Here is a 576,716-nt window from a genome sequence, read left to right as displayed (position 1 = left end):
CTAAGGGAAAGCTTTGGCGTGTGTTACAGAAATGAATAATTATAGCAGTATGATGATTCCGACTCTTTTTAAGTACTGTCCTTCATTTTGTTTACCTCAGCAGAGAAAGGAAATAGTAAAAACAGGATGGATCCACCAGTCAAGATCAAACTAATCACACACCCACTTAGCCTGACCCTTAAGCCATGAGAATGAGTAAGACTGAAATCTGTGTAATTTTAAGGAGTGTGAAAGATCACCAAAAGATATGGCTTATGAGAGTCACTACAAAGCTTGTTTGAGTAACTAGAAGACTAGCTAGAATTGGCCTATCTAGCTAGAAAACATGGGTAGACAAACTTCAGCTGTACTAAAAACTGTGCCATATAAATACAAGCTGTGTTAGAGATGGTGGTCATTATGGTGGGTATCAGGACGAGCAGCTCTGCTTAAGGCTCACAATAGATTTAGATTATCTCTAGGGCTTTGAAGTGAGAGTTGTTTGAATAAAAAATCCATGAACTAATCATTAATGGCTTGCATAAAGTCACTTCTAGATGAGAATTTCCATATTATATAGATGGGCAGTGAATGGAGACATTTTCAAATCAGGAATGATGACAACAATTAGGGCAGTTATTAGAGGAAAAAAGAAAAGAAAAAAAAAAAGATGCAACGATAGAAGATACAATAAAAACACGAAATATGGAGAAGATGTATATAAACAACTCATTTCCTAAACTTATACAGAGAAAAGTGGAATGTTTTCAAGACATCAGGGAAGATGAAGTGACCACAGAAAACGTGTCCTCTGCAACCACAGAGTTCTCTCTATTTCGTTCATATTGAGCACATCAACTTAAAAGAAGTATAATGAACATTTTCAGTCTAAGAATTTCTCTCTTTTAAAAGGGCAAGTTAACTCATTTTTAAATGAAGAATAAATATTAGGGATCAGCTAACTATCACAGGAAGAAATATTACTAAATTGTCTCTGCCATTTAACATAAAAATGGCACTACTGGTACAAACAAAAAAGTTCATGTAGCCACATAATCTGCCTAGAAATGGATAACAGAGAACTGAATGACGAAAGGGAGAGCATGTTTTTGCCAGTGTTACTTCCTGTGCAACTGTATCAAAATTCAGAAAATAGTTTGGGTTAGGGAAGAACTCTTCATACTAAATTAAGAAGAGTGTATGTAAATGGAACAAATATTTTACGTGTAAAATTGAGGTGCAGTTAAATGGTTAGGGCATTAAGTTCTAAAAATATATTGAAAATGTGGCAAAAAAAAAACACTGTAAGAACATTTTTTTGACCTGCAAAAAGCATACTTGAAATTGTCACTATAGTTTCTAAAGAGACAAACAATTAACTTCAATAAGCAAATAATATAATGGCACAAAGATTTAGCATTACAAAGAGAACATTACACCTTTTAGTTCAGAAGATATGTTTTCCAGTCCTCCCAAGGCTATACAGCAAATATTTAGAAAATATACCTATTTTGTCCTCCTGCAATTTTGTGCATTTAGCAATTGATATTTTTGAATTTTATGAATATAAATTCTGCATTAAATAAATGCTTTATTTATGTACAGTCATAGATTTTACAAGTAAAAAAAAACCAACCTGTTCAGTAATTTCTATTAGTTAAAATTTACTAGAGAAATACTTCATATTTCTAACTATGCTTTCTATACCCCCAGCTGAATTCAGAAGTCACTGCAGTATGAGCAAAAATCCCCAAAGTTCTGTGCTGAAATCTCCATGGGCAGTATGTCACTAAAAACTTTTAAATTTGCTAGCTTCTTTTTAAAGCACTGTTTATGGTCAATACCAAAATAAATTCAAGAGTCAGCAAGAAATAAATAGTTGGGTCCTCAAAATAGAAATCACAAACTGTCTTTGTATGGAACAAACAGACACAAATATTATAAGCATTTCCATTTTAGAACTGCATATTCAAAAATAAACGTTAACAAAAATAATTTACTTCATAAATTTCACTGCTAAAATCTGTATGCATTGACCACTACAAAGTAAAGCAGACAAGTGGAAAGTGCAGTTAATTGCCAGAATCCCTTTACCTGTGTGCCAGCAGCACCCTGAAGGTCATCTGATTCAGTCCCAAACAACTTGACAGCAAGTCTGACCAATCCCAGTTCCATTCAGTAATGGTTGACTGTTGATACATGGCAAGAAGCTTTTGTTAGTTATTAATCAGTGTTAATATCATCAGTAAATTAAAGCTCCAGCTGTGACATAGTAACCATGAAGGAGGGGGGCCTAGAACAAGGGCTTAGACAGATGATATCAATCATGTCCACAGTAGAAGGTTTTTATTCCAGTAAGACAGCAACTAATTTACAAATCCATTTGGGAATGTAACCATTATTTAGAAAAAGATACATCAATTTTTTGAACCGTTATTCTTCCAACTGTTAATGGCATTCTGCCCAACCACTTTGTCTGAAAGCTTGACTCTTTGTTTGAAAAGCAAAGTAATTGGCAACTTTTTATGTAACAGCAATTTATATTTTCTGCTATCGGCAAAAAGTTTGTAATGAAAAACATAGTGCAGTTAGTTACTTAGTTTCTAAGTGTAACCTATATCTTAATTAGAGAAGGATGGGTTTACCTGTTTATTTTTCTGTAAGGCACTCTGTTCACCAGATTTTTATTATAAACACACCAGTAAGTCTACACTTAGTCATACAATTACGTACTCTTTATTTAATAAATAAAAGTGATGTATAATGATAGTGGGTAGACAAAAGACCACACACAACATTCTTAAGTTTTTAAAATAGTAACTCCTGTTGCATAATATTAATTTTAATTGTCAGCACTGATCAGCAAAGGAATCATTCAAAAATTATTACTGTAGTACCAAAATAGCACTGAGCAGTTTGAAAAAAAAAAAAAAAGATGAAGTCAGTCATAACAATGAAAATACAGCTAAATAAAAAGACAGAAGTGTGCCATGTATATCTTTTTCTTCTTACAGAAGAACTTGGTTCTTCTGGGACAGCAATTCCTCCAGGTAGTCCCTCTCTCCTTCCTCTCATCTTAATTTTATCCCCTTGTTTCTTCTCATTTAATTTTCTCACTAAAGCTCATCTCTGGCATGCACTTAAAAGTACCTTTCAAAAAGAAGGGTGAAGTACAGTCAGAGAGGGATACAAGACTAGCTAAAGAAAGAATAATAAAGTGAAAGTGGAAAGTAAATGAAGAAGTAACAGAATATCTGATAAACAAGAAATAGAATGATTCAAGGGAGAAAACAGTAGGAGAATTCAGGGGAGAAAACAAGCAATTGTTCAATATTCTACAATAAATTAGAAATAGAAAAACAGATATGGAGGGAATGCCTGTAAAGTCAAGAACAATAAAAGGGAGAAGCTGAACTGACAGTATTAACAGTCATAAAGACATTTAGGAAAGTTTATAAGCACATAGGAGATTTAAACTCAGTGTACCAGACTGATTTGTCCTGTGAAAAAGATACAGAATATAAAATAAAACCAAAAGAAATATAAAAACCAAAGAAATGAAACACCAATCAAACATGAAACCAAGCACAAAAACACTTTAGTAAAGGATAATTATTTCTTTAAAATATTTTCCTTTATTGCTACTGTTGAAGAGTTGTACAGGCTGGACTTAATCTTATTAGACAGTAGAGCAGCAGCACTGGCAGAGACTGAGGTGTCAGGACAAATTGATAAAATCAAGAGCAACAAGTTACTAGGACCAGATGGCGATTATTCAAAATTTTTGCAGGAATGTAAGAATGAAATAGCTGAATTGTTAACAGAAATGACACACTTCATAGAATCAGCTACTGAACTGAGGGTTGGAAGATAGGAAATTTACATATCTTTAATATAAATTGCAGTTGATCTCAAAATAGCAGTTCAGCGGCCTTTGTTTCAGGAACATTATAACTTGAAGAAATTATGATTAGGAAACTTGCCAAATATGGCATGTTGTGGATAAATTAGCAAAAATTTAGGACAGAAAAGTCAACCACCCTAAATAATGTACAGCAATTTTTACAGAGACTGAAAAGCAACACATTAAATATTTGCTATAAATTATCTTTCAGAAAATTTTTGAAACGATTTTCTTTAAAAAAATCCTCTGCTGGGGAAGAGTATTTACACTGTGCAGTATACCACAGTGTAATACAAGCATTCCTGGTCAGGACTCAGGTCTCACAGGAAGTATTGCCTATTCAAATTGGTCCTTCTGCAAGAAAAATAATTAAATGCAATATAGCTCACTGGTAAAAATATGCTGTGAAATCAGGATAGTTCCGAGACATGGAATTTACTGAGGAGCAAACATTATTTCCTGTACTGAAAATACACTGATTCACATTAGACTTAGAGAAAAATTGTCAGTTTTAAAGAAACTTGTCAGTTTCATGGCAGTTGTCAACCACTAAGAATGAATGTAAGAAAACTTATATTCCATGAGAAAAATAATTGTTCATTGCCCAGAAAGGTGGTGGGTGCTCACTGGAAGCATTTGAGGTCAGGCTGGACAGGGCTCTAAGCAATCTGACCGAGTTATAGATGTCTCTGTTCATTGCAGGGGAGTTGGACTAGATGGCGTTTAATGATTCCTTCCAAATCAAACGATTCTATGATTTCAGAGAAATACTCTGGTATCAGACATTGAATTACACTGGCTCCTCCTTAATAAACTAAATCCCACACCACTAAATAAATGCACAATTTTGTAGTAAAGGAAACTGAAGTACTTAATGATATTGTTAAGATCACAAAATATGCCCATTATTATGAACAACAGGGTTGGCACATGGTGCTTTATATAAGCTCTGTGATCTATTATACTTTTCTTAACTCTAAAACACTTTCTTGTATTCTGATAATAGATTTTATGCCAAAGGTTTATAAAAATGTAAAGCAATTTAATACAAACTATCCATTGTCATGCACTGACTAATAGAGCACTGCAAACTTGTCATGTAGCAGAAAAATTCTATGCTGAGTTGCCACTACTTGAAGGTCTTAATCTAGCACACTATTAATGAATTGAGAATTGAGGCATGGTAAACTATTTTCAGAACTTCAGATGGGAGTAAAGTTACACCCTCTTGAATTCTGCCAAGCAAGCACTTGTAAGGAGTAGACACTTTAAAACATGTTCCTCTGGTGTGAAAAGCCTTGTGAAACTGGTACTAATCTCTTTTTTCAGGATATTACCAGTTTGATTGCGACATGACAGTGATTAAGCATTGATTAAACAAGTAGCAAAATAAAAATAAAAATTAAAAATTAAAAAAATTAAAAAAAATTAAAAAAATTAAAAAAAAAAAAAGGTAAAACGTACATATTTTACTGCAATGAAGCTGGTGAAATAGTTCAAATGCAAAAAGCAGATGATGCAATTTGAAAACAAAGTTGCTCCGGAAAATGGCATCTTTTGACCAAAAGTATGAAAAGTAATTGAATTTCATGCAGCTTTAAAACATTTATTCTTAAATATTTGAAATTGTAGGGGAAGAATCAAAACTATGCATAATTGGTTAAGAAGGCCTTATATCTTATATCTTATATCTTATAAAATCAGGCCAGAAGCCTTGAGAAACTATGGTGAAAGAATTTTTAGTTGTCCAAATGCTTCCTGAAACTGCATTCTGTGAAACAGTTATGTGGCTCTCTGGGAGAGATTTTGGCAACTAGATATATTCTCTTAAAATCTTATAAAATCAGGAAAGTGATTTCTATAGGTAATTTATAATCCTTTGCTTATCATTAGCATAGCTTATGCAAAACACAGAAATGCCTCCTTTAATGCCTCCTCCCCTCTCCCACTGACTCTGAGTTTTGAAAGTTTACATTAATGAACAGTAATTTACATTACTGTGAAAGAGTCATCAGGTAAGATTCTAAATACGCATTTGGCATACTGCCATGACTTCTCAAAGGACTAAGGCTAGCCCCATGTACCATTACACAGATATAATGGCATATCATTGCTACTAATAGGTTTTTCTACACTATACTGAGCCAACACAGAAAGTCTAAGTTTTAAATTGCTCTTATATGCAGTAATTCTGATAAAAGAAAAAGACAATAATGGCTTTTCAAACACCATGATATTGTAGAGGGTGCCCTCATTAAATTCTTGAGTAATAATATCCCTCTGCACTCCATCAGACTTGAACTCCTGTAATCAATTCCTTTTTCATAACTTTAGTCTCTGTCATTATCATGATCATAATAAGACTGACAAATAAAAATTATACTATAACCACGGTTTCAGATTTTCACAAACCTGATTGAACACTTTCGCACAAGACTGGCTGTGCACCTGGAAGGGGTTGAAGACAGCTTGCTCCTCTTTGCCCTTCAGTGTCAAAAGCAAGCTTTGATTGGAAGTTACATTCTCTTCAGGAGAATTCTCATAAGACAGTTGCTCATTCAAATATTGCTTAAAAGGAAAAACAAAACAAACAAACAAAATAAAATGCATGGAACAATACACACCACCTAGTCTTCTTAGTGAAATTTGCCCAAATTTCACGCATCATTCTACTACGCACTTGATAGAAATTCCTTATATTGAAAGAAGGAATAATAAATCTCTCTCAAAATACAAATCTTTTCAAGATTAACAAACAATAAATAACCACCCCCCATGAATACCAAGTTGAAGCAAACCAAAATAATCTAAGCTATTGTTTTGAAATAATCATCAACTTACGTTTATTTGTTCTTGCTATATTCATTAGGTATATGTAGAAGTGAAAAACAAATGTTTCCTATAAGATATCGTAATGTATTATAGCTATTCTTCTATATGAAAATGTACACAGTAATATTTGTTTATAAACAGCACTGCATTGAATAATTACTACATAACTATAAATGAATTGTTCAATGAAAGTATCCAAATCGGTTGTTCAAACATAGGAGGTAAACAGTCTACCATTCTTCAGAGCCATTTTTGATTATTTAAACATTTGAAGATTAGAAGTCATCTGTGATTTACACGGCAATTTTATAAACTATAGTGTAGCAGACACATTATTCTTTTGGCCTGTTTTCACTTCTTAAACTCCTCTGTAAATAAACCATCACTGCATGCCAGTGAAGTGTTTTGATTAAATAGTACCCTATTACAAAGAGCTACATAAAGAAACACAGGTCTACTTACTGGAAAGACTATTGTGATTAAACAGTTTATCACTATTAAAATTAAGTCCATAATGATAGGATTGCTATAACATCGAGCAAGTGCTCAAGGTGAGTCTTCATTAAGATGGATGGATGCAAATATTATTTTGCAAAAATACTGAGCTAATAAAATAATTTCAGACTCAGGTGAGGGGATGTGTAAACTACCTGCCAAGCCACTGAGCTTCTCAGTGGATAATTTCATCATCAGCTTAAACTGATCTAACTGTGGTCTGGCTTGAAAGGCACAAATTCCACCTCAATCCACACAGATTGTAGTTTTTTCTCCCTTGTGTTGGCACAACCATGTGTTGTGAAATTATCCAGAAAAAAATAAAGGTTTCAACCAGATAAGCAAGCCACATGATTTCTAGTATTTGTACAGAGGATGCCCTAGGACTGGGAAATCAGAGTCAAGATATAAAGCAGGTCTGTCTGTTGGTTGCAACCAATTGTCAGGACTGCTTAAACAATCATGAAATCATCTAAGTGTATTTAAAAAAATAGATCTCCGTGCTTTTTTAGTTTAAAAAAACACTGTAATCCAGATGTGCAAATGTATCTTCAGTCTTTTACCTATGTTTTCCCAGCCTTGAAAAGTTTTTTTTCCTCTTTTTCTCCATTCATTACTCTGTGCCATAGCAAAGATTTCTTAGTCGTAGTAAGGTGGGGTGACTTAAATGATATTTCTACGTCTACACCAACTTGACTTAAAGTACCACCTCATAGGGATGCATTTTCTCAATTCTAAAGCAACTCAGACATTTGGTTGTCACAGCTCCAGCAGAAGAATCTGTTGTCTTTTCAGAAGAAAGTTGGAACTTGCTTATGTCATACTTGGTATAGATTTGAATGTATCAAGTGGCTTAATTCCCAACATAGCGATTTTCATTTCTTTCAACTAGAATCATAGAATCATAGAAAGGTTTGGGTTGGGAGGGACTTTTAAGATCATCTAGTTCCAATCTCCCTGCTATAGGCAGGGACATCTCCCACTAGACCAGCTTGCTCAAAGCCCCATCCAGCCTGGCCTTGACTGGTTTCAAAGAGGTGACATTCACAGCCTCACTGGGCAGCCTCTTCCCTTACTCGGAAGTAAGTATAGTGCTTACTACTGTATTATAGATTTATATTTTTTTGACAAAGAGACTTAATCAACAGTGGTAAATGCATTAGTTTAAGGACTGCTATGGTGCAATACACAATGCAGACCCAGAAAGGCTTGTGTTTCAAAAAAAGTGAGAACAAAAAAATGAAATCATAATTGTAATCAAGTAAATTGTATCCCTTCTACTGATGACTGCACAGGAAACAAACCAAACAGTATTTGTGAACTAGGCAGCTCAGGAGATTTGGTTTTCCTTTGGCAGCCATTAGTGAAAATTAGCTGTAAAAATAATTATTCTTCTTGATAAATACATACCTTCATCCATAGACCATTTTGAGCTCTACAGTATCTGTAATAGATCTTTATTACATTTATTTCCAAACATAGCTTCTAAGAATTTATTCATCTTCTCCCCTGCCTTTCTAAGGAAAATTATTGAGCCACAACTTTCTGTCTCATCGTTTTGTTCTCTGTTTGCCTGCAATTATTAATCATTGTAGCAGAAAGATCTCCAAACTCAATTTAAGAACATGACCTTTGGCAGTCCAAGGAGTCTAAGAAGGAAAGCACAGACCTTCTAACAGGCAATCCAGTCTATATTTTGTTGTTGTTGTTGTTGTCAGCTGCATTTAACAATCTAAAACATGAAAGACAATACTGAAAATGCATAATATTATGCTAAGTACTAAAATGTGTTGTAATTGTTTCAATAGATGAGTGGAAGTAACATTCTTATATCCTATGCTGATCAGGATTTTTATTATTATTTTTTTTTTTTAAGTCAAGACAGGTATCTTCCACTGAGAAATGTTCTATTTTTAATGCAGCTCTTACTAACAGCACAAAATCAAGGAGAGACACCTGGGATGTGGAAAGATAGGCTAAGGTCCCTCTTCCATCTAATTCTCTCAGCCTTTCACCTCCTATTGGAGCTGCTCCACTTTGTATAAATAACTGAATACTCAAAGGACTCAGATCTTGATTCAGGGTCTCCAGAACCTGATACGGGCATTCTACCTTTTCAATTAGAATATGATTCCATCTTTGACCCCAGAAGTTGCAGAATGGATTTTTATAGCAATTTCTGAAAAATGAAACAATTCCATTAGGGGAAAATGACGAAGTTCCACACTGTTAGCTAAAGCTCTATCAGTTTGGGCATTTAGTTTGGATATAGATAAAGGATTGAGCCTGCATATCTAGTCCCTTTGGTGACTGCCCTACCTACCGCATTATGTGCTATTTTAAGAGGTCTTGCTCACAATCTTTTCTTCACTTTATTATACTAGGAGTAATCCTGAATGTGCTCCAGGTGAAAAGGTTTTGTTTGAACTGTATTACAGTGATAATTTTCACTTCACTTCATGAGCCATTTAATTGTTTGAGATGAAACTTGAAAAGACTCTGTATTGTATTAATATTAGGTTGCCATCTCTACATACATGCTTATATTGCTTCTAAAAGTTCAAAATGCAGATGTGAAAAGTTTGCTTTTAAGCCTGTTCTTAGGAACTAAACTGTTGATCTGATTTTCAGAAGCTGAGCATCTTTATTGCTTTATACTCACCTACCTAATTGTTTTTTTTGCTATCAAATTTTTCTAAGCCTTGGACTATGCCTATATTTGCATTATTTTGCATTTTATTATAAACACTTCTGTACACTGGAAATGATCTTAACAGCCCCTGCTTATGCATTCAAGGAATAGTAATTTAGTAATTAAAGCTAATAAACAGAACTTTCTTAATTAAACTGTGTAGATCTGTGTTATCATACAACTTAAGCAAACCTGTGTTTACTTCAGTGTATATAATAAGAACGCTTCTGGTAACTTGTGTCAGTTTAGTACAGCCTCAGAAATAATGAGATAATTCTTTTATCTTGCCCAAATTCCATGTGTAGCAAACAAATCTGAATTTGTTCACTGTAATTTTGAAAGTACTTTAACTAAGCAGAGTTCTCTAGCTGAAGCAAGGTTTCCATTTGGATGCATTTGCTCTCTCAGTGCAGCCATGGGGTTTGTTTGTTTGTTAAATCGGAAAATTGATTTACCACATTTAATTATACTTCCTGTAACAGCCAATTTTTCAATACCTTTGCTGCTTTTTTCAGTTATTATTATTTTTAACTGTGCTTAAACTTTTAAAATGCATTTGCCACCTACAGTACAAATCTAAAGGAAGTTTATGTGCCATAATACTGTTTAAGTACATAAATAAAATCTACTCTGTTTTCTCTCATAATCATCCTATACCAACATAGAAAAGCCTGAACCGAATGGATTCTATTATAGTACAATACAGGATTTCATATTGACTTTAAGAAGCATTATCACCTCCTTGACTAACCCTTAGCTGCCAGCAGAAGCTGCCTCAGGCCAGTACACACCTAATTGCTCGGTAAAAAGGCCGTTTCCCTACCTCATTGAGCCGAATGATGTGATAAATTTGCCTCAGGTACTTGCTGCCACCTGGTTTGTGGCAGATATCCAGGACCATCATGTTTATTTTCTGCTCAGTGAATCCAAATGCAATGCCTTCTTGCTCTAACACTGCACCTTCTATTGGATCCGGGCTACTAGAATATGGAAAATATAAAGTTACCCTTGAATTTCTAAAAAATCGAAGTATTAATGCAAAGAGAGCTAAAAATACATATAAAACACAAATAAATATTTGGCTTGCACAAAACAAATGTTGCTACACACATTTCTGAAACCTTTACACTAATAAATGCTAAACAGTTAAATGCTGATTAAATACAGTATTTTTTAATTACATGAATTTTAACAATTTTTATCAGAAAGATTGAAAACATAAAACATTCTTTACTCTAAGGGCATACAAAGAGCAAATATTTTATTATTTTCTTTTCCACTAGAGAAGTATCTTTGCTACTAGGAATAGCATTTGCATTCGATCTTTTGTACATTTTTCTTTGCCTGTCACCGCTCATATTAAAGCCTAATTAACATGTCAGAAAGGTAGCCATTACTTTAAGTATAGGTTAGAAATTTCAAAATGAAGTCTTTTTCTTTCCACTGGTATAATGGTAACCATTTCAAAGGTATATTTCGCCACTTGTTGCACATTCTGCACTGTATTTTTCTTCGTTTTCCTTCTCTTGTTTTCTGTCTAATTACAAACAAACGAACAAAAACAACAACCTGATGGTGACAGGCCTAAAAGCCCTGAAAAACGTTCATTTGAAACTCTGGCCATTATTAGACTGCTGTCTGCACAAAAACATAAGCTCACGGCTCTGTAGTTGCTTAGTGTTATAGTGTTATAGGTAAAGTATAAGAAAACATTACAAAGACTAATTATTCTCTTCAAATATTTGAGTTGCAACCATCAGATGTATGCTGGTATCCAAACATGTCAAGAACCTAACAGACCAACAGAATATATTATGCTTTCTACAATCATTATACGATTAACTTAAAATCTACAATAGAAGCTTTCAGGCTGAAAAAACCCACAACATTTTACTTTGGAACTCAGTTTGCAGTGTATGCCGAAAATGTGCCATGATTACAAAGTTAGTTCTTCTCCGAGTTGTTGTTTGACCTGAAGGCTCACTTAAATTCTGCACGGCTGACACTGCTTCCACATGCTGCTTCAGAACTTCCTACAGATCAAACAGCTTCAAAATATAAACTATAATTTTGTTCTTTGCTGAATGGAAGTAAATGATACTCTGTTATTATGGTGTATTTTACAGAAAAGCTTCACAGAAATTGATCTTCAAAATTAAAGCACACTTAAGGCTTATCTTTCAATGCCACATATAGCTATAACCTGAATCTTGTCACACTTCTCAGAGATTGACATTGAAAAAGTTGAGGACCTCTGACAAAGGAGTGTATCAGTGTCAGCACCCAAATTGTATCCTTTCCTGCCCGTCAGTGTGCAGGTGAAGCAGATGATTGGATTCAGTCAGTGCTATGATTAATGAGTTCCTCTCTGGATTTGGGACTGCCTATCAATCATGTCATTAGGAAGAATGTGCCCTGAAAGAGGCAGACCTCAGCCAAGGAATAACTGCATTCATCTTAATCTGTGTATGCACCCAGCCAGCCAAGTCAGGGTCACCATGATGAAAAACAATAATCTTCAACTCAACAAATTACTTTCCAAAGACAGGCATTTCTCCTCTTTTTGGGCAGTGTGCTCTTCAGAATCTAATGTGACTGTTTACAGCTCCGGTGATACTATGAAGTGAAGGTTATTTTAATGAATAGTAATGCTTTCACGCAGTGCACAGGACAGCCAGTGCATACAACTGCCACTTTCTGAACCTTTCCCCGCATTTCTCTTTTCTCCTAAAAGGTAAGTTGAATATTTATGCCAAAATGGATGAACCTGAATCACATTCACAACTTTATGCTGCCAAGTCCCGATAACAACACAGTAACATAAAATCACATGAGACTTTCTCTTATAAAAGTCTAGTGTACTTCAGTGTTCTTCTCCACAACTGGGTCTGTGAATCACACATGTATGTTTAGATGGTATTCTTTTTATTTTATTCCACACACTGTAGGTATTTGTTCTGCATACTGTATGTATTAAAGGTCTATAAACATTTATTAACATATATATAAATGCATGTATATACATTTACTCACAAAATCTATTACTTGTGAAAGGGTTATCTAGACCATAATTTTACTAAGATGTAGATTTTTAGATATAACCATTCCTATTTCAAATTAATCACATAAACACCACAATGGTCTTCTTGAAAGATCTTTTTCTCTAGTGACTATGTGACTGTTACCTAGTTTAAATATTTCAAGTTCAGATTTAATTTATTGGTATTACAATTTGTCTGTATAACAATATTTTATTTCCACACTGCATATCTCACCTTTTAAATACATTTTTCTTGGAGTAACCAAGTCACACTTCTTGAATATAAAACAGAAAAATAACATTTATGCAAGGCTTCTATTGCAGAAATACTTCTGAAATCAGAAAACAGTTTCCTAACTGCAAGATGTATCTACTCCCTCAGAGAACAAGTAATATGTTCTTCAGTTCTGTATGCTTAAAATTATGAGCCCTAACCATAAACTGGTTCTCGCTTTGAGAGACACTGTATGCACACACAAGAAATATTTTTCCAGTGTCTCATAGCTGATGTGAATTAAAAATTATTGCATTTTTTGTTACATCTTAGAAAATAAAATTGACTACTACATTAGAATTCTCAGCTTCAAATATTAAAGCTTCAGTTTTTAGAGGTCATTCCAATCTTTGTCTTACCCTCCATTTGCATTATTTAAAAGACATCTATTCTCAGTAAGTTCGATTGCATTATAAAAAAATCCTGTTAAGTATTTCCAGATTTTATACATTATAATGTGTTTATTTTATCCTATGACTGTTTCAGTGGCTGGCATCTAGCTTCAACCTGCTACCCAACCGATTAGAGAATTTGAGTTAAATGGAAATGTAAAAGAACACAAACCAACCTTACTTTCAGTTGTCAAACATTAAATTCACTAAGAGAGGTAACTCCTATAAATCTACTACTGGGAAGCTGATGAACAGTGTTTCTATAGAATGATACACCACTCCAACGGTAAAACAGGACTACAAATACATTGATATGCACAGAACTCCTTGAAAACTCATTATAAGGATTTAAAAACTTGGACCTAAATGTCAAATCTGCAGGGAAAGTTGGTATTTCCTCAGAAAAGCATAGCAGGGTACTTTCCTTGTCCTGTTTTGATACGCCCTACTTGCCTGTAGGGCTAGATGTGTTTTAAAAGGAAGTATGCTTACTTTCTAATCTCAGATGAAGATGGAAAGCCTGTTATAGTCTGTCTTAATTTAATCACTATAGCAAAACTCATTTATAAATGCTCTGGGTTGCCCTCTAGTCAGCATACTTGTTAGAATTCTGAAAGATACACCAACTAAACTGTCCACACTTTTGGTTAATTATGAACACATGAGAAAATATGAAACATAATAACATGAAATAAAATATGAAATATATGAAACATTTTAAGTACTATGAAAATACTGTTAAGATGAAATAACTACAGCTGTTTCAGCCACACAATTAACTTGCAAAAATATACCATAAAGCCATCAATATTCAGATGTAATTCATTTCATGTAATATAAGATCACTGTCCCTCTAAATATTTTTTAAATTGAACAACAGCCATGAACACGTCATTAATTCAGTAAAATAAAGAACAAAAACAGAAATTCAAAAATACTGCATTCTTACCAGTCTGTGCTCAGTTTTCTTGCCTTCAGCAACTGACTTTCAATCCAGTTTGGTCTTTGCTGTTCTATGCTCTGTATAACCTTCTGGGTCACTTGTTTAGGACCACTTTTCTGTTTTCCCATAATACTTTCTAAGCACACACGAACTAAACTGAGTTTTTCTTTGCTCCATCTGTCAAGTGTTGCACCTGTTAAAAGTTCTGCAGTATTTCCATCCTCAAATATCCGACATATAATTACAATCAAGTTCCAGACAAGCAGACCAGCTTTCTTCAATTCAGCAAAGTTTCTTGACATTTTTCTCTCAGCCAGAAAAAAGAAGTACTTAATTGGGGGAGGCAAACATGCAATCACTGTAGGTAACTTGCTGATTACAATAGATACTGCCTGAGCTGCAAGCCTTGTGAAGCCTTAAAAAAAGACATAAAAGAAGATATGATTAACATTAACATTCTAGTTCTATCACAGCATGTTTCTGAATATTGTCTGATAATTTCTAACTTTCTTTTGTACTGAAAATGGGTAAGAAGCTTAAGTACTCAGCACTGTGGCCTGACTTGTGTTATACCTCCCATATATATATCCCCCCAAATCTAAACGATAACACAAATTAAATAGAGAACCTAGAAATTATGGACTTCACACTGTGACTATGTTAACAATTATTCTTACTGCACACAGCTAATACAGAATAAATGAAGTAGAAAACTTCCAGGTATTCAGATCAGTAAAAACAAGCTGTCTTCAGAACTGTATTGCAACATTTTTTCCAAGAGTGGAGCATTGCAATAAATGTCTTAGGACATTGCATTTATTCATAATGTTTTCCATCAGTTCTTTTTTATGTTCAAACCTACAAAATTACTGTATTTCATATGAGAAGCATGCATACTACATAGCACTCCATTTTAAACATTGCAGATGCTATCAGAAGCTATAAAAGCAACTACAGAAAATATGCTAAATATGCTAGTATGTTAAAAAGTTAATAGTATATATAAAATGAAAAACAAGGAACTCAAAGATAATCCACAATACAGATTCAAGTGTGGATTAAACAAAAAAACAATATGAAAAGAGCAGTCAAGCAAAGAAACCAAGAAAACCATAAGTCCATTCCACTTTTAGTCTCAACTAGTAAAAAAAAAAAAAAAAAAAACAGAAAAAAAAGTTATGAGTTTTCTGTGTGTCACATAGCCAGTTTAACTTGTCACCAGCTCTGAGCTCTGCCTCTCAGTTAGTCACATGAAACCAGTTATATCCTGACAAACACTTAAATAAACAAACACAAACCCTACAAGAAAGAAGATGCTTGGAGTCTGTTTTTCTTACTGTTAAACTGCAATTTTTCTACAAGCATAAATTTCACCCACATTTCCCGGATTCCTTCCTCTTCATTTCCCGAGGTGTATAATTCCACTCCTTTGGAACTGTCTTCAGTAAACTTTCAGGAACAATTTGTTTGTGCTGATATGTTCCATAGTTTTCTGTTGCTTCCCATGAATGCATCAAAGAAACGATCTGCTTAACTATACCCTTGACTGAATTAATCAATATCAGCTTCAAGCATCTGATAACCTCTGGCTCTGAGTCGCCACAACTGGAAACTTCAGAAGAAAGAATTATTAAATATTCAGTAAGCGTGCAGTCATTTCTGCAAATCTGTTTCAGAAATAAGTGTTTCAGAATTCTTATAGAAAGGAAACTAACGATATTATGATTCAAAATAATTGATAACTGTCAGCCTGTTATAAAGTAAAGAAATAGTATAAAGTAAGACTATGTAGCATTTTGTACCCTCTTAATATAGTAACAAAAAATACAATTTCAGTTATTTCTTTTTTTTTTTGGCCTCAGTTCCCCATCAAGATATTTCTCAAAATTTAATCTGAGTAGTAGCTTTCATTTTAATTGAAATAAACTTAATCACTGGGTAGACATTAATGAATGAAGCAGATTTACAGTGTTAACACAATGGCAATTGTTAGGTAGCTATACTTAGAGAAGAGCAAAAGAGAAATGATACTTTGGTAATGAAAATGCATAAAAATAATAGACATCGAGACATAGTATGTTATCAGAGACTGTATGTCAAAAATAGAACATCTTAAATACAGTTATTGACATTACAAGTATCAATCTTCTCCACATTCTTACCACAGAGAATAGTAGTTTCTCCACAGCAAAAGAGCAGCAGTTGTCAGGCAGGATATACCAGCAATGTTTTCTGATGTTTCCTACTAAGGTCCTTTGCCCTAATTTTTGCTTATCTGTGCTTTCTGATGATCTAAGTTTTATTCTTCTCTACACAGTCTTTCTGTAAACTTCCATGAAAAATTCTGTATTTCTCTTCTTCTTTGAAGTGTTAACTTTCCTCTTTTTGAAATCCCATTTTTCTCTAAGGAATGCCTGACAACTTTTGCAATTGTTTTCTATTTTATGGTATTTGTATCTGTATTATTATTCATACCTTCACTCATTTTCTTCCTTTCTTTTCTTGTGAACTCCTGATTTTTTTGCATAATTTGTAAAACCATTGTTCTAAATGCCTCTCTTTCATGGTTGAATACTGCTTTTCCTTGTGAGCACCACTGGTTGCCATCATCACATGGGCTGTTCTCACCCACCATTGAAAACTAGCAGTCTGCCTTTTGTCAGCAGAGTTTACATGCCTGCTGTACTATGGCTCCCTCAACAGTAGTACTTTACTTTTTCCACTCCCTGAGGAAAACTCCTTGGAGTTATTAAACTCACACAGATAAAGAACCCATGTCAGTAAAGATCTACAGAAACTGATGCCAACCTACTGGTAAAACAGACACTTACGTGAAAAATATGGAAATTTAGTTTAGAATAACCTCTCCTTCCTTCAGAATATCCACCATTCCTACAGGAATCTGACTGCTGACAACACTTCAGCTATAATTTAATTTTGAAGGAACCTACAATCACTTTATCAGATTTATTAAAGTAAAAATAATATGCATGACATGTCTGAAAACTGACATCAAACTTAAAGTATTTTCTAGTAAACAAAATACCTGTCATATTGTATAAGGAATCCCACAACTGTTCTTTTTCCATGTAGGCCTCAAAAGCAATGCCAAGTGATTTGGGTGATAAAATGCAGTCAGACAATATAGTAAAGATAGTTTCAGTCAGAGTAGGCTCCTTGTTATTTATTTCATCTAAGAGAGAAATTTGTTCATCACCAGTGAGTACTTCACTTCCTTCAAAGTAAAAAAAAAAGCATTGTTATAAAAATGTCCACAAAATTCAAGTCATATAAATATTATCAATCAAAACAAACTGAAAACTGTATCTGAAAAACGTACTAATACTTACAGATACTGAAATCTGATGTCCTTAACACAATGACAGTTGACCATCTTCCTGAATTGTATGTAGTCATTAAAAAAAGATACAAGCATATTTACAAACTATGGAATATGCCTATATAATTCAAAATACCATTTGTAAATAATATGAATTTGCTTATTTACTAAATAATAACCATAAGTAAATTGGACTACTTCCACAGAATCACAGTCAAAAAGTTATTTCTGCATCACTTATCTAAGGAATATATAGTTGTGAAATTCTAAATTGATTTCGTTATACAAAACAAAATGAAACAGCAGCTGCATACTCACAAAAAAAAAAGGCTTGGATTTGTTTTTTTAGTTGAAGATGAACTGAGAAGAAATCATTTCCCCAAAACAAAATCTCAGCTATGCTAAGATATAGGCTGCTATATTTCTGACTGGATGTTAGGAAAAATTTCTTTTCAGAAAGAGTGGTAGTGAAGTCATCATTCCTTGAGGTGTTCAATGCATGTGTGGGACATGATTAGTGGGCATGGTGGGGATCAGCTGACAGTTGAACTTGGTGCTCTCAGAGATCTTTTCCAACCTTAATGATTCTAAATTTCTATGTGCTTTAACGTTAATTACTATTGTCCAAAGATTTGAGGGGTAACTTGTTATGTAGTATTTACTTGTATATGCTTTTAAAAATCATTATAAAACATTTTTCCACCTAGAGAAAAATCGTATGTTTAAACCTCTCTTCAAACTAATGCAACTCAATGGCTTTAACTTGTGCTAGTCAAAAGTGAATTCCCTTCTTATGTTAATGACCATAACAATTGACCAGAGCCAGCACCAACTAAATAATTTTATTCAACTGTCTAGTCTGCAAAAGAAAGTTTATGTAACACTGGTTTATATTAAAAATATGCTTGAAAATGTCAAATCATGCCAGTTTTGCAACCTATGCAAGAGGAAGATAGCCTCAGTATCTAGTATCCTTCTTTCCAGTGGTTCAAAAAGCTTTCCAAATTTACCAGTGATAAATGACTGCTTTCCACCCAGCTTTGTGAATGAGTAGATACTGTTGTAAAATTCACAAATCCCATTTTAATCTCCTCTGAATTCCTACAAGTTAATTCACACATTACTGTAAACTGTACAGTCTTAGTATTCCACTCTAACTGAAATAGTCCACTGAATGCAGGAAGTTGAAGAATAAGACCAATCATTTCATAATCAGAAAGCTCTCTTTCTCCCTCCCCCTTCCAAGGCTGAAGAGATTAGCCATAAGATTTTTGTTTAGTCAGCTTTTCTCCTCATATGCTGAGAGAACTGGCATATTTTGCTGAGACATATTTCAATGCCACCTGCTCCTGAGTGAAGAGTCAAATTGATCCCACTAATGTACTCAAACCAGTCATACATTGTCTAACATAGACAACCAAGAAAGCAGAAAAAGCAGTTCAAAAAAAGGAAAGCCATTCAAATTCAAATAATAAGATGAAAATTTGAAATGAATTTTCATTGTAATACTGAGCATAGTTTTTTAATTAATTTAACCAAACTCCAGGAGGGAGTTTGGTGAGATTTTAGACACTGCATAGACTGTTTTTGGAAAACAAGATGGAAGATTGCTTTGTTTAAAGAGATTAGTGATTTGATACCAAAATCAATTTTGTTTAATGCTGGTGGGACATGGAAATTTCAGGGTACAATCTCTTAAACTTCTCTAATGAACTTGGTGATATCAATGAATTCTGGAAAATAAAAAGAAGTACAAGATAATTCTGTGGGGGTTTTAATACATGTACATTCTTATAATGAGTGTATATGTTGTTCTTTTAAGAAAAGATCTTTCAGAATCCACTGGGAAACCATTCTGAGTCTGAACATTAAGAGAGATGCACACTTTCATCAGCTTTTCCTTTTTAAAAAGTATTACTTCCATATTTTATCAAGAGAAGGTGTGTGACTTTTGACAAGGGCTCTACTATTATCCAAAGGAATATTCCTATTTAATACTTCAGAAACTCTATAAAATCTCTTTATTTTTTCCTCTAGATTATCCCTGAAAAATCAGCAAAGTAAGTAGCATATCTGATTAAGATCCTTTTCCCACTGACCTTTCAGCTACAACTACTTCATTCCAGCACTTTTGTTTTTTTTACCACACAGGTTATTCAAGTACAGTATCCACCAGAGTTAACTGGCCAGACAGGTATTTTGAGGAGACATTCCTTTCAAAACAGTTTTCTAATCTTTTGATGTTAGGCTGGCACGATACAATTTGCAATAACGAAGAAGTGAAGAAAACTTTGAGGTGGACTAGAGTCTATTCTTGTCAGGACTGCATTTAACTCATACTGAATAGTCCAAAAATATATGGAGCACTGATCTACTTCTGCACACGTATATCAGTTCCTCTAAGAAACATGCTGTGCACTTCTAATGAGGACAGTGTTACACGCTAAACTCCAAGTTTAGCAGTCAAAAAACCTGCAACTACATTTCTCCAAAACCATGTGTGGCAGAACCACAACAGCAGTATTTTTTTCAATTGCTCATAAGATTTTGACTCAGGATTATTAAATCCAAGCAGATTTTGTAAGTACAAAAATAACTACCTTCCAATGCTTGAAACAAGTTTCAGATTTAGCCAGTGCCAAAGGTTTCTTTATGGAAACAATAGTTCACTTCAGAGAGTACATTTTCTTTTACAACCATTTGCTATTTTAATAAAAGCTCAGATTTGTGAGGTCAGTTCATAAAGTTATCACCTTTCACTCATTTAGAGCAACTCTGAAAAAAACCCAGTATACTTTAACATCAAAATGCTGCAACATGCATTGTGGCAGTTAAAGAACTACATCACAAAGGGCATTCAGTAATTGGAGTGGGAAAACTCCAATTCCACACATATATTTTCAAGTCATCTCTCTTCATAGCAACTGGTTCATAAAAACTCAGTCTATGAAGACTCTTCATATCTATTAGTGCCTAGGAAGTTGGTTGATATTGCGCCGCATAATTTTATTTTCTCAGTGGAAATGCTCCCCTCCCTGCCTCCTTTGTGTGTGCAAGGCAAATTATCTCATTTTGAAGCAACTCACATTTCTTTGAGTCCATTTACATATTTGCAGCCTTAACTGATTACTTAGTATTTTCAAATGCCACTATCAGTTACTATTTCAGGGTCTGCATATCATCTAGTTTTAACTGTATGGACTATGCAAAAACAACTTCTGTTAGTCTTTGCAATAATTCATTAAGCAAGCCAAAAACATTAGGTAAAACTACCAGCGGCCTTGCCTTACTTTGAAAGCAGTTTCCCATTGGCATTAATTCTGTCCTCGGACAGTGAAGCTTAATACAGCTACTGCTTTTTTTGCTTTACTGCCTGAAGAATAACTCCCAGTTCTTGGCAATAAAGACTCTCAAGTGAGAAGTCAAAGACTGTTCTGCTGGCATCGCAGAATCACAGTCACAGAATTGTAGGGGTTGGAAGGGACCCCCAGAGATCATCGAGTCCAACTCCCAAATGGCATGCCATACATTTACAGCAGTCTACCAGAATGTTCAGTTTACTTTCACTTTTCCCTTTTTGATTTCAGCATCTTCTGGATTCAGTAACTCATATTATGCATGCATTATTTTCTTTATTCCTCTATTATTTATTTCTTGTCAAAATAATCAATTTCTGTATAATCCCAATGGGTGGTAGAGTAATTCTGGCAAAAAAATCCACCAGGAAAATTGCAAAACTGTTTGCTTTGTCAGAAAACTAAAACAATACCCTGTATTCATTGTTTCTCCCCACAGAGGCATAGCAAAGGCCTGTGGACCCTTAGCTCATTCAATAATATGTCTTAAAATATTCTAAAAGTTATATCCAGAAAAAATAATTTTAAGTACATATTTTATTGTAATTAACAGTAAAGAAATATAGCTAGATTATTTAGACCTCTAGTTTAAGTAATAGAGGTCCAGTATCCAAATCCAATTTTTCAGCTACTTTTGTAAAGGTCCTCTTTCCCTAGTGATTATACTCACTGGACACAAATAAGTGATTCAATTTAGGGTATCTTGATTTATCACTTTATATATGTTTGATGTGGTAATTTTATTTATGAGGAGCATCCCACTTTTATGTATATTTTAAGTAGGTTTCTCTGAAGGTAATGTCTCCTATTTATTTCTATAGAAAATACTACAAAGAGCACAATAACGCTATATGACAGAGCACACTGCCAGCTGCAAAACACTATTTTTCAAGAAAGTCACCACCACCACATATGCATTTTGAACTCTAACGAGCAAAAGCCTGCATGCCATCCTTGTAAAATTGTGCACCACATGATCTGAACCACTGTTTCACAGCTGGTAGGATGGCAACTGTTGCCCACACAGTCCATCACTGGACTGCAGTCCACTAGTCCTTTAGCATGAACAGATAGAAGCCAGAAGGTGCCAAATCTAGACTATATAGAGGGTGTAGTAGAAGAGTCCAGCCAAGATTGCCAGTGGGCTCCATCGTCTTCAAACTGGAGTTGGGCCCTGGTATTATCATGTTGCAAATGAAAGGCTGTCTTCACTGGCCTGATTCTGGAAATTCTACTCTGTAGCTTGGTCAAGCTCATGATACAGCGGTCAGTTGATGGTTTGTCCAGGTAGCAGTAAATCCAGAAGGATCACCCCATTCCTATGCCAAAAGAAAATGCACATCGTTTTACTCTCTGCAGGCTGAATCCTGAACTTTTTTCTTTGATGGGGAATTCACGTCACCACTCCATGGACGGCTGTTTTGACTCTGGCTTGTAGTGGCGATACCACATTCTCCAGTAACGGTTCAATCCAGGAAATTGTCACCTTCAGCCTTGTATTCGTTCAATAGGTCCTGACAAACTTCATATGGTGTTCTTTCTCCTGTATGGACATACGTGGAACTTGCCTAGTATAAACTGTGATTTCCACTGTTGCCACAATCATTTCCAATGCACTGAAGCTGATATTCAGATCCATACAAAATTCCCTGGTCATAATCCACCAATTTGTGCAGATTAGCTGACAGTGACGTTGTTCACGTTGTGGTGTGACAGCTGTGAATGGCCCTCCAGATTGTAGCTTGTCTTTCACATTGCTGAACTGCACGACTCACCACTTCACAGTGCTCACGTACATTGTTTGGTCTCCACCAACGTTCAGCAAATGTCAATGAATGTCTTTGGGTGTCATTTTATCCACGTGGAGGAATCCAGGGGCACACCTATGCTTCATCCACATTTCCATGTCAGACACCATTCTGTTAGACTGCCCGTCTGCTGCCATCTCTCGCATGGCAAAAAAATGTAACCAAATATTGGTGGGAAGGTTCAACTTTTACTGGCATACCATCAGCATACAGCTCTGATGTTGTGGACCAACATAATTAAAGCAGGAGGCATTGCTTATATTTGCATATACAGTTTCAGTGGCTTCAACAAATACAATAATCCATTTACACGATTTATCAACATTAAATGATGCATCTGTGTATGCCCTAAAATACCCTAAAATCTCAACAGTACTCCATACCGTAAGAAGGAAAATGTTATTCCTGACCTCAGGAAAAGAAAGTGAAAATGCCTTTCCAGTTCAAAAAATAATCAAGATAAAGATCATGGAGTTTTGTTATCAGCATGGCAAGTCACTCAAAAGCTATTAAGTACTGAACTTTTTATGTTTTTATGCATAATATTAAGCATTGCAACATTTTACTGTTGATGAGTACATAACTCTGGAAGCCTTTTATCTCACAGAACAAAAGAATCCTAAACTGTCATTACTAGTATCTAGGTATAGCTTACTAGACTGACTTTTCTTGTATTATATAACAGATCACAGTATCAAAAATTTTAGCTTATCTATCACCAGTTAAGCTGTTGCATAGGAGAAGGAATAAAAACTATAATCATTTTAACATTATATAATTAACCTTATTGAAATTAATTTAGAAGATATGGATGATTGCAGGTTTCAACTTTATCTAAATTGAAATTTTAATCATATCAATACTGAAATTATGTTAATAAAGTCTGCGTAAATGGCACATTTTCTAACTCATAGCAATATATATTTCACTGCAGCTCAAGAAGTTGGCCAGTAAGTAGACGAAAACCCATACTGTCACTTGATCCTTCATTCTAATTTAAGCAGCCAGTGAAATTCAGTACTGTATAACAGTAGGATAAGAATATGATTCTGATAAAAAAATTCTTCAGTCTTTGTAAAATATGACAGGCATTTCAATGGGCAAGTGAATGCAGTATAGCTCTTAATAAGATGCATTACATAATTGGAAATAACGGTGTATCCCTGAGAAATGTTAGACCACCCTAAAACAAAATAATTAAATTGTTACATACTATTATGTGATTTCATAGTTTGACATGTAAGGAAAATTATTTTGCTAAAGAAAGACTGCAACTGATATAGACTAATTCAATATTTTGTCAAATGGGTGATTATTCCACTATGATCTGATCATTTGATGTAAAAGCTATTAGGAGGAAAGATGTGATAAAGTTTTATGTTTCAAACAACAACTAGTAGAAATATAAGGAACAATTATTTTCTTTGTCCTATTTCCATAGCAACATTAATGATAGTATTAACATGGGAAGGACATAAATATACTGCCATAATACCTACAGTGACAAACATATAGCACAAACAAAACCTCTAAGAAGCTTTTCACTGTAGAAACATAATTTTGAGGGTGATCTTTCAGAATATTAATCCTCACCTTTAAAAATCTGCATAAAACAGTTGTGGTATCAACGCTCTGTTAAGTTCAATTTCACTTAGACTCCTTTGCATTCATGATATCAGTTTATCAAATTGTAGTCTGCTTTGAAACTATGAATACTCAAATTGACAAAAAAGAAATCTCATTAAAAAAGCAATAAACCTTTCTTTTTCTTTACTTTCTCGAGAACTGTCCAACTGGTAACTGGTATCTGAAAATATTTGAGTAGTTAAAAATGAATTTGTGTTTCTCAGTGATATTCTTGTAAAGATCAGCAGCATAAGTACTTACTTGAACTTTTCAGTAAAATTCTCACCAAGAGACAATCATTATACAGCAAGGTTTCCAAGAGCAAGTTCAAATTACAGTATGGCTGGGATAAGAGCAGTTTCAGTTGACCTTGGGCTGCCATTTCTCTGGCTGATGGACTCCTTTCAAAATGCAAGATAAAAACAGCATAATGTAGTTAATTTATCTATGAAATTAATATCCTTAAAGTGCAGATGTAATGCTAACTCCCTTAAATGTCAATTCCTCCCAGATTAGTCTGAAAATGCTTTCATGATTGCTTACTTTAAGGCAGCTCAGGGAAGGAATTACATTTAATCTCAACTAGCTAAAAGCAAATTAACATTTGGTAGTCTGCCAAAGTTATAACTGATATAAAGGAACTTCACTTATCTCTTTCATGGAAACATGTACAGCCTTGTTCCACTAGGCAAAAAGGATTTTTTTGTGCTTCAATAAATCTAAGGCTATTATTCTTTAATTTACTATCATGTTAATTGTTTATTGCTCTAAAGTATCCTAAATTAAGGATATGAATCTGTTAATTAAAAAACAGAGAGAATGCTCAAAGGTCTGCAAGATTCTGCTTTGCACTGACCAATTCATACACATCATAAAGAATACACCTGAAATATTAGATTGGCTGGTTTACTTCTTTGCCAGCACAGGGATGTGAGAAAGAATGCATTAGCATTTAAGGAATCCCTTAGATTATTGTACTTTCTATTCTATTCTTCAGACATTTTTAAAAAGAATTTTTCAAAATTGAGTTGTGAGTAAATTTTTTCCAGGAAAGCCTTTGCCCCTTATTAGCTGACACACAAACGACTTTCACATTTATATAAAAGATTTGTAAGGTTTAAAAAATTTCATTCTGATTGATGTTTAGCTATCCTATTTATTCATTTTGGCTGTAAGTTTATACAACAATAGTTGCTAACTTCGAAAGTTTATCCACTGCATATGTAAGCACTTATGCACATAAATTTTACACACACCAGTGTAAAAACTACATATGTCTCAGCGCATAAACTATGCATGCATAAACATTATCTGCCAGTACACACACAGTACCTTCAATACTAGCCTTCTTTCTTAGGAGCTACATTTTCCTATTAGAAAAGTTTAATATACATCTGGACATGTACTCTACGTATCATTTCTATGCAACTATTTGGATAAAACTAAAATTTGGGTTATGTGGCTATTTTATATTTCACATTTCTGTGACCATCTGAGCAGGACAAGCATGCCATCACACAACTCAGTTTGAAAAAAGTATGGATGACCCCACAAAAACTCCACTGTTCATTCAAGGTTGTTGTATAGACAGCATATTTAATACAATTCAACAAGACCTGGAAAAGAAAATGTCAGTTAACATACTTAAGTGGTTTAGTCTGTCACATCTATGCTTCCATTGACAGAAATATGTCTTGTTGGTAATCTAAATGCAATATTTCAGGAAAGAAAATCTTCCATAAACAGTGTAAACTCATAGATCTTGCAAGGCAACCTTGAGGCAATCTAAGAAAACCATAATTCCATAAAGGCACTTTGCAGCAGGACCTCTATATCACACTATTACACTAAAACTAGTTATAGTTTTATACAGTTAATATATGTATATATAAATATATTGTTTATATAGTTAATAATGTAATAATCATTTAATTAAAAGACAATTTTACGTAGATTGGCCTTTGGGATTTTAACAGTAAACCTGATCCACATGAGTAGATAAGCAACATACATGGCATTAAAACTCACGTACATATTTTTTTAAATTTTCATCTGGTATATTAGATATAATCCTTGATCCTACTGGTTTTTGACAATGATATTTTTGCACATAAGCATGTATTGGATTCTAATAATATTTATCAAAATTATGTACATTATGCATTTAAATCTTGAAAGAACTTGCAGCCAAAATAACTTTTTCAAATTTAAAACATATATTGTAATCAAACTCAAGATTAGTCATATGTACATATACCCTACTGCTTTTTAAGAACAACATAGTTGTTTGTAACCACAATTTAAATACAAACTATTCACCAATTTTAGTGCTCTGCCTGGAACTAAACTCAACATTTCAGAAAATCAGTTAAATTATATGGGCCAGTTTAATTTCATTTATCTTCTTCCTTGAATGCAATGGTATGAAATACAGTAAGGTCAGTTACTGCCTTCAAAACATAAGAAAAGGAACAGCTTTGGTCAACTAAATTAATGATGGATAATATTTTAAATGAATTCAGAAATAAATGCCATTTTTAGAATATTTGAGTTGAAATAAAACTTGTCTGTCATTGACCAGATGGGAAGTTATCATGTTGTAATATACACCCATTCTTGGCTCTACAAGCCTTTTGCAAATTGAAATGTACAATGGTGTGACTCACTTGGAGGAAAAATAAAATATAGCAGACATTCCCTACAGTCATGAAGCTAGCACCAATAAATGCACTGAGAAGTTTTGTAACGCGCATATGGAGAGGCATATGTTCTCCCATCTTCGTAGCTCATTACTAGTGAAAATAAGACTAGCCTCAAAAAAAGTGACAAAAGGTGAAGTACATATAAATATCACATAGAAATGTTCAGTTTTGTACAGTAGAAAAAAAAAACCAGAACTCTCATTTGCAAATGATATGATTATGAATCCCAAATGAAGCAAAGAAGGAATCACAATTACCACTGAAGGAACTGTAATATAAATTATAATCGGTAATCCTTTAGTTTGATAATCAACTATATCATCTTAGTATACAACACGGAAAAAAGAATGCCTTAAGTGATAAGATCAACATTTCATTAGGCAAACAAAGATTAACTCTACTTCACATTAAAAAAATGTCAGTCAAGTAGATTAAGCAAAATAGACTGTAACCATCGCAGTATATGAGAACTAATGCATAAAAATGATTAACTAGTGAATTTGTAAACAAAATTATTTCAAAAACTTGTGGTACTTTGTCCTGAAATAACAAGCCTAGAAAGAGCAAATAATTTTGTGCCATGTTAGAATCCTTGGAATTTGGATAAAAAAAAATTAGGCGCCCACAGCTGGGAGGTACACAATAGCCTCTGTTTTCAATTTCGTTCTACGCAGTAAATACTTCTATTCAGAAAGTAGAAAGAAGGAATATAAAACAATCTACGAAGAATCAGCTTCCACTATCTGCAGTATGTAACCATAATGGATCTTGTTGATATTCTAAATGTAATATTTCAAGAAAAAGTCTTCCATATGCAGTGTGTAAAACCAGTAACAAATCACAGCACCTCAGGACACACTGCCCAAAATTACTTAGCATACAGATTATTTCATTGCTTTTTTTTCTAAGCAGCTGAAAGGTGTGTTGTTAATAGGTGATGTTAAATATTTTACCATCACAGTTCACCAAGACTGTTCACATACATGGACTGCCTTCACGTTGGCATGCTAACTGTAAATTCTCAGATAAGTACTTTCTTTTGGACTCCTCATTTTCCCATATAAACTTGACAGAGAAGACACCTTGGGGATCAGAAAGATGTATGTCTTCTCACCTTTCATCCTGAGAAAATAGAATCACAGAATCACAGAATCACAGAATCACCCGGGTTGGAAGGGACCCCAAGGATCATGTAGTTCCAACCCCCCTGCCTAGCAGGGCCACCAAACATACACATTCAGATCAGGTTGCCCAGGACCCCGTCCAACCTGGCCTTAAACACGTCCAAGGACGGGGCATCCACAACCTCCCTGGGCAGCCCGTTCCAGGGCCTAACCACTCTCCTAGTAAAGAACTTCCCCCTAACATCCAACCTAAATCTTCCCTCCTTCAACTTAAAACCATTTCCCCTCGTCCTGCTGTTGTCAGCCCTTTTGAAGAGTTTACTCCCCTCCTGGGTGTAGGTTCCCTTCAGGTATTGATAGGCTGCAATGAGGTCACCCCGCAGCCTTCTCTTCTCCAGGCTGAACAAGCCCAACTCCCTCAGCCTGTCCTCATAGGGGAGGTGCTCCAGCCCCCAATCATCTTAGTTGCCCTCCTCTGGACCCTTTCCAAAATCTCTATGTCTTTCTTGTACTATGGGCTCCACACCTGGACACAGTACTCCAGATGGGGCCTCACAAGAGCCGAGTAGAGAGGGACAATCACCTCCCTGTCCCTGCTGGCCACCCCTCTCCTGATGGAGCCCAGGATCCCATTTGCCTTTCGAGCTGCCAGAGCGCACTGCTGGCTCATATTCAGTCTCTCGTCCATCAGGACCCCCAGGTCCTTCTCTGCCGAGCTGCTCTCAAGGACCACTCCTCCCAGCCTGTACAGGTGCCTGGGGTTCCTCCGGCCCAAATGCAAAACCTTGCACTTTGCCGTGTTGAACCTCATTAGGTTCACCCGAGCCCAGCCCTCCAGCCTGTCGAGGTCCCTCTGAATGGCATCCCTTCCTTCCACCGTATCAACCGCACCACTCAGCTTGGTGTCGTCAGCAAACTTGCTGAGGGTGCACTCAATTCCCTCATCGATGTCATTGATAAAGATGTTAAAGAGCACCGGTCCCAAGACAGACCCTTGGGGGACACCACTTGTTACCGGCCTCCACCTGGACATAGAGCCATTGACCACCACCCTCTGTCTGCGGCCTTTCAACCAATTGCTTATCCATCGGGTCGTCCACCCATCAAATCCACTTCCCTCCAATTTGGAGATGAGGATGTGGTGGGGGACCATGTCAAAGGCCTTGCTCAGGTCCAGGTAAATGACATCGGTCGCCTTCCCTTCGTCCACCAATGCCGTCACTCCATCATAGAAGGCCACAAGATTAGTTAGGCATGACCTTCCTTTGGTGAAGCCGTGCTGGCTGTCTCGGATCACATGCTCGTTCTTTATGTGACCGAGCATGTTGTCCAGGAGGATCTGTTCCATGATCTTCCCAGGCACGGAGGGATAATATACAAAAACGGAGGGATAAAATACACAAACCCTGGATAAGTCCAGAATCCTTTTTTGCTACTTATTAATGATAAATCTGTCCTGAACAGCTCCTGTAAAATTGTAATTCCGTCTCAAAAAAGAGAAATCTCAAAGAGTGAAATGGTACCTGCATTATGTTTAGATACCTCAGTGCAGCAGACGATAATGTCTTGTAATGTCATATTCCAAAATTTGCAATACAAACTAAAATTTAAATTCTGAACACTGGCTTTGGATTAGAGGATGAAAAAAAAAAAGAAAGTGAGTCTTTAATTCTCAGAAATAGAGTACATATCTCTTTAAGTGATGTATCTTTAAGTGATATATCTTTAAGTGATTCATGCCAATCTCTTCCCTACATCCTCCCTTCTCCTTACTCTCTACCTATGCAAGAATTACAAAATCACTGGCTAATTTCACTGAAATTTGATTAAAAGGCAGAAATTCCACAAATACATTATCTTTCAAGACCTAGAAAAACTTAAACTACTACTTTCAGCGCAGAAAAGTACACAGTTTTAATTCAGCTAATCTCTGTTAATATCAAAGTCTGTCTGGTCTTTTGGTCAGTCAGTCATACATCTTAGACTCAGTCACACCATCTATTGCATCTTGTTCACTGAGTATCAGAGGCACGAGCAAAAAAAAAACCAGCAGTATCACTGACATGAAACTAAGGGAGAGGGTTATGGAAAGTAAACAGAATATGCTACATAGTATGGGGTAAATACTGTAATGGGGATGATACAAGATAAAAAGTAATAAATCCACAGCACATAGGTCTTCAGTGAGTCACCTTTCACTTGATAACATGTTCCTCTATAACATAAAAATACTTTCTCAGAAAACAGAAACACAACTCATAAAAGCAGCTTTTCATGAAAATGGAAAGTGAAAATCTCTCAGGAAATAACTTTTGAAGAGGAGGAGGAGGTGAAGGGTTTTGAAGAGGATCTAAACTGGTGTGGGAGTGCTTTAAATTCAAAATTAGAAAGGGAATGACAGCACAGCTGGTAGCATATGTCTCATATGTAACTTGTCATTACTCACAGTGACACAGAAGAAGAAAGTAAGCATTTTTCTCCAATCATGCAGTAATCACCCCCAAAATATCAACTACTATCAAAAAGTATATATTTCAATGTGATATTTTATATATCAGACCTTTTTTTAACTAGCAATCACAAGTGAAATACATTCTTTATCTCTCCTTTAATTCTAATTCTTTGAGAACTGCACCTGTGCTGAACTACTACACTGCTATATACTTTTTATGCAAGAAAACCTTAAACATAATTCAAATATCAAACACAATGAGCACATGGGCAAAAAGACTACACTGTGCACTGCTTTCAATGAGAAAATTCTTATATTCTTTATTTCAAAGACTAGAGAAATCTGTAAAGAATTTCAAAAAATGCTTATGCGTTGTTTCATCAGAATATCAACTAGACATGCATTCACATATAATTTTTTTGAAAGTATTTGATTCACATTGACTATCTGGTAGTTCTTTTACAAACAACTTTTGATACTTACTTTGGTAAGGAAGGACTGGATGATGGTATGCAAAATAACCAACGTAATGGATGATAAAAGCCTTTAGACAAAACATGAGGAAGATGTTCTCCAGAATTGTTCACAAAAGTCCTGAAAAAAAACCACAAATATTTCTGAATTACATGGAAAACTGGAAATAGCTTTGGAAGAATAATTCCTTTCTATTGCCCTTTTCTCTGTTCAAAATATGTGTATCAGATTATCAATACTTTTCTCATAAATGAAAGTAAAATATCTTTTGAAATGAAATGGTTATCTTCTGTATAGCATGCAAGTTGACATAGACTGAAAAAAAAAATCAAGATTTTCATCTCCTCCATCTTCTTCAGTGGCTGAAAAGATATTGAATAGTGGTTGAAAAATCTGCAGTTTTCAAATTTAACGACTGCTGAAAAAGTAGTTAAGCTAGTTTTACGTCACTTCTACTCCATTACTGCTCTTACATAAAGAGTGCGAGAGGACTAAGTCAGATGTGGAACAGACCCAGGGGTGCTGCTGGTTGATGCTCGGCTGAACATGAGCCAGCAGTGTGCCCAGGTGGCCAAGAAGGGCAATGGCATTCTGACTTATACCAAAAATATTGTTGCTAGCAGGAGCACAGAAGCAATTGTACCTTTGTATTCAGCCATGGTGAGGACGTATCTCAAGTACTGTGTTTGGTTTTGGGCCCTTCAATATAAGAAAGACATTGAAGCCCTGGAGCCTGTCCAGAGATCGGCAACAAAGCTGGTGCGGGGTTTGGAGCACAGGTCTTATGGGGAGTGGCAGAAGGAGCTGGGATTGTTCAGTCTGGAGAAGAGGAGGCTCAGGGGAGACCTTATTGCTCTCTATAACTACCTGAAGGGAGGTTGTAGTGAGCTGGGGGTCGGCCTCTTCTCTCGTGTAACTGGTGACAGGACTAAAGGGAATGGCTTCAAGCTGCACCAGGTAAGATTCAGGCTGGACGTTAGGAAATACTGCTTTTCTGAAGGAGTGGTCAGGCAGTGGAATGGGCTGCCCAGGAAGGTGGTGCAGTCACCAACCCTGGAGGTGTTCAAGGGATATTTAGACATTGTGTTGAAGGACATGGTTTAGTGAGTACTGTTGGTGGACAGTTGGACTGGATGATCTTGTAGGTCTTTTCTAACCTTGGTGATTCTATAATTGTATGATTTAGGTATAAAATAATACAAGAATAAAGAGTAACAATAGTACAAATAGTATTGGTAGAACTCTGCAGCAACTGCTAGGATTAAATGATAAATGATATAAATGGATGCTCCTTGGCATCTTCTTTTTTCATTCTCATTTATGCCAAGTACAATTTCAGCAGAAGAGGTGTAATTCCTTGCATCTATCTTCAATTAGCCATAATCAATTGCCACTTATTTTGCATCTTGCTTTTCAACTTGCTTGAATGAAAATATTTCATCCCAATAACTTTCCTTTTCTAACAATTACATCTTTAGGTATGATAGCTGAGACTTTTCAAATGATGTAAAAAAGGTAACTATCTTCAAAAATGCCAGTGCTACAAAACTTATTTGCTTTCCTTTCTGAAGTGATTCTGCTTTATTCCCAATTTTCATTAAGAATTCTTTCTGCTACAACAACAGTAGAAAACACTTAAAAATACCTAAAAAAGAGATAAGAAGATTTTCTCAGGATAGGAGTATCTTTATATATGACATAAAAAAAGCCACTGCCATAACACAGGAGCAATGAGAGTAGATCTAAACACTCAAAACTGGAGGTAGACCAGAAATAAATTGGAATACAACCTTCAGGATTACATCTAAAGTGTAAGATCCTCATTTTCTTATAGGGCGCTATATCATAGCAGCTTTGACAGCATATGATTTTCATAATTTTACTATTTAAAATTGCTTTTTATCTCTTCACAGTTTCATGTAAGTAGTTAAGAAGTACAGTTACAATGCCTGTGAAGGCTTGCCTATGTGACTCCAGTTGAAAGAAGAGTGAAAATTGCACTATTCAGTAAGAAAAACGTGTGTACATCTGTCTGAACTCCTTCACTGGCTTCTGAACTCACACAAAATACAGGGTAATTTATTTGGATACTACTTTTTCTGATTAATTTAAGCAAGTATGACTTTTAAATGATCTCAGATAAGCAATATCAGAGCACAAAGGTTAGCATATAGTAAATTTTTGTTCTTTGTGAATTCATGAATAATAGAAGACAAAATAAATCAGAGATCATAATGGAGTACTTAGACTGAAAATAATTAAAGGTAGTAATTTCAACAATCTGAGAATATTCCAGAAAAAAGTAACCTTGTGTTATCCTCCACAATATTTCTCAAAACATAGCAAAAGACACAGCTACAAGATGTTCCTACAGGAAAGAATGATAGATACTTGTCTTCCGATACTGCATGAAATGTTTTAGAAGCTTTTGGTCTAATGCAGTTTGTGAAGTACGGTTTCTTAGCTGAGACATGAGGACAAGCCTCAGGGCAGATTCTGAGGCATACAGCAAAACCTCTATGAACTTTGAAACTGATGTGGAGAAAATGTAATAGCTTTAAATGCTTTTCAAAAATTTAGAGTATCTTCAAATACTATAAAAAAAATGAAGCGTCTAGTGATAATAAAACAATCATTGGTGCCAGCAATACTCAGTGTCCACTGCTGGCTATGCAGTTCTTGCCAAGAAAGCAGAATCAGCTCTGTGCCAGACAGCTTAATTCAACTACTATTCTGGCAGAAGTATAATAATAGGTAGTAGGAAATTTGTTTTGACTACAAGATATGTTAAAGAAGTTGTCTATATAGTCTCAAAGCAGTGGATAGCACCTGTGAAAGTATTTAATACCATGCCAAGATTCCAAGTTACAGTAGTTTTGTTGTTCTGTAGAGTATGACAAGGTGATAAATGATCTTTTAAACTTCAGTGTGGGCATAAAATAATGAAATGCCAACAAGGTGCATCACATTGCTTACAGACTTTGAAGAATTTAGTTCTTTATAAGGAAAAAAACAAGACTAAGAAACAACCTCATGAACTGTAACTCACATATTAAAATTATAAATAATATTTTATATTAGTTTTTATATTTATATTTTATATATTTTAATATATAATATATTTATATATTTATATTTTATATTAGTTTATTATTTATTTATATCAGTTTTTATACTGAATGACAGATACTTTTACTCAGAAGACTGCAATTTTACCAATAGAACCAATACATTCTTCTTTCATAATTTGCATCACTGACCTGATTTCTAGTTGAAAAAATAAGATATAATAATTTGTAACAAAAAAAACATAAAAAGCAGAATCCACCTTGCTTTATCAGATCTTCACAAACAGAAAAAATGTAGTGTCCTAAGACAAATGAATATTAAAAAAGTACAAGAAAGATAAATCTGCTTCAACTTGAGTAACTCAATCTGCTGCAGAAGGAAGCTTGCTTTCTAATAGATCATTTAATTCTAGTGGAAAAAATAGGGAAGAAGAACTGTGTTGAATTCTCCTGCAAAACAGAGAAATAGTGTTGAAAGTTTTGATCCAAAAAGACCAGATACTTTATCTGAATAACTAATAATGACTTTGTGTGCATGGTGAAGGACTAAATCCTCTTTTTTTTTTCTTCAGAAATTTGGATCAGTAGCAAGAAAATAGTTACACCTGGTAGGTTTTAGAACCATATTCTGGATGTCACTATTGCTCAACAGCTTCCTGAACAACATGGACAGATGTGGATATACAGAATACAGACTTAGAACATTTGCAGATGATGCTAAACTGGAGTAAAATGATAAGGTAGTTTAAGAAACAAAGTTCTGTACAGACGATTACAGGGCTAACAGAAAACTCACAGAGTTCACTGAGGTAATATGCATCTTTTTCCTTCAGCAACAGAATACTAATAACTGATACTAGGCATTAACTGAGTAACTTCACTTATGAACCTGGGGTTTATGGCCTTTAGAGTGTTGAGTATGATACAACAGTGTAACATAACATAAACTGTACACTAAGCTGCCTTAGGAGGAGCACAGCAAGTAAAGTGAAGTACAAAAGTTGCTCTGAAAGTAGTGCTTCCTATTTATTTCCATGAAAGCTACAACAAATACAAAGAGCAAAATGACACTATTTGATAGAGGGAATTATCAGCTACAAAACATTATTTTTTAACATGCGCATCACCATTAGCTGATTTGCATGGATGAGCTGATTGAGACACTCTTCATTGTGTGGTGTGATGGCTCTGAATGGCTGTCTGGACTGTGGCTTGTCTTTCACATAGCTGTTACTACTGCTGAAACGCACCAACGTCTCTCTCTGCTCACATACACTGTTTGGTCTACATCAACTTTTAGCAAGTGCTGATATATGTTAGTAGGTGCCATTTTTTCCGTATGGAGGAATTAAATGACAACCTTTGCTCCATGCACACTTCCATATTAGACTCCATTCTGTCAAACTGCCCCTTTGCTGTCATCTGTTGCATGGCAACAAAACATAACCAAATATTGCTGGGAAGGTTCAACCTCTACTGCCATAGCACCAACATATGCCTCTGATATTGTGGATGAACATAATAAAGCATAAATGAGACATTACTTTTAGAGCTGCCCTCATAATTGTCTTCTACTTGGTGCCATTTCAATTAAAGAGCTGAAAGATCTGATGTCATCGTGAGATCTTTGTCAAATATTTTCCAACAGTCTTGGAAATCCAGAAAGGTCCCCTGGAAGATGGCAAACGATGTCTTCACTTTCAAGAAATGCAAGAAATTAGATTCTGGTAATTACCAGAACTGCTTCAATCTCACGTTAGTTCTGATAAAATTTTGGAGATTATTCTGGGAGTTACTGAAAAACACTTGAAAGACAATGTAGTTATTGATAACAGCAACATAGGTTCATGAGGGGAAAGTTTTGCTTAACAAGCTTACTTTCCTTTAATGACAATGTTACCTATCTAGCTGACAAGACAAGTGAGAAAACGTGATCTCTTCAGATCAGTAGAGCTTTCAATGCCATCTCTTACTGAATCCCTCTGGACTCAGACCCTCAGACCCTCCGCTCGCCCAGTTGGCAGCAGTGGGCCTGCTGCATCCCAGGGTACAGTTGGCTGTTTGGGCTCCAGGGCACACTGCAGCCTTAAGTACAACTTGCCGTCATCCAAAACACACAGTTCCCTTTCTGCGAAGCTGCTCTACAGTCTGTACAGTCCCCTCATCTGTAAATATAGCCAGAGTTGATCTGCTCCAGGTGCACAATGCAGCCATTGTTCTTGTTAAAACTTCATGTGGTTGGTGACAGCCCAGCCTGTATCTTTCTGCAAGGCCTCTCTACACTGAAGGGAGACAATGGCTCCTCCCAGTTCAGATCGTGACCTTGAGATCTTCCTGAAAGTGTTCACTGGAAGGTAGGATGTGGCTTTGATAAACCTGATTTAGAAGGAGGCATCTGTGCCCATGGCAGGGGAGCTGAAAAGAGATGGTTTTAAAGGTCTCCTTCAAGCCATACCTTTTGTGATTTTTTGATTATAATTTAGAAAGGTCACAAAAAGGGCAGAGTGAAAAATTACACGCAAAAAGTGTGAGTGCTAAAATCTGATGGCCCAAGATTCATAGGTGAATTTAAGATCAAGTCTAAGCATGCTTACCATATAGAGAAGACATTCTATGCAAGGGCATAGAATATGTCCTTAGCATATGAGGGTTCGACATACGACAGGTTCTCCAGTCTTTGGTCATCTTAGTGGCCCTCCTCTGGACTCCTTCCAAGAGCTCCATGTTTTTCTTGTACTTGGGGCCCCAGTCCAGGATGCAGTATTGCAAATGGGGCCTCACAAAAGCTGAGTAGAGGGGAAAAATCCCCTCCTCTCTTCTGGCCATTCCTTTTTCAATGCAGCCCATAACACATTTGGCCTTCCGGATGCAAACACGCACTGCTGGCTCATGTCCAGCTTCTCATGCACCAGGATCTCCAAGCCCTTCCCTGCAGGGCTGCTCTCACGGAGATCTTCCCCAGATCAGTTTGTATAAAAACCTGGGATTGCCCCAGCTCAAGTGCAGCACCCTGCACTTGGCCTTATTGAACCTCATCAGGTTCTCATGGGCCTACTTCTCCAGCCTGTCCAAAGCCCTCTGGATGGCTTCCCTTTTTTCCACTGTATCAACTGCACCATTGAGCTTGGTGGCGTCTGCAAACTTGCTGAGGGTGCACTTGATGACATCGTCTGTGTCACTGATGATGTTGAAGAGCACTGGTCCCAAGACTGACCCCTAAGGGCCTCCACCATGACCTGTGAACCATTAATCACAACCCTTTGGCTGTGACGAGCCAACCAGTGCTTAACCCTCCGAACAGTCCATCCTTCAAATCCACAACTCTCCAATTTACAGAGAAGGATGTGGTGAGGGACCACGTCAAAGGCTTTGCAGAAGTCCAGGAAGATGATATCCACTGCCCTTCCCCCATCCACTGAAGCCATCACTCCATCATAGAAGGCCATCAGAATGGTCAGGCACGATCTGCCCTTGGTGAAGCTGTGCTGGCTGTCTCGGATTACCTCTTTTCCTTGTATGTGCCTTAACATAGCTTCTAGGAGGATATGCCCCACAGTCTTCTCAGAGGTGACGCTCACCAGCCTGTAGTTCCCCAGGTCTTCCTTTCTTCCTTTCTTAAAAACGGGAGTAATGTTTCCCTTTTTTCCAGTCACCCAGAACTTCACAGACAGCCATGATTTTTCAAATATGATGGAGAGCAGTTTGGCAACTACATCAGCCATATCTCTCAGAACCTTATGATGGATATCATCCGGCTCCATGAACCTACTTATATACATTCAACTGCATGAGGAGGTCTTGGACATCTTTCACTGTCACAGTGGGACAGAATCCACTCCTCACACCCTGACCTAGATGTTCAGGGTCCTGGCACAGATGGGAAGCCTGACCACCTATGAAGACTGAGGCAAAGTACTCAATGACTACCTCAGCTTTTTCTGTATTTGAGGAAGCCAGCTCCCCATTACCTTTCGTCAGAGGGGGAACACTCTCCTTGGCCAGTCTACCTATGCACCTGTAGAACCTCTTCTTGTTATCCTTCACATCCCTTGTCAAGTTCAGCTCCATCTGTGCACTGGCTTTACTAATGCTCACTCTACAGACATGGACAACAGCCACAAAAGTGCAAAGTACTTAATACGTAGCATAACTATAGTGCTTTATTCTCTTTATTGGCACTTTCACTGAAACTCAATGAATTCTGATGTGAGAACAGATTTTCTATCATTATTACAGATATATATTAACAAAGGAAACTAGAATAGCTATGAGGGACAGATTACACAAATTACTTATTTTAGGCCATAAACCTAAGTACTTTCACAAAGGAAAATGGTGGAATGATAAAACTAAGTGAAAGCAGTTACAACTAACACAATGTCTACTGCTGTCTCCATTACTTTTGCCACAGTAAGATTAGTCTGTTCATTGGTTACATTCTCTAATGCAGTCTTTACATGAGCCTGAGTTATTTCAGATAAAGCCCATTTTTGCATGTTCCACTTTGCTCACATATGACAATTAAAGAAGCTTAAATTCAGGAGGTCTCCACCCTTCTCCACTAGTAATATTAAGAATATTTTTATTTAAAATAATAGGATAAAAGCAAATTGAGTGGAATTTGGCTTTTTTATTTTTTAAACATGTGATCTCTCTTTGTATTGCCTCTTGCACAAGAATTCACAGCTGAATATTTAGGAACAAAACAAATGGAAGACTCAGACATAATTTCAGTGCAAGCAAGCAATGTCTGTTTTTGTTTGCATTTGCAACTTCTGAAGACTTCACTTTAAAAAGATGGGAATTTCATACTCTTTTAATACTCTTTAAATACAATTTAAAATAAATATTTAAGATTTGCTGACACTCATTGGTCATGTAATCAGATGACAATTGAAGTAACTTATGTTCCTTTAAATTCTAGCACTCACAAACTTATTATAGAATGAAAGCAGAACACAGCTCACTGTGAAGCTGAACTAGTAATAAGACAAAATATCTCAACTGCATGAACAACTAATTCCTTCAAAATCTTTTCAAAGGCTTTAGCACCATAATAGTAAGTGCTTTTAATTTAATATGAAAGTGTTTCTAACAAAACCTGTCTGAAAAGCAAGTTGTAAATTTGGGTAAATAATAATCAATAAAATTTTACTGTTTGTTTTACAGAAGAAACAAAATCTCAAAATCAGCATTATCTTCCGCGTTGTCATCATCAGAAAAATGTGCAATTTAAGGATTTGGTCCAAAGGTAACATAATCCCAGGAGACATAACAGATCTTTAGACAATGTCATAAAGATGACTTCAAGACCAAATCAGAAAATAGACAAAGGTTATAAAATTGTTTCAACAGTGTTCACTGCATTTGTATTTCAAAACAATCACTCATCTTGCCAGTATATCAATGTAAGCTTAAGAACAAATTTTGTCTGAAATGGAATGTTTAATTCATACTCACTCATACAAATTTTTCAGTGGTGAAGTTAAAATAGCTAGCACAGAGAGCATATTATTGCAGTGGCTATGTATTTTATAGATCTTGAGATCTCTGTCTTCGTGTGGATTCAGAAATTCCTGGACTGAGCTGCAAACTGACCACAGCATATTTTCAGTGGACATCAAAATTGCTGCAATATCTATTCTGTAGAAAGAAAAAGGGAAAATAGTATTACTTAAATGCATCAAAATAGTGGTAGATTTGAGTTAAAGAGAGTTCTCTTCTGATAACCAAAAATTCCTGAATTATAGGAGGGACTTGAAATTGCATCTTCCATCAGTGCCAGCTGTAGAAATTCAGAACTCATTGAACTGAAAATATGCAGCTCTATTACAAAAAAAGATTTTACAATAACTAGCCAACAGAAGACTTGCAAAATATGGAAATGTCTTCTTAAAAGGACAGTGCTATTAGATGGGAATAACTTACTTTCTACATTACAAATAACAAAAAATATTTTAGATTTACAATAAAATAAAAAGAGCGTATACATACTCCTTGTATTTTCAAATCTAATGGAAAGAATAAAGTAATGATAAATGAACTTAATCTTGAATTTTACAAAACACTGTCTGTGTACACACAATACATTTACTATCTGGAAAATTTCTGACTCAGCAATTGGCTGCCTCTTTATATTAACTGGCAGAGTACCACAGGACTTGAACATAGAAAAATCCATTCAATTAAGATCCTCAAAATATATAAATTATGTCTATCCCCTCCATTGTGTTTATCATCATCTAACTTGAATCACATCAGTGTAAAACAGAAATTTATGAACTTTAGCCATTAAAAAGTGTGCATTAAATATAAAATTATTACCTGATTTGTGGTGTTCGCTTATAACTAGGACAGGCTTGGGAATATCTAGAGGACAGCACATCCAAAGATTGCTCTAGCACATCTGTAAGAATCTCCTGGGCTAACTTGGGAGGTAGAATAGTCCATAGATCATGATGAAGAGCACAGCAGAAGTAATGCCACATCTGGACTGAGAATGAGCATCTTTCACCCTAGTAAAACCACACATTCAGTAATAGAAACACACCCTCCAAAATGTCAATTCAGTTTCTGTTAGCTTTATTAATTCCATCTGAAAGGAAATAGCTGAAGTGTTACAGACATACAATGACCAAATAAAGGTCCTTGACAAGATGTGAAACATCTTTACTTCAGCTGCAAAACTAGAGTTCTCACACAGAACTACTACAGAACTACCAGAACCTACTATATCCCTATTTGACCTTCTCTCAAAGTCTACAGATTGTCAAGTTCATAATATATCCAAGAAGTACTAATTTGAATCCATGTATAAATAATTCAACTAATATCTGTTCAGAAAATAGTACTGGGATGAAGTTGAAGCAGATAAGGGCTTTGAGCTTTCACCTCCTACGTTCCAATGGAGTTGAGAAATATTTTAAGAATTTAATGATATTTTTACATTACCAGATATAAAAAATAACATTTTAAGAGTTTGACAATGTTCTTCTCTAAACAAAACAATCTGGTTTCTTCATAAACATGCTATTTTGGCAGGATACTGGAAACTGTCATTATTCAGTATTTCACTGTCAGTATTTTAGAAACGTAATCTCTATTGAGGGGTGGTAAATTCTGACAAAGTACTGACGAACCTAACTTGTGACCACTGCCTTAGTCATTAAATTTATGATTGATGTAGGTATCTGAAGCGTCTCATTTAGGAAAAACAACAAAAAACAAACAAACAAACAAAAAAAACCCCCCACCACATCCGATTTACCTGGTTTCACTAAGATAGAAAATAAAAATTTACTACAGGTAACTACAGAAAGGAAAAGTCTTTGCCTAATTTTCGTCACACATAGAGCTAGTGACATCTTAGAACTGTTTTCAATTCTAACTAGTTCTATTCTGTTCTAACTAGTCTCTCTGTTACTACAGTTAAGCATTAGGCATGTGTTTCTAAATATGTGAAACAGGATAGTCTTATAATGATCAAAAGTGAGTGAGGACCGAAAGAAGCCATCATACAGAATTTCCCTCTTTTTGTATTTTTCCTATATGAAAAAAGTTTAAATATTTTCACAGGTTATATTCAAAACCATTTAAGAAGGTACATGTTTAATTTGTAACTCAGCTAACATAATTTAATCACTTTGCATATATGAAAAATTAATAACAAATTATCTAAATGTGGATTTCTTATATTATCATGATTACTCTCCAGATTAATTCCAGTACAACATCTCCAGAAAAAAAAACAAAACAAAACAAAACAAAACAAAACAAAACAAAACAAAACAAAACGCCCTAAACCTATCTTACAGATATTTTACTAGCACTTCCCATAGTTTGTAAAAACTTTTCTGTTCTTATAGAATAAACCTGTCCGGTATAAAGTAACTAGTCCTAACAGAACTTAATTCATTTACATAACAACTTTAGCTTATAAAAATAATTCTAACAATTTACCCCTCCCCCAGAAAATGCATATCTAACAATCAGAAATAAAATTCTGAACTTTCTAACACAGGGCATTCATTTTGATAAGTAACTGAATGTTGGCAAGTTTCAGTTTCTAACTATAAAGACAAATTATTTTCTTTGCTTTATTTAATTTAAAATGGTAAATTGAATAACACTGCTTTTCTAACATTGTACCACTACTGCAGAAGCAACAGTTAAGCTGATTTAATGGGCTTGATTCCCCTTTTCTGACTGTTTTTGTATTTGTTGCGATTTCTAGGCATTTCTACTGGTAAACATCTGTTATTTTTGCAAGCTTCATGTAATACAAACAGATGTGAACTTTTATTTAGCTTATACATCAGGAAAAAAGCAGCTGGGCTTTATTACATAAGCCACTCAAATATTATCTTTGAACAGACAATTCTTTATTCTTTGCCTATTAGAAAACATAAGTTCCTAAAGCTACAGCAGATGTCTCCTACACTAAAAGCTCCATTCCAAAACATAATCTGGAGAGCTGGCGCAGTGGCACAGTGGGTGTTCAGTGCACTCTGTCAGAGAGATACTGAACCAAGAGTTTCATTCCCTGACAGTTTAGATTAAGTGCTGCACCGGAATTGTTCTCATAAAGTTCAGTTCAGATCTCACAGTACCACAAAATCTGTCAAAACTCACTGTTGCATCATAGTGATTAGGATCTCTGTATTCAAGCTCTAATTAAAATTCTAATTATAACAGTTCTTTTGGCTTTGCTTTTAATTCCAGTTACCACCATTAATTTAGGTGTGTGTCAGGACATATGGTCAGGTTCTGAAATAGGTTACAGAATGTATTTAAAACAGACATTATTCACTTTTTAGCAACAAAGAAAAAGAATTAATGCTTTGTATTATAGGCTGCAATAAACATTTGCTACCAATCTTGTTCTCTCTTGTTAACATTGTAAAAGTAAATAAATAACTGGAGATGGAAACTGCAGCTCTGTACAATCAAACACAGACACTTTCACCCTCTTTCTTCTTTGCCTTTCTCTCTTTGGTTTCTTCTTCTTTCAGGATGAATGCAAATCTGGATAAGTCAAGTAGTTTCACTTGTCACTGCAGCATTAGTGACTAGTAGGGAATGGAAAGGAAGGATATCACATATTCTTTCTAGTACCATTTCACAGAATCACAGAATCAGAGATTGGAAGGGACATTGAAAAATCATTAAGTCCAACCACCCTGCTGGAGCAGGACCATCTAGATTTGAACACCTTGCATTACTGGGGAAAAATGAATAAGTCCATGTGATCCTGAGATGTAGGCTTGTCATTTAGTTTGTTATTAAACATGTGACAAAAGAACAATAAAATAAGCGTTCCCTAACTTACACAAAATATTTGTCTTAGTTTGTGGGATAATGTGGAAATGTATTTTTTCCTTTCAGAAATTACATTTAGGATTTGCAAATGATTACTTACTCTTTTGAAGTTGTATGTAACGCTCAAAAATGGGAGGACAGAGAGGAAGGGGTAGTGATAGTCACAAACTAAACCAGATTCAAGAACTAGGTTACTACATAGATGAGCAGAAGGAGGGAAGCCGAGTGTAGCTTCCCCTCAAAAACGCAAGGTTATGATGCTGTTTACAACAAGGGATCCCACTGAGAAAGGCCTGAGAGCCACTGATGCATACAAGGGCATGTGTGTGCCCTTAGAGAGCAGCACCTCATTCCTAGTACTCCTTGCCTGCCCTTGAAGACTGGCAAGGTCTTCTGGCTGTTGTCCATGCTACTCCTGGGCTGTGAGCTCAGCAGGATCTGCGTGAGTCAATAGGAAGAGCCTCACTCTTCCTGCTTAGTTTAGAACTTGGAAGGAACCACCTCTGACATCCAGAAGTTTCAGTAAGATGTTGCCTTTGTAACAAGCAACAGATTTTAAGCTAACCTCCTTCATTCAAGATGCCAACAAGAGTCACACAGAGGCAGTAGTTGCTCAGCATAATTTCTCCTAAAGGCATTCTGAGCAGATCATAGACCACTTTACAGGAAACAGATTGGTGCAGTGATGTACAATTACATATTTCCCAACTGAAGCCCTGCAGGTACATGAAGTTGAAACACAGATTTTCTTCATTCCTTTCTGCATATCAGTTCTGATTAGGAGCAATAAAATTATTTAACTAGTTGGTAGTCTTTTTTGTTGTTGTTGAGACAGCTGTTTGTGACAACTAGGTATCACCATGTTGAATAACTGTCATCTGGGATTTACTGAGTCAACAATAAGCAGACACAACACCACACAGACTACCACCAGTTAAGACCAGACCTAAATCAATTGCCAAAAGTCACTCAACTTGTTCCTTTCTTATCAGCTCAGGACATCAAACTTTATGTTCAAACAGAAGTCACATGTTTATTTACTTATCGCTAAGGAAAGCCATTTTCATATCATTAGTTACATTAAGGCCTGTTTAATCACCAGTACGGACATCTGTCAGTGACTTGGCAGCTTTGTATATGCTCTGTGTAGAATACATATATCACAGTTGTCTCTCATGCAAGATCTATAGAAAATGTCTAAAAAACCTGCTCTAAGTCTTTAACAAATAAAATTAAATAAGAAAGGGCTGGTCTCTATCTCGAGGAGATCTCAGTCATTATTGATGAACAACAATATAATGCTTCTGCTTAATCCTGAAATTACATGAAAATAAATTCAAATTGAATATGTCTACATTTAACTAAATAAATTGTTTTAATGATATATTCACTCGCTCCCTACAGTTTCTTTCAGAGAATCATTAGAATTACAGTTTAAAAACTGGCTTTCAACTTCAAAATGCAAGTGAAATGCCACACAGTTAAATTCTAAAAAGAACTATACAGATCACCTTTTCTAACTACATCCTTCACATGCATGAGGTAAAAAGGAAAATCAGTAGATTTAATTTAATCCTATTTAATTAGATTGATGATTTCTGGGAGAAAAATCATCGTCTTGCATTTTCATGTCACACTTACTGTAAGAAGAAGAGTTAACATGACGTCTTTTTTTTGAGTTTCATATAGGTGTCTTGAACTTGACACACAATATTTTATTAAGCAAATACCATAAAAACTGTATTTTCATTATTTATCTCATCCTTAATTAATTATTTTCTTCCTACCTCATTCCTCCAGAGACATTTGCTTGCAAAAAGAGATATTTCTCAACAGTTAATACCAACTATCTTTATGTAAAAATTATGCTGATCTCATGCTTCTAGTTAGACGGCTGACAACCAGTATAATACATTTTGTAAAAAATCAGGCATAGTAAACTTAACCTCACACCTCATAAAAAGCTTTGTAGTCATCCCAGTGGTGGCTCTCAGCATCCTGCAAAATGCTTGTAGCACAAACTCTGACACAGTAGTTCGTAACTTGAAACTGAAGAACGTTGATGAATTCCTGATATTGTTGGATAGGCACTAAGAAAAGAGGTCTGTTCAGAAAGAATGAACAAAGAAGCAAAGATTGAAAGGCCATGCAGAAGGTAGCAATCCCCAGTGCTGCAAACGCTCTTGATTATTAGGAATCAATCATTCATTTCCTTTTAGTCCTGGAATCTGAACCCAATATTCACTTTTGAAAAAAATCTGGTCTTTTCACAACTTCTTTAAGTACATCTAGACCTATGCAAATTCTCATTTAATAGAGTAACTTGGAAAAATATTACTTCAGACTTTTCTGAAATAGAAGTGAAGTAGTCATTCAGTTACTCAGAGATTCTGTGTCGAAGTATAATTGCATCAGCATTAATTATGATAAAGAAAACATTAACAAAGTCTAGTGATTACTTTTGGTAGGTTGGAGGCAAAATTTTTCATAATACATAGAAGTAGAATCAGTGAGCAATGTTTTGGCCCAAACTTCCAATTCATAAAGACAGACTTCATGCATCAGAGGGAAAGTAGCTCAACAGTTTACATAACCCCTTAAAAATTACACTTGTCCCTGTAAATTTTCTCAAATTTTCTCAAAAGTTCAGTTGTTTCGCCCCCAGAGGCCTAGTTTCTAACTTTTATATTACATATGGCTAAAACACATGGGACAATAAAAACATTCCCAGTATCTTAAGACAAAAAAATCCAAAAAGATCACATAAGATAATTATAGTACAGTCCATGTCAAATAGTGTCTTTGACTTCAAACTACTGCTTCCTTTCTTTCCTATATTTTATTTTGCATGCAATGACAAACTAAATTCTAAAAGTAGAACGTATTTTTACACATTTCTGAAAAAGCTGATATAGGGAAAAACTTCAGGAATGTACATTTATAATGTCTTCTCAGATTGCTATGTGCCAAACTTGATATTATGAAAATGCAGCTGTTGAAGAGGTAAAAAAAAGAAATTAAGGCCTTATTCAATTATTTATATGATAGCAGAGTACATTTAGTTCAAGGAAGTTACTTAAACTTAACAAATAAAAATTATTGAGCTAGGAATAAAATGTAGATCTTACCCATAAATAATTTGTTTTGCAATGGCTGCTTTAGATTATTGTTAGCTTTGATTCAGGTCTTTTCATAAACAGTACATGTAGTGCTCGTGAAAAAATGTGATGCAATTCGGAAAACTGTCATCATATTGTGTCATCAAAATGAAATTAAGTTTTATATTATTTTTATTCAAATTAAACAGTTACATGTAAAAGAGACTTACTTTTTGCTGCCTTCTCTCATTAAATTGCTATACACTGTAAAATGTTGACAGACATATATTGCTGTGGAAAGAGCAGCATATAAGTTTTGCAGGGGAGCCTTGGAGGGAACGTCTTCACTTTTTTCCTCTAGTCTTGCCAGGACAGCTGTCGCTACTTTGCTGCAAGCCTCTACAAAATTTGCTCTAATTTCCTCAAGAGAATCATCTCTGCATGCCAGAGCCAGTGGAAGCAGTGTGTCAAGTTCTCCCATGATGTCAGAACAAAACTGGGAGAAATAAACGTGGCATCAAGTTATTCCTATTCTGACAGCATTGTTTAATTTATACACACTTGGGTCAGATTCTTGAACAATGAAATTGGCATAAAGCATAAATCCATCAAATGGGCTTTACAAACATTTCATTTTGTTTTACAGTAGAGAAACATTTATCTATAGTAAATGAATTATTACTACATTCCTTCTTGCTTTAAAGCTATGCAATATTTATTGAGAAAAAAATTAAAACCATCTTATGCTAGTAATGTCTTCACTTTGCTTATGACTTCATTCTATGTACATTCAAAACAGAAGGTTAATTCCTTGTAAACTAAGATAATTTTCTAAACTAAATCGTTTCAGAAAATACACATTTTTTAATACTAAACTTGAAAGAAAACATCTGTTACTAAGTTTATATACTGCTCTGCTTAATATTATTTTCTTTATTTTCTCAAATCTTATGTGTTACTCTAGGCAAACAATCAGCACCATCTAAATTTGTAGAGCAGTTGACAAACTTAGTAAGTTCAAACAAATGTTCAAGAAACTAATTCATTACCCTAAGTAATGAATTTGCATCAAATCAAAGAACTCTAATTTGGCCATATTTTTAGTTATGCTGATTTGTTAAATGGGAAGTCTAAAAATCTAAATACAGGAAATCCCTTCATAGTTACGCTTTACAGCATTAAGCATTTTTCTATGAACCACGTGGTAACAGTGTAGGTACTGATCAGAATGTTTTAGAACTTTCTGGATGAGAAAAAAAAAATGCCAGCACAGTTTAAAAGTTAATACTTTCAAGTACAGACTATGGGCTATTTTATAAAGCTTTGTTCAGCCTCAGATTATAATGCTTCTCACTTTCTTCTTAATTCCACTTATATAAGATTTAGAATATTAATGGTACTGCAAGTACTTCGAAGTATAGATGGCAAACAGCCATTCTGTCTCCCCTCAAACTTCAGATCTTTTGATACCTGCCTTAGCAATTCGTTTTGGTTGCTCCTCTTGTTGGAATGCTCTGCAGGACTCCCTTATTTGCTGGTTGTTTACAAGACTCATTGCATAGCCAGCAGCTGAAGACTGTTCTTGCAGCTCATGTTGAAGAATTTTAGTTGAAAAATCCTGAATTGCTATTGTTATACAGTGAGCCACTGAAGAAGACAGGTCCTTAAATGCATTTCTCCAACCAAAATTCAGTAAAATAGGCTGAAATAATATATATGTTTATTAAATAAATCCAAATTCAATGCTGAATGTTATTATTCTTACTGTCTGAAACTTGCATGAATATTCACAACTGAATTACTTTGAAGAACACTATAATGTTTTGAAATCCATTTGAGTAACTTGAAATATAGCTCACTAGCCTTGAAACTATATTAAAGCAGCATACACAAAATGAACATGCATAACAATATTGTATTTGCCATCAAGGTTTTAAGAAAATGAATTTATAAAAAGCCTTGATTAAACACTAATGCTTTTTCATAATCCATTACTTATCATCTTTAGTACGCACTTAACAAAGCCAAATTTATTTATAACCATTTTCAGTAGTTTAACAAGTAATCCAGCAGTGCATTTCTTGTGGTAGTTCTGTATTTTTCTTGCAACAACCAAATTCTTGTAACAACCAGAATCTACAAACCTTGAATATTAATGATAAATGCAGCAATAGAAGGTGGTTTTAAGCCACACTGGATTTAACTTCCTTAGAGCTGGATGTAGCACAGATTAAAATGTTTAAACACAGATCTCTTGCAAAAACAGTACATTACAATGGTTTGTATCAGTTCTTTGCTTTCCATAAACGGAGGGGTCTGAAAGTGTTTCAGTTGCACAGAAGAAGACATCATAGGACATAGTTACTTTCCATCAATCTTGCTTTGCATGGCTTGTATAACATACAAACACCAGAAGTGTCCCACTGAGAACTGCACCACTGCATGAGAAATACTTTAATGGTGTAAGATAGACCATCAATACTCCTACTATGAGGGCATTGTAGGTGAAAGGAAGTATTCCTGACAACGAGTTATCACACTCAATTAAGAACAATAAAAAAGTCTACAACATAGAATCCTTTCAGCTTTACTCCAATTTAGAAATTGCATCTTCCTTCCATTCCCCTTCCCCAGTCCAGTCATCGGCTCCAGAGAGGAAAGAGACAGCTACCCACACAACTGTTTTGGCAATTGCTCTTATTTTTTTGCTCTATGACTTTTTTTTTTTTTTTACTTTTTCTTTTTTTACTTTTTTTCATCATCCTGGGTCAAGTAAAACCCAATCTTCAGAAAAAGTTCTTTGTAATCTATAAAAATACAGGAATATCAGCACACATCCTTATTCAAAACACATTTCAGAAAATTGTTCCAGCAGTAAAAATGAGCTGTAAGGAAATTAAATTCTACCGCTGCATAGTATCAGACTTGTTAGAACACTCGGGTCCCATAACATCATCAGTAAAATTTGTTTAGTAGTAAATGACTACTAAAATTTAATCTTGTACATATATTCTACAAAGCACAGCAGTCTGTTGACATCAAAGATGCTGAACATCATGTGAGTAGATGTCTCTACAGACAGTATTATTATCAAATGCTTCACACTTATTAGAATTTTAAATTCGTATTCCGTATTTGACAATATAATATTTAATAAAAGCTATCATGTTTTAACACTTTTTTACAGGTTGATTATGAAGTACTTATGATGTTAAATCCATTCCATTATTAAATCTAAAAAACACCAAGCAATTGTTCATGAATGCTCTAAGATTTTACTCCATCTTAGTGGAGAGTTTGCACTTAGAATTAATTACAATATATGAAACTCTGGCAATAGGTGTTTATAATGAATATGGTGTCAGACCACATTGGAGACACAGACAAAAGAAAATCCCCTACAAAGTGGAAGGCTCTTTTCATACTCACCTCTTTTACCTGAAGTAACTGTTCACGAAGCACACTGGCTTCATCTACTCTAGTTTCTCCCATTAAAAGCTCCCCACTAGCTTTCTTCAGAACTCCTGCACAGTATGATAAAGGGGATCAAAGTTAAAATTAATTCTGTAGAAAAGTCAGCAGCCTACAACACCTTCTGATATATCAATATGAAGCATAAAAAAACTCTGAACAAGATGTGGAATACTAATGTTATGATAAAGTCAAATTCAGGTTATACACAGCTCCTTTTATATAATATAGTGAAATCCATATTCCATTCCATTCATATTTTATAAAAAAGCACATAAAATGAGTAAAATATAGTTTCTTTTGTCATTAATTCATTTTTATACCAATGTACAGTCATCTATTCATAGGAAGAACAGATAATGTTAGAGAAGCTGTGCAGAAATTAATTTCTATTATTTGTTCAATAAATAAAATGAATTGCTCACTAATGTGTTTTTATAGTTTTCAGTTATTTCGAAAAGCTAATAAGGTAAGAATAAAAAGACAGTTAATTAATACTGTTATTATAAGCAAAATAATGGCTACAGTAAAAGGAACAGCTCAAGTTCCTTGAGAAACAGTGGAAAAAAGCTCACTCAGAAATCCTGAAGTAATAGACTTATTGCCTGATTTGACAGGGATGAATAGATGTCACTTCCATAAGTGAATCAAAATGAATATGATAACAAAACTAAATAATCTTGTGTTTTTAGAGTTCATCTTAGAATAAAGCTGTCAAACAACGCAAGTGTAGATATTTTAACTTTAATATAACCAATGTTAAATTAAGCCCAAGAATTTTCAAACAACTAGGTGTTGTCGAACATTACCAAGTACTCTTTGTTACACATAAACTTAAAGGTCTTCATTCATCTGATGCTACTGGTGGTATACTCAGCTGGGGTTTAAAGATCTCCATTTCTATGAAAAATCCAGTATTTGTATGTATTTACCTCAAGTGGCTTTTACTTTTCCCCTAAACAATTCATGCTCTGGAGAATGAACATGCTTTTCATATGCCTATATGGCATTTTAAAGTTGGGTGGTTTTCTAATGTTTGTTTGTTTGTTTGATTGTTTGCTTCGTTTTTTACTTTTCCCATATTCATTTAAATTTTAAAAAAGATTGTAAAAAAAAAAATAGATGTGAAGTCTGGAAATTTCACTGCTAGAATACAAAACTAGAAGAGACTAACTAGATAATGTATTTCCCCAGTCATTCAAAGCATGGTGTTATAGACAGCATCATAAACATGGTGCTTTTTCCAAAGTTTTAATACACTTTATGATGAAGTTTCCTACAATTTTCTTCAGATGTTACTTAGAACAAAAAATACAAATGACTGGATATTTTTACTCTTATTTATTCTGTATTTTATATATATAAATGCTTGAAATAGATTTATGTACATATTTAATAGATATAGCTTCTGATTCTAACAGTAAGAGCAATTCCAATATCTATATATCTCAAACACATATAAAATATCTCAAACACACATAAAATATTTTGTCTTCTTCCCAAAGAAGCCCCAGGACCAGTCACTTTCTCTGCTGTTTTTTGCTTTTTCCAAACCTTATCAAGTTAATGTTGGCCTTCATCTTGTTCAATTCATGAGCTGAGATGGGATTCCTTCACACTGATCATGGCACGCCAGCTGCAGCCTCCCAAAAGTCTAGGCACTTCAAGTGCTATGCAGACTTTCCCTCAAAAACTGTTTCCACAGAGATAGACATAAAAATACTCTCCTGCAGTCCTATTATTTTTTCTCTTGTGACTATCTTGCACTAAACTCTCCTGGGAAATAAAAATGTAGCTTTGTTCAAGAGGCTGGTAAAGTTCCTGCAGTGAAGCTACTCACCCCAAATTTAATTTATGTTTGCAGAAAGGAACACATGTAACTGGAAGGAGGTAGGATGCCTTCCTTGCGAGCTATCAATTTCTACAAAAATTCTTTCACTCCTCACTCAGATTTCAAACTTCAAATTCCATTTGTGTGGAAAGACACAAATCCTTATCGCATGAATGTTTAGAGGAGAGAATTTGTAAAAAGAACATTTAAAAATGAGAATGTTATGAAAGAAATAAAAGATGGAGAAGGAATAATCAGTTTATACTTCCTTCCAAGATTATATTCTACAACTCTGTTATCGTTATAAGATTGTATCAATCTATTTAATGTACTTTATTGGTTTTCCAATTCCATTCTTGTAAGTGTTATGACAGTGAGACCTCTTGCATTGTTAATATTATTCTTTTTCTCCCCTATACAAAGTTCTATTAAATATTCTACTGAATTTTAAAGCCTCCTATTTACTTCATAACATTTAGGCTCAGAAGAGGAAGTCACTATGACAGCTCTAACATCAACAAAGAGAAGCTAAGCATCAAGGAAACCATAGAGGACTGCTCATAAGTTATAAGGCAACTGTGACACCAAAGCACCTCACTGGATTCAGCAGGCTCAGGCAGATGTTTCTCAAGCTACTGGAAATATGTCCTGCAGAAATGGGTAATACCATCCCATCACAGATATAAATATATAGAAGAAATAAAACATTTTATATCTAGTAGATTAAAAAGCTTACTGCTTTTTTTTTTTTTTTTTTTTTGGGTGTGTGTATGTGTGTGTGATATTAAGCAAATGCTAATAAAACAATTACTGAAAAGGAGCACTGGAAATCAAACTACTTCCTAGTGCAAACTCTATCTTCACTTGAGATTTATCTGCTGAAAATTATATATTTCTTAAAGAAGATATTGAACATTTTTTGCAAGATCAAAGCAAAAATCTTTATAACTTCAGCATCTTTGAAAAAGGATGTCTCCCACAAATTTGATTCTGAACTCCTCTTATTAAACTTTCCAGAAAGCAATATAGAAAAAAAATTTCTTCTGCTGCTGTGAAGGAAAGACCTTTGCAAATCTTCTTGGTCCCCTGAGGCAAAGCTCGTAAACCTAAGGGCTTGACAACTTTGCCCACAGTGTTTTCAAAGAGCTCCATTGGAAAAAGCTTTTCTTGGTACTCATTATCTGATCTGTCCAAAGTTCACCTTTCTCGCTGGAATGAAAAAAAGTGAGACATAGATGAAAGTACGTTAGAAGTTTTTGATTTTTTAAAAGTCTCAACAAGAAGCTTCTGAAAAGCCAGAGGGAAGAGAAAACTATCTTAAAGATGGGAAGAGAATGCATCTTGGCGTTGATCCTAAACCAAGATCTCCTGTTTAACCCTTGACTGCCACTTAACGTTCCAGGTTCCTTCAAAGAGAACAGCTCCTGTGATGCCTTATGTACTAGGTATCTCAGAACATCTCAGAGAATCCATCTGACTGTAAAGAGAGAAGCAGACTGTCTCATCAGATGATGAGATACCTGCAGAAGAGATGGCTAAATGTCTTTTCAAGAAAAATAAAAAGTGGTTACATCTTTCATTAACTGAAATCTATGGGGAAGAAAGTATATGGATATGTAAGACTGAGAAGAACTCCAATGCTTTTTCTCAGTAAGAGTGTTAATCTTGTCCAGAAGACGTGTTAAAGTTCAAGGACAAATTCACTGAGAACTTCTCATGATTTTGTCATTTCATTTGATTTGAGAGAAAAATTGAGCTCTATGCTGGCAGCAAATAAAATGGGTATTTATATTAACTTCTTTTAAAATTTTCTTTAGATGCAAATATAATTTGAAATCAAACACAAAACGTAGGTCTGGCAAGGAAAAGTCAAAAACTAAAATCTGGATGGATTAGATGGAGAACACTGAGGAGTTAGAGTGGAAAATGAAATGTATAGATTTTTTTTCCATCTACGGAAAACAAATGTAAAAAATGAGTATTCTGAATATATTCCAGAAGATGACAGATGTAGAACTCTCCAACTGAACACGGAGAACTATCTATATCACCTAAAAAAATCTCTCTACATCCATTTCCCTACAGAGTTCACTCTGGTTCACTATTTCCTTTGGTGCTATTGTCTGCCATGGGGTTACCATCAGAGAACACTGGTAGGCAGTACTTCCCTCTAACATCTATTTTCAACCGCCTAAATTGGTCTTCATAGGATTCCATTGTGCACACTGCAAAGAAACTTGTCTTGTTGCCAGCTAGAACTGTGAACTACATGTCTTTCTTTTCTTCACTGTTCTTTTTTTGGTTCACAAGCAACCTCCTACCAAAAGCAGAATCCGCAGAAGAGACTACATCCAAGCGATAATGCAATGAAAAAGTATGAAGAGAAGCCCAGGTGGCCACCTTGCAAATTTCCAATGTGGAAGCCTTCGACCTCTCCGCCCAAGAAGCAGCTATAGTCCTAGTGTAATGAGCTTTACAAACCCTGGGAGCCTCTTTACCCTTAACTACATACGCCTCCCTAATACAATCCCTTAACCATCTAGCTAAGGAACTCTTAGAAGCCATTTGACCCCTCTTAAGACCCCCTAAGAGTACAAACAATCTGTCAGAAGATATGAAATCTTTGATTCTTCTGTGATAAACCCTAAGTGTTCTTCTTACATCCAATTTATGCAGCCATTGCTCTTTGTCATCGCTGGGTTTAGGGAAAAATGAGGGCCAAGAAACCGTCTGATTTAGATAAAACTCAGACGCCATCTTTGGGAATGGAAAAAAATTAAAAAGATGAACTGTCCAAACACCCACTTTGTTTCTGATGGAACTTTACACATGTTCTGTGTGTCAAGACTGAAGTGCTATGGGATATGCTGAACAAAAATCAACTAAAACTGCCATTGAAAGAACTATATACACAAATGCAACATTTGACATAAGCACGTGAAAAAAAAAAAAAAAAAGTTGCATTTCTGCATGAGTTACAAACATGAAAAGGCTCTCCTCAATCCTAAAAGTAATCAAAAAGAAAATGAAGCAAGTACAATGTTTCAATCTTGATGCTGTATGGCAAACCTTCTCATACCTTGCATATTACCCTACCTTTTATGAATTGGCTAACTTCTCTTAATTTACTAGCAGGACTACTTTCAGAGTGCTAATGTTTCCAAAACACTTTCACTGCAGTAACTGCAGGTGAGTTCGCATGTGCCCAACCTAGCTTTAAACCAGTGAGAGCTAGTTGCTTCACTGTCTAGCAAGAACCACACACAGCTCCACCTGGGCTAATTTACTCTGCTTCTTATGCTGGCTCTGCAGCCTGTGTTGCTCTGTAAACCTGACACTCACACCTGAGTTAACTGAAAGCTACTTTGGACAGAACTACATGATATATATTGTTCAATTAAATAAGACTTTCAGTAGTAAGCATCCTGAATAAGTATAGAAGATGACCACTACATTTTCAGTTCACGTACTATGATGTGTTCTGCACAAAGTAAAGCAAGGATTCTAATCAATTATTCTTATTGATACTCAGTCTCCATCAATTCAAAAAAAAATAATCCATCTTGCTACTGGACAGAACCTGAAATTACTGGGTGTTGCTTGGCCTCTGACTCTGCCTTGCTGGTCTGTTCAACTTCCGCAACAACTGGGAACATACTTTTCATTTTCCCACATCAAATCAGCTTTTACTTCATCACCAAAGCCAAGATTTCTGACAACGTGAAGTGAAAATAACACCAATAAACCCTCTAGTCAAGACATATTTATTTTTCTGATTATTTTTTTCAGATATTCGTCAGAAATTGAACGAAGTTTGGTGTATAAAACTTCTTGGTAAGTAAAGGAACGCTGAAAACAAAGATATGTCTGATGACTTAAAGAGCATCATCTGTAAAAGACCTATTTTCACCTATGTTTCAGGGTAAGTATAATTTTACATTTTCTGTAGAACACGATTTTTACCTAGAAGACTACTACCTGTAAATTGACCTAAAGTAATATTCCCCTTTCAGATTTGATAGAGATGCTATTTAGGGACTAGCTTACTGTAGACATGATTACTGCAAAAGAATGTTTCTCAAAAAAGATGTCTGAACACACTTCTGATGAACAGTTCTGAACATAAGACTTGAAGAAATGCTTCAGAATAAAATCCTTACTACAAATTCTGGAAACTAAGATACTTTTTTGTTAACATTACAGTGATTGTGTTCTCTGAATTACTGGAGATCACATCTTAGACTCTCAATAGTTAAGCACGTGAAATCAGTTCCCAATTTTAGAGTTTCTTTTTTTTTCTTTTTCTTTCTTTTCTTTTCTTTTTTCTTTTTTTTTTTTTAAGGTCTTTCACATAAAACAAATAAAAAGAACACCTAAAATCATCTTTACTGAATGTACAGTCTATCTTACAAATTAACCCCATAAGAAGCTTACTATGACACATTTCTGTAGGATTAAGGCCATAAAACCTAAAACACAGTCTATAATAACTTATCATTTCTTAAGAACTGATAAAACTGAGAAATTAAAGGAGGCAGAAATATATTAAAACCAAAAGTAAAAATGGAATTTGAATGCAAACTTTGAGCCTTTATGTACTTTCTAAAAATACATAGGTTAACCTGCATTTCTGCACCTGAGTTCAGATGAAGAACCTGCCAACAAAACGTGTTTCTGAACTCTTGTTGTTTCATGTTGTGCTTTTTTGTTTGTTTGCTTGTTTGCATCAATTTAGTATTCTGAGAACGTACTTCCAAAACACCTTGTTTCTCAGCCTGTAGCTTGACTACAGAAACATTATACATTTACTCCATCTGTCCTTTCCCCCTGAGCAGCCTGGCCTCATTTCTGATCTGATCTTTTCCTACAATATACTCAAAGCTCTTGAAACCACTTATTCTCTGGTGACCTGCAATCTCTCAGCTGGTAGAAGTGCGAAATAGAATATTTTGGGGTATGCTGTGATATGGAAAGTGTTAATCACCTTAATTTTCATGATTTCACATTGTCCTCATCTGACATGAATGCAATCTTATGAAAAACAGAATCTAAAGCAAATACAAAATGTAGGTTTGACTGTGAAAATTTTACATTCTGTTGTAGAGCCTAGTTCTATAAAAACAGCCACTGAAGCAAGTGGGATAAGCACGACACTAATAAGCAGGACTCATATTAAAATATTTGTATCATTTAAGAACAATAGAAGTGTTGTATAAGTCTGTTTTTTCCTCTTGAAAAAGGCAGTTTTGAAAGGCAGATTCAGAAATAGGTACAAAGAATTCATATATTGCTTTGTGCTATACAACATGTAGTTATTTACAAGAAGTTCAATCTAAGTCAGTGTTTGATTGTTCTTCATTAATAACTACTGCATATCACATCCTTACAATCATCAGTTCTTTTCTACAAATCACTGTGCTAAGAGGTAAATTTGCTTATTTCAAAAAGATTTGCAGTGGATATGGCAATAGTCTTATATAATATGATGGCATAAATTAGGTAAGTAATTTTGAAAATCATACCAAATTGTTCTTTTGCACCGAGTACAATCAATAAACAAGGAAAAGCATTCATTACCTTGAACATTCTTATTCTTCTCAGTAAACAAAGGCATCAACAGAATTTCTGCACAGAGTTCTTCAATTTTTTCTTCCATGAATAGAAAGAGTTTGATGAGTTGAGAAAGACATTTAAGTTGATACAATGTTAAACAAAAGTTCCTTCCTTTTTTGTGGTATTCTTGTGAGGCTGTTAAAGCAAAATTATAGAATAAGTTTTAATTTTCCTTAAAATATGGTACTGGAAAATTGAAAATGTAGAAAAGCATAGTATATCAACTAACTTCATTTTTTGCTATGTCATAATGTATCCTTTTCTCATTATAAAACACTGTCACATTAGCTCTTCCTAAGTCTTTCGCATTTGTCATCTCTGTGGGAAAGTATAAATGAATGCTAGGTTTTGTTATTCATTAACTAGGATTTTTCTAAGGAACTACTCAGAAACCTTCTCACCTGCATTTTACAGAAAAACCACTGTTTGCAAAAACTGATTGAACACTACGAAAAAAAAATCCACATCATTACTATATTTCAATGGCTTGGGACATCACATCCCCACACTGTCACTTTGCAAGTCACCCTGTCTGTTTAACAATCTGCTAGCATAATACCATTGAAGAATATGACATTTGAGTGAAAAGAAACATCAATCTCACATTGCACAAGTTTAAATCTGTGGGGTTTGAAAACAAGTGAGACTGTCAGTGAACAAATATCAGCAAGTATTACACCTGTAAGCATTCGATAGTTGAAAGAAGAAACTTAACATACTATTTTGAAAGTTTAACGCCTGTAGTCATAACACACAGTCAAGTCACATAATCCACAGAATTCTGCTTTGAGCACAGTCAGAGTATAAGATACAGTGAGTTGTTTCCAATCCAATATTACCATACCACATGGCTACAACTATTTTATTTTTATAACTTCCTGCAATGTAATAAATTTGCACTTCTACGCAAATGGTATTGAGCTGATACCATGTTTGTATGGAGTTGTGTTGCAGATGTAGCATCAGCAGAATAGTTTACATGGAAAGTGTCAGAATGAGAGCCAGAGTAGTTTGAAAGAGAAGATCCAAAGATGAAAACAAATAGAAATTGATTGAAATGCACTTTTATGCACTTTCATATGTCAAATCTCTCCTACCTTGTACTCAGAAACACCCTTTTCCCTCAAAGTTGCTACATTATTTTTTTAGGTATTCAGAAATCATTTTTAAATAGACACAGAACTGAAGAGCAGAGCTGAGCTCTGAATAAAAATTCCCTAATTTGTTATTCTTGTTCTGCAGCCTTAGAGACTGAACTGCGAGGGTTGCATGGACATCTGAGTTTCCTCAAAGTTCCAGAAAGCTGTATCTGTGTCAGTTCCTAGCATTTTTAAGAATGGCAAAAGAAGGTGCTACTGATAACTACACCTGCTGGAGTCTTGCCTGTCTGAATAAAGAGTAAACAATATCTGCATCATTGGATTTCCAACTTCAAATCTTAAATATCCAAAAAAGTAAGATACTCAGCTATTCTGAGAATTCTCCTTTACTCAGAAGCTTGATAACGTAAAGTGAGTTTAACTGGTAGGGAAATACCTGCCTAATTCTGCAGAAAGCCAGAAGTAACAAATGAGAAAGTGAGAATCATGAGTCACAGAATAAAAATCAATCGAACATTAATTCTGTCTCCTGTGATTTGAAAACCTTGTGATGCTCCTGTCCCCTTTCTCCAGGAACAAAGGAACCTTCCAATTATTTGATTGCCCCCAAGCTTTACTGTCCTCATTAGACTGAAAGGAAGAGGACAGAAGCCAAAGGTACGCCACAGTAACATTAATGCTGGAACATATAACTGAATTCAGAGAGAAGTGAAAACTTATCTTTGCTTTAAGTGATCATTCAAAATATATTTCAGCTGGGAGCAGAAGATACTAAGTTCAAAGATCCCTCTTTTACCATATCATTAAGACTTTAACAGAATACTTTGATTTACGATACAGTACATGCATACATACATGCTTATCAAACTTCAGAACAAACTATGTATGTTCTACAAATGTCATAAAGAGGAGCTGAGGGGAGCCCTCATGGCGGCTGCAGCTCCTCACAGGGAGCGGAGGGCAGCGCTGAGCTCTGTTCTGTGCGACAGCGACAGGCTGAGGGGACGGCATGGAGCTGCATCAGGGGAGGGCAGCTGGGGGTCAGGGAAAGGGTCTGCACCACAGGGCGGTGGGCATGGAACGGGATGCACGGGGTGGTGGGCACGGCCCTGAGCTGCCGGAGTTTAAGGAATGTTTGGACAGTGCTCTCAGACACAGGGTTTGGATTTTGGGTGGTGCTGCATGGAGCTGGAGGTTGAACTCAATGATCCTTGTGCATCCCTTCCAGAAGAGATATTCTGTGATTCTATGAGTCTATTGTAGTAGCTTGAAATGCATACTTATATGAATCAACACTATAATCATCATACAACCTCCTTAAAGTGAAAAAAAAAAAACAAAAAAACCAACCACAAAACATTAATTGATATATTTAGAAATCAAGTAAGAGAAAATTCTTATTTCTTGAGGAAAACACTATTTTGTTTTTGTGGAGATTAAAGATATACTCCACATTATGGCAGTAAAAAAGGCCCTTCGCTGCTGATATATGTAGTGATAAACTCATTCTAGAAATGAGACAGTTACTCTGCAAAATAAAGCCTGAAAGTATTCTGCTGGTTACACCTTTCTGGAAAAGAGTACACATCAGCTCCCCCTTGCTGCTCAGTGCATGGCCTATCACACAAAGGGCTCCTGCCAGTCAACAACTGAACTGCACCTGGAGAAGGCACAGAAAGAGGAAAAAAGAAAGTATAACGGAGACAGATGCAGGCACTGACTAAACTAGTATCTTGGACAGGTATTCACTGGTATTTCACCTGTCTTTCCTCTCTGTGGTGGCCTTCTGTACAGATGTGGAGTACACAGGAGGATTCTCTATATTACATGTTCAATCCAGTTTCAGTGTCATTAATCAGTCCAGTGTAAAATCAGCCCTCACCACAGAGTAGTGCACGAGAAAAAATTACTGAATGTATATTATTTCTGATGTTATGCAAAGAGGTGAAAGAACTCAGAAAACACATTTAACCAAGTGGCATCACACAGAGGGCAACACCTCTCTGTGATGGTCTAATGCTGTTGACTGTATCCTAGCCAATTCATAGAGTATCATGCACAGGGTAACTGAAAGCATTACAATTTGATCTCAGCCCACCATGAATAGAAGATAATAATGATATTCTAGTCCAACTGGAGAAGGAAGCATGTAGTAAGTTGCATGATAGAAACCGATTTCCTTCCTGAACAGCCTGCACTGTGTTTGCTACTCTCATTCATCTAAATACGATTTTTTCTGCTTGTCTGAGTTAAATGCATATAAATCCTTTTACAAGGAAATAGCTGCAGTAGAATCACACACCAGAAAGGACATCCATACTGCCTTCCTAAAACAGGACATACGGGCATCCCATTGAAGCACAAACTTGTATGAAGAATTTCTGCAAAGAACCAAAAAGACTTTGCGAAGAGGAAAGAAAGAATGCACTTAAATCTTTTGGTACATAGACTGTGGTCCTTTCATTGGTGGAGGGTTGTGGGAATACATGAAAGACTACTGAGAGCAGAAGCTGTGGAGCAAGACAAACAGCAGGAGAAAGCAAGACTAAGAACCAAGGACACCTCCAGAAGAGCCAAAACAAAAAGCATGTGAGGTGTGTGATTGCTGAGTGATAATGACCCTGACTGGAGGAAGAGCACATGGCTAGGAGCAGCTCATGACTGACTGGATAAGCGTTTGCATGCATGGTTAAGGACAGTTTGTGGAATGTTTTGTTGACATAAGGGCGAGTGGGAAAGTTAGAAGAGAAAACTAGTGAATGTACATAAAGGATATAGAATTTGTAATAGACAGTTTGAATTGTTCACATCTGAGTCCGTGCCTCAGATACTGCAGAGGGCAATTTTGACCTCCTTCCACTTACAGGAAAAGGGTGCATGAACAGTACTGTCTTTCTTCCAGCCTGCTGATTCACCACCCCAAATATCAGGTGACAAGCAGCAGAAGACTGCTATCTGAGAAAAAGCTGACTCTGAGAGAGCTTTGTTGATAGAAAGACACCCTGAGTAACACTAATATTAAATGTCTGTCAAATTATGCAGGGATTATGAGAGTGCCAAGGCAGCTGATGCTGTTAGACAGCAAAAGACTGTGGGTAGTAACTTTCAAATTTTGTCTTCCACTGTATCTGAATGGACTAAAGGTAAATAATTTTTCCTAAGATCTAAGGCACATTCCACACTTGCTGAAGAATGAAGCAGTCCATCTTTGTGAGAGAACACTTGGCTGGTTGTACAAGGACATATGTAGATAATTGCTCTTCAGAAGGTAAGAAGAAATGAGCAATTTTACTAGGCAATCAATCATTGTTCTAAACTACAGGTCAGAGGCGGACTGCACTGAGTCTTGAGTTTCCATTCAGAACTTGTCCAAGACTGGTGTCATCAAAAAGGAGCAGATGCAAAGGGAGAGATCTCAAACAGTGGCAGGTTCAGGGATGAAAGAAGGCCATAACAAGTATTAGATAGCTGAAAAGAGGCTTTGAAGGAAGGCAGCAATACCACAATCATAAGGAATAGGATCTACTCAGTAGAAAAGAAAGTCTGATAGGAAAAAATTTAAAAACAGAGGTAACAAGCAGAGGTGCAATAAACATACAGCAATAATTAAAGACAAATCAACTGTTATTTACTTTTTTAATGGCTGTTTTAGCTCAGAAATATCATTTTCCATTAAAAAAAAAAAAATTTAACAAAAATTAAAGAATCCTTAAAGTGTTTTCTCTTTGAGACAAATCACAAACTGAAACTATCTAAACCCCTATTCCATCTTTGGCTTCTATGCAACCTGAATACTTACTTGAATACTAGCTCTCAATGGAAGAATTCCAACATCTTAACATGAGATTGGTGGATCTTGCATGCTATAACACATATTTAACTGAAGTTCTTAAGTAAATTTTAGCCAACTCAGTCTTACCATGCACATGGAAACACTTTTCACCTGAATTTTCAAGTGTTTGAACCCAACATAAGTTTAGCAAAGCGTTGTGCAAATTAGAACACTGTAAATCAGGTCATGGGTTGCTTCTCCCTTCCAATCCTACTTAACTGTGTTATCACCAAAGCCCTGAAATACTACAGCAGTCATGCCACAATTCCTTCTTTTCTTCTTCCTTCCTTAGTCTGGGAAGGTCTTGTGCAATTGGCAGAGCTACAAAGAAATGACTACGAAAGAACCTAACTAAAAAGAGCATATGTGACACAGAAACAGAAACGGTCAAGAATCAATCTGTTTTCTTGCATGAATGATAACATTCAGTTACTAAGCATTTAGATTCAGACACTGATGATTCAAGACGACAGTGTAGTGAAAATATACCCTACAAAATTTAACTCTCACCATAGTTTTCAAGAACAGGGCTTACTAATATAGAAAATATTGACTAGAAAAGAACAAAAATGGCTTTTTTTAATCAGATGAAGTTACCCACCCACAAACAGTGCCATTTCTGAAAGCATTTCAAGGCACCTAACGCAGAAATTGCAAACAATCATTCACAGTGAGTCTCATTTCATCATTTTCTCCAGTTAACCCTTCATCTCATTTTAGCATCCTTAACATTGGTGGTAAAAAGCACCAGACTTTAACTACACTCTGGATTAATAAAGGTGTCATTTTCTTTGAGTATTTCATCTGCCAGATCCACCTCATGCTAATTTAAGAATCAGTCAACCACTGATACCTGTATGTTCTCCTAATGCTTCCCATCATTTTATAGACATCTATCCCACTCAACTTCTTAACGATTTTGCTTTTGAACTTAAAAATCCTACCTTGCCTAATTTTCTCCATATGGAAGCTGTTTTACATTTTTTATCATGTTGTTGCTCCTCCTGAAGTCTTTCCCACTTTCTTCCACAGCAATAACTAAAGCATTTGTCTATAAAAACACACAGTATAAATGCTGTAAAAAGAGACACAAAAGTATTGCTAGAGAAATCAGGTACTATTTTGTAATGTCGCCAGGGATTTAAATTCTATTCTATTCTAATAAAATAATTTTCTGCTTAATTTGAAATCTAACATAAAACTTACATAAGTTATAAATGATCAGTATGCCCTCATCAAAAGAAAATACAAAGAAACAACAACAAAAAATTCCTAAAAACCAGCACATCATTCAAACTTTGTAGTTGAATTGAGTGAAGATACAATACCTCTTCAACAATGAATCTCAGACTTGTCTCTTTCATTTATATGTTAAGAAAGACAATTTCTCCAAAGTAATATGACCACTTGTAGGCTCTTAAGAATTAAAAAAAACACAGCACCAGAAAAATCACACTGCCCTGGCGATAAAGTTTTGACATGCCCAAGTGGGTTCTAAGCCAGCAAATAAATTAATTAAAACATTTTTCAAGCACTGTGGAACAAAAGGCACATTAAGCACTTGATTATAGTACTTTACTTTCTCCTAAATACTTAAAACAAGTAGCAAGACTTCTGCCTTCATCACTTGACTAAAAAGATAAGCCTTTCATTCTAAAATGAAGCATCATGAGAAATAAGGCTGTGCTAGATTTAAATGATCTGGGTACCTGCGAACTTGAGGTTTTATAGAAAATTTCAAAAGCAGTATCACCTTCAAAATCTGCAGCTTTTGATACCATAACTAAAGTTGTTGTTCATAGCTGGGAAGCATTCAAAATCTCAAGAAGTGTATGAAAATATGCATACAAATGAATCCCAAAACTTCAACATAATGAAAATTTTGTAATTTTTTATTTTATTGAGCCTGGCACTTTATTTATTTATTTATTTATTTTTAACAATTTGGCATTCACAGCATCTCAAAAAAATTGAATGGCTAATTCTGATAATTTCAGCCTATCCAGGGACATGACAAAGTACAGTGTGGTACAGAAATCCCTGCATCATAGGCAAGCTGGCTGCATTCAAGAACAGTTTAGCTATGATAGCGTTGCTCTTGGATTAATTAGCCCTACTATTCAGTGTACAGAGACACATGACTAAACTGCATTTGAGACCAATGATGGAATCCTTGGAAAGCAACCTGATGACTGCCTTCTTCAGTGACTGCAGTGGGGATTTCTCCCTCAGCAGGAACAATGGATTTAAAACTCTTCTAATAATTTTACTAAAAAATACCTTCCTAATACATTAAATATCACTCCCCTGCCCCTGTTTGTAAGCCTTAAATTCATAGAAGATAGACCTCCAATATTGTTCTTCCAGGGACACAAGAAAGTGATGTCAGAAATTTCAACCAATAATTTTAGATGAGGAAGAAAACAGAAAAGAAAATGTGTAATGTTAAAATCTAAGCACAACTTGCCTACAAATAGTAAAGTTATTCCATAAATGAAACTAACATTTTGTTAAAATCTGAAAATAAATAGCCCAATAATGCAAAAGAAACTCAGTTACTGGCAGGGATATTTCAAGGGGTAAATTTTCAAAGTTGTACAGAGGGAGTTGCACACATAAATTCCATTAACAATAATGTGTTCCTCACCCCTCAGTGATATTAACTTTTAAGTGATGCTATAAGGTATTGTAACAATCTTGCATTTATGGCAGCATTCATCTGCACAGTGTGTCTCCTAAACAGACATTGTATATAAGCAGTACTGTCATTTCACTTGCATTTAGTATTGCTACATTCAATTTTTATGGACATTTGCTCACAGTTTTCTCTTCTTAAGCTGCATGGTGATATATGCTTTTTAATGTAACTGCTAGGTTCAAATAATTAGCATTGCTGGGTATAATCACTAATTTCCTCATATTGTAAAGGGCAACTTAATATTTCTGCACAGCAGATGTAATACACAGTACTACACAGATCTAAATTATTATAAACATTGCCAGCAGTTTTCTATACACAGTACTTAAGATAATTACAAAAAATATCTTCATTACTGCACGCTAACATTTTTTTAACAGTTTAATTTGGATGGGTTACAAGATACATTCAAATCACACAGACACAATTACTGCAAACCCTAGAAGCTATAAAATCTTCCCAGCCAAATCCCTTTGACCCTGTTAATGTCTGTTTCTTGTTTATCTCAGGCAAATATTGTTTGTAGTATGCATTTGTTACAGAATATGGAAAAAAAAAGAAAGGAAATCCCTTAATAGTTATTGATTCCAGCATTTACTGACTGAAAGTTAAGTGCTGTTTACAAAACAGAACAGATGCAGATGCTGAAAAAAAGGTAAACAATTGTTGCATGGCTTACTGCCAGATTCTAAGCCAATATATTAAACTCCAAGTGAAGCACATTTCCCCTATAGATTGCACTTATTGCCACTTCATTTCCTATGTGCTCCGTCTCTCTATTGCTCTGCCTGGCACTAAGCTATTTTCAGTTCTTTGGTGACCCCTGAGGCCTACTGCTACCTCACACAGCCATTAGTGAAGGGAATTGCATGTGTCTGACATGGTCTGAAACCAATTATTTGATATTTTCTTCAGAATGATGCCCAACTCTGTTGGGAATGAGCAATCATGAAATAATTTACCTCCTGATTTAATTTTTTCCCGCACAAATTAGTTGTAGCTGAGCTAGCTATACACACCTGCCGGTGACATATCTCTGTCTTATCAAGGTTCTACTTGAAATGATGAAAAACGGAAGGGGGGAGGAGAGTTGAATAGAATAGGTTGGGGAATCCTGCTTTAAAAAGGCATTGACAAGTTTATCAGATATACTGATCACATCTCTGCTGATTGAAACTGACAGATCCATAAAGAACTATCAGTGCAACAAAGGAAACCACATGGATGCAAACTGTTATCAGAGTGTTTAAGGTTTTTTAAACACCTGTCTTACTTCACAGCTCGCTCTCCTTTAGTTCCAGTGAAATGCACAGGTGCCATGAGACTTGGCTAGAAAAGCTCATGCAAACAGATTACATGTTGGATTACTTTTCTCCCTCTTTTAGCTTTTAAATGGTCACAGATCTGAAGACAGCAATCATTTTCTTATTAGACATCACCATTAACTTCAGGCTTTTGTAACTTCTATACTAATATATATGCATATATTTAAAAAAATGCAGGAAAGTAAGGGATTTCAATTTATGTATAAACAAAGTAAGCATGTATAAGTTTGCATACGTTTACTCAAGTGAGATTGTCTGTCATAGAAAGAGAGATATTACTGCCAGCTATTCAATAACCTCAGTGAAGACTATACTAATCTTTTGAAAGAGATGCACTGTACATGAAATTTTAATCAAATCTACATCATAATATCTTCACAGTTAAATGAAGCCAGTTTTCACTTCATCATGACAGTTGATGTTACCTAGCAAGTATCTAAGTTCTTTGTCAATAAGGAGTATATACGTCTGTCAAAATTAAATGTTGACGTGAAATCATGTTCACCGACCAAGTGGCAAAAGAACAGACCAGCGCTGGAAACACAGGCTGGAGCTACAATGTCTGATCGTGCTCTGACACCTAATTTATGTAATAATCTTAAGCAAGTCATCTCACCAATCTAACTACTTGACAGCATAAAGCTATTTCACAGCTCTGTTGAGCTAATTACAAGGAATTCCTCAGGTGCTCTAAGGATGATGTGCCCTGTAATAATGACTAACAAAAAAACTTCACACATCTTGCTCTGAAACTACAGTACCATCAGGTCCATCAAACCTCCTTATGAATGCTACCATTGATAAGACATCAGTATATTCCTCTAACTCATAAAAGAAAAATTGTGATTTGTATTTGAAATCACAGTAACTAATGCTCTTACTTTTATCTTACATTTTGTTAGCATCTGCAAATACAGAAATGTTTGCTAACTTTGTTTCTGTCCTCTGCATTTACACTCACAGTGGAATGGCTGCATTTCACACAGATCAGTTAACAACATCACACCCACTCTATTAAAATTAAGATTGGTAGGAACTTTCAACCAATTAGAAACTTCTATCAAGCATTCAACATTCCTTTGTGTCGTCTACACACAGTATTATGCATTTCCCTGAATAATAGATTAAAGTGCTTCTGTCACTTTCACTTCTCTTACCCGTTGGAATTTCCAAGATATAACAGAGGCAGATAGTGACAGCTTTTGTTCTAATAGGAGAAATCACTCAGAAAAAGACTTACAAAGTTGGATTCCATATTCACACTTCTGCTTCACACATCTGTTAATATCAAAACTCTACCTAGGCAAAAACACCACGAAGTTCTCATAAATACTTTCAAGGAATAAAAAAAAATCATATCCTTTTAAGTTTAGGCATACAGAAAAAAAATCAAAAAGGACATACATTGCCATTTCCAAAATTCTATAGAATCACTTTTGGAACACTTTAGCAAACACTTTGTAGGATGACTATAACAATTTCTGTGTTGCAAATGAAGGATTAATCATACATCAACACAGATGTGCACATATTGCCACTACACTCTTAGAACACCTCTTTATACATGAGCTGACAGTATGGTGCGTTGATGAAGATACAATTTCTCTATTACAGAAAGCCCAGACTCTGCTGGACTTTTCTAGTACAAGAGCAGTAAGACAATACACTTGTCCTTAAGTAAAAAGATTTAAACGAGGTTGATCAGAAGATGAAGCTACTGAGAAAAAGGAAACCCTTCTTGAAAGTCTGAGACCAGAAACTGAATCAACTCCAGACAGTCCTCAATGGCCAGGGGTACTAAAAAGCTCAGGAGACACTGACGCTTAATTCCTAACTAGGATTTGTTGTTATTCTCTCTAGACAGACAGAAAAGAATGTCTTCAATGCTGCTATATTTAGCAAGGCGATGATAGCATAAAATAACCTAGAGATTTATTAAAAAAAAAAAAAAAAAAAGAACTCAGTAGATACAGCAGTCCTTTGATTTAAAATTAGAGAAATTAGCACAGAATATCCATCCCTTGGATGTGATATACCTCCGATTTAAACAGATGTAATTTTCTGCAAACTAATCTGCCTAAAACTGTTTTGCCCTTTAAAAGTTAAAATTGTTCTGAGAATACACATTTTGTGATAGAATACGCTCTCTGTACTGACAAAAAATCACAGCCAGGGCCATTCAGTTGACTTGTGCTTATATGACGGTACACATATACAATGAAAACTCAATAACTTCCAATCAATACTGCAGGAGTATCTTCAGAAGAAATTTATGAAGTTTTCTTTTATCTGCTGCAGTTCTACACATTTTTCTTCACATACCCAAATAAGCAAAAGAGAGACTAGCTCAGTAATTTGCTCTCAAATTTTGTCACTTTTAATTAAGCACAGTACTACAGTACGTAACTCTGAATTGACCCCTGACCACTCACAAAGTATCAGACTGGAGAGTAAATCACTTTCATCTTTTAAACTTGGGAGGAGAATTCAATAATTAGAGGGCACAGTGAGTTAAGTGCTCACTTTGTGCTGAAGAATACCCATATGTGCTGAGAGAGCAAAACAAATATAATTAGTCGATGTTTGGTAATTGTAGACATTTGGAAAGGGGAAAAAATAATAAAAAAAATTCAAAAAACAACAACACACACATAAAAAAACAACACTTGGACTTGCAAAGAATTCAATAAACAGATTCAAGATCCTATTCAGAAAGATAAAAAGAAATTACTTCATTAGGATACAACAACCCATACAAATACAACTAAAAAAAAATCAACAATTTCTTGTTCAGTAATACATAAGTAATTGAGAAAGAGAAATTAGTGTTACTGACATTGCTAAGTAAACAATATGTTATTCAAATCGTGAAATGGGTATCTTCATTACGACAAGGGGTCCCTAACAGGATTTCACTATCACTGTTCACATTAAGAGCTTAATAGCAATTTCAACCAACAGCTCTAAGAAGAAGGAAGGTATTCAGGCATGCTACTGGCTTTGAAATTCTGTCAGTTCAATTGACATTTCAGCCACTTACTGTTATCTTACCCCCTACCATAAGCTTAAAAAGTAACAAGCGTAATGCTTTTGTAATCTTTACAAAAATGTCATTTTCCCCCTAGAAACACATCTGTGGTCCTAGGGTAATATGCTCATGTGGCCTTTAAAAGAGTATTTTATTTTATTAAAAAGTTCTGCTCGCTGTGTTCAAACAGATGGTTTTATTTTCTCTTCAGCGCTACTCATATTTCCCTTTAATATAATTGTGCAGTAGAAATCAAATAGAATGCTTGCAAGGATAAGAAATAAATAATATGTGACAAAGAGGCTATGGAACACATTATTTCCAACATTAAATGCAAACACATTTATTATGTTTCCCTTGAGAAATAGGACCTTGTTTTGCTTGTCAAAATTTTATAGGTTTCCCAAGGAACAAAAGCAACTGCAGAAATCTGCATCATATCTCTATGTCCACTGCTTTTCTCTTTAACTTCCTGTTATAGATTCCTACCCACATGATCTGCTCATTTTTTTTTAATTAGGTGACAATGAATCCTGTTGAATATCTCAATTTTTATTGGCATATCATATAAAAAGTGGATCTCTGGAATTTCTAAAGTGAAATATCTAGTTAAGACTTCTGAATTTTTACTCTTTACATATGTAGGACCTATGTAATTTTTAGTGATGTCCTCAAGTCTTCTGTGCAGGTTAGATACAGAGAGCATAGATGTACTGCAGTTTCAGTTGATACATACTTCTTCCATTAGTCTTTCACTGATGGAAATCACAGGATTTTTTATCCCATTTGTGTAGAACATTGAGAAGATTGAGGCATACATCACCATGTAGAGTGGAGTTCAAGAAGTCAGTAGACATAAAGTCTACTTACACGTATGTACCACCCTTTTCCAACAATTGTCCCGCCTGTTGTTTTTTACAGGTCTGCTATAGCTCTGTTCCTGTAAGAGACACGTGACTAGAAAGTCTACAGTGATAGAAAGTAGAAAAGGAGATGCCAGGGAAGCAGAAATGTAACTGACACACATCAACTACTTTCCTCATGCAGAAACAGAAACAATGTCCATGAAAACAAGGAGTTACAGTTTCTGTACCTTTATTTTTGTCTTCACAATCTCTGAGTTACTACGGCGTGTTTTGTATTTAAGTCTTTAAATATTTAAAGCTTAAATTTATGGAAAAAGCTTTTAAATACATTTCCACAATTAAGTTTTAAGCTTTTATGCAAAATGCAAAAATCCGGGCTATATAATGAAGGTGAACTACTGATATGTAAAACTGGATATTATTAACCATCATCCATCCACAGGGGATACTTTATATCAGCATAGTTTACCAGCATTTTGGAAAGATGCAACAGGGTTTTCTAGGAGATAAATAGTAAGTCAAGCAACCACCATACTCTCCCCTTCTTAAAGGCTACATTTCAACAATCCTACAGATTGTTTCCTAAGCAAATACAATGGAAAACCAACTGTAACTATAGCACAAGTACTGAAATTTATCTGTTAGGGATACTAAGCAGGACAGAAATCTCAACAATGGTTCAAAGACATAAATATTATTCATATGAAACAAAGCCTGGGATTATTTAATTTTCAGATATAAATGGGAGAATACATTATACTATCCTACTGAGCCTTAATTATTCTCAGACATAAATAACCTGTGGGTGTTTTTTTGTTGTTTTATTTTGTTTTTCTTTTTCATTCATGCAGCAGGTATCAATGCTATTTCAGGATAATTTTTGGTAGATATAATTGAGATCATAGAAGACCGGTTGTAGGTAGCAATCCTGGCTCAAGAGATCACAAACAAACTGTAATTCTCCATTTCACAGGAAGGAAATAATAAACGAATGAAAATAAAGATTTGCACACAAACACAGAGAAATCAAATTTCTTCAAAGGCACAAGCCTCAAAACACCTATTTCAAATTAGCTGGAAAGCATGTTGCTGGGAATGCTTTAGGATGAATGACCTCAAAATAGATTTTCCTTATCAAGTCCTTTCATTGAATTGCCCAAAGCTATCCTCTTTTCAAGAGGTTACTCCAAAGCTTGCTCCTCTTGTTGGTCACATCTCCACTACACAAGTACAGCTCCACTAAACAACAATCAGTACTTCTATTCAGTTCAAATACACACTATACTCAGATTATATAAACACAATTATATTCCTTAGAAGTTCATGAATATTTGAACACCGCAAATGAAAAACATCATAATTGAAATCATGCTTTGCATACATCTTCTTGATAAGTTCGGGAAAGCTATGCTTGAATTTATATTTACAATAGCATGGTTATATCTTTGAGAAATAAAGAGGAAGAAAAAAGAAAGGGAGCTTCCTGGACACATGAATAAGAGGTTGGTACACTCAGATAAAAATATTAAGTCTGAATACTAAAATACAGCAATGAAGCTGATTTAACTATTTTGTTTCGAAAAACATTCTTAGACTGATCTTCTCTGCTTTGGTTTTACTTTCACTTCTCAGTACTATTTTCATAAAAATAGCTACTGATTTTAATGAATACATTATGCATTGTATCTCATATTTTCATAAAAAATCTTATTTAAGATTCTAAAAGTTATTAATGATACAAATATTAAAAATATATCTCCCAGGGTTAAGTGCTATATTAGAATTCCTATTTGCTTTAAGGATCTCTGAGAGGTTTACTACGAAATGAAAATAATAAGGTGAAGAATTTGAATACGTGAAAAAAAAAAAAAAGAAAATCTTCTGAATTTTATTTAATTTTAGACAAAGTAAATTTAAAGACAGGTGGATTAGTCCACATAACAATCTTCCCTCTCTCTGTGTGCATACAAAATCTATTCAGATAAAATATACTTCCAGTAGTACATTAGATGTGTAAAATATCGTAGTTTTTAAGTTTCTTTGGCTGATGTTTTATCTCCGTTAAGAGTGGCTATTTCTTAATCTAAAAGAGATGAAGGATTAAGATATGTCAGCAAATCCTGATTAAACTAGCTTAACATTTCTGTAAGCAAAGGAACATAAAAAAGGTTCAGAAGGTACAACTACAATCCACTTTTAACTGACTTATCACAAGTAACTTCTGAGAAATATCACATTGTAACTGAAACAATAAAATCATGCAGATAAGCTAAAAAATGCTTGCATGATTAATTACATGCTGTTTATATTAACAAATATATAACATGTTTAGTATTGTTATGAAACACCATAACATTACACAAGTTTCTGAAAGAAATATATGACTACTATGACAAAATACATCAAAAAAACAAGATAAAAATATTTCAGAGGAACCCAGGGTAGGAGGAACCTTTCTTGGATATTAATTCCAAAAACTGTAATGAGGAGGACCCATGTTAGATAAAAATTTACTACAGTAATGTAGGTAGCCAAATACTATTGGCTGTATCCTGCATGGTTTGCAGGTTTTAGGGGCACTGATTTACCTAGAAATAGGATCAAGTTATAAAATAAAATCCATCTACGTCCATAAAAGCTGGATGCCAAAGATATTGCGTCCTTTCAAATACCATTCTGCCAGCTCCACTCTCAAATCATCCTCATCCTCAATCCTGATAAACAAATACATGCTCATTACAGTAGCCAACAAATAACACTTCTAATTGAACATAAAAGAAAAAACTGTTAACTCCTTACTTCATAAATAGTTAAACATGAAATATTTTGAAGATTTATGACTCTGTTAAAGCCCATAGTCTTTATTTTCCAGTCAGAAGTAGGTCTTCTGTATAAATTTATCTGTTATTTTTTTTCCTCTCGTATACAGAAGGATCAATTACAGTAATTCTTAAGAAAAAAAAATCATATTTCCCTGAGGGTGAGCTAAGCAAACACAAAGCTTTTTCTCAGCTCTGGGATAACAGTCCCAATCGAATGCCTTAGATTAAATTATTTTGCTGTTTTGAAATGTGTTGGTTTGGTGGTTCCCAAAGGGCAGAGACAACACGAATCAAAAAACACAAAACACATTGGTAGTACTGTCTTTCAGCTAAAAAGAAAAAATATCCTTCCCCTCTTCTGTCCGTGCTCTAGCATGTTTGGTTTTGCTGTTTAATACTCAGCAAACTGGGTATCATTGTCAAGCTAAGCTAATAAAATCATCTTTTAGTTTAAACTATGTACAAATAATTTTAATTATTTTAATTATAATAAAAATATTTAATTATTACTTTAATTATTAATTGTGGGAGGCTGCTAAAAGTATCCTTTGCCTAAACAGAATTAAACAATAGTTCCTAGCTGGAAAAACCACGTGACATTAAGAATCTGTCTACAGGTATAAACATCACCAAATAGTAATTATTCTGTACTATTTTTTCCAGTGTAGTTGTTTCCATGTAAACTGCCTTGTAAACACTTGAGTTCCAGGGGAAAAAATGTTTTTTCCTGAATAAGCATAGTACAAATCTAGTAAACCAAACATTTCAAAGAGAGAAATTTCTTACCAGAAAAGACTCTTCACATATGAGATCTCATTCAATTAAGTGTTCAATAACAACTGCTTCAGTAATGATACATGTATAAATTTCATTTGATTTAATAATTCCAAATATTTATATATAATAGACATCACTAAGGAATGGAATAAGATGAAAAAAAATCTTACCAACCTTCACAACTCTGATTCTTTATTTTACCCTAGCCCAGTAACTCTACTATTGTCACTTTGGTAGTTGGTTGATTCTCCTTTCCCCCAGCTTTCCTTGCTGAGCACAACGCCAGAGGGCCTAACCCTTCAGTCAGCTGGCATCAGCTCTGCTGACTGTGTATCCACACAGCCTCTTGTGCATTCCTAGTGCTTAAGCTGGAGGTCAGCACAGAAAGCCAAAATATAAAATCTTGGAAGGGATTCAAGAAATTGACATTTTTTTAGACTTCATTGTAAATATTTTTATAACTCACAGCTCCCAAAGTTTACTTTGCATATTTTCACTTTTCTCTGTTCTACTGAATTTACAATAAAAACATATGCTGGAGATCTGTCCTGATAGATGCAGAGGCACAGAAAGGTATAAGACACATCTTGTGACAAAGAATATTTAGGCATACGAAATAACTGTCTTAAAAGACTGAAGGATTGATTTTTTATTCCACATAATGCAGAAGCTGTTAATCTGTCTTTTTAGACACTTTTAGTCACTTTAGCATTCCTGCCTTAAATGTAAAATGGAGACAGCTGGAGTAGATCTGAGTTGTTTTGAGACTGAAAGAAAGATTAAATTACAAACTTTTTAGAACCATAGAATCACAGAATAATTTTGGCTGGAAGACACCTCAAAGCGCATCCACTTCCGAACCCCGTGCCGTGGGTAGTGCTGCCCCCCACCACCTCAGCTGCACAGAGTCCCATCCAATCTGGCCTTGAGTGCCTCCAGGGATGGGGCACCACAGCTTCTTTGGGCAGCTGTGCCAGGGCCTCATCGCTCTCATAGTTAATTATTTCTTTTGAGTTGCCATAGCCAAGCCATGAAAGAAGTTGGATGCACTTTCGGAGAGCAAATGTAGGAGACGGAAACACTGCTGCACAACAACAGCTGGGAGAGAGGGGTGAGAAATGAGTGAGAAGCGGCCACACAGGCAGCCAGGTCAGTGGAAGAGATTCTCCAGGCACAGAGCATCAGCTCCCTGCGGCCCAGGAGAGGCTCACGGAGGAGCAGGCTGTCCCTGCCTGAGGGAGGAGATCGTGGTGGGGTTGGAGGGCTGGGGGAGCTGCCACCGTGGGGACCTGTGTGGAGCAGTGCCTGAAGGGTGGGCCCTGGGCTACAGAGCTGTGCAGGGGTGGCCTGTGGGAAACCCAAGCAGGATCTGTTTGCAGCAATTACTTACCTTTTTTTTACCTTACAAATATCTATTCCCTGGTTGTTGTTTTTTTTTTTTTTATTTATTAATTATTCTAAACTAACTTTTTCTGTCTGCAGTCTCCTGCACTTCTGTGGAGGTCTACATTTTAGACCTCCATAGTTGGTAATAACCAACTCTTGTATAGAAGAATGCTCAAAACTCTGAATTGGAAAAGCAGTTACATAACTTCTTGTAATTACAGTATGAAATTTTGCATCCCCTACGACTTTTTTGAGTCCTCCTCTCACAAATTGGCTCGTTATGATTCACCATTGGTGAAAAAGAAAGGACAGAACTAATACACTGTTAACAGACTGCTTTACTGCCTTAAACTACTTAGAACAAGAAAAAATGAACAGGTTCATTAATTCTAACAGTGCTTTTAAACAAATAGAAATCTTATTTTTTATTTATTTATTTTTTAAATTAGAATTTGCACAGTAATCTTTTTAGGTTAGCCTTGATCTACGATTTTGTATCTACTTCATGATTAGAAAACCTCTGCTAATCAAAATTTTGCAAGAGGGAAGAGTGGTACTTTTTAAAATTTAGTTTAAGTAGTTCTTATTTTCTTATTCTAAGGTATATTCAAGCAGTTGGAATAAGCTGCGCTTAAAAAAAAAAAAAGATTAAGGCATGAGAACATGTGAACCAGTGAAGTATATCATCGTTTCCAAATAAATAAGTATAAAATATTTTCCCTTACCTTAAAGTCATGTTTCAGCACAATTCTGACATGGTCTATACCTTAACAATAGTGCATTTAAGACATAAAGCTGGAATTAATAATCTTTGGACACTCTTTTTGTAGGAAATAAAAAGGTGTGTTGAAAAAGAAAAAAAAGTAGTAATATTAAAATAATATCTAACTGCAATGAACATAAATTATATCTACTAACCCACAGCATGAACCGTTCTCCTATGCTTCTTTGAAATCTTGTTCGCCTTAATTACGTGCAGAGCATTTTCTTTGAACTGCAGCTCACAAAGTCTTTCAAGAAGAACTGTTATTTCTTCAGTGATAGTATCCAGATAAGTTTCATTAATGAACTTCAGAGATGAAGAAGGATCGATAGTTCCACTTAGTATATAGAAATCCTCTCTTATTATTGTGCATAGTGTCGGTATGGAACTTTGGTAGCCATGAACGACCTTATCAAAATTTGTTTCACCACAGCTAGACAAAACACAATTCTGTAGAAGATCACGAACCATTTTACTCTGCATATTTTGATACTTTGATAAGACTTCTGATTCAGGATAAAGGAACAGAAGTTGCTGTATGCACTGAGTTTTAAGCTGCATTTGTTGTTGTGAAGCATTGGGATTTGTCTCTTCTTGACTTTGCAGTCTGTTTACTAAAAATCGTCGAAGGTGCAGTCTCACATCATCCCAGAGAGATTTCACATCTATTGTTGAATCATCCTCAATGGCATGAAGAGAAGACGTAAACTCAAAAGACATCCCACTTGGAGAACAGGGAAATGAAACACCACACTGACTAGAGAGATCCAGAAGGAAGTGAAGAATCATTTCTTCTTGATTTTGCTCATTCTTCAGCAACCTTTGCTAACAGAAGTAAATCAGACAGTATTTTAGAAATATTTTGTTAACTCTGTTAATAAAATCAACAGCTTTATGCTAGAGTACCAATTACTTCCATTGTTAATTATCTTACCAGCAAATAGAATGAAACTAATTGCTCTATAAACAACTGAAATAACAAAGGCTGTTTTCCTATGTACTTATGCTTCAGTCCATTTCTTTGTCAATCTATTCCAATGAACTCACATTCCTCTCCCTGTCATTCTTACATCCTCAACTCAGTTTTTTTTCCATCAGTTCTAATCCACAGTTCAAAGGAAAGATGAGAAAAAACACAGTTCACTAGATAAGCCTTGACAGTTGATAGGGCCTGTCTGTTCTGGTCCACACCACATCTTGGAAAAAAAATTGTATTAAATTAACATTTGCAATTTACATGCTTTACTCATAAAACTAAGACAGGAATTTATAGAATAAATACTGTTGCCTTTTGTGCTCTGGCTCTTTCTCTCACATCTGAGAGAAAGGCTACTGTAAACACAAAATAATATGTCCATCACCCTCTTAAAGAACTATAAGTGAAAACTTGTGATAAACTGAACAAACTTCTCCCTGCTGCAGGCTGGCTTTGCCCAGAGCTCTAGGCCCACCAAACTTCCATTTTACAGACCAACACTAAGTCTTCTAGCTGCCGAGAAATAACAGATCTCCCATCACAGTCAAAAGAAAAATGAATGAAATAGGTTGCATTCTTAAATCTCTGGGTTTCAGGAATCAAGCAGAAAAATTTTAGGCGAACCAAGGTGTAAAGGCCCTCTCATCTGCTTCCACACCTCCCACCACTTCCCTCCTACATCTTCCAACAAGGAAAGGATCATTGCAAACTGCAAAAGGATAGTTCTTGGATAATTTCTCCCTCCTATGTACTTTATCCTAGCTATCTGACTGTATAGATGGACAAAACAACTTTCAGTGACCTTCCACCCTCAGAACTAATGAATTAGTTAATTCTATTTGCAGAAAGTTATTAGTTTTATTTCCTCTCTCATTCTGAAAAGGAGAGAAATAAATAATATTGGAGTATGGTACTACTGTAATAATTTTGAAATATAAAATATTCACTTTAACCATTTATTAATAAAATTTTAAAATTAATATTAAAAAAGACAAAATTTAGGACAAAAATCTCAGTGTTACTTTTGGATTTTTTATTAATCTTTTCAGTCACAAGAATTTTTCAGCATTGGAACTTCTTTTTTTTTCTGATGATTGAAAACTGTTGAACTCCCAGGGGAAAAAACAATAGTAAAACATTCAAATGAACATCTAGCAATTTTAGAGAAATGTGAAAAGCTCTCTTTTGAGCCCAGGAAATCTGTGCTAACAGTACACAGGATAAGGCTTGCACTTCACTATCTAATCTAGGCTAGTTCCAGTTATGTTAGTACATATATCCAATATTACAAAGATTTTCTTTTTAAAAATGCCATTATTTTAGGCGAAGTTATTTCAGTGAAGATGTGTTCATATACATACTCAGCTTCTAATTATTTTGAACTACAAAATAACAAATAAAATGTTGGAATTTCACATAATAGAATACTCTTAGTCTTTATGAAGAATCTCTTAGTGTTTCCATGAGTTTACAAATTCTTGAGAATATCACACTAATAAAAAACCTAAATACAGCTAATTAGCCACTGCATATATGGAACTTGGCATCATTTTTATAATATTGTTCCAGCAGCTTAAAAGTTAAACGAAATTCCTAACAAAACACACATACGGGAAGGGGTGTAAGAACAAATAGAAATACTGTCCTGAGGCAAAAGGAAGGCTAATCTTAGAAGATATATTGTATGATGTTACTTAATTTGTCACTTGCAAGCTTTTATTTAAGTTAACTGAGTAATTAATTCAATGGGTGGAAATACTCAGTTAAGAAAGGTCAAACTGTAATAATCTCATTAATGCTGAATACTACTGCAAACAGTTTAATGCATGTGTTTATGGACCTAAGGGTTATCTACTGTGAGTCTAACTCCTTACAGAAGGACTACTTATGCTAATATATACACACTTTTCATCCGTAGTCCCATCTACACAACAGGCTGGATTATCTGAGAAAGTAAGAGCCTGGAAATAGAAATGTCCCAAATCCCAAGCTGCACTGTTTTTCTTGTGATAGTCTGTGTAACATTAATGTTTCAAAGTTTCTCACACTTCACTCTCTGTTTATCAGCCTACCAGTTTAACTGACCTCTACAGCCCACAGCCAGACTAACATGAAGTCTGTAGAGTCTTGGGAAGCTGAAGAACTAGAAAGCAAATTTTGTGTATGATGTAGCCAAGGTATTCCAGAGATGGAGACATTTTGGAATTTCCCAAACAAATGCCACCACCTGGTGTTTCGGTGAATGGCTTGAACAGACCAGAAGGTGAACGCAGGGAGTGGACACAGGTATATAAGCCACCATTGTCATCACCTTTCCTAAGGGTGTTAAGTAAGGATCTAACTAGACTAAGAGGAGTAACAAAAAACTTTGCAAGTCAGCATGAGATTCTCTCATTTTGTCTAGATCAGGTATGACAAGTAGCAGTCCAACACTCTTGAGCAGGGTGATTATTAACAGCAACATTCAAACTGATCACCTGTGTCAGAAAGGAACTAAATCATTTCTTCAACACGTGAACATTAAAGACCTAGTATTTCTAGAACTCCATGATTTGAAAAATCTTAAATGATCTGTGGCTACAAATAATGAATTCAGTGGATTTTAAGTGATTGATAGATCAACAGCCAGTTTCATGAGTCAAAATAAACAAAGTGATTTGACGAAGTTTAAGCTTTAGCCAGAAGAAATCCCAAACGAAAAAATACTGCACTGCTTGTAACTAGATTTCCTCTACCAATACAGAGAATCTCTGCCTAGAGATACTGCAATCCTACAATGGAACCATGACAAAGAAGCAAACCAGAATAATTCACTGGATAAGTGTCATGGTTTTACGTTTTTTGGTTTTTGGTATTCCACATCATAACATCGTGCAGTGCACTGGGAGTTAAACTGTTAACGCTCCAATTCTGGGTACCTATCCCTATACACTTATGGAAGTCATTCATTTTCTGGTAGTTCATTGTATGGTGGGGCCTCTTGAGCTTGCAATACCTCTTCTCCTGGTGATGTTCCAAACTTTTTACCTTCAGGCCAGTCCATGATGACCTCTAGGATTCCTGGACAGCTGAGGTTCCCCATCCGTGCTCGTTGTGTAATCAGTGCAATACACTTGCTCCAAGTGGCATCAGTAGCATGATGGGTGGAGGAAACCTTTCCTTTAAACATCCAGTTCAGCACTGGCAGTCGAGGTGCCAGAAGAAGCTGTGTTTCAGTACCGACTACTTCAGAAGCAGCCCGAACCCCCTCGTACGTGGCTAAGATCTCTTTCTCAGTTGGAGTGTAGCCCTCTTCCGACCCCCTGTACACTCAACTCGAGAATCCCAGGGGTCAGCCTCGGGTCTCTCCTAAGGCTCTTTGCCACAAACTCCAAGTGGGATCTTTCTCTCCAGCAGCAGTGTAGAGGATGTTCTTCACATCTTGTCCCGTCCATAATGGCCCTACGGCCAAGGTAAGAGCTATCTCCTGTTTAACCTGTTCAAAAGCCTGCTGCTGCTCAGGGCCCCAGGTAAACTCATTCTTCATCCGTGTCACCTGATAAAGGGGGCTTACAATGAGGCTATGGCTTGGAACATGCATTCTTCAAAAGCCCACTGCACTCAGAAAAGACTGCATCTCTTTCTTATTAGTGAGTGGAGACATAGCAGTGATTTTGTCAATCACATCTACTGGAATGTGACAATGGCCATCTTGCCACTTTATACCTAGGAACTAAATCTCCTGGGCAGGTCCTTTCACTTTGCTTTCCTTAATAAGAAAAATCAGCATGCAGAAGAATTTGGATTATTCGCTCTCCTTTCGTGAAGACTTCTTCTGCTGTACCGCCCCACACAACGGTTTCATCAATGTACTGCAAGTGCCCAGGAGCACTGCCTTGTTCCAATACAGTCTGGATCAACCCATGGCAAATGGTTGGGCTGTGTTGTCCCTGAGGCAAATGGTTCCAAGTATACTGAACGCCCCTCCAGGTGAAAGCAAACTGTGGCTTACATTCTGTGGCCAAAGGAACGGAAAAGAAGATGTTACCAATGTCAATGGTGGCATACTCTTTGGCTGCTTTTGACTGCAGTTCATACTGGAGTTCTAACATGTCCAGCACAGCAGCACTCAGTGGGGGTATGACTCCATTCAGGCCATGATAGTCTACCATCAACCTCCATTCCCCACTGGCTTTACAGACTAGCCATAACGGGCTGTTAAAAGGTGAGTGAGTTTTGCTGATCACTCCCTGACTCTCTAGTTGATGAATCAACTTATGAATGGGGAGCAAGGAATCCCTGTTGGTGCAGTACTGCCGTCTGTGCACCGTTTTTGTAGCAATCGGTACCTGTTGCTATTTTACTCATTGCAACCCCACAACAGATTGATCTTCTGACAGGCCAGGCAAAACAGACAGCTGCTTAACGTTGTCTGTGTCTACAGCAGCTATTCCAAAGGCCTATCCATATCACTTAGGATCCTTAAATGCCCCCTTCTGAGGTAATCAATACCTAGTATACATGGAGCCCCTGGGCCCGTCAAAATAGGATGTTTTTGCCAGTCCTTACCAGCGAGGCTTATCTCAGCCTCCAACACAGTCAACTCTTGAGAGCCCCCGGTCACTCCAGAAATAAGGATTGATTCTGTCCCTGCATGACTCGAGGGCATCAGAGTGCACTGTGTGCGCCAGTATCCACTAGTGCCTTATATTTCTGTGGTTCTGATGTGCCAAGCCATCGAAGCCACACAGTCCAATAAACTATATTATCCCTTTTCTCCCTGACTGAGAGAGGGGCCCCTCTATTCATTACCTGTGGTAACTGGAGCAAGCGCACTGGTGATTGATCTGTTTTGTAATTCTCTCACCCGTTCTTGTAGTACAGGAGTAGCTTGTTCATGACACTTCCTTGTGTCTTCTCCATGGTCACATAGGTAATGCCACAAGGCAAACTGCAATGCAGTATTCCTTACTGGAGCCGGAAAGCATTTGCCTTTAACAGCTGAGATTTTTGATGGTGCATGTGAGAAGGAGGGTTCATCATCTTTAATTAGTTGGATTTGCATTAGTTTGATCAGCTGCTTCATTAGACTCTTTTAATTATCCTGATCTTCATCAAGCATTTCTGATACTACTACAGGTTTATCATGATTAATTAGTAGAGACCTTTGCTCTTACATTTCTCTCTTTCTCTCATTCAGTTGGTCCGTTATGTGTGAGACAGCGGAAATGGAAGTGTGGGTTGGGAGTAGTTGTTCATAGTTTTGGAGCGTAAGAATCAATTCAAAACCTAAGAGTCTTCTCTGTTGGTCTTGGTATCTGTCTAACATTGCTGTTAGTGTACTGGTGTATCTTTCTGGTGCTGTTGTTGGGATTTTCCACCATATATCAGGCGTCGTCCTCACTTTCTCAGGGTTGTGGTCTTGGCGTGGGTGGTTAGGAACAAAGTTAGGGTCACAACATTTCCACCATGGCTATTTCCCTCAAATACTGGATACCCTTTTCAACTGTATCCCACCTTTTCATCACAGGCTTCAAGCCGTCTTTGAAGGGATGCCATTCCTTCTCGGCTATTAACACTTGTTCCCAGAGGGTGGCAGCCGCATCCAAATATCTACTAATCCTTCTGTCAATAGCTGGATCTCTCACAATGGTGCCTAGTCGGTGAGCTTCATTACCATCTAGAGACAAGCTACTGGCCCCGCTGTCCCAGCAGCGAAGCAATCGGGAAACGACAGTTTCATTCGGGCACCGTGTAAACTCCTTTCTTGAGCCTTGGATTTCAGTCATCTTCAGATGCCAACGAGTAGTAATAGAGACTTCCTCTTCATCACCCTTTTCTGCATATCTCTTAGTTTTTCCTTTTGCCTTTCCTGATGATGGTGATTCTGAGGAGGGCCCCTCACCTGGATCACCCTCCACCTCCTCCTCCACTTCTTCTTTTTTCCATTCTAGATGCAAGGACACTCATTTCCATTTCTTGTTTTCCAAAGGGGCAACTGATATTGTTACTGGTGTCTCCTGTAATTGATCAGATTTGACTTGGAGATTTTCCCCTTTGGCTTGAACCTCAGCTCGGAAACTCTCTCTCTCCAGAAGAGCATTATACAGGGCGCGGTAAACAGAAGCCAAACCACAAATAAGTTGTACCTCCTTGGATTTATGTAAGCCACATCGTCCCTGACTCAAATACTGGCTTAGTTTCTTGGGATCCCACGGGTGTTCAAGAATGAAATCCCATGACACTGTGGGTCCCCATGCTTCTGAAATTTTTCCTAAACCTCTCCATATTTCCTGCCAGTCAGCATTCTCTGGTTTTAGAAGAGACTCCTTCCACATATCATGAATGCATTGGAATACATTCAGGGAGACTGATAACATACATGCACATCAAAATGAGCATTAATTCGACATTCAAAAAACATGTGACAAACTGATAAGAAATCCTGGAAACCTGTGTGAACATTGTGTTGTTTCTAAAATTAGCCACTCCATTTGGGATGTAGTTGTTTGAAAAATTAGCCATTCCATCTGGAATGTAAACATCAAAATTCCAATCATACCACATCGCATATAAGTACTGTGCAGATGTCTCCATCAGTGCCCTTGTTTGGTTATATATGATCACAATTGCACAACAACTAATCATGACATTGACAATTGGCCAATAAGTTGCAAGTAAAATAATGGCTTTTAATCCCTTACACACTGCCCCCACGATAAAGAGTGGGTTCATCGCTGGTAGCTACTAAAAAGGGGTTAAGGGGGACGAGAAAAAAAAAAAAAAGGAAAAAGCACTGTCCAGACTAAGCAATTCTCAGAATTTACAAATATCCCAGAATGCTGGCAGTACGCTTGAGCTTTCAAGGTCAAGTTTTTCAGCACAGAAACCTGAACTACTGATAATGTTTCCTCACGAAGCTCTCTGAGAGCAGAGAGAGTAATTGATTCTAAAAGCTAAAAAGCAGCTAATGCCTGCATTCTCCACCAAAAACTGTCACGGAGTTAACTAGATCAATCTATGCCCATGACAGGGGGGCAGTAGGCCCCCCCCACGGCCCCACAAAATGAGAAAGGAAAGGGAAAAGGGATAGGGAGATGGGAGCTGGGCTCAAGGAAGGAAAAAAACAGTGGCAATGACCTATGGAGGAAAACTTATTTTACTAACTGTGTTATCGGAATGCAAGATAACACAATATAATACAATATAATTGAAATTGAGACTAATAAATCAAATAAGATAGGAGAGAGAGAGTTCCTGAGACCAAGTCAAACCTGAAAAGCTTGGAACGGCTACGAAAGCACCCTCCAGCACCCACTGCCAGGCAGTAAGAGACTGCCCCACATGGAAGGGCCAGACCCCATGACTTCCATAAGTCATGTTATAGGGATAGGTAACTGGAATTGGAGTATTAACACTTTAACTGCCAGTGCACTACATGATGTTATGATGTGGAATACTGAAAACCAAAAAACATAAAACCATGACAATAAGGTTTAGATTTATTTGGACACCTGTATATATGCATATATGTATATATCACACACACGTGGTTAACACACAAAATTGCAGTCTGCCATTTACTTAGTAATCACCCTTCACTTGTCAATTAAATTTTCAAAATTCCTCATCTATATTCTATGATTAACTTTGCATATAAAGTTTGGATAACTTTCCATAATCGTAATTTTTTTTCCCTGAAGTGAAATGGAATTTCTAGATAAGTTCAGTTGCACCTACTGGAAAAATGGGTATAGCTTCTGCATTTCAAATTAGTAAAAGTAGGTAGAAAGGTAATGGTTGAATAATATGTAAAGGACAACTATCAGAAGGATAACATTCATATTGATACATGTGAAGAACAAGCCATAACATGCCTACAGTAACTTCATATGTTTTTATCTACATGTTTTCATCTACATGGGTTTACAAAACAGGCCTAGCAGTGCCCAACATGTGGAATAATCGGTAAAAATATTTTGCCCCAAATCTGTGCAGTTAGGACATAATCAGAAGGAAACATAAGCAAATGGTACTAAACTTCATAGAAAAATTTCTGAACTATACTCACCATAGTGAGAGACAAGAAAGAAACAACTCAAACTATAACCAATTGTCCCAAAAATTACACTACTCAGTAAAGTTTTTTTTACCAGAGTCCTAAGGAACTCCATCAGTTCTCCATGCGGTGTAGATGAAGGACGGAGAGAAACAAAATTGCAGTTGTTTAACCACTGAAGGCAGTCATTTGTGCTTTGTAGTATTTCATCAGTACATATTTCATTTACTTCTGATCTCAGATCTTTAAGACATTGTTCCATGCTAGAAAAAAAATAAAAACATAAAAAAAATTGAAAATAAAAGTGTTCTATATATTCCATATCTCAAAAGGAACAACTATTTCCAATTAACGTGTAACACTAGTCCTTCTTAACAAATTACTCCCATAAAATGAAGCTTGAAATTTCAGCATTAACCTTAAAATACATATGTGAAAAAGTTCTCAAGTAATCTTGTACTTTCTAGTGAAGAAATTGGTGAATAAGATATTGCTTAATTTGACATCTGCTCCTTGGTGCTCAATTAGCTAAAGAAACAAATATAAACTGAATCAGCTACCATATACAAAGCTGAATGTTTGATTCTAGCAATCAGTGGTTCTTTTACAGCACATAAGATACATTAACAACTTCATAAAGACCAACTGACACATCACAGCAAATGCTGAAAAGAATTTTAGAGTCACTTCTGCTGAGAAATCAGATCTCTTTTACTTGCTGTTATTAGAACAATTTGAAGGAAACAGTTTGTTTTCAAGTAGCTGATCCACACCCTAAGATTCCTGTCTGTGAATTGATGTGTGGTTGATACAGTAATTACTGTGATTCCAGTTGTAAAAATCACAAGCCTTATATCTGAAAAGATTTCCTTATTATTGTTATGGGCACCTACACAGAAAGAATAAAACAGAAAAATCTAGAAACAATCACATTCTACATCATTTCCTACCAAAATACCTTTTCATTCTTTAAGATCTACTTTTCTTAATAGTAATACTTAATGTTTATTACCATTTCCATTAGAAAAAATGGTACTTCCTAGATCCATGCAGTCCTATGTTTAAAACAAACAGTACCAACACTTAAGACAGAATTTTGGTTTACTGCAATGAAAAACAATTCTTACTACAATTTTATTTGATTTTGGAGTATAGTACTTATTCATATTCTTAGAGCTGATAAAAGATATAGGAGCTGATGCAAATTAAAATTCATTTATTTATACTACCAAAGTAGTAGAAATACTACCACTAGTAAGCACTCAGATGTTTACAAATACTTTACTGCCTAATACTTCTAATCATGTTGCTTCCTATTTTCATGACATCAGCCAAACAAGAAGGCATACTGTACTGTCACTTGCCCTTTTGCTTTATATAGATAAAATATGCTTGTTCTTCTCCATATGCTCTCTTAATACTTTTATTAAATTAAAAAAGAGAAGATGAAGACGAGAAAAGGAAGATGGGAGAAGAGTAAAGATATGAAATTGAGAAACAAATCAAAGTGAATAAATAGGGACTAAAACACTAGCTTAGAGACCTTTACTTTTTGAAAACAAACGCAATACAACTAATACATATTCTTCAATTAGTAACCTGGAGTAAAGTATCGACATTTTCTTCACAATAATTTATCTGGATAGGAAGTTTCATTTTCTATACATTTATAAAAAATAAGATTCACTGTAAATATGAATAAAGAAAAAACCTCAAACGCTAATAACCCATATGAATTTGTAACAAGAGATGAAAAGTCACTTTGCTTATCACACACTGATGGCTCCAAAAGTAATGCCTCCTATTTATTCCTACTGAAACTATAACATGTACAAAGAGAACAGTAACAGTGTTTGACAGAGGAAATTCTAAGCTACAAAACACTCTTTTTTAACAGTCACCACCATTAGCTGTGCATTTTCATCAGCAATGAACAAGAGCCTGCATGTGTGCTCATAAAAATCTGCACCAATGGAGGTCATCCATGGTTATTATCATTACTGCTGAAGCACACCACCCTTGGTCTCACTATGCTCATACCTACTGTTGGGTATCCATAACTGCTCCACAAGCATCAGTGAATGTCAGTGTGGGTATCAATTTTCCTCATGGAGGAACTCAATGACACACTTTTGATTCATCCACACTTCCATGTCAGACGCCATTCTGGCAAAGCACTCGTCTGCTGCCATCTGTCACAGGGCAACAAAATGTAATAGGATACTGGTGTGAAGGTTCAACCTCTACTGCCATACCACCAATATCCGCCTCTGATGTTGTGGGCCAACATAATGGAATAGGGAGCATTACTTTTGGAGCAGCCCTCATATTTTGTCATTTGATAGCACACTGTTTTCAGTATGTGGAAGAAGTATTTGTTTGATTTGTCTACTAGATTTTCTCCTTTATTGAGTGATTTACATTTGATTTTTTTTTTACAGATATTATACAGTGTATCCTAATTTCCCAATAGTTGCCACATTCTGATCAGCATCAAAAAAATAAATCACTATCATCCTTACTTTTGGGAACTGATTGTTAGTTTGAATTGTCATTTTTGAAAATCAGTGTAAAACAGTAAGAAAATGATCACATCAAATTATGTTCTGAGATAAACAGTAGACTGTTTTCCTTTTATGTGCAAGTTGCATAAAACAAATACGATACAATAATATATAGCAGTAGATACTGTGAACAAGCTGAGTAGATAAAATGCACTGATGGTACATACAGAATGCAATGACAATCGTAAGTACTCAAGTGCAGAATTATTAACATTTTGAAAGGGAAAAAAAGAAGTACATGTAAAGTTTCCAAAGCAATGAAAGCTGTACAACTTCTAAAAACCATTTCATCAAAATAAGCAGGACATTCAGAACAGCTTATTTTCACACATTTAATTGTATTCACTATGAATTATGGTTATAACTGTTGTATTCATAAAGATAAGACAAATGAAAGCTTATCTACTTCACTGAGATGAAGACATCGCACTTTACAGCTGCATTAGCTTCAGAAACCAAATTCTGTAAATAAAGAGATGGTAATATACATTAACATTTATAAATACTTGGGTGGCCTATAGAACACCCTCCATAACACTGAAGTGAAAATCTTTTTGAGATTTCTCTGAGATTTTGACATGATTTCATGTCAAAATGAAGTGGACTGAAACAAGTACCTTCTCATAAGGACTTTATCGGGGCACTATCAGGACAAATCACTTCCACACAATCTTTCTCTGCAAGTGACCTTGTCAGGTTCCTGATAGAACAGTCCAGGCACGAGGATTAAAGTTGATAAAAGACTGGCATTTATCTTTTTCAACTAGTGAAACATGCTCCCAGGACTACAAAGCATACACCTTGACTATGAGACACAAACAAAGGCTTTTTATTGTGCCATACTGAAATGTCTCATCCACACCCAACAGAGAGTGGCAACATGCACTGTAAAGGGCACTACTGTTGTTGGTCTCTGCAATGTTCTTTAATTAGGAACCAATATTTACATTTGTCTTTGAGAAACTGTGGACTATGAAAAGGCTACAGTCTTCACAAAGCCAGACATCTTAGCAGTTTTTCTTAAGACTGATAAGGGGATTATGTGGATAAATTTCATTGAACCCTGTGGTACTAACCACGATAATTCTAATCATTTTGTTTAATCCTTCTATCTCAATAAATAGGCTGTTTGTACTAAAACTGTTTTCCATTGAGTAAAAATATTTTCATACAGTTTACTTACACCATACTGTAGCTGAACATGATCTCAAAAATATTGGTATTTCTCACTTTTAAGATTTTTGTCAAAATATAGTATTACATGAACATGATTAATTTTGTATACTTACTCCTTTAAAGCAATTAAATTATTAAATATTTAGGAATTTGGATACTTTTGAAAAAAAATACAGGTTTTATATATTATATGAGTTTAAAGCAATTAAAGCAGAAGGCTTCCTCCAAATAGGATTAAAATTATCCTCACTGTACAAGACAGTATCTAAAGCTTTCTGATTTATTGCCAGTGTAGAAAATGAGTCTATTTTCAAAATTTGTTGAAGTTTTTTAAAAAATAAAATACATATTATCTTGATGACAAAAATGTGTTTAATGCACATTATATATTATATTCTTAAAATTACAGTTGTAAGAAGGGTACATTCAATTTTTTTTTCCAAATAATTCTTTTTCACTGAAAATTAACTAAAATTAACTTTGAATTAAAATTTAAATTTTAATCCAAATTTTATTTAAATAATCTCTGGGTTTAAAAAAAAAAACAGGCATAAGTCCAGATGAAATCAACTGATAATCAGTATGCAATGATAGGACCAGGAGTTATCTTCATATCATGTGTGGTCAATAGGAAAAATACAGCTATGTTTGTACTCATCCTTACTAGTATCAGGCAGACAAAATTTGGAATACAAAAGGGAAATCATTCTTTTTCCTGATTACTGTAGTTAACTATGTGTTTGCTCCATTTGTATTGTGTTGCTTGTTTTTCCAAAAGAGTTTTTCTGAAACACTTAAATCCAGAGATATGACAAGGCATTCAGTGAATGTTTTTAGATGTCTGAGTTCCAAAGTTAAGACATTACTGGGCCCAACCAGAAACTCTTTAATTTTGCTATTCAGAACCAGCTTATTGGCACAATACTAGAAAATCTGTGTATTGTCCAACAGAATTTCTGCATGTTTCTAACAATGGTCACTAGGAGATGCCAGAGGAAAAAAAAAAAGCATGGAAAAATGTTAATATTTTGCAGAATATTTTCATCATTTTTAGAAGTTTGTGACATACGGATTTAAATCAGATGGTGTCTTAGCTCTCAGATAATTTCTACTGCAAGAGTGTTTCCACTTGTCTCTGAAACTATTCAGCAATTCAAATAAAGAAGTAGCCACTGAAATACTGAGGAGTGGAAAAACTACGAGGAAAATTTAGCCTTTCTCTGTAGCAAAACAATCTGAAAGTTACACTCCTATGGATTTTTTTTTTTTTAATTGACTGATTTTTCAAGAAATCTTTAGTCCCACATGAAGAATAACTTGAGCCTCTGAGCGAGCGGTACATCAGTGCTTGCAGTTAGAATTATTTATTTACCATTCCAGAATCATGCAATCACAGAACCACAGAATGGCTTGGGTTGGAAGGGACCCAAAGGATCTTCAAGTTCCAACCCCTCTGCCAAGCACTAGATCATATAGTAGATCACACTGCCCAGGGCCTCATTCAATCTGGCCTTAAATGTCTCCAGGGATCCATAATATCTCTGGGCAACCTGCTCCTACACCTCACCACTTTCTCAATATAAGCCATCCACTGACACCCCCTCTCCTTTAGTTTAAAACCATTCCTTCTTGTCCTATCACTATCTACCCTTGTTAAAAGTTGATTTCTCTCTTGTTTATAAACTCCTTTTAAAGGCTGCAATGACGTCTTCCCACAGCCATCTCTCTTCCAGGCTGAACATGCCCAGATCCTTCAGCCTGTCTTCTAAGAGAGGTTCTCCAGCCCTCTGATCATCTTCTTTGCCCTCCTCTGGAACCTCTACAAAAGCTGCACATCATTCCTGTGTTGGGGAACCATGTTAAAAGATGTGGCAGAAGTCCAGGTAGTCAATGCATTCTCCAAAAGACCACTACACCCAGAAAAGACTGCGTCTCTTTCTAATTAGTGAGTGGAGACATGGCAGTGATTTTGTCAATCACATCCATTGGGATGTGACAACGTCCATCTTGCCACTTTACATCTCAGAACTGAATCTCCTGGGCAGGTCCTTTCACTTTGCTTTCCTTAATAAGAAAAATCAGCATGCAGAAGGATTATTTGTTCTCCTTCCTCAAAAACTTCCCTTGCTGTGTTGCCACACACAGTAATGTCATCAGTGTACTGTATGTGTCCAAGAGCACTGCCCTGTTCCAATACAGTCTGGATCAACCCATGGCAAATGGTTGGGCTGTGTTGTCCCTGAGGCAAATGGTTCCAAGTATACTGAACGCCCCTCCAGGTGAAAGCAAACTGTGGCTTACATTCTGTGGCCAAAGGAACGGAAAAGAAGATGTTACCAATGTCAATGGTGGCATACTCTTTGGCTGCTTTTGACTGCAGTTCATACTGGAGTTCTAACATGTCCAGCACAGCAGCACTCAATGGGGGTATGACTCCATTCAGGCCATGATAGTCTACCATCAACCTCCATTCCCCACTGGCTTTACAGACTGGCCATAACGGGCTGTTAAAAGGTGAGTGAGTTTTGCTGATCACTCCCTGACTCTCTAGTTGACAAATCAACTTGTGAATGGGGAGTAAGGAATCCCTGCACAGCCTTTTTGAGCATTAAAAGAGAAAAAATGATGGCATGCAGTCCCTTGAAAAGCAGTTGTACAAGAGAAAGCATTTTTTTTTCTCTTCAGAGAAGTAAAATAGCAGTGCTCAAAGTTTACAAATATCACAGAATATTGGCAGTCCACATGGACTTTTCAAAGTCAAGTTCTCAGCCCCTGCAAAAGAGATAAACTTTCCTAACAAAGCCCTCCGAGAGCAGAGAGAGATTTGCTCTAAAAGCTAAAAAGCAGGCGTTGAATGCATTCTCCACCAAGAATGTCAAGGTGTCTTCCCTTTGTAGAACAATGCAGTCAGTTTATCATAGAAGACCGCTAGATTATGCCAGTGAAAATGTGATTTCATTGAAATGGTTCTCCTTAATACAGCTCAGGGCTTTTTTCAGAGTCTAAATTCCAGTCTAAGCTAAGTTCTGTGTGGACCTCTGTCCACATTAGGAGTACTTCGTACTTTTCTGGAGTATCACACTGACATCGTTTGTAAGTGTTCATATTGCAGAGAAACAGTCTCAGTTTAAGAACTGCTAGGTGCTCCTGTTTATTAAGTCAATAAGAGTTTTTAGAAATAACCTAATCATGTGCAGAGACTGCTTGTGATATGACTGCAGCAACAAACTGGGGGACAAATCAGTCACAAACCAAGTGCTATAACGGAACATATTGAAATCTTACTATAATGAAACATCTTGAAGAACACAGTACCAATGAGGGCTGCAATCATCGTGCATCATTCTCCACTATCTAAGATTACTATCAGTGAGTTGAAGAATGATCTAATTCCTTTCAATTCCTAAAGAGCACTGTTTCAATTTACTTTATATAGCATATGGAACAGCCATAAAATGACATTGATATTGGTTAAATTTAAATTGCTAAGCTTCATATGCATGAGGATCTGTTGTTACCGTCGGTGTTTACATGTATTTTACTAAGAACAGGTAGGTTGCTTTTAAATTAATGAAATAATTCTTTCCATCAACTTCTGAAGACAGAAGCACTAACTTCATATTTCTTCGTTATTGTCATTTATATTTCTTGACAAGCCTGACTGCTAGTGATACAGAGTATTTCAAGTAAAATCAATAATATCAATTGGAAATCTGCTACAGAAGACCTGCTATATACTTTTGAGTAGTAAAAGAACGTCCAGAGAATCTTTTAGCAGTGTAATTTCAATAGGCATTTTCTTTGTTATAGTTTCTAGCAAGAAAGCTACCAAAATACTACGAAACAACTGCCTCAACTCAGTGATCAGGCACAAAGAAAACACAAGCTGAATAGAAATAAAATCACATTATCTTCTCAGTTCTATTATTCTTTTATAGCAATTAGTACCTGGCAGTGCTTAAATACGTACCATTTTGACAATTTTAGTAATTTTATTCTAGTGTCTAAAAAAGTACTAAATTTTCTATTAAACACTACATATGCACAGAGTGCTGGGGTTTTTCTCTCTGATAAACAATAGTATTTTTTGTCTAACCTTGGCTGTAGTTAGAAATTCTCAGAAATACTCAATGACTACTAGGGATTTTGGAGGGAGATCCCAAAACTTTTCTACTTCTTTTGAATAATAAGAAAGTGAAGGATAGCTTCTACCTGAAAACTTCAGAGAAGAAAAATGTTCTTCAAACGAAAAGGGGAAAGACAAGTCTTGCAGCACATCATAATTTAAAAACACATAAACCCATGTATACTACAATTCTGATACAGGAAAATATATCAGTGCTTAATACCTTGCCTGAAGTTACCATCTTTTTGTTGTGAAGTATCAGTGGTGAGAATTGTTTCTACGCACAGTAGCAAGATTGTAATCAACAACCAAAAGAACTGGAAAACATAATACTAACATTCTGATTGAGGCACTTTTCTAATAATTTTAAAGTCTGCAAGTTCAGGATCTTGTTAGTTGCTGAAGTGCTGATTACAATTTATATTATGGGGACAAGATGCAATGCTCTAAGTACTCACTAATCTTGACCTTACAGGAGTCTGTGATGAAAGACCATTGAAATCTCAGGTGACTGTTAATTACACAGTCAGGCTGAAGTTTATGGACTGAAGTCAAAACAAGCTTTTGTAAAAAGCCTCAGAAAGATATGGTCTGCACTGTATTGGGGAAATATAATTATTAGTAAATAAAATTGTTGAAATTGGAGTAATTGTTTTGTTGAAGAAGATGTGGAATACCTCACATTGACCTACAGCCTCACAGAATCTGCCCTGCTTCATCACCACTACAAAGCAGTCAGTCACATACCTAACTGAAAACTGTACACACACAAATCAACTGCTAGAAAGATTTCATGCCACAGTCATATTTAAAGTATGCATGGTAACTTTGGTTTAAACCCTGTACCTTATTTAATAAATTAACTGCTACAAACTCTTACGCATCTACGTTAGAAAACAAAAATCCAACAACTCACTTCTGAACACAAGGATTAAGTCAAAGCATACGCGAGGGAAAACGCTGAAGGCAAAAGGCAGTCCTAATGAGATTATGAATACAACTTCATGCTCGTAGTAATCTGATACGACCTCTGCAGGTAAAACAGGTCAGCAATGACAGTGCTTTTGAGAGTCCATATTCACCGGGTTTGGTAAAGTACCATAAAAATAAAGTTAACATTCAGGTGCAAAAAGAGTTCTGCTTTATAATAATGAATGCATGAACTGCTTACTTTCTTAAAAGTTAGAAATACAACCATTTCCCATACATGGCTTTTTTTCCCCTTTGTTATGGTGCCAAACAGAACTGGCACAATTCAAAAATACCAAAGTAATTCAAAGTGCTGAAAAGGAGATCTGATTTGTTGTGTCATACAATTTTATAAAAGCTATTCAGTTGGAAGGCAATAAATGAGCATTGAAGTGATTTATGCACTTTTGGATCACAATTTCTTGCACAATGTTTTATTTTTAAAAATATATATATGCTGTATACTATTATGTTTATTCTCAGTGGTATAATAAAATCATAAATCTATCTGATGAAAAATAGGCTGTATTCCAATTGTATCATTGTAGCACATAGAGCTGCTGTTATCATACCACTTATAAAGATCAATGGTAACTTGAAAATGATTTCATTCCATGCTACCTCTAATATATTAGCAATAAAAATACTCTTTTTAATTTAAAAGTCACATCAGCTGCTGTCCATCTTCTTTTAAACTCCTCTCCATTTCTGAAACTGACATATTACAGAAGCAAAATATCACCTGGTAACAACAGAGCTATGTTCTGATTTTCCTTGTACAAATTAGTTTAAAAACTAGCATAAGTGTCAGTTCAACAGAAATGCAAAGTTTTCACTCAGAGGATGGCAAGGCACTGGCACAGTATGCCAGAGAAGCCCTGGAGGTGTTCAAGGCCTGGCTGAATGAGGCTCTGGGCCCCGACCTGGTGGGCTGGAACTGAGTGGGCTTCAAGGTCCTTTCCAACCCAAGCCATTCTATAACACTGTGACTAACATTGCAAAAGGAACTATCAACCTTCTTAAAAATCAGAATATATTTTCACTTTGATGATGTTAAACATAACATATAGTGCTAATTGATATAAAATACTATTAAGGAAGAGCGGAGAGTGATGGTTTCTCAGCCAGTAGCACAAACCTAAGACATATGAAAAGAAACAGTAATAAGGCATGCCTTCCACAGAATCATCTTGATAATAATCACTCTAACTTTCAAGCTGGCAACAATGACAAAATCAGTGTTATATGCTAGTTGAAGAGCTGACAATATCTAGTTTGCACATTTGCCAAATATGCTGATGCTAATTTTTTCCAGAGTAACATACTTCAGAAACATCTACTACTATTTTATGACAGAAACTGAACACTGAATATCCACATTTCACTAACATCAACACCTAGAAAACTGTACTGTGCAGTGGTCCACAACTCAAAGCATATTACTGGGATCTTCACTCTCATTGCTAGCCTAGAATATCTATCATCACAATGCATCTGTAAACAGTAAAATATTAAATTAAAACAAACAAACAAAAAAAAACAGATAAGAATAATACAAACAAAAGCATAAAAATCTCTCAGCTTGGCATAAGCAATGTAACAGTAACACAGAGATTACCTAAATCATTTTTCAGTGAAGAACAGCAAAGATTTATCTCCGTTATTCAGGAAGCTGGTTGGTAACAGACACAAAGAGCCCCCACAAATGTAGGCTTCATTAAAAGTTACATAATCTTAAACCAGTTGTTATGAAGGCAGTCTTTGAAATTGTGGCTTCCTAGCATGAATACCTTAGCCAAAAGGTAAACACTAACAAAATTTAATATGAAATTATGCTACTTGTTATATTTGAGTGTACTCTTGTTATTATTTTTTTTTTGAAAGGGCACTTAGTTTATTTCTATAAGAGCATCTTTCACAGTATTCTAACAGTACTAGAGAGTGCAGCTATAAAATACTACCAACGCTTTTCAAAGTACAAAGAAGGCATGAAAACTTTACTTTTATTTATATTTCATAGAAATAAAAAGAAGACATTACTTTCAGAGTGACCTACATATGATATAAAAAATGGACAATTACACATATTTGAAAATAAATTCTAGTTATAAAATCCTCTGTTGTACCATAGATGTAATTAAAGTAGAAAAATAATGAATTATATAAGAAACAATAAAATTTACAAATTATTTGCATTTTCTATTTTCATTAGAATTGCTTAAAGGACACTATGCGATCCGATTTTAATTTTTTTCTGTAGAATTCTGTAGCTTCCAGTGAATAAAAATACTCATAGCAATAAGGAATATTAACTGCCATGGGAATACACATTTTCTTCTTCCAGTATCACACCTACTGCCATAATTCCTAAGATTAAGATAATTCAATTGCTAAAAATACCATGCAGAGAAAGACCATAGCATAAAAATTAAGTGGTATTAAATACTGTTAAATGCTCAAGTGAAAAATGCAAATTACTACAGATACAATTTTAAGAATTTTAACCTGCTACTAGAAAAGAAAGAAGAGAAAAAGTGCATTTCTTACCAAATATAAGTACTTTCACTAAGATAGAAATAACACTGTCTTTACCTAGAAGAATTCTTCTTTATTTTTTCATCAAGATCATCAAGGATCTGTTGAAACTCCAGTTCTCCAGGGAGAACATTTAACAAACAGTCTAAATTGGAAGAATCAAGAGAATACTCTCCTCCCCATTCCATATTCAGAATCTGTAAAACACATAAAGAAAATCAGTTAAATAAGGAAAAAAAAAATCACAATATAAGTATCGAAGTTTACAATGCTTTTTCTTCTGAAACACTTATATTAGTAAGGTAAGCTTTTATGTAAGGAATTTAAAATTATTGTTGAATAGTAAACCTAATGTCCGCTTCTGAGCATAGTTCTATAGAGACATGCACCTGCAAAAAAATAGACAATTTTTTTTAGCATCTTTCATTTTCCATTTTCAAAAAATCAGTTATTTTAATATCAGCCAGAATAGAAGCTTTCTTCATTATATTAGGATTATATTTTTACTATAATGACTAGAAATTATAAATATATACATTAGTGGATATTTTATTTTCTGTATGTGCATTTCTCCTCAAGTAGTAACTGTTTTCTGGTATTTAAGCACATTCAGCTCAGAGTCCCCTCCAGCCTGAGCTTGAGTGTCTTCAGCAATGGGGCATCCACCACCTCTCTGGGCAACCTGTGCCAGTGCTTCACTCCTACTGTAAAAATCTTCTTTGTTATATCCACTTTAAATCTCCATTCTTCTAGTTTGAAACCATCTCCTCTTTCCTTATCACTACAGACCATGATGAAGAGTCTGTCCCCTTCCTTCTTATAGCCCTCTTTAGCCACTGAAAGTCTGCTCTCTGCCTTCTCTTCTCCAGGCTGAACAGCCCCTGTTCTCTCAGATTGTCCTTGTGGGGGTGATGTTCCATCCCTTGGATCATTTTTATGGCCTTGGATTACAGCTTGTCTTGTGAATACTTACTTATTGTACTTTCACTAAAAAAAAAAAAAGCCTTCTATCACTAGCAAGCTGTACTGAAAAACAAATTGTGACTGCCTACTCTGTTAGCATTCAATTGCTAAACTGTCAAGACTGACACTTTTTTCCTCAAAATATTGCTTATTCCCATTTAATACTGAGCTCTCTAAAGAAAGCCTTCAACTGAGCAAAAAGCTGCTAAGCTTATGTGAATCTTCAGAAGTGATGGCATAAATAACACTTTCTAAGCCCCATTGCTAGCAGATAAGCCGCCCTTCTCTTTTTATGGAAATGCCTCCAGTCACATTTTGGGAATTTACCTTGAGATGCTACTATAGAAATAGACTGATGAATCCTGAGTGAACTGTCTGCAAGATACTTGCTCCAAAAAACCATCAGATAAAGACAGAAGGCCAAGACAGTATGTTCTCAAATATGAGTGCAGATGTACAAGTAGCAGAATGCCACATTTCTTCAAGGCAGTGTCACCACTGATTCTGGTTTGGGTCTTTCAAAACAAAGTTATGGCCTGAAGGTATCTTAGATCCTACTACTTTGCACATCTGAATTAACAGTTTAGGACAATAAACATTTAATGGATATAACACTTTCTTAAATTCTCAGAAGCTATAGAATACCTCTCTACAAATAACAATGCAAAGACTTCCCAATATTTTCAGATGTAGCTTTTTCATAGGAAAAAATCACCTTGTAAACATGACAGCCAGGTTTTCATGTAGGCATTCCTGTAAGACTTGCATGTCATACATGTTCAGTTCACTTGTCAAAACAAGGTAATTATTTCTTTCACTTTTGGTTTGTGGGAGCAAAAGCAACATTTGATTAACCAATTTTCAAAAACTGTTTTAACCAGTCAATAGTTTACTCCTTCATGCAAAAACTATTCCCGCTATGAAAGACTGTAATGTTGAAAAAGTGAAAAGCAAAAACGTTTTAGAAGGAAAGAGCAAGTACAAGAAGATATAAATCACTTCAACTTGATCACTCAGTGCAACTGGTGCCAAGGCCCTAAGTGACTGGTTCCCTGTCTGATGATATGTGGCTATGCCAAAGCCAGCTACCAGCCCAGTGAGATGCTACCCTAGAGAGACACCCAGAGAGACCTAGACAAGCTTGACCAGGTGATCCTCATAAGGTTCAACAAATCCAAGTGCAAGGTCTTGCATTTGGGTCACAGTACCTCCTGATGGCAGTAGTATGTAGCTATACTTCTCCCAGTTTATGACATAGACCCCATTACTTTAAGGCTTCAACAATGAGTCTTTTGTTACTAGTAGAACATTACTAGATTATTTCTACTGCATAAAAATCCATTCCAACACTTCTAGCAACTTTGTATATTAAAATTAAATTGTAAATTGTAAATTAATTAAATTATACCCTGCAAATGGCAGGTGGTTGAAACTAGATAAGGTCCTTTTCAACCCAGACTTGATTCTAAATGTTGACAGATTTTTTTTACTGATAAATACTTCATATTGATCCTCCTTTATTTCTCTATGGCACCTTAGTCAATTACAATTCTTATTTTGACTTGAAGTCTGTTTCAGATATCACAGCAATGTGGGCAATTTTTTTGCTATAGTGCACATCACCTGGACAGGTAAATAAATAAATAAATAAATCTCAATACAGCTTTAAGGTTTAGTTTCCTTGTTTTGGTTGCATGATAACTTCTGCTATTTACCATAACTCACATATATGCATAGACAAAACCCCTTAGTGGAAAAAGAAAGGGTAGGCTGGTACTGCTTTATTCAATTTCCAGACTCATTTCCAGACAAAGACTAGTGTAGGCTGAATCTAATTATACTACAACTCTTCAATTTGGTCCTTGAAAAGCCATTCAATGGTTAAACAAGAACCCAAGATATGTCATTAATTTCATTCAGTTAATGTCAATGTATTATTTTAGCTCTTACATAATGAAACATTATCTCCAAATAGTTTCAGTACAACCTTCAGTATTTTTCAAGGTAACTTTTAAATAACTATTTATATTTTGCATTTAAATAATAATTTGCACATACAAAGTATTTAGAAACTATTACGTAATATGTTTAATCATTTATTAACTTTTTTTTTCCCCACACATAATGCTATGCACTTCAGCTTTGTGCAACACAACATCCTGGCAATCAAATTTCCTGGACTGTTACTTTATTGACAACCATCTGAATACTTACTTTCATAATTTTTACACCTAGAGATCTCATTCTGCATGTATCCAGGAAAATAAAACTATTACCATTAACATTAGTTTAAAAGGAGGCTGTCAGTGTACCTGTGATTTGTAAATAGGGATATTTCAAAGTGAATCACTGTATGTACACATAGATAGCCAAATCACTGAAGCTTTTTTTCTGATACTGCTTATCTTAAAGGAAATATATCTTACTGCCCTCGCATCCTTGTAAAACTACAGGGGGATGAGAGAATTGACAAGATTTTTCATCACTAAGCTTACATTTTCAAAACATCACCTTAACAATGACTTTCCTTATCTATCTTTAGTTGCACAACTGTTCCCAGCCACTTTACAGCACAGAAGATGTCATCTGCAATTGCACAGCAGACAGCAATAGAGATGGGAATGGCTCAAGATAATATTCAATGTGAAATTCCTACTGCACTGGATTTAGTATCACTGAATATTTAAAGTTTTTTTGGACACAATATAGGACTAACACAAGAAATACATTTAAAAATCAGAATTTTTTGAGATCTATTGTGATATATACTAGTAAAAGCTTTTTAATCAACTCACCCTTTTAGAAATCTTTTCAAAATTTTATGCCTAAAATAAAGCAGTAAAAAAGGGAAGAAATCAAAATTTCAATTTATAAAATAATAAATCCTTCTAGGTTCTGTTAATAATCAGACACAGAAGGTCTTTATTTATATTTTCCAGTTACCTTTTCATATCCACCTATTATCCAGATTTTGCCAAAGCATACACAGCTTTCACAAAAATATTACCATCTAGTGCCAGAAACAAGAACATTCAATGTATACCAAAAGTAGTATTAATGTGGGCAGTTTTTAGATAATAATTGGAATGCCACGAGTAACTTTGAAGCATGTTTTAGTAAAAATATTTTATAATGTTTCTGCTGCAGATATTTTATATTTAAATGTTAATTTTATACTCTAGTTCTAACCATCATATATATAAAACAAATTTTCCCCTGCATTTTTCAGAGATACTCTCAGTTTCTATAATTAAATTTGTAATCACATTGGACACATTCTTCCCCTCAGACTGTGCCATTATAAAAGACAGCAAATAAGAAAGTGAGATTAGGACACACCATAATACATAGGATTGAAGAAACACAGCCCTCAGTTTGTCTCGTATCTAAAGGAGTAACACTGGGTTGCAGTTCTCTGATCTAAGACAGTTAAAAGCCACCAAATGAGAAGTACTGTTTAAAGCCTTGAAAACAGACTAGATACGTAGCTCCTGTAGAAATCTTCCTATACTAAGCATCAGCTAATGTGTATTTCTGCAGAAAATGGTATGTCATGATTTTTAACATTTGTGGGTTCTCCAAACTATGATGCTTTGTCCTGTTTTATATATACCTGTGCATGCAAAAAGTTAAAATTGAGATCTACAAGTTCTCCTTATGACTTTGCTTGTATTCTTTGGATCACAAAGTGAAATGCTGAGAAAACAAAGAAGAAAATCAGCACTGCTTTTTTTGGTTTCCCTCCACATGAAACTTGTAAGAGATGCTCAAAGACAAAGAGAGAATTCTCATTTACATAAACTTAACCAAACACTATCGGTCAAAGGCAGTGACTTTAAAAGAAGTCTGGAGTTGCAAAGAAACGCCTAAGGAGTAACGTCAAAAAAAGGAATAAAGCACAGCATAACTTTATAATCTTCAGAAAAGAAGAAACCGCTATTTCTGAGAAGTGAAACACTCTTGATATCATCTCTGTCTCTCAGCTATTTACCCCACAGTTGGAGCCACATAGTATACAATATCCAGCATTCAACATGTATCAGCCAGCAACTTTTGGAAAACAAACCAACAAACATTACACAACCTACATGAGAAAAGTCGGTGGTATTCCTCATCTTCTTATTAGCCTTTACAATGACTAAAACCATAACTGACAAAAAAAAACAAAACCTGTTTGTACAGAAGTTTGACTTCTTGCTTTCCTCACTTTTCTGGCATTCTGTAGTAAAAACAAAAGAATTAAAGATGCCACTGCAAATATATTTTTTTATTTTTTATTTATAACTCCATTATATCTAATAAAAAAAAGGAATAAACCTGGTGTAATGTCTTACATGTCTACATGGCATAAGGCCTACTTTACTCAGAAACACTGCATGGTCTTTTTCTCCAAAAGGACAGAAGTGAAAGATATCCACTGTATGTGAGAATAATGGTGCATCTGCAGCAGAATTGTCTTTTCGCTTGTAGCAACAGGCGATGCTATTTAGGGATAGTGTGTGAATTTCCTCACTTTCTTTCATGTACAAACACAGAAAGAAGAGGCAGTACTGTATAAACCCCTAAATCCCTCATAGTTATACTTTCAAATCCACCTGCTATAGTCTTGCTTTCTTGCTTGTCATTAATGTCTAAAATTGTACAGGTTTATAAGGACTGTACTAAAAGAACTAATCTTTTAACGCATTTCTAAAGAACCTAACACTCACCATTCTCCATTAAAAACTTTGCAAATACGTATTAGATAGACTTCTGTGCTTGTCGTAAAAGCCTTTTCTCTTCTGGTTTATTTCAAAATCCTCCATCCTAGCACAATACTCTTTGAGGATGATGTTATTTAAAGGAAAGAAATTTCAAGACCTTTGAGGTCTTATAGTTCAGGAGATCAGATACAGAGTTGTTAAATTTTTTTACTGGCAATAGTCTTCCAACGAAACTATTATATTTAAAAAGGATTACAAGAACTGCCTGTGACCACAGCTTTTAAAACGTGGGCTGAATTTCACTCCCCTCACTCCTGGACATCCCATTTTCTTCTAATATTTCTCAATTTAAAGCAGAAGGTTCAAAAATACCAATTTTATAAAAATGAAATACAGAAACACTCAATAGAGATGTCTCTTAGGGATGTCCAAGCTTTTAGTTATGATCTTTGAGGCTTGTTTAGCGATATAAATATCATGGATTTTTTTTCCCAAATATTATTACTAAAACATTTTAATAAATTCTATATATAGTCCTAAAAAAGTTCTCCCGACAACAGGATACGAGACAACCATTAAAATACTTTACTCATTATTTCTTTCCTTTTATTTCTTTTCAATGTTTTGTTTCTTATATAAAAATTTTGAATTAATTTTTGCTGGTATAGCAATTTCTTAATGTTTCATGTCATACTCCTTACTGCTAAGTAAGGTACTAAATAGAGGAGTAACACACTGCATTTTACCACAATATTCAACTTCATAAACACCATTAAGATTCTGTATGCCTTAGAAATAAACTAAGAAAGGTAATGACATTCTACTTTACTTTATCTTTTGAACTGGATCTAGCTCTAGATTGTGTTGGCTATTTCCAAGCTTACAAAAGAAAGCCTCCTTTGAATAAAATGCATCTGTTTGTACACACCCATTCTCAATGTCTAGGAGTATGCAATGAAAACATCAAGTTTCTGAGTTTCTCATCAAAATCTTCAAAATAGCCAACTGATCAAATCAGATGCAAATATACAGTTCTCAACTTGGAATTTGAAAGAATCCTACACTTCTCTTATTCTAAGCATACCATCAAATTCATGATGAAGCCTAAGAGAGGCACAATGCTTTGGCTGAGAATGTTTTGTTATGTACAAACTGTGAGAGTGGACAAGACTAAATAATCTTAAAGACATCTGCTTCCCTTGTCTTTCAGATAAAGGTTTTTTACCTTAGCAGAAGTGACAACAATCATAGCTCACTTGTAAAAACATTATATTCCTCATTGTCCATGGTATCTTTTCCTAAAGCACATGCATTTAGAATGCAAGGGAAAAAAATGTATTTCCTACTCTTCTCTTATTTTTTCCATATTTAACTCTTTTTGATTTAAAGGGTGTATTGTCTTCTCATCTCCTATTCTTCAGTCCTTTTTTTATGTTCTTGCTTTAAATACTAGTTTCCAAGCCAAATGCGGCTTATACAACTGTTATGTCGTGCATTTTTCTCTCACCATTAGCCCAGGCTCACCTCCTGCTAATTTCAGCCATGTTTTACAAAAGAATAGAAGACTCAGAGAAAATTAAGTTCCTGAAGTTTTGGGAAAATTATTAAGCAATCAGAATTACAATATGTGACTGTAATCGACTCTGCTGTACTTACTCAGAATTTGTAACCAAACACAAGACACAAAGAATAAAAATACTAGGTATTGTTCAATAATCATGCAGTTGTGCTGTATGTTGGAATATGTGGAAGGTGAAGGCCCTATGCCCTTACATGCCAGGAGGACGATGAAGCGGATAATTCACAAAGATGTCTGACAAGCATAAGTCCTCCTGTGAGGTTCATAGATAAAGTGAGGTCCTGATTCCAAAATACAGTGACAGCAGCTACCACTTTCTGCGTTGATAACCTGTGTTCCTATAGATTTGTGCCAGGAGAAAGTCTTGGGAAGCAGGGGAAGTAAGAAACTCTCCAAAGTCTTCTAGAAAAAAACAAAATGAATGAAGGTGAAAGTGAAAAATACGGCTTGTGCTTATGGTGAAAGCACCCACTAGACACAGACAACAAAGACATCTAGATAAAGCACTTGAAAACTACCTTACAAAAAAAAAATTAAGTCACAGTCCAAGACTTTCTGTTATGTAAGTGCAGGTCAATAAATGGGATGTCCTATGACAACTGAATAGCATGTAGGATGCTTGCTTTTTTGAAGATGAGTAACTCTGGCACCACTTACACTAAGTATGTTAGAAACAGTCTTAAATACTGATCACAACATTTGTCTGCTTGACCACATTCTTCCTCCAGTACCAAGGGAAACCTCTACCTTAGTAATGACTGATTTTGGAAGAAACATAGTAAATACCACAGATAGCAAAGGTCATCTAGTTAAGGGCTATCTATTCTTCCTTAAAGAAACTCCTATGCAATACTGGAAACATTATCAAAATCAAAATTCATTGTGCTGTGACAAAAGTTGCTATGTGTTTAAAATGAAGCATTAACATGTTACATTTCTAAAACTCGACAGATAATTTGGCATGTTAATAAGATCATAAAAAATGATATAAAAGACAGTTTAAGACTGCACTGTTTGTTTGTTTAGTTCATGAATACAACATTTTTTATTACCAAAACAGATCAATATTTATTTTATTTTTACTTCAGAGGTGGTTATTGAAGACGCTGTTTATACTTTAGGCTTATTCTTCAAAATAAGTACTCTAAGATCTTTGTAATTAAGCAGTATGCAAGGAGGGAAAGAAAGGAGGAGGGAAAGGAAAGGAAGAGGAAAAGGAAAGAGAAGAAAATGGGAGGATGAATGAGAGAGAAGATCAGCTGTATATCTTTCTGATCTGTTTTTATTATTTTTATCCTTTACTCTTTTAGTTTCACAGATTTCTTAAAATTCCATGAAAACTATATTTAAAAGGTTGTATTATGTCACCTTAAATAACTTTTAATGAATTATTGATTGTACTGTGCCTATTTTAGCTAATAATTTGCCCATAAAATTTGTTTAAATATCCAACTTTCTGTTCCCTCAAGAAATAGTATTTGACTATTGATGTTTTCAGGCTTTTTTTTCTTTTTTGTTTTTTTTTTCTTTCTTTATTTGTCTGTTTCAGTATGATTTTATTTTTTACCACAAAAATCAGGCTCTCAGAAAAGGTCCTACACCAACATTTTTACTTAAAGCAGAATTTCATCTTCACATTTTAACACAGTGTCTTTGAAGATCTTACAATTTTCCTAGTAACTTCTGACCAAAGATTGACTGAAAAACATCATGCAAACTACTTGTACATTTACTTTGTGGAATATTTCGTTCTTCAGTTTCAGCTCTGTATCTCACACATTCTTTACATCTTCAGAGCTAATAACTGCAGAGAAACATTCCAAGTTTCAAATGAGAGTTCTTGCATTATGAAAGAAAAAGAGTACTTTATAAACAAAGTACTTATAATGTCATAAATCATATAAACTTTGGTTTAAATGAACTTTTTATTTCCTATTAAAAAAATAAACGTTTTAAAAAACAAAAACAAAAACGAAGCTATTTCTCAGGCTTGTGAGTTAGCCAAACAGAACAACAATTTCTGGTTGCCATATCATGGAAGATACAAAATATGGGTGTTGTTATACCATCATTGTAAGAAACTGCTGTCAGATGTTTTAGTGCTGGACTTCTGAATACCAAAAAGTAATTTATTTTGCAGCAGCTGTAGTCTTGGTACAATACTTACTAGAGAAGATAGAAGAAAAAATGGATAAAGTATTAATAAAAGAATTAAGGCAATTAAATAGAGCAACTGAAGAGTTAACACATACTTACACACTTCAACACACAAACATACACACATTTGCTTACACTTTCTAAAGAATTTCTTAAGCTAAAAAAATGTCTTTTTTTAGATATTCAAACATTTTTTAGACAGAAAGCTAAACAAGGTATGAAAAAATGTTTTGCAGTACAGATTGGTTTTTAGATTGGTTACAATTTCATAAAGATATCTGTGTTATGTTCATGTTCTAATCAGATCAGTTTAAACATCTCACTAAAATATGAGGTGAGGTTTAATAAACCTGTAAATCCATTCAAGAAACTGTTGTGGTTTTGTGTAATTTTACTGAGCAATAAATTAATAAATAAATAAATAAATAAATAAAGTACTTCAAAGGTTAAGTGAGCAAATTTCTTGTTATTTTGAGATATATTTCCGAACAGAAGAGTCTACTTCTGTTTGAAAACACATATACAGTAAATCAGCTGGCTTTGCTGAAGCAGCACATCAAAGGCAGAAAGAATAGTAACTATTCTGAATTAGACAGTAACTACAAAAGAGGAGTTCGTCAAAAAAGACACTGATTCCTGAGAGGGCATTTGTTACCTCTCAAACATTCAGCTAGAATTCCTGCCCTGGAATAGGTGTTATGTGACCCATGTATCACATCTGAATTTCAAGATTTTTCAAAGAAAATCATATATTCTTTTTCTCAATCACATATAACTGAAACCACTATGTAAGGAAGACAGTATGATTCCATATTCTGTTTCACAGCTTCCTACACCGCAGACTAGTTTGAATGCTATTCAAACCTACAGGCTTATTTCAGTTTCAGAAAATTGGGAAGTCAAGTCACATTCTAAAACTGAATACACTAAAATGAACAAGAATGGAAAAGTTCAGCTAAAGATACACAGAGGTAAAAAAGACAGCTCTTGACAAACTTTTCTAACACTTACCTTACGTATTCAGAAACCCATGCTCCTCTTCCTTTTAAACTTAACCTCCTAGCCTTCCATTTCAGCATGGACTGTGCTATTCTTTCTGTTATGCTTACATTTCATAACCAGGAAGTTCAGTTTTAACTATAAGCAGAATGAAATATAAGATTTGACAAACAGAAAGTATTTGAAAAGAAAACTGTTCAGCTCCTCCACAAAATATACCTTGAAATCCCAGAAGAACCTGCTTTACTGGTAAAAGCCAAGAAAACAAGAAAACCAAGAACTTGTCCGGGTTACAACCAAAGGGCTTCTTTTTTATGTTAAGTCAATTTATTGACAATAAACTCTACTCTTATTTAAAACAATCCTACTTCTTTGTGCAACATATCCATTGTCATCTTACTTACAAATCATGCTGTTTTTTCTGACTCTATTTTTAGAGATTTACTTCTAGGTCTAACTTAAATCAGTTACAGATCTCTGCTCACAATCCCGTCCTAATAGGCCAGCAGAGGATCATTCTCGATAGCTCTCTAACCATTTTTATCAGTCTCCAAGTCATGTGCTGATTCAAGGTATTCCCCAAGTGTCATATTTTAATATGTCAACAAAGGAATCCCACCTTTCAGATAATTAACTTTTAGAGCTGCTCCACGTTTAAAAAAAACCTCAGTTCAAAGCTATCTAGGACTTATCTTGAAAACCTTGTTACACATATGGGAGTCCCCACCACCCAAGCAGCAGATCCCCTCTGGTATAAAAATAATTGTTACGGGACAGTGACATTTGATAGAGAAAAACACAAAATGGTGATGGTTGTAGCGTATTTTTTACTCAATTTCAAAATTAAATTTACTTGACTTCTGAAATTTATTTTACCTTTGACAACCTATCTGGAAATTTTAAAAGTAAGGAAAATGCTTGTTATATATAATGCCCTCACTTGAGAAAAATAAAATGCTTTGCTTATACTCCTATTCAACAAGCTTTTAACAGCTGGTATCACATGGAAGCAAAAGATGAACGTGCTAACAATAATTATTATATATGATATCATATATCATATGATATAATATGATATCATATATTAAATAGTAAGGAAGCACAAGTTTCTAGTGCTAGTGATTCTGGAAACAAGTCCCCATGTAGTAGGAAGCCTTTCCATCACATGAAATGCTGATAGAAATCTAAAAGGGAATTATCTTTAGAAATCATCAAAAATTGTTACTAACCACAATGTGTGCTGAATTTTGTGGACTAAGGCCTCTGTAGAGGCTTAACAAGCTCTTTGGTGACCTTTATTTGTTATGAAATTATGTTAACTTAGATTTTCTTACCTATGATTCAGTTGAATAAACAAAGTGGGGGAAAAAAAAAAAAAAAAAAAAAGGAGAATTGTGCTACGCACAAATACTACCAATACATTATGATTTTCTGTAAATGCATAAATAAATAAATAAATAAATAAATATGCACCTTTCCCATAGCTGAAAGTCTTACACTAAATATGAATTATACAAGGAAAGATATCCCAGCTGATACTGAACTATACATTTCACTGCAAATTGGTATGGTAAATTATGCAAAAACATAAAAACACATATTACGCTTGCAGTAAAGAATTCCATAAATTATGACACACATTTGTGTTATTTACATCAAGAATAAAACCAAGTACAAGCTATCACACACTAACAAGAACAAACAACAAGGAATCTCAGAAATGATTTTTAAGGGTCCCTTCCAACGCAGAACATTCTATGTTTCTATTGAAGAGGGGCTGGAAGAGCAGGGTTTCCTCAGACTAGAGAAAGAAGGCTCTGGAGAGATCTCACAAGTGGCCTTACAGTACTTAAAAAGGAGGTCTACAGAAAAAAAGATGGACAGGGACCATTTGTCAGGGAGTGCAGTAACAGAACAAAGACTGACAGTTTTAGAAGAGAATAGATCTGGTTAGATATTAGAAAGAAATTCTCCACCATGAGGGCAGTGAGGCCCTAGCACAGCTCTCCAGAAAAGCTGTGGATGACCTATCCCTCGATGGGCTCAAGTCCAGCTTATACGGGGCCTTGGGCAGACTCAGCTGGTGGGTGGCAGCCCTGTGCATGGCAGGGGATTGGAATCAAGCAGACTTCCCTGAAGTCCCCCCTGACCATCCTGCAACTCTACGATGAATGTGAAATTACCTCTGGAACAAAGGAATTCACGCTCACTTTTTCCAGCATCTCCTCTCATCTACTGTGTTCTGCATTTCTGAACAAATATCTTACCTTTTGTTGTAAACACTGAAATGTTAAATTTTGAGATTATTCTTGCTCCTTGCCCTTCAAATTAATTCCACAGACATTAAAAAAAGGTATATTGATTCAATTAACTTCCCATCTGACAAATACTAAAGAAGAGGAGACAGAGATATACTTGAGCATTTCCCTGAGTAACATACTAACTCTGCACATTCAAGAAGGGTAAATTCCTCCCAATTCTTATTAACCTAGACCAATTCTACATTACCTGGAACCTGAACTTTGCATGTTCTTACACTTAGGTACTCTATAATTTGTGCTAAATTTGAAATTTTGCATTTACAAATACTTGTGCATGAAGCAGTTAAATAGCACCACTGAATGACATAAACTGTGCAACTAAATAGAGATATCAAACAAATACAAATATTTGATATTTGTTACTGTCCCCAAATTAAATTCACTTAGGAAAAAAAAAAAAGGAAAATATTTCCAGTTTCTTTGAAAGAGACTGTCTTTCACTTTCACACTTTTATGCTACAATTTTAGTTAGCATAGTTAACAGGCTACATATTGCACAGATACAACGCAATGCTGTTTACAGTGAATTATATCCTATATCAGTAGCTGAAGGACTATCCAGATCTCTAAGAACCAATAAATACTTGGCAGTGATAAATCTTACAGCTTGGTTGCTTTCCATTCTCTCTGGTTACCTTGCTTGCCCCTAACTTCTTTACAATTGTTTTTTGTCCAGGTAACTACTGCTGTAGCTCAGGTGTTTTCTCAGAATTAACATCAGAATGCCAGCTCACAGCTGCAAAAAGAATACTACAAGGCTACCAAACATATACTTCTATGCATAGCAAGCGTACCTCCACCTTTTCAAGTACCACATAATTAGTATTTCCTTGCACTGACAATAAACACAAGCTCTCTGAGACAGAGTGAGAGTACATGAGAACCCTGCAGCACTGTAACACAGTGGCACAACCTGTGAAAAATGTGAAAGTATTTTGTAAATCAGATAACCAGAAGAACATAACTGCAAGGGAGCAAACAGAAACTTACAGTACAGCGGCACATAAGAGGTTCAGGAAAACACATGTAAACAGGACAATAAGACTACAAAATAAGAGATATGTATACACATAAAGCAAGAAGGGTATCTGTTGGAAACAGAACAGTTCTGTAGAATAAATTGAAAAGAGGCCTGTCAAAATCAGAAAAAGTCCTGATTCTAAAAAAAAAAGACTACAAACAATTATGTTGAGAGCAAATGAGATCATAGAATCACAGAATCACAGAATTGTAGGGGTTGGAAGGGACCTCCAGAGATCATCGAGTCCAACCCCTCTGACAAAGCAGGTTCCCTACACCAGGTAGCACAGGTAGGCATCCAGGCAAGACTTGCATATCTCCAGAGAAGGAGACTCCACAACCCGCCTGGGCAGCCTGTTCCAGTGCTCCGTCACCTTACCATAAAGAAGTTCTTGCGCACATTCGTTCGAAACTTCCTATGCTGCAGCTTATGTCCATTTCCCCTTGTCCTGTCTCCACTCACCACTGGCCTCACCACATGGCCCCCACACCTTAGATATTTATAGACCTGGATCAGGTCCCCTCTCAGTCTCCTTTTCTCAAGGCTGAACAGACCCAGTTCACTCAGCCTTTCCTCATAGCAGAGATGCTCCAGACCCTTCACCATCTTCGTGGCCCTCCGCTGGACTCTTTCCAAGAGATCCCTGTCTTTTTTGTACTGGGGAGCCCAGAACTGGACGCAGTACTCCAGATGAGGCCTCACCAGGGCATCTTCCCTTTTTCTCTGAGAGATCTTCCCTTTTTCTTTGAGGAGGTGGGTAAGAAGTATTAAACAGTAAGGAAGAAAGGAAGAAGGGGAAAATGATGATGCCTGACTACAATTAAAAAGTATGTGTTGCTTATTAACATCAAAAAAGTAAAATATTGCATTGAAATGTGAAATTGGAATAATACATCAGCATTCTATATACTACCAACACAGCTATTTCTAGTTCCCTACGTCACTAATATACAAATCCAAACATTTAGTTACAAGTTTTATGCTCTTGTGAGCAGAGTTCAACTCCTAGTTCTGCTATACGCATTATATATGACACACTATTTGGGTAGATCACTGTGTTGGGGACCTGAAGGCCCCTGACTGAAGAATGATCTTGGGACAGAAAAAAGTATTCTGACAATTTTAAGGGAACGGATGCTTGTGGCTGCAGCTGCAAGTATCTTGTTCTGTAGAGAGAGCTGACCTTGGTAGTTTATCTTGTTTTTGCAAAGACTTGTTTTGCAAGCAGGTATTCAACTTGGGCTCTGTATCACGCGTTGGCCATCCGGATACAGCGTGCAAGTGGAAAAAGCTTGCAGATTTTGGTGAGAAGAAAAACAGGAGAGAGGCTGCGATAGGAGAGAGAGGAAAAGTGCACCTTGAAACAGGGGGCACCCTGATGGCAATACCTATCAAATCCACTGCTGCACATTGCTTCTCTCCTTTTCAGTGGTTTGCTATCTCTCAAGTGTAGGTAAGCAATACTGCACTTGTTTAGGGAGTTTCTCCTTCCTGCTCACAGGGATTACCTAAAAATAGATGCCTGTGTGCATGAGTGTATGTTGACTAAAACTCGTAATCCTCTGAGCTACTCTGAGTGCATAGTCTGCTTGCCTCTGCTCTTGAGACATCCTGCCTCTCAGATCCAAATGTTCCCTGAAACAATCACCCATTCCTATTCTTTAAATTTGATCAAAGCAGGACCACTCTTTCTCTCCTCTCCTTTCCTTTGTCCTGTTCATGTTTTGAGATATTTGGCTTGAAGACTGTCTTCCACTGTGCCTAGCATTAAGCAGAAATGAGGACAGATCTCAGCCTGTTACACACTTGGATCAAGGTAATCTGAGGTATGTATACACAGTGGGAGAAGAACTCCTTGAGAGTAGCCTTGATGGGAAGAACTTGTGGGTCCCTGTTGATGAAAAGCTGCATGAGCCAGCAGTGTGAGCTTGCAACCCAGAAAACCAATAGCATCCTGAGCTGTATTAGAAGCGGAGTGGCCAGAAGGGACAGGGAGGTGATTGTCTCTCCTTACTCTGTCCTTGTGAGGCTCCAGCTGAAGTACTGCGTCCAGGCCTGGGGCCCCCAATATCGGAAAGACGTGGAGCTTTTGGAGAAGGTCCAGAGGAGCGCGGTGATCTTCAATGATCAGAGGGCTGGAGCACCTCCTCTTACAAGTCAGGCTGAAAGAACTGGGCTTGTTCAGCCTGGAAAAGGGAAGGCTGCAGGGAGACCTCATTGCAGCCTGCTATATTTAAAGGGAGTTTATAAACAAGAGAGAAATCAATTTTTAAACAAGGGTAGATAGTGATAGGATAGGAGGAATGGTTTTAAACCAAATGAGGGGTGATTTAGATAAGATATCAGGTGAAACTCTTTACTGAGAGAGTAGTGAGGTGCTGGCAGAGGCTGCCAAGAAATGTCATGAATGTCCAACCACTGCTAGATGTCCAGAGCCTCATCAACCTGATCTAGTATTTGATCTAGCAGCTGACAGCGCTGCCTGTGGCAGGAAGGTTGGAACTTGAAGATCCTTGGGGACCCTTCTAACCTAAGCCATTCTATGATTCTATGTGGCGCTTCCAACAAAACAGAAAACTGTAATGCTAACCTTTTTGATAGTTCAAGTACAGGCTTCTGCAACTGCAGAGCTACACATTTCATTTCTTGCACAGAAATATCTCATTGCTCTGTCTGTTACCTCCCCCCCCCCCAGACTGTCCTATGCACACATTTTAAGTCCTCTTTTATTTCAAGATCTGCATCAGGCTGACTGTTTGTAACTTACATTCTCTCTTCCAGCTTACACTGGGGCTTTGCACCCTTCTCTCACAATTCAAACTCTGCTTTCTCCTTTATTGGAGCACCTTCTTAACCAATGTCCCTCCTTTGTTTTCATCAGCACCCTCTGATCTCTCTGCAGTCCCTACTTTGCACATCTGCAAACTATTTCAAGTAACCTCTTTTCCTGCAGTCACTCTGCTCCCTTACCCCTTTTGTTCTGGGAGATGAATCACTCCGGATGCTAATACACTTCGCTAGACTGTGAAGACAGGTGAAGATGAGAGACGGGCCTTGCTATACTGGCATGGTTCAACTCTTCAAACATTGCATTTTTAGCCATGACGTTGTCTGAAAGATACAAAGCTTTGGCTGTGCTAAATAACAGCAAAGGCTTTTATGTGTCACCAGTTTTCCTTTCAATTCTCTAACTTCCTATTAAATCAGTAAGACTCAAGACTGAATACTGGCCCAAGCCTGATTTTTTCACAAAGTTCTGTGAACTGTGTTCTGAAAACAAAAAAGGAAACCACATAGAAATGAGAACAACCTTCAGACTCAACTGATCAGATCAGATGTCTTACATCTGCCCTGACTTGTCTGCTCAAAAATTGAAAGTTTACCTATACAATCTACAGATAAAACAAAGGATTAACATTAAATAATACATTGTATATTCACTAGCTGCTAAAAGATGAATACAGTGTGCAGCTAATGTATCTTCAGCAATTAAAAATTCAGCTATATGAATACTGCAATAATTTAAGATTTTAAATAATTTATCTCGAAGTGGCATAAAAGAATACTATTTAAAAATAACATGCAAGATGCAAGTCATGAAAAATTGATGTGCAATAGCAATCCTTAAGACTTCTGCTTACTTTATGTAAAATTATACATGCTAAGAAAATTCCTACCAAAATTCCAGGATCTGGAAAAGAAATCTTATAACCAGTTCCATCAATTCTTAATCCTCAATTTTCAGCTTCATTCCCTCTGAAGTAAACAAGGCAAACTGTATGGACTCAAAGAAAGAATACAGTATTTTATCTAAATCTAATAACAAAAGAGAAAATTAAATTTTCCCTGGGACCACCTCCTTTTTCCCACCATTTGCCTCTCTTGTCTCTTCTTCTGGTGTGCTCCCTCCTTTACATTTCCCAATGAAGGTAAGTGCTGAATGGCTTTGTTAAGTCAGAAAAATCATCTATAACTGCATTTTACTGTATTTGCTGCTTAATATATCCCAACAGTGAACCTAGCATTTAGAATCTATCATATCAACATAGTCATCATGATCCAAGCTGCAAATAATAGAGAGTGTCACTGTCAATTTTGCTTTCTCACACTTCTTTCCCTACACTTCATCTGATTTTAATAATCCCTGTCAAACCACAAACAGTCCAAATTACCTTCTTGACACAGAAGCTTTCAAGGAAGAGACAGAATCTCAACTTTCATTTAGCAACTACAAAAGCAAGCTGTCCGACTGGACAAATATTATTTCCAGTCTTGACAATCTCTACAGTAAAGCATGCTTTTTAATTTTCACTGAAGCTGCCAAGGGTTTGATAAAAGCTTCTTGTTTAGTGCAGACTGACTCACAGGATTAGCAAACCAACAGTGGTAACTGTGTTTAAAGAAGCAAGCACTTTCAAAAAAAAGAAAAAACCGCATGCAAAAGGTGATAATTTCATGTCATAAGTTAACAATAAACTGCATTAAAAATAAGATTATACAAAAAATTCAATTTAGAAGATTTCGTAGGATCTGTTTCAAGATCATTTTGTTTCTACAGTTGACCAATGGTTATTTCTAGAATGTAATATAAATCAGACTTTCAAGGAAGACAGCTTTATATTCAACAACATCAGTGACAGTCTAAGAAAGGTTAGCACTTGACAACAGGAAATATGTTCAAGGCAAATAGCCTTCTGCAAAAGGACAAGATCTGTAATTATTTTCCTCACTGTTGGCTTGTCTTCAAAGTAGATCTTGATAATGTAACTTGCTGCTTCACACACATCAGTTTAAAAGTAATTGATTTCTGTGATGAAGCACAGTATTGTATAATTAGCATTCTATTTGATGTTTATGTGGATTAATCAAAGCATAATACATTTCAGTATATTTTCTTCACATAGATACACTAGACTCTCTAATCATGGGGAAGTCTACTGCTTCCTAACATTTTGACTTATTTAAAGTTTCAATCAGATTTTGAAGTGTTACTAGTTACAAAAAAAAAGAAAACAGATCAAGATGCTGCCTATAAGAAGCCTCACATAAAATATTTGTTTTAATACCTCAAATTGCCTGTCTAATATATAGGTGTAATTTAAGACCAGTCAAAGGTGTTTTAAAAGATTATTCGGTAACAAGTCAGAAAACACCAAAACAATAAAAGTCTGTTTTTCATGAATTTATAAAATCACTTTAAGAAATGGTTTATGCCTAGATAGTGTTTACAGTTCTACTGCAAAGGAACTACACTTTCTACTAATACAGTACAGTTACAGGACTAACAGTTTGAGCTCACATCTGGATCTCCATAATCACTAATGTTCACAGGAAGATCACAGAATCACAGAATGGCTATTTTTTTCAATTTTTTATATCACTAGGTACTCCAAGGATAAGTTGGTAATATGAAAAGAATCAAGTGGGCTGTATTCCTCATCACCCACTATATCTGCATAACCTGACACAACTCACTGATCCCAGTAAAATGGTATAGTAAGAATCAAAATCGCTGTATAGTATACTATTCATATTTCAAATAATCCAGCTCTCTATCTGTACTACTAGATGATATAGCTCCCTATAGCTCCCACTTCTTGGAACGATTACAGTTTTTATTACAGTTAGACCTTTGTACCGGTATGCAGTAATGACAATGCATATAAAAAGACTGGAAACGTAGATTGATTGCACAAAGAGATTCAGATAACTTGAGAGACAGGGCACCTTTCTTGACCTTTACTCCCAGGGTCAAGGGAGGTGATTAGAGTTCTCTGTATTATGGAACAGACAGTACTCTGCTCCAAATACAATAATCAGAAGGGAATGCTGCACTGCTGTACCACAGCACCTTCAGAAACAATAAAAATCATAATTTCAAAAACAATGGTTTCAATTAAACCATGTCTTCTACACAACAAAGAAAGAGATACCTTCTTCACATTTCTTGAAAAAGTGATGCTAGTGTAATCTGAAAATAATACCTACACATTTCTTACTTAAAAACATCTAGTCATTTTTTTTTCTATCTGGCATAAAGTGGTAAGAATTCATAAAATAGTTAATCTGAGCAATGTGCCAAGATCTTCCAAAAACCTCTTGATTTTAAATGCAGCATATCTAAAATTTTTCTCAATCAATAAAAATTCATACATATTCTTGATTAGAAGCCAGAAGTATCTTCTTTTGAACAGGTCTCATTTTACCACATGGTTAGAACTTTAACACATGTGCAGTATAGCAACTCAATTTCAGAAGAAATTGGTGTACAATTTATACAAACACTTAAACATAAATTGAGTCACTGTATTTTCTTCTCATATTTGGTTTTAAGAGACCGTGCATAATGTTCAAGTAACTTTTTTTTTCAATGGTCCTTTGCAAAAAGAAATTACCAAAATTATTAATAGGTAATATTTGAGGAATTAATACCTTCATAAATAAAAATCCTAAGTGACTACGTATTTGTATAATTTCTCATTTATAATGCTGAATACTTCTTAATTCCAAGTGATAAAAAATAGTCCAAATTCAAAATGTTAAAAAGCTTTAACTTTATAAATCTGCATTTTTGTCGTTACCTGTTACATGAATCACATTAGTTGCGTAAAACTTAACTTTGTTGTTCCAAAGGTAGAAAAGCAACAAGGAGACATTTGCAGATTAAGAAACTAGAAGGCCTCAGAATCTAACCAAATAGCACATGGTAGCTGAAAGAAACCTTTAGGTATCACATAACTGAGTTACTGTTTCTGACCTGCATGGAAAAGTTGCATTCAGATTAATCTATTTTGTGGTTTCCCCCCCAAAACTGAATAACAAAACAAAAAAAGGAAGTTTGAGGTGAACATCATGTTTTAAGAAGTAGAGACTGACTGCTGCACCTGCTAGTGTTTGTAAATACTAACGTAAAGAAGGAAGTCAGGTGGATAAAATCTAACTCAGAAAAACTATACTCCTCCTGCATCAGCTCCGCTCTCTGCAAGCATACCCACCAGTGTTTACTAGGCAGCTATACAACCACTAATGGTGGCATGGGGCAGTGAATGGCAGCGAGCAACTGGTGGAGGCCTGCCCACAAGGCAGCAGTGCCAGTTCACGCTAGTCTTTTATCAACAAAACTACAACGAAAATGGTAGACTGCACAAAGCAGACTCATCAACTTTGAACAGTCATACAGAGGGAATGAAAGGACTGTTTACACAGGCATGCTCCTGAATATAAAGATCCATTATGCTTAATGGGAAGAGTATGTATGAGAAATAATAGGAAATATTTTGTTCAGATCTTTTGTTTCACAATATTTTAGGTAATCTTAAAACGTATTTTGAATGCTTTCTACCTGTATTCAGTTCTTGCTTTATTCCTTATTCTGCGGTTTTTCATGCATTTTTTTTTCCTTTTTCTGTTTTCTTAAAAATCATTATTTATACGGAAAAGTTTTAGCACAGCACCCCAGCATTATAGTTCCTATAACTGTTTTCTCAGGATTTCTGCAGAAGAATAAACAAAGACAAGAGGAAGTTTAAAAGAACTGTAGATAAGTCTGACCATCAGCCCCTATTCTTTGGCCAATACTTTCTCATCTGTACTTCAAATGAAGAACAAAGCCAACAAAGCCTGTACTTTTTGCATTGCTTTTATTACTTTTCTGAAAATAGAGGCTATGCAAAAAGCTGTATTAAAATGACAGTAAGGTTGTAACTCCAGCCCACAAAAGCCAAGAAATATGAAGTTAGTCTGACATTCAATCCTTAAATCATGCAATCATGCTTCTTTTTTAAAAAGCAACAATGCAAGTTAATGACAAGTTGTCAGCTCTAACTTTGAATTGCCTGAAGTTTGTCATTTGGTGTTTGTGTCACAACCTTAATGTTATTTAAATGTAGTTTTTAGTATCTATTATTTAAAAAGGTCTGCTTTACGACAGCATAAAGCTTTGAAGAAATAAACCTCAAAGTACACTGTAGTGCTGGTATGCCACTTCATTAGAAGTAGTGCATAAAACATATGCTGTTGACAAATCTAATTCATTAAAGGTAAGGTAGATGCACTTTAAAACAACTGGATGGCATCATTATCTACAGTTCTTTTTATAAATTATTCCTCTTTTCCCTTTTGAGTGAACTTGTCAGTGTTGCCTTTTCAGAATGGGAATGTTTTTAACTTAAAATTCGATAGTTTCAGCATGTTTGGACAAGTTAAATAAGTATTGTACTTGCTAAAATTGAAACTGTAAGCAGAAACACTCAAATTGATTATTTTACCTATATTAACTAATGAGAAATAAAATTAGGCAACAATGTATGAAGAGGTTTGATGTTATCAAACATAAAATTTAAAAATGAGAGGAGGAAATTACAAAGTAGAGCAGAGTAATGTTCTGGCAGTCTTTTGCATTGCCATTCAGATGACTTAAACTTGATATTGAATCGAATTCTGCAAGAGAGAAGAGATCAGGCACATCACTGAGCTGACAGCTAGCTATCTGACACAGTTTTAAAAGGGAGAATTGATAAACATATTACTCAGACTTTTAGGTAAAGACCAACCCTGGCATAAGAACAAAGGCTATAGAAGGGTTTATAAATAAACTTAAGCTCAGATTGAAGAGCAGTAAACTCCTTGAAAAGCTTTTTCCAGCAGGTAGTGAATTCAAAACAGCTTAAACTCCATTTTTGACTATCAGTGCCTAGGAAACATGGCCATTTTTCTATTCAACCCAGAAGGAATGAAGTTCTTCCATCACTAGTCTTTTGAACCCAAATCACAGTGTGAGAGCTTCAATTTTAAAAAATGTAAAAAAGAAAGTTTTTGAATACTAACTATATTATTTGTTAGGGTTACATTTCAATAATCACATAGGCAATGCAACAATTGTCTCTTTCAAAGACAAGCTCACAATAAAACTTATCCTGAAATCTAAGTGGTGTACATTTTGCTTGGAAAAATTTTCACTGTAATTTAAACACAAAAAAATCTTACACAGCTTATTTAGGTCTATTTTATGTAAATCAGTTTCTTCAAGTAACTCTGAAACTTCAAACCAAAAATTAATGATTAACGACATTCTAAATAGCATCTGCCATTTAACTTTGAAGATTTTTGTTTCTCCTTCTATCATACTGACCTTACTCTCCTGTGAACGGTCATCAATCTTCAATCTTCCCCCAGCAAAGCACAGGAAGTGTTTGCTGCACTAACTGGTATCTGCTCTCCAAAAGACATGTCTCAAAGGCTACTTATCCCCAGAATTTATGAACTAAAATAAAAATAATTCCACTTACAACATTCTCTTTACTGAAAAGATCCATATTTTGTTGACCACTGTTACCAGCAAGTCTTAGTGCAAAGTCACTTTTTAACTTCTGTGGAAGAAGGCTTCTGTTTACCTCTTAACACCAGGGAAGCAGGCCTTTGCATATCTAAGCTCCATTTTAATCTGGCAGTACAACTGCCTAACAAATCTTTGAGGATACTGTTGGGAATGGGGCAGCAGGAAAGAAATGCAGCAGCAGGGGTAACAGCCTTATAGAGTTTATGCTTGCATAGAACGGCTCATAATGCACTCCCTGAAGAATCTTTCATGCTCTCCACAGATTCCTGAAAAGATACTCTGTCCCCAGTCAGTGATTTCAGCATGCTGGTACTTCAGCCCTTAATGATGATCTTTATGAGCAATCATGTTGCAAGAGGTGCTGTCAACCTCAGTGCTCTTCTGTCAATACCAACACTGCAGCCGGGAGAAACCACTAACAGCAATTACCTACTGCAATAATAAATACTGCTTCACTGCGTAAGTGGAAGAAAAGAAGGAGTGACCTTATCTACACCACTGCTTCAAAGCAAATCTTTCATTCTGTGTATGAGAGACTGTCAAAGTGCTTCCTCTGCAAAAGGTCTAGCTGCCTTTTCTGCAATCCTTAGATTATTTTTAGGAAGTTATTTGGAGGACCTCTCCAATTCTCAGAAGCTCTTGTGACTACAAATCACAAAAGGATGTTGCTGACTCCTCAGCTGAAGGTATTTTTCATTCACAGCAAAGAGTGTTATCTCTGGATGGAAGAGTGACTTACATGTCTCAGTTTTGGTACACCAAAGACAAGAACAATCAGACAGTAATTTTCTGAATAACAACATGCCAATTCACTTCCAATTCCACAAGTGTGATGGGAAACAGAAATTAGGCAAAATTTCTTATCAATTCAAATAAATTCTTCATAAGACTCACTGAGAAAAATAAAAACATTGGGTGTTAGGCACATTTGGCTCAACTGACTGTCAAATCCTTCAAGCCTATCTGAACAGAAACCTTCTATCAAATGGCAATATGTTCTTACATTAATATGACTTATTTTTTTGTATTATTCAGACAGTTGATTGTGGATTGATTTTTCGCAAGTACTGTCTCCTTAAGAGTATTATTTCTGATAAAAACCACCAATGAATATATTAAGTTACTACTGTACTATAGCCTTTAAGAGACTAAAGATACAGCAGCATCCTAAGCCAAACTTCCCTTGAAAGTATTATATTAAAAAAACCAAACACCATCCTGCTCTATTTTGAAAAGAAACAAAAAAATCTACTACAAGTCATGAATGATTGAAGTTCACTGATGTAGTGCATTTTAATAACTTCTTAGTAAGTGAACTAATACATGTATCTAGCAGATATAGCTTGACATCATTTACAGAAGAGTTACTGAACAAGTTGTGGAATTGCACTATGTCCATTTGTCTCTCAACAAAATGCACATTAACATAACATAAACTGACAGAACAGTAGATGAATGCCAGGACATAAGGCAAAGCTTATAGAAACCCTCAAACCCCCAAATAAATAAACAAACAGACAAACAAATAAATGAAAGTAAGCAAAATGGTTAAATAAGAGAATTGATTCCTCCGAAAAAGGCCATATAAGATGATTTTGAACAGAAACACAAAGTTATGATAATTGAGAGTTTACACAGTCAGTATAGCTTGAAGAAAAGCAACCATTTAACAATGCACGTTCTGCCATTCCTGTATTCATCAGCACATGAAAGAAACCAGAAGTACTTCACAGAAGAACTCCTAACAAACTATTCTAGCTTCTGGGCATTTATATTATGTTATTACTTCTAATTCTAGTAGTGATTTATCACTATAGAAGAAAGTTTTAAATTTTTCCTTCACTGTTACGACAAAGCCAGAGTCGGTGCTTAATACTGATGACAGCCTTAAAAAATGGGTTTAGAACAGGACACAAAGTTAGATTTTTCTCCACAAGAAGGCAGTGTGGAGACACTTTGTACTGTTTTTGTTTTTATGTCTGCCTTTTCAGTGTAGCTTCAGGTTGTTTTCCCAAAGCTGTGATTACTGTTTGACCAACATTTGCCATTTTAATTTTTTTTTTAACATATATATATGTGTACACAAGCAGAGAGTGACAACTGTATAAAAATTAGTAGAAAAAAAATCTTAAAAAGAGGACAGAAAAACCAGCTCTAACAAAGCTTTTTTCACACAGTGTAGTAAATCAGCCAAACACTAAACCTCTCTGTACAATGGAAGATATCGCATGGCAAGGTACTGGTAGAAGAGGAAGCAGGGGTGGCCTCTGAGGGCCCAGCAGTGCCCCATAGGAGAGCAGCTCCAGTTGCTCCAACAGGGACCTACTACTGCCACAGCCAAGCCACAAGAGAAGTTGGATGCACTCTGGGAGAGCAAATGTAAGAGAGGGAAACACTGCTGCACGACAACAGCTGGGAGAGAGGGGTGAGAAATGGGAGGGAAGCAGCCACACAGACACTTGGGTCAGCACAGGAGGAGGGCAGGAGGTTCTCCAGGCAGAGCTCTTTACAGCAGTGGATGGGGCAGTGAGCTCCTGAAGGGGCAAAAAAAAGTCCATAAACAAGTGGCAGAGATGAAGAGTTACCAACTGACCACAAACCCCATTCCTGTTCCTCTGCACCACTCAGAAGATAGCAAAGAAAAGAAAGTTGCTTTCCAGTCTCACTGATGTGTCTGTCGGTAATAAATTACATTATTCTCCCTACACTAGTTAGTTTTGCCTAGTATTTTGTGATAGTAATTGGTTATCTCAATCCACAAGCCCTATTTTCACTGTATTTTCTTCCCAAACTTTCTGAGGATACTCGGAGGGACCTAAGAGGAACCACGTCTCTCTAGGAAACAAAACTAAGAAAGAAGCAGAAAGAAGTCTGGTAGAGATGTGCAATGGAAACAAGGAAAGTCAATTCTTTTTGTGAATGAGTAAATGAATACACATAAAGAATTACATATTTTTTTAAGTGGAATGTCATTTGTATAGCCCTAAGAATAAAAAAAAAAAAGTGTAAAGAAATATATCTAAAACCCACAGACCAAGAGATTAAATATAGTTTATAATACTGAGCAATTAAACAACATATTTGACCAACACCTTGAAAGAACAAAGAAACTGAGGGGTACTGGAGCATGCTTCTATTAAACAGTCCACCCCTTAGATTTATGAGAACTAATCTTAACTCATGAAAATAAGAACAAAATGTAAGAAATATTTAACTACTATGATCAGATCACAGTAAGAATAGGAAAAAAGAATTCAGATTCAGAAAAGAATTCAGATTTGTTACAAAAAATAGAGAAAGAGCATAAGTGAAACCCAAATTTAGCAGGCACCACCAAAAAGAAGGTAAAAAACATAGTCTTAATGTCTTAAAGTTACACTTCAGTAACAATATATTTTAAAGTGAACATGAAACACTTGACTTCTCATTTCTTTTGACTTTCTGTATCAGACTCAAGAAAAAAAATATCAATTTCTAAAGACAACAGTTATTACACAAGCAGGTAGCTTCCTTACAGTGTTGTACACTGAAGACTTCTCTAATCTGTTAAGAGCCCTGTGGCATAACACTACAGTTACCACTGCTTAATAACTGTTAATAATAACACTTAACTTTAAAGTAATTGAAGAGTGATGAGTAAATAAACACAGAATTAATTATTCTGAGACAGTTTTATTTTTTCCTCTCTTGTTTTCTAATGCGGAAAATTTTCAAGTAACAAACAAATATTATTTAGAGGTTACAAATTAAGCGTAGTCTAAACTTTAAATTATGTTTTGAAAAACAAAGACGTCTGGGACTTCCTGCATTTCAATTATGAAAATCAATACTAGTTCCTGTTGAGTGATGACGACTCACTAGGGAAGGTGTAAAGGTGAAACAGGTACATAATAGAGAGCACAACTAATTTCCACTGTCAATCAAGTAATGCAAACAATAGAAACAGCTATTTGATTCCGAATATTCACGTAGATGTTAAAAGATTTTTCAGTGCCAACAATAAATACCAATGACAGAGGTAGATGATGATTGCTTCTTCACTGTGGAGTACAAAAATATAGCTCCAATGTTACTGAAACTAGATAATAAAAAACTTCATTAAGCAGTAAGAGCAGCAACCTAAATCTGTTTTCGCTGGGTCTTCACAAGTGGTCACAGCTTTTGCATAACTTTACCCTGCTGTTACAATAGCAGCGAGTCTACAGACAGGATGAATGTTTTTCCTTTGCGCAGTTATTCAATGCAGGGCTGCATGTCTTACGTGCAGCATTAAATCAAAACATAGATTGGAATCCAAAATAAATTTCTCACCATCATCTTCACTAAGTCAGTGGGGTACCAGAATATTTTATAAGCAGAAGAACAAGGCTCACGAAGCCAGGTAAATTTAATTTTCCATTTTTGATTGTTGGCAAGCTCAGACAGGTTTAGAACCAGGTGCCCAACATACAGCCAAATTTTAGATGTCTAAAGCCCAGTGGTTGCTTTTTGTTTCTGAAATGTTTGTTTGATTTCCTCCTAGAATACTTGTTGTAAAGCAGTGATGAGTTCAAAGCCTTGCTTCTTCTCCTAGGATGCTGTACACAGCACTTCAGAAAGTGTTGCCTTACATATCTCAGTTTACACAACTTCAGAAAAGAACAGCTGTCTCAGTGTGCAGCGAATTGTCCACTGCTGCCTCCAAACTGTACGGGAGGGGGAGAAAGCAGATTCAATTTTCTAAGGAAAAAAACTCAAATAATCTTTTCTTCTTTGTGAACCAGGATGCATGCCTTCAACTTCTCAACTGCAAGTGTAAGAAAGAAAGTGTTCTACAAAGCCTATTTTATTCATTATGATGCACTGAACTATTTCTCGTGTACAACCCATTCTCTGTCTGAGGCGACGCAAGGAACCAAGAGCGATGCATCACACTTTGAAAAACAACTGCCATCCTAGTATTTCTAAGTTCGAAATTGTGAGCACTTGATGTACAATCAGAATGCTAAACTACTTTAGGAAGCTTCGTAGTTAAAAAGAAAAAAAAAAAAAAAAAAAGAAGTCACTAAATTCGATAGGGGTGAGTTTGCCCCAGCTTGTGCTTCAGCACCCAGTGTGAGCGGAACAGAGACCTGGGAGATCCTGAGGCTCAGAGAAGGACACAGAGCACCTGCACCCCCGGGCTAGAGGCGGCATTTCTATTGCTTCTACACCGCGGTCTGCTCGGCTTCTATCAGCGTCTTCGGCAAGACCAGCTCCTACTCCTGCGAGCAATGAGAGCCGTGATTTTCAGTGGCAGAAGGCACGGCCGAGCCCCTGAGGCGGCGTCAGCGTGACTCCCAGCACAGCCCTCCCGCCCCGCCTTCCCGGTCCCTTTTCCCAGCGCAGGGGAGGCCTGTCGCCACACCACCGCCTCCTCCGCCTCCTCCTCCTCTTCCCCTCCCGCCCACCCTGGCCCCGCTACAGCCGCCCGAGGAGCCGGGAAGTGCGCAACGCCGTGGGCCTTGCCCACACCGCCGCCAGCAGAGGAGGCCTCGGAGCGCCTCCCGCTCGGCACCGCGGCTTGGCCGAAATAGGGGAAGGCAGCCCCGCCGGGGTCACTTACCCACTGGCCGGGCTCCCCGCTCGACTCCGCAGCGGCAGCCCCAGCGACCGCGAAGCGTCAGTGACAACGGGCCGGAACGGCCGCACAGCCACATCCGGGGGCGGGGCAGGGGAAGGCGGGAAGGCGGAGGGGAGCGGTGCGCCTGGCGTCAGGCGGGATGGCGCCTGCCGGGCCCGCGGTCCGCGTGCGTCGGGGAGGGCGGCGAGCGGCTTCGCCTGTGAGGAGGAGGAGGAGGAGGAGAGGAAGAAGAAGAAGGGAGCTCCTCCGGGATCGTTCCGTGGCGGGGCTTCGGTGCCCGGCCGTGAGCGTTCGGCCTGTGGCGGTCCCCAGCGGGTCCTCCGGCAGCGCGGCAGCTCCCGGCTTGTCGGTGGGTAACGCGGCTACTCACGGTGTGCCTCCCGTGTCCTCGGAGCGCCGGTGAGGGCACGAATACGATCGTCGTAACGTGTGCTCTGTGTGCGACTCGGTCTGTTTGCTTCTTAACAGGCGGCGGATGGCGGCCGGAAACGGAGAATCCAGTTCACTGGATTTAGAAAGAAAGAGAAGAAAGCACTGCGTGAGATGTTACTCAAGCTGGACTGTGTTTTTGTTGATAATAAGGTATTTTTTATCAAAGCGCGTGATGGTTAAGGCGGAAAGGGAAAGCAAGCTATAAAGTAAAACACGGTGTAGTAATGTGGAGTTATGTATTAATAACGACAACAACAAAAAAAGGTAAATGTTTCCACTGATAAAGCTGTTGTTGTGATTTCCTTGTTTTGTTTTTAATTAGAAATACAGGAACTGCACACATCTTATAGCAAAAAAGCTTTGCAAGAGTGAAAAGTTCCTAGCTGCCTGTGCTGCAGGTAAGTAGGTTTGCTAAAATTTCAAGGAACCAATACTAGAACTGAACAGTTAAACTCGGTTTTCATTTCATGAACTGGGAGTCAAGTTAGTGGGGGCAGACTCCTTGCAGTAGTGTACAGCCATAAAATAAGGGATGTTCTGTACTAAGATAAGGAAGAACTTCTTAACTGTTAGAGTATGGCAGCACTGGAGCAGGCTGCCTGGAGAGGCGGGAGGTTGTGGAATCTCCTTCTTTGAAGGTACTCCAGAATCAGGACCTGGGGATTCTGATGCATGAAAAGCTTAACATGAGCCAGCAGTGTGCTCTTGCAGCTCGGAAAGCAAATGGTATCCTGGGGTCCATCAGAAGAGGGGTGGCCAGCAGGGACAGGGAGGTGATTGTCCCTCTCTACTCTGCTCTTGTGAGGCCACATCTGGAGTACTGTGTCCAGGTCTGGAGCCCGCAGTACAAAAGACAGGAAGCTGCTGGGGAGGGTCCAGAGGAGGTCCTCCGAGGTGATCGGGGGACTGGAGTACCTCCCCTACAAAGATGGGCTAAGGGAGCTGGGCTTGTTCAGCCTGGAAAAAAGAAGGCTGCAGGGTGACCTCATTGCAGCCTTTCAGTACCCAAAGGGAGCCTATAAACAGGAGGGGAGTCAACTCTTTGAAAGGGTTGATAACTGCAGGACAAGGGGAAATGGTTTGAAGTTGAGGGAGGGGAGATTTAGGTTAGGTGTCAGGGGGAAGTTCTTTACAGAGAGAGTGGTGAGGTGCTGGAACAGGTTGCCCAGAGAGGCTGTGGATGCCCCGTCCCAGGTGGTGTTCAAGGCCAGACTGGATGGGGCCCTGGGCAGCCTAGTCTAGTATTAAATGTGGAGGTTGGTAGACTTGCATGTGGCAGGGGGTTTGGAGCTTGATGATCCTTGAGCTCTCTTCCAGTCTTGGCCATTCTGTGTTTCTGTGACTTTAGACCCATCTGTGCACCTACCTGTGTGACCAGTTGTAGGGAAGCTGCTTTAGCAAGGAGATTGGGATCAATCTTTAGAAGTCCCCTCCATTGTAAGGACTTCAGAAGTCCTTACAATTCTGTGATCCTTCCAATTACAGAAAACACCTTTTCCTCATTCTACTGCTCTTGTGTTTAAGCTTAGATTTACCTTTTTACGTTATTGCAAAGTGATATCACAGTGTCTTTTTTTTTTTTTTTTTTTTTTTTTTTTTTTTAATTGATCTTCCCTTGTGCCTAGATAAAAGGTTTCTTATGTATCAGTTACATCCTGAAGTCCTATCCAAACATTGTAAATGCTTAAAAACAGCTCCTCTGTTCACAAAGAAGTGAAATTTCTTCTGATTGCTTCTTGGTAGTATCAGGCAAAGTAGTCACTAGTAGGCCAATAGTCATATACAGAGAGAAGAGTTGAACCCTCTCTGGCTATGTAGTACTCCTCGGAAAGCAGCCTGGACCCAAGATATGCTTTGCCTTCAGTGTTTGGCCCTTATTTGAGCCCAGAGTGTCTGCACCCTGTGTCCACCCTTTCTGGTCGGACTGGGAGCACAGGTACAAACACGTTGCCTTTAGTCCCTGGAGCAGCCACATCCACATCCCTTCACCAGGTGCTAAATCATCAGCATAAGCTGTGACCTAATGCTTTCCCTACAACAGCTCACTGGAAAGGAGTGTGCAGAAAGAGTTGTAACTGATGAGTAGATTTTTGATACCAAACTCAATACAATGTTCATTGTTCAAAGATCACTGTCACAAAGTTTCTGCTTACTGTAGCCACTGAGAACTACAGGTTCTTGCTGCTGCCATTTTACTGACACAAGTCTCTTGCTCTCTTTTTACCTAGGTTCTGATGCTGAAATGCTATGGTCAAGCAACTAAAAATGCATTTAAAATGATAATTAATTAAGATTTGTATTAAAATGTGTTCCCTGGAAGAATTTTATGATAAATTTAGAGAATTTTAAGGAGTTGAAAAATTTCATGGTCCTCGTTTATTGACTGTTTAAGTGTGATCTTTACTTTTCCCATACTGTATTATAAGAAATTGATAAAGCAGTTATTGGGCAGGATTTACTTGAATTGAGGAGATTATAGATAGAAGTATCTAAATGTGGACTTAAGTATAAAGATACCTGAAAAATGAATGATTTTATGTTTACACTTGTATACTATATATGTATATACGTACACTTATATACTATATTTGTAAGCATTCTTACTCATCTTCTGCTGCTCAAATTTAGGAATACCCATAGACTGTTACTTGTAGCAGTCTAAAATTCTGATCAAACTGGTATCAGAGAGTAGGTGATAGACCAACATTTTCATGAGAGAAAGAATGTTAAAATATGGATAAATTTCTGGTCTAGCATTTCATTTTAACTCTTGAAACTACACATTTTAGATATCAAATCCATCTATTTCTAGTTTTGGAGATTTAAACAAATGGACACCACTAGCTACTTGCTAATGCAAAACTTCTATGTTACTCTCTTTACAATCTTTCTTATGTACCTTCTAATACATCTTAATCTGCAAGAGGCACCAGTTTTGCATAATCATTATTCTTGCCCTTGATAACAGAATGTGTTCATTCCTACTGTAATTCTTTCCTGTGATCACATTTAAACTAGTCTTAGTGAATGTAAATACTGACATGGATGCCAGTTCTCATGAAGTCCCCAGCAGAACAAATTTCTGAGATAGAATTTTCAAAATGAAAGAGATTTTTAATATCCAGGTTGTGCACAGCATACCTGTTGCAGTCAGAAGTGTGCTGGTACCTATGCTAGGTTATGTGGAAGTGTTAGGTTATATAGAAGTACCGTCTGTGCACTGAGACGTTCTGCCAGTCAAACCTGCTGTTCTGCAAAACCAATTAAGTTCACACAATTCAAGTCAATTTCTCTTTCAGTATCTTCTGTAGGTAGTATTTCAAAAAAAGGAGCAGGTTACTTAACCACAGCTCTTGACCTGAACCCGTAAGAATAGAGACAGAGAGAAAAAGGGGAAGATCATTATGTGCAGTATCAGAAGCATACATGCAGAAGGTAAAACAAGAGAGGTGGAGGAGGTGGAGCCAAAGGAGGACAGGAAAAGGTTGAAAGAAAAAGAAAAATGCGTAAAACCGTATCCTCCTAGTATTGGTATTCACTATTCTTGTGGTTTTAGTAAAACAGCTTGCATGTTAAAAACATCATCTTTATTTCCTTATTTTTAATTGTCAGAGGCAAAATATTTCTTCAGTGTATTGAATTAATTCCTTAGCCAAAAAAAAAAAGAATCCGAAATGCGCTTTGACAGCATTGTTACATATCAAAGAAGTGCACCAAATGCACCTCAGATCTGCCTAGGTAACTGTAAAAGTGTCAACTTCTGTTAAAAACGAAGGGTAGCTAAATTCCTTACAAGAACAAAATCTGGGAAGTTGAAATCTTCCATTTGCAGATAGACAAGTAGTTCATCTGGGAAGAGTAAAAAGGTACTTGATCATTAAAAGAAAACAAAATGATCGTTTTCAGTGGTATTGTGAGATTTCTGAATTTAAAGCGTAAAGATGAGAACTCTTGTAATAGGAAGAAGTTTTTCAAATGGTACTTGTAATTCCAGTTTTTATTTGCAGAAGAGAAGTTTAAGTTAATTTTATAGTAGATCTTCAGTTGATTGCCATTTGTCTGCGCTAAAAAATCTTTTGTGGTTGACAGTTCATTTGCTTTTTAGGAAAGTGGATACTAACTAAGGAGTACATAATTAATAGTGCCGAAAGTGGCAGATGGCTTGATGAAACAACATACGAATGGGGATATAAAATTGAAAAAGACACCCATTATTCACCTCAAATGCAATCTGCACCTAAAAGATGGCGCAAAGAGCTGAAAAACTCTGGTGCTCCAGGGGCCTTCCACAGATGGAAAGTTATCCTCGCTGTTAAGGAAGGTTATAAACAAGTGGCACCTATTAGAAGGTAGGAGGATTTGTTTTAAAGTTTAAAATGAACAATAGAATGTTTATCATATGGTTGAGCAGGTCTTCTTCCGTTCCCACTGATCTGGTCCATAACAACCTCTGGCTCTTCAAACTCTCAAGTCATTTTCATCAATATACTTCCATACAATTTATGAAAAAAAAAAAAAAAGTTCCTTAAGTTCTTTGGTATCACTGCTTTTCTAGTTTTCTTTTAGTATAATGGTAAATATAATAAGCGTTATTGTGTTTTAGTAAAGTAAACTGCTTACAGAGACATTCCTCATAGGACGAGGTAAATAAGCTTTCACTTTGTCAGAGTACTGCTTTATTTTGTTTGCATGTTGCATTCAAATGGTAGCCAGAACAGCTTATACTATCTCAATTGGTTGGAAGACCTGGGCTAGCTTTGAACTATGACATAAGGATCTGAACTGCTCTTATCTTGTTTTATGTGCTTTAAATGTATGCAAAGCCTATGTAGCTTTGAAGACCTAACTTTTATTGAAATGTTTCTGATATAGTGTAAATGCAGGTAGTTTAGAAGGGAATGGATAAAAAATATGAAGGAAATAGAAAATAAATGATGTGTGAGAAATTTGGGACTATCTTTTTTCCATGTTCTCTCTACATCAGCAAGACATGTTGAAAAGAGGCTCTCTTTTTAATACTGCTTGCCAGACACCAACAACTGGGATCCTTTTATTCTGTCAGAATACACAAAAAGGTAGACATGTTTTGCCTTTAGCACATATTACCTTGTAATGAAAGCCACCATAGCTTTGAGGAAAAACTGATATTTCTATAATAGGAGAGCTGCTTCCAAAAGTAACTTCTCCTATTTTATTATATTGGCCCACAACATCAGGCAGATATTGATGGTACAGCAGTAGAGGTTGAACCTGTTCACCACTATCCTCTTATATGTTGTTGCCATGTGACAAATGGCAGCAGGGGAGCAGTCTGACAAAATGGTATCTGACATGGAAGTACATAAGAAGCAAAGGCGAATTCTTCCATGACTGAAAAATGGCAGCCGTTGACATTCATCAATGCTTGCTGAATGTTTAAGGAGACCAAACATTGAATTTGAGCACTGTGAGGAGCTGGGTGCTGGAATTTCAGCAGTGGCAACATTGACATGAAACATGAAAGGCAAGCCACATTCTAGATGGCCATGCACAACTGTCACACTGTGAAATGAAGAGCATCTCAATCATGCAGGCAAATTGTTAGATTACAATCAGGGAAGTGTGCAGAACTGAATATCAGCTTCAATGCATTGGAAGCTATGGTGGCAGCATTGAATCATCACAAAGTTTGTGCCACACACGTTCAAACAGGAAGAGAAAGAACACGTATGCGAGTTTGTCAGGACTACTGAGCCAATACAGGACTGAAGGTGGCGGTTTCCCAGGTCACATCATTACCAGTGACAACAAGATGTAGTGACCACTATGAGCTGGAGTAAAAACTGCAGTCCATGGAGTGGCCAACATGCGAATTATCCGTCAAAGAAAACGTTCAAGATGCAGCCCTCAGCAAGCATGTCTTTTGGGATAGAAGAGGGGTGATCCTTCTGGATTTCCTGGAACCTGGCAAACTATTAGCTCTGATTACTACATCATGGTGCAGAGTAAGGTGTAGGCTCAAACTTTCAGAATTGGACCAAAGAAGAATACACTCTTTCTCTTGAAACACCATAATGCCAGGCCCCATACGAGTTTGAAGGCCATGGAATACACTGCCAATTTAGATTGTCCTGCTGTACCAACTGTATAGTCCAGATTTGATGCCTTATGACTTCCATCTGTTCAGATCAATGAAAGATGGACTGTATAGGCAACATTTTCCTAGCAACAGTGCTGTCATAGCAGCTTTGAATCAGTGGATCGCCTCCAATGATACAGATTTTTATAAGTATGGCATGCAGACTCTTGTTCATTGCTGGCTAAAATGCATAGCTAATAGTAGTGACTGAAAAAGAGTGTTTTGTAGATGAGAATTTGCTTTATCAAATAGTACTATTGTGCTCTTTGTATCTCTGTTGTAGTTTCCACGATGTCAACAGTTACAGGGCGGTTCGGCCCAGTTCTGTGACTAATGGGGTGAGAGACCCATATACCCACGGCCCAGGAAAGGGAAAAGAGGAGAGAGCAGTTAGATGGGGGATGGGTCTAAAAACAAAACAGCAACAATCTGAGGAGGAAAGTTATTTTGCTAAATATGGTATTGGAATGCAAGATAACACAATATAATACAGTACAATTGAAGTTAATAAATACAATGAATGTCTAAAAGAAACCGAAGGCTCTACTGTAATGCTGAAGGTGAGCACACACACTGCGGGATGAGCTGAAAAGGAAGAAGAGAGCCATGTGATCTGCAAAGATTTTATCTTTCCCTTTGAACAGAAATGCAAAGTACCTGGAATTATCGGCAATCCATGGAACTGAAGCATTAACTCTTTAACTTGCAGTGCACTACATGATGTTATGATGTGGAATACCGATAAAAAATTATAAAACCATGACACATGGAAATAAATAGGAGGCATTGCTTTTGGAACAGCCTGTGAAGTTGGCAAACAGCATCCTGAAGACAGCATCCTGAAGATAGCATGTTATAATTCGGAAAGGCAGTGTTCCATTTTTGGTACTTAGCTGGTAGCACAACTCTTAATTGAAGGATCAAATATCATAATGCAATAACTTACAAATGCTGTCATCTAAGAATTTGACTTTTTTAATACACAAGTGAAGCTTTCTGTCAGATATGTGGGATGCTTACACTGATTTTAATTAATAGTATTAAGTTGTGAAGAGAGGTGCCTTGTTAAGTATGTTCCTTCTATTTCTCATGGCTATTAAGCAGTTTTTTAACCTGGTGAAAGTTGGGGAATGTCATATATCTACACTCTCATATTTGTAGTTTATGAAAATTAATGTGAAGCACTATGAATAAAATGCATTAAATAATGTCTTTTCAAATCTGTTTGTTTAGAGTTCTAGAAGCTGGAAAGGCAACCGTGTGTTCATCTCAGGATGTCGAGAGTGATATTACTCATGTATTCGTCCTTAATAATTTTTTTCCTGTGCAAAAAGAGAAATGCTTCTCTGAAGCTCAATGCTACCCTTTGCAATATGTAGGAGATTACCTTTTGGAGGTAAGTAAATTGAAAAACGTACCTAAAATCGCTTCCATCATTACATTTTATGTCAGGTTTACTGACTCTATGATGCAGCATTAATAATAATGGGGGGTATTATATGTTTTGAAATTTGATAAAAGGTGATCAACTGTCAAGTACTAAGACAACGGGAGAGGTTTCATCAATATGTATAGGTACTAGAAGGGAGAAGTACAAAAAGAACAGAGCCAGAACAAGAGACAGTGGGCATAAACTGGCACAGTAAAGATTTCCTCTGACCATCAGCCAGCACTTCTACTGTGTGAGTGGTGCTGCACTGGCACAGGCTGCCTGGGAAGGTTGTAGAATCTCCTCCTTGGAGAGATTCTCTACATGGTCCTTGGCAACATGTTTCAAGAGGGTTTGAACCAGGTGGATCTAGAGGTATCCTCAAGCTTGACCATTCTGTAATTCTGTAATGCAAAAACTGTCCTTTTCAAAGCAGTGTTTTGATTCAGACCAATAGAAATGGCACTAAAGAGGCATGCTTTATTTCTGATTCCTCTTTGTGTTCCTTCTTCACTCCCGTTGTGTGATATTACTGCTGGATAAGTGAATTGGACTTCAGGATGAAGTTCAAATGTAGTTCACCATCAGATAAATGGTTAAAAAAGTTATTCAAAAAACACCAATAAAAATCCTACCTTTTGTTTATATTCTCCTCATTTTGGTAATGACTTAAAACATTTAGGCGTATATTTATGTCTGTCTATGTCATAGGATGATTAAGGTTGGGAAAGACCTCTTAAGGTGATCAGCTCTGTCTATCAACCGGTCACCAACATGCTCACTAAACTATGACTCTAAGTGCCACATCTACATGTTTTTTTCTGTGTAGGTGTAAGTATTTTTTCTGGGTTTGACATATGCTATTAAATAAGGATTTAGTGGCTTTATGCTTCAGTATAAATTATTTTGTTAACTAACTTCAGTTATTCTACTTTTCAGTTTATAACATTACAGTCTATGGTAAAATAGTAAGATTGATACTCTTAACTCAAAATAAATTTGCTTGCAGTCCCTAATGACTTGGGAAGAGTTGGTGCTTGCCATATAAATTTTCTAACAGAGCTGTTATGTTGGACAGAGGAGATTCACTCAAAACTACTTCTGCACTAGGAATCTTACAGAAGTTGCTCACCTACATTATCTTTTCAGTCAAAACAGAGTGTGTTTCTACAGGAATTATGATTCCTAAAATAGTTTTATGGTCTGCTATCTGAACATACCTTTAATTCAGCCTTAATGCGGAAGGATCATTCCATGTATGAGGACAGTTACTATTAACTGTACTAGAAATGGAATACAGTCCCATCAACAGAGAAGCTAAGACATGAAGGCCTAGATAAAAATTGAGGTACCTTATTTGAAGGTAAAAGTACTGAAAGTCGTCTTGCCAGAGAGTTTTTTGTCTAAATGACAAAGCGAGGTGAAATATCCAGTACAGCGTAAGATTATTCAGAATGTGAGATTTATCATTCAGTTTCTAATGCAATCAGAATAAGTTAAATTCACAGCAATGAAAAAGTAAAACAAGAAAAACAGCCTAATTCTGTCTTTCATCATTCCTTCTGAACTATGAGAGGAAGTGACACTGCTCACTGATTTTTCTTACATGCTCAGTACTCACTAAAACTCTTTCTTTTCTATTCCCCCTTTGAAACTGAGAGAAGCATCTCATGATTCATAGTCCTTTGTTTACTGTGACCAATATTACCCTCTTTTACAGACTGTTTTGATGTGAAATTCTTTGTGGGCTGAGACCGTGACCTTGGTACTCATTCTTTACTGTGTTCATTCTTTCCATTCTGGACTGCTGGTCTATTTTGTATTTTTTTTCCTTCTTAAATCCAGGCTTTATTCCTCAACTGAGGCATGCACAATTCAGACTGATGAAAGTAGGAGTGGTGCCAACACCATGTAATGTATAGTAATAATCAACTTTATAATGAATGAGTAAAAATCTACTCATTCATTATAATAGCTACACAAAGGCTAGATTTTAGATTTTAAAGATGCCTGGTCTGCAAAGGATCAATTTGCCATTGCTTGACATTCCTGAAGGACCACTCAATTACTGGTTTTGAGCAATGTCCTGGCAGAAGTTGATGGATTCATTCTATTTGGAAAATGGATGTGAAAGAGGGCGTTTAAAATTGACCAAATGAAAAAGTAATTGATTCTTTAGCTTCTGTAGTTATGTATAGCACATGTCCTTCCCCAGAGCTCTTTCTGTAGAAAGAGTAAAATAAAGAGAGGTTTAGCTCCCTAAATTCTACAAACTGTGTAAGCTGTATAAACTGTAGTGTTCAGTTTGGTGAAATCCTTACGTATGTTGGGTATTAGATTTCTAGTATGTGTATCTGGCCTTTGACACATTTCAATTTGGAAAAATCAACAGTATTTAATGCTTGAAAATCAGGAAATTCTCAAATCAAACTGAAAGTTACATAGTGGGAGTATATCTTGTATATCACCAACTTTGGCACAAAATAATTGGCTTGTGAAGTAGTTTTGGGCTTACACAATAGATAGATTTTCCAGTATATCTTAAGTACAGAAAAAAAGCACTGAGGTTTTGAGGAAAACACTATCTTGAAAGGAACTTAGGAAAAAGACAAATATCAGCAAAGGTGTGTACAAGCAAAACAGATAACCAATCTTTCTTTTTCACAGAAGTGCACTGAATGTTCTATGAAATTCTGTACACTCACAGTTCACAGTTCCCACTTCCATTTTTTCAGGCCCTTCATTTAGGTCACATTTATAATGCCATTAGAGGTGTCATGTATTTGCATCTCTCAGGAGATAGTTTACCAACAGGAGAGTCACATGCACCATGCGGAATTTCTTAACATTTTGTCTTAGAAATACTCAAAGGACTGAAAAAAAAAAAAAATTCTACAGTTTTATAGTTCTTCAGTGGCGGATGATTAGAAGGAACTGCTAAAGAGGAAAATGTTGCCCTTGCAAATAGGTAGATGCTAAACCTGTGTTTTGTGATTGGGCAGCATCTACTTCCGAAAATGCTTTACATTCTTCAGATCAAAGCATATATTTTGCTCTTCCCTTTTCAATGATGAATAAAGCTGTTACAAAAGGGCAAAAAAAGGGTAAAAGAATCCTGGTGTTTACATACTGACTGAAACACACATCCACATGGGAGCTCAGTCTAGTGTCATACTCTCTTACTGAAACTTGTTTGGAGAAATTACTCAGTATGACAGCTCTCAGCTATGATAGCTCTCTGCTAAAATAGACATTTGATGTAGGAAGTGTATGTCCAGTACTTATGCGTGTCTCACCTTCTACTGATCACAGTGAGAATAATCTTTCTTGCTGTGAACCCTGAATTCATCTGATGTGCAATAATAGTATTCCATCTTAACACATCTATTAATTTACAGATTTCTTTTTTTCCTAGATCTCAATAAACTTGATTTAGCGAACACCAGTTTCTATTTAAATGCATCTTGAGAATTCAGAAAACTGCCATGACATTTTGTCTCTTAAAAAGACAAGGGGTAAACATAGGTACAACACTTGTTCAGATGTCTTAGGCTCTAACAAAAAGAGTTATGAGCATCTCTTTTTTTTTCATTTCTAGAAATACTTGGCACATATTTTATTAGGACTTAACGTAAAATGTTCCAGCTTTGTAAATCTGTAGTCCTGCTCTTTCACTGCTAATTCTATCAGAAATAAATACTCTCCTCATAAACCCACAAACGTATGTGCTATGGTTTAGCACTGAAATCAGATGTTAAATTGAGCGAAGCAACTTGATATTCTATTTTTTTTTTTAAGTGGAACTGTATATAGTCATAGGCATTCAGATGGTTTCTGATTTTTTTTTAAACAATGCTTTGTTTTGTCTCTGTGTTTCAGTATCTGTTCTAAAATATCTACCTTGTAACTCTGGTGTTAAAATAACCTGTGTGAGTGTCTTCAGTCTGTTAAGGTGTTGCTTCTACTGGTTCAAGATATTAAAGCATATGCATGATTTTAGTGCACTATCCTTATGTTTAAATACAGACTTTAAAATGCTTTGTTGGCTGTGCTATAGAATTTATAACGCTTTGTTAAGATGGAACTATAAATTATCTAAATACAAGTATTTTTAGAAATGTGTTGAAAACAACATGCATAAGGTATCACAGGAAGTAAAGACTAGATAATTTGTCAGAGTAGTTCACTTATCCTTGGCTCATCAAACTCTTTAAACCAGTTTTCCAGTACTTCACACACCAGTTACTGTCACAAACACACTTGACTTAAAGAAGACTAATTTGATTTCTTGCCAATTACTAGGGCTGCTCTGAAAGTAATGCCTCCTATTTTATTAAGTTGACTCACAACATCAGAGATAGATTTGGTGGTATGGCAGTAAAGGTAGAACTTTCCCACTTTCTTTGTTGCTGTGTGACAGATGGGAACAGAGGGGCAGTCTGACAGAATAGCATCTGATATGGAAATGTAAAGGAAGCAAAGGGGTGACATTGAATTTTTCCATGTGTAAAAAATGGCACCCGCTTACACTGATGCTTGAGGAACATTGATGGACATCAAACAGTGAGTGTGAGCAGAGTGAGGCGTGAACACAGTGGTCTGTCTCAGCAGTGGTGGCAGTGGGTCACCTCCACTGGTGCAGATTGTTATGAGCAGGCAGGCTCTTGTTCATCACTGGTGAAAATGTATAGCTAATGGTGGTGTCTGTTGAAAAATAGTGTTTTGTAGTTGAGAATTTTATCAAATAGTCTTCTTGTGCTCTTTGCATCTGTTGTAGTTTCCATGGAAGTTAAGAGGAAGCATTACTTTTGGAGCAACCTACACAATAGAGTAAAATAATGAGCCAACACCTTCACCCCATTCATCCCTTCTTCTCACACAGAGCTTCATTCTTGAATCTTCTGCCTCTTCTCTAGAGATGTGGGTGGGTAGGGAGCATGGATTGTGTTTAGAGTGTAATGTTTTGTTTCTCTTGTTCTTTCTCTTCACACCCCTGAGGACCCTCCCATGGGATGCAGTTCTTCACAAGCTGCTCCAGCATGGGTCCCCCATAGGCTGCAGTTCCTGATAGGAGGTTTCATGGGCTTTTCCATGGGCTGCGCTTGGAGATTTGAATTCTGTGATTCTATCTGCACTACACAGTGCCCATAGGCTGTGGGTGGACAGCCTGCTTCACCATAGGCTTTTCTTGGGCTGTAGGGAGCTTCTGCTTCACGCCTGGAGCACCTCCTGCCCTCTTTGTGCACTTTCCTTGGTCCTTGTAGGATTTCTTCTGTCTTGTTTCTCACCCCATTTCTCTTAGCTGACATTTCACATTAGTTTTCCACTTTCTTAAATATGTTATCTCTGAGGACTCAACTCTGGCGGCAGCAGGTCCCTATAGGAGCAGCTGGAGTTGGCTCTGATCTAACAAGGAGCAGCTCCTTTTCTGTCTGCTCTCACAGTGGCCACATCTGCAGACGTCCTTGCTATCAAAATCTAACTATGTAAATTCTAAGCAGCCTAAAATGAAGAAGCTGTTTTATTCTTAGTCTGTTAACATAAGTGACCCTACAACTTCTAAAATTCGAATTACTAGCTTTGTATGTACATCCTTAAAACTAACAACTAATAGAAAAGATGAGGTTTTATTTTTTGAAAAGTCCTGAAAGGGAATTATTATGGAAATAGCTCTTGTTTCAATAGCACAGATGGGGCCAGAGTTAAAGTCAATTAGGCAGATAACTTCCATTGGTAGTTCTCATGCTGTAACTGCCTATGACATCAGTGATGTGTTTCCACAGCTGTTTGTGTGTCACATAGTATTAACCTTCAAATTTGAATAAGCATGCATGTAAACAATGATTTTACAATAGAATGTAAGAAAATATTTCACTACATAAAAGCTAATTAAAAGCATCAGTTTTGAAATTAAAAAGTGATGTTTTGTTTTCTTTTGCTTTGCATAGAAGGATATACAAAATACTGAAGTTGCCCAAATTAAGGGTTTTCTGCCAGCACAGGAAACTGACAGAAACAAGTCTAATATGCAGCTTATTGAAATAAAAAATGCTGTGATAAAGCATATGTATTTTGTTGAGGTAAGTTTGACATTTAGCTTATACTTTCTTACCATAAATTGTGAAATATATATAATGAAATTTATCCCTCAGTATAGATGTAGCTAATTAGCTAAGATGTTAGCTAATTAACTAGGTATTTGACCATCTTTTTTAGTAATAATGCCTTTTAAGAACTATTTATTTACTACATCTACAGTTAACCAAAATAAAATTTAATAGTGGTAATTGGGAGGTGTAGATGTGTGGAAGATGTGGTAGACTTCGAAATTTCGGTAATTCCCCAGTCTTCTTGCTGGCAGGGCAGTGAAAGAAGCCAAATAGACCTGGACACTGTACTAGCACTGTTCATCAAGGGCTAACACTCAGGTACACTCTCAGCCCTGTTTGGGTCGCAAATTCACCACATCATAGTATGCTATAAAATGTTATAAAGAAAAGGAATCCACTGCAGCCAAAATCAGTGCAAGTTTATCACAGGTGTACCTCTTAACAGATTATTTTCTCTTCAACTATTACGTAGTTGTGTCCGAAGAGAGTAATTACAGTCCTAAGGACACTGTCTCCTAGAGGACTTTCTCTGGAAATAAGAGTTAATAACATTGTAGCAGTGAGCCATAACTAGATGTAACAGGAATAGTAATGCATCCTTGCACCTAATACGCATTCTGGGCGATTTGTAAAGGGTATCCAGGGTTTATATTTTGTCACTGAAAAGCTGAAAGTAGTTTTAGTTTCAAATGGTTAAGTGGACCAAATGTAATAAGACTAATAAAAGTAACGTAACAAATGCATAAAAAAGAAGCAGACAATAACAGGAAAACTGAGGAGAAAAACTGACCATATATCAGTCCCCCATTTTTCCCCAGATTTTGCCATCTTAATTTTAAAAAGATAAATACAAATAGGTTGTTTTGTTGAATGTTTAAAAAAATGTATTTTTTAAGAAATTGTCTTTTGGTCTTCTTGTTATGCACTATTTATAGATTGTTTACCAATATCCATTGTACAGGTTGAATTTTTCTTGTTTTGTAGGCTGCAAAACAGAAGTTTGCTCATAAAGACTTTCTGAATAAGTGCAATCCAAAGGTAAGGATTCTTGCAAAGAGCATGTGTTGCACTTATGAAATTTTGTATTGAAGTTAGGTAAACACTCTTCTATTGTGAAATTTGCCATTGAAGAAATACTTTTTAAAGTGTATTCAAATTACTGAAAAGTTAAGAACATTATGGGATACTGATTAATTTGTTTATTGTTCCAGTCTATTGTTCAGTACTGACTACTGCCTACCTCTCATGAAGAGAGAGAGGCAGAGGATGGAAGAGTAGAATTGTTCAATTTAGTTCATTTGTCATTTTTCTTCACATTAAGCCAAATATATATCATAAATCAAGTAAGGTCAGCACCAGGTTTTATCAAGTTTTTGTTTTATCTGAAGTAAATAAATAATAAATACTTCGAAAATATTTCCTATTCTATCTCTAAGACTAAAAATGAATTCTTTAAATACATTTGTTGAAACATTCTCTCTCAGTACTTCTATCACTGTAAAGGTTAAAAATGGGAAATACTTAAAGCATATCTATTAGGTTGGTGCATTTTTCTGTAGCTGAAGACTCATTTTCATCCATACTAGGTACTTAGTTACTTGATGTAGAAATGAAGTCCCAGCCTTCACAGAATTCCCTTTTTATTTAATTTCTTTCTATTGAAGGGGAGGAAAAAATATTTTGAAACATAAGCACCAACATTCCTTTATTATTGTCCTACACTGCAATGTTAATATTTAGTTTAGTGAGTTTATGAGGCAATAAAAGTTTAGATTTCATAATGCTTCTGAAAATAAATTGTTATTCTGCACCCAATATAATTTTTAATTTGAATTTTTTTAATCTAATACTAATTATTTATATAATATGTATATGTTACTGGTTTTTATTGCTTTGTGGAATATCTATTGCTAGCCTTTGCATTCAGTGTGGGTCTTTTATTGGTAGTATATTTAAATCTGTTAAACACTGCTCTAATATGATTCCAGTGAGTATTTCAAATTGTATTGGAGAAGTAAAAAAAAGAAAGTATCTGCAAACTAAATTAACTGATTAGAGCTATGTATTATATTCAGCTTTGCTGGTTCCGCTATCATTCATTTTCTCTGTATTTTTTAATATATTTTGACAGCTTCTCTTCTGTGTTTTGCTTTACAGAGCTTATCTTGATAAGCACTTTGGTTTTCCACTTCTGCTCATAGTATTAGTGCTTGTACTAGTAGTTCTATACAGGAAACTGCTCATCAGCCACACTGCCAACCAAAGCAGCTTTGTACACAGCTTACAAAATATTGAGGTCCTGCAAAAGGTGTCTCCTATTACTGTAGAAACTCCACCTCCCCAGTTTTCTGTCCTTCCTTACCCCTTAAATAAGATGAAAATTCATTCTGCACTTTCTTCCTGTTTTAAAGGTAATGCATAACTTTCGTCAAAGTCTCCCAAAAGAGAATTGTTTTTCTTGAGTTTTTTTTTAGTATACTTTACAAATAATGTGTGAATGACGTCTTTGTTTCTAGTGTCAGAACTTTCAAGAAATCTAAGTTTCAGGCAGAAGGTAGGAGGACCTGCTGATACAATCACCAGATTGTCACCTTGGCTTGTACCTGTACAAAATGCTAAGTCATCTTCACACATCTTAAATACTTTCTTTATGATTGTTTTTCAGATGTGCTGTTTGCACATAATTAACATTACAAATGTATGATTGCAACTGTTATTTCCAAAGGAAATAATGAGAAGATTTTTATAGTGCATACACGATTAATAAAATTGAAATAAATGTGAGTTGCAAACATCAGATGCACAGTGATTTAATTAAAATAATCTAAGAGTGCATTTTTATTTATCATTAATATAGCAACAACATATGTTAGGCATCTCAGAATTGCAGCATTTGCAGAGAAACTAAATATCTGATGCTAACATAGAGCTTATTCACTGAGACTTTTGCTGAGATTTAACTATGATTATTGTTTCTTTCAGAAGCTCGTATTCAGGTTTGACCTGAGCTCTTTCTGTTTATTACTAAAACATTTCTAGGAACTCTTGCTAATAGTAGAAAACTCCGTGATCTCAAAACCACAGTTGGACTGAAGCCTGTATTAATTTTAAATTGACTTTGAAACAATTGGTAGAATGTCTCGAGTAATTTTGCCTACTGCTCAGTAGAAGCCAAATTTTATGGCAAGAGACAGTGAAGTATGCTGGATGTTAAGAGACTAAAGCAATAGCACATCTGCATAACTTTAATTTCCAGCAGGTCAATCACTGTTGTACTGTTTTGACTCTACTGCTCTTGGTTGAGAATCCCTACTCTCGTTTTCCAGTGTACTTGAATTTACCAGAACTTTAGCTCAGGTGGTTGAACAAAGGAGCTAAATTTCAAAGCTGAAGTTTCCATCAGCAATGTATCTTAGCTTTGATTTTGAATACAGGAGGGATGTAAATATCAACATAGTCAAGATCTTCAGTAGCTCCTCTTTCATATCATTTATCAATGGGAAGAAAATTTTTGAAAGTTGAGAATTCAGACATTAACAGGTAAATTACAAGGCAGATACTGCATTTCAGGAAAACCATTACATTCTTCTAGGTCCTCCGAAAGCTTGTGAAATCTATAGTTTCACTGTCCTGAGCGGCACAGAATAGGAGGGAAGTCTTGTGCCACTAAGAAGATCTTCACAGCTCTGAAATACACTGGGATCAATACTTTGCTATCTGAAGTATTAGCTGCTTCTTTGACATGCCCAATGATTACAGGAAAAGTAGGGAGATAAAATAGATACATGGTTTGTAGTTTTATGAAGTTTACTCATAAATGATGTATTTCATGGTTTTATATTTTTGCTCAGTTTTCTTCAACTGTTTGATGACAGTAATTATCATAGTGTTCCAGGCATTCTCTATAGGATGTACTTGTACATGTTGGAAAAATTAGCAGTTATTCTTACGCAGAAATTCTCAGAGTAAGTTACACCCAAGCTACAAGGTATGTGAATTGTAGTTTGTGTTTTAAAAGAGTAAATGTATTCAGGTAGTCTCAAGAAGGGAAACACATTCTGAAAGCATTTTCTTGTCAATGAAAAACCAGCTCAGTGGGAAATTAGTTTTCTCTAGATTGCAGTCGCTCATTGGATCAGTCAATAAGTAATATTTATGTTTTATTTTTTAATGTTCTTGTGTATATTGCCATCATTTATTTTCTTAAAAGATTTCATGTTGTGTTTTTTTTTTTTTAATTGAGTTTGTAAGTATGTTTATTACTCTGCAATTTTACTTACAGATATATTTCTTTCACAGGTTAAAAATACTAACCTGTCCAGAGGCAGATTGTATATATTTGAAGAATTAATAGAAGAGCATTTATTATCTGAAGTGATTATAGAACTCGCTGTTGGTCAGAAGTACTCTTTACCTCCTGTTCAACTTTTTCATTCTCTTCTAAAACATGTCCTGTTGGTGAGAGCATGATGCTTAAGTATTACAAAAGACTAAAATGTTATCAATGTTAAAGATGGAAATATTATTATCCTTGCTTCTTACAGTGCTTACAGCTTTATAGTGATTTATGTAAGTCTCTTGAAAGTAACTCCTCTTTTTTATTTCTGTCGAAACTACAACAAAGTGCATGATAGAACTGTTTGGTTGAGAAAATTCTCAGCTACAAAACACTGTTTCTCAACACTGTCACCACCACTAGCCATGCATTTTCACCACTGATTAACAGGAGCTTCATGGTGTACTCAGAATAACCTGCAGCAGTGGAGGTGACCCACTGTTGCCACTGTGAAGCACACCACTGCCTCAGTGAGCTCACATCCACTGTTTGGTCTCCATCGATGTTCATCAAAGATCAGTGAATGTCAGCAAGTGCCATTTTTCCTCATGGCAGTGACACACCTTTGCTTCATCTGCTTTTCCATGTCCAACACCATTTTGTCAGACTGCCCCTCTGCTCCCATCTGTTGTGTGGCAACAAAATGTAATGTGGTATTGGAGGGAAGGTTCTGCCTTTACTGCCATACCACTGATATCCACCTTTGATATTGTGGGCCAACATAATAAAACAGGAGGCATTAGTTTCGGAGCAGTCCTCACATTAACCCTTCAGGTTCATCAATGTCTTAGCATTAATGCAATCTAGAAGGGGGGGGGCATTTGAAGCATGATGGCTTTTATTATTAATTTGCAAATAGTATGAATGAAGACTCTAAATATTGTGAAAGCATCAGCCCATAGTTTTTTTCATTGCTTTTAGAAATAGCACTTTTGCAACATATTTTCTTAGCTAGTAGGCTACAGACAGAATACTTAATAGAAAAGAGTCTTTGTTCTAAGCTGAATACATTCAGCTGAAATAACATACTAGTGTTACTAGGTTTTTCTGTTTTACTTACTTATTGTAAACTCAATTTTGCTGCTTCTGATTATGCATTATCTGTAACTTTACTGATTTAAATTGGTCACTTGAAATTGGATCCTTTTGTAGCCAATATTATTTCCTTATTTTATTGCAGGAAAATACTGATGCTGTATTTTGTGCTAAACTTCGTCATGTTTTGTACCTTGTTCTCCAACATGATCCTCCTTGGAAATCTACATCTATGTTAGGATATTATTTAGATCTTCTTCAGTGTCCTATCTGTAAGAAAGGCACATGGAACTGGATAGAGATGCTTGTAAGGTAAAAAAAAGTTTAGTGAGGTATTAGATGCAATAGTTATGTTTTTCCGAACGTGATTTATGTTAGCTCACAGATATACTTGTTTTAAACTTTTCAAAATTATAATAATCTCTGTATTATTTCTGTTTCTTGTGTGTATCTATAATGTGTATATGTAATATATCTGTAGTTACATAGTAAAATTCAGCCTTTATCATATTTATTATATTAAGCTTCATGATCTATTTTGATTTTAATTATAATTTTTACAGTGTTCAACAAGACTGATTAAATCCTGTACATGAACAAATTTAGGGAGCTTGTCTATACTTCAGCTAAGGAACTCATTTTTTGTAACTTGTATCGAAAGAAAATATTTTGTTCATTTAGTTGAGTGAGGAAATGTACTTCTTACTACTGTCATACAGTCTTAGCATTTAAATAATTTGATACAACCATGATTAGAACTGTATTAATGTATGCCATTGTAATCATACTATGTCTTTGAGGGCATTCTGTGCTAGAATCACTGTAATTGGACATTTTTGGAAGAAGTTCTGTTAAATCTAGTAATTGCAGAATAACTCAAATAAGGGACATAAAAATACAGATACATAGAAAACAATTTAATTTACACTATAATACAGAATCTTCATCTGTATAATACAAGGCCCCAGTAACAAGCACATTAAGTTTTTGGAAGAAGTTTAGCTTTAAAAACAAAATGTCTGGCTTTAAATTATGAATGTTGCTAAGGAGCAAGATATTGTCACAATTGTCAAAAGTCAAGTCTACTTTCTTTCCCAATAGATCAGACTATCATTTCTGTCATACAAATGTATTTTGTTGGTGTTTGTTTTGCAGGTCTTGTCTACATTGCAAAAACATTTGTCATGCAGTCCCAGTTTTAGGGAAAGCAGATGAACAGAGGACAGTTCACAAAACATTATTGAAGTTTTTCTTTGATTTAGTAAAAGCTGAAGTAGAATTTCTGACAAAAAGGTAGGTTTTATAGGATAATATTATTTTTCCACAATTTTACATGCATTTCCGTATCTACAGCAGGTTGTTTCCTGATTTTTGTATGTTTGTAATAATATTCTCTTCCACCGAAGTGCTGTCACTTAAGATTTCTTTTTATATTTCTCAGTTCTGTTTGTTTATTGTAACTGGTATTGGTTTTTTTCCTAATTGTGCTTTAAGACCTCTAGCTTTTCACAGTGTTATTATTTCAATGTATTGCAAGTTTCAGTAAGCATTTAATGTTGCTCATAAAGCTACATTTTTAGCTTTGCATTGCTTTTATATCCATTCTTAAAGTTAGGCAAGCAATATTTTGAACATACTGATATTAAAAAAAAATCAATTAAATGTTATCTTTCACTAGGGAGATAATTATCTTTCCTTAGTTTATGAAATATGAAGAAATCTTGATTTTGCTCTGCCTTTAAGTAATAAAGGCAGCCTTTATATATTAGCACAGTATTACAATTCCTTCAGTTTGACTTTAATAGTCATCATTATTTTACTTACTATTCATCAGAAATTGTCTGATCTTTCCATACTTAAAAATTACCAAATCTTTATGTGTTTTGACAGAAGATAAAGTTTCTGTCTAGTAGCTACAGTAATCAAGATGGCATAAAGATTTTGGTTTTTCCACATGCTTCTTTTTTTCTTTTTTTCTCTTTTTTTTTTAACAGTTTGGTTGAAGGGACCAATTCAGTGCACCAGCAAGTAATGCCACAGACTGTTCTTCTGAAGACCTTTTGGTTGGGAAGTGAAACCTCTGTGCTTTTTACCAAACACATAAATATTCTAGTGGATTGGGTCATACTCTCCTACAGAGAATTGCAAAGGAAAAATGATGTGAGTATGAATTTTATGCTTTAAAATAATGAAGACTGACGTTTTTTTAAAAGACATTTCTTTGTTCATTCCTTTGTGAGGAATTATATATAAGTATCACAGCTGCTTGTTATATCTACCTTTTGTTGTGAAGCATGCTGGTTTTTGCTCCACTAAAGGAAATGAATTGATCCATAAGATTCTCATATTGATCTGCAGAGAAGAAACGAATCATGAGTAGCTTATTGGCTACATTCAGATCTTCACATGCCCTTACCAGCAGGTATTACTATAGTCATTAGGGACACAAGCTTAAAACATTCTGCCAAACAATAAAGTGTAACAAAAGAGATGATTATCTTATTTTACAGTGATTGTATTCAGGAAATGTTGAAAGGTGAAAGCTAAGAAAACAAATAGTTTTTTACTATTTTCTATAAATACACATTTTATTATTTTATTAAATGCCCCAATTACTTCCCAAGTTCTTTAGTTTCATTTGGTATCTTACCTAGATCTTTTCATAAAAATGCAATTGAAGGCAACTTAATTGCTGTTCTGTGACCTGCTGACCAGCAGGACATTGACCTGAAAGATACCGAGTGTCCTCTATACCACCTCTTTCTTTTCAGAAGCTATAGGCCTTGTAAAACATCTTTGACTTCTAGATTCTCACATAAAATACAAACTTACTGCTCTCTCTACGTTCTCTTTTAAATTATTGTGGAAGCACAGAATAAATAGATACTTCATTCACTTTTTCATTACAATAACAGAACAACAGTAGAAAATCAAGTGTCATGGAGAAAAAAGCACTTTCAATATAATAGCTACTAGTTCTTCATTATGTTAAGATAGCAGAAAGATAATGAGTGTTTCACTCATTTTACCTAGCCAGACCTCCTACCTTTTTTTGAGTGCTATCAAAGCCAGATATCCTGAAACAGTGCTGCCTTTTATCCTTGGTCAAGATATTAAAAAGCACCTAAAATTAGGCTTCTATACCCATATTTATATTAAAACAACCTACTTTTTGAAAGGTCCTGAGCACCAGGCAGGAATGCATTCAGTTGATTTTAGTGACCATTCTGTTTCTTTGGAAAATGAGACTGCTTTTATATGTTTCCTGGTGTTGAGTGTGCAGTTTAAGTGTGGACTCCATTTTCTTTTTTCTACCATGCCTTTTTTTCACTAGTTCCAGTACTATAAGCCATACCTTTGTTATAAACCGTTCAGTGCATAAGCTGAATAATTGCTTGTGGCAGGCTGGGCATAGTATTTACATGAAAAAACAGGAATACTAAAATACAACATAAAAGATAGCACTTCCTCATTTAGATTTTGGGTTGATTTTTGTTTTGTTTTGTTTTGTTGAGCATTTCCAACTATATTACATGTAAATATATATGTAAGAATTGTACTTTTGTCACAAAGCCAAAATGCCTATTGCTTTGTTATGTGCTATAATGTACAATATCCCCGCAGATGCAAATTCTACTCCTAAAAAGCTGCATTTCTATACTACAGTATTATCCTTTAGTCTTGTATGTTGACAACACATTCTCTTTTCCTTTGCATTCTTTGACAAAAATAAATTCTAAACCAATATGCTGTGTTTTTACATACAGAACTCATTGCTTTCAGCACTTTCAATTTTGTTATACTAAAACTTGAAATACTGATGTTTTTGTATGTTCAAAGACTTAAATAACATTATTGGAAAGATCAAAGGAGCCAAATGACCAGTTTCTCCGCAGTTATGCAATCAGAAGAAAAATGTGTTTTATTCATCTTTTAATTTTTTAAACCATTCTAGAAAGACACATATATATAATAACATATGCCAGTAATAGAGCATATTGCGTGCAAAATTCTTCACTCATACATATTAAGGATATGATTCACTGTTACTACTTTCTTTTTAATAAGCTATTTACTTAAAAGGCAGCACATTGGCACCATATACTTAGAAATCAAAATCAAAGGAGTGGCTTAGGCAGTCTTCTATCTGTATATCAGATAAATTGTTTGATAGTACAGTACTACTGGGGTGACCATATCTGCCTACTTACACAAGGTTGTTAGCTAATGGAAAGAAACAAACAGCTTGCAGTTTGTTGAAATTCTGTGCAATTGTCCAGTGAAAATACCTATGAATGAAAACAGAGAAATAATTCCATAAAATTTTCGAGGACCAAATCTAACAAATTCATTTCTAAGCAGTAAAAGTGAGGGGTTTATTTTGTTTGTTTTTGTTTGTTTTTTTTTTTAGATATTTATATCAGAGTCATCTATTTTTATATGATTCAAAGAGATTTTAGCAAGTCAGCACTATAGGGGAAGAAGTATATATTTCTTCACCTGCAGATATGTTGCAAAAAATGTGTAACATATTTATGTAATCATATATAGATATATATGTGTAAAAAGAACAATCCAGAAACAGTTATAGTAAGTAAGAAATTTCATGCTGAAATTCTGAATGAGAGCTGCTGTTTTTCTTGGAATAAGTACTCTGTAGTTGTTTCGTTTTCCAGGTCTCTTATAGCCTGTATCAGAAACAAAGAAAAAGAAAGGAAAAGGGGCTATAAAGACTATGGTTACACAGATTAGAGACTATAGGTATACAGATAGGTTAGAAGTGGCTGTGTAAATGAGGGGAGAGCAGTGGACAGCGCACCTTGAATTCAGCAAGGCTTTTCACCCAGTCTCCCATAATAACCTCATAGATCAGCTTAGGAAATGTGGGATATGCAAGAAGACAGTGAGGTGGATTGAGAACAGACTGAGTGGCAGAGCTCAGAATGTTGTGATACGCAACACAGAGTATTGCTGGAGGACTGTAGCTAGTGGTATTTCTCAGAGGTTGGTACTGGGTCCAGTCGTATCCAGCATCTTGAATTACTTGGACTGATAACAAGATTGCTGATAGTACAAAACTGGAAGGAGTAGCTAACACACCAGGAGACTCTGATGCCATTTAACAAGACCTGGACAGGCTGGAGAGTTGAGTGGAGAGCAACCTGATGGAGTTCAACATGGGCAAAGATAAAGTCATATACCTGGAGAGAAATAATCACATGCATCAGTACAGGTCAGGGGAGCTGAAGAGGAGCTCTGTGAAGAAGAGCCTGCATGTCCTGATGGACAGCGTGTCCTGACTGGCCATGAGCCAGCAGTGGGCCATTGGAGCCAAGAAAGCCAATGGTACCCTGGAGTGCATTAAAAAGAGCATGTCCAGCAGGTGAGGGAAGTGATCCTTCCCCTCTACTTGGTCCTGGTGAGGCCACAACTAGAGTAATGCATCTAGTTCTGGATTCCCCAGTTCAAGAAAGGCAGAGAACTTCTAGAGAGCAGATGCCACAAAGATGATTAGAGGCCTGGAGCATCTCCCTTATGAGGAAAGGCAGAGAGACCTGAATTGTTCAGTCTGGAGAAGACAGAGGGAATCTTACCAATGCTTTAGGCGTTGGACTAGATGATCTCCAAAGGTCCTTTGCGATTCTGTGATTTGCTTTTGTGTTAAATAGAATTTTTTTTGTTTTAAATAAAAAATAAAATTAGTGACATGAATTTGAGTATCCTCACTCATTGCTGTGTTAATCTGCTGAGACAACTTGATGGAAAAAAAAAAGGAAATTATCCTTGCCGATAAAAATGCAGAAGCAAAGAATGTAGAATTTCCTACTCTAAAGGTTTTTTAAATCAATACTGAGTATCAGGCTAAAATAATAGAATCATAGAAATAATTCTACACATAACACAGTTCAAAAGCAAGTAGGATTGGTGGAGATACATGGTTTCTTGAAACGTAGCTTTTAACTTAGTTTTGGAACTTAGAAACATGTTATTATTCTTAATACCCAGTAGCCATTCAGTTATTGCATCTTTTCACAGTGATACTGTATCTGTAATGGTATCCAAAATGCCTTTCCTCCCACAGCTGCAGGTTTTTTTTCTTCCTTTCAGAAGTTGGTCTTACATAATCTGACAAAGGAGTGTAAAAGAGATACACTCAGTTTTTTATTTGCATCATATCGCATATTTCTGATGTCCTTTCTAACACTTGGAAGTATGTTTTAGGCACTTTCAGAGTTCTGCATTACCCTAAAAACATTGCACCTCATAAAAAATACCTCTAAAAAGCATCTCTAAAATTCCTGTAATTCAAAGTGAAAAAGTTAAGACAAATTTTCTTACGACTTAAAAGCTTTCCAATGAGAACTTTTATGTGTACTAAAACCTCTCTCGCTGGAGCACTGTAGTTGACTGAGGAAAGTATTAAATGTAACAGCAGTACAGGAATTGCCTTTGCCAAATAGCAGTCGTCAGTTGTACTGATACAACTAACACAGTCAACAGTCTCTTGCCACTTCAGTGCTTTTTCTTGATGAGATAGTATTGATTCTCAACACTAACAACAGAGAAGAGGGCTTTGATAAAAAAAAATTGTTTAACTGAATGTTATTCAGCTAGCTAAGTATGGTGCAAAAGGTTGACCTCAGCTGGCAGGCAAGCTCCTGCACAGCCACTCTCCCCACAGCCGGATGAGGGGGGAGAAATGGAAGGGCAAAAACTATAAAACTCATGAGAAGTTACAGAGATGGTTAAGTAAGTAAAGCAAAGGTGTGCATATGACCACAGAAGAATAAGGAGTTAATTCATTACTTCCCATTGGCAGACGTGCACCCAGCAGCTTCCTGGAAAGCAGGGCTTCCACACGCATAGCAGTTACATGGGAAGACAAATGCTGTAACTCCAGATGTCCCCATTTCTTCTTCCCCACAAGATTTTCATGTTGAGTATGATGTCATAAGCTATGGACCATACCTTTTGTTAGATGAGGTCATCTCCTGTGGCTGTGTCCTCTCCCAGTCCTTTGTGTGTCCCCAGAAAGTAGGCATCAAGGCTTTCTTTCCCAGTTAGCTTCCCTAGCCTTGCAAGCAGGTATTAGAAAAATATGAAAGCCTTGATGCTGTGCATGCATTGCTTGGAAATTGGAAAAACACTGTGTGTTATCAATGCTGTTTTGGGAACAAATTCAAAGCAAAGCACCACAGAGGCTGCTGTGAAGAAAATGAAGTTAGTGCCAATCCGATCCACTTGGGTATTGTAAGTAAAAATAAAACTGCAGTTCTGTTAAGAATGTTTTCAGAATAATTTGAACTACTGTTTGTAATAGTTCATTATTCTTAGGAATTTTAGAAAAGTATTTTTTTATATGGAAAAGAGAGACAATCAAGTAGTTTCGAAAACAATTTCATTGATGATATATAAAGGAACAAAGCATTAAAAATTAACTTGATTCATGTTTGTTTAAAAGACAAATAGTAAATGGTAGAGCCAAAGTCAGTGGTTTGCAAATATTCTTGGCTTTGGCTGATTGGAGTCTTGTGTTCCAGTGAACAATAATCACATGATTTAACTAAATCGTGGATTAAACAAAGACTTCTCACGTAAAAGTATTTTTACTTTATCCAAAATTGCCTTTGGCAGTAGCACAGAAACTTATGTTATTTATATTAGTGACTTGTTTTTTTCTGCTCAGAATAAGAGTTTTGATATAATGTTCTAAATATCTTTTGTATGTGTACAAATAACTAAGTGGCTCTTTTGAACTTACTTTGTTACTGATCTGCATACAGGGATCACTCAGCTTTCTATGAATTTATTCTTAGATTCTAAAAATATTGTTGCTGAAAGTTTTTGTTTTATGTATTTTTTTCTTTATTTCAATTTGATCATTACAATATCAACTAAATTTAAGGAAAACTGCAAGTTTAAAACAACTACAGAGTTGTAAAGCTATAAAAGTGACTTGACTTTTTAAGATTTGGCCTCTTGAGTTTGAAAGCAGAAGCTATTTATTTGCATGATGAAGCTTTGTTGCACATGGTAGCAATTCCCATGTCAACTGGGATTTTGTAATCCTTTTATGATAAATCTCATCTGTATCTCTTTTGGCTTTGTCTGTGTTCTTGATGAAGCTAAAACTTCTTCAGTCATTGGCGGTTTCCAGCTGCTGAGGAAATACTTTCAAAGTTTTAGACCAACCCTGAACATGTTTTGTTCATAAAAGAGTGTAAGAACAGTTGATTGTGGTGTGAGAGCACAACAAAAGACAGAAAAGTTCTGTTTCTTATTCCTTAGTCAAAAACTGACCAATAAACATGTATTTGGCTTGATTTCCCTCTTATCCAAAATTGTGTTCACTGTTGTGAAGTATGCATTCTCTTTTTCCAGAATGCAGTGGATCAGCAGGTGCTGAAGTGTAGCCATAGCGATTCTGTGGCACTTAGGTAGTTCTGCTAATTTTGTGATGTTAATTTCATGTGTTCCCTCTACAATGGATACATTTTTCCTTGCTTTCTTTATCTGCACATGGCCTTTCTTGCAGGTTCAGGAGAGAATATGGTAAGGTTAGTGTCCTTTCTTCTGTTGCTTCTATAAATGCTGCTGCTCTTTTAATTGGTTTTGTGTGTTGTTTTTTTTGTTTTGTTTTTTAATCATAATACAGTATCCTAATCTCCCATACTTTTTCTGTGCAGGAGAGTAATACTTTCAACTTTCCAACCAGGCTCCTTTTTGATACAGGTATATGTGATTGATCACAACAGGGCCTTTGATTTTGTGATGGTAACTTTAGGAAAAGAGAATTCTGATAGAACAAGGAGGATAAGATCCCTGTAATTTGCATGGTGTTTTAGAAATTGTGTTTCAAAATAATTTGTATTTCTCCAAATCTTAATTGATGTGGCCTCAGTGACATAATTAGTTTTGTTGACCCGGTTTCAGCAGTTGGCTTTTGAGCAGAAAAAAGAAATATCAGTGAAGAAGATATGGCAACACAGTGGGCTTTTATCTGAAGATGTTTTCCAGTGTTATTACTGTTACATTATCAGCATGAATTTACTGTACAGTACAGGTCCTTAGATACTCTTTTCTTTCCCTTTTAGGCTTTCAGACATGAAATAGCTTGTCTATTAAATGCAATCCTTGGAACTGTAGTGGATTATTGGATCGTCTCAGCTTTGCTTATGGACAGAAATGTATTTCATCAAATAGCTGATGATTTAGCACGCTACATTGCCATTGCCTGTGATGGTGAGTGTTTGAAATGCATCTGAGAATCTTAATCAGATATACTAAGGAGCCCTCAATTAAAATTCCCAGTTTGCATTCGAGTTATATTTTACTTCCTTTTGCAGCCATGCAGTTGTACAATGTGATGCATATGTATGCAGGAAACAGCTTAGATCTGTGTATATCTGTGTGTATGTGGCAGGCTTTGTGTCTCTTCCAAGCAAAGACTAAACAGAACTGCTTTCTGATTAAAGTCCTTTTAAATAAATCTCTATAGGTATTGATGTAAAATAGAAGACAGGGTTAAACATTATGCTAGATAAATATAAATGTCATGACTAAAACTAAATGGGATATCCTCTGCAGTAGCTATTGTTTCAGCATGTAGGGAAGACGAACTCAACTGGAACAAGAAATAATCTTAGAAAAACTTCTCAATGTTTCTCTATTACATATTCAAAATATATTTCCATGTTTTGTTTTGTTTTTAATTCGAAAATGCTTTGAAAACTGTAACTCAGCTTTTCTACCTCTTTATCCTGATTTCAGGATATGATCAGTCATCATTTTCTCTAGAGACAGGTGTGGATAGGCTTCATGTAAAGTGCTGGTGCTTCTATCTGGACACTTGAGAAGATTTGTACTGAAAAGAATTAAACTAAAATCTTACTCTATAGCAAATAGTTCCACTCTGGTCTTTCTTAGAGAATATTATAACATTTCTTAGACACATTATAATGTGTCTTAGATTAAAAACAATAACAACAACAAAAAACAGATCAGTTGGACTTTACAGTATTTATATCAATGGTACTTTTAGTTCTATAGCTTTTGCAGTTTCTCTAGAACTTTATAGCTCTAGAAATATATTAGAAAATATATTAGGAAAAATCTAGTAAATAAATTTCAGTATTACTTTCTCACTTTCTTGCTTACAAATAGAAAACAGTGTTTTTATGTGCTTCTTCATCCATTCAGAGTATGCATGGAAACAATCTTCATAGGATATAAAGAATAAAAATTACTAAATGGTGATCCCTACAGATTGGACAATGGCTCTTACGAAAAATTATAGCAGAATTCTTGTAAGATTCTGTCAGTTTGGAGTAGAAGATATCTGTACCCTTAAAACTTGTTCTTCTGTTTCATTGTGTTAGTTGATAACCTTCTGTGTGAGCATTTCTCAGAAGTCTAACACTACGGCAATACAGTGTGCTTCAGTATCCACCATTCCTGTTCTAAAAAACAAAACAAAGCAAAAGAAAAAAAATTGAGATAGGCCAAAGATAAGCCTGATGATAGGTTCATCTGAAAAATGTTGGAATTTGCATAACGTCACTTCTAATATAGAATTCCTGTCCATAACTTAGACAGATTTTTTTTCTTCATGTTACTTTTTTTTTTTACCTGAATTGTGTTTGTATTATGTCTTGTGAAATTTTAAATTAAATCACTTGCATAATTTCACTGAATGAATAATTTTATCTCAAAATCAAGCTATAAGTTTTAAAATACTGTATTATGAGTGGTTTTTTTGAATGTTTGGCATAGTAAGAAGTGTTTCTTTGCATTTTAAATGCAAATATAAGTTGACTTTTCTATATAGCTGGTCTTCTTGTCAGGTGATGGGTAAACCTGTACTCAGCTCTGGTGAGGCCGCACCTCGAGTACTGTGTCCAGTTTTGGGCCCCTCACTGCAAGAAAGATATTGAGGCCCTGGAACGTGTTCAAAGAAGGGCAACAAAGCTGGTGAGGGGTCTGGAACACAGGCCATATGAGGAGAGGCTGAAGGAGCTGGGAATGTTCAGCCTGGAGAAGAGGAGGCTCAGGGGAGACCTCATTGCTCTCTATAACTTCCTGAAGGGAGGTTGTAGTGAGCTGGGGGTCGGCCTCTTCTCTCATGTCATTAGTGATAGGACCAGAGGGAATGGTTTCAAGCTACGGCAGGGGAGATTCAGGCTGGACATGAGGAAGTATTACTTTTCAGAAAGGGTGGTCAGGCACTGGAATGGATGCCCAGGGAGGTGGTGGAGTCACCGACCCTGGGGGTGTTCAAGGAAAGGCTGGATGTTGTGTTGAGGGACATGGTTTAGTGGGAGCTATTGGGAATAGGTGAATGGTTGGACTGGATGATCTTTTAGGTCTTTTCCAACCTTGGTGGTTCTATGATTCTATGATTCTAAATCTGTTTTAATAAGACTATTGTAAATTTCATGGAGAATAACTTACAAATCTGTAATTGAAGAATTAAAAATCAGTAAGATATATATTCTAGACGACTATACATGTATAGGTTTGTATATACTGATTTTAAGGCTCTTTCTCTTCTCTTTGCCTTCATCCAGATTTTTCAGTATGTGATATTAAAATGTTCATTTGTTCCATACCATCCCTCTGGCTTCAAATGTTTGTTGCTGAAGCAGTTTTTAAAAAAATGTGTTTACAGAGAAATGTAACTATTTCTACAGAACCTCTTTCTCTTCAAAAAATAGTAAGTAATTCTTACATTCCTTAATATCTAGCACACTTAAGTGCTTCAAAAATAATTATATTAATTAAAGTATTGGAAAACATCTTTTTTTTGTGGTATGAAATCATGTTCACTGCATGTATACACTTCTACCTGTGGAAACTGCTGCATTTGTGTTTCTTTTTGCTTGAGGGCAGGGTTCAAAACAGTGGTGAAATTTTCTTGCTAAAGAATTGGTAACATATTGTAAAATTAATCTGTTGCAACTATCATGAGAAGTCAAAATCAACGATTTTTAAAGCAATCTTTGATGTGAATCATTTATTGCAATATTATATTTGTAATTAAGGAAAATGCAAAATATTGCATAGTTTTTCAGGGATCTTTTTTCTTTCAGATTTTTGAAGAAGTGACAGTCTATTATTTTGCTGCTAGATACAGAATTTTGTGATTCTGAACCAGAGTATATTTCTATGAATCTGTCCTCTTAAAAACTTTCTTCTACTTGTAGACTTTATCTTGCCTTCAAAGTCACAAACTGTGATTGCTTATTAGGAAATACAAATTGAATTTTCAGACCCACAGTTACTGTCAGGAAGACCATAGTCACAAGTCAGGGAGACCACACAGGAATGACATGACCTAATTTGGAGCCACTTTGCAGTAACCTTAATGGTAAAGACTAATGAGAATAAGAAATTCATAACTTGCTATATGACCTAAAATTGTATAGATAAAGTCAAAGAAAGACAAAGTTATACTGTTATAAATTACTCCATAGCTAAGTTTTCTCAAACTACAGGAATTTACTCTGAACAGAGATTATTTTTTATTAATAGAAACAGAACATGAACAGAAGACTGTCAAAATTTTAAAAATAACCAACAAGATCTAGTATTTAACAAATGTTGTCAACATATACACAGCAACAATTACTGTTTTTAGTATTACTATGACTATTGATCAATCTCTGCTTCTCAATGAAAAAAATTTTGAAGAGATTGAAAATATTTCATGTGATCTTTGTGGCTTTCCTTACCACGACTATTCTTTCATTCCTGTTCCATACAACAAGTATCAACTTGGTCCAATTTTGCACCTTCCTTTCACACAGCATCTTATCAACTGTATTTTTCAGTATATCCAGAGAGTGCTTTCCTACTTGCTGTTGATAATCATACAGTGCCTGTAAAAAGTCCCTCTACAGCAAGTGACTTGCAGAATTGTAGTGATCTCTTACGTACTCAAAGCCTTCTTTAATGAAAGTTAATGATTGTGTAGTTATTGAATGATTTCCCTCACAGGACTATGCAAAAAACTTGCATGACTTTTTAAAAAGAGGTGTAAGGTTGGATTGGAAGCTCTGTATTGCTAGAAAAAAGCCAAAACTTCTACAAAGAGCACCATAAAGCTAACTAACTAGCTTATTGCCTTCATAGTGTCAAGAAGCTTATTCCAGCTTCCAGCTTAGAAGGGTTGAAAGAGGGGAGTGATTCTTTGCCATATTGCTCCCTGGGTTTTTCTTCGTGGACTGGGAGAAGAAAGCTTGTACGTGCTTCCATTAAGTAGCTTAGAATCAGTTAGCTTTGTTTCAGTCTTACGTCCAGCTAAAGAGATGAAAATCTTAGCTGTGGAAAAAAAAAGTGATCTAAAATCTTCCATTTTCCAGACACTTTACTCACCACTGAGGCCAGCTTACAGGAGTGAATTACAACAATAGTTAAGAAAATAAATAAACTACAGAGATGACATTAAGCAATCTATACAGATTGCTGTAGACTGTACAATTCAAGATCCTTACAAGTCATGGAAGGATCATGTTTATAAAAAATAAGGTGCAAAATAGGGTGTGGGTGGTAGGTGGCAGTTTTACAAGAGATACAGCAAAAAAGACTACATCAAAAAGTTAATTACTTTTTAATTACATTAAAATATTACTTTTGCAACAGGTTGGTCCCTATTTTCTTGCTTTGCGGGAGGCAGGGATGTGTGAGACAAGAAAAGTACATAAAAAAAAGAAAATAGGGCATTGGCCATGCCCTGCACCTCAGAGGGCATTACAGATGCTAAATGGTGATGAGCAGAACCAAGTCAAAGTGCTGCCTGATCTACCGTAAGTAATGCCTGTAACATCACCAATTTTATTCTGCTCTGGGGGACAGCTTCTGACCTGACACATTTCTTGAACTTTATATGACCTGTTTTGTTGTTTACAAATTACTACAGCTGACAGAAAGCTCAGTTTTAAACCTGTAGTCCAACCTCTGGGCTGGAATTCCCCCTTCCTTCCCATTCCTCCTTCTCAACTTACGCAAATGAAAGTAGTCATATTTTCCCAATATTTGATGTAAAGGATACACAGATAAGTTGAACAATCCACAAAATTACCTTTTAAAAAAGTTTAATTATAGATAATTTAATTTTATTGCTGTATTAAATACAGTTATAATTAAATGATGTGAAAATTACGTCATTAGGACATTCTAGAAATAACTCTGAAATGTGTAAGTCTAAGTTTGATGTTTATATACTTTAAAGGCACTAAGTACATACATAAAAGATATGAAGTGGAGATTTTAGATGTGTCCCCTTAGCTCTTTTTTCAGAGACAGTAAGTGCTGTACAAGGAAGAGAGCCAAGGCTTCAGACACCAAAGAGAATTGTTCCCCTTGGGCTGAAGAGGGGCATTTTTACAAGAGAAATGCTAAAGGTATTCCATGTATCTAATCTGTGTTGGAGACTTTATATGGTTAGAACTGATGGTTTCAGATTAAAAAATCTTGACCTGATGAATGCTTACATCCAAAAATTATTTTCATATGGTTCTTGTTCCCTTTTTTTCAATGTCTGTTTGAAAGGAAGAATTGTATATATGGTGGAATAAAGCTGCCTTCTTCATTCCCCTCCCCCCCTAGATATTAAATACGGTGTACAGCTTGTGTGAGCTCATTCCAGTCTTGCCCGTCTTACTTTGCTAATCCACCTCAACCTGTGCTTGGTAGGATCAACGTCTTCTGATTTGAAAGTATAATTCGGTCTTCACCGCTTTCAGTCCTAGACATTTTGTGAACAAAGACTGAGGAGTATGCTACGTTACATAGCTGTGTTAAGCATATGGACTGTTTTCTTCTAGGCATTCAGCCCAGACTATGAAAGGCATTTGGCTTTTGTCTTAGCTATACTGGAACCCAAGTACCTAAGGAATAAAACAGCACTGCAGTAATTCATTCAATTCCTACTTATTACACAGATCTAATAAATTGTGCTTTACATGAGGCTTTACCTCAACAGAATGAGGTACTTGTTAGAACTCTCATCTTTATCATCAGAAATTTAGCTGTATCACTCAAAACACAGCTATATGAATCATGACACCTAGGCTTAGCAAAATCTGGTGAAAGCAACCCGGGATTGTTCAAAAAATTATAATCAGAATTGCATAACAAACACTGAAGGAGAAAAAAAACCTCACTCTCTTTTGGGATTTAAGAGCGCTTCAGTAACAGAGCCAGACCATGCATTTTTAAAATTGGTTCGCTTTCTCTTTATTGCTTTTGCAAGTAAAATTGATGTGAATTATTACAGGCTGTCTTCTAGAAAGAAAAGTGAGCTGAAGGACTAGGGTGTTTAAAAAAAAAAAAAAAAAGAAAGAAAGCAAAAAAAAAGCTTTTTTTTTTTTCATTCTTTCCCTGCCAAAATTTAAGTAGTATCTACTGTTGAAAGAATGAGTATGAAGCTGACAGATTTATATAATGAAGGTATTGACATAACAAAATACACTATGTTAATCTCATTGCAAATGCCGAGGGATTTACCCTGAGATATTTTTCATTTCTAAGATGTTTGTTGCATCATCTTTCACCTGGCATCAAGATTCTTCTCTGGCTCTTGTTCAAACCTAATCATGTAGTGAAAGCAAAACAGTGTTCAGAATGGGTCTGAACTTTTTATCATGCGGAGACTAATTGTGTTTTTACGTACAACCAGCAGTTCTCAGTTTCTTGATGTTCAGTTTTTCACACTTCTGCATTATGCGATGCTAAGGCTAGGAATTTTTTTTCAGAGGACTTTCTTTTTATTATTATTATTATTATTATTATTATTATTAGGACCCCTTCATTTGTTTCTCCCTCTTTCCCCCCTCCCTTGCTACTGTAGCCAAGTCAGACAGCCTATTGAGAAACAGCAAACCATCTGTTAACGGATTTGAAGTTCTGAATTATATTTGAGTGTGTAGAGGCACTCGTGCTTAGCCAGAAACATTCATTTGAATTAAGCTATAAATGCTGTGTAAAAAGAACCATACATTTTAACGTAGGTTCATGAATAAATTGAAGGGAGGGCAACTGCACTCTAAAGTTTTATTGCTTCAAAACCCAGTGTTTTTGGTGTTCTGTGATCACTTGGTGCTTTTATAGTGTGATTGAAGCTTTAAACCTTGAACTGGGGGGATATAATTCCTGTGTTAAACCATTTGCAATACAATTTCATTGCTGGATCTGTGGTGGAACAGAAGCTCTGTGGGTTGTTTTTTGTTTTTTGTTTGGTTTTGTTTTTTGTTCTTTTGTTTTTTTGGATTTTCTTAAAAGATGGTTAAACAGGATAAAGGAAAATCTTACTCATTATTGAATTTTCTGGCATATAGCCAGGTCTCCTAGTTCCAGGCACTTTGATTATTTTCTGTAGTTGCTATCTTGCCTAGTCTAGTGTAATCTATTAATTTTTTATGGTAGGACAGACAGCCCTGCATGGAGCTTGCATAAGAAACAAAGTGGAGAGATTGATTCAGCTTCTCTCTTTCCCTGGAATAGACATTAATTCTAAAGGTAAGTTATTCATTTTCTCTACAGAACTAAGAAATTAATCCAGATAAGGAAGTGTATTAATATACTTCTGTGAATAAAGTTTGCATTTATACTGCAAACATTGCATTATTCTAAATAACACAAAATAAGGACTTCATACCAGAAATGGCTGGAAGATTAATTTATAGCTGAAATGTGTTTTAACATCACATTTCCTATCAATTTTTTAAAATACCATTTAATTTTTATCAGATGCTTTTCAGTTTACCACTTTGACCTTAATGAATACTAAAAAGTAAACTGTTTTGCTGTCTAATGAATTACATTATTAACATTTTAATACTACTTCTGCTGTTTTAAAACTTCCCTTGATTTATAATTCAGACTATGCTGGCTGGACGCCTTTGCATGAAGCCTGTAACCATGGCAGCACAGTGTGTGTCAGTGAAATTTTGCAGCGTTGTCCAGAGGTAGACCTGCTCAGTCAAGTGGACGGGGTGACTCCTTTGCATGATGCACTGTCAAATGGACATGTAGAAATTGGCAAGCTGCTGCTTCGGCATGGGGGTGAGTGCATTTATGCTAACCTGGGTTAGGGAAATAACCCTGTTCTAAGGGCTTATGAAGTTTGTGGTGCTTTGATTAATAGTTATGTAAAACGAAGTGTTAGTATGAAACATTTATTTTAAAATATTTTCAAGCCAAGGTACCTTGGTACTGTTCTCACATTTATCTTGATCAGCCAAATATGAAATTAATGAGAGATTTCACTTTTTTTTCCAAGATGATAATGTTTCTATTCTGCATTTTATTCCATTTGCATTGTAACTATATCCTCTTAAGTAACTAATGAAGATAAAAATTACCTCGTAACCAAGCAAAGCTAAGGATTTTCTTTTATTTTGACCTATTTTTACCATAATGCAAAAATAGATCACTAAATCTCTTTATAATCACATATTTCAATATAAAGTTATTTAGCATTTATGAAAATTAATGAGATGGTCTTTGAAGAACACAATTAGCTTGGTAATTAGTTTAAGAAAGGGATCTATATTGTAATTGTGGTAACTGCTGTTTAGGGATAATAGTGGGAGGGATGTCTTAGTTTCTAAGAAAAACACATTGTCCCTTAGGTGGACCCATGGTAAATATTTTAAACAGTATTTTTTCTTCAGTGACAGGAAACTGGTTGTATCTCATTTCAAAATATCTTGTATCAAGATAATTAACATGTTTTGTTTTTAAAAAACAGAAGATTGATCTTCAATATGAAATTATTTTAATTAGTTTACTAAAATGACAATTTGCACTATCTTTACTGTTGACCTACTGTGTCAATTTAATCTCTTTGCATGATATGATGAGTCTAAACTTTTTCAATAAAGATGATTCTGTTTCTAGCCTTAAGGTAAAATAATACACTGTATTTAGATGGCCTATTACTTAATTAAGCTGAAGAAACAAAATTTTATTTCGTTGTTGGCATATGACCCTCTGTATTTACAGTCTTCTCCTGCCCCCTAAAGGCTATTTCTGTCTGTTTGCAAGCACTGGCTCATGATCGATACATTCCTCAGCAGGTCTACCTCTCTGTGTTTGCTGAGCTTGACGTCTGGAGCTCCCAGGTGTTTTGTGTATCTACTGAGCCACGCATCTGACATGCCAAGCCAATACCGGGCTCAGTTCCATCGGTCTAAGTGATGCAATAGCCAATACCGCCCTAAGCCCAGCTCCTCAATTGGAAGTGGCACTGCACTGACAGATGTGCATTTTTCCTAGACTATTGTGAGGAATAGGATCCTGTTGTCCTAGGGGAAGAGCTCTACTTGCATTCATCAAAGTTTTCTGGCAACTATAAGGCTGCATTCACCCTTATCCTTGCCTTTGTCATACTCAGGGTTTTGGCCTGTCAAGTAGCTGACAAGACTATGGGTAGAAAGCATGTTACCCTTTCAGTCTGTATTTAGTCAGCTCAGTAACTTAGAATATATCTAAGCAATAGCTTCTTCCATTTCTTTCCCTTAAGAAGTCCTTAACTTGCAGAAGTTATGTTTTATATCTGCGACTTCAATCGTAGCAAAGCTAAGACCTGTAATGGAGATATGTCATGTGTTGTAATTAACTAGTAATTTTTAAAAGTTGTAATTAATTAGTAATTAAAATACATTTCTGAAAACATAAAGTTATAAAATTGCATCATTGCTTTAGCATAGTAACCCAGATTTACATAAGCAGATTTATGTTGTTTTCACCTTTGAAAAGTATCACCTAAAGCTGTTTCATCCCACTTCATTTTTTTATATGGCTTTTCTTAAACTTATAAGACATACTGTAATCTGTTTAATAGCTTCATTGTACTAATAAACAGGAAGTGCTGAAAGAATTTACTATAATCCGAACAAGTAAGACATGTCTCATTCCCTTTCTTTAAATCTACTTATGGTAATAATTAATTTTTGCAGAAACCTACTCAAAATGAATTTGTACCTTAGTTAAGAAAAACTAGGCTTCCTATCTCAATGGTTTACCTTTCTGCATAGCCTAATACCAGGTTGGCCACACCACCCAGGAAGGTAAAGACCATCATAGTAAATTGCCATTAATTTTCAGACAGTGTCAGCAATTAACCTACCTTGTAAAATCCTTGATGATCATGTGCATCAGTAATAACATTAGCTAACTTTTTACATATTCTGTGTGTTGCAACTTGAAATTTTAGGATAAGATAGATTTTAACTTCTTTTACAGTTCTATATAATAATTCTTCATTTTTTCACTATAGGAAAGCCAGGGAGAAAATCATAAAAATAGCATAACGATACTGTTATAATGTTTTTCTCTGCATCTAAATTGTGTTGCTAATTCTACCTCATCAGTTGTGTGAAGATAACTTAGTGCAAAAAGGAATTTAAAGAGACTCCTAGTTTCTGGCAAAAAAAACCTCACCAACCCAAAACATTAACATCTTGCTCAGCTGCCAATAACATGTTATTATAACATGTTATAACATGTTATGCTCAGCTGTCAATAACATGATATTATTAATATTTGTATTTTTCCTTCAGGACCAGTCCTTCTACAGCACAGGGACTCCAATGGAAAATTGCCACTGGATTATGTTCAGTCCCTGCCAGTAAAGCAAGAACTTCTGAACATTGTTCTTCCAGAAGAGAAAATTGAAAGTTTCAACAAACATATACAACAAGATGTCAGCAATCAGCAAAAAGAGTTGTGGTTGGTTTTATTTAACAAGATGCTGCTCAATTTTTGTTCTGTTTATAATCTGTTTTCACCTTTTACTTTAACTCTCAGAGAGGTAGCTCATTCAAGTATGCTTCTAGTAATGACTGCTGATAGCCATAAGATGGAAGACACATTTCCTGCACATTGGTTAGTAGATACATACTTTAAGGAGCTAGAAACTTTCCAAAAGCTACCACAGTTTATTGAAGAGGTATCTGCATGCATGTGTGTTTTTCCTGGAGAACAGATGAAGGCTTTATTAGCAACTCTGGAAACTGTGGTAAAGGCAAATTAGCTCTTTGCTTAAATCCTTTCCATAGGTAACTTCCATAACCAGGTTAAATCATGACTGCTAACCTACGATATTTGGCTGATACTTTTTCTGGTCACTGAAGTAGAGATGTCACAGCCGCGCATGTTATTATCACCCATTACATCAATACTTTCTTCTAGTGGGACTTGAAAGTCAGATGCATTGATTCAATGCAATTTTTAGGCAAAATCTGTCCACTCACAATACCTTCTCACTGTCAGACATCTCTGGATGCATGACAGCACTTCAAGAGGTGCTGTGTTGTTTTAATCTTTACTTTTTCTGTCTTGGAAATATTTGTCGCCAGTCTGGTGCCATAGTTGAGTTTGGTTTCTAAAGGTAGAACACCTTGAACTGAGTTACACACTATCTAACAAGCAGCTTTTCCCTTAGAAAAGTGCATACCTACATAATTTACTGCATTTTAACAGAACCAATATTCTAACTGTCTTTCAGTAAACAAAAATGCAGGGAAAACAAATGTCTTCTCTGCATCTTACCTAACCACGTCTTGTAAAATTAAAAACAGAAGATAATAAAACTTTAATTATAGAATCAGTGTGGTAGCACTTCCCTTGTCTTTGTTAGTTTGGTAGTACACTATGATGCTACAGGGCGCTAATGGCCACATTTGTTTATGCAGACCAACCTGAGGAGTCTGGCCTATGCACTTGGGTTTTATTCGGCATCCTAGTGGGTGTCACTGAGCTTTACAATGACTGGGGCATCTTCCTGCCCCCCAGGCCAGTGGTGCTGTAAAGGACCAAATGCACCTTCAGCATGAGTGATGATGTCACCAGCTCTCCTCTGCCTCATGCTGGCTTGCCGTGATTTGATAAATCCTATATGTTGGCAGTGCATAAAGTCATCTTGGTAACACCCCTGGGATTTCTCCAATCCAGATGCTGGTAGTAGTAGTGGTATAAATCTAGCTGTGTTGGCGGAGGAATTTGCTAAGGATTAGACAAGACAGTTAAAGTATGTACTGGGCATCAGATTCTGACACCAAGTATGAATCTCCTTAAAAATTACAGCCCATTTAATGTGAGAATTTTGTTCTCCGTTTTGTGAATACATGCAAACTACACATGATAAATCCTCCAAACTAATCCTCTAACCTAATTTAGTATTGTATGCTATATATTCTATCAGATGGTCCTTTTAATTAATTAAGAAATAGAGAAAATCCTGTGCTGTTCTTTAAAGGTACTGAGGCTCATGCAGCTGCTGAGCTGTATAATTGTGCTGCGAGAGGTTGGGTGTGTGGAAGGGTTGCGTATTTTAGAGAACTCTTGTCACAGATTTATACAGCAATGACTATCCTTCTGCCATGCATCTTTGTAGAGATCTGGTACAAATTTAGATCAGACTAAAATCTGAGAATATACACTTCTAGTGGAAGATTAACTTTTCCCTTCCTAAGGAAGAGAAGGAAATGCTGCTTTAGAATAAGGACAACTGATTTTATTTTTTCTAATGGATTCAGTACAAGATCAGGAATAATTCAGAATCTTAGCCTTCAGAGGAAAGGTACTAATTAGCAACATTTCCAGTTCTCTTATAGTAGCGATTTATATTATTTCAAAAAAAAGAACATTAAAAGAAAGGGTGTGGATAATAACTGCTTCTGAAATTGACGTTGCTTGACTAGGAGGAATAAGTTACATTGATGCAGCTGGCTTGCAGCACACTAAAACTTCCATTTAGTCTTTGCAGCAGAGACATATGATCTCATAGCAATTAATCTACTGAAGATGCTCAGACTGGGTTGGTCTTCAAACCAGACCTTTTTTACAAATGTTTAGTCTTTATTAATGACCGATTATTATTTTTATGTGTGCATGCAGAACAGCCTGCTCTGGTAGAATAGAGGGCCAGTTCTTATTGGATTTGTTTCTGTTTGTGCCTTTTTGCGTTTCCTACAGTGAAAGAGTTGGAGTGAAAAAGCAACACTCAGAAAGCTTTTGTTGTGTGTGAAGTTAACGATCAACAAACTTCAGTATTCCCTGTTGCAGGATGTGATGAAAGAAATACTGTGCACATACTTTGTAAGGGATGAAAAGTATGTCAGCTGTATAAAAATTTTCCTTAATTATATCATAATATTCCACATCTAACTCTAGCTTAGAGATTATTGATGTACAGTATCAGTCTTCAATTATATGATGGCATATTTTTCCCTTATGTTCTCTCAGTTTGAGTAAGGATCACCTATTACGCTCTTAACGTCGGTCAGTTTTATACATATTCAATTTTAGATATAATCGTGTTTGCAGACTACATATCCTTGAAAAATCTTAAATATATTTCCATCATATTTGACATAAGATTATGTGCTTCATCTCATTTATTAGAGAGCACCTATTCTCTTCCAGAATAGCAGTTTTTTAAGTCATGATCACAATGAAGTGAGCTCTATTAAGTGATTAAACTGTCTCCTTTTAAAATCCCTCCATGTTTTGCAAGCCAGCGTGCTTCACAGAAGTTTGTCCTCAGCCAACCTCAGTTTCTTAGGCCTTTAGTAAGTTCCTCTACATTCTCCACCTACAACATGCAGCTGCAGAACAGCGCTGTTACACATACAGACACCAAGTACTGCCCAGAGCAGCTGTTGGCCTGTTGATAGCATAATGTTTGGTAAAAACAAAATAGGCACAGCATGCTGTGATATGTAGTTGGAATTATAGTAGCATGCAGAGTTGTTGCTAAAGCATCAAAAGTTGCTAAAAAGGAGTAGAATTACACCAAATTTCACTATTATAGCTTCTCCAACACATACCTGTTGTTTGACAGCAGTGATACTACTGAACACAAGTGTATTAACGATGAACTTTGTGTACAAAGAGATTGGTGATATCTGTAAAGACTTTCTCCTGAGTGTTTCTTATATTTCAGAATGTGACTCATAGCAAATAAATGACCAAAGATGACATACAACAGTTGCCTTGGGTGTTTTGCTGCTGTTTAATTCTTTTTTTAGGAAAAAAGCTTAGTTCACATGGCTTATTACTGTGGTTTTGATGCCTACTGAAAGTTTCTGATTGAAAAGTGTCTCAGAGTTCAGTGCCAGTGCTTCCTTCCTTCAGGTTTGATATTAGGAAGAATTTCTTCTCCAAAAGAGTGATGTTGCATTGGTGCAAGCTGCTAAGGGGAGAGGAGGAGTCACCGTCTCTAGTGCTGTTCAAGAACAATGTGAATGTGGCACTGAGGAACTGGTCAGTGGTTGTGGTGGGGATGGATGGACCATTGGATTAAATGATCTTACTGGTCTTTTTCAACCTTAATGATTCTATGATTCTTTAAAATACATAACTTCAAACAGTGCTGAAGCTCTTTCCTACATTGTGTTGCTAAATACCTGCATTGACAAAGGTCAGTTCCTGAAAGCTATGTGCAGAGTTAACAGCAGCCCCCTGCCTCAATGCCCTTTCCCTGTGCATTTGTTTTGAACCCTTGGCTGTAGCATCACACCGTGGTCCTCTGTGGCCAACAGCAGTGAAGTCAGAGCAACTCATCTCCAGTTTCTTGGCAGGTGTGTTTATGGCACTCATCATACAGACCTGTATTCAGCTTTAACTGTCTGTATGGAAAAGTTCTGGTTTTTTTTTCTGTTTTTCAGGGATTGAGCAGATCTGTCTGTGTGAGTGGCCATTTCATCACTTCCTGCGCCATATGCAAAATTAAATGCAAATGGCTGTGTTTGATCCATTGGTGGAGCAATATGCTGGTCCCAGTGCCAACCACAGCAGAACACTGGGGACGTTTCATGTTTGGTGATTATTCCCCACTGAACACTCTTTAAAATCTGTCAGATAGATAGGTAACTTCTTTTTAACATCTGTTAAATGTTAAATTTTTTTTAACATCTGTTAAATGTACATTAAATAATCCTATACTGTATTAATCATCAAAATGTAATACACAAAGAGCCTTACAAGTTAATGTACCTGTCATCATGTTTACCGGGATGTGAAATGATGTTTCTTCAGGAGTTGCACTTTGCCAAACATCCAGTCATATTCAGATGAAGATTGTGCAGATGCACCCAATTCATCAACCAATCTCTGTTAAGTAAAAATTACGAACTCAAGCTGGCCTGAGAAGTAGTTTTAAGTCAGGATATTAAGAGCTGCTTTGATAGTAGTAAGTTTTAGGCAGTTCTAGAAAAGCAGAAACCTTTTCTGGGCAAAAGGCTGAATTGAAGAGTGCTTAGCAGTGCGTTCTCTGGACAGGGAGACCTGTGGGCAGGCAGAAGGTGAAGGGGGAGGCTGCAGATCAATCAGTGCTCCGCAGAGGGCTTCTTATCTGCTGACCTGTGCTTGGGGAAGAGTGATTTAATTTCTCAAAAAATAATCAGAAGCGTTAAAAAATGATACCTCTGGTTGTAATACACTTTTAAAAGGTAAATCAGACTGTTTTGTCAGTTTTTCACAATACCAGGAGTTATGATGGCTTCCCACAGCCAAAGGGACTGCTGGGAAGAGAGCAAAGGATGGAGAAAAAAGAGCAAAAGCACTGCACTGCTGCCTAGCAAGGAAACTGAGACCCATCTCCCCAGGGCTCTTTCAATACAACTTTCATTGATCTTTAAGGATGGCTATCTTAGTGATGCTAGAAAGTTGTCTTGAATGCAACAGAAGTGAAAGTAAAAACAGCAGAGGACTGATCAGTCAGCTTCTGCTCATGGTTGGAAGTGCTGACACAGGGAGGTGTGCTTTCATGGCTTGTCATCTGTGCAGTGTTGAAGTCTAATTAATCTGATTCTTGTCTTACCTAGACAAGCTTGTACACATTTGCTAAATGTCACCACTTTTCAGCAGAAATTGTGAAGAAAGTCACATCCTTGTTTAGCTGCCAGAACACCTACATCATGTTGATCTTTAAAGTAGAACAGGGTGGGATCTATATATGACCATCCATGTACCGACACATCTGCAACCAACAGTCCTGTTGAAAATTCAGGGAAATTTTTTTTTTCTTTTTTTTTTTTTTTTTTTCAAATAAAAACTGGACTAATCTGAAAAGATCTATATTAAAAAATAAATAAATCCTAAAGCTACAGATTTAAGTTACACAGCTTTCTGGTTTGGTATTTTCTTTCATTGCCTGTTTAGTCTTAAAACCAGGCAGATCCCATTTCTCGCTAATGCTTACATACTTGCACTCCTTACCTCAGCATGTGCACACTGCTGGCACTTGACTCTGAGCACTGACACGAGCTGGGGGCAGGAGGTGGTCAGTGGGACAAACCGTCTTCAGTGCCTCCTTATCTGCTAGAAATGGGACTTTGAGTGTGTGTCTTGTGGGTTGATTATGGCATATCTTCTTCATCAGCTCCTTCTGATTTCTGGAGTGTTCATAGAAGACAAATAATTGCTTGTTCCCTGATAGCCTGCTCTCACTCTACACAAAAAGCAGGGAGGGATCTAAATAAGATCACCAAGTTCAACTGTCAGCCCATTCCCAGTGTGCCCACTAACCATGTTCTCTGTGCCAGATGCACACATGTATCAAATACCTCCAGGGACGGTGACTCCACCAAGTCCCTGGTCAGATTGTTCCAGCGCCTCACTGCTCTTTCTGGCAAGAAATTTTTCCTAATGTCCAGTCTGAACCTCCTCTGACACATTCTCTCTCATTTCATTGCTGTTACATGAGAGAAGAGGTCAACTCCGACTTCACCATAAGCTCCTTTCAGAGAGTGGTAGAGAGACATAATAAGGTTTCCCTTAAGCCTCTTCTTTTCCAGACTGAACATCCCCAGTTTCCTCAGCTGCTCCCCATAAGACTTGTGCTCCAGACCTACCATCGGTTTTGTTGTCCTTGGACATAACTTTGTTGTTCTTTGGACATAGTCCAGGGCTTTGATGCCTTTCTTGTAGTGAGAGGCCCAACAATGAACTCAACACTTAGCTGCAGCCTCATGTGTGCCAAGTACAGAGGGATATTGAGTTCCCTGTTCTTGCTGGCTGCACTATTTGTGATATAAGCCAGGATGGCCACCTCAGCATACTGGTCCAGTATATACCAGTATATAGTATATAGTCCAGTAGATACCTGTGACAGACTCTATTCAGAAAGCAAGGAAGGTTTGTGCATCCCCATCAGGGCCATGCACACACACACAAACTTCCACACCCCAGAGCATCCTCAGAAGGAAATTTGTACTGCTTCCTCCCAAAGAGTGCACCTGGACATCCTCATGAGAAGCTTACAGCTATTTGCTGACTTCCATATGTGTGCTGAAACAGAGTTTTGCATGTTTTTAGCCTTCTCCTTCTTCCATCACTCAAAAGACACTTGTTGCTGAAGAGATGGTATCCCCTCTACCTAAAGTTGGCAGTGCCAAACTGCTAAATCCATGCTACTCACATTGTATTGACAATTCCATCCAGGAACGCCAAGAGCAAATCCATCACCAAACTGATTTTGGTAAGGTTCTTCTTTCACCTCTCATTTAATAATGAAGCTTATTATATGATGTCCACATGTACCTGATGATTTCAGTTCTTCATTCTGTGACTAAATGTCTGTCTCTGGTAGTAACACAGAATCACACAATTGGGGCTGGAAGGGACCTCTGGAAATCATTGAGTCCAATTCCCTGCTAAAGCAGGTTCCCTACCATTGCAGGCTGAACAGGGATGAAATTAAATGACAAATTGCTTTCAGTGCTGAATGTAGGGATCAAAAAATTGTTTTTAAAGCAATTATTTGTAAATAATGTGAGAATTTGCATGTATTTTCCACCATTTAATTTAACTGATGAGAGAATTGAGATGTATGGGCTTTCCCCAGTACATGGACATGCAGGGGAATGGCTGCAGTTCAGTACTGAATGGAAGGGTTGTATATACAGATAAACTGAAATAAAATATGAAATAAAATAAAATATATAGGAACTGATATTTTTAAAAGTTAGAAACATGTCAGATAGCTGCAGTGGAGTATGTTACATTCCCCAGCTATGTGCTGAAGGCAAAAAGAGAGTTTAACATTCAGGCTGGGGTGCAGAGAACACAGCAAATTCAGAACTACAGGTGAGAATTCCTCCTTGTCTAGCACTATTGCCATCTTCCTTTTAAAACATTTTATTTATTAAATAAATAAAAATAATATTATTAAAAATAATAAATAATAAAATCCTGTAAGAATTAGCTGTTATTGACAGCCATCTAGTTTACAAGAAATGCACCTAATGATACATGGCCATCCTTGCTTTTTCTTCCCCTCCTCAATACACGCTTATAGGGGCCTCAGATGGAGGAATAGAAATGCAGCTGAGGGAAAGAGCTGTTATGGTCTCCAGGCCCTTTTTTCCTATCTGACCATGACTTGTGAGCATCAGCTCATCTAGACACAAGAGGAATGGCTTGCACAGCTAATGCATGTCCCAGGGTAAAGGAGAATACTTTTTGCTTTTGTTACCATATTTGTTCAGGGGGTAGAGAAAAGTCTTCCTCAGTGTTTTAGCTCAAGAACAGATGTATACTGAGCATGCTGGGTTTATGACATGGAAACTTCTGCTACTGAGAGAAAGCGCACCAAAACACTGGTTAATGAGGCCAGTTCTAAAATGTGAAGCAGAGCTGGACAAGAGATCCCTTAAAGAGCTTTTCCAGTGCCTCGTTTGGCAGAAAGCTGATGCCTTTTTGTGTGCTTCTGTGTGAGCCGATGGCAGCCTGCACAGCCACAGAGAGCAGAGCACATCCATCACACAGCCCTGTGCAGCAGGTAAGCTTCTGCCAGGAAGCGCCCAGCTAGGGCAGACACCAACACTGCACTTCTTTTCTCCTTCCTTCAAATAATATTTAGAAATAACACAATGTGACATTTACTGTTTCCATTTCCTTTTCGAATTTCTGATTTCTGGCATTAAAGGAGGACGGTAAGAGCCTGAATTCCAACGCTTGCTCAACTCCTCTGTGCTTAACACTCTATAAATTTGAACATGTTTTTTGCATAATCAAGCAGCATGTCTGTGCTTTCTTCTTTACTTTTGACTGGAGATCTTTCTCCATCAGTTGTGGCTCTAAAAGGTACTTTTTTCTTTTTTTTTGTGACATTCACAGACAAGACCATGTGTAATAATGAACAGTTATGCAAAGTAAACTTTGGGTTGTCAGGGTACAGAAGGTCAGGCAATATCAACTTATTAAATGACTACAGAAAATATTAGTCTGCACTCTTTAATCAAAAAGATATCAATGATCAACACTGTGGCCTTTCCTTTAATCACCTGCTGTAATTTAATCAAAAGCTGAGCAAGAAAAGCAGTTTTGAGTGTTACCTTTGATTATATTAAAATGGAAAAAATCTTTATTACTGTGTGAATCACAGCTAAGAATTTCAGGCTTTTATACTGTGCAACCCAAAGCATAGGAAAGCTTTTGACATTTAAATTTAATTCAGTACTAAGGTGATAAGAAAAACATGGCCTTTAGTAAAAAAAAAAAGTCAACTTAAAACATTCAGAATTTTAAGTTGGACACTCAAGAGTCCACTGATGCAGAATGTGTTCACTTCAAAATATGGCTAAATCTGACATCCCTTGCGCACTCAACCCTTACTGAGAAAAAGGAAATTATCCAGAAGTACAGTGCCCTGTGCAATGCATAATTTCCTCCCTCCCTCCCTCCCTCCCTCCCTCCCTCCCTCCCTCCCTCCCTCCCTCCCTCCCTCCCTCCCTCGCCTTCCTTCCTTCCTTCCTTCCTTCCTTCCTTCCTTCCTTCCTCCTTCCTTCCTTCCTTCCTTCCTTCCTTCCTTCCTTCCTTCCTTCCTTCCTCCCTCCCTCCCTCCCTCCCTCCCTCCCTCCCTCCCTCCCTCCCTCCCTCCCTCCCTCCCTCCCTCCCTCCCTCCCTCCCTCCCTCCCTCCCTCCCTCCCTCCCTCCCTTCCTTCCTTCCTTCCTTCCTTCCTTCCTTCCTTCCTTCCTTCCTTCCTTCCTTCCTTCCTTCCTTCCTTCCTTCCTTCCTTCCTTCCTTCCTTCCTTCCTTCCTTCCTTCCTTCCTTCCTTCCTTCCTTCCTTCCTTCCTTCCTTCCTTCCTTCCTTCCTTCCTTCCTTCCTTCCTTCCTTCCTTCCTTCCTTCCTTCCTTCCTTCCTTCCTTCCTTCCTTCCTTCCTTCCTTCCCCTTCCCCTCCCTTCCCCCCCTTCCCCTCCCTTCCCTTCCCTTCCCTTCCCTTCCCTTCCCTTCCCTTCCCTTCCCTTCCCTTCCCTTCCCTTCCCTTCCCTTCCCTTCCCTTCCCTTCCCTTCCCTTCCCTTCCCTTCCCTTCCCTTCCCTTCCCTTCCCTTCCCTTCCCTTCCCTTCCCTTCCCTTCCCTTCTCCTCTCTTCTCCTCTCCTCTTTTTTTTCTTCTTTCTTTCCTTTTTTTCTTTTCTTTTTTTCTCTCCTCTCCTCTCCTCTCCTCTCCTCTCCTCTCCTCTCCTCTCCTCTCCTCTCCTCTCCTCTCCTCTCCTCTCCTCTCCTCTCCTCTCCTCTCCTCTCCTCTCCTCTCCTCTCCTCTCCTCTCCTCTCCTCTCCTCTCCTCTCCTCTCCACTCCTCTCTTCTCCTCCCCCCCCCCTCCCTTCCCCTCTCCTCCCCTCTCCTCCCCTCTCCTCCCCTGCCTTTTCCTTTTCCTTTTCCTTTTCCTTTTCCTTTTCCTTTTCCTTTTCCTTTTCCTTTTCCTTTTCCTTTTCCTTTTCCTTTTCCTTTTCCTTTTCCTTTTCCTTTTCCTTTTCCTTTTCCTTTTCCTTTCCTTTCCCTTTCCCTTTTCCACAATGGTAGCTCATGGATTTTTTTTTAATTTAATTAACATCTAAAAATCTTAGTTTGTGAGAAACATTTCCTTTTCATGGATTACTGTGACACAAAAGAAGCAAAGACTTCCCAATAGCTCTTGCAGCAAAAGTATCCAAGTCTGACTGCATGGCCTATGCACGTGGTGGACAACTTCAGTTAGTTGGTTGGTTTGGTTAAGGTGGCTGAGGGCAGATGCTTCTATGTTAGGCATGATGTGTCCTTTCTTCATCCAGAACAGAAGGAACCCACCTGGAGGTGAGCTCTTACTTCAGGCTATTCTCACTTCTGCTCCTGCATTCCTCATGCACTGCACAATGCTTCCAGCCACATGCATTTCACCCTGCTCCATCAGTGCCAACGGGGAATAGCATGCTTCTCTAAAGACTTCACTTTTTTCTCAGTTGCCATCTAAAACTGTATTTTATTTGGGAATAGTCAGATTTCTCCTCTGAGAAAGACACAATGCTTTTATGCTGTGCTCTAATTAGGCAGAAGGCGACGGAAATTGTGCTTCACACTGAAAAATACCTATAATTTCGACTACATTCAACTTCTAAATCTTTGGTTGTTCACCTCTGTGAGATTTCAGAAAAATTCCAAAGGAGGAAGCATTTACTGAAAATTTGCAATTGCAGTTTAGGTGGGGGGTGGGAAATTAGCAGCTTTAATAGAAGCAGCTGCACAGCAATCTGGAAATCAGCCCAGTTGGGAGGAAAAAATTTGTCCTCCAAAGAGAAGCAGGCTCAGAATTATACAGAATGTGTCCAGCTGCCAGCACATCACCTGCAGAAGGGAGGCAGAAAGGAGGTGTAGGTGGAACGTGTCCTTTCGGCAGGTTGACATCTCCTGCAGATGGGAGAGAGCTGCAAACATCATGCTGGTTTTTGAATGATATAATGCTGACTAGAAAATGAATTTTTCCTTTCTTTTCTTGCTTTGTACTCCTGGACTATGTCAGAATATAATACTTCGCTATCATGAAGTACATTGCTGACAGGTTCAACAACTCTTCCTCTTGCTGTTACACTCCTGTTAGCAGATATGCAGCCTGGTTAGTGAATTTTTGATTATTCCATTATGGTTTTAATTGCACCTTCCTTTTTAGTCCACTTGGATTTAAAATGCTAGCTTACAGTACTGTAACTCCTGAAGTTAAAGATCACGGATGCTATTACAAATGTTTTCACTTGTTTCTGACTTTGGATAGAAGTCACTGTACTGTGAATTTTCAGCAGAAACATAACTGCACCTTGGGCAAATAGCCTGTAATGGATTCGCAGTGCTCTAACACTTGACTTTAAGTGTGGAACCATATATATTTTCTTTCCCTAGAGCAAAAAGCATTTCATGATAGTGAGATACACTGTTCTTTCCTGATTGCTTATGCATGGAAAAGTTGCAAAGGAATAATACCAGGCAAATCTAACAGGGAACTGATTTCAGCATCCATATAGAAATCAAAGATACACTATAATACTTACAGTATAAGGCAAGACCAAACCTCTAAATAGGTCTCTCCCACAAACTTAAAAAACTGACAAGCACAGACGAACTATTTTCAAACATAATTTTAAAACACTGCTTTGTGGCAAGGATAAGCCACAGTTAATCAATGTGTTCTGAGTCAGTTCTACTTCTATACACTACATTTTCAGTGAGATCAGTTCTAAACAACAGAGGCATTAACAGTGATTTAGCAAGTTTCAAGGAAATAATGCTTCCTACCCCCCTTACCCCCCTCCCGGCCCCCCTCCCCACTTCCATGTTTAGAGGCTTAGAACACAGAAACCTTGCACTGACACAATGTTTTCAATCACTTGCCCCTCATTCCACCTGTGTGATGGACTACAAAATAGTTGCATTCTGCAATAAGTAGAGAGATGCTTAAAACTGTATTTAATGCAGAAAATATGTGTTCAAGACATTACCACCAAAGAAGACATCTGAAATTGAGTACAGAAAAAAAAACTCAAAAAAACCCAACTCAGTTGGAGATTGCACACAGATTGATGGGCAGTTTTAAGAAGGTACAAGGCTTGCAATGGATCAAAGAACTAAGCAAAACCAAAAACTGGCAACAAATACTTGCACATTGTCAAGTCAAAAGTTTGCTTTTTTTTTTTTCTTTGCTTTTTTTTTTTTTTTTTTTTTTTAAACAAGGCTCATAAATAAACCTGTTGCCATCAATAGTAAGCTAGTGTTTGGTAACACAAGTGAGAAAGGGGCTACATAAATTCATTTAAAATCATGATGTAACATTACCATATTTAGGCCTAAGACTTTCTAAAGAACAGTTGATTGGCATTTTTTCAAACACAAGAAACAAGATCAAAATAACTTTTAGATCAGAAATCAGCTATCAATGTATGTGTAAAATAAATTCAGAACGATCTTTCAGGAGCAATGCAACTAACATAGAATTCTTTAGACAAAGATATATACATCTGCTTGCAAGTATTTCTAAATAGTCTCTTCAAAAAAATATTGTCAGAGTAGCGCAATATAACTTTATCAGCAATTGCAAACAACGAGAGGTAACCCATGGAGAACAACACGGAAAACTCCTCTGGAGGATGGAGTTCTGCAGCCTCCCCTGGGCAGAAATCCCCTTTAGAGTCACCGGGAGCTATGACTAAGAGCTGTGCACAGAAAGTCCCCTCGGAATGAGCTCTCTGCTCACTACCCAGGGAGCTGAGCGTGGAAGTCTACAAGCGGAATCAGAATATATCCCCAAGCACTCATTATGCAGTGCCCACTAAAACCATTGAAATGTAAACCTTTCCTACTCTAAGCTCCGTTCAATTCATACAACAATGCGGTTTCCATGCAATAGGGCGCAGTTGTTATCAGAACTGATGATGTGATCAGCTAACAAAATAGTCAGTATATCAGTTTAACCATAACTGCATAATTTCTTCTACTCTACATTTCACACCGGTAACAGGTAATGTGTTATAGCATAGAGCACATATAAATATGATCTCGTGATTTGAAAGCAAAAACATTTTCTGCAAGATTTCCATAGTAAAATATTCACGTGCACAAAGGGTGTTCACAGCATGACACCCAAAGCAACATGGAGATAGTTTGATAGTATTTCCATTACAGCAGAACTATGGGCTTAATTCACAAAACTATGTAGTATAAATGAAGATTACAGGTACATATAAAAAAATCAGATAGGCAATCAATTACAAACCTGGCAGTATTTTGAGAGAGACAGAGATTTTCAGGTCTAATAATGGAATGATTAAAATGGCAGGAACTTCATTGGGGGGCTCCAAAGAGAGATTTGCACTTGGAGTTTTTTACTGTCTTCTAAGTAGCCCTACTGCACAGGAGTACATTGCACCAGAAGTTAACACCAGGGTCTGGAGTTGAAAAAAACTGCTAAAACTTAAGTGCAGTAGGTTTCACTACATTGTATTTCTGTCGACATGTATAAAACATAGAAAACTGTAACGATGACTTCCTGGATAAAAATATTACGGCTCACAAATAAAATCTGACAGAACTTCTGAGTCAGATTTAAAGTAATACCTTTTGTAGATTTCATCGGCATGATTTGAGTACTTTAGATCTCTGACCATTGAGTAGCAGTGCATTTTTACCATTCTACATTGACTTCTTCAGCATGTTACGCTATTCCAAACAGCAACAGCCTTACTTGAAACCTTCATTAAATGTGTCTTTACAGTGCTAAGTATATAATCAATGAAAAACACCTTTATATAATATTTACAAATTCTCCCCATTAGAAAAAAAAGGCAAAATAAATAAAAAGCTTAGAGAAAGGAAATGCTGTTTAGGCTGTAGGTTTTTCTTTTTGTCATCCCCCAGCAGATGCTAGTTTCTAGCCAGGATTGTTTTTCTTCCTTTTGCTTGGGCTGTGACTGGGATCTTGTTTCAGTTCATGATATTGCACCTGTTTAAACACAACATTTAGAAACTGGTCAGGCGGGCACTTGCAAGAGAAAGAAGGAAAGAGTTCTATATTTTTCCAAGATGAAAAGAAAAAAACAGGGAAAACTATCCCCCTGCAAACTATATGGAATCTACAGCTGTGATTCAGTATCAGAATGGTAGTTCCAAAGTAAGAAGGAAAAACACAATTAGGAAAATCCTGCCAGGAAGTAAGACTCTGCTAATGTAAGCTTTAAAAAGGCTACCCTTTTTGTTTTTTTTTTCATGAGATGTGAAAAAAAAAAACAACTACCATCTCTAAGGAGCTGAATGAATATTCTCTGCAATGTGTTTCACAAAAACATACTTATTTTCAAAGGCCTAACAAAGACAGGATCAGTTCCACATCACACATATGCATATGCACCTCTTATTTATACCAGCTCAGACCTGAAACCACCATCAGAATCTGGTAAAGATTTCTGGTAAAGAAAGAGCATCACCATTGTGATACTGGAGGTAATTTATCTGTCCAACATATCTCAACGCTTATACCTACACAAGGAGTTGTATATTGCACTATAAAATCTTATAATTCACAACTACGTCACTTTTAAAGAATTTTATGGTCTCAGTTGAACTGTAGCCAAAAATCTTCACCTGTGAAGTACACAGAGCTTCACAGAACATAGGACACTGGCTCCTGGCATTGTTTGATCCTCCATTGGCCTTTCTGCCTGCCTTAGTGGCCTAAGATAGCAGTGTTTCCTACAAAAAATCGCTGCAATGCCTCATCCCTGGAGGCTGCTCAGCACAAGCTCTAGCACCTAAAAACAATTCCCAAATACTTGTATTTTTACAGATTTCCTGTAAGCATAATGGAGATAGCAGCTAACTGCTTGCAGGACAAAATACCAAAGACTACTTAAGACTCATGATCTATACCACACTTGAGTTTCATTTCTTTAAGCCAAAGAAAGTGAAAGCAAAACAACAGCTTTAAAATATATCTACATTTTTTTAAATCAGAAAATCATGATGTCATATGTTGAACTAACAATTAACAGCTTAAAAACTATACATACCACTTGCACATCTGAAGGAACTCTGGACAGAAAGTCAAGTAGCTCGTTGTTATCAATTGCATATGGGCTTCGAAGCTTCTTTGTAAATTTATTGATACCTGCAGAAATGAGCATTCAAATGTTACTGTAGTCATGTTTTTTATTCAGTAGATATATACACAGATAAAGTCCTGAGAAATAAGATAGGATCAGTTTCCTGATACTAGAATTAATGAATGAATGCACAAACTATAAACTTATGCTATAGCAGTCACCTGCTGTTGTTGTTCCCACTGATTCAAAGTGCAAGCATCCTAGCAACACATTCCAATTCCTCTAATAATTTTAAACAAATCTGACTGAGAACTTCCTTTACAACGGGAACCGTGTTCATTATGCAAAAGTTAGGAGGAGAGAAATAACACATGCCCCATTCCTATGGTGGATAGGACTAGTACTGGTCAGCTTAATAACAGGTTAGATAGAAGGAGCTATGGATGATGAAGTAGATGGGAAGTAGCTCACCATGTGAAGGCTGAAGGAAGAAGTAACACAAATCTCTGTCTGGGAATGACAGATACAGATGATCTGATTGCACAGAGAGAATGGACGCAAGGGCTCTTCTAAACATCACAGCCTCACAGTGCCAACTGCCAAACAGCATTCAAAAGCACCAAGAAAATCCTCCCTTAACTAAGATAAAAGTAAGCTTTTAACTTATCTTTGCTTATGTACCATGAAATATAATCTCAGATTCATGCAGTTTTCATGAGAATCTTGTGCGTGGGTGCTGGAAACACACATCTAAGTCATGGCCAGTAATGGTACAAACTGCACAGATTCCCACTTGAGTAGGAGAAAGCTGGGACAGCATTTGAAAATGTGTCAGTCTGTGTAATTTATCAAGGCTGCATCAGCAATAATTCAGTTTATCTTTCAAGAGTTCTTTGAGACTTTTAGAAAGCTTTAACAGGAACATAAAAGCTTCAGGACACAGTGCACAAGCAGCAGCAGTCTTGGAAACGCCCTTGGGCTCTCAGTGAATGAATTCTCAACTCTCTGATGAAGACAGAAGATTGCTGCAATATCTTTATCTAGAGATTAAGTAATGAATACAGGAAAGAACATGTGGAATTCAAAGATGTTTGTCGAAGAAGATCCTCTCCATCTGCAAGTCACTAAGAAATTCAAGGTCTGCCCAACTGCCAATGGCAAATGGCCATTGGACGACGCACTGGTGCACTCAGGAATTAAACAGGCCTACCTTATCAGTTGTTACTCAGTGAAAAGACACTGTGAAAACACAGTTTGAAAGACACACTGTGAAAGCAAATGCATGCAGCAGCAGGGCTTGGGAAAAGAGAAGAACATATCAGTCAGGATGCTACAGGGGAAACAAAATGCAACAAGAGGATTAGGCCTCTTCTAAAAACTTGAAACATTTCAGTTCTAAGTCATTTTCTTTACACTCTTTAATACTCTTTAATACATAAACAACTGTAGCATCAACCAAGACTTTGCACTGCTGGGATTAGAGCGCAAATGTGGCTCCTGTTCCAGTTGGGCTAATGCAGCAAAATCTCAAGGACCAAGAGCTTGCTGAAGAGAAAAACAGCTAAGAACTGAGAATTTCTTGCCAGAGTAGGCAGGAACAGGAAATCCCTACAGATGCATAGGAGAAATACAGCTATACATAACACCAGCCACAGCGTGGAGGAATTTTCATAAAAAAAATATTTGCCTTCCCAAAGAACAACATGGGCAGATGCCACTACAGAGATATTCAGCTTCCTATGGACAAAAGCCAAGCAACAGAGATGATTCCTTTCAAGTGCATATACAAATGGGATGAAGAAATGTATATACACAGGGGAGGCTAGAAACATAAAATAATGGAGAAAACAGGCATGTGTTTGAAATGCTACATTTCTGAAAGGAGAGCCATTCCCTTCACACGGCATGACACGTCTCTCTGCTAAACTAAAAGTGTGGGTTGCATCCAAGTGACATGGGGTATGGGAATAAATGAAATTCCCATGCAGGAAAAGACACTGTAGAAGACTACATAATTGCTTCTTTTAGTTCTTTCTTTAGTTCAAATCCTCATCATTTGTACCTCTCTATTTTGTCTATTCTGCTGCACTGATTTGTAGGGACTCTGCAAGAATAGTACCAATCCTGGCTGATATATAATAAACATACCCTTTCAAGTAACTTTGATTATTTCACATTCCTTGACTTCAAAAGTTCTTTACAAAGCCATGGTTGTTTCCTTCAGAAAGGATTTAATGGAGACAGTGTTCTTCACAAGTTTACACTACTGAGTTAAGCATACAGCTGCTGGCGATGTACGATGTATAAGAAATGAACAAATGCAAATTTAGCAGTATAATTTAAGGCAGATGAAGTAGTGGTACTGTTTAAAATCAGTGTAAAGAATAAACATAGGGAAAAGTAATGAGAGTTTGGCTCAATCACGCTTCCAGCCCCAAGACCCGCGCTCCAGATCCTTAGTTTCATTTCATTATCAACTGGCCAGATACAGTGCATATCTTTCCTTCAGACTAAAGGTGACCTTTTAAACAGGTTTCTTGCTGATATGTTTACATATACTTTCACAAGATGAAGTACAGCAGTAAAACAGGCATATTGTCCTAAATGCACTATATAGATTGAAATGCCTCTGTCTGTGTATAAGCGGTGAAAATAAATCAGAGTAATATCTACAAAGCTACACTTTGATATATGAAGAATCCTCATGGCTACATGTTTATAGTATGATGAAGTCTAGAATGCCAGCCAAGAAAAATGCATTTTGCAGGTGTGCCTAAATCTTTATGCAGTTGTGATTTTTAACTAACCTGTCTGTTTCCATCATGGAGAAGCTTCATGACCATAAATTCAGAAAAGTACTGACGATGTAAATCATCCCTTAAAAACCAGATTTTTCTAAGTGGCACAGACAGTTAAAAAAAAGGCTTTACTTACCCCAGACAAGGACAATGTATCTCAATGGAATGAAATACAGGATGACTGTGAACACACAGAGGGCAACAATTGCCAGCCAGCTCAGGAATGGGACAGTCCAGTTGAACGTGCTAAGTGAAAGATTAACAAAAGTCAGAACTTTGGTCATCTGACAGTCAATAATAAAATGCACACTGGGCAGGAAATGGCCCAGCAGGAATAGCAGTTTTCATTAGTGACAACAAAATCAGACTACAAATAAAGGCATGGGTGCTGGTGCTGGACATCAGGGAGATGTATGTATCTACTCTCAGGTAAAAAGAAAGGATGTCCTGGCATCACCACTGCCCCACTGAATAGCATGTCTCCATGGCTCTGCTGCCCACCTCTTCCAAAGGAAGTGTGCTCAGCTTTATACAATTTCCATGCTTCCCCCAGTTTTGGAAAAAACAAACATTTCCTGTCCCAGCAAATGTACTTGCTCAGGCAACAGTGATGTCCATTTTCAGCTCATCTTTCCTTGACCAGCAAGGGCAGAAAGTAGGAAGAGGCTGATGGAAAAGGATATAACAGCAGGGGATGAAAGAAGGACCAAATAACCCCCCGTCAAGTGGCTGGAGAAAAATGAAGGAAGGTTTTTGTTTTTGTTTTAAAAAAAAAAGGAGAGGAGGGAGAGTGGTGTAAGATAAAGTACATTACAGAAAAAGGCACAAAAAACTTCAACATTCCAGATCAAATGAAATTAAATGGATACTTCTTGAATAAAGGAGGAGACTTTCTGCAATCCCACCAGAGTTTCAGGGCACTGACTTTACAAAAAAGCCCCAGATTAAAAATGACTTAACAAGAGTTCAAAATTCCATTACTTGATATTCTATTACTTGATTAAAAAAACTGCTGATCTCCTCATTTTGCAGAGGTTAATCTACGGGCAGAATAAGTGAAACTAATGAGTCTAGAAATAGCCATGCGGTGGCTCCCCAGTCTCTACAAGCAAGGAAGAGAGAAAGGACAGATGGCCAACTTAGATGTGTGTCCCATGGGAACACCAGTACAGGGAGCCTGACTAAGTGGGATTGTGCCATGAAAGCACCACCATGTCAAAGGTGCAGCATGACATTTATGCAGAAGGAAAATGCAGCTTTGGCTCTAAGTAGCTTGATGATAGTCTTTAAAGTATTACCACTAACTATACGCCCAATCAGTGTGATTACATTATTTTGGCTTCTCTGGCTGAATAATTGCAATTATCTGAATTGCTAGCCATATTTTTCATAATGAGCTCTGGCTTCATGTGTTTATTTGTCTTCTTTTCTCTCTGGCAATTTTGACATGTCTCCAGAGTGAACATTATGTAGTGTCACTTGGTGTGGGATCACTCCCGCTCTCCTCAAGGGACACCTGCTCTTTTCCCCTCTTCTGCATGCATTTGGGATGAACAGAAGGTTGAGGGTCTGCTCATGTTCCTGTGACTCGGCTTTGTGCAATGGATCACAGACATGCCATGTGTGGGAACACTGGCTCCTCACTTAGCAAACCTCCGTATGTGCTGTGTTAGCACAGCATTCAGTACAGGTTTCCCATTATAGTTTTAGGAACAAATTACAGAGATTTATAGGAAGATTTGGTCTCACTATGCTCAGAAAATTCTGTTGCTCTCATCTGGTATATAACAGAACAAACCCTACTTCCAAAGTGCACAATTTGAAAAACTTAATCATCAAGGCAATTTCCATAAGCAGTCTTCTGATAAAAGACTTTTACAGAGGCTCGTTTTACTTGTCTGGAAAACTTGTGCAATACACTGTGCTTACATCTGCCTCTGCTGCTGTGAATGTGGCCTGTTTGCAAGGGTCCCTCTGAGAATGTTTCCTGCAGCATGACCTCCACTCAATATATCAATTCTCTAAAATTGCCTTAAAACAGCATTTATTTTGGGGTCATATCCCTCTGTACAGGCTATGGTCCTAGAAACTGGGAACACCAAGGTACTGCACATTGCACTGAATAGTGGGGGGAAAAAAAGAACATACTCCAGATGCATTGTGCTCAGAGTATACCCGAACCAAACAAGAACAAATAGCTTTGACTTTTCCTTAAGACATCTGAAGTGCATGAATGGAAACTTTATACCAAGACTACTCTGTGCGGCTCACAAGACACCTTTCTGCCTACCCTCCCTGCCACAGCGGAAAGGAGGCTGTGAACATTCTTCTCATGACTTTTCATCTTGCAAGTCTCTGCTCTCAGCTTTCAAAGGGCAGAAAGCCAAGTCAATTCTGTCCCTGCTTCTCAGCTGACAGTGCTTCTGGAGGGAGCCTTCTGGATGTCAAACAAAAATCCTTAGACTGCTGCTTGGTGACCTTGCAAAAAATCCACCAAACTTCCTGTCACAAATCTCAAGCCTCTCTTTCTTAAGGTCTAAACTTCTTGGCAGTTCTGACATATCATCTATAAAGTGTTATAAATTAAATATAATCCAAGAGGAAAGGTTTCCCTAACTCACATAAACAGAACATCAACAGCAAATGAATATGTGTATCATAGAAACATAGAATCATTAAGGTCGGAAAAGACCACTAGGATCATTATGTCCAACCCAAACCCATCTGCATCATTATGTTCCTCAGTGCCACATCCACATAGTTCTCAAACACCTCCAGGGAGAGTGACTCCACCAACTGCCAGGGCTGCCTGTTGAATACATCACTACTCTTTCAGAGAATGAATGTTTCCTTATAACCAACTGGAACTTCCTCTGGTGCAACTTAAAGCTATTACCTCTCATCCTATCACTATTAGCTGGGAGAAGAGGCTGACCCCTACTTTGCCACAGCTTCCCTTCCGGTCACTGTAAAGCGGGATAAGGTCTCCCCTGAGCCACCTCCAGACTGAACCATCTAACTTCTCTCAGCAGCTCCCTATAAGACTTCCACACCCCTCACAGCTTTGCTGCCCTTCTCTGGACATGCTGCAGGGCCTCAATGTCTTTCTTGTAGTGAGGGGCCCAAAACTGAACACAGTACTCAAGGTATGGCCTCATCAGAGCTGAATATGAAGGGATGATCACCTCCCTGTTCCTGCTGGCTGCACTATCTCTGATCCAAGCCAGGATGCTGTGCGCCTTCGTGTACATATCCTGAAACCTCATTTCAGCTCTGCTCATTTCCTTTATCAGAACTGCATTTTTTATTATTACTTTTAAGTAACTGCTGTTGGATTCACAATAAGATTCTCATTGTGTTTCACTCCAATGCCTTAATTCTGATATTTTCCTCCCAATTAATACATTTTTGAATTCCAAAATTAATTTAGGTTAGGTCTGCCACAGAGCAAAGTAAACAAAGATGAGCTCTAGGAACAGATTGGCCAAAACTGGAGCCTCCCATGAAGAGCACCATGTCAGCACTTACTTCTTTATCCTTTCTCCAAAGGAAGCTACTTCATCAAGGATGTTCTGGACACTAACACACACCTCTTGAATAGCATACAGTTTATCCATAAATCCTTTTTTCTCGCTGTCCTAAAGGAAAGAATAATAGTTATTACACAAAAACAAATCTGTAGGAAATATCCCATGCATCCATCCATGGGGTTTCAGAAGAGTTTTAGCTCATTTAGCACAGGAAAGGCACACTTATCATTCTGCCACATATCTCTTTCTTACACCCAGTCTTACATACCTACCATGTTCACAGAAACTCTGCCAGCTGTTCATCACACTCCGTGCTGCCTTCAGCACAGCAGCACAGGGGCAGCCCCATCTTAAGCCCCATCCTACTGTGTGACAGCATGTGGTATCCACTCCACAAACCTGCACCTGTCATGCAGTGCTGGACAAGTCCTTCTTGTTAATATTCAAGTGTATGAAATGTAATGGAGACATAATTCCAAGCTGTCTATCTCTAAACAAAAATGCTGAAGTAGATGGGCTTAAAACCAAGCATCGCTCCAGGCACAAATAACAATTTCTCTTCATTTTTACTGACTACAAGGGAAGTTGGAAGTGTTACTCAAAATTTTTCAGTGCGTTAATGTTATATTACACTTTCTAGGTTAAATTTGATTAGTGCTTTCCCAAAACATGAAATGTAATAAAAAATATTTCAAGATTAGCAAAAAGCAGCAAAATCTTTGATAAAAAAAAGTCGTTCAGCATTTTGTTATCACAAACAACTTACTACAGAAGCCTCTGTAACTGACTCCAAAGACAAGCACCTAGGAAATTATGATAGGCTGTACTGCATTTTTCTTTTCTTCTTCTGATTCCTAATTAGCAGACACCATATTGGTTTGCTTATTTTGTTGACATTTTTGCAGTCTTTCTAAGCCAGACTGGATGTAGAAAATATCACTTTATATCAGATCACTGAAGTTATTCTAGTGACACAGGTTCTGCAACTATATTGTCAAGAGTTGTAAAGATGTTGAAAGAGTTTAGACACAAAACAGATGGTTGAAAAATAAACGATCGTGAGGAAAAGAGAGAGAGTGCAGTAATAAAACTATTTCCAGTGACTGAGTGTAACTTAATCCAACAACTCAGAGACACAAGAAAAGTCAGATTCTGAAGAAACATGACAAGTTTTGTTCTCAGTTAAGATTAATAATTATTTATATAACAAATAAATATTTCTGTGGATCACAACCATGACCACTAACATGTAGCACATCTAATGCTGTACAACTGAGTGATTTTTAAAATTAATTCTTTAATATTTATTACACCCTTGAGGAATTCACTGTATATCATCCTCAGATATACAGCTTCTGAAGAGGTGCAGAATATATCTAATGCAGTTAATTTATGAACAGAAAAGACTCTTCTATTCATTCATGTAAAACTTATACTTCCAGTACAGGAGAAACATGAAAATAATCTGTTTACTATTCCAGCAGAAGTAGGCAATATTTCATACAGAAATCATAGATATCCTTCTGCTTTTTAAATATATATAAGCTTGGTCTCTTCAGTGTAAATACATGAATTTTTACTCAGTTATCTTGATTTATAATTCAATTGTGTGAGAAAAGAATTATGTAAATGTAACAAAAAACAGAACCCTTTGTGACATCTCCAGAACCCAAGAGGGATAGCTTTAAGAAATCCTGAGGCTATTTTTCTTTAAAAATATTTTACAAGACAAACTTGCACTTTTTTTTGACAATACATCTGCTTTAAATAATTCCATTAACAAAAGCACACACACGCACAGAAGAGCAACAACAAAAAAGAAAGAGACAGAAAGAAGAGTCACTATTTCCATCCCTGGCACTTCCTGAACTTACAGAAAATTTGCTGACATATTCTAAGGAAGGACGAAACAGCACAGGAAAGTGGAGGCAGTCAGAAGGATTAGGGCTCAGCTTTACTTAAACTGATTCCACATGCCCTACAACTATTAGCTCTTTTTTATTTCTTTCTCCAAAGATTTGTGGAGAAAATAATCTGGGTTAGGGAAAGGCTACACTTACTTTCTTCCAGCAAGAAGCTGTGTTAGCAAATACAACTTATGAGCCACCATGAGCAAACCAAGGCTCTTAATAATCCATTTTTCAAACACTACTGATATTCCCTTTGCAAAGAAAGATGGGCTGTGACTGGAATCAATGTCATCATTTGTATGACTACAGTTGCCAAGTTTCTAGAAATAATTGCCATTTAAATAGAAGATAATATTTATTATAAAAAGCTATCAACAGCTTTATTGCTATTTAATTTCTCTGCTTTGTTTGCTTGCAGAAGTCTTAAGGTATTCGAAAAGCAAGATGTTTGCTAGGGGATGTCTTTAACTATAAACCGTGAAAGCAATGTCAAATTGATGTTGACAGTCTCACTGGAATTTACAAAAGGGAATGAACACAAAGTAAAAACTTGAAATCAAGTCCTCTTCCCACTTTGCAGTAATATGTACATTACATATTGATATACTGCTTGGCCAATAATAATACTTAATGCTTGTATTTTTTATTCAGTGAAGCAAAACAAAGTAAATGACTTGCTCTAGATTGTATGGAGCTGATTCACACCAAAATCCAAGTACAGTGCAGGCTGTCTCCGATTTTTTTTATTTACTGCACTGTGCTTCTTTCCCCATGATAAAACAGGGTGATTTAGGAAAGGATTACACCTCTAAGCCCAAATGCCTCTCTACTCTAGGCTGAAGTGCATTTACAAAACAAACACCCCAAAAGAAAGTTAAAGCAGAAGAAATAAGTCAGAATCAAAAGTGAACTTTGCTAAAGTTAATGGAATTGAAAGAAGTGGGGAAAAAAAAAGAGCTTTAAGTGATAAGAGATATTTTTAGGACAGAGAACAAAGATCTGAATGCCTTCTGGTAGATAACTGCCTTGCTAATGAACTGCTACGTTGAAGCTTACGTTAGGCAATTGTCCTATTAATAAACTGAGATGTTGGAGAGAAAGACATGGTCATAAAAACAAAAATCATACAAAAATCTGAGCGTTTCATCCAGAATATGGGTAAATTTTGAAACTTTGAGGTGATGATCTCAGAAAGGGTCTTCCAAAAATACTCCTTGTTGCCCAAATGTGTACGATAAAGTGCTTCTATAAGAACCAAAGTGACTGAGACAAAACCAGAGTGATTGGAACACAGAAAGGACATCATGCCATTACTGGCTGGGACCTAAATATTCACACACTGTGTTCTAAGAAAGTGTTATGGTCTTGTCACTTGGCCACAAGAAGATGCACAATATTCTTTGCTTGTGTCACTTACCTGGGGCTACAAAATCATTGGTGACAGTGAGGTCAGCGAGGAATCACTCTAATCGTTCTTTGGCTGCTAGTAAAAAAATCTGTAAATCTCAATTACTTGAATAGTGTAGGAATATTCTGATGAGGATCGCTGCAGTTTACTTCAACTAACAATTGTCTCCAAAGCAGATCTGCCCTACCTGTATGCATGCACATCATCTCTCAGAGTGCAAGCCATGTGTAGGGCTGCAGTACCTGGCAGACCTGAGCAGTAGGTCCAGAATGTTGGTAGAAAAAGCACTATGCAGGATTCATTAGTACTTCCTGCAGAGGGCATGGAGACAGCAGCTGCTGAATACAGTCCAAGGCCTGGTTGCTGCTCAAAAAACTGTGAATGGGGATTAATGGCCTCACCAGTCACCTCCTAGGCTCTAACCTCTTTTTTTCTGGGAAAGCCAGTAGGAAGACAGCAAGCCTACATTAATCCATTTCTGGAGGCATTTGATCTCCTCCAGGTCTTCTGAACTGCTATTAAAAGGCCTCAAACGTGGTGAAGGATACGGGTGTAAGTCATTATCTTATCTTTTTATCACGGAAATGGAAAGAGGGCAAGCAACCATGACGATACTGTCATATTCAAGCATATTTGCAAGTGGGATCATGAGGTACAGCTGTATGTTGTGTAGGACCTGGAAAGATACACCAGGTGACCTGAAACAGGCCTCCTCCATTATGTCTGTAATGAACAGAGGGGATCGGGTTGTTTTAACCATTCTTACCTCTTGAAGGATGCCACATGTGGAGTACAATAACCATGTTATCTTGTCACTTCTGGGAAGACTCTTGAAGAGATTAAAATCCTTCAATGGGAGCTTAGCAATTTATAAGATCCCACCCTTCAGTAAGCCATCTTATAACTCTTCAGATCATACACTATTAGTATTAGTATTACTTTAAATACTGATTGACTGTATGTCAGGTACCGGCATCTGTTCTCCTCTTAGCACCAATAACAACAACAACAAAAAAGCCTAGATAGTTTTGAAACCATTCTGAAAGAGAACAGTCAGAGAGGGCTTTCCACAGTGCCGGTAGAATTTAGCATGGACATCATATCTCAGGGTTATCTCAGGCCATTAGAATTAAGCTTTAAAACTGTGGACTTCTGACCTCAGTACTTGTTAGTGCACATTCAGTGTATTTGTAAAAAGCAGATCAGTTGTTTACAAACGATACATATTTCATCTGTAAGTACTACCTGCTAGCTTAGGTCTTTACACGTGAATTTTACTGTAGAGAACAATACATAGATAACAGATTTGAAAATAACTGCTGATGAGCAAACGGAAATTAGACTGAGGATTTCTAAAATACAGAGAAAACTACATTGTTATTAAAAGAGTAGAGATAAATGGTATCTGTGGTCATGATTATTAAGGAAAGAAGCAATAAAATGTTATTACATACTGAGCATTCAATATTTTAAACAGCATAAAGCAGGCACAATAGAAACCACATAAACATGTGGATGAAAACACTGACGGTTCACTGCTTAAGAAGACGCCATGACTATGAGCATGAATATTACAACAATCTGTTCTTTCTCAAACATACAGTAGGAGTTGATAAAAATCATTTTGAACCTTCTGTGACTTTCTGGCACTACCACCTATCTAAAGAATTAGGCTCTTTATGTATATAACGAACAGCTGCAGTACAAGAACATAAATACATAATTTTAAAAAAGTAATGAGGAACAGTACTAACTCTGGGGAAAAGGTGGTATTATAAGCTTTCTGTGAAGTAGAAAAAAAAATGGCAACTGACAATATAGTTCAAATGAAGATTTTTTTTTGCCAATGCTTTTTATTTTTCCTTTTTGCCTGGCTGCATTGCATAGTATTGCCTAATTCTGGTCCTTCCTGGTCTTTCCCTTACTGAACATTTTAGTACAGTGACAGCAACACTCCAGATAAAACAGGTACATGAATGCAGAAGAGCTCCATATTAATTGATTTGCCATTTCACTGCAGTGGGATGAAACAAAATCATGAGTTTGCATTGCATTATAACTTTTTGGCTAATGCCTTTAATTATGGTGATAAATTAAACAATGTCAGTCAACGGTGTGCCTACCTTGGCTTGAGTTTGGTATGAATCTTAACAAATTAAGTCATGGTAGTGTCAAGCATTGCAATGATGAGAATCTACCAGTCGCTTTAGGTTCACATTTGAAAATCCTGGGAGGCAGGGGCAGATCTCCCTGGGAAAGCCTCTATGCCTCCTGGGTATGGAAAATATATATACATACAGAGAAACTGCTTGCCCAAGGGGCCCTGCTTCCCTGCTAAGGGGAGGGCCAGTAACCCCAAGGACTCTCCCCAGATCTGCAAGAGGCAGTGCCAGAAGGGGCACTACCTTCACTAGCTACAGCTGCTGCAGAATTAAAAATAATATAAATATAGCACAAAGATCTCACTCTGACTCTACACAGCTGATGCTGCCTACCACAGGTGGCTGCTTTCCCCCTTTTGTGGGCTCCTTCCTTTTTCAGTGGGACAGCCATCTCCCACCAGTAGGCCTGCTGCAGACATCCACCCACAGCACTGCAGATCTGGGGGCTTGTTGTGGATGGACAAGAGCCTGGGAGGGAATGCAACTAAAACAGCTCAAACGGATCCAATGAAAATTCCATGCCAGTGGGCTGAAGAAGTGGGGGTGGAGTTTGACAGAGCTGCTGTTGTTAGGGACTGGCTAGACATTTGTTGGTTAGCCTTAAACAAGTGCTTGTTGTATCAGTTGTTTTTCTTGATTAGTTTTGCTTTTCCCACATCTTCTATGTATTAATCTCAACTGATCATTTTTCTCACTTTTGGCTTTCCAGTTCCAAAATGCTTTTCTTAAGGAATTGGATGCAGACGAGAAAAATGCCTCACATTCAGATAAGCCAGAGTAGGATATCCAAAAACTCGCATTCAGGACATGAATCTGCAGCAATCAAGATGAAAATACTAATATATGAGATTTAAGCAACATTATTCATAGGAGTTGAATGTTTAAAGAAAATCTCCTTGGAAGTCATTTGAGTCTGAATCCCACAGTTCTGACCAAAATGCTGACTGAAAGAACTACAAGCACTCAGAAGCAAAAGAAACAATACAATCATCATGTTACTAGCCCTGTTTCAGTTCAAGACAAATCGTGACATGTCCAGACCCTACAACTATGAAATAATGTTTCAAAGATAATGTAGACACGTACACATTTCAAATGGTAGCTACAATTATTCAAGAAATCTATCAAATATTAATAAATTGTAGAAAGACTTCCAAAAATACTGCATATTTAATATAAATTTCCTGGATAAATGTTCAAGCTGTGCTTTTGGAAAATTACTTAATGCAGAAAAATACTTCGGCATTTGAGGCAAAACAATATAAAGAGGAAGAAAAGAGCGGCAACTGGAAAAGTTCCCTGCAAATATTCCAGGCATATAGTGGGCAAGGAGAGATGTGTGAACCACGAATTCCATATTGTTTTGGAAGAAAATCCAGAGAGAAGCCTGATAAGACTTCACTGCTCCTTTTCTCAGTATCTGCTCATTTCATTGAAATGAAAGAAATCCCTCTCTGTTTACTTGGAACTACTGAAAATTTGGAAGAGATTTAAATCTGAGCCATCTAACGAAGGTTGCATGGCTCCATGAATATGCAAAATCACAGTGTAGGGTAATTTGTTACAATGTTATTTTAATGTCTAAGCATGACAATACTCTGTTCTACATTAATTTGAAATAAGCTCCAGCATACATAATGTCTCGGAAAAAAAAGCGCGTATTTATGCTGGACCACAGTAAATTGTACTCTGAAAATTTCTGAAAATGTTCTGAAGGCTTTCATTTCTGGTACTGTGCTGTAGATTACAGTGCAGAAAGCAAAAGAGTAGCTGAAAGGCAAATCTTCACATAAGTATCTTTTTTTTTTTTCTTTTTCCAATAAAACCAACTTTTGTAGCCAAACCAAAAATTGTATGTATACTGTATGTATACAATTGTTAATTTACAATAAAAGACCTACTATTCAAAGCTACTAGCTTGTCTTTCGCCAACTTACATGAATTTACTTTTGAGAAATCAATAATGCTTATTTGAAAAGATATTGAATAGGGATACTGTAGAGAGAAAAAGGAAGGCAAACTACTGTTAAAATTAAATACAACATTTAGATGATTAATGTAATGCTAGAATGATAACTGAATAAAATAAATGACCTGAAACATGGAAGTTTGCTAGTCCTCAGGCAATATTAACATGACCACTGAGTACTCATGACATAGAAGCTATATTGGATCACAAATTATGCAGTTTACACTAAATCTTACAAACAAAGCAGGAAAAAAAGCTGAGATATCTAATTTACAGAAAATGAAAAATCGGTGTTTAATGGAATTTATGAGCTTTCCTAGAGAAACAAATAAAAGAAGTACTTTAACTAGTCACTCTAACTCGTGTATTTCCTCAGACAACTTTTTATTCCTCATTGTCTCCTGCTTGCATGCTCTGTGTTTGGAAACTGAGAAGTGCCAAGATCCACAGATACACAAAATCCTAGGAGAAAGGCTAGGAAACCTGCTGGGAATAATAAGCATGACAGCAAACCTACAAATCATTGTAGTTTAACATTTTAGAGTGCATATGAAGTATTAAGCAAACAAATGGGTATGTGAGCAAAAGGGGCACTCAGCAGCATTTAGCATGCGAAAATTGCTAAATTGGCTTTCAAAACATGATGCACTCCTGTTGGAATCAGATCCTTTTCAACATGGGCTTCCTCTTGAGAGAGAAAACAAAACACTGAAAAGACAATTGGAGAGCATCTCCCTCCAAAATCCCTGATCTTTTCCTGACATTTTCACAGATGCCAGAAATCCATGGAGGATGACATCAACTTCAAAGCCTTGCTGGCACCAGCTGACCGGAGGAGGATGTATGATGCCATCATCACCTGCTTCCCTGATTCTGCCTTTGCCATCTAAGTAACTGCGTTAGATTGTGCACGATCCATATAAAGGCACAGTTTGTTTAGAATAACCCATTTTATTCCCATAGTACTTTCCAGCGGAGAAGACTAATTAGGCCTCCAAAAGAGCCCTTTAACTCTTCGCTTTAGTACCACTCACAGAAGAAACAATCACTAGTCAAATGCACGACTGCAAGAATTCAACAACAGTTTTCATCTTCAACTTTCAGCAGTTTCAGAATCATTCACTGTCTAGTAAACAAAATTTAAATGCTATTCAGCCCTGGTTGCAAGATCAGTACCCAATCCAACAGCAGCAGGGAATAAAGCTGCTGCTGTATAATGTATTTTTTCTCATGTGTGCTGCTTTCCATAGATTTCATTATTGATCCTAGATCTGCACTCATTGTCATATCCGAGGCATGGATATAATAAGTAAACAGGGAGAAGAGCTGTGAAATTTCTATCATCATTGAAATAACTGGCTGGGAGGATGTACTGCATTCAACTTTTTCCAAAGAAAACAAGAAATAGAGTAGATGTCACTCCTGCAGAAAAAGCTTGACACTATTCCATCCTGACAGTTTGAAATTAAAAACCCAAGCACTTCAGGTACTTAGGCTTTGTGGCATATCAGTTAGCAAACAGATGACAACAAGCACCTGCACTAGACTGAAACAGCTTCTGTAAAGTGTCTCTTTTGTTTTGGATTACCCAGACTACACTAAGGTTATTTGAAATTAAACACGTGGATGGACTGCTTGCACTCTCTGTTGCAGAGCAGTCAGCAGTGGATACCCACACTCAAAAGCAAGCAGAGGTCAAGCAGACACTTAGACAACCCCGAATGGTTTTCAGGCACAGGGAGAATTGTGGTTTAATGGACAGCTCCTTCTTCCTTAGCAGTTCTTCATGGCTTTTCCTTCCATGAGCCTGTCTGTTCTCATTCTGAAGCCACAAAAGCTTTAACCACTGCTGTGAGTAGTTAAACCATTTTAACCAAAGTTCCTTCAGAGCCTCTGGGCAAACACCACTCAGTCTCCCATAATTTGATATTGCGCATTTTGCTGATTCATTCTACAATTTCTTTTACTAACACTCCTGATTTGAAGCAGACTGTCTGTTACAGTCCCTGTGAAAACCTCTGCAAGCTCTTCCACAAGTAATGCAGATGCAGGAAATAAGGAGTAAGGCTTAAATTCTAAGTCCCCACACAGGTCGTTCTTCAAGTACCATACACAGAGCTGTCTGAAGCTTTAAAATTATTTGTGACTGATTTCTTCAAACTTTACAGAATGTAAAACCAGTGCAATCAATTCTAGAAAAGCAAATAATAATTTACAATGTTTTCAAAAGAAATCTTTCAAAGTGCTCCTAAGAGAAATAGGATATTGAAGCCAGGAGAAAGAGGTAAAAGAGCATACATATTTCAAAATTAATAGTGAACTATCATAAAATTTGATACCAGACCTGGTGTTATTTAATATATTTATTAATTCACATGAAAAAGAAGGAAGGTTGAACTGCCAACTTTATAGGTGACAGGATTACTTATGGAGATAATGTCAAATTTCCGAGGAATATAACCAACTTAAATGGATGACCTACACTAATGATTTAACTTTACCTAATCCCATTATATAACATGATGAGATAATCTCAGCTGAAGCACTGAATTCAAATTTTGAAACAAAAACAAACAAAAAAACCCAAACAAACAATAACACAAAAACAAACAAACCAATCAAAGCCAGAAAATCAGATCCAGAAAAAAATCATAGAGGAGCTATTGAAATCATAAGAATTCATTGAAGAAAAATAAGACAGTAAGCAACATAAAGTACTATTACATTTTAATTTATGCAGAAGTTGAATGAATGCAGTCAAGATATGCAAAGCAATGAATGGTTTAGAGAAAGGAAATTGGGACTCTTAATTATTCCCATAAGGCAATAGTGAGAAATGTTCTGTGAACTTGATAGGCAGCAGAGGTGAACTGACACAAGTAAATTTTCTATTCATACAACACAAAATTTACTGGTGGAACTCACTGCTGAAGCAACATTAATAGGAAGAGCTTAATAAAACTAACAGCAGAATTATACAGACATTTTCCTATGAAGAGGATTATCAGCATATCTGGTAGAACAACTACACATCATTTTAGACAAAAATACAGTTAAAACCTCCGATGGAACTCTTACAGACTTTGAATGGAGGGTAAAAGTCATCATGAAAATTAAGTATGTAGTATGCACACAGAGCTGAAATCTGTTTATTACTGAAATTCTGTACCTTTGTTAAAAATCTCAAATTTGTAATATAAATACAAGTAATAGATGGACAGAACTATGGAGGTGCTGACATTGTATCCGAGAACAAATACTTAGAAATAATGTCTGCTGCTTTCTGAAAAGGACTGCACAGATATGAACAAAAACTCTCCTGCTTTTTCAGTTTCTATGAACAGTGAAAACAGAACTTCCAAAACATGAACAGTCATGCAAATGCTTTTCAGCCATAGCTCTGACATCTAGAAGGAAAAACAAACGAACAAACAAACAAAACTCCTTCAAATTCTACTTTTCCCATCCGAGAAGAATAAATAATCTTATCTTTTTTTTTTCCAATTACGAAAATTAGAGCTAAAAATCACCTGAGAATTTCTGCTTTGTGTATAAAAACACAGCAGCAGTTTCCTTAGAGCTTGCTTACTTTTTACTTCCTGAGCTTAGAAATCAGCTCTTACCAGCCAGTAGTGCCCCAAAAATTCAGTAGGAAATTCTTCTTTATCCCCTGAATGGAGCTGTACTCCCACCACAACCCCCAGCAGCTCTGAGGAAGCCAGCACTCAGAACTTACAGCTCTTTCACACATCGTGCTGTTTGGACTCAGCCTAGATATTTCATTCCTTTGTATTGACTTCAGTGTTTTTGATTCCTGTGCAGTGGGAAATACTAATGAATGCAGTGGAAAATATTAACATTGTGTTACATGGGAGAAAAATGGAGGGAATTCACTAACAAGGCTTAACGAAAAAGAGGGGAACACAGAAGTGCGTAAGGTGCAAAGCACTTCTCCTCAGCGCCTGTAAGCACCTGTGAAATGCCCCTGCAAGTTATGCTAAAGCAAAGGGAATACAAGGAAGCTATTGTGGCAACTGGAGATGACACATCTGATCGTGTGCCCTTCCATGGGTTTGTTTGAGGTTGCTCCTCACTGCAGGGAGAGGGACTGAGCTCTTTATTAGCAGGATTATTAATATTAATAAGTGACGATGTCAATGACATTAATAATTAATAATAACGACCATCGTTACTAAGGCTTTTTTGTTGCTTGCCATAGAAAGGGCCAGGGGACCTTGTAGGAGAGCCTGCTGTGTCCAGCACTCCCAGCATAGGAGCTACCTTTAGGCAGGGCTGGAAAGCCCATTAGTTTCACCAGAGAAGGTGGATGAATAAAAAGTAATGGAGGGCCACATTAACAATTACCTCCGAGCATGCAAGACAACAAAGCAAGCCTAGTTAAAACAGCGAAGTTAGTACTAGATAGGTACTATCTCTCAGGAAAGTAGCATAAAAAGGCAGCTAACTTCTTCACAGATGCTGATTGTTATTTTTTGCCTTTCATACACATGAATTTTACTGACTTCCCTAACCTGGTTCTTTGTTCTGTTCTAAGCTGTATTTTGTGAATGCACAAACACAACATTGTGTATGATGCACCATTTTGTAGAGCACTGCATGTCACCACGGTTTTCTGATTTTTGGTTTTCAGTATTCCACATCATCACATCACATAGTGCACTAGGAGTCAAAATGTTAATGCTCCCGTTCCGGTTGCCTATTCCTACATATTACAGAAGTCATGGGATCTGGCCCATCCTGGTGGGGCGCTCTCTTACTGCCTAGCAGTGGGTGCTGGAGGGTGCTTTCCTGGCCGTTCCAAGCTTTTCAGGTTTGACTTGGCCTCAGGAACTCTCTCTCTCCTATCTCATTTGATTTATTAGTCTCAATTTCAATTATACTGTATTATATTGTGTTATCTTGCATTCCGATATCATAGTGAGTAAAATAAGTTTTCCTCCATAGATTGTTGCCACTGTTTTTTTTTCCTTCCTTGAGTCCAACTCCCATCTCCCTATGTCTTTTTCCTTTCCCTTCCCATTGCGTGGGGCTGGGGAGGCCCAGGGGCCTACTGCCCCCCTGTCACAGGCATAGATTGATCTAGTTAACTCCGTGAGAGCTTATTAAAAAATGACCTTACTGCTTGCATCCCAGCTTTAAGAGGGATGAGATCTGCTGAATGGCAAGAGGCTACTATTTAACAGTATTCCACATGCTCTTTTTTTTTTTTTTTCACCTTCTTTACATGCTATTTATGTGTCTGAATATGTTTGCTGAATCTAATCAAGGTGTTGTGCTGAGCTTTCCTTCCACCATCTTCCCCAATATTACAGAGAAAATTAGAAGTATAGTAAATAGAAGGAATATTATTATCATTAGGGGAAAGACCCAAACTATTAATCTGAAATATTATCAGGAAACTACGTTTCAATCTCATCCAGCACTTAATTTTCCTTACTGTTACTATAAATGTTACTCCCAAAAAAAGTTTAAAAAACTCTGCCACCATTTAAGTGGTTTAAAGAGAGATCTAAATCTGTAAAACAGTAGTGATAACTAAATGCTACATATTATTTATAGTTTAAAGTGAAGGCAATTTAGCATATCTAAGTACAGCTCCAATTTCCTCCTTGAGTAGCAGAAGAATTGTACATAGAGAAAAGGGGGGAGAAGGAAGAAAATAAATAATTTGGTAGTATAAAAACCTGTCAAAGTGCTAACAGAATGTAACCTGGCTAAAGTATGTGGCTTTATAATCTTATGCCAGGGCTACCCTTCTGCAAATCACAATTGTCCTTACATCCTCTGGTTAGGATATAGCTCTGAAGTAAGGCATTTGTAGTGACTCAGAAGAAATGCATGATGACTGGATTGTATCAACATCTCAAAAGGGATGGAATAACACTGCGCAATGAGGTAGTAGAGTTATGCTGTAGTGTCCCCTGTACTTGGCTAGCCTCTTTACATATAAATGATGGAGAAGGAAAAGCAGGATATTAGAGGAGCATAACTTTTATACTATTTCTTTCTGTTTCATTTCATCCTTGAGGAAAGAAACTCTTTTTGACTTGTGGGAAGAAATTACAGACCTTGTCATTGTAAATGACTCTACTAAAAAAAGTTTCAAGAAAGGGAATATTGAAATAAGAACTCAGAGACTTTAATTTTCTGTAGGGTCCAATCCCACAGATTTCAGACTCTAATTTTACTATTCAGTACCTTTTTAAAAGAAAACATAATATATTCTGAACATTATTCATGTTCAGATTGTGAAAATGAACTCTTCCAACTCACTTCCTAGGCCTCCTTCCTTTCTCTTCCTAAGAAATTAACAGGAGGTATAGAAGCCATCCTGGATGTTCAAATCCTGATACTGACACTGGGAATCATTTTGATCAAAAATAGTTAGCACATGCTTTCAAACGGTACTAGAGATTTTTATCAAAATTCTGAGAGTGGCAATTGGGACAGTAAACATGAATGGTAAACCTTGTGATCTATAAATAGTCTGAGGCTCTAAACTGAAAAAATCCTCCATTTTACAATGATGGCAATGGGCATATGCGATACTGACTGATGTCAGTGGTCCACAGCAGTGGTCCGCAGTACCCTCTGAGTTTCTCCGTCTGAATGTGAGAATAAATGTGCCTGTTTGGCCACTTTTTTCTTCAAGTCTGCTCTGTCATTTACAGAGAATAGAATATTAGAACAATGGTAATTATCAAAATCAATTTCCTCTTCAGTTTATAACACACATGTATCTTTCATTGCTCCCTTTATTTGCCATGATTGTTGGAAAGTAAACATTACTGAAACAGTAAGATCATTAGATAATGCCCTTCACAGTATAAGGATTACTTTCACGCATTACCCCAAAACAGTCTTTAGAAATGCTTCGTGCTTAGTTATTAAGTGCTGGTTCTGGTTGCTGAAACCTCTTCTAATGAATGCCTGATATCTGATAGACTTTAAACCATTCATTCTAATTCCCTCCTCGTGCACCCTGGACATATTTTTTCTCTGCCATTCTTTCCTTTTTTCAAGTTGTGGAAATCTCTTATTCTCATCAAGCTTTTTACCTTCTGAATGTGAACCCTTTTTTGCTCTCCTTACCTCTTTGCATAAAAAGTCCTAATGGTCCTTGTAATCAGGTACTGTCAAATTCTTCTCCTCTTTTTTTTCATTTTCATTACAAGTTTGTCATAATCTTTGATCATCAAATATTCTCACAAAGATACACAAACACACATTTTTTCTTCCCAAATAATTTGTGAACACAGATCACTTAGCATTTCTGAACTTCAAACTGTTTTGTGAATTTGTGGGACAAAAATAATCCTTTTAGTACAGAACTGTATTCACTTGGCCACAAGTTCCAGGTTGCTTTGTGCTTATTTTCTTAGACATGGTTTGCTCAAATCACATCTGTACTTTTAAAATGCTTCACAAATACAGAGCTCTAGTATCTGACAATTTGCTAGTGAATTCTTCACTGTGCTCACTAAGTGAAACACAATGGACTACACCATGTTCCTTCTCTTCTTCTCCCTCCCTTCCCTGCATATTTTCATCTGACTCCTTACCCCGTAATTTCTTAAATGGTTTCTATACAGTCCTGCTCCTTATTAAATAATAATTTTGTTAAAATGATTAATACTTCTCATGAATCACAGAAATGAACAAAAATAATAGAAATTCACAGGTTTTCCCTCCCTGGAGTCTCACAGTATGCTTAGCCAACACCCGGAGACAGGTAGGAGAAGAAATGCTTAACAGAAAGATAAGAGACCTTACTCTCTTCAGTCCAGCTCAGGACACGTGTATAGTCTTCCAAATGTTAACAATCTGAAACCACATTCTAAACATCTTGGAATTAAAAAGAGAACAAAGAAAATCCTTTGCAAAATGTTCCTATGCACTTGAGGTACTTCCAGTAACTCTTACTAATGGCCTGAGAGGACAATACTAAACTTTTTCCCCCAAAAAAACTTTAAAACTCAATAGATTCTGCCTCTCTGAGGTGACATCTGAACTCCTTTTCAAAATGACAATTTGGAAATACAGTACATGTTGGACTTTCCTTGTATAACTCTTCCTGTAAGCTACCAAGAGGGGTCACACTGTTCTTTGACTGTACCAGTAGAGAAAGCCACAGTTAGATAACTAGAGAAGATACTTATCAGGGAATTTTTTATTTTTTATTTTTATTTTTTTGTGGGAGGCCTTGAATCTGTGTGTCAGAAAGCCACTTTGCATGACTGAATTTTGTGATTTATAGTTTCTTTGTTTGTCAAAGGGAGAGCTTGCAAACCCTTCCCTTTGAGCTATCACCTAAAACCTCTCAGTTCCTCTAAGTACAATCCATTTCTGCAACAGCAGATCTGAAACCAAAGGAACTGAAATGCTTGAGTTTCAGAGCATGAAGAGTCACGTAAAGAGGACAGTCAAAGACAGCCCAAGGGGCCTTAGTTAACTTGGTGCCTCGAGTTTCTTCCCTCAAGCACCAGTAATTACATTTCTGATTAGATTATTTTGAAAAGCAACTGCAACCTTGTTTGAATACAATTGTTGGTAACCTGTTATAGTTCCTCTCCATGGTCTGCAGGCATTGGTTTGCAATGGCAAACCAACAAATCTTTGCAAACCAACAACAAAAAAACACATATGCAGCTGTGTTTTGAACACTTCAAGCCCATTTTAAAATAAACAGACAATATTCCACTTGGGAAAAGAACACATCAACACTGACAGGAAATGCCAGTTCCATATTTATGCTTTAAGGCTTCAAAATTCAGCATAAAATTTAAACAATAACAAAAACACCAAAAAAAAAAAGCAAAGAGAGTGTTAGAACATACTCTCTTATGAATCAATATAATCTGAGTAAGATGAGGGTGAAGGACTGCTCAGTATAACAAATGTTTTAAGAAATTATCTAGTAATAACTTGGGCTACATTATATAAAGTAATTTTTGATAATATATCTTTAAGTTTTCCCCAAACAGATGATAAAATCATAGCTTTTAACCAGACTGTCCAGAAACCACAACTATTACTATACCAACCATTCCTCTATCAAAATGCATGTGTGTATATTATACTTAAGAATAAACAGCTGAGTAGACTGTTTCTTGATCTTCACTAAATGCTACATACTGATCTGAAATATTGAGGCATCATTTGTTCTTTGAGAGTGGAAAGGAGCAGAGCAGGCTCTTCTCAGAATAATCATGAATGCATGCATGTTTTGATGCACTTACACATATTTCCAATTCACCCCCAAAGTTTTAAACAACCCAGATGGAAATCAACCTCCTACACAGCAGCAGAGAAAGTACGCTGAAGGATTTCTTCTTATTCCATCCCTACTGATAATTAAAATCTTAACCAAGCAATAATTGAAGACCAACAAAGATCTTTTTGATAGCTGTATTTAAACTATTGCTAATACCATACATTAAAGAAATAACAAAACACAGCTATGTATGCTGAAGGCAAGGGGAATTGAAATATTTTTAGTATAAAATACCAAAAAAGCACATCTGCTGAGCAACTGATCTTAAATTCTATTTCTGATTGAAAGAAAGCATTAGATGGTGTTTTGACTTTTTCAAAAGTGTTAAAGAAAAACAGAAAGCAGTAACTTTTGTTGACAAAACACTTTTTTCCTCAGATTTCTCTGCTACTTAGATGCCATTAGGTATCTGTTACATTACATTAATGAACAGTGTCCATTTTGGTTTTCTAAGCTTGTTAGCCTTCAGAACAATAACAGTTCACTAACACAAAACCCGTTTTTCCCATCTTGGTCTTTGTTACTTTAGCACTCAAGCAGAATAACAAAACATAAAAAGCGAAAGGAAGCAGGAGCAAAAAGGAAGAAGACAATACATTATAATATTTATTAGCAATTTATCTTATATACTTTCAGAAATGTGTGGAAATAATCCAGAAGCATTCTTCAGCTCAATTACTTACAAATAAGTTATCTGTAGAATCAAGCAAGTCTGTCAGCTGTGCAAGTTTATTTTACCATGTGCTATCTCAAGATAAGCAGGTCTGTAATATTAGATTTCCACTGACATAATTGTGCATGAACTCTGATCTGATTTAGTATTATATGGTGCAAAAGGTGACACATTTTTTTTACTATAGCCCATTAGAAAAGGAAAGGAATTGTCAGCGTATGAAATCTGAGGAGTCTGATTGAAAGACTGGGAGACTTTGAGGTCAACTCAGTGGAAAAGTAACTAGCTCAACTACCCCAGGCACTAAGCACAGTGACGAGCAAACCGAATACCTGGTGTAGTTACTCAGCTGGACAATCAATAACAACACTGTATTATCAGACTGCTACAGCTGTATTTTAACCTATCGTATTACCTCATCTGTTCCCAAACCAGTCAAACATATATTTTTGATCGTGCAGATAACACAGATACCACTCCAGTCCTTAAGTCACACTTAATACTAAGCCAGAGGTGGTAAAACAACCATTTACTACTTTTCCATATGCCATAAATTCTAATTTTCAACTCTGTCCAAACGGTACAGTAAAGGCTATATTCAAAACATTATAGAGACAGTAATGCCAAACACTCCACGATTAGGCTAATTGAGATTTGAGGCTGGCTCTGGACATGCCCATGCAACCAGCCTTTGCTCCCCAGCGTGCACCTGCTTGAGGCCTGATGGCCTCTCTCTGCCTCATGTTGTCTGTGTTTTGTTTTTTTTGTGTTGTCACATCTGCTTCTTCCTGTCCCAACTCCTGCTGCTGAAGGCTCTTCATGCAGAGCTGCTCCCACAAGGTTCACACCTGAGCACGTGTCTTCACAGAAATGTTGGGGAACCAAAACAAGAAACACGTCCAGCAGTTAGGCCACACTGGGCCCAGTGAGATTCAACACCAGGCCAGGCCACTGCAGCCATGGCGGGGCTGGTCCACCCGAGGGATGCTCTAAGGAATCTAGATTCTCCCAACATGCCCCTAAACAGCCCATACAGAGACGCAGTTTCACAGGAATCAGGAAAGTCTCATCCTTCACATTAGTCATCTATCTGCCAGCCTATTTTCAAGCCTCTGCTAGCCATGGTTCTGGAGGGTAGATTTCAACAGAAAAATGTATTTTTTTCACACTGAAAAAGCAATATATTCTTCCCTACACTAACTCTTTGAAATCTACAGAGCTGTTTTAATGGAAAGACCCCAAGTTTAAAGAATTGGTTGGCAAGCTTTATTACACTGAACTGCGAGCACAACTGATCTCACAAGACACCAAAACCAAGAAGCTACAGAAACAAAGCACCAAAGGGTTGCTTTATTCTCTATCCCTCAAAAAGAGAGAAAGAGATGCAGGACGGAACAAAGGACAGAAGCCTTCTTCTTCAGAGAAGCTGTCTGACCTGCTAGTACTCAAATATGCTTTTTTTTTTTTTTTCTCCAAAACACAAATGTACTGCAAGGCAGTAGAGCAGAAGACATCTAGTAGAAGAACTCCAATGGGAAAGTCTCCAGACATGTAAAGTCTGTCACTAGGAGCTATATGTCCATGTGCATCTTCTGGAATGGATGAAAAACATTACCCCTTTTCTGAATGGAAACATATCTGATGGTCTCTAAAGTAGATGGCCACAGCAATTCATTTAGATAATCATCTGTTCTGCTAAACTGCAATACATTTGCATCTTTTACAGTAGGAATCAGTAAATGCATAACATCTGTATCTGCAAAAGTAAAAGAAAGAATAAAGCCAATTACATGCTCCGTTTGTCCACAAGCTTTATTTACATCCAATTTACCTGTTTCTCTGCCACAGACTGCTCCCTATTGCACTGCATTCCGCCTCTGAGCTCTGCTGCACACAGCCAACTTTGTCCTTCCATACCACACACATATGGGAGAAGGTTTGCACTTAAATTCTTTGGGACAAGGATGCCTGTTTTATTTTGCCAGGATTATATTTCTTGGATGATTAATCCAGCACATCCTTCACTGATCCACACATCAACATTAAGAAAACAATGTAGAATCCACTGACTCATTCATATTTCAAACCGCACACAAAATACATTCATATTATTTGCAAAAGTCTGTGATTTGTTTTCCCAGAATACTATATCTGTCTGCAATATGTGATCAACTGTCCTTCCAAATTTTTGTAGCTCACATTGCCATTTTTCTCACAAGCATTGCAGTGAAACAAAAATCACTGACTGGCTTTAAAGGCAGATTTTCAGCTGTGCTGTATAAACGCAAATTTTCGATTGTGCTGTGTGCAATCTCCCTCCAGCTGCAAATCACATCTGAAAACATGGACTCTGACGTGCTATCCATTTTGCAGGGAGACACATTGCTGGGCATCGCCATGTTCTGCCATTTCATAATTTACACTCATGTATGCTGTGTCAGGCACTTATCCCACTACCAGGGACAGGGTCCACACTGCATTCACACTAACACATCTCAAACCATCTCACTCTTCTACCAGGCTTCCAAATTGGTGTCTTACCCATTACCATCTCTGCCCTCTGTGAGACTTGGATGAAGACCTGTTCATACCATGGACAATACATTTTGCTGCAGAACAAGTTCAAGAAGTGTCTCTCTAAAACAGCCATTTAAGGCTGGTCTTTGATGAAGTAGAAGACTATGAGTAAACTTAATGAAGTATCCAAGGGGCTGACAAATACTCATGTACAGGAGGTAGACAGGCTTGCCTGCAGTTGTATGTGGTTTGTGACAGTGGCCTAAACCCTCATCTCATGAGTCTGCATGGAAAAATACATTAAAAAAATATGTTAGAAAATGAGAAATGGCCTGTTCTCCCTCCATATTACAAATGAATGCCTTTGCAGCTAAGGAGCCAAACAACAGAATCACAGAATCACAAAATCTCCAAGATTGGAAAAGATCTACAAGACCATCCAGTCCAACCATCCACTATCACCAATAGCTCCCACTAACCCATATCCCTCAACACAAAATCCAATCATTCCTTGAACACCCCCAGGGTCAGTGACTCCACCACCTCCCTGGGCAGCCCATTCCACCGCCTGACCACTCTTACAGAGAAGTAGTATTTCCTAATGTCCAGCCTAAATCTCCCCTGCCGTAGCTTGAAGCCATTCCCTCTAGTCCTATCACCAGTTACACAAGAGAAGAGGCCGACCCCCAGCTCACTACAACCTCCCTTCAGGAAGTTATAGAGAGCAATAAGGTCTCCCCTGAGCCTCCTCTTCTCCAGGCTGAACATTCCCAGCTCCTTCAGCCGCTCCTCATAAGCCCTGTGCTCCAGACCCCTCACCAGCTTTGCTGCCCTTCTTTGAACCCGCTCCAGGGCCTCAATATCTTTCTTGCAGTGAGGGGCCCAAAACTGGACACAGCACTCGAGGTGCGGCCTCACCAGAGCTGAGTACAGGGGGACAATCACTGCCCTGTTCCTGCTGGCAACGCCACTTCTGATGCAAGCAACCTGCATGATGACAAAGCTTCGCTCAGCAGTGACTCTTTCCTGAGTCACTGAGAAGACCGTACAGATGCTTTTCTTACACCTCATTTCATACAGACACCTTTTGAGCAACTCGGTAAAATCAAACCTTTGCCTAGTTTCAAACCATTCAAATTGGCTTAGTTATGTTAAGGAGTAATATTAAGGCTAGAGGAAAAACGTAGGACAAAATTATGTCACATTCTGAAACAGCTAACATAATTAAGACATGGTCTTCATTTGATTTAATAATTTACTGAATTATACTAGGATTACTTAATAAATGAAGAACATTACCCACACTATATCTGTCACAGGTGAAAAAAACCCACATATATGGATCAGTGTAATTCATTAAATAGTTTACACAGACTCACAGTCCTCCAGAGACAATTTCACACACCTTGGGCACCAAAGACAAATCTCAGATTCTGATCTCATTAATTTGTTTTACTCCACTAATTTTGATAGCATTGCAAGAATGCACTGAGAGAAACAGCCTGATCTTGCTAAAACTCAATTTGTAAGGTGGCTTTCAGTCATGTGTTTGCAAAGGTGCATACTCCGATCACGAAGTCTATTTGATGCCCTTTCCTGAGTAGAATGAAATTGATTTTTGGGGAAGTGCCTATATGAAAGGTCCACGTGATATAAGGTACATCCAGGCTATGGCAAGCTCAGAGGTAGGATGACTGAAAGATCAGAAAACAGAATCAGCTGATATTCCAGTTTATGCCCTGAAGAAGCCAACCTATCATCCCTCCTTCATGCAACTTCATAGAACCATGATACAAACACCACAATCTTTACCACTGCCTCTCTGTGAATAATTAAACTGAGCTAAAACAAACTGCACTGACTTTTGCTGCTTTTTCAGGCTGATCACTTCTAGGTTTGTTTCTTAAGTACTGACAATCTAGCAAAGTTTTCAGGGGACTGCAGTTTCATATGCCGTTACAGTTTGAATGGAAACTCTTAACATTTCAGTATTTACAGTTGGTGTTTGTATGTTTCATGAATGCATCATTCTAATGGTGGAATAAAACTGCAGCTTAACCAATGTACTTATATGTTACATTTTGGAATTTTCTCTTTTTACTTCACTCGCTACCTGTTCCTTTATTGTTTTTCCACTATTTATTTTATAGGAACTGACTATGACTACAATAAACTGCAATCTTATCTTTTATAGGATACAATCTGCTATAGTGGAGTTACCTATTCTTCGTGATCTAGTCATGGTAAAAAATGCAGGAGATGTTTTATGAATGTATCTTGCCTTGAAAACAAGGCTGTTACCTCTTGGCCAAGATGATTACAAGTTTTAGAAAGACTTTAAGTTGACTTAACTTTTTTTCATTTACAAAAGCTACAAAAGTGATCTTGAAGCATAAGAACATTGCAAAATATTTCTGAAAGAATGGAAGCCTAAAGAGAGAATAGCTGAAAGCGCAAATGATTTGCATATTCTGTATTAATAAAATATTGTTGCTGTCAACCAAATGTTAAAATAGGATAGGGTTTATATCATGAATCTTCCTCCATTAAAATCCACAATAGTAGTGTCTCTTGCTGGATCAATTCTGTGGCCTGCTGTGTGCTTCCCACAAAATGCTGAGCTGAAATTCTTTGTGAATATCTGAAATCTTATGAGGAACTTTTTCAAAGAATAAAGCACCTGAACTTCTAAAATGACAAACTAAAATCTTTATTACATATATAGATTATGCCTACTGACCATTACATTATTATTATATAACTGTTTAAAAAATTTTTGGTAGATTGTTAATAACTTGACTTCCAGTAAATCAGCTACCCTCTGTGCTAAGGTAGTGTGAAAGCCAGTGTTTGGAAGGGAACCAAAAAGTAAGGAGGGAGAGGAGAAAGAAATCAGATTAAACTGTAAATCTGCGGTTAGCACAGGTTTAGCAAGACATATAGAACATATGGAATGAAGAATCTAGTGCAATTTCTTTGGAAACTAGTATTAAACCTATGACAAATGCCTGAGCCAAACAAATCTCAGTTCCTAGACACATGATGTGACAAACAAAATTAGAAAAAGAGTATTTTCCACCTTAAACACTACTTTGTAACTGATACAGCAAAAAGTACACTATCCATTTTTAACTAGTCATATTGAAACTGAAGATGAAAATTAATATTCCCCAGTCAAAAACACATTCTGTGACCTTGAATTGACAATACTGTCTAACTTAATTGCAGCAGAGTTTTTTTTTTTTTTTTTAAAGTTAATAAAATCCAGAATATTAGAATGAGACTAAGCAAATTGCATGGTGTTTATCTACCCTGTCAAACTCCTCTCAGCAATACATACAATACCACTGGAATAACACATTACTTTAACTAATTACATGCACTCCACTATATATCATCCTCAGTTTATTACTTTTGTAGCTGTGCAATTTGGAGTGTCAAGTGATAGCCCTCTGTTGCACGTCCCACAACCTACATCAGCGCATGCTCATGTGGACCTCATCAAGTAGCTGAGGAGCTGCCCTTTCATTGTGAGCAAATGACTAATAGCTAAGCTGGCTCTAAAGAAAGACACTTTTCATAATCACCCAACAATCTGCTAAGTGAAAACGTATGGATAGGCTTAGGTAAAGCCTGGCAGGGGTCTTTGCTGAATAGAAAACAGGTGCTCCTGTTCTGTGCCACGTAAAACCCCATTTACCATTAAGTACAAAGGTTACAGGACTAATAATTCCCTCGTGGTAATCAAGGAAAGCTAAGACACTAGCCATGGTCAAACATCTGGGACATATTTTACATACTGGCAATATATGCTTCATTTTCAATTAAAGTGAGGCTTAGGCACATTTATTAATCTACTTACTTTTATCACATCAGAAGACTCATTGACTTAACTTTTCTATTTTACCATATGAAGAAACAGAGAAATAATAAATGCCAAAGGTCACTACCAGCTGGTGTTACAAAACACGTGTGTGTTTTCTCACCAAATTTTGTTCTGCATGCAGCTTTAAGACAACACAGAAATAAATTAAAATAATATGAAATGGCACTCTTTACGTTTTGACAGAAGGATGCAAAAGGACCAGCAGTAGTTGACAGGGCACATTTGAGTGCACCACAAAGGAAAAAACCACTCTAACACACATCTAACCACAGAAAGCTCAGTTTGAATGATGCACTTATAATCTAGCCCAGTGCTAAATAATGCCCACTGTGAGGAACTGTGAATATACATGGAAGTCCACACATTTTTAAGAAGTGTAATTTTCTGCTCATACAGTGTATTCAGTTATGAGAGCTCAAAATGTTTGCAGTAATGGAGACAGCTTTGAATTCATAAAAATATTCCTAAACACCTTCTGCGTAGAAAGACACTTCTTAAATATTCAGTAAAAAAGCTCACTAAATGTACATGCCAATGCAAGTACTTACTTTTATTCAGTGTTGGTAATTGTATCCAGAAATATATACAAATTCTGTTGTCACTTTGAGAAAGCTAAATACTTGATCATGACACTGAAACCTCGAGTGGTACTTCCAACTGGGTATGACTGCCTGGCATCTGCTGATAGCCACAAAACCGGATGGGCGTGCTAGTGAGAGGGGGCTTGCTCCCACCCTCACCATCCTCTCTTAAGGAGTTTGTTTAGCAATTTCTAAAACAACTAGGCTGTTACTACACAGGCTGACTTAAACTACAGAAGCAGTCAAGCATTATTTTTTGTGAACTAATCACAGTTATTTAAAATATCCAGGAATACACACACTGCTGGGACTGTACTTTTGCACTAGCTCTAATAATAAAGCAGGAGCAAACAGGAGAAAATGGCCTCAAATGGATGGCAGATCGGTGTTTATCAGAAGAGAAATGATGATTCAAAGCCAGCATGTTGCGTTAAAATACAAGCTACACAGCTGACCTTTGCAATAAATCATATATTTTATTGCCAGAAGTGCATGCTCATATCATTAGTGTTAAAAACCATCACCTACGTGTTTCGTAAAAGAAGGTTTTGTTGCTGCAGTGTTTGCCAATTGTGAAATGATGTAGCTAACGATTTAAGTGATGTATAGAAGAATTTCACATAATATCTTTCTGTCAGTTGTAAAATGTTTGAGCTGGCAACAGAATGAGGAAAATACATTCTTCTTTTTTTATCATTTCTCAGATCTTAGGTGTTAGCTAACAGAAAAATAATAATTCAGGGGATTAACTAATCACAATGAATTTTCTGACATTTCAAATGCTGCTGCCAGCATATGAATTCTTGGTATATAACTGTACATCTCAACTAGAAACAAAGGTCAAGGACATAAATTAAGATACATTGTTTTTTCTCCTCTAAAAAAAAAAAAAAAAAAAAAAAAATCATTGCATTTTTATAACTTTCTATAAGTGGGGAAAAATCTATGAAGGACAAAAAAACCTTTATTTTAATTTAGAGTTCTTGTAAAATTGTGGGTTTTTTTTTTTTTCCTTTTCTTTTTTCCTTTTCTTTCACAGATATCATCTTACTGGGATGAAAATACCAGAAACGACAGGACTCTGCTCTGTACTTGTTTTGTCAGAAAGCTGTCCCGCCAGTGCTAGCCATTGCTTTCGTGGTGCAAGGTCATTCTAATTTCTTCTCTCCGTTTTTCCCTTCTCCCTGGGGAACAACCAATCCAAGCAGTCCCATAGCTTGGCTCAATAAGATGTGGAAACGAGCTGTTATTTACTGTGGTTGCAATCTTCAACCCAATCAGCAACCTCCAAAGTGAACCACGTTTCCTCAAATAGCCAAATGATCTGCAATAGTTTCCCAGCTTGCTAGGCCACAACTCCAGTTTCAAATCAAATGGACGCCTATGAGAATTGTGATTATTTAAATGTCATACAGAGTGCAAGACATTTCAGCCATTCTTCTACCAAGTAATCCTTTGAAAATTATAGATGTCAATATCCTGTCTTTAACCAGTATGGAGTTGCTATTTTTACACCACTTTCCCCCTGAAGTGCAGCCCTATTTGTAATACTCAAGACAGGACAAATTTTTGTCCTTCAAAAACAGTTGTCACTGCAGTTATCTTCACAAGAGCTATCAAGTTCCAGACAAGCTGAATTATTTTTGTTCCTGGCAGAAAAAATATTTGACCCAGCTCTGGACCAAGAAAAAAAAATAAAATAAAAAGGGCAGGATTTATAGTCCTCTATCCTTTCCTGCAATACACAGTAGCATTGTTAGGATGATAAACAGCTCTGTCCAATTTTCTGGACTAAAACACTTCAACTCCTCTTTTAACTGTCTGTAAAAACAGTGTCATGTCTAAATTCTCCCATCCCCAGGTACCCAAGTGCTAGGAAAGATAATTACCTTGTCATCTCTGTCATCCTCTTCTTCCTCGTCCTCTAGCATGTCCTCCACTACCTGCAGACAGAAACAGTAGTAGTTGTCATGATTTAAAAAGGAAGAGTTTTGTTCTGTCAATTCTAACCCTTTTGTAGATGAAAACTTTATTAACATTTGAAATAAATGCGCAGAAGGAAAATGTACAACTAGGAAAATACACTTCATCTAGAGACTCAAATTTAGGAAAGTGTTGTAGCGTTAACTGACATACATTAGGGAATTACATATTGAAAACCTTTCCTATACAAAATGCTTGCTTGACAATTTAAGTATTTAAAAGGTAGTTCAAAATTCAATGTATGATAGTTTTAACTAAAGGAATCCTTTTTCATCTCCACTGGTGGCTGTACAGTACACACATGCTCATTTTAATTTACTGTTACCTAGAGAAACACAACATTTCTACTAGAATTTACAGTATACATCAAGAGATTTCTGAAAAATAAAAAAACAGGAATAAATTCATATTAGCTTGTCTCCTTGTGATTTACAACAATAACACATACCATATGTTCTATTATCTCTATGTTTCTTAATAGCAATTTTATACAATCTGTGCATCTAACTTTCTGCACGTTAATCGCTAACTAGTTGCCACATTTATACATTATGTATTTTTCAATTTAAATAGTGGAGAGAGTTCTAATTAAGTTAGTATTCTCTCATATCGGGAAAGGGTGTAGCTACTTATATAATAACTTATATAATAACTATAATAACTATATAATAACTTATATGCAAATATTTATTGTAATACAAAAACAGACATAACGAAACTCAGTAAAGATCCACCTAGCCCAGTGTCATACGGGTGCTTAACAAAAAAAAACTATATATTATAAAACATGCATTAAAAGGTAAGCAAAATAAAAATTCATTGGTATGAAATCCTACTCTATCTCTGTTACAGATTGGTCACCATATGAAATAACCATGTATTTTGTTACAAAGTAAATTACAAATAACTTCAGTATACTTGTCATTTAGGATAACACATTACAACTGTAACTCCATAATCTCCCCTGAAAGACAGCAGTGATTCTCAGCAGATTCATACCCACGTCCAAGAACTAAAGGACTTGAACATGATCAAGGAGCCAAATTTGGAAACAGAAAAATAGAAAAATTCAGGAAAGAGAAAGAAAAAAAGTGCACATCAAAGGCCTTTCTCAGGGTAAGCTCAACTGTCATGAAGATTCCAGATAATCATGACAGCTCTGCTTGTGGCAGAGAGTGGGAACCAGATCTTTAATGTACTTCCAGCCCAAACCATTCTGTGATTCATTCTGTTTTTCCATGTTACTGGGTCCATTTGGAAGACAAACATATACAGTGTTTTATCACACCTAAGATAAAGCACTCCGCCTGCATGCCAGTCAACAGCACAGTTCAAAACAATTCACTTCAGACACTCATCCTCATTTGAATCCATTGCCTAACAGATCCTTCCTATAACAGATGTGGATTTTGTTTGGGAAGGACCTTCCCTCATCAGTCTCTACTTCCCTTTAAAGTCAGCACTGTTCTATTAAAGAAAGAGGATCAGAGACAAGAACAGGAGAGTTCAGGACAGTGACAGGCGAGTTGAACCTTTCAACAAGATTGGCAAGGGTTGAGAACATAGTTTTGAAATGCTTATTAGCTGCTGCTTAGCTCACTGTACCATTTTACAGACCCCATTTGGAAGTGCCTCAGACACCGTTTCATGGACCTTGCTGTAGAGCAGAAGGCATTTTCAGTTTCCCATGGACCTGCCTCAACAACTTGCTCCTCTGTTTGCAGCTCACTGTTGTCTTCCCAGTGGTTCCAATTGCTTGTGGAGATCAGCCGTAACTACACCAACAGCGTGAAACAAGTCCATCCTAAAACTCCTAACATGGATAATTTCACAGACCCAGTTTAGAAAGCATCTCTGGAAATGCTTGCATCACTTCTTCTGAGGAATAGGAGAACTGAGAGGGTAAAAACAAACTCTTAAGGGCTAGAATGGGATGGAAGCCCTTTTGCCACACTGAAAAAGATCAGTAATTACATCATTAAGTGTCTAAAGCCCAAGATATATGCCTGAATCTGTTGATTCAGATATTGTCTATGCCTGGAGCTGACTAACCTCACTAGGTCTCTTACTTTTTCAATATTAATATTCCCAAGACACTTAAATAACTTTTCAAAGTACATCCAGAATTTCCTTGTCTTGACAGAGGAATGCCTACTTCACATTAGTGCTAAAGTTAACTTGGAGACAAGTAGTTGAATTGGAAACCTCTGAAACTGTTGCAAATGATGACATCTCATTGGGATCACTTACACAACAATAATCATCCTAAATTATCCAGATAATAATACTTCAAAGTCATTTTTTTCTTCCTCATCTACTGATTTTAAAGTACTTTACAAGCTTCTACACAGTGGCAAAATGTTAAATTGTTTAAAGGATATAGAAAGTCCTTTGAAATCCCTTAAATCCCCAGGACTGAACCCAGATTTTCATCTCAAGCATTCCATTTTTCAATTCAAAAGTCACTACCAATCTGTGTTCTTGTTCTAGGTTAGTCATACCATGAATTACATTTGGCTTTAGAGTACTGAAATATCTGGAAAGGAAAACAGAATTCAATTACTGTAGTGAAATAAAGCAATAGTGTTCTCAAGCCCAAGATACAGACTCTTTAATGTAAATGAAACTTAGTCTATGCTTTTCATTAAAGCACCACAACAGTGGTTTTTCAGAACTTTCACACAAATTAAAACATGAACAGTAGACTATTCAGACTTACTAGATATATGAAAAATATGCTGAAGCCTTATAAAAGCTGTATATGAAGAATGAGCCTGCAACCAGGAAGCAAAAAAACATATCCAAAGAAGATTGCTTCTTTTGGGAAGGTGTTGAAGGGGTCAGGAGCACAATGGTGTTCTTCACTGTCCTCCCAGTGGGAAACAGGGATCTGAGCAGAAGGAAGAGAACTGACCAGTTGAACGACTCCTTCAGGAAGGCATTGCATCCAAAAGCATAGTTGAAGAGACAGTAGACTAATGAACACAGCATAGGAAATAATCAAGGAGAGTTGGAAACTGTGATGCACTCTGAAAATGTTGATGTTATTGCCATCACAGAAACATGGCGGGATGATTCACATAACTGGAACTCCACCACTTACGGCTATAAGCTTTTTTGAAAGGAAAGGCAAAATACAAGGGGCAGAGGAGTTGCTCTCAATGTTAAGGAGTGGATAGACTGCAAGAAGCTCCTTCAGAGAAACAGTTAGGAACAGTTGGACAGCCTGCAGGTTAAAATTATGAATGAGACCAATAAAGGACAGTGGTGGTTGGGGGTCTACTACAGGCCAACTAAGAGGCCAACCTGTTGATGAGGCCTTCCTGTGTCAGCTACAGGAAGTTTCATGCTCACAGGCTTTCATCCTGAAGAGGGATTTCAACCACCCAGCTATCCACTGGCAAGACAGCACGGTGAGCTGCAAGCAATCCAGCTGAATCCTGGAGCCCATTGACAATAACTTTCTGGTTCAGATATTGGATAGACCAATCGGAGGTGAAGCATTGCTGGACATGGTGTTCACCAATGTGGAGATCATTAAAGATTCAAGATTGGAGGCAGCGTGGGCTGCAGTGACCATGCCATGATTGAGTTCATGATCTCAAGAAACATGGGCCTGGCAAAGAGTGGAGTCAGGACTCTGAACTTCAGAAAGCAAACTTTGGGGTGTTTGAGGAATTGTTGAATGAGATCTCATGGGAAGAAGTCCTTAGAGGCAGGAGTGGAACAAAGATGGCTACTCTTTAAAAATGCCCTTCTGATAGCATAAGAGCTCTCCACCTCTCAGAATAAGAACGCGGACAGTGGAGACAGGAAACCAGCATGGCTTGGCAAGGACCTGCTGGTCAAACTGAGGGAAAAGAACTCAAAGCCTGTGAGTACAGATATTGGAAGCAAGGGTGTGCCACCTGAAAAGAATACAAGGATACTGTTCAGACTTGCAGAAATGGGATCAGAAAACCAAGGCGCAGATGAAACTGAACTTGGCAAGAAATCTTAAAACCAACATGAAGGAATTCTATGGGTACATAGGTAGAAAAGACAGGCCAAAGAAAGCATACTCTCTCTGCTAAGTAAGAAAGGACAACTGGATACAACAGATATGGAGAAGGCTGAGGTACCAATGAGTTCTCTGCCTCTTCACTGGCAGCCAAGATTCGCACATCCCTGAGCCTCATATTTCTGAACCTGAACCTCTAGGTGGGAAATGGGGAAGAAAATTTACTTCTCTATAAGGGCAGAGCAAGTCCAAGCCCTATTCATGAGACTGAAAGAAAACAGTTCCATGGGGAAGGACAATATATAACCCAAGGTCCTAAGCAAGTTGGCTGATGTAGTTGCTGAGTCACTTGCCATCACATCTGAAAAGTCGTGGCTGTCAGGTGAGGCCCCTATTGGACTAGAAAAAGGGAAACACCATTCCCATTTACAAAAAAAAACCCAAAAAACAACAAAGGAGGAGGGAGAATTCAGGGAACCAGAGGCTGGTGAGCTTCATTTCTGTGCAGGGGAAGATCATGGAATAGATCCTCCTGGGAGAGATGTTAAGACACATGAGGGACCAATGGGTGATCTGAGACAGCCAATAGGTTCACCAATGGATGGTTGTGTCTGAACAAACTGGTGGCCTTAAATGATTGACTGTCTCTGTGGACAAAGGGAAGGCAACTGATGTCATCAACCCAAACTTCTGCAAGAAAGATATTGAGGCCCTGGAACGTGTTCAAAGGAGGGCAACAAAGCTGGTGAGGGGTCTGGAACACAGGCCATATGAGGAGAGGCTGAAGGAGCTGGGAATGTTCAGCCTGGAGAAGAGGAGGCTCAGGGGAGACCTCATTGCTCTCTATAACTTCCTGAAGGGAGGTTGTAGTGAGCTGGGGGTCGGCCTCTTCTCTCGTGTCATTAGTGATTGGACCAGAGGGAATGGCTTCAAGCTATGGCAGGGGAGATTCAGGCTGGACATTAGGAAGTATTACTTTTCAGAAAGAGTGGTCAGGCACTGGAATGGACTGCCCAGGGAGGTGGTGGAGTCACCGACCCTGGGGGTGTTCAAGGAAAGGCTGGATGTTGTGTTGAGGGATATGGTTTAGTGGGAGCTACTGGGAATAGGTGAATGGTTGGACTGGATGATCTTTTAGGTCTTTTCCAACCTTGGTGGTTCTATGATTCTATGATTCTAAGGCTTTTGACATGGTCCCCCACAACATCCTCATCTCTAAATTGGAAAGATAGGACAGATTATTTGGTGAGTAAGGAATTAGTTGGAAGGTTGCAGCCAGAAAGTTGTGGTCAATGGCTCTACATCCACATGGAGGCAGATGATGAGCTGTGTCCCCCAGTCGGTCCATCTTGGGACAGGTACACTTTAACATTTTCATCAATTACATAGATGATGGGACTGAGTGCACTCTCAGCAAGTTTGCTGGTGACACCAAGATGAACACTGCGATTGATAAAGCAGAAGGAAGGGATGCCATCCAAAGGAACCTTGATAGACTTGAAAGGTGGGTTCTTGTGAAACTAATTCAACAAAATAAAGTGCAAACTTTTGCACCTAGTTAAAGTAATCCCAGATACTAGGAAGAACTTGGGGTGTCCTGGTTGATGAAAAATGTTATATGAGCCAATAGTGTGCACTTGTAGCCTGGGAGACAAATGGTATCATAGGTTCCATCAGAAGAGAGGCGGCAGCAGGAAGAAGAAGGTGATTGTCCTTTTCTACTCTTCCCTCATGCGGACCCAGCTGGAGTACTGCATTCAAGTCTGGGGCCTCCAACATGGAAAAGATGTGAAGCTTTTGGAGAACGTTCAGAGGAGGGCCATGAAGATGATCAGAGGGCTGGAACACCTCTCTTATGAAGATAGGCTGAAGGAACTCGGCTTGTTCAGCTTGGAAAAGAGAAGGCTGCAGGGACACTTCACTATGGCCTTCCAGTATTTCAAGGGAGTTCATAAACATGAGGGAAATCAACTTTTTACAAGGGCAGATCGTGACAGGACAAGGGGGAATAGTTTTAAACTAAAGGAAGGAAGATTTAGATTAGATGTCAGGCAGAATTTTTTTATTGAGAGAGTGGTGAGGTGTTGGCAGTGGCTGCCAAGAGAGGCTGTGGATGTCCAACTCGTGAAAGTGTTTAAGGCTAAGCTGGATGTGGCCCCGCGCAATCTGATCTAGTACTTGATCTAGCAGCTGGCAGCCCTGCCTGTGGCACATGGGTTGGAACTTGATGATGCTTGAGGTCCCTTCCCAACCCAAGCCATTCTCTGATTCTAAGAATACTGCATAAAAATCCACAATGGATTTTTTTTTCTTCTTTGATAGAAGGTTCTTGCTATTCAAATAAAGCATGAATGTGCTTCTTTGGTTTGAAGCAACGTAGTAGTTACTCAGATCTCTATATCAAGCCTTATACCCTGGGGAGGTATAATGGAGAGGAGGAGGAGAAGGAAATAGAGGGAGTTGGAGAGAGAACAGGAAAAGGCATATGAAGGTAAAATGAAACATTAGAGTTATTTTGTTAAAAGTTCTATGGCAGAAATCTTAGATTGTCCCTAGAACACTCACTTTAAATTATGCCTTCTGATAGCTTGCTTGAAATCAAGTAGTATTAATCAAACAAAGGAAGGGCACCGGGGAAATCAGAAAGATCTAATGCAAGCAGTTAAAAGTGACATGACCTTCTGTAATGTCACTTGTCACAGACTTATGTGCCACATACTGGTAGAAGGTCTTGAAAGAACCTAATTCTTGGTACTGTTCTTTGAATGTAATACTAATACAGATGACATTTTAAAAAACGCATGTAGATGTCCTCAAAAATGGCATGTCAGCTACTCCACAGACAAACAGTAAGCAGATGTTGTTTAAATGTAGCAAAACTAGATTGTTTCTGTGCAAAATAGACCTTTTGAAAACATACTAATCACAAAAAGCGGTCTAATTCCTGCATGCTGCCTTTCCTATTGACCCATTCCCACCTTCGTTGAGGTAAAAGAGTTTTGTCTATAAATATTGTACAATTTGTACTTTATACAAGATTACAGGAGTACTTGTTCTGTCACAGCAGCAACTATGTGCAGTTTTCTTGAATAAGGTTACTGCAAGGCAGCACAAATACCGTATTTGCATCATAGAAAAGACCCAAATATTTATGGACTAGAATGTTGTCTTTTTAGTTAGTTGACAACTAACTGCAACTTGCACTTATTCTAAAAATGATCTGCTGACTAACAAACAATATAGGATTCATGAGAAAATAATTTGTTGTGACTTCCAACATCAACACCTGCAAAGCACGCTTGCATTCTAGTTATTTAGAAGCATCTTGAATCAAAAATCAATGATTGCAGAGAACTTTACAATACTTCTTGAAAGCACTTTGTGGAAAAGTGGCACACTGAAACTCAAGAACACTTTTAATGAAAGGCCCTAGTCTCTCGTTACCAGCCTGCTGTTTTTCACTGCAAACAGCAAGTCACTTCATGAACTGTCTCCAGTTCTAATTTCTTCAGCTAATCCAACAACATGAAACATACAACACTTCCGTAGATTTGCTTAAATTTTACTTGATTTAGTGCTTCAAACATAGTTGGGTTAAATGAAGAGCAAAAGAAAATAGTTTATGCTGTATCTAATGCTACAGTGTCACAATATCTGCAGAGATTTTGATTTTCACATGAAGGTATTAATTTCTGGAAGGTAAAATAAAAGAGAATGAGATTTGGTTCTGAATCACATACCTTTTACATATGCAAAGAACGTAGTCAGAATTGTACTGCTCAAGGCTGTTTGGATTTCATGTAATTCATACTGCCTACATATAGACTATACCACACGTGTGTCTCACAATTCACAGTGTTTGTGTGTACAGTATAAAATTATATGCAGAATGTCTCAATGAAGTAGGATGCACAAAACCAGTTAGGATTTTTCAGGTAGTTTTGAAATCCTTGAACTTAAAGCAATGGCATCCACCACCCACAAGCCCACGACAGGAGTGTTTCTGTGGTCATTTTCACAACATGATGTCTGCTCCTTTCATTGAATTGTTAAGGAGAAACTTTCTGGGAGATACAGCTTAATTAAAATGTCCATTTTTTTATACCAAATTTATAAGAAAAATAAAAATAAATTAACAGATTCTGATTTAATATCATAGTAGATCTGGAATACTACTGATCCTGATTTATTCTGCTAATGTTTGACCTTGGGGTATTTCCACTGCAGTTATCATCAAGATAACTGAGCTACTAGATGTAATAATAATTAGTATGATAAGCTTGCCAGTAAGTTCAGAAGACAGTAGACTAAAAAGAGAAGTATTAGTACTTTACTGCTAAAATACTTCCTGATTTTTACAGAGACACTCAAATACGATTACTTCATCTCACAGAATGCATTTTGTTAGCTTGTTCTGGGAAGTGCTCATGTTGTAATTTAGTCTCATTGTTAATAGGAAATGAGACTTTAATATGGCCATCAGATGCTTTTTGATACATGTTACTGATTACACGTAGTTCTGTAATGTCAGCAACAGAATTTTTATTTGCAGTACAATAAATGTCTTGGTAATATGCTTGGGCAGTACATACAGTTTATTATACAAGAACATGTAACCTTTCTCCTGGTTACAGTGTTGTATGCCCTCAATATTCAGTTGTTAATGTAGCTAAGAATATGTAATTTTTATTATAAAAAATGGCGTAAGTAGAAGCCTTGCTTCCCTCTATATATTTTTTCTTCAATATGTGGTTATTTTAGCTTTTTCTTGCATTTACATAATGCACTGTGAAGTGAATATTAGGTGTTTGTTTGAAGTATGTCTCCATCTAAAGGCTTCAACTTGCACTGTACATTTGAAAATGTCATATCTCTGATTTTAGAGTGGTTCATTTTCAGTTCAGTTCAACACCATAAAAACACTCACTGTATGGTTAACTGTCAGTGATAAGTTTACCATACAGCACTAATAAAAACTGCTTAACAAATTTTTATGATAATTCTCTACAATAAAATAGCTTATTATATTTGTTAACAGCATAAAGGAACAATGGTGCTTTAAACTGTTATTAACTTTCTCCAAGTAATATTAACATTCCAGTAGGAGCAGATACCCTTCTCTTATAAACTAGCATTTAATTCGAGCAAATCTAACCTTGTGAGCCTAACATTATGTATTACATTACAATTCGGAGCTGTAAGCTTTTCAGTAGGAAAAAAAGTGTTACTAATTTTATGGGATGTTGCATATAATATACATATTAATGCAATTTCAGTAAAATAAAAAAAATAATCAGATATTGGCATATTTTGATTAATACATTAACACTGCAGAATAATTCCAAAGTTATATTAGTCTAGACTGAATTAAAACATTTTTAAGGAAAATACAATCTCAAAAAGAATTAAAAAATTCACATGACTACTGGAATTTTTACTGTGAACTAAGCTGATCTTAGTTCATAAAACATTATTTATAATAGCCACTTTAACTTGTCATGCCAATCTTGTTGCAATTTAAATCCTGATGCAAATGGAAACAAAAGTCATTAAAACAATTTCTTAGGAAAAATGCCTCTATGTGCACTGAAGTTGAATTTTATGCTAGATGCCAAAAATATAGCAAGATGTAATTGAACAAGTGTTGCAAAACTTACATTGACTAATCAGCTGGCTTAAAAAAAAAAATTTCTTTTTTTTTTTTTTTAATTTATTTTATTTTTAATGCTGAAAATGTCTAGGGCTGGATTTTGACATTTTGTCTTCAAGTGACATAAATCAGACATAATATTCCAATTCTGCAGTGCAACTGTTTTTTGTAAACGCTGCTGGGATGAGAACAGCTATACAAAGTTTTAGCACGAGGTTACTGCATTCTCAGATGTTGTAGATGAGCCTCCATGCAGGGATTGCACTGGCCATGCGGGCAGCCTCGTCTAACCGTAGCTCAGAGAGCTAACTGCAGTATTACATTCTATTATGCTGCCAGAGAGAAACGCTTCCAGCCGAACTTATATCCTTACATAGTGTACTGTGTGACTGTTAAATTAGTGCATAATGCATTTAAAATATTTATAGTGCCAACATTTAGTTAAATAACCTTTATGTAAGATTTATGTTGATTTGCTCATTTCTCATTTAATGGCAAATTATGAAGAGCATGTTTCATAAAGATAATTCTCCATTTAAATTCAGCAGGCCATTAAATATTAAAATTATGTTTCTGATGCAATCTAAAGCAAATTTGTCCAGCTTCAGCGATTATTTGCACTCATAAAAATTAGACTTGATTAATAAAATTTAAATGCTTGATTAACCTGACATTTTCATGTTTCTTTTCTGATTTATTAAAAAAGCCTCTGTCCCACAGTGGGGCACTCTCGTGTGTTTTTCCTCCCTGACTGTATGGATTGTATAGAAAGAACAAACAGCTGCATGAAGACAGCGACAGTTCTCAGCAGACTGCTTAATATTCAGGCACGTGTTGCCTGTGGTCTTTGTGCTCTGACAGCACCCAGGCTGAGCACACAGGCAGGCGATGACCTATTTACAAAAGCCTTTCTAACTTCTTTTACTGACGATAACAAACGGAGAGCAGGTTTGAGATTCTGATTAATTTGGCCATGGTAAGAAGGGCTGCCTGGTTGAAAAAAAAACCTTCTGGACTTGGCTGCACTGTTCAGTGCTGTGCTGATTGCTATCTGTAACAGAATAAACATCTATTTCCAGGTACAGAGTATTTGGCTAATTAGCAGCAGTCAGCAAACACAATGTGAAACCCTTTTAAGTAATGTTTTAAACTGTTCCAGGAAAAATAACTGTTTTTCTGATTAGTGGCACCATAATTTAAAAATTTTTTATATTCTATCCCCAACTCTGTATTCTCCCACTAGCCCTCATACACTGGAGAACTTAAGGCTGCTGCTGTCATATTGGAGGCCAAGTTCTCAGAGTCAAAACAGGAGGCCAAGATGTAATGGCCAACATGACTACCTTCTTTTGTACCACACTGTGCAAATGACGTATTCTAGACGCAGTCTAGCTAGAATACAGGGACAATAATTACTTTTGCCATAACTTCAAAAAACTTCAGTCCTCAGCTAAAGTTCCCTGTTGTCTCCTTGGAATAAGAGGCACTGGAACTTCTAGCACAAGCATTTCAATGCTGCATCTGCAATGGATCTAAACTTGGTGTTTGCATTGTATTAATCTGCAGAAATCCTGCTAAACTTTGGAGTCATTTCTGCACACTGTAAGACTATAGTGGGTAAAACAAAACAAAACAAAAATGGTAAAGTGAGTAACTGTCTCATTATCTGCTTGCTAACTCACTTTTTCCAGGACAAATAACAGAATGCTAAAGTCAGCTCCTTTTTTGGTGGGGTTTGTTTGTACAAAATGGTGCTCTTTACCAAGGAGAAGCTGACCCAAATTCACCAAAGGCTCTGACACACTGCTGCCTTGCTCCAAAGAGATAATTATTTGGACATTAGACAAAAAACCTGCAACTGAATTGGGTGTTACGCTGCTAACCCAAACTCATTGCGTCTTCTTGAGGAAGCAGGGAATCCAGTGAGACGGATATACTCATGAGCATCCTTGTTTCCAATTCCATTTTTGTTTTTCTTATTTCCAGAGTACATATGAAGTCAAAGAACAAAAAGAAAATCTGAGCGTACAAACAAAGGTTAAAATAAGCTATCAGATAAAACCCACATATACCATAAATTTCTTTGAAGATCAGAGCAAAATTCTCTTTTTGTCCTTTCAGAGGACTATATAAAAAACATCCACAGAAACTGGTCAAAGTCTGAAAATGAAATCTAGTATTTTACTAAAGTTACTGTTCTTCTGTTCCATAATATAACCCTAAACGAGTCCATCTCTAACTCTTAAAAGAAACATATATTCTAGAAACATAAGTCATCAAAGCTTATTTCATAAAAAATCTCCACTGAAATTAAAGATGTATCATATCATTTTATACCAGTCTTACAAGATTAATAATACGCGTATATACTCTATTATACAGATTCCTAAGAATTTGTGTATGGCACATTAACTCCCAGCTGCTCACCATCATTTTCTATGCAATGACGTGCAACTTGAAACTTCAAGAGGAAATCAGCTATTTAATATTTCCTTTAAGGCTCTAAGTATTAACAATAAATAGGATGTGAACTGAAGTGATTAAAGTACTTTTCCATAGGGGTATATGTGGCAGAGGAACATTTATAGGTAACTCCAAGCATGTGCATTATCCTGCTTACTAAATTTTAAATTACTTGGGAAAAAAAAAAGTCTAACAAATTATAGACCAAAAAGGCGTGTAGGATTAGTATCCTTAGTTAGAGAATCACAGGATGGCTAGGGTCTGCAGGGACTTCTTGAGTCTATCTGGCATCTGGTCCAACCCTCCTGTTGAAGTAGAGTCATCTACAAGCAGGTTGACCAGAACTATATCAAGTCTGGTTCTGAATATCTCCAAGTACAGATATTCCTCAGTCTCTCTGTATATCTTGTTCCATTGTTGGGCCACCCTCACTATAACTGTCTTTCTGGTGTTCATATGAAATACCACAAACTTCGTTTTACGCCCACTGACTCCTGTCCTGTCATGGGCACCACTAAGAGAAACTGGCTCCTTCTTCCCTTCCCATCAGTGAGTTAAATACATTAAGATCCTTCCAGGCTTCGTCTTCTCTTGGTTGAACAGTCCTAGCTCCCAGCTTCTTCCCCAATTCCTTTATCATCTTCCCTTTGCTGAACTGCATTATCTTGACTTCTTGACTTGCCACAACTAAAAATCTTGTATTCATCCACTGTACTTCAGCTATGAGAACAAGCCCACTGCACCTCCACAATCCTGCACGCATACAACAGCACCCTTCCCCATTACTTCAAGTTTAATACTCTCTTTATGTTAGCCAGCCTTCTGGGAAAGGTGAGAATAACCAACTTGGTGAAGTGGATCTAGTTTCTTCCTATCAGTCCTCAGTACTCAAAGAGGACCCCATACCTGTGAAAACAAAGTCCCTGTTGATAACAGCTGTGCAACTGGTTGTTGACCCACCAGATACAGTTGTTCCTCTTTCAACCTTTCTACCTCAATGGCAGCACTGAGGGGAAAACCACTTAGGCACCCTATCTGTCACTTGCACCCTATCAGTCAAGGGAAAACAGGAACAGATCCAACATGCCAGCCCAGCAGCTGAGAAAATGTCAAAGTCTGTCCTAACCATAGAACAAAGAAATATGTGCATAGGAAAAAAAAAAGAGACCAAACATTTTAGTTGGTAACTCATGCAAACCATGCTGCATTTGCAGTACGTTTTCTGACCACATAGTCAACTACTTTGTCTTAGAGAAGGGGACAACAGCAGCTGGAGAGCAGGAACAGTTCTAATTACTTTGAGAGATTATCTGCCCATCCCTTAAGTCAGGAGCTCTAGCAGGGAATCAGAACAGAACCAAAGTAGAATTTTTTTTTTTTCCCCACCAGTTTCATGAGATCCTAATAATTACTGCTTAGAAATAGACAGAAATAGAAGTGAGAATAAAGATCCCAGACAGAAGTGAGAAAAAAAATTCCAGACAGCAATGCTGCAATGCTGCTCTTTTTGCAACTTCACAAAGGTGAGATCTTTTTTTCCAACATACTCGAAAACATCTTATTAACATTACTTGCACATTTCTGAAAATGAATGAAAAGAAGCTACAGACCCCATCACACTTTCTGCTAATTTGGATACAATTCTTTCAACTGCAGCCAGGTGAGGATGAATGTATCTGGTTATACAGTTATTGCAACTCAATTTAGGTTAGCAGGTAAGGTGACTTTGTATTGTTTGCCCCAAGCAGCCCAGGCAGTCTGTCACCATGACACGTTTGGTTGCCCTATACTTTTGATGCGCACAGGGCCATGAGATGCAGTGGTAGTACTTCCCTCAGCAGGTAAAAGGTAATAGGAAGGGCTGCTTCCAACAGCATGATGATATGAAGCTATGGCAGTGGGGATGGGAAAGTGGAAGCAGTTGGTACCTCTGTTCTCCCTCAGAGAATGTGAAAAAGACACTGGAAAAAAAGTGTGCGCATGCAGAAAGCACTCAGATCCAATCATTTCCAACCTTGTACATTTTGGTGGTGATTGCTTAAGATCAAAACTGCAGTCATAATGGAAATAGATTATATGGTGAGATCAGATACTTAGGAATATGCCTATTAGGAAGTTCAGGAATTTAAACACTATTTTCTGAAGTCAAGAAATATCCTTGGGGAAAGAAGCTAGGTAAGCTTCAGGCAAAAATGTTGCTGCAAAATTCAGAGGAAAGCATTAAGAATGCTTTTTCTGTGTTTTTTCCTAGCTTAATACTGGAAAGAAATATTTATTCTGTGATTTTTACTTCCTGTCGTATGAGTCAATGCCAGGAATTTATTTGTTTTAGATCAGTTCTCAATTCTCACAGATTATTCAGAAAACCATCCACTAAATCTACATCTGTATTGTTTCTCCTACACTTTCCTTTGTTACAGCACAAAACCTCACCAGTTACCCCAGTATTTCATGCAAGAGTTTCCCGATGAAAACTTGCCTTTGAGAAACACAACTAATATTGACCTTCATGTACAATAGAGAACCCAACTTTTTTTTTAAATTTGTGCCAGCATTTGAGTAAAACCACAGTAACAATCAATATTACAGAGTCCAGCTGAATCCAGGAAAGAAATAATACCTAATATGCACCTTCATCTCTCCACTGGACTTTCCATCAGACTTGCATTAGATAGATGCACTTAGGGCTCTCCCTTGCCCAGCTTTGTTGCAAATTTAATTCAATAAAGAACTTGCACATTAAACTTATAAGGAATCAAATTAAGTGGCAGAATAATCACACACTCTGATGAGCAGCAGCGCCTTTTTAGGAAGGAGTAAACTAGACCACTTTGCAGGTGAATTATACCACAAGCAATTAAGTTACAAGCTGCTTCAAAGAAACCAATGTACAAGAGGACAGACTGAAAGAAACCATGGCTGTTGAGAGAGATACTCAAATGTGAATGAGTTAAGGCTGATCCAAGGGGAGAGAAACCTACTGAATCATTTCCTTGATCTGAAGTGAAGCACAGTCACTAAAATTTTCATTGATCAGATAATTTATAATTATTTTCTTGCAGAGATATTACAATGAAAAAGAACTCTTTGGAACTTCTTTTCAAGGCCCAAAATCTAAGTATCTCCCATTCTCATGAAACAAGTTCGAAGTACATACACTTTAACTACAGTTCTCCACGGAGTAAGAAAAAACAGCAAATATATTTATCTTCTTGTGTTAACTTAAGGATTCCAAAGTAACATTTAAAGGTAGATGTTATTTCAAAGATAAGTATCAGTGATTCACCGAGGTATAAAAGAAATCTCTACAGACCTGGAAACAGAAGCGAAATCAGATGAATCCTGAAGCATTCTCTAGCCACCAGGAAATACTGCTTAATTACTTTAGTTCATATTTACATTTTGCATAAGAAAACAGAAATATTTAAATGACTCCTAATCTAATGATAGTGTGCTAATGACCTGAGCTAAGCACTAGCGGTATTACTGAAGATTTGTGAGTTAATTAGAAAGACATTCAATAAGTCAGCAGACCACTTCATAGAAGACAGATGCTCGCTATGATGTTATAACCAAGCTCAATTCATTAAAAATGAGATCCCAACTTCCTTGTAATAAATAAAAAGTAGTAATTAGCAGCACAGATACCAAATATTTAGGAAGAATCTGACTAGTTGATACAAGCCATACGGCTTGGTCTGAAACAGTGTCAGCAAAAGGAACGTTTTCAGAACATCGCTTGGTGTTCTCAACAGAGAGCCCATCAGTAGCTTCATTATTTTGTTAACAAAGTTATACGACTCAATTAATCTTCACAGGCAGGTGTTATTTCAGAGAGAAATTAAGTGTATTGCAGCTCACAAGCAAAATCTCTCCTTTGATAAGGGATTTCAGTTACTCATAAAATCTCAGATGGAGAAGCTTTAAGCATTTGAGGCAGCAGGAGACAAAGGCCTGTGATTTAAGAAATATGCCTTTTCAAGCTTGATCTTAGGCTCTTGCTAGAAATGACAATTTCTGGGATTAGGGAATATCTCTATCATCCCCACCCTTTATTTTAGATGACCCTTTGAAGCCTAACAATCTTAGTGATGTGGATAGGTAACACCAGTGCCAGGATCAGGGCTATATTAGCTCCTCCGGTTACTATTAATTGCAGCTACTAGACATTAGGGCCATATGACCATTCAGGCTCGAAGAAACCTGAGAAAGGGTTTAATCCAACCTCATGCCCACAGCAAGGTCAGCAATGAGGTCAGGTCAGGTTGCTCAGGGCTTTAGCCAGCCAGGTCCTGAAAACATGCAACAGAGACTGCACAGTCTCCCTCGATAGGTAATCTATTTCACTGCTTAACTGCCCTCACAACGAAAAAGATTATCCAGCCTGAACCTCTTTGGTTTCACTGTATGCCTTTTGCTCTCCCACCATCTGCAGGGAGCAATGAAAAACCTAGCTTTGCCTTCACAATAGCCCCCTTGCAGATAGAAGAGGGCTGCTGTCTGGGTCAGCTGAAGCCCCTTCTCCAGCTTATTTTGAGCCCACTTCCCTCTGTCTCTCCTGTGGGTCAAGTGCCTCCGCACATAGCTGGCCCTCCACTCTACTCACTCCAGTTAATTAACTTTATTGTTGAATTGGGCTGTCCAAAACTGAACAGTATTCCAGATGTAATCTCACAAATACTGAGGAGAACAATTGCTTCCCCTAAACAACTGACTGCGCTTCTGGGGTTAACATAACCCATTATGCTTGTGGTGATTCTTGCTGCTGCCACATTTACCTTGCTGTCTACCAAGATATCCAGGCGCAGTTCAGGAGAACTGATCCCCTGGCAATCAATCCTCAGCCTGTATCTTTGCGTGGTATTATTCCATGCAAAGAGCAGGACTTCACATTTTTCCTTATTGAACTTAATGAGGCTTCTATTTGCTCATTCCAACAGCTCAGGTCTACCTGACACATCCACTGTATCAACTGGTTCCACTGTCCTGGTGATGGGATTGCTGTCTGTCACTAGCTACTGGACACTGATGAAGACATTAAATGGAACAAGCTCTTGTATGCTTTGATACTCCACTTATTACCGACCTCCAGATGGAGCGTGACCCATTAAACCCTATTCTCTGAGACCAATTACACTCCTTCCCCTTTTTTCTTCTTTTACTCCACCTAGTTTTCCATCCAGCTCAGAGTGTCGTAGACAGCGGACTGCTTCTGTGGAATGAATACTGAAACAAATATTAAACTCATAAGACTGAGCAAAATCCTTAAGCTGCTTGGATACTAGAAAATTTGCATAGCACAGAATACAACTTCAACTTTTGATATGTACTCCTGCAAATGTGAACTATGCTTTTTTTAATTAATAAATGTCAGTTATTAGTAAATGTTTGCTATTCTATATCCCAGATACAAGCAGTTAATTATATAATGGCATAGACGAAGAAGAAAAGGTTTATATTAAGCTTGATGAATGGTAACATACTAAAGATAAACTGTAAAATCTAATAAAGTGTGATACATTCTGAAACTGTTGACAATTTGTAATCATTTTAACCTTTAACTTCAGTATCTGAAAGAAAAAATGCAACATAAGGACACAGTCTCACACAATCGTTTCCAAAGAATTTGGCTTCCCATGACCTATAAGCCTCTCATCTCCGCTCCCACACAAACCCTATTCTGAGGATAGTATGTGCTCTATATCTTTTAAATGTATTTTCAGCAAAAATGGGCACATTCCTTGGACAGCTGGAGAAAAATTAAATTGCCAAGTGGGGAAACTGTCCACTGAGTATTCAAAAGAAAACAATTTTTGAAAAATGTCATATTTAAAAATAGTTACAAAGTTGTATCTGTTATAAAAAGAAAAGAACATACATGTGCTTGAAGTAGAGAAGACTTACTGTATCATGTTGCCTGTTATCTTTCCCTGATATGATCAAGAAGTAGTTCCATGCCAACAGCAACAACAAAGCCAGTGGTATCATGTAGAGCTCAAAGTTCCAGACCACAAAAAGGAAAAGCTAGAAGACAGAACAGGAAGAAATGTGATTCAGCTCAGCATTACACTAAGCTCTTCAGGATGGTTAAAATCAAGACCAACAAATTAAAATGATTCTAAAGTAATGATTCTAAATCACATCTATTTAGGCAGGTAAATTGTTTAAACATTTTGCTGAGTGGCCACTTACCTGTGTAAAACAACTACTAGCTATTTTATAGCTTTGTAGTTTCATTTTTGCAAAGGAATGTTGCTATAGTGTAGCCTGAAGAAATGTTAATTTTTTTCTCATTAAAAATGCTCATTTGGACAAAATAAACCAAAATGGCATAAAAATAAGATCTCAGCATAATAAAGAAAAGGTTGGTTATTTCTACAGTTAATTTGCTGTTCAAAATACAGAACTCGATAACTTTGTAGTAATGTCACACAAACAGGAATAAACAAATCTGAAAAATTCCTTTGTACAGAAAAACCATGCCAAAAAATCACAGTAACAGGGAAATGGTGTTCAAGTATTTTAATCAAAAGAATGTAAAATAGTGATGATCTCAGTATCACAGGAAATGGGACTGAAGGGCATGCTAAGAAACTGCCCATGTCTACTCGTCCAACAACGTTTACTTGCTCAATTTGAAGTGTTTCCTCAAAACATCCTGAATGTTGTTCAGCACAGTGTGGCCAGGTCACATCTCCCACAGATGTGAGCCATGACATGCAGGGCTGCCTCTGGCACCGTAGCATGGAGATTATGCTCCAGCAGGACCCATCTCCACCGCACAACTCCCAACACTGCAGCTCTGTTGCAGGGCTGTGACGCGCTCCTTAGGGTGAGCTTTAGCCTCAGGTCTGTCAGATATATCAAGCAGTACAGAGATGACTTTGTGGAGCCTGGAAACCCTAAACATTTGTTAGATGCTGCAGCCATCTGTCATCTGGACAGATACTGTTCCTTTTTGATTCTAGAATGAAATCATTGGTTTTCGAGAAAGAATTAAGAAATCTGGATTAGACAGGGTGAAGCTAAACACAATTCCACATCTCATTTCACTTATGAACAACCCCCCTTTTAATTTTAGACAGCTATTGCCATAGCCTGGGGTTGTTCTCTTAACATAAGGCCAAAAAGCACAGATGAAAGTATTATAGCAAATTACGTTGCTTACTGTAGCTGGACATACACTTAAGTTTCAGAAATCTTGCTAAGTCATTTTCATCCAACTAGATAAGCTTTGGAATATTTCTACTTTTATTATCAACTGACCAAAGGTGTTGTGTCACGGAATTGCAAACCTAAAGCCATGTTGCTCATTCTGCTAAATCACTCATGAAGATGTATATACATTTAAATAAGAAGAAAATAGGCATTTCAGTATGTATCCCTATTTAACAGCCTTCTGTTGGATTTCTGTTTTGAGTTAGAAAAAAATCTTACCAAATACTTGCACATTTAAAAAATAAAATAAAAATCTGTATTTTAAGTAATTTTCTGTCTCCAGATCAACTAACCTATCTTACTCCCCAAATTTCTATCACTGAATGCTGTACGTACAGAAGTCCTGTGAGTCTGCAAGAGAAATACAATAAATACTGAAAGGACTGAAAAAGCTCTGTGTATGACATATGTAAGAGGATACTGGCACTTCTAACAGTTAATATTTCATTTGAAAGAAAACCATCTTTTTTAGGTTGTTTAGTTTAAAAGGAAATCTGTTAGGAATGGTAATGAATAAGAAGCAAACAACAGCTCACAGATTTTGAGAGTTCTTCCACTAGCTTTCTAAGTACCCTTTTGAGAGCAAGATCTGCAGGGACTTGATGCTGTAAATTTGATATAGCCAATTTGAACCAGAATTCACATCTCAAAAGCAAAGCAAAAAATCCCTGCACCCATTAACCCCAGAAATGCCCTGAGTCAATGGATACATGCTGAAGGGGGCTTTGGAAGTCAGCAAACAGTATCCAACCACCATTAAAGAGGGCCCCAGAGATTAACAGTTCAGGAATGGCAATACATAGAGTCCTCCTTATGTTCCCATCCTACTTTTGTTGAAAAGCTGGGAAAACAAACAAACAAACAAACTTCAAGTAATATTCCAGGCTCCAGAGAAATAAAATCAGCAACCTAGATGGTCTCAGGAGATACTGACCAGACTGGAGACTGTGGAACATGGTGATCATATAGCTTGTACTTCAGAACATCAAAGAGTTCTCATTCAAATACTCCTCATCTGAGACTTCTACATGTGAAGTGATCCTTAAGGTCATTAATTCCTTCAAAAACTGTAATCTGTAGGCTAGTAAGATATTATACTAAGATACTACCTTTTTATGACTTCTATGGACACATCTTTCCATAACGTGACTATTATTCCCGCCGTTTCCTTCAGATGATTTCGTTGACCTACCAGCCTCATTTCCACTTAGTGCAGATGAATTTTAATCAGTTTTTCCTTTTAGGCACCTGTCTCAGCCAGACACCAGGAAAACAGAGAATCTGTATTTGCAACACAAATGAGGTATGTGCTGCAGGAGGCTAGCACAGTGATGGCACTGCAAGTGAAATAGGCTCACTATCTTCCCAGAACAAAACTGGATTCACAGAAATACACAAGGGAGAAAACAGGAAGATTCCCAGCCGTAAATAAAAGTTTTCTGTGAACATGAATAATCCCAAAATCTATTGCAGGACAGAAAGAAAATCCAAGGGCTTAGCCATAACACATAAAGGACCTAATGCTTACGGGGAAAGGGAAGAAGCAGTGTGTACTAAACTACTTCCTTAACTTCATTTCATCCATGAAGGCAAGGAAAGTCTACATATCCATCCAATGAAGACATACAGGCAAGAAAAATAAATAAATAAATAAATAAAATCCAGGACAACTAAGAACAGATATAAAAGGGCTGGTCAGGATTTGTCCATGCCTCTAAAACATCCACTGGAACATGGATTCTATCTGTTTCACTCTCTACCAAAGAAATAATGGCTCTAACTTTGCTTAAAAAAAGATCCGTATCATAACTGAAACAACCCAACTATTTTAAGGGAGGAGTAGGTGTCTCAAAGGTTACGGTTTAATATAGCTGCCATCTCCTACATAGAAGACGATAAGGGAAGACTTTTTTCTGAGATCAAGATTTTTATAGTCGCAGGCATGAACTGGCCATTTACAACATCACATCAGTTGATAATCTTAGCGAGAGACACACGCATTAAATGATCATTCAGGGAGACACATGACACTATCCCTGGTGTACAACACTTCAAAAAATAATTTAAGTTGGAATATTGAATAACCTATTCTTTTGCAAACTACGGTATATTTTAAAAAGAAATCTCATCCAAAGTGATTAACACTTCCTACTGTTCAGAAAAAAAGCCTGCCCTTTCAGACTAGCAGCTGTGGATCATTAGCTTTCCAGTGATGAGATGTGTTTGATGAGTATTTTTCTTTCTAATTAAGAGATGAGATCCTCTATTTGACTCTCTCTTCAGACAGAAGTGAAGAGAAAAATTTCTGCCTATGTGGAAAGGCCATATTCTACAGAACAATCATTTCAGATTTCTTTTTATCTACCTCCACCCAATTTCATTTCATTTTTCACAGAACCCTGTTTGCACCCGCAGACTTCCCAGCATTAACCCTTGTGTTTCCTAGCTCCTTTTATGTTTCCTTTTAACTACCAGCAGAAAAAAAGCATAAAAAAAAAAGAGCATTCCAGACAAGAGATATGCACACACCTTCAGGTGCAGCAGGGAGTAGCTCACAGCTGAAGGAGAAGGGCTGCAAGCACAATTGTTAGAGAACATTCTGACAAAAATTAAGAAACTCTCTCTTCACAGAAAAGCCTGGCTTCAGAGAAAATCACACAACAGAGCATAAGATGCTTCCAGTTGACAAGCTGGAAGCTTTCCAGAACCTGCAGCCTTACAGCAACCTTGATATCTGGATTACCTTGTAGCAAAGAAGTAAATGGAGCTCAACAGCATGCCAGCCTTCAAGCTTTGAGGGCTTGTCACTGCCGTGACTGGGAACTGGAAGCCTAAGGAGATGAATCACTTAGTGAGTCCCAGGCTGACACTGCAACCATGCAAATCTGCATTCACAGCACCCAGAGTCACAGGCTGTAAGGTGTTCAGCAGTGAGGTGAGATATGGCTGTTGTCGTCACTGCCAAGTCAACAGTGCATGTCACTCAGACCACAGCCCCCTCTTCTAGTTAGAGCTTTCTTCATCTTTTAAAGAGGATTCTTACAGCCTCATTTATTTATTATCTATATCCATTCACTGTCTACTTTACTCAACTCCTGATTATCCTCAAAATTCAAAAGTTGGCTGTATGGAGTTTTGGCACAATCACAAACAGAGCCTGTGCCTGCAACTCCAGTGTGCTCTAATCACAAGATCATCCATTTACCCTTTAAGCTTAAAAGGACAATTGTATTTCCTGAGGCTTTGTCCCTTGGATGTATTCTCAGAAGACTGGGAAGAATAAAAGATAACCTGCATATCTGCATAGTACAGACTTCCTATTAAGTACTGCAGGTTTTAAGGCTCCAGTAAAATTCTGCATTATATTTACGCTACAAAAAACTTAAATATAACTTTCATTGTAACTTCAAGACTCAGACTCAGCAGCATCTTCTAGTAAAAAAATCAGTCTGTCATCTCTGACGATGATGGCTTCTCATCTTGTATGACACTTCCATTTAAATAAATATAGCTATTTCACATCCTCAACATACTAGTATTAATGTAAACGGATACAGAAGTTCATTTAGACCATGATACCCTTGCGACTTCCGAATATATCATAAAGCATCTTCCAGCAGTTTTTTCTTTTAAACTTTCTTTAAATTCCATTTCCAACTACTTGGGTGCTGGTAGAGATAGGCTTTGAAAGATACGAATCTAAAACACACATTACTCAATTTTTTTCAAAAGGCAAAAGTCAACTTATGTCTACGCTATTTTGACAAGTACACGTTGGATTAGTAGTGGTTCTCCTTTTCAATTGGCAGAGGCCTTAGAAGTCTGAGAAATTGTGAATAATTATTATTTTTGAACCTACAAGAACTTTTGATGGGACAGACCAAGAGTAAAAACGGAATGCAAAATTTTAGGAAAGCCAAATTCCATCTTTCCATAGTGAGCAACACCCCCTTGCAATCTGTCAATCTGTCCTTTGCAAAGACAAAGAAGCAAAGCAGAGTGGGCAGATCTTTAAGGAAACCTTCTTTAATGCACAAGAGCATAGCCCTGCTGAAAGGGTTTTGGGGTACTGGTGGAGATGAGCCAGCCCAGAAAGTCATTTGTGTCCTGCACGACAAAAGGAGTAGACAGCAGGTCAAAGGGGTATCCTGTCCCTCTACTCTGTGCTGGTGAGACCTCACCTGGAGTACTGCATCTAGATGTGGAGTCCTCAGTACAGGAGAGACATAGACTGTTGGAGCGTGTCCAGAGCAGGGCCACAAAAATCACCAAAAGGATGGAATGCTTCTCCTACAAGGACAGGCCTAGAGAGCTGGGGCTGTTCAGCCCGCAGAAGAGTAGGCTGCAAGATGACCAGATAGTGGCCTTTCAGTACCAAAAGAAGGACTGTAAGAAGGAAGGGGACAGACTCTTCAGCAGGGTCTGCTCTAATATGGACAGAAGGAATGGTTTCAAACTAAAAGAAGAGAGATTTAGGTTAGATATAATGAAAAAGTTTTTTGCCATATGGTAGTGAAGCACTGGCACAGGTTGCCCAGAGAGGTGCTAGCTGCTCCATCCCTGGAGATAGTCAGGCTCAGGCTGGATGGAAGTCTGAGCAACCTAACTGAGCAATAGGTGTCCCTGTTCGCTGCATGGGGGTTGGATTAGGTAATCTTTACTGGTACCTTTCCACTCAAATGATTCTAATAACTTTAGCTAGAAAACACACTTAAATGATTTCTTGCATCTCCCTTTTCACTTCTAGAATTACACAATGTGATTGAGATTTTAGTCACATCAGATCTATTTAATTCACGTTAATTCATCTTAAAAAAAAACATAATTACAAGATAAAAATTAATACTGGATTAAGAATTATTTTAACATCAGTCTTCATTAGGTTTTTTGGTACACTGAAAGATCTAGAACAGTTCTTGTTAGACCATTTTAATCCCATTTTCCAGAAGAACATTCAGGGAAAGAATTTCCATTTCTTACTAGGTAGAATGCTTGTCATATTTTTTTTCCATGACAATGTATACCACAAATCCAAGCTTCTATGACACCTCCGTTCTTTTATCAAAGTCTGGTGTAATGCCAATTATTAAAGAAGAAATTCTAACAATTAGGAATGACTCACTTGATGTTCCTTAAACCACCCAGGATGTTTTGAAACACATCTACAGCTGCATTGACTAATTAAATCTGAGGAACCTTCATGATTATACTATCATCCAATGACACTGCAGTGTGAGCTACCTGAGTTTTTACAAGCTTGTCAGAACCAATAAAACCTCCTAGTTAGAAGCTTAAAATTTTTCATTTAATTTTTTTTCCTTACAAGTTGTAACTGACATTTCATATCATTTTCCAACAGCATTAGATTAAAGTGCTAAGACTTTGCTCTGAGAATGCTGACAATTCCAGGAAAGTGAAGCCCAGAGCATGAATACAGCACTATTTTAAACAGCACATGAATTAGTAATGTAAAATTCATGTCACTGTTAACAGTTGCACACAGTAAAGGTTGGTGGAAATAAAAAAGGAAAAAAAAAAAAAAAAAATGGAAAAAAAAAGTAAATATTTACAAAATGTGGAATCTCTTGGGTCATTTCATCTTTACTTACCAGTTTCCGAGCTGCAAAGTTAGTACTCAGGTTAAAATTAGAAAAGGGAAATATGGTTCACTAAGACCATTACGATATCAAACTGCCTACTGCCGTTGTTACAGCAGTTCAACAGATTTGTTCTCTCTGACTATTAAGATGCGGACAAACCCAGAGAAATTGATACTATTTTCTCTATGAGCAATAATGCCTGATATCAAGTAACAATCTCCCTGCTAGGATACGCTAGATGAAAGGAATGTCTGGGAATGGCTTCGTTGAGCTCTGGTCCCATTCTAGTACCACATTTTCTGAACAATACCTAACTGTTCTCTGAACAACCCAGGTCTTTGCTTTAGCTACGTCACCACAAACACAAACACTTTAATTATTTTCTAACTTGAAAAGTGCTTTTAATACCTGTCCTCAGGCTGATTCTACTTTCAAATAGAACTCTTACAGTGACCCACACTTCCTACTATGGTTCTGCTGTGAGTGGTGATAACTAGTCACAAGGCTCAAGCCATATTATAACTCAGTATCTGATTTTAATATGTGCTTTTAGAAAGGACACATTTAGTCCTTTCCCCATTGTTTCCTAACTTAAAAATTCCTTAAAAGTTGCTTAAGTTATAAATAGGAAGATGCCATTTCTGTAGCAAATGACATATATATAAGTGATAAGACATTTCTAAAAAGTACATTTCAAATAATATTTGACTTTGAGCATACAAATTTATATTACAAATCATGTTCCTTTTACACAAAAATTTGAAACCAAGCAGATTTCTATTCTATTACAATTGCACTGTTAGGAGGATACGATGGTTGAAAGTGTAAATGCATGTGTCACTTTAGAAGCACAATCCTTTTGATTTTGTGAGAAATGCAGAATCATAGTATGGCTCATACTCGATAATTACAACTACTTGTAAAGTAATTGCATGTGAAAGAAAATCATTCAGAATTTTAAGAGAAACACTACGAAAGTGGAATAAACAGAAATAGTCATCATTTTCCAAATGTTGAAAAAGAAAAAAAGACTTACGGATTTATTTTTTTTTCCCCAAAGAAAAGTAGGTCATGGTGTTTAAACTTACCAACTGAATGAGAGCTACTTTGACTTCACAAATGACTAAACTGTGCTAATCTCTACTGCCACCAGAGAAAATCTACACAACCCCTCCCAACCAGGTATTCTTAATCACCACCAAAATAAATTAGGAAGCCAGGCTTTTGGCTATAGGAAAACCTATAGACTGGCAACAGTCTGTCAGAAATGACAGAAACAGAAATATAATTTAAGTTGCATGAATAGTCTGAAGTCACCTGGTTAAGAAGCACACTGTAATTTCCGGTAATAAAAGGCAAAAATACTGGTTTGTATTTTGATAACCATACTCATGTTTGGAACTAACAGAAATGGTGGATTCCATAGAACCAAAAACAATTCCACAAGCGGTTCTGGAATCCCGCTTCAGGAAAAATGTACAGCCCGCATTATAAGGAAGACACTTTGGCTTAAACATTTAATAAAGGCTAAACCCTGTAACTAGTTTCCACATTTATTTGGAAATAACTGCACAACACACTGGTTTCTCTGATGTCCCACAGATGTCAGCTGGTCACACAGCGATTGCTCTTGCTGAATCCGTACCTTCACTCAGAGGTAAAAGTGATAAAGAATCATGGAACAGGAAGAAAGGACAATTATCAAAAGTCAGATTCATGCAGTAGTACATGCAGACAAACACACGTTTCTCTACTGATCTCCTTAAAATCCTTTTTACATATTATGGTCTATTGTGGAAGATGCCACTTGCCATCAACTATCATTTGATGGCAAGTAATTGGTCTAACGCTGGCTTTAATGTGCAATGAATTAATCAATCAATCAACTTCAGTGAGCTTTTCAGGTCGACCTTCGCATTAGAGACTGATAACTTGTTTCATTTTATTGTTTTATGACATCTGGAGTACTGGCAGTGTGTAGCTGTAGAGGATTAATAAAAATAAAGGGCAAAAATATGATGAAGGGTTTGGAGGGCAAGGTGTATGAGGAGTGGCTGAGGTCCCGGGGTGTGCTCAGAGCAGGGCAGAGGAGCCGAGGGGAGCCCTCATGGTGGCTGCAGCTCCTCACAGGGAGCAGCGCTGAGCTCTGCTGTGTGTGACAGCGACAGGGCCGAGGGAACGGCATGGAGCTGCGTCAGGGGAGGGCAGCTGGGGGTCAGGTCTGCAGCACAGGGCGGTGAGCATGGCCCCCATGCCAGAGTTTAAGGAGGGTCTGGACAGTGCTCTCAGACACAGGGTTTGGATTTTGGGTGGTGCTGTGTGGAGCCGGAAGTTGAACTTGTTGATCACTGTGATTCTATTCCACTTAATCACTTCTTCCCCTGATTCTATTCCATAGACTCACTATGATACTTTGAAAAGCTGAAGATTTGTCTTTCACTGTCCAGCTTTCTTTATCTAAACAATGGCTTAGATTACAACACATTTACAGTGTAAGATAATGTCCTTCTACCTATTAATTTACTTCATTGTAAGTATATTTTAATGAATAATAATAGATTTCAGTTACCTTTCCACTTTCTACAACATCAATTCTCATTCTGTCTTGTAATTTTCTAATTTTCTCCTTCACTGATTGCTAGACTTCTCTTCAGTTTCAGTTCTGAAAAAACTTACAGTTAGGTTTAGTATCTCTAGCAATGTGCATCTGTTTCTATTTGCAACTCTAATATTTATCCAATGCTGATAACACTGACTTCTCATTTCTTTAGTGTTTTATTCTTTCCCCATAGACTCCATGTAGTACTACCTCCTTCCATCCCAAGTGATCAGCATAAACTTATTTAGATGCTAGAGATATCTGGAAGTGATTCTACGTGCGTATTTTCCTTCAGTGTTTACCAAGTCTCTAAACTTTCCTGTGCAGAATAAGATTGTAGATTGCAGAAATGAGAAGTCAGCAGAGGATGCTTGTTTAGACAGGAGAGCTGGTGAGCTCCATGTGTTAGAACAACCTGAATTCTATAGTAAAAGGATTGTCCCTGGGCTAAGGCCACTGAGATAAGTGAGTATTTCTAGTTCCCTGGTAGGGTATCTGTATTCCATATTCTGTAATGCTTTCTTTAAGCAAAATGTAAAATAAACATCAGTTCATTTTTAGCTGGCAGTGTTCTTTAGAAGACTACAGTAGATCTCAAAAAAGGTAAAATATGTTTATCTCCTTACAGGTATAAGTGAAAAAAATACACAGTAAGTAAAAGAAAGATAGCTGCTTTTAGCATAAACAGCACAAATAACTTCAGTGAGATAGTATTTTGAATACAGTTAGTGATATCTTGTATATTTGCATATCAAGACTCCTAACAAAGAGAATGCAAACGAATGGAAAGATGGCTATAACAATTCCAGTTTGCTAGAAACAGACACAAATAGGATAAATAAAGATTATTTAAAGTAAGACCACTAACGTATCAGTCATTATTTGGCTGACTTCATTTCCTCATGACTTTGCTAAATATCTCAGACTGGCACCAGATTAATACAGCATTTCCTACAAGAGTAGCTATCATCCTGAACTCCTGGGAGATGTACAAGAAATGAAATCAGATGCTTGGTTAAGAAATAGGGTGTCATACACAGTGATGGGCAGTGCACTTTCACTCTTGTGAAAAGTTCACTCTCAGTACCCACTGAAATGCCCACTTAACTGGGACCAAGAATAAATCTTCACATTTTACTCTATTATAGAGTAAGCAACAGAGGACAATGTCTCTTTGAGATACCAGAGATGCTACCTGAAGCAAAAGAATGTCAAGGGTAAACTTGCAAAAGAAAGATGACTTCATTTTGTTAAGAAATTACAAAAAAAAATTCCCTCAAAACCTGGCTACACAAAGGTAAGCATTCATATAAGATGCTGGAAAACCAGAAATGGGAAGACTGAAACAGAAAAGAAGGTGGACAATATTTAGAAGTTCACAGCAATAACAACAAGCTCTATGGACATCAATACACCAGGTAGTGGATAACCCAAATAAAAAGAGAAAAAACATACTCTGGGGCACACCTCACAATTATAGAGACTAGCCTACAAACATTTTCTGAGATTGTGGCACCTGCTTTTTGAGATTCAATATTGTTAGCTCTATTGATAAAAGAAATTTTTATCTATATCTTACAATGTTATTTCTCAAAGAACAAAAATTCAACAAAAAAAGATTTTGATTTCTTATGATCGTAAGTGGAAGACTATTTCCCACTGCTTTTGTTGATGCTTCTTCAGGGAAAAATATATTTTCATGCTATTAAAAAAAAACCAAACATGCCCTTTCAATTTTTTATATACAATAAATTTAATTACACCTGTATTTCTGCAAACTACATTAGATCATATTTAGCACAGAGAGGTGTGCCCTGGAAATTTTCCCACTGTTTTTATAGTTATTTTATCCAGCAAAAAAATGCTGCAGTCCAAACTGTTCCTCTTTCTACAATTATCTCTCTCCATACTGCAGGAGCTTGCAGGAATTGTGTTTGCACACTCCAAAGAAAAGATGTTTCATAGACTTTTCCTCACTTTTCAGTTGATAGCTGTTTTAGGAACATTACCTTCATTTATTCAGACATCTGCTACTTATATGTGCTTAGCCATACTTTAACACAGAAATGTCATACAGCCCAAAAAAAAGATTTAAAAATTACTGAGCTATTATCATCTTTAATAATGCTTACTCACCAGTGAAGAATACTGCAGTTTACAGATCCTCATTTCAATGCATATCCTTAAAAGGTGAAAGGGGAATGCAGAGTATTTTATTGCTACCTGCACAACACTATGCCATCATTCTTAATAGTCATTGCTACACTTGCAATTATTTTTCCTTTCCAGAATAGCATAGCAATAAGAGTAGCGGTGTCAAAGCAGAGAGATACATATTTCTTTATTTCAATGTGCTACAGATACCAAAACTGACAAGATCAAAACCTGAAAACAGAGATTTCATAAATTTAAGTGAGCACAAGACTTACAATTATGTCTATGAGGCCTACTCTGAAAGTAATGCCTGCTATTTTACGATGTTGGCCCATGATGTCAGAGGCAAATGGTGCTGAATACAACAATGTAGATGTTGATGTTGAATCTTCCCACCAATATTCTGTTACATTTTGTTCCTGTGCAACAGATGGCAGCAGAGGGGCACTCTCACATAAGAGCACCTGTTGTGGAAGTGTGCATGCAGCAAAGGTGTGTTAATTAATTCCTCCATGCTGAAAAAAAGGCACTCACTGACATTTAAGATGCTTGCTAAATATTTGCAGACATCAAACAGTGGACTGGAACACAGTGAGGTGGTGAGTGGCGTGTTTCAGCAGTGGCAACAGCAATGTGAAAGACAAGCCGTATTTTGGACGCCTGTGCAGAGCTCTCACATCACAAAATGAAAACTGTCTTGACCAGCTCATCCATGCAAATAGGCAGATTATGATCAGGGAATGTCATATTCTGCCTATTTGCAGATAGGATCCGTGTATGGATCTGAATATCAGCCTTAATACAACGGAAACAATGCTGGCAGTGCTGGAATATCACAAAGTTTGCACCATGAATATTCACAGGAGAACAGAAAGAACATGCAAGTTTGTCAGTACTGACTGAAACAATATGTGGCTGAACGGGACAGTTTCCTGGACTGCATCATTACTATTGATGAGATGTGGTGTCACCACTACAAGCCAGAGTCAAAATACAGTCCATGGAGTGGTGACATGCAAATTCCCCATCAAAGAAAAAGTGCAAGACAGCCTTCAGTGGGTAAAGTCACATACATTGTCTTTTGGCATGAGAAAGGGGTGATCATTTCAGATTTACTTGAAACTGGACAAACCATCAACTCTGACTGCTACACCACGACACTGATGAAACTGAAGGCTTGAACTTCCAGTTAGATGACGGTCTTTCTCCTGAAACATGATAATGCCAAAACCCATACCAGTTTGAGGACCATGGAGTACATTGCCAATCTTGGGTGAACTGTCGTACCACATCCACCACATAGACCAGATTTGGTGTCTTCTGACTTCCATCTATTTGTTCTGATGAAAGATGGACCACATAGGCTACATTTTCCTAGCAATGATGCTGTCATAACAGCTGTTAAACTGGGTCACTTCTGCTAGTGCAGATTTTTACAAGTGCGGCATATGGGCTCTTGTTCATTGCTGGTGAAAGTACACATCTAGTAGTGGTGACCATGATGAAAAAAAAGGGTTTTAGCTAAGAATTTGCTCTATTAAATAGTGTTGTTCTCTTTTTATCTGTTGTAGTTTCCATGGAATTAAATAGGAGGCATTACTCTCAGCGTGACCTATATATATGTTTTCTACATCTTTCAGTCAAAATTCCAATAATTAAGTGGTCTAGCACTTCCCATTCTAAAGGATTTTTTCTAACTTTAAACAAAGTTATAATGCATTTGTTAATTAAAATGCACCTTTGAAATGTAACAAGAAATCTTCCTAGTGTAAAACGATTAAACGATTGCATTTTGGCTTTCAAACACAAATTCACTAATGTTTAGTTGATTTAAGCAAGCTTTTTCAACTTCCCTAAGCACTTCTGCATTGCTAGAAGGCCAACACAAAAATGACCTTGAAAATCTGAGAGTAAAGTTTGACCTCGTGACTCTCTAAGATGAAGCATGCTGTAATTACTGACCATTTACACATTTTCATTTTCATTCAAGACAGTAGGCTTGAGCAAGCCACCTTCCTTCTTTCCTCAGCTCCTGAGCACCCATCTCCTACCCAAGGTTTTGAGGGAGAGGAAGGCTGATTTTTTCTAAAAATCTTGCAAAGTACTGTGGAACTGACCTCCTTCACTAAGGGAGCTGATGGTTTATGTGCAAGCCTAGACTCTTCAGAACTGCACCATACTGCTTACTACTCAAGCTAATGCACTGCATAATAGCAGCACTTGGTCACTATCTTTGCAGTGACAGATGAAAGTGGGCCACACGTTCTCAGAGACATGCTTATGATAGCTATTTGCAAGACTCAAGAATTCAACTGCATGTTTTCCAGAAAGACTAATGCTGCAGGTGCAGATCCCTCTACCCCACTATTGCAGACTCTCATCAGATCAGCTCTGAATATATACTTCTCATCTTATCCCCTCATTTTCTACATTAACCTAACTTCTGCTGGAAGGAAACAGGACTCACATCCCACTGCTCTGTCTCATCTCATAAACTGTGTTCTCTTATCTTTTTCTTGCTCTCCCAGTTTTGCTTTGATGTTCAGCAGAATCCTGAATTGTCTTCTTTCCAATCCTTTCCATTCACTTCCTGCTTCCCTCCAGAAAACATCATGAAGTCAAATCAGGATTCCAATTTCTTTACAAAGATACCAGAAGAAGAAGAAAACACATGGGATTGCACAGCCCTCAATTTCTGCAGGCAGCTCTCCACAAATGTGGCTTTGGAGAACCTGGATAGAGCATGGGAGCTGCTAACAGAGAAAAGCACTGTATGGGTGAGGATGGTAGCCAAGGTGGCACATTTAACTAGTCTCCAAATATACAGAGCATCTTTCAAGAGCTGGCCAGTATGTTCCAGTGCACTGTCAGAAATCAATGTGCAAAAAAATGAGCATGCTTTCTTAGGAAGTCTTGTAAAGTTTAAAAATATAAGAACATATCCTGAACATGACTGTAAATATTTTAGAACGATCATAAATTAATAATCATATTCAGAAAAAGAAATTAACTACATTACTACTTTGGCCCAGTGAAAAGCTTTAACTCTAGAATTTGAAGACTGACAAAGTCAAATGCAGCCAAGGAGATTATAGACAGATCTCAGTTGCAGACAGCACAACCGAAATAACCTACAAGAAATATAAGGCAGAAAAAAGGAATTTGAGTGTATAACCAGAACAGGATCTGAGTTATTGGAAAAAGTCTCTGTGGAGATCTAAGATAATCACAAAAGCTGTTTTCCTCATTAACAGTTTCACAGTTGCAGTGTTCGTCCACAGTAGAACAAACTGTCTAGAGTGCCTTCTTACAGTTCCTATTTCCGTCTTAAAAGAATGCAGCTTCTTCTCGGGTCTCTGAAAGCTCTTAGTGGAATTTAACTAGTAAAGATGTATTTCTTTGAAATATCAGCAAAGTGGAAATCACAATAATGGAAGTTACCAGTCATGGCACCTAGCAGTATATTACAATTAGAAACAGCACTGAATGAGTTCCAAATAAAAAGATGAATAAATATTATAGGCATGCATAATTTTATATGTATGCCCACACAGATAAAACTACATATTCACATAGCACATTAATATTTCCTGCATGTATATTTTAATTCAATTTTTATACATTTTACAGAGGTCCTTTGGACTCTACCCAGCATTTAGAAATCTCATTATTGGCATGATGTTTTATTGCTTGGTACCTGATTTGATAATTTACACTTTGATTAGTTATAATATGACATAAAATAGAAAAGCAGTTTCTATTATTTTGTATTTGCTCTGACCAGAACCTGCTCTTATTGAAGGGGAAACAACCTTCAAACTGCTGTAACATTTTTAAAAATTTTCTTGCAGAGCCAGGATGCTCTGCAGTGCCTTGGGTATCTGCTCAAATGGTGCAAAGCAAAATCAAAAGTAGTAATTTGTCTGGTGTTTTTTGAAAGTAGAGATGACATTCCAGGCATTAATTTGCCATTTTTTTCGAATGCATGGCAGATCAAATGGCAGAACTGAGGCTACATCCACCCGTCTGATGAGAAATCATGTCCTTGTGTTGCACATGGTTATGTATGGTGCAAAGCAATGACAAATCAATAACATACTTTTTGAAAATAAGCCAACAATTACTCACAGGTTACTACAAAATATTTTTTATATTTCCCATTATTTTGGCAGAGGCTGTCCTTTACCCTGTGTGCTTATCATCTATCACAGCTTTATTTACATCACAACTTACGTCACAATCTTCTAAGACTCAGGAGAACTGTTCCACTTGCAAAGCCAGATGTATTTTATACATGTTTTTTTCTCTATTACTTCATTTTCACACAGGCACACTATGTTCACAGATAAATGAACAGAAGAAGGCGCTGGCAGGTAGTTAAAGGCCTGCTTTCCATGTCAGTTGGGAAGAGTGAGAAACTAGAAAACCAATGCTTTCCACTTGAAAAAAATCTTAGACTATGAAAGGCATCCTTCTATTATGCCCTCCAATGTTAAAGGCAATGCTGTTTCACTTTCTTAAAGTTTTATTCCTTTTACTTTACTACAGCATCATTTCCCCCCACTCCCTTGTGATTTCAGAGTGCATAAGCTTGTTTTAAAAAATAATGGGGCTTTGTTTAATGTTGCACCCACAATTAAGTAGCTGTTGGTTTTTGAAATTTCTATGAAAACATCAAGAAATAAACAATATACGTGTGGGTAGGCATAGATGAAATTCCAAATTTAGTGACAAGCAATCATCATTTTACCATCTTCTCTGAACATTAGAAGTTTTTTATCATGCTAAAGGCAACAAATTTCTACAAAAATCTAAATGAATATTCTTTAACTACTGCAGATTGCTTAAGTGTAATGGTCAAAAACTATGTGAATTTCTTAAAACTATTTAATCACTTTATTATTTTTTTTTTTTTAATGAAGTAAAATTCTTGAAATCTTGTGAAAGTACTACTGAATTTTTTTTACCCTTGCTGCCTTGCCTACACTACTTTTTCTACCTGAACTTTCCCATCAGTGCTTCTCCACTGGGTTAATAAGTAGAACATCTTTCAGGAAGCAAACTGTCACAATGTACTGACCTCTACTGATCACCAACAGAGGTCAAATAAAAAAATCAAAGAAGATGGTAGGCTACACCCCTAGACACAGTCCTGCTACAGTAGTAATAGATGACTAGGAAATCCTTAACTTGCAGCACCTGCAAGAAGGCATTTTCACAAGATGAGTGATAGGAGTCTCAGCCATGCGCTCCAAGAACCTCCAAAATGTGGATTCCTTTGTTTATTTCTGTGTTATAGTGACACAATTTTGCCCTGCCTGTGAATCAAGTCATGCAATGATGAGACAGCATGCTGTGAGTTACTCACCTTGCCATCCCATCACTCAAGACACAGTTATACCTCAGCAAATCTCTACACCTAGAGCACTGTTTCTCAAGCTTCTGAAATGATAGGGCAAGTTATTACAACTTCTTCCAGACTAACACACATCCTTATCATCAAATGTTTAAATATATAGTCTTTAATATGGATTTCTAACTGGGAAGCACTTGCTGTAGAAGCAACTACAAATCACAGTTTGAGAACTAGTGGTGTAACAGATTGTTACATAGCATTATGAAAGATAAAGGCATAGAATAAATGCAATCTCGAACAAAGGAGGACAGAATAATGAGGGAAGAAAAAAGTAACACAAATACGTACAAATGTACAAGATCAACAGACATTTTGGAAAGCTGCATGTACTCCTTATGTTTCAACACTAATCAACCCAGGCAGTTACAAAAATAAAGGCAGTGTCAAAACCCCACCAGATAATTATATCACTTATTTCATTCCTGTCACTTTATTTCATGCTATTCAGGTCTACTATATGGTGTTCATTATTTGTGAAATAATATTCAAATTGATGGGGTATGGTTTGTTGAAAGAATCTCAATTACGAGGTACTTTAATTCTCTTTAATATTACTTCAGAGCAGGTAGCATCAAGGAGGTAAACAAGATTTTACATTTTGTAACTACATCTACACATAGGTTTAGCTATATCTCTCCATATGAATAACAATTTTGTTCCTAAGAATAAAAAGAAAGACAATTGGTTGAATTACTTCCATAGAGTATTTTTATACTTGAATATATTAGTATTAGTTTTACAGAATTTTTCTCTAGCCGTGATGGCAATTTTTTGCATACTTTTGTAGGTGGGTGTTTTTTCTTGTTTTTCTTCTCTTATGCACACCATCACCACAAAACTGTCATTTTCAACTGAAGAAAAGAAGCAGAACAAGTTTTCTAATAATACACTCATGTAAAAAGTAACATGACGATACGGACAGCTTTTTCAGCCCCCAAACCAAGACAAACAAAGATGAAAAGAGGAAGAAGGGAAAATGTGTAGAATCCCAACTTACACATACAAGTAGACCAGGAATTTCAGAGAGAGAAAAAAAAAAAAATCATCAAAACATGAATGCACAAGATTAAAACAAAAAAAAAACAAAAAAAAAAAAAACAAAAAAACAATTTTCTGTATGAATTCTCCATCTTAAAATCTTTTTAAAATCTCTCTCCATGTTTATGGGATCTTTATTTTAAAATTCTTTTGAAGAGGGATTTTTTTTTTTTGCTACTATAATTTAAACATATAAAGCAATGATATTGAATGTTGGTTTCACAGAGACAAAGGAGAAGACATATGTCCCACCTTCCATATGGGACAAGGATGTAGTTTTTTCCAGCTGTAAATTCTTTCAGAAAGATGCCTGCACAGAGATGGAAGCACATACACAAGAAGAGGAAAGGGACTGTGAATGCCCTTGCCAACCCACTTGGCCTTTATTTCAATATCTACCTATAAATTTTGGGGTGCCTACATTTTGGTTACTGCCTTAAAGTGCATAAAAAATAATACAGAAAATTTTAGCTACTTTCAGCTCTTCCAAAAACTGTAACACCAGTGAGAATTCATTTCAGCCATGAAGATTGTGACATATCTGGAGAAAGCTCTATTTGCAATCATTGGAATATCATTTGCTCTGACTGTGCCTGCTTCAAACATCAGAAAACAAAGCTTATTTTTTATGCTCTTGCTTCTCACTACCATATGAAGGCACAAAACCCCAAATGCTGTAGAATTATTTTCAGTGTCAATTTCTTGTTTATCATATTTTCCACCCTATCTATTTTTCAGTATCTGATAAGTCTCCCTGGGATCTAGCTACATCTCTGATAAAGAGATGTTTGACGACTGCATTCTTGACACAAGCTTCCTTACACACATTTTATCCGTATGTAAATACACAAAAAGAGCATAAAACATATTTACAAGCATAGGTGCTCCTGATATCCTATTCAAACACATACACGAAGCAACTGCATGTATGCACTCATATACATACAGTAATACAATGGCATTTCCATGGGGAAATGTGAAAGTCATTGTTAAAATGTTTGTCATCCATGTAAGAGAAACAGAAATGAGCTGGGCATTAAATTTGCATACAGCCCCAAGCGCCGAGGATCCTGCATGTGTAGTGTTCTCCTCTTCTTGATGACGGGCATATCTGGCAGGAAGAGTCTGTCAGGATTAGCTCAGGAAAAAACACCCCCAAGGAGATAATTTGAAGACATACTGAGCATTTGCCTCAGTACATGAAAATAAACATGAAATCCACTGCAAACTATGCACACTAACAGTTACTGCAAACACTACGCCTCACACCAGGGGATAATCTATTTCAGCTAATTAACACACAGCCACACACAACACTGTGCAAAGTGGTTGCCACTTAGGATTGATTTAGGTCTTGCATTGCTTAAGCAGATTGAGAAAGAAAAGGTTTATTTAAACTTTCAGACAAGGGAGAGAGAGAAAAAAAGGTAAAATTAAAGTAGCTGTGAAATAAACAAGATCAGATTTATTTCATTGCTTAGTTTTTCAGTCAGAAACAACATTATGTAAAGACATTATTACAACTGTTACACTAAATATCCAAAAGGTAGAGTACCCTTCTTCATTTTAAAGCTGCTTCTCACAAAGTAAATACTTGCATTCTTTGCTCCAAGTTACAATCAGAATAATACTGGATGTTGAAGTAAAACTATTCCATCTTAAAATCAATGTAGAAAATTATTACATTAGATGTGTTTTAAAAAAATTCTCTAGTCAATGTGTGAAGACAACCTGAAATCATCTAAGATAAGGAAGGCAAACATTTCTGTCACTTTTCTTCATTTTCTTCCTGAAATGGTTTCTCTTTTCCTCAAAATTTCCTTGCCCAGAGAGAAAGTCTGAAGCCATTTCATACATTTACATCCTTACATGCTTAAGGCATGCATGAAGGAAGTAACACAATACCATATTGAATTATGGTATAAATTCATGTCTCTACAAGTTCCCAGCTTCATTTGTTATTAAGCACCTTTACTACAATTAAATAGCAACTCAAATCATGCCAAAGGTCTCAAGCACTGCACTGACCTGATAACTTTAGTTACTTAATGGACAGTTCACAGATACTACTCTGAAAATAAAATGAGCTGAAGACTGCTCACCTACCTAACAAAGGTTTAAAGTGAGAATACAAGACAAGGAAATAGAGGGGCCAAAGAAAACCAAGGCTGTGCCCAGAGTGCTTTCATGGCACACTCTGTTGCGTTTGACTTCTGCTCATCACATTGCTCAGGCCAGCTGCTCTCTACTGAGACATCAGTAAGTGTCAGAGCACCACATGCATTTGTGCTAAGGACAAAGGGAAAGAAGACCATAGGAATGTGAATCGAACCTTAATACTGACAGTGCTCATTAGTTAAAAAGGGTATCTTACAGTATAGATGTACAGCTCCCAAACTTAACATGAACTGCCTGTATCCAACATGTTAAATCTCAAGGTTCAATAAGATGAGCCTCAAAATCTACAACTCGAACTACAACTTCTGGAAGACACTGGATAAATTAAAATATCTCAATTAGATTTACCAAGCTATTGTTTGTGAAACTGTCCCTAACCACCAGACACCTAAATGTATGCAGGGTTCAGGGCCTTAGATGTACAACTTCCACATTCTGGAAAAGGGATGGTTTCCAGTTGGTCATGAACAACTAGCAAAAATCTGCAAAAGTCTGTCAGAAACAAGGGAATCAGTGTTTGGGTAATGCCTAAGCAATACATTTCCTACCTATTGTACAAAATTGTTACCACAGTAAGCATTCAGATGACTATTGTTTTGTATTTACTGCATCTCTAAAGACTAAAAGCTGCCAGGGGGAAACACTAGTCATTCTACTTTAGTACAGCATATTAAGTCCACCAGAATCTGAAGCAAACAGAATTGCCCAAGATGAGGTAGAAATTAAACACTGACCTCCTGTGCTCACACTTGGGAGCACCACTGTATAGTTGCCTTTCACTTTCAACTCCTTATTTATGCAGTTCCTCACAACGCTTGACATTTCCTAAGAAAAACTGTTCCTTTACCATACATGGTCTGAGAAATATATGGGCAATGGAATGAATGATGCCTCACCATTTGGTCAGTTACAGACAGCAACTAGAGAAAAAGGTGGAGCTTGCTATGGGTAACCACGATGATACTGGACTTCTTTCCCAGTGAAAGGTAAAACTAAACAGAACTTATTACTGGAAGGTATACTTGATCTTCCCAGTACATGAGAGAAAAATGTAAGATTTACATTTCATCTCAGAATAAAATGACTGCTCCAGTTTGCAAGCAGAATGATGAGTCGTAACATTGAACTGTTGTTGAATGCTCTTTTTGCAGGGGCAGGAACAAACTGGAAGGGTACACCCATTTAAGAAAACCAAAACCAGAGCAGCACTTCCACGCTGCTTTAAAATAGTGTTATACTAAAACCAGAGAATTAAGATCACAAGAACTGTCTGCAATTCTCTTTAATTCTCTTGAATCTTTACATCAGTACACTATAATTTCAGGCACCATCCTTCCAACACAGCTGAACAAGAAACCCTTTTCTTGCCAGGAATTAAACACAGAAATGAATGAAATACACGTAACAGCAGTAATGGAGCCATAGTCCCTGCAGTGTCAAAAAGCTAGAAAACAGTGTATTCTAGATCCCATCAACAGCAATTCAAGCTGAATAAATGTGTTAGTAAAACATCCTTCTTTCCCTCCTTAAAAAAGGAAGTTTTCAGCACTCTACCCCAGTCTCTGCAACAAAATATCTGAAACTTGATCTAAAAATGGTGTACACAAGTGGAAACCCAACAAAGTAAAAGTCTTGATGTAAAAAAGCCTAATGAGAACAGAAGCTGGCTTCACATTTTTCAGATCATGCAATGAAATATTACGCATAATCCCCTAAAACAATACTTCAATAATGTTTATCTGTGTCAGATTTCAAAGGGAAAAACACATTAAAAGCAGGACCACAGTACTCAGTGTATGCTTTGTGAAAGCTTGTGATTGTATTCCAGGTTTTTCCTTTGAAAATTTGATCTTGTTTCTTGACAGTGACAAATCACTGGTCCTTTGCTCAATGGACCTTCCTGATAATAGAAAATATTTTTCCCCAAGATAAGGAATATTTCAGGTAAACACATTCACATGGACAGGGTCTGCCCTTTACTGAAAAAAAAAATTGTTTTTTGTTTTAATGACTTGAATGTCATAATAAGACAGAACATCTTAATACTCATTACTATGAAAGCTTCAAACAACTTCAAACATTAAAAATACCCATCTTTCTTAAGATATTGTTAATATCTGTGATACAAAAGTTTTACATTGCTGTAATACCTTATGCAAAATGTGAGCAAAGTGGTTTTCATATTCTGAAAAATTCTGAAAGAACTGTTAGTGGACTTCAAAAGAGCAAAAAACAGAAAAAAAAGGTGGAAAAAACCCAATTGCACTACAGCAGCTTTAGAGTAAGTTTATTACAAAATACTATTTTCTCACTTGAGATTTTCTTTTAAGTTTAGAGGAATCTACAATAGTGGCAAGTAACTATATTTCTCTATAACCTTTCTTCCACAGACCTCAGAAGATTTTTACCTTCTTCTATCTAACTATGAAAACTTAGACAAGATAACTTACAGCATATCCTCCAGACAAGCACTTAAATGGTTTCCTGTCATGTTTAGCATGGTCTTGTATTTGCTACACTCTGAGAAAAGAAATATGGAGAATGTAATACAGAGAAACAGTGCCAGCCGTGTCTGTAGACTGTTTTCTCTTGCTACACAAACTGATACTTACGTGTGACCTTGCATATAAAATATCTAATGTGAAAAAAACCCAAAATGCTGGGGAACGATGCAATGGGAGATTAAAAAAGCAGGATGTTTCTAAAAAACATGTTGATGGAGAAGTTTCTTCCCCTCGTGCCATTGCTTCGTCCACCTCCTCCCTAGGAGCCACTCCTGCCTGAAAGCACCCAGCAGTGAAGAGCTCCTCCTCCTCCTGGGCTTCCTGCTTCACTGAGGGACCCCCATGCTGGAAAATGACTCTCCTGTCTCATCAGTTAAATATGAAGATTTGCTGCAAACACCTTTCTAACCTGGTTACTGCATGACAAATTCACTCAGGGTGTTTAAAAAAAAAAAAAAAAAAAAAAAAAAAGCTTTTTTTTTGTTAACCATGCTGTACATTCCCATGCAAAATAACCAATTAAAAATAGTCTCATGCCATTTTTTTTAATGCTAGAGTTTCTTCAACAATTTGAAAGATGAGGAGATTCATATTTTGGAAAAAAAAGCAAACAAAAGTGAGTCTGTGTGTGTGTGTGTGTGTGTCATCTCAGCCTGCGCCTCTTTACGACAGAAGTGTCTCCTGTTCTGGAGAGGAAAGGAGAGGCTGTGCTCACAGCCTTGATGTGTCCTTTTCGGTGATGCAGTGAGAGGCTATTTTCCCAGCCACCTGCACCACACCTCGCGTGTCAAAATGCACTAATATTCAGACAATATGATTCAAAAACAATATGACTCAAAAACTTTACATATTCTCTACTTATTCACACACAGACAAAACAACGACCATGTATATTAACAGGAGCTTTGTAAGCTTTTTTTCTTTTTTTGTCTTTAAACACAGCTTACTGAATCTCTGTAAAATTAAAAACTTAGCACGACGGAGTAAATATCAATAGTTACATTCAGTACACAGTGGCCACAGCTTACAGTGGTGACCAGAAATTCTTTGGCATGACCTCTTACAAGGAAAATGATAAACCTAGAAACATTCTGCATTAAGTGACAAGAAAGTAACTCCAAAGGAGAATGAACTATCATTTTAAGAGATGGCTGCTATTGCTGAGTTCTGGAAATGGAAGCAGTGATACTATGCAGCACATATTGAAGGGGAAAAAAAATGTTAAACTCTGAAGATAATTTGCAGAACAATTTTCTATGTGAACAACCCTGGCTTTAAAAGTAATGCTTGTATTACATCGGGTTTTTTTTTTTTTTGCCACCGTTTGTTTCTGAAGTTGCAAGAGCAGGAATAGTAGCATGGGTATGTGGTCACCTCCCCACAGCAGGGATGGAAGGAGGCTGGGAAGGGCTGCTCCCACATGCTGACACGGTGCAGCTCTATCACGCCAGAGACCTGCATTGAGCAGGCCCACGGCAAGGGGATGAATGGCAGTGCCCTGGAGCTTGCTTGCAGCCTTGGAGCTTTCCTTGCTAATGTGCTAAAAGAGATTGTGTCCAGTATTTTGCAGAACAGAGGAGAAAATTTAAAAATGTATTACTACCTGATGGACAGTATGTTAAATAATTACGAGGATGTTGTGTAAGACTCCTAAGCAGAGTGCCTGCCTGCCTTCCCTCTTCTAGTCCCACGGAAAAAAAAGGATCCATCTGAAGAGAGAAGTGAATCACAAGGCCAAACAACTTAATGCGTAATCTTTAGGCTACTGTTTTAAGATCGCAGATTGTCATCAAAGTCTGGAAATTATGCAAATAAAACTAGCTACATTTAGAGGTCTGCACAAGCAAAGACTTCCCGACCTAAATAGTAATTGTGTCTCGGAAACGGCAGTCTTTTCTTCTGCGATGCAAGGGTGCTACCTACAGGTGTCAGTGGAGAATGGCATTCAGGGAAGAGAGCTAAAAAGAATGCCCACTTCTATTGAGAAAATAGCATAGAGCTGGCATTATCACTAAATTAAATTCCTCTTCATTTCAGGCTAAAGAAAACATGTTCTACTGAAACTTCTTTGGATTCGTACAACCAAAGATTTTCAGAAAACCCAATTTAATCCTAAATTTAATGGTGCTGCTGATGTTTTTCTATCTCTATTTAAATAATTTATACTGTAGGCTTTTTTTAATTTTATTTTTAATCCACTGAAGTTACATAAAACCTAAACCCGACGGAGACACATTCCAGACATACAATTTTGACGAGCAATTTTGGCTGTAACTATCCAAAATCAAGATTCAGTGCTTAGTCTTACAAATACATTAGGTTGGTCGGCAGTATTTGCACTGTATTGAATATACTACTGCTATATCTCTTGTGAGTCAGTGCTTTATTCAGTGCAGCGCAACTACATTGAGAATTAATTACAATCATATAAATGCAGTATTTCCAATATTTTCAACATAATGAAGAGATGCGTGGGAAACTTCGTTAATCTAAGTGTATGCTTTTTCTTCCCTGCTTCTTTTGCATGTTCTTCTTCCATATGTAGGTCAAATAAAGCAAATACCTTAACACACAGATGCAAATTTACTCCTGGGACAGCAACACTGATAGGAATCAAAATTAAGGATATACATTTAATTGCACAGCTTTTTAAATGTTCAGGACAAGAGCCCAGCAATGTGTGTCGTACTCTACAGATGCCACTGCTGTACTTATCCAATTGATAAACACAACGGTAGTAGCAGCAGCGTTGTCTTATGCTCGTGTTCAGCTGAGAATCCAGCAATTGTGCAACTCAAAAGTACATCCTGGTTTTTAACAAAATATCATACCGTTTCTGTCTCTCTTTCTTCCCTTCCATTCCTTCCCCTCCCCCCCCATTTTGGGGGACCATTTTCCTAAATAGTATAAAAGCATTTTATATTACATAATACAGTAATAACTGAGGATATTTTTCCTTCTAGATACAGAATTCAGCACTTCTGTATTTGAAGTCTGTATTTTTATATCCTCAGTGACAAAAGAACATCACTAAGCCAGAAGTACAATTGGATTTATTTTAATATCCCTGCAACGCAGTGAAAGGGGTTATTTTAAAATCATGTGGGTTTTGCACCCATTTTTCCAAATCCTGAATGCTTTTCTGGGACTAAACATGAAGATAGTTTCTACTGTCTTCAATACTTACAACATACGAGACAAATAATCTGAAGAGCTGAAGAATTGCTCTGTTTTACAGCTCCAGCTGAACAGAACACCTTAAGCATGCCTCTGAAATACTTAGGATTGATTATTAAGCACTCACACCTCAGTAAGAAAATGTATTAGAAAAAAAGAAGAGACATATAAAATGAGCTTTCACTTAAAAAAAACAAACATAATCTCAGAGAAGAAAACAACAGTGCTGATCTGAGCTACAGTACGATACGTACAGCACTTATCAGCTGTACATAGCACCATTCTATGATTCAATGATTCTATTCTCAGGCAGCTAAAATTCAACTTAGGAGAAAAAAATACTGATCCTGCTAATATTGTTACTGATTTGAAGTTCAAAACATTTTGCAAAATACTAAATTTCTGGTGATTTTTAGATGAAAGTTTGAGGACAGCTTTACCAAAAACTACCAGCTACTTTATCCTCATTTGAAATTACATTGGGAAAACCTTGTTTATGTTATTCTAATGACACGTATATTAAACGTATATTAAAATAATTATTATACGTATATTAAAATAATTACATCAGAATTAAATGAGTACTATTCTATTTCAATTAAGAGGATAATCCTGAATCATTTTTTAATAGAAATGTCTCAGTATGATTAAACTGTTCAGAGAAGATTTTAATGAACATTGAAGACAGAACTACATAAGCTGTAATAGTATATTCATAACAAATTTGCTCTGAAATTAATATTTAATTTACTTAAAAATACTTTATGCCTCCTATATTGTTATCTGTAAATTACTTTAAGTTGCCTTTCCCATTGATTGAGCATATTCATATTTTATTCTGTTCTCCCAATTTTTAATTGCATCAGAAAGCTCTGTGAGCACAGTCAGTGGTAATGTTCATGGGCTGCAGGAGAAAAATGTAATAAAGGGGAAAGTTCCTACTAGTTGTCTCATTAGGCTAACTAAATTTTGTATCGTAAGTCCATATCTTTTTATTTACTGCTTTTCTGGGGCACACTATTGTATTAAAACACGTAATGTCATTTTTGTTGCCCTTTATTGTTTTACACAAAAATATGTGTTTTATTTCCTTATTTGATTTTCTTAATTCACACCCAGTATTGTATTTCTCAAAAAAATGAGGTGACAGATGACTGAAACAGCCTTCCTCATCCTCCTGCCTCTATTTTATGGCTAAAGGAAAGCAACAGCTTTTTGGTCACAGAAGAAATATTTCTGAAAAGGAAAAATCAAAACGAATCAGCCACATACAAATATCACTCTTAATTTTGCTGTATATGTGTGCAATGTCTTTCTAACTTTTAAAGCTTAACCTCTATAATAAAAATCATAATAGTCTTCTAATGCAAAGTAACTCTGGTTAAGAATTTGTATATGGCTCCAGTACTTAATTTATGCTTTAGCATTCCTATTTTTCTTCAAGTCATAATATTATGTAGCATAAAATTTTGTCCAGGAAAACTGCTACTATTTTTTTTTTCCTTGTACTCTTCCCTGAAATGTTTAAAAAGTTCTTCTGAACACCAATCAAAACTTGAAATATAAAATAAAAACATTTTCTTTATGAAAGCTCAATGACCTTTGACATCATTCACTATTTAGAAACCCATGAAAGAATAGATAACAAATATATGACTCACAAATTATCAATTATGAAAAATAATCTGGGGTAGGATGCTACACTAATGCAAAAAGATGGATTACTTGTCATAAACCAATAAAGCTTTTGTTTGCGAATCCAATATTTCATTTCTTTCCTTTCTGTTGGAAAACTTAAAATGATTTTTAAACTGCATTAACTTAAAAAAATGCAACTATCATAAAGGTGAACATTGAAAACGCCCCTAGAAACAATCTGTCATTTTTTAACCAATGTATATTTTATTTTCAACAATCAGTTCTAAACATCAAAAGCCAGCAGAGACTAGATCCATCACAGAACAACCAGGTAGTCCTGTACTTCAGGGTTGTATGGGGGGTATTGGTTCAAACATCCAAGCCTTAAAGTGGTCTCGCAGAAGTGCCATATTTATCTCTGCCAGGCAGACAACAGAATTTAATTAGTCCGTAACTATGTTTTAGAGCACAGACTGTTTTGAAGCAATCCTCTTGCATTAAAATTCTCCAGCTTCTGGGGTTTGCATTACTTTCTGTATCTTGGGGGAGCAGGAAAGGAAACACATAGGCTTTTTTAATCAGGGAAGTTAGAGAAAAAGGGGGGTGTCCAGGGAAAACAAAATAAACACCAGCCTGAGAGTATGACAATGCCTTGTCATCAGCTGTCGTGGGGCTACCTGTGACAAATCCTGACTGGGGATGCAGCAAAGAATTCATTACAATCTTTGACTGGCAAATTGCAGGACTGCTCAAATCAGGAAATAAATCAAGAGGAGCTTTATCTCCACCCAGAAATCACAAACTCCCTGCACAGCCTGCTCAGCCCTTTGCCTCCTCTGAAAATTGTGAAGCCAGCCTGTGTGGCACAATTTCAAGAAAAAAACACCAGCAGGAATGCAGCTGCTGTGTGCATGTATAAGAATAACCAATATGACTCTTAGTTCCAGCTTAATTTGTGACTATCCTCTCACAGTTTGCTTCATCTGTGCCAGAATTTACAGTCATCTTTGACTGCCTAACTTCAGGCTGGTCAAGTCACAACTCCTGATTTAAACACAATCATCTAGAGTTCCTAACTGTCTTGCACTGTGAGAAATAGTTGAATAATTTAATTAAAATAATTTAATTTAAATTAGGCATATTAGAGATTCTAAGCAAAGGAGCAGAAGGGCAAATGCAGTGATCCGGAGGCAATGAAGCGTACTAACCAGAGATTCCCAGGTTCAGATCCCGGGGTCAGACATTCACTGCCTGCTCTCAGCCTGGGTTGGGAGTGTGCCTGGAGGTGGCTTTCCCTGCTTTTGGGAGCAGGGCTGTACGTCGGGGGGGATTAACTACGTTGTCACTCACTAATGACAGCTGCCAGCTGATTAGAAACCACATTAAGTTCTTAACTTTAACTTTGCTAATCAGTAAGATCAAGCTCCTGGAACTGGATTGAATTTTTTTTCTATTAAAAAAGGGGAAAAAAAGAGAAAAAGGAAGAATGTGAAGCAAACAGTTTGCACGCTTACCACTTAATCAGGGCATAAAGCATTGAGTAAGTGCACAACCGCGAAAGTAAGGCTGCTGGAATAAAGCACTCTGGCTGATGTGCAACAGCTTCACTAGCACTGTTTGGAAGGGTTGAGTGCTTCTCAGGACAAAGGTTTAAAACAATTAGTAGTATTACTTCCTATCAAAGGTTGATCATCAAGAATGAACCAATAAAAGAGACATTTTATGTAAGTATTGTGACATCACATTTTCAAGAAAGCAGAGCTTGAGAATGTTATGCTGCATTTACTGAAAGAAAGGGAAAAATAACGGATCTTGCAACACAAAAAAAACACAAAACCCCATGGCAACTTGAGTAGTCTAAACTGCAGTCATTCACCAAGAAGGCTGTTGGTCAAGGCAAAGTAAGTGCCTTCAATTTCAGGAACTTGCAATTTTGCTGAATTCACCACATAAACAGAAGCCTCGTTTTTTCAACTGTGCTTTTAAAGTAAGGACTAAACCTGTCTAATGCAAAGGTTGTGATGAAATTTTCTCCTTTATAACCCACGGCTCCTGAGGAGGCTGCTTTTGGAAACATAAGGGTTACATGTCCCTTTCATGGCTTTAACAAACCCTTACTTCTGCCTGGCATTCTATACCATGTAGATCCTGTTTGCACCCATTCAGTACTAAATTACAGATAAAGTTACAGCAAATTTGTTTTCTCAGAAAAGCAGTGAGGCCTAATATCCCTAGAGTAACAACAGCCTTGTCTTTCATTCAGAAGTGGAGCGGGCATAATTTTCTCCCGGACACAAACGATTCCTGCAGTGACAATGGGCCCGTTCTTGCAGCACTGAATGGGACACGGCTCAGCTTGCGGGCGCTCAGGTAGCGTGGCGGGAGGGCACCCGGGTAGATAACTTCAGGGGGCTGCAGCTCTCAACGCATCGATAGCTTCCAGAGCTGTATCTCGTTCATAGCGACGTAACCCAGATGCCCCACAAAACTGGGCGCAGCTGGGGACAAAGCAACAACGTCTGGAAAGGTTAAGGGACTGACCTGCACCCAGGCTGGTTCCTGTACATGAAAAGAACACCTAGATACTGGTGACTACTAGTGTACTTCAGTTGTTTTCCAAATGCTTTAGATAACAGACTGTGGCAGATAAATCATTTTTAATGTGTTTCAATGAAGATGCACTAGCAAATAATAATAACTAACAAAAAAACCCCCAACACTGCTCAGATTGCATGTTGTAATGCTAAGAATGCAGTGACGTAATAAAAAAAACCAAAGCTCAAACAAGCTCAAAAGAGATTTCATTAGTTGCCTGATCTTTGACATAAATTCCTCCAAAATATTTACGTTGCAAAATTATGATACTCTTCCTAAAATATGAAAATCAAGCACATTTAGGGAACAGGCGTTCTTAACATGGCCTTATGCTATTAATCATTATCTTGGGAAAATTAAATTGTGTTTTATATACTAATACTGTGACATTTTTATTAACTCATAATCCTTCTGCTAACAGTGGTGCTTTTAGCAAGTAATAATTAAGACGGTGGCAAATATTAAAAATATCTGCCTTTAACTCCTTCAGTCATGTCAAAGGATTACAGCATCTGCTAGCACTCGTGGTACTTGAAGGAAAAGGCCAAAATAATGTTGTGCAAACAAATACAACTGTTCTTTCTCCATTTTCTTAAAACTTTAATAGTCATTAAAAGTAGCCTTTACAATCCTGATTACCTATCTTCAAAGGAATTCACTGCTTTTGATCATTAAAAATACATTTCTCCTGGAAATTGAAGAACTTAGTATACGAAAGTAGGCTTTCAAATTTGTACACCTGCGCCATCTGGTCTACAATAAAGAAGAGATTTTCCCTCTGTCTTAAAAATGAGCATCAGAAAGAAAGAGACCTCATGAGAGGCAGAGAAAGAACAGAAATATTATACAAGCTGACTTTATTAAAATGAGAATAGTTCAGAAAAGAGCATTTCAAACCAAACAGATACCACGCATTCATATATTCAGAGAATAAGAAATAAAAGTAAACAGCAAAATCTCCTGCATTACTACTGCCCTGGCTACTATTAAAGCAGAGATTTACCTCCAGCTTAATATGTTTATCTCTCAAGTTATATTTAGCAGAGACATACCTAGGGTAGAGAATCACAGATATGCACAAATATTAGCTTGCGTTGCTTTTTTTTTTTTTTTTAATCATAGCTCTCCCAGGCATCCAGTGCCACTTCCTTTAACAATGAATGCAGAATATATGTTCAGTATAACAAACCAGAATTAATTTTACTCCTTTTTGAGCACAATTCCTTGCTACCTTTCTATTTTTCCTTAATAGGGTTAGGAAGTGTCTGTCTGTATTCATTAGTGAGCAGTGTCTACTTACAGAGGCTAGTCAATTAGAACTGGAATACAGGCTCATCTAATCACAGCTACTATACGGCTGTGGAAAGAAAATCATGTCTCCTATTCACTTGGTGCTGTACACTAATTGCCCAAGAAGTTCCCATTGCATAATATCAGTTTTAAAAGACAACCCTTCAGTGTTAGTAATAGCTATGAGAGCAGTAGTCAATGTCAAATAAACAAGACTAGATTATGACAATCGTTTTTTGCTTTTGCTTATCAGTGGCTTTTTTTTTTTTTTTTTTTTTTTTTTACCGTACTCGTTTCTTCAGAAAGCGGTTGCTATATTTCACCAGAGACTCACAGAATGGCTTTAGCCTACCGTTAAAGCCTATCCAGTTTCAGTTCCAGGCCGTGGGTAGGGCTGCCACCCACCAGATCAGGACATACTCATCTCCAGCCTCCACCTCACAATCTTCTGGTTGTGACAATCCAACCAATTCCTCATCACTGAAAAGCAAACCCTTAAAATCTCTATATGCTGGAACCAGTGTATAAAAATAACATGCTAGGCAGGCCATAACTAACACCCAACCTTTGCCAATGGTTAAGGCTGCTAAGGTTAAGCAGGACTTTCCTTACAACTTTGCAACCATTAGTCTGGCCTTAAATTAAGAAATTTAAGCAAATATTGAAGTAAATATTAAGTATAAGGGCTTTCTTCAAAGCAGGGATTTACTACTAGCTCTTCAAGTTCAGAGAACACCTGCACAGAAACAAAGATTGACCAGAGTAAACGGTAAATAACGTGCTGTACACCTTAAGCCCAACTGAAAATAAAAATGAAAAATTCTAAACTTAAGTATTCTGATGCACCATTCTCCAGTGATTTGACCATTTCAAATTTCAAGGTCTACTCTGTCCACAGACACACACTGCCCAAAGCAACGGATACTGTCTAGTACTACTGCTTTCATCCATTCTACTGAAGTTTCTCTAACTGAGAAAACAGGGAGTTTTTCCATGTTAGTCATAATTGTCCAAGTGCTTCATAGGACTTTTCTACATGTATCGTACAGGAGTTCAAGTAAAAATGAAGCTTCTTGGATGGGAAGGACACCTTACAGTGAGCAGAAAGGCAGAGTGACTGCAAAAAAGGGAACAGCAGAAAAATGTGTGCCACTTTCAGCTTAGAAGGAGCTAGGAAGAGCCGAGCAGCATCACCTTGAGACATCAACCTTCAGGCCTGAAGCACAGAGGTTTTGGAAATGATGGCTCTCAGGCAACTGCTGTTACAACAGCCTCTCACTGTCCCAAGGGGAACAGATCAATCTCCATGCCAGTACTGGATACCCCATGTCACATGTACCTACACCTCCCTTATTCTACTATGGGAAGCACATAACAGCACTCTTTTTTCAAAATGTAGGATAAAGCTGTGAGTGGCAGACTGCCCCATTTCAGGAATACGCTGTAAAGCCTCCTGGGTAATTTTTACAATTGTTACTTAAGGGTATATTTCTTTTGAGGCTTTATTTGCAACACCAATAAGACCAATTACTGTTAGTCATTCAGCAGGTGCTGTGCTAGTAGAAGCAAGGTATTTATGTTCTGATTAATGTTCTTTATTTCATTTTTTGCATGGATTTCAGTTTGTGCAATCAAAATCTAAACAATAAAATTGCATGCTGAAGAACGAAAACAGGACAAACATCTTAATTATGTATATTTGAAACACTATGAAGTGTTTTCTCTCCAGTAAAACTGAGCACACTGAAAATATTTTTCTTGCTCTTGATTCTTCCACCAAAAGACAGATGTTTGTGCCCACCATCTTCATGACTACTAAACAAAGGAACTTCAGCTTCCCATAAGGAAGAAACTGGTCACTTCATTTTTGAACAAGTTGTTTTTCTATCCCTACTGCATGCTGGTTTCAGAAGATTTTAAAACACTGCTTTTCTGTTCCATTTCCCTCATTTGAACTTCTCTTGCTATATCACATCTAGTTTCTATCTTTTTTGTTATACTTAAACCATTCATAAAGTACTAGATTGTATTATTTTAATTCTTGCAAGGTCCAGCCAAGTTGATATTAACTACAGTTCTTTCATTTTAAGCAAAAATAAAAATTCCTAAAATAAAAATTTATTTTCATTCAGGGGAATGCTGAACACTCAAGAAGAAGGAGACAACAAGAGCACGATAACTGCTTGCAGTGGAACTCCTATATGGTCATGCCGCCATGCAGTGAGAAGCAACCATCCTACAACTCACTCTTCCAGCAACATTAAGCAGCTGAAGCCTCAAGGGGTTGTCACCTCACTTGTCTTCAGCAGTTGGAGGCAATGGAGGCTACACACAACAAAATTCCAGACTGGCTGATGTTGGCAGGACCTCTGGGTGTATCTAGCCCAACTCCTGATCCAGCAGACACCCAGAGAGGGGTGCCCAGCACCATGTCCAGTGTCTTGTGGAGACTTTCTGGGTCCCAATGGAAGTGCTTTATCAATCACTGGCACTATGACATGATGCATTATTTTCATATGCATGGCATTAAGATAAAGTTAAAATTCCCAAATCCATCTGTAAAAAAATTATACTAGTCTTTCCCAATATTGTCTGCGTATTGTTAACAGCATATCACTATATTGATAACTACAATTTCTCATTTAGCATTAATTTTAGCAAATTTGTGCACTCAATTTCTCCTGTTTTTGATTTTGAAAAAACTCTCCTAGTTGCTCATGAAAGCAACATCATTTCAAGGTATTGCTATATGGAACTTACTCTAGACCCAAGATTACAAATCACATAACTTGGCTAGCTAGTTTTTTGAATCATAGAATTGTAGAATTGCAAGGTTGGAAATGACCTGCAAGATCATCTAGCCCAACCATCCTCCCACTTCTGCTTACGTTACTGCCTGGTGAAGAAATTGAGGCATGATTTAAAGTCTTTCTGGATAACAACTAAATGTAGGATGGCAACCACTTTTCTTAATTTCTATAATTTTTTATCTAATTTTAGTGAATTGGGCTTTAACAGCATTTTAAAAGTTTTGGTAAGCAAATAGTTTACAGCACAGTTGTCAGTCTTCTAAGAAGTGAGACAAGTAAAATGAGTGGGAAGAATACTCTGGTAGTTAAGGCAAAGTCCAGTAGGGATACCGGTGCCTTCATCTGCTGTGTGTTTCCTGTCTGAGAAACAATAAAGGCTCTTCACCTCAACTGTGCATGCAGAATGATGGAAGTATTTCTATACAATATAAAGGAATTTTTGAAATGAAACACTTCAAAATTATGCAAAACTCAGTATGGAAGCTAGATAATATCCATGACAGATATGCAGATGAAACAAAAAGCTGTGAGTTCAATTCAAGTACTTAGAGGTAGAGATAGTACCATTTACAATGTTCTGGGGTGGGTATCCCAGTCACTGGGAAGGTGATTAAAGATATGACACAGACCCTAAGAAACTTGCCCTGGAACAGCACCTGGATGGCATGCAGCACACATGATGTTATCTACAATGGCATCAAGTCTGCACTCACACAATGAATCACGCTACCAAACAGGTTCAGCAAATATGAATTCACTCTTTGAAGGAGGTAAAATGAAAGTAAACATCAAAAAGAAATACTAGAGGAAATTATTAAACACACAAACATTCCCAGTCCTTCCATGCATCAGACTTGCAAGTACACAATATGCCAAACACATCACACCTCAGAAGTCATCTCAATGCTGGAGTAGGCATGCATTGATGACAGCAAGTTTTTCCACATCAGCATCTCTCCTCAACTGCTACAGTTAAACACACTAGGATTTGTAATGGCTGCTGGTGATGAAGTGTTCAGTGGTCATATACACCAAGATGTGGTGTATATACATGTTTCTGTCCTATCCTACTGCCCAAAGCCTGGCATACAGCCCTTTTTTGCTTTTTATTACAAAGTGTTGAAGAAAAGTCAACCTCTGCTATGTATTTGCAGCAGTCTCACACAGTTCTGCTGGTCTACTGAAAACCAGGAAAGGCAAACAGGATTTAGATAGCTCTTCTTTCTGTCTGGCTTTTCTTCTGGAAAAACAGAATGACAACAGTCTGGTATATCTCATTCTCTTTCCTGTTCATGGGGATAAATAGCTGAAAACTCCTGTATGTGTGCCTTGCATCAAAAATAAATCTTGTATCTGTACGCTTATATTCTTGAAGTCTATTGTTTGGGTGCAAGCAGTTTCGACACCAACAAGAATTTTGGAAAGGCATCTTAGGACCTTAGGACAAAAAAGTTTTCATTTTTCATTTTTTTTTTTTTTTTTTCCTTCACAACTATCTTACCAGCATTCTATCCAATTTCAAATTACAGGCAACAGGTGGCAAACTGGCAAAGACAACCCATTCCACCAGGTTTAGTAAAGATCAGATTGACAGTATTTATATGTTAGATCCTCAAAAATGGTATTCACAAAAACAAAATCTTATTAATGTTGTTAGATATATCTCATAAATTTCTCATAAAATTACAGTTTTTTGGTTTTTTTTTAATGTTTAACACTTAAACACATTTCTACCCTTAATGGTATGATAATTTTTTTTTCTTCAGCTTTTAGTGAAATTCACTTCTGAAATACATGATAAAGAGTATTTCCCTGTTCAATAGGAAAAAGCTACTAAAGTTGACTAAATTATCTCACAGTCTCATTTCCTGCCAGTTCTTTTTTAGTTGTTTTCTTCTTCATTTCCATTAACATATTTGACACCACCACAACTAAGTGGTGCATGTGCAAGAGAACTAGCTCTTAATCAAAGGCTAGGGACTAATATGTCATTTCTGCACAAGAATTGTGTAACATTAGAAGACAAAGAGAAGGTGAGTTAGACCTGACAAATGACTCAGATGCAGGGTGCATCATTTTATCAATATTTCAGAGCTTAAAAAAGAAAATACTTTCTGTGTGCCTGCATACACATACATAGAAAGATTCAGAGGAATATGTTCACATAAAACTTTAATTTGAGGACATACTGAAAAGTCTGCGTGTGATCAGGCAAGGGTACTCTGCTTACAAATTGGAAAGGAAAGAAGTTTATTTTACGAGTAACAGTTATATGTTCAAGCAGGCAATTAAAGCGCTTTACAGAGGCCATTTTGGGATACCAAATAGTTTGAAGATTTAACATTCACTCATATTTCATATTCAATATTCTTCTAAGTAAAATATGTATCTCCTTTTAGCTACTCAGTTATGAATTGTACTTTAAAGGCAAGGGGACATTTTTGATAATGCACATCTTAAACTTTTCATTAAACTACCAAATTTAAATTCTACCTTTTTGTGCACTCTGACATTTTTGTCTGGCATTTTCATTAATTTTGCGACATACATAAATGTAGCTGAAATGTTAACTGATCAATACTTTGTCTCTCTCATGTAGCACTAGAGCGAAGCTCCCCAAGGACCACGCAGCAGTACAGAAATTAAATGTGTAAAATATCAAATGCTAATGTTAAACACAGCAGCACTTACTGTATAACGACTGAAAAGGCTAAAAGAATTCCAAATGGACAGATGGTAGTACAAATTATCTACAATCACATTTAAAGATTAAAGTTTGTCCCGTAAAATAATTCATTGACTCATGTTGAAGTGTGTCCTTTTACTGATAGCACAGTTGTCCAATTATTTTTGTGCTCATTACGGTGAGAAATGACAGTACTGGAAAAAGAAGAGTACACACTTTTTTCCCCCTACGTTGCATGCACTGACATCTGCAAGAACACAAATGTCTGGCCAAGAAACTGATGGAAATTAGGCCCAATTTAGTGGACATTTCTGTGCCCACAGTAGATTAATCTAAAGAAAAACACACAACTTTTGCATATTCTCATACAGTTTTTCTGCCTTAAGCATAGTGCATTAATTATTAAGGGCAAAAATAAACTTCCAAATTAATCTAGAAATTTATTTTAAAGTGAATTTATGCAAGGGCTCTCCGCATGCATTCTGTTCTTTTGTAATGTATTTAGGTGCTTCAGAAGTGTTAAGTTCAAACTGGTAACACACTCTGTTATTTAATATAACATCTGGTAGTTCAAACCCAAAGTCACGTAAGTCCTATGTCTCAACCATATCTCATCAACCTATGTCTCACAAGCTATTTGTAAATTTGAATATCTGAATAAAAAATAAGTCCATGACAATAATATGTCACAATAATTTCAGCAACAAAAATTTAAAAATTACATCTAGATGGTAATTATTTTTCTCCTGTGAATTACTGAGGCACAAGGGGAAAAAAAGGAGAGGAGGAAGAAAAGAGAAAAAAAGAGAAAAAAAAGTCATTCAGGCAAAATCCCCTGCGAAAGCAATGAAGTAAAACAAAAACAGACAAAATACTGTCTGAGATGGGAAATGTATAATTCAGAATGTTGAAAACTTCTATGTGTAGCATGTGAAACACCAGTTATTGAGCTGGTAGGTTTGGATAGCACTAAGAAAGAATGAGCGAAGAGCAACATGATAAAACACTAATTTAAATTTTGAGTAATATAAGTTCTACAGTGTAAGTAACAGCACTCAGCACTTTTCAGTCTCTTCTACTAACACTGTGACTCTCCAAGAAGAACGATTTAAAAAAAAACAAACTGGTGAACACTTCAGCATGCAAATAGCATAAAGCAGATAACTGCGATTTATTATAAAGTCATCATATTAATCCAGGCTTTCCAAGTGTAATCCTGCTTTCCAGGGCTTTTATTAATCATAATTAAACCATTATACTTATGAAAACTGAGCTAGTAAAACAGAGCTTCTTCATATATTGTCTTCTTTAAGAAAGGCCCCATTGGAAAGCAAAGAGATGGGTATGGAAAGCAAAGAGATCAGGTATGAAGAAAGGGTATCTAACTCCGGAAAATCCAAGGTCTGAAAAGTCAACCCTCACATACTTCGCTCATGAAATGACTGCAAGTTTGTACTGGGATATTATCTATCAGCATGTGTCTTCAAATTCAACAAGAAGGAAGAAACAGCTAGTTTAAAAGTTTAATTTTAACACATTATTTATCTGTCTTCAGGGCTGGAAACTTGCAAAATGGCCTATTTCTCATCTTCTTTCTGGAGATTTCAGTGTGACATTTCACTGTGACATGCTCTAACCTCTGGGAGACAACTTCAAGAGGAGACACAATGTGTATAATAGCAAAGAGATGAAAATGATACATAACAGTATAGCTTTTTAATAGAATCTACTGAATTCCAGTTTAATCTGTGTGCAAGCACAACTCAGCATTACATGTGCAAGTGAACCACTCCCAAGATGGATCACGAGATTCCTTGTGGACCAATGATAACTATGAATCTCCAGAAAACAACTCAGTTCAAACTTCACAATCATGATGAAAGTTCATGTAGATTTGACTCAGCTAATAAAAAATATGCTGAGTATATTTTGTTCTACAGTAGGATGATGTGACCCTTGGACAAAATTCCATCAGAATGAGAAGCAGAGATCAAGCCTTTGGAAGCAGATCTACATACTACCAGTGCAGACAGAATGTACCCACAACTACCACACGGCAAAATAAGTACTAAAAGAAAACTGAAAAGGCTCAAGCTTTTATCAGGAAGACATTTCTACTGCAATGCTCTAAAACTACAGTAATCAAATAACAGCTCTTCATGAAATTTGATGTGTTTCCAACTATGCTACCAAATGCATTCTGTGATTGGAAATCAGCATGATTTAAGAGCAACACAACTTTTTTCATGGCCACAATTGTGCATCAAGGGAAAGAAAGAACATCATTGGACAAAGAGCACAGGATGTAATTCCGTTTTTCTTTCTTCAGTAGGCATCAGGTAAGTATTCCATATGCATATTAACCTGTGAATAGCTAAATATGTATAGTTCAGTAGCTGTATTGTGTTGTATCACATTTTTTATTTGCATATTTGTATATATATCTAGAAGACTATATTGTTTGTGTGACATTATACAATTACTTCTTAAAAACATGAATAAAAATGATTGGTGATATCCTTAGTTTTAAATAAAACTTCAAAAGAAACAAGCAATCAGATACCTCCACATGAGCACTGCACCATCTGTCAGTCTACAATGTAAATATGCAATGGTGATTAATAGCAATATAAAGAAGAACTTACCAAAAAAGCAGCAAGACTTCTTGGGGGTGAATCCCAGTCAAAGCAACTGTTAATGTAGTAGGCGGCATTTATGAGCACCATGACACAACGCTTCATGCGAATGAAGTTTCTTAGTAGCAGCTATTAAAAAGATGAAAGAACAAAAATATTTCAAAACCCCAAAAGCTTCAGAAGAGGTCCGTCCTTATAATATTCTCATTATTAATTTGGGCAAAGATTGAAAAAAGCTGTCCAACTCACACAAAGAGAATACTTAGAGACACTTGGGAGAGTTTTAGATAAATGTGTAAATTTTTGTTTGTTGGATTTATTTCTAACTGATATACTGCTTGTTCTCTTTACTTTCACAGCTTAGTGGCAGCTTGAGATTTTACAAAAGCCGCTACAAACATCATGAACAATTTTGTTATCAGCATACGAGAGTCTTACTGAGCAGGTGACACTGTCCATACTCTTAAGTATTTAGAAAATTCTTACCTTTTGAAAAAAAAAGATGCTGCAAGATGCTAACCCAAAACCATGCAAAATTACTCCTCTAAAATCAACTGTTTCCATAACAAATTCTCATCACCCTGTGTTTTTAAGTGTTTTATGAAAATAACTTTAACTGCATCTACATCAAAATAAAATATAATGGGTTTACGTTTAATTCAGGAGATTACCCATAAGTCTACTAAAATGGCAGAACATTTGATAAAAATAAATGTACACAAAGAGGTTATTCATTCAATTTCTGTGTTGAATAGCATAGAAAATGCTGTAGAGATACATTCTCTCCCAGAACTTATGGATCTTTTGAAATGCTATTGCATTACTGATATATAAAGAATTCTTTTTTTTTTTTTTTTCCCTCTAGGTGTTACTGTGGTGGGATATGCCATGTAAGTTAAAACAAAACAAAACAACACCTAAACAACAGTTGGATATTTGAAGTGTTTTCCTCCTGCAATCTTCAGAAACAACGATGATTTTCTCTTATAAAAGTGGGCAGAAGAATGAACCTTGAATAAAATGCCTTCCTGTTTCTTGACTGACATAACATGAAAAATGTAGCTTTAGTAACATCAAAAAAGAGTACAGAAAGAAATATTCTGCTTTTTGAATAACATAAATGAAATATATTGAATAGCTAATCTACAATTCATCCAGCAGACAACACAAATTATGCAAGTTTTCTTCAAAATAAAAACCAGTTCAAAGACTTCTGTCTTTGTTAATGAACAAAATACCTTATTACTACAATTTAACCAAAAGCTCAGTTCTCCCATATAGAATAGATCATTCATATTAAAGAAAAATTTAAAATGAAAGTAGTTCAGATGCAGAAAAAGGCAAGATGTGTGTTTAAATAACGTTTAACAAACATTAAAACTATCAGTGGAAAGAGCATCTAGGAGAAAAAGAAACAAGGTCCACACATTTCTTACCCAGATAGCTAGGGTATAATGAAAAGTTAAAATAAGTTTTAGTTTGCCTCCAACTGGGATTCAAACTTTACTCCATGAACTTGTTTAAAATTTGGGATAAGAATGCTTAATGCCTCTCTACCATGCAAAAAAATGGAAGCCTTTCAGGTCAAGGTTAACAGCAAAGATTTATGCAAGACTTAGCTTACATGCACCTGCACTATAATCTGATATGTGTGGAACCTGATGTTTTGAACTGTGTTCTTATTCACTTATTTCACGGAATTTAAGTTGCAGTTTATAAAGAAGAGATACAATAAAACGACGTATTTTGTTTCTGCTTCATTCTACCTATCATATTCTTTTGTAAACAGGTAATGAAAATGTTATTCTTTACCCTCAGCAGTGCGATACCAGATATTTAGATGTGCACACTTGATATTAAGGCTTTTAGATAGGATTAGTGTTTCCTTACTCTTTACCTGTTTAGACAGTCTGTTTTCCTCTTCAATGTACTTCTGTTCTTTGGGCATTAAGGTTCGCACGCTGGCTTTCACCTATGCATTAAAATGTATGTCAATATTTCAAGCTTACTTGCTTCTAACTAAAAGCACATGCTCCGACTTGCAAAAATTACGAAGTTTCAAAGTCACAGCTGCCAAGCCCAGGACACACAGATGCACACAGAGGCAAAGGCTGCTGCTTCGTGCGTTAGCAGCAATAGTAGCAGTGGCAGCAGAAACAAAAAGAGTGGGTGTGCCAGGCAGTGGCAGAAGAGTATTCTGTGGTATACATCAAGGTTTAGAGAAAATGAGGAATGACAGAAATTCTCTACAAATCAGGAACAAAAGCTTTCATGAAACTGAACTCTTTAGCAGTACAAAAAACCCAAAGTTAAGACTTACAGCATTAAAAATCACATCTATTTCAAGATAGATGACCCCCTTTGTTGGCCCTGTCAGCTGCTTGTTTTTCAAGACGTAGGCTTTCTGTTCACCATTTTGAATCTGCAGGAAAAGGACATGACAGCCGTCTGTCTCGCGGTCTCCGCTGAATACCCCCCCCTGGTGACCCCTGACCCCCAGCTGCTGAAACTGACAGAGAACCCAAAACAACTGTGGCAAGTCTGACAAGTACCTGTTCATTACCAGGACCGAGTCTGTCAGGAAAAATTAACTATCATGGGATTCAACATGGCCGTGAATGGAGTATGTTAAAATTTTAGTGTTCTTATTACAGACCTTGGTTGAGAAATGACAGACACAGAGCTGCACATTCATTTCTCCCCCCCCCCCAGCCCCCCCCTTTTTTTTTCTCTTTTCCCTTCTCCTTCCTTCAGCAGGAAAAATACATAGTGGCGTGTCAAGTGAATGAAACTTACAGATAGCAGTGGTATCGCAACTTTGCCTAGAAAGTCAGCACTCCGATCGCGGTCCTCATCATAAACTGTCACTTCAAGCACTGAGTGGATGTCTTTAACATTGCTACAGAGGAAAAAGCAGACATGGAGGAAAGACTTCACCTACACCAGAAGTTACCAAGGACAAAAGTGCAAAAGGGTAGCAAAGCCAGAAAACCTTGTACTTTGTCAGGCCAAGGGCAGAGAGCAAAATTCAAGTGAATTAGGCATCTTTCTGTACAACCCAAGCGCTCTCAAGGAGCTGCAGCAATTGTGTGCTTTGCAGGGCTTTTCCAGAAGTTTTCTGAAAGATATTGCTTTAAATTTTCTACCTGGTGCTAACATTGCATGAGTTGCAAAGGAGCCATCATGTAGCAGTGCCGGGGATTTACCGTGGCAGACAGAAGAACAGGAGCCTTACAGCCACATTCAAACACTGCTATTTTTGCTCTAATTTCTACTGCAAATACTGTGCTATCTGCAGCTTCACAAGTGAAAATCATCATCAGATACATGAGCACATCCTTGTAGACAGAATGAGCTCTTTAATTTTAAAATCCTTGCTTAATTACAAACATACAGCAGTCATTACAACAAATTACAACAAGCAATGGGAAGCAACGTGTTTTTCAACTAGTTCTCTTCCTTGCCTGCAAGCCTTTAAACACTCCACGAACACACACAACAAACATCACAGTAAAATGCAGACTCTCAAGTGAAAAAATCACATTCCTTACTGTGAGAAAAGATACCAGAATTGTTTGAGAGAAGTTATCTTTGAATAAACTGATGATTCAGGAAAAAGGAATTTAAGGAGAGCACTTAAATTTCACTAAAATATATATCTCCAGATAAACTGCATCAGTATTCCAAAACTAAATGACAAATTTGAGAATAACTGATAAACATATAAGATAGGTAAAAACTTTCTTTTAAGGTAGTTTAGAGTTTTTCTATTTGTTTCCTGACTAGTCTTTTGTTCTATAAATCAGGCAGCTCCTTACATAGAGAACACCGTCAAGCAATGCATGTTGATTACTTACTGGCTCTGTAAGTAGATAATTAAAAATAAAATGAAGAATTTAGCATGTTTGAATAATGAGAACTATGTTAATAAGATAATGAGAAGTACAACTATTGTGAGATTTTTTCATTTGTTCAGAGTTCATTCTGAGAATCAACTGCAAGCAAGGCAAGGAAAGCTCCGGATGCCAAGTATGCAAACAACAAACAGAAGAAACAAATACAAAGATTAAAGTCAGGCTGTGCTTTGAGATCAAGGACAAAACACAACACTTTCACTTATGATAAAGTTAGATAAATGCACACAAAGCTAAAGCCTCTATTGGTTTTGCAGGGGATTACTAGAACATTTCAGCAGCAGAGGAATCTGCAGCTGATCTGTGTTTCTGCTCAGTGATGTCACACTGCAGTCAGAGAGAAACTGGGAGAAATAAAGGCAACAGATCAAGAAAAGTAACGGGGAAAAATAACCTTTTGTTGGTAGAAAACTTTTTCCTACTTTATTAAAACCTTTTACTGTCTTGAAATTAAAGGAAAAAAATAGGTACTGTATTACTTCCCAATAAACTAAACACTTAAGACTACATTTTGCCCAATAGCAGCACTGCACTATTACGATGCTAGAACACATTATGAGAAACACAGTTGGCAAATGGAAATAACGAGTTCATATAAACATACAAAGACTATAATTCAGAAAAGTATGAATGCATTTAAAATACCTCCTTTTTCGTAGCTTTCTAGTGTTTACTAAAATTACAACATTGTAACAGAGATAACAAAATCCTTTCTTTCTCACACAAATCTTCAGGGTCAAAATCACTGCGGTTCTTCAAATTTCCATTAGAGACTGCAAAGTCCAGATGTTTAGCATTTCATATTGCTGGTTTACTAGACACAGATTTTACTTTTTTTTTTTTTTTTTTGTAATTGTTAAAATTGTACATTTTTTATATTTTAAAAGTTTGAAAGTTTATACTTTTTCATGTTTTTAATTCTAAGACAAGTATTCACCTGTTTACTTCAGAGACAGCAGTATGTCATCAGGCAGACTACTTTCACTGGGATCAACAGAAAGTATATTTGATCTTATACTTTCTCTTCAAAAAAAAAGAAAGAAAGAGGAAAAAAACCCACAAATGAAACCCAAAATAAAAAGAATCAAACTCTTACAAAACCCAAACACCTACAATGTGAAGATCTTGTTCCATTCTGGGTTGAGGTTCTTGTAGACGGTATGTGTCAGCAGTCTGTCATTGTTCAGTTCAACAACACAAAATGGGTCACTTTTACCTATTAAGAAAGAATTTGGAACAAATTTTATGAATTGAGAAAACTCACTGTGAGCAACTTTAAAATCAAGATTACTTGTCTTTCTAAGCTGCTTTTTAAATCACCCAATAATTAATTCAGGTAAGTCCTATGATGATGTTCAATATAATACAAGTCTAACAGAGTGTTCATCCCTGTAATCTATTAACATTTATCACTAAAACAACATCTTTTTGTGAAGGCAAAGGGCAAGAGGAGGAAAAGGAGAAAGATGAAAAAATTGCCATACTGATTTTGATGATCAAAACCAGCATGTTCCCAAAAGGTGCCAAGCACCCTTCTGACACAGATAAGGGAATTTTTATCATGCCAATCCTATGTTGACTGGAATGGTAACATAATTGGATAATTTTGATATTTTGGAAGTTTATTATCCCTTGGATATTATTCCTTGAATAACTTCTTCTGGAAGTTTATTACGATTTGTAATAATATAGCTTCTATGATACTTATCCAAAGATTATTATAATTTGCTGTACAAATCTTTTCCTCAAAATCAAACAGCCTTAAAGACAGTCTCAGATAAAAGCCTAACACCTGAGAAAATAGGCAAGTACAATTAAGCAATAAGACAGTATCAGCTGGAATGGTGGGCTGTAGTCTCAGCTCAGAAGAGGCTCAAACATGGTTGAGATTTTTGTATACATTAATGCACAATGAAGTAGCTTCGCGTATACATACAAGAAGGTCCCTTAGCATGAAAGCCAATACATGAGAAAGTATGAAGATACTGTTTTGAAAATTTAATACACAGGTAATGGAAACAATGTACTTGCCTGGGTATTGAAGTTGTTGGTTTGGCTTTTTTTTTAATATAAAAGGAAAGGAAATACATGTGGGGAATGCCTCCAAAATGTGTGGCAGCTTAGAGTCAATTACTTACAGAGACCTGTACTCAACTACCAGTCAAGCAGATAGCAAGAAAAACCACTCTTATTAGAAGTAGGAGGAACATGTACAAGTTACATAAGCTTTTTCTTAGATATTCTCAACACCAGGGTTTGTATTTGGAAAGCAAAAGAAAGCAATTTGACATCTGAATCACATGCTTAGCAACAGTTTACCTGTATAAAAAGGGAGTTCTCCAAAGAGAGAAGAAGCAAAAGAAGAGAAAGATTTCAAGGGCATCCCTGAATTTTCCTGGAGTGAAGGGTAAGAATGTATAGATCTGAGGAACAGCTATGATGGAAGGAGCAATCATGAAAACATGAGGAGTCATAGTGTGAAGACAGATGCAGTAAAGAGCCATTCAAGGGAATAAATCATAGTGCAGCATAAAATTTTAAATTATGGCAGCAACAACAATAACTGTAAATGCTGGCGAAGGCAGAGGGATGTTCTCTCTCTTAGTTTGATTTCATCCAATAGCTGAAAGGCACAGTCTGATGCTCACTGTTTTACTATTAAACCAATTAGCAAAATGAAACTATTAGTTTCATTCACAACCAGGTATGCTACTGGCAAATCTGAACACTGTAAAGTGATCATGCTTCTAGCTTGGCTGACTTCTGTGTCTGACATTTGCCCTCAGCACAGAACACGAGTGTATGTATTATTTTAATTTAAGGCCACAAAGCTGAAAAATATATTGCTGCTCCCAGAACCCAAGTAAGATTTTTTCTGTCGAAATTAAGAACTTAATTGCATATTACAGAGTGAGTCACTCTTGTCTCTGGACTTTATTTGGGTGGCAGTGCTGAAAAGTTATTGAGTGTTGGCAGTGGCCTTCCACAGTCAAGTCTAGCTCACTATGCAATTGCATTTCACAGTGTCTTCAATAATTCCGTCATGCTATGTCATGTATCATAAGAAGCTATAAATTGATTAGCTCAATGGGGCTACATTAATGATATTAAGAAGGCATGTAATTTGTTTCATACCTTATACAAATGACAATGAAATCAATATTTAGACAAAACTGTCCAGGGGTCAAATCTTCCAAACTGCAATATTGATTCAGACTACATCAGAGGTTAATGTGCATATTATTAACTTTAATGACAAAGAATAATTGTTTTAAACACATTGTGAGCTACAGTTAGAATAGATGTTTACCATTTTCAGAACACAGAATATCACTGAATCTGTCCGATTAAACTTGAAAAAGGATTAATTCTTTAGTCACTGTAACAACAACACAAAACCCAAAAACAAATAACAAAAACCAAACTCCTGGTAGTTACAGTAACAAGGCAAAACTGACCCCCCCAAAAAAAAAGAAAAAAAAAAAAAAGGTGAGCGGGGTGTTTTCATTTACTACCTCAGTCATACAGAGTAAATTGCACTGGAGTGTCTAAAAGAACACTCTGGGAAAAAAAAAAAACAAAAAACAAAAACCAAACATTTATTTAGATGCATTTATTTTCTGTATCTGTTGATATGCACTTTTTCAATGACTCTCTTTAAATTTATGAGTATCAATCCATTTAAGAATGCTAAATATATAAGATAATATAAGATATATAAGGTAAATATAAAGAATACATAATTAATCACAGAAGTCCTTGATAAACCAAAGACAAACAGTTTTCAGAAAGGAAAGAATCATTCTCTCACGCTCACCTTTTCAAGTAGCTTACCTATCTTCCCAATTAAGTGGAGAATAGTTTGAGACCAACGCTGACAAAAGGAAGTATTATGAAAAGGTACATGCAAAGGCTCGAATACCATGGTTTGCAAGTAGAACTTTCCCTGCTACAAAATCTGTGCTAAGGCATACTGCTTTAAGCATAAGAGAAAACTATGAAGTTCCTCTGCAAGAACTTTCACCACCGCCTATAGGTGCTTATTCTGTATACGAAAAAATGCAAAACTAAGTTGAGTATCAGAAAGAATACTCTTAGTTGACATGTAAAACATACAACATGTGCAAAAATTATTTGGATACCAACACAAATAAGTGAACATGACCAAGAAAGATAAGGCCTAAGAAATGTAGAAGTGCTTGATACAACTCACATCCGTCATCCTTCAAGGTTTCATTATTAGAAATAATATCTACAATCTTACCTCTCACTGATCACTATGGCAACCTGCCACATTGCAAGAGTCTAAAGTAATGGGACCATTCCTATTGAAAGCCTTAAGTAAGCAATAATAATACTTAAAAGGCGATGTCCTTAGATTTGCTTAGTCTCTGGGCTCAGGAAATCCAGGGACTGACAACATATACTCATCACTGGGTTATTGCCAAACCAGTATCTTAAATACAATGCATATTTTAACCAAGCTATGCAACTTTTGAGTAGTTAATGAAGCTGGCAATTGAAAAGAAAAAAAAAAAAAAAGTAAAAAAAAGTAAACCCTTTTTATTTCTGTATTAAAGAAAGAAACATGTTCAGAAATGCATGTGATATCTACCTAACAGTCCTAAAAGTACACTATAAAACTTTCAATTAGACTTGAGCTGCCTAAGCTCAACTACATCAGTCTAAATTGTATCATTATCACAAGTATGCCCTCTACTACAAACTGAATCACAACTGTCATATATCACCTTGTATCACCTGTCACATGTCAAGAAATTTTACCCAAACCTATGTGTCTACTGAGGCTGCTATAACTAGCTTCCTAGTCTGTGCCCTTCAGAGGACTTCAGCTTCTGATTTGATGACTTCAGAGGCACCTAAGTTTATTGATCAGGATGATATCCACAAACTGCATCCAAATATAGCCCTAAACACGTGTGCTTAGTGCTGTGCAAGAAATGATAAGACCATCACCTGGCACTCACACATCACAGCATGCTCTCAGCATGACTGAAACCAGTACTTGCGATTCTGAGTAATCCTATGACCTTAGTGGGACTAATCACTATTATGTCTGGCACTGTTTGTAGGAATTCATAAAATGAGTAGGTAGTAAAACCAGTAAAGTACACCTTCCCAGTGACTGAAATCAAACCTGGAGTAAACCTCAATAAGAAGTAAAACAAATGTCATTAATCCACTCTGCTACTGTAATGTCACGTGTTTTTTGAACTCTACTTGTAGACTTCTAAAGGCTCCTAAAATTATGGAAATAAAGTGCTAATTTAAATAATCCTCACAGTCATCTAGAAAAGAAATCAGCCTGTATTTTGATGGACCATTCTCACTCTTTTCTCCTCTTTATTCATTACAGACTCATACTCCCAGAGAATTACACCCAGAAGGTATTGCACTTCATACGGTAAGCTCCTGTTTAAAAAAATTAAAGAACTACTTATCTTTTGAAGCTTCCCACTTTATTTATTATACCACAGATTGCAACCAGTTTGACAGATATCCATTCTGTGCAGTGCTGTATTGCATTTAATGTTTCAGCAGTCAGCAAGACCAGAGTGCAAACTGAGATTGTTGCACTTAGATCTACATAAATTATTTTACTTTATTCAATCAGAAGTGAGTCCCTCACATTGAACATTATAATCACAGGAAGCTCTTGGCTTCATTATCAGGAGTGCAGAAGGATGGGAATTGGAACAACTTTTTTTCTCTTTAAGGATATGCAATACACTTTTTTTACTATAAAAAAGACTTAAGTAGTGACAATGTTGAATTGCTTCTCAAAATACTTAGAAAATGAAAACAGCAAAACCCCAAACTATTTTATCTTCTGACTCGTTTTCCTCAAGCAGCTACAGCACCACATTATCTAACAGTTCTGTTGTGTTTTGGAAAGTTTGAGAAATGACTGTTTCACAAATTCAAAGACCATTGTTCCTAGATAAGCAGGCTTGTTATGCTCTACTTAATTAGCAAGCATAAAGGATGTTAGGTAACTTGCAAACACTTAAACACTGATGTTGTACGCTTAAAGAAATCTAAGTAGTGCATTCATTTCAGAGATGCACGTTGCTGCAGCCCATCTTCCAGGCTTGAGGTGATGTAAAGTTTCTATACAGGCTCTATATGACATCAACTCCAGCGGGCAACAGGTCCAGCCAAACCAACAAAGTGAGTTTCACCTCCAGTTCAATTCCCAGAGTAACACTTTTTCTCACCACAGATTGAATGATGCCACCAATTCAAATGCTAGTATCTTATAGAAGACAATATATAAATGTGTAAATGACATATAAATGCATAAAAAGAAACTTTAACTGAATGTTAGAGCTCCCACATTGCAATACAAGATTATCTGTATTTATGGTCAACTTAAACATGCGTGTCTCCTTTCAAGAGTCTCTGAGGAACAGAGTTGTCCAACAGAATGTTTTGTTTCCTGGTAGACTATCTTCCCAATAAAAATATTCCCAGCCACTCTTGAAAACAAGAACGTCAACTTGACATTATTGAAGTTCAGTGCTTACTTTCTGGCTCCACTTGTAATCAAATTATTTCCCTTGATCAATAGCTATCAGAGCTAAAATTTGTATTTCTTGTTTATCATGCTTTGTATAACTTAAACTCTGATGTTCTTTGATTACAAAACTCTCCAGAAGAACACGTCAGCTATATATAATGTAAAAAAAGAGAGACTGTTGTAATCAGACATAAGGCAACACCCATATTTTATGCAGTAAAATAATTCCATGCTTTAGGCAGGAAAAAACACCTATGCATAGTTATTAATATTATGCCATTCTGTTTTCAGTCTTTGAGAAATCAGCTTGTAGTAAACAAAATTCAAAAAAATAATCAAACCATCAGTCATCATGCAATGATTCTTTCTTTCCTAGTCAGAGCTGCCATGGACTCTTAGAAGTAACTACCACTGATGTAACTGCTTTCCAGAGTAGATTCAAGCCAAGAAGCGTATGGCAGATCTACTTGTCCTCTGAAAAACCTACTGCAATTCATAAAGATTAACTTACAAGGACTGCAGATAGCACGGGGCTAGATCCCCATCAACCCTGTGGAGATGCCTCTACTCCATCTATAAAAAGCGCACACTGATTGAAATTCAAAGTCACAGATCATTTCCTAATTTCATTTTTTAACATTTTCTCAAAAGAAAAGAAACCATGTGGCAGATTAAATATAGATTAGAATCTAACATTTATCTGTCATTGATCAGTCTACTAGTTATATAAACTGGTAGAAACCAGCTCCAGCATATGCTAGACTATGAATTGTTTTTAAGCAGGTCGCCAGTACACTATCAGTTTTATTCTGACTAAGTATTTGTCTGTCAGTCAAATTACAATATCAAAATGGAACTAGATGCAGAAAGACTAATAGAAATGTTTTGGACAGTCTAAAGATTTAATAATGGATTTCAATTCCAGTTCTATTTCAAAAAGCCAAGCTCATAGGCCATAATTTCACAAAGTTCAACCAACTTTAAGTTGGTTATGAAAGCTGAAATATCGTTTGAATATTTCATTGGTTATTAAGGTTCTTCCCTAATGCAGGCCATGCCTGTCCAAGTGTGTCCCCGCAGTAAAAAAAATGCCTTTATTTTGGGGAAAGAGAAGACAAGACACCCAGTTCATGACTCTGGGGGGCAGTGCCACTCATGCAGACGCTAATGTCACTAATGTTGTTCCAAGATCCCTGCCAGCCAGCTGCCTGCAACAGAGCAGTCAGTCTGACCTTTGGCCAGAAGGAGGAATGGCTCAATAGCATGAGAAGCTGCCTTATCTAATGGATTAAGCACAGGACCCAAGCCAAATGCCAGCTTTGACAAGGACTTGCTCTGTGGGCCTTAGCTGAGTCAGTTAACCTTTCCTAGTTTTCCATCTTTAAAGTGGAAATGATAATTCCTCTTCAGCAATGTTGCTGCAATCATGTTGCGGTGGTATGATTTCAAAAATGCTGAAGGCATCTTACCAAGCAGTTCAGTGCAGTGCCACAACCACTCTCAACTCGTTTCCACAGAATATTTAAAGAAAAGCAGAAATATGTTAATGATTACAAATATTTTTCCTGGATATTTAACTCTAAAAGGTAGTATTAATAAAAAATGTCTTTTAAATCCTAGTTTTGTCATTAGTAACTTAAAACTGCTTCTTTCAGTAGGGAAAAAAAAAAAGGTAGTTTCGCAGTACATTATATTGGACTAATGTCTTCAGGTAAATGACACAGCATCAGGTGAGATTTTATCTACCCCAGATTAGTGCCTATCTAATAGATTTAATTATTCTGTGAAGATAATTCAAGTTATATTAAATTCTAAATGCACTAATCGACAGAGCAAATTGCTTTTGGAAACATATTTCCAAAGGGTCTCTGAATTTATTCCTTCTATTTTATATGTACAGGCTTCCATACCTTTTTGAATTTAACATTTGTGTACATCATTCTGACATTTGCTAGCATTTGAGGAACAATTTCCAAGACTATTTTTGCACGCAACATATTAGGACATTTTAGTAGAACAGATTTTAGAAAAATCATTTACATTCTGCACGTTTAGCCATCTTGGTGTCTTCATTCTACTTTCAAATATTTCAATCAAAATTTTAACATGGGATTTACTTAGAAAGAAGGCTGAATATCATTTTCTTACAAAGAAAATAAGACTCACTTTCTATGCCTGCTTCTTTTCTTCCAAGGTGGAGAAACCTGAAATGCTTTTGACTGCAAACATAAAAATCACTGAGCTCTTCGATAAAATCTGTCTCAAATATCAGGTTCTGAAATCTCAGTACCTCCCAAAAAATGCAGACATCAGACTAATAACAAGGTCAGAAATACAAATAAATTAACTTCTAATGAAGACTGGAGACACAGTAATCAAAGTGTTAAAAATTCATTTCATGCACATCTCATTTGCCTCTTAGCTGATATTTATCACATAATTCTGTGAGAAAGTAGAGGCCTAAGATGCTCCAGATAAATGTCTCAATTAATTGTACAGAGGTAGCCCTCTTTGAGCTGAACCAGAGCTGTGAGCTCTTTATTAAAAGCACTATTCTGTAGCCTGTAACCTTGTTCCTTGACTCCTCTCTAGTTTCCAATTTAAACAAGTCCCCATGCGGCCCGCTCTAAAGGGCTTTGTCTCCCTGTCATTGTTAAGAGAGCCGAGGCATCCTGGAAGTGTGAAATCAGACCTCATGAGCTGAACGGTTCCCCAGGGAACGCCGGACCGCGCAGAAGGTCAAAGTCATGGGCTGGACCATCTGAAAGCGTCTGATCGCCAGTCTGTGACACAGCAAGCAGGGTGGGGGTGGGCAAGGGGCAGGCAAGGGGGCTAGAATGGAACATGTCTTAATTAAAGCCCAAAGACAGCAAAACAAACTGTTTTCCAGGCTGACTGTCACAAGGAGCTCAGATTTTGCTCTGCTAATGAATCTGAGTTGCTAACTATTATTCTTCAAAATAATAGGACTTGTACTGACGTTGATAAAACCTGTAGCACAACTTTTCCCACCATGCTTCCTTCTCATCATTAACAATGTGGAGCTTTTGATTTTATTTCACATAAGGAAAAGAATAAATGTATATGACTCAATAAAGGAGATGCAAAAAACTTTTTGAACAGATTATGTATTAATTTCAAAAGTCAACTGACATGATGAATCCGCTACATATTTTATGGCATTATCAGAATACTTTCTAATTTAAAATTTCTTCATTATAACCATATATGAAATTATGCCAGGCTGTATGTCTTCCGGAGGACCAATAGAAGAGCAAGGGGAGAGGAAAAAGTACAACTCCTTTTATCCAAGTTTATAGGAAGAAAACAGCCTGGCATCAAATAGCTTCAACACAAAAGTTTCCTTCTCAGGAAGAGAAGAAAATGTAAATTAGTATAGTCAATAATTTAATTCCATTTGTTAGATTATAGTTTCAAAACAAAAGCCATATAAGAATATTTACATTTTATACAAATGAACACCTACTGCAACCAGGATTTCCAACAGAACATCTTTTGTTTGGATGGCAGCCCTTGCATTATGTTTTGACATTAGAAAGAATGATCTTGAGGTACAATTTTCCGGATATAACATCCTGATAAACTGAACAGCACTCTTCAAGGCCCTGGCCCTGCCAGAGGCCCTGTGTTTCAACTCTCTCGGAAACCAGGGAAAGGCTTCAGGAACCCATCAGGCACCCATCAGGCACCCATCAGGAACCTCTCATCCTTCCACAGTAATCTGTTTCTCAGGAAAGTCTTTACAGGTAGGCTGGGAGAGAGGACGTTCACTTGGTATTTTTCTCGTATATATTTCAAACCCATTAATGACACTCTTATACAGCACTCCATTTGCAGACTGCTAGTCACCATTTTCTCACCTGTCCACATCTAAACACAGAAATTTTAGTCTGCTGTGGCAACTTTTTCAAGTCGTTTGTGTATACCTGGGAGCTGAAAACTGAGACCTTAACCGGTATCCTTAATCTCTTTTTCCTCTTTCTTATTTTCCTCTCTCCCCCTCTCATTCTCCCTCTCTTTTTTAAAGATTTGTATTAACCTTAATGATTTGAATTGCACTGTCCAGGGCTGACACGGAAAAAGAAAACTACCATCAACTATCAACAGTTTATTAGAGCCTTAGCTGAAGTGACCTACTGTAGTAGTGTTCAGCTAAACAAGGCTATGGGCTTTCTCTCTAAAGAAGAATTGAGGGTTTCATTAAAAAGTAATTTGTGCTTTTTAGTCATTCATTCAATAAGAACCTCAATTGTTCTTTATTCACACAGAGTTAATACAGTATTACAATGCTTCTCAATGAATGTATGGTAACAAAAGAAGAAATTCACATTTTTAAAGGAATTTATGCTTATGCTTAATGATGGAATATTATGAATTTTGAAAATCCTTTCAAATCCAAACTAGCAAATGTTTGTTCACTACTTCATATGAAAAGATTTCTGAAAGTGAAACGGGATATGTGCAACAGAAAGGAAACAAAGCAAAACATACAAGTACTATACAGGCGCTTCAGCTTTTCAGACTCAGAAGAAGGCAAAAAATAAACTGTTAAAAAAAAAGATGTATTAGGAAGAGCAAACTATGCCTGAGCTTTTACTCACACAAACCAATCTTCAGTCACATAAGTCATATTACTAATGACAGCATTTTCTACGCTGACTAGTAATTATTGCTCAGTTTCATAAAGGAGAATGGCCAAGCTTTTTTTGTAATTTTTGCAAACTTTCTGACAGTCAGGAAACGACTACTTAGAATAATTTGTAAATATTCCTCCTCAAAGTTTAATCTGAAATCATCTGTACACATTCACATAAATTAATTTCATTAAAACCATTTGTCCTCCTTTCAAAATATCGAATACTATTATCTGAACTATGCAAGCATTTCTGTTGTGTCTGAATGCACAGCCTTCTTAAAAAGCATATAATGCATAATGCTAGTGAACAAAACACTCAGTACACCGGCAAGATATTGAGTGTTCTTTCCAGTCTTCCTCACTGTCATTCTAAATATAATACCTGGATATTTTTGGTAGCTCTCTACATCTTTAATTGAATAAAATGTATTTCCAAAAAATCTGTTCTACCAGCACAAATGACATGTTGATCTGGAAAAGTCGAAGACTGAACGAGGTCAGGGACTGAATTATCCCATTTGCCCCTGAATAACTTAATCTCTCTCTCTGTTCAGACCACATTGGATTATAAGGTCAAAGCAGAGTTAGGAATCTTTAGAAGCATTTCTCCAACCTCTCTGAAAATAGAATCTGTTATTTTGTGTGCCACAAATTGGAAGATCAGTTTCAGCAATAAAATGTTTATTCTGTTGCCTTATATAAGAAAATCTACTCAATTTGCACAAAACAATTAAAAAGTGATTATCTTGCTATGTATCTCTATCTGTTCATGTAGCAGAACATTTATGTTCGAATTGCACTCAAACCAGATATATTAGGATAGTTTGCTTTTTACTTTCCTTTCTTTAAAAAAGTAAAGATGGCTATTTTCTGACACAGAAAACACTTTGCTTCACCCAACTTATGCAGTATGACCGTGATTCTACTTTCAGGATGCAACTTCAATATTTCCAAGGAAACATGATTGGTATGGCTGAAATAATTTTTTCTTTGTTTTCAAAACAAACATGTTAAATTATCCCCCATCAATCCATAATTTAAAATAGAAAAAAATACATAATTTCCCTTCTTAAGCAGACCATCACTAGTTAAAGGAAACTTAACATTTGTTTGAAATATTTGAAACCAAAGAACAGCCTTGCTAAGTATCTGACAGGGAACAATTACTTTGGCAAAAACTTCAAAGTTGTATTCATATGTACCAACTTCTATTTGCCTTTTCTGTTGCATTTTTCTCTAATTTTGAATATTCTGTATTTTTGTATCCACTATAAAAAGAAATCTGGAATATGTATCTCAAGCAATTTTTTGCAGAACCTTCGTTGGAGAAAAATGCATATTTCAGCCTTCTCAGCAACAACCTATGTTACACTCTGCTAGCATTAGGATGACTTGCTGCCTTGCTTACAAATTTTGTTTCTATGATGTCTGATGATTTTTTAATGAGGAGAAGGTGAGAAAGAGCAAGCAGACAATAAGAATTGCATAGCCTTCTGTTTCAAATATATTTTTCAATCTGTAAAAAGGCCCAGTATTGATATTTACAGTCACAGAAACTAAAGAAATCCTTGCCTGTAACATCAGCTGCCATCAATGCTTCTGCTCGAATGACTTTTACCTGAAGAAATCCCACATCTTTCATGTTATGAAACATTCTCATTGGACTCTGAAAAAAATAAAATAAAATAAAATTGTATAATTCTAGATTGCAAAATAAAATTAAAGCAATATTGATAGTATCTTCCCTCTTTTAGATGTAAGTCAGAATACTTCTAACAATCTCATACCTTTACATACTACTGTCTGAAGAACATGTAATTGTGCTTCTTTCATATTTTGCCATTTTAACATATCAATCAAAAACACAAATGAAAAATTATGAAATAATTAAACATACTAATTCTGCTGACTTAAACTCTTAGTAGTGAACTGACTATCAGAATTATACTATGTATCAGGGTGTTAGCAAAATTAATACAAACTATACAAATACTCTTTCCTCTCCCTTGCTACTTCTGTGCAATCTGTGTTCATATTTTCCCTTTGATAGCTCCAGTAATATTAACAATGACTTGGGACCAATACTACTTTCACTGTACTTGATCATTATATGTAAGCCTGCATGCAGCATGTATGCACCAAGTAATATGAGCAAATACAAGAGAATATTCTAGCAACTTAATAATCCTTATAACAATCACAGGCAAAGAAGACTGAAAAACATAAACAAGAAAACAGATCTATTTATATGGCAAAATGCTTTTACTATAAATCTTTTCTCCTACCATTAATTTCTTCAATATCCATATGTATTAAAATAAAAGGAAGGAAAAATGAAGAGTAGACAAACAATTGGATTTACACACCCTGTATTGTTTTAGAAATCTGCTTGGAAACTGTTTTATTTTTTCAAATGCCTAAGTGTAATAATCTGGGAATATTGCTGCACCTGAGTATGTTATGCCAAAATTTTTAACATCTGACTTTGAGTATGATTTAAAAGTTGTTGAACTTCAAAAGCTGAAACACCAAATGGGATTTTGATTATGCAACCAATTAACAGCAAATTTTACATTATTGTTTACTTTCTTCATAACCCATGAGAGAAAATCCAAAAGGGGAATCTACAATTACATTTTAAAGTACACTTTAAATCATATATTTCATCAAATTTTTAAGTTTCTACAAATCATGTAGATGAATGGTATCACCTATCCTTATTTCTAAGCATTTTAACATCTAAAACATTGGAAAAGGCCACAGGCATGCTCTGCAATATTTTAATTAGTTATGTGAAGATACAGCAGCATTTGAAGCCTTTTCTATCTGCTGCTGTGGTCTAGATTCCTAGAATATGCAACCATTAGGTAAAGACGAGGTCAAAATTCTGAAATACATCATGAAGTCAAAACTGACTGTTAAGGAAAAACAGAATAACATCACTTATCTGAAAATCACAGCTGCTGCTTAAAGGTAGTATCAGATATTGCAAAAATTGGAATATGTTTATGTATAGATAACATACTCATTATAATGTTAGACATATAACACACATTCCTGTATTTCTGTTAATAAGACAATTGTAGCAGTCAGATTACTCCTTGATATTTATTTCATAAGCCCCATTTGACTACTTATTGTTTACAGTGAAGGTTTGACCTTGGTATCCTGAGTCCAGTTAAGTGCAGTATCACACATGCAGAATACAAATATATACATGCATGTTATCACAGCATAATCGTTTACAGTTTCTAATTGTATTTATTATGTTTAACATCAGAAATAAGACGTGAAACTACTGGTAGTCAGCTTCAATCTGCACACACTCAATCCTCTGCTTATGTGCTTACACACCAGCTGAGAGTGGCAGAAGTGGTGGTACAGATAGCAGTGCTGCAATTCAAAAGCATGCTGGCACTGGCACCATCTCTCACAACAATAATGATCAAGGTTTGGAAGCTTCTTATCAGGGCTCATACTGTAACAGATAATTCTGCTCTAATACCAAGATGGAAGTGAAAGGATTTACAAACAGGTTCCCATATTTTACCTAAGTTTCTGAATAACCGAAACAAACAGCTAGCTTCAGGAAGAAAACAAAGCAAAAACCCAAACATGGATCAAGACAAACAACAACTGCTCCCCTTCAGCAAACAGTACCAAGGATTTCCCCAAGATTACACCCTGCAAAATGCACATTCTGCCAAAAAAAAAAAAAAAAAAAAAAAAAAAAGCAAGCAAAAAAAAAAAAAAAAAAAAAAAAAAAAAAAGCACTGGTACTGTATTTCACTTTGCTACCCTAGTTAACGTCCCACAATTATTTCTGAACTTTAGTTTTAGAGATTCAGTAACTTTAGTTTAATTTATCACAAGCCACAATGGTTGAGACTAGTGAAATTGTATACAGTGCTACAGTAGACTCTGGAAGAAGCAAACAACTTTAATATATTACTTTAAATATGTAACTTTAAGTAACAATTTATCAGATGATACTCTGTCTTATTTACGATTAATGTTGAAGGCCTCAAAAACTGTATGGTTTCTGAAGCCTGGAATTTCCATAGCAGAGGAATCTGTGATTTGCAGTGAATCTTTTCAGCCCTCAATAGATGGGAAAAGATTGAAATGCTCTGGAGATGGGTCCTCTTTATTTTTTTAATGAAAGGCTGTATAATATATTTTCTGTATGGCTGCAGCAGCTGTCAGGGAGAGCATCTCAGTTCAGCTCTATTATGGGAGAAGCAATACCCCATCCTATGGCATCGAGATACACTGAGGGGCCAGTACTGATTGACAGCTTGTCACCATGACGTCTTATTCCATCTCTGTTATGGAGAAAATTAATGTCACACCACCAGCCTTATGACTCGCTGTCATCTTAGAACTGCTCACCTTTTATCAATGCTCTAAATAACATTTCAAGCCCATCGTCTCACGGTGGACAATCTGGTCAAGGGACATTAAATCGGATGACTGTGAAATGTCATAATAAAAATGGAATGCTAACAACTTCTTCTCTAAACTAGCTCCTCTGGTTTTTAAACTGTGACAAGGGGGACTGTGGGTTCAGCACACCCGTTCTGAAAAGGTCATACAATCTCTCTTGGTCCGTACCCATTAATGCGCCCCCTTCCTCACCCCAAAAGGAATTAATCTTTTCAGACAATTGTGGTAAAATAATGGTTCAAACAGTAATGCCTGTTTAATTTGTAAGGCTCTGATGTTCAGCTACAAATGGTTAAATGACAGTAATAGAGTCATTTTCCAAGGCTATTTGATCTGATGGTAAGGTCAGCTCATTAGCTGTTTTTGGCTGTGGAAAGGGTGCAAAATATATTTCTCCAATAGAATCTAGATTTTTTAAGAGAACAAAAAATAAGCCCCAAAATACAGAGGCTGAATGGAAATAGTAAATCTTGCTAATTGCAGATTCATTCTTCTAATCTGCGCTGAAGATGATATATGAATAGTAAAGATAAATCAAAAATCAGTGAAAATAAACTATTCGAATTTTGCTAATCCTTGTCGTCTCTTTCTGCTGTTATCCATAGGTCATTTTAATAAAAGCTGCAATATTTTTCAAAAAGGATGCTGTAATTTTCAAAAACATACAATGAGAAGTTCTATTTACTGCGATATGCACATCCTCCAAAAAACCCAAACCTTTTAAAACACACACATTACTGTAAATACAAGAAAAATGACACACATCCAAAACTGTGGGAGAAAAGATCCATCTTATGCTTTACACTGGGGAGAAAAAAAAAAAAGAGTATTTATGAAAACTGATTAATAATTCAGTCATAACGTGTTGCTGTATTGCTTCTAAATTATCAAAACCATCAGTATCACTTGACTCTCATCGCATCTTCCCACAGCATAATCCACAGAAATATGGTATTGTTACATCTGGTAGCTAGAAGAATGTCACCTCAAAATCTATCCAGCATAAATTTATTATACTTCTAAAGATCTATTCTGACAACCAGAGGCTGTCTTGGTGGCTTCCCAAATATGAAATAGTTCGTTTAATTGCAATTATTTTTCAGAGATTTTGTGAAATACTTTAGTTCTCAGTTGGTTTAGGAATATTATGTTTAGCCTCACTAAGTCACCTCTATTAAACTGTGTTTATGATAACACTATTGGTGTATGAGTTGTACAAGCATTAGCAGACAGCTGATTCAGTGGAGATAGCCAGAATAAATTTGCTGAAGCGCACATCCTGCTAATCTGTTTGAAGAATATTGTACAGCATTAGTACTAGCACTTCACGTTATCTGCACAGACTGATAAGGTACATCTTTATTAAATTCAGCTGTTGAAAGGATGTCAGTCATGGAATAGGAATATTTTAAAATCTAAAAAAAAAAAAAAAATTAAGCGGCTCTTTGTTAGTCAGAGCTTGGTTTAATGGCTGAGTGTCTAGAGAAGCCTTTCTAAACACCTGGCAGCATCGTACAATAAAAGCTTTGTAATTTTAAGTGGAAATAGGCTTCCCCCCCCTCTCTTTCATAACTCCCCCTCCTTTTCTCTGTGTGTCGTGAGACAGTTACTTTTAGTGATTTAGGTATTAAGAAATGCTGGAGTAAGAGCTCCCCTCTCTGTTCCTTTGATAAAACTGCAGAGCTGCGTAATGTGAGGATTCTGGGAAAAAAAAATAATTTGTTCCAGAACATTTTGAAATAGAAATACTGCTTGAAACAATTATATTGATGATACAAAATACAGCTTCCCTAACATACAGTTAAAATCTCATCCTATAGGCATTACAAATCAGTTAATGTAAGTACTCACTAGAAACTGCACAGCCACTAAATAACCCCTTCGTTATTTTGCACTTGGTAAAAATGATCTGTAAGGCAATGAAATTAACTTCTTCATGTCATAAAGTCAATTAAAATAGCTGAAACACTGTAAAAAATAGCTTACATTATACAGAAAATTTGCAGCCATTTTGAACGTAACCTTTCAGCTGCAGTAATATTAATGACTAGTTTAAATGACCGTCATTGGTTGAACATGGTAAGGATGCACGGGATTAAGAGTTCTTTCTCTAATAGTTAGTATTCATATAAGCAAACATTTCACAGACAAAGATCAAAAGAGAACTCCATACATATCTCTTCAGTATTTCCTCTCGCTCCTTTGGGTCCTCCAAGGAGTTGACAGAGAGATCAGAGATGGTGACTGCCGCTGAGGCTGTCAGAGTGACCAGCAACACCAGGCATCCTTCTCCCTCCTCCAGTGGCAACTCCAGTTTGTGAGTCTGTTCTTTACTTAGGGTTGACAGGTCAACCTGGCACCTAGAAACACATTTTTCATCAGTATATGGTTTTCATCTCATTAAACAATAGTATATTGGCTTACTTGCATTCAGCTGCACAAACAACAACAATAGCAACAATAACAAAAACTGCAAATCAGTAGGAACTCCTTCTCAGCTTCTCAGAGGATTTCTCTTCATTTTCAGACCGTAGTGTTTGCCTTTTTTTTAAAGCTATAGCTTGTTATGAGTATGAACATCAAATATACTAAAAAGAACATGTAGACACTAGAAACAAGGTTATCTAAAATGCATTACTTGAGCCCAGACAAAGAGAATTTAAAAAAATTCACATTCAGACACAGATTGTACTTTTTAATTATGATTCCTGTATAAACATAACATGCAAATTTTAGTACGAATATTTTTGATACCACTCAATAGTAAATTTTACAATAGTAAAAATTGCTTCTAACACAAATAAAAATAATAAAAAATAAAAAGATCCATGTGGGGACTTAATTGTGATGGAGTCAACATGACTGAACACAAAAAGCAGGACTAGAGCACCACCCAAAAGGCTCAACTCCTTTGCAGTAAGCTGTGCATGGGTCAGGGTCAGAGCTTCATGCAAGCATCCAGGATAAAATCTGATGCCACAAGCCCTTTATAGTAAGATGTCTCATGTTGTAATGAGCAAGGACTGCTTATAACTTCACAAACAATGTCTGAAGACAATCCTCTGTGCTTGATCCCTCTCTGAATAACCCTGGCTGCACAGGTTGTACCATGCACTGAATTAATGAAGAATGGCTCCATATGCGCCAGCCAGCAGCATAGGAGTTTTTGAAATATCTTCAGAAATAAGATATAGAACTATTAAAGTAAAAATGTTGTTCTTGCTAACAAGGAGCTGACCAAAAACTGTTTATTTAAAACAGTACTGTAAACACTTTGTGAGTACCTTTAGAAGTATTAATATTTTTATGTCCACACTTCATAAGTTTCAACTTTTTGAGATTGCGACTCTGAACGTGCCTAGAAATTCAATGCTTGTGCCACACATAATGCCATCCTGCCCTGTGTTGTCTGTGACTGCGCGCACTCTTTTGGTCCTGGCCTGGTTTTAGGTCAGTGCCGCAGGAGGCAATGCAACCCCCTGTAAGGTAATTTCTGTGAAAAAGCACTGCTAGGAATATTTCTACCTCAAGTATCTTCTGTAAGGTTTTGCCAATTCACTACTCTGAATAAAAACAAAACCAATATTTAAGTAAAGTTTATGAATTCATTCTATATTTAGTTAACCAACTGCATACTTTACTTGTAACAGTGATTATGCAATGTGACAAATACATGCTCTATATGCCACTCTCACTAAACTAATCATCTAGCAAACTCTTTCCATAAAATGTCAATTGATTTTGAAGAGAAAGTTAACGTGGTGACCACAGGGCCAATAAACTGAAAAAAAAGGCAGCAGACATGAATAAATAGGCATTTATGGACAGGAAATAGCCAATTATCCGAATAAATTCATCCTTATAAAACAGGCACTATACTACTGCAGGCAGATTAGATTTGCTGAAGAAAATTTTATTAAAAAAAAAAATAAAAAAAAAAACATTTACTTCTTTTATGTTGCTGTCAAAATTAAACTACTATACAGCTCAAGTAGTAATAAAGTTTAATTATTTTACAATGAGAAAATTTGAAATTGACAGTGAGTTTAGTGGTTTCCTTTCCTTCATATATTCTACTTGCATATTCTTTATATATTATGTTTATGAGGGTGGATAGTGATAGAAAAAGGGGAAATGGTTTTAAAACAAAGACTGGAGATACTAGGAGGAAGTTTTTCACACAGAGGGTGGTGACACACTGGAACAGGTTGCCCAAGGAGGCTTTGGATGCCCCATCCCTGGAGGCATTCAAGGCCAGGCTGGATGTGGCTCTGGGCAGTCTGGTCTGGTGGTTGGTGACCCTGCACATAGCAGGGGGTTGAAACTAGATGATCATTGTGGTCCTTTTCAACCCAGGCCATTCTATGATTCTATGATTTTGAACTCTCTGGAAGATAAGGAGTTAGAAATGAAATTAACAAGACTAGCAAGATACTAAAAGTGCTGCAGTCAGTGCAGATTCACAATCCAAGTTTCATACCCATACACAGGCAATTAGACTTCTCTTCTGGCTGCAGTGAAGGTTGCAATGCTCTCCTTAAGATAATGAATAACTCTGAATGCTTGATTATGTTAAAATAGGTTAAGACAACTCTGGTACTAAATAATATCACAGAATTGCAAGATCATTAAGATTGGAAAAGACCACAGAGATCACAGAGTCCAACCACCAACCCAACTCCACCATTCCCACCCACCATGTCCCTCAGTGCCACATCCACGCGGTTCTTAATCAGCTCCAGGGACAGTGATTCCACCACCACACTGGGCAGCTTGTTTCAATGTGTTATCACTTTTTCAGAGGAGAAGTATTTCCTGATATCCAACCTGAGCCTACACGGTGCAACTTAAGACCATTCCTTCTAGTTTATTTCAAAGCAAATATCTCTCAGAAAAGTCTCTGCAACAATATTGCAGCCCTAATCAATCATTATTGGAAGAACCACTTTAGACTCCACTAAGGTCAGTAAAATCATCAGAAAGTCATTACAATACAAGTAATGCAGAAATAATCCTCTCACTCAAAAACAGAAAACAAAAACGATGCCCACTTGAAGCAAAAAGACACAAATCACATGGATTATAGAATTGCATTAATGTAAAATTACAGTGCTTATGTCAGAGTTACAAGCTTCAAGGTCTCAGGAAGTTACAGCACTCTTTGCAACATTACAGTACCTGCTATTCTTTGTTTAGGTTAAAATAAGCTGACAATTCAATTCTACCTGTGTGATTTTCCTACAGGTATAAAAATAGTCTGAATTGCACCATATCTATGAGAGATTAACTACAAAATGTGTCTCTGTTGTCTTTTTGACACATCCCCCTCCATGAATCAGTTTGTTATTTTCTAAAAGCATAGAAAGGGGTTGGAAGTGACATGGAAATTTTTATAGTGAAATCCCTTATCATTTTACATGAAGAATATCCTCAGAATACTCTTCAGATTATTTCATAAAAATCAAAGATTATTTCATTATAGAATGCCACCACTGTGCTTTATAAGAATCTTGGTAAAAAGCACCAACATCTTTACTAAGTCAGGTGAAAGTGTATTTCTCATCCTGTTACACATCCCCTCCTTTAGGAAAGGGGAAAACCCTGCAGGAGATGCAGCTGGCTTGCACCTCACTCAGAGAAGATGCTGAAGCTTGAGGAGCATTGCCAAGGCAACTGCATCAGCAGCATGCTCTTCAATTCAAAGACAAAACATTCAATATACAATTACACTGTACAAACAATTGTGATTCTTTCCATTAGTAGCTTTTTCCTAGAAAACAAACAATCAACTATGCTTGTTTTATACCAAGTTTTTCTGAAAAACAAACAAACAAACAAACAAACTTCTCTTAGTTTTTCCTTTTCTTTGCATGAAAGCAAAACAGAAAAGAAAGCCTGTTCATTAAGGCATTATCTAAGCTCTAAACCTATTCTGGAATAACTTTCACTAAAATCAGTAGTAAAATCTGCCAAATCTTTTTTCTATCAAATTTTCCTACAAACAAAGTGAAAAAACAAACAAACAAACAAAAAAACAACAGTGAATTCTGAATACTTCAATTTCTTATCACACTATTGTTTATATATTGCTGATGAGAGGAAAAGTTCAGCTTTGGTGAAGTAATGAGTATGATAATCTATGGCAAAAATAGCCATTAATTCCACAGACAGATTTTCAAACATGGCTTGAAAAATGGTATATCACCTTCAGTGAATGTTAGCTTTTAGGATAGTCTGACTATTTTCATTACTCTTCTACTCCATGTTATGAAGTCACTGCACACCTGCGACTAGGCTTGAAGTGATGGGCAGGGACAATGGAACAATGGCCCTGGCTAGATGACATGTCCAGGATGAGAAATGGAGATATATCCTCCCACACCATGCCAGTGAACACTAACAAGCAACACCTGGATCTGGATTTTCAGGTCTGGAGACAAGTGAAGGGAGAAAAAGTCATGTGAGTATGTCAAGTTCATGCACCAAGTACGATAGGGAAGTAGCTGCAAAAACATGGTGCAGTTCCCACAGAAGATACAAGGGGAATCCAAACTTCCTCTGAAAATGTCTTCAGTGTGTTAATTACCCAAACTGCTAGGAATAAGGATTTCTGATTTATTTTTAATTTGAATATATCTGGCCTTTGGTTCTTTTTATGCCTTTCTCTACTAGGCTAAAAAAGCCGTTGGTACCCCTTATTTTCTTCTAGTGAAATTACTCACATACCACAAGCATGTATCTTCTTGATCTTCCTTTTGATATGCTAAACACCTCCAGCTCCCTATGTATTTCCTTGGATCACGTCTCCTACAGCCCTCAAATGACTTTTTGTAACTTTTCTGATCCAGTGAATTTCTCCTGCATCCTTTTTAAAGTATGGAAACCAGAGCTATGTGTAGTATTTTATTATCAGCAGGTCTGAGAGACAAAAATCGCCTCCCCTCTCTAGTTCTAACAGAACCTGGAATGTAAGACCGCTTTGGCACCCTGGTGAAATATCCTTGCTAATGAATGAGATACAAAGGTAGCGACATGACATAGAAGGCCTCTTAAAAGCCAGGTGGCCAGGCAAGGGAGAGGCAGCAGATAGCGAGATCATTTTCTCACATGACAAAATAAAGCATAAAAGAGGAATTGGCACAATCCTAAGTGATAGGGACAGAAAAGCACCACTTGGCTACAACCCAGGTAACTTAATTATCGTCATGACTTGTTCAGAAAGACAGCCTTTTAACTCCACTGTGATCCAGGTCTATGCTGCTCCAAAGGACGCCCAGGAGAGGAAACTGTGCAATTCTGCAATTAGAACTGAGCTGGACGTACATCAGAAGAAGTGAGGCATGAACTGCTACAATTTGTGAGACTTCGTAGCCTTTATGTGCTGAGTAAAATGTTCCAGCAAAACCAGGAAACAAATGGAAAGCGGAAATTCTGCAAGGCATGACAGAAAATGATATGGCTCAAACAGACAGGACTGCAGTTACGTGAAGTTCTTGGAAGAAAAAGAGAGTGTCATTTTTAAGCAGAGAGATAATGAGAAAGAAATGAAATTACAGACCCCACGTGGTTCTTGTGATAGGTGGTGAAGAGAGGAGACAATCTGAAAACCAGCAAAGTTCCCCAAGGCATTGGAGTGGTGGCTCAGCTAAATGGGACAGTGACAGGAAGTGTGACAGCAGCTGAGGAGCAGCTGTAAGGGCATTCGGGAGCCAAGCAGCAAAACACAAGAAGCAGAAAAGAGCCTTGCAGCATGTGGTAAGTCTGTCTGGATAATGGAAGCATGAGAGCTGCGTGAAATATGGAGCAGCCTCACTGGCCAGTTAGCCAGACCTGAATGCAGACAATTGTGTATGCTTAGCTGGAAGAAATACGGTCCATGCCACAAAATCCTGCTGATGGATTTTGAAATGACAGCTCAACATTTTTTAAGCATAACTCCTTGCCACAACACTTCAGATTTATGTCTGAAGTTGTGTAGACAACAGAAAGGACTTGCAGATGTTTTATTATGCGATACTTCCTATATCATCTTTGCAGCACAGTTATATGCTATAGACATGCAATGTAAGGGCTATCATCATGTAGTTTCTTTATCTCAAAATTAAAACTTTCCTTTGCTAAACAATCTTTTGCTTTGAGAAACACTTTTTTTCCTACCTGGTTCTCACTACATGAGGTAATCCAAATAACTCTGCAAAATCTTTCATATGATAACAATCCGTATCTTCCAGAAAACCTCACAAACCTGTATCTACACCACTAATTGTTCTTTTCATTTATTACCATGGTCACAGATCTCAGTAGCCATTAAAGTTATCATTCTCCCTTTCTCTTATTTCCTGGCAGAGTAATTTCCATATGCAGGACATACAAGACAGAAGAAGGATGTATTAATCCAGTGTGCATGCAGCGTTCTCTGTCTCAATTACTACTGAATTTGGAGAAGTATACAGGAACACTTCTCAATAAATTTGTGAATAATATGTTATTATAATATGTGAATAATTTGTGAATAATTTGTGAATGTATGTTAAAAGAAAGTTGCTGAAGATTTTTAAGACAAAGATAATCCTTTCTTGCTTTTTAAAAGAACAGCAATGCCTTAGCATTATTAGGTGCAAAGACCAAATTTTAAGATGTGCTATTTACACCCAGCTCTCTTTGAAAATGATCAGAAATGGAGATGGACAAGCACATCTCAGGATTTGTCAAGGGCAGGCCTGTCAGAAGCATTTTTAGATGTTAATGCTTTTGGCAATACGTTCTTACACAGAGAAAAGCATTTTCAATGATGTAACTTTAATCATCGTGTATAATACACATAGGCCATTGACTGTACGCTTGTCCGTGTTTACACAGAACTGCTGTGTAATTCACACATATGCACAACTCAAAACTCAAATTACAATAAACTATTAAATAATAAATTTAAACTTTGAAAATATCTTTCCAGAACTACTGCAACATGCAGAAATTTTCAAACCACTATGAAAAGAAAAATCAAAATTTATATATAATACAGTACCATCATATTAACATACCAACAAATCCAAGAAAAAAAAGAACAACCAACTTTTTCTTTCCAGAGAATTCTGTCAAACGTACGCTTAGTGTCCATCCCTTAACTATATATGCATGCAGAAATATCAGTTCAGCTGATACACTATTCAGTTCTCTGCTTACAATGTTCGGGATCCTGTAGTGAAATTATGTAAGTTTGGGTAGAAAAATAATACTGAAAAAGGCATAAATATTTTATATAAAAATCCCACTTCAGTTTAGAGCTGTGAGTAGTATATCAGTGTGTCTTCAGATTAATAATGCAGCAGTATGGCTCTCATTGTGCTTCCTTTCATGTGCACCCAAAAAACCCTCTACTGCTTCACTACTATGAAAAAATTAAAACATAACTGATTAGCTGTTTAAAAAAATAAAACCAAAGTACTTAATTTTCAGTATTTTACCTTTAACATCCATTTTAAGAGGAAGAAATTAAATATTGTATAGTGTGTGCACATTTGCACAAATACAAAAGTCTGAATTTTAATAACAATGTTCAGAGACATTATGGGATGTTTCACTTTTTGACAGGAATATTTAATACATAGCTTTAATGAGTTTAAAATACAGAAGGTCTTCTGCTGTTCTTCATTGGCATCGCATTTGATAAAACATAGTAACAACTACAGAAAATAGATTTAGATGAAGTCCGCAGATATTTCCTAACATAAGATAGGAGTAAAACTCAATGTCATTGTAAAGATAAACATGCATTTTTCATACAAATAAATAATGCTATAAATTCTGCTGTACTGGGATGCAAATAACTTCAGCTGGAAAAACTGCATGACATGGGATTTACTTATCCTGCACGTTCACAGAAACAACTTGTTCTCTGACAGCACTCATTCTTGGCAATTTATTGCAGCTGTCAGCAGCCAATTTGTTCAGATTACTGCTCTGCATAAAGGTGTAACAATCATGAGGATTTATTAGCTGATTATCGTAAAGGTGACAGTCAGGATCGCCTTCAAAAATGCAGATGATAAGGAATTTTAATAATTACACAAAGATTAATATCATTTCACCTCCGTTTTGATCTTGGAATTATCTACATAAAATTATTGCAGTATGTGTTTTTAATCACAGTAGTGTATTGACTCAATATGGTAATGATTTACTCACTGAAAAAACATGAATATTAAATGTATTCATACTGAACAATATCCACATATACATTTGTGTTTCTACCTATCAGATGAAATAATGACTAATACTGTAAGTTCTCACAGAATCATAGAATCACAGAATTGCCCAGGTTGGAAAAGACCTTAAAGATCATTGAGCCCAACCATGACCTAACCATACTACCCTAACTAACAACCCGCCACTAAAACATGACCCTGAGCACCACATCCAAACGGTTTTTAAACACATCCAGTGGTGGTGACTCAACCACCTCCCTGGGGAGCCCATTCCAGTGCTTAACAACCCTTTCTGTAAAGAAGTGTTTCCTGATATCCAACCTAAACCTACCCTGGCGCAATTTAAGGCCATTTCCCCTCGCCCTGTCACCTGTCACCAGTGAGAAGAGACCAGGATGACTTCCCTAGGAATGGAGTTTACCACACCATTCCTGACACAAGCCAGGATGCCATTGATCTTCTTGGCCACTTGGGCACATTGCTGGCTCATATTCAGCCGACTGTCCATCAGTACAGCAAGGTCCCTTTCTGTCAGGCAGCTTTCCAGCCACTCCTCTCCAAGCCTGTAGGGTTGCCTGGGGTTGTTATGACTCATGTTCACTGGAATGTAAAAAAGTTGCCTTAATGATTTCAAGGACTGATATTTTCTGAACCAAAACATCTTTAGACCTTATGTCACTTGTTCTTAATTTTTTTGTTAAAATATTCTTCTGAAGAACACCAGAATTTGATCTGTAACTTCTTATGGTGTGAAACTTAACTATGGTTATGGTATGGCATCATACGAATCAGCAGGTGAACACAAATATAATCTTCTCCAAGTTTTTGTATGAGATCTTTTAGGAGGCTTTTGAATCCTAAAATAAACACTGAAATGGTTCTCAGACTTCTTTTGGGAGAGGTATTCTTAGATGGAAGTTCACAATGCTCTACTTTTTTTATACTCATGGGGACTGAGTATAAAAATTGCAACTCAGGTGTATTTGACGAACACATAATGCTCAAAATTAAGAATGGAAATAAAGCAATCAACATCTCATTTCAAGAACCACCACACTGAACTTGTCTGGGTACCAAAATGAAGATGGAACTTTATGTTAGTTCTGTGACAGGTATATCTTTCTCCTCTGCATTAGGATGCCATACTGTTGCTATCACACTCTTAATACTTTCCTCTTTCTTAGAAGACAACCCCTGCCACTACTGTTCTCCTTCTCTCACACAGCCCCAAAGCCAATATCTCACTTCCATGTCTTTAGCCTTCTCTAATATCTTTTCTCCATCTTCATGCCCTCAAAAAGATAGCAATTCCCAGCTCTCAAAGGCTGAGCACACATGCCATCTGCACTTTGTCACATCCTTACTTCCTCCTGGCTCTTCACCACATTACAAGGCTCTCAGAAGTTTGTGTTCTTGATTTAATTTTTTTCTTTTTTTTTTTTTTTAATTTCATTGAGGTGCAACTGAGACAAAATATATGCCAGGAGAAATTATGACATAAATTATAGACATGAATAAAACAGCGAATTTAGCAGAGGACGAGTAAGTCAATTCAAGGACACTTCAGTACCCGTTTCTGCAAGGCACATTGTGCTTGTCCTGTAACCCTCTAACCAGGAACCCTGTCTTGCAGAAGCCTGGTAAACATGGTAGCTCCCACACTGTCACTCAACCCTAGAGCACAACAGAGTTCAGCACCTCTGGTGGCCCATGAGCCAGCCAGCACAAGCTTGGATGGGAGATTATGAGAGTGCTGCCATGAGAAGCTCATCCACACCAAGATGCTGAGGGAACAGGGATGCTCGTGTTTTCCATCCCCACAGTCAGTTTATTCTGGAAACTAAGCTAGTTTTTGGGACACTCCATAGCAAAGCAGCTCACCATTTTGCACCTTCCAGTACTGCTCCTAAACAACCTTTTTCAGACTGTTTTCTCAACTCTCTGGTTTGCCATTTCTTTCAATACGTAACATCTCTTTCAACAACTACAGCTTCTCTGTAAACACAGTTAGGTCAGATGGGAATTTCTCAAGACAAAATAGTTTTTACTCTCATTTAATAAAATTATTTCTATGTAATACAGTAGCTACTACTTGCACATTATTCAAGAAGGTAGGAAGATTATAACAAGATGAAAAAGATTATTCTCCATCACTGAGCTTACGCTAGAACACTACCCTTTTATTTCCTTCCTACGTGTTTCCTGGACACTGAGTTAAAACATTTAGTTTATTTTATGTGCCTTAAAAAAGCCATGGAACTTCACTCACGTGCTTTATAAAATTAATACGTATTTATCATAGTATATGCAGAGAACAAGTCCTCAACTTTCAGAAACAGCCTCAAAATGAGAAACTGGGTAGAGAGGTCCCTGGAAAGTAGAACTGTCAAGTGTCAGTGATTTTCATGCACAGTGACTCGAAAAGAGAATTAGGGAGGGTGAGTATTAAGACCTATCTTTGTGTTCAGATTGAGCTTGACAAATGACAAAATTTTTCATGGAAATCTTCATGGAGAGTAATGTGTTTGCAAGTTGCATTATCCAGAGATGTAGTACCACCTGAAGGTGAAATGAGAGAAGTGTCTGAAAGGACAAAGTGAAGAGGGATTATAAGTACACTGGTAGCCAAAAATGTCAAAAAAATCAAGAGCAGAGAGATTTTGGTAGAAATACCATGGATTTTGTTAATGTCAGTTCAATACTGCAGAAACACCAAAGGAGAGCTTTATCAGAGGAAGGATTTTTTGGTATTTATGCTATATAAAAAGTACATATCTAGGCAAATGAAAAATAAAAAACAAGATAAAAAAAAAGTAAAGAAAAATTAAATGCTCTGAGCATTTTTCATCAAGGGAAGATTTCCCATACTATCACATTTCCTGTACTTTAATAAAATGTAGAAATTACTTGATGCTTACTACTGGACAGTCTTCAGTTACTAAAAAGAAATACACTCAAATTTAAAATAGTTCAAAATTTTTACGAGTCTGAAGAGCTATCTACATAGCAGTGTGCTTTAAGTTACAAATGTTCCTTATACTTCCCTAATTTCCCTACTGAATTCTTATTTAGATACTGGAACAAAAAATGTATCTATTTTATGACATTCTCTTCAAAATACTTAAAATATACTATTTTAATCACAGCAATAATAATAATTTAAGTATTGCTTTGCTGATAGTGTTCTGAAATCATACATCAGAACTCCAAAACTTGCCATGTTTTGGATAACAAAGTTAAAGCTAAGCAGAAAACAGAAATGATTTCTCAAGGTTTACCACATACTGAAATATGCCTAATTGATTACATTACTTCAGAAAAATAGCCACTGCTGACATATGTGCTGACTGAAGTACAAAAAAACCTTCAAATATACATGAACTTCAAATATAAACATATCATCTCATCCACAGTTTTATGGTATAAAATAAAATTCCACCATGTATACTTTGACAAGTGCTTTTGTCCAATATTAAGGCTGTTTGTCTGCCAAAGACCGCATCTTTTCTGACTTCCAATTATTTATGGTAGAATTAAACACACAATATCATCTGACTGATCCAAATAAACCTAAATAGATGCAAAAGAAGAAAAAGGTTTGTAGAAACATAAACACATCTGTAGGATTTCCATTTCTCATTTAAACATCCCCTAAAAGCAATCCTATTAGTTGGTAGTATCAGTTTCCCAATGAAAGCACCTATAACCAGTGTTCTAAAAATCAAAGTAGACAATTGTGAGACAGAAGACTGACAATTCTTTTTATTGAGAAAGTAAGGATATCTACTACAATATGACATAAATACTTATCTGAGCTTTCAAAGTAGCACTGACTGTACAGCATCTATAAGACAGATTTTTTCCCTCATTAGATAACAGCTAATGCCACTGTTATAAAGTATTAGTATATATCATTTTCTAACACCGTAAAAACAAGCAAAGTGACACAAATTTCTTGAAGTGCATGTAGCCCAAGAAGACTCTAATTTCATTCACCAAGTAGATTAAAACAATAAGAACAACATTTTGATGTCATGTGTGTATTACAAGTCATGAGAATTATTTCTCCTTCAAGCCATACCTTGTAATATGGAACCTGCCGCATCTTGATTAGACTTCCAGTCATGGGATTCTTATTTTGGAAAACCTATGCCTATCAATTGGTAAAAGCTGCCACCTACTGGTCAATAGAAATTATTTTACACCATCAAAGTAACGAATAAAATAAATGCAGCAAACTGTACTCATACTTTGTAAAAAATCCTCTGCCACCTTTAAAAAAAAAATAAAAAAAAAGGCAAGAACAAATGGTCATAAGAAACAGTTTCATCGCCAAGGCTCATTTTAATCATCTGTTCTCACCCCCAGAGAACTAGAAGGCTATAACTGTACAAACCTGCCAATAAAATCATCCTTTTTGCCAGCATCTTTGTCCCACACGGTAATATCAATAATTCCACCTCGTTCTTCATAGAGATGAAAGTCAAACTGCTCTCTCCACTGAGGATTCAAAGTTTTTGGCATAATCTGAAAAGAGCACAAAAAGAAAGTCATACTACATTGTGCAGGCATACTGTTTTTTAAATTCTAAATTTGATATTTAGACTCTGTCCTTAAAGTTTTTTTGCAGTATAATAATCTTAAGGAGTGAGAATTTTAAACACAGTAATTAAAAAAAAACTATTGGTCAGCTCTATCATGCTTATGTGACACATCAGCAACCTCCAAAATCTTTCAGCCTGTCACCTTCAAAAGCATCCAGAACAAAGGGCTTACCCTGGGAATGGAACCATTTTTCTGTAGAATAATCATGCCCTACCTTGAGTGACAGTTAGCTACAAAGTGTCTCAGCCTAAAGGAAAACAAAGCACCTGGAATGACAAGTAGATGGTTACTGAAAAGACTTAAACAGAAACAATTTGATGATCTCCTTCTTCCCCAGCTTCAGAAACACTTGGAGAAAAATGGTACCATTATATCTTATGGAAGAATAATCTTTTACTTTAATTTTAAGAAACAAGAATTGGAGAAAAAAAACTGACAGAAGTCTGCAGGTTACTCCCCTTCCTCTGCAGCTAATATAAAAATAATTTTCTGAATCGTTTTCGGTCCAACTACTCTCAAAAATCATACCTGACTTCAATGGATTTCAGTCTATGTACTTGTAAACATGCTCTGCAGTACACAAAGCTTGCAGTTTTTATAACCAAAATGCAAAAGCAGTTGTCACATCCATCCTAAGCAAAAATGGAAGCTGCTGAGTACCTTGTTTATGAAGATATCACTCTTTTCTATGTTGATGAAACTGCCTTGAAAAAAATTAAACATTAATAAAGATTAAGAGATAATGGTCCTATTAAAATATTAAAGTCCTAAAAGCCTGAGACTCGATCTCTCAATTTTGTTTTGTACATGAGAAGACACATGAGATTAAAAAAAAACAAAACAAAACAAAAACCCACATTTTTTCAAACTGAATAACTATCACAAAATTGAGTGACAACAGTGGTGGAAAAGTAGGTAAATATGTACTCTGGAGGTACAGGAAATAAAAACATTGAATTCCAGCTAACTGACTTTTCAGGCATTTGATAGGAACTTCCTGCTACATAAGGGTCCTGATGCCATTTCATAGGTGCAATCTCAGTACTATGCACTGTAAATTGCTTATCACAAAGAATTTTAAAAAGTGGATGAAATGGTCAAGTACTAATAAATATGTGTGTATACATATATTGATCACATAGCACCTATGCAGGTCCAATTCATACCACAAAAAAAGGTAAAGAACAGACACTCCATCCATCGTAACACAACAAAGATACTGAAAGTTGATCAAAGGAACAAATACATTCCCAAATATTGAACATCTGTATGAAAACAACTGGCAAGCAATTGTAATGCAAAGAATTTACATTTCCTATCAGGTTTACTTTTTTACAGAAGAAAACACGTGAATTGTTTTCATAAAATAAATAAAATGCAGATAGTGTTAAATAGTATCTAGAGGATATTGAAAGTGAAGATATGCCAATTAAACCATGTGTTTTCTATTGATGCTGCTGAAACATTAATATTTCTGACATATCCTTTGCTATACATTTCTAAATATGCTTGTCATTTTGTGCCCATTAGCCAAAATCATTATAGACAATGATCATTCAATATTCACCTCTGAAAATTACCTTTCCCATATTTCAAACTGGTAAGCATATATTCTGATTTTGTTTGAGATGCTTGAGAAAGAAGTGCATTTCTTCAGTCTTTTATTTTGTTTGCCTCAAAATGAGTTACCGAAAAGAACTCATGTAAATACTTGATAGAAAACAGAATATTTTTTTCTGATTTTCAGAAACCAAATAATGACAGAGAAGCTGTCTCTAATATCCCAGGTGAATTTGAAAACAATACATGCATATATACAAACAGAACTGGACCTGACTTCCTCGATAAGCAGTTCAAATTCAGGAGACAGACTGTGATCTGAATTAGGGCTCCTGACAGAATTTTCTTACCTAAAATTTTAGGAATACCAAGATACATTTTCAAAAGCTTAATTAAACGCAGTAGTTAAGGAGCAGGAAAAAAAAGCCTTTCACACCTACTTAAAACCCCTTTTTGATTCTTGTGTGATTCTTGACAAAATGTTCAGAGTACCAATTCCCTGTTCAAGAGAAGATGGGAACTAAAAAAAAAAAAAAGCCAAATAATCTGTATGGAAAATACAGTGTGCCTCCTTACTCAATTACAGTTTTAGCAGTCTTTTTTGTTGTCCAGTATTATTTTTGTTTATAATTAAACAAAATATTTGAATAAATATTGAGGTACTCTGGCAGTTATATATGATCATGGAAAAAAAAACACAAAAGCAAAACCAAACACATCCAGGAAGAAACACAGAAAATTTCAAACATGGTCTAAGTGCAGTTTAGGTCACAGTTAAATTTACCTTGCTCTTATACTTCTGATGCCCCAGCCGGAATTTCACGTAAGGATCACTCAGCCCATTTGCATCCATCGCCTTAAGGTCACGGCCTTCAATCAAGGTAATACTGACTATTCCTCTCCATAGCTGAGATTTTCTGTGCAGATCTGAGAGACGTAAGCTCTGGGTCTGAAACTTCAGGGAAATAAAAACATAAATTTAGTTAAGACAAATCCAGAATTTTTCTCTGCATTTTAATGTTCCTCTTCATACTATCACGAATGCAAAACAACCATCTTAAGCCATTTTTAAGTTATTTGTCAGTATACAAGTAAACCACATTATGAAGAATTACTTGGAGAGTAAATGGTAACAAATGCACACATAATGGCATATGCTGCTTTTGCAGAATGCATGCTAACACTGCTTAAGGGAATTTTTGAAACAGCAATTTTGGTTTCCCTGCTTCACTTCTTCCCCTGCCAAGAGAACTAAGAACAAGTAGACATTACACATTCTCTTATATTACTTGCATATGATTGAATGAACTTGAACAAACACTACAACACACATAAAGAACAGTGAGAAAATGAAACATTCAAATACAAACTTACCATGAGAAACATGGATCAATGAAAAATGAAACAATAAAATCCTGTACCTGACAACTATCTGCAGTCTCTAAAATGATCTGGTAGTTGTGAGAATCCTTCTTCGTTTTTTTTTTTTTTTTTTTGGCTCAAAGCTTGCTTCCTGAGGTTTTTCTTGTGATAAGACTCTGAGTGACTTGTCAAGGAGGCAACTGATGGGTGCTAACTGTGTGACAATGGATTTCGCTTTGGGAACATTTGAAAGCCCCTTCTCCCAGAGCTGCTTGCTCTGTAGAAGAGCGGAAGAGAGTGCTCAGGAGTGTTCACTTGTGGAAGATCTGGCCTGTGGCCAAACCACTCCAGCTTAGTATGGGAGGCTGGGGGATGATACCATTGTATCCTGCGAAGGCAAGATACAAGTTGGTGCCTGCCTGCTTCCTCTTATCTGCTGGCAAGGCCAGAAAGATAAGAACAAAGGAGGTTCCTGCTGAGATCCCAGAGCCAGAAGCTGCCACCCCAAGGAGAACTGACTCAACCACCTTGGGTTTGAGCTGTCACTCAAAGGAGAGCTGACTCAACCACTTTGGATTTGAGCTGTCACTCCAAAGACAGCTGACTTGACCACTTTGAAGCATTGAAAAGGAGCCATCATCGCCATGGTCATCGTCGTCATCGTCAATAGAACAACAATGCCCGACGACCCACCACTACTGAGGATCAAAGACAGAACTATGAACCTCGCTGGATCCATGGTGGTGACTATGTCCCTCTTGCTGCCTATAAAGACTCCTTGCTTCTTCTTTCCTATCTTTTCTATCGCCCTCCTTCCCTTCCCCATTACCCTAATTCATAATAGTGTCCGTCCTCCCCTTCCCCATTTCCCTAATTAAGATCTGTAATAAACAGGTCAGACCAACATTTGAACCGTTGTTTCTTAATCTCATGCCAGGTATATAGATAATAAAAGAGCCTCCTCTCCCTCCTATAAATTGGAGCGAGACAGTAGTCTCAGAAACAGTATGGAAAACAATCTATTGAGGACATAGTCGTTCAAGACTTTCTTGACAATACATTGCTGATCCTCTGATTGGAAACGTGCAATTCTGGACTCTCAGCCATTAACTTTCAGGCAAAAAAAAAAGTCCACATGGACATGCACAAACCAAACGACCTAAATATTCACTGACAAATTCCTCTGTGGGAGAAGGCTGAGTGGGGAGAACTTTGCCTCCTCAGGTATGCCAAATTTGTTTTAGGGTGCATGGGAAGACACCTTTCATTCTGCTATTGTATTCATTCAAAATCCGACTGCAGAGAGACTTCTCACAAAATTGTCTTTTCTCCAAAGGCAATCAGAGAACCAGGGAGTTCATCTGTGGAGTAGCATTTAACTTAACCTGCTAGATAAAACAGCAGTGTGCCAACAGAGAGCAGAAATCCTACAAAACTTGGGGCACAAGAGGGAAACTCAGTAATCAGAAGAGTTTAACTTACAACATGAAAACATGGTAAATTATAAAACTCAGTGAATTGTATTTTAGCAAAAATACCCTTCATATGGTAGTACACAGACAACGTTTCAAAACATTTGTGTTGTAAGCAAACATAGTTTTTTTCTAATTGTTCCAATTTCTTAGAGTGTTTGGAACCAAAGGAAGACTGAATAGTAGTTATGACTCCACCCCTATTGTATAGTGATGAGATACTGTTGTGGTTAACCTGGAAGGTAGCACAGTGCCGCAGAGTCATCTGCTCACTGCCCTGCTTCCTAGTGGGATGGGGGAGAGAACTGGAAAAAGAAAAAAAAAAAAGTAGAACTTGTATGTTGAGGTAAAACTATTTACTAAGATAGAGAACAAGAGAACAAGAAAAGGATAAGAATTATGAGGAAGATATATATGTATAAATGTATATAACAAGTGACGAAGAAGGTATTGCTCACTGCCACCTGACTGATGACCAATGTACCTGAACAGTGGGAGAGTGCAAGATGAACTCCCACTTTCCTCTGAAATCCTTCTGCTTGGTGTGGTATATAATATCCTTTTGGATACTTTAAGTCAGCTGTCCTAAATCTGTTCTCTCCCAGCTCCTTGGGCCTTTTGCTGTCAATAGCCTTGGCTCTGTATAACACTGCTTAGCAGCAAGCATAAACATCGGTGGTTATCAAGATTGTTTTTCTCCTAGAATCAAAACAGCATCATACCAGATGCTCTGAAGTAAAAAGAAAAGAATCCTTCCTAGGTGAAACTAAGACAGAGATACAGATTGAAGAATCAGAAATATGAGAGAAATACACTTAAAAAGAGATTTCATACTGGGACAGAAGCAGTGACTTGGTTGAGACATTTCAGCAAAGAATATATGTTATTTTCTTTAAAACTTGAATGTCAATCCAACTGTTCCCAGAATACTATCATGGAAAATAGGCATTTAATTTTACTTATAGCTTTGGAGCTCTTTTAAAGTAAAACCTAACCACAATTATTATTAGTGAGGTCTTTACCTCACTGACAGGGTATATTTGATCTAAATTCAACAGCTTTTAAAATAATTAGTTGCATTTGAGCAGCTGCCATCATATTCCATATGAAATGAGATTACTGTTATTTTTTTTTTTTTATGATTAGTAAGGAGTATAATCAACTAATGTAATTTTCATATGAAGATCCAGCAGAGAGCATAAAATGACAGAGAGGTCAGACAGTTCACAAAAATCAGGCAGAAACCTCGAGAACAGATATGAATGTTTTGGTTCAGAAAGCCCTTTCAGGTCAGTGCCGATCACACTGCTTATGACATGCAAAGAGACCACCAGAGACCAGTAGCGTGTTGACTGATAGCAAAGCTGCAGTTCAAATTTCAATCTGCAGGAATAAAGGAAACTGACTGCTAAAAATAAACTGATATATGCTTTGCTGCTGCTTCTTAGAAGTAGGGAATTTGGACAACAGCGCTCCTCTTCTCTTCCTGGCTTTATCAGTAACACACAGGTCCATTAAAAAAGCAAACTGCAGAACGAACACATACTGAAAGTGCAGGGCTACAGCTGAATGGAGCTAAAGCTATTGAGATTTCCTGGACATGAAAGGTACATGGTGTATGATCTTTTACAACAAGAATAACTTCTTCGGTATATTTTTATGTATTTATTTATTTTTACTTCTGTGGGAGATGGAACAGCATCTGAACAGACAAATTAACCACTCTTCTATTCCTGGCAAAGTCATCCTTACCGTCAGATATTACAGACATAGGTATAATCTCTAATTTCTAAACAGGAAGTTAAAAAAAGTAAATAAGAATACTTAGATTCCAAGTCAAACTTGCCAAAAGCTAAAATTCAGGAGAAAAATTAAAGTAAGACTTGTTTCATATTGTAGAGTTCTTTCCCTATCAAGTTCATTTCATTTCATAGAGTGAGGCAGATGCATTATTTCTAGATACCTCTTCAGGTATCTGAGCCAGCCATAGCAGGCCACAACCCTTAGCATGATGTGAGAGCAGAAGTAAACCCATGATATCTATGTAAAAGAAAGACATCAACATGTATCTTTCTAGGTTATTCCAATAAAATAATATTTATTAAGACTTGCTCTTAACTATCTTATTTCCCTCAAAGTAATTCATGAATACTGCATCCTGGCTTCACTCTTTACCACAAACTGATAGCAACATGAAAAAACTGCACAGTTTTTCTGGGAATTTCTCTGGGAATAGGTATACAGCTATATTTCATAATACTTCCATCTGTAACTGGAGATACTGCCTATATGATGTCATAGTTCTGAAAGAAGCAAAATCAAGATCTCAGGCCATTATAGATAACTATACACATATACATATATATACATATATATGTATGCACATATATATGTATAACTATACACGTATACATAACTATATACATATGTATATATATATATATATCACTATAGATAACTATAATTAGCATAAGATTTTTAAAATGTTGTAATTGCGTACTGTGAAACTTTCCCTCCTTTCTCCCCAAAGAAAATTAAAATTAAGACTTTTAAAAGGGAGTCTTTTGTGTCAAAAGATACTTAAAGCTGCCTGCAAGAAATAGTCACATAATTTCAAATTCATACACTGATTTAATACTTCTTCATACTTGTTCTATATGCAAAAATAACATTTTTGACCCAATAAAATTTGTGTTTTTATTTGTGTTCCACCTGCTTTTTCTGTACCTGGGATAGTCAGAAGGGCAGGCAAACAGCAGAAAATCTGCTGACACCAAAATAGAACATCATTACGTCAAATACACTATCAGAGCTGAAAGATGGTGTTACAACATGGTTTAATATTCTGCGTGTGGGCATATATCACTGCATATGCACAGCAAACCAACTATGCTTAGCAAAATGCAGGTGCTGTTCCCAGGCACGGGTCCTCTGCTGTGCATTCCCAAACTCTTCTTGGGATGCCATGTAACCACGTCTCACTGACATAAAGGTAAGCTTCACCCTGGACTGAGGCTCTTGCCCATTCAGCATGGACTGTAATTTAATGTATGGACCAGAATCTTGTGTGCCAAGACTTCAAAGCATGTTCTGGAAGAATGCATTTATCAACACAAATTTATTATTACTTTCTCTGATAGAAGTGAAACCTTAGAGAGTACTTCTGAAAACTCTGCAAGTACTTTTGGATACCCACGTAATCTTTGAGACTCTATGAAGTAAGCTAATGGTAAAGAGTGCATCTAGGCACAGTTGCAAGCAGAATTAGATGCCTACCAGAAACTTACTTTGAAGACAAAAGGTCTTAAAAGAGAAATATATAATGAAACTGTATGTCCTACAACAGCATCGCTATCCAAAGAATTACTCTGAGTAGGAGCCTTTAAATTAAATACAACCAAGGAAGAACATGGAAAAGAATTATACTTCTCTCTGTTGCTGAATAGAGCAAATGTACAAATACAGAGTAGGAAAACAAATGCACCAACCTCATTAACTGTCGCAAGTTCATGCAAACAGTCAGAATTCTCTCCCAGTTTCTGGGATGTGTGCATAGCTCAGGTAAAGCAATAAAAAAAAAATAAAAATGCGTCAACAGACACAGTTGCTACTTCTGTACTTGCCTGCATGACAGATAAAAATCTAGAGATGCTTGAACATAAAAAGCTGCACACATTCCTGCATTAAAGACAGAAAGTACAATACCTTGCAAAAGTCATCAGTGGGTAGGTAATGAGCTTCTAAAAAGGCCTTCAATTGGCTTGTGACAAGTTCTTTTAATTTCTGCTCATGGTGAGCATAGGTTTTATAAATGGATTACTTCTGTTGGTTACCATACTAAGAAAGAACATTCATCTTAACTTTCTACTAACAATAGCTTACATGCTTAGGACTTTTCCATTCCAGGTGAAGCCAATCTAACTCATTCAGAATCTAAGACATTTAGACCCTGCTCTCTCTCCTGCGTATTCTTAATATGACTGTCATGTTAAATCTGGTCTGGGATGTTGACTCTAACAATCAAATGTTGTCACTATTGTAATGATCTTGTGGTGACAAAACAGTATTTGCAGTAAGAGCTAATACTTCTGCAGCATTTCCTTAATTTTTGTGGTATGCACAGTACAACAACCTTGCATTCTACTTAACTGCAAGGAAAGCCAAACTGTACTTGCTGGAACCAGCTCATGTGTAATATAATGAAGGCCATTAAGCAGAGTAAAAGCAGTCAGTGAGCCTTATATTTTCTGGGAAGAGACCGAAATATTTACAAAAGATAAAGGCATGCTGGCAGGAATTGTCGGGGGATCTGTGTCAGTTTAATCCTAACCTTCACCTTTGTCATTCCTCTTGGAAACTGTGGTTGCAGTATGTGAAAAGCCAGTCTCCTGCTATTTTGCACCGTCCTAATGCTGAACTGAATGTGACACAAAGAAGGGCAATGGCCTTAAGACTTGATGGAAGCTCCTTGTGCTTTTGGAAGTCAGAGCCTGAACCCCGAAACCCTGCTCAGTGAAATTCTACTCAGCTGTTTTGACTGATAACTATAATAGCTGCTACCAGTAATGCAAATATAAGCCTCACATAATATTTGCATAATTTTTATAACCAGATGTCTAACAGACAGGTGTATCTATTCTGACTTTTTATTACTTCTATTCCATTATTTAGCAGTTTTCCTTCACACACTATTTACAGCTGATAAATTGACATTTAGAACCCCATGACTTACAAAAGCTAGTGTTTTCTTAATTTATTTTTCTTAAATAATAACAATTATAATAACACCACTTTCTATTCCATAATTCAGTTCAAAGATTCTAACTGACTCCAAAATCCTTCAATTAAGGAAAGTCATGCAACTATGTTTCTGATTTTCTTCATTATCCTTAAGTTACAATTTTCTATTTCCAGTCTTATGCTCTACTCAAGAGGCATCTCTCATTCCAGTGGAAATACAGTTATTTCAATTTTAAAATAGCAACAGTGTTTCACAGAGTTTTTCATGTGAGAAGGCAAATCAGTGGTCAATAAGGCCATCACTTTTTGCAATTTACTTTGTGCCACTGAACATACAGGTTTTTAGGGAAGCATCTGAAATAAAATCAAAAAACCGTCATCAATTAGGAGCTGAAAGTGTATTACATTTTGCACTTCATTTTGTGTTTTAAATGTTTATGAGTCGTAATTTTCCTTTTAAAAGTACACGTAAAAGGAATCTTGCAGTGATAAAACAAAAACAGTAAACTGAATGCAAAATGTAAAATACTTCAATCCATTTGCTTCAGGCAGTAAAAACACTTTAAACCAACTGTAATTAACCAAAAGCAGTCTCTTAGTTTTGACTTTGTGATGAAAAAAATATTTTTATTCTTAATTTATACACAACCTGTTGCAACCCAGACTAATTCACATTTATTTCTAGGAAGAATGGACCTTTTATTCTAATTAATCAAAGTCATGCCGAAAGAGCTCACCACAGATTAATAGTTTTGAATAAGCTGACCCACAACTGCTAGTAGAGCTCCAGTCCTTCAGCCTTCTGTAGAGGTGTTCCTACATGCTCTGCAACTGTCAGTGAGAGAACATCCTGCAGTGATTGTTAATGTAAGAATCTGACCCAAAAACTTCATGACTTTGCACTGGGTCTGGCTGTTCAGCTTCCTCACAACAGCTATATGGTGGTGTTTTCTAAAACTTGTTGCTAAAGCAGCTCTGATGACCCAGCAGTGTAACAGCTATAGCTGAACAGTGCATCAAGTTTTGGTGCTGGTCAACCTACAACAGACTTACTAATTTTGCATATCACTATCCATTCTGACCTATTTTCTATTTACAGTAAAACTTAATTGCAGAAAGCACTGGTTTGCTTCCTTGCTTATTCTTAACATCCCTAATCATTACTATCAAATTTTCTTCCAAATTAAATTCATGGTTGTTTGTTGTTTTTTTTTTGAAAAATATCTTTTTTTTTTTTTTCAGTCTTACTCTAAAATGCATATGTAAATTGTGCCCAAATCACTGCAATAGAACATATCTATCTGTGTCAAGGGAAGAGATGCGCTTAATTTGCAGCACAGGGGATACTGCCAGACTCCAGGGAAAAGACAGCGTTCTACCGGAAATGACAGATAAGGGCTGGAACTAATTCTCTGGGGAGGTGTTAGAATATCCATCACTGCCAATTTTTAAGGACAGTTTAAACAAACATCTGTCAGCAGAGTTTTGCTGTCACTGTACCTACAATATTTTAGGAAGACAACTTTTCAGGCTGCTACTCCAATTTTCTCTCTTTTTCACAATCACTGTATATGCCATAGATTTTTAATTATTCAAGGCACGAAGAAGTGAGGTTTTGTCTGTTCACAAATACCTGCCCAGCTGCTACCCTCACTTTCCAGAGACAGCTCTATTACCTTCTTAATTTCCTTCTTTCATGTTTTGTTGCCTTCATTCCTCACACTGACCACAGTGTGATATAATTCTGATGCAAACTATTTATGCATTTTTTTAGATACTGATAAATACATCCTACAATATCCCACACCCTTTTCTGAATTAATCTCCTCTTACAGCAAACTGTACAGCAACAGAGTAAAGGGCATTTTCATAAAATGTTTACCAGCAATTTCAGTTTCCTTACAGAAAATTCTGCTTGTTCAAAATAAACGGAATTGTTCTTTGAAAGAGTGTCACAAATAAAGGTTTCTGCTTAAGTTAGTGAAAACAATTACTTGTCAAATGCAAGATAAATTACTCAACAGCACTAAAAAAAAATAGGTGATGTTTATTTAAAAAAAAAACAAACAAAACCCACAAAAAGTATAACATTAACTCTTCTTGAGGGAGAGAAGCTCATGCAAAGTCAACACGTCGTAGCAGAAGGCAACCACCACAAAATACTTGACAATCTGCAACAAACTCCCTCTCCTTTTTTCTTGAATGCAAGCACAACTAGTAAAAGCTGTATTTCCAGAACTGAAGTAAAAGAAAGAAAAAAAAGTGAGTACTTCATGGGTGGGAGGAACCTGTGAAGAAGCATGTAAAGCTAAGTGGCAGAGAAAAGAACTTTACTTAAAATAAATTTCTGAGGAGAAACCACAAAAACCCGGGAGATTCAGCAATAAACAGAGAGAAGTCTATATCTTTACCAGAAGAATTAACATGAAAAGGAAAAATCTGCCCTAAGAAAAACTGTGTGGTGGACAGAGTGCCAAGAAGGCCACAGAAGGTCAGATTCCACACACAGAGAGGAAAGCCCAAGTGCAGAGGTTAAAGCTTTTCATTTTTTTATCTTTAGAGAAAGCTAGTGGAAACTGAAAAAAAACTTCCTCTATTTATTTTAAACAGATTACTTGAAATATTAAGACCCTACAAATACTTTATCTTCTAATGCACAGAGTATCTAACAAGTTGAACTCTAAAACACAGGAACTGAGGCATGAGAGTACGTGATTATGGGGCAAACACCTGGATCACAAGAATGTGCACGGAAAACTAAATCATTAATCTGCATCTTTACTTGAGATGTAACAAATCTTAGCATAGATTTAGTTTAGAATTACAGTAATTGCTTTGCACCTGGCAGAAGTGGAGGTAGTTGCTCTCCCACAGCAGTCAGCAGAAGCCATACCTATCAATCTGTAGCCCCTGACCAGCTGTTTGCTTTATGGCAACATCAGGTTGTGGATGAAGGAAAAAAACCAGCTGAAAACAGAGTGCAAATTCTAACTTCCCAGCTAAAAGATGGTTTGTCTGCTTGGTTTTTAAAACAGCCCATGGAGAGTTTCTCTTTGCTGACGACAGGAAATTTTACTTTCCACTGGATGCAAATGCTCTGACTTCAAAACTGTTCAAATTGCATTTTTGCTAGATTCAGTGAAAGATGAGTATTCCCTCCAGCTCCCATGAGTTTTGATCGAGTATGTCTGCCATAAAGCAAACATGACAGGGAAAAGTTCTAAAAAAACAACCAACATCAATTACAAAACCACCACAAAACCAAAAACACAAAAATAAAGTTTCAGTGACATTACTAACATATGTTTACAACACTACTCTGGTTAAAAACTGTCATTTACCTAGAAAATAAATAAAACATATGGATGCATTTACCCACATATTTCATGAGACCCTAAATTCATTTTTTGTGCGTATAGAGGAAGCAAGAACTGAAGAAGAGATTCAGAATTTGGCCAAAGTATTTCTGTGAAAGGATACGAATACCACAATACCATCTCACACATGAGACCAGCTGCCATTCTTTTTCAGATATAGTTCAGACTACATGGAACTACATGAAAATCAAGTTGCTCACGAACATAATTATGCCATACAAAAATGCATTTGTTACATCTTAACTTCAATCTATGGATGCCACAGAAAATTTACATTTCAAGCCCACCAATGCAGAAATTACTGTATTCTGTTATAATTCTTAAAATCAGGCTAATTTCCTGTAAGTGTCACTGTAAAGAGTTCATTTCATTCGATTATTCTATTTCTCAGTATTGTTTCTAAATATGCTTATAGTGTCAGTATTGAGCAACACACTCCAGAGAAAACCATTTTGGGGAGATTTGTTAGTAACTAATGTTGTTTGAGTTCTTTTCTTTATTTTTACAGCAGGTCAAGGATCTCAAGTTCTGTAAGAGTCCCACAGGACAAATGAGCAGACTAAAATCCAACTACAATTAGATGCATTTTATCACACAGTTCAGTGGCTTAACTGAGAGACTTCTGTTTATAAATCATGAGAATTACAGTGCATATTATGTACATAAGTGCATACAATGTATACAAGTTAAAAAATCAAGGTGAAACTATGGCTTTAGCTAAGATAAATGTAGAAAAAGACAATATTTACATCCATGCATTCGCTATTCGCAAAATCTTTTCATATACTCCTTTTCAAGTATGGTGGCCACTGAATTAAGTCAGATGAATGTAACAAAGGTAAATACATGTAAATAATTCAGTTTAACAGCTCTGAAGAATTCCCAGCTACTATGATGTGTCATTTGTTCTGGAAAATCAAAGCTCACAGTTGTGTCAAACCAAAAAGATATTTGGGACAGTTTTTTCATGACGTGATTTCATATAATCATTTGAACTGGAAGTGAAATCACTCAACGCTCACCTAGTGCAGTTCTGTGCAATGAACAGGGATGCCTACAGCTCGATCATGGATGCCACCAGGAATGGCACATCTACCAGCTCTCTGGGTAACCCGTGCCAGTGCCTCACCATCCTGACAGTGAAAACCTTCTTCCTTATGTCCAATCTGAATCTCCTCTTTTGTTTTTGTTTGAACACACTTCCCCTTGTCCTGTCACCACAGACCCTGCTAAAGTGTGCGTCCCATTCTTTCCTACAGCCTCCCTTCAGGTACTGAAAGGCTGCTGTCAGGTCTCCCCAGAGCCTTCTCTTCTCCAGGCTAAATTTCATAAACTCTTCCACCACATTTCAGTACATCAAGAGTTAGCCCACTGATGGCTAGGTGCAATATAGCAGTGCCATTAGCCAACCTCAGCTGTAGCTGAGTTTGAGCAACTCATGTATTTCGAAAGAAGTTACATGAATCATACGAGAATCAAAACATTACACATCTTCTCCCCTTCAACTCTCTTTGTCTTATAGATTTCGAAAAGGAAACAGATAAAATACTGTCCTAGGTCATAGAATTAAAATGTGTGAAAACTCAGTTCAGTACCCAAGAATTATAAAACCTGAAACTTCAATTTTTTTAATACGCTGGAAATGTCATGCAAATGTACATCGTTTATCAATAACCTTGTATTTTAATTTAAAAATCAATATGCTAGAAAAGGAAATAGCTCACATTAAATCGCTCCACATAGTTATTTCTTCTCATTTTAACACCTCTACATGATAATATTTCGAACAAATAAATAAATAAATTTGCCATTTCAGTTGAAGTCCTTCAGATATTTAAAAACAGTCTTTAATTATTAAAAAATTAGAAAGCTTAAAACTTAAAAGCAGCACAGCAGCATTAAATAACAGTGGCCAGAAAACTGACATGGAATTACACACATTTTCATTATCTTTCTAGAAATACAAACAGGAAAAAGGCAAGAATTAACTGTAGTCTACTACTGTGCATGTCCCAGCCTTTTCACAGTGAAAAAGAACATAGATAGCCTACTTTTTCTCATAAAAATGACTTCTAGAAGCAGGAAAGTCTATATAGAGAGCTGTACAAAGTGGATACTGAGAATGACTCGTCTGCTCTTGGAAAACCTCACTATTCCCTTGAATTCTATGATCAGGAAAGTCTATCTCTGAGAAGCACCACTCAGAAATCTTTCACACAAGAATTCTAGACAGTAACAGTAGTAAGTAATAGGAAAATTAAAGTTACCCTTTGGCATGAATTGCTTTTTAACATCAGCAAGTTTTACAGAAATTGATTATACATGAGATATTAAAACTGCCAAAAAAAGAGTTAGGATACCTTTAGCAATTATTACCTGACATTACTAGGTAACATAGGATAGGTTAAAATGCTACAACAGACTTGAATGGTATAATTACATTAAAAGCTCAGGTGTTTCGTGATTTGGGTTTGACAAAATATGAACAGTTTCAGTAAAACACAATTGGAAAGACAATAAATCTTGTGCCACAAGATTTCAGTCCAAGAGGTAGGTTTGGTAAAACATTAAAGTTCTTCTACAAGAAATGCCAGAAGACCACATGCTAAAAGTTACCTTACTTGATCTTTTCCAACTCTTCCTCATTAGCATTGTCTGAAAATAAAATAGAGCATTTTAATTACCTTTTCTCTGAAATGCAGAAAAGGAGGCCAGCTGTTTCCAATGGGACAATCCACATACAATGACCATTATCACTGAAGCAGCAACACGTAGTCTGCGGCAACAACTACACAAGACTGAAATAAATCCAGACAACTAGCAGCACTGTTCACACCCAGGCATACTTCTCTGGGTGCTTTGAACTTCTCGTTATCAGAGACAATGCATTACACAAAAAATGATTTAAAAAAAAATAGATAAGCAAAGAAAAAAAAAAAAAAAAAAACAAAAAAAACAGCTGCTATTACTTACACTGACATCAATTTTGACTGGTCCTGGAATTTGTTTTTTTAATATTAATATATTCCAATTCTTTAGAACACTACTATCTAGCGGAGAGCTGTAGCTGCATAAGGATAAATCCTACATAAGGATCCTTGGGCAACACACAACTATTACAAAATCTTTAAGATTACTATTGCTACTTAATTTCATGGCAGTAAAAAAAATAACTCAGGTGTTTGATAATTACTTGCATGAGCTAAAATAAAATATATAGGCTAGAAACAAAATCCAGAGTTTGACTCAAAGTCAAGACCACCACCACCAACAAAAAAAAACAATAACCAAAACCATGTATCCATATCCTACTACATAAATAACCTGTGAAACTTTGGTTTGCTAGAAATAGTGCTTTAACACGTGGGAGGCAGTGCCCAGAGACACATATTCTTAATTGGTAAATAAAATTGTTCAACATGGATGCAGACAATTTACCTGTGAGCATAAATGTTGCTTAAAGCAGTTTTGTGGAAATACTGAGAAATTAATCTGTGCGATTTAATATTCTCATCCTATGTTTTCACTGTGCAGGAATAATTAAAAGGCCATTAATTTTTTTTTAAGCTTTCTTCAGTACTATATATATATATATTTACTTATATGTTTATATATATACTTATATATATATACTTATATATATATATATACACACATGCACATATAAATAGTTTCTGTATATATATATAAACTATTGCAAAAATACTTCTTTTCCAGACTGAAATAAATTTTGAGATGCTAGCATTCTGCCTGGTAAAAGTATTGTGCGGGGAAAGAAACAACTCTATGATTTTCCTTTTTTAAAAATATCCATAATTTTGTTTAAAAAATTAGGTGAAGGTTGTTGGGTGGCAAACAACACCTGGCTGATGAGGAAAACTTTTCAGTTGCTATGGACAGATAAAACTTAACAGCTTTGCCATTATGTTAGTGACACCATAGTGCTGGTAAATATGCATAGATATTTGAATTCAAAAAAAGCTGCAGAAAGCCACTTGACCCATTTTTACGGACAGAGTTAAGAGAGGCATTTGGGAATCAAGCAGCTCCAGGCCATGGCACTTCATGGATAAGGGCACTGCCACTGCCTCATCCTGAACTTCTGCACGTACAGCACAGGTTTACATTTGAACCTGTCTGGGATTGGGAAGACAATCTAGCCCAGTCATCTCAATCCGCCACATATGTAACACTATTCTAGCTTCAAGCAGTTAAGTTCCTGTAGTATCTACAGAAACATCTCGTTGAATGCACTGACACTGTAACCAGCTGTAGCAAAATAAGCTACATCCTTAGAAGTCAACCAAGCAAATAAATAGCGTAAGGCAAACTGTGATGGATGAACTACACAGAAATGCTTCACATGAAAACATTCCATGCCTCAGTTTGCTGCTGTCATTCTTTTTCTTTTCTGTGACAGTATTACACTTTTGACAAAATTAAAAATAACATATGAGCTTGCACTATATGATTTAGGACAGCAAGCAAATTGACAACACAGGAATGTTATCAATGTTTTTACTGATAAAAAAAGCAAAAAGTATTTAGTATCACTTGGGGTTAATTATCTAAGAAAAAATAAGGCTGTAATTTTAATTTCAGATCCAAGTAACACTCACATGTTTCCGTTTTTTTTCTATTTTCTATGCTACTCAAGCCATTGGTATTGCTGTACAGTAGTAGTACCCAAGCCTTACAGCCCCCAAGGCCACTGAAATGATCAGCCACCAACTTTCAACTCCCTGTAGCTAACTTTAAGACACAGGTTAGGAAGGACTGTTCTCAAGAGTAAACAGGAGACATGCAGTTCCAACAAATTCACAGCTGCTGTGCAAGATCTGTAGTGATGGAATCTGCGCACTCAGCTCTGCTAGCAAAAGAGCCAGAAACACTCACATGCAGGTACGGCACTGACGGTTACAACACTGAGCATGAAATCTGCATACACGATACACATTTTCAATTGGCATGCATACAACTATAAACGATGCACGGGCATGCGTAAATTACATGTATTCAAAGGTTAGTATTAAAAGAATATCACTGGAATTACAGAAACAAGTAAGCTTCATTGGAATATGTCTAAGAAAAAATCTAAATTATTACCAACTTTATAAATTTGCACTCTTTACAATGAGAAATTAAGGAAAAAAATATTTTTTTACAAGTTAAAAAGTGGTTTTTTTTTGTTTTTGTTTTTTATTGGAGAGCTCAAGTTTGAACATGTTTTTATATACAAATACTTTTCAAATACTTTTATACTTTGTCTTCTTTGCTTACACTAGATAAATCAGCTACCTGTTCTATCAAAGCAAAATAACTGAAACAACTATACAGACCTAACACAATGAAAATGCAAAAGAATTACTGAAAATAATGCTCCTGCAACTCAGTTTTTCAATTAAAAAAAAAAAAAATCTCTTTTCACAAATACTAAAAACATTCTTATTTCTCAAATGTATACCAATAACTCATCAGTTTTGATTCACAATTTAAGAATGCTCATAAACCAGAATAAATCTGACTTTTCATTTCAATAGTACTCAAAGGAATAGACCATGTTAATGTAAACTGTTTGAGCAGTTTGATTATTGTTTAAGAAGTTAACATTTTTACGCTGGTAGAAAAAGCAGCAGGTCACAAAAGGCAATGATCCATTCAAGATTTGCTAGAAATGTTCATTATCTATGTATATAAATTATTACAGCCTAGTTCTGCATTCTTGTCCTAAGAAAATATACTATAAAAATCAAATAGTAGGTTCTTATTTATGAAACCAGCATACAGAACCTCCATTAAATTGAAACAGTGTCTAATATTCTTCCCCTGGAAGCAAACTGTCAACTACTTAAGCTGTTTCTCACAGTATACCATGACTCAGAGATAAATCATCAGCTCTTCTAATTTATAATACAATTCCATGTAGCTAAATGCACATATGGAAACATCAGTGATCTGAATTTTTATCTGCATACAGAGATGTAATTTGTCTTTGTCTTAGGAAACGGGAACTTTTAGCTGTACATTGTAAAGAATACCATATTAATCTGCACACTGAAAATTTGCACTTATCAGAATCTCTTTCCAAAAGGAGTAGAATTTTCATGTGTGGACAAAATCTCTTTCACAGCTCTTTACACATTTCAAGGCTTCACAAAACACAGTCCCATCCAAAACCAAAATCAACTATTATTCTTCAACAGTGACTGTTTCTTTTAACAATCACTAGTAATAACATCTCTCTCTCGCAGAAAGGAAGCAATACACAATAAGACTCCCAATTTTCTACCAGCAGTCCACTGAACTTCCAGTTGAAATATCTTATCAACCAGTGCAGGTGCTAAAAGTGGAAATACACCCTATTCATCATGACAGGATGGATCTTACAACCTACACATATGATACAACTGTGGTATGCTGATAAAATACTATGCTAGAAAGAATTCTGTCTATCCTCTATCTAGCTACAGATACTGTCAATAGACTCAACTTTTATACCTGTATACCTGACTTCCAAAACACTCTCAGCTGCTCTATTTGAGGTAGATGAACTATCTTTTTGGAAAGTCTAATCTGTACTTAAAAATTACCAAACATCAAAACAGCAAATGTCATTCAAATGGCTGAGGTATGAACTATGATTATTATTACAGAGCTCCCAAAATATAGGATCAGACACACTGCTACTTTTATGCCATAGTTGTATGGAAAAGCTAATACACATTTTGTTGAAGCTATTCCTTCTTTCTCCTCATATACAGTCTTAAGAAGTATTTGTAATTTAAGTACATGGAACATAAAGTATATGAAATTTAACTGCTAGCTGCTAATCTCTGAATGCTTCAGCTTCATGATTTAACGACTGCATACTATTTAAACTGCTTGCTAAACAGTATGCTACTGCATACTGTTAAACTGCTTGCACATTTTGTCAACAAGTGAAAAAAAATTATTCAGATGAAAATACACTTCTGAAAAACAGATTATATAGGGATATAAAATCAAAATGATTTAAGAAAATCAGTAATGATTTAGAAAAAAAATGTATGTGGTATGAAGACATGCTTTCTATGCAGCAGTCTTTGTAGTTGATATAAAGGTCCTCACTTTTTTTTAATCTACATATTTCAACAGGTACTTTTTGAATTATTACCTGCATGGAGATAAACAGAAGGGAAGCAGTCATTCAAACAGAACACTACAAAGACTGCAAAAGTAGGAGTTGCTTTAATTGCACAGTGCATATTTCTGTAACAGACGAGAATTTGCCTTTATCCTCTAGCATAACATTTGACAATTTGCTGATCTCAGCAACAAATAATTCAATAAAAATTGTCCTAATTACTAGAAGATATTTGAAAACAATCGAGGATGACAGTTTGTATATGTGATATTTTGTAATTTTTGTAATTTGTCTACTCCCTAAAGGGTAAGTAAAATCTAACAAATAGGTACATGTGGTAACCAACTAAAAGATAATTGTGCCTCTAATCATTAAATGCATAACACATTCATATACATCAACTCAGCATTAATTTTATAGGTCGCCTTCCCTTCAATGTGACACAAATTCTCCAATTTTATTACAACTTTGATAGGACTGCTCTGAGATTCATATCTTGGGAAGAGTGATTTCCAATAGTAAACAGAAAAAAATCTTGGGTGTTTTCAGAATAAAAGTCTGTACAAGAACAGGTTGAATAAAAAGAAAAATTGGTCCTTCTGCTTAGCTAAAACAATAAAGTTATTAAATATCAAGGTAATAATGAAACGTCAAACAGCAGAAATCCAATTCTTTCTATCACTACTACAAGCTGGGTATGAAGAGCTGCTATTTGGGAAGTCTGTGGCAAATTCAGTTACTAATTCCCTGAAAAAATGCCCATAAGAAAGACACATTACAGTGTCTTAATTTTTTTTAACTTTTTCAACTGTGATTTTCTTCAGTTCCCTCTGTATAGTAGATAACACTTTTCCTTAATGTTGAAAGGCACAGTAACCTTTTCTATCTGTATTGTGAAAAATGGAAACAAACTTACTTCTACTGCCCACTCACTGGTTTCTCACATAAAAACACATTTCTTTCTGTGCTGCACAATTTAGGATTATGGCACAATAATGCTAAAGTCACTTGTAACAACAGAGTTGTTACCAGCAGACTTACAAATGTGGGTTTTACCTAGAAGCACACTTGTGTTGCAGTCTGCAAGGCTCTGCTCTGAGTTGCCACCACAAAGGTACCACTTAAAAAAAGATAACACACAATTTAAATAATCTTCCTGTAAATTATAACCATTTGCCATTATTTTGCTAAGTTCTAAGAGGATGTTGTAAAGGAAACAATGGTTGAGTGATCTGTTTTCAAAACCCTACATCTTTGTCATACTAATTATCAGACAACTAGTTCCTATTACTGAGTTACTAGTTAGAACTCACAGAAAAGTGGAAAAGAATATCACAAACCACCAATATTTGTTAGGTATATAACAGACACAGTAGTGTCCTTTTCTTTACAGAATCATATATACTCTTACAAATATAAACTTGATCACACCCTTGTTTATAGAACAGATAATGAATGTGAACGGAAAATCTCATCAAATTCTTTTTTTCACCTCCTGATGCAAAAGGAGTTTACATTATTTTGTCACCTCTGAGCAAGATTTCACGTCTCATATTTCTCCTGCAAATGGACTATTACAAAACAAGTCAAAAGTCAACCTGTAAAATATCCAAACTGCAGACAGAAGTTGTCATAATAGCAGGATCGATATTTAAAACAACGAAGCATTTTCACTAGCAATTACATAGCTTAGAAAACTGAGATTGATGAAGGAATTGTAATAAACATAGAAAAACAGACAATTTTTCTATTGAAAACTCCTAATGAAACTTAACATTATCATACTAAAACCCAAAAATTAAGAAATACTACTTTTCCTCAAGTTTCTTCCTTTCCAGAGTGGAATAGTATTTCCATATTCTTGTCTAGAGATGGCAGCACTGGGTTTAAAATTCTTCTCCAGTACCTTATTGATTTTATCCTTTTTAATCACCATCATGCCCCTGCAATTGGCTTTGACACCCTGCAGATTGCTTATGTTCTATCTGGATAAGTCATTACTACTTTCTCAGGAAGGATCCAATGCAGACAAAGTATGCTTAGCTATAATGGAAACATTGCTCAACATTCTCCTAAGAACTGAAAAAATGAAATTAACCTCATGATATATAGTTCTCATGCTTTAAGCCATCCAATCGTAGAAAGATAACAGGAGTGATGACACTTATTAAAATCTTAAAATTACCACTTCCCGCTGTTCTTCTCTAGGAGCCAAAAGAACTGATAATAATATAGTTCCCAAATCATGGTCAGGGTAATGAGGGTCCTTCAGGCTCAAGGTAACATCTGTTTGCCTAGGAGACAAAAGCATGTGCGCTTGTTTTAATTTCAGGCTCTCAGATAATTACATTTCTGAATCATGACAATTAAAGAAATCTGCATTTATATGAAGCTACTTGAAAATGATGTGACAAATCCAGCTTATTTATACCTTCAAGTATTTCAGTTTAAGTAGTCATAAGTAAACACTAAATACTCTTTCCCCATGTTAAGTACACACTCAAGTAATTAAACCCACACTGTCATGGTAATGAATTTAAAAAAGCATAAGAAAAATAAACATAAACAGCAGGTGGTACTACTGTAAATGAAGACAATATAAAAACAAGGGTACAATATAAAAACATGAATAGAGTGATTATAAAAGTTATATTTTTATAGATGCTACAACAAATATTCTGTATTATAAGTTAGTATATTTACTAATGTTCATATTACAGTAATTCCCTGAAACTAAGCGTTTTTCCCCTGCCATTTTTATATAAGGTAGGTTTGCATTATTATTTTTCAGTATTACATTCTATTTGCAGCTCCACAAACATGCAATTAGCGCCTAAGGAATTACTCCATAGACTTATTTGTGCCATACCTGTTTAATTCTAATGATGCAAGATTCAAAAACGCTGAACCAATAAAGTCATCTTGAAGCCCGAAGTCATAATCAAAAACCTAAGATGCACAGGGGATACAAACATTTTTCAGCACCAGAAAACTTTTTTTGAAATACTCCTTTTTCATGAAAACCCTTTTCCAGAGTTAAGCCACATGCTCCTCAGTCAGACAAGGAGTAACTGAAACCATCATACACTTTTTAGACACAAAATTTTGAAACCGCTTATTTAGAAGTTGGAACTCATAATCTAAAGACACAATGGTATACCAGTACCAGACTGTGCATGTGAACGAATTCAGTATTTTTATAAATACAGACACTAAAAAAGGAAAAGCAAAAGTAAAATTAAAGCAAGGAGAATCACTAGCTTGCTAGACATGAATTAACACCCTTAGAAATCTTATAAAATATAAGTGGGAGTGATATGACTGTGAAAAGTGGGTTATAAACAGCACTTGCATCAGTATGAGACATGATCAAATTCTATCAGTCAGGGTTTTGGAGGTTTTTTGGTTTTAGAAATACTTTAAGACAATGACTTAATAGATCTGTAAGGTACCAGTGACACTTCTTACTCACTATGAGGATGCAGCCTGCTAACTTTCTGTCTAAAAGACAACACACCTGGACAAGTTTACTGAAATTCAGAAAAGAATCTGTGGTTAATACATTGAGTGGTGTCAGTGATTTGAGATTAGGCCTTCTCAAATCACAATGACGAAAAACAAATTATTAAGGAACGTCTTTTGGAAGGAAATGCACAAAAAAGACGGATGGTAAAAAGGAAAGATAATACATAACTATGCAAGCCAAAAATAGGAAACTCTCAGGCATCAAAAACTTCCTAGTTAAGTTACATTTCCTTGTCATGGCATTGTCATGACAATTACTGAGATCTGAAGAGATCTTTCACTCCAAATAAAGAGGGGCACTTATTAGTAGCTGTAATGAGAACATTTAATGGAGAAGTAACAGACCTGGACTCAAGGCCTTTGATTCTGACATATATACTTCAACTATTGCATTACAAAAAACCTCTTTTTTTTTTAAGTTTTTAAGAAGATAAAGCTGTTCATCTTCTACAGATAATTTAATACAGACTGGGTTTAGACAGAAGTAATGTTACCAAAATCCTATACTCCAGTGGCTACAAGCATGAAGGACTGAATTCGTAAGTATTTGTGTTTAAGTCGATCGTATTGATCTACGTGACTGGATACTGTCATATTTTATCTCTCTCGTTTTCACTGCAACGTGAAAGAAAAATACATGATAAAATCTGAGTTCCTCTTGCAAAATATAATTATTTTTTCTCTCTACAAATTACCAAAATGAAAACATCCAGTAGACACATTCAGCTGAGTTAGTATACCTCAGCCAGGACTTAGAATGTCTGCCTGAGCTACAAACACTGAAATACTTAGATGCTGTGTTCATAGGACATATCTGCAAAGAAAGACGTTATACCTGTCAATATATTCTTCCTAGAAAAAACAAAATACATACTTCTGTTCCCTTGTCTTACCTTACTCTGGGTTGCTACCTTACTGTAGGGTTGCTATTTGACCTAAATCAAAACAGGTAGCTAGCTTTCTTTTAAGCGTCCCCTTTTGAATCTGCTTCTTTCTGCTACAGAGCCTGTTTTCATTCCTTATGTATTCCTAAGGGTAATGAGGGCAGGAAAGGATCAATGTAGAATTACAATTCACCTCAAACTTGTTTAATAGTAACATATTTTGCATTTAAAAATATAAATTCTGTCAATAACTCTTTGCCTGTAATTTGTCTGACATAAATAATACACTGTCTCACCTTTATATATAAGGGTTCTCTTGGGTTATCTATAAGAATACAAGTTTTTTCTTCCCACACAGGATTGAGGTTCTTGTGTATTGTTTTACTTCTAAACACTTCTTTTCCTCCAAGTTTGAACTTGACGTATGGATCACTGGTTCCTGTGGATGAAACATACGTTGTTAATTATGTCCTTTTAATCCAGTTCAGATACTAACATAGTTTGTATTGATAATAATATTAAAAGCATCAGCTTGATTACTTTTTTATTGTCACAATCTAATTCTATAGTGCCAGTACTCAGCTAATTTGTAGTATCAATAATGAGAGGGTGCTTGAATTACCTTCTGTTGTCTGCAATCTAAACTCAAAGTCACACATGAAATGCCAACTGTTCCAGTGTAGTTTTTGGTTAAAAAAATCATCACTATATTAGGACTAGAATTTCATCTTAATGCAATCACAAAAAATTAGGTTATAAAATAGATTTCTGTAATATACTCATCTAATTATATGATGTCTTTAAAAATGCATGGGCAGATGTTAGCAACAAATCCTGGCTCCACTGGCATCACAAGTGTAACACTTCACTGACTTTTCTGTGTTCAGGATTCCCCCTTTCATGACAGTCAAGATGAACAAATTAAATCCAATGTCAGTTCACAAAGTTCAGATAGGTCACATAATTGCAGATATGCACAGCCTTAAGCTCCCTGATACATCTGGGGAATAGTTAACAATGAGCAAACAGGTAACTCCGAAGAGAATTTGGAAAAGTGAAATAAAGATGTTCAAAATCTAATCAATAGAGATTGGATGAGATGTGGGTGTAAAGTGTCAGAACAGATGAGTCAGAAAGATTGCACAAGTGGGATTTTAAGGCCAGAGAGATGCCCCTTGATGAGGGCTGAAGAAGGAGAAACTGCAGTCCTTGTGTTCACCCTATCAGGCATTTCAGGAAGCAGCTGTTAAATACTGTGTGGACGGATCCAGACCAGAAACTTGAGTGATGTGCAGCTGGGTGTGGTCTTGCTTCAGGTTAACCACAGTTAGAAGACACACAGGCTGTGGTCCAAGTGGAAGACTGACTTTGACAGCAGGTTGAAGAAAGGCAATTTGTCTTTTCCCTCTCTATTTTTTATTACTAAAAAAACAGTCAAATCTTTAAAAGAAATAAAAGAGTTTGAAAATTCAAACTAATTACCTTCCCTAAAATGCCAATAGGTAAGATTTTCCTTTCATGTAAGTGAAAAACATTTTAATAAAAAATATTCAATGGAGTTCATCCTCATAATTCTGTCATCTGTTTCTTGAATTCACGTTTGTGTTTAAATCCATAAAGAAAAGGATTGGTTTTTTTAAACCAATTTTTAAACTTTATTAAACTGCACCGTACTCTTCTGAACACGAAGACCAGCTTGACTAAAGCTCTTTGCACTATTTCATGTAGCCGCTAGATGTCAGCACTCTTTAGCTAAACTCATAGGTTTCTTAAAAAAGAAATTGGGAAAGAGGGATCTCAGGTGAGATAGTAACGGTCACTGTTTTATCTTTACTAGGACAGAATTTCAGTGGCATAAAAGTTTAATCTAGCACGATTAGTCTGAGAGTTTTCACATTGTGAAACCTGGAAAATACTTTGAACGTAGACATCAAAAAATCAACAAGAGTAGTGTGAATATCTCCCACATGCCATCATTATCAGAGATCTTCCTAACTGCTGCCCTGAGTTGCTGCTTTAGGCAGTATGTCTTGTTCTGCAAATTTCATAAGACTCCCTTGAAATTTGAAATGGGTTGAAAACACTGTTGTGAGAGAAATATTTAATGAATATTTTAGGACCTAAATGTCAAATAGTTTAATATTCATTCACTTCTGCGTATCAAATTTAGCAGTGAAGTATGTCAAGCATTATTTACAGTATACTGCAAAACTTCAGGCTATATCTATGCCATGGATGCTTGAAACTTGATTTGACACTCTCCACTTTAAAGCCAAGAACTCATTAGAACCATTTAGTTAAAGGCTCCATTATCATCACAGACCTTTTACATTCCTTGAAGAGAGACCATTAGGTATTTTAAAGGTTATATATAAGAAAGACAAAATTAAAAATAAATAAATCTAATCAGTCATGCAACCTTTCACTAATACCATGCAGAGCTGGGCAAAACCAAAGGGATATCAAAACTTCTTTGGAATACAGTCCTGGGCTCCCGGGTTAAAAAAATACAGGGACCTTCTAGAAGGCGTCCAGTAGAGGGTCACAAAAACAGTAAAGGACCTGGAGCATCTTCTGGATGAGGAAAGGCTGAGTAATGTAGTTCTGTTCAGCCTGGGGAAAAGAGGACTGAGACAGGATCTGATTAATGTTTACAAATACCTAAAGGGAAATGGGAGGCAAATGGATGAGGCCAGGCTCTTCTTGGTGGTGCGCAGCAACAGGATAAGGAGTAACGACCTAAAAGTCAAATATGGGAAGCTCTATACAGACATGCAGAAGAATTTCTTTACCATAAGGATGACGTAGCACTGGAACAGGTCACCCAGAGAGACTGCAGAATCTCATTCTATGGAAATATTGAAGAGTCATCTGGATGCCTACCTGTGTGACCTGCTGTAGGAAAACTGCTTTAGCAGGGTGGTTAGACTTGGTTTCTTGAGGTCCCTTTCAACCCTTGCAATTATGTGATTCTGTGATGGTATTTGAACAGTACACTTTTGAACATTAATCTCAGGTGTCAAGACAGTATGCCTTTTTAAACACCCTCCTGCCAAAGAAACAAGAGGTTTTTCTGGAATAGATCTGGAATTTTGTGCTGAATAGCAAGGAGCAAGAGACCAACATTTGACTCCTTCCTAACAAGAAGTTCAGCTGAACTGGATTACACTACCTCCTGCAGAGATCTGTGTCACAGGGTCCCAATTTCAATATCTGTTATGATAACACCAACAATATTTGCTCAGATATATTGTATCATTTTACTATATATATTATATATTCATATTAACAGTTAGTACTAATATTGATACTATCATATGAATACAATATTAACTGTGTGCTAATAAAATGTTTGATATATATGAATGTGTAAATGTGTAATTTTAATTAGAATCAACTGTTCAATTTAAGTAAATCTTTGCTCTTTTATTAAAATTATCTTACTTGTGATAATAACATCACATAAAAACAGTAAAAATCTCAGACACTTTAGAGTGAGCCTCAAAGAACCTCACATCCTTATTACTGAAGTCACAGATTGGTTTCCCTATTACTAATTGCCCAAATGTGTGTTCCACCTGCATCAGTTAACATAATTAGGGGTGGCCAGCAAGGACAATAAGGTGATTGTCCCCCTCTAATCTGCTCTTGTGAGCCCCCATCTGAAGTACTGTGTCCAGGTCTGGAGCCCCCAGCACAAGAAAGACAGGGAGCTGTTGGAAAGGGTCCAGAGGAGAGCCATGAAGATGATCAGGGGGCTGGAGCACCTCCCCTACAAAGACAGGCTGAGAGAGCCGGGCTTGTTCAGCCTGGAGAAAAGAAGGCCTAACTGCAGGCCTTCAGTACTGAAAGGGAGCCTACAAACAGGAGGGGAATCAATTCTTTGAAAGGGTAGATAACAGGAGGACAAGGGGAAATGGTTTTAAGTTGAAAAAGGGAAGATTTAGGTTGGATGTCAGGGAGAAGTTCTTTACAGAGAGAGTGGTGAGGTGCTGGAACAGCTGCCCAGAGAGGTTGTCCTGTACATGGAGGTGTTCAAGGCCAGATTGGATGGGGCCCTGGGCAGTCTGGTTTAGCATTGGACATGGAGGTTGGTGGCCCTGCATGTGGCAGGGGAGTTGGAGATTCATGATCCTTGAGGTCCCTTCCAACCCAGGCCAGTCTGTGATTGTGTGATTCTGTGATAATTATAAGACTTCACTCATGAGTTTAAAATCTTCCAGATAAAGCCACGCAGTAAGACAGTGCTGTACTTCAGCAGCTCCTGAAGTACCACAAATGACTGTGCAAAGGCAATAAGGATTCTCTGAAAAGGTGGCAGACTCTCTGTTCCTAGCAAGCATCAGCCAAACTGACACATACACATGCTGTTAAAGTTGAGCTCAGATGCTGTCCATTATCACAAAGATGGTTAACTGATCCTGCAAAACAAAAGCTCCTCCAGCTCCACAGGTCCAACTAACACTTACAGGGCCAAGCACTTCTTACGGAGACATCTCCCAGGATGGATTTGCAAGTTTAGGATTTAGATTAGATCCTGGAAGTAAAGAAGGTAAAGACATTTTGCAGGATAAATATTCAAAATGTTTTTGCAAAAGAATACTAAACTGTTTTCCAGAAGGAACTATAAGAATGAAAGTAGGAGAGAAAATTCAGCAACGGCAGATTTGGCCACAATAGTAATTTTAAAAAGATCTATGATAGAAAGACATTCTCTGTGCATCCTATAAATACACATAATTAACTCCTGAAGCTTTCTAAATCTTCTCAAGATATTTGTCTCCTTGTCAATCAGACTGTGTTTCTTCATGAAATCTTATTTAATACAATGAGATAAACTGCTTATCAAAGAAAAATCAGCAACGAACATGGGGCAAGATGGAACCATGGGATCAAGCAACTGCTGCAACTGAGAAAGACTGAAGCAAAGGTATGCATATTTCTCTACAGTATTTCTGCATTTGACTCAATATAACCAAAGTCAAACATCCAGCACATCTGAAAAAGCTGAGCTGAAGATCCACTGTTAGAATGTGAGAGCCAGACATGGAATGCCCAACGGTAAATTTTAAAATCTCACACTACAACCAGAAAACTGATTACGGTAGTTCATGAAAAAAAAACGTTAAAACAGCACATCCAGCTGTCATTTCATCTGTAGATGCTTTAAACTTCATCCAACAAGGAAAAAAAAATAATACATTTTAGAAAAATAGTGAGCCACTAGTATTTCTCTTAAGCTAATTAACTGATATAACTAAAATCATTTAACTACAGCATGCATTCATTTTTCCACTTCTGCTTTTCACTTACAGTCCAGAACAACTTTCAGAACAAAACAGAGAGCAATATTCAAGCATAGTCCAGAGCTACAAGAGATTGTGCACAAAGCTTCCACTTCCAATTCAGATTTTCATCAATGCAATTTTAAATCTAGTTTCTTTTTCTTTTTTTCTTTTTTGAGAATATTAACAAGGTGGTGTTTCCTGACCACTGAGAAATCAATATTACAATATTGATACAATATTACTCTCTCTCTACAGCTTCAGTGGTAAAAGAAAAGCAAATAACACAATTCATTCAGGTCTCCCTGGTAGGCAGTTAATGACAGTGAGCTATTTAGACCTGCATTTAACCAACACAATTTCCACAGCACTGTATTTTCTACAGAGATTTGAGGCTAAGCACTAATGTTAGAAAAGTTTTGTCCCGCCCGCAGTTCCTAATGCAAGTCACAAGACTCCTTTAGATTACAGAACACAGAATCACCAAGACTGGAAAAGACCTCCAAGATCATCCCATCCAACTGTCCATCTACCACCAATATTTCCCCATTAAACCATGTTCAATAGTACAACATCCAAAGATGAGGACTTGCAGTCTCAACCCCTGCTCTCATTGCGACTTCCCAGACATCTGCTGGAAATATCGTACAGCAGAAAGCAAACAGTCCTGGATGTTCCCAGAGTGTGTTGGAGATAACTTCCTGACACAGCTGGAGAGGAGCCAACAAGGGGAAGCACACTCCTGGTTGCAATGAGAGCAGGGGTTGAAACTGCAAGTCCTCACGTTTGGCCGAACAGAGACCTTTGGCTGGAACTCAGAAACAAAAGAAAGGTTAGTGGTTGTTGGAAGAGGGAGGATACAACTTATAAGGATTAAAAATACACAGTGAAACTGTGCAGGGGGAAAATTAGAAAGGCCAAAGACCAGCTAGAAATAAACTTATCCACTAAGGTGAAGGAGAAAAATAAATATTTCTATAAACACATTAAGAGTAAGAGAAAGGCTAGGAAGAACCTCCAGCCCTTGTTCTCCCAGAGGAGAACACAGTGACCAAGGATCAGGATAAGGCTGAGGTACTTAATGCCTTCTTTACCTCAGTCTTTAATAGTAAGACTAGATGTTCCCTGGGAATACAGCCATTCATGCTGGAAGATAGGGATGGGGAACCGAATAGGCCCTGCATACTCCACAAACAGTTTTGGACCTGCTCCAAAAGCTAGACGCTCACAAATCCATGGGGCCAGATGGACTGCAACCTGGAGTGCTGTGGGAGTTGGGAGATGTGGTTACCAAGCCACTCTCCATCATCCTTCAATAGTCCTGGCTATCCCCGGCTGACCAGCAATGCCCCGGTGGACTGAAGACTGGTAAACACAACACCCATCTTCAAAAAGGGCTGGAAAAATTTTCCAGATAGCTACAGACCTATCAGTCTTCCACTGATGCCAGCGAATGGAACAGATAATCTCAAGAGCCGCCATAGAACAATTATAGATCAACCAGGGGATGAGGCCCAGTCAGCATGAGTTCATGAATGGTAGATAGTGCTTGACAAACTTACTATCATTCTATGACAAGGTGACCCACTTAGTGGATGAAGGCAAGGCTGTCGATGTGGTCTACCTCAAATTCAATAAAGGCTTTGACGCTGTCCCCTACAATATCCCCATGAAGAAGTTGACTGCTCATGGTTTGCATGTGCAGACACTTGACTGGGTAAAACACTGGCTGAACGGCTGGGCCCAAAGAGTTGTGGTCAATGTGGTCAATCCGTTACCCAGTCTGTCCTTTACCCCAGAAAAGAGTGTACCTGTCCAAGCCACAGGGGATAGTATCAAAGGCTTTGCTGATGTCTAGATAGACTATGTCAACAGCCTTTCCCGCATCCACCAAGCATGTCAACCGATCACAGAAGGAGATCAGGATTCATTATATATCTCCAACAGAAAGCACCTAGGTCCCACCCATCACACTGATTTGAAAAGATGTAAGCTTTAAAGAATATTAATGGGAAATCACAGGAAAAAAATAGGCTTTATTTGCATAAAGCATGTATGAGGACTGTTGCAGTGACAAGCAAAAGATAAAACAAGAAATAGCCAACAAGTACAGAAAAAAAAGTTTCATCACAGTAAGAAAATGGTTAATGTACACATTTCTAGAAGCAAAAATAACATCAAAGTGCATTCTTAATTAATTTATGCTTAGACTGATAATTTAGCCTAAGATGTGTTTCTATTAGTCTTCCATTTTTTATTTCAATCTTGGGATTGCTTTGTTTGATCTACAGTTTTTAGGAAAAAAAAAGTAAATAGCTGAAGTAGTGACACTAGAGTGTGTAAGTCATGAAAGGGTCCTCACACATGCTGTGATGGCCTTAATAGCAATGACTCCAGAAAGTCAACCTGTCCCTCACTCAGATGTTCTCAAACAGGAATACAGGCATTTCTCATAAGGCAGCTCATGAAATTCCAGAGATTCCTTATGTATCAGAGAGCAAGCCATCCACAATTTCAGTTCTGTCCTTCTGTCCACGTCACAAAGAATTACCTCCCTAATTCACAAAGAGGACAATAGTTAATTTAAAAAGCACTTATGGAATATTAACATCTTAAGAATGAAAATGCTAATTACAAATTCAGTGAACACACAGGTGTTACAAGATGTAGAGATCTTCTAATCAAAAGTCAAAAGGGAATAGAAAACTTTAATTATTCAGTGCCCATTAGAAAATTATGGGTTAAAACAATTACAACTTTTAGTCTTTCTTTCTAAGACTTGTGTCTGCCAATGAAAAACACAAACTAAAGATTTAAATGAGGCCAAAATAAGCATTTAAGAAATATCCATTTAAATAATTAACTAATTACAAAATCATAGTAATATTTAGGTTGGAAAACACCTCAACCATTAAGGCTTATGAAACAAAAGGAGCATTTACAGAAATACAGTATGTGAAACTTCTCTTACATAACATTTTAATTTACTAGTTGAAAAACATTAATGTTTTTATTTCATTACTTTTTTAAGGTCATCAAAAGAGAAAAAAAAACCCACACAGACGTAACAGCAGTGTGCTAACAAAGTAACACTTCCAATTCTTGTTTAGACATACTAAGCCCAAAAGTGTTTGATTTCTTCTAATGACTTAATTAAGAGATGAGATTGTTCCACCTGAATCCTCAGAGAACAATTGCATTTCCGCAATTACTATAGCAGTACAGTGATGCAGTACTTAAACCATGCACTTCAGTAACATACAAGGGCTGCTCCAAAAGTAATACCTGTATTTCATGATGTTGGCCTACATGGTTGTATGGCAGTAGAGGTTGAACCTTCTCACCAGAACTCATTACATGTCATTGCTGTGTGACAGATGGCAGCAGAGGTGTATCACTGAAATCCTCCATAAGGAAAAAAATGGCACCCACTGACATTCATCAATGGATGCTATATGTTGATGGAGATCAAACAGTAGGTGTGAGCACAGTGAGACAGTGGGTGGTGCATTTCAGCAGTGGTGACAGAAATATGAGAGATAAGAAACATTCCAGATGGCTGTGCAAATTTTTACGTGTGCAGCATGCAAGCTGTTGTTCATCACTAGTGAAAATGAATAATGGTAGTGATTAGGCAGGAAGAGAGTGTTTTGTACCTGAGAATTTGCTCTATCAAATAGTGTTATTGTGCTCTTTGTAATTGGGGATCCCCCCAATTACTGGGAATCCCCCAGAAGGGATTACATCTGGAGCTTACGCATTCCAGGTTATAAGTGACTACACTGTTGATTAATCTTTCTTTCTCCACCTTATTTTTAGCTCTGTCAAAGTCCTTTTGCTTTACCACTGTTACTTTCACTACAAATACACAGATACAAAGCTTCAGTGTGATGTTTACAACTCGGAATGACAGAATCACAGGGATTGAAAGGGATCTCTAGAGATCATCAAGTTCAACCCCCTGCTGACACAGGCTCCCTGCAGCAGGTGGCACAGGAAAGTTTCCACAATGGATCCTGAATATCTCCTTCTCCACCACCTTTCTGGGCAGCCCTTTCCAGCACTTTGTCACTCTAACAGTTAAGAAGTTCTTCCTAGTATGGAACTTCCTGTGTTCCAGTTTGTGCCTGTTACGCCTTGTTCTATTGCTGCACATCTCTGAAAAGTGTCTGCCCCCAGCAACTTGACTCCCACACCTCAGATATTTATAAACAATTATGAGATCGCCTCTCTGTCTTCTCCAGATTGCAGTCCTAGGACTCTCAGTCTTTCCTCATACGGAGATGCACCAGGCCTCTAACCATCTTTGTGCCTCTCCATCGGACTCTCCCCAGTTGTTCCCTGCCTTTTTTGAGCTGGGGAGCCCAGAACTGCCTTGCCTATACAGTACTCCAGATGTGGCCTCACCAGGGCAGAGTAGTGAGGGACAATCATCACCCTTGAACTGTTGGCTATGCTCTTTTTATCACACCTCAGGATAACACCGGCCTTCTTGGCCACAAGGTCACATTGCTGGCTCACAATCAACCTGTTGTCCACGAGGACACCCAAGTCCTTATTTGCAGAGCTCCCAAGCACCAGGTGAACCCCCAACCTGTACTGATGCATGCATTTATTCTTCCCCAGATGTAGGACTTCACACTTGCCCTTGCTGAATATCATCACGTTCCTCTCCACCCACTCCTCCAGCCTGTCCAATCTTGCTGAATGGTAGCAAAGACTTCTGGTGTGTCAGCCACTCCTCCCAGCTTCACATCATCAGCAAACATGCTAAGGGCGCACTATATCCCTTCATTCAGGTCATTAATGAATAACGTTGAATGAGACCAGGATCAGCACGGCCCCTGGGAAACACCACTAGCTACAGGCCTCCAAATAGAGACTGTGCAGCTAATCACAAACCGCTGAGCTCTGCCATTCAGCCAATTCTCAATCAACCTCACTATCTATCTATCCCACACTTTCTAACCTTCATTACAAGAATGCCATGGGAGACATTGTGAAACACCTTTCTGAAGTCAAGGTACACGACATCCACTGCTCTCCCCTTATCTACCCAGCCAGTCATGACATCACAGAAAACTACCAGATTGGTTAAGCATGATTTGCCCTTGATGAATCCATGCTGACTACTGCTGATAACCTTCTGCTCCGGAAGAATCAGGAGAATTCATCTCCATCTTCTGGAGATGCCGTCCAGAACAAGCTGTTCCATCACCCTTCCAGGAACAGAGATGAGGATGACTGGTCTGCAGTTTTCTGGATCATCCTCCCTGCCCTTCTTCAAGACTGGTTCTACGTTGACTACCCTCCTATCTTCAGTCACCTCTCCTGTTCTCCAAAACCTTTCAAAGATGACAGAGTGGCCTGGCAATGACTTCTGCCAGCTCCCTCAGCACATATGGGTGCATCCCATTGGAACACATTGATTTTGGCTAGATACTACCTGATCAGATCCTCCTTGACCAAGGAGACGTCTTTCATTCTCCAATCTCTCTCTCTTACATCCAGGGTCCAGAATTCTTAAGGCACAGTTGAAGTAGTAAAGAATGAAGCAAAGAGTATGTTTAGTATCTCCACCTTCTCAGCATCTCTTGTTACCAGGACACACACCTCATTCAGTAGTAGACCCACATTTTCTCTAGCCCTCCATTTACTTCTGGCATACTAGAAAAAGGCTCTCTTGTTATCCTTTGCCTCCTTTCCCAGATTTAATTCCAAACAGGCCTTAGCCTTCTCCTCATTGCAGCCCCGCAGGCCTTGACATTTCTATGTTCTTCCCAAGCTGACAGGTCTTTTTTCCACGTTTCACTTACCTTCTCCTTGCCTTTGAATTTATCCATTATCTCTCTGCTTACCTGCAGGTCTCCTGCCAGCTTTCCCTGATTTATCATTCATAGGGATTTACTTACTGACTTATTGCACATCTGCACTCATTCAACGGTAAAAAAGATGTTTCCAAGTGTACATTTTTCCCCTCTTGTAAATATTCATATGTTCTTTGAAAACAAAAGCTATTCATACAGGGAGGGTACATGATGGATTGCTTTCTTCTCATCTAGAAGCACAAGGGTACAGCATTCTTTTGAAACAAACACAGTGACTACCTGCCGCAATGGTCAGGCTCAGGGAGAAACTGGGAAGGGAGACTGAATCCTCATCTCTGCACAGAGCAGGAGCTTCCCCCTTGCTTCCAAAGTCCCCAGAAGCAACAGATACAAAGCTCTGGGAATTGAAAGAATGTGTGGATAACAGTTTAGATCTCTAAAGGGACAACCATGTTAAGATGCTCCAACTGAAGGCTCAAATCAGAACCAGTGCTGCTAAAAGGCAGAGGGTCTTAATAGTTGGGAACACTGTGTTGAGGGGCACTAAGGCACCAATTGCCTATCTGGGTAATCTCTAGACAGCTTCCCACCAGGGCCCTGTATTCAGGACAATAGGATAAGGTTACCCAATGTGACAGAGCAAGAACATTACAAGTTGGGACACAGGCTACAATTAGGAAATTATAAAATATTATGAAAGACTTTATGCCCCCGGAAATACATTGAAGGGATTGGAGCACAGGTAGTGTTCTCAACAGTCCTCCCTGATAAAGGCTGGGAACCAAGCAGAAGGAGAAGAGTGGATCAGTTGAATGAATGGCTGTGTGGATGGTGTCACATTCAGGGCTTTGGGTCCTATAATCCAGAACTCATCTTCAATGGACTAAGCATGCTGACATCAGATGAGATGCAAATAACCGGGAGGTTTAAGAATACACTGGGCAGTAAGATGGCAGGGCTTATCAACAGCACTTTAAGCCATATTTACTGAAGGAAATGGGATGTACTGCTGAGTAATAGAGAAGAGTCAGGAAATACTGTCATATTAGAAAGCAGTAGGTAAAAACCTCGAATTATAAGAGGGCTTCTCCATTACAGTAATGTAGCCAGCAGTCCAGCTGAAGGGCCTCTACACTAATGCATATAAAACAGCAAATAAGCAGGAAGAGATGGAAACCATGGCATTCAGTTAGAAATTATGACCTAGCAGCTGAAGAAGCTGGGATTGTTCAATCTGGAGAAGAGAAGGCTTAGGGGTGACCTTTCCACTCTCTACAACTACCTGAGAGGAGATTGTAGTGAAGTGGGAGTCAGCCTCCTCTTCCACATAAATAGCAATAAGACTAGAAGGAATGGCCTCAAGATGTGCCAGGAGAGATTCAGGTTGGACATTAGGAAATAATTCTTCTCCGAGAGAGTGGTCAGGTGTTGGAATGGGCTGGCCATGAAAATGGTGGAGTCCCCATCCCTGGAGGTGTTCAAGAAACGTTTAGATGTTGTACTAAAGGCCATGGTTTAGTGGGAAACATTGGTAGTAGGTGGACAGTTGGACTGGATGATCTTAGGAGGTCTTTCCCAACCTTGGTGATTCTATGATTCTACAAAACACAGTAGGACAAATCACACAATTGGAGTACCACAATTGAGGGCTACATGATTGTCAGAAAAATTGCCTCATGAGATGTCCAGGAAAATTAAACATACCACAGTTTAAATTCATGCTTTTCGTAGTATTAAGTTATTAGAGCAGGAGAACATGTAGGAAAAATTAAAGAACGTAAGGAGATAAGGTTCTAAGAGAGAAGCACTTTGTCTTACTTACCATTCTGATACAGGTAGTTCTGAAAATTCCTATTTTTTTTCACACAATTATAACACAACTATTTAATAATCAGCTAATTTTTTTTTCTAACAACTGTTCTTTGCTTTACTGACATGTACAGGTAAGTTAATACAAAAACATTCTCAATCAGTAGTTAAGGATAGCCAAGTGATGATAGTAGCGTTAACTAACATGTACCAGCACAGCTTTTGCAACCAAATTTAAACATCAGTTATGCTCTTTCTCATGCTTTATCATGAGCTCAGTTGAAAATGCACGGAAGACCAATAGCACCTTAAATGAGAAAAAGCCTGTAGGCTTCATATCCTGGAAAATAAATTTTCAGAGGACAAGAATCCTCTGAACTTATCTCAATTTGTGTCATACTACAAGTTTTATCATTTCAAGTTATGGTGACCGCTGCAACACCTCTAATCACTTCTGAGAGATTACACTGCATGTTGCATGAGTATCTCAGTTTCATTAGAATTCCTTCGAATTTTCTACTCCTGTTCTTCTAAGGTGACCTGTAATTTAAGTTTAAGAAATATGACCCGAAGTTACCTCAGCAAGGTAAATACAAGTATTTATGAGCAGTTAGTGATCTAATAGCTTTTTAACTGTGTAGCTCAACTCCTCAAATGGCCTTTTCTAGAAGAAGTGAGCCATCTACTGAGACTGTTCCTCCAAAGACACTAATGAAAACTTTACTGTTTTCTTTCTATGGCAGTTTCATAGGATTCTAATATATTTTATATACTATTTTGTACACAAGACTTGCAGGAGAGTAAGTTCTGGTCCACACAAATTCATAAAGATGTTACTATCAACTTCAATAGAGGTGGGATTTATTGTCTAAATCAAAAATAAATAATTCTAAATCCACAATGAAGTAAAATGTACATTAAGACTGCTGTTCCTCGTGTTATATTGTCATTTAATGGCCTGTAATTTCCAAATCTGCAATGCACCTGTTTGGTCCACAGTTAACCTTAAATACAACTTCACCTTCACAGCATATGAATTTTCAAATCCAGGTGCTTAAAAGCAATTGACCAATGTAAGTTTGAAACAAAACTACAAAGTAATTCATAATTTTCCTGAGTACATTTGTGTATAATCACTGAGTCATACTAATAAATATTTCTGTATAATCTATGTAACTCTCATAAATAAAATTCCACTTGAGGATTTTTAAACTTTTTGCTGTATTAAATAGCATGCTACCCAGAGATGTAGATTCTGGCTCACAGCATTCCGAGGCTCCAAAAACTCAGTATTTTATGTGGATGCCTAACTATTAGGGTTGTGATGAAGCTGCTAGCCTTCAGGCAGTGGTGGTCGAAAAATGCCATTACTTGCCAGTTTCTAATAATGGTGGCAAAGAGCCAGCACTGACAGTCTCTGTCAGAGCTAGCCATGAGGAAATTCACAACAACTGCTGTTTTCAGAGGTACTACAACTGTTTACTTTGGAACCATAGAAAATTTCACAGTAAAATCCCATGGTATGGGCAGCTAAGATATGTTCTCAAAATATTTAATAACCACAGATTTATTTGAGACATGAAGTAGACTTGGACAGTCCATCTTCATTCTATGATTCTATGATCTTCCCATTGTAAAAGACAGTCCTTTAAAGCCACGGGAGGAGGGGGGGGGGGGAACTGCATTTAGCAATCTTTTCATAAAACTGCCATGTGGTATCCCCAGATGTTTCCATCGTCTTGTGATGGAATAATGGTGAAAAAAATAAAAACAAGCAGCACAGCTCTGATGTACCTAAATACAAGGGAGGAAAAGAGTTCAGTAGGCTGAAAATGAGGGACTGTCTTATTTTCAACTGCCCATGCGAAGGGAAGAACATGTTCTAAAGTTTTTAGCAGGACAGTAGGTAACTGACAACCAGTGAAGATCTCCTACGCTGTGTAAGAATTCCAGACTGTGACAGAAATAGAAAGCCACATGTTTTCTGCCTGGAGACTTGAGAAGTTTGCTGGATAGAAGGGAGCAAGCGCAGTGAGGTACCAGTCAGTGGGAGCAGGCACCACATCAGACAGGTCAGAATCAACTAGAGCAGAAGAGTGAACCCATCCTTCAGTGACCTTTGGCACCTTTTGCTTAGAAGGACAAAACTGTACACAGCATGCGGGGAGAGCGCCCAGCCTGTCTACATATTCTGTCCCCGTTTCTCAGATCTGCACTTTGCTCTTTCCTCCTTGCTCTTCACTCACCAAAAAAGGCCAATTACTTGCCAGTCACCCTCAGGTATGAACCTTGGCTGCTGCCAAGCAGCAGGAGGTAAGGCACAAGCAGCTGCTCCTCAGCAGTCCCACAGTGCACCCATTGCACAGCAACAACAGTGTCAGAAACATCAAGGCAGAGCAGAGAAAGAACCAGAAAGTAATTTTCCAGTCTGCATTTTGCACTGGGCACTGCTACTCTGTATCTGTTCACAGTAAGATGGAAATCCACAATTGCAATTCTCTTCACTGTAGAGAAACGGAGTTTCTAAAAAGAAGCTATTTTACACATTCACAGCTCCCAGAGTTCCTAATAAATGCATTTTTAGATATATTTTTGACTCAGTCAAAGAAATGCAACTCCTCTAAAACACTTCAAGATAAATTAACATATAAATCCTTTGATTTCCACCCCAGAAGGAATTTGTTTTCCTTTGGATTAAATAGCTTCAAAATTCCAGACATGATTAATACAGTAAAATAAAAATATACAATTTAAGGGTTTGATAAATGTTTCCATTTAGTAGCACAAAAATACTGATCTCCGATGCCTTCTAAAAACAATTTGGCTCCAGGCTACCTGTTATATTGTGAGTAGCATTTCTCTGGCTATTGTCCCATGACTGCTTCCCAGATCAGAAACATTCCACTACACCACACTACACTCCTCATATCACCTCTACAGGAAAGAGAACATGAACGTGTTCCCATCATTCTTCTGTGGCTGCGTAGAATCAGAACTATATTAAAAGCTTTCTGATTCCTCTTATTTTACTTAACGTCTCATTGGCACTTACTTTCCTTCCAGATCCTAAAGATGTAAATGGATAAAGAGATATACAGATAAAAAGCAAACTATCCATCTATATTCTTGCACTATTATAGTTCCTTGACATTTTCCTGATTTTGACTATGCTCACTCCTAGTTACCCTCAGTTCAAACAGCTAAATTCTGAATGATGTAAAAATTTCATATTGAAAATGAGAGATCAATAAAACTGAAACTCAGTGTTGGCACTGCATACTGCACACTACTTCTGGATACTTTCTTTTTTTTTTTTTTTTTTTTTACCACTTTGGGTATAAGCTTCCATATCAGTTAGCCACATAAGAAACAACTATTGTTATAAAGTCTTAGGAAGCCCTACAGATCAATGTTCTGCACAGAGAGACAAGGAGATTTGGTGACATTAACCAGCTAAAGGCCAAAGCCTTCTGTCCTTATACAAGTGCCTCTCCCAAGGAACTCCTCCTGAAGACTTCACAAACAAAATAAGTTGCTTCCAATCATCATAAAAGATCTGATAAAAGATTCACAGTCAAAGTTAATTCTCCTTACACTGTTTTGCAAGATCAGGTAAGTCTTCATGTGTTTTGTTACAATTCATCTTGTATCTAGCCTGTTTTTACAACACAAATCGCAAGAATTATTGAAGTTAATCTGTACAGTTTATTGCCCAACTTTGCCTAAAATGGAACTGCAAATCGGCATGCACATTTCTCAGAGAACACAAAAGAGAGTGGCTTCCAGGCTCCAGTGAAACAAGAGAAGACTGTGAAGAAAATCTATTCAAAACACTTAAAAGAATATTTTGGATATTGTTCCTTGAACTGAACAGAATGGTAGAATACCAATGACTAAAATGTAATTCCCTACAATATTTCAGTTTACATCTCAGCATGAGTCACTCTTGAAGCAAAAATGGATAAATCACTTTCTCTATCTCTTTCTTTACAAAAATTATACATATTAGCAATAGTGGAAAAAAAAAATTGTAAATGCATATTACTGATTGAAAGTGGCTGCATGAAATCTGCATGCAATTCAAAGACAAGTAACATATCAATTTTTTTTTCAATCCATAAATCTTAATTCTAGAAAAACTCCCAAAGCATACATGGTATTACACACTTTATTAAAAAAGAAAAAAGAAAAATTAAAAAAGAGAACACAGATATAAGGTGTAAGGTTAAATTGTTAATACTACTGACCTACTGACTTTCTTTCTTTTTTTTTTTTTTTGTTGTTAAAACTACTGAGTTTTCCACAGCTCTTAAGGAAAGACGCTTGGAAAACAAATGTTGAAATCTAACTAAGTATGTCATTTACTTTAGGAAGGGCTTAAATAAAGCAAGTCCCATAGTTATAAAACATATCTGTGGTCACAAAAGGATTCTGACAGAAGCACAAATGTAAACTGTACCCTCATACAGCTGAGATGGCATTGGGCACCACAGCTGAGTGGTACTCGGAAAGAAAGCTGTATCAGACTGAAGGCAGAATCTTCTATAAAAATGAGAACTTAAAATGAATAATTACATTTCCTTCTGACATACTTGTGCAGAATTATTGTCTGCAATAACAAGAGCTATTTTCCACACTTTGAGAAAGGAACAGCAAGATGTTGGTCCTCTCATTAAGAATGTTCTGTTCCTCCATTGTTGTGACTATAAACAGTGCTATTTATCAACTAATAGCCATGACAAATACTGGCATTGCTAGCCACATAAATAAAGCTGCAATCATTTCCCTTTCTTTAGAGAATGTTATGGTGACTCTTTTTATAAATTTGGGTAAGACAAAGCGTGCAGAACATTCATGCCATGAGAATTCAATGCTGAATTCAAATACTGCAATATGTTCAGCACCAGGTTTCTAAAAAGATATGAGAAACTAAAGTTCAAGAATTAAGGAGCAAAAAGCTGAATTTAAAACCAAAAGTATTTTCTACAATATAGTTTCATTATGCTTTTGGAGTGAGAGTCATAAAACTCAGAAAAAGAACAATGGTCAGGCTTTAAGCAGAGAATCTGAAGATTTTGGAGAGAAGGTGTTACGGCTTAATGTATATGCCATCTTCATGATATTCCTGAGAAATCTTCCACTCTCTGATTTTAATATCCAACAGATCAGTCTTGACAGCTCCATTTGGCATTTGGATATATATATTTACACAGTGCTTCCAAGAGATTGTCCCATAATCACCTTCTGGCTCAAAATCCCTAATACAAGCAGTGCTAAAGCATGTAGGCAATGCAGAAGAAATGCTGGTACTGGCTCAGAATGAACTTCCAATGAGACAAAGTATTCTGTCTACACTGGTGTCTCCAAACAGGTATTGATGGGAAAATGAGAAGGTGGCAAGCAAGTAAATTATTTTCCTATAATGTCCTTTTTCTATGCACCAAGAATTTAAATTAAAAAACAAACAAACAAACAAAAACTTTGAGAATTGTGTTTATATTTTTTTTTCCCTTCACCTTTCAATATCTTAGTGAACTTTCATGAACTTGCTGCATCTCCTCTGGTATCCACAGAAACTCCTAGTATTAATTCACTTTTACATGCTCATTGTTAGTGAAACATTTCTGGGTTTACTTAAAACAAATATATATATATATATATATATATATATATATATATATATATATATATAATACTCTAGAAAGCATTCAGAGAAAAATGACTTCCCAACCTTAATCCCTTTCTGTGCACTTTCCACTCAGCAGCTATCTAAATCCACAAAGTGCTTTCCTAATGCCTACACAGTGCCCTCAGAATCCAATTTTGCAGATGCTGACAATATCTCCACTCTGAGAATCTCCAAGGGAAAGGGAAAACAAACGAAACGCAGAGCAGAACAGCGGATATTCAGGCTTAGCTTGGTGTCCTGAACAAGTTACTATTTTTGTATTTTTCTCCCTGGGTTTTGAAATCAAACATGCAGTCAGTGTGGGAAGAAGCACACCTGTAGCTCCCCACCAGACCTGAAGAATCCTTACACTTCTTTATGGCAGCACACACTCTTCTTGACACAACTGCAGTGGCTTGCTAAAACAAACACCCCACTGCTTGAGATAGAGGGCTGAGTGTTTTCATGGTCAGGAAGGAATTAAGAAAGAAAGGCATCTACTTTTTGTGGTAAGAAAACAGGCCACAAGACTATTCTGTGAAAACAAGCTCAGTATCTGTCTTCTTCCTTCAAAAGGTTGACCTAAAATTTAGTACTTGCTCAGTGTTTTCAAAAAATGCCTTTAAGCGTCTGTCTAAAGTGAAACCTCCAAAACAGGGTGACAAATGTGCAAAATAACTTAATATCTAGGCATTGCAGAAACATCAGAAGTAGCACAAGGTTGTTTGATTCTGAAGTGGCAGGTTTTTGAACAGACCTTTGAAAGCACTTAACATCTTACAGAGCAACAAATACTCAGTTCAGAAACTGGGATTCTACCTCAGGAGGCAGATTTCCTGCCCTTTGTTTACTTTAGACTCCTGTATTATCTGGAAAATATTTACAGATTTTTTCCTTGCAAACAAACCAAAATATTTATAATCACATTTCAGTTCATTTATAAACAATAGGAATGGCAAATATAAATGAAGTACATGATAACATTCAAAAACCAGACAAGCTATGTGGATGTCCCTCCAACTCATTAAACAAAACTTTTTAGTATTTTTACTTTTAATGAATGCCAGGTAAAGCTTGATAGGCTATCAATACACCTCGAGGAAGAATACTAAAAAAGTAATCTTGCAATAATGAGAATACTAAAATTTCAATTCTAATGATGTAATTATCAGTGGAGTAGTATCCCTTTGATGTAAACAGCTTTCTTGGTTTCTGCTGCTGTACTTGAGAGCTGAAATCAGCCAAATAACTTCACCAACTTTACACAGAAAGCCTCTATACAAAACCGTTTTTTCAGTTGCAGATATACTATGTTTTCTTTTCTCTCATAACAAATATTTTTTTACTAGTTTATTAACCAGATTTATCATGCTTAAATAGCTGTTCAGGAATGGCATTACTGACCAATCTAAAATGAGCTACAGTTGTATGTGCAGTCATTAAGATAGCCAGTTGTGTTTCAGTGGGTCAAAATACATTTCAGGAATCGTGTGTTGTTCGTGGCTTAGTGCAAATTGTAAAATGCCAACATTGGACCAGCAGATTGACCAACAGGAAACACTTGGACCATTAAAGAGAGGAGTTTTACTGCTGTCTTAAAATACAGAGCCATTACTTATGTTAAGCAGTCAAGGAACAAATTAACTACTGAACAGGACAGCTGTAATCTGAATGGTTAAATTAGATCTATCACATCATTCCTAGCTTGAAATTAGAACTAAACTAATATTACCTTCTATTACTTCCTGTGTGCGTTTAGCTGTCCTGAGCTCCTTTTGCTGCATGCCCTTGAACCAAAGAACCTCAACATGGTTTTAAACAGCATCTAACACAAAATTAAAACCTGGATTCTTAAGCTTTAATAATCTTGTTAAAATTAAACTAATGGAAATCCAATTTCCCAAGTATTAAGATAGTGTTTACCAACATGTACTTACCTCCACGATCTCGTGCTGCTAAATTGTGTCCTCTTCTTAAAGTAATGTCCAGTTGGTACATTCCGGGATCCCCAGAGGGAAAATCTGCATTACTAGGTCCAACTGAACTTGTTTTCTGGAGGAGAAAAAAATACAATTGTTGATGTTACTAAAAGTTTCAGATAACGTTCATTTTTCCCTGGCAATATAATCTTGTTGAACTAAGACTAGGTTTATATCATTCCCCCATCTTACAGCTAACAGAACCAGTGCCGGTCTTCAGCATGATAGAAATCCCCAAAATCCCTTTTTTGTCCTTGCGTTTGCAAAAGGATACTTTGTTATTTATATTTATTATGGCAACCTCACTTTTTAATTATGTTCATTTTCACTCCTGGTCTGCTAAGACAGGTTACTGCACTGTTTTGAAAATTCCAGAATGATGGAAGGAAATTGGTGAAGAATATCCTTGGAGAAAATTGAAAAATATCCTAGAGGCAATAAGCACAATTCAAACTCTTCATTTGCAATATATGCCTTTTTTGCTCTGACTGTTTGCCAGAGCAAAGATAGGATTCTCAGATTATTTTTATGAATTGTATCAAAAGAAATAAAAAATTAAGGGAAGTCAGAAGAAAAGAAACCTCTCTGGACCACATGAATAGTAATTACATTGCTGTCCCCGTTGACAAAGGAGAGAAATTGTATTTCCTCCTACATTTATAAATTTTTGGAGAACAGTTCTGAACACATCTCTCTGTAAGTTGCATCTAATTACCATTAATGTTTTGAACACTGCATTTAATTTTAAGACTAAGATGGCTGTACGTATTATTCATTCGCAGTACAGATAGAAGTTTCATATATCATACACACAGAGCATCACCACTACGTCCTGTGATAGGACGTAAATCACAGAAGCATAGAAAAACTTAAGTTGGAAGGGACCTTAAAGATCATCTAGTTCCAGCATTCCTGCCATCTATATCAGGCTGCTCAGGATGTCATCCAGCTTGATCCTGTACCCTTCCAGGGACAGGGCATCTGCATATAGGGCAGCTTGTTTCAGCACCTCACCACTCTCTGAGTGAAAAATTTCTCCTTAACATCTAACCTAAATCTTTTAGTTTAAAGCCATTCCCCCTTACTCGTAATATCATTATCAGACAGTGTAAAAAGTCAATCCCTCTCCTGATTGTAAGCTCCTTTTATGTTTTGGAAGAACACAATGAGGTGTCTTCAGAACCTTCTTCAAGCTGAACAAGCCCATCTTCCTCAATCTTTCTTTATAGGAAAGATGCTCAGCCCTCTGATCATCTTCATGGCCTCATCTGGACCTACTCCAACAGCTTTCAATCCTTCCTAAAGATGGGGCTCACAAAGGCAGAGCAGAGAGTGGACAATCCCCTCCCTCTCCCTGCTGCCACCCCTCCTCAGGTAAAGTACAAAACTCTGTTAGCCTTCCAGGCTGCAGGAACACAGCAACAGGTCATGTCCCGCTTTTCAGGGATGGGTGATGTGAATGTTTGCTACACGATTACAACTGCTCTGTAAGAAAAAAATATTTATTTAATGTCTTGTTATCCCAAAGAAGAACTGTTCCTAATATATTAACCTTTGCTGCAACATGCACAATGCTGGCTATACCAAACACTGAGACATATGCTCATAAGTTAGACACCAATGAAGATTTTGAAAACAAGTTCACTTCAGAGAAAATGGCTAGATGAGTTTTGATTTAGGGAAGGGGGTGTTGAAGATTTTCAAATTTTATCTTCCAATTCTGTCCTTGTAAAGTAACTGCTGATGCATGGCTGAAACTATGAAAAGACCTTGTAAGACTATAGTAGAAGTCACCCACCACCCACACTTCTAAAGGATTAACTCCTCTCAGAAGTTCTCAACACAAGCAGATACAAGGTTGAAAATAATAATAATAAAAAAAAAGCAGTATTTCTACCTTGCCTTGGAAAGTTATGCAAGGGAGTGTCAAGGACCTTTTTCCAAGACAACAAGGAGTAATAAGCAAGACAGGCAGTGATGGGAGCCAAGTTGGTCAGTTACAGTAATCGATGAGAACATATGAGAATGTAGAAATGTACCTGACCAAAATTTCTAGGAGGGAAGACAAGCACAAGAAACAGTCCTGCCTGTCACAATAATCAGTAGGCTAAAGAGTTACAGTCAGTTCTTCCAAGAAGGAAGAAGCGTGCAGCTGGAGAGACTGTGAACCACAAGGGGCCCAAGCAACAGGGCAGGAGAAGCATGGGCCTGAGTCGCAGAGCAGCAGGCCTCAAGTCTTGCTCTTTACCTTCCTCTGCACTCCTCTGCAATGCTTAGCCTCTAACAAGGACAGAAATAAGGAAAAAATGCATACTAGTCTGGCACTCAGTCTCATCCTGGCACTGGTGTTTATCAGAGTGTTATGTAAGATAAAAACTCAGCTCCAAAGTAAATCACCATCACTAATATTATCACTCCACTTTCTTGTCTGTCTGCAAGAACTTGCAGGTACAAAAGAAGAACTGCAATGTTTTCCAATATTAATAACCTCTTCTTCCAATCTTCCTTAGGGAGTCCCTTTGTCCCTCTTCCCTTTTTATGTTCTTTGTTATAACACAAGCCCCGTGTTAAAATCAACATTAACATTTCCTCACTTCTATCTTTTTCACTCCTTTCCTATGCCTTTTTTTTAATTTTATTTTTTTTGGTGTCAAGCAGACCAGAAATGATTAGATAAGCAGTGTAATAATACTGCAGGACATAAAGAGCTGAATGAAATAAAAATGAAAAAGAAAACAAGTAAGTATTAAGAAGTCAAGCCAGTCTTCTCACATTAGACAAACAACATTTGAATTATGTAAGTAAAAGTTGAGGTTGCCATAATAAATCAAGCCTTCAATGAATCATTTTTTCACAACATTTCAAAATTTAACCATTAAAGTGGCAACTAGTAAAACATAAAGGACTACTTTTGTGCATTCTGCTCTAATGAACTTAAGATTAAAAATGTTTCAACAAGACATTTGGAAACGTATCAAATCCTACAATTATCCCAAACATGAGTTTCTAAACCAAATTTTCTTAACTTCCGCACTGCATGTACTGAGATCAAGGAAGTAGGTTCTTTGTAGCCATAAAAAGATTAATAAAGTTGTTGTGACCCACAACAACTGTGAGCTGTATATTAATGGATGATGACATGAAGCCTGACAAGGTATGAACAAGTCTTAACTTTTAGTTTCTAAATGCAACAAGGTGTTGAAAATGCTTTTATTATTTATTAAATCTTTGAGAAAAACGTTGAGATTCCAGACAAAGAGGCAATTAACTTCTGTTTCACATAAGTAAATCTTCTGTGAGATGGAATGCCTTGATACAACTGAATTCATTTTTAATAGCTGTCTGTTATCATCTTACTTTAGAATATTCTTTCTAGCTAAATTATGACTTAATTATCAGAGTCCCAGAATTGCCCATAAAATCCAAATTAAATTGTTTTAAAGGAAATTTCTGATTTCACAGTGTAGGCAAACTTGTAGACAGAATTTTGATACTGATGGTAAAGACCCCCGCCATCCTGCAAACTCTCCATGTGGAAAGGCTGAGACAAAGTTCTCAATGACTACACAGTTTATCAATTGTGCTCTTCATTTAATAGATAGCATACAAGGCTCCCCTGGGTAGTTTTTTTACTGAACAGTTTCAGTAACACCATAATCTGCTTTCACTTTCAGTGAAACATGACATCCATGGTAAGATTTTCAACATGGTAAGAATCAACACATAAAAAGAATAAATCTGCAGCTACAACTCACTTCTGACTTAGAGCATGTCAAATGATGTTGTAACATACCTGGTGTACACATCATTTATACAAGCTGGACTGAATACACAGCTTACACTTGGCCACACTTTAATAACTCCTGTGAGTGGCACTCCTTCATTGAGTATCTGTTTTCCTATTTCTCTGTTTGTAGATGCAGCAGTCTAACAACCAGATCAATATATTTTTTTAAACAGATGAGCACATGTTAAGCATGTAAAAGAACTGCAACTAGTTACATGTTGATAGCTGCACCACTAGGGAAAGGAAAAGCCATCTTATATTGTGGTAAATACATTACTACCCATGTATGAAGTATTGCACCTCAATGTATAAACAGAATGATGCTGCTTTGATGGGCTAAAATTGCCACCATTCCTGCACCATATCATTTTTCACAGCTTATTAAAAACACCAGACCAAAAAGCACAGCGAATCTGATTATCATCTCTATGGCATTATCAAAGTTAGGAGTATATCTTCTGAAGTCACATTACCATTTAACAGCATAAAGCACAACACTAATTTTTAGGTTAATACATTCAGGTGTCCCCAGCTGACAGCCTAGAGATTACTACCATCTCTGCCACTGCAAACCATGCATTGCCTTTTTCTGTCACCATAAATACTGACATTCTTCTTCAGAATTATTAGTAATGATTAACCACCTACGCAAACCCAGTAAATTAATAGTGCTCCTGCAATCTAAATCTGTAAATTAGCAAGACTTAACTCCAGATATTCAGAGGTTATAAGAGATTTAAGGAACTCTCCACTGAAGAAACAGAGTAGCACTTCAGAGGAACAGATCTTAAAATTTGATTTGTTTTTCTTTTTGTTTAGCGCCAAAACTAAAATATAAAACAAGTATTAAAAAAGAAAAACTACAGCTGTAATATACCCCAGCATCTCCTTTCAGAAGGAGCCCAAATCTAGTACATCCCTATAAATAAAACATCTGCTTGTAAAGTAAAGAAATTTTAAACTTCTGAATATCCAAATACCTGTCAATTTAGGCAATTAATGAGAACTAATTGTGCTTCAAAAGTTATGAAAATGAAGTTATAAGCAATTTTCAATATTCCTGAAAATATTTGCCTGCTTTAGACTTCTTATGTTCATCATCATACCTCGTTCATCATACCTAAGCAACAGTTTTTATTCTAGTGTTCCAACTGATAGCAACAAACAGCAACTGAGGAATGTGAAAGAGAAAAAAGCTACACACACTGTTTCATCTCATTCAATCTACTTCCTCAATAATGAGGCTGGATTAAAATTTCAACTTATTTCAATTCCAAAATGAAAGGACATACTGTGATTTTAAATCAGAAGTGTACAGAAACTGATAGAATCTCGTATATGCTAGTAATGTGGGTTTTGATTAACATACATGCTTCAGACAGGACTGGCTACTTTTTTAGTTTGTCATACTCATATCTACAGAAAAATACTGCTGTTATTTACAGCACATGTGAAAAGCCTGAGCTGTGCCTGAGAAGATTTAAAATTGGATAAAATGTATGATGACCTATGAAAGATTTTGCATTTGAGCTATTCATGAGCTTAGGGCAGCAGCACATATGTGCTAGTCTGAAATGCATAGATAATGGAGAACAATAAATTTGAGATTATTTCCGCAGAATGAAGACATTCTTTATCTGAGCATTAATACACACACATATACATGCACACACACGTTGATATGTGTCAGTATTTTCTGTATGCGAATAGTTTACATCATCAGGAAATACTGTGGTTAACAGAGAGAAGTGTGCAAAACGTTCAGCCTCCTCTTTCCTGAGCTTTCTGGATACACGTGAAAGAGCTATTTAATCTGTTGTTTAAAAATAATCCTTCAGAATTAAAACAAACAAACAAAAAGAAACAAAAAACAAAACACAAAACAGTACTAAACATTTATATCTTTGCAGAATAAGTGGAATATTTTTTCTGACATCTGTACTATTCTTGCTCTTTGATACTGAAAGTGAGCATCTGCTTTCAGTTATTTTCAAATACAATAAAAGTGATTAGTTTGAACAGCTTGAAGATTTCCTTCTGAAAATGTAATAAATAGATGCACAAATAACAGCAGAAGATGTAAGCATATTATTTGGAAAGCTTTGTACTTAGAAGTACATTTCAAATCACATGTTTCAGAAGCAGCAGTCCTGTCTAGCAGCAGAGGAAACCACACAGTGATATTCATAATCAGAAGAGATCCGACTGAATTGTCCCTTCTTTCATCAATCTTCACGTTTTGCTTGCTCAGTTTGCTACCTTTTATTCATTCAAGTCTACTGTAAATTTTACTTCTGCAGATCACTTACAGAGACTGAGATAATAAAGTGAGTAGAAAATAAAAACGGCCTTCACCAAAACCATGAGTTTGTGCTTGAATAAAGCAGCCACAACTTACTTCCTGTTGGTCAGATTTCATCCTGATCCATATGCCCTGCCTAACATCCTACAGTGTTTTTATCCTCCTTAGTTGTATCAAAAAGATCTAAAGTTTCTGTCCAGACTCCATTTTGTGAAAAGAAACTTCAGTATTCATCCCAAATTACTAGAGGGTTATCTATTTCTTACCAACACAGTAGTTTACCTTGATAGAATAAATTGTAAGCACAGGGCTTCAGAATACAAACTTTTCAAGAACTGAGGAAGTGTTTCCACTTACTTCTTTTTTTATTTTTTTTTTAGCATTTTCCAACTCCTAATCCTCGTGATCTGTCGGAGTATATCGTCTCAGCTTCCTCGTAATGGGTTCACAAAGAGGGTTTTTTAGAAATTCCAAATAAATTTTGCTACTTTGTTTTTCTTTGGTACTGCTTTGATAAATTCAAAGGTTTTTAATACGCTACTTACACACAATTCTGTTACAGAAAACCTTAGAACTACTACATTAGGTATTTCAACCGCTGAGTTATGAGTTTGTACCTGAGGTTTGATCAAAGGCATAGATAAAGATATATCAGTGTTTTATAATCACTTATTTTTTCCCAGACATCCTGTACACTGATCTCAGCAAAGCTTGCTTTTGCTAGAAATTCTGTCCATTTAATACTTAGATTTTACACTCCAAACAAAGTGATTTGTTACAATTTCTCAGTTTGTGGTGGAGCCACTTCTTTTAGCACATATGATGCTTTTTCATTAAACTAAGAAATAGCACATCCAGAGTAGGCTCCTACCCAACAGCTTTCCTAGTAGTTGTTGATGTAAAGAAACCACTTTGCCCTCACCAGCAGCTGTATGGTCCCCTTGACCATGGGACGAAAGCCTCACTTACTTATGAGTGCCTTTTCAAGAGAAACTGGCAGCTGAATTTAAGGATGTGTTGTGTAATTCCATTTTGAATAAAATCACAGAGGAAATGAGGAATAAATTCAATATATGTGCTAGACAAATCAATACATTTCTGATTTACCATCTAATTATAACTTCAGATCATCACAATAGCTAAGGTATTCCTTTTAATTTATCTTCAAAATAATAGTGCACAACAGGATGTGCTCAAGGAAAAACTCTAGTTTTTGATTTAGAAATGTAGGTAGGCTGCTCCAAAATTAATACCTTCTATTTTATTCTGTTACCCACAGAGTCAGAGGTGGATGTTGGTGGTATGACAATAGAGGTTGAACCTTCCCACCAATATCCCATTACATGCTGTTGTTGTGCAACCAATGGCAACAGAAGGATAGACTGACAGAATAGTGTCTGACACAGAAGCATGGGTGAGGCAAATGGGTGTCAGTGAATTCCTCCATGTGGAAAAAGTAGTATCCACTGACATTCATCAACACTCACTGAATGTTCACACAGACCAAACAGAGCACAGTGAGGCTGAGAATTTGCTCTATCAAATAGTGTTATTGTGCTCTTTGTACCTGTTGTAGTTTCCATGGAAATAAATAGGAGGTATTACTTTCAGAGCAACCTATTTATCTTTTGTAGAAAACAGGCAGCAATTTTGTAGCCCAGAAAAGTAGCTGGAGGCTGGTACCTGGGCAGACAGTAAGGTGACAAGAAAAGAAGTTATTACCAGAGCTACTCTTAGAGTTCTACTGTTCCTTAACACAGTCCTAATCAGAAATTAGCTGTGGGGTAGAATAGAGTTTACAAGGAAAAGTATTAGTGATCCTTTTTGAATGGAAAAAAAGGAAGCTTCATCCCATCATAATAAATCCCACCACTGCCTGATATATATCTAAGGCAAAAAAATCAAGCCTACCTTTCAGTGACTTGACTCTGAAATATGTTCACCATCAGCTGACATAAAATGGAAAAAGTGAGAAAGTAACCTGCTCAGAATTTGTCAGAAAGATCTTGAAGTTCTGTCAGTATTGGGACTGCACAGTACCAATACCCTCATGAAGACACTTGAATCTTGAACTGATTTATCAAATGACAGGGAAAAATACCTTTGCTAACAGAAGAATAAACAGAAGATAAACCCCACCAATGTCTTGCAGATTTCCTAAGTAAAAACTGTTCCATCATGAGCACCAATGTTCACTGTAGACAACAAACTTTCTATATAGTATATATTTGCATAGGAAACAGTATACCAAATAGCCAGATAAGATGAAAAAGTGTTTTCCAGTCACTGTTAGTCAGTGTGTGTCTCTGGCAAGTATCAGAATGAGAAGAAAAACCCCAGATGCAGAAAAAAAATAAATATTCTATGTAAATAAATAACAAAGAGACAATGAAAATTAAATTAAATGCAGGTATCATTGAAGTAGAAATTCCGCCAGCTAACTGATGAAGCACTGGGTGTATAAGGCAGCATAGCCACTCTCTGTTATTAGTCATGGAAGATACTTAAATTTCGTCCGGTTGCATCAGATAGTCTACTCCAGATTTGTACTCTGGAGATGGATGACAAAATCTGAGTTATTAGCTGATTTAGCCCCTAAACTTCCTACAGGGGAAGATCATAGTTGACTCTTCAGAAGGATGATTGCCTTTCTATTATAAAGAGATACAGATCTGATTCATTAGTCTGCTCTGTTCTTACTGAGATGCTGAAGGAGTCTTAAATCTTTAAAAGTGTGGGAATATTCTTAATTGACATCAGTTACAAGGAAGCATATTTGAATTACAATCACATTTTAAGAAACTCTAAGATAGAATAGAACTAATAAACTGTCATTTTTCAGAAGACAAACAAAACAAAGTAAAACCACCTTGTAATTTCCATACTGCAAGTAACGCTGTTAACACAAAAATCACCATGCACACACTTTTCCAAAGGCAAATTTGAGTAAAATAAAGAGTTTTAGTAGAGTAACTGATAAATTTCTGGAAGCAAGTTCAAAGTGCCCATAAAACCAACATTTGTACAAATGGGAAAGCAGAGAATGAACGTATAGGAATTCCCATTAGCTGAGTGGACTCAAGTTTAGTAACATAGCCAAGTGCCACCAGGGCAGTTCTGGTGACCTAGACTGACATGGCTGACAGAAGACCACCACAAGTGATCTTGTCCCACCCTCTCAGAACCAATGACAGGCACACATTCCATTCCTTTCAATGTTTGCTGTCTACATCATCTAAACTTTCCTCATCTTTGTTTGATACACGAACATTACAAGATTATACAGTCCAGATAAAATAACACAGATGCTGCGAGGCTACACCTTATAGAATGGAGAGGTCCCAGCCTCAGGTTAAGGAACACAGCACTGTGCCTCAGGAAATGGAGACAAAGACAGCTCTTCTTTACAGCCATGGCTGCTCTTCTCCTGGTTAGACAACTCACAGGTATCTGCTGCCCAAGCGTTTAATCCCAGGTTGTTTCTTAGACATTGGAAAGACAGGCAGTCATGTAAATCAGAACAGCATCTTCTGTCATGTAGTTTACAGTGAGCAATGTACTTCCAGTTCCAAAACAAGGTAAAATAGAAATAGGGAAAAAAAATGCAAATCAACTTCCAGTTAACAAAATTTATAAGGACAAACAATGTCAGGGACTTGGAATAAAGCAGCACTCTGCTAAAGCAATAGCTGAAGATGGAACTGGCATTCACAGGGACTTATTTCTATTCATGTAACATCATCACTGTATGCTGTGCCTCATTCATCATCACTGGCCAGAAAGCTCTTCACTCCAAGTGGGCTGGCATGTGCCCACACAGCAGAGTAAGAAGAATTGATTCCTTCCACAAGCAGACAGCTTTCTAGAAATCCTATGGATAAAGCCAGGTAATTAGAGCTGTCTAAAATTTAAGTGGACTCCCGGGGGAGATGCTTCCTTTGCACTATTACTGATATACTTCATGTGAACTCACCACTTGTGAATCTCTGTGGTTCTTCCACCTGGGTTAACACATTCAAAGAGTGTTGTTAAAACAGAATGGTAATTATATTGAAACTATGGGCAATTTGCTCAACAGTCAGATGAAATTTGTTGCAGCATTCTTCTCCCTAATCTCATTCCTTGCCCTGCCCCTTCATGCATTTTCATTTTACAGGGAAGCTGAGTGAAGACTGTTTATAAGCAAAGCCTAGAATCACAAAAGAGAAAGGTTTGCTTATAGTTTTGGAGGTAATACTAGAAGAAATAATACTTATTTATTAATTTCTAAATCACAAATAGTATGCAAGAATTTCCAAAGCAAATTGTAATATGGGAGTATTTTGCTTTCCTGAGAATAAAGTTACCAGCATACTATTTTATCCCACAGGAGCTTGGAGCTGATTAATGGCCTCAGACTTCGCTTAAAAAAATTTCTCCCAGCCATTTACAGAAAAAATTGCCTACAACTGAAAGCTAATTTAAAAACATATGTATGCAGGAACATGATAAATTGATTAGAGAGCAAAATGTTAGTATCTATTTCAAGTGTAAGCAAAAACCCCATAAAAAGTTAATTAAAAGCAGATTTTCATGACCACTTATGGATGTTCCAAAGTTTCACCAGACTTTTTAGTTTTAGGAGGTTACCTGATGCTTGTCTCTATTCTGGTCAGTACTAGTGAGGACACCTCTGGAGGGCTGCACTCAAGGTCCCCTGGCCAGGGACCCTCTAGTAAAGCAGTGGTATGGCTGATATTTGGAGCTGCCATCCTCTGCCTGGTAGCAGCAGAGTATGTCCAAATTGTGCATAAACACTGCCACCGAGCATATCTGTGCCATGCATTTATGCTGCACTGCTCATGGACGTTTTAAATTAAGCCCTTCCCCTTGCCCACTTCAGTCTTTTTCGCTTTCTGTAAAGCAATCTATTATTCTCAGAGGTATAGTTATACATGTTATAAATCAGTATATAAACATAAGCTTGCTTCATGAGTAAGCATGTGATATGCCTTCAATTCTAATTAAAAATAATAAAAAAGCATCAATTAATACCTGAAAAAAAGCTGTTTAAGAAAAAGACTTAAAGAAATTCTAAAAGCTTATTGTCTCTTAATCTAGTTGATAGAATAGTTACTGTGGAAATGCTGACATTATCAGTTACATACAACAAACCAACCAAACAACGTAACTAGTAAATAACAGGAAAAAAAAAAATAAGTTTCTCTTAATACAAAATAGACTTCATAGTCTTGTTATTTGTTCAGAAATCTATAGCTTTAGGATATTCACTATCTCTCATGAAACCTTCTATGCAGACCACACACAATCCATTTACCAGCAACCTTTTTTTTTTTCTTTTCTGAACAATGAAGCCAAAGATTTTCCAAGAGCAGTGATTAAATTCACTGTGAAATTCACTAGCCACATTCACAACCACTCTATATCTAGCCAATTCAATGCGTTTGAATCACGAGAAAGTTTGCTATTAAATTATTTCAAAAAAATCTTGAAGCTTATTTTCCTTTTTCAAAAATTCCAAAATTATAACCTTCAGAAATGAAATAATTTGTTTAAACAGAAGAAATGAAAAGCATCATGAATCAAATTATATTTTACTTTTATCCGTGCAGAATTACTCAGTTCCCAGGACAAACCAGGAGTTTGAGTACTCCGGACCTATTTTGGTTTTGAGAAGATTATTTATGTTACATGGGCTGAGTACATTTCTGCAAGAATACATACATTTGCACTCAGGAACACATGATTCACAAAGAACGTGAATGGGGGAAATAAAAAAGGGTAAAAAGTATACTGGAAATACACAAATCAAAGTCACGTACTCTCTCATTCCAAAGAAGCTTACATTCCTAAAATGATCATTTTATAAACCGTAAAAATCATGTAGGCATTCCATTTTTTAGCTTTTCATATTCTTTTTTTTCCCTGAGACTAAGTTTTAGGCAAAAGCAGTACCAATCTGATTTCTGAGAGCTAGCATTTCTATCATCTCTAGAGAAAGAAAGCTGCCATATCAAGCACAAAAATCTTCTCACTTGCCTGAAGAGTGCAGAATTACACAGCAAATTATGTCAAACACAGCCAAGGAAGGATAACTCAACAGGGAAATAAAGACAGGTATCAAAGCCACATCAGAAGAAGAATCTGTGAACAATTAGCTATCTCCTTTTCAAAAGGAGAAATGCCTGAAGGTAATATGCCAGATTCCTCATTCCCTACGAGAAAATTACCTTCAGTCATTATATTAAAAAACAGACTGTCCACATTTTCATAACAGAAAACCATACTAAAATATCTCTAATTTAATTTTCCATGTTATTAACAATTATTGTTTTTATACTTAAATATGCACACACTAAATACCTCAGGTTATTCAGAAGTATTATGTGCCAAGTTTATGTTTTAAATTTTGTGAAATATGAATGTTTTCAGAGTACAGTTTAAATTACTCTGAATTGATTTTAAAACAAGTGATTCTACAGCTATCATTAAAACAACACTAAGCAGATACAGAGAAACTTCCTTAGTGCTTGTATTCATAGCTAAAAGATCACTGTAACACTAGTTTACTATATACAAATAGAAAAACAAACATTTTAAAAATAAAGATTCCAATTTCACAATCAAAACTAGTTTTAATTAAACATGACTTGCCTGGATATTTTGATATTTTCAGTTGTCACTGAAGAATGATGGTGTGCATTACAGCCATAAAATCCACATGCTATGTATTACAAGACAGGTATCTGAGAGTAACTAAAGAGGAAAAGCAACAGTGTGATTTCAGTACTGCTTTCCTCCTCCATTCTATATGACTGTAAACATTAGTCCTGAACATCACCTCTTACATCTCACATCACCTGTAAGAGACTATGCTTCCATCCATGTGATATTCTGAAAGGAAGAACCAGTTTTCTTCACTCTGCATTAGTAACTTTGAGCATGCTGTTTCCATAAAAAGCAAATATTTAATTTCAAAAAAGAGCTGTAAATTATCTGCATTTTAACAGGATGCACATACATCATTATGCATTAGAATGTCATACTTTATAAAGAAACTAAATTCCTACCTTATCAGGTCCAAAATGAAAAGTTCCTGCAGGTTTCGCCCTATCCAGAATGCTACTGTAAGAATGAGCTGAAAATCCTTTGCTTCACAAAGATACTTGTGAAGCTGAATTAGCTTTGCGAGCTGACAACTGCTCAGTAATACTGTTCACCTTCAGCTGGTAGCAACAGCTCTGTGCAAATATCACTTGACTACCGCTGTGAACTGCAGCTACTCAGAGTGAAAGTGAGACGAGACTTGATACGTGAATATGTTTCAACACTTATTCAGAGGAAATGACTCAACTATCTGCACATCTTCAAACACTGGAAACTGCTTCCTCCCTCTGCGCCCAATGCAGAGGAAGGTGTAAAACAAAGGGTGCTGTCATTTATTTATTAAACACTGCATGAACCACATATGAAAGTTCAACTCCTGAACACTAAATCCTAGATAACTCCTACACTGATATTCTCCATTAATAACTTGTATGGAGAAACAGTTCATTTAACTAAACAAACACTTTGTTTTACTAAACAAACACAAGTACTTTATGAAAATGAAAGAAAATACATACTAATGTGTATTTAGTGTGTTTCTGAAGTATATCCTAATATATTAGTTTTGAAGGTATTTCAGAAATAATTTAACAGATCTAAAAGTAATATTCAGTTACCACCTGCTATTGTCTTAGAAAACTTTCAAAAAAAAAAGTTCTTCTTGTCCATTACAGAGATATTAAAAGCTCAAAAAGAAGCAGTGAAGACAAGAAGGAATAGATGAAAACAACGCAGATTTTATTCAAGTGAATTTCAATATAACTTCAGTCTTAAGGAGGTAAGTAAAAGCTTTTCATGACCAGATATACATCTTTATTTGTATGGTGTTAAAGGTTTATCCAGTCTTATCCACACCTGGAATTTCATTTAACTTAGTTCTTCAATCTTCACCCTCTTAAGAAAATCCTGGTTTAATTTAGCTGGAATCTTGTGCAAATTACTCTCCTTAAAACTACCATGCTTTTTCCACATTTTGTTGTCAGTTCTATGGATTTAACATCCCTCTATATCAAACTGCTCCAGGCCTAAATGATCTCAGTTTTTTAGGCACCGGCTCTTCTACATCATTAAACACAGCAGCAGAGAAATTTGCACAATTTGAAATTGTGTATTGTCTCTTCCTAAGCCTCTTCATTTCAGAGAGAAGCTGCTTGATGCCCCCCCCTCAGATTGGTACAGCGTACTCAGGAATATGTCAGTCTAGACCTAAATACAGTGGTATGACTTTGTACAATGAGTTTTAAACTTAATGGATAGCTAGATAATACATATCAGGGTGCAGCCAAATATACAAATCATTGCTCCCCTCAGGAAGCTGTAGATGGGAGAGGAACACTGAAGTAACTGATTCGATTAAAAATTCCAAATTGTTCCTGAACAGGAACTTGCTACAAGGGAGAAAAAGGATTGTTGGAATCATTTCACATCAGCCTCATAGTAGCTAACTTGTATGCTACAGTTCATCAGAACATTCACCATCTTCTTACCTTTAGCTTAGTTTATCATTTCACATTCCATTCCACAATTAACCGCTTCTCTTGGCATATAAAAATCACTTTTAAATTAAAAAGAGTAAACACTCAAATCACTTATTCAAGGAATTAGACTAACTGCAGGTTCTGATAGTCTTGGATGAGATGTGATATGCTGAAATAATAGAAATCGTAGGCAATGGATGATGGAAACTTCAAGAAGTCATCATTCCTGTGGCATGAAGAAAGATGGTGTATGTGACACATGGCATATGGCACATCACTATTCACATATATAACGCTCCTGGCCTGACTATCAGCATAGAGAAGCAAGTTAGGAGAATAGCTTAAAGCAAATTAAAATATCCTCTTTTTCTGCTACAAGATCTATTTCACTTTTGTTGTTAAAATAAAAATTGGTGTGGCTTCAGATATCTGCACATGCCCTAACCCATTTCATTTAACCCCTCCATTCTCCATTTTTGACCACTGGATCAAGTACTTAGATACCACTGCTAGAGCCTCCACAAAAAGAAGACTAACATTTGTCACATCCTTGGTTGCCTCTCCAGAGAGCAATGAACTCATTTTAAAGCAGCACATATGTTGTTGTTCTCATTTAACTTCAATTTCCAAAGAATCTCACTTATTTACATAGAAGAAAAACAAACAACAGAAAACCAAAGCCTACAAAAAGCAAGAAGAAATTTCAAGCTGTACATTTATTCAAACTGTGTCATCTATCACTGCTGACTGCCTTCAAAGCCATAAGTCCCATCTACTGCAAATTAACAAATACTAACAGACAGGTTCTAATATACAGTCAAAATCCACCTGGGAAGAGCTATGCGCAGATGTGGCTTCAAAGATTATCAAAGAGCCATCATATGATGATAAGAGCTCATGACTCATGATGATAAAAGAAAGCACTTTGTTGTTACTCAAGAACACAAAAAACAAGTTGAAATGCCACTGATGGGGACCCAGCCCTGCGATCCTCTGAGCTGTGGATTAAACAGGCAGACAGAGATCACTAAATTTCCTACCTGAACTGGTGGCTCTGGTGATCTATTCCCAAGTATCTCTTTCCTGCCTGATGCCTCCCGACTCTCTCCTCTAGCCAAGTCATCACCCCTGACAGCCAGCCATCTCCCAGCTGCATGTCTTCTTCCAAAGCCACCAATAAGCACCAGAGAGGAGAAGTAAATGAGTGTTGACTGTTCTCTGTGCTGAAATGAATGCTTGAAGAAAAAGGTTTTATACCGAATAGCCTATAAAACAGCAGTGTAAATCTCCCACAGTTATGTGATAAATTCTTTTTCTTATTTTTTATCATTTCTGAATGTACCCCTCTCCTTAGTTTCTGAAAGCACATGCTGTATTGTTACAGTAACAACCATTTTGAAAAGATGCTTTTGATATTCTACAAGAGAGAATGAGAAGTCTGTTATTCAAAAGCAGATCTCACAGCTATTTGCTATGAGAAATGAGAGAGCAGACAATAGACCTGTGACTCTGACTAAAGCATTTTCAAGATGTATGTTTTCTGCTGAAGCTCATATGTCAATAAACACAGATCACTTTCTAAATGAAGTCCATAAGTTTCAGTTAGATGACAGGGAGCAGAGAACACTCTGCTTCCCATGCCCACCACAGACACATAGACAAATTGAATCCCTAGTGTTTTTCAAGGGCTACTGAGTGGCCCTTGTGCCACTCAGTCAGTAAAAGGTAGTAATTACCGATAATGTTTTAGCCTACCTACCCCTGGGTGTGCTTATGAAGAGACAGTTTTTTTGTTATTAAACATACAAACCATGACATACACTGACCTGAAGAAGTGGAGCACATTTCAGTTAATACTGAAAACGGTAGCATCATTTTTCTTCAGAAACTTTACAGCATAATGATCAGTGACAAGTTTTTAAGTGCATAATGAACCATTCAAAAGGAAAACACTATCCATAAATTTTTAATGTTTCTTCCTCATTTAGGGTTTTAAATTAAGGCAGAACTAATGAGATATTGTACCAATACTAACAAGAGCTAAGGGGAAAATCTTTTTCTGCTGATGAAAAGACTGTAGATGTAACACTGTAAGAACATCTAATTAGGAGGATACAAACATGTCCCACTCAATACTGATCTGCCTAGCAAAGTACTTCTTTCAATGCAAGAAGAACTCTGTTTAGAACATGATGATTTTTTTGTTAATTTCATTGCATGCAAATACTGACACTGCTTATGAATGCCTAAGCTCCTACAAGCAATTTCAGCATCTCCTGACTGTGCAAGAGTTGCTTGTGTGCAGTAGAACAGTTTTTCAGGCTACACAGCCCCAGGTATGGAATATATCTTCCTTTGTTCACTCTTTGGGGGCTTTAAATTTATAGCTGAGAAACAGAGGAGTAACCAAAACCATGAATCAGTTAAGCCATTAATCAGTTAAGTCAGTTAATAGTACCAAAACTATGGTGCAGCTCCTATGAATAATCTGTGCCAATTCAAATAGTAATATAAATTTCCCTATACTTTGACTAATGCCCCAGGGCGTTTTCCTCTGCATAGTAACAGCATTTTTTTATCTAGATTTCTTCTTACTTGCATCTAGCCACATTAATTAAATATTCCTCCAAATGCAATCAAATACACATTCCTCAGATACCAAGTTCCCTTCTGAAATAAACCAACAAAAACAACGTAAAGTAACTACCAATTTTACTCACTGTGTATGCCATTAACCTTATACCTGTGTAACACTAAGCAGTCTGTTAGTATCTGCTGGAAATAAAACTGGAACCAGTTATTCTTGGCAGTGATTTGTCTGGGCCTGCTCACTGCAAGCATACTTGGACCTCCAAAAAATATGCAGTCTCCATGAGCCTGCAACTTCCAGAATGTCAAGACTGGGTTTTTCACACTTTTTACACTTGCCTGTGTATTATACAAACAAAGGCTGATGAAGGCAAGCCAGGAAAAAAACATTAAACCCAGGGACCAGAACTCTCCTCCCAAGAATTTCAATAACAGAACTCCTGCAGAAGGGATTTCTCTAGAGATGGACAGTAACAATTCTGTAAGAGATACCTAAATTCATCCAGGGATTGCCTAGGAAAAACCCCATCTATCAAACAGACTTCTGGAATTAAACTTTACAAGTATCCAAACAGTGACTTAGCATTGTTACATCACCAGCAACAAGAGAGTAAAAACACTTCTCTCGGTATGCCATCAGCAAAGGAGTAGCCTGGGGCAGATCTGCAAGAGAGCCTGTTCATCAGTATTTAAAAACATAAGATACAGATATTATTTAGAACAACTACACCTGAGGAAGGGATGGAAAACCTGCTGCACGCTGGCACTGCCCTGTGCTACCATGTTAAGCAGAGAGCGCAGCTTCTCTGAACCTCTGCAATAAGCTCACTTACCTACAAAGAGTAATCCACACAATGGTCCAGCTGACAATAAACCTTTAAAGATTAAACTTTAAAGGTACAAAAGATTTAAACTTTTGACTGTTTTTACCAATGTCAAGTTTTCAACGGTTGTCTAATTCTCTATGATATACAAATACCTTAGGACATCAGGACTGACATAGGCAAGCAGCTTTAGCTTACCTACTACTTATGATTCAGTGGGGAGCTGGCAGCCACTCGCTCTTTAGTAATCTGAAAAATAATATCTACCAGCTAAGTGCCAAATACACTGAATTCAAAGCTGTGCAAAAGATACTATAATCCTTCTGCCAGACTTTTGTTTACAGGTATGTTCTCCTTTCACCTTTTACACAGGGCTTCAACCTGAGACTACTAAATTGTAAACAGAAAGACGTCTGTTTCCAAGGAGCTCCTTCAGAAGGAGCATTTATTCAACTGCATTTATTTTGTTTCTACAAAATTTTAGAGGATCGTATTACTCACTTAGATAATGAAAACATTTATTCTGCCAAAGCATTTCATTTCCCACCTCTTTAAAAACTAAAAGTAAACGTGTTAATAGTATGTTCTAAATGACAACATCCAAATGTACCTGGCAGCCTGCTACAAGGAGCTGACTGGCATGTTGGATAAGGAGAGGGCAGCAGACGTTCATCTTCACATTAAAAAGGCTTTCAGCACCATCTCCCATACTATCCTCATAGACGAGTTTGTGAAATACAGACCATTTAATCAGATGGAGAGGTTGACTGAAGGTTGGCCAGACTGAGGGGCTAAGCATGGTGGAACAGTAGCACAAGGTCCAGTTGCATGCGCAATAACAGAGTCTGGCTCTTCTCTGCGATGCCCATGACCAGGCAGGAGGCAATGGGCACAAATCAAAATACAGGAAACTCTATTTGAATGTAAGAAAGAAGGGTTTTTAATATCAAGGTGGTCAAAAATTGCCAGATGTTTCTCCAACAGGCTATGGAGACTATCCTTGAAAACATTAAAAACCTGTACAGTCCAACCAACTGGCTCAAGGTCCTCTGAGAACACTGGACCAGTTGATTCCATGAAGACATTCTGGGCAGCCTCAGGACCTTGGTGATGCTGCAAAAACCTCTGCATTTTGTCTGAGGACAAAGAGGTGAGAGCCATTTAAGAATTCTCTGATCAGTATCGCATTTTCTGGGCCCTTCAAGTTTATAGTCTTCATATGCTTTTCAATGAAGTAATTACTGAGAGTAAATTAACTTAAGGAATCGTATAATATACATCAGTTTTCAAGAAAGAAAGTAAAAGGAAAAACAGGAAAAGGTAGCAGTTGGTCTAGGAAAAATGGATATTAAGAAATAACAGATGTAAATTGTCTATTTTAGCCACTCAAATATTTGTTTCGATATTCTCTTCACCACATACAGATGTTTCACATACAAATGTGTACAATAATACAAATTGTATGTGTAAAAATGTGAGAAACTACATTATTTAACACAGTGATTTCCCAAGTACATTAGTCATTTAGTGACTGCTTTGATAAAATAACATGATAATGCATTTTCTTCCTCCATGTCGTATTCTAAAATGCTTCATTTTAGAACAGACTTACGCATCAAAATGCTCACCAGTAGTTGGGACACAGATAGCTCCTACAGTCATCACCACCCTCATACTGAAAAACGCATTAATGAAGTGTATTTAGTGGAGGCTATACAAACCATGAGCTTTTGCTGTGGGTCTGCATAATTTTGTAAAGATTTCCTTTGTTTTACTGTTGGATTTTGAAATCTGTGCAGTTATTCCTGCAGCAGCTCTGGTCGGCCTACCCCATTCTGTTGTAAATAGGTCTAGTACAAAGCTGACTTTGGCTCTTAAATAAAGGTGAAAAATTCTATTTTTGGACTATTTCCTGTTTGATTTAGACTGTATTTTGTTTCAGATTTCACTCTAAAAAGCTTTATCAACTTGATAAATCATTTTTCTAGGATGTGGATTTGAAACATAATCAACTTGAATGCCAGTTATTTTCTCTCTCAAGTTTATTAAAGAATAGTACTTAAGATTTCTCTCCTCTTCATTAAATCTAATCCTTTCACATCTCCAGATAGCTTCAACTGCATGCAGTTAACAGAAGACAAAAGAAAAAAGTAACTGCCTCCTCCTGCTGAAAAGCAAAATAAAATTTTGCTTGAACTTGAAAATACATAGCCTGTGTCAACATCAACACATAGAAATGCACTGCAGTAACAGTCAACATGTCCTATCTTAACCAACACCGAAGAGTACTGAAACCACTTCTTTTTCCTCTTTTCCCAGGGAAACCAACAGGAAAAATAAAAGTCCTGGTGAATACAAATACAAATACAAATACAAATACAAATACAAATACAAATACAAGACACATTTAAAACTTAGATCCAAAGAAGTTGTGATGACAGCTAATGGAATTCTACTTACTTATTTATCTTCTACAGAATAAATTTATTTATACACAATTGGGAATTCAGTTTCATTGCACATTCATGATGGAAGATAATGCCTACAATATTTATTTCAATTCCTTTCTCCCTCTCTCTCCCCCTTCCCTCCTACCCTTACATAGTTCACATACAAGCTGGAATTGATGTTCTTTTCACATCTTCACACAAATGGATAAGGTACCTTTTATAAGTTGAAATACCTGGCAGCATTTCTAAAGACATCACACCCTCCCTGGCCCTTCATTTTCCCTGCACTCTGATTTGGAATACTTCTGATGTAAATGTATTTGATACTTTTAACCTTAAGTCAATCTCTCCCTCTTTTGCTTACCCTGATATCTCACAGTTCCTCATACTAATTTCATCTATAGTAGGGAAATTACAACTGTCTTCCCACAGTTTAAGAGCTGTTTAACATTTTGCAGTCAGATTTGACAGACCCACACGTTTTTGCTTGTTGGCAAAAGTCATGGGATTTTGCCCTAAAGAAGACCCAAGAAAGTCAGTTTGCCCTTAATAAGTTAAGTGGAAGGCACCGATAGCACTCAACAACACAAACTCACATCAAGTCCTTTCTCATTCTCTATTAGGAAGTACATACTTCGAAGTTCTAGTTCTGATTCTATCACCTTTCAAATAAATCTCTCAGCTCAGCTACGCTAAAAAAAAACAAAACTGGAGATACTCAATAAAGAATTGTTGAATTCCTCATGGAATAGGAACTCCCAGTAAAGAATAAAACCCTAAATAAGGCACTCACTTAGACTTTATTGTTACATTTAGAAATACCATTACATTTACTCAAATAATAAATTATCGTCTAAATGGAAATTCTAGTCTATAAACAGTCTAGTGTAATATTGATTCTCCATTTTAAAACTTCTAATTTTGAAATGCATCAGCACTTTATAACCCAGCTTAAACTTCCATTATCTGATGGAATTATTTTTTTTAAGTATAACAAACATTACTGCTGAATGTACAGTTCAGATGTGAACTGACGTGTTACAACAGATGCTTAGTTAAGTCAAAATACAAAATTAAGAGAGAAGGAAGCTCATGGAGCAACATGACAGGGGTCACTTCTGCTACAAAAGAGCCCTACTGAAAAAAAGAAGCTCTAAGTTGAACTAAAATAGCTTGAATTCACACTAAAGCAAGAAAAGTTGTTTTTCTTGAGAAGCTGTACAGATTCACGTAGATAAATTTGTAAAAAACACCATGCTTATTGACCAAATTGCTTATAAACTTAAAATGACTGTGTTTCCCAAAGTGACTGAACAAACGCCTGAGTACCAGTATTTCATTAAGGTAAGAGTACCCTTTGTAGCCCTTGACTTTATAAATGCTTACTTTGCCCTTTACACGAAGCAGTCTTCCTCTATACATCAAAAACATGGTCACCATGAAAGTGCTGCAGTTAATCTTTAGGACTTTCCTTTCTTACTCTTTTCAACATTCACAGTAAAGAGGATGGAAGCTGTGACATGGCCACTGCAAAGGAAAGATGTAAAAAAAAAAATTAAAAAGAAGTAATACAAATACTTTATAAAGATATTTCCTCCCAATCAATTTGGCAACCTGTAAAAACCTTTGTATTCAAGAATCTCCCTGCATAAGTGTAACTTCAACCACAGCAGGTCATTTTAAATAATACTATATTGTATGTGGGTAAAGGAGATGATAGTTGACACTTTTTCTCTGAATGTGGATTATAGGAATGGCTGTCATTTTTTCTCTTGTTCAAAAAGCTGAGACATCCACTTTTAGAAGCAGTCCTAGGATCTCATGTCCAAAGGCTCATCTCTAACATCCAGCTCCTCAGCCTGAGGAGGTGCATATGTAAGAACATTTGGTAAATCTTTCATCAAGAAAATATAAATAATGAGACGTTAATATTAAGTACTAGTCTAGTACTACATGCTAGACTGTTATACAGGTAGCCTAAATGCAAAACTCTGCTTTCTGGTATTAGGCCAGGCCGCAAGTATTCTCAGAAACCTTTTAGTGCCTCACAGGCTTTTGAAATCTGACTATGTGCATTCTTTATTTATTGTTACCGAGATCCAGGATCTGAAAGCTTAATCTTTTGTCCATTACCACCTTTCAACAAAGTTCTACATAGTTACTCTCAGCATGAAAAAGTCAAGTGCAAAATGTAGACCTAATGCATCATGAAAAGTATTTTTTTTGTGCCACGTCTTATGCTTAAACAGGGGAATGAGCATCTTTTCATACTATGAGCTTGCATACTTTTTATTTTCCAAGATCTTCTCTATGGCTATCTGTTAGGCTTTTTCTTCATTTCCATAATGATTTTTCTCAAACAATCAGAGCAGAATTTATTATGAGCTCCAGGGAAAGACTGGACCCAAGAGGTTTCAATAATTGAACAGACTGAGCAAAGCTTTGATTTGCTAAGATAGTCATTTCCCGGTCTAGAAATCTGAAAAAGACCTCCTGTTCTAATGAGGTAAAAATGCACTTACAAGGCCTCTTCCCAAATCTGTGCTAGATTCACAGCATTTCTGTAAATACAAATATTCAAGATAAACTGCTTGAGACAGCGATAAGCAAAATCCAATAAATGAAATAGCTACTTCAGTGCTTTTCAAATAGTCATTGCATGATATAGTACTTTTATTCACTGAACACTGCACACATTGTGGAAGACACTAGAGAGTTCAAACTCTCATCAGCTTTTTCAGTCTATTGGAAAAGCATCATAGTAATAAGATGCATTTTAATTTGCTCATTGTAAGTATAAAGCGCATACAATTTCTGCAATCACAGAAAGAAAGGTAGAAACAGCTTCTTGCTTAAGTTCAAACCTTATCACCGTAAGTGCACCTTTTCTTAAGCAGACTTGAAAATTCTATTTGGGAAGGAAACACTGCTACTAGCAAAGAGGACCACATACGAAAGGCAGTTTGTTTTGTGATCAGACAGAAAGTTCATTCTTAGTTTGAAAAAAGGTAAGATTTTCTTTAGGAAACAAATCAAGCGTTTTCTTCACTAATAAATGGAAAACCCAACTATTGGTGAAGAGTTCTACAAACCTATCCCTTCTTCTGTTTTAATCTGTTTCCTCCAGCTTTCAATTTTAGTCATGGAGGAGAATACTAGAAGTGACGATTACCTTCAGGGGGTGTGTAATTTGGTCACTGAATTAGAGAATCACACTTCATCTCTTGCATTATTTTTTCTGTCTTATTCTGATTTGAAGTCTAATCTCTACAAAATGAGATCAGTTCTATTTAGCTTGGTACAGTAGGAAATAATAAGAATTATGAAAAATGTGGTATGACCAAGAGTAGGTAATTGAAGAATGTGACTAAATTAAGTACTTCATAATTGCATTTGGCATTCTCTCAAAAAATCACTTGCCCCCACACAAAATTTGTCACTCTCGAGAGATGTGAGAGAACAGCAAATTTTTAATGAAGAAAATCGAGCAAAAACTATGTAAGAAGTCACAGGGTGCAAGGATTACTTAAAAACACGTTTGAGCTCTTCAGCCAAAGCCACTGGTATGCATTCTGCCTTTCACAAAGAACTCAACAGAAATATGAATGTGTTTCTTAAAATATTTTTAATGAATTAAGATATTCCTAAAAATAAATCTCATGGTAAGCATATATTGCCACTAACAATATTTTGTTATGATAATTCCTTTTTATATATTCTTGTTAGTGCTCCATTATGGCTAAATGAACCAAACTAACAACTGCTATTATTTATCTCTTCCTCAGGACATGAAAGTCACACTATATTACCTAGCATTTTCTACATTTAATAACCAAATTAATTTTCTATAACCTCTTTTTATTTACACAAAATGTCATTTCTGTACATGAAGTACTCCACACACAAAGTATTTCAAATCTGAAATTTACAACATCTTCAGCAGTCTGGGGATGATTGAGAAGTCAGTTAAAGCAAGCTCAGGTCAGGTGCTGAGAGACCAAACTCAACTCCTTGTTTCAGCTGGTGCTCATGCAAAAATCACTTATCTCAGTCTGACCAGCGGCTGCTGAGATGCACAAGAGAAAAATAATAGTCTTGAGCTTTTATTGATTATATCTAGGTAAACTAAAGTGATAGTGTTTATAAGATACTTAGTTTTACAAAAATAAAAATTACCATTTGCCATCTCTTCAAATTCTTCTCACGCTATAAATTTGTTTGGGAAAAAAATCCACAATAGTGTAGGCAGGTGTACAGCAGTAATTTGCTACTCAGAGACACAGATTGAACACTCTTCACTCAGTGCACAAACTGCCACATCTCTTTGGATTTTGTCACTTAATCCTCACATCAGAATTACATCTCATCTGTGAAAAATACCTTATAAACCTATCAATTCAAAACATCAAGATGAGTCATCTCCAATCTGTTTTGTTTCCAGGCACCAATAATGAATTCTAACCCAGTGAATATACCCTGCAGATAGTATATGCAAGCACTTCATAAAACAAAGGAAAATGATGTCTAAATGCTTCCTAAATAATACACAATCTCAAGCATCTCAATACAGCCATTAGTGAAAGTGAAAAGAGCAATCGAGGAGGAGGTATTTTTGTCTACATTCCAAGTAACATTGAGTATTTGCTTGGATAGGAAATTTGATTTTATGCCAGCGTTGTGGCAACAGGCGTGAAAGAGAAGACTGAGGTGTTACAGACAGTGTTACAGACAACAGTGGTAATAAGCAATTTTGGTCACTACCTTCAATCTTCAATCACTTCAGCTTAACCTCTTGAAGAGGTCAAGCTACGTATCTGAATAAAAGCATGACAGTCCAGCTTTTCTGCACTTTACAGGATGGTTTGGCATATACCTGCAGAAGGATGGAAACTGAGAGACAATTTCACGTTTAAGAAGTCTGCTTCCCAGTATTCAATGGCTTTCAAGAAGCAAACCACTTCTAAAAGAAGGCCAATCTGTAGTTTGGGTCACATTCTTCAGAACAAAAATGCAGCACATGCAGAAAAGAAGTTTTACTTGTCTTAGATATATTCCATTATGGTCTCTAGGTAATTGGACAACATAGGTTAAATCACTGAAAAAGTATGAATTAAGGAGTTTAACAGGCACAATCAGTACATTCAGGAGAGCAGGATTCTGCCTCCTCAGAGATCTCCTTGGTGGAGTACAGAAGGATAAAGTCCTTCTGTAGACAGAAGCAGACAAGATGCTCCCAAGACAGGGAGCAGGAGGATTGCAAGGATCAACAAGGAGCTCTCAGACAAACTTAACCACAAAAAGGAGGGCAGTAGCAGATGGAAGCAATGACAGAAACCCTATGACAGTATAGGAAAGGAGAACAGAATGACCCTGTAGCAATCAAGGTTGATAAGAATCTTTGTATTAGCCATACAGCAGGAGACCGCCATGATAGAGCAGTTTGTTTACAACAGCACAAGAGCAAACAATTTTAAAACACCCCTTCACATAGCTTATTTGATACACAATCATAGAGTGGCTTGGTTTGGAAGAGACCTCAAAGATCATTTAGCTTCAAGCCCCTTGCCATGGGCAGAGTTACCTCTGACAGATTAAGAGCCAGATGTGGCTGCCCAGAGCCCCATACAACCTGAATGCCTCCAGGAACAGGACATCCAAAACCTCTCTGGGCAGTCTGTTCCAACACTTCAAGAACTCCTCAGTGAAAAATTTACAGAATCATATGCTTACGTGACCCCCTATATGGTCGGACACTGCTCAATTATGTAATGATTTACTGGAGATCCTTCTTGTATGTTTATGTAACCAAAGCAGACAGATTCCCAGTATAGTATTACCAAACTGAGCAGCATCTGATCTCAGAGAAGGACTTCACTGTTACCTTCGCAACTGGTAATGAACTGCAATATTACAATGAGTTGCCTAGTTTTTGAAATACAGAATAAAATAAGCTACAAGCTACTAAATATTAGTAATTAACATGACAGTAGCTTTGCAAATGAAAGAGGAAGTTTTACATTCTGGGGTTTCCTGTGTTTGTTAAGGAGCTGGAGAAACTAAGTGAATCATTGTGACTTCTGTGACACACAGCAGCCTCTGCTATGGGAAGAAGTCTTCCAGAAAAGTTCAGTCAGGAGAAGAACCCATCAGTAACAAGAAGAAAAAAAGTCAGTGAAAGACTATTTTATTCTCCTTGCTCATGGTTTTCTCAAGTCCCATTGACTCTTCTGCCCGTAAGGCATAATGCTATTACACATTGTACTGCCATAGTATTTTTTGCTGAGCGCTCAGTGGTGGCATTTTGTGGACCTGACTGACTACTCGAACTAAAGGGTAGAAATCTGTTCTCAAGTTTGTTCATCTCCCAAGATCAGAGTCACTCAGCTCTGACAAACCAGAACTTCACCCCAGTGCCAGAATGCAGTTTTCCATATTGAAACATGCTGAATGTATTTCAAGACACTACATCTGTGGCCAAAGAGCATGCATTAACACCCATCCATCCATCCATCTGTTTGAACCCAAAGCATACAAGCTCTCTTCTGTATACACTCAGCAAGTTCCTTGTACATCACATGCCATTTCTTAATGGTTATCGTCTCTTGTTGCATGCCAAATACCTTCTGCCTTGTTAATTGCTGCATTCAAATGCAATCCACAGGCTTTTTTATCCTGTACTTATGGCAACCATGCAATTGCAACCAAACTTTACTTAGTTACATTGTCTCAGAAATATGAGAGTATCCTGGTTCTCATCTCACTGGTGATGGAACTTTCTCTGTCTCAAGAGAAGGGGGAAAAAAAAGCAGAGAATGAGAAGAGCTGGTATGTCTATATTTTTTTTTTCTAAGATCTTGTCAGAAATAAAGCTCACATCAATTTTCCAAAGGAGAAAACAATGAGCAAGTGCACTGTCAGTTGCTCTGCAGACTGAGCATAATCTCCAAAAAACCTGTAAACCTGGAGCCATTGTGGTAGATTTCAAAGTTTTTAATAGAACACAAATAAAAAGGCTGACATTGATCTTTGTGAAATGTCTGACACGACTTTTCATTTTATGGCACTTCAAGAAGTAACAGTTGGGTGATAGCCAAGACACAGTAAGGAAATCAAATTAAAAACTGCTACTGCTTAGAAGTTTATGCTTTCTGGCAAATGAAGGGAAATGGATCACAAGAAGCTCTGCATTCTACAAACATCCACTAGTCATCTACCAGATACAACTGTATATTTGGTTTCAGGATGCTACTGTCTGAAAGAAATGAGTTACTACACTGACAGTCTTTCATTCTTGACTTCTTCCTAAACTTCCATCAGTCACTAGTATTTGTCACTTAGATGTTCTACCTGATTCCTCTCCTCAGTTAATTTGATTTTTGATTTTCTTCTGTTCCACACTTTTCTTTCTTTAATTACTGAACCTATTCTAGTTTTTCAGGATGTCACTCTTCAGTCTCAGATTTTATACAGTAAAACTTTGTTAAAGAAAAGAAAAATTAAGAATCCATACCATCAATAATCACTTAGTTTGAGGAAAACATCTTTTATTTCACATTTGTAAAATGCCTATACCATACTGGACAAAACCTTCAAAATGCAGATAGATTATAGCTTGTAATAGTTTTGTTTTAATCATAACATCTGGCCATGACTGCTTTTTCCTACTTCAAGCAGTAGAATTTTCATTACATAGTTCAGAAGTTTTTTCACCATCTGCTACACTTTCATTAGTTATAAGACTTCCTAAAGAGAAGCCAGAAGACTTCCTAAATGAGAGCCAGAAACACTATTAAAAGTGTACATCAGTTCTGTTCAAGTGAAGTATTTATTCCAAGTGAAAGTCAGTAACCGGTTGCCTTACTCTCTAACCAAAAGCATCCTAGAAACAATCGTATAAGACCATATAAGGCATAAGAGAGGCGAGAAAGAATGCCAAAATCCACATTGTACAGAACAGAATAGAGGTAATAGACAAGATGCATATTACTTTCCCAAATTCAACAAATTGCTTGTGTTGCCTATTCTTTGTATGGAATATAATTAACGATCAGTAGAAAGATTTTAAAGTTTCAGTTAAATCTTGTGCCACTCTCAGAGCACATACGCTCATTTTGGTTAGTGTCCATGTTGTTTACTCTGTCACTAAAGCATAGAACTTAGAACTCATACTCAAATGTAAATATTAGAGTATTTATCCTGGTTTCTGGTAATTACATCTGTCTTAAACAGCAAATACTTTGGGCCAATATATGGCAAAGGAAGGTAATGACAGTGCCTTTTAATGGCGTACAAAGTCTGTGGAGCAGTAACAGGTAACAAAGAAGAAAAATGGCTCATCCCTTCCAGCAACCAATGACAGCCCAAGAGGAGCACAATCTCTATCCAGAGGAATGCTGCTAACCCTTAAATGAGGGTGAAGAGCTTAGCTCCACCTATTATGGTCACTCAAGGGCACTGCTTGCACTTGAGCTCCATCGTTAGCTGCGCCTTCTCAACTAGTGCTCAACCATTGGTTCTGGCAATTCTGCTGCAGCCTAAAAGACTAACATTTCTCTATATATTACCTATGTATTTTTATTTCAATGGCATTAGAAATATTAAAACTTTTATGGACAGAAAAAGATTATTTGAAAAATTAATCACTAATTTATGTTAACAGAATCTTACTGCATGTTCAGTTTCTCTCACAGATGGAGCCAGTACACAGAGCATACAACTTCAATAAAGCATGGTGAATTACCGCACTACTACTTTTGTGTAGATTAAAACAGCTAATATGTGAGATTCATTAATTTCATAAAATGTTGGAGTTACATGGATACAAATGCCCAGCTCTGCAGTAAGTTAGGCATAAGCAAATGCCTTAGTCTGTGCATGGAAGAGAGGGCCTACTTGAATAACCTCGCAGAAAATGAGTGATCATACCCTAGGAATAGTTTGCACTGATTTATTTCTGCTATTTCAGCAATTAGAAGTGGATATCTCTCACTGCTATTATGCATTAGTGAAATCTTAATCTATTGCACTACCTTACTTTACTTTTAGGGAATAAAAGTCATTACCAAGGCTACCACTGCAAAGACTATTTTGGATTGCTATCCAAGAGACTTAGCAGTCTGGCAGGAAAATACATCATGTTACAACAACCTAAATTTTCATGATCCTTTTCATACTTATAAGTGGTGTCAAGACATTTGTAAAATATTGTGATTTTTTTTTTAATTTGACATCTCTAATACTTACTTCCATTAGGAAGTCTCAGCTTTTCCTCCTGTGTATTAAGAAATACCACAAAATTTCTCTCTTTTTCTCTGAAAACAGTCAACCTAAGTTAAAAAGAAAGAAATCAGATATGTCAGGGGAGGACTATGCTGAACTAGGCCACTGTACCTCATTCCAAAAGTGAAAATGTTTTCTATAAAAAGCAAAGTGAATCACTATTGCCACATAAAGCTTTTAAATAACCAGAATGCTCTATCAATCAAGCCAATTCAGATGCATATTGAACTCTGGAGCATAAAAAAGAATGTAAAATGGCTATTTGATTTTTTAAGTTGTTATTAAGTGATCTTTTCTCCATGTGCAGCTAAAATTAAGAGGAATAATGCTGAGTGCCAGAAGCATGTAAATGAAGATCATACAAAATCAATGTATAAAAACAAGAACAAGAAAATAGAGCCATAAACTTTTGCATCAAAAGTTCATGACAGTAGACTTACACACCTTTTCTGAGGCAAACCCTGACTAAATTGCCTAGATGTGTATGCACATAATTACTTGATACCATCTTGATCAAATGGTATCAGAAATTTTCCAAACTGTGTCCACAAAACTGCTTTGTCACAGTAAAAGATCTGTTAATTTCTTCGTGGCACTTAACAGAGCTTTTTTTAAAATAAAAAAAAAGTAACCCTTGTTGATGATACTCTTCTCACTGTAATTATTTTTGTTAAATCTAGCCTAAAATATGGGATATTTCTGAAAACTACATCCGAATTACATCCAAACATTCATCAATTCCATCTCAAAATTGAATCATCAACCATAGTGGGGAGACCGTATTTCTGTGTTTCAGTAACTTTTTTTTTCCCAGTCAGTGGGTCAGTCATTCTTGTTAATTTATTTGAACCTATGTCTAAAGAGTGTCACCTTATAAGCCTCTTTTCCCCATGCTTCGTTCAGACAACAAATAAGTATCTCAAATCTTGGCACCTTTCTAAACATTCTTCAAGAAGTAAGAAAGAAAATATACACTAACATACTTAATATTCCTATTAACCTGCACATTTTTTTTTTTTCTGCTTTCTTCATATAATTAGAAATGCTTCCCTGACTTTCAGAAAAGCCTACAGAATAAGACTGAATGAAAAGCACTCTTTTGCAGGGCCTTTTTGACTCAGGTAAAGAAGAAGAAATACTATAAGAGAACAATAATTTCTATAGTTTCTATAATTGGTTTAATAATCTTTTTTCCTATCTCAGTCTTCAAACAATCAGCAACAGAAAAAAAAAAAAAAAAAAGATAAATTGCATTTCTCTTTAAAGTAGTCCATTACTGTGGAATATAGAGAGTAGTAAATAATCAGTCTTAGATTGAAAATGGTCTAGGGAACAAAAAAATTTAAAAAAAAGTTTATTTTTCTTACTTAAACTCCATAATTTTTCTACATAAGAAATCATGATTAAAATTTTAGTGAAAGAAACTCTCGGGTTTCTTGTACTGGATAACAAATGCTAACTCATATGAGCCTGTCAATACTCACTAGAGCAAACACTCTTCAAACTTGCTAAACAGAAGAAAATCTCATGAAGTAACTCCTAAATCATTACTATGCTTCTCTTTCTACCCACACTGCATTTAATGCAGTTATTTTAAGTGTCTATGAAAAACCATGAGGAGAAATCATCAGAATTCAAAATTACTGCCTTTCTTCACCCACACATTGTACCTACACTGTACTTTCTCCACTCATATGAAGACTGACATTGCAGCCAATGTATGGATCTTAGATGTCCCAGCAAAGGCTAAATATTGTTTGATTGGTCACGATACCAAGAGTACTTAAATATGGCGTTCATCTGGAGTGCCAGTTTAATGAACAGCATCATGACATATACACAGAGGACCTAATATATCACTTAACATCCTGCAAGAGAAGGAAAAAGAAGAAAGTCAATGGAAGTCCGTGGCACAGCGTAGTGAATATCTCAAAAGTCATGCAAGGATGTTAATTCTGCTTCAATAAGACAAAGACGTTGATATCCAAATAACACCTTTAACAAATTCCAAGCTTCAGCCACCATCTATTCACTGCTTTCAGAACAACCACTGACAGAGACTGCTGGCAGGTGAAACCAAAGGTATTAAATTGTTGCATTTTAAATGTTACCCTCCAAATTTTCATTTTGAAGAAATGAAAGGTGCTACCCATACCCAAAAATCTCTGACACCGCACTAATGCCTGAGGCCTATACTGAAGCCTCTTCCTACATCTGCAGCAAAAGCACACCATAAAACACAAAGTGGTAGTATTATTCCCATTTATCTCAACCAGAAGCTGGCATGCTGCATCCAGCCTGCTGTGCCTCCACTTCTGAAGAAGAAAGAATTCTGCACCGTGTTGTTTTCCTGCCAGGTATTAATGGGTCACAACTGATGCTAGCACTGATGTTTCCAAACCACTCCTGCAACAGTTATTTGTAAATGCTCAGATTCAAGGCCTTACAAGCTTCAGATGCCTGTGGGAATTCTAAGAAGTACCTCAAGTGCAAATTATGTGAGCATTTTACTGAAGCACTTTCATACAATCAACTTTGAAGTGTTTAAATTATTACCATTCACATGAAACTCAGATACTTTCAGTCCTACTATATAATTAAATCCTCTCAAAAACAGTTTTTTTTCTTTTTCTTTTTATTCCTTTTTGGTCCTATTATACTTTTTTTTTTTTTTTAATTATTATTATCTACAATTAATTTTGTACAGCATTAATAATTCCTCCTCTTTTCTACCTTCGTGAGGCCCCCCCTGGAGTACTGCATCCAGGCCCGCCTGGAGCCCCCACCACAAAGAGGGTACAGCACCTCTTTTGGAGTGGCTTGAGAGGAAGCCACAAAGATGATGAGAGGGCTGGGTAGATAGTGACAAACGAGGGGGAATCTCAGCTCTAACAGAGATGTGATTTTAATTAAAATTAAGGAGGAAATTCTTTACTCAGAGGGCGGTGAGGCCTTAGCACAGCTGCCCAGAGAAGCAGTGGTGCCCCATCCCTGGAGGCGCTCAAGGCCAGGTTGGATGGGGCCATGGGCAGCTGAGCTGGTGTGGGCAGCCCTGCCCACGGCACAGCGTTTGGAAACGGATGGGCTTTAAGGTCCCTTGCTACCCAGGTCATTCTGTGATCCTACGATAATGTTTAGAATTAATTCTACACAGGACTTAAAACATGCCTTCCACAAAAGTGAACCTCATAAAAGAAACTGTGTTTGGATACAAACAAGTGCAGAAATCACCCATGCAAGAGCAGAAAAGGAGCACAGCACTCTGATGTGGGTAACCAAACACTGAATAAACAAAATACCAATACATAGGCCCTTGCATCCAAATTCTATCTTTATAATCAGAATGCATTACACAACACAATTCAGTAATTAATTTATTTTGCACTTCTTTACCTAAACACTTACCTTGTAACATTACAAACAAAAACATGTTTAGATTTTAAAATACTAAACTGCAAATCTACAGAATTGTCCGAAATTTACAAACAGGACAAGGCTGCACACTGCTTAAATTCATTACCAAAAGGAGAACTATGTGCACTGGCAGATGTCAGAAACAGTTTCCCTCTGCCTCTTTCTGCATATACCCAGGGGTAATACCATGGTGCCATGGTAATTCTCCAGCCAAACTGTCATCTGACAGCAGTAAAGCCTAATATCCTTGCTTTCCAGTCTGAACCACTGTGCCCTGCAGTTCTGCAGTGCTGCAATGCCAATTGAAGTCCCCTGCAAGGGGCAAAGCCACCTGAACATAAACCTGGGTGGCTGGAAACACCTACCGGGGACCAGCTAACAATGGAGCCCTCTGGCAAAGCCAACCCCAAGGAACCCGCACGCACCCACAGCATCCACACCACCAGCAGCTCCCACTGCAGCACTCAGCTTCCAGTGGCTGAGCAGGACCTGCCTCCAGGGACAGCCATGCTTCTGCTGAAAGCCCGAATTGCTCATTACATGAGCCAAATTTAAAATAATGTAAGTATCAAGAGGAGGTAATTACTCATTGAAGCATCAAGGCTCAGCTCTTCACAACTCTTAATTAGCTGCCTCTAAAAATATTAAAATCTCCTGTGAGAATGATACTCAATAGCCCTTCGCTCAAGGTATTACAGGAACCTCAATTCAAACAAAATTAAGATCACCAAACCACTGCTATTTACAACTGCTCCACTTTTTCTCTAACACTTGATCTTGGTATTGCACAAATAACTGATCTTAAAACTTGTACCAGGCCCATGACATTCATTTCATGAAAACCAATCAATGAAGTTGATTGACACTCCCTCAATGGTTTTTAGACAAGAGTATAATTCAGCAGATAGAATATTCCTAATTCAGAAGTTAAAATAACTTAATCATCTCTTAATTTCAGAATGTGATTTTGATATTACATTTTATGTGGACTAACTTTATGGATCAGCCAAATTCTGCTGAGATTGGAGCTCCATTTATAACAATAAAGGAGCCTTTTAAGTGTACAGTTCTTTAAATTAATTGATTTACCCTAGTGGAATTTTTGATGAAGAGAACATCACAGCACCCATAACTTTTGTCTTTCGGAAAGACATAGGTGGCTAAAAACCCCTTCAAAAACAGCTAATTAGATTTTAGACTTCATTAGAAGCACTAATGGAAAGTGACAGTCAGTGATTTATTTCTTTCTTATTTACTGCCCATACTTTTCCAACCATCTTCAATGATTAGCTGATCAACATGAACATAAAAAGGTCATACTGACATATTACAAGAATTCACAAGTAAAATGTTTTTAAAGATATTTTAACTTGTTTAATTTTCCAATTAACAACTCTTATCAGATGTTTAAAAAAAGATTTACATTAGTTAAAAGGCAGAAAGTATTATTTAAGCAAGACTATCAGAAAAATATATTCACTGCTGATTATTCAAAAAGTACAAATTGAATTACACTTGTAATGAAAACATGAAATCTCCCTAACCCATTTCTTCTGTATATATTCAGAAATAAGCTTACCTTGTAAATTATACTGCTAATCCATCAAATTCACATGGTAGAGTAGGTATAGTTTTATATTCATCAGGCATTCACTTGCAAAATTGACAACCTGGCACAGTTTGTACTCAGCATAACAGGACAAGTTAGAATAAAAATTGAATTACAGAGAGAGACAAGTTGAAGTTTGTGAAGATAAAGAATACTGACAGCATAGCAATAAAAGGACATTCATTTTTTCAATATCTGGCTTAGAACTTACTAAACACATCTACTTTATTTCAGCACTGGTAACCTCAGAATTATATACTGAAATGTGAAACTCAACGGATTTCTTCCATAAATAACTGCTGATGGTTGTGGTTCTGGAATGCTTTAATTCGAAGAGAGATTTCAACACAACTACAGAGTCCTTCAGAACAAAATGCTCACTTAGGTCTCACCAATGTACAACAATTTTCAAGAATAAGCCCAAAAGGAAAGCTCTTTTGTTAGAAAATGGGAGCAACACTGCAAATGCTGACAAAAGTGGGCATGTGACAGTGTAACCTGCAGACCAATACTGAACTATTCCTTCAGCCCAACACCTCCAGACACAAAGAGAACAAATTACTTTGGAATTCAGCCTAGAATGGGCTCTCTACTCTCAGTAAGAAAAGATGAAACAGTAGAAACAGCTGTTGTGTGTTGCTTTTCAGAGACATTTCCAAAATTCTATTTTGACTTGAACTGATTTTCTGTGTAAAACAGTATCTACCTTTTCAGAAATACCACATTGGAAGGTCTTGTATTACCTTTATGGAATCAGAGATGCTTTTGATCATACCTACTTTTGATGTTTATCTTATATGTCTTGTAAGGCTGAATTGTCCAACCTACAGTAGAGAACATGCTTTAGCAGAATGGTTGAACCAAATGATCTCCAGAGATCCCTTCCAACTCTCCAAAACCAACTATGCTTATTGTTTACATATATCCCACCTAGAAAAAGAACATAAAACCAGGATGTGCAATACTGTGGACAAAAAAGCTAAAGCACTACTGTATGTATGAAATAACCACAGCTATTAAATTAAGTGCATCTCAGTCTTCTCTAAGTAAGTTATCTGACATGCCTTAAGGAGATGTATTTGTTCAAGAAAGGCCAGAGTTACTACCAATGGCTTTCTCATATTAACTCAAAATCATAATTCTCTGCATTTGAGTATCTTTCTTGTCTCATTGATGTGACACTAAACATTAAAAAATGTGATGAACCACTATACAGGAAACACATTTGGGACCATTTAACTAACTGAAGCTTATGCTAAAGCTTCCTTTCACTCAGAAAACCAACCAAACAAACAAAAGAAACTTCTCCCAAACACATGCATGAAGAAAAAAAAAAAAAAAAAAAGGAAAATGGGTCATATGTGTCATTTCTCACCCCTGCTCCCAAAGTGTCAGCTTTTCAGCTCTTTTGTCATACATCTGTAGTTGAGGAACTGCTCAGCCAGCTGAAATTCTTGAGCTGTTCTGAACAAAAGTGATCCTCTCACAATGGCTTGTTTAACAAGGACCAGGCGCCAGTCGCAGCACACATCATCCTCTGGGGTTGCTGCACTATCCTCTCCATAGATTATCTCCATGCATATCATCCAAACTCATCATTAATGTTTTCTGCTTTCCAATTCCCCAAGTTTCCCCCAATTTTCCAATAAAACTTTATTGCATCACTTTCTGGCCTGATTTAATTTCCCACAAGAAAACAGACATACAGAAAAGAGAAAACAGAACCTCAGCAAAAACGTCCCAGTATATTCAATCCTGCATATTAGCCAATCACTGAATTCTTTTTCCTTCAAATAAAAAAGGATTTATTCTAATTCATTCCCTCAATTTTCTCTACTTGAGCAATTTATTTTTTGTATGTTCTCTTTCTGATTAAACTAGATAACCTGCTGAGATGTTCAGGATGAACCCATATAGAAAGTGGAAAGTATAAAGCAATGATGATTACTAACTGACTTAAGGAACGGGTGAGGAAACTATTTCCTTCCTACTGTACTTCCATTAATGCCTTCAAGATGTTCACCCCAAATTGCATCTAAGAGTTCTCAACAGAAGCAATAAAAGACAATTAATTACCTAATGAAATTTGTTATTAAAATAGAAATAAAAAAATATTGTGTTAGATAAATATTTGTTTCATTAATTCGAAGTGAAAGAGGTCAGAGAAAAGAATAAAGATTTCAGTACTGAAGCTCTGCATGGTACTATGCATTACTGTCAACTTCTCTTTATTACAAGACAGTTAACTTTGAACAATGCAGCACAAAAATATATGTACCATAAAGTCAGATAACTAACTCAAGCCCTAATCTATACTCTCAAACCTCAGCACATAGAGGTCCTGGGCTTTTCTCATTTATTCATGGCTAATCTAGCAAATAGCTTAAGTCTTAGATTCAGGCTTGCTGAATCTATGCAATCTGGCAGATTCTCTGTGTGACACAGCAGAATAAATGTTCTGTTAAAGAGTGACTCTGAGCTGCTTAGGATGCTAAAGGCAGACAGTGTAAGGAGAGATACAATGTACAGTTGCAGGAATCCTGACCTCAACCACGTAAGTTGCCAAGCAGCAGAAAAATGAATTCAGTTTGTTTTTTCTTGCTCCCAAATTTTCAGAAAACGAGAAACAAGGAGTAGGGCACTTTGTAAAGAAGTGTGCTTGGTGACCAGCCTTCCACACACCAAAAACACGTGGCTTAGAAGCGTACTTGCATTCTAAACTCTTCCAGAAATTTTGTGGACTCATGAATATTTCCATTAATTTGTAGTAAAAATAAAATTTATAGTAGAATTTACAGTAAAAAATAAATAGAAAGTTGAGGAACTTGAGTTCAAACAGGAAATCTACTGTAGAATCATTTCTAAATCAAACTTGATAAATAAAACAGTATTTAAGAAATGGCTCATGATGCACTTCTGAGCTTAGTTTTTTAGGCAGTTTCTTCAGAGAGATTTCAATTAAAAAGCATGTGAATAATTGTAAATATTTCTAGCTATCTAGGTTGCATAGAGGAGAAGACAAAAGTAACCTGATGACAAAAATTGCTAAATCCAAGAAGCAACACTTTCATTAAACGCAGATGTAATCCATGGCACCTCTGCCATAACTCAGCACAGAGGTGTAATTATTTAATTTATAGAGAATCTAAAAGCAAAAGTATGATCACAGCAGAAAAATACCTTTTGTAGAAGTATTGGTATTAATATTGTTTAATCCATTAAGGTGGTCTGGAAAAATCACAGAAAAGATGCAACTGCAGGAAAACAAAGGGTCGCTGGGCTCAAGAAACAAAACAGTTTAGCGAAAGAGAGGAATAGCTCATGGAACAAAGACAGACAGCTGCTCTGTTCTCACTGTGTTTAACAGCTTAATCCTTTAAAAAGCAGAGCATCCTCCATTCTGGATAGATGTTCTGTTCTAGAAGAGGGATTAATGGCACTTACTGTTTGCAGGTATTTTTTAATAATTTTACAGAACAATGTTCTCACTGTTTCAAGTTTCATACTTAATGATGAGCAGAAGTGACATCTCCATCTTACTTGTTCTACTTACTTCAATGTTATGCTACTGTAAATTCAGTTCATTTCACATTTTACATGAATGATGGTGCTATTAGGAGAAAAAGAATCACAACAGTAGGTACTGTGGTTTCAGATTAACATAGACAAAGACCTGGTCTGACCCACCAGATCTCTGCCTCTCCAAGTGCTGTCCCTAAGCCATGTCAGAATTGCTCCTGGCTTCCCTGTAGAGATAAATGGAGAGAAATGACACATACAACTTTGGAGGCACCCTCCAGGGAAGAGGAGCAGCCACTCAGAACCGTTCCCTGAGTCAGTGCCATGAACACAGCAGAGGGCAGCTACCCAGCTGTGCACTGCATCAACAGAGCCCTGCCAAGCAGCACAGAGAGCGCAGGCAGAGCACACCCATAAGGGAGCCATGGGCCACGAACACTGAACAATTCAGTTCTTAGTACCACCTGAACTTACACAAAGCATGTATGGTCCATGTACCTTCATCTCACATTACATCCTTCATGTACACTGAAAGTGATTTTCTTGTGTCAAGTACAAGAAGTCTAGAAATATTTCCTTTCTGTCATTCCCCCTTAAAACATCCAGCAAAGCCCAGGCCCTCTTACTCAATCACTCAGCAGCAAGTGGGCAATTTTGACCTAGAAATCGTTCAAATTCTTTTGACAAATGCTGTAAATGACTACTATGGATCTACTTAGCGCATGTGGGAAGACAAATACCTGACCTAAACAAGAGTTTTACATCTGCATTTATGAAATTTCTGCACCTTATGTACTTGTGACATCCTTTATTCATGCTAAAACCTCTTTTAGTAAATTGACAAATTGCCAGATAAAAGATAGTGTAACTGAAATGCAAACATTTTCCATGATTTTCAAGCAAAGCAACATTTACTATTTTTGAAAAATAAGCATTTAAACTGGTAGTAAGAACTTTTACACTGAAGTAATACCACTGGTATTACTGGTACTAGGAAAATATAATGTTTCAGATAATCAGGTCTAATTATCTGTACTTGTAATAAAACTTAATAGCTTAGCATAGCCAAGAGCATAATAAAATTGCATTATCCACTGCATAACAACGAGAAATTAAATAAATAAAAACAGGGAAAAAACTGCAATGTTAGCTGAAGCTAATATGCTAGAAAAACAAGCAGCGGGTATATGTGTACTGGTACATATGGCTGTCCATGGCTGGAGGTACCCACAAACTCTTTCATATTATTTTCATGCACTGATTTAACAGAACTAGGCAGAATTTTAACACAATGCACTGATTCAACAATGGACCAAAAAACAGCCTCTGAAAAACCCCTGGAGCTGAATGACTCCTTGCAGTTATCCATGCCTGGCAGGACACAACTATTCCATACGTAAAGCTTCTGACACACATTAATCCAAATTATGTCTCATTTTTTAAAAGGGGAAAAATGTGTTAATACTACAAGTAACACAGAACATGTAGGAATTACTCTCATCTTCCTAATGCTTTCTAACTGTAGAATGTTGTATGTGACAGGTTCTAGTTCTCATTTTCAAAGACAGTATTATTAACTAAAAAAAAAAAGAAGTAGAAACAAAACAAATGGCTCTGAAAGTGTTAAAATACAAAGCTGATCTCAAATGCAAGGAAAGATCAAAGTAAAATGCTCCTTCAAATATACTGTACCATATTTACTACTTGATAGGTATTATCTCATAGTCAATCAGTAACTATTTTTTCACCAAATCATTTTACTGTCACAGAAATCCTGTGAAGGTGATGTTTTATAGCTGGAATGTTTCTACAACAATGGACCTTCTAGAATCTCTGTAACAGTACAAGAAAATAATATTTTTGCATTGTTAGCATTTAACTATCTTAATCCTTCTTGTTCATTGTTCTCCTTCCGACCTTCTTTTCTCATCTTTTCCTAGCTCCTCTTATTTCAACAGATGAAGGATACAAAAAAGTACCATTCATAGCACTCAACTCATTCCAAATTGCCTACTTTATATTTAGTATGTGTGTCACGATATCACAAGAAGCAAAGAAATAAAAAGGCACATGATTTTCTGACTAAAGATAGTATAACTAATTTTTGAATGTGTGACTAATTATTAATATGCCTTCAATTTTTCAATACTGTAAAACTGTATAGTTGCATAACATGCCAGATTTTATCACATTGTCACATTACTGCACAATTACCAAGAATGTGCTTTTAAAATATGTATATACATATACATGTATTACATATCTCAAAAATAAGTAACTACTTACTCAAATTGGTACTTGCAATTAGTATGTGATCATAAATGTTTAATTTTTTACAAGTAGATTTTCATCTTTTGAACTAATACCTGATCCTTACACAGTATTGCATTCCAGTCACCAAACAAAACACTTGAACACTGAAATTAAGCAGTAATGCTGAGATAGAAAGAACGTCAATTGCAGTGCAGAGACTTGTTATTATGCAGTATCATTTGACAGCTCTTAGAAAATGCTATAAACTCTCTGTTAGCAAAAATTATATGTGCACAACTCCATTACTTAAGTGTCCATTAATGAGTTAATTCTTGAAATAAATCTGTTTTATTTCGTATCTTGAGCCAAAAAGAATCATGAGCCATCGATGATGCTCCCCTCCTCAGCAGAAAGACTCTGAAGGAGGCTAGAAAGGAGAAAACTGCTTGTTGACCTACATCAATGTTTGAAAAGCATAGTTATCCTGATGCACCCAGGAAGACAATACATTGGCTCTTTACCTGAAAAATAAACAAACAAAATAAATAAAGGGTTTCTAACAGATAAAACTACTTGCTGAAGGAAAAGTAATATAGCATGCTCAAATGTTCTGCTTATTTGAAGTCTCATGCTATCTTTAGTGTGTTGACTATATCGATCCTGGTAAATGAAATTTATCCAACCAGTCTACTGCTATCAAAACCAATTGAACCATACCCACACAAACAAAAGAAAAGAGTTATAGCAGAGTAAGTTCAACATGTCTACCTTCAAAACCTCAGCTATAATAATGACAGTAAAACACCCTCAGCTGCCACAACTTTCACTTCATACAAAACTAGTAGGCTAGCCAACTTTATGCAGTAAATAGGATTGAATCTTGAAACCACTTTTATATTTTAATTGTATCACGAATGCTATCAGAATGACAAAGGCTTTTCATGTTTCTCTGAGAAGTAATGCACTGCTGTGTATTGGTGTTTCTGTGTGCAAGCTGGAGGGGAAGGGCAGCAGGTTGTTATTGCAGCGGACTAACACTCACATAACACCAGTAGGGCTTTCCTCACCAACAGCAGAGCCTGTCTAACCATGAACAGGATTAACATTTTGTTTGTTTTGAAGGAAGACTTGGGACAATATTCCACCTCTCCCTGCAGGCAAGTATTGATATACTATGTATTTCTTACTGGAGGTACCCAACAAATAAGTAGAACAGAAACTTTCCAAGAAATCTCACTGCTCAAACCTCCAGGTAGAAAATACAACTTGGAAGGGCAGCTGTCTTAGCCAGTGATACAAAGCTTGTTGACCAACTTTCTGAGGTACCACAGACCCAGCCTGCTTCCAAACTGCTTCAGGAAAAAAGGGATTTTGGCCCTTTTTAACAGAAATGTTTGAGTGATTGTAGAACTTATAAATACAATACTTACAAACACAACTTGTTTGAAGGAAAAAAAAAGAAAAAAAACCCACAACAAAGTAAACAAACATCTACCAGGCATTTTTTTTCAAAATGCAGTTTATCTCCTAGACTATTTCTATGGGCTTACAGAATCACAGAATGGTCTGGGTTGCAAAGGACCTTTAAGATCATCTAGATCCAGCCCCCCTGCTATAGGCAGGGACACCTTCACCTAGGTTGCTCAAACCTCCATCCATCTTAGTCTTGAAACCCTACAGGAAAGGGGCACCTACAACCTCTCTGGGCAACTTATGCCAGTGTCTCACTATCCTCACATTCTTCACAATTTCTTTCTAATTTGTAGTGTAAATCTTCCCTCTTCCAGTTTAAAGCCATTTCCCCTCATTCTATTGCTACACACTCATAAAAAGTCCCTTCCCAGCTTTCCTGTAGACCCCCTTCAGGTACTGGAAAGGCTGCTATAAGGTCCCTCTAAGCCTACTCTTCTCCAGGCTAAAGAGCATCAACACCCTCAGCCTGTCCCTCAGGGAAGGTGCTCCAGCCCTCTGATCATATTTGTGGACCTGCTCCAACAGCATGATGTCTTTCTTGATGATAGAGAAAACCAAGCAATGCAGGAAAGCACTTGCAGTTTTCAACAGACAGAGAAGATTCTTATGATTCTACAATATATCCGTTGAGCTGATTTTTAACCTCCCTTAAAATCAACTTTAAAAAAAAAAAAAAAAAAACAGAACTGTTTTGTATTCCTAATCACAGTATTAACTTCCTTCTTAAGGGGTCTCCAACTGACTACAAGCTGCCTGATGTGTCCAGTTCATCCTTTTTTATACTGTTTTATACTGTACCTCTGCAGCTGCAAGGCTGCAAGTAGCAGTACTGTAGATTGGGAACTGAGCATCAGTGGCACACTATGCTGGATGTCCTCTCCGTTTGGTATTGGCAATAGTTGAGCATGATGAAAAATTTCTTCCAATCACTGTATCTAAAAGTCATTCCACAGTGAAGAGAAGTTCTTTGATGAGGTAAGCTGATGTATGTCTATAAAGGAACTTCCAGTCAAGTCCCCATCTTCTCCAACTACTTCTCTTACATTAACATGCAAACATGCAGTATTTTCCATAGTATTAATTCAATTTTCATTTCTCCTTGAATTTTTTCAGTCTATGAAAGACTATAGCATCTAAGAATGAGAGTTTTTAATATATTTATATATACATGTACCCATAAAATATCTTAATGCTTAGAAGGCTGGTAACAAGTTGATATTCTACTGAAGAATATACTATTTTGCTAAATTAACCCAAGTATTTTCTGACAAATACTATGATCTTCTCAGAACTGATCTTCTGAGTATTTCATGTTACCTTAAAGCACGATTATTGTAATTCAGTGATAGTCTCTACATTACATTAGATTAGCTGCACATCTAACTATAAAGTGAGTAGAACTGATATTCAAGCTACAATGTTTCCCACTTTTCGATTATGATAACACTACATAAAGCTCAGCAATGCCACCTAAACAGATCATCTGTCTCCAGAACTGAAAGCAAACTGCTGTTCTTCATGTGATAGGTGCAGAAGTCAGGTCTGTTCAAACATTATTTTGAGGTTATGAAGCAATAAACTAAAGCACACAGAATGATTCTGCAGCTTAAGTGATTACAGCCAGATTTACACACAGCAGTGTACAGACAGGAGGCTGGATTGGAGCCTTGTAGACAGGAACAACAGCTGGAGTCACCTCTGTCCTGCAACTCACGCTGCAGCACGGCACTGCCCCAGAGAGGCATGCAGATTTCTCGCGCTCTATTTATTCATCCCCAAGCTCACTGGAAGCAACCTGAGTGTAAGCAGCCTCCTATGATTTCAGGACCTCAGTTCCACTAAATAAATACTCTGCAGTAAGTCCTTCTGTCCCCCAGAGAAAGTCTCACAAATCCTTTTTGTGCTTCAAAACAAGGAAGCACAGGAACAAAAACAGATGCCACAACCACTGCAGACGAACAGGATTTTGAAAGAAGTACTTGAACAAGCAGAGTGTACAGAGCTGGGAATAAGCATGAAGAGAACCACTAAAGAAAAAGAAAAAAAGAAAAAGGAAACAAAATAAATTTTTATTCAACACAACAATGTCTATTTCACCTTACGAAGGCTGATGAATTCTGACCTGAGTTGGGTCTCACTTCATCAGCATAAGAAGAAATTTAAGCACTTCAGAATTAGATTTTACATACACATGAGAAACCTGTGATTGCAATCCCAAAGGGAGCTCTGAACAATCAGTCTAACAAGTTAATTAGATGCACCAGATTTACGTATTTGGAAAAATCAGTGCCAATATACAGATTTGCAGAAACTGGAGCCCTGGAACCCAAAGAGCCAACCGTACCCTGGGATGCAGCAGGCTCAGCACTGCCACCGGGTGACGGGAGGGGCTGTCCCCTCTGCTCTCAGCTGTGAGGCTTCACCTACAGCACTAGGTGCCACAGTACAAAAAGAACATAAACCTTAAGAGACTGTCCAAAGGAGGGCTACAGAGATGATGAAGAGCCTAGAGGGCAGGATATATGATAAGCGAATGTGGTCCCTGGGTGTGCTTAGAGCAGGGCAGAGGAGCTGAGGGGAGCCCTCATGGCGGCTGCAGCTCCTCACAGGGAGCGGAGGGCAGCGCTGAGCTCTGCTGTGTGTGACAGCGACAGGCTGAGGGAACGGCATGGAGCTGCGTCAGGGGAGGGCAGCTGGGGGTCAGGGAAAGGGGCTGCAGCACAGGGCGGGGGGCATGGCTCTGAGCTGCTGGAGTTTAAGGAGTGTTTGGACAGTGCTCTCAGACACAGGGTTTGGATTCTGGGGGGTGCTGTACCGAGGCAGGGAACTGGATGTGATGATTCTCATGGTTCCCTTCACCTCGGGATATTTTATGGTTCTATGAATTTGCTTCTTCATTTGAGAAAACTTTGCTTTTCTAGATAGCTTAGGTTCAGCAGCTGATGTTGACAGTGCAGCACTCTCATTTTAAACTCATGATTAAGAAGTCTCAGATCCTGAAATTCTTTCCTCATTTAAAACAAACTGCAGCTGACAGAAAATGAAGCAGAAACTGCTTCCTGTAAGATCCAAAGCTGTCAGAAAAACCTTCATCTTAGCTATCTCATTTCTTTCTGTCTTTAATGCAGCAAAAGATGTACTAAATTAAGTTCTGCTTTTTTCTAGTAACTTTAGAGCACTTCTGAAGTAACAGTAGCTAGTATTTTATTGTAAGGGAGCAATGGAAACTGGAAGTCTCAAGTTAGCTTTCCAAAAAAAATACATAGGAACTCTTACAATAAAGCATTAGAAGGCAATGGTATAAAAATTACATATTCCAAGAAAAATAGCATAACATGATGAAATTGTGTAAGGTTTTATCTAATGAAGTATAGCCAGAGCTCAAAAATGCATTTTCATTGATTCCATTAGTGAAGATGACACGTACGCCATGGAATTATCTGTCTCACAGCTGTGAAGTTCTAGTAATGTTACTACTAGCCTATAATGCCCTGCAGCATCTTATTTTAGTCATCTCAAGAAGCATGTGCTTAATAAGCCCCATTGGCTCTATTCCTGTGATTTTTATGCAGACCTGTCAATAACAGCTGCTCTCCTGCCTCTTGGCTAATTACCTTCTAACACTCTGTTCTATGTTGAAATGCCTAACACCTGTAATCTATTAGTGGGCAACAAGCATATTGACAATTTATTAGTTTAAAAAATGTTTCTAGGAATGCAGAAATCCACAAAACCATGTAAGAACTTTTCATACAAAACAGGAAAAAGTAACACTACATTACACAGCAACTGGCTGTCCCAAAAGCTCAGAGTAAGAAGAAAACTGATTAAATGAAATGAGTCAGCCAGTACTCAGCAGTGCTGAACTTTGAAATTGTTTAAGGTATACATTTCCATACACAGGAAGTAAAATGGTTCCTAAGACCTGTTTCCTTCAAGACTTTTTCTTCCTCAAGAACTGAATTATAGCTGACATTTCATTCTATCCATTTAAAAACCCTTAGAAGACCTTGCTTTTAAGGTATGTGATATGAAAAATTAACGTTCTTGCTCGTACAAGTTAAGACACTCAGCCTACACTGTCTCTGAAATTAACTAACTGAAATGAACTGCAGACAGACGAGAGTCCACTGCGTGAGTTTGGAGACTCTTTATCAAATATTCAGTTCATTTACTTCCCTAGAGAATGTGAAATGTACGTTAGTGCATTAGCTCCCTCCTAATTTGTTGGTTTTTTTTTTAAAGTACCACTCACTTTTCTATATACACAATACATTTGTTTATAAACAAAGTTTATATATATGAAATCTGTATACATTTTAAAGGTGATTTAATGTGAGCTTGACAAACATACCATAATTTAAGAACAGTTACTGCAGCTGCTTAATGACCTGTTCTAAACAGGGAAGGAGTTGGTTTGTTATTTTCAATTCTTCAATTCTTTCTTCAATCATTTTCAATTGCACCAGAGGCATAAATTTAACTAAATGCAAGTTGAAAACCAGAATGGCTATGGCCCTAGAAGTGTAGAAGTAGTTACCACAACAGAGGGGTAGATTACAGAACACTGTAAACCAGATGCAGCTTTAATACTCAGAATTCCTTAAACTGTATTAACCCAAATTATGTGATGGGTCAAAAGACAGAACGTCCTTTAAGTCTGCTTACATTTCAGAGGAAAATAAATTAAAAAAAAAACAAAACAAAACAACACACTGATCTTGAAATTAGGGTGCTTCAAAAAATTTTTAGGTGATTGTAATTTTCAAGTTTGTATGAAATTGCAGGAGATGAAGCAAGAGTTGAAATGAGCTGTAGTACAGCTCTAATTTCTCAACAAACAGAATGAAAATGTAGCACCAACTGCTTTTAGTTTTGAGAAATTGCAAAAATACCTGTGGACCCAAACAACTGGAAGATTGCTGTACCTAAGCAAAAACAGTTATCCTCCAACATTAAGAGTATCAGAGGAACTGTATAAAAATTATGCATCAAATTTTGAAGATGGTAGACACTGGAAGAGATCAGGCAACAGACATTCCAGCAACATATATTTCCTGTCAGCATCCCTTTCACAGACATGCACAATGGATGAAGCCACACCTGAGAAAAGCTGAATGCCTCCACAGTCCTTTAGCTTCTGCTCATGGACACAGTTCTGTTCATAGGCACAGAGAAGTACTCAGTAGGAGATATTCAAGGCACTGATTGTAATAAAATCATTTTTTATGACGAATCCCCAACTGCATGCAAAAACACAGTTTACACATCAGTAAAAATTCCAGCTCCAGCAGAAATGTTAGGTGTGCCTACAACACCAAGATGGCCCACCAAAAGCAAGCCAGAAGAAAATAGGTTACCTTCCAAGAATTAAAATTGAACTTTCTGGCATGTTTTTATTTTGCTTCTAATTTTTCCTCTTATTATCTATTTATCTTTACAAAATAAAAACTGATTCTGTAGGATGTTAGTCTCTATTTTCTAGGATCAATTATGCTTCATCAATACTCACGGCTTTGCCTGAAATAACAAGGTTTTTTGCCCCCTTTATAAAACATTCTAGAATTAAAGAAAAAAATATATATAAAATTATGGTTCATTGAGCTACAGATTGAAATGACGTTCTGAAAGCAGTATTTGTCAAATGTGACTCCTTCTGTCACATGTCAAAATAGTTCATGTCTCTACTTATCCTGCTACCTGTATACATCATCAGTTAGTAAGATGTTGATTAATGACAAACTCTTTTTTGCAAATCTAAAACTTAATGACATGGGTTACTGAATGTGACTGTGAATGTAAAAATAGAGTGCTGGCCAATTTTCACACTTCATGCCTCTGTGCCTTAAGACACAGGAGACAATTCTTCTACTTGCAGAGGTCAGAAAAATACCTAGCCTTACTGTATATTTTCTTCTGACTAAATCACTCTACACATTCTCCTCAAGATTTCTAGCTCCTAGCCCTAACCTAGACAGAAATTTATGCAACTAACTCATTGCCTGCCTATGATAGAATACATTCTCCTTTTCTGGAGGTAATCAAAATCTGCCTGGATGCTTTCCTCTGCAACCTGCTCCAGAGAACCTCCTCTAGTAGGACTTTGGAGTAGATGGTCTCCTGAGGTCCATAGCAACTCCTATAATTCTGTGACTATGATTAACTCATTTTATGAACTAACAGATACGGGACAGAGGTAATTCATTTATTACCAATGACTAAAGTGAATACTTTTGCAAATAAAAGCTAAAAGCATGGTTCTTGCCAGAGGGTTTTTCTAAATAATGGCCATATATGCTTTCTTTTGCATGACAATTACACTTAATAGCAGAAAATGGTTCTAAACTAATTAACTATTTTGTAGATATTTACTGCTAAGAAGGGTTAATCCTGTAAACTACATGCTTACCAGCTCTACTCTGCTGATCCATTTCAGTCCATGGGATTGAATAGGAAAGTAGACTGAAAAGCGGTGGTGACAGCTGGTGGAGCTACCTCTGACAGCACTATGCCCCTCTGCCAGAAAGAGCACCAGGTGGGAGGTGGGCATTTGCAGCTATGTTTTGCTCTAAACATCACACAAAATAGCAGGGTTTTACTGACTGGCATTCAGACTTCAAGTTATGGAGTGACTGGTAGGTTCCTTAGGTGTATCACCATATAATAAAATCTTCATACTCAGTTCATACTCTCTTCCCAAGAAAAACATAAACAGACATGCTGTTAAGAATTCAATGAAGGACTATCGAGATGTTTAAGGAACCAGAACATTTCTCCTGCTAGTGGAAGTCTGAGAGAGCTGGGATATTCAGCTTGTAGAAGCAGAGGCTCACGGGAATCTCACCCACATCAGTAAATAGATGAATGGAGATGCAGACAGGACAGAGCCAGGATTTCAAGGGTTTAAATTCACCTCAGTTATAGAACAACTGAAATAGGAGACAGAAACAGTACCTAATTTCTCAAGTAGATTCTTAGTTCCTTTGTGCAGTAAGAGAACATGTTTAAAAGTCATATCTAAGGGACTGCATTCAGGAGGCACCTGGCAGCTCTGTCTTACTTTCTCCATTACTCTCAGGTGCTTTATGTGTCACATTTATATGTTTATATGTGGTTTCATCTTCTCCAATGTGTAATACCTTCACTTCTGTGTTGCATATTCAATTTCAAATTACTCTTTCCCGCAATCATTTGTTTTGCCAAGACATGCATGCTTTAAATTCAACCCAACTTGAAATCATGTCCTTTCTAAAGGCATGTTTTTCCTCAAATTCATCATGCCTTTGTGGCAGGAATACATGAGTACAAATTAGAGAAACAAATTAATTTATGACTGCATGAAATCCATTCTTTTATACTTCAGTTCTGAGAGGTTCTGAACATGCGTAGAAACTTGTAATACCTCAATACCAAAAGCCCTGTATGAGCTGAGTGCCTCTCATGCTAAATAATGAAAATTTAAAATAAGAATGTATTTTGTAATCAAAGTTCTTACACCTGTGAATGAAGTATGTCACTGCAGTGCATTATTTACATTGCTGTAAATAATTACACTATTGTTCAGAAGTTCTTTTGCTTTAAAGTACTTCTGATTTGGGTTTAAATTACACAATTAAATGCTGACTGTTCACTTAAGGTGCAGATTGGTAAAAAGTTCTATACTCACATGAACAACAACAAAAAAAAAGCAATGTGTTTCTCTACAGCTTGCAAATTCTTTTTGAAAATCTCAGGAAAAACAGAATGTAAATAATGACAATAAAACTTTTTAAAAAGAATGTTCAAAAAAATTTCTTAGTCATATTCAGTGCTTTCTAGAGAGTAATGTTCTTACGTCCAATACAATATACATTTCATGAAAAAAAGACCAAGTGAGCATGGTCTGATTCCATAAGATTCCTGGCATAGCAGTAAGAAAAAAATATCAAAAAAAGAGGCTATTTTTAGGTTCCCACATTTCTTCACTTACCCCCTGGATTTCAGAGCCTAACAAGACTACAAAATCACTCATTCTGAATATTTTACAGTGTTCTGTAACCTACAGTCCTGCCACCATACCCATCAGATTGTTTCACCAAAACAGAGACGCAGAGTCTGCTATGCACCTGGAAAATCTGTTCTCAAATCTAATCATCCTAAAATGTTCAAAATGAGTTTTCTAGGCATTACATAACAAGAACCAAAGGCAGGGAGCTCTGTCTTTACTGACTGATTGACATGCTTAGATTTATGTAATGTTGCACAAGGAAGCAAGACACTATCTCCATCTCCCCGCTCTCAGCACAAGCAGACTTCCAGGGAAAAATCTACTGAGGAGATTATCTTTGCTCTGCTGAGGTACACCTGGTTTCCACCTCCTTTTAGGTAAGCTAAGCATACTAAACTTTAAGATTTACTCTGTCTGGCATTTTCTTCAGCCTGTGAAACATTTTTATGACAACTCAAGGCTCCATTTTTTCAATGTCTTCTTAAAAATACAGATGCTGCATGCAATATTCTAACGTCCTACTCAGCCACAAGTTACTCAGAAGTAAAATCAACTCTCCTTGCAGTCGTGATTTTATAAATCTCAGTGTCACTTCAGCTCATTGCTGACATGTTACATTAAGCATTCTGGCTGCTTGCTAGCTAAGACCTTTACGTCCCTTTTAAAATTTCTCTTTTCCTGGATGTTATACAGATCTCTTAGAGAAGACCTCTGCGTTCCTTAACTTTCAATGTATAAATACCAATTTGACTGCATTTAGAAAGTGGTGTTGGGTTTTTTTTAGTCGACAGTATAAGGTCACTCCAAGTGCAACCTGTGCCTTTCTGTATCTGTCTGCTGTCCATTTTATTAACAGTGAATGTGTTTACTTTTAGGTCATTTAATACAGCGTTGAAAAGCCTTCAATAGAATGTACTCAAAACCTTCAGCTGAAATATTTCTACTCAGTGACCATTTTTAACATGAATTTTAAGAATACCACATGGAAAAAAAAATGTTAGATGTAATTGTGAAGTATTAGATCTGCTCCTTGTAATGCTGTCACATACATTAAAGACAAAGTTTAAATTTATAACTTAAATCTCCCACCTCAGCACAGGATCACTAGCAGCGAAAGAAAGGTAATATAGCTACGAACTTGTCACCATGGGCCTCCTGCTGATAGCACTTCACCAGGCTGATTCAGAGCTGTTTCCATTTGCCACGTGCACTAGCGCAGTAGGTGGCATTGCACAGTGCATCCTGATGCAGTAGATATAAATGGAGAGAACTGAATCTTGCATTTTAAAATTAAAATTTCAGTGACATTTTCAATAGATGTCCCAGGTATAAGCATTAATCATTCCTTTCTTGACATGCTTCAAAAAAAAGTACTAGATCAATGTCAACAGAAGCATCAATTACAGACTGTCTACTGTATTTGAATATACAAGGCTAGTAATGTGAAGCCTAAGTTTCTTTTGCTGTCATTCGAATAACACATGCCAAGTGAGCTGCAAATCAACACTTGGTCTTTGTCAGCAGTAATTCTTGTATAGATATTTACTTAAGAATTTACAATTTTGTGTATTTCAGCAATCACTAGAAAGTACAAGCTAAGGCCAGCCAGTTTTTGTTCGCAGACGAAAATAAGAAGTCACATTACTTTTACAAACCTCAATTAGTTACAATCAATAATGAGAAAATATTCTTAACAGAAAATGTTAAAGGCCATTAATAACAATTTATGAACTCCTACACACTGCATGCATTTTGATTCATTCAAAGACGAGTTCACTGCAGCTCTTCAATACAGCTGCCTTGCCCAACAAGTATTTTTCATAATTTCACAACAGTTATCAAGACCTCACTGTTGACTTTGAATTATTCCATTTATAGCCCCCTTCTACACAAGTAAAGATGAGCAAAGATGGGCAACGACCTACAGCAGCTACTTCATGGGGTAGTATGTGCTCTGCATGAAATGTGATAGGCTACCATATGCACAGATTTGTACTTTTCTATGCACATAGTAAAAGCACCAAACTAGCAATAATAAATGCCCCCTCCTGTACAAATAAGCTGAAGAAAAATAGCCTAGAAACATTAAGACTAAAATATTGACAAATGTCTGTTTCCCATAAAAATGCTAAGTTCAAACCTAAATACATATGAGCCTCCAGAACATCTTGTAAAATATGCAGCTGTTAAATCCTAGAATTGTTCCTGGGATTAATACCATCTCATCTCATCTCCCGCCACACCATTTTCAAAGACATTAATGACAGCATAACTGGGGAACCTGTACCAGAGTATAAGGGAGCGTATCAGTACTGCATGACCCAAAGAAAACAACCAGACATGAATGAGAAAAAAATGTAAGACTGAAAGAGTCTCATAGTCTAGACAGAGCTCACAGTTCGTAGTCTACCAACAAAAAGCTGGGATTCACACAAGATTTGCTCAGAATGTATGGCAGCAAGTGACTGGGCCATCCAGGAGACCACTGATACTGCAGTAAAATACCATATCCAACCAGAAAAAGAATTTGAAACCAAAAACAGCCAACCAAAGAAATCTGAATCAGTCTGAATCAAGAAACTATACAATGTATACAGACAAATTCATGTTTATTAACGCATGATGCTGGTTATTGTGTGTTCCTAAAAATTTCAGTAATTTAGATTTTCTTGTAGAAATGTAAGACAAAGCATAGCATTGTTAAGAACCTAAAATGGGAAACAGTTGCTTAATTGCACTTGCAAGAAAATGTGCTTGTTGAATAAGCATGAAAGTAGAAGAAAATTTGCAAGTACATTTTAAAGACCGGTTGATTTTCATCTTTTCCCTCACATGCTTTTTAATAGGTCAGAAGATCCTTCTGTATGCTTTTAGGAATGGTATGACTTTATCTAATAGTCCATTCAGATTTGATAATTCAATAATCTCTTTGTAGACAGGTTTCTATCTTTTGTTCAGACATAATCATTTCTATTTTTAAGAAAGAAATAAGGAACAAAGAAGAAAATGTCAGCATTTATACCCGGAAAACTTTAAATCTCGTGACTATAGTTCCTCTTAACTTTACAAGGCACTCAAATGCACGTGCAGCTAGCTGGCACTGGTTAGGAGGCACACATTGCCCATCAGTCAGTTCAGATTTCACTGGATTATTAGGGGACATTTTCTGTCATCTGCTTACCATTGATACTGAAAGAGAAAGATGTTTACACCAGTAAGGATGACTTACTGGTGCTTATGGCAGTATCGCTTCAATATGATGATTCTGAAATTGTATAAGTAAAAAGCACTGTAATTCACTTATAAAACACCAATATAATTACCATTTAAAATATAGTATTATAACAACAAAACAAACAGAACAAGCAAACAAAAAAGAACCATCACAAGAGCATTCCCTTGTTAGAAAGGGAGGATGACAGTAAGAGAAGAGAGCGCAGACTGAAATTCCAGTGGCAGCAGCATACTCTTCCAGAGAATTTACAACTGAAGTTTAGTGAATACTAATAGTATTTTGTTCCTCATCAGCCATGAAAAAACCTCAATTGATTTGTGCCTTTGAGGTTACTTGAAGAGCACATTCAAAATATTTACAAGAACTACAGCTATAAGGTAGAAAATGAGACTTTCTCTGTTGAAAAGTAATTGAAAGTACTTTATTTTAGAAAATATAATCTTTAAGTGATAGGTAATAAAGAACTATCTCTAATTGCTCAGAGAACTATTTTCTCTTAGAGACTTCTAGTGAGTTTAATTAAACAGATAATTAGAGCAAAGAAGCATAACTAATCCTTTCTTTCTGAATGATTATGTAAGTGATGCAGTTAAATACAGCTGAAGCAATAAAGTTATTCACATGTATAAGCTTTTCAGAAGACCTAGAGGTGTCTGTAAAACATCTCTTATGTCCTACAAGAGAGAAAAGTAAACTGGTAGCTAAAAAAACTCTACCTCACACTACTGTTACATCCTGCCCAAAGGGTAAGATACTTGCCAAGCAGAAAAATAAGTTTGTTTGCTGGATTAAAATGCACACAATAAAAGAATCGTAGGGGTTGATGACCTCTGGAGAATATCCAGTCCAAACCCCTGCTAAAGCACTTTCCCTACAGCAAGTCATTCAGGTTGACATCCAGATGAGTTTTGAAGAGTTTTAATTTTGAACAAATGAAGATTGGTTTAAAACCTGTCTACCTAACATAGTGCTTCCTTATCACATCCAGTTTCTGAAAGTCTGCAAGCTGACCTCTACTACCTGTCCTTTGTTTAATATAAGGAGGCCACAGGAAAAAAAAATTGCTGTAAGTCTGTCTTGGTTCCTCAAGCTAATGCCCTTATAGGACCAGGGCTAAATAGATTCAGTATGCTCATGAAACACTGTCATCTGCATTACACAGCAGGATCACCTATCTGCACAACACTGCGGAAGGTAGAGGAGAACAGTGGGATATTTCAGTGCTCTCGTGGCATCATCAGTGGCACATTCTGTTCTTCATCGGTTCTGTGACTTTCCACTGCTAATTCACAAAAGAAATCTCGATTCAGAGTTTGACAGTATTACAGAAAATAACTAATAAAAACAAGGAAAGCCATACAAAGAAGATGTGGGGATTTGAAGTAGACTCCTCCAATGTCATGTAATTAGAGCAGTCAAACTTCAGGCTTCTGTTCTGACAAGGAAGTGCACAAATGAAGGCACATCGGAAAAAGGCCAGACATCTCAAAGAATAAATTTAAACTTTAGCACAGTCATTTGCCTAGCTGCCAAGATTGCACACTATCATTACAGTGTATATGTAAGTACTTCAACGAACACACTACAGCCTGCTTCCTTGCAGCAAAGATGTTAACAATAATTCTTAATGAGCAAATCAAAATAAAAAGTAATTGAAATGGAGTCCCTCCCTTCAAGAAATGAAGTATTGTAATCATCCACTGTCAGTAATCACCAGAACATCTGGGAACAGAGACTAACAAGCACTTCACTTTGAGATACTGAAAACCTTTAGCTTGTGAGAAAAGTCTGTAAGGTTTACGTGTCCAAGTTGCACAAACTGTAGAATCACTATGAACAAATAATATCCCTTTTCCAACAAATAGATTTTTTTGCTTTATTCTTAGAACCTGGTCAAATATTTGTTTGTTGTTTTTTTTTTTTGTTTGTTTGTTTTTCCAACTAGCAGCATTCTTGACACTTTTAAATGTAGGTGACTGTGGTACTGAAATAACTAATACATCATATAATCAATTTGTCATCCCAGTAAGGAATATGTTTAAAAAGTCAAACAACCTCCTGACTATACCTTTAGCATGAGACAAGAGCAACATTATAAATATAAACTAACAGTGTCTGGAATAGATCTGCTATCAGAAACCAATTCTGTGGTATAGCAGATTATTTAGAAATCATTAACACCCACTTGCATATACAGATTGTTGTGGTATTATTGCACCTAAGAAACTATCACTCTCTTGCTTTCAAAAACTGAATATCAGTGTTTCTTCAGAACTCCTCTCATAAATAGCTTCTGTTGAATAATTATTTTTTTATGCCACCACTGCATTAATCTTAAAATAAAGAGAAATATCTTAACTGTCGCACTAAAGTCTGAAAATGTCCCAATTGTTATACATAAATCTGAAAATACAAGCTACACATTTAAACATGCACCTTTTGAAAAGTAATTCTCGCTGGAGGATACTAACTTGAGCTTATGTTTAATGTAAGTTACTTGTAAAATACGTTTACAAATGCAAATTCAAATTTTATCTGAAGTGGAAAAGGCATAAGAATATTTTCTTTCACAAAATGACCGTAGAAAAATTAGGGAAATTCAATGAAATTTGCTGCTTTCATTATTTGTACAGTCAGCAGAGATTTGGAATACAGCTACTGGGTTTGAGATCTGCAGGACCAAAAATACTCCTGGGAGTGAAGAAACAAAGGCCTGCTCCTTTTTGGCACCAGAATACAAATTCTTGTAATCTTCCCTCATGTGCTTTAAGCTATGTACCCACTGAAGACATTTATTTTTATGATTGGTCTGAGGTTCAAATCAGAAATTAAACTTCTATTGTGTTTAGCCCATCTCATTTAAATAAAGATGATAATTTCCACACTGTTCCAATCCAGACACCTCATGCAGTAACTTTTTCCTGAACTGAATTTTGGATGATTATAAACTGAGAAGTTGAATTTTTATTATTATTTAAACAAGATGCTACAGTTTTGCAGATGCAGAATAAAGTATCCTAATTGTCGTCTCAACAAGTGGCATGCATGCTTTGCCTTTCAGAGGCTGCAGCTAGCTGAGATTTAACACAAATTAGCTTTAAAGAAGGCAGTTCAAAAACGCAGATGAATTTAAACTCAGCTAAATGTACAGCCAAGAAAACCTGCAGAAATTCTCATGGTAGTTAGCCCTACCCAATGTCCTCACTAGTGAAGTTACAGTATATGGCAGAGAAATTGGTAGTTAATAATTAACTCATCACCACCACTATGACATGGATACGTGAGGCATACTGTTAATCATAGTGACAGAAACAGGTAGATACAGCTTGCTCAAGAGTTTCTGTTGAGCTCATGGAGGCTCCCAGCACAGAGCTGTGCTCTGCCCGCACAGCCCCATCTCCTGTTCACAGAAGAACCTCACGGTCAGCAGAACCTGTACAAACAAAATCAGTTATCACATCACTGGAAAAGGTGCACGATAAGACGTTAAAAGACAAAAATATGATCCTGAAACACCAAGCAGAGGAGGAGTTACTAAACTGAGTTAGTTCACATAAATGTTTGAAAAGCAATATTCAACCAGGCAGGATAGCTCACACAGGCTCTGATCAGAAGCATATCACGCAGTTACCTCCCTGTATGTACTCACAGTATTTACTCCTCCTAGCAAGACAGTTTTCTTCATGCATTTTCGCAGAGGACTATAGAAACCTATGGAACCACACGTGCTCATCTCCCTTTGTAACACAGCTGCTCCCCTCACAAGTTGGTTCCATCCATGGTCAGAGCTGCAGCCAAGACAAGGCTTTTTATATTGCAGGCAGGACAAAACAAGGAGATTAGCCGGAGACTGAAGAATCAGAATTTACAAACATACACCAGCACTGTCTGGACAGTGTTTTTTTTCCAGAGAGCCGAACAAATTCTGCCATTTTCAATCTGTGCAGTGATCTGACTTCTTGATAAGTTCTGGCTTCTCAGCATCAGCAGTGACCTTCAGCTACGCTCAGCTTGGCAAACAAGCTCTGCAACCCACCTAGGAGAGAGAATCTGAAACTCTGGTCACACCATTGGTGCAGAGCTCCTGCACTGCTTCATTCCAGCACCATTAGCTTTTTGGTTTTACAGTATCTAAAGCACACGTTATATAAAATACACTAATTAAAAAAAAAAAAGTAACACAATAAAGTCCTTGAAAAATCTCTTCATGAGAAAGCAGATACTTCATATTTTGGTTGCATTTCCACTTCTCCCAGCTGACAAAAAAAGAAAAATTATAACTGCAGTGTTGATGCAGTGATGTTTACTTCCTGAACAGTTCACTAAAATCCAGAGATGCAGACAAAAATAAACTTTGGCAATTATAGTTGTAATTTTCTGATAAAGTCCGCCTTGCTAAGGTACAGGCATGGGCATCACCAGGTGAAGAGTCACAGACTGTCACATCTTCATTAAACAGGAGACACTGAGCTCCACGGGGCAGATCTGAAATGTGTTCTGGATTATGCTTGATGTCAGACAGTGAGCTTATCTGGGTCTTACTGCCATGTCTTCTGAATAAGCAGTGCAGGGGGTATTTAAAAAAACAAAACAAAACAAAACAACAAAACAGTTTAAAGTTTCAGGAACATGGGGATCACAAATGTAAGTGGTACATCTTTGGGAAAGGTGTTAGTAAACAGGGATTAAATTCACATATCTCAGCTGATACCAGTAGGAAACCAGGGAAATAGAAGAACTACTGGAAAGTCAACAGGTACTCCCAATTTGGTGAACATCATTTTTGTTATGTTTATGTCTCATATTTGCAGCAACTCACTAAAGCTTAGGGCACACGCTTTTTCCTCTCTATAATATCTGGCTTTTTGCTTTTGATCAGTTTCAATCTAATTCTTATTTTATACTTCACAGTATGCAAACAGCTTAAAGTTCTAAGAATAGATCTGCATTCTGTTTTCAATCTAAATAATTCAGCAAGATCAAGTGGTTAAAAAAAAATAACAAAAAAACACCGCCCTACTCTCTGATTTTTAAAATCATATTTCCTCTTGGGCACGCAAGACAAGAGCATACCACACACTTATTTTTAGGAATTTATTTGAAAGCACGAGTTCTGTATTTTCTATTACTTCCAGAAATTTAATAATGCATGGTATTGGAAGGTATAACAGAACATCCTGACCTTTGATTTTGTCAGTTTTCCAGTAATCAAGGACACTATCTGCTAGGAAGAAAGGGAAGGGGAAAGGGGAAAGGGGGAAAGGGGAAAGGGGAAAGGGGAAAGGGGAAAGGGGAAAGGGGAAAGGGGAAAGGGGAAAGGGGGAAAGGGGAAAGGGGAAAGGGGAAAGGGGAAAGGGGAAAGGGGAAAGGGGAAAGGGGAAAGGGGAAAGGGGAAAGGGGAAAGGGGAAAGGGGAAAGGGGAAAGGGGAAAGGGGAAAGGGGAAAGGGGAAAGGGGAAAGGGGAAAGGGGAAAGGGGAAAGGGGAAAGGGGAAAGGGGAAAGGGGAAAGGGGAAAGGGGAAAGGGGAAAGGGGAAAGGGGAAAGGGGAAAGGGGAAAGGGGAAAGGGGAAAGGGGAAAGGGGAAAGGGGAAAGGGGAAAGGGGAAAGGGGAAAGGAAAGGAAAGGAAAGGAAAGGAAAGGAAAGGAAAGGAAAGGAAAGGAAAGGAAAGGAAAGGAAAGGAAAGGAAAGGAAAGGAAAGGAAAGGAAAGGAAAGGAAAGGAAAGGAAAGGAAAGGAAAGGAAAGGAAAGGAAAGGAAAGGAAAGGAAAGGAAAGGAAAGGAAAGGAAAGGAAAGGGGAGAGAGAAAGAGAGAAAGAAGAGAAAGAAGAGAAAGAGAGATAGAGAGAAAGAGAACAGAGGGAGGGAGGGAAGAAAGAAAGGAAAGAAAGGAAAGAAAGGAAAGAAAGGAAAGAAAGGAAAGAAAGGAAAGAAAGGAAAGAAAGGAAAGAAAGAGAGAGGGAGGGAGGGAGGGAGGGAAGGGAGGAAGGCAGGAAGGCAGGAAGGCAGGAAGGCAGGAAGGCAGGAAGGAAGGGCCTTTTCCTGTCGTCCCTTCAACAAAAAGCAAGCATTCTCTTACTTTTGCATAAAACCCTTCATTTATTCTTTCACCTTGATCTTGAATAGACTGTGGTAGTCAATTTATTTAGGTATCTTACAATACAAAAAAACCCTGCAGTGTCAGATTAGCGGTCTCATTCATCAGTTGAGTCAGTTCTGTGGGTTTCTCCTTATTTAAGCACAGTAGAGACTGAGATGAAGCTATGAACAAATTTCCTTTTATTTGGAATTTCTCTTCTTATTAGCTACCTCCTTCAAATTCTTCAGCACAGTCAGAAGGTCTCCTGTTTGCAGTTTCTTCCTGTAGGTAACAGCATAAATCCCTTCGATGCTGCAATTATTTTTAAACACCTCTCCTTCGGGAGAATTACTGAGAACAACTTTGCACTGGAAGAACTGAACATAAAGAGACCCATATTTGCAACATGGAAATAATTCACGTCCTGGCCGACAAATTAATTTCTGTTAACAAGGAGAATTTACCCACTTTTGTGTGAGACAGATTTTTTTATTTTTTGGTATTACAGACCAAATTCCACTCCCTCATACCAACTTCAGAAAAGAAACAACTCCATGACCATCCTTCCCTGGCCTGCTCCCTGACTACACAAGCTCCTTCCTGCCCACACGCCCGCCTCCTGTAAGGCCAGTGGTCGTTGCAGTCTTTCCCCTAGATTCTGCACTTAATGTACTCATTGGGCAATAACCACTAGACTACAGACATGATCCTCCTTGGGTCTTCCTTATTTCTCCTCTTTTCCTAAAGATTATTTTCAAATGAGGAACATTGCATACTTTCTTGGGAACACTGCAGCATATCAAAACCATTCTGAAGTCAGACTGCAGGATCTGGAGTCTTTCTGCAATTGAGATTATCAACTAGATGCTTAGCTAAGTCCTACTAATTGTAACTTATCATACAAAAAGACAATAAATGCCATTAACTACAGTCTTCACTGTCCAGATGGAACTTAACAGTAGGCAAATGCTGACACATAACTATGCTGAATGTGGACATTTCTAAATTACATTCATTAATGTACGTATGACTCTGTACGTGCACAAGTACACAGTGAAAAGGTTAAAATTGTTGCCCCAGGACAAAGGACAAAACCAGCACTAGGACCATTTGCTAGAGCAGGTCTAGGCTGACACAGTCAAGACAGTCTGCTGAATCCATCAGCTCAACATGCAGCTGCTCAATTACTACTTCCTACTACCTACTTACAGGAAGAATATATGAAAGGAGAAAAGACACAAAACAGGTCTCGAGCAGAGAATTCAACTGCTCCAAAGCAGACAGGCAGGTAATTCCAGTAAACTAAAAAGTTTTTTTATACATTCTGGCCCAAGAACAGAACTGCTGCATGCAGGTTGACAAATAAATATCAGCTTGTTTTGCAAAGGTCACCACTGTGTGTTGCTGTAAAATTCTGGCTGTGCACACACCTCTTAACAAGGCTAAATATTGCACAGGAACTCAAATCTTTTCTTTTGTCATAAGAATCATGACTTGATAAAAGAAAGCTGCTGAAACAGAGGTGCAACTCTTGAAAATTGGGCTTAGTTCTTTGGAACGGGCCTTGCCAAAAAAAAAAAAAAAAGCAGAGACCTAAGGCTTTCACACACTTTCTGTGTGAAAGAAAATGTTCTCAAAGTGCCTGTAAAGAACAGGAGCACAGTAGCACAGTACGCTCTGGCACCCTGACAGTCGCCTAGAAAGGCTTTATTACTTGGCAAACAGGAAAGGGAATGCTTTCTACTGCTATCCTCTGTACACTTCCCCATGCTTTGGGCTAAGAGATTGCTCTGCCTTTTCATCAGTCTTATTCTCCCTGCAATTCTGCGCTGCTGCAAAGATCTTCATCAAACAGAAGCTCTGGCCCCTCTACTGTTTTGCCATTGCCCTTTGCACCTGTTCAACCCCTCAGGCACAAAGAAGGTTGGCAGAGGCCTGCCAGAGGGCAGGGGCATCTCCAGCCATGCTCCCAGGTTCTGTCAAATGGATGGAGGACAGAAAACTCATCTTTGCTTTGTAGGTATCTTTTGAGCGTGAACAATTTTCTCATGGTGTTTCGTTCTCATGCTTGTAGTACTTTTTCAGATTTTCTGTATGAGTAAGCTATTTCCTTCCAGGTGGGCTATGCAGATCCATGTCTGCCTTTTCTTAATAGCACTTCTATTTGCTTTAAAAAAAAATAAAAATTAAAAAGTCACATCTGCTTTTGCCTCCTACCTCAACTAAAAGCATCTGCCTATAAATATGGCTGCTGTAACTTTGCAGTTGAAATGAAATGAATAGCAACAAGTAATCCACAGCCACAAATACCTGAATTACCTGAAAATCCAAGCTGTGAAGTTTTGCCTACTAGAGAAAGGTGGGATATTCACATTGCAGTTTGTCAAGGCCAGAAGGGTTCTCAAGGATTTTGATTGCTTTTTTTAACAAAGCTCTCACAAGGAAGTGTTCCCATCTAGACCAACAAGTCTGAGAAGAAAAGCAAATTTAAACAAATGCACATCATGCAATCAGTTATCATCAAAACAATGATTTGCTACAGCTCCATTGCAAAGGAGACTTCATATTCTCAGCTCCCACTCATGTGTTCAACTCTGGCAAGCTCCCCACCACCTAGTTTCTCCCACGTCTGATAACTGCATCTATCTTTTTTTTTTTTTCCCCAAGGCAAACATAACTAACACTGCTAACACCTGCTTGCTGTTGGAATTAAGTTTTCTGTTTACAATGGCTTCATGTTACAGAAGCATGCTAACACAGGCAAATACAATCACTTTTGACGACCTGCTAACCCATGTAGCACATTCTACTGCAAACACGTGCTAACCTCTGACATGCAGTTTGCACTGCTTCTTGCCTGCACCCACCAGTACCATTAAGTTCTGAGTGATTCCCTTATACCTGCCTACTGGTACAGTCTGGATTGCCAGCAGCGCTGGAGCTGTGCTGCAGCACCCCTGCTTCCTGCCCACCTGCAGGATCTGCACCAGCCTAAAAAAATTGTTCCCACAGAGCACAGCTTGTGGCCTTAGGAAGAAGGGCAAGATCTCTGCTGCTCTGTTCCCAGAAGCCACCCATGTCTGGAACGCACAGAGGGAAACTGAGGAACTGTGCAACTAGCATTTAACAAATAAGCAAGCTTTCCCAGCGATTAAAAAAGACAATGTTAAAAATCACAGAAATATAGATCTATGGAGCCTGTTCGAAAGCTTTCTGCTCAACAGAAAAGCAAAGATCTGCAGCTGCCAGACAGTGGCACACATGCTGGTTATCCCACCCAGTGCCTACATGGCAGTCCCATGCTGTTCTGGACAGGACCCTCAATTTCACCCCCTGACTTGGTGACCCAGATGCTTTGGGATCTCAGCACCCCACTGAGCTGGCTCCCCATTACACAGCTTGCTTGCTACCCAAAAGGGCAGGAAAGTTATAGCCTGCAGCAAAAATAATGAAGGTCTGCAAGCTGCCTTCAGCTGCCTTACAGTCTCTCTCTTCTCAGAGCATGTGCAGAGATAGGAGAGCTCACAACCACTAATTTGGCAGAATGACTACACTTGCAGAATAAGAAACAGTAAGACTATGAACAACGTTTGGCAACAAGTTCACTCATCCTTTCGGAGGCCCCAACATAGAAGTTACAGGAAATTCATGATTGTAACAGCACAAGAGGTCTCTGCCCCATGCTTTCCTGTACAGGAAAATGTCCCTGCAATGCTGACCATGCCACTGCCACATCCGCACTCACCTTGCAGAGCCAAGCTGCACAATACGTGTATACATCTGTAACTTTCAGCAGAGCCAGATCTCTCAACTTCATGCTTTGCTGCTTCAAATATCCAGCTTTTGGTTTAGGATAGAGGATATATTTTTGACCAGTTACCCCCTCAGTGTGCCTGCAGCTACAGAACTGCACATCACCTCTTTGCTTCTTTTCATAGATGGACAGATGGCAGCAAAAGTTAACCCCTTGAATTCATACCACCCACAACATAAAAATAGTTAGGCAAATGAGTCATGTTCATGGATACAATACAGATGGCTTCCATAGTCTCCACATACTAATGTGGAAAGCACAGCAGCCACAGTCAACTGTCACCTTGTGAAGTATGACAATTATTTTTTTGAGCTTGAAATAGTGCAGCAACATTTATAGAAAACAACTACAGCTGGTCCCGTGGCAATTGTTGTTACTCTGCATACACAAGCAAGGTATACACATATACACCATATATATACAGCCTGCAAAATAACTGGGAAGGATATCCCCTTCCCTTGTAACTAATGGTCCTGGACCAAACATAGCCTGGGAATTTACAAATCAGGTAACACTGTTCAGAAGTACAAAAACAGTCATGTTTTGCTGAACAGACAGCTTAAATCTAGAAAAAGCAACATGACCTATTCAGCTCCTCCAGCTGACACGGACCATTCAGGTATTTATTTTGCTAGTTTCAATTACAATACATATGATTAATGGCCAGCTGCTATCAACTAAAATAAGAAATAAGACATTATTATCTTCTTTTCCACTGTGTAAAAGATCTCTTAGTGTCTGAGAGCACGCTAACCATCTAAACCTTGAAAGAAAGATAGTATACACGTTTTGACTCCATAGACACAGGAAGGCCAGTATGTACTGATAAAGATGGTTATAGATCACTGTATACTTTACATCGTTATGCCTGAAAAAAACCTTAAAGTTTAGTTTATTATTTTTTTGTTTTTTTTTTTTTAAATAACGTTCCTTTTCTGCACTTTGTGGTTCAGCATTAGTCTGCACTTACATCAGTCAGAAACCTGAGGATCTGTTTTTCCATTAAAACCAGTTAATCCCTAGTTCTAGCAAGTCTAACTCTGAACTTGACATTTATTCAGACATTGGTAACAGCAAAACAAAAACATCACTTTGGATGTGTTTTGAGATATAGAGAACATCCATTTCCATCATCCCATCAACCACAGATGCTAGAGACGGGGAACTGAGTGCACAGCCAAGCTGCTGATCCTACTTTTGCTGTCCATCAGCAATCTTAAGTTGAAGAGATGAAGTTGTTTCACTCAGCAGCTCTTCCTACTCACAGATGTACATACAACTCAATTATATATTTCTGATTTGCTGTGGCCTAATAAGTGGCTGTCAGCTGACCCATACTATCAACTGACCCATGAAAGCGTCCGCAGCTCATCACAAGCGTACAATAAAATATGCACTAGTAACCTCACTGGCTGCAGCTGCCTGTACACATTTCTCCATTTTCAAATAGCAAACTGATTGTATGTTCACTGAATTTTCCATATATTGAATTAGGCTTTTCTCCTTTAAGGTACTTACTTCTATAAAGTATTCCCTGCACTTCCAAGCAAATGGTGTTGCCTTGCTGAATGATGAGCCAGGCATGATCAACAGGCAGCCTAATGCCTTGCTGAAAATGTAAATGCAATAGCAACACTTAATCAAGTTAAATGATAGATTAGATAGATATTTGCTAGCCAAAACGACTTCAGGGAATGATGATGAATGGCACATGACAAGGTCAAATATAAACATACAGGCAAGGAACTGATTTGGATGCAGCTGCATGTCTGTAGCAAAAGCAATCAGAGGTATACAGAGGCAAGATGACAGCCAAAAAATTTTGGGAAGAGTAATGGTTAGCAGAGCTAGCCTGAGATTATAAGCAAGGACACTGCATGTTTGTTATGATCCTACTGTGTCCAGCAAGAATGAAGGGAAAAGGGAGTTGGATTAGATTCTTTGTAAATTAACAGGGCCTTATCCAAATAACACCTAACTCATTAGTTGTGTCTTCAACTACTCACAAGGCTCCAAACAACAGATAGCTCGTCAGGGCTGAGGAAAGGTTCAGTTTGCATTACATGCATTTTTAAATTTTTAAAATGCTGAAAAGCTGAGACCAGAAATTCAAACACTTATGTCTCTGGTGCCCACTATTCTGGTTTTGGCAGAGCTTGCTAATTACATGTTTTCAACTTATGTGTATAGAATAATATAAAAAATGTGTAATGCCAAGAAGGATAATACATGATATGTACATGTACCCACACATTCGCTTGTCTTATTTGCACAGCACTTGGTACTCAAGAAATTTAGCCAGCACAGAGATTAATTACAGGCCACATGAGAAACAGTAGTACAGTATTTTCTTTATGCAAGACTAGCGTAAATAAATGCATCCCTCTTCCATTCATGATTCCTTGTGGGTCACATTATTGTCATAGCTGCACTATGATCTTTGCTTTATTTTTTAAGTATTTTATTGAATATTTCATATTTCCTCTCCATAAATCTTTTGATAAATCACTTAAATGTGAATTCAATTTCATTCCTTTTCCTTTTCTAAAAAAGTAATTTCATATTTTAAGATAAATAAACCAAGGTAAACCAGGCAGAAGTAAACACCTGGTTAAGAAAAGAATTAACCACAAAGAAGCCAACAAACGAATAAGCAAAAAAATCAAAAACGACAAAAAATCAGTATCCAACTGACTTGGCTTTTCTCAGACATCTCTAACATAATCATATGCAGTAGTTTTACACTACTGGTACTACTAATCCTTTGTTACTGGTAGTTTATTGATTGCATAAGCAGTTAGTACCATCACTGCATCATCTGCAGCCTTGTCTTCAGAATTCATTTGAGGCAGAAAAAGTTCCTGTTAGACTCTGCCCTTGAACATTATCAGTTTGAACAATTACATCAGCTTTAGCCAGCACTTTACTTGGACACCATTTGAAATTGTAATGTACCCAGCTTGTGAGGCTATTTATATTTACTACAAACTGGATTTCTTAAAACAGATTCCTCCCCCTGCATCTCCTCTCCAGCTGAATAGCAGAACAATTTCCTTCACTTCCTGCAAAGCTGGAGATGCTTTCTGTCACCATGCACCATTCAAGAAGCAGGGCATGAAGACTAGATCCTCGGCACTGCTCTCAAATCTGTTAACACAGGAGCATCAGGGACCTGGACCTGACCTTTGCCACCTCACCAGTGGGGGACAGCAGCAGCTGCACAGACATAGCTGGGCAGTCAGAGCTCCTCCATGAACAGCGTAAGATAACTGTTGGCACAGCAAGACTCTACAGCTGCTCCAAGGCTGTTTTTGTGTCCTTAGGACATTTTTATTATGGTGTTTTGGACAAGGACACTGCTGATACAACTCCAGTCCAAAGGCTATACCAAATGAGAAAAGAGTGAGAATATGGATGGATTCAAAAATAAGCTCAGTCCAATTTTTATTTTGTTTTTATTCCACTAAACACTTTCTGTTAGCACGCTTCCTTTGTTTCACACCAGGTTTTCATTTATCTCCAAAGATGCTGGAGTACCTTCAGTCTGCCTGCTCATGCTCATTTACACTATCTATCATGAACAATTTCTGCTGCATGCCACAAGGGATCACAAGCAGTACATCTGCCTGGTGCTAGAGACACCTTAGTTTTTACTATAGGACTGATGGTATTCTAAGTGTTTCTTCAGAGCTTCTGGAATCAATACATCACAGTGAAGCATTAAACTTTCACTTTAAAAGGTTTTTGATGTTGTTAAGAAAAAAAAGGAAAAAAAAGGAAAAAACCATGTCTGTTTATTGAAAAAAATATAACTCTTTTACTTCAGAAGATTCAGATTAAATGAATGTTGCTGAAGTCTGAAAAGCACCAGAATGCATCCAAAACAAAACATTTGTTTCATGGTTTCTAAGCTTGTAACTGAAAAATGCATCAGTCATCCTTGAAGACTCAACACTGCTCTTGAACCCCTGTGCAACACTGCACACAAGATCAATATCTGACTGCCATTTTTCTTTCCAGTCAGTTCTTAGGGCACACACAGTTCCTGCAGTGGATATTCCAAGTCTAAGTCAACCTCACGATAGTACAACACTTCTGCACCATTTATTTCCAGATAACTGTCTTGATATCTGATCTGGTCTTCTGAAAACTGCCTCTCCTTCATAGCTCGGTTCATATGACACACATCTAAGAAAATCTGCACTGCTTTTTCTAACAGTAGGAGACCTGAGACCCGACAATTGCCATGACTCTGGACACAGGGATGGCCGTGCTTTACCTCAACTGTTTAACAGTTTACCTTGAACTCATAAAATGGATAGACTGCAGGTTAGTAATCTGCACATAAACAGCACCCCCTAGAAAATGTAAGCTGTGCATGAACAACTTCTGAACGCTCAGGAAATCTCAAGTCAGTTTCTCCTGACCAGCAAGCTGAATATACTCCAAGTTCTGGCAGATGTTTCGTAGCAGTTGTTAGCTCAGCCATTGGGGCTAGCCACACTGCTGCTCAAAGCAGTCTTAGGAAGTTACAGCTTGATTTTCAACAGAAGAAGAACGCTGAAAGCAAATCAGCAGCTGCCAGGACACGCAGCTGCCTGTCCACCTTTACATTTCTTCTGCTACAGACTTAAAGAATGAGGTGTTCAAGGCCCTCAGCACTAAGGAATCCCTGCATGTGAGGCAGTCACCACTACTTGGCAGGCTTGATCCCATCTCAGTGATATCGAGCAGCAGAACTTGAAAGCAGAAGGCTTTAAGAAACAGCAAAGTACACCCACGAGGTTCTAGGTTAATAGAACAGGTGTTTTATACACAGTCTTCTAAAAAAAATGACATACTGACAACAGAAATGTTTACAAATTAGGGTAATAAGAAGAATTTCGAGTCTTATTTCTAATTACTTTATTTATTTATTTATTGTCAGAATAGAGGAGTATGCTACTAGAACCATGTAAAAATCTATCCCTGCCTCCTACAAGGATGCCTGTGTCATCTCATTTCTCCTGAGTCCCAGTCTCTGCTCCCATACTGAGAAGTTCTGTCATAGCCCAGCATTTCCAGGAAAGGAGAAGAGCTAAGCCTACCTACAAATTCAGAAAGAAGAAATGAGTGAGCATTTTGGCTTTCTTTCTCTGCTCTTTCTTCTTCTGCACCCAGATCTTCCGTAATTCCTTGCAAGGTCCTTTTCAAAACTTCCCATGCAAAAACAAAGCTGTTTCAGAACACATTCCACATCCCAGCTTAGTGTATTTGCTGCTGTACCCTGTGCTAAACAACAGAAAACAACAGTCACAGGAGACTGCACAGAGCAGACAAACATTTTAAGTGTGGATTTTCTTGCTCATTTTGAATCAGTCCTGTGAGTTACAGAGCATGGGAGAGAAGAGTCAGGCAGACTTTTCTTGCCCCCAGCAAGACCTTTGTGGTTACTGAAACAGGGAGCCCTCATCTCACCCAGCCTGAATTTAAACAAGAAGCTGTGGTGAGGGAAACAGCTCTGGGACACACTGAGATGGTAAAAAGAAACCTGGCCCTTCTTTTCCTGCTAGACAATTAAACATCCTCGCTTCCTTGAGCTGTTGGAAGATAATTTTATCCAAAAAGTGAGTGAAGGTCACTGCCACTGTGGCAGTGAAATATTGTTCCACAGAAGCTTTTCCACAGGAGTGGAAAGGTAGTAACTGCAAGGTGCTAAGTACCCCCACCAGCTACCACTCCGGTACAGACAGGCCTGCAGAGGAAGGATATCGGTGTGACCTTCATGCCACCTGCCTGGCCTCATCCTTATCAAGCTGTGGAGCACAAGCCCCATAGGAACGTCCTTTTTGTGACCACAGGAATGTGGGATCAGGCTGTTTTCATGTGAGAAAATGCTTTGGAAAGCAAAAACAAAATGCCAGGTGGCTTTCCCAAAGAGGGCAGTCCTTGCTGATGGGTGGCCCATTCAGTGGGATTCCTAGCATTTCAAAGGGATGCAAGATTACCTGTGATATCCTTTTGAGTATTACCTGCATTATGATCTGTGCTATCCTCTTCCCAGGATGGCTGGCTCCTCAAAGAGCCCTGAAGTACCTCACAGGCGGGTTCTGACTGGGCTGATAACAAGCCCGCAGCTGTGGGCAGGCAGCAGGGTGTGCCTCACACCAGAATTTTCCCTCACATACACAAGGACACAAATGTTGCTAGTAATTGTTTAAAGCTTACGAGTATGTGAAGCAAGCGAGCCAAACAGTTGAGAAATTTCCTCATTTGCCTTCATTATAGTTTTACTTCTCATTAAGCCGCTAGTCACGCTAAAATAAAAACATAGATATAGATATGTAAAGTCTCTGCACAACCACCACTAGCACCAAGCGCTGCCAATTTATCCTTGAGGGTAAAATTCTGAGGCAGGAAAACACGGTTTTTGGATGAGCTACAGGATTTTCTAGGAACACTTTTTCAGCAGAAGTAATGCTAACAAAATGTATCTTATACAGGAGGTCTGGGGTTTTTCAAATGACTGACTGTGAGAAACTTGCCTGTATTGCAGAGCTTACCTAAGTAGCTAGACTTTTTTCAGAGCTCCATTTTATAACAAAAGTTGCTGAGCATTTTGCAAAATGAGGTCTATCACTACAGTGTTATAACTGGATATTAGAACTTAAACAAACTGCCCCAATTTAAAAATCCTTGCATGTCTAAACAGGTTCCACACTCACTGGGAATAAACACCATGTATGCTATTAGGAAAACAGTACTTTCATGTGGCATGTTTTGCTTTTTTTTTAATTTGGCATTAAACATACTGAAATTTAATGAACGTTGCATGCATATGTATGGAGTAATGCATATAAAGTAACTTGTTTTTTGGGGTGTCACAACCTTTGTGGCTTTCTGTTTCAACCTTATTCTTGGCGTAAGGGCGGTTCTTGGCTTCAGAGTCAGTACTGAAAGAGCCACTTACTGCCTCTAAGGGTAAATTGCATAAGTTAGAAAATACTTTTCCAAGAGAAATCAATTTAAAAACAAATTCTGCTGATATATTATTACTGTATTAATTACTTAGCATTGTAACAACATACAATGAAAAGAAAATGTATAAAAAATATGCAAGTCACTCAAAAAGTATTCCACAGAAGCTACAACAAAGTGCACAATGTCAGTGCTTGATAGAGCAAACACTCTTTTTCAACTTAGTCACCACCATTTGTCATGCCTTTTCAGCAGCAATGGCAAGAGCATGCATGCCATGCTCCTAACAGGCTGAACCAGCGAAGATGATCCACTGTCACTGTCACCACTGCTGAAATGCACCACCCACCACCTCACTGGGGTCATATGCACTGGTCCCCAGAAACATTCAGCAAGCATCAATGTCAGTGGGTGCAAATTTCTCCATGTAGAGAAATTCAGTTACACACCTTTGCTTCACATTCACTTCTGTATTAGATGCCATTTGGTCAGGCTGCTCCTCTGCTGCCATCTGTTGCACGACAATTAAATGCTGAAGGTTCAATCTCTACTACCAGACCTCCAACATCTACCTCTGATGGTGTGGACGAACACAACAAAACAGGAGGAATGGTTACTTGGGTATTTATCCACCAGATTTAAACATGAAACAACTTATTTAGGAAGACAGAACTACAGTACCACAGCTGCTCCAGCACATAACTTATCTCACTTCAGTTTTCAGTTAACTCTGTGTAAAGCATCAGATCACATTTTAAATTCCACCAAAAAAAAAAAAAAAAAAGATTTTTGTTTTATTTTCTAGACGCATTGTTCAAGTATTAAACACAATAGGAAAAGAAATCTTTCACCACACCATGTGAGCCGCTGAAAATCTTACGTATTTCTCACCAAGAAAATGTCCATACAAGTAAGTGGAGCTCCTTCAAAACCCAGGATTAATTCCTATGAGGAACAAAAAACATTTTAACAAGTAACACAGTGAAGTCACATGAAAATCATGACATGTAAGTAATTATTAAATTGGAAAAGTTTACAGAATCATAGAATGGCCTGGATAGAAAGCAACCACAATGATCATCTAGTTTCAACCCCCCTCCTATGTGCAGGGTCACCAACCAGCAGACCAGGCTGCCGGGAGCCACATCCAGCCTGGCCTTGAATGCCTCCAGGGATGGGGCATCCACAGCCTCCTTGGGCAACCTGTTCCAATGCTTTACCACCCTCTGAGTGAAAAATTTCCTCCTAATATCTAGCCTAAATCTCCCTGTCCTATGGTTTAAAAATGGTTTAAAACCATTCTCCTTGTCCTATCACAACTCACCCATATAAACAGCCATTCCCCCTCCTGTTTATAAGCTCCCTTCAAATATTAGAAGGCCACAATGAGGTCTCCCTGGAGCCTTCTCTTCTCCAAGTTAAACAATCCCAGTTCCCTCAACCTCTCTTCATAGCAGAAAAAAGCCCTCTGGTCATCTTAGTGGCCCTCCTCTGGACCTGCTCCAAGAGCTCCACGTCCTTCCTGTACTGGGGGCCTCAAGCCTGGATGCAGTACTGCAGATGGGGCCACACAAGAGCCAAGCAGAGGGGGACAACACCTCCCTCTCCCTGCTGGCCACCCCTTTTTTCATGCAACCCAGAACACAGTTGGCCTTCCAGGCTGCCAGCACACACTGCTGGCTCATGTCCAGCTTCTCATCCACCAGGACTCCCAAGTCCTTCTCACAGGGCTGCTCTCAAGGGGTTCTTTGCCCAGTCTGTAAAAACACCTGGGATTGCCCTGATGCAAGTGCAACACCTTGCACTTGGCCCTGTTGAACTTCATTAGGTTTTCATGAGCCCACTTCTCCAGCCTGTCCAGGTCACCCTGGATGGCGTTCCTTCCCTCCAATGCATTGACTGCACTGCTCAGCTTGGTGTCATCTGCAAACTTGCTGAGGATGCACTCAATGCCATTGTCTGTGTCATTGATGAAGATGTTGAAGAGCACCAGTACCAAGACCAACCCTCAAGGGACACCGCTTGTGATCAGCCTCCACCCTGACACAGAGCCATTGATCACAACCAGCCAAAAAATATCTATACAACTCCTAACTAGTGCAGGTTATCTACAAGAAATTGAACTACTTCTTGACTATTTTTAGTTTAGATCTTTCAAGTCAAAACCCTCTCCTAAAGCTCTGTAAGAGATGTTCATAATAAATTATGGAAAGTAATCTCTGTAGTTAAGCTCTGACCTAAAAATGAAATTATTTTAAATTCTATTTATTGAGATAATAGAAGTGTGCAACCTTCAGAACAAATCCTCATAGGCCATGGGATAAAAACAGTCTTACAGCATCTGTCTTCCGTATAGTATATAGTAACTTTGGTCTGTCCCTGTTTATTGCTTTTTTTTTTTTAAATTCTCACTTAAAAGTACTCCAAGTAAAGAAACAAAGAGGTAAACACACAGTAAAGCAATTTTATTCCAAATTCCAAGGCTATCCACAGCTGCATTTATTTTCACTTCTCTTCAAAGTCCTACATTTTCTACAGAAACTTTAGCATGAATTTACTTACTATTCTTCAATATTTTCCATATTGAACAATTGCTGTTATACACTTATGATGCTATACAAAACTTTGCATCAAAAAGTTTGGCTGCATCTGTGTACTTCATTACAAACAGCAATACAATTTATTTCCAAGAACAGAGCAATCTTTTTCCCTGTTAAAATTATCTAGTAGCAATCAACGTAAGTGCTACTTCTTCAGGCCAAACTCTGCCTGCCAAGGATGCAAAGCTGCATGAGGAAAACCCATAGGCAGACAGAGATCTCCCGGAGCCACTTGTGTGCTCTGACTCTTCAGGCAAGTACAGTGATAGACACAATGAAGCACGAGGGAAAGCAAGCACCATCATGTTTCTGTGTATCACAGAAGCACAGAAAAAGCCTGCGGCTGATTACAGCCACTCTGGCATTCTCTTCATGGTGCAAAGTGGTACTAACAGCACCAAAACCTCTAGCAGAGCTATTATGTGCCAGGTACATTACCATCATGGAGAAAGGTCATGAAAGAGTAGGAGCACCAATAACACTAATGGAAAGGCAACTTTCTTCTAGTTTCTCCAGGAGCAATAGGGATGGAGTCTGGAAATAACAATAAATCAGTGGGAACGCAGCTGTCTCACAGTCTTCCTGCCAGAAACAGGCTGATCACATTGGAGTGTTGGTCAATGCTCAGCCACATACGAGCCATGACCCAGCAGCATGCCCAGCAGCATGCCCAGACAGCCAATGGAATCCCAACTTGTATCAGAAATAGTATTGCAAGAAGCAGCAGGGAGGTGATTGTCTCCTTGTACTCAGCACTAGTGAGACCTCACCTCAAGAACTGTGTTCGCTGTTGGGCCACTAAACTTCTCACTAAAAGAAAGACATTGAGACCCTGAAGCATGTACAGAAAAGGGCAATGAAGCTGTGAGGGGTCGGAAGCACAAGTCTTATGGGAAGTGACTGAGGGAACTGAGATCATTTAATCTGGAAGAGGCTCAGGGGAGACCTTATCAATCTACAGCTCCAAGAAAGGAAGTTGTGGTGAGATGGGGGCAGCCTCTTCTCCCACATGAGTAATGACAGGACTGGAGAAATAGCCTCAAGTTGCACGAGGGGAGGTTCAGGTTGGATATTTGAAAAAGTTTCTTCTCTGAAGGAATGTTCTGGTGCTGGAATGGGCTGCCCAGGGAGGTGGTGGAGTCACTATCCCTGGAGATGTTAAAAAAAAGTTTAGATATAGTAAGAAACATAGTTTAGTGGGGAGATATTGGTGGTAGATGGATAATCTTGGAGGTCTGTTCCAACCTTAGTGATTCTATGAACTGATGGTTTTACTTATTTCCCCCCATAGTTTGTACTGCTAAAATGGCATTAAAACAGAGGTGAGTACAAGTGCTACAAGTACTGTATTGTACGTGCAAGAAACATAAATTGCCATAGTGGTGTCATTCATTGCATAAGTAAGAAAGACAAGATGATAGACCAAGGAAGACAGTAGCATGTTCTCTCCAGTAAAATGGAACACAGAAACATGTACAATTGTCAGAAATCAAATCAAAAGGGGAAAAAAATAAATAAATAAATAATCAAAATGCAGCCATCCACATGGAAGTGCTACTTCTGGTGTAGCAAAAGAGAAGAAAATACACAAGTCTTATTAGAGATACCTACATTGTGCAAACACCACGCTGAAGCACATCGGAATGACAACTTAAACAGGCTGCCCTCAGCAAAATACTTCAGAAAATAAAACTATTCATCTGTGACAGGACAAGGTTCATCTGTTGGCAAAGATTAAACTGTAAAGGATTTGTTACTTAAAATGTCACCTTTTAGATAATATGCACGCAAGAAAAAATACCTAGCTATTATTAAGTATCACTTCCTAATTAATTCTGTAAGAACAGTTAGCAAAAATTATACATTTATGTGGCAACAGACAAATTAGTTTTCACTGCTTGGTTATAAAAATGGTACAATTTTGAAAGCTGGATTGAGTTTTACATTTTTCTTTTTAAAGGCACTTACTTTAATTGAGGGAATTAATTGGACAAGTATGTACCATGAATGCAGGAATAAAAATATATGGAAAAGCACATAATTAATGAGGCAGTACCTTTTCCTATTACTTGAATGTGTATGGTGCTTGCTATTGCGTGCATCCATCAGTTCCTAATATAGCACTATAAATAAGAAAACTTTAAAAAAACAACCATACACAACTTCACATACAATTGAAAAAAAAATCTTCCACCTCTCTTGTAAACTGGTACTGAAATGGGAAGACAGTTATTTCCAGCAGCCAATTTTTTTCTTCAACAGTCTCCATCTTCCTTCCTGCATGCTTCTAAAAATTAAAATATCACCTTGCAAAAAAATTAATAAAGTGAACCAAGGCTCCTACGAAATTACATTCTCATCTTGCTTAAACATATCATAGAATCATAGGTTGGAAGGGGTCCCAAACATCATGAAGTTCCAATCCCCCCGCCACAGGAAGTGTCACCAACCTCCAGATCTAGTACTAGACCAGGCTGCCCAAGGCCCCATCCAGGCTCGTCTTGTCCAGGGATGGAACATCCACAACATCTCTGGCCAGTCTGTTCCAGCACCTCACCACTCTCCGGGTAAAAAACTTCCCCCTGATATCCAATCTAAACCTTCCCTCCTTGAGCTTAAAATCATTTCCCCTTGACCTATCACTGACAACTCTTGTAAAAAGTTGATTCTCCTCTTTTTTATAATCCCCTTTTAAATACTGGAAGGCTGCAGTGAGATCTCCTCACAGTCTTCTCTTCTCCAGGCAGAACAATTCCAGCTCTCTCAGCCTGTCTTTGTAGTGGAGGTGTTCTAGCTCTGATCATCTTCATACGACAGAGAAATAAAGAATAAAAAAATAAACAAAACAAAACAAGTAAATCTGCAGGTACAGAGCAGCAGAACAGGAGAGGGCCATTCTGAAACAAGAAAACCACTGTTTCCATGTCTTGCAGACTAGTACCACTGGGAGGCAGAACGTTTCACTCTCAATGCAACTTCTCGTCTAAAAATATCAGTTGTGTATATTAAGCAAGTATCAACTTAAATATAAGCATACATGTGAACCACTAAAAGACCCTATTTTTATTCGAATAGCTCATATGTGACGTGATACTCATCAACTCTGTAAGTACAAGCAAAGGATAATAAACTGTACAGAATGCAAACAACATTCAAGATGTGCGGCTGGGGAAAAAGGGCAAGGAAGGAGAACCACTGAAAATGAACAACAGAATTTTAGTGCGGAGTAGGTTGCCAGGTCATCAAAGGCATGGATGCTCTTGACCAGAAAAACTCTGGAAAAAGATTATGTATTAGCTGCACAGATGTATTGTTGCTGCTAGACCACAGGGGAAGAGAGCATAAAATATTTTACCCTCAATGTAAAGCTTGACAAGTTCTCCTTTTACATACACACATACACACACACACACACACACAAAAGTGATTATAGATTCCTTTGGTTTAGCAGTGTGTTGAATCTGTGACAAAAATAATATTGAAAACATCAGATATCATAGCAGCACACAAAAATAAACACTACAGTTTAGAAGTAATATTAAAGACAACGCATGCAACACTACAGAGTGAAAAAACAAATACTGTTAGGACTCGGACAGAATTGCAACAGCAATTTTTTTGCTATTTAGTAGTCTACAGCAGGGGCAAAGTCAAGAACAATAGCTGAGGAGAGATTCAAAATACCAGATATTTGTAATTTTTTCATAGGACAGAGTCATTTCAAACTCCTGACACAAACTGAAGGTGGCATTTCTTAAGGAAAAATCTCTGAATGAGAGTGGCAGTGTGAAGCAAGCATCTATTCTATACATCTCCGCAGGCACTTTATTACACTGAATTGTTACAAATTCTGGTATTTAACACTACTAATATTTTCACCAATTCCCTTTCTTCATGTCATAAGTCCTTATGCATTATTCTCAACTGAAAAAAAAAAAAAATATATATATATATATATATATATATATTCTCTTGTTTATCACAGAATATTATTGACGGTGTTTCTACTCATGGTCATGTCTTAAAACTTACACTGATGGAACTGCATGAAACACATCGTTGAATTTTGAGGAACTTGCAACACTGACAAAATCACTGAGATTTTCAACATACCTGGTTAAATGCCATCTAAATGTAGGGGCACATGAAGTCTGTGTTTTAATTTCTGTTGGCAACCAGACACTGACGTTTCAAATATGTCATAACACAGAACTGCTGTGAAAGACAGCCCTTCTCTGAACCCTGCCATTACTCTCACAGAAAGAATATTCTCATCCAGGCTTCCCGACCAAAGCCATGAAGCAGGAATGCTTGGTGTACACCTCCCTGTCCATACCTAGAGAAAACGACTAGAGGGTCATGGTAACATGTTCACCTTATAAACAATGCCCTAACAGCAGAACAATCTCACAATGTAGCTGAGACAAGTTAAAATAAATTCTGTTCCACCTACTTTTGAGCTGGAATTTAATAATGCCTGCTGCCACCCACCAAAATGCCCTAACCATCAAACTAAGGTCACCTGGGATCCCTTTCAATCTCTCTCAAGGCTGCTTTTCTTCCTCTCCATTAGATCAAGCAATTCTGTGGTCACTAAGTGAAACTGATTTATTTTCCAGCAGCTCAAATCGATTAACTCATCCTGCTGGCACAAAATGGATCCTAGAGTAGGCATCCAGAACCTGCAGGCAGATGTGGCAGTGTAATGAATGAGCATATCCTGAGCCCAGTGATGGATGTGGCATGCCTACTTTCATACGGTCCAGTTTTAAAAACAGACACATTGGAGAGAAAAGCCACCTTTCAAATTGAAATCCAGTTTCCTCTTTAATATCAAGAAGTTCATCACCTGAACAGTGTCTTTCCCAACCTGAAGGAAAAGTCTGGTATATCCATCCAGTCAACAACAGACAAGGAAACAAATTAATCACAGTTTTAAATAAGAAATTACATGTCAGTTTCTAATTAGCTTCCTTAGAAACAGCAGCTGCTGAACAGAGTAGCTGTAATCTTCCTCTGCTGTTTGTTTGTGAATGCAATTGCAACATTTTGTGAGATCACACCTCACCTTTAGCTTTTTCCCTCTGTACATTTGTGAGATCACACCTCACCTTTAGCTTTTTCCCTCTGTACATTTGTGCCTCACCATCACTAGATAATAACAGAAAAAATTACTTAGTTCAGCTTTACATGTAAACCAAAGATACTGCTCTCTTTTGATTAAAGCTTTTTAATTGGATACACTGATCTGCCACGACACTGAAATTCCAGTTATGAGAAAGTCTATCTCCCATAAATGAGTCAGTAAGAAAACACAACTAGTTATTCTTGACAAATCACGCACGTTATTGCCGTTCAAATCACGTATTCCCAGAAGTACAAAGGTTTTTTCCCCAAAATGCTATACAATCTTGTGCAGAGCAGAGCACATTAATCTCTGGCTGTCACTGCTTGGTCACTCAGCAACTATGTTCCATGTTCTGAAAGTGATTGCACTGGAAAGCTCCTGTGTGGGCAGGAAAGCTGCTTGACTTGGAGAGCAGCTTATTTCTATGCTGTTTTTTTTACGTGTCTAATCTCCTTCTCTTGGCATTTGAAGAGACGGGGTCTCTCAGATCTCACTGAAAAGTATCAAAAGATATTTAAGGAAAATAACACTAGATCTGCACAAATCAACATGCAGATCTATTCTTAAACTAGTATCAACATAACAAACACAAATAGAAGAATTCTGTGAAGCCAGCCTCTGAATAGACACATTTCACACATTAGACAGTTGAATGAGAATATATATTTCATAACTGAAAATGCATAATTTTCCCCCTGTACCTGTATAAAAGCTATGCCTCCAAATGAGAGAAAGCTAGGATTTTATCTGTGGTGGAAGAAGTACATGGGTGGGTTTTGTCTGCTTATTTTTCTATGTTTACCGATATGGAATAGATTATAATCTGGGCATTGATGACTGAGATTGACAGAATATCATTTTGAGTTTATTAATAGAGTATTGTTGCTGGCCACCCTCTACAATAAGTACAGCTGCACTGGAGAAAACACTATTAGACATCTGCCACAAAGAAGCACAAAGATTACTCTTCATCCTTATTTTTGTAATGGCTAGTCCAGCAATAATCTTGCTTTTCACATTTCGCAATCACTTCATCTACACTGCTCATGAACTGATGCATGACTTTCATACATGGAGAAAACTGAAGTGTGTAACTTTGTTCAATTATTTCTTCTAGATGCTGCAGTGTCATTTTGAACAAAGCAATACTTTAATGTATTTTAGGCCTCAAGGCATTTTTTCCATTATAAGCAATCAAGCAGCACAAATAAAATGCAAGTGTTACTTACAGCAGGTTGGCCCTTTCTGATCCACAGCAAATAAATAAATAACTAAAGAAATGAGGAGTGCTGGTTTATTCCTCTCACATGAGTTACAACAGTAGATTCCCAGACAGGAGAAATGACAGTGGCTTTATGTTTGCCTAAACAAAACAAAACATTGAGGATTGGGAATTGAAATGCAGTTGACATTTAACTCTACTTAGGACAGCAATTCCTCTGACAGTCTAACAAGACAATTTTCTTGAAATGCTTCTTCTTCCTATACAGAAATGAACACTTGACGCATGTAATCTTGGAAAACAACTGGAACAGCAATATTTGCTTGTAACTGTTGGTGCTTTTGCATCTTTCCCCACTGTTTTAAAACTGAATTTTATGGCAAACCATGAAATACAACTGCATGTTCCTATCTACGCAGCACATAGTAAGCATAACCTCTGATTTCAGATACGCCATATGATGATGTACCTCCATCTGCCACTTCACATTTAACAACATAGCCAGTGAGCAACAAAGTGACAGAAATAAATAGAGCTGGCAGATGAGAATTAAGAAGTAATACTGGCTTTTGCGGAAATTAACATTCTAGCCACTTAATAGTTACGGCTTTTAGTACATAAAGACACCTACTAGCACGCCACAATACAGACATGTATGCACAGGGCAAATTAAACACTTTGTAAACTTTTCGCAAGATAGTTCTTCTGTTCTGAAATACTTCAGAATAAAGACAACATATACAGCTTTTGTATGTATTTGTCATGATATGCACAACATATCATGCTTTTGGATGTACTTGTGATAACTCACTTTTCAACAACTTTTGTTATAACAAATATGTTTAAACTGCTGCCTTCACAATCTCAATCTTCTCTTTTCTAAGAGGAAAGGACAATGGGACTTTCTGAAACCTCAGTCTCATCCCCAGCAAGAAAGATCTCAAACACATACTAATAAACCCTTCTATATTTTAAAAATAAACTCATGGGTCATAGTTCTGTACTGCTCCTGACGAAGTCAATAAAGAGTACCAACTTTTTCTCTCTGCCAGATCTCAAAGTGATTACACATTGACTTAATTATGCTTTATATATTGCTGAAGGCTACCTCATTCCTCAGTGAACTCACAAAAAACAAACGAAAACCATCTCAACCAGGGTGCCGTAAACACTGCAGTGATGGAAACCCTGTTTTCCCAGTTGCCTTCCAAAGGACAACTGTGAGAATCCTTCTCTGTTTTTTGGCTCAAAGCTTGCTTCCTGAGGTATTTCTTGTGATAAGACTCTGAATGATTTGTTGAGGAGGCAACTAATGGGTGCTAACCGTGTGACAATGGATATCGCTTTGGGAACATTTGAAAGCCCCTTCCCCCAGAACTGCTTGCTCTATACAAGAGCGGATGAGAGTATTCAGGAGTGTTTACTGGCGGAAGATCTGGCCTGTGACAAAACAACTCCAGCTAGGTGTGGGAAAATTGGGGAACGATACCATCGTGTCCTGTGAGAAACAGGATGCAGATGGGTACCCCTGCTCCCTCTTATCTGCTGGCAAGGCCCGGAAGATGGGAACAAAGGAGTTTCTGCTGAGATCCCAGAGCCAGAAGCTGCCACTCAAAGGAGAGCTGACTCGAGCACTTTGGATTTGAGCTGTCACTCCAAAGACAGCTGACTCGACCACTTTGAAACCATTGAAAAGGGGCCATCATCACCATGGTCGTCGTCGTCGTCGTCGTCGTCGTCGTCCTTCTCACCGTCGTCGTTGTCAACAGGACAACTCTGCCTGACGACCCACCGCTACTGAAGATCAAAGACTGAACTACGAACCTCGCTGGATCCATGGTGGTGACTATGTCCCTCTTGCTGCCTATAATGACTGCTTGCTTCTTCTTTTCTATCTTTTCTATCGCCCTCCTTCCCTTCCCCCATTACCCTAATCATAATAGTGTCCGTTCTCCCCTTCCCCATTTCCCTAATTAAGATTTGTAATAAACTGGTCGGACCAACATTTGAACCGTTGCTTCTTAATCTCACGCCGGGTATATAGATAACAAAAGAACCTCCTCTCCCTCCTATAAACTGGAGCGAGACATTTATTTAATGGCGTAGTCGTTGCAGGATACCCACCGTGAGAGTGTTGTCCTTCCAGATATAGTCTGAAACTTTCTTTGTGTGCACCTCCTGGAGTTGCATGGAGCGATAGTTTTGAAAACTTAGACGTGAGTCCTTCTCCAGGAAGACCGCTCCACATTCTGAAACTTTACAGTTTATGTGTATACCTCTCGGGGACGTATGAATTAATTTTGATTAAGTGTGTGCCTCCTCGAGAAGACCTCTCTGAATTTTGCGATTTTAAGTGTCTTGTAACTTAAGTGTGAAATTTGCATCTTTTTGTGTGCTCCCCTCAGAGAAAGGGAAGAGTGCTTTGAGCATTAGCATTTGAAAAGTGTCTGTTTCCCTAAGGAGATAAGGAGTCACTTGAGCTTTTGAATACGTACACCTCCCTTAGTGTAGATCTTTCATTGTATTAATTAATGAGTAACAGTATTGCCAGTATGAAAAGTGAAGATGTGTTATTTGACCTTTTAGAAAAACATGGTGCTCGACCCTCTTTATCAGGTATGGATTGGGCACGACAGAACTGGTATAACTTGCAGAGTGTTTCGGACCGTATTAGTGTTCTGCAAAACAATGCTCGTACCCGAGCTGGAAAAGGAAAGTCGTTTATTTGTGCCGTACTCGGGGCTACTTTAAAAGCAGCCGTGGAGTTCCGAGATGAAAAGCATTCGGCAGAAACCCAAATTATACAAGCACTGCAGGAATCGGTTAGAGTTACACAAGAATTGGTGAAAACTCTGCAGAATCAAATAGTTAATGTCGAGGAACAATTAGAAAGAGAGAAACGTAATTCAGCTTTGTTGCAAATGGCTTTTAAGGAGCTGCTAACGTGTAAGCATGCCAGCGATACCGTCACCCATAGTTTGCCTCGAGAAAAAACTTTTCCTCAGGTGGAACTACCAGGAATGAAGGAAAGGCTAGATAAATTAGAAACTCCAATAGCCCCATTGCGTCCTTTGATAAAAACCGAATCCACATTCGATAACAGTGAGGATCTAGATCCTCAAATTAATGTTAAAGAAATTCCCTTCTCAGCCACTGAACTAGCAAAATTGAAAAAGGATTTCAGCCGCTCTCCAAAGGAATCAGAAACAGAATATGTATGGAGGGTTAGCCTCACTGGTGGCGACCAGATTCGGTTAACAGAAAAGGAAGCAGAAGGTTATTGGGGACCAGGAGTATTTTTAACTACTGGTAACAATCGTGCTCCCTGGTCATTAACACAAAGGGCTGCCTATTGGGCAGGTGGTCTCAACCCTTTAGAACGGGGAGACCCTCTTGCCATTACTGGAACAACTGATCAGTTAGTAGAGAGTGTTCAAAAGGCTGCTTGTCTCCAACTGATGTATGATAGAAAGCTGCAGCCACACCATGAATCACCTATGATGATGCCTGTTGATCCTGAGAGAATGACTGCTTTAATTAGGGGGCTTCCAGAGTCGTTAAAACCTATAGGTATACAACTGCAAGGAAAAATAGAGGCTATGTCTCAGGGAGAGAGAACCCAGCCAGTGTTAGAAGGAACTGTAACCCCCAACCATCTGCAGTCAGGAAACAAAGTGTGGACGTGGGGAGAGGTTGCCCAAGAGTTAATTAACTATGGAAGGAAATATGGGCCAGTGGTTTCTTCCTCCACTAAATTTGAGCCAAGTGAAGTAAGACTTGCAGCAGTCAGCCTTGCCCCCAGGCCTCCTAGCCCAAAGCTGAGTGGGACTGGAAGGGTCTCACTGTCAGTAAAAATAGGTAGGCGAAATATTGATCATAAACGTAATTGTCTCTGGACACTGGGCTGGCAAAAGGGTGTTCCACGAGATTTGATGAATGGATTACCCACTGTCAGGTTGGAGAAATTAGTTAACTGGTGGCCGGAACAAAAGCTCCAGAATCTCGAGGAAAGCAAGACTCCAGGTCCTAGGGTCTCTCCCAAGGAACCTGAACGGCACTCCAAGCCATTACAAAACTGACGTCTTCGCCCCTCCCAAGTGAGCGGGGTGGGGGCGGTGAAGGGTGGATGCATGAGAAAGCTCACAACAAAGGGAAACAAGATCGTCGATTTAAACCTTTTGCTAAAAGTCTCACCACTCTTGCCAGTTATCCCTGTGAGTCACGATCCAGTGGCTGATAAGCCAGGGAAACACTCTTACCTCCCTGGCCAGACTGTATCGACTGACGTAGCTAACCTGAGGCCAGTTTCCCTAACCTTAACAGGATCCCTTAACAAATATCCTTGGAAGGCCAAGGACACCCCGAAAAGGGAATATGAAATCAACGCTTGCTGGATTGTTCCCTCGTTTTTTAACCATATTAACAAGGCCCAAAAAGGGCAAGTCGGTGTCTTGTTTTTATTTCACAGAAGATCCCCGTGGGACCTTGACAGAACACAAAAAGGCTAATAGCTGATTTTAACTATTTGTATTTTGTGACAGAAATACTGAAGATTTGATCATGCTAGAACACTGAATGTACCTCTTGATTACATTTTTTGGTTGCAGTAGTGTTATGTTTTGTGTTGTTGTGGGTGTGGGTGGTGATTGGTATCAGTCCTTGGATCTGTTAAACTTCACAACTGGGTTCAGGGTTTTTACAGGTCATCCTGGCTTACTGGTACTCCCTGCACAGTGATGCCATTTCTTTTGACCCCTTCTTTCACCCCTTTTTTACCAAACTGATTATGATTTGCATGTAACTCCTCCACAGTGTTTCCAAATTCCTAACAAACTGGGAAATGAATCAAGGGACCCATCTAATATCTATTAGATGTGGTCACAAAAGAAATCTATCAGAAAGCCTTTTGCACTGATGCTTTTCAGTGTCACACCAGTCCAGGAGTTCCATCCAAAACATGGTTGTTGGAAAGTGCCTAAGTTTTAAAAAGAGATGTGTATGTTTCTGGGATTACCCCTCTTTGATGGTTTGTACTGTGGGGGTATCCTGCACACACTATCCTGTGAAAAGTTCTGTGGACTGTAACAATACTTGAACTTGCCAAACTAATATTTGTATCTCTTAGCATTTGAATTGCTTTGGAAATGCTCAAGTGTAAAGTTCTCGAGACACTAAATCATCTTAGAAAACATTACATGGCAAGTCCACATATTGTCAAATTAGACTAGATACACTTTTAGTGAATTAACTGAAGTGTAGTATTGTATGGCTATTCATAAACACCACAACCTCTACTGAAGAATTCCCATCTGGATCCTGGCTTACACTGGGAGTTCCTGGGTGGGGAAAGCAGCTGACACAAATACCTAAGTTTGTTTTACCTATTTATTTATTATTATTGGTTATTGTTAAATGTATGGTTGTCTCTTTTCACTTTCTACATTTTATTCAACATGTAACATTTGTGCCACCACTCCTGAGGTGTCACCGAGTGGTGTCTGTGGAGACAACAACGTGTTTCCAAATTCCAACAGTGATTGGGACTAGGCCACTGCCTTCTGAAGACTGTACCCCCATAACTTGGTAGTGATGCAGCAGTGCCACCCTGCGATCTCGCAGCACTATCTGCCATCATACCTCCTGCAAATGAAGTCCATTCTTATTAAATATCTGAGATCTACAGGTCCTCCTTACCACAAGTAACTATATTGCAAGGAGCATACAGAATCACATAGCCTCTAATGCTGAATGCTAACAGGAGGAATACATAAACAAATAAGAACATCTGAATAGCAATTAATGCAATGATAATGCAGTACTTCAGTGCAGTACTATTAAGACGAAACACACAGTCCAAAATGGGACTTATTTTGCCAGCACCATTAGCATGTTAACCTTTAGCATGCAAGTCATCACACCAGAGAAGACACACAGTAACAAAAAGTGGTAAAGAAAGGACTTGCAGCAGGCAAGAGATTCTATTCACCTTCCCTGTGCATTCCCTTCCACCTTACCTACTGCTCTTCCCCTTCAATACATGCATGCACACAAACACAACACTCAGATGCACTGTTTTCACTGACTCTGAAAGCCAAATGAAAGCTGTTTTGCTAAAAAAAAATTTCCCAAGGACAGCTGGCAGCAATCCTACAGACCAAAGCAGTTGTCTATATCCGGCCACCCCCCCAGACATGGCTCTTGCAGTCCTCCTGTTATTTTTCCCATCTCCTCTTTCTCCCTCCATCACTTGTCAGCTCACTCAATAACAGTGAAAATAACATGCATCACATCAATCTCACTAGGATGAAATTACTCCTCTTAACTATGAAAAGAGCTGAGTGGCAGACTAAGAGACTAACCAATAGCCTTTTTCTTAGAAAGGGACTAGTAAAGATTTTAATAACTTCGTCTTGATCAAGTGCCCCATTCCAAAGTGCTTTGTGTTGCCTATGATCCATTCCTCCTAAGCATCACAACCTCTCTGTAAAGAGATTCTCAAAACTTGGTACAGATTCATCAGCACAGTTGTCCAGGAAGCAAATACGTCAGGATCACTGCTCTTAGAAAGACAAATACCCATAATTAACTGCAATTAAGTGATGTCAACACCTTTTGTTCTTTTGCCTCATTTGCTAATGAAAAAGCATACAAATCACACAGCTGTACAAAAATCTGTCCAGTAAAAGGACAAATAAAAGCGTTAGTTTTCTTCTGGATATTTTGAACCATGTTTCAAGATGGGAAAATTTTTATTCACAACAAACAGCTGTTTCTTCTCCACTAATCAAAGCTACTGACACCAAGATTATAACAGAAGTTGTTAAATTTTATTACAAACCATGTGCTAGAGTTATCATGAAGGGCAATACTAGTGCTCACTACTCTAAACAGTGAGACTTCTAAATAAGATATACCACCTCAGTTTTGGCATTTGCATTCACCATGACTGCAGAACAAGTGTGTAAGGAGAGAGAAGTAAGAACAATCATTATGCATATTTTTATCTTGTTTTTGTTAGTAAGCAGTTTACGTAGAGTATGGCTGGTCTACATGCCAAGATAGGTATATTTAAAAATTCTAGCTAAAAAGATAAAATTAATTCAGTGTGAGCTCACCACTCCACAAGTGACAGAGGCTTCCAGCAATATCTGATAAACTACAGCTTGCATTATTCAGAACATTCTACAAATAGGTGCTAAATTAATGTTTGCCTGAGGAACAGCAGGACAGGGCACCAGGAGACAGTTACACAACTGTGCTTAATATCTGGCTTCTGAATACCTGAAATTACTTAACAAGGCTTGTGATAGATGCCAGACTTTAATGAGCGGCTTTGAAGAGCAATCTTTGTATGAATTTATAATTTTAGAAATAATGTTTTCTACAAGGACTGCTCTGAAATAATGCTATGTTGGCCCACTACATCAGAGGTGGATTCTGGTAGTATGGCAGGAGAGGTTGAACTATCCCATTCATATCCCATTACATGTTGTTGCCATGTGACAGATGGCAGCAGAGGGGCAGTCTGACAGAATGGCATCTGACATGGAAGCGTTGATGAAGCAAAGTTGTGTCACTGAATTCCTCCATGCAGAAACAATGGCACCCACAGACATTTGTCGACACTTGCTGAACATTTATGGAGACCAAACAGTGGATGTGAGCACAGTGAGGCTGTGGGTGGTACATTTAAGCAGCAATGGCAGTTGGTCACCTCTGCTGGTGCACATTCTGAAAAGCACGGCACACAGGCTCCTGTTCATTGCTGGCAAAAATGCATACCTAATTCTGGTGACTGTTATTAAAACATGTTCTGTTGCTGTGAATTTGCTCTATGAAATAGTGTTGTTGTTTGCTCTTCATAGCTGTTGTTTCTGTGGAAATAAGTAAGAAGCATTACTTTTGGAACAATCTGCACAGCACTCTATATTCACTGGAAAGGACAAGAATTTTCTCAAAATTCCCCACTTACATTAAATTAGAAAGCAACAAAAACAATGATTTGGAACCAAAATCATGCTGCACTGAGCATGTTGAGATACATAATTGATGATACCCCAAACATTTATTTTCCTATCACATTAGGATTTTAAGGATGATTCTTCATTTTTTAGTTTTAACTCACATGAGGAATTATCTGTAAACAGGGCGTTTGCTCAGTTCTTCCACATTATGCAACTAAGAAATGCTACCTCTCCAAGTGGTTTATGGTACATAGGTTATGTGACACTTAAACTTTCTAAAGCTGAGTAACCCATTTCCGGAAGATGAAAACAAACCTAAAACAGTTTCACCTAATAGGTCACCTAGAATCCTGCATGCTACGTGCTGTATGTCCTAACGCTACTGCTGCTGCACAGCCAGCACATCCCCTTCAAACACAGCCACATAGCCATGCACATGCTGCTAGCCTGAAAGCCAGGCAAGCAAAGCATGTGATGCTCAAGCAGAAAAAAAAAGCCAAAACAGAAAATAAAACACACTCACAAACTCAACATAAACAAAATGACCAAACTGCAGATACAAGTTTAAAATTAAAAAGCTTTCATTCCAACATCTCCAGTGCAGATTATTAGATTGTTTCCATTGTTATTTGGCACTAACTCACAGACATGATTGCAACATAAATGTTAGCACCGTAATTGCACGAGATTAACTATCACCCTACGTGCTGAACTACATTTCTTAGTTAAATCTTAGATACAAATCTTATAAACATGATGAAGATTAAAGCTCCCAATTCTTGTACATCAGTGAGGTTCTTAGTTGTTTTTGTTGTTGTTTGCTTGTTTAAAATGCAGCACACAGAGGCTACGCTTTGCACATGCATTTATTCCTTCACATTTATTTCTGGACTTTATGTGATGGCAGTACTGTTTTTAGCATAAAAACAACATAAAACTGAACTGCAAAAGCCAAACCTTACTGCATTAACATTCAAACTGTTTTTATATTAATAATATATCAAGGACAATTAACCAGAAAAAAATCAAAACCACCACGTTCAAAATTTTAAAACGCAATTACAACTGTAACAGAATAGAAGAGTCTATGAAAGTGGGTAACAAGCCTTCAGTTGCGACGGAATATGGATATCCTTAAAATGAAGGCCAAATCTTTTTTTCTCACCTTCAATTAAGAGAGTTGAAGAATTCTTTCTACTTTTCACCAAACATCCTAGAACTTCATGAGCACTGCTGGGCAGGAAGTTTCATTTGGTAATCGTTTGCTGCCCAGCAAATACAACAACAGGAACTCTGTGTTTGTTTTCTCCAGCTGGAAGGAATTTGGATCCTGCTCTCCAGGAACGCAGAACTATTTGCCAGATAGAATCAAAGGAAATTCTGAACTCAACTCTTCAACAAATAGACTTCAGAGGTTCGGGGATTAAGAAGAATCCCTGAGACCCGGGAAGGCAGTTATGGTTTGCAGATGGAGCAAAAAGGTTTCGCTACAACTGAAGATGAAATCCTATTCAAATTGGGTGAGAATTCAATGGTTTTGGAAGAAGTCTCAATGTCTATGCCAAGCTCTGCCAACAGAGACAGAGCTAGCCCAGACTGGAACTGCATTTCAGCTGATTCCTTCATTAGTGAGATCCGGTACTAAGCAGAAAAGGCTTAGAAAGAGCACCTGGCTTGCAGTCACCTACCAAGACATCAGCTACAGTTTTCCTTTTCTTATTAGATAAACTATGCTATAAGGCACCTTACCAGGAGGACGTCTGGGTTCTCTACATTACTCAGAAGATGCTGGTATTTCTATAAAACCTAACTTCATAAAAAATTTATTATTAGCTACAGGGCAGTCTAGCTGCTGAATTAATAACAGAACTGAAGCAACAAAGAGGCATCTCGTGGGTACATATGTCTACTACATGACATAATGAAACAGAACCACTTGCACAAGGTGGGAACATATTACAGATATTCATTAATTACAAGGTTTTGTACAGCTTTATTGGACAAGCAGCAAAAATGTATACATATATCTCCGCAAGGTGCATTAATTATATTTTGTTCATCAACTGTTTGCAAACCTTTATGGGATTATCCTTCTTTGCCTAACACAGTTACCTGCTCACAAACACAGAGGAGGCAGTGAAGTGGTCAAACAGATCCACTATATTAAAAATATATGGGATCCCACCGTTAGCCTGCCTGGTTTTCATGCTCAAGCCAAATGCATTATGTAAATAGCACTCAGCTTTTCCCTGAAAAAGCATCTAATTCTCCTGATATTGCATTTCATGACTCATTTCTGAGCATGATTTTTCTTGAGAAATAGTTCCAGAACTTCTCCACAGAATATGACAGAGAGGAGAACAGAGTCTGAATGCTGCATTTCAAAAGCTGTATGATATTTAGTTTTATGAAGTGTCTAAGTTCCAGTTGTTGTGCAAACAGTTAAACAAGTGACTGAATTTGGTTAGTTTCTCTGAATGGAAATGTATTCTCTCTGCCCTTTTGAATGAGCAGAGGAAGGCTAGAGAAAAACCACAAGGATTTAAAGAATAAGATTTAAATATAGTTTCAAACTGAGTAAACTTTGAAAAACAAGACTTCATTCAGAAGTAATGAAGTTTTTACAGCAACTTCTGATCTTAATAGGAAGGAGATAATGTGTAAGAGGGGAAAATAGGAAGCCTGTGATCTCAAAAAAACTAAATGTCATTTTAAAAAAATCTACAGTAGTAATCAAGCATTACAGATCACGTAAACTGAAGGAAGGAATAAATTCTGCTTACAGAGCTTCTCACTTTCCAATAAAAAGTGAAGAGGATTGTTGCAAACACTTGAACATTTTGACAGTCCAACAAAACAGTGCTAGTGTCCTAGCACTCAAAGTCTCCTTTCCATAGGCAACAGAAAACACGCTTTTCCTATGTCATCACCTGGCATCAATAACATCCACCATTCATGGCATATATTTTGCTAATAAAAAAAATAATATATCAGAATAGAGTGCCTACAATTCAAACATTTTTCCTTTGCTACATTTCTGGAAGAAAAAGGCTCAGTTCTGAAGAGACAAACTATTTACCTCAATAAGGTCAGTACAAAAATAACACTTATGTCAGTGAAGCAGGAACTGGGGAGAAGCAGAAAAACTGTAAGATGATGAAAATCCACTTGAGAATAGGTGGTAGAAACATCAGCCACCTATTACAGAACATCTCTTCCTACTGAGAAAAAATCTTCAGTCTTGTAACAACAGAATCCCAAAGTCAAGAAACCTGTATTTTACCCTATCTCATGACCACCAATGCACTGCTCCTGGCCGGACGTGCATTGCATTTACAGCTGCCATTGAAAATCACTGTCAAGACGCTTCTTTAACACGTGTCTATTGGACAGAAACACTTCACAAGGAGCATGAACCAATATGACCTGATCTTTCTGTGACTGTGTTTATATAATATCTTTCTTTTGTGGGAACATATATCTTCTGGGGTAGAAGACACCAGTCCACAAGTAAGAATCATTAATAGACAAGGAACTCAGCAGCTGGCACTAAGCTACAATGCTTGCTATCCAGGTTAGTAGTTAAGGACTTCCCATGCTGCAATAAGGGAGAACGTGTAGTTAAACACCACACAACAGCCAACAACACCCAAAAGTTTTGCTTCAAGCATTACAGATGCTAAACCTCACACACATCAGAGCAAGAACTGTATATTTAAGGGGAAAAGATGCTCTGAACACACACTCTCATTTCTAAGGATAAAGTACTAAGCAATTACAGGCTGCCGTTAGTGTCAATGACTAGCAACAAATGTAGCAATCCACAGAAGAACTTCATTACAGAGCAATACTAACAGATTCACTATCATCTTTTAGGGAATCTGTAACAGAAATATTGAATATCTACTATTCTTTTTTTTTTTTTCCTTCTTCTTCTGTTGGCCTCCTCTTTCCATTTTTAAACAAATGGAAAGTGGATTAGAGCAGTTAGGTTGAGCCCTCCCAATTGAATATTTTAGGAAAGCAATTTAATTATTAACTAATAAAGAGTAAAGCCAACATTTCCTTCAAAGAGCATTGGATGCAGAACTAAATGTAATAGCGTTCTAAAGTAGTTGTTAAGTTTCTGTTTGTTTCAGAAAGCTGAAGAATAGGGATTGCCACGGAAATTGAGTTCTAAAATAAGGTTTGCCATTTTTACTCTGTCCTTTCAAGAGTCAGAGGTGTGCTACATGGGAAACTGCTTCTTATTTAAAATTACAGCTTTAGGGCTTACATTAGTTACCCTCTTAAAATTTCCTAGAAGATACCAAAATCACTGATATCTAGAATCAACAGTAAGAGATTAGATAGGAAAAGCCAAACCTTAGTCTTCAGATCAGTGCAGAGTTCTCTGCCGTCTTGCCAAGCACCAGCCAGCCATTCATCAAAAATAAAAAAAAATAAAGATAACACTCAGGTCTATTAATATATTAGCATCACATTACAGGACAAAACAGTTAAATTAGAACAGAGGTGTAATGTGACTGACACAGTGTCAGCTTTAAAAGTGTTTTAGTCTTACTTTCCAAAACTCTAAAAGAAGTGCTTCTCCTTGGACCTTGGCAGTAATGACACCAAGTCTCATTGCTGTGTACAGTCATTTTCTGTATCCAACACATCAGCAGCAGGGAAAAAAATATATTTTTCATCATTTCTTGAGAAAGAGTTTAATGCCACAACTAGGTTCAGGTGTTTGGCTTTTCACACTTCACAAGTTCAACACTATTCAGTAAAGTTATGAAATGCATGAAATGAATCAGTAGAGTTTCAACACAGACATTTGAAATTCAGCTGGTTTCTTAATGGTCCTACACTAGAAGCTACTATGCTACAACAGTCACTAGGATATATACATGTATATATATATATATATATACATGTATATACAGGATATACAACCTTTCTGTTGCTGTTCCGTCAGCAGAAGACTGTTGCAACTCCCACTCACCAACCACATATTACTCCCAATATCATGATTTTATTCTGAGTAGCCTTACATATTATGAGTGAAGGCAGGAAAAAAAAAAAACGCAACAAAATTTTAAATGAGTTCACAGTAAGTATTTCACAGAAGGAGAAATGCTAATATGCCAACTTTGAAAACTGATACAGCTCACTTTGAAAACTGCAAGGAGATCTCCAATTAATTAGGCAGATGCTGTTCAGGATATAACTGAATACAATTTTCCTGTGCTACCTCCTGGTGTTCATGGCAGCAACGTACACATGGTATTACCATACTGTAAATTGGCAGATGGGTCAGAGTCTGAAAGAGCATGACAAACAGACTTCAGAACCTCAGGTTGCTGGAAGGTAAACAGTTTATCAGGGTAGTATGAGGGAACAGGGTAGTGTACAATGACCCTCGATAGGACTGGATGTCCAGTTAAACCCTGGGAAAACAGCCCTGAAAAACTGCAACTTCCTTGGAAAAAAAAAAAAAAAAAAAAAAAAAAAAGAAAAAAAAAAGAAATGAACTTCAGCAACATTTTACTTCTGTTTGCTATTTCTATGTAATTTCTATTAGGTTCATTTGAACACTGACTCACCCACTGCTTCTCTACATGACAATGACCAGATTCCCTAAAGACAGCTCTCTCCTGCTGCCTAAAATTTTACTCTTGTAGTCTCAGAAGACTGTTCTCCTCAAATCATGCTCCAAACATCTGCACCAATTAACTGCTTCCAACTCTTCTTTCATATTAGCATTATCTCAGAAAAAGGGACTTCTTGGAGGTCAGAGATGTTCAGGTTTCCTAATGCCCTCTGCCTTCCCATGTTTGATTTCTTTCAAGTCTGAAGTGCCAACTGTTTACCAACTCAGATTCTCATGAGGCATTATCAGTGCAGACTTTCACCAACATCATTTGCTTTCCCTTTTATTTTGCTATTTTGCCTTCAGTGGCTGGATCTGTTACTGGAACGTGACCTGGAAGATACACTAATTAGAACAAACAAGGCAAGAGTTCTGCTAACATAACTGCACTGACCCCAGAGGCTCTATGACAGGTATGGATTTATACTGCATAGACAGAAAACCAGGCATGGTATGCCACTCAGGTTTTCACTGGCCCTGCATCCTCTTCCTTGCTCTAGTCAGCTCTCCTTCCATCAGGCCTCCTTAGGGCTGTCCCTGCTCCTGTTTCTATTTAATAGAATCACTGCTCTTCCTCTTTGTTTTCAGTGTCTTGGTATGGTGCCATGTTTCTTACTGTGAGCACGCAACTTCCTTGCACTGATCTGTTGATCCTGCAGATCCCCCCAAGAGACACAATGCTCACTCTTATACCAACTTTTTTACAGAAATGTTTTCTATTATTGAGAGACAAACAGTCAGAATACGCCCCTCCAGGTTTTTCTTACTGCCTTATCCCTCCTTGCATCATGCTGGATTATACAACAACCACTCTCACCGATTTCTGGCCCTGAAGACCCATAAACATAGGTCTGAAGGATGCTATATTAATTAAACAAATGCTTCTGTGAGCAGCAGAACTAATGAAGCTTCCTTCCCTATGGCTAGACATCCAGAGGCTGAGCTGCAGCCCCAGCCTTGCCTGCCTCCCCCCCTTCCCCCCCCCCCCATTGCTGCAGAAGAAGGATGATACTAATACTTAATCACACACATGCTTATTTCCTGGTCCTAGTCAACAGTACTTACATTCTGGCTACAAGGAACCTAGGTTTCCTGCATACTGGTTATGGTGCCCATATATCTTCAAAACAACCCAAGGGCAGCTCTGAGAAGTATGCAGTCTTCCAAAGAGAACCAGATCAGGATTTACTGCTAAAATGTGACAGATGTTCTCTGCGTAAGACTGCAAGCTTGAGTACCTGTCTTCTCTTGAAGCAAAGCACCAGTCAGATCCACAGCAATGGGAGATCCACCCCACTCCCAGAAAGCCAGGCACAGGCTGTACTGCCAGTGTTCAGTGAAATACTGCCACATCTCTAGCTTTGTTCAAACTGTTCTCATATATTTTGCCTGCACCAAGAAGTACATTCCAAAATTAAGTCAACAGAGCAATGCAACTTCCATGGCCTGTCTTCCCACTTGCCACATAACTTCTTTTCCCTTACACTCACTACAGCTCCCCAGCTTTAGCTTAAAAGCATAACAAACTTGATTTCTTAGAAGATCTTACTTTCCCCCTCCCTCATCTTCATCAAAATATCTAGTAAGTACATATTTGCTAAGGAAAAATATAATTTAAAAAAAATAAGCAGAATAAATGTGTGTGAAGTCTGAAGGAGCCTCACAGAATTTCATACTGCTTTCCCACGTAACATTAAAGAGATGTTCCTAGAAAAAAAAAAAAAAAAAAAAAGACCATTGAAATACTACTAGAATTAAAACTTGCTTTAAAATGTATTTGAGATTTGGCTGGAATCTAGATAGAAGGGAGCCCTGGTACCTGTTCCACACTGATGATCATAGCTGTTCAATTTCTGGATCACTGTGGACATCCACTTAATTCAAGCGGGACACTTTCTCACCTGATGGCTGACACCATAAGATACTTAAATCATACCGAACCTTATTAATATTGATTTCAACAGGCCTACAGCCAAGATAGAGGTCTGAGGGAATCCAGCTGAACTAGGAGCACAGCACAGGGGACCTGACTCAATGAATATCCTGAGTTGGAAGGGACTCATAAGGACCACCGAGTCCAAGTCCTGAAAGACATTATAGCTGGGACCCCAGCAGCCATGGAGGATGCAACTCACTCCATGCAAACCTCTGGAGAGCACCAGATGCAGATGGAGGACATCCAACAGAGCTTCATAATTGGAACTACATTCCTCCTGCTGTCCTGTAATCCAGTGAAGCTGGTGAATTAAATCAGATTTAATAACCTGAGTGAGATGGTACCTCTGGAGACGAGAGGCACAGAGGATGTGCTGCTGATCGGAAATCACAGAACAGCTGTTTCCAATCAACCCTTCAGAATAAACACCACAATCCACAGCTGTAAGCTCTACCAGCATGCAAGGGACACAGCAAGCTCTATCTAATATCAGAAAGAGCAGTTTTGGTACACAGGCACAGTCCGAGTAAATGCTAGTAAGTGTTGAGAGAAATTGGCCATGGTCCTGGTCATTAAAGATGACTGCTGGAAAGCTCCGTGCTGCTCAACTGTCATTAGCAGTATTCCTTCCAAATGTTATGACCGTACCTTACCCAAAAGGAGAGTAGTTCCCTCACAAGTAAACAGCAATTGGCATGTTTTGTAAACAAAAGGTCTGTTTCTTTACTGAAGGGAACAGCACTGAAAAAGCAACCCACGCTCTCGTGTACATTCAGTCATCTTTAAAACGCATCAACACACAACACCCATCTCTCGACGGCTCCAGCAGCGCTGGGTCCCGGCGGCGTGCCGCTGCCAGGCACAGCACGCGGCTCCGCGCAAACTTGCGAGCCGCAGGTCCGCCCGGCCCGGTCCCTCCAACCCGAGGCTCCAGGCTCGACGCCGCCGCCCTCCGCCCCGCCCGGCCCGGCCCCGCGTCAGGGAGGGGCTCGGAGCCGCCCGAGGGCGCGGTGGCGGCCGCCTCTAGGGACGGGTTCGGCTCTCCCTATCCATCCGTCCATCCGTCCGTCCCTCCCGCAGGCACTCACCGCGCCGCCGTCGGCCTCCTCCGCCCGCGGCTCCGTCCGCCGCCCGGCAGTGGGCGAACCGTGCAGCAGCTGCTCCAGGCAGGCAGTGCTGGGTAGCGAGGAGCTCTTCTGGTGGGACAGGTGCGCCCCGGGCCGCCGTCCCTCCTTCCCTCCGCGGCGTCCCTCCTCGCCGCCGGCACTGGGTCCCGCGAGGGACGGCGGGGCGGCGGCGGGGCCCTCGCGGCGGGCGGGCGGCGGTCCCTTGCCCTGGGGCAGCAGGTGCTCGCGCAGCCGGCGCAGGGCGAAGCCGGACTCGCCGCCCGACTCCAGCGGCTCGGCGGCCGAGCAGCACAGGTTGGGCTGGGAGGACGAGAAGACGCGGTCCAGCACCTGCCGCCGCCTCCTGAAGCCGGCCCAGCGGGCGGGGGGCAGCGGGTCCGCCTTGCCGCCGGCCGGCGGGGCGGGGGGCTCCGCAGTGCGGCGATCGGCTGCCGCCCGCCCGCCGCCGCCGCTCCGGCCCTTGCCGCCCAGCTGCAGGTTCTTCCACAGCCGGGCCTGGAAGGACACGACCGGTTCGGGCTCGCTCGGCTTCTCCCCCGCCGTCGCCGCCGCCGCTCGGGGCTCCTTGCCCGGCTCCATCCTCCTCCGGCTGCTGCTGCGGCGGCTGCGGGAGCAACAGCAGCACAGCCCGCCCGAGCCCGGCGCCTTCACTCCCGTGCGGGGCGGGCCGGAGTCGGAGCGGCGCCCGACGCCGCCGGGGGACGAGCGCGGGGCCGCGCCGCCCCCCGCAGCGCAGCGGGGTTGGCAGCGCCCGGAAAGTTTGAGGCCGCGAGCGGCTCCCGCGCCGGAATGCGGGAAAGTTAACGGAGGGGAGCGGGCGGCTCGCCCCTATATATGCTGGGTGGCGCGGGGACGCGGCGGGAGCGAGCTCAGCCGGCCCCCTCCCCAGCGATGCTCGGGGCCGCGGACAAGCAACCGCCAGCCCGGCGCTGTGATGCGGCATTTTCCTCCCAGCCAGTTCCGGGCAGCGGGGGAAACCGAGGCCGCGGCGGCGTTAGTGAGAGCGCTGTGGAGGGGATGCCCGGCCAGGGAGCGCGGGAGAGGCGGCGCGGAGAAGGGCTGCGGGTGCCCTGCCCGGGCGCCGCGCCCTGGGGACATCCTCGGGAGTGACGCGGTGACGGCGGCCGCTGCCCGGTGACCTTGCGCTGCGGTGCCGCGGGATGAGTCGCGTTAACTGTGCCCGTGCAGCGCGGTGAGCGCTACGGAACGCTCCGGCGGTTGTGCCGAAGGTGTCTGCTGGCAAAGCCGTCCCGTGGTGGCTGAGAGCACGTACGTACGGCTCGGAGAGGCCGTTTCCTGCAAGTATGCAGGAAAAAAAAAAATGCTTATCTCTGTGCTAAGAGTTGTAAATAAATATATAGTCTGTTTCCTTGGCTCAGCGCACCTGGCTATTGGCTCCATCGTTCCATTTTGCATGCTTAATGCTGAAGTTTCTTTCTTCAGTTAAAGAAATACCAGTGAGATGGTTTCAGAGCGTACTTAAGTGAATAAATACTTCTGCCTGAAGTGAGCCACACCTTTGTTTGGATTTTGGTTTTTATTTATGTCCAAGTCACTTACACCTCTATCCTGGGTGGAGGTTAGGCAGCTACATCACTGCTCCAAAGGACCTGCAATAAGGCATGGCAACATGACTTCTGAGCAGAACAGGGAGAAAGCACATGATTTCACATCATCGGGGCCCTTGGAATTCAATATGCAGTATCTGGGAAACAGATAGCCAAAGTAGCTTCTCGTTTGATCCCTAGAAGTGAGTAAAAATACTCAGCTTTTAAACACCCAGAAGCAAGAGCATCAGGTAGCAGAACTCATGTGGATCGAAGCCTGTGTCTTGGCTTCTGTTGTGGCATCTTTAACTTGAGCAAATTGCCTGAAATTGAACCCCATTGTGAATAATGGGTTTACTCAGAAAGCAGGAATCAGAGTAAAGGGGAAGTTAAATTTGGTTCTGCATCTTTACTGAAAAGGGTGAAAATGCCCATCTGAAGAAGCACTGGAATGCATGTGTCTGCCTTGTATTTTACTCTTTTTGTTTTAACATTAGAGTGAAATGGCTGTAAAATAAGCAGATAAATAAAGTGTAATTTCTACTAAGGGTGCAGAAAAGTGAGTACTCTTTTCTCAAGGACAAAAGATATAGAACAAAAGCAACAGTAGGTTCAGAATTACTGCTTATTCACCAGATGGTAAGGTACTCTAAGGTCAACCCTTCTTCAAATTATGTTTATTTTCACCAGTCACCAAACTGTCTCAAAAAGAAAACATCAGGAAGTTTGTTCATGTATTCACTACAGTAACCAATCTCTTATGTGTAATACTGCATGGCAATCACTGCAGGGAAGAAGTGGACACTGGCTGCAGTGCAGTAGACTGCTGTTGTGTTGTCTGGGCCATAATGCATTTATATGACCTCTCTGCTGAGCAGTCCCACATAATTTGCAGGCAGGCCTCTTGGTTCTGCTTCCACCAAACTCAGCATCATCTTGGTCCTAACATTAACATTAAAATTGTGTCGCTACATGGCAATTTCCAAACCCATCCAAGTGATGTCCATTTTATCCAACCAGAAAGAAGATTTGCTTATAACAAGAAAAAAAAAAAAAAAAAAAAAAAAAAAAAAAGAAGATCAAAGTGGCTGAGTCTATTTAGCTGCAGAAATGCTCGTTGTCCTGTGGGCAGAGTGGGCCTGGGACCAGAAGGAAGAATATGGCAGCACTGTATAGGCAAAGTGGGATTATTCCAGCATTAATTCAAATCAAGTCACCGTAAACAGTTCTGCAATAAAGTGAGTCATTCTGCACACTGAATTCTCTGAGCTATATTCATTTATTGAAGTTGAATCTGAACCTGGCAGAAAGATTACAGCAAGATGTCGCATAACATTCAGATGGAAACCTCAACATTTAACAAGAATCTGGTTGTAACACCCATGCAGCTGGGAATGACACATTTCAGAATGTACAAATACCTTGTATTAGCCCTGGAAATAAGGGTATCTAAAAGCGTTTCTTTACGCCTATTGCTGCAATGTTTCATGAGCTAAAACAAAACACACACGCACAAAAGAACGATCTGGTGTTTCAAATGTGAAACACTAGATTCACAGTAAGGAATGATTTTTTTTTTATTTTTTATTTTTTAATTTCCAACATATCAATTATAAATGTCAAAAAGGGAAGAACATTTCACGTGGAAAGCAACTACCAATCTCCTCAGAACTGTATTTGCTCTCTCTGTGTCATTACACTGATCGGTTTAGTTAGAACTCATAAAATAAACGTACTGCTCAATGCTAAATGCTGTGCTTTTTGTAAAATGTATTTTCTAAACTCTTAAAGGTTGAGCTGAAGCTCTCTATCTCTTTACTGGTTTAGATCAAATAAAAATCTCTTCAGTATTGGTTATTCCATTAAAAAGTGTTACCATGTAGATTCTGATATTTATGTCATCATTGATATGTCTCTGTATATCTGAAAATAGATTAGTGTTGAATCATAGAGTAGCCACAGGGATCATCAAGTCCAACTCATATCACCACATTCATTGCACACATGGAAATAGTTCCTACAAAGTCCCATTCACTGCTTTCATCACTGTCTTATTTTTATTCTCCTTGAAGCTGAAAAACATGCACCACAACCCCTGTGTTAGGGAAGGAAGTCATTCTTGTGGTAACTGGAAAGTTGTATCTCTTCCTCTGCACCAGACCAGACTGTCCTCTCTGAGAGTTTCTCACTCGTTTACACAGTGTTGGAAACTACGCTCATTCTCCGTATGGCTAGCTCCAGATCCAGCATGGCTATGACAGAGAGGTTTAGGGTGCATTTCATACCCAAATTCTGATGACTAAACACCCACTTACTGGCCATAGTTACTTAACTGACTCCATTGTGGTGGAGGAAAGACCTCATGAAAGCGTTTTGCCTAACCTGAGTAGCTTCAGTTTGGAACTGCATTTCAAGCTCATTTGCACACTCTCAGTGCTGTCATCTAGTTTCTTTATGTTTCTTCAGCGAATTATTACAAATCTGTATCTCTTTTTTTTCATGTGAGTGTATTTTGAACAGCAAGGTTCTTGTCAATAATGCTTTTTTTTAATTTTTTTTTTTTAGTTAAATTAGACCTTGACTGTTTGTTTTTGTTTTTGTTTTGTTTTGTTTTCCTCCCATGGCAGCAATGGGACAGAGGCAACCCACTGACATATTTGAGGTCCAGACACAGTAAGTAGTATCTCAGGCACATTTATGGTTTACATTTCCCCACAGTTTTTTGTAAGAACTTCTACACTATGCAGGCAAGTACTCTTGTCGGTAGCTGAAAGTATTTTTACCTGAAACTTCCAGACTAGGATGCAGCGCAAAGCAAAAGTCCAGTATAGAGAATTGTAGCCAAAGTAGTTAAAGGCTTTGAAATTTAAACATTATTACTAAAATAAAAAAAAAACATTGAAAGTATGCTATATAATTTTAAGCTTCAGGCAATTTTAGTTATAGGCAGTACTACAAAACCTGCCTTCACCCACAAGTACATAATAATGAGTAAATTTCCTGGATTTTGTACAGATAGTTATGCTTCTGCTACATATGGCTCTTCTAATTTGATGGAACATAGCATCTCACAAAGCCAATCACAACTTAGCTCTGCAAAATTTCTCGCCTTCTTGCTGCGGTTCTGAATATTTTTAACTAGCTATTGAATTTTTTGGGGGGGTACCCGTAAAAATACAGGTTCAACCATTACTCTATGGTGATGCTGGCTCCAAAATGTTTTCTATATTAGCCAAGTGTCATGAAGATTATTGGCTGTGCTGTTATGAGAAGCTGAGTCAATTTACTGGAGATTGATTTCTATTCCTCTTGCCAGCCTCTAGTTTGTTAACCATACTGTCGACCTGCTGATGTCACTTAGCTATTTGTCTAATGACTGCTGCTGACATCTGACATGGTTTCTCCATCGAGGTGTGTGGGAAGGACCAACGCAGCTCCTGGGACTGATCTCCAGCTATTATGTTCAAGATTCTTTATCTCCTTCCTTTGCATGTAAAACAGCCACTGAGACTTCTTGGAATGAGAATACTTTTATTTAACATTAGAAACAAAATGCAATTAAAAAAAAAAAGAAAGAAAGAAAAAACACATGAATTTTACCATGGTAGATACTCTCCGTATTCATCCTATTATAGTTCTTCTGTTGCTAAGCACCTCATCCTTCAGATCCTGCCTGGATTCTTTACATGGTGCCTTTTAAGTCTTCTCGTGATAATTTTATTCTTTTTTCATTGCTCTGTATTTTTGTATTTTACTGATCCAAAAAGCATATCTGTAGATTCATCTGGATGCTCAGATGGTCAGAATGAACCATTCTGGTAGTAGTTCTTGACAACTGTCAAACCTCTGTCCAGCATCACCAGTAGTGAGCACTTTTTTTTTTTTTAATTCCTGTTTGTTCTGTCAGGTGTTTCCTGTTGAACCTGTGTAGTTATATGGGGAACACCCCAGGGCTGACAACATGGCTCATAAATTAGCATTTCAAATACCACAACACTCTTAAAATCTGCTGGTCTTTATAGTCAATGCATGCCACCTACATCAACTACCATTGAGTCAGACAGACTAAAGATTTTTTATTTTCTTTTCTGAAACGTTTACTCATTTGCCAGTCATCTCAAAGTCTGCTGCCTTCCAAACAGTCTTGGTGTTTTATAACCTCTCTATGTGTTAAGAAGATAGAAGTTTAACTTTTTTTCTTTTTTTTTTTTTTCCATGCTAATATTATTCACATTCAAAACTGCCTCCTGGATCCTCTGATCACAGAATCAAAGAATCACAGAATGGCTTGCATTGGAAGAGACCTCACAAACCATTTGTCTTCAGCCCCTTGCCATTGACAGAGTCCTGCAACTCAATAAGCAATTTCAAGTCCAACTGAAAGGACAGGTGGTGAAGGACTTGTGTTGTCTCCTCCATTTCCTACTCCATCCTGTAACAACAGCATTAGGAGGAATGGGAAAGAAGGCTGTCTGCAAAGTCATTTAAAGCTTACATACAAATGTGTGTATGTACGTGTATATATGTAAAAAAATATTAATCATACTACTTTATTCTGCCATTTCAATCACTAAAATGTCAAGTTCCTTTCATTATAATTTCTCATACAAATAGCTTTTTTGTTGAAACTTCATGACTTCATACTAGTTAGAGACACGACGACATCAACTTTAAGCACACATCTGGCCTCACCTTCTTAAGTGATTTTGGTGAGCTCAGTAGTGTTTGTCCCTGTTTGATCATCTCCAGTGCATTTCAGTCAGAACATGATGAGATCCAACAGTATACTAGCCCTGCACCTTCCTTGTTTATCTGTCCTTTTCAAGTTTTCCAAAACACTTAATTACTGCTTTTATTTCCTAAACTACCTCACTACTTTATTGAGGCTATGCAGAGTTTCCTAACAAAACTGTTAGTGTGCTGTGTATTTTTCCTGCAAAATTTTAGTTGCAGAAAAATTATCATCTGTCTTTCTACTGGGGTTGTCATATCTTGAAGTCCTTGGTGCAAGACTGGATTTGGTAGCAATGTTATAGTTCTTGTGCTACCTATAAATCTGGTTGTGTATAGCTGCCTGATTTCTCCTCTGGGTCATATTTTTTTGAGCTGTTTTCATGGCTAAGGACATAAAAAGCTACCTGTTATGAAGTTAAAACATGACTCTGTACTTAATTTTCAGAGACTTTTAGTGCCTGAGTTCTTTGCAAATTCATTCTTTCTCTTATAACCAATTATATGGTTACCTAAACAAAAGGATAGTTGGCTGTATCTATTGGTGCTTGTTTGTTTTCAGTTTGGCTGTTTTAGAACATTTTTAAATGTTTTCTGGTTGCAGAAGAATTTCTGCAACTTTAATGTACCTTCAATGAATTTTTCATTTTTCTGTGTCCTTTCCATTGCAACTTTACTTGTCAACCACCTTCCTGGCTTTGTGGATCCATGTGGAGTCTAGACAGTTTGCTTTTAGTCCCGTTCAGCAGCTCTAGATAAATGAAATTTTCACCACGGCCCTGAAGTCTCAGTATTTGTCTCTGATGCTCCAGGGCTGTAATAATCTTTACCAGCTTCAGAGATCCTACTCAGTATGAGAACTTGTATTTGTAGCTGCCATTTGCTAGTTGCAGATATATTAATACCTCTAAGCATCCACTACTATGAGCTTCTTTTTTTTGTTATTCTGTTGCTCTACCTCCCAGTGCAACTCCCACCTGGTACCATTCTCATACTGACCATGCTATATCTACAGAACCTCAATTGGGTACAGTTTCCTGAGTTTACCTTTCTTCTCTCTGTGTTCTCTGCATACCTCAGAACAGCTCATCACCTCCATTTCAGATAAAGGAGCAAACCACGAGGCCATCTGCTGCTCCTCTTTTTCTGCATCCATGATCCCCTTCTTCTGTGATTACATTCATCCAAACTTAAAGCACATTTATGAAAGAAAGCAGGAAGGAAAGGCCTATTGCCGCTAGATGAATCTTGGCAGCCATCACATTTACAGGTACCCTTCAACCACATGACCACTGACCTCACGAGGTGGACAGGAGAAATAGCTCTGAGCCTGTCTTTTATCCCTCAAGAATAGAGAAAATTAATGATAATTCTTATTCCTTTCCTTTGCTGCCAAACAATGACATGAAAGCTAACTGCCTCATCTGTGACTGGTACATCAGCGAGGGCAGAAGTCAGAGCCTTCATCTTAGGTCCCGAGGTAAAGTTGCTTTGGCCTATCCTTGAGACAAGGCAACAGTGGGAGATGCTATGTGATGAGTGGCTCCTGGCCTGATGTCACCAGGAGAAACACCTCTGGCTGCGTGCAGACAGGTTCAAGGAACAGACTGCCTTTGCCATGACAGAAATGGAAAAGATCTCTCAAAGGCTGTGGAGTCTCACTGGAGATCTCCAAAAATCACCTGGACAGGCCAGGGCAATCTGCTCTGGGTTTCCCTGCAGAAGCAGGGGCTGAGCCTGATGGTGTTCTGGTGTGCTTCTGACCTCAGCCAGCCTAGGATTCTGTGAAGGAAGCTCTCCCATCAAAAACACACTCCATGTTTCACAGGATATTTATCACTTTTCTATCACTTTCTGCACTAGGGGTGATGAAGAAGAAGTTTTCTGTTCTCATATACTTCAGTACTGAGAGAACTCAGCCTCTTCATTTCTCAGTGCACACCTCCTTTAGGTTGGGATGGGGGACTTCAGAGCACTTCACTCCCACCTCGTGCTCCTCCCATCCTTTACTTCCAGGTTCTCCAGTTATAGCAAGGGTTTGATAGAAGACTGGTAAGTGGTGAGGCAGCAGATTGGAGGCCAGTGCAGCTGCTTCTCCCACTGCTGCAGAGTATTCAGAGGGAAAGCTAACTCCACTGCAGAACACATCTGAATGAGAAGCTCCTGCTTGGAGATCAGACAGCACCATGTGGCAGATGGACAAGCCTTCAGTGGTATGACAGGACCATGTTTCTCTATGTGCTAAGGTTACATCTCGTCTGTCTTTTCTGAACCTGCTGAGAGGTGTTCAGTGTGACTGCCCCCTGGGAATCCAGTCATTATTCATTTCAGCTTACTGTTACATGCTTCTTGCAGTTGTAGTTTAGAGAAGGTAAATTGGAAATGACATTATCAATAAAGGATCCTTAAGAATGGAAATGCAATTATAAATGAATAGATTTTCCAATATATTCCCAGAGAAGCACATGTATTTAGTAAAACCGCTGTGCTGGTACTAAGGTCATAACTAGAAACTTTAAGTGATTTTTTTTCTTGAAGAGTAGTTGGTACAAAACTGTGTTTTGTAGTGGGTTGCTTTAAGTAAGCATGGTATGATTTTTGAACTTTCTCTTTGCTATGGAACTTGCACATTTTAGATATTTTGCCTTTGTGCTGTGGCATTTGAGTAAGCTTTTTAATGTCAGATCTTTCTTATTTTGAAGTTTCTCTATAATTTATATTTCTCTGACTCCATGTGGATGGCATTTGATCTGAGAAAGAAGAACAGTTACTGACTCATTAAATGTCTGAAATGTTGGAAATGAAGGTTTTCGTCATGATTTCTCAATGTATTTTTGTGTAAGCCACAACTGAGTTTTGTTTCACTATGCTAATGACATATGAAAAGGTTAAAAAGGAGTCATATTAATTTCCCTGAAATGTGACAACGTTGCGGGGGCTCCAGAGTAGTAGAAAAAATTTCTTTCTCTTTTTTCTTCTTTTTTTTAACATAAGAGAGCAGGTACATACATAAATATATTTCACATATAAATCAGTTCTTCTTCAGAGCCACAGTTCTCACAAAAATTTGACATAACCTCCAGCAAGGAGTTACCAAAGCGAAAGTGAGAACTGCCTTCAGGGTAATGCACAGCTCCACAACTATACTATATGCTTAGATGAGTACTGATTGTTGATAATTTTTAAATTTATCATTGATGGGTTAATTATTTTGAGGATTACTGGCATAATACTGAAAAACATGAAGTTCTGTATTTCAAAATTAACCTATGCAACTCTAGAATAAAAGAAACATTGCAGCCTAAAGATTGTTTTATCACGGAAACAAAGTCAGACAGCCCACTTCTCATCACAAGAAATGAAATGTAGTGCCTTTATTCATCATTGGCTGTTCTGCTACAGTGCCTTTGGACATTGTTCCCTCAGGAGCATTTTACTGATTGGAATTAAAAAAGAAGGCATTTTCTGAATTAGCTTGGGGATGACAGATAATAGTCTCAGGAAATGATTTGTGGTTTTGTTTTTTTAATGAGAGATTGTGAAAAAATCCTTTTACAACATGCTATGAAGTAGCCAAATGCCTTTTGCCTCAATTTGAGATTCAGTCAGTGAAGCTCAGTTTCAGATATCATTACTCTTCTAGGTGAGGAGGAGAGAATCAAACAGAGCTATAAGTGTTATGAAGAAGAGTGGAGAGCAATGAAACTAGAAAGTAATGCATCTGTGGTGAGCTGACAAATAAGGAATTAAAAAGGGCAGGGAAAGAAGTTAGAGATTGGGTAGTAGGTAGAGGGAATTTCTAGGAAAATGTAGCATAAAATACAGATATTTAAAACACCAGAGGAGCTACCATAGGAAAGCAATAGGTAGCTGACAGTGGCATTGCTTTTGCTCCGGCTGCTGCAGGGTCATAGAATCATAGAATCATTCAGATTGGAAAAGACCTCTAAGACCATCTTATCCAACCATCAGCTGGCAACAGAGGCAGATGGAGAAGTTTCTGATTGGCACTGCCCCTTCTTCCTGGGCAACTACATCTACACACAGTCCATGTCACACGCTGGGAAATATGCAAACCTTGGATTTGTAGCACTCCAGACTAGGCTGGTGGATAACTTAGCAATGCTCAGTGGGCTTATTTTCAGCCTCATATGAATTTCTCTTTAAAAAGCTGCTGCCTGTATCTATCTATAGGTGAGAAGATGCAAGCAATCTCACTTCTGTCTAACAGGTGAAATGTACTTCTGGAGCATTTATTATCATATTCCACGAGCTTACCTATTCCTCTCTTGACTTATAGCTACTAAAAGGTGAAACTTTTTTGATAGCATTGTACCAAGTCTGTATCAGCAGTACTCCCTGGGAACATAGTACATGGTAGCAGAAAGAAATAAAACACCAAATGGAAATGAAGATGATATGGGGATAGTCTTTAAAATTTATCCCTACATTCACTTTGCTTTGATGATTAAAGATCCATGCTATCTTGACAGAACTCAGATGTGCAAACAAGTAATTAAATATCTATCAGTGAATGTAAAGTAGCATGAACAGTTTTTCTTAAGGAGAAACTATAATAGTCAACAGAAACATGAAAATATTTCCCAGTGATTATCTGGAATCCTGGAAAGTAAAGGTTTCGTGGTCCTGTTGTACCATGATTTTCCAGCTGCAATACCACATTTTTGCTTTGGGTGATGATTTTGTTCCCTATCTCTGTTTTATGAAGGATATGAATATGAAGTATCCATATGAAGGATACTTTCAGTATACCTTGAGTTGTCAAAGACACTTAAGAACAGTAAGAAATTTCCTCATATATAGTAATATTTAAGATCATTTTGACCTTGCTTTCTTTTCATTTATAACTTCAATATGAGATTTATGATGTATTTACTGTTTCTGGGCTTGATTTTTCTCAGTTGCTTTTATGGTGTACTTTTTAACGGCAGCTTTTTTAGAAGTTCTTATGTGCATTTATTCAGTATGCATGACAGAGGGAGCTTTAGCATATCAGGAGGGGGAAACTGTACAGGTAAGCAGGAGCTACCTTAAATGACAGGCATTCTTACAGCACAGATCAAATGCACAGCAGTTTGTGGCCACTGAGAGCCAAGTTCCATGGAAGTACCATCTGCTGCACAGGATCCTGCACGAGCCCAAACAAAACTGATTCTTGAGGGCTTGCAAAACCGTCTTTAGCACAGAAGCCAGATGGTGAGTACAACATGCACTGGCAGGCAGATTTTCAGAGCTGTGAGCACAATGTCATATTTTCTGGGATCTCTCTTGCATTTTGAACTTTTTAATTGACAGATGCAAGCAACAGTAACTTGATATCTAGTTACCTGCTTGCATATGATAAATTCTGGAGAAACCTGTGAAACTTAGACATTATTTTTTATATTTTTTTAGTTGAGCACTGAAGATTTCAGGTCAGGTTTGCACACACTTTTGCTGCACATGCAGTTATTTACATGTTCTAACTCACAAATCACAGGCCATACTGAGAATTCAACCCAGAAAGAAAAAGACTGAGAGGAAAAAAAATGAAGCCACTGCTGAAATTGCAACCATTATACCCAATCCCTCATTACCAGCTCACTGAACTTGGGCATGACTTATGGCATTTTCCACCAAGCAGAACAGCTAATCTGTGCTATCTGTGGCACGGAAGTGGTCTGCGGGTAATTGAGATGATATCTTAGTTACACCTAAGTGGTCTAACGTGTAAAATGTGCACATTGTTTGTTCTTGTTGGGCTCTGATGTGAGCTTATTTCAGGTAGCAGGTATGCAAGTGTCTGTAAACAGCCACTTCTTAAAATACAGTTGTTAACCACAAATTTATCTTACACAGCCAACTTATCTGTCTCATCACTGATCACAGATGATCACTGTCAGACAGTGATAACTTCTTGTTCTGTGCCAATCAAAGACATAATCAAAGTCTTTTTATTTAAGGAACTGTTGTAGTTCCAAAACTATAGGTTTGCCTCTTAGGCAGTTAAGAAGGCAGACTTTTTACAGCAGGGAGTAGAAGTGAAATAGACTCTCTGTGAAAATAAATGTGAAAAACATTTTAACATCTATCTGAACAATTCTCTTCAGTCCTCTTCAATCCTCTTTAATCCTCTTTACAGGGAACACTGTAAAGCCCCAGAAAGCAGTGTGAAGGCATTGCTGATGGTTTGTGATCCATTCCCATCCACCAAATAGCAAAGCATCACTGGGCTGGACAGATGTATGGGAGGATGCTGGGGCACATTGTTGTGCAATAACTCATGGCTGCCTTTAGTTGTTTTGTTTGTTGGAAATGGTGCAATCCTTGCACAGGATGGTAGAAATGATAGAGTCAGCTCAGCCTGGCATTTTCCTTATTGATTTTAAGTCTTTGAGCATAGCATACACAAACACAAAGCTATTAACCACTTCAAAAATTCGACCTTTCAGAATTCATGCAATCTTTAGAAGCCAGAGAATCTCTGTATAGCTGATGTACTGCAAATGAAAGATTAAAAATGTCTTCTTTCCCTCTGTTTCTGGAAGTCTGCTTTCAGCAAAATTGCAAGGAAACAAAGAGCTCAAAAGGCAAATGGGATCCTGGGCTCCATCAGGAGAGGGGTGGCCAGCAGGGACAGGGAGGTGATTGTCCCTCTCTACTCGGCTCTTGTGAGGCCCCACCTGGAGTACTGTGTCCAGGTGTGGAGCCCTCAGTACAAGAAAGACATTGAGATTTTGGAAAGGGTCCAGAGGAGGGCGACTAAGATGATCAAGGGGCTGGAGCACCTCCCCTATGAGGACAGGCTGAGGGAGTTGGGCTTGTTCAGCCTGGAGAAGAGAAGGCTGCGGGGTGACCTCATTGCAGCCTATCAATACCTGAAGGGAACCTACACCCAGGAGGGGAGTAAACTCTTCAAAAGGGCTGACGACAGCAGGACTAGGGGAAATGGTTTTAAGTTGAAGGAGGGAAGATTTAGGTTAGATGTTAGGGGGAAGTTCTTTACTAGGAGAGTGGTTAGGCCCTGGAACGGGCTGCCCAGGGAGGTTGTGGATGCCCCGTCCTTGGACGTGTTTAAGGCCAGGTTGGACGGGGTCCTGGGCAACCTGATCTGAATATGTATGTTGGTGGCCCTGCTAGGCAGGGGGGTTGGAACTACATGATCCTTGGGGTCCCTTCCAACCCGGGTGATTCTGTGATTCTGTGTGATTCTGTGAAAGAGGAGGACTCTCATGTTGCCAAGATATGCACTACATGAGATACAACCAGAACATTGCAATACTTTGGTTACCGTGTTTATTGCCTGTGGGCTAGGAGGTCAGAAGGGGATGCCAGAGCATTTTACACGTTCACCTGGTCCTGGGGAGGACAGTATTAAAAAACGGGGTAGTTTGTGAAGAGATCAACTATCATATTATCATAGAATCATAGAACAGTTCAGATTGGAAAAGACATAAAAGATCATGAAGTCCAACCGCAACCTACCCTAACTCTGACAACCCTCCACTAAATCACATCCCTAAGCATCGCATCCAAACGGTTTTTAAACACAGTCAGGGATGGTGACTCAACCACCTCCCTGGGGAGCATGTTCCAGTGCTAAACCACCCTTACATAAAGAAGTGTTTCCTAAAATCTAACCTGAATGTACTCTGGTGCAACTTGAGGACATTTCCCTTCATCCTGTCACCTGTCACCACTGAGAAGAGACCAACCCGGCTCTCACTGCAACCACTTTTCAGATATTTGCAGAGAGCAGTAATGTCTCCCCTCAGCCTCCTCTTCCCCAGACAAAACAGCCCCAGTTCCTTTAGTCGTTCCTCATAGGGAATGTTCTCCAAGGTTTTCACAAGCCTTGTTCCTCTGATCTAGCATGAGCCTTGTAATTCAATGCGGAAAAACTGATTCTCTGCAGAAGACAAAGTTATTATATACTCAATTACTCACTTACTCAGCACTAGAGCAAGAATTCCCAACTCTTGTCTCCTGAGCACAGCAGCCCTTTTATTTTGATGAAATATTTAAAGAAATACCCTTTGCCTAGAAAGTTATAACAAGAGATTGCCAGACAGAAAAACAAAGATTTTGAAAGAGTAAAGGAAAACGGCGTTAGAAAGAAAAATGTGTGGTTGTGCTGGAAAATCTGCCAGCAGCATCTCTGCAAGCGCGTGCTAGCACCAAGCCATCCATGAGTACCAACCTCCTCTGGTCATGTGCTCTCATCCACATAACTCTGGTTGCCCACGTACCTTCTCCATCATTTCACTCCCACTGATCTCTCCAAGCACAGTGATTACTCTCTACCTTTCTCTGTTTATTCCTTTCTTGGTGCTGTTTCAGCGCTCTCATTCACTCTTCTTTTGGCTTGTTTGCTTTCTTTAGGGATGTCTTTGCCTTTTCACTTTAACTGAAATAAAATATTCTGTCTGATTCAGTCCTACAGTCTGTCATACCAAATTTTAGCTGGCAGATTTAAAAAGTTTATTGTGTTAAATCACGTTGGGGAGTATTATGATGAAGAGTAAAAAGGTAAAGTTTATCTAAGAAACACACATTTCCTTGCTTGCTTATGGTACATAGATATTTAAAGACAATTTTTCACAAGGCATTTAATTTGTTTCTTATTTGTGACAAAATGTTCTTTATTGCCTTTTTTATTTTTTTCTTCAGACTTGAAAGTATCCATGAGAAACCCACTCGGTGGCAAATAAAGAATTAGATTGAATGGTTTGTCATTTGTAATGAGCTGTATTTATATATTTTTCATCAAAGGAGCAATGTCAACAGCTGCTCAAGGAGTTAACTATGCATAGAAAAAATATTTTTTTTTCCAGCAAAATTAATGTGAATTTCATATTGCTGGAAATAAGTTGATGTATAATGTATCCCTGAAATGAAGACTGCAGTCTGTGAAACAAATTTATTAAGAAAATTTTCAACTATATTTAAAATACGTGCACAAATAGCTGCAAGTAGGGATCACATGGAACTGCTTCAATGTTTATTTTTTAGACTTTTCATGTTGGAATTGCAGTTGGTGTACACATGATTATGTGCAGAGATATCATAAGTGGGTGGAAAGCAATTCCAACATGAAAAGTCCAAAAGCAGTGTCTGATTATCTGACTTTGAGACATTCATCTGTACACTGGCAAATATAGAAATCATCCAGAAGATTTTTAGAAAAACTAAAAATGACTTCACACCAAGGAACCTAAGCTACATGAGCTACATAGCTTTGGAGGCCAAGGAGATCCTGCTCCCGTTCAAGACTGCAGGATGTTCTGGATGTCCAGAACAAAGATGGACCAACATGCCCATGTTTACGTGGGACACCTACAGACTGTGTCAGCTTTCACTTAAGTGCAGCCACACTGCTAGTCAGTGTTTGTGAGAAAAACCTTGTGTGTATGCCTCCCAATATTAGCAGTAGCAGCATCTTCACTAAGCACCTAAGCATCATCAGCATTAAAGTCCCAGTATAACTGCAGGACAGAGGAACACTCTGTGTTGGTTTTCTTTTCCTTTCTTGGTGCTCTAGGCTGGATGGATATTCGTGCTAACACTTCTGAATAACAGAGCTCTAAGTAAATGGTATCTTCCACATCTTCCATCTCAGATCTGTTGGGTTCATGCAATACTGCTCAGTGTGATACTAACCCAAAATATCTGAGGAAAGTGGTATAAACCAGCATCTTTCCTCTCTGAAGAATTCTCTTGGCAGGTTACTCAGCTGGCTTACACCATTTAGCAAGGACGCAATACAAATTAATAAAGATATCTGATCCACAGTCACAAAGATTGCTTAAGTACTTCTCCTCTGTAATGACCCTCATCCGACAATCGCCAAGACTAATCAGTCCACCTATTGCAGAAACAATAATTTTAAACCAAAGAATAAAATGACATCTTGTAAAATTCATTCTCCATGTGACATATATATATTTTTATCCTTAAATTAGGAAAGACTGATTAATCAGTTTCAAAAAGAAAACCCTATGTGGACCTAAAGCCTTATTCCCCATAATTATTCAGCGGTTTGCAGTAGCCCTATCTGGGTTGCTGTTTCTATTGTCTAGTTATTGATATGGATTTCCAATGGAAAACAACAATGTGGAGCAGAGCCCATAAAACATGTTCATCTGCCTTTCATTTTGAGCACTGTAACAGTTTGGTATTTCTCATTTGGTTTTACTGCTGTACCAGAAAGCTGACTTGCATTTTATTTGACTAAAATATGATTTCTTGGATGTACAGTAGGTTCTCTAGAGCCATGCATGTTTTAATTAATGTAACACTTACTTCACATGGCTGCTGAGAATCTTAATTAATTCACTCTTTCAGAGGCAGGTGGAAAGCAATGAGTAATCACAAAATATTGCCAGCAATTATTTTGTCCAAAACTTGATGGCTCAACTATCAAGAAACTGGCAGCATTTTGTCAGAAATATTGCGTACACTGTTGTAAAAGGATTCTATTCTGTGCATTAGTAAATTCACTGCTACAGAAATCATTCTGCAGCACATCTACACCTCTCCCACCCAAAACAGCACCTCAACACTCAGCTGAGATCAGCAGTACGTGTGGGGAAGGCTGGAGCTTGGCTCACTGAATGCAGACAGGCTGTCACATGCTGAGAAAGCCCGTTGTCCACATCTGTCATCAGCACCACTCCACAGTTCTTGTATGAGTATTCACAAGGGATTATCTGCAAGTGCCACTTCCTTGCAGAGGCCTCCATGGTTTGCTACCCACCCGTACCTCCAGACTGCACAGCTCAGCTGGGTGTGGGTAGCAGGCAGGATGATTTCTGTTTGGACTAAGTCAAAATGACATTTCTTCTAGCTGAATTCAGGTCAACCTGCACTTCAGGGTTAAGCTAAGCTAGAGGACAGTATAAGAAGCAATTTTCTGGAGGAATTTCTGGTGATTTTTTCTGTGCCTTCTCTCTTCCTGCTGCTGCTGAAACCTTCTTAGACATCTTCAAGCATTCATCTGAATTAATATTATGATGAATGACATTTTAATGCAGGACCCATTTTCCCTTGTGAATATGCACAGCAGTGCTCACTGTCTCATTAGATACAGAAAGATAACCATATTCAGTGTCTGTATAAACGTGTGGACCACTGCCTGACACCACGTGGCTTGCAGCAGAATACAGAAGCCATAAAAAGAGCAAATCCAGCCCTAAACAAATCCCTTGTATAAAATATATAAATATAAAATGATGAAGAGTTGCGAAAACACTAAAACGCATTGTAAGTCATTTTGTTCCTGGAATAAATCAATGTTTGATTTGGAAAAAAAAAAAGTTTATAATCATCATAGCTTTGGAAGTCACTATCAGGTAGAAAAAAATAAAGCACGTTTCTCTGTTGTATTTTGCATCAGGAATTAAGGTTCTTTCAGCTGTCCCAATGGTGAACAGAAAGGTCAGAACGGCACTGGTGAGCATACATCTGTCCTTTGTGGACAGCAAGGGAGATTTCTGTCTGCCTCTGGCTACATCTTTGTTTGACCTCATGAAAGAAACAGATGGAATAGCACACAAGAACAGCAACCTCCAAAAGTCTGGAGGAATCAACCACCGATTTCTCCATGCTTGAGGAAAATGTCTTCATGAGATGTTTGTTTAGTAGTGCCTTAACAAAGCGTCAGAAAGAATTAGTAATAAACACGTCCATCTGAATTCACTACACACACTTTACACAGCTCCTTTTCACTTTCATAAGCCAATGATCTATCAATGATAAGGACTTCAACGATCAAAGTAACGTAATGGAGGTATCCTGTCATTAGAATAATTAAATATTATTATCTTTACTACATATACTTTAGTATAATGGTGGTTTTTGTTTTGTTTTGTTTTGTTTTTTATGATAGAGAAGATTAATTTACTCACACATCTTCAGGATGTTTCAATTTCAATTAATTTCAATATCAGTTTAAGAAGACAAAGCCTTCTGAAGCAATAATTCTAAAGGCAGCAAAGCCTTGTAGGAGTCTCAGGGAAATATGAAACAATGCTTGTTAAGTGTCACTTTGTTCAGCTAAAAAAGTTAACTGTAAGTGGTATGGCAAGGTGAAATCCATGCACTCAGCAGCATCTACTAAAATATTCAGTTCTTTTCAAATTTTCAGGAAGGCTGGTATTTTGGATACCCATGTCTTACTCAAGTACTTTATCTTTCTGGAACAGGGAAGGGTTTAGCAGTCTCAGTCCTATTTCCATCCAACATCATGGCAATGGGTAAATTACCTTTTCTTTTGCAGCTTTCTCACATTGTTAGGGTCTAGGCAGTGCTTCTTGGTTTTTCTGTCTTTCATCTTTCCTTGTGCATTTTTTCATCCTGTCTCCTGTGCCAGTTTTCATCAATTTTGGTTTACTCTGTTGGCAACAAAACATTCCATATTTTTGATTGAAAAATATTTGAACCAACTGTATTTTATTTCTGCTATAAACTCTAAGCCAAATTGTTTTCTCCAATTACTTTGCAAGATTCTCTGAGCCAACTCCTGCTGTTTCTCCACAAATAAAAAATAAAAATTGTAACAGTTGTCCTGGAAGTCTTAAGACATTTCAGAGGAACATGTCTACATCTCATTCTTCCCTTCTGTGGACTTTTTTGTTACTCCAAGCTTTAAACTATGTTAATTGCTCTCTGACATGACTACCAAGAGTTATTCTGATTAGCATTTATACTTCTACATACGAAATACTGAATTGCTCAAATAAATTACACTGAGATAAATTTAAGTATCGATCAGAGATGGGAACCTGACTCAATCACTGTAAGCTACACATTTCTAAGCAGCATTCTAACAGTAAAAAGTAAGGATGGAATCTTAAGTTGTTTAGGATTCAGAACAATCTTATAGTTGATTATTTATATTTTAGACCAGTGTCTTGATACCAGGAGATACAAGGAGATCCTCATGCAAACGTGAGCAGGTCCCATCACTTGGGTTGGCTGGTGTAATCCCTCCTGGTCCAGTCTGCTACTGTCTCCTGTGAGGACAGGTAGGTGGTGAAGAATTTGTTTATCTGAAAGAACAGAAAATCACTGTGCCGGGTTTGGTTTCATAAAACTTTCCATATCTGAGAATGGGCTGAAGCGACACATGATTTGGAAATGGAGATTGTAGAAAGGATGGCTTATTTTGAGTTGTGTGACCATTTCTGTTATAAGTTTTAACCATTTTGCTAAAATTTAGACTTCGAGGTGAATGTGTTAACATCATACTCATTTAAACAGAGACTGATAAATCATTGCTAAAATTATACCATGAGATCACACTTGTATAACTGACAACAACAAAACTGCAGAATCACAGAATTGTTCAAGTTGGAAGGGAGCCTTAAAAGTCATACTCTACTACCCAGAACAGGGACACCTGCAACTCCATTAGGTGCTCAGATTCCATCCTTGAATATCTCCAGGGACAGGGCATCCATCACCTCTCTGGGCAACCAGCACTAGTGCCTCATTACTCTTATTGTAAAAAAATCTCTTCTTTACACCCGATGAAATTTTTGGTTTGAAACCAGTTCAAATAGTCAAATACTTCTTGTTTTTATCACAGCATGTTTAACAACCTTACTGTGTCATTAATATGAAAATACCCTTTTATTACTTCTTACATGGAGTATTCATATATTCATGACTGCTGATGATATGCAGATTAGTCTACTTTGAGGTCTCTTACAGCACTGTAGCAAATATGTCCTTCTCACTGCACGTATGTACTCACAGTGATAGCTACAATCCCTGTTCTTTTTGGATCAGCAGCCATACTTTTTGTTTCAACAGCATTTGATCTTCTAATATGAAACACTTTCATCATCTTTTCTTGTTGCAGAAACATATGAACCTAGGAAAATGCATTCATATCCATAAGATATCTGTAGTATAAGAGTCTATGCTACTGAAAGAGCATACTTAGAAAGACTCCAACAAAGGCAAAAAAAAAAAAAAAAAAAAAAAAAGTGAGCGCATTTTGTTTTCTTTCTGCAAAAGGAATTTTCTTTCTCATTATCTTTATCTCAAATGGCAAACAGAAGATATCCGAATTGAAAGAAATAGTGTAGAAATTATTTTCCCGCCTATCTACAGCAGGCTTAACACTATTGCCTAGAAGGCAAAAGAAGACACAGGTTATCTAATGGCTTGACACATACCCCTATATGTATTTGCTCTTTTTTTGTTTTTTTAGATTGCCACATAAAATTGTTGAGCTATCTTTTAATAAATAACGTAGCATCAAAATAAAAGTGTTAAAAATAGAGGGACCCTTAACTAATTAGTTAGTAGTCTTGTATGTCTACAAAAAAAAATTCAACATTTGTGGCTCTACTCATTCTACCAAGAAATAGGTCTTGCTCACATTTCATATTGCCAAGGACAATTTACAAAACCTTCATAGTGACTGAAAGTAAGAGGAGAAAAATGTACACAGAGAAAGCAGAAGAAAATAAATTACTGATGTCTGCAAAAGGACACAGTCCCAATGAAGCTATGCAGGTATATATAAATAAATGGAAATGTATAAAGATATCTCCCTGACAATAACGTGTAAACTATCTGAGGCAACCTACCCCCCTTGGAGGAGTCAGGCAGGTGACCCAAGCACAGTTATGAAGTCAAGTTGCTTATATTGCTTACAAAGTGCACTTTAATCCTAGCAAAGACAAAAAGCATTAGAAGAATTTGATCTGCTTGTTATATTATCCTGTGTGTAGTGAAAGCTGGACTTTACCACATTTTATATGTGATGGTAGTATCTACATAATTTAATCATCAGATGAAATGGTTATATCTTTCCAAGAGTCTTTTGTAATAGAGCCTATTTAATTATTGCACTGTGTTAGGGGTGCTACTTCATTTAATCTAATTCACTGAATTTAATAAATATTTCTGTAGTGCTCATCATTGGAAAATATTATCACCACATGTCCAGCAAACATAATTGAAGCTTCCTACTTCTCCTACTTATACAGACCTAATAATATCCTTCAGGTAACCATTCCTAAAATCTAAATGGAATAACAGTATAATCATTCAACAAACAAAAAATCATAAAACAACCCATCACTTGACCTATAATCTTATGCATGGGAATATTGTTATTATCTTTGTCCTGTAAAGGTTTTAGTGCTTAACACTTCACAATTTTGCATTTTAAAGTCCGAATATGTACACACACACATGAAATCTGCTATAGTATCATCTTTTCTACCTCTGACACACTCCACTTTTGTATTCTTGTTATATGCATCTACATCTGCTTAGCTCAGCATGTTCAGTTACAATAAAATGTCATGACTTTTGCTTAAAAAAGCAAGAATTGTCATGCTTTACCTTGAGACAAAAACAGCATTTATTTTAACTGCATTCAGTATGTGAAAAAAAAAAAAAGCAGCTTCTTCCTTTGGAACCGTCAAAAGCTTGATGCTATTCAGATGCAAGTAGTACTTTTGATTTAAAAAATGAAAGAAACAATCTGAAAGATTTTGTAGCTCCAGCCCCTAACTGAAGGGATTGCAGTCTGTACTCCAGTGGTTCTCATGTGATTCTCTCTGATCTTTCCTCCTAAGGTTACTCCAGGGTCCTTACCACCACTGCTAGCACTGATGTTGATGGGTTCCTGCTGACTGTGGAAGCATGGGGCTGAAGCAGTTCACAGTCACTCACTGGGACACAGCCAGTTGCCACCAGCAGAGTCCTCTTCCCTTCTCCCCTCCCCTTCCCTCTCCCTCTCCTCTAAATACAGAAATACAAAATGTGTAAGCCCAAGCAACTCTTTCAGAAAGATCTTCCTTGCTTCCATATAAACCCTGTCTAGACAAATTATGCTTTATTTTCTCACTGAGGGAACTCAGTGTATCCACATGCAGGGTGAGCAGCCCATCTGCTCGTCCCGATACTAAACATAGCCCTGAGGGGCTGTCTCAAGGAATACACGGCTATTGTGCATGCTTTCTGGTCTTGGGAGCTGTCTGGGGTACAAAATATGTGGGAGCCCATCTGTCTGCACACATATCTTGTTGCATGCTCCATGACAATCACTCCTCATCTCAGTGCTAGGTTGAGAGAAAACAACGGCTGCTCTGCAGGAGGACTGTATGGGCAGACATGAGAAGCCCATTGCTCACATGCTCCCTAGGCTGACAGCAAATCAAACCTGTGGGCAGGCTGTGGGCAGGCCCACTAACCCACTGGCTGCTTGTCATATATCACTGCTATAAACAGTACTGCTGGGCTTCTATTGCCCTTTTGTTTCTTTCTATCCGCTGCGAAGAGGTGAGTCGAGGTATCCAGAGATGCAACAAAGGATTGGTAGTAAGAGCTTTGTAAGATTTTAAATGCCATGTCACAAGCTACTTTTCTGCATCAGCCCTGTATCTATGGATCTCAACTTTCGTCTTTTGAAGGTCAGCATGCATGGCTGGTCTGCAGGAAGCACAGGGAAATGCCTATCCAACCCGCACTTCAGGTGCCAATCTGCCAATGGGTTTTGTCTCTACATTAAGATATCAAAGACTCTGCACCTTTGTCTTTTATCTTACCTGCTTCAGGATAGACTGATCTACATAATATCCAGATATTGATAGTTAACACTGAAGAATTTAAATATTTACGGATGTATATAAATTTAAATTAAATATTTGTTACAATACATTCTGTGCCTTCTCAGGAGGGGCTATGAAAAATCTTTAGTAGAAGACTGGTTTTTTTTTCTGTTTTTACAAGATGGTGTTTTAGTAACAATATATTTTAACAACTAACAACGGCAGTATATTTACAGCTACTTACAAGTCAGTTAAGAGAGATAATACTTCATCTATATTTTCAATATAATTCACTGGCCTTTCAGTTTAATATTTTTGTGTTTGTAGATCAGCTAATACTTCTCAAGCTCATTCCCTGACCAGAATCGAAAAAACAACAGTTGTTGCCACATTTTGTAAACATGCTCAATGATTCTGTTATGTATTTAAAAAAAAAAAAAAAAAAAAAAAAAAAAAAAGATAGAAAGAAAGAAATCCAAAAATCTTTTTGCCTAGTTTTCTCTGATTGGTGATTTTATTTTGTTGAAGCTTTGTTGTTTTGCTACCAAGATAGATTTTCTCAGGGCTGGTAATAAAGCTCATGAAAAGATATGAAAAGAAAAAGGGAAAAAAACTCCACTTCCTACTTGTCTAAGAGGCAAAGAAATTAAATGTGCTAAGAAATCAAATGTGAGCCACTGATTGAAATTAGGAATTTCTATTCTTCTACCTAGTTTAGAAGATGACTGCTCTAAGGGCCTTTCTCTTGTCAATCTTATCTCACTACTGACTGTTATTATGCCCCTGCAGGGTGATGTTACTGTGAAGGGAACCTATATATATATGTGTGTATATATATATATACACACATATGTATATTTCCTGTCTGAGAAATGGGTTAGCCTTCCATTAGCTGTCTAGGTGCACAAAACGTCCATAAATGTGTATTGGAAAGTAATTTTAACACCTTGTAAACACCTAAAGTATGACATACTTTATTTATTTTAAATTGGTGATTAATTCAGCTTTCTGCCATATTTTCTGATCAACAACTCCTACTGCAAGTTTTGGTACTCAGTGAATCTGAGTTTGTGATAACAGCTAACCTTCAGTTTTCTTGGTAAATTAGGCAATATCCACACCTCTAGGATGTTCTTTCCTTCAGCAACACATAAAGAGCATGTGGAGCTCTCCTTCTGGACTTCTGGAAGGTTGTTTTGCATGAAGGAAAGGAGCTCCACGAGACAACATAGGACATACAGGAATTGTAGGGGTTGGAAGGTCTGGAGATCACCAAGTCCAATCTCTTGCTAAAGAAGGTTCCCCACAGAAGGTTGCACAGGAAAGCATCTCGGAGGGCTTTGAATATTTCCAGAGAAAGAGACTCCACAGTCTCTCTAGGCAGCCTGTTCTGAGTTCTATCACCCTCACAGTAAAGACTTGTTTCCTCATGTTCAGATGGAAATTGATGTGTTCCAGATTGTGACTATTGCTGTCCTGTCACTGAGCACCACCAAAAAGAGCTTGGCCCTACCTCTTGTCACTACTCCATTAGATATTTATAAGCATTGATGAGATCCCCTCTCAGTTTTCTTTTCTCCAGACTGAGCAGCCCTAGATCTCTCAGCCTTTACTCATAGGGGAGCTGCAGAACTGCCTTGGCTGCCCTGCTGAAATCACCCAGCCGTTGCTGTATGATGCTTTTGAACGTCAAGAAAGGGTTTAAACTGATCTAAACTATTGCCAGTGTACAGGAATATTTCCTCAAGGGTCCTTCAGCTTCTTACATATTCAGATCTTGCTTTTGACATATGTTTGTAAAAAATCACAGTCACTTCCTATTTGCAAAAGCATCAACAAAAAGGAAGCGACTGTCGTTTTGCATTTTGCATCCTGACACGATCAGTCCTGTTTTGCATCCTGCACATACGCACTGCATAACACAAGCAAAACACCAGATGATTTCACTGATACGTAGAGAGCTGCCTGATACAATTATCTCATCATTGTTGCTGAGATCTATTCCTATCTAACCCACCTCTACACTCCAGGAGATATGCCATGTGCACAGCCCTGCCTTTGCACTTTGCATCTCTCTGCATTCCTTGCAAGCTCACCACACAGACTCCACACACTGCTTGAGCAGTGTGGTTTGGATGGGATATGCAGAAACAGCCCAGGCTCTCATCTCACCTCCTCCTTGGAACAGGTTTCCTAGAGACCACAGCAAACACAGTGCACCGGCAGCAGTAGCCAGAGCCGAGCCGGGACGGTGATCCTGCTGCCCTCCTGCTCCTGATGCAACATGCTACGAAGGCAAGTCTGTGTGCCTTTCAGATCTCATCGTGAGAGATTTTGCCCACTGCCAAGAGATAGGACTTATGTGAGCTTAGAGGCAGGTGTGTCTGTGATTTACTTGCTGCTGGATTTATTGCAAAGTGGCTGCCAACTGCTAGGGAGGTTGGGTTTGCTGTTACCCTGGTTTCCTTGGCAATTTCTTTCTGGAGCTCTGGCTGTGCAGGTTTAACATACATATTTAAAAAGAAAAAGGGAGAAGCAACTACCAATTTCAGGCTACAGTATTGTCTTTCAGTAGTGTTCAGGCCATGGCTTCCCTCAGACTTTCAGTCTTTCGGTGTACAGTTTGGTATGACTGCGTCACAAGAAGTCCCATTCTGAAGTTCTGTTAGTCTCTATGAATTTAAGGTCTGTTTTTTGAACTAGGAGGTTTATATGCTAAACTGCGCTTGCCTAAACATGTGCTGCCCGTGTAGCACCAACTTCAGCTTCAGAATTCCTGAAGCCCTTTACCGCTGTTTTTCATATGGGAAAATGGAGATGATACCCTACAGATAGACTCAGTATGTTGTTTATTTATTCAGATTTCTCATTAGCAAATCAGTTATTATTTTTCAGCTGTAAAAGTTGTTACAGTATTGAAGACACTTTAGACATTTTTGGACCCAAATTGCTGTTTTTAACAACACTGACATAAGCATACTAACTTGGAGGAGGTTTTATTTGACACACTAAGAGTCAATTTTCCTCCTGGTAAACAAGATTTTTTGGCTATGTGTTTCAGTCCGGATACTCTCACTTGACATGCCTTGATTTGCCATGTTTATGCTAACAAAACCTTCCACAGCTTTTCTTTGAAGACCATAGTATCATGGAGTAATAGAGTTGAGTTGGAAGGGACCCATAAAAGCCATCAAATTCAACTCCCCTGCACTAAATAGGGATACCTACAGCTCCATCAGGTCCTCAGGGCCCCACCCAGCATGACCTTGAATATCTCCAGGGGCAGGACATCCACTTCTCTGGGCAGTCTGGCCAGTTCCTCAATGCTCTGACTTCTTCCTTATATCCACTCTAAATCTCCCCCTTCTAGTTTAAACCCACTTCCCCTTGTCCTGGCATCACAGACACAGAAAGTGTCTGTGCCCTTCTTTTTTATGGCCCCCCTTTAGTTACTGTAAGGCTGCTCTCAGGTCATCTGAGAGCCTTTGCTTCTCCAAGCTAAACAGCCCCAGCTCTCTCAGACTATCTTCATAGAAGAGATATTGCATCCTTTGTTTCATTTTTGTGGCTTCAAAAGGTCCACATCTCTCCTGTCTCTCCTGTACTGGGGACTCTGCACCTGGACATAGTGCTCCAGGTGATGTCTTACCAGTGCAGAGTAGAGGGGCAGGATCACCTCTCTCAGCCTGCTGGCCATGCTTCTTTTCATGCAGCCCAGGGTATAATTAGCTTTCTGGGCTTAAAGCAAACATATCTGCTGGACTGGCAGCATAGGGAGACAGGGACTCAGTTCTCATTTCCATGTCAGGCATGGCCCTGCAGCTGTGGCCATTGCTGCTGACATCCTCTTCATGGAGACTATTCAGCCAGAAAAGAGCAGAATCTTTGATCCTGGGTTTGAAATCAGACTTTTCTCTGGGAAATAGTCCCCAGTTCCCCTCCATGGTTCTGGCAGTTTTATTAAGTCACAGGAACATAAATGTATCTGAGCAGAGACAACATACTGCTCTGAAAAATGTCTAAAATGGATTGAGGGCATCATTAAAGCCCACCAGAAGCTGCTGGATCTGTCACCTGAGCACCAGCCTTCTGCTGCACGCAGCAAAGGGTGAGCTTTGGGCTTCAGGCAGCAGTGGACAGAGCAGCAGTCCTGACAAAAACATTTCCTGGTACTCTATACAGATGAATGTTCAAGTCTGGACTCTAAATACACAGAACTTCTTGACTTCTCTCAGATTTGCTTTGCCTTGCCTTTTTGGTTATCCTTACTTGCACCTTCATTTTGAGAGGCTTTTTAAGCTTCAAACAGCAAGCTAGTGTTTATCTGTCTTTGCAAACAAGACTGAAGCTTCCCGAGTAAAAGGGGAAAAACTACTGCAATTACACAATTTTGTGCAAGCTAAATCCATGAACTGTACAGTATAGCAGACTGGCTTCTCTCAAATTACTTTCTAATTTAAAGTGCTCTGTGTCCATTTGATATGTCTGCTTTTACAGCATTATACATTTATGTCACCGGTTTGCTGTGGTGATAAGAATGTAAAGGAAATTGTATCACTAATCTTGAGATTTTGCACACGGTGGAAATGCAATAAAAGGTAAGGTTCCCGCTCCAGTTTTTGAGATTTGATCCCTTGTCAAAACACACACTGGGACCAATTGCTGAAGGTTGTGTCCTGTGTTTAGCTGCTGGAAGATTACTTGATGAAATATGTCGTATGGTAAGTCCAGCCAGATGAGAGCCCTCGGGGTTTTGCTACCTATGGAAGCTGAAGTAATCAAGCTAAGGGATGCACCGACAGCGCAGACAAGGAGAAAAGGCTGGCTTGTCCTAGCCTGACGGTCATGTCCCCAAACCACTATAATGTTGGTGTTTCCCATAACACTGAGTCTCCTGTTCAGCTTGCATGGTCATAACAGAAACCTCAGCTAACATGCAGCTGCCCGCATGCCAGGAGTACAGCTTTTAGCTTAATGGCAGGCACTGCCGTTAGCACCAAAATGTGAGTGATTTTCCCAGAAAGTACTCATTAGTGCTTGTTTCCCCTGCTGTTAAATGGTGTGCTTGATGAGTACCAAATAACATACTCAACAAGTCTAAGCAGAGCTCTGTGAAGCATGCCAGATTAACTGCTTGCTTGGGTATGGGAAAAAGTAGCTCATGTTTCAACTTGGTTTAAATAAAAGTGCAGGAGACAGATCCTGGGCACAGCAGTGGTCTGATGGAACCATTTGCTGAACTCCTTAGATCTTTATCATTGCTTAAAAACTCCTATTCAGCAGATGTTATCAAGGAATTGATAATGAGAGCATCAGGGTTATTTAATTCATGACAAGCAGTTAGGCAATGCTGACAAATAATATCTGTGGATATACTACAAAACCTTTATTATTGGCTTAAGCAAGGAACATGCCTGGGGTTAAATTCATCAAATACTTTCTACTTTACAACCATTTTCATCTGTCTGTCCTTTGCCCACTGCTTTGCAGTCCATGCTCTGCTGCTTCTTCTGAAACAGTTTTGAGGAACAAGGTTTTGGCCTCCCACCCACCACTCAAAGCCCTTGTGATTACTGTGGTATGGGGTTGGATGGGCTCCTACAGGATTTCAGATCATCTTGTGTGACAGATCTACAGTCCAGAAAGCCATCAGCACATCTGTGTGCTTTACACAGATTATAAACCACATTGAGCTGCTACTTACAATGCTACATCCCCCATTATTTTGCTGTACATTTTATTCTGTGGGGAGTTGTATACATGTCTGTTGTGTGTTGATTATTGAAGACACTATTCAACAGCTATGTAATTACATGCCTATTTTATAGTCTCATTTCTCTTCATGCAGAAGACTTAGTAATGATTTATTTGATCAACAGTAGCATTGAGGTAAGTGCTCCGCAGCATATAATATAAAAATCAGCTAATAATTCATGGGTTTTATAAATAAATAATACCTAAAAATAAACTACTTGACATATTTGACCTTGGCTTGTTTGTAGCTACAAAGGATAATAATTTCAGAGAAGTGTCCTTAAATTCAGTACCCTTGAACATACATCACTATTTACATCTGTATTCATATAGATACTAAGAGATGAGTCACATCACTGGCCATTTTATTTGTCAGATTGCTTAGAGAACAAGGTAAATAAATTGAACTCACCATCTTTCAAAACTCACTGAATCCCGAGTTAGAGTCTCTCCAGGGGTAACCTTGGCTGTTGGACCATAATTATGAAGTATGAGGCCATACTGCCTTGTGCAATGAGTCCCACTCCGCGTGGGAAGGAGTGCTGCTCAGTGTAGAAGAGCATTTGTGTCAGACAGCTGATTTCTGTGGCATCCTCTCTTCATGGCAGAAAATAGCAAATAGGAACTGAATGATTTGTGCAGATGTATTGTGAGACTGCAGCCCAGTAATGCATTTTCTCAGAACATTTACTGCTCCTCTGGAGTTCCACATTGAGGCTATGAATGGCAGCAGCTGCGCCACACCATTATGGCTGCATTGTTCTACAGATGGGCTTTGTTCTTCTGATGAAAGTGTGCTCCAAACCTCACTACTCCTTCCTGAGCTGCTCATGCTGGCTGCCTCCAGGCCCTATGCACTCTTGGATGGAAGCAGCTGGGAGAATTTTTCTGAAATAAGATCTTTATGATTCCTGTGATCTGGGCAGGGACTGACTTGGAAAGTTAGTTTGGAGATCTGTGGGGTGCATGAAGCTCCTGATTTCCTCTTGCTCAGCCATACATGTTTGCTGCCAGTCTCCAGTCACCCCACAAGCATACTGTGAGTGTGTTTCATAGACAATGAATATAATAACTCTTTTTAAATTTTGAGCTCCCAGATAGTCCAACTCCTGACTCTACACAGCATCACCCAAAATCAAACCCCATGCCTAAGAGTGGTGTCCAAACACTCCTTGAATTCCAGCACTGAGGCCCACTGCACTGTGCATCCCATTCCATGCCCACCACCCTCTGGTGCAGAACCTGTCCCTGACCCCCAGCTGCCCCTCCCCTAACACAGCTGCATGCTGTTCTCTTGGCCCCATCACTGTCATCAGAGATCAGTTATGGTTAGACCAAAACGCCCTCTCTTTGGCATGACATGACTTCTGCATATGAAATAACACAAGCCTATATCTCAACATTTCACCAGCTAGTGGAGATTAAGAACTCTTCTTAAGATTTTAGTACTTTTTTTTTTTTCCCTTCTGCTTTTTCTTACTGGCCAAAGCATGTACCATTAAGCTATTAGCTTTAATGACTATTCAAGGTGAAGAGCAGGAGAATCTAACAGCTTGCCGGTTTTCCTACTCCTAAATGGGTTTGGAACTGCAAGCACAGAGAATGCTATAGATCACTGCTGCTGATAGGAGAAAAGAAACTGTATGTCCAACTTTGAGCTTTCATGTATAGACATATTTTCCCATGCTGAGGTAGGATATGTTTAGATTAAAGCTAGATTTAGAGCTAGCAGTGAACTAGTGAACTTTCAGATTTGTGTATATTGCAGCACTGCTGCATGTAATTTGTAATGTTACTCAGTAAATATCCGTGGGCTTTTCCAAGATCTCTGTTTAAAAAAAAAAAAAAAAAAAAAAAAAAAAAAGCCAACAACAAAAACTTCACATTCTAAACGGCCAAATTTTTTGTACGTTTCACATAGTTCTTAGAATTAGCCTTTGTTTTTTTTTATTTCAACAGAGCTTCTGTGCAGAAGGTACTGTTCTTGACTGTTAGAGAGGATGGGAAAATGTGCACCTGGATTCCTAGGAAGGAGGGATTCTCTTTGATGCTGCAGCGAAGGGCAGAGTGACCTATATCACTCCCAGTAACTGAAAATTAACAGGATGGATGGTCAGTTGCAAATTGTTGATCAGTTATTACTGAAATTCCTGCTTGGATACTGATTTCCAAAAGCCAAACAAAATAAGGGACTTAGGAAACACTCAAATTAATGATCTCAGTCATGCAACAGCTCCTTCTGTACAGGAGCTATTTTACATCTGTGAGGAACAACTTTGCTTTCTCAGCCCTGCTCTGATTCAACCAGTAAGCATGATGCTGCAGTTGATTTCTGGCATTGCACAGGCATGCTGGGGGCAGACATGCTGCTGAGGTCTCTAAGCCAGGAATGGTGGCACTTTCCTGGAACAACACACAACAGGTGGATTTTTCTCTTAGATCATGGTTGTATTATTTTCTCCAAAGTCCCTGTTGGCCAGAAAAAGTCCATATTCTCTCCAAGCCACAGCCCCTCACAATGTGAAAGAAATGAGGATTTATTTGCTTCCAACAAGAACATTGCAGGTTCATATAATTTGAAGATGCACATTGATTACTCACAGCCATGAAGTGCCATCATGCTAGATTACTCTTCTTTTGCAAAACTGAGGAAATGACTTTGAATAAAAGCAAACTAATTAACTGCCCTTGATGTCACATTTTACACATTCTTTCTCCAAATTTTTGTGATGTTTTCTTTCTGTCTCTTTAACCCTGCATACTACAAGTTTAAGTCTGGTTTCCCTAAGTTAGAATTGCAGCTTTGCTTTTGGAAAATTCTGTTAGGAAATGTTCAGTGTCTCACTGATGGAACAAGGATTTTACACTATTGGTGAAATACCTTCCTTTATTATTTTTTAAAGTTTTATTGTTCTCAGGAGTAACAAAAATAAACAAAGATAATCAGAAAATAGAACATCTGGAGGTGTTTTCATTATTTGCCTTAGAGACATGTACTTTCTGGAACATGTTCAGAGGAGGAGCACAAAAATGGTTGGAGAGATGGAGCACTTCAACTGTGAGGGTCCCTCAGGCTGAGGTAGCTGGGGCTGTTTGGTCTGGAGAAGAGAAGGCTGTGCGGAGACCTGAGAGTGGCCTTTCAGTATCTGAAGGGGGACTGTAAGAAAGAAGGGGACATTCTTATGCAGGATCTGTTGTGATAGAATAGGGGGAAATGGGTTCAAACTAAAAGAGGGGAGATTTAGACTGGGTATAAGCAAGGTTTTTTCAGTACTGGTGGTGAGGCACTGGCACAGGTTGCTCAGAGAGGCAATGGATGCCCTGTACCTGAGACATCAAAGGGCAGGCTGGACGGGGCTCTGGGCACCTGATCTAGAAGTTCATTGCAGGGGGTTGGACTAGATGACCTCTAATGGTCCCTTCCAACTGAAGCAACTCTACATGACTCTGTGATTTGAATCTTTTTCTTGCTGATGTGCAGTGTTTCCCTACAAGTGCCTCCGCACTGCAGTTAACCTGATTCCACAGAACAATGAAGTGTGTGAGGCTGTTCCACTTCTCCCTCTTTGTTCATTTTATGATTTTTGAATTCCTCAGGCACTTCAGATAGATCTGCTGGAGTCTTAGAGTTCAGAGGTTTGATTTTCCTGCAGATTTCAAGAGAATCAGTAGCCATGTAGAGCTAAAGTTAAATGCTACTTCTGGTTTTGGTGTGAAGAAAGGGTCATTTATTTTTCTTTATTTTATTATGTATTTTATTCTATTTTGGTCTCCTGAGCAGCAGTAAGCACGAGCACAAAAACTTGCCATCTGTGCAAGTGGCAATGGGGTTTTACATCTGGGTAATGGCAGGAGAGGGAAGCTTCACGGGGGATGGTGGAGCTGGAGGCAAGGATGGAGGCTTGTGAAAGATGGCAGGAAATGTGGAAAGGAATAGGGGTTACTTCAGTGTGTGTGTGTGACACCTGGCTTTGGGAAGCCTGTTCACAGGGCAGCTTTTTGAGTGGACTTCTACCAGAAGTTAGAGCGTGGCCTCCAACAGCCTGTGGCAAAACAATGGTATGCCCTGGTTTTCTCTCTCCCAAAGAGAGAAGACTCTTTGCACGGGGACTACAGATATATCTATATCTCTCAGTGATGCTCATCAAAGGCAGAGGAGAGGCTGGAGTTGTGATATGGAGTTGCTTTAATCCTTCTTCTCAGTGCAAGGAGAGCAGCAGGACACAGGGCACCTCTCCTATCACTTTCTGCTCCTGTTACTCCTCAGGCCTAGTCTAACTCAACTGGTTCTGTGTCCCCACTTAGTTCCCTTCTTTCCTTTGAACATTCATTCCATGGGTTCTGGGTTGAGAATGTCCTCTGACACAGCCAGTTCCCTGTGGCTTTTCAGTCTTGCAGGAACACACAGTACAACACACTGTTCAGAGCTCATCCAGGATCAGGGAGCTCTTAATCAGTTGTCTTTCGGTGTTTCCTCACAGCATCTCTGCTGGCTTCTTCAGGCCTTTAGCCTGTAAGCACTTCACCTATAGATGAGAGCATTGCATATCATAGAATCACAGCATTATAGAATGGCTTGGTTGGAAGGGACCTCAAGGATCATCAAGCACCAAACCCTCTGGGCCACTAACCTCCAAATTTAATACTAGACAAGCCTACCCAGGGCCCCATACAACCTGGCCTTGAGCACCTCCAGGGACAGGGCATCCCCAACCTCTCTGGGCAGCCTGTTCCAACACCTCACCACTGTCAGAGTAAAGAACTTCCCCCTGATATCCAAGCTAAATCTTCCCTCTTTCAACATAAAACAATTTCCCCTTGTCCTGTCATTATCTACCCTTGTAAAGAATTGACTCCCCTCCTGTTTGTAGCTCTCTTTAAGCACTGAAAGGCTGCAATGAGGTCACCCTGTAGTCTTCTCTTCTCCAAGCTGAACAAGCCCAGCATCCTCAGCCCACATATGCTGCAAAGCATATGATTTGGCTCTGAGTTCCACAGGAGATAGCTCAGCCTACAGAAAGCATCCCAGTCTGTGCAGGAGCAATGGTGGTAGTGCTTGTAAGGTAAGAAGTCCAAGAAAACTGAAAGTCCTGACTTCTCCTCCCAATGGTTAATTATGGTTGATAATAATAAATGACATACTCAGACCTTGCAAGGTTAGTTTGCAGCACACACACATGCAGTTTTTCTGAGGGAGGTCATTAACAAATCAAATTGTATTGGACTTCTTAACTCTATTTTCATTCTACAGAAGCAAAATAAAAGCAAAGCTAGTGTTTTAAATTTAAATTAAAAGGCCAACTAGGTTTGTAGCAGAAGTTGATTTAATAATGGATCTCAATCTTTGGCAAATCTGCCCAAATGGACAGAGAACTGAGAGTATTTTATTGCTCTCATGCGTACAAGCATTCAAAATGATGCAAAGTGACAGATTATCATCAAAGTCCCGTAACAAGGAGGAAGATATTTATGGAAGATCACGTGAAGTTTCCATCCCATGCTCCCAGATGCTGGCACTGAGAGATCACTCAAAGCTGTTGACAGCTTCCTTGGGGTGGGGCAGCTGGTGCTCCTAGGTCAGTGATACATAATGGCCCAAATCCCACATCATTTGGGTGCTGCTGTGACAGGCATCCTCAGGCCTCTCACGAGGCACCTGGGACATTGACTGTGGCAGCAAGACTTCTCATTAGCTTGTTGGCTCACCACTATTTTTCAAGAGATTTCTTTCTCTTTCATTCACTGCCTCCTCAGCTCTTCCCCTCGTGCTGGTCTGGAACCCACTGGAAGCAAGTCTGACACACTCACCTGACAATTTAGCCAATAGGCAAAAACCAAAAAGGAACAATATTCTGCTGTATAAACAAGTGTAGTCAATCCAAGAATGCCTAGTAGGCACAATGGCCATCTTAAAGTACAGAAGAGAACGCAAAAATGGGACCAGGAGACTGGGAGCAAGGAAAGGAGCAGATGAATGAGCAAGAAAGAAGGGAGAAACAGCAAGGCCCTTCCTGTATGACCACAGCAGTCACTGAACCAGCTCAGCAACCTGTGCAGGGAGGGCTGTGCACACCCAGTTGTATACCAGCTCGTTGTACCTGGTCCCTATTGGTTCTGTGGTACAATTCTGTTTGGTGATTTAATTGGAATTTCATTTGTAAACTGCAAGAATGGGAACTCTTCTCATATGAGTATGACTTGTCTGTAGCAAGCTATGTTCAGGAAACATGAGCCTAGACAAATATTAAGCTGTGAGTCACAGCAGCAAGCGGGCTGGTTTGCCCTTGCACAGCAGGGAAGTCAGGATGCAGTGGATGAAGAGATCCAGCAGAACTGCAAGAAAAGCCAGACCACACACAGACAAGCACTTACCCAGGAGTGTGCGTGTAAGCTGCATTAAGCTGAATGTGGAACTGTGACTGGCAAAGAAGCTGAAATTCAACATGCTCTGTCTGAGGGGAATTCCCTGGGACTCCTCAGCAGGAAGACATCTGCAAGTCAGACAAGAAGAAAAACAGCCTTAGGGGACCGGAGCTTCAGGGATCAGGCATTAAAGCCTTTAGCAGCTCCTGCCTTGGCTCAAATCAGATTACTGCAATTTCTTGGTGGGTTACTTTACACCAGCTGAGCCGTTATGCACAAAGCTGGTTCTTTGCAGGTTCTTAAGCAAAAAACCCTGCAACTTAGACTTATTTTAGGCTCCATATATGCTAGAGGCTGCAATCATGCTCATGTCATAACCAGACCCCAAGCCTGACTCTTGAGATTAGCCTTGGAGGGTCAGCTGCACACCAATAGGCTTCGCTGAACTTACATTCTCACACAGTTATTGACCAACAGAACATTCTCTTTTTCCTTTTCCTTTCTCTATGGTGTTTTTTTAACAAACATGATGCTTTTGAAAATTGCCTAAGCACACAAAATTTGGTTTTTAGAGTTCTTACCAAGACGGTACATAAAAAATTGTTCAGATCTTATTGGTGCTTCAGGGCTGCCAAAGGTAATTTTTATTTTAAAGTTCAAATTGCACAGACAAATATAAAGCCACTCCTGGTGCATGCAGACATAAGCCAGCTGCAGAATGTTATTACAGTCACCCATATGGCTGTAAAATTTATTGCAGAGTATCCTTGGGCACATTTCAATCATTAAACTGTCATCTTTGCATTTTGTGCATTGATTGAGTATGGCAGCTGAATTCTCCTCTCCTTTCTTTTCAAAAATTATTTTTACATTTAAACTTTTATTTATAGCAGTCTAAGAGCTGCCATTCAGAGAAAACATGGAGCTGTAGAATCATATCCTGAATTGGAAGGGATCCATAAGGTACATAAAAACCAACTCTTTGCACCACCCAGAACCCCCAAGGTAAAATTTAGTTTATCTGTTGATCCTAGACCTGATGGCACTCCAAATGCCTGTTTCGCTAAGATACTGCAGCGTAGGAGTGCAACAAGGCAAATACATTCTAGGATGTCTTTAATGGTGCTGAATAAGATGTATGGTTTCTTTCTGAAAAGGCTGAATATTTTTATTCATTGCTAGGCTACAAATGTTAAATAAATTGATATCAGGATATTTCATACAGCATTGAAAGCATAAATACGACATATAGGTTAAATAAAGAAAAAAAGAAAAAAAGAATTTTGGGATAACACAGAAACTTGAGGTTCTACAGAAATTAAATTTCTCTCTGCCTTTTTAGTCAGAAGTAGCTCAAAATTCCGGTTTTCTTCAAGCTCCAGATTGTTCCTGTCTAAATTAAGTTTTGTTCTGTACCTGCCAATTTCAGTTCTGTGCAACATCTTTCCTCTCTCCCTTCCTTCTATATTTATATGCAGTTGCACTGGTTATATTCAAGTCTGGGATGGTTGTAAGAAAACCATTAGTTTTGCAAATTTCTTCCCAGTGGGTAGGTGTAAGTAATGCAAAGGGAAACCGAACATGAGCACTGCTGTGTGTGGCTGCTGGAACTCTGGCAGCTAAGGGCTGTGACCACAAAAGATCACAGAAAAGGTTCACAGAAAAGAACCTTTTCTTAGGAGCCAGCCTGACCTCCCCTGACATAGCTCCATGCAATTCCCTTGGTTTTCTTTCCATGGTTGCCACAACACCAGGGGTTTTGGTTGTTCGCAGGAGAGACCCATCCCCTGCTCCTGGTCCTGGAGACAAGGCACATCTGCTGGAGGGGTGGCTTTCCAGCCAGGAGAGGACCACAGCCTTCCTCCTCCATCAGGCCTTCCGAATCAAGAATGACATTGTCTCCTACCTCCAGGAAACCACAGGCTTTCAGCACAGAGAGACTGCTGCTCGGCAACTACTGCAGAACCATATACAGACCATAATAGGCATAGTTGAAAAGCTCAGCCAGGACATTCAGGTAAGAAATGACAAGGGCAATTTCCTCCTATCACAGCACTAGCCCATGATCAACTCAACATTTGTGTGGTTCTAGGGGTGGAAAAGTCCTTATAATGAGCAGTATATTTTAGGTAAATTCTGATGTTGTTATATAGTGGCACTTGCAATTCCTTGTGAAAAAAGAAGGGAAGAGAGCAGGGAAAGAGAAAGGGAAAGGGAAAGGGAAAGGGAAAGGGAAAGGGAAAGGGAAAGGGAAAGGGAAAGGGAAAGGGAAAGGGAAAGGGAAAGGGAAAGGGAAAGGGAAAGGGAAAGGGGAAGGGGAAGGGGAAGGGGAAGGGGAAGGGGAAGGGGAAGGGGAAGGGGAAGGGGAAGGGAAAGGGAAAGGGAAAGAGAAAGAGAAAGAAGAGAAAGAGAAAGAGAAAGAGAAAGAGAAAGAGAAAGAGAAAGAGAAGAGAAAGAGAAAGAGAAAGAGAAAGAGAAAGAGAAAGAGAAAGAGAAAGAGAAGAGAAAGAGAAAGAGAAAGAGAAAGAGAAGAGAAAGAGAAAGAGAAAGAGAAAGAGAAAAGAGAAGAGAAAGAGAAAGAGAAAGGAAGGGGGAGGGAAGGGAAGGGAAGGGAAGGGAAGGGAAGGGAAGGGGAAGGGAAGGGAAGGGAAGGGAAGGGAAGGGAAGGGAAGGGAAGGGAAGGGAAGGGAAGGGAAGGGAAGGGAAGGGAAGGGAAGGGAAGGGAAGGGAAGGCAAGGCAAGGCAAGGCAAGGCAAGGCAAGGCAAGGCAAGGCAAGGCAAGGCAAGGCAAGGCAAGGCAAGGCAAGGCAAGGCAAGGCAAGGGAAACAGAAGGGAAGGGAAGCAGACAAACAAGTTTTTGTGTTATTTTCTATTACCTGGAAGATTCACATCCTATTTAATTTTTGTTGGTGAGTGGAAGACAGAATTCGAGAGAAATGAGTAAACTTCATTTTTTTCTAAAATAACATGAAAAATCAATCTTTTTCCTTAGTTTTCTAGTTGTAGATGTTCTAATTCACATAATTTCTGTATGAAAACATAATTGAACACTGGAAGTCTTCGTGAAGTTCAGTTTAAACTGGAACGAAGGTTCAGGTCACACTTTATCTGAGATGACTGATGATTCTGTACTGAAAGTTCATGGGGTACCCTGTTCTGGCTAAAGATCTTTAATTCTTTGCTGTTATTTGTCAAATTTATATGTGAAATTCACCAACTCCTTGATTTTCTTTTTGGACAAAAATGTACAGTACAAAAAAAAACAGACTTCCAAAGAGATTTGTGTTATCTTTTCATGTGCTGAATGTCTTCCAAATGCCAGTAAATTCAAAATTTTGCTTCTTATGTAACTGGGGAAATACTATAGATTCTATGTGTTTATTATAACAAATTTGAAATAATGACTCACCTGAAATCAGGATTATTTTACTAGAAAAATGCCCAAGATGCTGTGAGTTTTCTAAGCCCAAACTTTTTCCTTGGTGGTAAATGACTCTACTGTGTGTCCTAGTCTCAAGTGTTTGCTCACTTTCTATGCTATGGCTGTGAGGATTTCTGAGGTGAAGGACCAACAGCATGCAAAGCAGCACAGTGAGAGCCATCAGAGAATACAGTTTGGAGAACTGCTCCTGGCACACAGTGAATTAGAGCAGTTGAGCAATGATCACTTTAAAGCATTTTAAAAAGAACAAAGGGATTCACCTGGAAATGTGGCTTCCATACTCTGAGAACATGAAGAATGCCCTAAAAAGGATACTTTGTTCTGGGAAAGACTCTCCAGGGAGTGAAGCTGCAGGTGATGAAACTCTGACGCAGTCGCAAAACTGCATAAGCTGAACTAACAACCTCAACACAAGTAGTGCTACAACCCTGATTAATTCCCTATCCATGATTCTATGAAGAGACTTCAAATTGCATGATGGAGACATCTGTGTTAGAAGCTTAGTTGCAGAGGTGAGAAGTGCCTCTCATCTTTTCTCCAGCCATAACCCTGGATGCTGTGGCAACACTTTAATGTCAGCTCAGGGCCTCTGCTCTCAACCCTAGTCCTAAAACTGAGGCATCTGGAATATCTCTCCCTCTCTCAGCTTTGTGTCTGTAAAAGGTCATGGTAGCTCCAAAAAGCTTCCTAAAATTAATTATTGTGACACATACAGATATGATCAGCATGGGCCACTGCCAAAAAGCCTTCAGGGTGGTTGCTCCTTCTGTCTTTAGATCAGACAGTTATTACTGTGCAATAAAACAGACAAAAAGAGCAGAAGAAGATATTGACTAGCTCATACTGACACTCATGCCAGTTTGGGATTAGGTGGATGTAACATTTCCCTGTTTTTGAAAGCTGGACTTTTCAACATAAAGCACAATCTTAAGGGAAAGGTAGACACATAATTTCACAGCACCATGGAGTTGTATTGGAGAAGACCCTAAAAACCAATTTAATCCAACTCCCTTGCCATGGGCAGGGAGATCTCCTACTAGCATAGGCTGCCCAAAGCCCTACACTATCTGGCATTGAGCGCTGATTTATACAGGTGTAGATTTCTGAAAGAAAAATATGCTATTTACTTCTTCCTTGAGAGTGAAATAAGCGTTTGGGCCTTATTCTGAAAATGGTGCTTCAACCCATTTTTTTGAACGATATAAATAAATAATGAGGGAAACCAACACCGCATTAAATATTTTGAATTCACAGGTTTTGGAGAGACAAATAAGAACAAGAGATGGTTGCACAGTGCAAACCAATTTTGCTATTCAAAGTCTGGACCATAAATATATCCAGAGTCTTGGAGACCTGCGTGGAAGAGTGGTGAGGTAAGGAATATACGATGGCCCTCTTTTCCAATTTAGGCAAAGCAAGCTCAGAGGTGGCACAAACATACTTTGCACTCATTTTATATCTCCATTTTTTTGTGACAGATCTGTGCTTTGCATTCTACATGTTAATAAAATTATCAAACCAGGAAAAAAAATGCCTTTTTTTCCCTGTCTTGTTTTTCACAACATACTTAAATTCTTTTGTTTCCCAGTCTGGACTGACTTCAGCTGAAGTAGCTTAAGCTGTCCTGTTGTTCTTCTCCTCCTCTCTTGGAAAATGGAAAGAACAAACATGATTTCTTCCTTTGATAATGAACTTCTGCGAGGCATTTATAAACAGCTAATGTTATGACTTAAAGAAGAAATGAAACTCTGATGTGTTATATATCAAGGGAGTATTTGGATTAAGAAATGTCTGAACTGATCAGTACACTGAAAAAAAGTAGTCTTTAAGGAAAAAAACTCCTTGAACTGGCCTGCTTCCAATGTTTCCTTGTTTGCTTTTCTCTGGAGGCCAGTCTTACGTTTTCCATATAAAATTATTGCTATTGATATCTGTGGATAACAAAAATATGATTGGTGTTGTGAAAGAATGTACTTGGGCCACTGAAAAGAAGTTCTTTATAACCCCTGTGAGGAACTGCTCTGTTGCTGAATTCTCTAGGAAAAGTGTAGGGAATATGGTAGATGATTAACTGACAGTGGGCTCTCACAAATACACAGTATCAGAAATGCTAAGACTGGACCAGAACTGTGGAGGACTGGTGAACAGAGACCACGTAGCTCCATTCTCAGTTCAGAATACTGAACTGAGTCCAGAATTCCCTTTCTGAAGTGAAAAGCTTGATATGTTGTTAGAACAGCCAGGAATGTGGTGATGAGATGAGGAAAATTTCTGGCTGAGAGAAGTACGCATCTATGTATAGCTTCTAAAAAAAAATATCCTGAGATTTCTTCACTTCCAGGTATAGGTACTGAGAGAGAGGCAGAAGAAGAAAATCACAGTGTACTGAAGGACTCCAAACTACTGAAGAAAAGTCCAAGAATTCAAAACTAGATGGTGAAGCCAGTACATTTAAACTTGGCAGGAGAAAGATACATTTTTTAAATCTTGCAGCTGATCAGCATTGAAAGAGTGCAAGAGGTGATCATACATTTTTCTCTTGGTGTTCTCAAATTTGTATGGGCAGAATTTCCAGATGACATGCTTTCTGCAAAGTCGTAACGTTTAATGGGCAATGTGTTCTGTTATTTTTTCCCAGTGTTTCTCCAGGCGTACAGCTCACTTTTGCCAGCTGCAGTAAGTCTTGTTCCCATTTGCTGTACTGGAGCATTGGCCTGCAGCAAAGGAAACCAAACACACTGGGGAAAGCAGAAAACGGATAAGAAAATGCTGAGGGTTAAAAAAAAAAGTCCGATCCACTTCCATATACACAATGAAAATCCATGCAGAATAATGGAGGTCAGGCACCCGTGACAGTGCACATGGAAGCATAGTCCAGTTTGGTGTGATTCATGATTTTTCAGCACATTCTCATTTCTCTCACTGGCAAAAATGTCCTCAGCCTGTGCCCTGAAGTGGGCCAGAACTGACCAGCAGGATCGTCGCAACAGAGATGATTAATGCTTGTTTCCTCGTGTTCTTTTGGCCTTGAGTCTCAGCTCAAAGCTGTGTAAAGTATGGCCCAGAGTAGCTGGAGATAAACTCAGGAGTTCATATAATTTACATATTTTGAGTGAATAGAAATCTTCCCAGTGCAAACTTGCAATGAAAGTTTTGCTGTTGACTTGCAGCATGACCTCAATCGAAGATTGAAGTAAACCTTAATGGTGCTCTGCTCCCTCTCAGAGCAGATGATTCATCCTCCTATATTCTGCCATGTGTGAAGGATTAATGTGGATTAACTCTTGTAATTCAATTTGTGTCTTTCTTGTCTGTCGCTGTGTCTTCCCCTGAAATACAGAGCACTCTTGTTGAATACAGGCATGGACACCCATTAATTCTGGGACCTTTTGACCCCATATCTATACCACACAAACATTTGTGTTTCAGATAGCAGTGACAGTAAAAACAGCCTTCAACATCAGCAGCCAGTGTCTAAAATTAGCAGTATTTTAGATTAGTGTTCTAATTCTTAAAATAAATTGAAGCAAGAATTCTTTTGGGCTTGGGATCCATATTTATGGCCTGCCCAGGGAGGTGGTGGAGTTGCCATCCCTGGCAGTGTTCAAGAGGCGTCTGGATGACGTGCTGCATGATATGGCTTAGTGCTAGTGGTGGCAGTGGTGATGAGGAGACGGTTGGACTGGATGATCTTATAGATCGTTTCCAACCTTGTGATTCTGTGATTCTATGATTTTAGAGTAATAAAATTTAGGTAATCAACTGTAAGAAGAAACAATACTTTTCATAAATATTGACCTGTCTCTTCACACACACCGACAAGAAGACTGAATAATCATTGCACTCTACACAGATGTCTGCATTACAATTTTTTTCTTGAGATTTTTTTTTTCTTGTTGCTCAAAGGAAAAATCCAGTGTAGTGCTAGACTACCAAAGCCAGTGATACATGCCCATGAAGTTATTCCACCCTTCAGAATATGCAAACTTTGCCAAATTAAGTAGTCCTTTGTTGAATATATGCTCTTTCCATGTCTTTATAGGGTAATAATTAAATCCTCCTGTACAATCCTTAGAGGCTATTTCTTTTTGCTATGTATTTTATATGCATATCTAACAAGGAGCATACTTCCTGCACTTTTCCATATCCATCCTGCTATTTGTCTCTTACTCCCAGATTCTGTGTATGTGACTGAAAAACAATGATCTCACCACAGTCTGTTGAGGATCTCCTACATCAAATTCTGATTTGGTGCAGGATTTTAAAAGTCACAAGTCCATTCTCTTCAGGACTAAGTCTTTCGAACTGCAACCATTCTACGCTGCACAAAGCACCAGTACTGTGTGTAGGTACATATGATCCATGAAGCACACCTCTGAGAGCATCCCCACTGCTCCGGCTGTGGAGAGGCTGCTGTCACCCCATAATCCCATCTTGGCCACAGACTCATTGCTGTTACATACAAATGAGCTCTTCCATCCCGGTACAGTGCTAGGTGTCCCTTATCCCCATGAGGCTTGCAGCCCCTGGAGCATCATCCCTCGCCGGCTCCATGCTGGTGTTTGAGGTTTGACTGGTAAAAGCTGTGCAGCAGGCACCACCTCACACCCTCTGCCCTCTTAAGAGCTGTGTTCACCTTTTGAGCTATTTTGTAATTTGTTTTCCAGATGAATAAAATATATAGCTTTTTTTTTTTTTTTTTTTTTTTTTTTTTTTTTTTTTTTTAATCAATGTACTGGCCTTTGCACGAAGCCTCTATTATCTGCAGAAATTTTTTTCATTTCCCTGATGTGAATGCTCTGTAGGTGTATCTCAATATTTCTGCATTATCAAGAGACGACAAAAGGCTGGTCTATTTAAACTGTCACAGCCTCTCTTTAGTTCCTTTGTCTGACAACAGCACTGGCTCTAACCTTTAGTGCTTTGGAAGATAATTTCTCTGGCATTTTAAAACTCATCTGTTTTCTTTACTCAACTTCTAATCCACTATGTATACTAAATGCTGCAGTGCTTTATGCTGCGCACACTGCACAAGGTAAGATATTTGTTTCCTCAATATTGTTTCAAGTGCCTTTGATGGGAGTAGGTGGTTACTCCTGAGGGGCAGATGTGGAGGTAATTCTCTGTCATCCTCCACTCTTCAGGGGAGGGTGCAGGAGCAGAAGTCTCTGTCTTCTAGCTCATGTTGGATGTATTTATGATGTTATACAAATATTTACATATACACTAAAACAAATCATCTTCCTCCTGTGGAAAAAAAAAAATAAATGTGTTTATGTAAATGTGTACACATATATTACACATTGTGTATAGGTACAGTAAAGACAGGAAGAAATTGGATGCATATATTACCTGGAGGTAAGCTGGTTAAATATTATTCAATTAATGCCATCATTCTCATATAATCTCTTTGCCCATTTGAAATGTGACAACATATTTTAGTTAATGAACCTGAGAGAGTTTACATAGAAAATGACAAGTGCTCCCTATAAAACATCGTATTTTTTTTTTTGCCTGTTGCCATTCCAAACCTGATCATCCTCCACATCTGCTTCCAGCCAGAGGATGCTGCTGTCTGGGCTCTCCTACACTCTGGATAGGCATCCAAAAACTGCAGGCAGCTGGAATGGCTGAGTAACCTCTCAATTTGCATTTGAGATTTAAATTAGCTCACCTTAAGATCAGACAGCAGGAAACTGAGTAGGAAATGGCCCAGCAGGGTGAGCTGTGAACTGTTTCAGGTCATCTCAAACCGATAGGACCCACAAGGAGGTTTGCAGTGTACGGACACCAAATGTTTTGTCACTGCAGCTAAGGGATTGCTGGTCAAATGCTGAGCACCTTCCACTTCCTCACCTTCAGCTCCACCCTTATATATGTCCATGCAGAAGTTCTCTTGTCTCTGGTTCTTTTGCAGATGTGAGGCAAGTATTGCACAGCTATCAGGAGACATCCATGTTATCAGGCACGAGGTCCAGAACATCAATAAGGAGATCTACAGCCTTCACTCTATCCTCAAAAATCATACTGGCAGTTTTGAGAAGATGGTGAGTACAGAAATTCGCAATACCTGATGAGTGATGATAAGGCACACATAGAGTGCTTACTCTCCTATGTGCTGATCAACATTAATGATGGATGCACCATTTATAAAACATCTCAGGATTTTTTTTAATAAAAATTAAGTTTTCTTTGATGGTGTAGAATGGTAGTGGCCTTTCTAATAGATGTAGTCTAAAAACAGTTAACAAAAGTATTGGCAATACTAAGATTGTGAATGATCCATCACAGTTGTTTTCTCAGTATGGTTTAAAAGACCCTTAAATAAAAGCACAATTCTGCCTTTAGTGCATCTGGAAAATTCAGTTACATTAATTCTGGAGCTGAAAAATAGTTTATACATCCACTCTTTTTTCTTCAATTTTAAGGTGGTTGCAAGGAGACATCTAGTAGCACATCCTATGAAAGCTGGCAATATTTCAAAAATATTTGAAACTGTAGCACTGAAAATATTCTGGAAAATGGTATTTTCTCTTTTTTTTTTTTTTTTCTTTCCATAGTGAGAAACAACAAATAACAACTGTTACTGCTTATGATTCCTTATCGCTGGTCTTGTGAGAGGTTCATTGTGTTCAGTAGCTGTTTTAGAACCTTACACAGGTTCAAGAGCATTAGCAATGATGATTCACAAGTACAGCCTACTGATATGTTTGGTTTGTAAACCTGCAGCAAGACAGCTTTCTGCTCCTGATTCAAACTGGGTGTTGTCTGTATGCATTACAAGTGAGCTTGGGAGGAGATATGGGATATTCACCTTCTCCTATACTTGATATCGATTAAAAACTCACATTTTAACTGCATCTTCTGCTGTACAAGGCAGAGTTCCAGTCATTTTGTACCCAGATATCCTCTCCTACAAAGAAAAATTATTCATGACAATTCAAATGAAAGTATTTTACCTGGAGTTCTGCTATAAGACACTATTTGGACACCTGTCTTCTTCAATTCCTATGAAGATGTTCCTCTATGCCTGAGAATGGGAAATGAAGGTGCGTCAGGTCATTTGAAACAGTAGCAGGTAAAAATAAGCTGTCATAGATATGAAGCAGGAAGCAGAACAAGGCTTCTCAGGTAAGGAGGGGAAAACTATACTATTGCATTTCTGGCAAAGAAGCAAATGAGAATTTCCAAAATGAAGCTTTTTGTGTGTGTGTGTATTCAGCTATCAAAACTATGTAATGAGCCTTTAGCTGCTCCCTGTTGACATACATGTGCCACAGCTATCAACCAGATGAAGGCATTTTCTTACCAGGGCAGTCTTTCAGTACTAAAGGGGGGCTATACAAATGAAGGGGACAGGCTCTTTAGCAGGATCCATTGTGATAGGAAAAGGCAAAATGGGTTCGAACTAAAAGAGAGGAGATTCAGATTGGAAATAAAGAAGTTTTTTACAATAAGGTTGGTGAGGCACTGACACAGGTCACCCAGAGATGTGGTGGATGCCCTGACCCTGGAGACAGTTAAGGTCAGGCTAGAGGGGGCTCTGACCACCTGCTCAAGCTGTAGGTCTCTCTGTTCATTGTAAGGGAATTGGACTGGATGAACCTTAAGCGCCCTTTCCAACTGAATTGATTTGATGATTCTATGATTTTATGGTTTGCCTGAGGGTCCAGAAACCACAGCCCTGGTTCCTGAGGCACTCTCTCGTCCTGCTCCCCTAAAGGGAATGGCCACATAGAATAGGGACAGCTCCAGCCAAAAATGCCTCAGAGTGCAGGAACCCAGGCTAGAGAGCCTGTATGTTCATTTCAGCATGGATGGAGCAGACGAGGGATTGATCCACAGATCCACAGTGACTGTCTCCTCCTTTCACTGGTGTTGGGAGTCCAACAGGTGTTTGATGAACATTTTCTGTCAAGGAATATTACCCCTTGGGTTCTAACATCTTCAGGGAAGTTTTAGTTGTGCACAATGTCTTGAAATAAAAAGTCTTCATTATCTGTGAATTTAATTACAAAGCTTGTGTCCAAAAAAACTTTCACTAAGTGGTTCTTATAGTCTGAGTGACCCTGAGCTCAAGTCCTCGCTGAATGAAATCATTTGTGAGAGAAATTCAATGTTGTACCTTTGAGTCAGTTGTTTTTTTCACTCTTGCAATCATAATACATATTTAAAGATAAGTGCTCACCTTATGGCTCATAAAGGCATTCTCTGTTAATTCTCATTAGGCAATGCAGCTATTAGGCAAGATAGAGACTTCCAACTCTGATCAAAGATCAAATTTAAAGACAGTCCAGGGAGATCAACGTCACGAATTGCAACTTCTGGATTTCAAGTAGGTGATGAAGGGTTTTCATTACGATAATTCACCTTGGATACTTCAGTATGATGAACAGGTTGTCATGAAACAGCCAAACAAACCCATTAGTTAACATCTATTCAAAACATAAAGAAAAGGTTAATGAAGATCCATGCTATAAAATAATGAAAATACATGATGAAAGTTGTTAAAATGAGGCACAAAATACCATCCTGTAAGAAGGTACAAAAGCAATTACCCTTCCATAGCTAAAAGAAAAGCACTGAGTAGAAAGGTACTATTTACCACTGTAATTGAGTCTAACTTGTGACTTGCCTAAGGTGCAGGTGACATTTTCTTGAAAGGTTTGCTCTGTCTGTTCAGTTGGGAGAGCAGCTGGAATGGGGAAGTGCTGGTTGAGGGAGGTGGGCAGGGGCAGGACAGGAATGGAGCTGAGGAGTGAAGCTGTACTGTTTCACATGTCCTTGGATTTGTAATTTATTGTTTCTTTCTCCAACCAATATTTCTCCTGCTCTGGATGCAAAAGTACTTTTAGAGAATCCTTTTAATCTTGATGAGTTTTACAGAGGTAGGAGCTCCAGTGATTACACAGTGAATTAAGGTGTGTGGCATCCATATGCAGAACAATGCTAAACAGCCAAGCATTAAACAGCAGAGCCAGCACAAGTAATTTGAAATCTAATTATATTAATACTGCAACAATATTTCAAAGGCAGCATTTCCACTTCTTAACATGTTGGAGTATTTGAATTAAATTTATCTGAATTGCATTCAGAGTTAAAAATATGCTATTTAAACAGAAAATATTCACATCAAGAAAACAAGAAAAGGAGTAGGGATGAATACTGAAATAACAACTAAAAAGGGGAATGAATTAAAGTGAGGAAAAAAGGAGTTACAGAAAGACAGAGAGTAAAGGATGAAGAGAATAATGTGAGATTAACAAGAATCACAGAATTGTAGGGGTTGGAAGGGACCTCCAGAGATCATCAAGTCCAACCCCCCAAATACCAAAATAAAAGAGGAAAAAAAAAAAAGGAAAAATGCCAGAAAAGAGGGAAATATTACAATTTAAGAAAATGCTGAGTTTCTCATAAGTCAATTAGGCCTTACTGAAACTTCCAATAGAAATAGGAGGCTTCCAAGGCTTTGAGATGCACCAGAACTGTGTCTTTTAACGTGAAGCAAAATGTAACTTCTTTTGGTAGGACAGACTGGAGTTTCTGCTTATGAACTAGCATGTTTAATTTGGTTTTAAAGCCCAGTTGCCTCTTCAAATGGCATGAAACTGTCTGGTAACCAGCAGTTCTTCTGATCTGGCAGTTGTATTGTGAAAGTGCAAACTGATACTTCTATATACAGTTACTGAAAACCTGATGAATTTTTAAACTATTTCAGGACTTCAGAGGAAGTATTGCTTTGCTAGATAGCATTGGCCTTCACAGGTGGGGGACTGGGTACTTGTCTCTCAGGGCCGGTTAGCTGACAAATAGCTGTATTCAACTGCACAGAGGCAGATCACTTGTCAATAGTTCTGCTTGCACGTTTATCGCAGCACTACTTAGAGGATGCACTTATTAAATAGCCACAAGTATGTCATTAATATTTCAGGGACTATCTGGACCAAGACTATGGCAACTCATCTGTCTCTGCAGCCCGGCTCACTATAGATCTCTTTTTTGTTAGGTCCTTGCAGAAGGGATAGTAATTCACAGAATCAGAGTGGCTTGGGTTGGAAGGAATCTCAAAGCTCCCCTAGCCCCAAACCCGTGTTATTGTTAAAATAATCCTAGAACTAGTAAAATGAGTAATAATGATAAACTGACCTCACAGCCATACAGTGCCTTGGTAAGGCACTGTCTACAGTAAGCAAACAGCAATAATATGTCACTTACAGAAATTCTGTTAATGTTAATTTGTTTCTCACATTACATTAGTAATTACATTACATTAGATGGCAATTATCACTTCATTAGGCAGATACAAAATTGTTATAAATCACTTGGTTTTAAAAAACAGTTTCTCTCAGACATTCTTTTGGAAAGTGGCATAAATGTTACAAGTGCTTTAAGCATGTGGTTATAAAACCCTGCTCCTTCCTTGCTGGTTTGTAAGCTGGCTGAGAACCAAACAAATTTCAGTTGTCACTCTTTGCATTCAAGTATGCCTTAGGAATTAATACAGTTACACTCAAATTTTCTGTGGAAGTCTGGCAACCTGCAAGAGAATGGAAATTTAAATGTGTGACTAGAATTTGGACATATGCTCATGTCTCTTCATGGCTCATATTATCAATTACCTGCTGCAGCGTAAGAAAAGCAAGCACGCTGCTCTCCAGCTCAGGAGTTTGCAAGTTCGGTCTGTGTGGCATCCTTTTAGCTACTGTCCTTTTGTGTCTCCAGGGAGGGCTTTCACATTTCTGTCCAGCTGGTGCTTTATAAGCACATGCATGTTTTCTCTGCATTTGTAAACCATTACGTAAAAATTTCTTTCATCCTTATGAGCTTTTTCAAACTGCAGGTGATTCTGGTGCCCACTGTAATGTCCAGCAGCACAGCTGATGTTCAATGGGATAGTGTAGCTTCTTCATTCACTTTAAACAAAGATAATTCCAATTGCAAAACAGCATTTTTTAGCCCTCAGGTATTTTCTCAAATTAGATTGCACTAGAGAAATCACATTCTGTCATGTATATGCAGTCTCAAGATAAGGATTAATAAAATAATGGAGCTTGGTCTCCTTAGGAAACTACTGAGGAGATCCGAAGTAACTTAAATAATTTAGTGTAATGACTCAAGACTCCCCCACAATGCTGACTAAAGCTTAAGTCTTGTTACTAAAAAAACCCTATCTTAATTTCAGGTTGACAAGCATTCTAAATGACTTCAAAGATCAGATTCAGAATCAGCGGAAGTGGATGGAGGCGCAGCTGACACAATCTGAAGATCGAGCCCAGTACCAGCACCAGCAGCTCAGTGCAATGAAGGAAAGGCTGGTAAGGCTTACCACACAGCAAGTTACAGACACCATGAGATTGCACACAAAAATGGAATTGCTCTGGTGCCTTGTGGGATGGCCAATTGAATTATGAAAAACATTTGACTGTAGAATAATTTATTTCAAAGGAATATCTGGAAGTCCAGGGATACAGCTCCTCACTCGAACAGGACCAGTGACAAAGGCAGGTGGCTGGTCTCCTCCAGGTGACTTTTAAGTGCTTCTGAGGATGGAGATCCCACAACCCTCCGGGCAACCGATACGAACTGAGTATTTGTGAAACCCTAGTTTACCCAATAGTGGTGACCTGTCCCAGAATGAGCATCAGTGCCATCACTGATGGGTCATCATAAGGGTTTTTTTTTTTTCATTCATTGACAGGTTCAGAATAGTGAGGAATCTTCAATGCAAATTCTTACTGGTTTTAAATGTAGACATGCCATCACCTTACTGTGGTTGGTATATTAATACACAGTGAGCTTAGATTCCATTGCAGCAGTCAGTGCTTGGCACAGGGCCAGTATCTTTTAATCAATTCCTTCACAACTCTAAAAGTTTTCCCCCTTTGCTGCATGTAGTTCACTCAGATTCAGAGTTCAAAACCAATTGAAGCACACCTGCCAAGTCTTACAACCAGAATGAAGACTGCTAAACAAAACCACACAGAAAAATTACTCAGAAGGGAACTAAAACACAATAGAACTTTAATTTCCTCTTATTCTGCTTCACAATCTCTAGTCGTCAATACCAAACATTTGGTGCAACCAGGCAGGTTCAAAAATGTTTCTGACCCCTCAGGCATTGTCTCACAGCTACCCTGCTACTGCAGGGTTTGTGGTTATTTTTGAGAAAACAAACCAAAATACGTAGTTAAGCTCTTCTTGGGGAGAGCTGCAGTGTCAAGCAGTGCAACTTTAACAGGACTTAAAGAGTTGTAAGTAGCCTTCTAATAGATTAAGTTATCAGGTGTGCCTTTATTCTTGTGTATATGCATACAAGTGTGCACAGGGCTATTGGTGTCACAGAATCACAGAATGGGTTGGAAGGGACCTCCAGAGATCATTCATGCTAAAGCAGTTCCCTACAACAGGTGGGTGTCTTCTCAGGGAAAACACAGCTCAGCCCCTGAGGGCTGAGGTAAACTTCAACACTCTGTTGGAGATGGGAGCAGTGTGAAGTGAAACCCACTTGGAGTACACGGACCCTGCTCAGACATGGGCCTTAGCAGCACAGCCGGCTGTTTTCAGGATCAAACATAGGATTGCAGAATGGTTTGAGTTGGAAGGGCCCTCAAAGCCCATCCAGCCCCAACCTGTACCCTGGGCAGGGCTGCTCCCCACCAGCTCAGCTGCCCAGGGCCCCATCCAACCTCGCCTCCAGGGTTGGGGCACCACAGCTTCCCTGGGCAGCTGTGCCAGGGGCTCACTGCCCTCTGAGTAAAGAGCATCCTCCTAAGATCTAACCTAAATCTCCCCTCTTTTAGTATAAAACCATTCCTACTGTCCTATCACTATCAGACCATGTAAAAAATCTGTTAAAGGTCCTGTTGGTCACCTTTTTGACATGGCTGAAGTCAGATGGATAAGAGGGCAGGTGGATGTGTTCTGTGCTGAAGCTGGAGCTGTGCTGGGAGTACGAAGCAGCAGTTTGGTTATTCCTGGAGCTGACTCACTCCACCAGCCACCTGCACAGCATGGCAATGTTTGTAAACACAGAATGCCTTTTCAGCATCACCATAAACTCAGTTTAAGCTCAAAAAACTCTGTCAGCTTTGCAAAATATTTTCCCTGAGAGACAGACCCCAGCGTTGCCTGAATTCTCTGTGCCACTGGGACTGCAGAGGGTGAGGGATTTTGAACATGTTGATGATCAAACTAGGATCTTAGCAGAGAACTCTGTGCAACTTGGAGAGCAAGAAAGGAATGGGCAGCAGCATGGCTCGTATATGAGCCATGAGGAGCCACATCCCTGAGGAGGTGCAGTGGCCCTTAGGAGTGACACTGGGCTCCAAAGAGCAGCTGGTAGGGGCTCACTGCCCATACTGATGGGCAGCTGGGTACAGCCCTCATTTCTTCTCCCCTTGGCTCATAAACTTGTGTTTGAGGTAAGTGCATGAAAGCAGCCTGAAATAAGTTGTTTAAATTCCCAGGCTGTTGTTAGAGAGAATGAAACAGAGAGAACAACTGGAGTTAAAACAAATGATAAAAATAATAAATAATAAAGAAAGCCCCTCTGGCCTGCCCCAGCCTCTTCACCAGTTAATCCAGTTAGTTGAAGAAATGAGGATTGACACCCCTCCACGGTACCAGACCTAACTGCATTTCTGCAGTGCTCTTATTCTTGGGATTGGGAAGCAAAACTGATTAATTTCAGGGTTGCTAGGATGGAGTATAATGGTGGGCATATTTAAAGCATCTTACCATTACCTTCTGCCATGTTTTTAAAGGAAGCAGCAGAAAAGAAAATAGAAGAGAAGCTTCTACTTCTGTCACTACAGCTAGAGCAATCAGATAACCCAGAGAAATACAAAAGGCAGTTGAACCAAATGAAGAGTGATGAAAAAAATCTGCATGCAAGAATCACCAGGTTTGAAAGACAGATTTGGAAGGAGCTTGAGGAAATCCAGAATGAATACAGATCAGGTGAGAATTTCATGCAATTATCTGTCAGTATATTTGTACAGTAAATTACTGCTGCAGAAAATATTTTCCAGTAATGAGACAAATACCTTCACAAGACTGTTCCTCTCTTCCACACTTTGGTTTCACAGGTGTCATTTCTAGGCATCTGGGTTAGCCCATCTGTCCTTACCAGCACCAACAGCATATTCACACACAGATTGCTTTCTCTTCCTAAGGGTCTGATGGTAAGATGATCTAAAGGGCAATTTCACAATCCACTTTCCACATTTCTCTGAGTACATCTTTCTTCTGCTCACAAGGTCACTAACTGGAATTGAGAGGTGAACATTTTTGCCTTTTGCCTCAGGTCCTGCTGATCATGTTTGATTGCTTTATATTTTTTACAGCCTTTATTCCCCATTCTCCACTAACAGTAGATTGAGAAAGAGGCACCCAGTTGTTAAATAGCTATCCTACCCAGAGCATATGATAGATGAATACAGAAGCATTTAGATAACATTGCTGAACACACACTAGATGCTTCTTATGGGTACAATCAGGCTGAGCGTAATTCCCAGAGCATGGACTCATTAACAGCCTGAGCCAATTCTGGCTGTTCAACTACCAACAGCAATTCATCTTGCACAAAGCACAACGCTTTGGAAAGGAGAATTCTGCTCACTGTAAAGTATGCTATTGCCCAACTTGCAGCTGATAATGGAAACAAAATGGAAACACTAGTTAATGCAAAAAGATCACTCAGCCAACACTCCAAGGGAACAGATGGCTGAAAACACCACACAAGTTCTTCACATCTGATACGTTCTCATCTTCTAGGTCTAGGACCACAGCTACTTACTTCAGTTCCAATTCCTTCATTATTTGCAACCCACAAGGTCTGCTCCAGAGATATTAACAAATGTAGTTCTAAATTAGCAACAATCTTCATACAGGAAGGAGCTTGAGGCATGAAGGACTGAAAGCAGAAGAATGCTGGGATAATAAATTTCAGAATAAAAGATTCCAGTGTTTTACTGGGGGCTCTTGAGATTCCTGCCTGTCCAGTGCATTGGAAGATATGACTCCTACAGCAAGGAGTTGGCAACATAAGCTGATATTTCATGTTTATGGTATTCAGTGAAAAGAAGAAATAAATAGATTAGGTTTAATGTGCTCTGATTTACATGTGGGTCAGAAGTATTTGAGGAAAAAAAAAAGAAGAATCTCTTAGTATTAAAAACAACCACAATTTAATTAATTGTTGTTATTTTTCTACCAGGATTTCAATCCATTCACGAGTCTCTGGAGCTGCTCAAACAAATACAGAACACAAAGCTGAAACTTGAAAAGAAGAAAACTGAGAAATACACATACAAAGCAAGAGACTTTCCATGAGACTGAACTGCAAAAGCAAACCCTTATAAACACACTCAGATGCTCTCTCCAATAAAAGCAGCATTGGTGCAAACATGCTCACCTTTGTTTTCCCCTGTCGCTGTAGGATGTTCTTGTGGCTTGTGAAATTGGACAGCCACAAAAATAACAGCTCTGCTACACCTGCAGCCATTTTCAAATTCACAATTAAAAGTACACAAAGAAAAGCTTTAAATAAAGATGGACTTAGAATATTGAAAGCAGATTTCATACAGAAGTATTCATACTACTTAAAGGACTTTATGAATTTACCACTCAATGTTTAAGCAGTGTTAGCCCAGTTCTGCTGGAAGCTATGTCTTAGATTGCTGTAAATACTGAAATCAGGCTGAAAAGATTCCTTCAGCTCCATAGAATGTGTAGGTAGTAAAAGTGTTATGAAAAGTGGAATGACTTGGACTGCTTATAAGAAGTTACTCAATCATTAAAAGTAGCTTGTAAGTTGGGTACAAATGCTCAAATGCAAGTTAATTATTAGCAGAAACATTATTAAGGTTTATTACTCACCTCTGTTCTTACTGAAGAAAGTTGTTGCTGATTAGCAATGTAGTGCTTAAAACTGTAATTGGCAGTGGGCTTTGTTGTACTTAAGCAATTTCTTCCACTCGACCCTCCCTCCACCACCCCTCCCCCCCAAAAAAAACCAAAACTCAACTAACACACAACAATCAAATAAGGGAAATAAGGGAAAAACTCTGGAAGCAGAGACAAAGGAACATCAGTATGATTTCACACCAGAGGCTAGTGCAAGTTCTTTAGCAGGGTGGCAAAATAAGGTGGTCACAATTTGCAAAAGAAATCTGAGTTTCCAGAGTATAATGTCTGTGTTCAGAAGGCCTAAGACGATCCATCTCCCAGAGAAGGCATTCAAAAGACTGAGATTACCTTTCTGTTTCAAGTCTTGCATGCTTCTTGTTCTACAGCAAAATAGGTACGGAGAGAAGCCACCATGGATTCCAGGTAGCTTCTCTAAGAAGCTGAGTTGTGCACAGCACAACTGGTGAAACCAAACTCAGGCTGTCAGCAGGGAACTCCACTCAGCAATTAGTCATGTTCCCACTGCAGGAAGCAACTTAGTATGTTAGAGTTTCTCCAGTGAATAATCTGGAGTGAAGTCCTAGGAAATGCTGGCTTCTTGAAAAGACAGAAGAACCAACTGTAACCAAAGTCACAATCTTCCTGCATCTTGATTGTTGCCAAGCTCTCTTAATCTTGATTGCTTCTTTCAGGTTGGCTCCGCATTTATCAAGTTTTTTACATGCGTTGGGTAACCAGTAACACTGAAATAAATCTCTGTAATGTGCAGCAGTTTGAGATATTCTGAATCCATGCTCTGGTGTGCTTCTTGTTCTGTTCGTTGCAGACATCACTACTGACTGTGAGTGGTGTCTTAACATCTGTCAGTGCAGTGACAGGGCAGGATAGCACAGACCCATTTGATCTGGAACGGACCTTTAAAGGCCATTGAGTCTAACTCTCCTGTGCTGAGCCCCACCAAACCTGACTGTGAGTGCCTACAAAGCATCCACCACCTGTCTGGGCACCTCTCTGTGCCAGTGCTTCACACCCTTATTGTAAAAACTTCCTCCTTATATCCAATCTAATTTAGTTTGAACCCATTTCCCCTTGCTCTATCACAACAGACCCTGCTTAAGAATCTGTTCCCTTCTTTCTTACAGCCCCTCTTTATATACTGAAAGGATGCTTTCTTGTCTTCCCAGAGCCTTCTCTTCTCCAGGCCAAACAGCCCCAGCTCTCAGCCTGTCCTTGTAGGAGAGGTGTTCCATTGGCAGCCACACTGCTTGTCTTTCTCTGGCTTGTTCTAGCCACTCCAGTCATTTTTTGCCCATGTTTTTGCTGCCAGTGAAACAGTAGTTGATATGACATGGTGTATCTGCCTCCCCACTGAGCACCATGGCTGCCAATGTTCTTTATATATGGAGTAGCAGAAAAAGAGGAAAAGCAAGATTATTGATGAATGCCCTCCTGAAGGTATATGGTGCCAAAAGTAATCAGAAAAAAAAGATGGACAATTTTCAGAGTCTAGCCCTGGGACAGAGGAAAGGACAAAAATATTACAGTGTATTTCCTATTTATCAATTCTTTCTATACGGTAGTAGGCCACAGACAAAAATTGCTTTATATTAATACGGGTTTGTGTGGTTATACTGGAAGGGCTTGAGGGCCCAATTAGGAAGTAAGATCACACATAAATATATATTTGGAGCATTGCTGCTGTTTGAACGACTTCATTGCATAATGCAGTTATGTCAATATTTATCACTGCTCACTGTGATCAGACTTGAAATCTTGAAATGATCCTACTAAATTAAAAAGTTATTTAACTGTCAGCTGTCCAGTTAACTCAATAGACAAAGAATTAATTTGTCTATTGTCTGGGAGAAAAGTTGGATTCTATACGTTCAGAACTAAGTTCCAATGGGCTGTGCATGTAAATGATTATGCATGTAAATTATCCTTGCAAAGTCAGATTTGTGAATCACTAAAATAGTTCTCCAATTTTATATCTGTGAATTAAAACATTTATGTTTTCTCAGACATAAAAGGTGCTAATCTAAACCAAACTTCTGTATCAAACAAAACTATGTGAGAGACATAAGTAAATACTTGTAGCTTTGTTAAAGTCTAAGGTCAGGCAAGAACACCTAAATCAGTGTAATTGCAGCACTACATGGTACCATCTGAACAGAAATCCAGGGCAGGAGAAATACAGACAATAGAATGAATGGTCACAAACATGCATGGCCCAACTAGATGAACTTCTCAGAAGGAAGCCATTTTCTCGTGCTTGTAAGCAGCATATAAAATCCTTCATATCTGATGTAATCAGATGCTCTACCTTGAGATTATTAGATCTCACTCCATTCTGCTTTATGTAAGACAACATAATACAACAAAATATAATCGGAGCTTCTTTTATTCCCTTCTTTTATTCCTTTTATTTTACATTGATAGCAACCAAATGTACAACTTTCCAGTCAGTGAAATCCATAACCACGTCTCAGTCCTCCATCTCAGTGATGCTCCCGTGCCTTTGTATAGCACTTTGATTTCCAAAGCTGAGCTCTACGATAATATAAATTATAGGGCTGTCTCCACCTGCATGAATTCACCATTTTTTTCAGTAGTGATTTTATAAGTTCTCATTTTTTAGAGACTGTACATTAATGATGAGAACAAGTTATTGTTTGATTTTACAGAAACTTAAACTCATGATCCCAAGACTCTTCACTGTGTAGGTGGTAGATAGATGTTTTTGGTTTTTTTTTCTAAGGGTACATAATATGATTTTGGGCTGTGTAATTATCGCGTTCAAGGAGTTCATTATTGATCACAGTAAAAGTTATTAACTTCTAGGCCTTCTGAAGAGAGAGAACACTGGACTTATTAAAAAAAATACACAGAATATTCACTGTTGGTGGTTAGTTAAGTTGGCCTCTGTAGCCTGGGTCCTTTGTTGTCCTAGCTGTTAGAAGGGTTTGATGCTGAATGAAGCATAGGATAATACTCAAGTGGAAGAACTTCTCTTTAATGCCCTAAAAACAAGGACTGGCAGCCACTTAGCATGCTGTCACCAAGCTGGCTATGATGGTTCTCCCACCACTACAGTAGGAGGCATAAATATCAAAGCCATATATGAGGATAGGAACTATGGGCTGTACACATTTTTCAAGGCTATTAATAGCAGCAGGCTAAAAAAAGTTACAGCTAGTCTTGAGAGTCACGAGTCTGGCTTCTGCAACATTCCCTTTTAATATATGCAGTTACTGATAGCTCAGGCCTATGTGACAGCAGGCTGTGAAGACAACCACCATCCATCTAAATTTATCAGAAAAAGTCTTTTTAAAGTAAGGTATTGAGATGGATGGGAGACAAGAAGGGGTTCTTGATATTCAGTGTTCACCTCCACAGAACAGAAAATCCATCCTACTGAGCCTAGTGTTAATGTTTAAAATGACAGTGATAGCCTGTGGCTTGCACCTACTTTCTACCAATCACTGTGCATGGCTGGTAGCCAAGATGTGCTAGTGGATAGGCCCCATGGTTTTCCTCCATCACAGCTCAGCATCCTGCTTTATTTAAGCCAGGTGCAAGTGGTACTGAAGCCAACTGTGCCTTCAGTCCAGTCCTACTATGGCAGCAGGGCACTGCAAGCCTGGGAAGTGTCTAGCATGAGATGCCAACCATCATAAGATGCTTCTGGATGTGCAGAAGCTTTTAGAAACTGTAAACCAGGAATGGACAGGTATCACAACTAATGTCAACAGCTTGAAAATCACTAGTGATAACACTAACAGATTAGAATAACTGATTTATTTTTTATTGTCATGCACAGAAAGGCAAAATAACATCATGTATTAAGAACCACCGTCATGATTCATTCAATTAAGCAGTCAGCATAAGAATCACCAAGACATAAATAGAGCCTGTTACGCACAGTATAAATATGACCCTGTCCCCAATGATCACAAGTTTGTCTTGATGAGAACATTTACTGCAGCCCACAGTCAGAGGGATATACTGCATAAGGGACTGGTCCCAGAGCGACTGTACTGAGGAAGCACTGGAAAGTGATATCTAAGCTATACGCCAAGATAGGTTTCTCTGTGGCAACCCATGGCTGCCTGGAAAATGCTGATGCTTGACTGCTCTCCTCTTGTTGAAAAGCTTAAGGAATATAAGGCATGCCCCATCCCATCAGGTATGGCATGAGCCTGTGTTAGTTGGTATGATCCAAAAGCTGTAACAAACATGACTGCAACATACACGAAAGAATGAAAAGCATGTCTATGGAAAGGAAAAGCCATCGTATATGCTGTGCTGGGAGCAGCACTAGTGATGGCACAGAAGAGGCACCTAGTTAAAGAAACTAGTGATAAAACGGTTAAATTCTTGCAGGAACAAATGAAAACCCTGCAAAGCCAGCTAACTGCCAAATGTAGTATCACTCAGCAACTCCTCATGGCTCTGTCCAATACATCAGACTGAGAGAAAATGTTATAGTCTGAATTAGAGGATGAAGGACAAGCTCTCCTGATTGGTCAGACCTTGACTCTGTTCTGGATAGTCAGCTGCCATTTACAAGGTTGGCACAGCTGATCAAGAAACCGGGCTTAAGCACCTTGTATGCAACTAAGGAATTGGAAAGTAGCCTAAAATACTTTACCCCAAGAACAAAGCCAGTAATTAAGATGGAGACCATTGATAATTGGCCAGGATGAGGACAGGCAGGTTGCCTAGATGGTGCCATTCTTGGCAGCCAAAATGTCTAAAGTCCTGGAAAAATACAGCAGGTTAGCTCAAGAAAATGAGAGAGTTTGTGGAAGGATGCTTGCCTTGAGTTAATGCATAATAGAAACTCAGTCTGTCAACTGCCTTCCCCAGTGCAATCTTTAATTGCTAACCCCAACAGAACAAATCCCCTAATCTGAAGCCTGCCTGATTCCTTGAAACCATGTACAGATCGACTACAAGACCATTTGCAGCACGCATTAACCCCATGAGGAAGATGATGGGCACACAGAGGAGAAGTTTATATATACACATAGTAAGAATATAATCTTATCTCAGTAAACTGGGAATGTGAATAAGCCACTCAACCTGGCACGGGCACAATTATCACTGGTTTTATCCAAATCTGGAATCAAACAGAACAAGGCCTTTGTCTAGACATCTCAACAGCTGCAGGCCTTAAATTTGCCATTATTTGGTTAAACTTCTCACATATTATCTAAGTCAAAAGACAGCAACATTAAACCAGAAGTGTATTCAAAATACATGCAGAAATATAAATCTCTGGGGGGAGGAGGGGAGGGAAGGGGGTTACTCATTCCCATTTCAGGAGTATAGCAGAATATACCTATATTGCTACATGCCCTCTCTAGTTACCTATTATTTTCTAGTTGATACAACCTCAAAAGACACAGTATGTTATGTGTTGGAAGCAAGAGCTCTGCATGTGAACTACAAATGCCTCACTTGCAGCCTGAAAACAGTGGACATTTGAGGGGCACAGTGCAGAGATGCCTTATAAGAAGGCAGTATTGAAAGCAGAAGTGCTATCCCTGAGAAACAGAGATCCTGTGTAATCTTGTTTACACAAACACTGTTGAAATTCCTTACCTCATGGTGAACCCTTACAACATGAATATACTGTTCTTCTATCTCTGTGTGGATGAATTCAAGTTACTAATGAATGGGGTGGCTAACCTCACCGTGATCTCTCTTGTTATGAAAGTGTTTGGTCCCTTAAGTATTTTTGTCCAATCCAGATAGTATAATAAAAGAACAAAAATAAATTCCCAACCCCAAGAGGTAATCCCCACTAATGAATAGTTCATGGACAATTAGTTGCAAAACACTCATATGGAACCCCACAAAAATATGGTATATCCCATATTTGTGAACCTTTGATTCAAGACATTCAACTGTTGGGATTTTCTGGTACCAGGGTTTAAACCTAGACATGTGTAACGGAACTATTATCTACTGAGAAAACATGCTTACTTCACAGATAACTGTGACTTTTCCATGAGAAAAGCGAACCAGAGTAACCAAACTCTATGACCCACCAGCATGCTCCACAGCAATTCAGCCCTTCAGTGAATCTTGCTCACTCCCCCCTCCTTATTGGTGGGACAAGACACACTGCTGCAGTAAAGATTAGCTAACAAAAAACATGAAGTGTATAAAATGACACCACACATGAAATTCTAAGTGGATTTGGTTCTTGGTTGCAAAACAAATGCAAAACATTTTAAATTTCTGCATGTTTTACAATTTCTGGGAGGAAAGAAAAGTTTGCTGTCAATTAACTAGTAAGACTGCTACAGGAAAAAAAAACAAACTGAAACCTCTTCAAGCTTTCATCACTGCCAATGCAGTCAACATTGTATTTCTTTGTGAGTGGCCAACAAGGAAAGATGATAAATCTCTACTGCAAACAGTACTGAGGCTTCAGAGAAGAAGAAAACAAACAAAAAAAAAAATCAGCTTTTTTTTCTTTCAAGTGAAGTGTATTTTATGATGGGACTTACATCAACAAAAGAACAACCTACTTCTGCTCAAAAAAAGTTGCTGCTGACACAAGAAGAAATAAAGCCAGACAAAAAACAGAAAAGCCCAGACCACACAGAGCTCCTGAAGGATGGCCCAATTAAGTTGCGTGAATGGAAGACTTTCCACTTCAGATAGTCCATACTAGGCACTTGCTGATAATTTCTTGTGTAGATCCAGAGCTCTAATATCCCCATTAGCTTTGGCGTTTTCTACAAGTACCTGGAGAAAAATCAAGCAAAGAAGCACTGAGAATTTCTTACGTTTAATGTTAGTATTTAACTGGAAATCAAATTCATATTAATTCAAATTTATTCATATTAATTTCTACTATCCAATTTTCTTAAAAGTTTAAGTAACAAGCAAGTCCAGACTGAAATAAGAAATATTCAATGTGACACACTAGCTCACTTAAAGCATTACATATTTAATTAGAAAAAGCACTCTAGCCTCCTACTGAGCTTGTAGTCACTTGCAGTGCACTACAGCAGCATCATTTGTCATTAGAAGCTGAGTATAAAAAAGTTCCCTGCTGGCAATGACATCAACAGGTCTAGGTGAGACCTATCTCCCTGTCACTGCACACTTTCCTCCTTATAATACATCTGTATAAACCTAAATTAGTCAAAAAGAAGCATTCTATCTCCTTAAAACTGCCAAGGTTTCCTTTCACCTTCCCCACTTAAATTTAACCTTTCTCCATTTACTTTCCACACCTTCCATTTGCATATTCAGAATCTGAGTAGCAAAGTGATTCTAATTACAAGCCAAAGTGAATCACCTCCCATCATATTCAAGAACTTTGTGGATTTGCAAATTTGACCAAATCAATTTGTATAGTGCTAGGCACATAAAATCATGCACCATTTATTAAGAATGAAAAATAATGCATCATCACAAATACAATAAAAATCGTAAGTACAAAAATTATGATTTTGGGTTACAGAGAGATTTTACTGTTTGATTTTCTTTAGTATCACATGTAGGAATTGAAGACTTTCAAGTCAGCTGGATACAAACAGAGGTATGTTTTGTCAGCATGGAATCCTTAAATACTGTATTCTGCCAGAAGAGTCATCGCTTCCCTAATCTCTCCCTACTCCTCTTAGAAGTTACAGCCACAAAATAAAATGAAAATCGATTGAATTGTAGAATGAATTGTCTTACATCTATTAATTCGTAATCATCTTTGGCATATAGGTGTTGCATGAGGTACCAACGAGCCACAGACACAATGGTTTCTGGATTCCCTGGTTGGTAAACCACCCTCTCCAACATTCGACGAGTCTCTCTAGAAACATAATGGAAAACAATCCACATCAACTGCAAAATTCCATTAACTAGGTGCAACACACCAATATCCAACTGTAAGCAATAATAACCAGAAGCAATATAAAAGGAAGTCCTTTATGGAAATACCAGCGAGGAAGCAGAAATGTGTTTGCTTGTTTCCTACATAGTTTTATCTGGAAATGTACTTGTCAGTTGGAATGCTAAGGAACATTGCCATCATTACTTTACTTAGTATTTCACTTGGTATATTCATATTACTGCTTTAACTAGTAACTACACAGACCGAAATAGCAGATTTTATAACTGCTACACATAACATGAAAAGAACTGCACCTGAGATAAAAACTGTATCTGATGTCTGTGAACTCAGCACAACCTCAGATCTCAAATACAACAGATATTTTCTATATAAAATAAATCTTTCAGGAGACATTTGCTCCAGCAAGCAGCACTTATTACGATGAGTTTTAACAATTCAACAGAACTGAATATTATATACAAACATATTTAATCCAGAACTCGGAGCAGTTTTTCCAAAACACAGAACTAAGACGTGAAACTGCAGGAGAGAGGGAAGTTTGAATAGAGTAACAGAAGGTCTCAAATCTATTTATCTGATACTACTTCCTAAAACTGCCAGCTACTACCCAATTGAGACCCTTTCCAACTTCACTGTGCTATTAGAAATATGGCAAAACTTCACAAATAAGTTTAAGGATATGGTATTCATTCAGTGGTGCAAACAGCTTTGGCTCTTGTTTCGCGAGTTCTGCCCTTCATAAATAATCTGATTTTCCAGGTGTTGGGAAGAACTCATTGTTGCCTTCCAGTACTTACAGTATGCAGGTCATTACAATTTTTTTTTCAGAAGCGGAGTGAGATTCTGCTTCTTCTTATTCCCCACTACTAACTACTATCCCTTTCTCTCTGCTCTTCCTTTTAACTGTTATGCTATTCCAAGAACTCTTGTTTTCAGTTTTCTTTTCGGTCTAGGAGTTAGATACAACCATCATGGCCACTTGGACATTTTTAATTCTGACAAGTAAATACTTTTAGACAACGTGATCCAGACTGCATACCTTGCTCCCATTTTGCGAATATACTGTAGAAGCGCTTGCAGGAGAACTGCCAAGGGACAGGAAGAGAGTTTCAAAGCTTCAGTTGTTGCCTCCTGAACCAAGGATGGCCAGTGCTCATTTGAGACATTAGCCTATGAAAATAAAGGCAACAAAATGGTTATTATGAGGGCTGCTCTGAAAGTAATGCCTCCTATTTTGTCACGCTGGCCCATGATGTCAGAGGCAGATGTTGGTGGTACAGCAGTAGTAGAAGCTGAGCCTTCTTGCCAATATTCCATCACATTTCATTGTCAGCACAGTGAGGTGGTGGGTGGTGCAATTCAGCAGTGGCGGCAACACGTCACATCCACTGGTGGAGATTTTTATAAGAGCATCATGCTGGCTCTTGTTCATCACTGGCAAAAACACATAGCTAATGGTGATGACTGTTTTAAAATAAAGAGTGTTGTGTAGCTGAAAATTTGCTCTATCAGAGTGCTTTTCTGCCCTTTGCAGCTGTTGCAGAGAAAATAAGTAGGAGGCATTACTTTTGGAGTGACGAGTTAGAACATAACCTTGCTATTGTTTGGACAGTAGACACAATGTTTTGCTTCAAGGGGTGCCAAGGTTTTGACCAGCCTTTTGCATATTAATTAATTAAGTCAGAGCTAATCAAAGGCCTAACAGAAATCCATGTATAAACTGTCCTGTTCATAACTGTTTCTGTTCAAAAGCAGAAAGAAGATAATTACATTTATTCTATTTTTAAAACAAAGTCAAATAGCCTTACGTAATTCAGGCCACCATCTGAAGAAATAGTATTAACTCAGTTAAAGAGTACCTTGAGAGTTGTGCAGATACTGAGGATATTTAAGAAATTCAATGCATACTACTGGGAAAATGACTACTGGGAAAAATCATGGAAGGAAATAATCCTGTCACTTGATGAATTCTGCTATTTGAAGCACACAGAATGTGAATTTGTCTTCACTGAGGGGATTCTTTTTTTTTTTCCCCCTACGAGAAGCAAGTTTTGCAGTTTAACCTCAGTAACACTGACTATCTTTCTTATATTAGCACTTATGATGTGTGGAGTTCATTTGCCTGAATTTGGATGTACCTGCTGGCTTGGCAGCCTCTTAAAATACATGTCAAAGTGTAAACCAGGATTGACCAATATCTACCTCTTATTATCACCTTTAAAGAAGCCCACCAGAGCACTTCCAATTTCTAGAGTAAGAGTGCCTAAAGAGAACAGACGCTTTCCAAGAATTTGAGTTATGTTCACCTGGCTCCTCAATGCAAAGTAGAAGTCAGATATTTCCTTTACATCACAATGTATGCTTCCCTTATATTATCTTTATACTTCAAAGCAAGGCAGCAGATCTAGAAGTGACCATATATAGTATGAAGTTACTTGAAACCTGACTGAAGCTTCCAGACAGCAGTATAGGCAAAACATTTATTAAAGACAGTAATCTGAACAAGGGGACAGAGACTTGAAGGACACTGCAATTTTGATGATCAAACTGAATCAATTAGAGGAACAATCCTTATGAAACAAGTTATCCTTTTTACGTATACAGTGATTCTACATGATTATTTCACAGCAACCACTTACAAAAGGACATTCTAAAAATAAGCCCTTGAAATCCTGTTTTATTCACTAATCAATTTGTCATTCATAAAATGCAAAGTCATTTAAGCAGGAATTTCAGAGAAAGACTGCAGAAGCCCAACATTACATGGACTCCTGTTACATCATGAAGTTATATAATTTTGATTATCTTACCATGCAGATTTCCAGTGCAAGCATAGCCAGTCTGAGCAGACTGGATAACTTTCCACTCCAGCTGCCCTGCTGTGATGCCAACTGCAAGCTCCTTCTGTAACACATCTCTGCTCCAACCATCATTCCTTGAGACTGATACACTTTTGCCAACCACTGAAAATAGACAACAAAATCAGTTATGGAACCAACAAAACACACATTCCTTCAGATAATTTAGTTAAATTTGTAAGAGTTCTATGGTATATAGTTATTGGCTAAAACATCACTGCCCACCCTACCCTCACTCCAACAACATAATGCATTATCCTGCAGGAAAATGTATTCCACTGATTGCACAGCCAGAAGTACATCTCATCACAGCAACGTATTTCATAGTTTAGTTGACACCCATCCAATTGTCCGAGAGCTGTTTTAATCTGGAGATTGCTCATATGTGAATAGACATTACAACTGGCATTGTGAAAGTCCTTCTCCAGACCAGAAGAGCATTATGTGGTGCCTCACTTGTTGCTAAAAGTTACGAAGAGGGGAAAAGAGCTCTTCCCCTGGAACAAAGTTTTTTCCACACAAGTGAGCATTTTCAGGAACATGAAAGATCTTCCCATGTGAGTCTCAGCTCAGTGAGGAGTGCATAACTTGGGCTACATTTTCATTACACACCACAGTCACGTGGAAGAGCTATGTGGGACAAAAAGTAGATCATGGGTCCTGAGGAGAGTTTCTTGCTCCTGCTACAAGCTCCATCAGCTCTGAATTCACCCACAAATTGAAGGAAAAGGATTCTAACTTCTCCCTCTTTAATTGTGTAGCCATATCACATTCTTAAAAGGAGATACAGCCACAGGTTTGCAAATTCCTGAAATGTGCATGATAAGCACCAAAATGCCTAAGCATTTAGACGTATTATTTGCTGGATCTCCAAGCAACCAAAGCAAGTTCTTCGTTTTAAAGCAAGGTAATTCCCTTTAAAAAACAAGACTTTTTCTAGCTAACAACTGCCTAGAGTAAGAAAGGACAAGATTCTTGAGCTTTTCTGATGCAATGAGGCCATCTGTGAATAGACGTTCCAGCATGCCCCTTCTTTCAGTACCGAGACTGTGCATCTTAACATCAAGCTGCAAGACTGATTTGTACAACAGGACATCCATACAGGTGCACAATTTTATTGTCTCCCTGGTGAGTCACAGCACAAAAAAGCAGAACAGTCAGCAGAACTCCTAAATCCTGTTGAAAATTTCAGACATGCGCCATAAACTTAATAGCAAAAAGCTATGCTAACTGCCATTGTAATTAAGTGAAACTCTAAGGTATCATGACATATGCTTTTTAGTAAGAAAAAACATCTATCAAACTTTTAGGAAGTCTGGAAATGCAAAACAAAGAGCTATTATTCATTAGGAACAGCTGTAGCAGCCAAGAAGCTTTTCCAGATCATTACCAGAGCCCTGATAAGTATCTTTTCTAACTGAAGACTGAAGAGATTTTATCCAGAGGCATCTTATCTATGGCCTAAACTAAAACAAAATAAAACCCACATTCTTTTAGTTCATTCCCTTTCCCTGTCTGTAAGCAGATGGCACTTGGTTATGCAACAGATGCACGAAGAACATATAATATTTAATTCCATCTTCCATTAATTATTAAATTAGTAGAGGGTAGAATCATGGCTCAAATAACCCCATGTTTTACAAATCCAGCAGCCTGAATGAGTTCTGCAATTCAGGAACATGAAATCTTACGATTCCATGAAAGACATACCCAAAAAAGCACTGTTCCAGAAATATTACTTCTGTATTACTTCTATACTTCACTGTTCCAAAAGAGAAGACAACCTGCAGCCTTGCAACAGTGGACATAACTACTGATATTTATAGCAATCTCTCTCTTATCTTTTAGGACTGAAATCACCTTTAAGAGAAACTTGCAGGAAAGAGATATTTATGTGGTCAGCAGGCAAAGAGAGCACTGTATTTCCTTCAACTACATGAAGAACACTGGAAGTTTGCAGAATTTTTCTAAACACGCTAACATTTGTAAAGGAAGCCAGTAACTGTAACCAAAAGCAGCAGTTAAAAAATAAAAATTATATATATATAATATATATAAAATATATATATATACACACATGCTGCATCACCAGAAAGGTGTACTGACATGCCTGAGCCAGTTCCTCAGATTGTCTCACCATACACAAACCAAATTACAGCCTCTTCATTTTAACTAAAAAATTATCTTCTGAACACTACTACTGAGAAGGATTCTTCTTTTCCCCAGTCCCAAACTGGGACTTTTCCCAGTCCCAAGGGAAAAGAATGGTGACACTTGATGTCAGAAAATTATGAAACATAAAAGAGATTTATTCAGGATTTCATATCCTGAATAAGGAATTGTACACAACTTACCTGCACCTTTTCTTATGGGATATAAAAATTCTATACATATTTTTCTGTTTCAACTCACATCACACTGCCAAGTCATATAACCCTAAAGATGCAGGTGCCAGGTTTTAATCTCTAATTGTTATTTCTATGTCCACATCTGCTTGACTTTACAAACAATTATTATTTCACAAATTAAAAGAAAATTAACAGAATATTACAGTTTTATGAAGAACTGAAAATTAGCTGATGTCTGTCATTTGCTGTGAGTGGACAAATAAAGGCAATCAGTGAAAAATTTTCATACAGCAGATATTCTCTGCTCAGAACTCACTGTAACTGGTGCTATACCACAATTAGAGAGAGAATACACACTTACTTGCCAGGCTGCAATGGAAGATGAACTGGTCATGACTGTTTTGTGAAGCTCCTTCAGGATGGTATCTGGAAGCTCTTTGTGAGACTGTAACAGTTGCTTACATTGAATTTGTCTCAGAAGCAAAAACAGAGCTGGGTGCTCGGGGCAGTTCTTTAAACCCTAAAACCACATTATATCAGAATTGTCAATTACAAATCTCGAAGGATACTGTTCTTTTTTCCCCATTGGATCTTTATGGAAAATAGCAGTGCAAACATACTCAGAGTGCTTGCAAGACGGCATCTGTCCTTGCTCTGCACAATGAAGTGTTCCAGAAATTGACATACAGAAATAGCTAATATTTTTCTTTCTCTCCTATCCATCTTAAATTTTATGCCTGTCCTACCACCAAAGATTTCTGAAAGACAGATAAATGGCTGTCTTCTGGTTGTCGTTTTTTTACAAGTGTGAGGGGGGAAAAAAAAAAAAAAAAAAAAAAAGCCACCCCAAAAAACCTACAGTAGTTATCTGAAGAATGATCCAAGCACTTTCAGTTCTCTCAGTGAGCATACTGGAATAGAAGTTAACTAAGCATTTCCTGTAAAAAAAATCACATTAAAGAATGACAGAAAACTGCTGCTTTATCCATCTCACGAGAAAGAAAATTCTCCAAGTTACATCATGTGTTATTTCTACCTGTTTAAGTCATGACATATCCAAAAATCCTAACTCAAACCAGATCTGTTCTAAGAAACAGCGTTTACGCATTTCACCCATTTTTAAGTAATGCAAAATGTGAAAACAGCAAGTCCTTAATAAGCTTTATCTTTGAACAATGCACGTGTACGCAGAGACTTAATGAAAGAGAATAGAAGCTGTTGGCATTTGTGCTAATCTTCCCTGTTAGCAAGTGTGGAATTCAACGAGTGCAGGATCTGACCCATCATTGCCAGTTACAACAACTGGGAATCTTAAGTTCCATAACTCTCAGTGAGAGTTAGTTGTAACAGACACTTTTATTCTGGTTTCTGCAAAAGTTGTGGGAACTGAGTCCTTTATCCAGACTATGTAACTAATGAAAAAAAAAAAAAAAAAAAAGCAAGCAAACAACACCATAATCCCCCCCTGCTCCAGATAGCAGCTTGTATTTGTAGAAGTCTCCAGTACTTTCTAATGTAAGACAGGTTATCAGAAATGGAAAACATCCCTTCCCCCAAGCAAACCAAGAGACAGGAAAGTACCTTCTCCGAAAAAACTAGCACGTTTGCTTAATCTCATCTTTAAGATTTAGTTCATTTCAACTAATATACAAACACCTTAGGCAAGGAGCACATCTGCCCAGGGTTTGCTAATTTCCTACTTGAAAGTCAAGGGTGCATACAACTGCTACTTTGCTTATCTTTTGCTTAGCCTTTTGTTTACGAAGACGACCAGACACACACACTTGAAGCATATCAACACTACAGTCCGGTTTCCCAAACGTGTTGCATCAAGACATTTCCTTTTAACGATCAAATCTGTGGCTTCCACTTGTAGATCTGAAACAGGTATCACTGCAACAGACCCAAAGGTGGTTAAGTCCCCTGGAAGTCCCCCTGCCAGGATTTCTTGCCTCAAATTTCTGTAATGCTTTGCTTAACTCTAGGTTAATATAAAAAAGCAAGAAAAGAAGAAGAAGTCTTGTGATGCATTACACTGCTTGCTTAAACTGTTCAGAAAGTTATAGTGTTGCAGACAGAGTCAGTATTTTGGTAGTGGTGGTAGCATGATATGCCAACAACTACTGCAAGTTGTAGCTCTGCCAGAACAAACAGTTGCTACATTAAAGTTTATTCCTAAATAATCCAATATTTAGGAAAATATCCAAGTTCCTAAAATGTACACAAAATTTCCATAGAATTCTGCCCATATGCTGTTGTCATACCTTGGTACAAAGTGCTTCAGCTTCTGAGATTCTACCATTCTCCTCTAGACTGGTGATAGCTTGACAAAGAGACCAGTCTTCAAGAGTTTGGATGTAATTATGAGGAAGGTCATTTTCTCCAGCTGCAAAAGAAGATAAAATACTAATACTAGATAACTGTGTATGCTGTAGTGACATACCATGTTACATACTCCAGACCTGGCAAGTAAGAACTTTTTTTTGGAGTATCAGTGTGACGTGGCTTTTTTCATTAGTAGGAACATTAAGAGATGACAAGATTAAAAACAAGACAATGGAAAAAGTAATCCACTATTTGCGTTAATAGTTTGAGAATAACTGATCAAACAAAGAATTTTAATTCTGCATTTCAAAATGCCACAAACATCACGCAACGCACACCTACTGATCAAGGTTAGTTATTTACAGGAGAAGTTATGGAGCACTTTAGCCTTTTCTTGTCAGCAGTGCCCCCTTATAATATGATGATCTACTCATTTAGGTATCAGAATAAAGAAGTGCTATTTAAAAAATGCATCCGAGGCTCTGGGTGGAAACACAAGCTACAATTAAATAATTAACCCAACCTCTGCACTAGGATGTGGATTTTTATGAGATCAAATTATTACTAAGCAATTCTCATAAACAGGCTTCTGAAATTCATAACAGTATTACAAGATTAGAACATTGCCATTTTATTTCATTTTCTTTTAATTTAACGTTTTATATCTTACTTTTGGCTGAAATTGTAGATACAAGTGTCATCTCTAGATCTGTTCTCTTTGGTTGAGTGTTGTTAAGACAGCCAACAGTGTTTTCAGCATGACAGGCTGCCATTAGCACTGTCCAGGCAGAAGGATTATCTAGAAGAAAACAATGTTTACAAGCAACTCATGCCCCTTCTAGATGTCTGGCAGTCCATTTACAATGGTCTTTTCCAGATTAAGCATAAAGATGCAGCCATCAATGAAATGGTACGCTATTAAGTAAGAGGTAACAAGAAGGCAATTGAATTTCTGCAATCAGATACTTACAGCAGCTCAGCCCAAGGCAGCAGAAAAGTATTTGCCTCTAACAAATGAGCTTCCTCAAAGCTTAAGACAGAAACGTGGTTTCTAAAACCAACTAATACATTTTTTGTATAAACTTTGGTATGCCAGCTTGATTCCAACTACACAGACTAAACCTGAGTACCTTCTAATGCTAAATAATGTGGCAGGAAAAATCCCAAGATATTTTCTTCAGCTTTTAGTCATGTGGACTTTATACAGTTCAGCCACTGGCATGCAAGTTAACCTATCTGTGATTGCCATATGTTCCTACTTTTTGGGTCAGCTAATTCTGCATTACTCTGACTTAGCCCAGTAAAGAGCACCTTTGTTTGACTAGTAGAGTTCAGCCTATGTACTGAATCAGACAGAGATTAACTATGAAATTCAGCTAAGTTTTCAGCCCAGAAATGATTAATTTTGTCAAGGAAAAAAAAGACAGCTTGAAGATTTTACTTTACTAAAGTAAAAAGCAAAGTATAATGCCTATGAATAGCCATAATAGTCTTGAGTATACTTGGGGGAAAGTAATTAATTTTATTATTATTTTTTTTAACTTGAGGCCACACTGATATGTACTGTGTGTCTTATGTATTATTATCATTTCCAAGAGATACTCTCTGCAGTATCCTGAAAGCCCCACCACCTTATAAACATATTGAAGATGGCCACTTAACAATAGGTGAACAGCTGCCTACAGTTCATAACCAGCATGATGTAATAGAAAATATCCAAGTTCTCAAGCTAGACGAATAAATCTCTTCTGCTTAGTGTGACATACTAACACCGTGGGAAAATGTGATTTTCCTTTTTATCTCACATACAAAATACTTTTCTTCCATTGTGGGAGTAATAAATTGCCCAGGTTTTCAGATTAATTCTTAAAACTCAGGGATTTTTTTCCTTATCTGATTGAATTCACAAAGACTAAACTTGCATCAGAAGTTTAAATTTCTGTTTTTAAACATTCTCCCAAAAATAAATATGGACAAAGAGAAATAACAACAATCAAACAAAAGCAGGTATTTCATTATCACAACAGCTTTGTGTCTGATCAGTAAAATATCACTAATGCATTTGTGTACCGGGACAGATGAGTATTGCCTTCTGAATATTTTTTAGAGGATTGTTTCTCTCATCTTCTAACATGTGACATCCTGCTGCCAATTGATTAACTGCAACATTCAGTAGGACATCCTATAAAATAGAAGACAAATGACAGCACTGTAATCTAAATGATCAGATGGAATTCACTTCAGGATTGTTTAAGATATTGTAAAATCTACAAGTTAAGAGTGAGTCAAACCTTTCCATGTCTTAAATCAAGCGCATGTGCAATGCTTCCTGCCACAGCTCCCCCCTGTAAGATTAAAAAAAAAATTGGCTATATGACTAATTCACAGATTTTACAAAAAATGTAAGGCAAATCTTTTTTTTTTTTCCCCCCAATATACATTAACCAGATATACAAACTCTGCATAATGTAGTTTGTTCTGTAGGAAAGGAAAACACTAAAAATCTCTCGCAAACAATTACAAAGAGACATTCAAGATCTGAACATATCCACAACTTCTTAAAATTTCAGCTACATATAGAAACGATTTCCATACATTTATTTGTACTTTTTAGAGTATGTATTTGGAGTCTCTATTTGGAGAAGAGCTAATAGTAAGTACTATTAGTACTAAAAGCAGCAAAAAAAAAAATAGTGCATAATGCAATAAGTAAAGCTGACTGGACTAAGCAAATTCAAGCCAGATAGAATCTTTCACCTCAATTTTGCATATATATCTAAAACCTCATATAAATAAATTATTTACATATAATCTAGCTTTTGCTTATTGGAACATTTCCAGTAGATTTCAAGAAGATAAAAAATATAAAGAATCACTGGCCTATGAAGGACGCAAATAATTGGATATATGACTCAGAATGTACTTTCTTATATAAAAAAATCATATTAAATAGTGAATGAGCACATACTAAAGCATGGTATCAGTTTTTATTTTCAGTTAAGAAACAACACAGACACTATACTCAGGATGCAAGCAGTTCTTAAAACAATGCCCTTACTTTTGCCTTCTGTGGTGTATACAATGGAACTAGTCGAGACAGAAGAGACCAAAGGGCAGGATTACCAGGGTAACTGCAAAAAGAACAAGTATATCAAGCATTTTGGTTTACAGATGTATCTGGTCTTTCGTAACTCTTGTAGCCAGTTTCTATAAATAGCAGATGGATCTTCTATTAGAAAGAGAACCCAGTACAGTTATAAGTAGACATGGCGAATAATTGAAAACAATCAACACAACACTGAAGTTATATCACTGCCTAAATAAATAAGGTGAAAGATACATATATGTTTATGGTTTTTTTTTGTTTTTTTTGTTTTTTTTTTTTTGTATTTATATACATATATCAATAATCACAGGAAGAAAAAAGGCAAACTCTAGGACTCCAGGTCTTCCCCTCATAGTCTGAGGAGCAAGGAACTTTAAATGCAATTTTGAGAAATGCACTGTTTCTGAAAACACGTGGAATGAGGGTATGATGTGGCTTGCTAAAGGCGCTGATTAAAATTTCCACTCCCTATAACACATAGGTTACTCAAAACACATTTAAATATTGGCATTTAGCTAACAGAATTGAACTGCTTCAGAGGTTGTTTGATACTAAATAAACGTCCTGAAGATCTTTAAGTTGAAAGCTCTGGTGTGTATAATGAACAGATCTAAGAAGTCACCAATAGAAAAACAGAAAAATACTTGAAAGCCATGAAAATTTTGCCACTTGATCCCATAGATCAGAGACAATAGATTTCTTCCCACTGATTCAAAAAATCGTAACGATCTTCATGCTTGATTTTATTTTTACCTTTTTTTAAAAAAAGAATGCTGCAAGAAATTTATAATGAAATCTAGAACAATAACAAAATACACACCTGTGTATTGCTTTGGAGACTTCTCTCTGAATCCCCAGGTTTCTGCCTTGTAGTGCATAAACAGCAGATGCAATAAGGCACCTTTCATAAATCCCATCACTCCCTTTCTCATGTTTCAGTAACTCCTTTAGGGCTGCTGTTGCAAGCGTAACATCCTGCTTTACCAGTCCTAGTGTGCACAAAGCCTTCAGACTTTCTGTACTAGGTTCCTTTAATGAGCTGTTGAATCAGAGGGAGAAAGGAGACATTATTTTGGAGAACAAATTAAACTCACATTTAATATTACAATATTTTGAGTCCTCTTTCTTCAACACATCATCTACAATATGCTGACTTAGCAGACTATCATTATGGGATTTTGGATCAGGCTTAGAACTGTAGACTTGAGACCTCAGGATATGGAATACTGCAGTGGTTATGTACCATCTCAAAACTGGAACTACTTGGAAAGACTCCCAATACATTTGCTGCTCTTCCTTAGCAGCCATAAAATAAATGGCAAGGTACAATGAGTAATGCAGAAAATTGCTTGCTTTCCTTGAACATACCTGCACTTCTAAATCAAGTCAGACATCAGTAACACTGTGCCTGTTTCCAACTTTGCAACAGAAATCCAGGAAGAAAAAAAGCCAGAAACAGGGCTGCTGAGAAGAACTGCTCTTTCAGCCTCAGAATTAGGCTGTTCTGAGTGATTAAATACCGCCTACCACAGAATCACAGACTTGTAGGGGTCGGAAAGGACCTCCAGAGATCATCGAGTCCAACCCCCCTGCCAAAGCAGGTTCCCTACACCATGTCACACAGGTGGGTGTCCAGTCGGGTCTTGAACATCTCCAGAGAAGGAGACTCCACCACCTCCCTGGGCAGCCTGTTCCAGTGCTCCGTCACCTCACCATAAAGTTCTTGCACACATTTGTGCAGAACTTCCTATGCTGCAGTTTCTGGCTGTTTCCCCTTGTCCTGTCTCCAAACACTGCTGAAAAGAGTCCGGCCTCGCCACTCTGTCCCCCACACCTTAGATATTTGTAGACCTGGATCAGGTCCCCTCTCAGTCTTCCTTTCTCAAGGCTGAACAGACCCAGTTCACTCAGCCTTTCTTCATAGGAGAGATGCTCCAGGCCCCTCACCATCTTCGTGGCCCTCTGCTGGACTCTTTCCAAGAGATCCCTGTCTTTTTTGTACTGGGAAGCCCAGAACTGGGCACAGTACTGCAGATGAGGCCTTACCAGGGCAGAGTAGAGGGGGAGGATCACCTCCCTCGACCTTCTGGCCACGCTCTTTTTAATGCATCCCAGAATGCCATTGGCCCTCTTGGCCACAAGGGCACACTGCTGGCTCATGGCCAACCTGTCGTCCACCAGGACACCCAGGTCCCTCTCCGCAGAGCTCCTCTCCAGAAGGTCATCCTCCAACCTATACCCGTGCATGCAATTATTCCTCCCCAAATGAAGTTGGAATATAGACAGAAGTCTATATCAACTTCTGTCTATATTCCAACTTCAGGTAGTTTGTATATAGTTTCCACCATCTGTTAGTTATAATACCAGAGCCAATTCCACTATTCCACACTCACTTAATTACAAGAGGCAGCTTAACCTTATAACAATAGTATTCTCACATTTATTGGGGAATACTGGATACAATGAATGGCATTTTCCTCCCACTGTCCTCTGTTCCCTTTCCTAGCTCTGGGTATCTATTGCTGCAGCTGGCAGCATTCATTTGAGAGACACCCCTCAAGAATTAACTGAAAATTAAGTAGGACAATGTTACATTGCATTCCCTCCACTCACCATTTAAACAGTAGTGTCTTTGCAGCATCCACTTTGTTTCGTTTATACTCTATTATTGCCAAGGCAGTCAGGATATGTGTTTTATCTTGTTCAGATTCCGCAACAGACAAGGCTTTCTCATAGGCTAGTGAAAAATAAATAAAGATTCAGAATTGAAGTAGGTGGGAAAAGAAAAACCTCATGTTTATAAGGCCTCAGGAAAGGTACCACAGTAGTACAATATTACTACTGTTTCAGGTTCACTACGTTTTCACACCTGAAATCATATTGTGAAAGACAAAAGAAAGTTTGACTAAGACCTTAGGAAGCAGCTATATGCTAGGAAATGTCTGATTTGTAGGAACGTTTACAGCCTACATAGTTGTGCCAAGTGTAAACCAGTCTGGCAAGTAGTATTGGGATATCTAGAAAGAGAAATGAAAATAAAGATAAATAAAATAAAAATAAATAAATTTCCATGTGATAACATACTTATGAAATAATGTTTCAGACAAACACGCACAACTCCCATTAAAAATAGGGTTATTTCAAATGTTGAGCCAGCTGTTGTACTGTGAGTGCTTAGGCTTCTACAGTGACAATTTTTACTCACACCTTTCTGTCAGTCTCCCATCTCAGTAACACAGAACATGACAACATAGCACTTACATTAATCACTAAAGCTGAAGTGCTTTGAACATCACATTAAGCTCCTACCCAAGAGCAATTTTTCCAGAAAAGCCATTTCATGATAGCAAGGAAAGCTAAGAATACAAAAGCTGAACAGACAAGAACGAAACTCTCAAAGAAATGTAGCTTTCCTTAGATTTGAATAGTTCTAGCACTTTTATGAATACATGAATGATGAAATAGCTACCCACATGTATACTGAAAGACTGAAATAATCTGAACTACAGTTACCTTGGTTAGATGAACAAATCTGGGTAAGAGTAATCTTAAGAACCGCCCTGTAGTGCTTTGAATTAGGAATATGCTCACCTTGAATACTTTCTTTTAAGAGTCCTTTCTTGAAGTAGGCTAGTGCTATCCCCACAATGGCATCAAACTCAGTAAGCGGTATTGATGTATAAACCTCAATGGCTTTATCACACTCACCAATGGCACTGTAGAAAAAACCAAAAACCATCATTAATAGGAAGGATGTAGCAACAGTGCTACGGTTTAGAGAAGATGTCCATACAGTTGAATACTCTGTTTACACGTGGAAACTGTCAGAGACCTACTGCTTCACCTGGACTGCCACAAGTCCAGGGGGGTGGGTGGGATGCACCCTAGGGTACTGAGGGAGCTAGCGGAGGTGGTTGCCAAGCTGCTTTCCATCATCTATAAGCATTCCTGGTCCCAGAGGACTAGAAACTTGCCAATGTGACCCATCTACAAGTAGGTCTGTAAAGAGGATCTGGGGAACTACAGGCTTGTCAGCTTGACCTCGGTGCCAAGAAAAGTTATGGAGCAGACCATCTTGAGGGAGATCACACAGGACATGTGGGACAACCAGGTGATCAGGCCTAGCCAGCATGGGTTCATGAAAGGCAGGTCCTGCTTGACCAACCTGATCTCCTTCTATGACCAAGTGACCCACCTGATGCATGAGGGAAAGGCCACTGACATAGCCTACCTAGTCTCCCACAGTATTCTATTGGAGAAGCTGGCAGCCCATGGCTTGGACAGGTACACTCTTTGCTGGGTAAAGAACTGTCTGCAGGGCTCAGCCCAGAGTCTAGTGATAAGTGCAGTCATGTCCAGCTGGCAACAGGTCACAAGTGGTGTTCCCCAGGGGTTGGTACTGGGGCCTGATCTGTTCAGTATCTTTACTGATGACCTGGATGAGGGCAATGAGTGTATCCTCGGTAAGTTTTTCAGACTACACCAACCTGTCAGGAGATGTCAATCTACCTTGGGGTAGAAAGACCCTACAGAAAGATCTGAACAGGCTAGATCATTGGGTGAGGCCAATGGGATGAAGTTCAGAAAGTCCAAGTGCAAGGTCCTGCACTTTGGCCACAACCCCAGCCAATGCTACAGTCTTGGAGCAGAGTGACTGTGAGACTCTGTATAGGAAATGGACCTGGGGGTACTGGTCAAAGCCAGGCTGAATATGAGCCATGTCCACATGACCAAGAAGGCCAATAGCAACCTGGTTTGTATCAGAAACAGTGTTGCCAGCAGGGGCAGGGAAGTGATCATCCCTCTATTCTCAGCCCTGGTGAGGCTGCACCTCGAGTACTGTGTTCAGTATAGGGCTCTTCACTACAAAATGATACCGAGGCCTTGGAGTGTGTCCAGAGAAAAGCAATGAAGCTATGAGAGGTCTGGAGCAGCTGAGGAGCCTTACGAGGAGAGGCTTGAGGGAGCTGAGATTGTTCAGTCTGAAGAAGAGAAAACTCAGAAGAGACCTTATTGTTCTCTACAACTACCTGAAAGGAGGTGAGGGTCAGCCTCTTCTCTCATGTGAGTAATGAGAGGACTGGAAGAAACTGCCTCAAATTGTGCCAGGGGAGATACAGGTTGGACATCAGGAAATACTTCTTCTCTGAGAGAGCTGTCAGGTGGTGGAATGGGCTGCCTAGTCCCTGCAGGTGTTCAAGAAACATTTAGATGTTGTATTGAGGGACATGGTTCAGTGGGAAATACTGGTGATAGGTGGATGGTTGGTCTGAATGTCCTTAGAGGTCATTACCAACCTTGATGATTCTATGATAAGTCTGGCTCCAAAGAATGACATTCAATAAATTTTCCATCGCTAACTTTCACCCCTGGGCCTTAACTAAGTTTTACACCACTACATTCACTACATCCGAAGTTAGGGGCTGGGATAATACATCAATAGACACTTACCACAGAGATCTGCCGTAGTTTTGCATTGCTGTGTTATATTTCTCAGTATCCTCAGAGTTTTTCAGTAATGTAGCAGCCCTTAAAGTGATCACAATTGAGAATAATTAACATATTTTTACATTAATTCTCATAGTAGAATAGGCAAGTTTTTTATGCAAAAATCCTTCTATGCATAAACACAGAAAACATAAATAGAGCTACTTTTGCAAAGTTTAATGTATTGGTAAACATGCCCTCCAAACATGTATTTTCCTCCATCACCTCCCTCTATCACTCCTCTACCTCATACCAAGAAAAAAAAGTATATTAATTACTATAGAGAATCAAACTTTAAAAAGAACACCAAGAACCAAAAAAACAAATCCTGAAGCTTAACTTAAATCCCACACAGTGAACTAGCTGAGTGTAGCTGTGGAATGCCTTTACTTCCCCTGTTACTTGTGTTCTGCATTTCCAAACTTGCATAAGAGAATTCCCACACACTATGTATAGTACAATTAGTTGAAATGTACTGCTTAACTGAGAATATAAGGCTTACTGCAGGAAAAGATAAACTTTAAGCTTTTCAGCTGGTGCACAGAAAATGAGGACAAGGAACTTCTGTCAGTAAGCATTCCAGCATGTATAATTTACCTTTCATAAGCATCTTTTGCCTGTCTTTTTAGTTCCAGATAGTCATTCAAGTAACCAAGCATTGTGAAAGCAGATGCATCATCTGGATTTCTTTCTAGAAAATCAGAATTTACAACTTAGAGAACATAATCAGAAAGAGTTGTGAAAAAGCATTAGAAAAACAGTGCTACATTGATGCTACAGTGTATGCATATATAAAAAAGCACTTTGCCAAGTGCTTCTGTCAGCTGCTCACTGGAATCAGCTAGACAGGCTGCAAGCAAATAAAGGATACTAAGACTGCAACATGACATCAGGCTAGCTCAAAAATGTTTCAAATCTTACGACAAAGTACTGACACACTGAATTCTAAGTTTTTTGGCTTGCAGTGGTTAGGAGTTATGAGGCTTTTTTTTTTTTTGTAACAAAAGATGGAACTGTTTTGTCTGTACTGACTCTAGTATGCTAGTAGAACCTTACTAGTTTTAATATTACTTTAACTAATTTTCAATATTCTAGCTTTCAAATGCACATCCACTGCTAAAGTTACCTGCCATCTCACCTCAGACCAGAAAGGGGAACATAGACCCTTCCTGCAATCTGTATATTTTACAGATAAATATCTCCTTACATTTCTTATTTTAAATGTTTGCAACTTATTTTGTAGCTCTTAAAAAAAAAAAAAATAGCAACGGATTACAAGATCAAGGAACTAGTTTAAAGAAAATCCACACTTGCTCTATTCATCTTCTGGGCTAGATATATACAAGCCTACCACTGCATAAAGGCCACAGTGACTAGGAACCATGCTCAAGAAAATGTTTTTTCTCTTACTGAAGTTTAATACTACTGTGTGCTTTATATTGTGAAGGTGAGCAAAATCCAAAAACAGCCTTATGCTCAAACACATGGAACACAGGCAGAAAAGCTAGCATCTATTTGTACCATACAGATATACTCAAAGGATGTCTGATATCAGACACCAGGTGGCACGCGTAACAAGGCACAGTTTCTTACTTCGCTCAGCATCTGAAATGAAGTCTGGTAGAATGACAGAATTCACAGAATTGTAGGGGTTGGAAGGGACCTCCAGAGATCATCAAGTCCAACCCCTCTGCCAAAGCAGGTTCCCTACACCAGGTATTCGTTCATACCTATTTCATCCAGTGTGATAACAATAATAATCAATTAATAAAAAAGTCCCTTTATTCTACTTTGCCTGCTTATTTTACAACACAAAAGCCTTTCCCCAGTCTGGTCTAAACAGTCTTTGCCAAACCCAGTAGAGACATCACTTAGTCAGGCTTGCAATTCAATGAGGTATTTCAGCTACCTACCTGTATACTTGCTCATAACCACTTGGGCTGCTGGAATAGCATTCATTTCAACAATGTTGTACTGATACTGCTCAGTATCTCTGTTGCTTTTATCTTGCAGTGTTGAACATACCCAGTGGGCATAGCCTTTCGCTCCCTCAGTCTCAGGAAATAATTAAAAACAAACAAAAAAAATGTAAATTAAGGATCATTAAATCTGCCCAAATAACACTGAAATACTTAGAGACGGTAATAATTCTCTGTTTTAAGGCAGAGTCTAGGATAAAAATCTGAATCATAGTTAAGCAGGAGAATAAAACACTAATCTGATATGCTGCAAACACTCAGTCCTTTAGGCAGAAAGAATTCTTACATTATCATATCACTGATGGCACTCATGCAGAAATCACAAATGAGAAAAGTTCTAAGAGAATCTAAAGTCTTCTGCTTCCTTAGAATCCAGGATTACAGCAGTATCCTTGCTCCTTCCTGTTTATGTCTTCAGTTTATGCCTTTGTCCAATTTTGTAGAACATCACAACGTTTTTTCACAACTTATGAAGAAAGCTTCTTTGTCTACTGGGATTAAAGCATTCAATAAAATGAGCGCCTGCTATTCAGTGGGTCCAGAACAGCAACAGTGAATTCAGGCAATCTCATTTGGAAAAGGAGCCTAGCTGTTCCACTGCTGAAGATACAGCTGTTCTTTAAAAGTTAGGTTATATAAATAGAGAGACTAAACATTAAGTACCTATCTGCTATACTTACATGCATAGCAAGTTCAGTTGTGTGCCTGAAGAGATCCATAGCATCAAAGCTGCCTACAGCCTCTGCAACAAGAGCCTTCAGAGAAACATAAGTTGTTACAGTCAGGTACTTCAAAATGAGAAGAAACTCAACACAGATTATTTTCAGCCATACCCTAGGTATTTAACATGAAAATATTTTATTTTCTTATGCTGTCAAAGAAACTCCACCCCAATCTCATGAGACCCCACCTATAGCACTGCATTCAAATCTGGGACCCCTAGCACATGAGGAGTATGGACCTGCTGGAGTGACTGCAAAGATAGGCCACAAGGATGCGCAGAGGGCTGCTACTCTTCCCCTGTGAAGGAAGTCTGAGAGAGTTGGTGCTGTACAGCCTGAAGAACAGAAGGTTCCATGGACAGCTCACAGTATCCTTTCAGTACCTAAGCCAGGGCTACTGAAACACTGGGGTGGGATTTACTACAACAGAATGTTATGATAGGATAAGGAGAAATTTCTTTATACTAAAAGAAGGAAGATTCAGATTAGATGTTAGGAGGAAATTCTTTATTTAGAAAGCAGTGAGGCCCTGGCACAGCTGCCCAGAGAAGGTATGCCTGCCTGCCTTAAGACAGGTTGGATGGGGCCCTGGGCAGCCTGATCTAGCAGGTGGCAACCTGCCTGCAGCAGGAGGCTGGATCTGGGTGGGTTTTATGCTCCATTCCAACCCAAGCTATTCTATGGTTCTAAGAATAAATCAAACACTTTAAAAGTAGGATAAGTAGTCTTTGTTCAACTGCAATTTGAAACTCAAGAACTTTTGCTGCTACTTCACATTCCTCAGTACAATGATATAAAATGGGAAGTTTTGACACACAATGGCACTAGTCCTTATTTAGCATTCAGCTTCAAATCAGATATTATTAGCAGATCAACAGCATGGGATCACCTACAGCAATCACAAACATGAGTCACAAGGATTCTGTGATATTCACAGATGACCTAAGTACCAGTGGGAGCCTATCCAGCCCTCAGTGGTAGGTGGAAAAAGCAACCTCCCAGGAAGTAAGAGCTGAATTTGTACATGAAAGACTTACTGTTTTTAACAGTAAGCTGGAAGAGAGGGGAGCTGAGAAGAGAGTTAGGAGTGCCATTTAATGAACTAGTCATACAGCAAAAACGGAAATAGCTGCCACCTTATGAAGATGGTACTTTAAGAGCACTAGATAACGAGCTTCGAGAACAGCAGCGATTGTTTTTTAATAGCTAGTTTCTTATACATCTTACAATTACATCAGTCACAAAAACATTTACATGAAGATAACTGCTGAATATAGATTTCCTCTATACACTGTGTTGTCTTATCCACCCCCAGGGGAAGTAGCAGCTTCCTCTACTCCTACAGGTACATGCGTAAGCACCAATTGTGAGGAAGTCCAAATCCTCTTTTTCTTTAACAAAGCACAGTTTGATGTTTTTTCACATCTTACCTGCCCAATCCAACACATAAGGTAAGAAGGTTCCAGAGACTGGGCTACTTTGAAGGCTTCATGAGCTTGCTGTAGAACCAAAGGTAACACAGCTATCAAACTCTTGCATACACTTTTGATATGCACAGGTATTGTCATGCAGTAGTACTGGAAGAGCTTTTCACAAATAAAATTAAGTCATTACTAGTTCTGTGCCATACAGAATAACTTGCTAACTGGAAAAATAAAGCAGCTTAGACTTCTTAAAAATAAGAATAATTGTAAAAACTGTTTAAAACATCAAAAGTCCCCCTCCCTTCCAAAAACACTTCTCAACTAGATTAACTGTTTTGTTGTTTTGAGGAAGAAGCTACATTAACTGCTAGAACAATTAATATTTTAAATTTAGACACCTGGAGGATCCAGATTTTGAAATTTACATTTCTTTCATGTAAATGGTTTGAAAATTATTAAGCTGATTACTCTACATAAATCCTGAAGGAAAGACATGACTGTATATGTTCAGAATTCCTTCCTCAATGTGGCACAAGGAGACAAAGTCCTAGCATTATTACTCTCAGCAGCAAGGAATTTGTAATATCAAGTTGCTTTTACTAAAAATAATTCTCAGTCTCACTATCCCATTTCATAAATTAAATAAAATTGCCAAAATTCTGACCTGAAAATACGATAGCATATAGTTTTAGCTGCAAGAAAACTCTGAACTTCACTTAACAGGTACTCTAATTTTCCTCCAGAGAGACTCTGAAAGTTCTAAAGAACTATGGCAAATTATAAGACATACTGATAAACAGAAAGTAGCTACCTGCAGGAAATTCAAAATCTTAGTTTGTGACTAAAGGAGCTTTTGGGTCAAATTTGGTATGCATTCATTTGATTCAGACTTTCTCCATCCTTACAAACTGCTTTTATTCTATGTAGTCATTTGGAGAGCAACTTCAGCAATTTAGCCTAAGTTCACTTAACCATATCCAGTCCATAACAAATACTTAATTTGTGTAACTTTCATTCAAAGAAAGTATTTTTCTTGAATCTGAGAGAGACGCTCTTCACTGTTTGCTCACACTCCTACAACCACATATTCCCGTAAGAAATTGTAAAGGGAAACTGTATTTAAGGGATGGGAAAGAATTACCTCAATGTTTCCAGTCGCTAGATACAAAACCCCCAGGTTCGTCCAGGCAACAACATTCTAGACAGAACAAATAAAACCTACATATTATTGCTGTGTTCTGAAAGAGTAACACTGCATCAAGGGAAGAAAAGTTTAAAATGCCCACTTGAAACAGATGATAGCTGCCTACAGCACTTACTATTTCCTCAGCTTGAACAGATTTGATGAACGAATGTTGAGCAAGAGCGTAATTCCCGATAGCTGGGGGGACAAAAAAAAAAAAAAAAAAGGGGAAAATGAAAGGAAAGCCAGATCTAACCAAATTTTGTAAACAGCATTAGTCATGCATTGCCTTCTAATGTAGAATATTATGCAGCTAGGGATCTCACTGAAGACTTACCACTACAGGAAGCAACCACACCAAGTGCATTCCAATAAAGGTGATTTTTGTTGTCAAGCCTTACAGCTTTTTTGAGACACTGGAAGAAAATCGAATGCAAATTATATCAATAGAATAGCAAAAGTTAAGACATCATGTGCTAGCTTACTGAGATTTAGAGACAGAAGTTAGGCAGACAAGCATCAAGGTAGATTTTAAAGAACACAACAGAATAACAGGCAATACCTGTAAAGACTTCTCTAGTAGTTCACTGATCTCATTTAGGTCCGTGCCTACTGCTGTGAGGTGCTCAGCTTGTCGATAATAATTTATTCCAAGATCACACCATATGTTAGGCAAAGGAATCAATTTTAAAGCTCTGCCATAACACCTACAGAAACATGAATCACAGAAGTATTATCCCAAGCCTTTCCACATGAAAGATGCTCAAAGTGCTTAAAAACCCAAACCATCAAATATGCATAAATACAAACAAAACCAGGCAAGAATGGAAACCCAGTGACAACTGAATAACTTTCAGTTAGACAGTTATCTTTATAGAATCTATCTTGGTTTGCCTTATCCATCACTTATGAAATGATACACGTGTAATCAAAGTGACCTCAGGTGCAATATGAATGTTTTAATTATAACAAACATCAGCCATTTCTAAAGTTAATCAGACTTCCCTAGGAAGTACTTAACTACATACAATGGTTAAGATTTACTAAGCAGCAGCATTTTCAGCCCACCTTAACTTACTAGCAGCACAGAAGGTGCTATGGGGAAACCACAAATATTTTTTATCATGAGATTCCAGGGCCAGGAAAAAGGAATTCCCTCTTCCAATATAATTTAGATCACATACGTGGGGCTCAAATTAATGGCAGTTTTATAAAACTAATTACAGTCACAAACAAAGCTTAGAGTTTTATCTTGGACATTAGTAGTCCTGAGAGAATTGGGTAACAACCACTGCAATCACTTAATTTGAAGTTGAATAAATGACTGAATAACAGGCACAATACAGCCACACTCTGGAGGCAGAAGGAAGCACAGAAAATAGCAGGTGCTAGATGATGCACTGAGTGCCACTGTGGTAACCCAGGGAGCATTCTCTGAAATAAGCGGTGTAATTTAGAAGAATCATGAGAATTTGCTTTTTCTTTAGTCTTCACTAAATATTCATGTGTCAGAAGATCATCATGTATTTTCTTTTCTAAAATTAACATAGTCTAGAATATTTGAGACTCTACAGCGTGTACAGATGTGTAGAAGTACTTAACAGTAATGAATAAATAAATAAATAATTACCTTCCACCCAGTCTCAGCAGATCAGTTTTCTTCAGCATCTGTTTGCCTTCATTTTTACCCAGAAGCGATCCTAGAACTCGAACATTCACTTTGGCTGGTGAAATAACATGCACACTAGTACAGGTATCGCCAAGCAGTTTCCAAAGGGAAGATATATCAGGTCGGTTCTTTGTTGCCCTGTGATTTAATAATTAAGAAAACCCACAAAACAACCATTCAGGCATCACAATAAGTTTTTCAGAAAGTTTGCCACTCTGAAGAGTGGCACAAACTCAATTTAATTAATCAATGAGTTGTTTGGTATGTTTTTTTGTTTTGTTTTGTTTTTTTGTTTTTGTTTTTGTTTTTTTTTAAATCAGAATTCTTCCCACTCAACCTCTAGGTTTAAAATGTAAAAAATAAATCAGAAACTACATCAAAATATCCCAACTTTGTGGGGACTAAGCATGTTCAGAAAAATCAGCCATTATATATCTACTAATTTTTGCCATTATATTACATAGCATGAGACACCTGCAGAAACCTAGTGGACTTTACTCTGTAACAGCAGTTACTCCAAGGTTTAATTTAGGCCACTAAAGCATTTTATTTGAAATGTAGAACAGTATGATTGATGGAAGGAAAGATCACTTTCTCAACCACCATTTTTGATTGATATTTCCTCCCTTAAGTTCCATATATACACAATGACAACTAAAGAGAACGATAGGCAACTTCAGAAGTCTGAAAAAGTCAAAGGACTCTATTTTTTATATGGTAAAAATAGTAGTAATTTTATAGTTACCATTTACTCAATCCAAAATGCATTGTTCAATGCATTTTCTCTAAACTTTTTCTTCTAAAACAGAGGCCTGATTCATTTTATTTAACTGAAAGTTTTCAAACATTTAACATTTATTTTTCTCCAAACCACGAGTCTGGCACATTAAATAGTTAGTACTCACCTTGTAAAAAATTCAAGAGCTTGCTCTATGTAACCCACAGCCCTCATATCAAGGTACTTCTCAAGGGCTGATCTTGCCAGCATGAGATAGCATTCTCCAAGTCCTAAAAGTAAGACAAAGTTATCCTTTATGAAAAAAGATGCTTGCCTGACACTGCTTGCTAGAAGAGGTGGGGTGGTATAGGAGAAAGCCTGCTCAGTGTTCTGCTTTATTTCCTGCATGTACTAAGCCAAAGCACAAAAACCTACAGAAACTCTCCTGCTCATAAGAGACACTTTGCTCTTACCTCTTCCTAATCAGCACGAACTGTAGCACAATCTGAATATTAAAATACACCTACTTATATAAAGCATAGCACCAAAACTTGGTGTTTGTTTTCAGGAATTAACTAGAACACTCACTCACCTAGAAAGCTACTCTGCATTGGTTAGCCTTTGACAAATACAAGAACAGTATCAAAGCACACACAAAATACAAAACAGGACTATACCAAGGTAGGATGGGAATTTTTCTCTGAGATGACTGAAACCAACATTACTTAACCCTATTTAAGCAAGAATTTACCTTATATAGAAATAAATTGAACTATCAAAAAGCCTTCACCTAATACTGTAATTTTTAGAATTCTGGAAAATTCAAGACAGGATTTGGTTTATACAATTGCTGGTATTGGCTGTGACTCTGAGTGGCAATAAGTCATTGGATGCAAGTTCCATTGATTCTTAGTATTTTTTTCACAGTTCTGAAGCTGCCTTCATCATGCAATTGTACTCCTTATCTACACCAAGCCACCCATCTTTCTTTCTGGATTATGACACTGGAACAAATGCAGCCTGTATGACTTTGATGCAATCATGCTTTGTAAGCCTCTTATCCTGCCCACATTAGGTAATTGTTTCAACCACACAAGTCCCAAGGTTATAAGCTCAAGTACAAGAAAGCTGCCATCTAAAAGCAGAACTCATTTTATTTCCAAAAGTTATATTATAAAAACAGATACTGGAGCAGAGGTAGAATAAACTTAGTATTCAATAACACAAAACTGGAATGCATATAAAAGACACATTAAAGCAGATCAGTATAGTTAATTCTTTCATCTGCTATGATACTGTGCTTCCAACAACTAAGTTCACAAAGCCTGATAAAGACATGGTCAAGGGCAGCAGAAAATGAGCACAGCCCACCCCTTTGACAAGGCTGACTGACTCCACTGCCTTTTTAGTCATACATGGTGTGACTGCTCAGGTGAAACTGCAGCATTATTAGCTGGCTTCCTACATAAATTTTAAATTCCTCTGTCCTCATAGTTACACAGGAATAGTTACCTTTATAATTGCTCCTTCAGATTTTCATATTAAGAGCTCAAGTATTTGCAGGCTACTACATGCTGGCTTTCATGCAAGTGGATCACAGCATTCTGAACATCCAAAAATACTCTTTCATGTAGGCAGGCCTACCTATACCAGTTATCAAGAACCTCTCCATAAAACTGAAGTACTACAGAGCTAGAGAGAGAAAAAGATCTAAAATGGAAAATACAGACATATTACCTTTAAGTGCAGGTACATACTCTTCTGTCTTCTCTAAGATCTGCTGATAGGTAGCTATAGCATTTTCATATTTGCCTAGAATCTGCTCAACTGCTGCAGCTCTGTAAATGCTGTACACGTGGTCTGGGTTCAGCTCACTGGCCTTCCTGAAGGATTTTAGAGCTGCTGCATAGCTACCTCTGCTCACATAAGCCTCCCCTAGAGACTCCCAGCAGTTGGGATCCATTCGGTCAGCCCTGAGAGCTGCCTGCAAACTGCAGATATCAAGATTTAGATTTAAATTAAACGTGACATAAATTAACAAAAACAAATTATTTCCTTAAATTACATAATCTCAGAATACAAGCAGACAATTATACAGAACTTTTAGAAATGGCAAAACAGTGTTTAATTCTTCACAGAACAAATTAAACAAGCTTATCTATTTAACCTATTTTTGGCTTTTATTCAGTGTTACAACCTCCTTGTCTACAAGAAGCCTCATTATCTGGCTTGTCAGCAGAGATCACTGCTATCATGAGAAGACTGCATTATGCTAACTTCAGAATCACTCAGATCCACTTCCCAGTTTAGTACTGGCTGCCTTGTGATCAGCTAACTTAATTTCAAAACCTTGGAAGATCAATTAGCAGGATTTATAGAAAATGGTTTAAACCAACCACTAGTTCTCTTACTCAGCCACTGCTTTTGACGGCTGACCAGTTCTGAGGTAGTAAAGTCCACGATGAAGCCAAGCCCATTTTGCTGCACCAGCATTTGCTTTTTCAGTTACTTCATTCAAGATGGATAGAGCAGTGTCCTAATAAAAAACCAAAAATACCATGTAAATATACATTTGGATGCAAAGAACAAAATTATTAAGAAGAATATTCCAATTTCGGCACACCATTAAACTGTCTGATTTCTTGTTCTTGTAAAGAAGTAACATTACAGGAGCTTTTAAAAGTTGGCAAACTGAGTGGCAGAATACAGGAGGATATTATCACATCTTCTGTATGTCTTTGCAAAAAGACAGTAGATTCCTGCAGTTCTGCAGTGATAGATCTATTTTTTAACTAGAAAAGCATAAGTCTTTGTGGTGAGTCAGATACTTGATCTTATTCTGCAGATGTTCAAATGGAATCTGTCAAAGTGTGAGCTACTTTCTTGCTAATATCAGACTAAGAACTTCTTACACAATGCTACATAAGAAATACTTTCTTAAAAACATTCTAATCACTTTATATGCTTTTTCCAAACGGAACAAGGGGAGGATGGAAAAAAAAAAAAATGGCAGAAGTTAAATATGAGAAGTAAACTTACTTTCTCTACAAGTTTCTACTGAAAAAAAAAAAAAAAAAAAAACAAACTTCCTCTCTGAACCACATGGGATGACTACAACGTTATACTTGCTTACTCCAGCACCCTCTCCAGGTAAGTTTAATTCAGAACTGAAGCTTAAAATTGAAGCAAGTCCAGCTGTGAAAACTGCCAGCCAATGACATAACATCCATTTTCAGATCTTACTGTCAAGTACCAAAGAAACCAGAGGTGATTCCTCAAAGATTATTAAGATTAATAGAAAAGCCAAATAACCATAACCCAGGGCCTTGAATGTGCAATACCGTGTCTCCAAGCTCCACACTTAAGTCTACAGCTGCTGTTCCAGATTCTTCATCAGTTCCATCCAGTTCGAAAGCCTTTTTATAGCAACCACGAGCTCTACTTTTGTCTCCAGCAACATCTCTGTAGTAGTTACCTAAATAACAAAAGACACTTCCCAAGTAGCTGTCCAACTTTGCAGCCTATAAGGAAATACAAACACAATATAAGAGTGCCTTTTGAAGGATCAAGCATGCGGATAGGTCCAGTGGTAACTACTTAAACAGTCTCCATTTATTGACTTATTTCAGCTTCTTCTGTGCTATATCTAAGCATTCAATATTTCAAAGGCTACTTCAGCTTTAAATACTTGCAGAACCATCCACAAAGTTCATGACACAAAAGCATTTTGTATGGAAATAATAACCAGATAAATATGTTAGCAACAAACATTCCTTCACTTCACAATATCATCACTTTAAAATTCTACTCAAAATTCAACCATTACACTTACAGTCATACCTTACACCACAATTAACTCTTACATTTTCAAAGGTTTGAGTTAATTTTGTATACATTTGACACACTTGTTTATATATGAGAAACAACACCCCCAAAGCAGCATATCAACAGCTCAGACAATTTTTTTTTAAAAAAGCTTACAAAAATTGTTAAGAGTATTTAAAATATTCATTTAAAATACACTGCATGCTATATACTGCTGCTACTGAAGTGGGAGCAGTGACACTTGCTATAAATGCATACAGCGAGTTTAAGAAGTTCAGATTCCTATTTTTGGGAGCAAAGCTTCTACGTTCCCCAAAATGACATCAGATTAAATCCCTTGGATCAGATTCTGATCTATACATGGAGAAATCCACATGCACTAAAAAATGCAATGGTTTGGAAAAGCATATAAACTACAGGGGCTTTGCAGGATTACATCTGTGGATACACACTGAAACTCTAAGAACACATTTTTTTCCACCCTCTTTGTTTCTTTGCATTTTGAATACCGCCCTCCGCATTTCAAGACATTTTGGAAGCTCTGCCTTGGAAGCTCTACACAATGCCCATCTAAAGTCCCAAATTTATAGCTCTCAGGACAGAGGATTGAGAGAATCAACAAATCACCACCTCATTTGCCTTAACAAAGATCTCAATAATTAGCTGAACAGGTGGTTAAAAAAAAAAAAAAGCTAGGAGATTTCAGTTAACTACAGCTCCCCATAGTGAATTTGTTCACAGCTGAAATTGGTTTACAGGCCCTGGAGACCTGTGAATGGTAACAAGCACAATATTCAAGTCTCTCATTCCAGCTAGAGTACTTCACGCTTCCAATATAGAGAAATGTTGATTTAAATGAATAAAGAACCTTTTACCTTCAAGAAATGAGTGAGTGCTTTTCCTTTATCTTTTTTTGTCTCATCACTCATGAACCAATAAGTGAGCCCCAGATACTGATGATACTCAGCAATTTCAGCCCTTCTTTCAATAGCATTTTGAAAACTAAATAAAAAGAACAGAGATCAGATCAAACTTGAAAAGCATTGTATTTTATTCTCCCCTACAGCCTGTTACAGTGGAGAAAAAAAAAAGGTTTACCTTCTTTCTGCCTGCTCATATTTCTTCTGAGAATAATGGATGAAACCCTCAAGAGCATGGGCTTCAGCTACATCAGGATGTGACAACAGAAGCTCTTGTGAAATCTGCAAAATATGTCACTCTTTCCTGGTTATTTCTGTATGACATTAAGAGTTCTATTTAATAAAGAGAAAGGACCAAAAAGCACTAACCTTTGAAGCTTCATCAACTAAACCTTTGTTTAAATATGCTCGACCTCTGAAAGCTAAAAGCACAGGATCACTGCTTGCTCCCACAACCTAGAAAACCAAGTAATAGACACAAACAAGCTATTCTCACTACAAAAGCAAGGTGTCAGAAGCATGCAGTCTACATGAAGATAAAGATAAGAAAACCATTTCAAGAGAAGACCCTTGAGATTTCTACTGAAGAAGAGGCAGCAGATTGCGGAGAGCAAAGTCAAAGCTACTGAAGTCTGAACCGTGCAAAAGGTAGTATACATGGAACTGTGACACATAAAGAAGGGGAAAGGAGTTTCTGCTTGAAGCTATTCTACTCAATCTTAAAGGTACGTCCTTATGTGAAATGATAAGTTAATTGAGGACATAGGGAGTATGATTGTAACGGTAATTCAAATTCAGGTGAACAGTAGCCTCAGAACTAGCAACAATCCCGCATTGCTAAGCAAGACCAGAATAGATCAAGAGTGACAATTTTTAAAATTAGAATTGTGAGTTAAAAGCAGTTATAGAAAAGCCTAGAAAACAGGGGAGGGAAAGTGGCAAAGAGGTGTGTGTACTGATTACAGCATAGTTGGTAGGAGCTGTATAAATCACATAGAATGTAAAAAGGAGATGGGGAAAATACATAGCTTGAATTTTCAGGGCATAGAGATGAGAGTGCTTTTTTCCTTAAACTTCACTTGATCAGTGGAAATACCTGCTCGAGTGCATTAATGGCTTCTTCTGCAGCTCCAACATCAGATATTTTGATCAAAACCTCTGCTTTCAACTGAAGGATAAGGTTCTTCTGCTGCAGAGTAGCACCATCAGGAGTTTGAAGATTCTTAAGTGCTGTTGATAAGACAAAAGTTCCATCAAACAAAAATAGGAAAGGAACTAGTAAAGCTAATTTATAGACTGTTCTCTCTCATTTTGAAGAAACTATAAAATTTAACCATGGAAGTTCAAAAGTTCAGTGAATTTTAGAAAGGCCCCTCAGACATGTAAAAGAAACAGAATGTTTTCAGGATGTCAACCTCCTAAACAGAATGCTATGTTTTCCTGACCCATGCTCTGAAGAAGAAACAATGACTTTTCACTAACCAAGCTGTTCTGCACTTCAGTGTTTAGTAATATTTTTTCCCCTCTATTAAAATAAAAGATTTAACTCTACATCTGTGCAAAAGTTAACTCCGTACTGTTGCATGCATTGTCCAATCATCTGTATAATCTCACCTCTGAGAATCTCTGTTGCTTGTCAGCATTCTCGAAAGACAAGTACTTTCTCAGTTGTTAACTCTGATTCCATATATGACAAATTTCTGTCCGATCTGATAAAGCCAGTCTATCCTTGCATCCTACACCTACCTGCCGATGTCTAAGAAAAGCATAAGCGGAGAAAAAGAACATAGAACTACCTCCCCAGAACTCTTTCCCACTTTGGACATCCTTTGAACTCCAGGAAACTTTCTGCAACAACAGTACACAAAACTTACAAAGCCCTAACTTTCACCTTGAATTAAGTAACAAAACCTCCTTTGCTTCTAGTGCCAGCCTTTTGCTTCACTTCATGTTAACTAGATCTTGCGTAGAAGAAAATAATTGATTTTTATTTTCCACATCGTTTCTAATTTCACTGATTTCAAAACCATCTTTTCTTTCAGAGAGTGGGCAGATACCAAAGCTGCACACGGAATTCACCATGCTGCTCTAGTTCTTTATACAGCTGCATGCTAGTGCTCTGTTTCACTAACCATTCCCTTAATGACATCTGTGATACTGAAGCTCTCTGTAAAGCATTGGAGGGCAGAGACACAGTCTTACTTTTTCCAAAAAAAAAAAAAAAAAAAAAAAAAAAAAAAAAAAAAAATGAAGACTTCTCTGCTCTTGTAGGGCAGCTTCTTGAGAACATCTCTTCCCACAGCTGCATGATTTAGCATTTATAAACTTTGGATTTTATTAGTTACTCTCACACCTAGTTAGCTACTCTGGTAATCTCTTCTTAGAGCTTTTTGGTCTGCTCTGAAGCATGGCAAACTTGAAAATCATAATGGACTAGAACAGAGGACAAACAAAAGAGGTCCCAGTGAAAATATCAGGAATACTTCCTTCCAACATGACAACTCACCATTATTATTATGTTGTGATCTAGCTTTTAAGCCACTTGAAACAACAACTATGAACTGTAAAATATATATATATATATATTATATATTATAATATATATATATATATATAATATATATTATATATATATATTATATTATTATATATTATTATATATATTATATATATATAATAATATATAATAATATAATATATATATATAATATATATTATATATATATATATATATATGTCTTGATGCTAGCACTCTGACTTCCAAGTGGTAAGATCTCTTACAACACTACCTCATCCATACACTGCTAGCTCCTTCAAAGAGTTCCAAAACACATTTTATAGGAGCAAAGCTGTCCGTTTCCCAGAATTATGTATCTACACTGATTCTTTAGCTCTCTTCCAGTTTTTGACTAACTTGATCATTAAACATACCAGACGTCTTTGGTTTCTCAGATCTAGCTTAGATCTCTTTCTGTAAGTTAATACTTATACCAAACACCTGTACACATTTGGATGCTAAGATGGTTTAAACAAGTGATCAAATAACACTTAGTACTTCAGTAATTTCATTTTTATATTCCCTGCTCAATTCCTACATCAAGATCTTATAGTTCTTCAAAACAGTCATTTTTCCTTTTATATTTTACACCAATTTCTGTCAATGTTATAATCACAAATTCTTTGATGACTCCTCTGAAAAAAAAGGAACCTGAAGTATGTATTTCCCCAGGCTCTTCCAATTAAAAACAGATGGGAAAAGAATTGCCTGCACTTCATTCTTTCTGCAATACTTTTCCCAACCTCTTTTGACCTACTGTGTTCTGTTTTCACATTTTCTCTGCACAACTTTACAGCCTTTATTTGTTCTCCTCAACAATTACTTCACCATTTGAAGAGAAGCAAGGGAACACCAGCACAAGCAGCAAGACTGCAAAATGCAAAGGACAACAGCTCCTGCTCACTCAGGCCTCCCATGTAAAGGCCACACTGACCGGTCTATGGAAAGAACTTTATCCCCGTTAGTTAACAGACAGTTACCTTGATTGCAGGACAGGACAGCATCCCTGTATTTGTGAACTTTCATCTGCGCCTCTGCCAAGTAATGCCATGCTCCTGCACACTGGCTAACCTTCTGCAAACCTAGTAAAAGAGGAGAAAGGCATTGAGCAAAAGTTGCTTAGCACTGCAAAGATTCTGCAGCTGGCAGATGTTGTTTTGCCCTATAATGCCATAAAAAATACTCTAATTAAACAATTAGTATTAGACAGTTAATTTTTCCTTTGAGTATTTGCTCTAAGCATCTTAGAGTCAGAGGCCTCCAAACTATAAGGCAAAGACTAATAAGGTTGTAAATGTCTGTCAGGCTTTATTTAGTTGTTATTGGTACATTTGCTTCTTCATCCAAGCAAAGTCCAAGAACAGACATACTAAAAATTTAAAGTGTACCATACAGAAAGTAATACACAGCTGACTATAACAGAAATGATTGTCTTCAGAGATGTTATACTTAAATATATATTTAGAAAATATATCTCAGCCTTCTATTAGACAAAGCATTCCGTTTTCTTTTAAGAGCTAGCTGTTCTTTTTGCTACTTGCACAACGGCAAAGTAATACACAAATATAAGATTCCTAGAGAGAATGTTGAATGTAAACTAGCTGCTGTTCGAGTACCCATACCTCACATTACTCATTTACCTTCAGTAAGACTCTTAATAGCCTCTTTGTATTTCTTTTCTTGGAGGCATTTTATACCAAAACCAATGATGCCTGGACCACTACTTGAGTCCATCTCCAGAAGCTTAGAAAAATACTGCAAGGCCTCTTCTGACAAAGTACCTAGTTTAAGGAGGAGAAAAAAAAAAAAAAAAAAAGCATTTTCTTGAGATGTAGATTTAAAAAAAATGCAACAATCTACTCAAAATTACCTACATAAACATATATACTTATATGACACCTTTGAGCTCAAGACAATGAGTTTATTAAACAATTTTTTCCAGAGATACTCTAATACTTATAAGCTCTAAAAGGAAATACATAAAAACCAAGAAAACATTAAAATACCCAGTCTAATTTTTTTTTTTAAATATGCTAAATTACACATGCTAAATTGCTCCAAGTATACTTTCCGAAGAGAAAGCCACTCTTTTGTATGCCTTCCATCTAAACCTAGGTCAGTGTTCATTCATCAAAATCTGCCACAAAGAAATGAGAATAACTTTCTTTCAAAGGAGGCCTCATTTAATTACAAATTTCTTGTGATGAGCTTGCTGAAACAGTCTTGCTGTGAAATCATGAAATGTAATGTCCAAGCACAACATTTTATTGATGACACTAATCTGTAGGCTTTTCATCTCTTTCTTAAAGAAACTGCTGTGACTTACAGCAACATTTTTTAAATGATTTCTTTTTTAAAGTATGGACCCACTTGACAAAAGTAGCTTTTGATCTCCATTTGATAAAGAGGAGTAATAGAGTTACAAGCCCACAAATTTGGGACTTAAAGTACTGTGTTAGAATGACACAGATATAATGATAAAATGATTTTCCTCCTTGTTTAACCAAACATATTTTGATGTGGCTAATGTCAACTTCTGATTGTTTAAAGACTCAAACAAAGGACTAAACTTTGTAGTTACTTTTGAAAATGCTAAGAAAATGGTTAATGGTGAACAACATTGTATTAGCAACTACTGATTGTAACAACTATGTTTCCAGATCCCTGCAATACTAAACATACCACTGTATATTTTCTCCTCAGCAATCATTCTTTCCTACCTTGAACAAACACCTACACAGATCTGTTTATTTTCTATTCACCAAACTTTCTGGCTAACAATTTTACAAATCCTTATTTCCAGTCAGGAGAGATTTTCTTTGCCAAGAATATCCTAAACACAGCCATTGCTCAACCTCAGTTAATTTCTCCATTCTCTCTTCTAAGCTCCATAAACTAAGAAATCACAGGCACTACTAAATGCAAAGCTTAAATAATTTATCTGCAGAAACTGTTATTGAATTTTATAAGGCATTCTATATTCATTATTTGGTATGATGCCAGTCTTGATCTGTTTTTTTGTTTCCTCTCTTCTAGTTTGTTTCTTTTGCTAATTTATAGCCACCACTCAGCTACAGTATCAAGAAATCATAAACATTATCTGGTTTTGGGTGGGGTAGAGTTAATTTCCCTCACAGTAACTGGTGTGACGCCATGTTTTGGATTTAGGATGGAAGTAATGTTAACAGCACATCAATGTTCTAGCTGCTGCTGAGCAGTACTTACACAAGGCAAGGGCTTTTCAGCTTCTCAGACTGCCCTGCCAGTGCAAAGGCTAGAGGTACAAAAGGAGCTGGGAGGGAAACTGACCCAAACTGGCTAAAGCGATATCCCATCCCATAGGGCACCATATGGAACTGCAAAACAGGGAGGAGCTGTCAGTAGGCTGTTGCTGCTCAGGGACTGGCTAGGCACTGGTGGACTGGAGCTGAGAAACCACATTGTGCAGCACTTGTTTGGCTATAATAGTAATAATAAATATTTTCTCTTTTTTTTTTTTTTAAATGTTCTGTTAAGCTGTCTTCAACAAAACACATGCATTTATTTTTTCTGATTTCCTTTCCATCTCACTTGCAGGGCAGTGAGCAAATGGCTGTATGGTGCTGAGCTGCATGCCATGTTAAATCACAACAGCATACAACCAAACAGATGGGTAAAACATAATGTAGAAATAAAGTGTGCTTTTATTTAGGCATGTAAGGTAAAAACTTGTTAAAAAAATTGTCACAAAATCAACCACAAAAAGAAATATTTTCAGTCTTGCACAATACCTACACCCATCCTTCTCACCTGACTGAATGAAGTACAAGCAAAGTACTTCTAAAGGATAACTCAAAGTCGGATATAAAGCCATCATATCATCACAAGCTTTTTCCAATCTAGTTGCCTCATGAGGAAACTTGAAAGAAAAAACAAAACAGTTATTTCTACAAATTATCAGATGGTGGATGTCACATGCAGTCATTGAAGAAGACAGATAGATATAACCTTACTTTTGACAAGCACTGAATAAAGTCTTTGTAAAGATTTCGATGATCTTCATTGGGAACAGTGTCAGCAGAGTTCAGTGCCTCTTCATATGCACTCAAAAGCTGAAATAAGAAATAATTAAAAATGCAATGACTCTGAGAAAATGTTATCAGAGCTAAACATTTCCTTTTTACCTTTTCTAACTAGTACCATGAACAGAGAAAAAAGAAAGCAAGTTCCTTATCCCAAAATAATACTCATAAAGGACTCAACACTAATTCTGTACAGCAAGATGAAACAATACTATATGTTGTCTAACACATGAACAAAGACAACAAAATCTATGGGAACAGACTCTTCCTAGTACCTAGTCCCAATACAAAGAGAACTTGGTACAATAAAATCTACATTAATAGCTGTTAACTGCCAGCCCCAGCTCTGAAAAAAAAATCTAGTCTTTTATTTCTGGACTCTTTGCATACACATAAATAAATGCATATAAATACATGATTGTATGGGAATATAGGGGAAAACGTAGGCACTACTAAATGCAAGCTACCAAAGAAGCATGCTTCAGCAAAACATTGCCCACATCTTCTCATACAATACAGTAAATTGTAGATTTGCAGATGAAATATCATTTCTGATCTTTGCATAACCTAACTCTATTTTACTCTTCCACACCCAACCTCAAAAGGCAGCAAGTACTGCCTGCAGCACTTCTTTTTGTGCTAACAGCTTTTGACACTTACAGCATATGACTTCTAAAAAGATAGGTGCAGATTCAGTTTCCTTTTGTCTGGAAGTATTTCAGCACTTTTTTGCCTTTTGTGAACATTGCTATCAACAAGACTGGCGAAGAGCAAGTTCTACCCTGCTCTTTGAAAGAGGCTCATTTCGCAAGAACAGATAAATCACTCAAAAAGTTAACTTTGGCCATACAGCACACAGAATCAGTATAACTCGTGATCCTACTGTTTGGTCCAATTTGCTACAACATTTTTCTAAGCAACATTTGGGTTCAAATTTTCCTACATATGATAAGCACTGCATATGAAAATATGGAAAAACAGCACAAAACCTATTCCACCAAGGGAGCAGAAGGAAAGGAGTTTCTTGTTTTGGAGAATGCCTATTTTGTAGACATTGTCAGAACTTACAAATACGTCAGAAGCTGTTCTGTTCAGATATGTCAATGCAGGGATTCTTCTTGTAGGGGCATAACAATGCATCACCACATTACAGTGCAAATCTAGGCTTCCACAAAACTGAGGAAGTTTAGGGAAAACTTTAGATCTGGACGCTCTGTCCCACTATTTTGGGTGGTCGCACCTTCATTGTTTCTGACAGATGGTGAAATCACCTACTTTTTCATGAAAAGCTTAGTATCATTCAACATCCATGAGAAACAGTAACATGATTTTTGTTTTCCAAGGCTTCCTCTGAAATCCAGCAGCACCGTGTACAAAATGTAAGATGGAGGGGATTGAGAAACTTTACCAATTGTGCAGTCTTATTATCCTGGTACTGCACATTCTCTCCCAGTAACTGGATCATCCTCTTCCAAAGCTGATGGAGTTCCACCTTTTCTGCACCTCCTTCCTTTTTCACTTCTATTAGTTTCTGGCATATTTCTGCTGCCTGTCAGTAGGAAACAAATGAACTATATTGTAACTCCTGGACACCTGATACAGTCAAGTCTAAGCAATTAATTTCAGTTTTCTCTGGAGAAAAGCCCAATGGAACACTGTTGCAGAAGATACCATTATGTTACTAGATTACTTCCACTACTACACTCACTTATATTTACATAATATCCATTAAAAAAAAAAGAAAAGAAAAAAAAGAAACCACGTATCATTTCTTGAAAAAGCTAAATGACAGTGCAGCCAGCCTAAACCATGAATGAAAAAGAATCTGGCTGATAGTCTGGTGCCAGGCAGACTAAGGAATTAAGGAGCAGATGGAGAAAAATGAGTTTTCAGTATTAGATAGAGAGGGAGTTACAGACGCATTGCAGAAGGCAAAGTGAATGCCAGACTACAGCACACAGTGGGAACAGTGGCAGATAACAACCCACATTAATTAAGACTTTTGTTAAAGAAAAATACTACACCTTGAAATACAAGTCCTTCATGTATCACCTACCATACAAACTGAAAGGCAGTACGCTGTGAACAGGATTAGGTATGAGCAAAATAATAGATCCTGACTAGGAGCAAGAAAGAAGGAGTTTGCTTCCTACCACATTAGGGTAGACAACAGAGTGAAAGTGATCACCTAGGGTTACCTGCCTTCTGATTAGAGCAGTAACAGCTTCCAAAACATTACCTTCAGACCTGCCTAGCTTCCCAGATAATGTCAATAGCAGGAGTTTTGACTGGTTCCTGGAGGAAATCAGCAGTAAAAACGGACTTAAACAGTCCTCCTATAACCTCTAATAGATAAACTGAAGCCTTATCAGACTATGGCATTACAAAAAGAACACATACTGAAATTCCAGTGTGCAAGACTGAGAAAGAAGGACTCTAACACCAGATTTGTGGCTTCCTGTCCCACGTGGAACAAGTCTGCATTTGTAAATGATATTATCAGCTTATTTACTTTCAGACAGTGCTATGCAAAGAAACTTTGAAGTTAATAAAAAGTCTTGAATTTGACAACAAGACAGAAGTAAAATCTTTTTTGCAGGAAAAGGAGCAAGATGGTACAGTATAAAACCACACTCTACCTTATACAACAACAAACTCTTCAAAAATTAAAGGAAAAGTGATAAGCATAACTGCAAGAAGAATTCTGTAATATCACCACAGAGGCTGTAGGCAAAGATACTGTTGAACTGTACAAGCATTAAACAGCTCCACCTCGTGGTAATCTGACAAGATTGTTATTTCTGCAGTAATCACACAGACAAATTTAAGACTGCTGCCAGGTGGGCACTACCTTGTGATGCCCCAAAGCAGCTTTGCATGTCCTTACTTTTCTGCACGAGAGTGGCAGATAGGCCTGTGGCAAATGTAAATCCCAAACCCTCTGGCACAAAGGAGAGAATGATTCCACCAGAGACAAGATACACAAGTATGTAGAACTGGCCAAGACAGGCAAAGGCCCTTGGGATTCTGTGAGCAAATACGCTTTTGGAATCACACTGGACTTCTAGATATACAACAGAAAAATGAGGTTGTAGCCTTTCAGTCTATACACTGATATTTTTTTTTTTTCCAAGTTTCATCAGTTTAGGAGCTTCCATCCAAGTCTGTTATGCAGAGGAAAAAAAATAAGTAAAAAATCAGTTCTTCCTAGTTGTGGTCCAAGAAGACATCTTCAGTAGTCTGTGGCCCAAAAAAACTACAGATTCATTGATTGTTCTAACAAGAAATTCCCTTCTAATCAGAAGAGAGAAATTACATTAGTCACCTACCTCTAAGTATTTATTTCCTTGGCGATATAGTTCCACGAGCTTGTTACATACATCACACCATTTCTGCTTGTCTCCACTAGAAAGAAGAAAAAAAAGCTAAGCTTCCCATTAAATAGTGATACAGCTTTCCTATTCTGTCAAATAAGTTTTTTTGTAACTTCGCAGTTGCCAAACAAATATTTAGAATAAATACTACAAACTGCCTTAAAACTTTTACTCACCATTGCTTTGGATAAAACAATTACTTTAAGGACTGGGCTTTTCTTTGTGAACTACTTTCAAATTCAGAAAACAAATGTAATGCTCCAGCGAACTACAATGACAATTGAGTTATCTTTGTTCAGAATTCTATCTATAGAAGCAAGGTGACATAGACTGCAATCTTAAAGGAGTGAAGTTAAGCCTACTCAAATCAGGCTTGGAATCATCCCTGCTCTAACAGTGAACTTAAACAGAGGGCAAAAGGTAACATAATTTTAAAGTTGCAACTCTGCCGCATCTAAATTGGTAACTCTACCAAATAAGCAACTTTAGACTGAATTTTGGGACTCAGTACACATCACCTTTCATAGAGTTCCAAGAGTTTTTGGTACACATCTTGTAAGTCTGCGTGGACATCCGTTTGGTTGGATTTCTCATATAAATTTGCTAAGCCCTGTTTAAAAAAAAGTGTTTATTACAGATAAGAACACTTGATGTCTGTAATTATGAATTTAATTTATATTGCAAGTTCTGCCAAAGGAAAAAATATATATACGTAAATATTCTCCTCACTTCCATGGGCTAATATGTTAGCCCATGAGCAAAATCTTGGTTGAGACCTTTGTATGTTTTACACTAAAAGCTTTCTTCACTTCCTGTTCTAATACTGACTACTATTTGAAACTTATAAATGTTAAATGATCCTCTCTGCAAGATATACATACTATATACAACACACGCTAAGTTCTAAGATAAATGCTCCAAGTATCATGCCACCTTGGATTGTAACAGAAGGCCAGAATATGACTGCTAGGCAACTAACTATTTCAATATACCTTGAAATCAGGTACCAGCATTTATACTTCAAAAAGCTGCTTATATTGAAGATGCAAAGCTTTACAGTATTAGAATATATTGGATGCTGGCATGTGAGAGATTGATCTATCATGCAGACTAATGCTCCATCATCCAAATATGCTATAGCCATACACTACTAAACATTGTTGTATATGCACCATCCAACACACTGCTACTTTAAGGGCATAATGTTATTTTTTAAACAACAAAAACAATCTATTTCATGCTGAAAAAATAAGGCACTAAACATTTTCCTTCTCACGAAAGCAGCACCAAAAAGTGCTTGTTGAGCTAAGAGTATGGTATTTCAGAGCACAGATGAACTGGCTATGTGTGTCTTAATTCACATTCTCTCTAGAATGTTTCACTGCTCTCTTGTCTATTTAGGTGTACTGGAACTTAAGTACTCTAGAACTAAAATTTACTCTGCTGCACACATGTAACCACCCAAGTCTTCAATTCGGACACATACAATACTTCTGCTACTGCAAAGCTTCAGAACACTTAAGTGCTTGAAGTAAACACAATGCAGTTTTGCCTTCTCCCCAGATTTAACCCCACAGTAACACTTTTCATGGCAAAAACAAGTACATCTGGACATACACTTACCTGCCATGCCAGTAACTGGTTTGGTTCAAGTTCAATAGCCTTCTTATACGCCCCTTTGGCCTGATCAGGTTGCTCCAACTCAGCAGCTGCCAGGCCAATAAATACCCAGGCATTGTAGTTATTTTTTTCTTGCTTCAAGACTACCTGGAAATAGACATTTTTTTTAGGTAAAACTGATGAATGAGATGCATCTTACTGATTCATACATTGACTTTTCTCATAAAATTTGGTTAATTCTTCTTCATAGTTGATACCAGAAACTAACTCATTTTTTGGAAAAGATTAAGAACCTCAGCTTTTCATGCCACAGAAGCCTTTGTGTCTGAACTGTTCTGCCAGTTAACATAGCTGCAACTTAGGAATTTCCTGTCGAGGTGCAGATTATAAATGAATTTTGGTCATCACTATTATAGACCTAATGTTCTCTTATCCATACGTAAGCAAATGCTAAAGCAAAAGGAAACAGAAAATCAATTATATAATCAATCTTACATCAGTGAGATGCATCACTCAGCATAATTATACAGTTCTTGTTTATGGGAACAACAAACACAAGAACTGCAAAAATTACTAATTTCCAATGAAATAATAATTACCTTGCAGTGCTTTAAGGCTTCTTTATATTCCTTATTTCTTATGGCTTCTCTAGCGCTCTTTAATGCTGCCTTCACCTCCTTATTTGACATTTTTGCCGCTAAGTAAAAAACAACATGTGGTTAGTTATCAAAGAGAGACATAATGAACTCAAACCACTATTTATACCCTACCATGGCAGCATAAAGAAAGCACTTCAAACATAGGACTATATTGCAATGCGTCAAAACATACGTATTGAAAGATCATTTCCCCCCCAAAAATGCAAAAACAACAACTTGGTTAAAATTGATTATTTACACTTAGCTGCTAAGCAGGACTATGCCAATATCCCAAAGATTTCAATGGTACAAAGTATTCATCTTAAGTCTCAACTCAAATTTCATTCTGTGATAATTTTAAATTGGATGAGAGGTGTTATATGACAGTCACCTTAGTTAGACTGCAGGAATGTCAGCACTTAAGGGTGGTGAGGTACAGGCTGCCCAAAGAAGCTGTGGATACACCATCCCTGGAGGCACTCAAGACCAAGTTGGATACGGTCCTGGGCAGCCTGATGGGCAGCAGCCACTAGGACTGGAACTGGATGGTCTTTCCAACCCAAATCATTATGTGATTCACTCTACAAAGGACACAGCATAGTTTCTCTTAAGCAGTGAGCACTGGGCATGCTCCCAAGGGGTTTCTAAGAAGCGGAGACTTTCCTGCTCACCATCTGTAGCAGGATGAAACTCAGCACATCACTAACACCCGTGCAGGACCTGCAGCACTCCTATTCCTTCTCACACAACTAGGACAGACCTGCTTCTGACTGCAGCCATGCAGAAAATGAAGCAGTTTTAAAGGACAAGGAATCACTCCTTGTAAAGCCTGCCACAGTTATATACTAGTTGGGTTCATATGTTTCACATTTAACCAATGACAAATTTCAAAAACATCATTAAACTGGTCAAATGAGATGCAACAGAGAAACAACGCCACTAACAAGGCACTGAAACGGGCTCAAAAGATGGAAAAGCAGCTTTTAGAGGCCAAAGAGCAGAAGATGGGCTGCAGGCCTAGAAACATACTACTAATGGGAGGGCTAAGAAAGATGGCTGACGTGCGACTCCCTCAGGGTGATGAAATGATTGAAAGCAAATTACACTCACATCACTCAACAGCTCCTGGAGAGAAAGACAGCTCCCCGAGAAGGGCCGGGCTCCTCAGTCATCGCAACCATCAAAACACCGGCAGCGTTCAAGCCTGGGATCCACGTCCTCCTGCAGAGAATCAAGAAACCACGTAACTGCCGCCCGAAGCCTCGGAGCGCGCCGACAGAGCGGCTGTGGAGAGGACAGAAGGGCTGTAAAGGGACCGAGCGGCTATAAAGAGACGCGCCGCGCACCCCACCGCGCTTACCTCGCAGTCCCGCACCCGCCGCCAGCGCGCACGCGCATTCCACCACCACGTCAGCGCGCGGACCCGTCCCGCCCGCCGCCCGCCCTGGTGCATGCTGGGAGTTGTAGTTCTGCCCCTCCGCGCCAGAGCGCCCGTCTGCGGGGCAATGCGGAGAGGCGCGCCGCCGGTGTTGCTGCGGGGGCTTCTCCTCGTGGCTACCGCGCACTGCGCAACGCCGAGGCCGCTCAGGCATTCCTCCCGGCCAAACGTGGTGCTGCTGGCCTGCGACTCCTTCGTGAGTAGCCGCGGCTCCGCGGGGAGTTTCACGTTTACACCCGGCTTGTGGCCGGTTCCAGGTGTGATGATGGCTGTGCTCGGTGCTACCCGCCGTCGCACAGCGCTGCCTCCGCTCCTTCGCCCAGGGCGAGGCGGAACGGCCGTCCCCGCAGAGCAGGGCTCGGCGCTGCCCTCTGTTCGCGGCGAGTAGCTGCAGCCGCCATCAGGCCTCCCCTCCGCTCCTGTGCTCTGCTGCGCGTTGCCTGCCGTTCATGGAACAGTTCTTCCTAACTATTTGTAAAATACGATATCCGCCTTAGACCGCTTCTTAGTGGTGATTTCAAAGAGGAAGCAATAGCTCCTTTTTTTTTTTTTTTTTTTTTTTTTTTTATTATTATTTTTTAAGCTCTAGGTTTCCTGGCTGTATTTTGCTTATTATTATCGTTGTGAGAACATCAGCTCTTGTAATATTCTAATCATTTTTTTTTCCTCCAAATGTTCAGCTTCTATTAAAGTTACTATTAACCAACAAAATGGCTGATTTTTAAATGTTAAAGTCCATTTTATTTCTAGTTCCTTGCTGAAGCTGCCAACAGATCTGAAGCAGGCCTCTGTACGCTGCTGTTTTTATAGACTGATAGAATCACTGAGGTTGGAAAAGAGCACTGAGATCATGAGATCATCTAGTCCAACCATCAACCCACTGGCCACTAAATCATATCACTTAATGCCACATCTATGCATTTCATGAAAACCTTCACCACCTCCCCAGGCAGTGTGTTTCATTGCCTCACCAGTCAATCTGAGGATACGTTTCTCCTAATATCCTCCCTGCATGTGGCAGGGGGGTTGGAGATTCATGATCCTTGAGGTCCCTTCCAACCCTGGCTATTCTGGGATTCTGCAATTCTGCTATAGCCTCCTTTAGGTAGTTGTGGTTATACAGTTGTCATTTGTGTTGCTTCTTTTCCCCCCCACCTTGACAATTTATTTTACAATCAGCTACATTTGAGTAACACAGCTTCAAGTTAAGAAATTATAAATTACTGCAGGCAATAACTTGAGACAGTGATGCTTATATGCTGTTATTCTATTTGACTGCAGGATGGGCGTTTGACATTTTATCCTGGAAATCAGACTGTGGATTTGCCTTTCATAAATTTTATGAAAAGACATGGCTCTGTCTTTCTCAATGCCTATACCAACTCTCCAATTTGTTGTCCTTCTCGTGCAGGTAGGACCAGGAGAAACATCAGATAAATGCAAATGATTAATACTTGCCTATGTCAATTTAAATGTACGTTAATTTCAAAGCTTTGAGATTAGGGAAGCTTTGCTGTTTTCTCAGTCAGACCAATTAATCTTTTTTTGGTAGTTCCTCAAATTTGTACAGTGCTTGATCCATTTTTTTTTTTTTCTGTTTCTTGTGTAGTTTACATTTATTCTTAAGGCCATTAAATACATGATAATTCCTTTAGCATCTTTAGTTACATGCTTAAGTATTCTTTACTTGCTGCAATCAGTATCCCATATGCAACTTCCCATTTGGAGAATTTAGAAGTTTGGAATTCAGAAGGAAGCTATATTCTTAAATCAAATGTTACATTTCGTAGTGTTTCTACCCTTCTCAGTTGTTGCAAAGACCCACCAGAAGTGATGTAAATGAAATGTCATCTACAGCACTGTTACAGATGTAAATTGGAAGAAGCATCCTGTCCTAACTGCAGCAGGTACAGGCTTCCAAGTTACTGCTGTATTCCATTTCTTAAGAACTAGCTATTGCTTCTGTTTCTCAAGGCCAAGTTGTAACTGAACTAAGATTACATAAACATGTTCTCAATCCTGTTATCTTACTTTTCACAAACCGTATCTCATTTTATTTTCCAGCAATGTGGAGTGGTCTTTTCACACACTTAACTGAATCATGGAATAACTTCAAAGGTCTAGATCCGGATTATGTAACATGGATGGATCTCATGCAGAAGCATGGCTACTACACACAAAAGTATGGGAAATTGGATTATACTTCTGGACATCATTCAGTGAGGTAATCAGATGGATGTTCCTTCCATAACATAGACAGTTGTGAGTAATATGGCAGGCCTCTCTGAGTACGGTTTCTTGGTATAGGTGGTATTCATTCTCATTGAAAGTATTGGAAATCAGAATTTATCTCTGAAGTTTTAAAATAATTACCTGTGAAGCCTTTGCACTTTGATTTTACATTCAGGGACTGAATTTCGCATTGCTCCCTTTTTCACTCCTCTACCAGGTTTTCTGAAGGTTCTTATTTCTAGCTTATCTTTTTCTCCTCTTGTGCCTGAGGATCAGTCTTGCACATGTAAAAAATCTTCTGTGTTGTTCCAGAGAACTGGTCTGAGGGATTGGGGTTGATGTTTTTTGTTTATTTGCTTGCTTGCTTTTTCTGTTTTTGTTTTTACTTTGATCTTATTCTCATTCTGATTAGATACCAATCTGGCCTATATAATATGTTTTTCACTATATGTCAACGTTACGGTGTTGTATGCAATGTGACACAGACACTACTCTCATCCCCACATCTGAATTTATTCTTTAACTCTCTATCAAATATGACTTCTCTAAGTAGTTTGTTTAGGGCTTTCAGCTTGAAAGTGTGGATGAATATAAACAAAGGCCTAATTAAAAAATACAGTTACAGATAATTCTAAGTAGTTGTTCTGGATGTCAAGGATGCAGTGGTAAAATTTCAGTGAGGGTAGAAATGGTTAGGTGTTCTTTAAATATCAGCAATGAAATAATGAAAGTGCAAGGTTACATCGTTCATGTTTTCCCTTGGAATTTCAGTGGTGATATTAAAATTTCCCTGAACAAAATTAAGATGGGTGGAGATTTTAAGTTGAATGTTTCCTTATAATCCTGTTTTTGGCAGTTGTTGTAATTCAGTCTCAAAAAGAAGCCAGGACATCTGTAGCTCAGATTTCTCAGTGTTTTGTGGAGGAAAGAAAAAAAACCTGCTCCAAAAGTGTTGTCTTTTCCTCCCCACCCCTTCTTTTTTTCTCTCTACATTTTTCTCTTATTTTTCCTTATATTCCATTTTCATGATGGCATTTCTCAATTATATCAAAAGAAAAAGTACAAGATAAATTGCTGTTAGGGATTTTTGTTGTAAGTGATAATGTTCCTATAGCAGAATGTGTCTTTTGAAGGTGCCTGCTCCAGCTAGGTCACTTCTCACAGAATTTTATTAAGTAAATCCAAGGCTGTGCATACCAGATGAACTGTATGATTCGATGACAAAAAGTCAATCGGGGTCAGCAAGATGGAGAGGCTATTTCTAATTTATTTGTTTTTCTGTTGAAATGGGAAGAAGAACCATTCTGAAATTAATTTTTAATAAAAAAGAAAAAAGATTGAGAAGCAGAAGAGAGTGACTAAAGCTGTGGATATAAAATAGATATAAAATAGCTATAGTTAAAAACAATTTTCCTTTATCTGGCAATTAAAAGGAGATGGCAGCTACAAATGTAGGAGAAGTTAAGGAGAAACTTTTTGCGTGGAGGGAAAGTGAAAAAAAACACTTTCCTCTAAGTGCATATATCTTGTGTCTGTGTTCTCAGCAACCGTGTGGAAGCCTGGACTAGAGATGTTGAATTCCTGCTCCGGCAAGAGGGAAGACCCAAGGTAAATCTTACTGGTGACAGGAGGCATGTGAGAGTGATGGAAACTGATTGGCAGGTTACTGACAGAGCAGTGACTTGGATAAAGAAAGAAGCCATTAACCTCACCCAACCATTTGCTCTTTACTTGGGGCTAAATTTGCCACATCCATATCCGTCACCTTACGCAGGAGAAAATTTTGGATCCTCTACATTTTTAACGTCTCCATATTGGCTTGAAAAGGTATGTGCAGGTGAAAGTTAAATCTAAATTCGTGTGTAACTTTATTGTGAAATGTGTTTTATTCCTTGTAATTTTTCAGGTCAGGTCCAGTTCTAATATTTCAGTACACAGTAAGTAGTACTTGGATAAGATGTTGGACTTCTGATGAAGTAAAGTAATTTTGTTCATTTTGTTTTCCTGTAATGAAAAGGTTTGTTAATATTGAATCAGTAAATTTGGACTTCAATAGCTAGAAACACATTTAAATTATATAGCCAGGTAGTCATTAATGTCAGAGATCTTCTGAAAAAGAAGTCTCTTTTCTGTTGACTGTCCATGTGTGCAGAACTAGCACAATATACAGATCTAGCATTATATGTAATGTATCAGCTCCTTCTTTTAGCTTTACTGCTTCTTTATAACTAAATGGCTTAAAATCTGTAGAAATAAAAAAAAATGGCCTTCATTAGTAGCTGATTTTTATCGCTCTTTTATAACTAATTGCCTCAATACCTGTGAAAGTATGGAGGAAATAGCAGCACTATGTAACAGATAACCTGCTGATATCTCGAAGACTACAGACTGAGAACTGACAAATTATGCTAAAGAGTTTTAAATTAAACCTTTCTTTTTTTTCCTTTAAATTGTTTAATTCAGTTTGTAATGTTATTTTCCCCTTTATTTTTAGGTAAAATATGAAGCTATTAAAATTCCCACGTGGTCTTCACTTTCAGAGATGCATCCAGTAGACTATTATTCATCTTACACCAAAAACTGTACAGGAGAGTTTACAAAGCAAGAAGTGAGAAGCATTAGAGCATTTTATTATGCTATGTGTGCAGAGACAGATGCTATGCTTGGTAGGTGAAGCTTCATAACATAGTGGGTTTTTATGTTCTGATTTATTTTTAATTTCTTTTTAAAAAAATGCTGATAGAGCCAGTCTTTTGGAATAATAAAATAAAACCGTGCAATTCAGATCTAGGTATAAATTGCATAGGTATTGCTTAATCAATCTATTCAGTAATAACTGGATAGACTTTAAGGGTACTGCCAGGTGAATTCATTCTGAAAAGTGCTAACAAGGCCCATGAATGAAACAGTGGAAGGTGCATAGGTACAGCAAAGCTTTGTTGGATGCTTGTGCAGGAATAAGTAAATATTCTTTTTTGAAATGATAACTGAAAAAATAGAAATACAGAAGTAAACAACTTTGAGACTGTAAGTGCTTTGCCTAGAGATTGGTTTTTAAGTGACCGGATTCAATGGCAACTGCAAATAATGAATTAAGCAACAAAGTTACCTTTGGAAGCTTCCTTAGTAAGGTATTGAAAATGAAGGAGACAAAAGAATGAATTAAGCAGAGGGAGTTCTTCCTACTTTAGGGTAAGATCTACGTAAACAACAATTACAGTGCAACATCATAATTTAGGGCATTTTATTTCTTAGTTAATTTTCTTGCCCTCTAATATGAAATTTATGAAAAAGCAAGCAAATCTTTTTCTTTCCTTTTTTTTTTTTTTTTTTTTTTCTTCTTTTCTGTAATTTTACAATGATTAAGTAACTTTAAAGACATGGAATTATTGTTTCATGTTTAATGAAATGAAGGAGATCAAGAGGAACTTCAGGCCACAATGGTGTTGCCCAGCTCAGTAAGTAACTGAGCTGTACTGTAACTTTGTAATTTAAGTTTTTAACTGATCTGTTTAAACAAGAATCACCTTAATGTTTGAATGTTAACGATGTGCAGATGCTTTGCTTCATTACTGATTTCATTGGTCTTGTCCATGTCTCCCTTGCACAGTCTGTGCAAGATGTTCTTGTGGGGATATGGGCACGTGTTAGAGAGACACCTACTGATAAGGTGCATACTGTGAGGAGTCCTTCACCCTAAATGTCATGCAGGGCTTCTGTGGCCCTATTTTAGTACTGCAAAGCCAACTATTTGTTGTAATAGCAAAAATGCATCTCATCCTATAGTGCTCTTTGATATTCTTGTGGTTGTTCTTTGCCCTCCAGGTGGCACTGAGAGCCAGACTCCTGCAACTTGCATACTGCTGTGTATTTTTCTGGGCTGGTTGCTTTGATTTCTGCCTCCTGTGGCAGAGATTGGATTTCCCAAGTCTTTGAATAGGATTATTTGGGATTTGCATGACACTGTGTAGGTTAGGAAGTTCAAAGAGTATTTAACCCAGCTTTTTGAAGCCTTTTTCTTGTTGCAGGTGAGGTTATTTCAGCTCTGAGAGATACTGATCTTCTTAAGAAAACGGTCGTTATGTTCACTTCAGATCATGGGGAACTTGCTATGGAGCACCGTCAGTTCTATAAAATGAGCATGTATGAAGGAAGTTCCCATGTTCCTCTTCTAGTTATGGGCCCAGGCATAAAACAACAGCAGCAAGTATCAACTGTGGTCTCTCTGGTGGATATATATCCTACCATGCTTGGTGAGTTAAGTCATTTAAAATTATTCTTTTTTCTTTTTTAAGTAACTAATTATTGTTGTGTATTTGCATTGTAGTCAGAATTATGTCTCCAATTTGTGAATCAATGTAGTAACAGAACAGGAGGTGATAAATCATGGAGGGAGCATATGCATGGACTCGGTGTAAAATGCAAGAAGAGTGTATAAAAATTAAATGAAGGAATTGATGATTTTCTGTTCTGCTGTTACTGGTTCTCACAATTCTCACAAAAATGATTTTATGAGGAATTATCTGTTTAAAAATGTATTGGGAGATACAAAGTAATCAGACACAGTTTAGATACAAATAATCCTTGCTAGCCTTCATACTGAACAGTTAGTTCACTGTAGAAATTAGAATGTAAATGCATCCAGAAGGGGGATTGTACCCAAAAGAATAGCAGTTTCATTATGTTGTCAAAGTAGTTCCCTTTACAAAGTGTCAACTGGGAGAAAGTTAGCATAGACTTTTGCACAGAAAATGTACAATTAATCTGAGCAAGTGTAGTAAGGTATGATAATGCATATCCATGCTTATCTTCTTGAATATGGAAATATTCTTTATGGGGCAGAGAAACTGTTGAAAAAGATTCTCATTAAGTTACTTTTAGGAGTGAATTTTTGAACTGTTACCTGTTTTATCACAGGTATCAGACAAGATGTGAATCTTTTTGGAACTGAATGTTAGTCACCGTTTCAGGCATTATCTAGGATGTTTTAAGCTACTAATTGGATTTTTTTTTTTTTTTTTTCTGAAATACTCAGCAAAGCTCTTTATTTTAAAAGCATCAGATGTAGGCTGTAATTGCCTGAGAGAATGTGAGGCAAAATGTATCATTATACTTTGTAGAGCAAACGAAGGCAATGACAGAGCCTTTATTTGAGAAATAGTTGCTATAGGAAAAAATATCCAGGAGGAATCAACTCACCCCTCCCGGTAACAGTTTGGAGAAAAGGATGAGTGAAAGGCTGAGTGAACTGGGTCTGTTCAGCCTTGAGAAAAGAAGACTGAGAGGGGACCTGATCCAGGTCTATAAATATCTAAGGTGTGGGGGGCAGAATGGCGAGGACGGACTCTTTTCAGTGGTGAGTGGAGACAGGACAAGGGGAAATGGCCAGAAACTGCAGCATAGGAAGTTCTGCACAAATGTGAGCAAGAACTTCTTTACAGTGAGGTGACGGAGCACTGGAACAGGCTGCCCAGGGAGGTGGTGGAGTCTCCTTCTCTGGAGATGTTCAAGACCTGCCTGGATGCCTATCTGTGCTACCTGCTGTAGGGAACCTGCTTTGACAGTGGGGTTGGACTCGATGATCTCTGGAGGTCCCTTCCAACCCCTACAACTCTGTGATTCTGTGATTCTGTGATTCTGTGATGAGCTGAGGAATGCGGCCTCCCCCATTCATACCAGGTGCTGCAGCAGAGAAGGGCAGGGGGAAAAGGGACCACAGACCCAGATGGCACGGGAAGTATGGAGACAGAAGGGGTGGCTCTGAACTCCCCCCCCACCCACTCCGGGCACTCACGTACTCACTTAGCTCATCCATTGGTTCAGGCTTTTGACCTTGGAATTGCACTACATACTTATTATACTGTACTTCTAGCAGTAAAAGCTAGAGAAAATCCTTTTCTGCATTATCTTAAGTAGATTTTTTATGAACAAAATATACTTATCTGCTTGTCTCTTCTCAAAACTTTGGAAACACTTATCTAGATGAAAATAGCATATAACCTGAGTAGTTTTCTTTTTTCTCTACCAAATTCTGGAACTGAATCAGTATAAAGAAGTCTGTGCCAGATACCCTCAGACAGAAGTTGCAGTGCCATACTTGAAGAGTTAACTTCTTTTTTTGTGCTTTTTCCACAAATAATTAGTCAAGTGGTTTGTCATCCTTTTTTCCTGCTCTTTGTTATTTTCCTGTAGTTTCCTGTGTTTATTAGTTCTTTCCTTCTGTTCTGGCAGTTTCTTCTTCCTATGATATGAATATCAAAAAAGCTGGATAAGTCAAGATGAATATCGAAGTATGAAGTATCATTTCTACTTTCTCTTCAAGCTGCATGCTGCTGCAGACTAGTGAGAAATCAGATTTCAAGTCTTTTTCTTTGTAATTTTCATCCCTATGTTTTGCATTGTGTCAAGGCTGTAGTCACCCTGAACATTTACTTGGAGTTTAGGTGCACCCTATATCATGTGTGGTACATAGGGTTCATCCCATCAGATTCTGTGTGATTCAGGTAATTGACCCAGAAGTGCATCAACTCCTGTCTTTTCTTACAGGATGTAGCCTAAGCTTTCCATCACTAGCACTAGCTTTGTTGGTTTAAATAGAAGTACTTTTGGATGTCCTGTTAAGCAGGAGGCATTGAAAATGCCAGCCAGAACATTTCTTGCACTGGGAAAATGCAGTACAGCTGTTAATACTGTTACTAGTTTAGGATGAGGGGCAAGAAAGGTTTATACCTCTCTTTTGGCTTTTTTTCAGATTAAGCATTCATTTGTTCAGGTTTTAGCCCCCACACTGGAAGTCCTAGGTTTGTAATGTTACAGACTTCCTACTGCTTGGTTTTATTCTCCAGAGGAAGAACTACAGATTACTGACAGGTGTCTGTGCTGTAGGAACAAAAGATAAGAAAGAAGATAGGTGATGATGAAAGAAAATCTCACTTGTGGGCAATGCATATTGCTGAGCATCACTGTAAGAATATTAGACACAACTCATCATGGAATGGAATCCTCTGTGAAAATGAAATACATTGAATTTTGAATGCTGTGTTCAGTAGTCAGTAGGGTAATTAAAAATAATATAGCCATACTCCTTTTTTAGGAAACTCTGAGGTAACATGGATAAGGTTCTCAGCTGTACTTTTCAGAATGTCTCTAAGAGATGTTTATGACTTCTTAACGCTGCCTGGATCTTTGGAAGTTAGAGATACTTCTGATGTAATTTTGCAGCAAGGGGCCTATCCAAGCTACAGGATCTTCCAGTAGGCTGTAGAGCATCTGTAGTAGGCTATAGATTCATCTTGTGTATTTTCAATATGTGCACTGTATCAAAACCACCTCTGATATCATCCTTATCTCCAGTCCTATCAAATGCCCTTGTTCCTGAGTTTCCTCACCAGTTATATATATGTGATAACTATAACAACTGCCTTTCACACAGTATTTTTCTAGTCATAGATGAAGAATGCTGGTTAGGAGCTAAGCACCAGTAAGTGTTAGACCAGACAGATTGATATGGATCTTGTAGGCTTCATGCTTACTGAGTCTATACATGCATACCTCAGTCTGAGGTGGTCAGAGAATGTGAGAAGGGCTTAAAAAATAAAAAAGCAGAACCTGTCACTGGAAGCTACGGATAGCAGTTCTAACAAATGTTTTAAAGATTGACCTAGATGGTGAGCAAATGAAGTCAGAAAGTTTCTTAAATATATGTTGTTATTTGCTTACGTTGGGGTTTCTGTGTTCTAGCAATATCCAGTTTACTGCAGTATATTTTCAGAGACATGTAGCATTATGTAAGTCTTGTTCATTGTGGTACCTTCAGTGGAACTTTGAATATGTGTATCTTTGCTTAGATCTAGCAAGAATTCCTGTCCTACAGAACCTCAGTGGATATTCTCTTTTACCCCTGCTGCTTGAAAAGGCGGAGGATGAAGCGTCACACAGAGGGCCTCGGCCCTCGTGGGTGCTGAGTGAGTTCCATGGCTGCAATGTGAATGCTTCCACATACATGCTTCGAATTGATCAGTGGAAGTATATCACGTACATGGATGGCGTTTCGGTGCCTCCACAGCTGTTTGGTATGTTACAATTCTTGTGTCCTAACTGATTAGTTAATTTATTTAAATGCAAGTTGACCCTCAACTGCCTTTATTTTGTGTTCCAGACCTTTCTGCCGATCCGGATGAGCTGACAAATGTTGCCATAAAATTCCCAGAAACTGTACAATCCTTGGACAAAATACTTCGCTCAGTAGTGAACTATCCAAGGGTTTCTTCATCTGTTCAGAACTATAACAAAAGGCAGTTTATCAGCTGGAAACAAAGTTTGGGCCAGAATTACTCAAACGTTATAGCCAACCTTAGATGGCATCAAGACTGGTCAAAGGAACCAAAAAAATATGAGGATGCAATTGATAGGTGGCTCAGCCAAAGGGAACAAATAAACTAAATATATTAATAAAATGAAAACGTCACAGATCTAATATGACTGAGGAGATGGAAACATTCTGCATTTGTAATTTTCTGTTGTATTTCAATTGTTAGAATTGTTATCTTACATAAGCTATTTAAAGCAAAGATAGTCCTGAAGAATTACTGCATTGTGCTAGAAATCCCAAAGTGGTTTATATAACCAGCAAGTGTAACAAATCTAGATTTTATATGATAAAAGTCTCTAGCATGTAAGAATGCATAGGAAGAATGTTATGTAAGTTTTAGTTACATTTATGGTACATATAGCTGGTTGCCAAAATGCAGAGTATTAAGTGTTAAAACTTAACAGGAATTTGCATTTTTAATGATATGTTAAAGGAAGAATTATTTTTTATGGTGGGATACCTGTTATACTGGAGTATGCCAAAGCCAACTTTCCACCAAGGCAGATTGTCCATAAAATATACATCCACTTCAGAGATGATGCAGGGGTTAGAATTTCATCAGAAAGATAGCATCTAGTGGTCTTAACATTAATGCACCTTATTCAGTATTTCATCATTCCATTTTCGTTCATGGAGTTTTCATTTTTGAAGATAGGCCTTCTTATCTTTGTCTTTTGGATCAGGACTTATCATGCATCATTCTTCAAAATAGTTGCATAATACTACTCAGGTGCTCATAGTAGTATTACGAGTACTTCTGGTGACTCAAAGGCCATGCACTATGTATGTTTGCAATGAAGAGAAATTGGTCTTTGTTCACTGTTGGAAATTAGAGGGGGAAAAAAAAACCCGAAAACCCAACAAAGACAAAAATAAATCCCTCAGACAAAACTTGTGATTAGAGCTGTTTTCTGAAAAGTAATAATGAGATTTTGCACAGCATTAAGTTGAAAAGTGATTGAGTGGATCTCCATTGCACAGTTAAATTCTGCAGGTAGATGTTCTAACGTGCAAAGCTGGAACGTAAGATATACACAGAGAAGATGCAGTTGAAGCTTGCAAAGAAAAAAAACAGAACCATTTCTCATTTGCCCAGGGATGTGACTGAATAAATAAATGAATAAACACCAAAGCAGTTTTGGAAGAAGGTAAGATTTAACTGGTAAGTTGACTTTTCCTAAGTGAAAAATGCTTGCAGCAGCACGTACACTTGCTTATTTTTGGACACTGTTGGTGCTGCTACAGTAGAAATTCAGCATGAGATTGTAACGCCAGAATGCTGCCTGGAATTTTAGTGAAGTACTCAGCAATAATGGTAAGCTGGAAAAATATAAAGATGAAAAATAAGTGTATCTTCTGATAGCTAAGCACCCTACCTGCATTTTGTAAACAACTTACCACGCTATAATTAGCTGCATATATTCATGAATATATTACCTTTTTAATTGCTACTGTTCATAGAACATTAAGGATAATCTTATACTACTTATTCATTTGGCATGCCATTGTAATTTCTGCTAAGATGAGCTCAGGTCATGATGAAATCATTTCAACAAAAAGTACAACGATGTAGTATGTGTTGGCTGCATAAATAGAGGGGAGGGAAGTCCATATGAAGGCACATTCAACAGGGAAGGTAGTAAATTGATATCTTTACAGAGTTCTGGGCAGGTTGGAACTCACCGTAGAGAATACAGCAAAATAAAATTTTGGTGAAGTGGTTTTGTGTGTGTGTGTGTGATTTTTAAATTATGTTATGTTTAGATATATCACTATGGAAAACTGTGTTCTGTCAATTCTGTGAACACGGTGCTGTATTGGTTCTAGGTAATGTGCTCTGGGTGAGACTGCTTGAGCAGGAGTTGGACCAGATGAACCCAGAGGTGCTTCCAACCTCAGTCTGGAATTCTGTGACACACTATTACTTATTTTTGCACCTGCCTTCTTAAAATGCTTATAAAGTGAAAACATTAATTTATTTATTAAAAGAAAAAACTTGAATTTCCACAAGGCTTTAGCCAGAAAGAAGGAAAAACAAAACAAAACCCTTAAGACTTCATTGCCTCAATTTACATTAAACAATTTACGTGTCTCAGTAACTGAACTACAACGGAACCTGAAATATTTAGCAACATTGTCATATTCAGCTAAGCCATCTTAGTTATGCTAGTTTATCTGCATAGTTAATTCAAGTTTGCAGCGCAGCAGCTTGGCTCTCAATCTAGGAGAATAATCTTTGTCAATCCCTCTAAACAATATATGTGACACAAGAGGATAAATGCATGGGAGATAACAGAGATGAGATGACTTGTGTAATATCAGTAATAGATAATATAAATAATAACATGCAGCATCAGTAGTAAAATGAAATGCAGGTATGAGATATAACAAATTGAGATCAACTGGGGAATGAAAAGAAGAAAGGAAAGGCTGGAATACTGATATGGTTAAGCACATTTTTAGACAAAGTCAAGACAACAGAGCATTCCATAATTTAACCAGTTGGCCTGATTACGTTCTTTACATTTATTGTCTTCAAGAACTTAATAACAACAGCAAAACCAAACAAAATCAAAAGCCAGGATAAAATGGGTGATGTACAAATGTCCTGGACAATATAAAAAGTGAATTATTTTTTCTAACTGCAGGTTCTTAGAGCTGGGAATCTACCTTTGTCAGGATGTCTTACCTGATCAGCGAGGAAAAAAAAGTCAATGAATAAATCCAGGTTTTGCACTGAAGTAGGAAACTACATTTTTTTTAAATTACTTATCCCCTCCCCCCAAAAAAGTATGGAAATAGAGTCTATATGAAATTACTGTAAGTTAGAGTTACAGAATGTTTATGTTGGAATCAAGCATAATGCCCACCCAGACCCAAACCCGTGTGGGCTGTGAGCTGCCCCACACCAGCTCAGGCTGTGCTGGGCCCCATCCAACCTGGCCCTGAGTGCCTCCAGGGCTTCTTTGGGCCGCTAAATCTCTCCTCTTTTCATTTAAAAGCATTTGCCTTTGTCCTCTCACTAGGTGTACAACTGACTAAAAGCAATCTTGGCTGTAGTTACCAAAATTTTTAAAGCGAAAAAGCTGATTATACAAGGCTTGCAAGAATTTGACATAGCACTGTTTTGCATTTTTATAAGGATTTTGAATGCAAAAGAAGATTGGCCATAGTAAGTGTCATCTTGCCCTAGATGAAGAGATGTTGACCAAAAGTTACTTTAATGCTTTATACAGCCGTCCTTTTCTGCCTGCTGGGTGGTGACTTAGGCTTCATCTTTCTTTTTTGTGAGTAAAGTTAAATCCCAATTATATAGCACACTAAAAGCTTTGCCAGCATTTACAAATCTTTACCATCAAGACAAATTACTAGTTGACGTGAGTTACTCCAGTGGTGTTCTGTAAAAATGCCACACAAAGGCCCTGTTTTCAGAACAATGTATTTTTGTGGGAAAAGCCACATTAAGCCTAACTTTGCAGGAAATTCAGTTTTAGATGCTGTAGTTACCTGTCCTATCTGGTGCCTTAACTCTGGCACTACACATGCATCTACCATTTTTGATTCAAGACAGGATACTCATAGAAAAGAGGGAAACAGGAAAAAAAAACTTGTTCAAGATCTTTGGACAACCATGTGCGAGTCAGAGACAAAGCATGCAAATAATGAGCCCCAAATCCCGTGTCACTGAACTAAAGCTGATTTGTGACCTAGAAGGGCCACAAAGAAAAGTCCTGCTGAAGATTCAGCACCTCTTGCCCTGACCTAACCTTCTTCCTTTCCCCATCTTGGTCATGTTACTGACACCTTAAACATGTGCACATTGCAGCAGACCAAGAGCTAAAAAAGTCCTGTTTGGCAGGCAGTGACACACCAGTAGAAGGGTGTCTGGGATTTCTTTCTGATTACAGGAGTAATGGCTGAAGGGAAATGAAAAGCAAGTATAAACAGGGGTGGGAAAAAGAGATGAATATCAAGAAGCCTTTGGTGAGCCTACACTGTGCAGTGACCTGAGCTGTTCTGTACCCCCATTTCTGCACCCTGAGGGCACCCTGAAGGCAGCTGGTCTATCCCAGAAGGTGAATTCAGAGCCTTTTCTGGGAAAGATAGGATATATGGAGAGTAACCATTTTTTTAGACAGAGATTTTTCTCTCACAGCCAGAGACAAGGATCTCACAGAGGCCACTAACAGAAGCAGCACAACACTCCCAAAGTCCCAGTGCCGGGCTGGGTGCCTGCTGGGAGCTGTAGGCAGCCCACCGGTCTCCCAGCACAGGGGCTGGTGGGAAGCAGAGCTGCCCCAGCAGGGTGAGCACAGCAGGCAGTACGTGACTTCAGACAGGGCTTCGTGTGGTTTGTCCCACAGGAAAAGTGCTGCTCACAGGGAGAAAAGCAGCAAGAGGAACTCTGCACTCCGATCTCCTGTTATCAGGGCAGAGCAGCTCGGCCCTACTGCTTATCAGCCGTGTCAGACCTCGCTTCGGCCATGCTGAGCCTCTGTACAGCCTGTCCCTGTGTGCTACAGGGGCCAGAGCCACAGCTGATGGCTTTATGTGAGGAAGCGCTTTGATAAATGCTGTCACACATGTGAACAAAGCAGCACTAGTTGTCATAGGAGCACTGAAGAGAGCCAATGTTGGACCTCATTATTCTGAGCGTTCATTTCTTCACCTGCTTTCTCATCTCTGTTTTGATCTGGTGGGGATCTAAGGTACTGTGTGACTTGCTGTGTGGCGGATAAGTGGCACTGCTCTTTGTAGCTCTTAACCCTCTTTGCAACTGGATTCCACGGGTATGTGGTTCCTCTTTGTTCTCAACATGCACAAAGACTTTTTTTAGCCCGATCTTCTGAGGAAGTGAGGGTATCAGGGTTGCACTAGGACTTTGACTGCAACACAGCAGCTAATTGTAAGTGAAATTAGTAGGAGGATAGGCTTCATGGCGAAAGGGGAGGCATGCATATATCCTCTGCTAAGAGAGGCTTTCTGATGTTTGAAATACATAAAGGGATGAAGGCAAAGGCAGAACACAGCCGCTAAAAGCCCAGGATTAGTACATCTTCCCAAACAAAGATTTATTTCCTTTATTATATGATGTTTTTCCTTTATTATCAGCTTCTATAGGCTTGTATTTCTATCCATAGTACTGTGTTAAGTCCCCCAACATCGTTTATCCTTTGCATTGCTGAATAGTTTAGTGCTTCATATTTAGTATCACTGGATTTATTAAAATGCAGACTGAATAGGCTCGACTTGGAATTAATTTTATCTCAGCCTCAGGTATCAGGTTTGCAGCAGTTGGTATTTCCAGTTCCACTTCTGTTAGTGAACGTTATCACCAGACTCCTGGGCTTTGCTTTATGTGCATACTGATAATATTGTACTAATATTGTACTAAAACCTCTGTCCTGTTCATCATATATGCTAAGTGAGCTGTGCTTTTCCCTGGAACAGGGGCACAGAGTTTCCATGTAGAAATCCAAACAAGAACTGTTTCATGAGGTCATTTTTTGTGTTTGTTTGTTTCTTTCTTTTCTGTGTGTGTTTTAAGGACATGGTTTTGCACAGCCCAAGCAAAGGAACAGCTGAAACGGAGCCAGATGACCTTGTATTGGTTGGAAAAGAAGATGATATAAAAAAGTCCCAAAGAATAACAGCCAAAGTCAATGGCAGAGAAGTTGTTGTTTTCTACCATGAAGGGAGATTTTATGCTCTGGACTCTCGCTGTTACCGTAAGATATTTGCATACACAACATCAGTGTTTTAACAATTAAGTATATAGTTTGCTGCATAAATTAATATCATATTCTACTATGTTTCAGATGAAGGTGGCCCTTTACATCTTGGAGAAATAGAGGTATGTAAGCAAAATAAAAAAAGTTTATGTGCATAGAGACTTTTGGAATCTCTGGTGCAATTTCTTCTAATAATTTTGTCAAAAGAGAACATAAGAAATGGGTTTATAGTTAAAATAATGCTTTCTGTCGTGCTTTTTTCATGTTTATTTGTCTCAGAAGACTGAAATGTTGAGATGAGGAGTGAAAATCTGATTCTTATTGTTGTGTGGATACATTCCATGATGATAGAATATTATGATTAGTTACTGTATTACAAAAAGTGTAATTAAAACTTGGTGTTATTCACCAAGTTGAGCAGTGGGCTCCAGCACCAAATGGATCACTGGTTCAGTTGCTTACTGCTGTAATAAGGTACTCTTAGGAGTAAAAATTAGTATGCTACCAGAGTAGAAAGCTTTGCAGCTGAATCACCAGATATGCTTAAGATGGGAATTTCTACAAGGAAAAGAATTAGAAGCTGATGACTTGCTTTTCCTTTTCTTCTTTGTTTTTGAAGGACATTGATGGTCAGACATGTATTATCTGTCCTTGGCATAAATATACAATCACACTGGAAACAGGAGAAGGATTATATCAAGGAATAAACCCTTTGGAGCCATCACCAACACCACGGTGGCAGTCAAAAGGAGTAAAACAAAGAACTCATAAAGTTACAGTGAAGAATAGGAATGTTTATGTGAGTCCTCCAGATATGTCTGTAAGTTTTGACTCTGATTATTTTGCTGAGAAATACAAAAATGGTGGTGATTTAGCTATGAAAAAATAAAGCAACTCAGAAGCAGAGGAGCAAGTTCTGGATAGAAAACAGAATCTTGCTGAATGTCTCTATACAGAATCACTGCTGTGAAATGAAAATATAACACGGCTGTCAAGATTGTTAATTGTTTGGATTAAATTCTAATGTTAATATAATGAACTCAGGGTTGTAGAAATCAGTAAGATAAGAAGATCTGTGAAGCTGGGGATATGTCTGAGCCTGTGCCAGTGGTTTTTTGTTTTTACTCTGAATTTCAAAGAGGCTTATTTGCAGCAGAACTCCTAATATTTTTTAAATCCTCTTTTGTTAGAATTATTTTAAGTTTCAGGATGAAATGTCATACATTACTACATACTAAATATTTATTAGTTCAAGATAAATAGTCTAGTATAAAGGTTATGTTCATATACGCAACAGTTTGTACTTAGTGCCTTCTGTTTAACTGATGTAGAATAACTTTGTAGATACGTGAGAAATTTCTGCATTTTTTTGTAAATCTGAAAGGCCAGATTTTCACAAGAAGTGCAAAATTTAAGCAAATTTTCATATTCATTTTTATGCCTATTTCTGTGTTGCTACAAAAATTTTATGATAGCATTTATTTGTCTTCTCTTTATTGAACTCTTCATCAAATAATTAGATATATATTTGTCATGTGTAAATTGTTCTTCCTGATTCTACTGTTGAATAAGAAAGAAACTGTTCAGTAAAAAAAGTGATACGTAAGATCATGGTTCTTGTTTGTTTTTATGTTTTCAAATACATTGTTATATATTCACTTCAAAAAGTAAGCTTCCAATTTAGCGTCAAAAGTTAGGTTTCCATATTTGAGTTCCCTGCATAACATCAGATCTGCACTGATAACTCTGCTCCCAGAACAGGGAAGCTTTCCCTCTGTGTTGTGTTGCATGAAGGGCAGTCTGAGCTCTGTGACGGTGAAATTTTCCTGCCCAACCCACAGCTTTTAGAGAGCTGAAAATACTGCATGAAAGTTAACATCATCCTGAGACTCCTGAGTTCTCCAGCAATGTTCATCTGGAAATGTGACTGCAGCCTGGCTGCAATCCTTCAGGGTGCATTTTTTTGGTGATTGGTTGGCTCTTTGCATAAGTTGTGTCTTATGGGGGAGCAGTATGAAGTTTTTTGGCCTTTATCTGTAAGTTTCTCTCATACTTGCAGTGGGTTATCTTGGTTTTAGTGTATAGGAATGATAAGTAGGCCTGTGCCAATATACTTGTAAGTAGAAAGTTGTAGAGAACTGTCAGGGGAAAACATCTGTCCCTGACTGACCACAGTGCATACTCCCAGTTTATGTCACAGTGTGATACATTCATCCTATTTAAATTTAGTTATCTGCCTCTGATCACATCTCCTTACATTGTTTTCATGGTCAACAGGGCAGTAACTTCAAGGTGCTGTTGATCTGACCTGTCTCAGTTTTGTGTTTTAGAACAATATCCAAACTGAAATGTGCTCCTTCTGCTCTGAATAACCATTAAATCATGCAGTGCCAAATAGATCCAATGTAAATATTTTCCTTCTGTTAGATGAATCACATTTGATCAACTGCTAGAAACTGTTGCTATGCACTGATCTGTTCCTTGGTTGGCTTTTCTTTTTTCGTTGTTCTATTGTTTCTTTTTTTTGTTTAGGTTTTAGTTTTAATTTGCTGTTTTCTTGTGTATGTATGTGTGTTTTCTTTTTTTTTTTTTAATAGTAATACATAAACTTCCCTCTTACTCTTCTTGAAGGTGAACAGCAGGTGGTAGGAAGGAGAGGTGGATGGTAAAGTGTTACAGATGCTGCTCCAAAGAGCCTGGAGCATGCATCACTGTGCACATGCATGGCCATGGGAAGGCAGACAGGATCTTGCTTCCCTTTCCTCCATTCTCAGGCAACTAACTTTGCCTGTGATTAAACCTGAGCATTAGTATCCTGTGCTACTGGAAGACATGCATCCTGTAAAATAAGTCCATGCTGACTAATAATTGCTTAGATAATTCTTTTTTTGTTCTTTTTTTTTTCAGTAGAAAGAAATCATGGAGACATTTGTGATAATACTAGTTAGGGTATTATCAAAGTCTCAGAATTGTGTATACTTACTTTGAACTTATGCGTTTAGATGCAAGAGAAAGTAGCACACAGTCTTATCTGAGCACTGTTTAGAACTGCAAACCTGTGCTGATTTGTCATCATTGATCTGCCTAGCAAAGAACAGAGAATTGTGTTTTGTACTTTGGTTTGAAAATGTTCGTGATGACTATGCAATACATTCCAGCTCTGTAAGCCACGTTCAAATGCAGCTGGAACAGAATAAAGCAGTTATATGTATCCTATCAAGAATCCACCTTGTTAAAAAAGCAGCAATTTGGAGTTCATACCACTTACTGTAACGATGGTGGTATGAGCTGCAGCTTCAGCCTTGACCTGAGGTAACTGCACCATAATACTTAAGAAGATGATTGCACCTGCAGGGCTATGTCTTAACTTTCCCTTTCTAAGTGTAATACCTTGTTCTGCTGCATCTCCATTTACTCCATTTCATGTCACTGTACATGAAATAAGATACTTGATACAAGGAGTGTTAAAAAGCTAGGATTTAGAAACTTATGAGTATGTCCCTTAAGTAACTGCAACTTGTGAAGTGCGTACACAGGAAGGAGACTTTGCAGGACGGGAGATAATACTGGTGACAAGGAAAAACTGCTGATCTGTAGAAATAACAGTTTTAAAAGCAAGTTTTCACTTTTCAATAGCATCATAGTTTTTTTTTTCAAGTTCAGTTTGGGAATGAAATCACTTCTGAATCTTGCACTATTCTTTCTGCTCTGTGTAGGTAAAGAAATTCATGTTGTTACCTGTGCTGATCATAGTGCAAACACAGGCTTACAGCCAACCTTCAGCAATTCCAAAGTGTCCCATTGATCTTCTCACTTCTTCTCAAGTGTTTCTGGTGGTTATTCAAAGAAGTAGGAGGCAGGGGCTGGAAGTTGTAGTGCTGAAGAGGTGCCTGAGACTTTTGTTTGGTGTGGAAAGAGGAAATGTGTGCTGAGATCATCTTTTGCTGGCAGTGCTCCTTTTCCATTTCCTTCCACTGCACTTACTCAGGTAGTGCTGTGCTAGCTGAGCAAATATTTCAGGTTGACCATATCAAGGAGGAGGGGGATACTGAGAGTGGAGTGAGGTTTCTGACCTCCATGTTCTCCCTGCCCTTATCTTGGTGTTGGTGAGATCCCCAGCAAAAATAGCAAAAAGTTTTCTATTGGGTCAGCAGGCTCAGGCACCTTAGACAGTGGTTTAAACATCCCACTAAGGATGAGGGAAAGCAGAATGACAACGTAAAGCACACAGGAGTGTATGCTTTGGATCAGGCCTTTGCAAATGTAAGCAGCAAACCAGCGAAATTCTATATTTATTCAGGCAAACATACTGATTTCCTAAGGTGCAAATTTTACTTGAGTGAAGAAGAAATAGTGCAGCAAGCAGGAGCAGGGAGGTTACTGTCCCTCTGTACTCAGCACTGGTGATGACACACCTCAAATCCTGTGTTCAGTTTTGGGCCCCTCAGTACAAGAAAGATATTGAGGCCCCACAGTATGTCCAGAGAAGGGCAACAAAGCCGTGAGGGGTCTGCAGCACAAACCTTGCAGGGAGCAGCTGACAGAATGGGGGTTGTTCAGTCTGGAGAAGAGGAGGCTCAGGGCAGACCTTACAGCTCTTACAACTCCCTGACAGGAGGTTGATTCGTTTTCCCTTATACTGACTGAGTCGCTTTTCAGTGTTCCTGGCACTGTGTTGGCTCAGGGCACCCAGGAGATTGTTGCCAGCATCTGAAGCTGAAAAGCAGTAAATGTTTGCAGTACAAAGCACAGTTCAGGATGCTGTGTCACCTTGTATGTTACTGGTGACACCTGTGTCATCAGTGCTTATCATATTTTTAATAAGACTCAGCATCTGAAGAAAACCTGACACTGTTATGAGATGCAGGTGTTCATGTGAGTTTTTATTGTCAGTTTAGATACTTCAGCAGGTGCTAGACTGAAAGGACTCTTGCTGTTTACCAAAGTCTTGTAATGTTAGATGTTTTCTTACTGTTTCTGTTACTTTTCAAATAACTGATAGCTGATTAGTGTAAGGACATCCACATTAGAGAGATTTTAGCTACAGAGAAGAAATACTAGCAGTAATTAAAAATTTGTGCAACTTTTGTGTTCATCTTGTCATTCTGGGCTTCACTACTGTAACTTGGATAATGTAAGCTTTGACAGTGATTATCTTTTTGTTCCTGTGGACGTATTTCACAAAATCCTACTCTGTTGACCCGTAAGGATGCTCTTATCCCTTTTGAAATCGTTTCCCTAGCCCAGAGCCCATCTTTCAGGATAACTTGACAAGCTCCCACACTTACAAGTGGATTATGCAGGGTGAGTGATTTCCTTTTTCCCATATATTGCCTGTTTTGCATACAAGATTTTTTATTTTTATTTTTTAAGTAAAACTTCATATTTGTATACTGTCTGGAAAAGGGGAAGAAGACAGTTCTTGTATGCTATTATTTTTCATCCAACTTTCAGCATGAAGCTTCACAGTAAATTTAATTTCTCACACAGTTTCAGTTGTTTTCATGTGGAAGCTTGGCTTCTTGTCCTACAGGTATCTCAATGTAACGAGGCAAATCCAATGAATAAATCACAAGGTTTTCCTCTGTGGTAGAGTGGAAAGCACACAGATCTAGTGCTGAATACAGAAAGAGATTTGCTAAGAAAATTGATGATGGGATACCATTTTTATTTTCATTGTCTTTTTAAAATTTTTCTTCCAATGAGTGATGGATAGAACACATTTAAAGTCCAGAACAGAATTGTTCTTGAGAACATTTAATACAGTAAAATACAGAAAGTCAATGCTGTTGTTTCATTTGGCTGTTTCTATTGTACTGTTCCTGGAAATTTTATCTAATGTCCAATACATGAACTGAAATAAAGTAGTTTAGATAAGGTTTAGAATCCCATGAACAAAACAGTAATGTGTAAGAAAGGGTGAGGCAGAGAAATTTTGGTTTCAAGACTAAGGAATGTCATCCGGAAAATCAGTTCCCCGCATAGAAGCACAGTTTCATAGACGTGTTGTATTTGCAGTAATGTCTCTTTCCTCCTCAGATACAGGTGACTCCTTAAACTCTGTCACACACAGAAGCATACAATCATCTAGGTCAGAAATTATCTCCAAGATCATAGAATTGTAGAATGACTTAGTGCCACATCAACATACCTCTTAAATACCTGCAGGAGTGGGGACTACATCACTTTCCTGGAAAGCCCATTTCAATGCTTGACCGACCTCTCAATGGAAAAATTCTTGAACCTAGGGAGGAATAACCATGTGCACCAGTCTGGAGGGATGACCTGCTGGACAGAAGCTCTGTGGAGAAGGACCTGGGTGTCCTGGTGGATATCAGGTTGGCCATGAGCCACTTCTTGGCCTTGGTGGCCAAGAATTACGGTGGCAGCCTGGCAGCCTGGGGTGCATTAAAAAGCGCATGGCCAGCAGGTCAAGAGAGACGACCCTTCCCCTCTACTCTGTCCTGGTCAGGCCTGGAGTACTGTGTCCAATTCTGGGTTTCCCAGTACAAAACAGACAGTGATATACTGGAGAGAGTCTGGTGGAGGTCCCTGACGATGATAAAGGGCGTGGAGCATCTCTCTTATGAGAAAGGGCTGGATGACCTGGGTCTGTTCAGCCTTGAGATAAGAAGGCTGATAAACGTCTGTAAATATCTAAGGTGTGGGATGAGGTGAGACTCTTTTCAGTGATGTATGGTGATAGGACAAGGGGAAAAGGCCAGAAACTGAAGCACAGGAGGTTCCACACAAACATGTGTGAACTTCTTCATAGGGAGGGTGGTGGGGCACTGGAACAGGTTGCCCAGAGAGGTTGCGGAGTCTCCTCTGGAAATATTGAAGACCCTCCTGGATGCCTACCTGTGCAGCCTGCTGTAGGGGACTGCTTTGTGGGGGAGTTGGACTCGATTTCTGGAGGTCCCTTCTAACCACTACAGTTCTCTGATTCTGCAATTCTGTGATTATTCCTAATAGCCAATTGAAACTTTTCCTGGCTTGACATCATCTCTTCATGCTCTATCAATTGTCACCCAAGAAAAGAGAAACAAGATGAATTGTCACCATATCCATAACGGGACCTTTATGACAAAATGCTGCATCTCTTAGGTGCATTAAAACTAATTGCAACTTTTGAAGCATTCACTTTTGTGTCCACTGTATTATTCTAGGAAACCTCTCCCCCCCCCCCCCCCCCCAAATGTTTGCATTTCTCACAATTCTTTCATATTTTAGAACATTCATGCATTACAAGTATTTTATTAGTGAAGATTTGGGCACAAGGTTGTTAATCTGGCTTATGTTGTTAAACAGCTTAGCAGCTCTTTCTATCCTCCCTATGAGCTTCGAGTCACCAGTGCCTGGTGTGACAATGGCAATTGTCAACATTGTACCTGCTGTGCCATGCCCATGGCATCACCGAGGCAGTTGCTTGCAGCTGTTGGCCACAGGTACAGCCAGCCTGGACCGATTTTGGTTACGTATCTTTGTCCTGATGTTCTTGGAGAAGGTGGGACATCTCTCCAGCTGAGCAGCAGAGGACAGGAGAGGTCCACCAAGTGGACAGGTTCTCCTGTATGCCTCTGGCACTCAAAGGCAAAGAGAGAATGAAAACCAGATGTGTTTCCCTGCCCAAGGCAAACCCCAGCCTTTCCCAGCCTCATCATCCTTCCTGCAAGCAGCAGGAACTGAAACAACTGCATATCAGAGAGATCTTGAAGCAAGAAAGAAGAAGAGGATGGTTCATTATAGTTGTTATAGAAGTGTTCCTGGGGAAGGGAATTTGTAATGATTTTCCAGCACAAAGGCAGTCACAGAGCTCTCATTATAATCTCTAAAATTGTCAATGTCTTTCCAGTCTTCTGGCACTGCTTACAGCTAGCATAAACAAGAGACAAGCTAAGGGTTGTTACACAGTAACTATCACAGTAGTGTGATAACATCTTGCTGGCATAGGCTGAGACAACGAGTCTCCAGTATTTCTTAAACAGTAAAACAGAACAAAATCTGGTCTGTAAAATAAAGAGGAATGCTTTGTGTTGGAAAGATGGCTTTTTGCCTTCTAGCATCAGTCGCATTCCTCCAGAGAAAGCTGTGGGGCTAGATTCAGCTGGACATTCACATCATTTTGTAGCATGAGGTGTTGCTCTGATGCGCCTCTGGGTATTACTCACTCCCAGCTGCTGTAGGTCAAGGCTTCCTAAAGATGCAGCTCCCCTTTACCAAACAAACCTAATGATAACACCAAGTCACAAAAGGCAGTGCAGTAGAGTTTCAAATTCTGTTAAACAGTCTCCTTTATTCCACTGCATCAATTTGCCTACACAAGCAGTGCAGCCTATGGGGTCAGTGGATATTTAGCCTTCCAGATACAGGATGAGCTGAGCTACTCTTCAGGCTCCAGCTGTTGAGGTTACTTCTCTGCAGACCATAACGGGGGCTGAGCTCACATATAGAAAGTATACATTGCTAGCCAAGCCCCACCCAAAATGTTCAGTTATCTTTCAGCACTGGATTGGTGCTCACACAGAGGTGTCAGGTAGGATGCGCAGTTTGAAATAACCCACATCACAGTATATGGGAACAGCAGCCATTCCAGAAAGGTGGAATACTGTTAGAGATCCTGTTCTGTATCATGCAGCCATTGGTTTCATGGCATTGCACACCTGTATTCAGATCCATGAATTCTGCTTTCAAACTCTGCGCTGATTATGTAGCTCTGGCAGCTCATCTCCGTGCATAAATGAGTGTGTAATTATGGATTCTTTCCAAAAATAGTGAAAATCCCTTCACTCCTAGAAAAGTTATTAAACTGTGTTGATTACACTTATGCATAAAATGTAATTGAGCTATGCACATCTATTATTTCAGGGTACCAGAATGGAAGGAAATGATTGTAATCACCCAGTCATAAAAGCAAGATTATAGCTTCTCTTAGCTTCTTGGAGGTTTTTGGGGTAAGGACAGTGTCAATTGTTTCTCAGGAACTTTTCTGAAGGACATGGAGTGTTTAATTTTGCATTTAAACTTCACATTTTAAGCTCCTTCTGAGACTTCAAACTTAAAATTAAGCCCTCGCCAAGTATTTCAGCAGTTCAGGTGAGCACTGCTGCACTCCCAGCCCAGCAGGGGCACCCATGTCAGCACCTCTGTCTGTGCCCATCTTCTCTGGGCAGCCTTACCACTCTCCCTGTAAAGAACTTCCCCCCCGACATCCAACCTGAACCTTCCCTCCCTCACCTTCAGACCATTTCCCCTTGTCCTGCTGTTACCTACCCTTTCCGAGAGTTGACTGCAATAAAATCACAGAAAAGTCTCCGTGTTGCTACCACTGCCTTTGTCAGCGCTGTGCAGGGGGGAGACCTGACCTCTGCTGGGTCTGGAGGCCTGCTGTGCTGCTGTTACTGTTTCTTTAGAACCTCCCTTAACACGTTGCAAAGGCAAACATCGACAGAGGAGGCACTGCTTCATTTCTATGCAGGGCACAAGGTGGGTCATCTCCACCAATAAACACTCCCGTGTCTTTACACTGTCTTCTACTTACAAACCCAAAGGTCTCACTCCACACCCATCACATACTGATCCCATTGATATATGACAGGCTTACAAGGTTACACAAGCATAACTGAGTCTTCTGCACCAGTTCTGCTTTGGCTGCATCCTGTGGTGGGCTGAGAGCACACCCATGTGCCCCTCTGCAAAAAGAGGATGAGATCCATCAGCCACACTCCCTGCAATCTAAAGATATTGTGGAAGCTGAGAGTACACTGGAGTTCTCAAGATCTTGTCATCAGCCTTCTGTGATTTCTTCTTCTCTACTTCTTCTATACTGCATTTCCAAAGGCAGAGACACGATTATGTTTCTTGCTTTTAGCATCATGGAATTTGTTTCAGCAATGGAAGCTTTAAAGTCTGAGTATCGTCTGTCTTGTGCCCTTGACTTTGCTCTTGCCTTTACATGAAATAAAAAGCTCCAGCACAAACATCTGTCCTGTGCAGCAGGTGTTGTATGAACATGCGGACCCCTCAGGAGGAGGCTCCAACTCCCTCTCCCATTGCCCCTTCTTCTGGTGTTTAAACTTACATCTGAAAGGAGATCTCTCCAAAAATACCCCCTTCCAACAAAGGCTCACCACCCACCACAGAATTACATAATAGTGCCACAAAACACCAAAAACATTCCATTTCCTATTTTCACAATAGGTCAGAGATCTCGAGCAAAGCTCAAGCAGCTAGGGAGGAGGAATCCGCAGGTTCTTGATCTTCCAGGTGTGGTGGGCCTTTCTGATACCCCTTAGTATGCGTCAGTGGATTTTAAGCCTTACCTCTAACTCATTTCCTCACTTGCCAGTTTGAAGGCTGACATCATAACACGATATAAAACTCACTGAAACTTCCTTGATCCATAATTTGTTAGCCCACTAATCACTCTGGACTGCACTCCCATACTTGCAGATAGGAAGAGTCAAGAAGCAATAGATTCCCAAGGGAGGTCTGGCAGGGTAAGTGCACCAAGGCATAGGTGCTGTAGAGACTTTTAATGCATTCTATTTTATCTCATAAGGTGCTAACAGCCTTTAAACACCTTGCACCTACAACACAAATGCACCTGCAGTGCATTTATTCTTAATTAGAAATCAGAACTAATGTATCAAAATGGTAATCTTCAACTCACAAGACTGAAGTATTTTCAAAACAAATTTCAGTTTTCTAAAGAAACGTAGGTCTGAGAAATTCAGAATTTGATCTTGAACTTATTACCAGAGGAAGCAGTCACCAAGACTAAACAAATAATAAAAGGTGAAGAACTGGATATCTGAAGAATATTCATCATGTTGTAACTAACCAGCATTGAAATTTTGGGAAAGGATATTGCCATTATTTTTCAAGCTGTAATCCAATCTCTGTACTGCAGAACATTATAATACTTGGTTTCCTGAGGTCATTGTGTGAAGCCATTGTGTGTATTTGCTCACTGAAGTACACCTGAATGTGTCCTGGATTACCTGTTTCTAT

General features: G+C 37.6%; 7 protein-coding genes across 24 annotated transcripts in view; 4 read left to right on the top strand and 3 right to left on the bottom strand.

Moving 5' to 3' along the window:
- The window catches only part of KIAA0825 (KIAA0825 ortholog), a 229,148-nt gene extending 103,560 nt beyond the window's left edge, over positions 1 to 125,588 (bottom strand). For 5 of the 10 annotated variants that reach the window (XM_048930559.1, XM_048930562.1, XM_048930561.1 and 2 more), the window contains exons 1-19: positions 125,478 to 125,587; positions 96,871 to 97,010; positions 85,538 to 85,706; positions 76,585 to 77,254; positions 57,797 to 57,967; positions 50,347 to 50,441; positions 48,392 to 48,619; positions 47,148 to 47,413; positions 45,773 to 45,923; positions 40,826 to 41,016; positions 39,962 to 40,144; positions 31,443 to 31,553; positions 24,943 to 25,082; positions 17,598 to 17,786; positions 15,930 to 16,163; positions 14,558 to 14,966; positions 10,726 to 10,882; positions 6,296 to 6,451; positions 2,074 to 2,168 (exon numbers count right to left, since the gene is read on the bottom strand). In XM_048930559.1, coding sequence (XP_048786516.1) covers positions 2,074 to 2,168; positions 6,296 to 6,451; positions 10,726 to 10,882; positions 14,558 to 14,966; positions 15,930 to 16,163; positions 17,598 to 17,786; positions 24,943 to 25,082; positions 31,443 to 31,553; positions 39,962 to 40,144; positions 40,826 to 41,016; positions 45,773 to 45,923; positions 47,148 to 47,413; positions 48,392 to 48,619; positions 50,347 to 50,441; positions 57,797 to 57,967; positions 76,585 to 77,254; positions 85,538 to 85,706; positions 96,871 to 97,001 — 3,746 coding nt within the window. In that variant the 5' untranslated portion in view covers positions 97,002 to 97,010; positions 125,478 to 125,587. Of the gene's footprint in view, positions 1 to 2,073; positions 2,169 to 2,954; positions 3,130 to 6,295; positions 6,452 to 10,725; positions 10,883 to 14,557; positions 14,967 to 15,929; positions 16,164 to 17,597; positions 17,787 to 24,942; positions 25,083 to 31,442; positions 31,554 to 39,961; positions 40,145 to 40,825; positions 41,017 to 45,772; positions 45,924 to 47,147; positions 47,414 to 48,391; positions 48,620 to 50,346; positions 50,442 to 57,796; positions 57,968 to 76,584; positions 77,255 to 85,537; positions 85,707 to 96,825; positions 97,011 to 125,004; positions 125,137 to 125,477 lie in introns of those variants that run through there. The other 5 variants (XM_048930556.1, XM_048930558.1, XM_048930564.1 and 2 more) reach the window with 5 other exon arrangements.
- A 3-nt stretch (positions 125,589 to 125,591) lies between these two features.
- On the top strand, positions 125,592 to 169,871 carry SLF1 (SMC5-SMC6 complex localization factor 1). 6 transcript variants are annotated; one of them, XM_048930567.1, is made up of 18 exons: positions 125,592 to 125,844; positions 125,964 to 126,077; positions 126,250 to 126,325; positions 130,033 to 130,276; positions 133,279 to 133,441; positions 139,426 to 139,554; positions 140,569 to 140,622; positions 143,884 to 144,042; positions 145,101 to 145,267; positions 146,111 to 146,248; positions 146,950 to 147,115; positions 154,051 to 154,198; positions 156,523 to 156,668; positions 158,597 to 158,760; positions 159,242 to 159,357; positions 161,381 to 161,473; positions 161,837 to 162,019; positions 164,521 to 169,871. In XM_048930567.1, the coding sequence occupies exons 1-18, from the start codon at positions 125,635 to 125,637 to the stop codon at positions 164,991 to 164,993; spliced, it is 2,943 nt and encodes a 980-aa protein (XP_048786524.1). In that variant the 5' UTR covers positions 125,592 to 125,634; the 3' UTR covers positions 164,994 to 169,871. The 6 variants fall into 6 exon arrangements, with proteins under 6 accessions (XP_048786524.1, XP_048786525.1, XP_048786523.1 ...); XM_048930568.1 differs by having other exon boundaries at positions 139,423 to 139,554; positions 159,254 to 159,357; positions 164,521 to 169,870; XM_048930566.1 differs by having other exon boundaries at positions 139,423 to 139,554; positions 164,521 to 169,870.
- A 6,684-nt stretch (positions 169,872 to 176,555) lies between these two features.
- On the bottom strand, positions 176,556 to 445,624 carry MCTP1 (multiple C2 and transmembrane domain containing 1). 3 transcript variants are annotated; one of them, XM_048930524.1, is made up of 21 exons: positions 444,884 to 445,624; positions 349,113 to 349,227; positions 328,882 to 329,024; positions 327,046 to 327,125; positions 326,362 to 326,470; positions 319,670 to 319,708; positions 306,887 to 307,057; positions 304,334 to 304,464; positions 291,906 to 292,092; positions 286,859 to 286,952; positions 275,202 to 275,304; positions 272,971 to 273,073; positions 272,495 to 272,596; positions 272,072 to 272,146; positions 270,184 to 270,303; positions 230,540 to 230,659; positions 212,429 to 212,482; positions 186,137 to 186,246; positions 182,745 to 182,854; positions 179,778 to 179,875; positions 176,556 to 178,714 (listed from the first exon to the last, which is right to left on the bottom strand). In XM_048930524.1, the coding sequence occupies exons 1-21, from the start codon at positions 445,499 to 445,501 to the stop codon at positions 178,643 to 178,645; spliced, it is 2,754 nt and encodes a 917-aa protein (XP_048786481.1). In that variant the 5' UTR covers positions 445,502 to 445,624; the 3' UTR covers positions 176,556 to 178,642. The 3 variants fall into 3 exon arrangements, with proteins under 3 accessions (XP_048786481.1, XP_048786483.1, XP_048786482.1); XM_048930526.1 differs by lacking the exon at positions 444,884 to 445,624 and adding an exon at positions 362,314 to 362,532; XM_048930525.1 differs by lacking the exon at positions 319,670 to 319,708.
- A 35,911-nt stretch (positions 445,625 to 481,535) lies between these two features.
- Positions 481,536 to 499,270, top strand: FAM81B (family with sequence similarity 81 member B). Its single transcript, XM_048930528.1, has 7 exons — positions 481,536 to 481,908; positions 484,589 to 484,707; positions 489,252 to 489,381; positions 491,563 to 491,669; positions 494,517 to 494,649; positions 497,098 to 497,293; positions 498,552 to 499,270. The coding sequence occupies exons 1-7, from the start codon at positions 481,627 to 481,629 to the stop codon at positions 498,665 to 498,667; spliced, it is 1,083 nt and encodes a 360-aa protein (XP_048786485.1). The 5' UTR covers positions 481,536 to 481,626; the 3' UTR covers positions 498,668 to 499,270.
- Positions 499,271 to 501,959: 2,689 nt separating this feature from the next.
- On the bottom strand, positions 501,960 to 549,370 carry SKIC3 (SKI3 subunit of superkiller complex). 2 transcript variants are annotated; one of them, XM_048930523.1, is made up of 43 exons: positions 549,291 to 549,370; positions 549,041 to 549,151; positions 548,322 to 548,511; positions 547,892 to 547,989; positions 547,296 to 547,439; positions 546,191 to 546,282; positions 545,628 to 545,703; positions 543,707 to 543,847; positions 542,230 to 542,328; positions 542,027 to 542,135; positions 539,878 to 540,018; positions 539,218 to 539,319; positions 536,777 to 536,910; positions 536,050 to 536,136; positions 535,859 to 535,962; positions 535,636 to 535,762; positions 534,277 to 534,456; positions 533,347 to 533,471; positions 532,673 to 532,926; positions 531,123 to 531,225; positions 530,179 to 530,355; positions 529,111 to 529,255; positions 528,886 to 528,964; positions 528,685 to 528,746; positions 528,507 to 528,563; positions 527,372 to 527,440; positions 525,900 to 525,974; positions 525,154 to 525,295; positions 523,838 to 523,931; positions 523,205 to 523,282; positions 521,345 to 521,469; positions 520,367 to 520,490; positions 518,574 to 518,792; positions 517,706 to 517,778; positions 516,939 to 516,992; positions 516,718 to 516,829; positions 515,318 to 515,446; positions 514,587 to 514,708; positions 512,684 to 512,842; positions 509,927 to 510,079; positions 508,156 to 508,286; positions 506,951 to 507,074; positions 501,960 to 506,005 (listed from the first exon to the last, which is right to left on the bottom strand). In XM_048930523.1, the coding sequence occupies exons 4-43, from the start codon at positions 547,979 to 547,981 to the stop codon at positions 505,928 to 505,930; spliced, it is 4,689 nt and encodes a 1,562-aa protein (XP_048786480.1). In that variant the 5' UTR covers positions 547,982 to 547,989; positions 548,322 to 548,511; positions 549,041 to 549,151; positions 549,291 to 549,370; the 3' UTR covers positions 501,960 to 505,927. The 2 variants fall into 2 exon arrangements, with proteins under 2 accessions (XP_048786480.1, XP_048786478.1); XM_048930521.1 differs by lacking the exon at positions 548,322 to 548,511.
- Positions 549,371 to 549,381: 11 nt separating this feature from the next.
- Positions 549,382 to 561,707, top strand: ARSK (arylsulfatase family member K). Its single transcript, XM_048930527.1, has 8 exons — positions 549,382 to 549,564; positions 550,650 to 550,779; positions 551,433 to 551,592; positions 553,145 to 553,427; positions 554,095 to 554,266; positions 555,629 to 555,853; positions 559,448 to 559,672; positions 559,759 to 561,707. Exons 1-8 carry the CDS (start codon positions 549,382 to 549,384, stop codon positions 560,040 to 560,042), a joined length of 1,662 nt encoding a protein of 553 aa, XP_048786484.1. The 3' UTR covers positions 560,043 to 561,707.
- A 2,617-nt stretch (positions 561,708 to 564,324) lies between these two features.
- Positions 564,325 to 567,276, top strand: RFESD (Rieske Fe-S domain containing). Its single transcript, XM_048930529.1, has 4 exons — positions 564,325 to 564,680; positions 565,520 to 565,700; positions 565,791 to 565,825; positions 566,323 to 567,276. Exons 1-4 carry the CDS (start codon positions 564,603 to 564,605, stop codon positions 566,590 to 566,592), a joined length of 564 nt encoding a protein of 187 aa, XP_048786486.1. The 5' UTR covers positions 564,325 to 564,602; the 3' UTR covers positions 566,593 to 567,276.
- Positions 567,277 to 576,716: the final 9,440 nt, after the last annotated feature.

This window comes from Lagopus muta, chromosome Z (genome assembly GCF_023343835.1).
Source record: "Lagopus muta isolate bLagMut1 chromosome Z, bLagMut1 primary, whole genome shotgun sequence".
Taxonomy (NCBI): Eukaryota; Metazoa; Chordata; class Aves; order Galliformes; family Phasianidae; genus Lagopus; species Lagopus muta.
Note: the sequence above shows the minus strand (reverse complement) of the source record. Positions and strands in the feature narration are given on the sequence as shown.

What these genes read in the sequence shown, in the direction of transcription:
- FAM81B (XM_048930528.1), top strand. Translation starts at nt 481,627, where the DNA reads ATGGTTGCCACAACACCAGGGGTTTTGGTTGTTCGCAGGAGAGACCCA. An exon ending in AGCTCAGCCAGGACATTCAG is followed by an intron (nt 481,909 to 484,588) that starts GTAAGAAATGAC and finishes TTGAATTCACAG; the next exon opens with GTTTTGGAGAGACAAATAAG. An exon ending in CCAGAATGAATACAGATCAG is followed by an intron (nt 497,294 to 498,551) that starts GTGAGAATTTCA and finishes TTTTTCTACCAG; the next exon opens with GATTTCAATCCATTCACGAG.
- MCTP1 (XM_048930524.1), bottom strand. Translation starts at nt 445,501, where the DNA reads ATGGAGCCGGGCAAGGAGCCCCGAGCGGCGGCGGCGACGGCGGGGGAG. An exon ending in GCATCATTAGAATTAAACAG is followed by an intron (nt 326,471 to 327,045) that starts GTATGGCACAAA and finishes TTTGTCTCCTAG; the next exon opens with GCAAACAGATGTTACCTTGA. An exon ending in GAGAAGAACAGCGGGAAGTG is followed by an intron (nt 319,709 to 326,361) that starts GTAATTTTAAGA and finishes TTTTATTTTCAG; the next exon opens with ACAATGCTAATGAGGAAGAG.
- ARSK (XM_048930527.1), top strand. Translation starts at nt 549,382, where the DNA reads ATGCTGGGAGTTGTAGTTCTGCCCCTCCGCGCCAGAGCGCCCGTCTGC. An exon ending in AGAGACAGATGCTATGCTTG is followed by an intron (nt 554,267 to 555,628) that starts GTAGGTGAAGCT and finishes TTCTTGTTGCAG; the next exon opens with GTGAGGTTATTTCAGCTCTG. An exon ending in TATATATCCTACCATGCTTG is followed by an intron (nt 555,854 to 559,447) that starts GTGAGTTAAGTC and finishes ATCTTTGCTTAG; the next exon opens with ATCTAGCAAGAATTCCTGTC.
- RFESD (XM_048930529.1), top strand. Translation starts at nt 564,603, where the DNA reads ATGTTGGACCTCATTATTCTGAGCGTTCATTTCTTCACCTGCTTTCTC. An exon ending in TGATCTGGTGGGGATCTAAG is followed by an intron (nt 564,681 to 565,519) that starts GTACTGTGTGAC and finishes GTGTGTTTTAAG; the next exon opens with GACATGGTTTTGCACAGCCC. An exon ending in TACATCTTGGAGAAATAGAG is followed by an intron (nt 565,826 to 566,322) that starts GTATGTAAGCAA and finishes TTGTTTTTGAAG; the next exon opens with GACATTGATGGTCAGACATG.
- SKIC3 (XM_048930523.1), bottom strand. Translation starts at nt 547,981, where the DNA reads ATGTCAAATAAGGAGGTGAAGGCAGCATTAAAGAGCGCTAGAGAAGCC. An exon ending in GTCTCCAAAGCAATACACAG is followed by an intron (nt 517,779 to 518,573) that starts GTGTGTATTTTG and finishes TTCTTTTTGCAG; the next exon opens with TTACCCTGGTAATCCTGCCC. An exon ending in TTGCACTGGAAATCTGCATG is followed by an intron (nt 508,287 to 509,926) that starts GTAAGATAATCA and finishes TTATTTTCATAG; the next exon opens with GCTAATGTCTCAAATGAGCA.
- SLF1 (XM_048930566.1), top strand. Translation starts at nt 125,635, where the DNA reads ATGGCGCCTGCCGGGCCCGCGGTCCGCGTGCGTCGGGGAGGGCGGCGA. An exon ending in GTGTTTTTGTTGATAATAAG is followed by an intron (nt 126,078 to 126,249) that starts GTATTTTTTATC and finishes GTTTTTAATTAG; the next exon opens with AAATACAGGAACTGCACACA. An exon ending in AATAGACATTAATTCTAAAG is followed by an intron (nt 161,474 to 161,836) that starts GTAAGTTATTCA and finishes TTTATAATTCAG; the next exon opens with ACTATGCTGGCTGGACGCCT.